At 44.7% G+C, this 444,397-nt stretch overlaps 10 protein-coding genes and 2 long non-coding RNA genes across 23 annotated transcripts; 6 read left to right on the plus strand and 6 right to left on the minus strand.

Moving 5' to 3' along the window:
- The first annotated feature begins 4,134 nt into the window (after positions 1-4,134).
- On the plus strand, positions 4,135-13,996 carry GBGT1 (globoside alpha-1,3-N-acetylgalactosaminyltransferase 1 (FORS blood group)). The gene is made up of 6 exons (XM_067541887.1): positions 4,135-4,409; positions 4,874-4,936; positions 7,091-7,141; positions 7,240-7,275; positions 9,453-9,587; positions 10,811-13,996. The coding sequence occupies exons 1-6, from the start codon at positions 4,336-4,338 to the stop codon at positions 11,493-11,495; spliced, it is 1,044 nt and encodes a 347-aa protein (XP_067397988.1). The 5' UTR covers positions 4,135-4,335; the 3' UTR covers positions 11,496-13,996.
- A 6,083-nt stretch (positions 13,997-20,079) lies between these two features.
- RALGDS (ral guanine nucleotide dissociation stimulator) lies at positions 20,080-123,842 on the plus strand. Of its 3 annotated transcripts, none has more exons than XM_067541890.1 (18): positions 20,080-20,199; positions 105,200-105,310; positions 107,467-107,660; positions 109,284-109,358; positions 109,930-110,123; positions 110,689-110,810; positions 111,013-111,228; positions 111,836-111,939; positions 112,609-112,693; positions 115,024-115,101; positions 115,185-115,271; positions 115,561-115,593; positions 115,940-116,061; positions 116,617-116,712; positions 117,599-117,851; positions 118,151-118,396; positions 118,654-118,768; positions 120,329-123,842. In XM_067541890.1, the coding sequence occupies exons 1-18, from the start codon at positions 20,179-20,181 to the stop codon at positions 120,502-120,504; spliced, it is 2,328 nt and encodes a 775-aa protein (XP_067397991.1). In that variant the 5' UTR covers positions 20,080-20,178; the 3' UTR covers positions 120,505-123,842. The 3 variants fall into 3 exon arrangements, with proteins under 3 accessions (XP_067397991.1, XP_067397989.1, XP_067397990.1); XM_067541888.1 differs by lacking the exon at positions 20,080-20,199 and adding an exon at positions 80,497-80,994; XM_067541889.1 differs by lacking the exon at positions 20,080-20,199 and adding an exon at positions 80,497-80,994 and having other exon boundaries at positions 117,599-117,800.
- Positions 123,843-124,449: 607 nt separating this feature from the next.
- CEL (carboxyl ester lipase) lies at positions 124,450-138,738 on the minus strand. The gene is made up of 11 exons (XM_067541893.1): positions 138,637-138,738; positions 135,435-135,585; positions 134,181-134,303; positions 133,268-133,465; positions 132,507-132,637; positions 131,796-131,903; positions 131,246-131,363; positions 129,935-130,121; positions 128,242-128,445; positions 125,728-125,925; positions 124,450-124,642 (listed from the first exon to the last, which is right to left on the minus strand). Exons 1-11 carry the CDS (start codon positions 138,730-138,732, stop codon positions 124,450-124,452), a joined length of 1,707 nt encoding a protein of 568 aa, XP_067397994.1. The 5' UTR covers positions 138,733-138,738.
- Positions 138,739-138,881: 143 nt separating this feature from the next.
- Positions 138,882-152,788, minus strand: GTF3C5 (general transcription factor IIIC subunit 5). Its single transcript, XM_067541891.1, has 11 exons — positions 152,630-152,788; positions 151,609-151,828; positions 150,926-151,124; positions 148,105-148,300; positions 146,897-147,001; positions 146,175-146,289; positions 144,878-144,958; positions 144,379-144,476; positions 143,411-143,493; positions 141,747-141,889; positions 138,882-140,973 (listed from the first exon to the last, which is right to left on the minus strand). The coding sequence occupies exons 1-11, from the start codon at positions 152,774-152,776 to the stop codon at positions 140,822-140,824; spliced, it is 1,539 nt and encodes a 512-aa protein (XP_067397992.1). The 5' UTR covers positions 152,777-152,788; the 3' UTR covers positions 138,882-140,821.
- Positions 152,789-167,444: 14,656 nt separating this feature from the next.
- GFI1B (growth factor independent 1B transcriptional repressor) lies at positions 167,445-181,258 on the minus strand. Its single transcript, XM_067541609.1, has 7 exons — positions 181,142-181,258; positions 175,697-175,825; positions 173,209-173,376; positions 171,518-171,780; positions 170,680-170,817; positions 169,769-169,934; positions 167,445-169,125 (listed from the first exon to the last, which is right to left on the minus strand). The coding sequence occupies exons 2-7, from the start codon at positions 175,809-175,811 to the stop codon at positions 168,947-168,949; spliced, it is 1,029 nt and encodes a 342-aa protein (XP_067397710.1). The 5' UTR covers positions 175,812-175,825; positions 181,142-181,258; the 3' UTR covers positions 167,445-168,946.
- Positions 181,259-187,356: 6,098 nt separating this feature from the next.
- Positions 187,357-233,620, plus strand: TSC1 (TSC complex subunit 1). 4 transcript variants are annotated; one of them, XM_067541895.1, is made up of 23 exons: positions 187,357-187,445; positions 194,252-194,314; positions 203,686-203,878; positions 204,842-204,945; positions 205,727-205,879; positions 207,269-207,413; positions 209,890-210,044; positions 210,825-210,898; positions 212,524-212,702; positions 213,307-213,416; positions 213,710-213,833; positions 214,808-214,920; positions 215,240-215,312; positions 216,758-216,859; positions 220,247-220,823; positions 221,696-221,739; positions 223,765-223,931; positions 224,927-225,109; positions 225,496-225,606; positions 226,246-226,368; positions 228,172-228,359; positions 228,707-228,868; positions 230,384-233,620. In XM_067541895.1, exons 3-23 carry the CDS (start codon positions 203,773-203,775, stop codon positions 230,895-230,897), a joined length of 3,507 nt encoding a protein of 1,168 aa, XP_067397996.1. In that variant the 5' UTR covers positions 187,357-187,445; positions 194,252-194,314; positions 203,686-203,772; the 3' UTR covers positions 230,898-233,620. The 4 variants fall into 4 exon arrangements, with proteins under 4 accessions (XP_067397996.1, XP_067397995.1, XP_067397998.1 ...); XM_067541894.1 differs by having other exon boundaries at positions 187,362-187,445; positions 187,991-194,314; XM_067541896.1 differs by lacking the exon at positions 187,357-187,445 and adding an exon at positions 187,863-192,901.
- Positions 233,621-234,886: 1,266 nt separating this feature from the next.
- Positions 234,887-246,809, minus strand: SPACA9 (sperm acrosome associated 9). Of its 4 annotated transcripts, XR_010918596.1 has the most exons (7): positions 246,538-246,808; positions 245,624-245,680; positions 244,026-244,181; positions 242,568-242,770; positions 241,760-241,907; positions 240,280-240,390; positions 234,887-238,352 (listed from the first exon to the last, which is right to left on the minus strand). XR_010918596.1 is itself a non-coding variant. In XM_067541905.1 (6 exons), exons 2-6 carry the CDS (start codon positions 245,624-245,626, stop codon positions 240,382-240,384), a joined length of 519 nt encoding a protein of 172 aa, XP_067398006.1. In that variant the 5' UTR covers positions 245,627-245,680; positions 246,538-246,808; the 3' UTR covers positions 234,887-240,381. The 4 variants fall into 4 exon arrangements, 3 of the variants coding, with proteins under 3 accessions (XP_067398006.1, XP_067398004.1, XP_067398005.1); XM_067541905.1 differs by having other exon boundaries at positions 234,887-240,390; XM_067541903.1 differs by lacking the exon at positions 234,887-238,352 and having other exon boundaries at positions 240,322-241,907; positions 246,538-246,809.
- Positions 246,810-246,834: 25 nt separating this feature from the next.
- AK8 (adenylate kinase 8) lies at positions 246,835-344,254 on the plus strand. Of its 3 annotated transcripts, none has more exons than XM_067541899.1 (13): positions 246,835-247,251; positions 252,984-253,068; positions 257,157-257,206; positions 259,640-259,795; positions 270,738-270,806; positions 281,429-281,510; positions 282,987-283,058; positions 284,130-284,330; positions 287,291-287,422; positions 290,162-290,251; positions 307,827-307,968; positions 340,645-340,725; positions 343,495-344,254. In XM_067541899.1, the coding sequence occupies exons 1-13, from the start codon at positions 247,168-247,170 to the stop codon at positions 343,727-343,729; spliced, it is 1,479 nt and encodes a 492-aa protein (XP_067398000.1). In that variant the 5' UTR covers positions 246,835-247,167; the 3' UTR covers positions 343,730-344,254. The 3 variants fall into 3 exon arrangements, with proteins under 3 accessions (XP_067398000.1, XP_067398001.1, XP_067398003.1); XM_067541900.1 differs by having other exon boundaries at positions 246,837-247,251; positions 259,685-259,795; XM_067541902.1 differs by lacking the exons at positions 246,835-247,251; positions 252,984-253,068; positions 257,157-257,206; positions 259,640-259,795; positions 270,738-270,806 and adding an exon at positions 277,202-277,270.
- Positions 344,255-344,899: 645 nt separating this feature from the next.
- LOC137148831 (uncharacterized) lies at positions 344,900-360,193 on the plus strand. Its single transcript, XR_010918597.1, has 3 exons — positions 344,900-344,926; positions 345,244-345,317; positions 358,977-360,193. It is a non-coding gene; the product is annotated as an uncharacterized lncRNA (long non-coding RNA).
- On the minus strand, positions 356,987-375,618 carry GTF3C4 (general transcription factor IIIC subunit 4). The gene is made up of 5 exons (XM_067541898.1): positions 375,281-375,618; positions 364,204-366,027; positions 361,655-361,785; positions 360,412-360,500; positions 356,987-359,100 (listed from the first exon to the last, which is right to left on the minus strand). The coding sequence occupies exons 1-5, from the start codon at positions 375,608-375,610 to the stop codon at positions 359,036-359,038; spliced, it is 2,439 nt and encodes an 812-aa protein (XP_067397999.1). The 5' UTR covers positions 375,611-375,618; the 3' UTR covers positions 356,987-359,035.
- On the minus strand, positions 370,677-372,283 carry LOC137148832 (uncharacterized). The gene is made up of 2 exons (XR_010918598.1): positions 371,908-372,283; positions 370,677-371,214 (listed from the first exon to the last, which is right to left on the minus strand). It is a non-coding gene; the product is annotated as an uncharacterized lncRNA (long non-coding RNA).
- Positions 375,619-376,992: 1,374 nt separating the features above from the next.
- DDX31 (DEAD-box helicase 31) lies at positions 376,993-443,786 on the plus strand. Of its 2 annotated transcripts, none has more exons than XM_067541610.1 (21): positions 376,993-377,031; positions 377,169-377,315; positions 380,548-380,801; positions 381,818-381,893; positions 382,568-382,611; positions 383,070-383,140; positions 383,925-383,989; positions 385,355-385,399; positions 387,497-387,538; positions 389,557-389,621; positions 393,805-393,924; positions 394,308-394,414; positions 395,889-396,124; positions 396,865-397,041; positions 400,428-400,487; positions 407,455-407,505; positions 409,383-409,522; positions 416,695-416,776; positions 422,765-422,876; positions 428,643-428,823; positions 443,392-443,786. In XM_067541610.1, the coding sequence occupies exons 2-21, from the start codon at positions 377,202-377,204 to the stop codon at positions 443,537-443,539; spliced, it is 2,190 nt and encodes a 729-aa protein (XP_067397711.1). In that variant the 5' UTR covers positions 376,993-377,031; positions 377,169-377,201; the 3' UTR covers positions 443,540-443,786. The 2 variants fall into 2 exon arrangements, with proteins under 2 accessions (XP_067397711.1, XP_067397712.1); XM_067541611.1 differs by lacking the exon at positions 443,392-443,786 and adding an exon at positions 437,904-438,005.
- The last annotated feature ends 611 nt before the right edge of the window (positions 443,787-444,397 follow it).

Below are 444,397 nucleotides of genomic sequence, written 5' to 3' on the forward strand. Positions count from 1 at the left end.
TTCTTTCTCTTATTGTAGTGAACTTAAGGATACTAGACTTAAGGGGGTCAAAAGTATACATGTTTAGCTCATCTTCTGGCCATTTAAAAAAATTATTTTATTACATGCAGATAAATTCAAGCCTCTTTGGAAGATTGTTGAAACATTCTACCTATCATTCAAGCTAGGGCATGTGTATATTCTCTAAAGGACATAATTAACACACTAATTGCATGAGATTTTGGAGAGCAGGCTTTGAACTGAGGGTAGGGGGTTGCTGTTGAATTGTTCATTTGCTTGGAACTCCATGAATTGTTTTGTTTTATTTTATTGTACTCCAGCAGCTTTACTCTGTAAAGAGACTCTTTGGACCAGAACCTTAGCTGGTGTAAATCAACAGATCTCTATTGAAGTCAGTGGAGCTACATCAGTTTACTCTAGTGCTAAAAGTGACCATGTGAGGTTTAATGGTTATTGTCTTGATGATTTCCATATCAAATGCACTCAGTTTGCTACCTCTCAAGCGTCAAGCTCAGCCCGGTCTCTGAGCATCAAGATGGTTTCTTTCCTGCTCCTGCATCATTATCAGTACTAAACATTCTGCAGGCCCCTATTAACCCTAGGCAACCCCACTGGACTAAGTTATGCTCTCAGTGACAACAATACATTTTGCACTGTTGTTTTTACCCGTCTGTGCCTAGGGTAGCCACCTGAAAATGCCAAGGTCAGGGCAGGCTGTAAAAGGAGAGCAGATTCTCCCAGCACTGGTGGGTGACACTGAAGTCAGACTTCCCAACCAGCCACAAATAGTGCTTCTGGGCAGGGTTTGAACCAGTAACCTGAAGAGCTTTTGAATTTGGTAGGGTGTCAATCTAATTCCCTACCAGCTGGTAGATGGACCCCTCAGAAAAACCACCACAATCACCCTGAACTTGCTCCTACTGCCCTCCCCACAGCAGAGTGGCCAAAGCTATATGGACCATGGAGACTGAATTTTCTTTCCTAGGGTGACCCCCTCACTCCAGGAGAGGGTGGAGGTGCTTTGGCAGGGCATTGTGTGTGTAGGTCACAGCGTGTGCTGCATATGACCTGTGGTGCGCATAACTTGCATGGAAAGAGGAAGGGGAGCCGAGTAATTCCCTGGTGACAGAATTGTGAGGCCACTGTGCGGGGCTATAGACTGCAGGAGTGGAATCCTGGCCCCCGTGAAGTCAAAGGGACCTTTGCCACTGATTTCAGGGGGGCCAGGAGTTTAGTTTAGGCAACAGTGAGCTGCGAGAATGCAGAGAATGCACAGCATAAATCAGTAGTACTGGGAATCCAGTTACGGTCCTGTGAAAACACTACCTGGACACCTGGGTTTGAGAGGCCTCCTCCTAATAATTTATCCCTCAAAGTCACTGGGAGTGGACAGTGCTGAGGATGGGGCTCAAAAGCAGCCTAGTAGTGTCCTCCTGTCCCACCGCTCTGACCATGTGGCCTCTGTCAGGGCCTCCCCTCTGTCTCTGAAAGGAGTCCAAACTCCTAACCTTCAAAGCACCTCATAACTGTGCCCCTGCCTCTCTCTCTGTGCTGCCCTCCTCTCTCTCTCTCTCATTCCTTCTTCCATGCCACTCTGACTCATGGCTAATGTTTGCTGAGTATCCCATTACTTCCTGCCTGCTACAAACTTCTGTGTGTCTGTGAAGCATCCCACTCACGTGATCAAACCACAGGCTGGTTGGTCTGTGCTGTATTGTTCTGGCTTGTCACCACTTGTGCCTTACCTGTAAGCTCTTGGGATCCCCCTTTGATTAGCAGACTTTATCTAACAGAAAGCATCATGTGCCCCTAGGGCTTTACATATGGTTTTGGAGCGGATGGGTGGGTAGGCCTCTCTGGGCCATTCAGTGCTATGTGCGATGATGATTATACACAGCACTCAAAGCACTGGCCAGAAATGTGTGTGTGATAATAAAGAAAAGACAACTGTTTTCTGCTCCCCATCTTGTAAGGAGTGAAATTAGAAATGGGGAAAGCCCGAGGAATCCATCTAGTCCGTTGCCCACCCTCCCTTGGGCCTGCACAGGATGGATCCCCATACATTCTCCAGTGCTTTGTGGGCAGGTGCCATCAAAGCATTGTTTACAGCAGAGGCTGCTCTAGGCGTAAACAAACTAGGCCGCTATCTGAGGCAGCAGATTCATGGGCACGCTTGGGTGAGACCCACCCAGCACTAGTCATCTGTGTGCACCCTCCTGATGTACATTAACCATTCATTAATGCACTTTGAGCTAGTCCCTCCTGCCCATCCCATGCCATCGGTTCTCTCTACCCCCTCTGTCCTATTCCCACACCCCATCACCTGCTCTTTGCCCCATTTTCCTAGCCCCCATATCCTACTCTCCTCCCACCCCATTTGTTCCCCACTGAATCCTGAAACCCATCCCATCCATTCCCTGTGTCCTGGTCTCCTCCCAGTCCTACCCTATGTCTAGGGTCTGGTTCCTTTGTTTATCCCCTCCCCGCATTGTTCCATCCATGTCTTGCATCCCTCACTTCTCCTAGCCACAAGCTGGGGAACCCCCACCCCATGGCTTGGTACAGCTCCACCTGTGCTGTAAGGTGCCTTTTGGATTGACGCCCAGAGGGAGGTCTGGGGATGGGGGTGCCAGAGCCCACCTGGAAAGGGAGGGGCAGATGGAGCCGAACACTGCAAGTTCCAGCACATGAACTGTGATGTGGGGCTGGGCAGGGCTGCTGGCTCCTTGGGGAGTCCTTCTGGGGATCCTCATTTAAAGAGGAGCTTGCTGCTATATTTGCTGTTGTCACCCTGAAAAGGAAACTGACTAGGGGTGGGGGGCAAGGAGCTGCAGGGGGTCACTTCTGTCTGCATGAGGCACCCTCTCAGAAATGTGGTGCTCTCTTAAAGGAATTGCTTAGGTCCCATCCACCTTTCTACTAGATCCTGTGTGGGCCCGGGGGTCCCTTACTCACCCACTCCCCAGGCCAGGACCATAGCCAGGTTTATCACCACAGTTCAATCCAGTTTGTGTGGACCAGACTTCAGGGGGCTCTGTGTCCCCTGACCTCTGGGCCTCACACGTAATTGTATAAACCAGCACCTATGTAAAGGAACTGTTAATGTGCACAGGCTGCACACTGTCTAGTAGAAGGGGGCAGCACACTGTGTAGGGCAGGGTGATTGTCTGGAGCAGCCTTCGGTCTCCAGTCCTTGTTCTCTGCACCAGCAGGTGCTGGGTGCTGATAGCAGCATGCTGGCCTGCCAAACTGGAGGGAAGTGCCCTGTATTGCCCCCTATGGGACCCTCCAGCCTATTAAGGAGTGACTCAGGGCTGTGTGACGGATCCAGAGGCCCCTTGAAAGAGACCCCTGATATGATCTAGTGTTTGTCATGGCTCTCGTCTGTTCCACGTTACAGGGTGTGTTACCGCGACTATGACAGACCCCAACGTGCCTTCATCTCGCCTGTCCGCGGGCTGAGATCCTTCTGTCGTCCACGGACAGCGCTGAGCCGGTGGGAGTCGGTCTCTACATTCTACCGTGGGGACCCCAGGGGCTGTGTCTAGCAGCTGGTGTCACGGCCCCGTGCTTAGCACGTCTCAAGGAGGGGGTCAGAGCGGTAGGCGAACACGTGGCTTGGCCAGGCCAGAATGGAGTCAGGCGGGCTCTTAACCCCCAGGCTTCAGGGCAGAAGGAAACGGGCGGCAGTGATCAGGAAGGAGTCACCTCCCCCCCAGTCCTTCCAGAACCGGCCAGCCCCTGTGGCCGTAGCGCGGTTTATCTCATCCAGCTCAGGGAGCTCTCAGACAAAGCGGCCCCCCAGCCTGCTGCCGTCCACCCCCGCCTGGGCGCCCACTTGCAGAGAGGCCGCATTAGGGCATCGCTACGGCCCGCCCACTTTGAAAGCCGGCCCGCCCGATTGGTTGCTTCTGCGGCCGACACTCCGCTTCACTTGCTGCCATGGCAACTGGAGCCGGCCGCCATTCGGCAGCTTGAATTTCTCGGCCCGGTCACCTTTCCCCAACTTCCGGCTTCCGCTCACGTGGCCGGAAGAAGCTGCTACCAACGCGCCGCTGACGCAACCATGGCAACTGGAGCGTCGGGCGGCTTAAATGTATCGGGCCGGTCACTTTTTTTCCTGAACTTCCGGCTTCCGCTCACGTGACCGGAAGCTCTTGTTTCCTTGCCGGGCCCCGCTGAGTCAGCTGGCTCAGCGCCGGGCGATGGAAGGAGCCGCGCGGCGTTTCCTGCGTCCCGGCTCGGCGGGGTCTCTGGGGCGGGTTCGGAGCCCGCGGCCTCGCTGAGCGCTGCCGGCCATGAGCCTTCGCCTCGTTTCGCCCCGCTCCAGGAGCCATGCCGTGCCGGAGAGCGGGGAAGTCTCTTCTCGTCATCGGCCTGCTCACCGTCATCGTCCCCGGCTTGATCTGGTGAGTGCCTGCGCGGCTCACAAACCCCCCGGAGCGGGGCTGAGGCCCGGTGTCTCGTTCTTGCTAGCGCTACTTTGCGGGTCTTCCCGGCCCTGCTACGGTAGCTGCTGCCGCGCCCCGCCCCGCCCCGAGGGGCTGCGTCCCCCGCGGTGCGTGTTTCAAGGGCTCTTCTGCAAAGCGTGCGGGTGAGGATAGCCATAATCCTCACCCCGCATTTCAAAGCTGGGTTCTGCTGGACACCAGCCGTCCACGGCTGTCCTCTCCCCTCTGAACTGTAGCCAGTTCTAGTCCAAAGCGTCGACAGCCGGAGAGACCGCTGTGTTCTTCAGCAGCCGGTGACCTGGCTGGAGAACCACGCGGCTCTTCTCCATCTCGGTGTGGGATTCTGAGCGAGCCTTGCAACACCCTCGCGAGTGCTGGAAAATGCCTTCCTCGCTTTTCATGGCTTCTCCTATTGCTTACAGGCTGACTCTCTGGAATGGGACCGTCCACTACCTTCCCTACTACCTTCCTTGCCCAGAAACCTTGTAAGTATCCGGTCTGATGTGTCCCTAACCGCATGGACCAGCATTCCAGAAGCTGCAGCTCTTGCTTATGTTAAGGGCAGTTGGTTTAGTATGTATTTTTCTAAGGCTCCGAAAGACCTTAGGGAATGGCCATTAAATGATTATGATAATTAATAATAAATCATTTATATTTATATTTGTTTTAATAAAATAATGATACCTTGCAGCTCTCTAGCAGCTTTCATCTTAGGATCTCATAGTATTTTGTAACCACGACTTAAGCCCAAAACACGTGTGGGAGGAAATTAAGGGGAAACAGCAAGCACAGAGAAGTGAAGGCACTTGCCTACATTCACACAGCAGGTCAGTGGCACGTGGAACTGGAATCCAGGATTCATGATGCCCCATTAGAAAAGCATGGGTGAAATCCTGACCCTGTTGAGGTCAGTAGAAGTTTGCCATTGATTTCAGTTGGGCCAGGATTTCACACACGCACACTGCCGTCTCCGTAGAAGGGTTTGTAGTTCCTCATCTCTTGCTTTCCCGCTAGTATTTTTTTGTACACTCCATAACTGTTGTTTGGCTCTGTAAAGCAATTTGGTGTATATGTGCATATGACCGTGATATGAAAGATTCTCTTCGAAATCAAGCAGTTCTGAAAGGCTACAAAAAGAGCTAGCCTGCTGTATGAGCTCAGCAACTGCCCATGTTACCTTTCAACAAATCTAGTGCAGCTGGTGGTGGAAGTTAAAGCAAACCGAGGGGCATGCATCTTGGCTTCAGCTAACGAAATCCAAGTAGGCTGTGAATTTGTGGCTTAGTGATGCTGGAAATCATCCCGGGCTGCTTTTTAAATAGATTTTATGCTGGGTACAGCAGTGCAAGGAACTGACCACGTCACCATTAAAGCTGTGCTAGCGCAGGGCAGTTGCTGTTAAGGAGTGATATGTCAATTATCAGAAATATAGGGGGTGGTTCTGTGCTGCGTCTCCTGCGAAGCCTAGAGGATACAGCCCATGGGGGAGAAGGCAGGGCAAAGGTGGCTATGAACTGTCCTGGTGCACCCTTATTCTGGGCAGCTGCAGGGGCCAGAATGCCCCTGACATAAATTAGAGCAGCCCTGGGGACTCTAGTTTATGGCAGCCTCCTCCTGGCTGTCTGTGGCCTACACAGCAGCCTGGAATTCCTGTTAAACTGCTGGGTGCTGTGGGCATGCCAGGGGGCCTGCAGTGGGGCAGAAGGTAGCGTAAGGCTCTGTACGTCGGCCCTGTGCAGCTCCTGTGCCAGTGGAATTTTCCTGCAGCTCCTCCCAGCCTGAGTAGGACCTAGAGTCAGCACTGATCAGAATCTAGAGTTCTCTGGTTTTTCTTCCCTCCATTATAGGTTAGAATTTAGCTTTGACTTTGTGTAACTGCCCCCTGCTGCTGGGATCTGGAAACTAAGCTGGATTCTTCCTGCCCTTTATGTTCTCCCCAGTAATAAAGAACTGGAACTTTGCTGTCAGGGTTATCGGTGCAGAGAAGCCAGTATTCGCGCTCCTGTAGCTGTTCTGGTTCTAAGAGGAGTACCAATGGCCTTTGGTCAGCAGATGTGACTGGGAGCCTTAGCCCCTCTGAGTAGCACAGCTAGCATTCCAAGGAGGCTTCAGGGGAATGCTTGTGTATGTGTGACTGCATGAGAGTTTGACTTCGATTCCCTGGCCCAATTCTCCTCCTTTACATCACAGACCCTTGTATCTCCCCAGCTAAAAATGCCTCCAGTAATGGGGGTGCCCCAGTGAGTACAGAGCCAGCATAGCCAGCCCCCACGTGGGGAGCACGTTGTGGCGGTGTAGCTGATGTGCAGTGTACTCTGGCAATTTCTTGGCTCATTCCATTGGCTTATTGCCTTGGGGCGCTAGCCTTCTCCTGATTCTCCAGAGAATCTGGATGCTGTAAATGATTCCCTGAAAGTTCCTCATCTCTCCCACACCATGGAGTTGTGTAGCGAGGTGCCATTTTAAGAGTTGCTTCTCTAACTGCTCTTGAAGCATTACCTAGGAGCTAATGCATGCAGCCTGCCACTAGGCAATGCAGCATGGGGGGTAGGATGGAGCAACCAAGGCTTGTGCTTTGAAAAGCATTTTGGTGCAATGACCGATCACAGACCTTTCCCTCTTTTCTTCCTCTCATGCAGCTCCATGAAACTACAATATGCAGAAGAGAAGCCTGTCCAGCTTTTTCACCAGTAAGCACCAGTCTTTTTAATTTCTCCCCTTTGGAATGTTTTCATCTCCTCCAGGCCTGGTCATCAGTTATTCAATGGATATTTGTTCTCCATTGCAGGCTATTTTATCCTCAGCCAAGATCACTGGATCAAAAGTAAGTTTACTCCCAGGACAGCCTGACTCTGCGACCTTCTGCTCCTTCCCTCCTCCCCCTCCCCCCCAACTGATGCGAGTAGCACCACTGACTTCAATTTGGGGTGCTCAGCATCTCTCAAGATCAGACCTTTGAGATGAAGGGTCAGCTTGCAATACCCTTAATCACACTGAACAGCATCTTACCCTACGAGTAAGCCAATTGAAGTCAATGAGACTGCTTGTGGAGTATGGTGCTACTCAGCATGAGTAAGGGTAACAGAATACAGCCTCATGAAAACGTATGGATGGATGTGTCTCAGCCCTAAATTTATGGGATTTTAGTGTTTGGTGTCTTTGGCTTTATTCTCTTTTAATCCTCCCTCATTAGCCAATAAGGAATGACTAGTTAGGCACTCAGGATATTGTAGCAATGGGCAGCAGTATAAGACCAAAAGAGGAAGCTTCAATTCCCTTTCGTTACATCACTAGGATTTGGAAGGACCCTTGCAATGCTTTTCCATAGTGATTACTTGCCAGATTGAAAAATGCAGTCACTAATCTTCCTCTGCCTGCAGCGGGGAGCTGAGGGTGCTTAGCACCATTGCGGGAGTGGGCCCAGCGTGTGCAGTATGTCTGATGCTTCTAGTAAGTTCCCTTCATTAGCCACCATTTTAACACATAACGTGTGTGTGTGTGTGTGTGTGTGTGTGTGTGTGTGTGTGTGTATCCATCCATGTTTGCATCTCCATTGCTGTTTTGATAGGACATCTTGGGCCTAATTCTCCTCCACTCAGTGGTGTAAATTGAGAGGAACTGCAGTGAAGTCAGTGGAGTTATATTGGTGTAAATGAGGGGAGAATCAGGTCTATTGTGTTGTATTTTGTAGCAGCTTTTGGTGTGAAATGACTTTGAGGGGGAGCTAATTAGTGGTCATACATGCTACACTGTATATATAAATACCATGGGGAATGAGTCACCCAGAGAGATTCAGTGAGGCCCTTTGAAATGAAAGAACATCTCATCTGATAAAGGCATCAACTTACTCCCATGGTGTCCAAAAATAAGATCTCATAACGGATCTGGAAAGAGAGGACCATGGTTAAATGAATGTGTTTTCTACAAACAAAACCAAATTCTGTTCCTTCTCCCACATCAGTTCCAGAATTTTTTGTCTAGATATTGCTAGACGCTCTCATAACATACAAGGAAGTCACATTGAAGGCTCCTCAAACATTATGTCCAATCAGACTGAATCTGCTGCAGCTGAGCTAACAATGTAAAACAACATCAGCCACCAAGCTATTCCCCACAGTTTCCTTACGTGCCCTCAGTGGCCTTGGGGATCTTGGCTGGAAGGTGAGAGCCGGGAGGCAGCGCCATATTGCCATAGTCCCAAAATGTGGCCAAACAAGGCATCTCAGCAACAAATAGTTGTGGAGCCTAGTCTGGAGAAGATTCTGGACAGCCCAGAGCCAGACAAGCATCATAAAACAAATCTCATTTAAACACTCCAGAGCCCTTGCAAACAGCTGTTAGTGCAGGAAGAAGGATAAAAACGAAAGAGCATTACTGCAGTCAGGTGTAACAGGTCTCTGCTGCATGTGCGTGCAATGCTGACTCTGCCCAGGTGCAGGAGGGTATGGATTTCCCATAGCTTTGTTACATGTCCGAATGCTGGACCAGATATGAAAACATCAGTTATCATCCAACATATTAAAACTATCTTTCCAGGCTGGGATAATACAGTGCCACACCACAAATCGTCTTTTAATAGCCATGGCAACAGGGTAGTTTTGTTGTAATTTTAGTGATGCAGCAAACTGTATCAGGCCTGCAGCAAATATAAGAAGAGCGTGTGTGGCGTTCAGTGGCCCTGTGCAGAGATCCCATGGCTTAAGCGGGACATAAGTGGGTGTGGGCCTCTTGCTAGCCCCTCTGCACAGGACTGGATTTCACCCCAGGAGCAGAAAGTCAGGGTCTGATGGATCCTGCTGCGAGGTGATGGAAGGAGCTGGAGAGAATCCTATCGTTATGAAACCTCCAGGCTGCTGCGAGAGAAAATTCGTGTTGGAACTTGAAGGGTTAGCTATTGATTTCACCCATGCATTATCCAGTGTCTCTTTCATAACTACACTGACTCAGACCAAAGGAAACTGTTTGTTTTGTTTTTTCCCCACCCTTCTTCTCTTCTTTCAGGCGCAAGGACGTGCTGACTCTCACGCCTTGGCTGGCTCCCATTGTTTGGGATGGAACTTTCAACTCTGAAATCTTGGACAGTGCCTACAAGCCATTGAACCTCACCATAGGGGTGACCGCCTTTGCCATTGGAAAGTAAGTGAGTCGCTCAACCGCTCTGGTTTGTGGGGCAACATGCTTGCCTCCTCACACCGCTCCCCAGCCAGCACTGTCCCCAGCATGCAAATTTAATCTTTAACAAATTTCTCCTTGTAAAAGTAAGGGCCTCAGAGCCGGTTGGTAGCAACTGTGGTAGCAATGACACTGGCTAGAGCCTGGACTAGTGGAATCAGTAGAAATAGGCATCATCATCATCAATACCTAGCTCTTAGGTAGCACTTGTCCTCAGGAGATCATAAAACACCTTATGCTTTACACCCGTAGCCCTAGTTTACAGAAGAGTAAACTGAGGCAGACAGTAGGGAAGTGCCCAAGATCATGCAGCAGTCTAGTGACAGAGCCAGGTCTTCTGGGTCCCCATCCACTGCTCTAGCCACTAGACCATGCTGCCTCCCCACAGATCAAGCAGGTTCAGTACAGTAAAGTTCTGTTACTGCCTGTCAGTCCTGCTGCATATCACCTGTGCAAGTCCAATACCACACCTCCTCTGGAGAGAGACTTAGACCGGGTCCACACAACCGGCACCTGTCAGCATAGCTGTCAGGCCTGATCTATACTTAAAAGTTAGGTCAGCCTAGCTATGGGTCTCGGGAGTGTGAATCGCACCCCTAAGCACAGTAGCTAGGCCAAACTAACCCACCGTGTAGCTCCAGCTAGGTCGATGGAAGAATACTTCTCTCAACCTAGCTACAGCTGTCTGGTGAGGTAGAAAGCATCTACACTATGGCACTACAATGGCACAGCTACAAGGAGCCTGGCTGCTTGGCCAGTGAATCCTGCAACCTGTGCTGCTGCAGCTTCCCTGTGTTGGGACCTGAGCTAGCTAGATTAAAGCTCGCTCACGTATCTCTACCCAGGCTGCAGTTACATCTCTGAGGGTAGTGTAGACAAACCCTAAATGGCCACACAAGCTGTAAGGCAACAGAGAAGCACACTCAGCAATTTGAAAAGTCCAACCCAGGTTCTCTGTGAGAACTAGCAAGAGCTGGGGTACACTATGGGATTTCTAGTTTATTTCAGGTAGTTGACTGGCCAAGGCATGTTCTTTGTCTCTCTGCCTTCAACTAATCTAGTGCTATTCCAACCTATTGTGCTTGTAATATGTACCCATTGTTATAGCAGTATCTTGGCAAAGCTCTTTCTACCACATCAGAGTGTATTAAAGACCTCAGTAACCTGGGCCATGGATGTCTGCACAGGTACACCAGATTTGTGGGTCGTTTCATTGAATCGGCAGAGAAGTACTTCATGAAGGGCTATCGGGTGAACTACTACATCTTCTCTAACGAACCCCAGGCAATTCCCAGAGTCCAGCTGCAGTCCGGCCGGAGCCTCAGCATCGTCCCTGTCAAAAAATACTCTCACTGGCAGGAGATTTCCATGCGCAGGATGGAGGCAATAAACAGGCACATCGCAGACGTGAGCCACCGGGAGGTGAACTACCTCTTCTGCCTGGACGTCGACATGGTGTTCCACAACCCATGGGGGGTGGAGACCTTGGGTGAGATGGTAGCTGCCATACACCCTGGCTACTACAAAGTCCATCGCAGCCAATTCCCTTATGAGAGGCGGAGCTCTTCCGCAGCCTTCATCCCTGACAGCCAGGGGGACTTCTACTATGGAGGGGCTGTCTTTGGAGGGCTGGTCAAACAGGTGTACGAGTTCACCAAGGCCTGCCACATGACCATCCTGGCAGACAAAGCCAATGGGATCATGGCAGCTTGGCAGGAGGAGAGCCATGTCAACAGGCACTTCTTTTCCCACAAGCCTTCAAAGCTTCTCTCCCCGGAGTACATATGGGATGACACTAAGCCCCAGCCACCTGAGGTGCACCTGATACGCTTCTCAACGGTGAATAAGAACTACAGGGAGATAAGGGATTGATGGATTAGGCCCTCTTGGAGTTGTCTAGCCCTCTCCCTTTCACCATGCAATCAGGCCCTTGATTTGCTGCCAGTGCAGTGTCCTAGTCAGTGTTTTGGCTCCCCTCTGTGCACGGATTGTGGGAGCTATCACTGGGAAGGACAGGTGGTTCTTTCAGCTCAGGGATGGTGTCAGGTGCTTGAGAATGGTATGATGATGCCACAACCATGGTGACTAGGGGAAAGGATCTATTTGATTCCTGTCCCTGTAAATATGGCTGCTGCCTTCTCTTGAATGGTGTCCTTTTGCCAAATTATACCAAAGCTTAGAATCCCTTGTGTGCTGGTTAAAAACAACCACTTAAAATCTACTTTGGTGTGAGACTGGGCAATAAAATGAATCTGTTTAAATCTCAGCCCTGCATGGAAAGATGCAGTAATCTTTCATGGTTGGTTTTTCATGCTCCAAAAGTGTCTAATACCCTAAGCAAGGCTCAACTCATATTAGCCTGGGGGACTCCTTGCCACAAGTTATTGTCGAGACCAAGAATTTAACAGGATTCAAAAAAAGAGTGGATGTTAATCTGGATAAGGAGAACCTCCACAATTATAATAAAAATTTAAAAGAATAAACAAGGAAAGAATATAAACCCTCATAGCTCAGGACATAAACCAACCTCTAATGCATGGGGGCTTAAGGAAGCTTTTCCTGAGAGGAGGATTTCCTCTAGCTGCCTACTGCAGGGGTTATTGCACCTTCCTCTGAAGCAGCTGGTTCTAACCACTGTCAGAGACAGGATACTCAACGAGACAGAAAAATGATCTTATTCTGTCTGGCATTTCCTATGTTCCTCATATCCAGCCCAGTTTTGCAGACCCAAGAGATCTGAACAGATCTGATACAGCTCAAGCCAGTGTCTGAACTTCTGCATGCATTTGTCCAAAGCCAAAAAATCTGAACCTTTTAACTTTCATGTCTCTGTGGATCATTCAGTCTTCTCTGACAAAGAAAATCTGGTGCAGAGGTGTCCAGGCACATAGCCCATTGTTCAGTCCATTCCAGCTTTCCTAAGCGATGTGAAACAAATTGGCTGGAAGCTGCTGGGTAGCTGGAACGGGACAGTAACATTTAATATGCTTGTAGCAAATAGGTTAATTTCAGTTCTTATTAATGAAATACTGTAGTGAAATTGCAGATTCTACTCTGGGGCTCCCTTCTCCAGATGAATAACCTTCAGGTGCCACTCAGAGGAATGGGACAGGAGGTAGAGGCAGGCTAAGGTTGTTTGACATGAGAACTGTCGAGCCTCAGAACCCAACTCTTCCTCTGGAACAAGAGAAATACAAATGCAGGAAAGCACCAATCACATGCAATGGTGGCTGCCTAGCTAAGGCTCTGCTGCTACGCACCCTGCTGAAGCATGTGCCATGAACATCTTCCAAATAGCTCCTGAGGCATGCGACCACAGAGTAATGCATGTCTTTGCCATGCTCATTTAATGGGAGCAGATAGAGAGACCACGGGGAACAGTAAGGAATGATGGAGCACAGCACTGCTCCTGCAGTGGAAAGCAAGGATGGGCGAGACAGAGGTGACAGGGCTAAGCTGTCTGTTTCCAAGGAAACCGTTCAAAAAAGGCTCATTTGGCAGGCGAGGGAGAGAGAAACCGGGAAAAGGCAGCTGGCCGCTCTTGCAGCAGAAATTGCTAAATGGCAGTGAATCAAGCGCTCAAAGATTTAGGGCCCAATTTCCCACTATGAGTGATTTACTAGGCTATTCCAGTCTCATGTTTGCAGGCTCAGATTACCACTCAGGTATGTAAGTGTGGGCGTTTACCTGCTGCAGTGCAAGTCAGAAAGCCCAACGGGAGGCCCCTAAAATGTACAGACATCAATGAAAAACACTGCCCCACACCCCCTCCCACCCCCAAGAATCAATGCCTGTTGGACACACTGGGCCAGATTGCTGCTAGTGGCGGAGTTCTCCTGTTATACTTTCTTCATTAGTGCTAATCTGCTGAGGTGAGGGACATCTTAGAGAGATATTTTCATCTCCTGTTAAGGTGCCCACCTGGGAGAATTGTGCTCCTTGTCCCTTCCTCAAAACCAAGCTCTGCATGGACCAGCAGGCCCAAGGAAAACCCCCATCCTATTGCAAGCCTTAGCCATACGCTTCTTCTCTCACCCCCTGAGCTATGTCTATTCTTATTTATTTATTATTTGTACTGCAGTAGTGCTTGGAGATCCCAACCAAGCGCAGGCCTCCATTGTTCTGGGGGACTGTACGCATATGGATTCGTAGGTTATCAGGCCAGAAGGGACCACTGGGCTCAACTAGTCTGATCTGCATACTACAGGCCCTAGAATTACACCCAGGAAGTCCTATGTCAAGCCCATAACTTGTGCTTGAACTAGAGGGTATCTTTGAGAAGGGTGTCTAGTTTTGACTTGAAGACTTTGAGTTGAATCCATCACTGCCCTTGGTCAGTTGTTTCATTGATTAATTACCCTGACTGTTCAAAATGTGTGTCTTACTTCAGCCTCCAGCCTTTGGATCTTGTTTTGCCTTTGTCTGGCTACATTAAAATACCCTTTGCTATCAGAAATCTCCCCATGTAGGTTTATGGACCATGATCAAGTCATCCCTCCATCCCCACCACACACAGAGAGAGGCAGTCCTTGCCCCAGTGCCAGGGGGAGGAAATAGTACCTACTTCTGTGACAGCTGTTTATGGAGTCACAGCTAAAGGTGTCTATCCAAGTATCTGAGAGAGGTTGCAGCTTTGCTTCCCAGTCTGCTGCCAACTGGTGGTTCCCAGCCATCCTCTAGCCAAATCAAAGGCCCACAATCACTCCCGAGATGGCATAGTGGAGGGTCTGAGCTGTATTATGACATGGGCCGTGTCATCCCTTGCAGGCCCACACAACGCAGCATCTCCCTGGGGCCGACCGCCTGTCACGCAGCCTGCTCAGTGAATTGTGCTCTACGGCGCTGCAATTTGCAGTCTGTGGCTGGGGAGTCCCTGTGCAACCAGGCAGCAGCGCTGTGTGACGGGCCAGACACACACCCTGGGGGGGAGAGGAGAAGGGCCTGGATTAGATCATGCTGGCTGAGCTCCTCCTTTGACAGGAACCAGCCCTCTGCCGTCACCTCTCCCTGACTCACCAAGAAAGCTCCCTTCCCCTAGCACTAGCAGGTGGCTTTCACCCTCTGGATGGTGGGAGGAGAGATGGAGTCTGTCTACGGCAGCCATTGCCTGCCTCTGTCCGCTCCCCCAGGTGGCCTCTGTAATTAGACAATGGCCCGATTCTCCTTTCCCCTGCAGCTCAGGCCAGCATAAACACCAAAGCAAAATGGGTCTAAGATGCCATCATTCCAATCAGGCAGCACTCTTCCCTGACAAAGGCTCTGAGTTGGGATGCGGGAGAGCTGGGTTCTCTTCTCTGGTCAGCCACTGCAAATGACGGCCCGAGATCCTGGCCCACGGAGAATTGGTCTGCGGGGGAGGGAGGGAAGGACCACAGCAGCGGTGGCAGGTTTGGGGGGTGATTGGGAATTGGAGGCAGAAAGGTAGGGGGGATGAGCATGACATCAGTCCGCCTTCCTTTCACACTGAGAGCCTGATCCTGCCATCGGATCTGTACCTAGGACTGCAGGAGCAAATCCTTTGGGAAAGCGGTGATGGCTGAGTGTACTGAGTGTGTGATTTTTAAAGCTCAGTAACTCTCCCCCTTCCCCTCATCAGCTCCCAAATATAGATATTTTAGTTAATCTTTTTCAGGCTTATTTACAAATTCACACCAATCTTGTTTCAAGCAGAATGAGTTTAAGCCTAACTGAACACAAAAACTAGGCAGCTTTCAACCAGGAAGGTTCACTTTTTCTCTCTCTATGTTGAATTAATTTAACAAGAGTTAAATGAATGCCAGTAATCCTTTTATTAAGAATTTTGTTCTCAACCTTTGTAGCAATGTTTTGCCATAAGCAAATTTTACTGTCAAGGTCCAAATCCTTTCAAACATGTATTGTTTCCACTGTGCAGCAGTGACCCTGTTACTATAATTAGAGTGTTTCTCTGGAGTGACATCTAGTGCCAAGGAGAGTAAGAACAACCTTTCTCCTTTATCCATGATGCTCCTCTTCCGCTGAGTTTCCATTCTGCTCACACAGAGCCACAATGCCTATGTTCTGTTGGAGGCGAAGGCGAATACAAGAGACGGTGTGGCATGGTGCACTAAATTTGGAATCCAGTCCCAGTTCTGCAACTGACTCCCTGGTGGCCTTGGGGAAATCACATCACCTTTCTGCCTCAGTTTCCCCACCTGTAAAATGGAGATAATCCTTCCCTACCTCACCAGGATGTTGGGAAGATAAATTTAATGTTTGCAGAGTGCTTTGATCACTTAATTGTTATATAAACATTAAGGCTTATTTTATAAGCCAGGAAATCAGGGATAATCCCCTACTGGTCTTGAAAAATTAAATTCAATCTTCCCTTTGTACATAGCACCAGCTACTAATGGTGGGTAGCAGAAGCCTTAATGTGTCTCAGCTGAAGCACTGCAGCTTTAGCAAAGCAGCCACCGCTCTAGTGCTGAGTATGATACAGATAGAGCTATGAGCTCCAGTTATATCTGTAGGCAGCAGTGAGTTCTGTGTAGGAATGAAGCCAAGTTCTAGGGTAAGGAATAAAGCCACAACTCTGGCCTGGAAGAGAGAGTGTTATCACAATGCGAGAGTTTTGTATGTACAAACGTGAACCAGTTTATCCTCACAGCACCTCAGTGAGCTCAGGATTATTATCCCCCCTGTACATATGGAGGACAGAAACTACGAAGTTAAGGGCCTCGCATAGAAAGAGTTGGTAGCAATGCTGGATTTAAAAGGCAGGAGTTCTGCTCACGCTGTGAGATCATGCCTGTCAATAGTCTCTAGTGCCTGCTGAAAATGATCACTCAGATCTGATAACAGGGCTCAGGACACCCCAAACTCTCCTCTGGCATTTTCTTCATGCGATCTAACAATATTGACTATAGATATACATGTTGACTGGTTTGACTGAGGCCAAGGTCAGCAGGAATCCAGAGTCACTCTCACAGCTGCTCCGTGGTCTCTGTGCGATTAGGGGTGGTTCTCAGTCCAATTCTAGTGGACAGGCGACCACCACATGCTGCAGACTGGAGCCCTTTATGAGCCAGATACTGACTTTAACCTCGTAACCCAAGGGGTGGTTCCTGCACCACCTGAGATGAGGCATGTTGGTGGGGTTCTGTGTTTCAGGGGATTTCAGACTCCAGGGCTGCCCAGCTGGTGCCATCCTCATTAGAACTGAACTTAGTGCTTGAGACCTAATTTTGCTGGTCCAAAGGCATGGGGAACCCAGCCAGCCTGGTCCTCGAGTTCTAATTTGAGTCAGCTCCCTGGGAGTCTGACTTGTCCCACACTCTGCCTGCACGTGTGGGCAGCCTTCCCTTCCCTTAGCTCCTGCCTGTCCCAGCATCACTCTGAAATGGCACATGTCACCAGCCTCATAAATACGAACTACAAGTGCCAGGGCTGCTCTCCTTTAAAAAAGCAGCCTGTTTCCATGGAAACCCTATTTGGCTCAGCCCTCTTCAGTATCAAAAGCTCAGCACTCGAGCAAATTGATCATGCTTGCAGATTTCCAGCAGCTTTTTCCTCCTTCCTTTCCTCAGTGCTTCAATTTCAGGTGGCAGTTGGAATAGAGATGAAACAGCTGGGGGTGGGTATAATTTGTGCAGCGGCCCCACAGTCACGATACCACACGGCGCCGGGGGATGGGGCTTGGCTTGGCTCATTAGACGGGTCCTGCTGGGATGTGACTGGCTTTAGTCATCTCAGGAGGCTTCTCAGTAAATGCCCCAGCTCTCCTCCTGCCCACTACCCTTCCCCCGCTGATAGCCTTACAAAATAGCTCTCTGCAGGAAACGCTGCAGAAGGTCTCCCCGCTCCTGGCTGGGCCTGGTGCAGGGCAGGGAGTTGGACCTCATATGGGGCCCCTCACAATGCAGAGCTAGCCCTGCTTGGCCTGTGGGGGAGTGCTGAGCCAGCTCCGGAGGGAGCCAATTCATTGACTGGATGGAGGGTGCAGCTGCATGTGGAAACTCTGGATAAAGGTGCAATAAAGGAGGAAAATGGGGATTCCAGAGTGCCCCTCCCACTCCACTGGATATCCCCCATCCCTAGGGACACCCCCACAATATCCCCCTAGTGAGAGGCGCCCCTGTCTGTTGTGTGAGTCCATATCCCCCTTCATGCTGGCTTCCTGAAAGGTTTCCCATCTGCTTCTGAAGACTTGATCTGCTTCCCCCCTGCTGCTTGCGTCAGGCCACCTGGTGTGTGTGACAGGGAGCAGGGCTTAGCCACCGGAGTGAGGAGTGGTGCGTCTGGGAAGAGACAGGGAGCAGCGTCTATTGAACACAGCAGATTCTCAGCAGGCAACTGATTGGCAGCGTGGGCTCTTCAGAGTCACTGTGCTTTGCTCCCGCCCAGATGGAGAAAACCCGGGCCACGTCTTGAGGTTTGACAGCACTGGGCTAACCTGCCTCACCAACCTGTTTGCTTCAGGACTGATCCATGGGTCTGGGCCCCCCTGCTTTGAAAGGGCACCTGACGTGTCACTCCAGACAGCACACCATCACACCCAGCCCTGTACAGGCCCTCCCTTTCCCTGACATCGGCCCGGATTTGTGCCCGCCTTCGTGGACCTCGATGACTCAGCGGAGTCCCAGCTGGAGCTAATGGAAGAGGAGCATCTGCTGCAGGTTGTCCGTCCCTTGGTGGGAGCAGCAGGCCCTCCCCGGGCAGCCCAAGGGAGGGGACTGATTGGAGGAGCCGAGGCAACAACAGATTCTTCTGTGTGGCCTGAGCTCGGTTCTGTGCGTGGCAGCCTGAGTAGACGGATGTGCAAACCCAAGAGGCACAGCTTGAGCACGTTGTACTGGGCACGTCACCCTGAAGGTAGACCCATTTTATGGTGGATGTGGTGCTGAGGGTGACAGCCAGAGAGCATAGGTAATTCAGGGCTGTAATTCAGTTCTACACCCTCAGTCCTTTCTGTTTGTAGTTTGCGGTATGACCTCTCTGGCACTGAGCAGCCCCTTTCCACTCTCCCTCCTGGGGCCATGATGGAAAGAGACACCCAGGGACACGGTGGTGCCGTAACAAACACATAATATTTCTGCTGGTGTGTAAAATGCCTGCCTTGGGGTGCAGGGCAATGAGAATTGCATTGAGCGTGGGTGACGTCTGGGATGTCTGTGCGCTGCAGGTCACTGTATGTGTGTGATTGTGCAGCTGGGATGGATTCTGCCTGTGGGTGTGTGGCTGGTGTTTATGGGTGACAGATTTTGAGTGTAACTGTGTGTGGCTGAGTCTATGTGTAATGGTGAGCTGAGTGACTCTGTCTGTGTGTGATGGTAGGTCTGGGAGTGATTGAAAGGGTTACTCAGGCCCAGCTAATGTGGTTTTAAACCCAGCTGTTTTTGTCTGTGCTCCATAGCGCTTGACAAGGGGCTCATTAAAAAATTGTGCTTAACACAATTTCTACCAACTCATTTGCTCCATGCAGGCAAAGCCTGGGAGTCTGTAAGAAAAAACCCTTCAGCTCCAAAGTCCAATGGGCTGAGGACTGACACCATTCCTCCCCTAACCTCGTGGGGACTCTTCTAGCTCCTGGTTGACTCGTGGGATCAAAGCTCCAAGAGGAGAGGTTGACCTGGGGGGAAAAAAAACTGCCTTTCCCTAAGCCACACACGGCTGGATCTAGAGAAGCACCTGATCGCCTGTTCCAGCGCCGCCTGAACGATTGGATGGATTCCTTGCTGCTTCACTTGCAACTATTTTGTTGTTGTTGTTGTTGCTGCTGCTGCTGCTGCTGCTGCTGCTCTCCTGGCTGGAGGGAAGTTTCTCTGCTCTGGAGAGAGATCCAGGGAAGAAGGCTTTCTTCTGGAACTCCCTTTAACCGCCTGGTGCCTGATTCATTCCCTCCCATCCACCCCCTTTGCACACACACGCTCCCACTCCCTTTGCAAATTGTTTGCAGCGCAGCCCAGCCTCTTCGGCTTTGCAATCCGCCCGCCTGCAACGTGCGTGTGGTGGAAAGCTAGCTAGCTTCCCCCGCCACCGGGCCACGAGCTCTCGGATCCCAGCCTGGATTTCCTGGGAGCAGAAGGAGAAGGCAGGGACTGGGAGTTTGTCTAAAGGTGCAAAGCTGCTGCTGCTGCTGCTCCGTGGGGTTGCTTGCAGACAATGGGAAACTGACCCCCCCCTCCGAGGAAACGTGTCTCCCGGAGATTGCTCCCCGCCTTCGGCTCCATGGCGCGTGCTGGTTCCGCCCGGAGAGCCGGGCTGCTCGGGATTATTGCATCTGGATTTGCAATGTGACCAGGGCAGCCCTGGGTCGGGGATGCGGGTTTATCACCTGCCTCTTCTAGCCTGTCAACGCCTTGAGCCTCTCGGCCCCGCCAGGGGAGCGTGTGCGGGGGATTCCTGCCTGCCTGCCTGCCTTCCTTCCAGCGCCGGGAGATGGAAGGCAGGGGTAAGGACCAGCTTCCCCTCAGCCCTCCTAACCAGCCCACCCTCCGTCTGAATCCTTGAGAGACCGACTGAGCTGGTGGGACCCAGCCCTGCGGCCTCCCAAAGCCTTTCTCGGTGAGGAGCCCACAGAGGCTATGTCAGGGAGATGATGATGATCGACACCCAGGTGAGTTTTGCACGTTGGGTTTCTATGGGGCTGCCCTGGGCTCTCTATGCCAGGGAGGTGGGATCAAACAAAAACTTAGATATGCTGAATGGGCACCATCCCAGGTGGTGCTCGGGTTCCCGGCCCTGGGGAGATCCAAGTGCCAGGTCTTACCCACGCTGCCGCTGCGCCCTGATGGTCTGGGTCAGGAGAAACCACCTGTGTTAATTAGAAGCCGTGGAACGGAGGCAGTGGATCCGCCTACGCTGCCCCCACGCTGGCATGTCTTCTGCACTGAGTCAGATGGAATGGCTCACGTTTACTCACAGAAGGCGGGTGCGCTAATTATATTGCCTACAGATACATGTGCAGGGTGCAACCCAGACCAGGCAGCATCTCGGCTTCCACCGCCGCTTGACGGCATCCCCGAGGTTACCGGTGGGGTTTTGTTGAACCTCTCGTTAAAGCTCCACGTCTGTTGCCGTCAGCTGGGTTGCTGCGTGCACAAGGCACGGTGTCAATTAGAGGGGCATGACCTTGCATGCTATGGGGTATGGGTGGGTACACGGGACACACAGCGGTAATAGGGAGCCAGACCGGGGCGGGCATGCTTGGTAAGACGTAACCACAGGGGAGCTTCCCAGTCAGGATTCTGGGTCTCTGTGTAAATGAATGAAGACTGCTGCAGGTGCTAAAGGAAGTGGGTCACAGAAAGGGGAAGGATCCAGAATCCAGGGGACAAGGTGCTTTTAAAGAAGAGACGCTTTAGCCATTGCCGAGCTGGGTGACAGACTGGTGGGCCGAGAATACTCCTGGGTGCTGAGCCTCTGCTCCACCATGTGCAGGGCTTGGAGGCGCCTAGGAATTGACTAGGCCCAAGGGTCATTAGAAGGTGTCTGGCCCCATTGCGCGACTTCGTGGGGCTGACTCAAGGTTATATAGGGCCCAGGCAACCAAATTGCAGGGCTTCAAAGCCATTGGTGCTATTTCTGGGAGTGGGTTGAAGTTGGGAAAATTCAGGAGGCTCTTTGGAGAGTGGGCCCTGGATTGGCATGAATCCTGTACTGGCCCCGTCCTCCCACTCCCACCCTTCACCCCTCAGCTAACCCTTAAGAACTTGAATGTTCAGACTGATGCACACCTGGGGCTGGATGCTGAGCTCCTTCACCAACCCTTGAGACGGAGAGGCCTGATCCTCCACTCCCCTAGGCTGGTGAAACATCACTGATTTCAGTGGAATTCCCTCTAGGTTTACACCCATGCCAGCGAGAAGAGAGTCTGGCCCTGAGCGTGGAAGCACACCCTGCACGTGCCACCCTCCATGTGGTCAGCCTTGCAGTGCTGTCTGGGGTCTCCTTGCTCTGCCTGTAGCGTGGACGAGGGGAGGGCCTGGAGGAGTTGGCGGAGGATGGGATTGCAGGAGCAGGGCTCCTAGCACTGCAGTAGCTACCGAGGTTGTGGTGGAGGCTCGTAGGGTGACCAGATAGCAAGTGTGAAAAATCGGGGCAGGGGATGGAGGGTAATAGGTGCCTCTATAAGAAAAAGCCCAGAATATCGGGTCTGTCCCTATAAAATCGGGACATCTGGCCACTCTAGGGTCTCCCCTACAAAGCCAGGTGTTTCTTTGAGCACCTGAGTCTCCTGAGGAACAGGGTGGTGATGGAAGAAATCCCCCAGCAGGCCAGAGCCCTAGGCAGCTACCCCAGCAGCCTGCTGCTCCCCCTTTCCCTGCTGTCTCCCTGTGTGGGCAGATTTTGAATTCTGTGGGGTGCTGCTGACAGTCCCCCCAGTGTGTAAGGATGTCGGGGTGCAATGCCATTCCCAGCATGGGGGCCAGCAGCAAGCTAAGAACGTGACGTGGGGCCAGAGCACTAGTTCCCAGGGAGCTCTGGGGGATTAGTAGGGGCAAAGGGTAAGAGGTGTAGGCTAGGGTCAGCAAACAGATCTCTAGATTAGGGGTCTGTCATTTCTAGGCAATGGGGCTGGGAGCCAGAAGATTTGGTTCTGTGTCTGGCTCTGCCCCGGGTGACCTTGGGCAAGTCACTTCAGTGCGTGAAGCTGCGGTTACCCAGTCTGTGAAATAGGGACGATGATGCAGCCAGAACTCCTGAGGGGTGAGGGTCAAGAGACCTAATTAAATTTGCAAAGCGCTTTGAGATCCTTTAGTACAAAATCACCGTAGAAGAGTGCTGCCCAGGGCCCAAATAGCCAGGCTTTGCACAAGATCTGAGTTGCCGACAATAATACGTTGAATTTCTATTGGACTGTTCATCCTAGAATCTCAAAGCACTGGCCTTACAAACAACAATGAATGTAGGGGAGGGGTGCATTAACCCCATTGTACACATGGGCAAACTGAGGCACACAGAGATTGTCACAAGATTAAAGTCATCCATGGTAGGTGGCATATCTGGGAACACAATCCAAGTGTCCTGACTCCAGTCCTCTGGTCTAAGCACTAACAACGCCGCTGAAGATTGAAGCTTTGCTATCATTTAAAGGGACAGGAAACGTGAAATCTAGTCAGTTCCAAAATACCAGTTAAAAGTAGATTCAAGTCCTACAGCTGCTCCCTGAGCTCTGCCCTGCCAATTCTTGTGGCTGTCAGCCACATTTCCCTGTCTTTTAAATGTTTCTCTCTCCCTGGTTGCTAAGTGAAAGAGCCACCCAAACAATGACCAAGTGCTGTTAAGTACACACACTAAATTGGGCAAAGAAAGACATTTTTCTCTTGGGTCTTACTCGCTGTAGATGGTGTTTGAGGCAATGACGGGTAGGAAGGGAAGATGTTCAAACACGAATGTGAATTTTAGATTGACGCTGCCCCTCTAAATCCCAAACCTGCACATGGCCCAGTCCAGAAGCCCAGACTTCTCGACTGAATCCAGCTCCTAGAGAAGGAGACAAAATGTCGGCTGAAGAGAGATCCCTGCCGCTCTCTTTGTTAGATGAATTCTAAGGGGTTTTTGGGGAGAAGGGAGTGATTGTTGCATTGGCAGATTGAGCCTCTGATAACCCAGTGATCTCCCAGACCTGCCGAGCCAGGCTGGAACCAAACTCCCGTCGGTGCCTTTTCCAGCAGAGAGGGGAGCCGGGCCTGGAATGACTCTGCCCTCCAGAGCTCCTCTTGGCTCTCAGGTGGTCTGTGTGGGGGCTTTGACTTTGGTACCAATGTAAGGGGACCGTTGGCCCCTTACTGACACTTAGCGGGGCCCGTCCAGTACCAAAGGGTAGGGGAAAGGTTGATGGGAAACTAGGGCCCTGAGATTGACAGTCCCCAGGGCCAGTGGGGAGAGACCAACGCTCCAGGTCAGCCTGATTGACAGGGCTGGCAAGCCAATGAGGGAGCCGGGAGGCGGAGCTGCCTGTCAGAGTGTGTGGGGCCGAGCTAAGGAGAGAGTGGGCGGCGCAGCCCCAGGGCAGCGTGGAGCTGGGGCAGGAGCCGTCCGGAGCCGGGTGCGGTGAGCGAGCCGCTGAGGAGAGCAAGGGGGGGACCCTGGGCAGGGCCCGGTGCAGGGAGATGCCCCCAGCCCAGAGGCCGCGCGGGCCGGACTGGGAGGGGGGTCATGACCCTGACGGGGGCGTGACACTGGGGAGAGGGGCCCGGCCCCCTAGCGCCTGGGGGCGTGTGGCCACTGCCAGGGCGTGTTTCCTGACCCGCGGCGTCCCTGCCGCGCAGCCAGGGCCTGGCAGGAGGCCTGGGACGGGTGAGACACAGGCTGTGAGCGTCCCTCACACCCCAGAGACGCTGTGTGGGGTCCCCGGGGCAGCGTTGGGTGTTTTCCTTTAACCTTTCTCCCGTCTTCCTTATTTTTTTACTTGGTGGCTGTTTAATACATTGTATTTGCTTTGCACGACATGCACTGATCCGTGGGTCAGGGAGGTGTCCAGTGCGGAGAGAGCACCCCGGAGTGGGGACACCCTAGCCCCTGCCCTAAGTGATCATGACAAGATTGGGGGTCGAGCCCCCCAGGAATCCTGGCCCTAGCCTTGTCAGGGTTACAGGGACTCTGCCACACAGGAAAGTGGAAGGGAATCCTGGAGCTCAGGCAGGCCCTGGGGAAAGGGAGTGGGAGCGAGGACTCAGATCCTTTCACTAGCCAACTCCACCGGGGTCGTGTATGAGCCAGGAAAGTTCCTCACAACAGCAGGACCATTCCCCTGCTTGCACCAGGAAGGCTGGCAATGGCTGCTCAGCACACAGAGGAGTCCAGCTGGCATGAGATGCAGGTGGAACACCCGGAGTCCTTCACAGCCAGGTTCAGCTGGTGTATTTGGGACCCCAATTTCCAAATGTGGGTGCAAATCAGGGGACACGGGGGCCCCTGTAGACACCAGGTCATGGCTGGTCAGGAGGAGGGAGGCAGGGAGTGTGAGGGTTCCAAGGCAGACCTGTGTCCTGGGTGACAGCAGTGGTGGTTCTTACACTGCATCCCATTGGGGTCCCCCCCAAGGGCCCAGTTTGCTCTGAGAAGCCTCCAAGACCAGTTTTCCCAGTGTCTGTGGGTTTGTGTTTCATTCTATCACTCTAAGGATTTCTGCTGCGCTCTTTGCCCTAGTGCTGGGCTGTGGGACCTCTAGGGGCTGTGGAGGCCGCTGGGAAGCAGCGTTCCAGGCCCTGCGTAGGAATCCTGGGAAAAGCTGCATTGCCCATAGATCCGAGCCAGGTTTTCAGTACATTGCTATAGCAATGTTCATTCTGGAGGATGCCAACATGCTGTCTACACTGTGACTGCAAAGGAATCATTTCATCTGCCATTGCCTCGAAATCACTCATGAAACAGTCGTTGCTAACCAGCACCGTACACTCACCAACCTGGGGCAGGAGGAGGAGAGGAATCCAACTGAGGGGGCAGATAACTAGCATATTCAGTTGAAAGTGCAGGGGCAATTTAGGGAAGTTGAATGTGATTACCTCCTGATCCCTCCCTCCCCGCACACACTGGCATGTCCTAGGACTGCAGGGTGACACACTGACACATGCACAGGGTCAGTAGCATGGGATCTGCCATGGGCAGAAATGGCAAGGACTTTGGTTTTAATCTCTTCCAAAAGATAGGTTTATGGTCTCATCGACCAGCTTCCCAAGGCTTGGTGGGCGAAGGATTCTGGTTGCCCAGTTCTCCTTTGTCAGTGTTGCAGGCATGAGGGCTGGGAAGTATGTTTCATCTGCAGGATGTTGATGGGAAAGGGGGGATTGTTTCCCTGTTTTGACAGAGACTGTCCCAGGAGGAGTTTGCTTTTCTCTTCACACTGGGCTGGGTACAAGTGGCTTGGTACGTAGCTGTCTGGATGGGATCTAGCACAGTGTCCCTGACCTATTTTGTCCCCTGTCCTGCTGCTGCTCACTGTGCTGAATGAAGGGCAGAATCAAGCCACAGGTTGCCCCATACCCTCAGATCCCACTGCTGGGGGAGGGAGGTAGACCTGGCCAGTCAGTGAGCTCACCAACTTCCAGGTATGGGCCTCAAGCAGTGCTTTGTGTTGCTTGTCTCTGGCTGGGGGTGAGGATAGATGTACCCAGCAAGGAGGTGATATGGGCTAGGATATCAGCAAGGATGGTGGATATATAAGGGCAGTGCCCAAGTGCTATATGGACTTCCTGGCCAGTGGCTCTCTGTAGACAAATGCAGCTGCTATGTGGGTTCTGCCATGTCTGGGAGGCACTATCATGCCCTGTGGTGCCATAGGCGCACAGGTAAGAGGTCATACTGCATTGTGTGGCCCCCCATGACCTGCAGCCATCTGCACATCAGCCAGCGTGTCTGCCCGCCTCCCTGGTGCCCGCCCTTGCAACAGCCTGCGGAGTGGATAAATGGATCAGGGGGAGAGATGACTGCTCAGTGTGATTCCTCCCCCGGGCAGGGTAATCAGGCTTGAGGGTGACATTTGTTGAATCATGGTTGAAAAATCAACACCAGTAAAAGGTTAGAAGAAGGGGGAAGGGGGAATTTCTGGTCCCTTTCTGGATCCCCAACTCTCTGGTGACCTATTTTCCTCTTCCACAGGAGACTGCTCATAGCTTTGGAGAGGGAGAGGTAGGCTCCCAAAGGGCTGTCTGGCAGCAAAACTCCCTTCAAGCCATGACCCTCCCAGCTTTCAAGGCGAAGCCAGGGTGGTAGAGGTCGGTGCATGGAAGGGCTCTAGAAGTGTGGCTGTTATGTTGGTGGCTCAGTATGGGGCGCTTTTCTCTCTGTGTCGGTGTTGTGTGAGCGTGTTGGAGGGCAGAGAGGGCTCCTCTGTGTGCAGTGGGTAGGGGTCAGTTAAGGTTCCCTCTACAGTTCTCTCCTCTCCTGATTAATTATTTGAAAGTTTGATGTGATCCCTAGAGCTGGGCCTAACCCCTGTGAGGTTTGAACCCTGACCCGGATGTGCCTGGTGTTTGGGGTTTGTCTCTGGGGGTCAGATGTCCCGTTGTCTCTGACATTATTGTTCCCAAAGGCTGTTCTGATCCGAGGGTGTATTTTCTCAGGGCAGTAATGTAACCGCCCCAGGGAGGCTGGGCAGTGTGCCAGTGCAACACTTGATATGGGGGAATCAGGTCTTTCCAACAGGCAAGTAGGTAACATGAGCTGACCAGTGTCCCATGTCTAGGAGTGACCCAGGAAGTCTGACCTGCTGCACCTGAAGAGCTTGACTGTCCAGCAGGTGGCACTGTTGGTGTCTCTGTGGAATATCAGCTGGTCACTTCTCAGGAGTCCCCTGGGACAGAGGTTCTCAAACTGGGGGCCTGGAGTGTATTCTGAGGGGCCATGAGAAGATTTAGGGGAAAAAAAGACTTACTGTGCACATTTTACCCACTGCCCTGAATAACTAGCCAAGCTGATCCCTCCAGACAGATCAGGTCCTCTGCTGGCGCTGTGCATTGGACTCGCGATGGCGCTGTGCATATGGACGGATTTCTGTTACGCTTGTTATACAAAGTTGTTGCCATCTGTACTTTCATCCGTTTGCTACAACGCAGTGTGCACATTTAATTGCAAGCATCAATCACCAGGGCAGGTTAGTTTTTGCTCTTATTACAATGGATCGTGGGCTCTGTTTCAATCAATGCCTTGCTGCTTTTCATATTTAGTGAGAGTTACATGTTGGTTTTTCTTTATCAGTATATGTAATTGTGTGGTGGGGGAGAGGGCGTAAACTACTCCGGACACAAAGCAGGGGGGGTGCGATCAAACTGCACTGGGAAATGTGACTGAAGTCCAGCGCTTAAGCTTGGTGAGTCCCTGTGGCTCTTCTCATCATACTTTGGTAGCCTCAGTTTGCACAGGGACCTGGACTTCCCCAAAGGGAGGAGGGACTGGCTGAGGGTTCGGGAAGAATGATCTTTGCATCTCAAGGGCCTGGCTGCCTGAAGATAAGGTTTGCTTTGCCACACTGAGGGTGGTGATAATTCATACGAAGTTGCACTTACTAAGCAATTCCATGGCTATCCCATGCACCTTTAGCTAGGAGATCTGGGTTCCATTCTCAGTTCTGCTGCTGACCTGCTGTGTGACCTCAGGGAGGTCATGATAACGGCTCTGTGCCTCAGTTTTCCCATCTGTAAAACAGGGATAATGATACTGACCTTCCTTTGTAAAGGGCTTTGAGAGCCCCTAATTAAAAGCACCATATAGCACCTAAGTATTATTTATAGAGGACTTGATCCAAAGCACACTCACATTAGGGAGAATCTTTCCATTGACCTTGATGGGTTTTGAATCAGACCCAAAATACCTCTCTGACCGAAAGACCACAGAGTGCTTAATAAACTATGCACAGAAGTTACTTCAACCAGCACTGAAATGCAGCAACTTCTGCGGTGGCGTCTGACAACTGCTTAACTGCCACACTACCCTAGTTTAGGCCAGGAAGCGAAGAAGTATTCTGTATCCCATTGAAACTGCAAGCAGGGCTTAGGTACATGGATGTACCCAACTCACCCATGTTAGAAACCAACTGACACAATGGGGGGAACATCCCAGAACCCAAGCTTTACATTTCAGAGAATTTAGAAGGCAGAACAGCCAGACTGGAGTCGGAATGAACTCAGGACATTGTTGCCCAAGGTGGTTATCTCAGTAATCAAGACTCTTCGGCATTTTGTTGGGATTATTTCCTCTTGAATCCTTTTTCCCAGGATCCCAGTAATGGGTGCTGTGATGCAGAGACTCTGCTGTTCCATTGCTGACCACAGCATGCAGGTCTGCCACCCTTGAAACCGATCTACCATTTTATTAGGAAAAGCCAAACCAAGCCTTCATTTGGCACATGACGCTGGGGACCAATGGGGGCTGGAATGTAGAAGAGAATGGTATGAAAACCAGCATGTGAGGAGCAGCTCACGGGGATCACCTCTTCTCCTCAGGAAACTTCAACCCATCAGAATAATCCTTGCCCGTCTCTGCCCCCTTCCTGTCATGCACCTCTCAGCACTTCACGAACATTCATGACTTGTATCCCTTTGAGGCTGGGCTATATCATTATCCCCATCTTACAAAGGGGGATGCTAAGACACAGGCTTGCCTGAGCTCACACAGCTAGACAGCGGTGGAGTTGAGAACAGACTGCGCGCCTGGGGCCTGTAGTTAAAACCTGTAAAACCCCCTACCCAGTCCAGGCAATAGTGGTGCTAGGGTATTGCTAAGGGAACAGCCTGGTCTTGTGTTGAGAGGTGCACCAAGACGATGTGGTGCCCTCTCCCTTGCATGTGTGGGATTTATTCTGCCCTGGAGGGGTGCGCCGAACCCCCTGTTGATGCTGATTGGACACACCCAATGACAGGAGAGGGCTACAGGAGGTGGTGCCCTGGCCGAGCCATCTCTTATTTAAAGTGCACTGTCCACCTGCAGTCATTTGAGGTTCTTCTGGGGCACGAATCTCAGAATGAGGCCCTCTGTTACAATGGTGATGAGGGCCATATAAATACATAGCCCTCATCACAGTATACTGAGTAATACTGAGGCCCTCATCGCAGGTGTATCCCAGTGCCTACTCTGTAGTTCATGCCCCAGCAGAACCTCAGTTGACTGGAGACCAGGTGATGCATTTTCATGGTGGCCTGGCACAAAGCTTACCCCACAAAATGTATTCCTTGCTGGGGCTGTTGCTGCATGAAATGCCTTTGCCTTTGCCTTTGCCTGTTATCTAGATCTAAGCTCCTGGGCTACTGGTATTCACATCAGCAGTTGTATGTGGCCAAACTGTCACAGACCATGGTCTGATCTTGCTTGTGTGAGTGGAAACCTACGTTAGGGACCCAGGGTTTAACTCCAGTGACTGTAGTATAGATAGGACATACGGGCTCTCCGCTGATTGATTATTCATTTGTACTGCAGTATTGTCTAAAGGCCCCAACTGACAGCCTGGCCTGCTGTGCTGGGCACTGCACATACACATAGTGACACGGTCCCTGCCCCAAAGAGCTTCAATCTAAACGGACAAGACAAAGGGAAGGGAAGCGGAGGCACAGAGCGGTCACATGACATGCTTAAGGTCACACAGGTCAGTGGCAAAGCTGGGACTAGAATCCCACTCTGTTGATTCCCAGTCCAGTGCTCTGTCCACTGGACTGTGCTGCCTGGAAGGAAACTGACCTACCCTAGAAGATGGCTAAAGAGGTCAGGATGAAGAGGCCCCAGCAATGAGGAGGGCACTTCACACTGTTGGCTTTCGGCAGAGGCTGCTATAAGAAATACCAGCTGCCAGCCATTCATGTGCTAAGTGCACCAGATTTACGAAATGCCCAGATCCTCTCTGCATGGAGCCATCCCCACCATCACCACTTACCAAATGACCTGCTAGCAACAGTGGCAAGAGCAGGCTGGTCCTTGCGGGGCCCTTTGATCTGTCATTGACATTTGATTGTTGATGGGTTAGCTGTGGCTGGGAATGTCAAACTGGATCAGCCCTGGTCAGTATTGCTGGATGAATTCCCATCAAGTCTCTGTTGGGATTGCAGATGTGGCATTCCCCAGGGATCTGTGCTGCTAGTTGAGTAACTTCTCTGCGCTCTGTTAGTTCATAAAGCAGCCTGGGAATGACCGTGCATTCATCCCATGAGGGACGCAGAATCAGCCATAGAACTGGCTTTCTCCTTTTTATCGGATGTTCTGTTCTCCACTCCCTTTTGTGTCCCTGCCTTGCACGCTTTGGCCATCAGTCAAACAAAATGTTTGTGGACACGAGCTGACGTCAAGGGCTGCCTGGCGACTGTATGTCACTGAATCACAGGCTTCCAAGACAAAGCTTCTTCTCTTTGGAGGCTTGGTGCGGACAGGGGGAGTTCATCCATCCAGGAGGCCGTTGTAGGTCCCTGACAAATGTATGGTCTCTGGCTCCTCCTCTATTGCTAGTCTCCTCGGAACATTACTGAGCTCGATGGAGATGGGGTGTTGAGTTTCTGTGCTGTGCTTTTCTTTCTGAGCCCAGGGCTGGCAGATGTCTGCCATGGAGGGTGGGTGTGAGATGGCAGCGAGGCGGGCCATGGCTTCGTTGAATGGTCTGTCCCAACCAGGATAACGACCTTCACTGTGTTTCCTAGTGAGAAGTGTCTTGAGGGGGATAATTAAGGGGAGAGGTGGTGAGACAGAGGAGGTGAAGGAAGAGGGAAAGAACCTAGGGGTGAAGTTGGAACCAACCTGAACCCTGGCCCATTACAGAGACAAATTGTCTGACATTCTGACATGATCAGCCAAGCGTCTCTCCTGCTCCTCACCCCGATTTCTAGCTTCTAGCTGTGACTGGAAGCTGATTCCACATGAGAACCTGTACCTGAGGGACATCCAGGAGCTTCAGAAGGGTTCTGAGTTTGATGGCAGAACTCTGCGATGCTCATACCAACTTGGACCCCAAACCTTCCTGAGCTTCCCCAGCAAAGAGAGGCATTTCCGTCTCCATCCCTCGCTGGTTTCACAGGACATCTGATGTTCCTTTTCTTCCCCTTCCTCCAACCTCCCAGCTAAAAATGCCCTGCCCCTTCTGTAAACAGGAAGTGAACTCTGTAAAGGACACATTTGACACATGGGAACCTGCCAAGTCCTCCTGCAGAAACAGAATGGTTTGGCCTGTCCATCTGTTTTGCGCCTGAGAGTGTGTAGGGGTGAGGAGTTCAGGGTTGTCTTGTTGTGCCTGGGGGATAGCGTCAGACCCTTGTGAAGATCTCCAGGGTCCATCCTGTTGTGCCCTCCTGGACTCACTGCTGCCATTTGATGCCAGATTTCCCACCGTGTTTTTTTTTTTTTTGCCATGGGAGCACAACAGCCGCTCTGCAGTGTGTTCTGTTCTCATGGGCCCGTGTGGCCTTTGCTCCCAGCCTTCCAATGAGGCAGTGAGAAGTGCTGGCTGGAGACGTCGCTAGTGTAAATAACTGTGACAGGAATTTGGGAAGGAACCTAAGATTGCAAGTCAGTAAAAGGCCGGCACAACGAACTCTGGCTCCTTCCCTGAGAAAGGAGGAAATGGCCCATCCAGAGGATGTGCACTGACGCAGTGGATGATGGAGCCCTGGCTCTGAGAGTGGCTTCGAGTGAACAGGGCTTTGGCCGACGGCTCGGTCTCTGTCTGTCTGGCTCCTCCAGGAAAGGGTGGTTTGACAGTTGGTGATTAGGCAGAGTCCTGGACTGGACTAGCTGGGTGTAAAAGATCAGGATGGAGCAGCGCTGGTAAATCAGTGGAGGAAGGGTCCAAGAGCAGGAATAGCAGAGGGACTGTGAGTCAGGACTGAGATGCCTTGGAAGGGCTCCCTAGACTAGAAAAGCAGAGAGTGCACCAGGTTCGAGTTGAGGAACATTGGCAGATTTGTGTGTGGGGAGCCCTGAACTGGAGTAGCAGGAGGTGGGGAGGCTGCAGGTTGAGACAGTGGTGCATTGACACAGCTATGAGGAATCCCTGGGCGGGAAGAGCTCAGTGGGTTTGTGGGTCAGAACTGCAGGGCTTCTGCTGTGTGTGTGGTGGGTACAGGTCCAAGGACTCAGAGAAGAACAGAGTCTTATTATTAATCTGCTTCTTCACACACTGCACAGTCAACCTGTGGAATTCTTTGCCAGGGGATGTTGTGAAGGCCAAAACTATAACAGGGTTAAAAAAGAACTAGCTAAGTTCATGGAGGGTAGGTCCATCAATGGCTTTTAGGCAGGATGGGGAGGGATGCAAAACCATGCTCTAAGTGTCACTAGCCTCTGTTTACCAGAAGCTGTGGGTGAACAACAGGGAATGGCTCACTCAAAGATTGCCTGTTCCGTTCATTTCCCTTTGAAGCACCTGGCATTGGCCACTGTTGGAAGGCAGGATACTGGGCTAGATGGACCCTTGGTCTGAGCCAGTTTGGCCATTCTTATGCCTGGAATAGTCAGGGTGCTGCAGGGTGGGATTGAAGTACACTGGTCGAGCCGTCTGATCACACAGCCAAGCTGCACTTGGCATAGCCGAGGGTGAGGTGCTGAGAGGACGGAAGGGGGAGGACTGAGTGGGAGAGTCTGCCAGGAAGCGTAATGTGGGGTGAAACCCAGGGCAGGATGAAGGCCCTTCTAATGGAGAAGGCGTTTCTCCACGCTGGCCTGTCTGGTGGCGTCAGCCGCTCAGCGAGTGCTAGTCCCACAGCAGGGGTGCCGCCGAGAGCTGCGCTCGTCCCCACGAGCCCAGGTGATGGAAAGGCTGTGAGTCTGTGTTACGTGGCCAAGTACTCCGGAGCTGTGTGAGTCATAACGGGGCCAGTTCTGCTTGGCAGCGCTTGAAAGTCCCACCAGGCCTCCATATTTCCATGGTGATTGGGCGGGAGGTCCTGGCAGCCATGCTGTGCTCAGTGGCACTGAAATAACCAGGCTAGAGTGAGCTATGCTGCATTGTGATCGGTGTACTCCAGTTCCTGTGGCTCTGTAGCCTAGTCACAGTACAGGTAGGATGGTCACAACTCTACCCCATGTGGGCCAACACAGGGCCATCCTCTCGGGGAGGCCAGATTATTGTGACCAGAGGCAGAGTAATAATAAGACTTTGTCCTTCTCAGCAAACAACAGCAGCCCCCCACCAGACATGTCAGAATCACCATTCCCATTCTCCCCCCGGGGAAACTGAAGCACAGAACGATGAGGCAACTCGCTCTAGTCGCAAAGGGAGCCAATGGCAGAGCAGGGAGAAGAGCTTAGATGTCCTAACCTGCAGCCCTGTGCTCTAACTACTAGGCATGCTTCATCCCAACAGCTAAGTGGGATCCAGATCCACCTGAACAGACCATTACTCCCGGTCAGGCTCTTGGCTTCCTCCTGCTCTTCTGTTCCAGAGGAGGATGCCCAACCCAGTGCTCTCAGCAGCAGCTTTAACCATCAAATTCTGCCTCTTCACCTGTTGCACTCAAGGCCCCTCTGAGTGGGGAGCCTGGATCCCTAGGGTTTGTGTGCCCTGCCTTCATCTGCTCTTGGAGGTGAAGGCCCTGTGCTCTGAGTTACGTGGCTGCAACCATGGTTCTTCAGAGCAGATTCAAATAGGGGGAAAGAGCCCCCTTCGGAGGGATGGTGCCTGGTGTCTTGACCCATCGGGCACTAGTCCTGGGTTAATGGGAAAGATTGGAATGTTAATCCCTCCCGTGCCGCTGTGGGGGACAAAGAGAACAGCTTAAACCTCCATATTCATAATCCAAGTTGGAAAATATGAGGCCTGGCAATTGCCCAGCATAAGTGAATAACTAAAAGGAGGAAAAGAAGCTGGTGAGTCCTCTCCAGAAGGTGGAATAATTTATTTCCATTGACCAAAACGCAAACACTTTCCTCAGAGAAAGCCTGCAGCCCCTCCACCCTCCATGGGCTGTGACCCTGTCTGATCTCTCAAAGGCAAGCTGATTAATACTTGATGGGAGACCTCTTGAGAAATTGCAGCCTGCTGCCAGGTGGTGGTGGGGTTCAGCACGGGGTGCTCTTCCCTCTAGGGCAGCTTGATTTGCGGGGATGTTGTGATGTGGGAAGTGCTGTCATTGGGATTAGACATCAGCCTGACATTTGGATTGCCTGCCATTACTAAAACTTCTTTGGTGGCATTCTTCTGAAGAGTTGGACATGAGCCCTAGTGTCTTGGCCAAATCCCAGTCATTGCATGTTGCCTAGAAACATTTCCTTGTTGGCTCTCTGGGATACAGGGATTCTCCTTTGCTCCTTGTCCTTCAAACTGCTGTGTAGAGCTGCTGGTGTGATTGCAATGGCTTTGTGTCTCCTCCATCTCACACCTAGAGCTGGCTGCAACACAATAGAGTCCTGCAGGAAATTCCGAAATGTGGTTTTGTCCCGAATGGGGATGAAAAGTTCAAATCTCAGAATTTTTTGCAAAATGAAATATTTAAAAATATTATGTTTCCACTTATAAAATAAACGTTACAAAATGTTTTGACTTTTATCATGATGAAACTTTTTTGCCTTTTTGAAGTTTTCTATAGGAATCTTCAGGTTCCTGCAAAACATTTAGATGTCATCAAATTAGCATGGGGAAACTGTTTGACCACCTTTCCTAATGCCTCAGAAAAGTGGCTGCGTTTCAGTGGGGCATGAAGTGAAGCAATTCCACAGTGTTTTTAAGGACCCGGTCCTGCACACTCTTACACACGTGACTAGCTGTTGTGCAAAGAGTCCTTACTGACCAGGCTCTCAGGACTCTGAGGATTGCAGCAGGTGTGCTATGAATCAGTAAATAAAATCTGTTGCAGTGTATATAGAATCTCTGTGGCAGGGTGTAAGATGATACGGAACGGGACAGCGCTATTGAGAACGTGAATGCATGGGATGTTAGAGATTTTACTCTGCATTGGGTGGTGCTGAGTGGGAAAACGGGAAAACTCATGGGAAAATGGCCACTTTCATAATAATGTGACATATCTTATCACCTAGTTCAGGGGTGGGCAAACTACGGCCTGCAGGCCTCATACGTCCTGTCTGAGCTTTTCATCAGGCCCTCCAGCTCAACCGGTAGTCCGCGGAAAGGTTGCGAAACAAGCTGTGCGGCGTCAGCTGCTCCCCCCTCCCACCTCTGCACCTTCCCCCCACCCCTCTCCCACCATGTGGGCCCAGCGGTGCCGGCTGGAGCCCAGTGACCACTCCCCTCCCCCCCCAGCCTTGCCCTTTCTCCCCCCGCCCTTCTCCCACCATGTGGGCCCAGCGGCTCCCTGATTGGAGCTGCTCCCGGCCCCAAGCAGCACCCCATGGTGGCTGCTCCCCCCACCCAGCCCCACCCTTTCCCCCCTACCCCTCTGTATGGCCCACCATACAATTTCTATACTCAGATGTGACCCACAGGCCCAGAAGTTTGCCCACCCCTGACCTAGTTGCACAATGTATTGGAATCCTTGGGAGCATAAATTCCACTGGCCGGTTGGGGGGCTGAGAGCTGCCTCATCCATCAGGGTTAGTGATCTGAAGGCCTAAGCGTGTGTTCCCCAGGAGAACCCAGTCTCTTTGGGGGTGTCACAAGAGACAATTGCACCTGCAGCTGTGTGTGCTGTTATCTCCACATTTGGGAATTCACCTGGTCTTGGATAAAGCCGACAGGCCATGTTCCGGGGCTTTGTAACACTGCGCTATTTACATAACCCCCCTTTGCTCCATCCTCATTCCAGTGCTCTTTAGTTAATAGGATTATAAAGCTTTCCCATCGTTAAGCAACAGAAATCAATGCTCAGCCCCAGGCTTGAGCGTAAAGTCAGTTACTGTGGTGTGCCACTAGGTGGCTCCAAGCCCCAACTGTGTTACCTCCTACCTGACCAGGCTGGGCCGGTGGAAGACCCAGCGTGGAAAGAGCTGGCACCCGGGAGCCTGTGTAGGATGGGCTGGTAGGCAGCTGTCTGCACTGGGTCCCTGCATCCTTCCCCCTGCTGCTAAAGCTCTCTTAGGGCTGGTGCTAAACCCCTGCTAGGAGCTTGTTGGATCTGCATAGGATCATGTCCACCCCCAACACTGCCATGGGGTTTCCCCCAGGCTAGGGGTCCCAGTTGGCAGCAATGCCTGGAATGAGGCTCTTGCTCAAGCTGGCCTCTGTGAGGATAGGACATCCTGAGGCAGCTTTCCCATCCCTGCCCCACAATGCAGTGCATCAGTCCCTGCTCCCAGCAATAAGTGCCCACCACATGGTACAGAGGCTCTCAGAAGGCACCATGAGCAGAGGCTTCCATGCATGTCTTACAGTTGCTGGAGCACCTTCCACCACCTTGCTTGGTGCTGAAGTCCAGGGAGCCAAGGCACCTGTTTTCTTTGTGCTAGGGGCTCCTGCTGCCAGGTTTGGTAAATGAGCAGGAGCCCCATCTCACAGCAGGACTTCCTCTTCTCTCTGTTGGTTTATAAAGCATCTGGAGCCAACCTCCCTGGATTGAGTGGCAGGTTTGTAGAGGGGCTCTTCCTGGTGCAATTACTGAACAGAGATATTTGATGCAAACCAATCCAGCCCCAAATCTGTGAGCTGCTGCTGAACTGTCTCGTGTTGGGAACCAGGCAGGGATCTCCCCTTCTCTGCGCTCCAGAGGGGGCTAGGCCTGGGAGAACAGACATTTGACACCAGCTGTCAAGGAGGTCATGACCTAGATTGTGTCCACCAAAGCAGACAGGCCTTTGGCTCTTAAGGATCCTGCCCCCATGCCCTTTCCCTGCCTCCCCTCCTCCTAGAGGGAAAGGCATAGGAATAAAAACAGACTGCGAAGGGAAAGGAAGAGATGCAAACTAAAGTGACTTTCCCTCTCTGATCCCTGGATACGACTGAGCCAACTTGGAAAAGGGAAAGGTCTGCAGAAAGGATCAGCTTCCTAAGCTGCTAAGGAAATGACTCCAGCAATATTGGCCAGCTCTTTGTCACGATAAGGGGTGGGGAGATGTTGAAAGGCTACATTTTTTCTGCACTACAGAGGAAATTCTCAGTAGAAAATGGTCCTGCTCAAAGAATCTGTCTGTATGATGCACATTTTCCATCCATCTACCCGAAGCAGAGATGGTAAAAGAATGGATCACGTATCAAATGGAAACCTGTTGAAAAGGCCAGACCTGCAAAGCAAGCACTGAGAGGACCAATGGCCTTCCTTTGTGACTCTAGGCACCTTGCTTCATTTCTGTCTCTCAGTTCCCAGCCTGTAGGATCTCCTGGCCTTTGTGTATGTAGATTGTTGCAGTGCTGTTAAATGTCACGATATTTGCTTAAAGCCCCAGCTCCTGGAGACAAGTGTTTATGTGAGAACCACGGCTTTCATTTAAAAAAAAGTGTCTAGCTCATGTGACTATGGAGAAAAGTTTGAAAATGTGACCTGAGTGTGTCCTAGGGGCTCAGAAATGAGAAGGCAAAGAAAAAGAGCCCCATAGGTGCCTGTCGCATACAGGGGTGTATGCGTCTCTACGCATACGTATTGCCCCATCTATTGATCCACTCAGGAGAGGAAGGATGATCCAGTGGTTCAAGTGCAAGTCTGGGCCAGGAGAGACCCAGGTTCAATTGCTGCTCTGCCACAGACTCTCTGTGTAAGTCCCCAGGCAAGTAATTTAGCCTCAGTGTGCCTCAGTTTCCCCATCTGGCAAACGGGGATGGTGGGGGATTAGAATGAGCTGCAGGTAGCTGGAGGGTGTAAAGCACCAAGGAAGGAGTAAGGCTATGAAGGATGGAGCAAGGGCATAGAACTAGGAGTCATGGGATGAAATTAAGAAAAGGACTATTCATATCAGGAAATGTGTTCTGTTGGGGTGAAGGGCGGGGCTGTAGAATGGTCTCCAGAGAGAAACAGTGGATTGTTGAAGCCTCGTTCAGGTCATTTTAAAACTCAACTAAGCCCTGGAAAAGGCAGCCCAGTGCTGACGAGAACAATCCTGCCCTGACTGGGAGGGACTGAGCCTCTTAGGTCCGGCCATGCCTAGCACCTGCGAGTTTGTGGATGCTTCTGCTGTGTGGAGAGGAGCCGGTAAAGCCCTTCCCCCACACAGTGCTCTCCTTCATGTGCACATGCAGTCTCCTGTGGACACCCATTTACACGTGTGCTCACACGCTGATGCATACGGGGAAGCGCCCCGCCCTGCTGGAGTTCGAACTGTGTCACCCCAGCCCGCAGGTTCTCTTGGCATCCAAGGAATCCCATCTCAGCGGCTGGTGGAATGAGTCCTTGCAGAGGAATGATAATTGGTAACTGTGGAGATGGCGGCAGCTTGCTTGTGTCCTCAATTCTTCCAGCCCCAGGGCACCTGTGGATTCTCCAGCCAAGGCAGCCAGAGCGTCGCCTGCCATCAGACTGGCTCCTGGGCCCAGCAGCTCCTGCAGGCGTGAGGTTGGCTGGGTGATGTGTGGGGGGGCTGCCTTGTGGGGGACCCCCAGAACTGTCAGTTGCCCCCTCACTGCTCCCACCTGGGCTCAAGCAGGGCGTTGCACCTGCAGCTGCTTGTTTTGCATGTGCAACTGCAAAGCTTCTGCTCATAGTGGCCTTGGTGCTAGTGCACGCACATGTCATGCCGGTGCCTGGTTTTGAAACTGTCCCCTCTTCTCTCCACCTGCCCTAGAGAAAGTCTTTTCCGTTTCAAATGCATCAGGCTTTGTCGCCATCTCTAGGGGCTAATAACAGCTTCTCTGCCTCATCAGACCCTAAGGGGGCGACTTGCCTTTTCTGAGGACACAATAGGGAATTAGATCACAGTGATTCTGGGGGAGATGTTTGTGTGCTCCCTGGGTGCCTAGACTCTCACGGGTACCTGAGAAATGCCTCTTATTTCTCAACACCCTGCCCGTTCCCCAGGAATGATGCCTTCAGGGGAGTATTAAATGGGACACAGAGAGGAAGAAACAAGCTGGTTAGAGGTGTTCGGGTACATGCCGGGCACCATCTGCTTGCTGCTGTTACACCATCCCCCTCTTGCTCCTTCTAGTTGCTTGGGAACGCCATTATTGGATGGAGGAAAATCCAAACAGGATTCCTGTGCTGGGATTTACTGGGAAGGGCTGGGAGTTGCTGGGGAGACAGCCCAGTTGTGGAGGTGGGCTTTGTTGCTCAGTAACACCCCTTCTGGTTTGTAAAAAAGAACATCAGAGGAAGTCCTCTGTTGAAAAGATGGTGACACAGGAGGCCAAAGGGATGGGGGTCAATCTGGGGTAGAAATGTCAGTGAGCCCCACCAGCCTAGCACACTGCAGGGGGTGCTGCAAAAGGAGCTGCAGGGCTGGTGTATTCCTGTGCACCTCAATGCAGCAATTTGAGGAAGCAACCAGGTCAGAGTAGAGCCAGCTGCCACGCTGATCTATCCTAGCATTCCCAGCGTGACTCCTGCAGTAGAGCTGGGCAAGTGTTAGTGCCCAGTGGGGACGGATGACTCAGGAAGGCACTGGGGGGCCAGAGAGCTTGCACCGGTCTTCCTCCTTTCCTTGACTGAGTGAGATTGGTCAGGAATGACGCAGGGCTCTGGAATGGTGTTTATTCCCATCTCAGGAATGCTCCCAGCTTTGGACAGGGGATTCCTCTCTGACAGCTGCTGCTCTCTCACCCAGATCGAATTGTGTGTGTATGTGAGAGAGACAGTATGTGTGTAGGACAGGCCAGACTGCGTGACCTAACACAGACTCATCTGAACACTGCAGGTCTGACACCTTGCCTCTCGCAGGATCACGTTAAAGCTTAGGAAAGGCTGGGGGGCAGTGAGAGGGAGTATGAAAAGCAAATCTAATGAAGCAATAACTCCAGTCTATATGCTGTGTATAGGATCCCTACTCATGTCACAGATCCCTAATGCAGAGCACAGGCTGCCCTATAGCTGAGAAAACAGATGGTTGGGTTTTTAAATTGAATCTGCCGTGGGGTGGCGGGGGAATCATGGGTTCAAGATATGGGTGAAACGGGGTGGGAGTGATGAACTCAAGGGAGTACAGTGACCCAAAACAAATGGCTCTAGAGGGTCATGTAACATTGTAACCGCAAGCTGCACCTGCCCCCCGAATGGCTCAGAACTACATCCTGCCCCACTGAATACACAATATTGCTTCCCAGCTCTTGGCCCTGCTAGACTACCCCTTCCCCAGCCCTCCGAGCTCAGGAAGCGAGAGTCTATGCCCCATCTTGTGGGAGCACAGGACTGAATCCTAATCTCCCTCCCAGCAACATAGTTAAAAATCCATCCGCTTCTACCCTTGCTCTGTGCAGGGTTGACAGTAACCTGACGTAGCACAGTGAATAGCGGGTACCTGTGCACCATGTGCGCAGATAGCTGGTTTCCAGGTAAACAGCGAGGTAGATTGCTCAGTTTCCAACCCCTCCCTTGGCTTACACCCATGTTCCTGCCCTCCCTCTGCCCCATGTGACCCAACAGCAGTGCTAGGCGTGTCTGGGCCTGGCTAGGCAGCGTTGTCAGGGAATGTGAGCAAAGCACCAGGGTTGGAGGGGAAAACACGACAGATGTCATTTGGGAGGCGTGGCCGTTAAAGAACAGGTGTTAGATGTGCTGTCCCTGTCCAGAAGTGAGTAACTCACTGACAGCATCCTTTGTAGGCAGAGCTGGGTGGGGGATGGCGGTCCCGTTTCCATGACTGTCCAGGGAAGGTAACAACAAATACAGAGGATGTTATGTAGAACTGACTCAATCACGCAGATAAGGCACCAGCCCCGGGTAGTAAATCTCATGCACTTAGCCAGTGCAGAGGACACAACAGGGATCACGTCACCTGCAGAGAGGCATGTGTGTTCCTACATATTCCTGCAGCTGCAGAAGGGCTGCGGTTTGCCACATGATTTTGTTTTTAATATCTGGGGAGCAAGGGTGGGTGATGGGCTGGGGCAGCCATGCTTATCAAAGAAATGTGGAGGTGTCTGTTAGCACGTGCATGCAGTTCATGTGCATATCTGTGGAGTGTGTGTCTGTCTGTCTTCATGCATATGGTGGGCTGTTTGGGGGTGTGTGTGAATGGGTGGATGGGACATGTACATCCATGCCTCTGTGCTGTGTGCGCGCGTGTGCTTTATGGTGTGACATTCATCAGATCTCTGTCACTCGACCCCATCTCGCTGATGAAGCAGACGCTGATTATGACCTGAACAGTTGTGATTTCAGCCTCTGTCTGTCACCGCACCAGAGACCAACGGTGTCCAGCAGATGCAGCAGAAATGGGGAGCTGGCTATGGAAATGCCCTCTGGCAAATTACAAGCTCTTCAGAAGCAGGGGGTTTTCTATGGAAACTCAATAAATTCTGTAACCATAGCAACCCCAAGTAAAGCTCACCCCCCTTCTCTTCCTCCTCCACATGAAATACTCTTCATGACAGCTCAATGTTACCAGCTCCTGAGGGATTTATTTCAGCTGAATAAAGCATTTTAGTGTTGAATAAGGCAGCTGGATAGCAAACAACAGAGCCTTTTTTTTAACTGATGAATGAAAATGTATTTAGAAGCAGAAATGAGGTCCATAGATACCTGCCATTCTCTCCTTCCTCAGTGTAAGAAGCAGCCCCTCTGCCATTTTGGTGCCATTTCCTAAAAACACCCCCAATTGCCCCCCCAAACAGGCTGCTCAAGATGCATCTATATCTGATTTTGTTTGCTCCATCCGCTAGGCAGTTGTTGCATATGGCCGTTTCCATGGAGATGGAGCCCTACCATTTCCTAGATACCTGTTTGATTGATGGTGAGCAAAACCAACAGCTCATTTTCTATTTGGAATTAAGTAATGATAGCAACCGGGATCTCCACTAGGTTTAGGTCCTGGTGTGAAACTCCAACCCTCACAGGAGCTTAAAAATCAAAACACATCAAGTGTTAAAGGCGTGGAGGAATTCCGCAAAAACTAATTGATTTTCCCTTTTAATGCTTGTTAGCATTGCTAATTGGTGCTCTCTACTTATTAAAAGATGTTTCATAAGGTCTTGATTACAAATTAATTTTGCATGCCTGTCCCTTCTGGGGAACAAGGGAGTTTGCGGAGTGTTGGGAGTCGTGTAGACGTGGCGTTACATCACTTGGGAGACAGTTTGGGCAGTTGAACTTATTAGGAGTTGTAACGCTCTCTGACTGAAGATGGGGAGCATATCAACTGATCCACATCATCCTTTTCAGGGCAGCTGGCAGCAACATTGGGCTTTTCCTGACTTGCTCCTGTGCAGAAGGAACCTGAATGCAAGGACCAGAAATGGCCTGGTGTATGGAGATCATGTGGCAAAAATAAGCTTGGATGGGATGTTCAAAAGTGCTCCTTCACCATTTAAGGGTTGAAAGTCAGTGCGGCTTATGCTCTTAAGTCCTCTAGTCCAGATTGGCAAAGGTATTTTAGGTGCCTCAAGATGTAAAGAGACACCAAGTGCGATGGACAAAAGTACCTAAGTGAATTAGATGCCTAACTTCCATTGACTTTCAGTGGGACTTAGGCACCTGACCTGCTTGGGCACTTTTGTGAATCCCTCCCCTAGGTGCCTAAATACCTTTGTAAATCTGGCCCTTAGGCTCTTTGCCAGTCTCACCCAGGGGGGATTCTTTAGACGGACTCTGTGAGGATAAGATTTCTGTGTTTATAAAAACAGATTTCCTCCCTCTGTTACTGCTGAGTATCAAAGGGGAAGAGCTTTTAAAAAACCTTGTTTACTTTTCATTCCTCAGGCTGTTTTATTTCCTATTTACATTTCTATCAGCTTGGGGCAGTGAAAACAAGGCTCAATTTCATGTTGTTTCTGGTGAGTTTCTCATTCTCCTGTGTGAGGAGAATGCTACTATGTTTGGGTTGCAGACAGCTCAAGGGGTTGTGATTTCCTTTGGAAAGCAAACTTCCCATTGTTTTTGTGGGATTTCTTTAATTTCATGAAAGCCTTTGATGTTTGACCTGTAAAGTCTTCCGGTCAGATTGTGCAACCCTTAGTGAGCACTGCCTTCTTTGAGCCATCTACTCCGCTAAGGCCTTGGCTATGCTGGGTTTTTAAGTCACCTGGCACAAATCTGTGCCATGTCTTTGTAAATGGTGTCTATGTTTTGGTTTTGCATCATCGCAGCTACACCTGTGGCTAAAATCCCTGTGTAGACAAGGCCTTTTTGTTTACAAACCCTAACTTCAGTGCCCTAAGTTGAACTGACAGCGAGCGAACCTCATGCCCCAGCCTTTTCCATGCACTCTGAGGGGATCCGCTGGGCATCGTCTTATAGCTGAAAACCTGGGAGCATTTTCATAATGGACCTTGTGAGTTAATGAGCACCCTGCACTGGGAAAAGTGCAGAGCTGCATTGTCCTTGCAGAGCGCTGGAAGGCATTTTGCCCTGTGGAAGTTCAGTGCTGGATGGGCTGGATGCTGAGAGTCACCCCTTCCTTTCCATGTGGTACAAGGCTAATGGGTGACACTAACTTTGGGTCAGACCTTTGTCCATTGATATCGGAGGAACCAGGATCTTTGCACATGACTTCCATTGATCAGTGGTTGTGGAGGTGGAACTGGGACCATATTCCCAAGTTCCTTGGGGATCCTTGAGGAAGGTGGCTGGCTTGGGGACGGTCATTAGCAAGGGCAATCTCTGCATTCCACCCCTATTGAAGATCCCTAGTGAAGCCATTCTTCAAAGCTGCTGGGCAGGTCCTGGGGTGGGGTCATGAGTTTCCCCACCCTACCTGAGTTATTGGGAGAACAGTGAGGGGGAATGAAATATACTTCATGGATGGAGAAGCTTATGGTGTCCTGGCAACAACTCTTCAGATACCTGACAGGGACCAAGGAAGGCTTTGATTCCCCAAAGAATCCACCCTAGGTTTTATTCTAAGCCCAGTGCATGCTGGGAGTGTAGTTAATGGATTCTCTTCGGTGATCATATAAAGCTCAGTCACCTCCCTGTCTAATCTCATGGCTCTGGTTTTAAGATGCTCTCAGCAACAGCAGGGTTGGCTTAAGTCTGGGAGTCCATCATGAGCAAGAATTGCTGCCTGCTGTCCAGGGACATGCAGCAGGACGTCGGATGGGGCTCCTCATAGCGGCACTGCTGATGAATGCTGTGAATGCAAACAAGTAATAGCCTGGAGTCCTATTGCTGGGACCCTGCTGGTGCCTCCCTGGCAGAGCAAACCCCTAACCTTGCCTTCTGCCACCTTTCCACCAGATCCAGCTGCTGCCTGTGTGAACTGGCCCTGCAGGGTGGCTGCTCCCCTTTGTAACCCCCGGTTTCTCGCTGCCCATGCTCCTCTGTTACACGTGGCACCAGCCTTTCCTTGAGCCTCTCCAGGGGACTGAATGTTTTGTTTTCCTTTAGAATTTTCTCTTGCGTGGTTTCTGACTCTTCCAGAGAGGTTATTTCCCCTCTGTGACAGCTTTACGCCGCCCTGCCTGGAGGTCACTGAGCTCTGGGGCCTGCGGAGCAAGCACTGGCCCCGTGCCAGCCATGTGCTGTCACTTCTCTCTTTCTGCTGCCCCCATGAGCTGGGGACAGACACATCCACCTGGTGGACAACGGGCATCGCTTTCCATGCCAACACTGGATTCATTGCTGAGGCTTCCATTCCCATGGGAAAGAGCCGAGGCCTGGGAGCAGAGGAGAGGAATCCTGGGAACTGTACTCCTAGGAGACTTCAGTGCTTGAACCTGACATCAGTTTTCTTCTCCAGATGTTGATTCTGCCAGTGCCCACATACACTGGTTCATTGGAGGGTCTGAAGGTGAGGCTGAGCTATGCCCACCAGCTTGTTACTGTAGGGATGTCACGTGGTGCTGATCTGTTTGTTAACAGAAGGCTTTTTGTGGGAGCTGGGCTGTGTACACTGGAGCCAGGAATTGAACTTGGGTCTTCAGAATGGAGTCTAAAGCCATGACCCCCTGCACCTACTCTTACTGGAAATGTAGCTGGGACTTGAGCTCTAACCCCAGGGGAAGGGAACTAAAGATCCTGATAGTTCTGCACAGAGTTCTCCAGTCTCCTGCTTCCGAGCATGAGCTGCTCAGCACAGGCAGGGAGGAATTTCTCATCCCACCCTCTTGTAGAGCGTTGCACTGCACTAATGGGAGGGCCCCCTTTCTTGGGGGTGCTAGCAGTAGGTATTGGTCCCCACTGGAGGCTTTGTGCGCCATCTGGCTGGTAAAGCCTATGAGAAAGCCCCTCCCCTGGCACTGCTGGGGGCAAATTCCCCTCTCAGCGATGCCGAGGCCAGTCCTCTAGGACAGATTCTCCATGGCTCTAACAGCCCCTCTCAGCATAACGTGGCCTTTGGAGTAGTGGATTGCCGCACTAGGGCGTTCTCCCAGGGTAAGGAGCAGTCCTGGCTGGCGTAGGAAGAACATATGGGTTCTATACTGGTCCCCTCGCAGCCCCCAGCATCGGGGTATAGGGGGATGGTTAGAGAGAGGAAGAGGGTGTGGCTGGAGGATGCTCTGGCTATTCTCAGCTGCCCAGGAGCCATAGGGCAGCCTGAGCTCCAGTTAGAGCAGCCTCAGAGCAGCTCCAACTCTCCGAGAACCGGGCAGGCTCTGGGCAGGCCCAGAACGTGGGTGGCACAAAGGTGGTATTTAACCCCACCCTCCCTATTCCCGCCCTGAGCACAGGCCTCGGGTAGCAGAGCGCTAGACCCACTGAGCTCAGTGGAGGCACTGTGGATTTACCACAGCGTAATGGAGGGCAGGCTCTGGCTCTCAGCCTCCCCCAGCTGTGCCCTGCTTTATGATTCTAGGCTTTCGATGGGTGTCATGGCTGGCACAGCCTCCAGCTCTGGTTAGCTGGATTCTGGGGAAACTGTTCCAGGAAGAGGCCAGGAAAGGCCCCTCCCAAGTGCCCGGGGACAGGCTGGCTCAGCGGGGCTGATGGAGTGTGCCAGGCCCCCAGTCCTGGTGGGTGGTGGCACAGAGGAGGCTGCAGCTCTTCCCCATGAGGCTGGGCATGTGTGAGGCCTGCCCGGGCCCAGGGGCTTGGACAGCTCTGGCTCGTGTGCGAGTGACTCACCCACGTCCGGAGGGCAGGAAGAGAGCTGGAGCAGCTCCGAGGCTGAATGCTGAGCAGTCTCCATTACCTCATGGCAGAGGAATGCTAACCCCAACAGGTCCCCCGCCAGAGCCCCTGGGAAATGCACTGTGCTCCAGGCCAGCCCTGTGGCGAAGGCCAGCTGGATGGGGTTGGAAGAGCAAGAGCCCGGTGCTGCCCAGCGAGGGACTTGGAGATTCAGACCTCCTTGTGAATGCACAGAGCCGAGGAGTTCCCATTCACTGCCCTCCATCATGCTGTGCATCCCCAACCAGCCGCCCAGGGGCTCTCTCAGCCCCTAGTGAATATACCCGGGGTGATTTTGAAAGGCCTCTCGCTCGCACAGCAAGGCTGAAACGTGCTGTTGCACAGCTTGGTGCTGCCGGGAGGTGCCAGGATGATGGTCTAAGAGGGTCAGTGGAGGCCGCAGCAGGGCGGCTTTCCGCGACCGATAGGGGAGATATGTTTACACTTCCTATCCACTCCGCCCTTGGCCTCTCTATGGAGGATGCCTAGAAGGGGGCTGGTTGTGAGCGTGTTTCTCGCTAGTAGGTGGCTCCTTCTCTGCTGGGACCTGGCAGAGCCATTTGAAATTGTACCTGCTGGAGTCTAGAAGGAGCACTACACAGAGCACCCAGGTAGCTCCAGCCACTTCCAGCATGATCACCGGGCCCAGTTAACTGAACCCACTGGCCTGCTCCTTTCTGACTGGCCATTTCCACCAGATGTAACAGGCCTGCTACAGATGTAACAGTGGGGACAAGGCCAGTGGGACTTGGCGCCGAGTGGCTTTGCTGTCTGGGAGGAACCAGCTCTCTGCTGCAGGGTCGGGTGCTGAGCTGTGCACAGAGAGTGGGGTGGGGGCACAGAGGATGGCAGAGCTGAACGAAGGGTGAAAGCAGCAGAGCCACGCTGCCTTGCGGAGCAGCCTCTCTCCAGCCACTGCTCGTCATGTCCTATACCCCAGGAAAGGCAAAGAGAGGACCCAAGAGCTGGACAGAGATGCCCCTATGAGCCTTGTTCTGCGACAGAACCATATTGTGACCAGCAGCATCGTTTCACTAGATCTCCAGTCTCCAGATGCTGGAGATCAGTGCAGTCGCCCCAGAAGACCTCTGATTTCCCCCCTCTGCACTCCAAGAGATGTGCTTCTAATGCTGGTAAGCAGACGAATCTTAGGGTCAGGGTTTGCTGCGGGGACTTACCCATGGAGGCAGGAACACTAAATTTTCAGTGAGGGAGAGACCCCGATCCAGTCACTGCTGATGGACATTGTGGGGGACACACTCCATGCCCAGAACTCACCTCCAGCAAAGCTCCATTTCAAACCCAGGGCAAGGCACCCTGATGGCTGGCATTACCTGGTCCATGGGCAAAGGTTTTCATGTTGATCAATCTGCGAGTGAAATGATTGTGAATCTCACCTGGTCTTTATTACCATTGCACTGCTTTTCCATAACAGGAACTCCCAGAGCTCTCTGGGCATGAATTATTTATGCCTCCTGGTGCCCTGTGAGCATAGGGAGGCATTTGTCTGAAATGGTGCCTTAAACAATACAAGAGAGGGATGGAAGAAGGAAAGAAAAGGGGGAGGCTGAGGCCGAAGTTCACCCTCCTCACACACCCATTCCTCCAGCACTGCTTGCCTGCTTGACACAAGCACCACAAGGAAACGCTGTAGTTGCTGCAGAGACAGTTCGATCATAATCAGAAATCAACATGTTGTGGCTTTGAGACAATGCAAAGGGTTTGCGAGTGCCATGCATGTAGATGAGGCTGTAAACCCCGCGCCGGTAGAAAGCGGCAGCAGGAGCTAGCGGCATAGATCACACCGAGCGAGAGGAAGAGAGGCTGGGGATGAGGAGCATGTTGTGGCACGCTTGCAGTGAAGGGCTGTTTCTCAGATCTTGAGAACCTCGCTGGCTGCACACGCACACGGAAAGCCTCTTGGTGTGGTTCCTCGGCTCTTTGATTTGCAAGGAAGGAAATAAGACCTCTTAGTGCAGCAGAAGCAGCAGCTGTTGGCAAGATGCACTGGCAAAGCTGATCAAAGGAAGATCTTCAGTCTACTTCATTGCCAGGGCTGGACTCACTCTTAGTCTAGGAATTGGAAAGAGAGAGAGAGACGGAGAGAGAAATCTGTCCATTGCTGGGAAGATGGAGGCGAAACCTTTGTTCAATGTGCAGAAGGCTCTGGTGCAGCCCATGCAGATGTGCATGCTGGATATTCCCCTGAGCGTCCAGGATGATGATGTGAGTACAGAGAAAGCAAGCAGCAAGGGGTGTTCTGGTCGAGGGAGTGGGGATGGGGCATAAGGGGCCGGGAGAGGTTTTTGATCCCCACCCCTCCCCACATAACCAGCATTGTTCCTGAGAATGGGGAAGTTCTGCTGAAGTCAGAGCTGCTGAGGGCTGGTGCGAGCTCCCTGAGCAACAGTTTGTCTGTCTCCTTTGCAGAGGTGTATTTTGTGGCAGATTGTCTTTTGCGCTTCCAAAATCCAGGGGAGCAAGGAGGGGGAAAGTTCCTAGAAAGTTAAATGCATTTCACAAGTCAAAGCAAAAGAGGATGTTTGTCATGTGAGATGGGACAACAAGTGAAATCCTATCTCTGTGTCACCCCAGGGCGGCCCATCTGTGTGGGTTGCCATGTGTCAGTGCAGGACAGTTCTGATGTGGAATTTCAGAGGCACCATTCAGCTGCAGAGCTTAAATCTCCTTCTACACAGGCTTTATTTTACACCTTCAGTCACTGTCTCTCCAGCTGTTCTGCTGTTCGCTCTGTGCTGGAATCTGCGCTCTTCTTACTCTGGTGCAAACCCCACTGGAGTAACTAAGAGTGGAATTTAGCCCATTAAGTGCAAAAATCCTATTTGATGCACTTGGAAATCTCCTCAACGCTGCATCCAAAGTCAGGCAATTCAGAGGGAAGGTTCCTTCAGCAACCTTAATTCTGCTCCGTGTGTGATATGTTACAGCCCTGATCGTACAGTGCTGAGCCATGTGACACACTGTACTACTCAACAACCCAATATCACTGCTTCTCTTTCCATAGGCTTAGAAGCAGGTAGGTGGCATCTGGTCTCCCTGTTCATACTGCATGTTGGGTGATTGTATGGGACCCAATCCTGGTCCTGTTGGCATCTGAGGCAAAACTTCTTCTGGCTTCCCTGGGGGCAGAATTGCACCCATCATGGCTATAACCGTGGGTGGCAGGCGGCGTTTGGTTGTTGCAGGGAGTAGGGACATTAAATCTGAATTTCTAGACAGTTTTGCAATTAACATATTGATGTTGGCATTACACTTGTGATTGTATTTATTGGTGTGACTCCTGTGTAGTGGCAGTGGTCTTAAAGAGACCCCAAAATGATAAAGGATCTTGTGCCTCCCCTTCCCCACCCACCCAGGCGGCGGCTTCCAGTCTCAGCAGGATGGGAAACCCAACAGGCCCTGCTCAGCAGACTGGGAATCTGTCTCCATAAATAAAAAGTGACTAGCACAGCATCTGCAATTAGATATACCCCAGGGCTTTGGCCAGGAGCTGCTGGTTGGCTGCTGTTGCTGTGGTAATGAGAATACCTACATGGCTGCCGACAGCTGCCGCACAGCTGGCTGAGTCCGCTGGAGTCAGGAAACCATGCTATGCATGGGGACAGGTGGGGGCCGGCCGCTGCCAAGAGCTCAGCACCTCGCAACTCCCACCACAGTGACTGGTGTTTGGGGGGACCCAGTGCCAGGACTGGTCCGAGGGACGTGGAATGAGACAGGAAGACTTGTGTTTCAGGGAAGTCAGGAGAGGTGTGCAGCCAACCCACCCCCACTCCTGTACTGCAGAGGGCTGAGGTGAAGAGGGTTGGATCCTGCGAGGGGGCCTGATGCCCTGACACTTCTCAGGATTTCACAGGGTTTCCATTCTGGCTCCCTCCTTCCCCTGTCTGTCGCGCTCAGCGCTATGATATCTGAGCACCTGATTTGCCAGTACCTCTTAGGGCAGCGCCTCCTGGCATCTTGTTTGCTGTTTGCTTTGAATCTGCAGTGTGTTGGCAGGTTCTTTAAGACTAGGCTGAAAGATCGGGATGGGGGGCAATAGAGCCCTATGGAGGGGGGAGGGGTAATAGGTGTCTGTATAAGACAAACACCCTACTATCAGGATGGTCCCGATAATATCAGGACATAATATCTGGTCACCCTGTTTAAGACCAAGGGGCTTGTGGAGCCCTAAGCAGGCGGGATGTTTCACTGTCATGTAACTGGATTCAGAAGTGTAATTATCAAGGTGCATACAGCGTGGAATCCATTCCTGCTGGGCAGGGAAAGCCGGTGTTGGATTTACCTGTGAATGTTGGTGCATTCCCTAGGGAAGTGGCGGGGCTGCCCCAAGACAGGATAGAGGATTCCCTGGGAGATCAATGTAAAATAAGGAAGAGGCAAACCTGAACTGGATCTTTATGTTCACCTGAGCTGGCCTCTGGAGACTGAGCTTGGGAGGAGAAAATCCTGGCCTGGATTCCTCTGGAACGGCCTCTCCTTGTTAATGTCGCTCCTCACAAAGTCAAATTTGCTTTTATTTTAAAGTATGAACACTGTATTTTAGCAGTTGGTTCCATTAACCCCTTTCAGCTGCTGGAGCATGCACAGGTCTCTGCAGCCAAGTCTCTGTGAGAGGCCCATTTAGTTAGCAGGAATGTCAGGCTGTATCGTGATCCACTGGGAGAGCCTCATTTACACTGACGTGAGTCCAAGGTGAGAGGAGTCGCTCTGGATTTACACCAGTCTAGCTAGCATAGACTCTGTCCCAGCTTTCCCCTTGCAAGTACAACTTGAGGCCCAGCATGTACACCTTGTGCTTTGTCCCGCAGCTCTCCTAATTTAGGAGAGTTACAGAGTAAAGCAGGATAAAGTACAAGCTATACACAGAAGGCAGCAAGCTAAGGCTAAGAGAGTCACTCTTGTCTATCACTTGCAAGGCAGTGCTGGCATTTTCCAACTTCTTGACCTTCCTGTTTCTAGCAGAGAGCATTTGGATTCCAGCTGGGTGAGTGTCAGCAGGCAATGCTTGGGAACAGACTGCGGCTTTTTAGGAGGAGTGCAGGTTGGAGACAGACTCAGTCTTGCTGTGTATAAACTTGTCTGATTCTCTGCCATCCCTCTGCAAGCCCGGGAAGTATTAACCCTGTCTGTCTGCCCTGGAAGGTGTGGAGCAATTACATATAGATATGTTTGCAGAGACGGCATCCTTTTCTACTCCTCTTCTGCTGGCAAAGCTCCTGCCATAGTGGAAACTTTGGTGGGGAAATCCAGAGCACTTGTGTGCCAGTGTGGAAACTCCACTTGCACAATCTAAAATGCTCATTCGTGCTCTCAGCCCAGAGGCCAAATTGAGCATATTATTCTGTGCATGCCCACTCTCATATCTTCTCTTTCTGTGCTGGCAGCATTATCTGCCCACCTGTGTCAGGACTGAGAGGCCCAACCTGGTGAGAGCCAATCAGGACTGCCTGCCCTGGCATTTCCCCTCTGCCTGCATTTAAGGAGGACTCAGCTTCCCAGGCTGCCTGTCCCAAGGGAGTGGAGTTTGGAAATATTTGGTGACCCTGGAACGTTGGGTTGGGTATTTGAGGAGGGGGATCTTTGCATCCTCTGACCTCTGTTCTCCAATTCCCAGGAGATCCCAAACAGACTTTTTTGGAGAAATATTTCCCAAGACTTTTCACGGTCTCTGACTCCCAGCCTGAAATCACAGGCAGTGATTGTTTCACCCCAATCCTTGGTTTAGCAAACCAACACCACACCCCTCCTAGCCCAGGGAGTGCAAGCTTGCCCAACTGGAATTGCAGTCTCCAGAGACCTGGGTTCAAGTCCTGCTGGAGGTTACAAGTGTGAGAGAAGGTTGGTCTCCTCTTCTCAGTGGATCTTTGTCCACATAGTCAAACAACACAATTCACGAGGGGCGCTGGCAGAGCTTCATGGAGGCTGGGCTGTGGGACAGCGGAGGATGTTGTGGGTCAGGGCAGTGGTGCATTGGCAGAGCTGAGTGGGGGAGATGGGCAGGGGTAGTTGGCAGGTCAGGGTGGTGGTGCATTGGGCAAAGCTACATGGATGAAAACTTGTCCTGTGTCTGCCCTTCACGGGACGTGCCTCTAGTCAGTGAGATCAGCTTCCCAAGCACTGAAATTCGTCCAGATGAGGAAGGAAGAACGAATGAAAAAATGATTGCATAGAGGGGCCCCACCGCAGTGAGCTGGCCCCCGCCCCGGACTGCCTGCCTGACCTGCTGGCAAGAGAGGGAATCTGAGGTGGTCAGGGGGAGGGAGAGATACAAAATGAGCTTTACACAAAGGGAGGCAGTGTCTTCCCCAGCACTGCGGGTCCCAGCCTGTGCTGCCTCAGCAGCGTGTGAATGCCAGGGACTGAGTCACGGAGCCAGTCACAGAGCCTGATGCTCTTTCCCAGAAGCGCCCAGGCATTTAGCAAGTCTTTTTCTTGCACATGATGAGCCTCCTCCACCTCCCCCCCAGTGGTTACTGTAGGCCCGTGCTATCTTCTTGTGGAGGCACACAGTGCTGTGACTCCTTTGCCAAACAGCAGAGCACCGCCACAGATCCCTGCAGTGCCTCTTCCCAGCTCCACCTCTCTGCTCCCTCACTCCCCACCCCATCAGGCACCAGTACTGCTAGGTTAGCAATGTGGCGCCTGTTGCTGGGTGCTTTAGGCTGCCATGTTCCACTCCAGAGTTGGCTGCATTTCCAGAGTGGATGGAGAGATACCTATAAACGTATGGTAGAGCCTGTTTGTCTTAGCATGAAAAAGGCTTTCCACATAATTTCAGTCTCCTTGCTGGGTGCTCGGTGAGCTTCTCCACACATAGCCCGACCCACTGCATCCTCAGTTATCCCAGACCTTTAACACGTACAGCACTGTCAGTTCACTAGAAATAATCATTGTCAATTCACTTTACTGATTTTTGAAGGGTCTGCAGAGAGAGCAGAGATGAATGAACAGCAGATATTTCCAACTGTACATTACAGGTACTCTGCACTGTGTGTATGGATGAAAGAAGCTATTCTAATCAGGTAAGCCAGGCCTGTGTGTGTGTGTGTGTGTGTGAGAGAGAGAGAGAGAGAGAGAGAGAGAGAGATCTGTTCCTCCTGACTAACGTGCTGGAGTTTTCATTGTGCATTGGACTTAGATCCCAGGAGTTAGCTGGATGTTTCCTGCAGCCTCAGCTTCTACCCCTGCCGGCCTGCATCCCATGGGGCCTCTTGGCACAAGCAGTGGCACGTGTTTGTTACACAAAGGCTTGGTGAAACTGGTTGCTTCCAGGCACAAGGTTGTTGGGAGCCTCTGGCACAGTGGGCATTCAGGGACCATCCCAACGGAGTTGTTCTCTAGCAGGATGCTCCTAGGATTCAACGCACCATCGCTGTACTGGAAATGCTGATTGGCAGCTCTGTGAATGGCATAGGAATGCAGCAGCCCCAGCTCAACTGAGAGTATTTCAGTTGATACCTGTTGGTTGATGGGGCCCTTAATTCAAGCCCCATCTCAGTTGCTCACACCATAGAGAATTTGCTCCACGTGAGCGTCTCAGTTTGGGCTCAGCCAAACACCTCTGTGCCTCCCTTCTGGGTGGATGTTGCAAGCAGGTTCCTGCTGGCCTGTCCAGCTGGCACCAGCTGTTCAATCACCTCTTGGTCCCGTTGTTCCCTGTGGTCAGGAGATGATGTGCAGTGCTTGGAGACCCTGGCTAAAGGGGCAGATGTGGGGGTGTGCTCATACCTTTGTAATGATCAGATCTATGTATCTGTCTCCGACTACTCTGTGATGAATGAATGATGTAATGGAGTGAGGAGAGTGCTGGATAGGCTGGAGATGGGTCATGGAGGAGCCTAACAGCTAAAAGATACTTGATTTTATTGATCGTTAGACAGAGTGGCTGTAGTAAGAGGCTGCATAGGTCAGTAAGTAGGGCACTGGACTGGGACTCAGGAGACCTGGTTCTATTCCAGTCTCTGCTACTGACTCTCTGTGACCTTGGGAAAGTCACTTTGCTTCTCTGTGTCTTGGTTTCCCCAGACATGAAATGAGGGTGATGATGCTGACCTTCCTTTGTAAAGTGTTTTGAGAACTATTCATAACATGGGATCAATAAAACTATCGTTGCTGGTCCTGATTTCCAAAATCTGGAAAGCTCTGGGCTGTAGTCAAAAAAAAAAAAGAAAGAAAAGGAAAAGGAAAAGGTCCGTGCAATTGCTCGACTGATTGGTGAGCACAGTTGTCATGATCATGCCTGCAAATCAGGTATTTGGATTGAATGGCTAGTGAAGTATTTTTGCACCCAGTGTTGTGGTCTTAGTTTGTGAAAACTAGGCCTAAAGTGTGTTAACTGTGGCAAACTGACATGTTTTTAAACATGACTTGTCCTTTGCCTACACCGCTGTGTTTAACATCCTATTGGGTAACAGGCGGTCTAATGTCATGCATTTTCTCAGAGTACCTCTATCCTCTTGTGGGACTTATTGCAATTCCACTTGTTGCACGCTGAGAACTTTGCTGAGAGTGAAGATGTTCAATGGGAAGTGGTGACCTTGCTGTAGGAGGACTCCAGTGTGTGTAGAATCATGTCCACGCGTTCCTTGGGAGGAGAGAAGGATTCAGACTGATGATCAAGGAGGAAGGACAGGAGTGCAGGAGTACAAAAGGGTCTGCACCGGCGCTCTTAAGGACACAGTATATCAAGAGAACAGACTGACCAGGAAAGGACTATCGAGAGGCACGAGGGGGAGACATACATGGGGTTGGAGAGTTGGAAGTGTATGATACGGGAAGATAGCTGGCCAGAATGTCTGGAGGATGGAAGGAGTTGGATGGCAGTTTTGGGGGACAGATGGACAGGGCACCAGAAGGAGAGATGGATGACAGATTCAGGTGGAAGTATAGAAGCGCTGCCTGCTGCTGGGGAAGTGGAGCCCCTTGCTGTGGTCTGCACCTCTGGCTCTGATTAGGAGCTCATTTGGTGTGAGTGGGGCCAGGAGAACACATCATTCTCCAGGTATGCAGCTGCTGCAATAACGTCACATGACCCTTTCCCATCCCTGATGGGAACTCCTGGCCTGGCTCCAGCCTCAGCATCCAGGCCACGCCCCTCCCGCAGGCTAGGGGGAGAGGGACAATTGGCTTCATGTGTTTTTAAAACAGAAGTGATGGCACCGGGGACCCTTTGCTAAGTGATAACAAGGCTCCTGCCCAGCTGCTTCCCAGATGTCCCTGTACGGGCTGGGGAGGAGCACACCAGCAACAGGGCCCTTCCCTGAGAAAAGGGCCCTTCCCCATTGCCCTGAAACCTACCAGTGGGCAGCAGAAATTGGAGAGCTCCTCTCACTGGCGGGGAGTGTCCAGGTGCACAGGAAGAGCTGGCTAGTAGTTGGAGCACAGACCTGGGGGTGGGAGTTCTGGGTTCTAGGCCGAGTTCTGCCACTGACTTGCTGTGTGGCACTTTACCTCTTGGATTCCCGGTCCGTAAAATGGGGCGTAGTTATCCTCCCCTCCCTCGGGGAGGGTGAGCGCACCAAGAGCTGGGCAGTGCTTTGAGGTCCTGGATTGCAAGGTATTGGTTTGGTGCAGAGCAAGGCTAAATGGCTCAGGCCTCCCCTCCTCAATCAGTGCTTTTATCTAATGTATCAAGACCACCTTCTGGCCAGAGTCTGGTCTACAGCCCATTGAACATGGCATTAAGACTCTCATTGACCCAGTGGCTTTTGGATCAGGCTGCTGATGCCCAAGTTTAAACGGTAGCATGGCAGATTCTTGAACCTGTGCCCTGCACCATGTGAACCAAAGCCTTGGACTGACATCCCACAGCGCTGTAGGGCCAGTCAAGGGGAGTGGCAGAGCTGTGCAGGAAACTTGGCTGTGGCCTGCCCGCCCTGGCTTTAGATAATGCTCTCCATCCCCCGCTTCCATGAGTCAGCAGGAATAATTGTAAAATCCACCCCAAAACAGCAAGAAAGGCGAAATGGAAAGAATTGCTAAAGAACCTGGAATGCTTTGCTAGTAAAAGAGCAATTGCTTCTATGGCTGTGAAAACAAATCTGAGGAGGGGAAATCAGTGCACTGACTGCGGCACGCAATACACATACGCTTTTTGTAGCATCTCTGGCATATTTGTAAATGCTTCATGAAATGGCACTTTACAGTACACTGCTTTGCCAACTGAACCAGCAACATCCGCAACCTGAGAGACAGTTGGAATCTGCAGGGTCTGGAGGGACCAGTGCAATATGTCCCATTATGCTATTACACTGCAGTGCACACAGTACAATGTGTCAGCCTAAGGGTTTGGCTCACATGATGCAGGAGATCAGAGGTTCAAGACCTCATCATACAATAATGCAATGCAATCAATCCACTACTGTATTGCAATGCATTATAATGCAATATGATCAGTCCAGTGTGTATTACAATGCACTGCATGTTAAAATTCCTGGTGATAGTATGCTGCAGTGCAATGCAGTCCAATATAACCCCTAGCCATTTATATAACCTATATCACTGTAGTATCTACATGCTATATAATGCAGTTAGAGAAAAATGATATCTGTGGACATTCTTATTCAGATATAAGAGGGCCTTTTTCATGTTTAGCTGTCGCTTTGGAAGGGGTTTAAGGTAAACCAAAATAGGCACTCTAATACCGGACTAGCAGTATCCACCAGGAGATTATAGCGATATAACTATAGCAGTTTAGCTATACCAGTATAACTGGTAAAACTTTCCCGAGCAGACAAGATTTAAGTAACACAGGAGCACCAGTCCCATTGAAAGACTTGTGATCCTTCATCACTTAGATGCTTTTTCAAATTCCATCTCTTAATCAGATTGTTCCTGAGGGTCTGTCCCTCTTCCTTCCCCCTCTTTGTCCCCTCCCTCTCTGTGGTGTAGTTACAAGCACAGCAGGTTTGACTTCAAAGATCTTAGAAAATATTCTCCATCAAATGGGCTAGTTAGATAAGTTGTATTTCACACGCTGATTTATTCCTTTTTCCCACCACTCTGGAAACTGGAAGATAAACGCTCAGTTTTGACCTTAGATCCAGATTTAGGAGCTGTGAGGCAGGAGATGGGAAAGATATTTTAGGGCCCATTTTACCCCAGTGCCAGATTATTCCCTGCCGCATTCAGTGCTCTGTCCAGTTGAGCTTTATGAGTAAAAAGCAGGCTGCAGCCCTGGGGATATCTTAGGTTTAACACCTCCCTAATGGCACATACAAAAAGGACTTTCAGATCAGCTGTAATGAGCTAGTAACTTACTGTCTATAGGTCTACTGTTATAGCTTCAAAGCACTGTGCAAAGTTAACTACTCAGTCCCTGCAAGACACCTACCATTGTTCAGAGGGGTGAAGGGATGTGCTCAGGTTCCTACAGTGAGTCAGTGGCAGAGCCCAAGTTAGCACTTAGGAGTGCTGCACTCGAAGGTCTAGGTGCAAACCACTAGGCCAGGCTGCCTTCCTCATACCATTTCCTGGGGTTTATTCCTCTTCCTCAAATAAAAGCTATCACCCCAGGGAGGCCTGGTGCACAGGGGAGATAGTGAGGCCTCGAGGATGAAGCTTTGGATTAGGACTTAGCAGAAGGTTCTATTCTCTTTTTTGCTGCTGGCCTGCTGGGTGACCCTGGGGAAGTTTCTTCCCCACTCTGTGCCTCAGCTTCCCCATCTATACAATCAGATAGATTTTCATAGAGTGAAGTATACAAGGTTTCTCTTTTAGGGAATGAGCATAGAGACTGTGCTGCTGTATCCTCTCACCCGTCCAGATGGTCCTTTTGGGTCAGAAACTTCACTCTCCAGGGCTCCCAACCCAGCACCTTCCCCCAGCACACCCTGCTAACAGCTGCTCAAAGTTAATAGCGCTGCGATGCTGAAAGCCTTACGGCAGCCGAGGATCAGCACGTCCCAGGCTGTCACACAGTCAGGTGCCTCTCACGGGCATCCTCATCAGTATGAAGTGCCTCCCTGTCTGTAGCTGTGCAAGCCTGCTTTTGTTCTGCACTCGTGAATGCAATGGAAATGTTTTGTTGACGTGCCTGGCGCTGTTGCTCAGCCTGTGTTTGGATTAATCCATCGGCTTCCCCGGCGCTCAGGCTGTTCGGATGGACTGATAGTCACCAGCAGCCCAGTAATGAATCAAAGACATTGGCATGTTTATCTCAGACGCCGTGTCTCTCCCACTGCCACTACACTGTAGATGTTATCGGGAGGGTGGAGCCGCAAGCTAAAAGTGGGACTGTTTCCTGACGAAGGTTGTCATTGAAAACAACAAACCCTCTCACCCTCAGCACAGAGGCACCAAGCTCTTCTCCAGTGTGAGGGATGGGCTGGTTTCTTTGAAGGAAACTAGAAACCACAGAAGAAGTGATCTTGACCAAATTCTCCTCTCACATCCAGAGGTGTAAATCCAGAGGGTGTGCTGTCAAGCCAATGAGGTTACTCTGGGTTTGCACCAGCCTGGCTGAGAGCTGAGTTTGGTTGGCCCATCAGACATGAGGGCTGCGTCTGCGCTGACAATTTTAGCCACCCGTGTTCTGTTGCTCTTGCCCTGCACAGTCCCTGCAGTCGGAGCGCTGGTGTAAAGACTGGCTGCAAGGGAGTGGTGTCTCACCTTGCTCTGAGCAGGACCGGATGACAGCATGGCGGCTACATTAGGGCTGCCGCAGTTGCTAGCGCTGGTGGGTCTGCGCCGATGCCAGAGAAACAGTGGGTGACTGCCCTAAAATTGTCATTGCCCATGAGGCCTATTGTAGATTCTCCGCCTGCCTGTGCTTTATTCCCTGAGAATAACCCAGCTGGTGACGTGTGTTTCATTTAACAGGCCTCACGTTTTCTTTAACGTTGGTTTCAAGACTCAGCAAAAAACGACAGCAGCAAATGCCAAGAATAACCCCACGCGGCTCTAAGTGCTTTTCATCTTCAAAGCACTCTGCAAACATTAGCTGGTCGCATTAAATGGGAATGTAATTAATAATCCCAGCCAAACCCTTTGTTTGCTCAGAGGGAAGGCAGAGAGTTCCCTGTGAGGGGCCCTCTGCTTTGGAGCTTTGGGGTCTGAAATAGCTCAGGTTTGTTGGCTGCCTGGGAGGATCGTTTTGCTCAAGCTTTGGAGAGCGGAGGCCCATGGTTTGGGGGTGTTCTCGTGGCTTGCATGATGAGTGGGAGTTGGGTGATGTTTAGCTAAGAGAGTGGGGGGGTTGTGTGGGGGTGTGGAGATAGCTGCCGGGTTTGGTTCTATGTCCCTGTTCATGGATATCGGAAGCAGTGAGAACTTTTAGAAGGTGCCTCTTTTTGTACATGTATTGCTGGAAATAAATAAGTAAAATAGAGTTGCTGCGGTACCAGTCCTGGCAACACACACTGAAGGTGGTGTGAGCATCAGTTAATTGGACGTGACTTTATTGGCATGACAAACTGGCTGAGTATTGCCCCTCTCAGGGTCTTTCAGTCAGGTAGGAACCACACAGGTGAGGGTTACACTTGAGGTCTCATCTCCTGTGCTCATTTGTCTGTTGCTGCTTGGCTGTGAGAACCTCGTTCACAAACCCAATCATCTCACTATCCAGTGCACTCCCAGGCTCCTCACTTCCACAGCAGATTCCCTCACACCAGTTTCCTCTACATCACATGCACACGCTAGGTAACATCTGATCTCTCTAGAAATGTGTGCTATAATGTGGTATTATAGGGAGGAGGCCTTCGCCCTCGTAGGTCCAATCAGTTTATTCAGAGTGGGTTTAGAGACCCTGGAGAGGTTTGCCAAAGGTAGAGCTGCCTCAGGTGGGGAGACGGATCTGCTACAAGTCAGTCACCTCTCTCCTGGGCCCCAGTGGGATGTGGTCAGGACAGCGTGCAGTGAAACTGCCCACGTTACATCTGTTGTGTGGTAACAGAGAACATCAGACCCTGGGGCTGCGAGGTCATCGCCTTTCCCTGGCACTAAAATGACAATCCACTAACAGCCAATGGCAGGTTTGTGTGGGATGGGGCGAGATGGTGCAGATGCTCCTGGTGAGGGGCATTGGAGGGCCATTCTGCCCATTAGGGCACTTTGTCTTGAATTCCTTTTCTTTCCTCCAGGCTGTGTGTCTACTGCTTTCCTGGCTTTATCTGGCATGTGGGTCACAGGCCAGCACCAACTAGAGCATGTGCTTTCCAGGATCCATCAGTCCTGCATCCATTGCTTAGACATTTTCTTCCAGCTGCAGGAAGTTGGGGGGGGACAGTGTTGGGTGCTCCCGCTGGGCTCCAGCAGGGGGACATTCATACACCACTGCACACACAGAAACAGCTTCCCCTTGCAGGAGGGGTAATGTAGCAATATTGCATTTGAATGAACAGTGCTGGCTGGGTGCCATTGCACAATCTGTGGGATTGGTGCAGTTAAAGCAACTTTAATTGTCAGCGTACTGCAAACTGGGAAAGAGTTGCCATTTCCTGCAATTGTTGGGTTGACCTGCTTTCGGTGTACAAGTACAAATTACTGTATTTTATCCACTTCTGGTGGTAACCGTAGCAGTGCAAAAAATATAATGAAATGTGGGTAAAATACCATGCGCCAGACCCTCAGCCAATGTAGATTGGGGTAATTCCAGTGGAACTACCCTAGTTTACACTAGCTGAGGACATGGCTGGATGTGAATGGTTCCATCCTAAAGCTTGTCTCTGTCACTCCGTTCCCCTCTTCGCTCATTCTGTTCACCTAGCACCTGCCTTTTCCCTCTATTTCATTACCACTGGCTGGTGCGAGAGCCTTGTCCTCTGCAGCGCCTGGTGTCTGCGATGGCTTTTCTTTATCTCTCTGCCTCCACATTCCATCTGAGATGGTATCTCATCTCCCTTGCTTCTGCCTCTTCATTTCTCTCGCTCTCTGCTCTCATTTTTCATTCTGACGTTGTCCCTGGGTCATCTCACTCCGTAAAGCGGCTGGTGTTGCAGTCTGTGCATCCCATTCGCTACCTTTCTGAGTGCTGCAGCCGGACAGAATAATTTAGCAAATTGGCTGTGGGACTGATGGAACCCGATTGGCTGCTGCTGAGCAGTTTCAGTCGATAAGGGTCTGTCAATACAATTTGCTGTCAGCTGTCAGTTTGCGTCACGGCGGATGGGTTTAGGTTGGTGCCATGAGAAAACTGGCTGCCATAGCGAGCGCTAGGAAGGCTGTGTGTACCCATGGATAGGAAGGTGGGTGGGTGCATTTGGAAAAAAGAAGTCAAGTCAATGTATTGCCTGATGTGTGGTTTGTTGTAGCAATTCAAACAAGTGCTGTAATTCAAATCAGTCAGGTGGGGCTAGGTTGTCCCTGGACTGAGCTGCCAGACAAGGACATAAGGGCCTCCTGACACTGCTGCATGGCGTTCCCAGGTCTCGGATCCGGGGGCACAGGAGTAAATAGCCGCTGTGCACTTGCTCTTTTCTTCCCCCATCTACCATGTGGGTGGGGGGAAGGGGAGTAGGCAAGGCTGCGCTCTCCCTCCCCTAAGGCACCAGCCATCACACTGAGCTGGCAAGGGGAGAGGACAGTAATGTGATACGGGTAGGGGCCAGCAGCAAATTACTACCCTGCTAGAGCAAGAGGAGTGCAGGGAAGGAATCCAGGCTTAATTTATGCCAGCGCTGAGCCCCCGCACCTCTTTCGTTACAAATTAAGCACTGGAAGGAATTGTGCTTCCCTGGGATCTACTGGCTTCCCTCTGCTACTCCAGAGGTGGCACTGCTATGCTTCACCCCATACATGGGGCATGTGGCAGGGCCACATCTAGTCCTTTGTGTGTCCCCCACCAGGACTCCCATCCAGCTCTTCTTGAAGTCACTGGGAGTCTTTGCATCAACTCCACAGGAAATTGGATGGAGCCTGCAAGTGGGGATAACCTGTCTCTTCTGAGCTCTCTCCTCCTCATCTCCCCCCTCCTTTTCCCAGCTAGGTGGCATCAGGTCACCGGATCCGTTTTTTCCTGGCTTGGCCAGTCCAATGCTCCCTCCATATCCATTCGGTCCTACAATACACAATCTATCCACCATTTCCTTGGTCACCCTCATGTTCTCCACCCACAAACTCTAGTCTCAAATGCTGCCCTTGTAGGATGCTTTGTGCATGCCCATACCATCTCAGCCTCCTCTCTTGCAGCTTCTTTCTGGTACCAGACCTTGGTCTTGCTTCCGATGACATTGTTTAATGTGTGGTCCAACAATGGCACCCCTCTCATTGTCTTCCAACATCTCATTTCAGTGGCTTCAAGTCTTCCTAAGTGCCACTTTTTGGTCACCCTTGGCTCTGATCTGTACAGAAGAGCTGGTCTCACCTTGGTTTTGTATAGGTGTCCTTACGTAATCTAGGCATCCGTTTATCATAAATCACTCCATTTATCTTGCACCAGACTTCCCCTGTGCTTCACAGCTTTGCTTAATGTTCTCTGTTGATTTCTTAATTTGCCACTAACCAGCTCTCAAGGTACTTTAAATGCAGAAACCTGATTTCAGCTTGGATCCTTGACGTTGATATTCTTCTGTCTTGATTCCATGCGAGTCACCCACATGACTTAAGTCTTTTCTTTACTCAATTTGAGGCCCTGGTTTGTTAGTTGTTCCAGGCATCAATCACCTGGACCAAATCTTCCTTGCTCTTGGTCATTAGCGCAATGTTGTCTGCACAGGTCATCTTCATACCACCTTCCATTTGGATTTGCTTACGTATGAAGTCCATCCCGATTATAAACAGCTGAGCTAAGCTTCTGTTTCTAAACTGTGGCTCATCCTCATTCAGATGGTCTCAGTGGGAAAGGAGGTTTGCTATGCGAGGAGTTAAACCTGGTCATTATATATTGGGGTGATGTCCTCCAAAAACACTGTCTTTCACTCTCCTGGGAAGTCAGGCCTATTGGCTACCTTCTCCCTGTTGCAACAGTAAGAGCACAGCCCCCAGCTGTATCCATGGGGAGGGACTGGAGTGGCAGAGGTGGGGTGATAATGCTAAGGCTTGGGTAAACTCAGCTTGAATCTAGTGAAAATAAATCTTCTGGCCTTACAAAGAGACTTGTGTTGTGCTTGCAGCTCATCTTGATGACTCTCGCTCTGTTTTTGTGGTTTAAGGTATCGTCAGAATCTGTTAATGGAAACATAGCCTTGAGTTGCATGAAACTTATCTCTTGTAATGCATAGGGCTCTGGACTGACAGTCAAGACACCTGTGTTCTGTTCTAAGCACCATATGGCCTTGGCCATCATATCAAACCTTTCTGTGCCTCGATTTCCCCACCTATAAAAAAGATACATTTCCTTTGTAATGGGCTCTGAGATCCATATGAGCACTGCACATCATGGCCCTGACTCAGGACAACATGTGCTGTGCTTAGCTTTTAACACATACTTAAGTGCTGACCTGAAGAGGAATGCTCTCCTGAACTGGGGCCTCCAGGCCTTCTTCTACCAGCCTTACTCACATTGAGCAGTACCTTATGACTCAGCTAGCCTCTTGATTTCAGCATGACTGCTTGCATAGTAAAATGTTACTCTCCACGTGTAGAGGATAGCATAATACAGTCCTTTATCTTTATCTAATATTATAACCACGCATTTTCATATTGATGCCTCTGCTGAAAATCTTGGTCCTAACTCCATGCTTAAGAAATGCAATGTTTCCCTAGAATTTCAGCTTCCATCCAGTCCGGGGCTATTCACGAGCCTTTTAGCACACTCTCTCATGCCATGATGCTCTACCACAAGAAGCAGGAACTTCTCAGAGTGTTGTCAACTTTTGCAACATTTGATGTTTTTCTTAAAGCCCCATCTCCTGAGTCATGTGAGACTGTAAGCTCTTTGGGGCAGGGACCATCGTTTTGTTCTGTGTTTTGTACAACACCTAGCACAATGGGATCCTGGTCCATGACAGGCTCTTGGGTGCTACCACAAGACAAAAAATAATACATGAGAATCTCAGTTTATTTTTTTCTTTTTAAATGAAAGTTTCTAGCCCTCATGGTCATGGAGAGCAACTTGAAACATGAACCTCAAAGAAAGGCTCAAAAACCAGAAAGCAAATAAAAAGAGCCCCAACGTGATCAGTTTTTAAATATTCTGTAATTTTTAAAGCCAGCCTCATGATTTTGGAGAAGCTGGCTCATGATTTTTGAACCCTTGGGGTTGGCAATACTGAGTCTGGAGCAGCAGGACTTTTTACTTTTGATTTCTCCATGTCCTGTGATGCACAACAAATGCTCACGGTGGCTTGTGCACTGTGCAACTGCGGGGCGGACCCTCATGTCATCCCCAACAGCTGTTGACTTGTACACTGTAAGCTGAAATGTTTGGTCACTGGAGTACCAGAACTCCCCCTCTGTCTCTGCTGATCTCTTTTGCAGGATGGTAGCACAGAATCCCTGATCCTCTTTGTGGATAACTACAATAGGTCCACTGTACTCTTTTTAATTTTGGGGCCAGATCCTGTCAACTCCCCCCAGGCCAAGCTCCCTTTGACAGTTTGCAGGAAGGCGCCCTTGATTTCGAGATGTATAGAAGCTGTTTGGAAGATGCCTTGAACTGAACAGTGTGATACTCTCAGCAGATTCTGGCTGTGATCATAGCAACAGGGAAACAAATGTACAGCAACATCCTCTTGACTGCTGGCGGACTTAGTGGAGGGGGATCGTGCGTCTCATGCCTGTCAGGATATAGGATTTGAGTTCAAGATAACTTAAAATAACCTCTCTCTGCTCATTCTTCCTTCCTCCCACCTCTCAGTTTTTATCTGCACAGCACAGGCTTTGTTTTTCTCTTTTCATCTTAGATTCACTATATGAAATGCTTAATTTCCAGAACAGAAAGTGAAGTTAGAGACTGCCAATCAATCAATAAAGTGTGATTCTGAGTGTTGTTTATGGCTGGATGAACAAAGCAGCCATGAGCAGCTGCAGTACACACTTGATAACACTAGTGGGATCAGACAGGAGCTGAAAGAAAGAGGAAAATGAGATGGCAACTGCTTTTGTATTGTTGTGAGTTCACTGAGCCACTCTGCAGCTGCTGGGGCAAAGCATCCACAGACCCTGCACTCCTCCATGGTGTCATTTGCAGTTGGCTACAGATCCATTTATCATTCACCTGCCACGCCCCTTGTGTAATGGCAGCCCCTGGACTGCTCCAGATCCAGGCTGGTGCTAGGAACTGAAGAGCAGTCTCTTCTCAGCACTGCTGTGTTGTTGCACCCTGCATGGGAGCCTGAAGAACCAGCTCAGAGCAGCTGAAAATGGACGGGTTCTCTTTTTCCCTTGGTACCTGGATGGCTTTAAACAGTGGTTCCAGAGTCTCAACTGAGAGAGAGTAAGGGATGGGTGGGCCATGGGCCCAAACTCCTCCCTCCCACCACGCTCCACAGAGGTGGTTTCACCAAGTCAAGGGAGGCCTTTTATGTGGGGAGAAGACTCCAATGGTTGGATTTGCCAGTCCAGTCCCTTACTTCTTGGATTAGTTTTGCTGCACCCCTCAGGAAAGATACCTGTCCCAAGTCCTAGGGACCCTGACAGCTGTTAACAATCCAGGCCAGAACAAAACAGCAGCAAACCCCACCTGAGCAAGTAGGCCAACATAACAAACCCCAGTCCCCCTCCCCCGCTTATTCCCAAAAGAGTCCCTTCCTTGCCCCCCACTAGGCTCCCCAAACTCCTGTTCCAAACAAGGGCCTCTGCAGCAGACTCTGCAGGTCCATGGGCAGAGCCAGTCTGAAAATCCAGGTGCCCTGCTTGTGTCTGGCCTTAGGAAAAGACATATTTGCTGTAGACTTCCAAGCTGGTACCTTATACCTGTCAGCCCCGAGTGAATTCTTGCTGCTGAGTTACAGAGCCCGGTGTGTGTAATGGAAATGCTGACACAACTCCTGGCAAGAGCATCCCACATAGCAATGTGATAATTAACGGCTGATAATGAGGTAGTGTTACCAGACTGATTTAAACATTGAAGCTGCAGCAATCAAGGCTGCTCAGAAGGAAGTAAAACAACCCATCTCTCCACTGCTAGGAGAATCAAACAATCCAGCACAGCTCACTGAATAACCCACCACACCTCCACCAGCAGCATGGGCCCCAGGCTGCGTGCGGATCTCCACAAGCATCCTACAGTGCTGAATGGGAAGGGATCCTCTTTCCTCATACGCCCATGGAAGTCAACGGAGAGCCAATCCACATCCACGGTGGCTGGATCTGGCCCTTAGCCACTGCCACTGAAGCAGCTTTCCCCTGATCTCAAATGGCAGCAAAGATTGTCTGCTCATGGCTTTCTACTGAGGTTAACTTCTATAGGTCCAGGCGGTGGGAGGCAGAAGTCCTGCTCCTAGATTCTTCAAGAAAGTCCCAGGCCCTGCTTCTGATGGGCTGCCAAGAAGGGGGCAATAAGACAGAAATGAGGTAGTCTGTAAAAGACCCTGGTAGGATTTGAACCAGTGACCCTTGCTGTCTACAGTTGTTATCCTAACCCCTGAGCCACCTTGGCTCCCCTGGGTGTAGAAAGAGGGTGGTTAAGGCAGAGACACAACAGGCCACCAAGGAAAGCACCACATGGGACACAATCCACAGCAGAGACGGATCCTGGGGCCCCCCAGTGAGATTTGAACCAGCAAACCCTACCCTCATTTCAACCACTGAGCTGGTCTCAGCTTTGTTCCCACTGCAAACCCCAGTCATAGGGTCAACATCTGAAATGTTGCCAACCCCAGTCAAAAATCATGAGTCAGGCCCAAAAAATCATGAGATTGGCTTAAAAATACATATTAAGTTCTTTTCAATTGGATCCTGAGCCATCAGGGAGGACTTAGATCATATTTTCAAGCTTTCGTGTGCAACCAGAGGGGACTAGAAACAGTCTGTTTTTAATGAATGCTGAGATTCTTGTGTAATCACATGACTCCAGGAGCTGGGGTCTCTAGAAAAACAGCATAAATTGCAAGGCTTATGATTAAAACCATGAGAGTTGGCAACTCTGCTTGATTGCAATGACGCTGGAGCAACGTCAGTGGCATTATCCCTGTTTACCCTAGTGTAACTCAGGTGAATTTGTTCCTCTGCCACTTGAAGTTCAATATTCTTTGGAAGAACCTGAAAAAAAGTCTTGCCTGCAATCTAAAAGCACTCTAGAATCATGTTCCTTCCTAAAACAATGCACTGTGGAAACCTAGTTAGAGGGGTGGGGGGAACTTCCTTTGTCTGTATTGTTAACTATACCAGGGAATATTAAAAATGACTTTAAATTTCTTAATTGCTTTTCATCACTGCTGCTATTTGTTTAAGTTGCATTTTACTCAATTTGAGGCCTGGACAGTGGAACTTTTTGATTCTCACACTAGTTTTCCTTTCTGATTTTCTTCTGAAAGACAATGATATTGTGTGTGGATTGATACTACTGCAGAGGGCGTTTAAATTTCCATGCAGTTTCTGACCTTGTTCCCTGCACTGCCATATGGGTGAATTTAGGTCAAAGTGATTTGGCCAAGGTCACACATCAAATCAGTGTCAGAATTAGGATAAAACCCAAGGGTCCTGACTCCCCGTCCTGTGCTTCAACCACTAAACCATGTAACATTCTCCTCTCTGCTGAGAAGCACCCCCTCTGGCTTCTCCGTTTGAATCTTGCCAGGTTTTGGATGTGCTCACTCTGTGCTCAGCATCCTCCTTAGTCAGCTGCTCGTTTTAAATCACATCAGGTTTTCACTTTTCAGTCCATTTAAGCCTGACAGCAAGGTTTCATCCTTCACTTTAAATCACCTCAGCTCTCATAGGGGGCCCTGCCTTAAACAATGCTATGGTATTGCTTTACATTTTCAATGAGTTTCCTTCAACGCCAAATGGCTACAGGGCTGCTGCCGACATCTCATCTTTCAGCCCTTAAATTGTTTTGATCCCATTGTTTAATTTGACTCCTCACTTTCAACTACCTCGGTTTCCAAAGCCATTTGGCTTAAATGCCACTATAAACTTGAGCACTTGCTCCTTGAAATCATGGCAACCTTAGCATTAATTTATACCCGTCTCCTGCTTCACCTCTTTACAGAGGCTGATTTAGAATCTCATCAATGTTTAAACTTACCCCATCTTGTTCCCATGCTGAGTCTAACTCCTCATTCTAAATTGAGCCTCCATGTAAATCTATTTTATCGTGCTACTAGCAGTACATAGCTCCTCACTCCAAATCAGACCAGCATTGCAATCTAGTTTATTATGATCCGGGTTGACTCCCCACTTGAATTGGACTTTTAAATACAGTTTAATCCCATATGCAGCTGGAGCCACTGCCCTAGAAAACTTTATGCTCCAGGGCCTTGGTAGGTCAGAGCATTAGCCTGTCTCCTCTACAGAGGCATGATCACCTATGGGGTTTAGAGCAGTCATTTCCAGCACTCCTGGGTAATTGTACTAGCTGTGCAGACTAAACTCCCACCCGGACTGGCCAGTGCCTACTGACGCCCATTCAACCCTGTGTGTGCTCTAACTTACAGTGCACACTGGGTTGCTCCAAGTCCTGGTGAAGTGATCACGAGAGCCTTCTCGACAGCACTGGAGGTTAAAGCTGGGTGACAGGCAGGGAGGAGCTAGAAACAGGGGTTCTCAAACTTTTTTTGCTGGAACCCCCTTTGAAAATACTTCAGGCTGTGATGTGTGACCCCCCCAAAAAGTGACAACCCCCCCATGCCATGCCATCCTTACTTCTGCACTGCTGCTGGAGGCAGCTCTGCCTTCAGAGTTGGGCACCCGGCCAGGAGCCACTGCTCTCCGGGCACCCAGAGGGGGTTGGGCTGTTAGCGCCACCCATGTCTGACAGCCGGGGCCCTGGCATGCATGGGAGCTGACAGCTCATGACTCCCCATAATAACCTTGTGACCCCCTAAGGGGTCGCGACCCCCAGTTTTAGAACCCCTGAGCTAGAGAGACTGAAATACTAGTAAGTGTGATGGGTCTCAGCCTAGCTCCTAGTGGTTATTTGTCCACACTGCATAATGGGCAGCCCTGGTTTTGCAGAGGGGCCTATCATTGCAGGCTGGGGTAGAAGGCATTGGTGGAGCAGTGTGAAGGCCCAGGACTACAGTAGGATGTTTGTGGCAGGGCAGAATTAATGTGCCTTGGCCATACTGTGCAGGGGAGCCCAGGAATGCATCTGGGAGGTACGGCAGGTCAGACCCAAGGTTCACTGACCCAGAGGCATGAGAAGCCAGGACTGGAGTGTGGGTTGTTGCAGGTCAGAATTGGGGTGCATTGGCAAAGCTCTAGTCTCTACCTTCATGAGGCCTTGAATGCAGCTTAACATCATTCATAACAGCACTGCCAGACCTGTGCTGTCTACCACATCATGTCCCGTGTGCTCTTGGTGTCTGTGTTAGGGGTTACTGGTGGCTTCTGTTCCCTCCTGCAGATGGGGTCAGACACATAACTGCAGCTGTAGGAATGTCATCACTTTCAATGAGCTGTGTCCTGGGTTTGCCAGGGTGCTATTCTCATTGGCCCCAGATAACCCTTTTCACTTGGTTGTTTGGAGCTCAATGTGCAGCTGCATCCCCATGCCCTATGAGAATAGATAATACTTCTACTAACGCTCCCAGAGCCACGTTCCAGGCACTGTGCGGACATTGACTAACAAAACGGCACCTACTTTGGGGGACATGGTGGCAAGAGCTCTCGTTTGTTGCCTGAAACATTATACAGCCAGATTGATTACCATGCCAAGGAGCTCAGGGAGTGAGCCCTGCCTTCCCCACCTTCTCTGTCCCTGGGGGCTTGTAAGTGAGAGTCAGTGTAACATGCACAGGCTGAGCAGATTCAGGGAGACAGATGGAGAGCTAGGAGGGTGCTACATCCATCACAAGAATAGACCCACGGACACTGTTCCATGGCTGGAAAGCAGAGCCCAAACCATGCCACGTACGAAGACCATTCTGAACCGTCCCTCCTTTCTGTTTGGCTGCTCCAGTGTGTATGTGTGTCCCCCTAATGGTTTCATCATGCACATCCCACCCAAATAGATCAGAACACAATTGAACTGGGATAAAAAATGTATTGGGTTGGAGCACCTGCCCTGCTTAGCAAAGTTTCTTCTTTGCCCTGTGGCATTTCTCTGTTGATCGGGTGCCAAAGGCTCTTGTTTCTGAGATTCTCCTTTTACTTGATTCAGCTAAATGTGTCGTTTTGGCTGTATATGATTGCTGGAAAAATGTACTCACTGCCCTTGGATATGTTCCTGAGAGGAGAGTGGAGTCAGAGCCTGATTTCTCTGACCCACAAGCACTGCAGCCCCCAGTTCATGCTTCACTACAGCCCACAAGTTTGCAAACCGGTTCCCAAATTCTACGCGGGGGTGCTGTGGTCTGCGTGCTTTGATCAGGGGTGGGGTAGGAGGGCAGAGAGAGGCTAAAGATGATGGTTGTGTGAGAGCTGGACTTTGTTCTATGTATCTATGCCTTGAACTGTTATCTGGTCTGCTAAGCTAAGTAGGGCTAGGCACCGTCACTCCTTGAGTGGGAGACCTGGAAGGAACATGTAGGAGTTTCAGGAAATGATGATGGTGAAGAGATGTTGACATTATTCCTTCTGAGTCAGGACTGCAATCTCCCATCATGGTGTTAGATGGAGATGTCACCATTGGAATCAAGTGCAATATTAAGGTTCACCTGACTGGGGTTTCATTGTACAAAAGAGCAAATCCTACAAGCTTGCAGTGTGAACTTATTTTCCTTTTAGGATAAAGGGACAGTCTCAATTTGAAAACGGAATTTAAAGTTTTTAGGTAGTACACCTGCCTCTGTCTCCTTGCCAATTTTAGTGTTTTCACAACCATATTTTCCTATTAAAAAAATATTTCTCTCTTCCTTGCACTGTATGAAAGACCCATACAAGCAACAGGGGAAACTGATTAAGTGGCTGTACTAGGAAAACAGTGAAACTGGCTCTACACAAATCACTGTCAAGCAACAGAGAAAAATATTTTTCCACTGTTTTCTTTCCGTCGTAGTTGCCTTGGGTGGTACTTGTTACAAGAACAAACAAAAATGTTCAGAGAGAAGGGAGATGTTAAGCTAACAGCATCCTTTAAAGCAAAACAGCACAAGAAAGAACAAAAGTCAAGTCTCTGTTGGAAAACACAGTGTATCTCCCCTGTGTAACAGGCTGCAGCCCTGAGATCAAAATGGCTACTGAACTGTACTCACAGGGAGAGTGCTTCGATATATAAAGTTACAGGGCATGTCAAGTTCCTGTACATGGTGTAGCACATGAAGAACAAAGGCATCGCAAATTCACAGTGACATGCTCCACACTGGCCTCTTGTGACCATTGAAATATCCCATGACATGTTTCACAAAAGTAGGGCTGTTATCTCTGGTTTTCTGGACCAATCCCAATGTAAATAGCTACATTGTGCTCTCTAAATTTTGTATGTAGTTTCCATTGGCTAAAGTAATCTTCTCTTCCCCTCCTAATAACAGTGTGTCGTGTTGCCATGTGCTGTTATATAGCCACTGAGCACCTCCCCAGAGCGGGCACCTGCATGTTGTGCAAAACTGCGATCAGTTGTTTCTTTTGAACTGTTTTGGCTTTTGGTGGTGGTATTGGCATGCTCAGTTATTAAGTGGGAGTGAGTCTGGGGCAGAATGGCTTAAATTGTCACTTAATGCACTGGAAGGTGCTCAGTGATGAAGTTGGTATACAAACCTGAGTAGAACAGAAGTTCAGGAAAAAAATGCAGTGGGCTCTTTACACCTGGAGGCAAAAATGCAGTCATGGCATAATCATGCCCCTATGGCTCAACTCGAGAGATTTGAAACCTCTGCATAGGGTGTTAGTCCAGATGTGTACAAGGCCCCAAAGAAATTAAACACACGTAGCTGTTAGACAGGGGCTTTTGAATTCGAATTGCCAGGGGGTGATGCATGCTTCCAGTGCTTAATTTGTGCCAGGGCTTGCCAGGGCTGAGTCTTGGCACCTCTGGGCTTGCTGCATCAATTATGAATGTAAAAAAATTGCTTCAGCCTCGGCACTTCTTTCATTACAAATTGAGCATTGTGCATGCCTCCTTATGCTTGATTCTGGACACTGGCTATCACGAGGAGCCGGTCTGGCTGTGTGAGATGTTTTTATGCTTAAAGGAGACTTGGAAGGAGAACTGAGTTCCTGAGCTAGCACTCAGTGGTTAATCCATGGCCAGAGCCGGCGCTAGGCATCAGCAGACTAAGCAATTGCTTAGGGCCCCAAGCAGCTCAAGGGCCCTCCTATTAATTATTAGTATATGTTTGCGGGAAGGGCAAAAATATTCCTGCTTAGGGCCCCCACTAGGCAAGCACCGGCACTGTCCATGGCTGCCTGGGCAGGAGGGGGCTTTGCTTAGGAAGAGCAATATCACAGCTGGAGAACAGATGGGTAGAAAGGCCACAAAGTACAACAAAGCCAGAGTCCGAATTTTTAATCAGCAAAATAGAGGATTCCTTCTATCAGCTCAAAAAATTCAGAGATTCACTTCTGGGAAGCTGAGAACTGAATCAAATGGTGCAGACCTCTCAGATGTGAAACACTAGGCTGAGAAACTCATGGAATTAGAAGATGTCTAGATGGGAAAGTCTTTCCAGAACAGGGGAGGGTGTGAATGTAAAGTGCAATAGCTATTCTGCAGTCACTCCTGTAAGGACTCTCTTATTGCAGAGTAGCTATTTCATAATTCCTGTTCCAGTGAATTTCCCTGTATAAACAAGTCCTAAACTAACGAGAATCCTGTAGCACCTTAAAGACTAACAAATTTCTGCAGGCGTAAGATTTCGTGGGCTGCAACCCACTTTGTCAGATGCATGAAGTGGAAATCACAGATAGGAGGTATATATATACACCCAAGGGTAAGAAACAACAATGGGGAGGGCAGTACCCTTGGATATATATATATACCTCCTATCTGTGATTTTCACTTCATGCATCTGACAAAGTGGGTTGCAGCCCATGAAAGCTTATGCCTGCAGAAATTTGTTAGTCTTTAAGGTGCTACAGGACTCTTGTTGTTTTTGCTGTATACAGACTAACACGGCTACCCCTCTGGATCAAGTCCTAAACTGTTCTTTAGGGTTCCTGGTTGGGATAGGAGTGTGATGGTTACTGCCTTCCTTGCTGTACTTTGATACACACTTTCCAGCCTTGGCTAGGACCAGGAAATGCAGGAAGGAGCAGAAATGAAAGTATTTTAAAATAAAATGGAACATCAGAAAAGTTTTGGTTCAGGATTCAGTTCAAGCCAAGATGAACAGAGCACCCAGACCAATGATTCACAACTCTTTGTACTCCATATTCTCTTGCATCCAGAGAGCCTCACAAGCAGTAATGAATTTAGCCTCCTACAACCCCTGTGAAATAGGGGATATCATGAGACACAGAGCACTGAAGTAACTTATCCAACCTCATATAGTGAGTTGGTGCCAGACAGCCTGATTCCCACTCTTACAGCAGTCCCCACAAACCACTAGACCATGCTCTTAGCCCAGGAATATACCAAACTCTCTGAAGCAATTGAAGTCGCTAGCTGAGAACACTGGGGGGAATCTCCCCTAGGGTTAGATAGTATGTGCCTCTTTCCCCCTGAATGTAGAGCTGAAAACAGGAGTTCTGAATTCTCTGCTTTGACGTCTGCTTCCCTCTGTGAGCGTTTTTGTTTCCAAAGGCCCGAGGGAGATGCACGTTTTATAACTCGGAGACCAGTCTACAACCCCAGGGCAGCTGCTTGAGGTATTTGTACAGTTACATGAGCCTACGCGTCAGGACTTGTCAAAGCCAATGTTCCTTATGAAGAGACGTTTTGGAATTGTGCATTGCCTGGGTGGAGAGACTCGGGCATGTGGATAAGGAGCGAAGGGTCATCAGTGGACGGCAATGGGCGTGTGGGAGATTTGTCTAAACGATGTATTGACATGCGGGGCATTGGTGTGTGATGACATGTTGGAGCAGGAGGGGGTGGCTTTATCACTCACTGAGCCAGTGTCAAGATGGGAAAGCAAGAACCGTGCAGCGCGGGGACTGGGATTGTTTTGTTCTGTAGGAAATACAAAGAGGTGGAAAGCCCTTAGCAGGGGCAGAGCACAGGAGGTTAAAGCTGTGCAGGGAAGTCAGGGTGAGGCCTGGAGAACCAGTCTGAGCAGAGCTTTATATATGTCATTTATTGCGCCCTCTTGCCCCTGGAGATAGGTGCGTCTCTCTCCACTGACTTAATCCATTTCCCCTTTCCCCTACTTCTGGGAAGCACGACAGAGCCCTCTGGACCCCCTCCATATTTTGTAGCACCCCCATTGGTAGACTGCTGCCTTGTCCTGGCTGTAATGCTTTCTTCCTACAGTTCAAACAGAGAAACGCTTGGCCTCTCGATGAATCTTTAAACACGATTGTGGAAGGGGGCCCTGCTATCCTGGGGAATGGCGCACAGCAGGGATGTCTGCAGTGACTGTGTCCCCCCTCCCCCCTCCGTCCCCTCTGCAATGACAAAGTGGCTGAGCGAACAGAAGCAGATGACAAAGAGCCATCAACAGGGTTACACTGAACTTGAGGAGAACACTCAGGCAAGGACAATTCAAGCATGTCAGGTTGTAATGTAAACTAAGAAAGTGGTAGTGCTGGGAATAAAGCGCTGCTCTATTGATACCCTCTCCTGTGCTTTAGCCACTAGACATTCTTCCCCCATTATGACACCTTGTAATGCAGTCAGGAGAGGAGAATGCAAACCACAGGGAAGACGGGGTTCTTAAATGGATGACTATGAGGACTGAAATGAGAGCCAGGGAGTCATTTCAGAGGATTGGCAATCACCTGGGTTCCTAACCTCTCCAAAATAATTTGCTAAATGGGCAAGTACAGCTTGGGGAGAGGGGACTCTGTATCCTTGTTTAGAAATATAACATTGTCTTAAAATAAGCTCCCCAAATGCTGTCACTCCAGCCAGCATGAGGCCTGGCTCCCCAGGGATTAGAACAGAAACACTGACATAGCCCTGAAGGTGAGTGGTGCTGGTGGGCCACTAGAACAGTGTTGGAATATTGGACGCATCACAAGGGCACAGACAAAGTCAGGGCCACAGAGCTGCTGAATGTGATTAAAATGATCTCTGTGGGATTTGAACTCCCTCTCTGGGATGGGTTTTGTTCTTTGAGTGTTTGGATATAAACACATCGATGTGTTTAATGTAAATTACCTCTCACGCCAGGCTAGGGTGACCAGATAGCAAGTGTGAAAAATCAGGACGGGGGTGGAGGGTGATAGGCGTTTATGTAAGAAAAAGCCCTGAATATCGGGACTGTCCCTATAAAATTGCAGCCCAGTCTTGCTGATTGTTCTGTACAAGGGGTGAGGTTACTAGCCATTTCCCCAGCTCTGGCTAGTGCTTCAAAGAAGCAGGGGTCATGAGGTGGATGGACACAGAGTGATCCAGAGGCCTGCTTGGAAGGTGGATGCTGGTCTGACTCAGTTTCCCCATCTGTAAAGTGGAGGTGATGATACTTACTCAGGGGCCACATGGAGATTAAAATTGTTTGCAAAGCAATGATGGCAATGCTGATCAGTGCTAATGCTGAGGGAGCTGGCCTAGGCCACGTGGGCATACCCTACTAACCCTTTCAGTACCTCTTTCCTCCACCCCGAATGTTCTTACAGTAGGTTGGTGCCAGCATTAGAGAAGTGTGTCTCCTAGGGGTTTGGAGAAAGGCTGTAGGCAGAGTCCTGCAGGTCCTGGGCTATATAGATAGGCTAAATCTAGGAGGTTGGCCGGGGTGGGGAGCTCTGTAAGGGGGACATGGGGAAAGTGATCCTGGGGAATGGGATGGGGGGAAGAGATACCACAGGAGAGGGGAAATGAAGAAACCTGGGGTTAAAGAGAGACTGTATGAGAGGAGGAGAAATAAATAGGAGTAGGGAGAGAGGTGCAGGGAAGTGATGTGTGTGTGTGAAAGATGTGATGGTGTGGTGGGGCACAGATTTGGGGGGATAAATGGTCAGAGAAATGGGGAGACTATGGCAGGCAGAGAAAGAGGGGAGGGGATGAAGAAGAGAGACAGTAATAGCCAAAGGGAGAAGAAAATGCACAAGGCAAGCAGGAAGGGAAAAGAGGAACTGGTGGGAAGTGAGGGAGAGCAGGGAAACACAGACATAGCCTCAAGGAGAGATGGCTTAGATATACAATACATTTCATTGTATTTCCCAGTCGGACAAGGGGAGGAGTTCAAACTAAGCATGTTGACTGGAGATCTTAGTGGGTGGTGTGTTAGAGAGAGTGAGCTCTGTGTGTGTGTGTGTGTGTGTGTGAGAGAGAGAGAGAGAGAGAGAGAGATTTTGAGGCTGTTATCAAAAGTAGGAAGTGCGAAGAACATACCAGCCCTTTGATTTGACCAGTTCAAGCACTAATTAGAGACAGACACAAAGAGAGGGATTTTACATCATGCTCAATTCCTACTCATTGGCCTAATTTACTTCCATGGTAGTCAATAGGAGTTTTACCATGGACCTCAATGGGAGCACAGTTAGGCCAAAGCACTCAATGTGCTGTGAAATCTTTTCGCTGGGGGAATAAGTGGAACTTGTGTTGCCGTTTTATCACAAGTGTTACGTTTGATGTTTTTCTTAAAGCCCCATCTCCTGGGGTCATGTGAAAAACTCATTTAAAAAATACTAAGTTTCTAGCCTTCATGGTTATGGAGAAAGACTTGAAAATGTGATCTGAATGCATCTTACATGCTCAAAACTAGGAGGTGAATAACCTCTAATTATTAAAAAGTTTAATGACTTTAAACCAATCTCATGATTTTGGGAGGCCTAGCTCATAACTGTTGAATGAGTGGAGTTGGCAGTACTGAGAAACTGTTCTGCGCTTGGCTAGTGACTGTGGTTTTAGTGTTTTGTTTTTCAGGCCCAGAAAGATCCCAGGAGAAAAGGGAGGAAACCACCCAGCTATTTTAAAGCCTTGTAGTTTACTTCCTGCTGTGTATTATTTATTATCCATTATCTTTAGTATTATTCCAGGGAAACTGTCTTTAGTGGGCAACCAAGGGACCAGCAAAAATTAGTCATCTAATGGAGCTGCATCTTTTAGTAAACAAAGCTGGACTGGAGACTGGTGCTTAAGGCAAGCTTCTGCCTACAGAAAGTGATTATGATTATTATTATTAATCTCTATAGTGGTAGTGTGTAAGTGACCTAGTATGGACCAGGACCCCTTTGGGCTAGATGCTATACAAACACAGATCAAAATGACAGTCCCTGCCCCAAAGAACTTACAATCTAATAAAGTGTTGCACGTTTCCTCATAAAATGAAGTTGTGGTTCCAAATGCAGTGAGCACTGAATGAAGTATCCCATTTATTCTCTCTCATATTGTCAGCACGTCTCACAATGCTGTCCAAGGACCATACAGACATTTGAAATTTAGCTTGGCTACACCCTGGTTAGCTAAGAATGTATTAACTCTGTTTTATAGATGGGGAAACTGAGCCACTGAAAGGTTTAAGTGAGTTGACCAACACCTCGTAGCAAGCCAGGAACAGAAACTAGAGGCCCAGGTCCCTGTTGCCAAGCAACCTTAAAGACAAAGAAAGGATCTCCCTACAGAGAATATTCCCACCATAAGGGACACTGCCCCCCACCCAACATAGAACTCCGGCATGGGGAGTGAGGGTGGGGAAGAGGGAGGAAGGAAGCGTGTCTGAGGCATACTGCACACAGGCTATTACCAGATGGTCTGTAGGGGGCTAAGAGCAGCCCTGTTATAAAATAAGAGCAGCCTTGGGGCTGCTCTTACAACTGGTGCTAGGCAGGCTCTAGGCCCCAAGCTGCATCAGGAATAAAGGGAGTGCAAAGCAAAGGAGTGCAAAAAGCCTTTGCCATACACTCCCTACACCCATTCCTGCTCCAGGAGCAAAGGAAATGAGGTCTAGATATCCCAGCTCCCAATCCTGTGTCTTCACCACATGCCCATCCAGTTACCAATTAGAGCCATGGACAATTTTAGCAATCACACACATGGATTGCCAATTCTCTCTAGTTAGGAGGGACACTTTCTATGTGTTAAGTATAATATCTCTCTTTTCTCCACTGAGTCCCTATAAAAATACCCATCCAACCAATTTCAAAAACCAATTTCAAAGGTGCACCCCTGTTCATCTCGCCATGTGTTCCTATTTATAGCTTCCAGATGTTGGCAGGACTAGGTTCAAATCCAGAAAGGAGGAAAAGTCTACAGATTGTAGGTTCAGGATCTCTGGTTTGTTTCCTGCTAATTTTGCTCTTTGTTAAAGTCCCTAAATTGGAGATCAAGAAAACAAGGAAAAATTTGTAGCCTTCCTGTGTCTGAGCTGATCACCTTCCAGAGTGTCACCTGATACACCATTGTCCCTTTTGAGTCTGCAGATAGACTGGGACAATAGCATGGATTAGCTCAGTGGGCTGCTAACTTTCAAACTTAATCATTATCACTTTATTGTTGATTTTGTTAACCCTTGCTTTACCCATCTTCCTGGCAGAATCTTCCAACTGCTGATGTGCTAATCTAAAAATACAGTTGGTTGTTCTTATCTCAGCTTGATGTTCGTGTAGGAATATGGCTGTGGGTTTTTGAATACTCGAGGAGTCTAATATTTTTTCACTTGTGACATGAAGAGAGCTGAGACATGAAAGTCCAGATTCTGGCACAGGGATTCCATATTTGCAGGATTGCAGCTTTTAGCAGCAGTGACAGCTAGTGATCAGTTTTGCCTGGTTCTCTTTGTACTTAATAATAGCTACACAGTATGTGGGTTGAGCATCTGTTTGGGGGCTCAGAGCCCATTGGTGAAGATCCACAACCCCCTCTCCAGTCCGGCACTGTGAACCATATCCTGGGCCAAATTCAGCCCTGCTGTAACCCCTTTGCATGGAAATCTTCACCTGCAGCCCCTTGATCTCTGGTGCAGCAGGCCTGGGCTAGTCCTGTTGCTTCTCAGGCCTTTTGCACCCACAAAGGGCATCTAGGAATGGCCATGCTGGATCAGACCAATGATGCCAGTCCTGTTACTGACTTGCTGAGAGATACTGGGCAAGTCACTTCATCTCCTTGTATCTCAGCTTCCACTTCTGAACAATGGGAGCAATGACCCTCTGGCCCCTGACCTGCTTCATAAGTGGACAGCTGTAGGTAGTTAATGATTGCATGCCTCCTAGTCCTGAGTTTCCAACGACTAAGTAGGACAGGTTCTGCCCACTGGGAGGCCTGTGTGTGTGTGGAATACAGGGGCAGCACAGTGCCTGTTCTGCAGGGATGACTGGGCTCATCTCCCTACTTAGGGCATGGTCACTTGGCCCCTGGTGCCACGGGGTTGCTCAGTTTGGCCCAGTCACCTGATGGCTGCAGGGCTGCCTAGCCAAATCTGAGTGAGTGGTGCTATTCAAATTTGACCTGGTTGCCCCCCACCCACATCAGGGGATTTGGGCCAAACCTGAGAAGCACCGAAATCCTGTGCATGAGGGACCAGGTTGCAATGCCCAGAGTGAGGAGCTGAGCCCAGCCAGCCCTTTGGGACAGAAGCTGCTTTAACTGGGACAGGGGATTTCAGGGATCAAAGTGGGATTGTCCCTGCGAAAACTGGGACTGTTGGGAGGTATGTGATCAGTGCTTTGAACATGCAAGGTGCTATCTAAGGGCTAATCTCTGTGCTCTGGTCTGTATTACAAAGGTTGCACTGGTGTAACTAAATCAAATTATCGTCTATCTAGACCCCTAATGTAGATGCACTTAAACTGAATGATTATTCTTACTATATCAGCTAGGGATCTCAGTCGTAGACCAGGACCCCATTGTGCTAGGTCCTGTACAAATGTGGCAAAAAATAGTCCCTGCCCTGACAAGTTTATAGTCTTTGCTTACTTAGTTTAGTTTAATTTGATAATTTACTAGCCTAAATTAAATCAACATAAACGAGGCTAAGGGAGGTTAAATCTGTCTCCAGCAGAGATTTGCACTGGTGTAACTTGATCAATTTTAAATAGATTGAGTTACACTGACACTGGTGCAACTTTTCTAACCCAACCAGTCCTCCCTCTGTCTGTGCAGGTTTCTCTTGCGGCAGATGTGGCTGTGTCTCTGCCATTTAAAGCTCCCTGCCTCGAGTCTTTCGGGTCAGATTTTCAGGGGCTCAGCACCAGCAGGGCGGGCCAGATTTTCCAAAGAGCTGAGCTCTCCCATCGAGGCATCTCAACCAGGGCCCGATTTCCCAGAAGTGCTCCCGGTCCCGCCAGATCCTCGGAACCGCCCCCCACCAAACCTGCTGCGACTGCCAGCTCTGCTGAGATGAGAAGAAGCCGGCACTAGTCTGCTTCCTGGTGGTGTCCGTGTGATTGACTCCCTCCCTCCCTGAGTGTCAGAGGGATCCTGCAACCTCGGGCTGCCCTTCCCCTTCCCTTCCCTTCCCGCCAGAAGGGAAGACTCCAGTGCCTGGCTTTGCGGGCTCCCGCACCGCCGCGGCGGCTGACATCAGGGCTTCTCCCGGCGTGGGTGGGATCAGGTTGCCCCGTGCACCAGCCGGCTGCGCTCGGGGAGGAGGGAGCGCGGGAGGCGGGCCGCGGCTGGGCTGGCTCGGGGCGAGTTAGAGACGCCGGGGCGGGAGGGCGGCAGGATCCCTCCCGCGGCGAGCGAGACAAAGCCGCGCCGGCCGGCCGGGCAGCGGCGGGTCCCCTCCCGATGGGGGGCTAGCGGCCCGGCGGCTCCCATGGTGAACCGAGCGCGGGCCGAGCGGCGCGATGCCGAGGCGGGCAGCCCGGAGAACATGTTCGAGAGCTCGCGGAGGATGAGGAGCCTGTGGGACGGCGTCAGGCTGGAGGTGGCCGGCGAGGGCAGCAGCCCCGTGGTGCTGCACAGCTTCACCCAGCTCGACCCCGACCTGCCCCCGCTGGAGGTGAGGCGGCGGCGCGCTCCGCTCGGCTCGGGCCCGGGGCGGGGGAAGCTCGCTGCGGCGCGGCGCGGGGCGGTGGAGCCTGGCCCCGGGGCCGCCTGCAGGCGAGCCCCAGACGGCGGGCTCCGGGGTTCGCGCCGCCCGCTTCTCTGCAGCGGAGTCGGCCGGGGCGGCGCTGCTGGCCTCGCCCGGGGGCTGGGCCGGGTGTGGGGAGAACCGGGCTGGGTCCGCCCGCGGAATGAATGAATGGATGGACGGACGGACGGACGGACGGACGTGTGGGGCTCAGCAGAGCTCGGCCTGGATGGACGCGGTGGCTTAGACAGTGGGAACTCCTGGCCTGCCCCACACGCACCGCGATTCACTTACAAGCTTGTGTTTCCTTCCCCGCTCCCCGGGGCACGTTAGGGGGACAGATTCCCTCTGGGATTTGGGGCTGCCAGTTATTGCCAGCAAGGCTAAGAGACGGGTCCCTAGCTGCTTTGCATTGCAGGTAGCCCTTGGGGAACGTGTGGTGTCACCTGCGGCTGTGGGCAGGCTGCCTTTTCTCAGGATAGGGATCCCTGGCTTGGTTTGCAAGTGCTCTGAGTTTGCATGGGCTCTGCTTGGCGTGTTCCTGATGCTGGCTTGTGTTGTGTATCTGACGCTCAGAAGCTGAGCCCTGGCATGGCAAGGGAGGCCGGCGCATATGGTGCAGGCTGTTTCCAAAGGAGAGGCGCACAGATGAAAGTATTTTGGCAGCATTTTTTGCTTTTATCTAGGAGTGGTAAATTGCTGCCCTCTGTGATCTCTTTACTCCTCCTTATGCCATTATCTTTCTGGCAGGCATGCTGCCAAGCTGAAATATCTATTAGGAGAAACTAGAGAGATGCAGCTAGCGGAAGGGAGCAGAGAGTGAGAAGAACCAGGGCCTTTAAATATTTTATCTGAGAGTCTGGCTTCCTGCTGGAGGCTTGTGGTACTGTCTGCCCTGCGAGGGCTTTGAGCCTGTCCAGGTTGCAAAGAAAGGACCCATGCATCCTCCCCGTGGTGAGGAAGACCATGGGGATTGGCCTGTTAGGACACTCAGTGGAGGATGCAAAACATCCATACTCTAGGGCATGACCCTGGACCTTTCTACTTAGCACAGGCCTCCTGCAGCTCTTGCTGGCTTCAGATCCAGGGTTTGCTGGTGGGAATTGTGGCTGTCGTTCTAGGGGGCTTTGTGAAATACAAAGTAACCTGCACGATGGTGACTGCTTTAGGTCAACAAGGAGGTGGGTTATGAAACTTTCACGTGCTGGGAAAACATAGGGGGCCCTGATCAAATGAGAGGTTCAGCTCAGGGAAGGGAGGAGTGCAGGGCTCTCAGGTCAATGTTGGAGACCTGCAAAGCATCTCTGGTTATGTCTCTGCAAGCCAGAGCTGTGCCCATCATCCACTCTCAGTCCTCTGGGTCAAAAAGAGAACTGTTCGCTAGGCCGGTGACTTTGGCTCAGCGTGGTGAGTGTTCAGGGACCTTCTGTCTGTCCCTGGATAACTGATGCTGTGTTTTGCAGCTGGCTCGTTGGTTCTGTAGTTCCTTCTGTTGGTGGGATGAGGGAAGTTAAAGCTTACTGGTGAGGAAGAGGTTAAAATCAGAATGGGTCAGCAAGGTCCATTTCCACCAGGACTTAAGGCCCACCCCAGCCCTGGGTAGGTCTTGTTGGAGAGAGGGTCACAACTAAAACTTTTGGTATCACTGCACAGATAGCTGGGGAGGGAAGTCATGAGGTAAGTAGTTTACAGGGCAGAATGCTTAGCCAGTTTCTATGGCAGAGGCAACTTCCTTGAAGACCTTCCTGCCCACACACAGCCCTGGTCTCCCAAAATCACAGACAGGAAAGAGGCTTCTTGAGGCATTGGCTGTGTCACCCTACTTTTGGCTTTTCTGATCCTCTCTCCCCAGGGCAGGTTTTCTAGGGATCAGCCGCCTCAACCTTGTAGAAAGTTCACAAATGTGCCATTGAGTCTGTTTTCCTTCCCTCCGCCTTCCTCCTGCTTCTCTCTCTTGGGGGTGGGCGTAGTGACATTGTTTAGAGCACATCATCTGCTTCTTGTTATGTCTGGCAGGAAGTCCAGCCTTGTAGAGCCCCCTGTGCTCCTGGAGCCTGCCTCTTGGCAGGGAGAGCCTTCGGCACAAGGGAACGGGGGCGGGGAGCGGCACCATTCTGCTCTTTGCGCTTCTCCTGGGGGCAAAATTGTTTAGCACACTCAAGCCCTCGTGCACTCTGGCCCAGGTCTCTGAGGTCAGAAGTTTGGCAGGACCCCAGGACTCAGAGCGGGGCTTGGAAAGGGGCGATTGGGGGAGTGGTGTAGGAACAGAGCTGGCTTGCAACACCCCCTGCTGGCAGCCTTATGTTAAAAACACTATGGAGGCACCTGCTTGGATATTTATCTGGTGTGGTTGGCCCCCCCCATCCTATTTCCCCTCTTCCTCCCCTTCCCCCCCTGAATAAAATCCTCTTTGCCCAGCTTCAGGGTCTTTTTACTGGGTCTTATCTCAGTTCTTCTCCTTTTTGTTGATTGGAGGAGAGAGAGTTGTCTAGTGGTTAGAACAGTAGATTAGGCGTCAGGATACTTGGGTTCTATTCCTGATTCTGCTACTTCCTCCCTGTGTGACCACTGGCAAGTCACTTCCCCTCTCTGTACCTCAGTTTGCACATTTATAACATGGGCATATTGATACTTAGCTAAGGGGGGGATGTTGTGAATTAAGGATAGTAAATGGCTTTGAGATCTTCAGAAGGAACATGCTGTGAAAGTGCTGCTATTATGATTGTATTGTATAAGGGCTTATCTGTTCCTCTTGAAACTAGTTTTTTTGGGTTGTTTTTTTTTGGGGGGGGGGGAGGGGTGTTGTTTTGTCACAACAACTGAAGAATGGCAAACTTAAATCAGTGCCATTGTGGCAACTTCCCCAGCAACAGCCTGGGGAGGCTAAAAGCAGAGGTGAAGTTGCTCTGTGGGACTTACCCTGTGCGGAGAACGCAGGTTATTTTTTTTTTTTTTTTTTAAATGAGAAAAGCCCTGGAGACAGAAGAATGGCCATGCTGGGCCAGACCAATGGTCCATCTAGCCCAGTATCGTCCGACAATGGCCGGTGCCAGATGCCTCAGAGGGAATGAACAGACCAGGGCATTTATTGAGTAATCCATCCCCTCTCATGCAGTCCCGGTTCTGGCAGTTGGGGGTTTAGGGATACCCAGAGCATGGGGTTGTGTCCCTGATCATTTGACTAATAGCCATTGATGGACCTATCCACCATGGACTTCTCTCGTTCTCTTTTGAACCCAGTTATATTTTGGGCCTTCACAATCTCCCCTGAGTTCCACAGGTTGACTATGCATTGAATGAAGCAGTTTTTTCCTTATGTTCATTTGAAACCTGCTGCCTATTAATGGGCTGTGAATAGAAGTTAGAAAAACATCGATAATCTGTCTCTGAACACCTGGGGATGCATGAAGAATGCCTGTTTCAAGTTCAGGGAGAGCCTTACTTTGACCTGCTAACACATGTTAAAACTACATTGGCCTTGTTCAAGCTAGGAGTTTGCCAGGTGTTAACTAACACATGGCAAAAACACCTTTTTTCCAGACAAGGCTTTTAGGCATCCCTGACTCAAATCTTTTCTGTGCATTGGGCCGCAGTTCCATCGACTTTAATGGAGCCATTCCGGTGTACACTGGTTCATAGTCTGGTCCAACAAAGGAACAGTGCTTCTGTATAGGGATTTATAAAAAACCGTCCATCAGGCTAAGTGCATATTCTCCTCCTCGTGGCCTTAGCTGATCTCCTGCTGATGCCTGTGGAGTAAGCCGTCCCACACCGATATCTGCGCCATCTCCAAGGCATCATCTTAATGTCTCCATTCAGGTTCACAGTTGGCACTAACTGCCTTCCTGGACAGACCAAAGGACAGACATGAGGATTAGACTGAACTCCCCTAGAAGTGGGCAGCTTTGAAGTGCATTGACAGAAGGCCATGGGGAGAAGGTTGTATGGTTGTAGTGTGGGCAATAAAAAGAGGCCGGCTGTCATTGGATGTGCCCCAATAACATGCTCAGTGCTGCTGCTTGGGACCAGTGCTTCATGTTGTGTCATTTGGGGGAGAAGAGACATCTCTTCCCCTGGGCTGCCAGGCTAGGTTTGGGAGCAGAGGTCCTGTCTGCACAAAGTGCTCTCCTCGGAGCTCAAACTGCAGCACGATATGTCTCCTGCATCCACAGGGCAATCATCTGCTGGTATTTCCTGGATGGGGATCTACCGTCTGGCAGCACTCCAAAAGGTGCAGCCTTGGCTGCAGAGGTGAGCGTGCGTGCACAAGTGTCTGCAGAACATAAACAGCCAGGCTGGCAGGATTTTTTTGTTTGATCCTATTAAAGCGGAATGGGGGAGAGGCTTCTAAGTATGTTTGTATAAGGATCGTGTTACCTGGAGATTGCTGTCTCATGTTTCCATAGAGCCCGAGACCTTCTAGCACCTGGATCTGTTGGAGGTGTAAATGGATTTTAGTGCTGGATTGGCAGCCCTGGAAACTTTAGTCTCCTCTTTATCCATAGGAAGAGATAGCTCAGACTTCCCCACCCCCCTCACCACCATGCCTCTGCCCTGCCCTAGGGGAACCACCTTCCATTGGTGAGGAGGGACTTGTGACTGCCCAGCCTGGCCTGGCCACTTATTCCTTGGCCTCCCAGGTCAGACTATCAGCGAGAGGATTGAGTAGTTCCAGAGATATCGGTGGTTTTAGGGGCATAGACACTCAAATTCACTTCCCATCTGCTCAGATCAGTAGCACTCGAGTGTTGGATTTGGACGAGTCACTTTAGTCTGTAAGGGACTGATCCAATGCCCACTGATGCTAACAGGAGTGTTTTCATTGACCTCAATGGGCTTTGTGGCAGGGGCCATCTTTTAATTCTGTTTGCACCAAATCTAGCGCAGTGGGCTCCTTGGTGCTCCTGGACTACAGATCGATAATGAATGCTCTCTGGCTTTGATTGGATCGAAGTATAATATATCGACCTTTTAGTTCTCCAAAAACCAAACTGCGATAAAGCCCAGGCCATAGTGATTGTAAGCTGATGGCGAGGAGCTGGAGCACAGTTGAAGGAACCTATGAGAGGAGAACCGAGACTCATGTCATTTGCCAAGTGCTAGTTTTATGTCCCCCATTGGGGCGTGTGTTACAGAATCTCCTCCTTCTTGTTCAGGGCATTGCCATAGATCCTTGAGGTCAAACCTCAATTACAGAGAGGGAAAGGGGAAAGGAGTACTGGATGTTTCCTGTTCAGGGGTGGAACGGGGTCTGTACACAGAAAGATTTCTCAGTGGGAAAACAAAAGGATTCCTGTGCCATTTTGGTACCACTGTGTGTTGGGAAGCCTGGCCCTCCCTTTTGGGGGTCTGTGAGCTTTGATTGTAACCCACTGACCGTGAGTCCTGGAGCGCCAGCGAACGGTACATTCCTCCATTGCTCTTCAGCTGGGCCTGTCATTGAAATGGCATGGCATCTCTATGCAGGCCCATCCTTTCTGGCACTTTGACTAATTACCAGCCACTGCGTCCATTTCCCTCCCCCTCCCCCCCTCGGGACATATAATTGAAACAGCAGTTAGGAGCTTATTTAGGTCACTCCAGATTGCATTTAAAGGCCCATTGTGCTCCTAATCTGTACTTTCTCCAGTACCATTGCAGTCCGAGCTGCCCAGTGGCTCTTTTCAGGCAGTCATATAAATGAATACAAGGAATGTGATTTTTTGCAGTGCTGTGGGACTGTTGCAGCTCACAAATATTTCTGCATCTCCCATGGACCCAGCAAGGGGGAAAAAGCCGTTGCTAAGGAATAGGATTTGGATACAGAGCCGGCTGAGTTGGATGCATGGGGGGAGAGTGTTTTACCGGCGACTTGGCTTTCTGTGAGGTGGAATTCCAGTGTGTGCTTGGTCTGTGGTGGAATTTGTGTCTCTCTTCTGTATAATGGCATCTGCAAAGGGAGTATGTGAGAATGTGCTCAGATAAGTAACTGGACTATCTGAAGGGAAAGCTGAGTGATAGGACGTGTCCCATCAATGGGTTAAATTGTTCTGGTGCTATAAATGTGCAAGGCACTATATAGACCCAAAGATAAAGTCCCTGTCCCAAAGAGCTTACAGTCCAGTTAGTTTGCAGTGCACATAAAATTTACCTTAATTTAAAATGTTTTATATGATTTCTATCTATGCAGTTTATCCAAACAGCCCCAGAGAGCCATTCTCGTCACCATGTAAGCATCGGTGTGCTGAAATGTAAAACTGTTTGAGTTTCTCTACCCCTCCACTCATTCCAACATCCCCTAAATGGCTTTAACTTGTTGTTGTATTCTCCAGAGAACCATTCAGGGATATTGCAAGAGGCAAGTGTTCTGTTGAAACGGTGTCCACAATCCTGGTTTGGATGTGTCTGCTAAAATGGTCAATGGTGAAATAGTTAAGTGACCTTGCTACTTAAACTGTCATAGTTAGCGATTCATTGGGATGGGTGCAGTGCTTGCCTCTCTTGGGACCAAAGAAATCAGTGGAAATCAGTCCATTGAAATCTGTGGAAAGAGTTCCATGGACCTCAGGAGGATTTTCCATGGACCTCAGGAGGAGGCCCTTAGGCTGTGTCTTCACTGCACAGTTAATCTGGGTGACAGGCACCTGGGTCAGCCTAGCTCGGATGTGTGTGGGCATCCCCACTGCAAGGCCTTTCTCGCATTACTGTGTATTCACTGGTTCTGCACTTGTCCCTTTGTGTCTGTGGATGTATCCAATGGTTCTTTGTACTGAGACAGTCTACGATTCTTTCCCAGTCAATTGATGGTGAAACTTGTCTGTCCTTCAGGGTGAATTGTGGGAAGGGACTGGAGCTTTAGCTACACTCAAGTGACTTTTGCTTCCATCCTCACTGCAAAGTGGGTGGATTAGAGCAGAGCTCAGGCTCTGATCCATCCCCCAGCTGAGTAAATTAGCCTGGGCTTAAAGCACCTCCAAACCTGAGTCAGGCTTTTCTGCGAGGATGGTAGAGGATGCTGGCTAAAACCCAGGTAAGAGCCTGAATTAGCTGTGCAGTGAAGACAAAACCAGTTAGAGCTATCGTCTCCGGCTGTCTGCAGACAGGGGAAGACCACACTTCCAAGTCTAGAAACACTGTTTAAAACAATGGAAATCTCAAACCCTTTAGAATCTTACGTGGCAGCCTCCAGAAAGTGCTGTTAAATCCTGTTGCCATGTGCCTGTTCAATCCACACGTTGCCCACCATTCACTAGACTTGGCTCCCCGTGCAATAAAGATACACTTGGACATTGCTCCCCAGGCAATTAAAGATAGTAAGACACAGCGAAAGAGAACAGTAACAGCAGCTTGTTCTGTGGAACTGCCCCTAATTCCCTGCCTTGTAAGTGAGTCCACCACTGCTTGACAGGTTCAGCTCAGGATGGGCATAGAGAGAAGGGGAAGTGAAAACCACATGCTAGACATGAGGGAATTGTGTGTTTAAATGTTGTCCTCCCCACCCTTCCAGGTAGGAGTGGGATTAGGGAAAGGGTATGTATCTGGGGACAGCTGGTGATCTGTGTGTCTAGTTCTTTCAATAAGTAGTTTCAGTACATGCAGTTAGCAAAAATAAATCCACCAGTAGCCCCGCTGGCTTTGATAGAGTTTCTCATGTGTATAAAGGTATTTGTGTGCAAGGGCCCTTTTATTCGATGCTGACAGATTTAAAAGGGACGAGGCTTCACTTCCCATGCTGTCCCAGTGTGGCTTCCATGGAAACCATGTGTGCCCCGGAAACTGGAGAGAAGAGCGCTCCTGTCCAGCTTAATAACTGGGCAATGCTGGTAAGCGATTGTTAGCTCTCCGGGGCAGGGATTGCCTTCGTTATGTGTTTGTACAGCACCAGCACAATGGGGTGTGAGCCCTTAGGCACCACAGCAGTATGAGGAAATCACTATAACTTGGCAATAATATGTGCCATTTCTACAGCTCTTTGTCTTTTCTTTGGTGATATGCAAATACTAATTAGTTAATTAACATAGTACATGTGTTCCCAAAGCTGCAGTCTGTTTAGGTTTTAATAGGACTGTTATTTTACATTAAGTAACTACCAAGTATGATTCCCAAACATACCTGAGGAGCAGCAGTAACGTAACAGCTAAGTGTTGTCACAGTTTTGTGCTAGCATGCATGCATGTGTAATGCATATTTATCTTACATAGCTAAACAACAATGGGTTTGTTTTTATTACTCAGCTGGTATTTTGACTGGGTTCATCATCAGATGAATGTGACTGTATAGAGGGAAATGGCCTCTTCTTAACTGCCCACATTGGCTCCTGGGTGGCTTTCTGAATCCTGCACTGTGGAGGCAGCTGCCTAGCTAAATTCTGATTCCTCAGTCCTTGATGTTGGTGATACTGTTGGAAGTAGGAAAAACACAGCTTGAATTTCCAGACACAGAGGCTGAGCTTTGAGTGCTGGCATTTGGGGGGGCAAGGGGGAGAAGAAAAATTTGTTTTGACTTGCAAACAAAGCAGATTTAATAGGAAAGTCATTGGTGGTGACTTAATCTGGAATGCAGAGGTGTTATTTTTAGAGTTGCTTTTCTCTCTGTTAACCACATTTTAACAAATAGCAGCTGAGCAGAATGCCTGTGTGGAAATCTGGTTTTTGAAGTGTTCCCTAACTGTAATACAGAATGTCTTTCTATATGACAGAGCAAAACCACTGAGATTTCCCCTCTCTTTACAGTGATTATGTTTCCATAGTGACTCGAAACCTGAGAGTCAGCTCTGGGCTCCTATTTGAGGTTGACCTTTGCAGTTTGTTTCAGATTTTTGTTTGTTTCATGGTTGGTTTGGTGTTTTTTTTTAACCTGAATTAACTTCAAGGAACATGTATGTGTGTGCATGTACCCACAAGTTCCATCTCCTAGTCAAGCTGGACGAAGCACGACTGTTTTGGTTCAATCAAAACTAGAGATGGGAACTGAATGGGAATCCTGAATCCAAACATCTGGAGGTTTTGAGGAAACTTGGATCTCAACCTTTCAGCTCAGGCCAAAAACTTGGGGTGATTTGGCTCTAGGTTCGTTTTATCTGAACCCCCATAAAATTCAAAGATGTCTGAATAAGTGATTCTGTCTCTGGCCCCTCTCATAGGGTCTGGCTCCATGCACCAAATTCCTGTTGAAGTCAATGGGAAATCAGCAGGTGGAAGATTTGCAGGATGTAGCTGTTATAGTGAGGATGGCCAGGATTGACTTGATCTTTCCCCAAATGTTCTCCATGCAGCAGAGTTGCCACTGAAAGCAAGGTGCAGAAAGGCTGCTGTTTGGTTTGTCTTAGTCAGCTGCCTGGACTTCCCTCCTGCTTCTTTTTATTCAGCCGCACTTTTGAAAGTGGATATGTTGGTTAAACTTTTCTCCTGCCTCTGGTGTTTAAAAGCCTTGGCTGGAGCCTCTGGATGGACGGTGCTGTGCCATTGCCTGTTGCTAGTCTGCAGGTCTGAGGCTGTCTGGCTGTTTTCTCTTGACAATGTTGTTTTATGGTGGGGTTCTGGTCACCACAGTGAGGTTTAGCTTAGTGCAGGCACTGGCCTCTCTCGCTTTTCTGAGCATCTAAATGACTCAGAGCATCGCTCTGGTTTGCTGGTGGTGGGCTGATGTATCTAAGCACCCATTTCCGGCAGTGTTTTTGTTCGTGTTGGATTATGCCACATAATTCATCTCTGGATTTTGAATGCCTCCCAGATTTCAGCATGTCTGGCTCTGGGTGTTGATTCAGACCCATCTCTGCAGTGGGTAGATGGGTCTGAATGAGCCTTGGAACCTTTGGGCATGCTGCAGACAAATCCCTGAATGTTTGGCAGTTGAATTGCATTTTCTCCAAACCGTCAGAATGTCTTGGGGCTTTCAATCTGGGCCATCAGTGCTGCAACAACAGCCTTTTTCTGCACTGACACTTCCACCTTCAGTCCAGTCCAAGACCTAGACTCTGGTCCCATGTGAGTGAAGAGACAAAATGGGTGGGGTGCTAGACAGTTCAGAATCTCCCCACAAAGCTTTGATCTAGTGAGAGGGGACAGTTCAGGGTGCTGCTTCTTCCTTCTGCTCATCCCTTGACACCCAAAGAGCTGTGGGTGGAAGGCAGGCGCCTCCACCTCTCTCACACCAAAGCTCACACTGTGGTGGTGGAGGTTGCCTGTGAATCCCAACAGCTGTTAGTTTTGGGCTGCGGAAGCCTCTCTAGTCCTGGCCCTAGAGAAATCATTCTAAACAGGAACGTGACTTGGAATTCAGACTGAGAAGAGAAGTCTTTGTGGCTGCGTGTGGTTGATAATCTGGAGCAGGTGAATGAGGCCTTGCAAAGGAAAACAGAGTGCTAATCCAGCTCTGGAAGGTTTTGTGGGCAGGAGCAGACCAGCGAGCACATCAGTGGGTCTGCGCTGGCTTGTTAAATTGCTGTGTCTAGGGATGAGCTGGCTTTGCTCAGTGTTTGTTTTATTTTCTGTGAAATGGGAGCAGCATATGCTCTGGTCACATGACGAATAACATCTGTTGTGGCTGTCACATAGACATGGCCTTGAAATTGCTGGCTCAGTGGCAGGGGAAATGTCCCCAAGAGGAAGATGCCTCTCCCTAGATTTTAAATTAAATTTCTGAGTTACGAAGGATTTCTTGGCTCCGCCTCCAAATGACCAGCCCTTTGGGTGGTGCTGGGGCTGTGTGCTGTAGGCTATGCATTCATGAATGCTTACCAAACAGAGTGGAGATTGCGGGATGAGCGAGGCAGGCAGCTATGTTCAGACAGGTAGCAGAGAAGACAGTTCTCGAGCCCTGATCTTGCCTATATCCTGTGCGCGCTGCATGGCACAGAGTTTACTGCCTGGGTACTCTTGTCTGTTTCAGTGGGACTCCTTTCAGCAATACAAGTATGTAGGATTGGGCCCTCGGATCCTTTCGGGCAGGAACTGTGGTCAAAACGTTCAGACCTGGGTGATTAAAAGTTGGGCTCCTCGGTGCACATTTGGGCCCTCAAATGAGAGTAACTTCATTCTCGCAGGTGCTGAGAGCCTTCAGCTCCCATCATCTTCAGTAGCTCAGCACCTGTGAAAATCAGGCTGCTTTCATGCCGGAGCTGCTTGTTAGGTGTGAACTTGTTGGCCTGTCTCTCTCTGACCTGATTGCGTAGCACCTACCGTCCTGTTGGCACCAGGTAAGTAATCCCAATAATACAGGATTTTCCTAAGTACAAAATAAAAGTGCTTGGTGTCAGGTCGTCCCGTCGTCGTAGTCGTCGTCTCCCCCCCCCCCCCCCCCCCCCCCCCCCCCCATGGCAGAACCAATTCTAGGGGTTGGGGGGAACCATCTGGGAGGAGAATCTCCAGCTAAACAGCATCACCAGGCACATCAACAATGCACAACTGTGGAGCCAAAGGAAATGCTGCCATGTGGGGCTCTGTCACGAAGTCTGGGCAGTCAGGAGGCTATGGGGAGGTCTGGGGCTGGGGTATTGAACCTCCTGAAGAGAAGTGAGGAAGAGCAGAGCGGTAACAAATGGAGGAGTCCTACGTCAGCAGGGTCCAGGCTGGGAGTCGGGGGCGGGGAGCATGGCTGGAGAACAAAAACCCTCACTTTCTTTCTCCCTTCCTTTCACACACAGCCCCACGCTGGCCACTGCAGCCCTCTGTTCAATGGACCTTCAGTGCGTTTTCTCTGCTTCAGCTGTTTACTGGGTCACCCTAACAACAACAACTCCCCCCTCCCCCCAAAAAGAGAGGTTTTTTGATTGGCCGGACTGTACAATGAGACCCTCTCTGCCTTAATGAATGCAGTAGAAGCACTGAATTGGGTTACCAGAGTGCACTGACCCTGCCGTGTCATGCAGATCAGTGATGGGGTTGGGGCTTGCAACTTGCAGAGCATTCAGGCCCTAGACTTGCTGTGGGGTGTCTCGGGAGTGTGGCTATATTTTTCGGTAACCCTTCATTAACTGCTTCAGGGCCATTACATATTGCCGGTGCAGTGGCTGATCCAGACAAGGGTGCAAAGGAATCTGGGTATCTCGGGCCTTGTGACCTCATCCTTGCTGTAAAGAGAGATGAAGCAGAGGCAGTGAGATTCTGGCTGACTTTCCAAAACAGCCTACTTACTTTGGCTGCATCTTTTTCTCATACGCCAACCTGACTTGCAGGTGTTCTGAGCACCTGCAGCGCCCATTGGCTACCACGGGAATTGAGCTCTCATCACCTGTGAACGAAGTCCATGAGTGTCTCAAGTCAGGCACCCAAAATTAGCGGATGCTTTTTTGGAAAATATTTTGCTAAGTGATTTGATGAAGGCCGAGAGAAGCCGTTGGGGTCAACAAGGGTCTTAAAACGCTGGCGTTCTTGACTCTTAGAGCTTGCCTAAGCAGAGAGTTTATACCAGATTAATTAAAATCTGAATTTAGTCCTGTTTAAACTGGTGCACACCCCTGTGTGGACACTCTTATTTCATTTTAAGTGTGGCTTGCTCTGCTTTATCTTAAATCAGTTAGGAGCAGCCACTCTTAAACTGAAATAAATGTGTCCCCAGAGGCTTGCACCAGCTAAAGTAAACCGGGGCCAGTTTTTGTATAGGCAAGGTCATACTCCCTTGGCAGCCTTCTCTTCATCAGCAGAGACTGGATATGCTAATTAGAGATGCTAGCACTTCAATGCAAGGATCCTTATTTCCTCTCCCCACTCCCTGTTGGCAATGAGGAGGCAGACCCTCACTCAGGCCAGTCCCAGGCACCGGCTTGATTTTTATCGCTGCTTTAGTAACCAGCTCTGCATTAAAGGCATCCAGTGGAGTGGGAGGCGGGGGCGTGTGTGGAAAAAACAGAAGTGAGATTGGAATCGTACAGCTAAACCATGTTTGAACTGCAGCCAACTGATGAGTTACAAGCTATAGCCAATGGATTATTGAATTGGAGGCTATTTACAGAGTAGTTGAGCTGCATTGAGTGGCTGCTCTGGAATGGAGCATGGGGTGGAGGGAGGAAAGGAAGAATGGATGTCCCCTGTGGAGCGGGGGTGAGGATTAGTTCTTCAGGAGGAGAGGAGGAAAGACCCTCCTTTCATTCCTGTCCCAGCAGCTCAAACAGGCAGCTAGAAACCAGGGTGGACTGATTTTAAATCATAACAATTTAAAGCACCAATTTTCATCACGATTTAAATCAGCAAGCAGGAAACCTTGATTTATAAAGCTTCAATTTGAATTGTGTTTTGCATTTGTACTTCAGTTATTTTCCTAAAGATTCACACTGGTTGGTAACCATTAAAACATGTTCATTTGCAACTAATTATAACCTTTGCTCTAAATTTGGTGCTGCTTTTTGCTAAGCAGAAGGATACACTATTTCTATACACATTTATTTAAACAATTATGTAGCTTAACTTTGATTTTTTTTTTTCAGATTCTTAACTCTTGTATTTTTTATGATGTTAGAAAATGGTGAATGATGCCTTTGATACTCGTGATTTGTGTCAAGCTCTGTTTGGATGGAAATTCAAATTCAATGCACAACAAATGCATTTTACAATTATTTATTTTAATTAAATAAAACTACCTTAAATGTGCTGCATGCATAAAGGAAAAAAAGTTTTAAATGCAAAATGTATTTTGATAAATAACACTTCCTTTGTTTAATAAATCTGTTATCTGTAGTTAGTGAATTTAACCGATTTATTTCTGGGCACCATATCAAGATTTTAGAATTAATATCTCTCATCCTCTCAGACCTAGTTCTTATTCATAGATTGAAAGGAAAACAACCTTTTGTGCTTTTTCAGCTTTTCAGGGCAGGGACTCTGTATTCCCTATGTGTTTGAACAGCACAAGGGGACCCTAGTCATGTGTATGCACTGCCATAACATAAATATTCACATCTGCTGGACCTTTTTCTAATTATGTTCAAGTGACCAGGTGAGTGAGGTAGTATCTTTTACTGGACCAATTTCTGTTGGTGAAACAGACGAGCTTTTGAGTTTCAATGCAGAGATTCTCCAGATTAAACACAGATGCTTTAATTCTATACTTTGTCCAAGATGATTTTAGAGAGAAGCAAAACTAAGGAGCAGATTTAGGTTTTCCAGAATTTATTTTTTGATTTTTGTAAGCCCAAACCTCTTGTGCCCTCCCCATGCTCCTCCCCCCGGGTTAGTTTGTACCTAGCTCCCATTTTAATTATACACATTCCAAGGTCGTCAGTGGAACTGGAGACAGATAAGTGGTTCTAGTTGTGACCTATCCAGGCTGCGAATAGAGATGGTCAAAAGTGCAGGTAGCTTTGTCTTGGTTTTCAAATAATTGCTGGACAGGTTTTGTTTTTGCCAAAAAAAAACCAAAAAACCCAACCCCTGTGTCAGCTACTGGCTCCATTGGAACCAAACCCCCGAGGCATGGCTGGAAGAAAATAGAAAAATCATTATGGTTTTGACTCATCTCTAGATAGTAATGATACTGTTGCATTTTGAGTGCATCCATAACTATAGTGTCTAGACATCTCCATCTTTGCACCTCTGTCTCCTGCACTGTGTCCCAGCGCTGGATGTCAGATCTACATTTGAATCCTTTTGAAGTGGAGTGACTTACCATCAGACGCTCTCTCTGTTTAATCCTATGCAGTGATACCAATTATTATTTTGTATACTAATTGCCACCCACTGTGACAATCTGGTTCCTCTTCCACCGCTACAGGTTCACCTAGCACTCACAATTGCTCTCTAATCCACGGCCAGCTGTGCTCTCCTGTGAGCCTGTAGCCCATGTGTGGGCAGTGTGTTGCCATGCATGGTTGCCTGTGTGTGTGTGTATAGTCTGTGGAAATACATGCTTAAGTTCACAAGAACACAAAGCTCAGAAATGTGGAGCAAGGCCTGAAATCGCTGTGTTAGTGGGATACTTTTTGCCCTGAGCTTGGGTGGTGTAGGAAACATGCAGTGTTCAGTTTTCTTATGAATTTCATCACCCTAGTAAAGGAGCTCTTCCCAGAATGTCTGTCTGTCCTCAGAAGCCCTGCCTCTGGGGAAGCTTGTCCATATCGCTTTTCACCTAGGGTGCAACTGTACGAGTAGCCATCAGACATTCTTGTGGGGCAGGAAAGAGGGTTTAGATTAAACCTGGTGCTCAGGAGTCTTGGTCAGTCATTGCTCTCATATTGCAGAGTGCAACTGCAATTCCCATTTTCCTGTGAGTTCCATTTAAAGGGCCTCGGTTTCAGAAGCTCTGAGCCCCTGTGGCTCCAGCTGAAGATGGTGGGGAGTGGGTGGGTGCTGAGCATCCCTTTAAATCCAGCCAGTTGTCTCCAGTCGCCAAAGGAACTGCATGCAGCAAGGTGGCTTTTTTTTTTTTTTTAAGCCCCCTTTAGAAGTGAAACCAGAGCAGAGGAGAATTCAGTCTCCCTGCACTGCCTCACGTCTGGAGCTAAGAGGTTTAGTTCCTAATCCCCAGCCACTGACTCACTTGTGCACGTTGCAGACACCCTTGTAACAGACTCTGGAGCCATAGGGGTTCTCTTCTGCCAAAACAATGCAGGGGGTGGGGAGGGAGGGGGAGAGAGGAGTGTTTGATGTTGCCCATGTCACCTCCAACTCCACCACTTATGTGAACATGGGAATTGGCTGCCAGGATCAGGCCAGTGATCCATCTAGTCCAGAGTCCTGTCTCTGACAGTGGCCAGCGGCAGATGCTTCAAAAGAAAAACCCTGCTGTAGGCAGATGTGGAATAATGGGTTCCCCACTTGTCATCCTGTCTGCTGGATCAGAGCTCCATGATGCTGGGTTCTGCACAGATGCTGTGAGAGATAGTCCCCACCCCAAAGAGCTCACAAGCTAAATGGACAGACAGGGAAGGAGAAACTGAGGCACAGAGAGGGAAAGTAATTTGCTCAGAGTCACACAGCAGGCTAGTGACAAAGCCAGGAACAGAATCCTGGTTTCTTCAATCCCAGCAGAATCATGGCCAATGGAACATGGTTTTTATCCATAAGAGAAATTTTTTTTTACATTGTGTGAGTGATTTCAAGAACTCAGGCCAAGATTTTTCCAAAGGGGCTAGTGATTTTGAGTGTGTGCCTCAAGATGCCTTGAAAGGGCCTGATTTTTCAGACATGGAAATTGGGTTCCTTAAATGCATGTCAGGTTAGGCACCCAAAACCACTGGTCACTTTGGAAAATCTTGCTCAAAATTGAGTAAGCTGTGGAATAGTTTCCCAAAGGAAGGGATGAGAGCCTCATCCCTTGAGTCACTTAAAATTCGACTGGACTTAATACTGGAGAATATACCTGCAGTGGTTCCTGACACAGGAATGGGTTAATGGTCTCTCCCAGCTCTTGATTTCAGCAAGGTGCATCTTTAGGCTTCTAAAGCCATTGAAAATCCTGCCATCAAAGGGAACTTAGACCTTTGGGTCCAGTAGTTGAGGCTGTCTCCGTTGGGTCTCTGGACTGCAATTTGCCGCTTTTAACTCCTAAAGTAAAACAAAATGTGCATTAAGTGTGTCAGGAAATCCTGACTTGCAGAGCCAAGCAGCTGATGGGGCAATATTAGACTTTGGCACTCCCAGCTTCAGGCACCACCTTGGTGTGTCTTGGTGAAAACTGTTCTCCTCCACCCTATGTCCATTCAAGTTTAGCTTCTGGCCCTTGTTCCATACCTTTCCTGTTTTCCCTTCTGTAGTTACTTTTTAATAGGGCTTTGGGATTATTCCTTGACTGAAATAAATGGCTAAAGGACAGGAAGGAAGGAAGGAAGGCAAAGACTCTCTGGCGTTGGAAGAATACACATCCATCTGTTCAACTTCCTGACACTATTGTTCTAATGTTTGAGCAATGAGCTCTCAGGGATGGAGCCGCTTGAGGCGACGGTGGGCTTGGTGTTGCAGAAGCATATAACCCACAATAAAGGACATTGGCTCAGTCTCCTTCCAGTCAGTGTGACCGGAGAAAGGCTGGGAGTCAGGATCTTTGGGTTCCTTTCACAGCTGCTTTACTTTTCTGTGCCTTAGTTTCGCTGTCCATAGAACGGGGGTGATCATGCCTGCCTTCCTCAAGGGGGGATTGTGAGGCTGTTTTACGTCTGTGCTCTGAGAACCTGGAATGAAGGACTGCTGCGCCTTGGCTCCAGTAACAATCAACTCAGTGTTGCTGGAGCTCGCTACCACTCCCTCTTCAGTTATGTTAACAAAGATATAACGATTGAAATGGGATTGATTTAAAGCACCTCTCTGCCGCCAGCAGTTGTGAAGGCCCCATCTCCCTCTCTGCAGGACTGGCTGCTGTGCTGTGCATAGTGAAACGCCGTCCTTGGAGAATAGACAACAGCAGGTCTGGACATCGAAGTTCTAACTCAGTAGGCTTCTGTGCGGTTTTCACCCCTTGTAGTGGTTACGCCAAAAGGGAAACTACTTTATGAGCTGGTAGTCAGTGTTGGGCAGAGAGAGCGCAGTGGGGGCTGGCCCTACATACTGCCTCAGATGGAACTGCTGTTGGTGCCCTGCTGGTACCTAAGATGGATAGATGGTAGACAAGCAGCTTAAGTTGCCAGTAAGGCAGGACACTCAAGGCCCATGTTAGCAGTGATCTAGACCTGGCATGTTGTTACACAGGACATCTTTCCAGTGTTCTTGGCCCTTGAATACCAGGGGGGTAGGATTAGCTCAATAACCAGAGCAGGGCGGTCTCTCTCTAGACATCTTCCTGAGCATTGCAGTAGAATGGAAATTGCTTATATTCCTGTGTGTGGATGGTGACGGGGACAATTCCAAGAGGTGGGTGTTGGTGGGGAAAACAAAACCGTGCTACTTGTTTTGCTGCTTTTTGGCATTACATGGAAATCCCCCTAAGGAAGGGTGTTGGGTTGCTTGTTCTTATTGTACACGAGCAGAGCAAGGGGGAGCTTCTGCTTTTGTGTTTGATTCACAGAAATGAAGCTATTTTCCTCTCACTAGAGAGGGGTTTTTTTGTTTCCTTTTGAACAGGGTCACATGTTGTGGCTTATGTAAGAGGCCCAGAAGTTACTGCAGTTCATTCTGATGAACCCAGGCTTCTGCTGCAGTGAATGAGTGAAACCTATGTTGGGGAAACGAATAGATCTGGAGCAGATTTCTAGTGGAAGCTTCCTGGCTTCCAGTTATCAGTGAGTGCCATCGAGAACAGGGCACCAGAAATCTTACTTTTACTGGCCTTGGAAAAGTCACCTACAGCTGGATCCAAAGCCTATTGTACTTGCTGCAAAGACTCCCACTGACTTCTTTGGGCTTTGGACCAGGCCCTTAATCTTGTCCACAGTAGCATTGCTCAGAGTGTTAATTTTCAACAGGTGCAGATCCATTGGTGGGAGGTGAATTGTAGATGGGGTTAGATGAGAGAATGGAAAACACACCTGACTCTACACTGCTGGAGTACAGGGGGGCTGGAACAATTCGTATAGCGAGGATGCTGAGCGCTATTGATCCAAATTATGAACCCTGTATATAAGGGAAACCACTTCAAGACAGGGTGAAGCAGCATCCCCTGCACCCCTAGTTCCAGCACCTGTGCTGGAGTAGCTGCATTTATTCAGAAGTATGGGTCCGAATCTACCCATGTGTAGTAATGCCTTTAGTGCCTTACTTTTCCTGTCTGTGTAAACAGGGCTGATGGTATCTCCTGGGGAAGGATGCAAAGCCTCATTCACTTAGGCTCAAATAATAAACAGTAATAGGCTCGTAAAGCACTTGAGTTCCCCAGATGGAAGGTGTTAGATGTGCAAAATCCTAGTATTTAATCCAGATGCTGTCCAGGATGCCTCAGTGTAAAAACAGCCTCTCTAAATACCTCCGTCTCCTTCACACATATTGCAGGCTAATACCTTTTTAATAACAGTTCGTCTGTATTTACTGAAGGCTAAGTGTGAACTAATGGGCACATGAGTGTAGCTCTGAGGCCTTGGTAATTGTATGTTAATTGTTTCTATCTCACATGCAGTGGCTCTGTCATGCCCACACTTAATTTAAGATAGACACTTCCTCTCCTCCTTCACCTTAGTTGACTCATTTCAAAGAATTTTAGAAACCGAACTTGGTTGCCACCATTTAGGGGGCTCTTGGTTTTTGCATCTTTCCCCAGGTTGGCGGATGAGACTCAACAAAGTCAGTTTCATTTTTGCTCCTTGGTTGGTTTCAACTTGGTAGTTTTCTCTGCTTCAGTAGGTGGGTTGCAAACACTGCAGAGGAAGGTCTGTTTATAAACAACTATTTGTGCATAACTGTACATCTAACCCCCACGTAATTAAACAAATGTGGGTTTCCCCTATGCCTTGAATCAGAGGTTCTTTGGAAATGTAGCCACAGAGGAGGACAGGATTATACGCTGAAGTAGCTAGCCCGAGGCCAACAGCCAAGCACTTCAGAAGTGAGCACTGATTTCTGAGAGCCTTCTTTTTTGGGTTCCCAATTTGAGCTGCTTTGGGCCTTCTGAGGTCACTGGGAGTTGCAGAGCTCAGGCCCAGGGGGTCATAAAAATTGAGTTACTTGGGGAAAATTCATCTGCAGATGTCTTGCCGGAAGCCACAGAAGGAGTTGACATGAAGGTTGGGATTAGAACTCGGGAAATCCTGGCTCCCAGTACCGCAGTCAGGCTGCTAGATCTCACCTCTCTCCCAATCCAGCTTCCTGGCCTGTTTCTGCTAAATTGCAGCGTGGGGGAGAAATGCACTGAGAAATATTAGTGCAGGTGTTAGGTTGGGTCCTAGCAGTTTCTGTGTTTCTACTTTGTTTTGCTTCCTTAGTTTCTGACCAACATGAGCAAAACACACAATCAGCAGGAAAAAATGGGGAGGAAAGAGGAAGTTTGTCAGAAATAAAGATTTAATATTTGATAAGAGTCCCAGCCCTAGCAACCCACCGGGCCCTTGGTGCGTGCCAGTTGTATAGCCATCAGATATCTGGTTGCTCCACGCGTGGTGTGTGAAGAGGATATTGGGAAAGTCATCAGAAAAAATAACTGAATCAGATGGACTTAAAGTAGGAAGGAAATGGAGTTTGCACATATATGCGGCAAACAGGGCATTCCCTCTGCATGTGACATGGAACTCGTGAGCGGATTCAATTTGCTGAGTCGTTGCATTACTTTCCATTTCAGCTGCATGGCAACTCTGGGTGATTCATGGATTAAACACTGGAAATTTTGTAATCGCCAGTGTATGACTATTTATATATTAATTAGGTAAATTCAGTCTTAGCAATCATTCAGACTTCTGCATCAGGAATTTAGAGCTGCTGAGTCCAATTCTGCTCTGAGTTATACCAGTTTAAGGATCTGATCTTGACAGGTACTGAGCACCTCCAGATCCCCATTCACTTTACGTGGAAGTACGGTTGCTCAGCATCTCCTGGGATCAGACCATAAATCCAGAGTAACCCAATTTACACTGATGTAAATCTGGTGTTATTGGAGAACAGAATTTGCTCCGCATGTTAGGTTACAGTGATTGCATGGAAAGCAAAACACTTTGGGTCATAACCTGGAAAACAGAAACCCACCCACTCCATGTATGTCACTGTGCAATTGGATAGGTCCTTTCTGGGTCGGGGTTTGGCTTCCTCTGAAGCATTTGGTGGTGGCCACTCCTGGAGAAGGATGCTGGACTATATGGACCAATTGGCTGATCTGGTGAAAAATTGCTTGTTGGAGGGTGTAAATTACAGGAAACTTACTACTTTTTTGTGGAAACAACCACAATTTGGGACAAACCCATCTGGCTGAAATGGCTTTTACAATGAGTTTCTTGGCACTCTTTTTAGGCAGACTGGGCCTAAGAGTGGATGTGAGGCTTTGACATTGTAATTAACCCTAATGTTTATGCCTTGACTTCAGAGGAGCATTTTTCTTTCAGATGCTCGTACTTAACCACGTTCCCACTTCACTTATCCCCACCTGAAGCCTGGTCTGTGTGGACATACTTATTGCAGAATAAGAGTGGCTTGTTCTTGTTCCTGAAGCTAAACAGGCACAAGACACTCTATCCACACATGGAGTTTTTCAGGAATAGCTATTCCTGAATAGCTCCTTGCATAAACTTGGAAGTTAATGCCTTTGCAAGTCAATGGGAGGGTGGAGCGGAAGGCCTGGTGGACACAGTCTGCAGCTATGATGGAGATGGCTGCCTGCAGGAATTGACGAAAGGTGGCTCAGTTGTTGGTTTATGACAGAAATGCATTGTGTGATCTCTCTGCTGGAGGAACCTAGGGACTTCCGTTGCGAAGAACTCCAGGTTTTCCAAAAATCCCCACAGAAAGGTCCTTATCCAGCAGATCCACCATTTGCGTGACTCCCCCTTCCCCATACAGAGCTCACTTACAGGAAAGTGCCAGCTGCTCCATACACCAGAGATAGATGGTTTGGGGAGGACCCCAGCTCTTCTCCATCCACCTCCCTGCTTCTCAGAAGGATAAATGCCAGCAAAGCTGGAGATCGGACCAATCTCCATTTAATGCCTGGAGCCATCCGTTCCAAGAGGGGTTTGGAGCTCTGGAGATAAAGTTGGGGGGACACATGGGGATTGATGTTGGAGCTTTGTTACCCCAAACCATGTTGAGGAGAGTAGAATATGGAAAAGTGCCAGTCGCCATCAGTTGTGTCTGAGCAGGAAGGTGGGGTTCCAGTGTGAAAGCAGCTGACTGGGGCCTGCTCCTGTGGAAGCCAGCAGGAGCAGGCCCTGGAAAGACTGGATTGGTTTCTGTAGCAGCACAGGTTGTCTCCGTCTCCTCAGTAACAGGCTCTCAGAGCTGACTGCCTAACCCAGCTTTTCGGCTGGAAACTGGGAGCCAGCCAAAAGAGCCTCCCAGGCTGCTGCAGGAGCTGGCAGCTACCCAGCAGCCTGGGGCCAGCCCGTTTGCTTCACGCACTTGACCCCCGTGTTGCATCAAACTTGTGTTTTCCCCTCTGAGGCAACTGAAGGCGAGAGGCCAGCCCAGGTTAGACGAACAATGGCGTGAGGGGTCCCCGTGGCAGCGCTGGGCAGCGTTCCCGTCTTCTCACAGGGGTGTGGTATGGTTCATGAACCAAACAGCGGGATCTGACTGGGCCAGCGCCATCCCTGGGCTGGCTCCATTGACCTCCGTGGATGAGATGAGCCCATTGTTCATCCCCACCGGAGCTAGGAAGGCTGGCGCTAGCCACAGTTCCTCTTGCCTTTTTGCTTACTCTCTGTGGTGTCGCAGCCCGGCTTTCTCTCTCTGCTGCTGATGTGCTGTGTGTACACAGGAGGGACTTGGCTGTGGGCCTCTGAGCCCAGCCTGGGTAAATCTCTCCCTAGAACAGGTTTGGCCAAGTATCGCAGTCAGGCGTGTTCTCCATAGGACAGGTGGCGAGTTCATTGTGTGTCAACATGTTTTACCATTTTGGGCAGGGGAAGGGATCCCCCAGTGTTTAAAAGGCTCAGGATAAATCCTGTTAGAGGGAGGTTTGCCTCAGCAAGCCGTATGGAGGGGGCCATATGCTGCTGTGGAGCATTGTGGGTAATGGAGCTAAATTAGCGTCACTGGGCTAGAGACCTGGAGCCCGGTTCATGGCTGCTTTGCAGCTGCGGTGCCAGCCATGCCAGCCAGAGGGGCCTCAGACAGGCAGGCAAAGGTTAGAGCAACCTTCAAGAGCTGCCCCAACCAGTGGCTTGGACCAGTCCAGCCCACAGGATCAGTCAGACGTAAGCTGCCACTCCAACCCCCCAGCTTCCCCAGCCCCTTGTGAGAATGTCTCTGCAGGAGGTGGGATGGTCTTTTGGATGAGCTCCAGGGCTTGTAGTTGGGACAGTGGATTTGATGCCCAGCGGCGCTGCAGTCATGCCCCCCCAGTGGCGCTGTATGGCCTCGGTGCGAGTTACTTAGGCCCCCGTTTTCCAAGTGACTGCTCATTATGGCTGTTCTACCTGAGAAAACAAGGGCCTGATGTCCAGAAGTGCCAGACACCCGCAGCTCCCATTGACGTCAGCTGGACTCGTGGACGCTGAGCGCCTCTGCAAATCTGGTGCAAGGACCTCGGGTTGGACACTCGAGAACTGAGCCACCCAAAATGAGGGAGCACTAAAATGTAGGCCAGGTCCCTCATTTGCGTGAAGGGGATCACAGCACGTATCCGTCTCGCAGGGGCTCTCGGGGGGCTAACACTAGTGTTTGCAAAGCACTTTATGGTCTATAGAAGGTGCTGTCGAGAGAGGGGCAAAATGTTTGTACCTGGCTGCCATGGTGAGGGGCCCATTAGAAATGCCTGGATGGGTGGGGACAAACCTGTCAATGTGTCACTTCAGTGGCTCCGGTGGAGATGCTGATTTAGTCTCTCCTGTCTGGATCCAAAGCCCACTGTGCAGGCTCTCCCCATGTCTGAGCTTCACCACTGGAAGCTGTCTCCTGAGCGAGCTTGTAGGCAGATCAGTTTCACTCTGCCGAGCAGTGGGCAGAGTGCTGTGTTCTCCCCGTGCCTGCGGTTACCGGAGGGACTAGGAAGTGGTCTGGGGGCTGGAATGGGTAGCTGACACGGCCCAGGCAGGCAGGGGAGAGTGGGTGGAGCAGACCTGTGTTCTGGGAGCACCAGCTCCTGGGTGAAAACCCACCAGGGAACCCCGCTGACCTAGCCCCAAATGCTGCAGAAGTCTTAGCTGCGGGGGGGATGGTTCTTGCTCTGATCAGTGATCTGATCCCTTGGGCCTGATTTGCAGGGGGACTGAGCACCCAGAAAGCAGTGGGGAGTTGCTGTGCCCTAAGAGCCAGACTTCCCCAAGAACTCAAGGCTGGGGTTCCCTCCATTTTGGGGAGGAAGGAGTTTTGGGGGCTCATCCCTCCTACAGTTTGCGGGGTGGAGGTTTGAGTTCCCAGCTCATTGGGCTGACTGTCCCAGTGCTCGTGCTGCTGTTGAAGCGCTGTACTGCATTAGTATCAGTAAGGGGGGGCTCCTCCTGGCAATCTGGAGCTCTCCTTATATTAGAAAGGAAGTGCCTATAGGCTCTGCCTCCCCACCACCAAAAAACCCCTTCCAGCTCTTCAGGAATGATGGCATCTGACTTGCATATTTAAATGTGCAATAGTCACCGTCTCGGCCTCCCAGCCCTTCCCTGGGATAACGTCCCCCGTGCCATGAAGGTAACACGCTGTGTTTCCTCTCCCCGTCACAGAGCTCCACGCAGGAGATCGGAGAAGAGCTGGAAGATGGCGTGATCTACAGCATATCGCTCCGGAAAGTGCAGCTCCATCACACAGCCAACAAGGGGCAGCGATGGCTGGGGGTAAGCTGTGCCCAGCCTCCCTTTGTCCTCGGTTACCTCCACCCGCTCGCGGTCCTTGTGCCTTCCTAGCATGGCAGCCTTCGCTAGGACGCCACCACAGGTGGCCTTTGAGGTGTTGTGGTGCCAGCCGGGTGGGCACGGGTGTAAGTGGGCATATGCCGTGTAAGCCACAGGTCCCGTTCTTAGCGTGCTGGGGGCAGTGTTTCCTTCAGTGGCTGGTAGATCCATCTATCCTTTCCATCCCCAAGCCTGTCGCTGCACCCTGTGTCTTTGCACCTGCTGTAGCCTTGATTATTGTGCATGCAGGCGGGTGGCTGGCTCGGGGTGATGAGCAGCCAGGGTGAGGGGTGAAGTACCCCTGCCAGTGTGGACACAGATGCTTTGATTGCCAGCGGCAGCCCTGGGGCAGGGGGTAAACCCTCCAGTAGGATGGCTTGAGAAAACATGTTTGCATGTGCCTCATCCTCTTCCTCCTTCGGGAATTAAGCTGGGCATCCCCATTCTGGGTTCTCCTGCTGGGATCTCGCCCGCACCTGGCCCTGTGTCTGGATCGAGTGCTCATGGGAGGGTTCAAATCCTTGTCTGACCCCTTGCCAGAATTGGGAGAAGGTGCCTGACCCAGTCGGGGGCAGCCGTGGGAGCCATGTGGTTACTTGCACATCTGGAAGGGATGGGGGAAGGGGCCCTAGTCTACAAAGTGCAACTCTCCTGGGAAGGGCTGAGCTCCCCCTGAAATCTGTGGGAGTCTGGGCGCTCAGCATGCCACCTGATCTGGCGCTTTGTTCCCTGGGGAAGAAGGGGTTAAGAGAAGCTCCCTCTCCTGCTGAATGGGAGGAAGCCAACATCCTTTTTGTGTCCTTCTCATATTAGCGGAGACACGACCAACAAAAAGTCATGTCTCCTCCTCCTCCCCCCCCCCCCTTGCTGAGCTGGAGCCAGCCCAGACCCAGGGGCTGGGGGTCCAGACAGGCCCGCAGGAATGCAGCACTGGTATTATTGTTTCCGGCTGTCCAACTCCATCACGTTCCAGTGGCTGAGTGGATGGGGCCCCCCCTCCCCGCATGGGAGCGCAGAGAAAAGGATCCCGGAGCCAGAAAGGTTCCAGGCCTGGTTTTCCCCACTGCCCGCGGGTGGGTGTGTCTTTTATGCAAAGAGGAGCTGTGGGAGCCCTGAGGCTGGTGGAAGGAAGAGGTGGCTGCCTGGGGATCTTCCACCCTCCTCTCTGCTCTGACTTTCTCTGTTCCCTGAGCTGAGTCAGGCAGATCTAGGCCGGGCCCAGCGGGGAGCTGGTGTTTGCTACTTTGCCAGGGTTGCCAACCCTTCTGTCTGCCTGAGCAGGGATAGGAGGTGCTCTGTCAATAGAGAGAGGAGTGGTCTGGGCACAGGGCTGGGAGCCAGGAATCCCCACAGTTCTGATCCTCACACTGATGCACTCTGTAGCCTTGGCTGAGTCACTTGGCCTCTCTGTCCTCCATTTCTCCCTGTAAAATGGGGGTGATCCCCAAACCCCAGCGGTGTCATGAAGAGTCTTTGGCCAGACCTGCCTGGACGCATGCACCTGTCCAATTCTGATTCTGCTCCTCTGAGAGCGGCGCCTGCCAGGGGCCACTAACCAGAAGTGCAGCTCTCGCGAATGCCTCATGCGCCGAGCAGGATCTTGCACAGAACTTTCCGAGTGGGGAGATAGCCCTTTCCCCACCCTCGTGCTCTCCCTGTCCATGGAGCCCATGCTTGCGATCACATTTAAAGGAGCAGGCCCATCGCGAGAGCGTTTCCTTGGCCTGATGGAGTGCTGCAGAAGCTCCTTGGGGAAGCAACCGAGGCTTTACTGGACCCAGAGTCCCTGTCCTCACCAGGAAGGTGACCACTGGTAACAGAATCGGTGGCATAGCAAGCAGCAGCACAACGTCTGGGCCGTTTGCCCTGGGCTCATTCCAGCACTGCTCTGCACCATTGGAGCTGCATGGCGGCACCTGTCCTGTAGCTCCCGTGGTTAGCATGCTGTGTGTCTTGGGCGCTCCTGCTGTAGAGCAAGGTGGCCTGGGGCCATTAGGGAAGTGATGCCTGTGTCTCTTGGGGCCTGGCTTCCCCAGCTCTCCGGTCGCGTTCCTCTCTCTGTCCTCAGCCTAACGCTGTCCATGATCTCCCACCTCCAGTTTGAGAACGAGTCGGCCTTGAACCTCTATGAGACATGTAAGGTGCGGACGATAAAAGCCGGGACCCTGGAAAAGCTGGTGGAGTACCTGGTCTCAGCCTTCAAGGGCAACGACTCCACCTACGTCACCATCTTCTTGTGCACGTACCGGGCCTTCGCTACCACCAAGCAAGTGCTAGACCTACTGCTCAACAGGTGACGCTGCCTCTCCCTTCCCGTGATGCCTCTGGAGGGTGGGGGTCTGTGACCTATCCCTGCTGTGGTCTCTCCTATGCCCTCCTCCTCCCCCCCCCCCCCCCTGCTCCAGACAGGCAATTCATGCAGTTCTCTCTCTTCTGTGCCCCTCTAATGCTGGCTCTGACCATGGCTCAGTATCACAGATCACAGCTGCTCCTTGGGGGGCCCCCCTCTGGTTTTAGCAGGGAGGGAGCTGCCGGCGCTTCAGCCTCAAAACTCCCCTTGGGCTGGGTCCTCTCCTCTCTCACAGACTGAATACAGGAGCCGTGCGTTGTGGGGTGGGGAGCTGCTCCTGCCTTCTCCAGAGACTTTGGCTTCCCAACCTTAAGTCCTTTTTAATGCTGCTGTCTGTAACTGGAGCTGTATCATCCCCTCCCCCTCTGTAGGCAGCATCTCATTGTGCCCCCAGCACAGTTGTGTTTGCCAGGACACTGGAACAATGGGGCAGTGTTAGTGGGAGCGCATACCAGGGAGCACGTGTGCTCCGGGGATTGTCTGGGCATTGCACTGCGGGGAGAGGGGGGGACAGGCCTTACAGTGACCACAGGCGGGACTGCTAGGGGGCGGCAGGCAGCACAGACTCTGCTCTTCCTGCCTGGGCAGCCTGTCCCTCCCACACTCCCCTCCCAAGGGCCAGCCCAGCCCAGCTAGTCTGTGAAATGCAGGAGACGCCTCCTGTGCCTCCTCTCAGCTTTTCTAGATCAGAGCCGGCTCCTTCCCACCCATGGCCAGTGCCTGCTGCTTTAGGGGAAGGTGGCCCTCCATCTCTCATAATGCACCTGGTTGACTGTACCTTGGTGTATACAGTTATGGTGGGGGAGGAGTTTTTCTGACCCCTGTGTCTTTTGGCTTACGTGTGAGAGAGAGGATTGGCGTGGGCCTGGCTGGGGCTTCTAGGAGCATCGCCACAGGGCCGAGACCACTGATTGGTTGATGTTACAGTGGCGTTCCCAGAAGTCCCACCTCCAGGAACACTGTCCAGAGGTGGCTCTCTCAGGCAGTGGGGGCACTTTTGGGGGCTACCGCTGGGTGCAGTGCCACTTAACCCTTCCCGGGCAGCAGGCTCGTGCTGTAGAGACATGGGCTGTGCTCTCCGATTCTGAAACTGGAGTCCTCTCATTGAAGAAGCAGGTGACTTCTGCCTGCTAGCTGCAGTTTCTCTTTGACTGTAGGGTATGTGTGGGAAGCGGTGACCTGTCATGGTTGCTTAGGGTAGTTGCCCCTGTGTGCATGGGACGTGGGTCCTGTGGTCCCACAGACTTTGCAATCCAGAGTGTTATCCTAAGGCAACTCTACGATCCACAGTGGGTACCAGTGGCCCCTCCTGCCTTGGCAACAGGCTCCTGAAAGCTGCATGACAGAGGCAGGAGTGGGTGGATCCAGATGTTTGGAACCCTGCCCTGACTGAAATGCCTCGAAAGCCCCCAAACTCCATACAGGGGGTAGGACCAGAGTGGGCAATCTGCTGGGAGGGAATACGGAGTGATGCTTGCTTGCCTGCCTGCTCCAGCAGGGGTCGCTGTGGAGAGGCAACTGCCTAGGAGGGTGTGGTTTAAGTGGCTCTTGTTATCCCCGTGTCAGGTATGGCAAACTACACATCCAGGTGAATGGGGACCATGCCAGACACGCTGTGGATGAGAGGCTGGAGCTGAAAAAGTAAGTGTACCTCTGCTGCAGTGAGCACATGCGGCACCAGGGCAGGGCCCCCTTCTTCCTCCATGGAGCTGGGCTTGATTCCTCCTGAGCTGGGCCAGTGTGTGGGTGGAACCAACTCCAGGCACCAAAGGACCATCCATGCCATGCTCTGTGTGTGTGCTGTGGAATCAGGTCAAGGAGGATAGAGACAGGGGGAACACTGGGGTGAGATGGGGCAGGACTGGGGTGAGATGGGGCAGTTACAAGCTGGAGTGGGTCTTGGAAGGTCTCCAGCAATAGAACCCAGGTCTCCAGAGCCCCACTCCCCTGCTCTGACCACAGAGCCATGTTTTTCTCCTGTCGAGGTCCAGTGCATTGAGCTGTTTGCCTCTGTGAAGCCCTGTGGCAGTGAGTTCCACAGGTTAATGATGTGGAGCTGAATGTGCATTTCCAGCTCGGTTGTTAGGACGTTTCTACACGTAGACTCTCTGCCGTCAGTCACATGCTCATATATGTACATGCATTTTCATGCAAAGAGGTGTCCCCTTATGCCCAGTTTTCACAGCTAGCCTGTCCGTCTGCTTCTCCCCAGCACCATCTCCTCCATTCTGGGCGCCTGGCTGGACCAGTACTCTGAAGACTTCCGCAAGCCCCCGGACTTCGCCTGCCTCAAGCAGCTCATCTCCTACGTGCGCCACAACATCCCTGGCTCAGACCTGGAGCGTAGAGCACGGATCCTGCTGGCCCAGTTCCAGCAGCAGGAGCACAGCGAGGCAGAGTCAGACAGTGAGTGGCGCTTCCGTCCCGTGCCCCTTAGCTCTCAGTATGGTGTGTCCTGGGCTTCCCCAGCGACTCCTGTGGGAAGATCTGCGTGTGAGGGTCATCTGTGGGGCAGCTGGGGGGCCGGAGTGGAAAGAAGGAGGGTTAGCCCCCGGGAGGCTCTCCAGAGCCTAAAAACCTGCCAAGTGGCCAAAGCCAATGAATCTACCCTTAAATGAGTCTGTTCTGTCCTGCCCTGCCCTGCCGAGCCCCTCAGACCCGAGCCCCTCAGTGCCCTTAAGCAGAGTTCAGATTGTAAATGACCCTTCCCCAAACTGAATCCCCCCTGGGTGCCGGGTTTCCTTGCAGTGGGCGGGGTTCCTGCGGTCACCTCTGTGTGCCCAGTTGCACGGAGGGGTCCGAGTGGGTGTGTTTGTGCATGGGGGGGGGGGGGGGGGCGGTGAGCGTGGGATGTGGGAAGGGGGTTGTGGGATGTTGGGGGGAGAGTCTGGCTGTGGTACGGTATTTGGGGCCGAGTGGGTAGCTGAGGAATGAAGGGCTGTCCCTTAGTCATGGCCCTTGTCTTTCTCAGCTGTGGACCATGCCACCTGCACCTTCCGGATAGTGGAGGAGAATGGGCTCGGGGAGGGGAAGCCAGACTTCCTCTCCTTCTCCCAGGAGATGGTGGCCGAGCAGTTCACGCTGATGGACGCTGTGAGTATTGGCCTGCCGCGGGAGGCTGCCTGCTCACTGATTGCTCTGCCCATGTGCTTGGTGCCCTGCCCACGTGCTCCCTGCTGTCTGCCTGGGCCTTTCACGCTCTCTCTCCTTCGCTCCCCTGCTGTTTTTCTCCCCCTTGCTCGTTCCCTGCTCAGAGATCCCTGGCGAGACCCGTCTCCAACCCTTTCTCTTCCAGGAGCTGTTTAAAAAAGTGATGCCTTACCACTGCCTGGGCTGCATCTGGTCCCAGCGGGACAAGAAGGGCAAAGAGCATCTGGCCCCCACCATCCGTGCCACCGTCTCCCAGTTCAACAGCGTCACCAACTGCGTCATCGCAACATGTCTGGGGGACCGCTCCCTCAAACCACAGCAGAGAGCCAAAGTGGTGGAGCGGTGGATTGAAGTGGCTCGGGTAGGACTGTCAGCTGGGAGGCCAGCCTTTCCCTAGTGGGGTCCTTCTGGGCGGCCCGGGTGTGGTACTTGAAGCAGTGTTCAGTGGATAGAGCATAGACTGGGGAGTCCAGAGACATGGGTTCTAATCCCTGATCTGCCGTGTGTCTGAGGGCCAGTCTCAACTTCCTGGGCCTTAATCCTCCCTCGTACCGTGGGGATAATGATACCCGTTATAAAGCACTGCAACTGTGTGAACGGGGCTAAGTATTATCGTAATTAACGGCAGGAACACCCCGTCCTGCCTACCCTCCCCCCTCTTGAAAACTATATGTTTTGCAAAGCTACAGTCACCCGTTCCTGTCCATGTGATTGGGAGACACCCCTCTAACAGGTCTGTGCCTGGGCTAAGACCTACCTGGAAAAGGTTTGGAGGGAGGGGAAGGTAGAGAGGGGATCGAGATACTAAATCAGTATAGCTTTGACTTCAGCGGAGCTGCACTGATTTACGCCAGCTGAGGATCTGGCCCTAAACATCTCCATGGCCAAAGGGAGGAGCCAATAACCATTGTCTGGCTGCCATCTTCCCAACTAATATTAAACCCTGCCACCTCCCTGTCTCCCCGCAGGAGTGTCGCATCCTGAAGAATTTCTCGTCTCTCCGAGCTATCCTCTCCGCCCTGCAGTGTAACGCTGTTCATAGGCTAAAGAAGACCTGGGACGAGGTGTCACGGTGAGCGCAGCCCCTTGGGTCCCATCGCCACTGCAGGAACGTTAGCATAGTTTGAGGGTTCAAATGCAGGCTGCCTCTATCTACGCTGTCTGACTTGCTCCCAGGGTTGCTGGGTTGTATCCAGGACCCGGTGACCATACAGTTGGCACTGTGATCATCTCACTAGCTCCAGCCCTGCCTCCTGGAGTGTGCCCAAAAGCCAGAGATCAGTGTAAGACACTTTGCTGTCTTGAGTAAACTAAAGTAGCTCCCACATGTGAAATACCTCTGGGTACCCTCCAAAATAACAGGGGTACCCACTAGTGTTGTGATCAGCTGTGTCCTTCCAAGAGGTATGGCCAGCCTGAAAGGGAATGTTTCATTCAGGCAGATTCCCAGGCAAATGATGTCAGTCAGGCCACAAGCCAGAGGGGAAGAATGGTGATTCTCCCAAGGCACACTGGGAAAATCTTCTGCATTGTCCAAGAAAGGAGCCGGGATACAACTCGTTGGAGGGGAAGCGGAAATTTGGAGAATAAAATGGGCTCGTGCTCTCCCAGCAGCATGGGCCTTAATGAAGGGGGTTGTAGAAGGAGCATAGGCTTGTGCAAGAAGTGGGGAAAACAGCATCAAACAGGATGGGGAGATGGGGACATGGTTGCTGATGCCTCCTTGTTTCACCCTGAACAGGGAGAGCTTCCGCACTTTCCACGAGCTGTCGGAAATCTTCTCAGATGAGAACAACCATTCGCTGAGCCGGGAGCTTCTCATTAAGGTACCGGGAGCTCAGAGTCTGTCTCACAATGGGCCTGTTTCTGTACCGTCAGCGGGATGAGTTTACCCTGATGCTGCCAAAATTGCTCCACCTGCCACACTAACCCTCCTGCATTCTGCAATACTGCAGGCTGCATCTACACTCAACACCCAGTAGGAATGTACCCAGAAGTGTGTGTGTTTAAAAATCCAAATGAGGATTCCCCCTGAAATACTTGCATCTCAGACACTGCAGCCTTTTGCTAGGACTTGAGAGACAGGAAGTGAAATAGATTTGAAACTGATTGGACTATTTCTGCTGCCCAAGATGAAGGGAGAAAGGGCACCAGTTTTGTATAATACCTCCCAGCTTTAACTGTGTCAGGCAGTGTTTATAATACACGTAGGGAAACTAGTTTCTCATGGGCCAGATCCTTGATGGTATCAACTGATGGCTGTGCAGTGGAACTGCATCAGCTTAGGTTCTGGCCCAGAGCTTCCAAGTGGACAGTTTCCCTTTAAGTCTCAAAGCGGCAGAGCAAGGCGGCAGGTTGTGAATGGCTGGTGCTGACAGCCTGGATTGCTGAGCGTGGCTGGGCTGCGCCCAGCTCTGGCAACAAGGAAATCCCCAGTGAGAGCAGAAGATAAGTATGGGAGAGACTTGGCCATGAGAGAGAAGTGTCTGCAGAGGGATTCCCTCCCCTTATCTCCCTGGAGCAGAGGTAAAGGAGCTCCCCTCCCATGTGAGCCCATGCCAGACGCAGGCTGTGAAATGGACTCCTGGACTGGCTCCTTGCTCTGTTTGTTTCTTGCTCTCGTGCTCTCTCTTAGCCAAGAACATTAGGTTTAAGTGGCCCAGAAAATGGCCATGTGAATTTGCTGATCTAGTGGTGGCTGCCACGCCTGTTAGTGGCCAACAAAGGAAGTAGCCGGCTTGGTGGGCTGCATCTGAAAATCTCTCTAGATTCTACTCTTGTTCACACCACCATGACTCAAGAGTAACCCTGCGGCGGGCAGCAGCATTACACTAGTGTGCAATGGGTGTGAGAAGAGTATTGGCGCCCACTCGTTCCTGAATTACCCAGTGTCACGTAGGGAGGTTTCATTCTGGCTCCATGTAGGGCTAGACTTAATGGTTCTGCACTGGAATCGCCTGATTGCCTGAGGCTACAGGTTCAAATCCCAACATAAGAGGGGTGTGTATAGGATACTGTGCATCAGCTGACTGCTCTGCCCCAGAAGTGGCTGCATTTTAGCAGCCCTGCACAAACAAAAGGCCTGTCCCGAGTTGTACTGATTTTAGTGTGAGTTGTTGTGAGGGTTCAGCCCTTCTTGGGATCAGGCCCAAAGCTTGTAAAATGCTTTGGGCTGCAAGCTGCTATAGAAACATCCATCTCCCCATCAGGGCGTTCACTTGGCTATTCCATCCCAGCATCTTGTGGGCTGAGATCACAAAATCCAAAAGAGAACAAAACATCCCTTTGATGATCTGTTAATACACAGGGGTGGGGGTGAGAGTAGGGGAGGGCAGCATGTCCCACCCAATACACGTCTCCTGTTTCTAGCGTGAATGCTCAGCTTTGATCACTTTCCACCCCCATGCCTCTATAGAGAGATAGAGGACTTGTCCCCATGGGATGCTATACTGGTATAAGGTAGGATGTGAATTTAAGCCACTATTGCTATACCAGTTTGACTCCCTTGTGGGCACTCCTATTCCGGTATAAGAGGGCCTTGTTTCACTTCAGCTAATGTTGCTTTGGAAGCTGTTTAATGATACCCAGCTCTTTATCTAGCACTTTTCACTTGTAGCTCTCAAATTTCTGTACAAAGGAGGTCAGTATCATTACTGCCTTCTACAGATGGGCATGGCCCCTCTGTGCCTCAGTTTCCCCAAGGTCACCTAGTGAGCCAGTGATAGAGGTGGGAACAGAAACCAAGTCTCTTGAGTCCCAGGCCGGTGCTCTGTCCACTAGGCAACACTGTTTAAGATAAACCCAAAAAAGCCACTCTTAGTCTGGGACAAGTGTGTCCATACGGGGAGTTATGCCAGTATAAGTGTAGCAGTTTAACTATGCCTGTATAATTACACACCAGTATAACTGGAAAAGTGTCCCTCGTTCACAAGCTCTTTGCCCGTCAGCAGGCAGGTGGTGCTCCTGTCACCCTGCCTGTGTGGGGCTCCTGTGTTCCCAGCCCTACTGAATTTCTGTCTGAAAGGGTGAGAGCTGTGAGGGAGCGAACGTGACTTATCCTGGGTTTGTAAAGCTCTGTCTGAAATCTCGCCCTGGATAGCGTTAGCAGGGATGTTAGATCAATAAGCCAACATATGTCGTCTTCCTACAAATCCAGGAGGGGACATCCAAATTCGCCACCCTGGAGATCAACCCAAAGAGGGCCCAGAAACGGCAGCAGCAGCAGAGAGAGATGGTGAGTGGCACGGCTGCCTTCTTGCTCGGAGCTCTGCGGCTCTCATTGGGCAGGGCTCACCCCTGCTCTCTCTCCTCTTTCAGGGAGTGATGCAGGGCACCATTCCTTACCTGGGCACCTTCCTCACAGACCTGGTGATGCTGGATACCGCCATGAAAGATTTCCTGGATGTAAGTGCCACAGCCTGTGCTCTTCTCCGCCATCCATCCCTCCCCTTCTCTGCCCCGCTTCCCTCACTGAGCCCCGGAGCCCTGAGCAGGGGATCGATGGCTGAAAACAAAGGACTGGACACGTGCACATGCGTAGATATATTGCTGAACTCGCACTGCCCCCTAGCGTGATGCAACGCCTCGCACGTCTTGCTCTGCGGGATGGGCTCCGAAGGGGGGCCGATTATTGGCTGCTGTGGGACCATCCCTGCTGGTTCGCTGTAACCTTAGTTTGATTTCTGTCTTTCAGGGGGGGCTGATCAACTTTGAGAAGAGAAGGAAGGTGAGCGCCTCTCACAACGGCCAAGCTTTCAGCTTGAGCACAGCTGGGTAGAAGAAAGGGGCTGACTTCGTGCGTCCTTATAGCTGGGGTCCCTCGGAGACGCCGGCCCAGTTGGGGATGGCTCCCATCTGGTCTTTTCAATCTCCCGTTTGGCCCGTGCAGTCTGTAGCACCGAGACTCCAGTAGTTGGCTGGGGGGGTTCCCCAGGACTCTGTGGTTCCATGTGGGGTGCCCGTGTGACAGACACCCCTGCCTCGCGGGGCTGGGCTGTTTGGGAGAGGGGTGTGGGGGTCTGGTCAGCCAGCAGGAGCAGGCCTCATTCTGTCTCTGCCTCGCTTCCCTGCAGGAGTTTGAAGTCATCGCCCAGATCAAGCTGCTCCAGTCGGCCTGCAACAACTACAGCTTCACTCAGGAGGACCGTTTTGTGGAGTGGTTCCACGGCGTGGAGCGGCTGAGTGAAGCTGAGAGGTGAGCTGTGTCCGGAGCCAGGGGCTTTAGCTGCTGGGTTCTCTGCAGGGACCCAGCACCTTCCTCCTCTGGCTACGCTCCCAGAGCCAGGGCTGTACTGTCCTGTACAGGGGTGTCTGCAGCTGCTGCTCCCCATCCCCTGGGACACTCTGTTGCCTGAAGCTGTAGAGCGACCCTTTGTCTCCTTCAGATCCCAGCTGCTGAGACCTTAGGCTGGTTGCTCTGTCCCCTCCAGTGTATGCAGGCCCCAGGCAGCCTCCCTGCAAACCCCAACACATCATGCAAGTCTAGCATTGGGAAAGGGTGTAGGGTTGGTGACCCAGCAGACTGACCCCGCTCCCCCCCAGAACAGGGGCAGCCCTTGCAACTTTAGCTGTGCTGCTTCTCGGTCCCCCAGGTGAAACCCCCCTTGGACCAAGACCCCACCTTGCATCCCAACTCCTGAGCCTGCCAGAAACCTGCAGTCTCTGTTCCTGCCCCTGTGTTGTGAATATGGCTGGTTGTGTCGGGAGGCTTCACCTCAGGCTGAATCTCTGCTCTCTTCCCCTCTCGCAGCTATAGCCTCTCGTGTGAGATCGAGCCCCTGTCCGAGTCGGCCAGCAACACGCTGAAGGCAAAGAAAAACACAGGCATCATCAAGCGATGGAGCGAGTGAGTCTCCCATCTCCCCTTCTTGCCAGGACCCAGAGCAGAAATGGGCCGCCCAGAGCTAGCTGCCTGGCCAGCCGAGAGGAGGGGGGGTTGGTTTGGGTAGCTGCTGGCTGGTATTTCTCCCTCCAGCCCACCTGCCCTTGACCTCACGTCTGTTTAAACTAACCCAAGTGCTCTGGGTGAGACCACGCACGGCAGCCAGGCTGAGCAGGGCCTCAGCCTCCCACCTCAGGGCAGCAGGACTGGCTCGGAAAGGGGAACGAGTTGGTGGCCCAGCCTTGCCCCAGTGGATGCCTCAGCAAAGGCTCGCGTGACGAGCAGGGAGTGCGGCCGAGAGCCCGATTGTGCGTTGGTTGGGCCAGAAGCCGTGTGTTTCTGACAGCCAGCGAAAGAGCCAGGCAAAGCTGTGGTGCTAGAGAGGGGCGTAGCACGGGTGGCAGCTAAGGGTGCTGCGGGCCAGGAGTAAGGTGCAGTGGCAGAGCTGGGTGGGAGGCTAGGGGGTGCAGCGGCAGATGTTGGGGCTCAGGACTGGAATAGCAGGGGTTGCTGCACTTCAGGCTGCAGGGGGTCCTAGGACGGGAGCAGGGCTGAAAGCCAGGAGTGAGGGGCGTTAGCACATCTGGGCTGGGAAGGATCGGGGTGAGAGTAGCAGCGGGGCTGTGCGGGAGGAGTGAGCGGCTGTCGCTGAGTGGCGGGAGGGCTGACGGTTACAGCATGTAGCTGACCGTGCTGGAGGGCAGGCAGGCCGGGCACCAGACCCTTTGGGCTCTTTCTAGAGCAAAGGGAGCTGGGCCTGGGGCGTGGGACAGGGCAGGTGCCCCGGATGCGCAGTGCACGTCAGCTTTGTTCCCTCCTGACCCTGTCTGTCTCTCCCCCTCTCCCGCAGCCGGCAGGTGCCGAGCGCTGAGCCCTGCACCAGCACCAGCTCCCACTCCAAATCCTTCGACCAGCTCAAGTGCGGGCAGTACCTGTGCAGCGGGGACACGGCTGACTCGGTCAGCGTCACCTCAGCTGGCTCCAGCAGCTCAGACGTGGAGGAGATCAACATCAGCTTCATCCCCGAGTCCCCCGACTGCCAGGAGAAGAAGGTACGGGACGGCTCGCTGGGCTCTCCTCACGCCCAGGGGATCAGGAGCCAGGTGCGCCCATTGCAGTCCCGCCTCTGCCCTGGGGGGTGGGGGTTCTCACACTCTTCTCCTACAGGCTGGTTCTAACCTGGAGCAAATGGGAGGTTTAGAGCCCGTCCCCTCCTCTCCCCTTCCCTCCACTTCCTCCCACCCATCCAGGGCATGAGAGGGCACTGTCATTGGGAGTTCACTGCCCCAGCGCTCTGTGAGCCTCCTCCCCTCTTGGCCCTGGGGGCATGGTTCGGGGGGACACACCCCTTTCCTCTCTGGATTGAGGTGCTGAAACCAGTGTTTATCCCTCCTCCCCCCAGTTCTGGGAATGCACCTCACTCTCCTCTCTGGACACGTCGGGGATCGGCTCCGGCTCCAGCAGTGCCTCCTCCTCCTCGGTCTCCTCCACCCCAGTGACGGCCTCGCGCACCCACAAGCGCTCCGTCTCGGGCATCTCCAGCTACTCCTCCCTCTCACTTCCCCTCTACAACCAGCAGGTCGACGACTGCTGCATCATCCGCGTCAGCCTGGCCGTGGACAACGGCAACATGTACAAAAGCATCCTGGTGAGCATTTGGTACCCACAGTGCTTCTGGGGGGAGGGGCTTCCTCTGTGCTAGGGGAGAGCCCTGCCTGATACCAGAGCGTCCTGGGGGAATACGGGATATGCGTGGCACCCACTGGCAAAGCTTGCAGCTGAACAGACAGAGGGGATTGCTGCTGCACTAACAGGCGGGGGGGGGTGGGCTCCACCGGAGGCACTGCAGCAGCTTTTGGGTCCTTGCCCCCGACCCCTGCGTTGATGAGCGCTCTCCCCTCACAGGTGACGAGCCAGGATAAGACCCCTGTGGTGATTCGCAAGGCTATGGCCAAACACAACCTGGATGGGGACCGGCCGGAGGACTACGAGCTCGTTCAGATCATCTCAGAGGAAAGAGGTAGGTAGGGGTTCTGCAGGAGAGGCCAGGCCGTTGGGGCCTGACTGGCCCCACCTACTCTAGTGAGGATATCCCTAAGCAGACAGTCCTTGCACTCTAGAATGAACTGCACCCCAAAGTATTGTTCTTCGCCACCCGTTCAAGGTATGGGGCTGTCACCCCAGCCTTCCACCCCATTCCGGGGTGGAGTGTGCCCCTACAGCCCTCTGTGGGAGCGGGGAACCCTGGTGCAGTTCACAGGAACCACTACCCGGCCCAGAGAGAGTCCTTCTGCAGCTATGCTGCTTGGCCTGCACCCTCGGAGCTGCAACACCCAGCTGGAGAAGCTGCCGAGAGGAACAAGCCGTCCTGGTGATGTTTCCAGTGTTTGCTGCTTCCCCGAGCTGGCTGGGACCGGTTCTGAACTCTGTGACATTTTGGGTCTGGCTCCTGTTGAGTTTGTTGTGGCTCCTCCTTTCTAGGGCTTTCTAGTGTCCCGCACAGCCTGAGCTGCCCTGTCTTACGCTGGCAGTATGTCTGCACAGCAGCTGGGAGGTGTAATCCCCAGCTCAGCTAGTGCCCTAAAATAAGGCATGAACTGAACAGTAAGAGAAATTCACCCCTGGAACACTTTACCCAGGGTCGGGTGATTCTCCATCACTGACACTTTTCACATGAAGGGTGGATGTCTTTCTAAAAGATCTGCTCTGGGGATTATTGGGGGGATGTTCTATGGCCTTTCTTGTACAGGAGGTCAGACTAGATGATCACGACCCTCCGTGCTGGCCTTGGAATCGACGAAAACAGCAGCATAGGCTGCATCTGCCCAGCTGGTGGCTTGGGTGAATGACCCGAATACGTTCCTAGGATCTCGGGTAGAGTTGTACTCAGCTGGCTAACCCACCATGGGCTGTCCTGCTATTTTAGCATGCGAACCCGAGCAGCACTAGCATGTGTACATCTGCCAGCTGGGTAGGCATAACCTGAGATGGAGCTTTCCACAAACCCTTCTTAAAGGGAATGTGCCCCCCAGGGAAGGAACTGCGGAGCGTCTCCTTCTGCTGTCACTTCCTGGGGAGAACATTACCCTAGAGTCCTCCTAGGAGAAAGGATGGACCGGTGCTCAGGTTGCCAGCCTGGGCCCCTGGAGACCAAGATCTAGTTCCCTCTGCACCATAGACTTCTTGTTAGACCTTGGGTGAGTCGCAGTCTGTGTGCCTCAGTTCCCCCATCTGTAAAAATGGGCTTTATCGTCCAGATGCTACGGTGATGAGAGCCGGAGAGATTCCCCGTGGTCCCTCCCAGCGGTGGTGAGGCAGCCCCAGGCTGTTCTGCCGGTTGGGGAGGTGGGGCTATTTCCGTTTTGCTGGTGGAAATGCTGAGGCTGCAGCCCTCACCCAAAATTAACTGCGAGCAGCTTCTGTGGTGGAGCTGGGGCTAGAACTTAGCAGCTCCCCGTGTCCCCTGTGCAGTCCCACCTTGCTCTGCCTCGGCTCCTGGCTGTGTGCCCCTTCCCCTTCCGCAAAGGCAGCCAGAGCCCAGCTGAGCATGAGGTGATTTAACTGAACTCTGTCCTCGCAGAGCTGAAGATCCCCGACAACGCCAATGTCTTCTACGCCATGAATTCCGCCGCCAACTACGACTTTGTGCTCAAGAAGAGGGGCTTCTCCAAGGGTGTGAAGATCAAGCACGGCTCCAGCTCTACCCTGCCCAGGATGAAGCAGAAGGGCCTGAAGATTGCCAAGGGCATCTTCTAGCCATGGCCTTGCTATGCCCCTCACTGACCGCGCTTTGAGGGCAGACTGCTCTGGGCCTGGCTGCTCGCCTGTCTTAACATCACCCGTCCTGGGTGAGGGGAGCAAGCCTTGCCCGCGAGGAAGGGCGACACGCTCTGCTGGAACTGAAGGCACGTGTGGCTGGGCCCAGGTCCCCCTCGCTCACTGAGGGGTGGCTTCAGCCTCTCAGTGGAAGCTTGCATTTCAATCAGGTCTCTTTTCTACACGGAGGATGGGTTTTTAACTCCTTCCGACATGCGATGCCACTGTGGCCATTGGGATGCCCAGAACTGGAACCCGCCTCTCTGCCTTAGGTGCCTTCTGTCAAAGAGTGGAGAAGAGGATGACATGCGAAGGGCTCCGTTCACCTCCTGATCCACGTGTTGGGACGGCCACGTGCGGGGAGTTAGCGTGCTCAGCTGTTGAGTCGGTGGTGGGTTCCACTTGAGTGAAAGAGCTGGGATGTCAGCTCTCCGAGGTGCATCACCTCCTGTGCTAAGACAGGCCCTGGAGTCCTTTTACCTCCAGCTCCTCGTTCCTCTCCTGGGATAAACTGGCAGCGGGACCATTTTGTGCGTCCACCTGCCTCTGGGGAGCTGCACTTTGCCACTGGACTGTTCCTAATGGGGAATTCAACTGGAAAAAACGCAGTCCCTGCCCCATGTGACTTGTAATCCTATCAGCGGAGCCTTCTCAGGGTGTGATGACCTGGCAGGTGCTTTTGGTGACTCAACTCTGGAAGGCTGTTTTTGTTTTCTTTCTACTGATCCTCTGAATCCTCCGGGTTGGACTCCCGTGTTCCTCCAGTGCTCCATCATTTTCAAACCTGCACCAAAGATCAAATGCCAGTGTCTCTTCCTAGGCAAAAAATACCCACCCTGACGAGCCAGAGCTGCCATCTGAGCAAGGGGAGGAGCCAATTTCTGTACAAACATCTGTAAATAGACTTTTTCTTTTTGGTTGGGTGGGAGAGGAGCAGCTATGCAGGGCTAAACGCAACTGGCTCCATCCACCCAGCCCCCGGAAAGTGCCACTCACCATGGGCTTTAAAAAGACTTTTTTAAAAACATTTGACCGTGAAATATGGAGGGGAGGCAGAGACATGCGCAGACTTTTGTAAAGAAACCCCCTGATGTTTACTGAATTTTCCCCCCAATATTTATTGATTGTAAATAGAACAGTCAAACTTGTACATTTTACTAACTCCCCCCCACGCACTCCCCTTGTATTTAAAGTTGCTGGGAGCAATCTTCCTAGCGGCTCTGTTGTGTGCAAGGGTAGGTACCTTTCCACACCCCCTTGTTTCTATATCACTAACAGGGAATTGCTTCAGCAGGGGAGAGGAAAAGCCACGTTTTTAAATCACTGAATGAAACACTAACCAAAGGGGGCTCTTCGGTCCTAGAGCTGCTCAAACACTTCCCCTGTTTTATGCACCTGCCCCAGGCCCATTTCTTTTGTGTGTGTGTCTTCGTCTGTCTTGTAGGAATGCTGGTGTAACACCCCGTCCCCCCAACTCTGGGAAGAGAGAGGACTTTTCAGGCGCAGGCCCACAGCAGCTGCTAGCCCCTGGGAGCTCTCTCTCTCTTAGGTGCTAGCACTGCAGGACTCTGTTGGAAGTTGCCACCTGAAATGCATGTTTCATCTGTGCTTCGACTCAAGCCACATGGGGAGGAAAGCTAAGGCACCCTTTCCTGTCACAGTTGAGGGGGGGAACAGGAGTAGTGTCATGGTGCAGGGAACATGGGGAGGGATGCAGGATGCTCTTATGACAGCACAACTGTGTCCAAAGCATGCTGACCTTTCATGGGCCCTGCCTGCTCTCTCCTGGCCCTACAGGAGAGACTGCTGGATGGCTCGAGCTGCTGCTTTTGGGATGGGTGGCAACTTCTACAGAGGCTTCTATCCAAGAATGGGCTAGGTAGGGCCTGTTCCTCTGGAGTGTTGCTGCCCTGAGGGTTGGCCTGGGTGTGTGTTCATACAGCTGCGTGGGCCAGCGCGCTGGGTGCTTTCCCTGCCCCACCTTCTCCTCCTGCACATGAAGGGAGCCATGGCCTCCTTGAAGCAGGGGTTCAGGGCATCTGTCCCTTTTTCTGCCCTGCGGGAGCCTCTCCTCTCTCCGCTGCTCCTGCTACCCCGAGTCTCAGTGGCCGCTTTGCCAGGCACAGCACTTAACAGGCTGGGCCTCCTCTGCCGGAGGCTGAATGATCGACTGCACTGCTGTGCTGCTAACAACCCCTCCAGCCTCCGTGAGGCAGCTGAACCTGTCCCCCCCCCTTCCGTGTGGGTTATTGTAGGATGGTGGAAGGCCTGCACCTCGGTTCCCCTTTGGCTGGCAGGAAGCGATCCTTCACCTCCAGGCAAGGACGCTCTGCAGATCAGCCGGCAGAGCGCATGCTCAGAACCATAACCTAGGGCATTCCCTGCATCTACACTACACTAAACTACGGCAGAAAGTGCCTAAATGATGCAATCTCATGGGGGCGTCCTGGCTCCAGAAGATCCTACAGGGTGAACAGTCACTGTGAAATACCCCCTTTAACTCCCTACGAGACTGTGCATTTGACTCCCTCCCCAGGGAGACAAAGGCAAACTGACCCCACCTTCGCTATTTCCCACTGCCCTATCCATTGTACAGCTGCCCACTCAGCGTTTGTACTGCTCTGTGCCTGAACACACGTGCCCGCTCCTGAAGGTAAAGGCAGGGCAGGGTCAACTGCCCTGTTTTTCCAGGTGGGATCAGACTCTCAAGCACGCCCCTGTGTGAATGTGATCACTGCAGCTGGTTGTATTATATGTATGTATTTTGTAACACAATTTCACTGGAGCACACTGAATGGTGTGACATGTACACAGCCATGTAATTAGTCTTTGCAATAAAATACCAACATGCCGATGTCACAGCCAGGAGGCTGGTGCAGTTTGATTTCATGTGCTGGCCTAACAGTGAAATGGGAACTGACAAAGGTCTGCACTGCTCCTGTAAAGCCCTTGTGTTCTCATCGGCCAAAAGAGGAGCAGTGAGGGACTGAAGCCTGCAGTCCCTGCTTCCCAGTCCTTGTTCAAATAGGGGAGTGATATTTCATTGCTGGGGAAAGAGTGAGGAGCTGATGGGAGTGATAGGATTTGAGTCACTGTAATCTAGCCTGTTGAAAGAGCAGACCTGCTAGCAGATGTGAGCAGAGACAGCTCTGCTGCCAGCAAACTATCTACTTCTCCCCCAAAAGGGGACTGGGCTAATCCCCCGAAGTAGCATTGCATTAGCCAACTGTCACTGAATCCAGCACCGAGAGCAAGGAAGGGGAGGGGTCAGGACTTGTGGCAGCTGCTCCCAGCTCCACCACATTCTGGGTAAGTTAGCATCAGGCTGGCCCCTAGTTCCCCATCTGTAAAGCAGAGCTAATATCTGTTACCATATGAACTAGAGAGATTTGATTAGCAGGGTTAGTACGGTGCCTCCATGAGTTTCAGGGCCAAGTAGCATTAGTAAATTGATCTCATCTGAGGGATTGTTGGAGCAAAGCAGCCAGGTTTTTTAAACAGGGCACTTCTGGTCCAGGGGATTGTGAACCAGTGACACCTGCATTAAAGATCCCATTTTCCAGCAACCCCTTTAAAGTATCTCTATGCAAGGTTTGACTTTTACCTGAAGAGCAAGATTACTAGGCAAGAACATGTTGCTGGTACAGTGAGTTGCTCCATGGAGGAGGTGCCACTGGGTATATTTTTCACAGAACAGAAAACTGCCCAGTACATTGGATGCCACCCCCCTCTAGCTCTTAATGGTCTCAGGGAAAATCCTGTTGCAATAAGTATATTGGAAGAAGCCAGGAGTTGGTCAGTCAGAAACAAGAATTTAATCAGTTGGGCTCATTTGTTTTAAAAAAATAAAACAATGAATGGGTTGGTTGGGTTGTTGGACTGGCTCTAATCCAGGAAAGTGGTAGTAACAGTCGGCAGGTTGTGGTAGGTTGTAGTCCAGAACTGCACATAGGAGGCTCTCAGACCTTGCTTCACTGAATCATAGTTGATGTCGCTGTTGATTTCGAGGTAGTAGCTCTGCTCCTGAGTGTAGGGTACCCACCCGATGGGCACGGTAGATTCCCCTTTGTTGGGGTCACTGAAAAAGCAGATGAAACAGCTGATATTAAATACAAAGCTGCCAAGGGGCTCAGAGCCCCGCTCAGAGAAGAGGCTCCCCCAGTGAGCTGCACCCAGCCTCTAGGGTTTTACAGAGGTCAGCCTTTCTAATGGCTGGGAGAGGGAATCACTTCCCTGTATTCATGAACAGGAGCAGCACAGAATAGGCACCTATCTACCTTGGGGGGGTTAGGCCTAAGGCTCGGGTTTAGGTGCCACAGGGCTACTGGCAGATGAATGAGCAAATGGCTGGGCAGTGATCTGAAGGGAAATGAGGAGGGCAGCACAGTGAATTGCTGCGGTGCACAGCCCGGTTTACACTGGACCACCGTGCCCGTCAGACAGCCAGGAGCCAAAGGGCTCCAATATCCAGGCAAATCCCTAGCGTCCATGAAGCCTTAGCCACCTATCCCACCCTCACGATTATACTGGCTGCTTCAGCATCCAATATTGAGCACCAACAGACCCCTAGGCAGCCTGCCAATATCCGTGTACGGCAACATGCCAATGCCTTGGGTGCACTAGGCTCCTCTGTGAGTTTCTCCAGAGGGCAGCCCCCAGGGGCGAAGGCACACTTCCCCATGGCCATCCAAGTCCGCCCAAGCTTGCTTCTCCATGCACAGCTGGCGCATGGAATTGTCAAGCAAGCAGCAACCACAACACCCACTGGAGCCCCGCTGTGCCCTGAGGTGTTGCTTTCTGTTCAGCAGGGATCAAACAGCATGACCAGCTACCCTGCCCAGGCAAGGAGGTGAGTAAGGACAGAGAACTTGACTCTGATTCATCCAGCAGAGATCCCTGAGGCTGGGAATACCTCAGCTACTTGCATTTCTCCCCCAGCGCTGGCTCAGAAACCAATCTCACCACGTTCAACCAAAGATCCCAATTCAATGCTCTTGCCATTCCCCTGTAGCAAGGGCCCCTACAGCAATCTAGGGTCCACCTACAATGGGGTGGATGCTGCAGTGTGACAGCAGGGACAGAGGTGTGGGAAGGTTGCTCTGGAATGTTGTATCAGGCTGTGCGACTGGGAGGGCCCTGCCCCATGCAGCTTGAGCGCCTTACCCCGTTCTGGCAAAGTTGGTCCAATAAGCAATCATGGCCCCTGAGACGGTCCTGTGCTTAGGCCAGTAGCCCAGCGGGGTGGTGAAGGGTTTCCCAAAGACGTACTGCAGGTCATCTGCATGGTCTGCCCCTACCCAGGTGGGGTACACGGGCATGCGAGAAGGCTGGGAGAATACGTAGGAGTAAGTCTTGGTATTCCTGCACAAACCAAAATAGACTCTGAGCAACTGCAGAGGGCGGGCATCAGCATCTACTCCCCAGGCACAAAGCCAGACAGGTATTGGCACTGGGCAAGGTTCGGTCTTGCAAGACACATGCATGCACACACTCGGTGTCAAGAACACGGTGAGGTTAAAATCATCTTACAAATCCTTGTCTGTCTGCCCATGACCACCTGGACTTGAACTGTACGAATCTCATTTACTCTTCAACATTTACACCCCTTACAGATGTACTCAGTGAGAAGAGACTAGTTTCACTTTTGCTTAAAGTCCGCATCTGGCGGATTCTGATTTCACGTCACGATTCTCCTGCCCCACCTATAACGCGGCAGTGGGTAGGCTGGAAACCCCAGCAAGGAAAGTTGCTTTGTTTGTTTGTTTTGTTTGTTTTTTTTAAGAAACTGCTTCTGTGGAAATCTTTAAAAATGTTCTGGGCAGCGACAGTAAAAGTTTTTTATAAACAAAACCCAATTTGATCCGAATGTTCCTGTGGTGAGCCAGGGTGGCCGCCCACGGAGCCAGAGGTGGCTGGGCCACACTCTATGCCCATGTCAGTCTGTGCCTGCCCCTCCCACCGGAAGTGGAGGGGCGGAACAGGAAGTGTAAAAGGTGGGCGGGGTCTCCAGCTCAGTGGGCCTGTGGGAGGGAAACAAACCTACTGGTTGCAGGCCTCTGGCCCTGCTACTGAGCTGGGTGGTGCCCTTACCCCGACAGAGACCGAGTCCCGAGAGGAGCTGCTGGCGGCCGATTACCTTGACGAGGCGGAGGACCCTTGGGCGGCGGAGCCCCTCTCTGGATTGTGGTAGGAAGTACCTCAGGGAAACCGGACTTTAGGCCGGTTCTTGCCGTGGGTGTTTACGTCAGCAGGTTTCAGTGGGATCCCTGCTGGCCCAGTGACCGAGGAGGGGGTGGGACCCGGTGGGGTAGGATGGGTCTAGGCCCCTCGAGCCCCTCCTGCCAGCACCACCCCTGGGGTGGCAGCCTTCCCCCTTAGGCCGAAAGGCCTGTGTTTCCTATAGTTCCGCCCTGCCTGAGGGCCCTAGCCTGAGCTACCTAAACTGCTTTGCTGCCTGGTCCTGCCAAGAGAGGGGCGACACCTTGACACTCGATTAGCAAACTCCCCTGCCACCAGCCTGTGATCTGGGCGGCCGGCACTGCAGCACAGCTCCCAAGAGGAGACATTCCTGGCTGAACTGAGTCCTGAGTCACCAACCTAGCAACGGTGTGGATAAAAATCAATGATTTTCAAAAAGTAGAGGTTTTTTCTATTTAAATACATTTCTTTAAAAAAAAAAAAAACCTGTTTTAAAATTAAATTTGAAACTAAGACAATATTAAGGCTTAAATTTACCATAATCTATGAAATAAAAATGACATTAAGCAGTATCTATTTGCTCAGTTTTAAAGGAAGTCAAACCACTGAACTGCTGGAAGTTGCTGGCCGAGCACCTGGAACCAGAGTCTGTTGCAGGGCTAAACCAGTTTTTGACAGTCATAGCCTCTTCTGCAGGCACAGAGAGAATATTATTTTCATTTCAGTTTATTCAACTAGCGCAGCTCAGTGACGAGCTCAAGTTGAGGAACTGACTGGGAGTTGAAAAAGCAGGAATGCTTGTTTTCCTCTCCCCATCTATGAATAAAAATGAAGTGTGAGAGGATGAGACCTAAAATCTTGAAAGACAATAGTGACCAGAAATAATCAGTTCAATTCCCAGACTACAGCTGATACTTCCTTTAAAAGATCAGTTTTAAATACAAAACATGTTCTGATAAACTTACATAAGAAAAAAGTAACTAGCACCCTGACACTAATTTATGTAACTAAAAACATTTTAAATCCTGGTTTTGTGCATTTAATGGATTTCCAGTTTCCATCCAAATGCAGCTTGACATAAATCACAAATAGGCATTGATCATCTAGTACATAAGAAATACATTAGTCACCATTTTCTAATGATAAAAAATGTAAAAATTAAGAACCTGAATAAATGTGCATGTTAAGCTGTATAACTGCTTAAATAAATGTATCTAGGTATATTGTATCCTCCTGGTTCGCAAGAGAATACCAAATTAAGTGTAAAGGCTATATTTAGTGACGGTTCAACATGTTTTAAGGGTTACCAAGCAATGAGAATCAACCTTTCTTTAGGAAAAGAACAAAGTACAAATGCAAAACAGGTTTTAAATTGATTATTTAAATCAGGGTTTCCAGCTTGCCGACTTAAACGATTAATGAAGTAGCTGATTTAAATCACTCTCCCCAGCCTACTGGCCCACCCCAACCCTTACTCACCTGGCGTTCGCCGAATGCAGAGCAAGCGCCTGCTGCGTGGGAATCAGGAAAATGTAGTCGGTCTCCAGGTCCACCACCGTCCTTTTCATGACTTCCTGTTCAGGATTGTCATTCCACAACTTGGTGTACAGGGAGAATGTGGCGTTTGCTCCCTGCCCACCCTTCTGTATAGTCAGCCCTCGAACCACGTTATAGACCTCCTCCCTGAAAAGAGAGACAACATCTCTTAACTAGGTATTGCCTTTGGACACAGTGAAATGGGCTCTCAGCTCTGTCACCAAGATCTGTTTCTGGGAGCAATATGATGTCTTCAGGTCCTCGGCTGCCAGTTTAAGTCCAGCTCCGGCATGACTGAAGGTTCCCATCAGCTGGTGGCCGTGCGCTGGATTCGGAGCTGGTGGGCTCAGCCCAGATTCTAGAGGGAAGGTTCCACATCCCATCTGGCAGCCTGAATAAGCTCCTGCCTCACCTCCAGAAGTGTGTCGGTTGTGGGAAGCAGGCACTGACTCTACCCATGCTGTACCCGCTCGATGAAGAGACCCCTCCAGGGCGGTCAACCCCCTGCCCTTCACCAATGCCACGTTCGCTCACAACTAAGCAGGAGTGTGTATGGAGGAGCTGCTCCCATTCACCTGAAGGCACCCGAATGCTCATTCAGCGCTGCACTTGGGACCGTGGTCCCTACCAACCCAGCCCTGGCGCCACCATCCCCACCTGACGGCAAAAGGCTTCCTCCCACTTCCTGCTCAGCCGGTCTCCAGCTCTGCAGCCTGGCTCCAGCGTGAGCATCCAACTGCTAGAGCAAAGGAGCCTCCACAATTCATTTTCATTCAGCCCTGAGCTTCGCAGCTGCATCCCTCCCAGGCAGGGCTCAGCTGTGACCCAGGGAGAAGGACACAGCATCAATCCTGCGCCTCACTCCTGCTAGCTCAGCCTTCGGCAAGGCTTGTGTGCACAGCCTGGGAAGATGGCTGGAAGTTGTGTCCAGCTCGGGGAAGCTGGTGAATGTGATTATCGCTTCCAGCCCTGCCTGGTTTCAGTTTCTCTCTCCGTGAGATTCAGCTCTTCAGTTTTCAATCCTTTTTCCCCTCAAAGCACAGGAAGGAGCCAGGAGGATTTAGAGCCTCTAGAATTCTGTTCCATTCTGTAGAGGTTCTTATGCCAAGTCACTGGGTACAACTGTCTGTCTACACTCAATCTGGAAAGCCAAGTAATCTTAGGTGGTTGGAACCCCAGATCTCTGATAGGCGAAGGACCCAAAAGCCCCAACACAAACGGGGTGGTGGTGGGGAGAAGCCATGAAAGTTGTTTGAAATCTGGAGGAAAAGGGGAGAGTTCGCCTTTCTAAGCCCCTGGCTAAAGGGTACAAGAGGCAAAGATCCAGGCTGGCTCCTGGTAACTTTGTACAGCTCCCATCAGCGAGAGATTAACTGCATTTTATGCCACATTTCCCCTGACTTGTGCCTGTCCCATGGCAGGCAGGAAGCTGCAGCTAAAGAGGTGCTATCTTGTCCCAGTCTGATCTGCAGTGTCTTGATGCATGGGGCGGGACAGTATTGTTGCCATAGCTCCCACTCTAGGCTTTGCCTTGCCATTTCTCACCCGCTCTACTCACTGGTTGTCCCCCTCCTCTACAAAGCCCAATTTGCTTTTCCTGTCCCTGTCTACGCCATGAAGAGCAGCCACGACTTACGCCGTGATCTTCACAAGCGGGCGGTTGAGAGCAGGCATGTCAACGCCAGCAAAGATGTGCCCGTCCATGTTGTTTACGCCCACAATATAGTCGATGTCTGCAGCATTAGCGAAGAGATTCTCTGGCCGGTCTGGAAGGAAATCTCCATCCACTACAGGAGTGAAGGCGAGGTAATAGACAAGGGGATCTGCAGCAGGGAAGAGAAACGGAAATCCACTCTGTATCTGTGATAGGAGCTGACAGCGTTCTTGCCTTGGATGACCTACAGCTGCTTTGAACAGGGAGCTTCTGGGAGAACAGGTTGGATGATATCCTAGCCCCACTGAAGTCCATGGGAGCTTTGCCCTGACTTCAGAGGGGCCAGAATTTCACCTGTTACATAGAAGGTGGGCATATATGCAAATACTATAGACCTCTCACCTAGCACACCCTCTATGGGGGCCTTGCACAGGGAGCTTCAGGGTATATACAGGCTATAGTGCAAGACGGGCTCATAGCCAGATATCACAGGCACTGCATGGGGATGGGAGAGGGGGAGAAGAGAAGACGCCAGAAGTCAGACAGTTGTCTACAAATCAGCTAAATAGCCCGGCCAAGGCTGTAGCAGAGTGGGGCTTGCTCCTGAGCAAAAGCTCCTCTGTTCGTTCCAGCCGCCTCGAGCCGTGGCAGCAGAGGATTCAGACGTGCGGCTCCAGTACAACCTGTGCAATGGCCAGGCTCTCCTTGCCCCGAACAGCACCCAAGCAGGTGAAGGAGGGCGAGGGAGGAATGTTCAGGGCGGGTCATTGTTTAGACATCAGCAGCGGTGGGCAGAGCCGGCTAGCAAATGTTCCTGTGAAAAGCGAGTCCCGTACTCACTGACCTGGCAAACAACATTTCCCCACCAGCTGTGCGGGGCGTGGGGCTTGCTGGCTCAAACTCCTCACCCAGTGGCCCAACTGAAAATTGCAGTAAGAATTTTTGGACATTGTTCCTGAATTCTGCACTCTGCCTTTGCAGCATATAAAGTGCAATACAGTACTGGATAGCACAGCTGTCTCCGAGGGACACTGAGGTTGTGTTACGCTGTAGCTGGGGAGTGCAGCTGCCCCTGTGCTAAAGAGAGCCATCTTTTTGAGCATGATCAGTCACCGTCAATACACGATGTACTTTGAGGCTGGGGGGCTTTAGAATTCCTGATTTTCACACTCAAACCGCCATCTTCCCTTACTGAATGATCTTCAGAAGAGCCCGTCTCCTCACTGACTGGGCTCTGTGGGCACACAATACACAGCGCCCAGATACCCATCCCTCAAGCACCCACTGACTCACATTTCAGGTTGAGCAGCTCCAGGTGGTAGGCCATCGTCACAGCCTTGGGGTCTGAGACCCGCAGGCAATTGCCCAAGGCTGTGGTGTTGTCCGTAGGGCAGCCCACCTTCTCTGCAATCTGCGGGACATGAGAGAGAGAGAACCCACTGTGGAGTAACACGCACAGCCAGCCAGGAATTAGCACAGGACTAATACCTATTGGGAAAGGGGGAGTTTCTTGTTAATCCTGGAAGATTTTATTTGCATATCTGCATGGAGCGTTGTCCTGTTCTGAACACTTTTGGTTTTGCTTCTGTTCCTGCTTATTGAATCACCCTCCGTTTTCCCTGTGCAAGCAGGGCCTTTAACCGCCGGAAGTCTGGCTGGGCAAGCTGGCTCTCGCTTGGCAGTATCACAGTGTGGCTCTGAATTCAAATGGCTTGGATAACCAGAGCACCATTTGTCCCCCTGAAACTGGAACTACTGTGCAGTTTCTCCCTGGCTATGGTTTGATGAAGGCCTGGGAAACTCTTGCCTCAGCATACTGCCCTAGTTCTGGGGTCCACTTTACCTTGGTAGCCCAGAAGAGAGGGTTCTCCTGGATAGCCCAGGTGCACAGGCCGACTCCGCTTTGGCTGATGGCTCGTTTGATTAGCCCCTTGTTGTACGGCGATAGTGTCTGCAACATGGAAGAGGAACAGGAAGGTTCTTTGGTATCAAGTCCTGAAAAGATCCTCCTGTATTCTGGCCCGGACAAGGCGCAAAGAGCTACAGCCAGGATCAAGATTTTACCCAAGACCCAGGAAAGCTGTGAGCTCTTTACAAATCTCGATGTGTTACAGGGGCTCAGGAACCCGTGACTCAATATTCCAAAACACCAGGCAACTAAGGAGCCCAGAGGGCAATGTAAGAACTGGTATAGGAGACTAGAACTGGGGCGGAAGATAAAGAAATGCCGTTACAGCAGGGGAATCCTAAGGCAGGGCGTAGCTTGGGAAAGCAGCCCCCTTCCAGCTCTGGATTTGAAGGGTTTAGAAAGGACACTTCCAGATCAAAGTTGAGGGAGCAGCAGTGAAGAAAACAATTGCTTTCTCCATGTAGGGAGGGGCTGCTCAAAACAGGACGTTAATTAACTCATGGTGGCTGGACCTACTGCCATCCCAGGACAGCACCTGCAGTGAGAAAAGCCCAGCGGTGGCGGCTGTGACTGTGAGCAGTTTCTACTGTTCGCAAAACAAGAGAGGGAAAGGAACCCCATGACAGCCCAGCAGCAATGACACACCTGTAAGGAGACGCTGACGGCACCAGCGGACTCCCCGAAGATGGTGATGTTTTCTGGGTCGCCCCCAAATGCCTTGATGTTTCTCTTCACCCAGGCGATGGCCATGTGCTGGTCCTTTAGCCCGTAGTTACCTGGCCAAGGGAAGGCACGTACGTTTCAGTGAGGAGAGAGTTGAAGCAGTGGGGTTCAAAGCTCAGAGCCCACCCTGCCCCACTCAGTGTCAGATTTGAGACTAGAACTCAGGAGTTCCTGGCTCCTGAGCCCGCGTCACTATGTTTTGTGGAGCTGTGTGTTTAAACAAGGGCTTTTTGTTCTCAACACCCACATTCTCCTTGTGCCACACATTGAAGCAAAGCTAAGATCTTGTGCTTGAAGGCGTAATTCCCGGCTCTCACAGAAATCGCTGCAGTATCTTAACTCCATTAACTGACCGGTCTGATAGGAGAGACAAGATGAGCTGGGGTGGAAAAGCCTGTTGGGTGCGTACGCAGCCCATCTAACCAGTGCCAGCTGTGCCTCAAATACCCAGTCCACCCACAGCCTCTGCTCCAAGTATAAACTCAGACCTTCTCATCTCTTGAAAGATATCCCTGCTGCCACGCTCCCCCGTACAGAGTGAAGGAGGCAGCCCACTGTGTGTAAGGACATGACACCCCGCTATGTTATGTGGGGGGCTGTGGTGGCAAGAGATACTCCAGTGTGTGTGGGCGTAGGGGGGCGTAGGATGGAGGTCTCTGGGGCAAAGCAAAGCAGTGCCATACCTGGAATGCTGGCATCGCCCGTGCTGAGGAACCCCAGCGGACCCAGGCGGTAGTTTAAGGTCACCACAATGACCTTTCCTCGCACTGCGATCTCCTGGCCATCGTAGAGGTAGTTGTTGAGGAAGTTGGCACCCTGCCCGCCTCCCCAGAGGAATGCGCCTCCATAGATCCATATCATCACCGGCAGCTTTGTGGACACTGGGGGGGGGAGGGACGGACACTCAGTGACACCAGGCAGAGTCAGAGACGAAAGCCCGTCCTAGTCCAAATGTGATCCAAGCCCCTCGCTGCCACGTGGGCAGGACAGCACCCGTGGGGCTCATTCACCATCAGGCATCACCTCACTCAGGCATGAGCCAAGTCTCTTGGGCGAATAGAGAAACGTGCCAGCAGGTCCACCTGACCATAGACGCAGGCAGAATTCATCAAGACAATAGCCTTAGGACCCTGCTACATTGCTCTGGGTAGGGGCTGAAGGAGCCTGGGACAGCAATACCGTGGGGGAAGAGTCACCCAGCTTGGAACCCCAATCCCTACTCGCCAAGAGACGCACACGGTCGCCGTGGAAACGGGTCCAGTGGTGTCTGCAGTATCACCACCGATCCTCAAAATGCCACCTGCCCTGCAGGGAGGGTCATTCCCACAGAAACGCAGGGCTTGGCAATGGAACTCGCCCAGCCATGCGGGTGGGAATGGAACAGGCTGGGACTGGAGCCGGTGCAGGCCGGCTGAAGCTGCCGTGACCCAAGGAGCCCAGTGCTGCTGGTGGAGTCGGGGAGCCCGTGACTACAGCCTGACGGCACCCGGGGAGTCTGTCAGGGATGGACAGACAAGCACAAAGCAGTCCTAGCTCTGGTCCGAGCTCGCAGAGAGCATTCTCCCTGATCTCCTCGTGTTGCCATCCAGCCTGTACCTTCTTTCTTCCCTTGAGGGATCCAGATGTTCAGATAAAGACAGTCCTCACTCCCACGAGTAGTGGTTTGGGTGAGCGTGGTCTGCAGGCAACGGCTTTTGAACTCCTTGGCCTTCAGTGTACCTACGAGGAGAGAGAAGACAACACCCCACTTTGGAGCCCTCGGCTCCATCCTGCAGGCCTGCAGCCTAGGTCCCATTCCCCACCCGCATGCACTGTCACAGCATTGTTACCAACTAGCAAAACAAGACCATCAGAACGGCCATGCTGGGTCAGACCAAGGGTCCGGCTAGCCCCGCGTCCTGTCTGCCGACGGTGGCCAGAGCCACTTGCTTCAGAGGGAGTGAACAGCACAGGTGATCCATCCCCTGTCGCTCTTTCCCAGCTTCTCAACTACGCTAAGACCCCCTTTTCCCCTTTCTAATGGGCCGCCTCCTGCTGCTTCATCAGTGATGCCAGAAGGCAGGGAGTGAAGTCACCACGGGCCAGATTTTTAAAGGTATTTAGGCACCTAGATGCTTTTGAAAATCCCACTAGGCTCCTAAATAACTTTACGGAACTGGGCCCATCTCTGATCATGAAGGGTGGTAAAGCAGGGCCCCTTCCAGCCTGGGAGATAGTGTGAGCCACTAGGCCCATGGAGAGGTGGGAGCCAAGGGAGCAACTGCAGCAGAGCTGGAGGGAGGCTACTGTGGCCTTCTGTGCACACTGAAAGAGGGACCCTTGTACTCCCCATGAGACTGCAAAAGCTACAACCCCTTTAAACTTGAGGGAGCTTTGGGGAATTGTGGCCACAGAATGCACAGGTCTGTCCCAGCACCTCTGTAGAGAGTTCCTGTCTACAGTCATCCCTTCTAACAGCCCAGGCAACCTTTTAGTGACATTCACTTTGGGAATGAGAGCAACACCATACCCAGCTCCTGCATGCAACAACATGCCCGGCTGATCGCCTGAATGAAAGTGCAGCATGTTACTGCTGGGGCAAGGTATGCTACGGAGAAGGGCAATGACAGAAAAAGGGAACAAGGCTTTGACGTTCATGAGGGTGGAGCAAAATAAGTGGCTAAATCATCGGTAGCCTTGACCAGCAGGGGTCTGAAAGCCGGAGCCCCTCTCATAGAAGGAGGCTGTGATTTTCAACAAGGCGGCTAAATTACAGTATTGGGAAAACAAACTGGGCTTCCAAACTGGCATGAGAATTAAAAGGTTCCAGGGTGAGGGGCAGAAAATTAAGACATTTTAAATCTGCCTTACCATCCCAGCCAGGATGTGGTTGGGGGTCTTCAAAACTCTTTGTAGGAGCAGCAAAAGGGATTCCCCTGAAGATATCGATGTAGTCACCAAAGAGTCCCAGTCTTTCATTGACGCCCTCAACAAAACCTCCTTCAGTGTGCACCACACCCAGCTAAACACATGTCAAGTGGAGAGAGGAGACAGCAAACACCTTCCCGTGAATGTAGATAGGCAGAACCCCCACCAGGAACACAAACCTCACCGTGCATTTAGCCCTGAGATGCATTTGCTTTGAAAACAACGTGTTTCCATCCTTGCTGTGTTCCTAACCACTTATTTTACATCAGCTGAAATAGCGGCCTCCGACAACTCTTTACAAAATGAACAAATGCCACATTCATTTCTATTAATGAATGAGTTGTACGTATGTTCAGACTTTTACTCAGCAGGGATTTCTAAGCATTTTACAACTATTAGATCGTGATAATTCCTGACTGCATTTTACAGATGGGGATGCTGAGAAACAGCAAGGGAGTAACATGAAGTCAAAGGGAGTTGAAGGCCCTCGTCTCCCACTGTTGCTCAGCATCTGGCAGGAACAAGTCCCTAATTGTTAAGGGCCAGTTCTGCAAACCTCACTCAACATGCGTTGTGCTTGATGTCCTAAAGAAGGTTCCAGCTCTCTCTTTCTCTGTCTCAGATGAGAGCACACAGTGGTGAAGAGCAGAACATGGTACACTCGTCATGAAAGCCCATTTCCAATAGCCCACCCTTGTCTTGACCACTGGAAAGCATCCCGAAGGTTTCCAGCTCCAGTTTGCTCACTGTTTAAAGAAAGACACAGCTGAACTAGACAACCAAGTTTGGCTGAACCCACGGGCAGTTACTTGCCGATAGTAGGTTTTATTGCATTTAGGAGGACATCAAAATTGGGAAATAGCATCTCAAGTAAGAGCAGCTAATGCAAAGCGAGAAAAAATTGAACTAAATGTTGTTTTAGGCAATACTGAAGATACCAGCCCATGCAACACAAGTCTCTGATCCACAAGGGTTGGGATTTTGAATGGAGCTTACGGGAGTCAGGCACCCAAATCCCTTTGAATATCAACGTGTGTTCCTTTACTTTGGCTGAGCCTAAGTATCATACTTACCTGCACTGGCCATTTCAAAGGCTACAGCAGAAGCTAGGTCGGCTCATAACAAACAGAACTGGATATTAAATTCCTTTGTAGTGTATTTTAGAGTCAAGATAAAACAGATGAAACACAAAAGGTAAACGGTTGCCACCAGCTGCTGCCAAAATTGTCACAATGGGCTTCCCAACACCCAGCCATGAGCTGTACAGAAAAATAATTTCTACCCTTCAACATTGCTGTGGAGGCAGGAGCTGCTCAACCGAGTTTGCATGTGCTCAGAGAGATCTAGCGAAGAGGAGAAGGCGGGGTGGCTCTTTTTTACAGGATGAAAGCTACCCAGATACCAGTAAGGGAAAGATGAGCATTGGCAAGAGAAACATAGGGCAGCCCCATTCAAACACTCTGGATAGAAATTAGCAGTCTTTGCTCAGTGGTTGAAATTGCCCATTTCCATTCATTACTTTATCCAAAGTTAAAAACAAATTCAGCCCCTTGCTACTTTTGTCTTCCAACTTAACCACAGCCTACCAGTTCACAGGCATTTTGGCCAGTGGATTCATACAGTTTACCCGTCACATCCTAGTCTCTCACTTCGCATCCTGACATGCCCATTCAGACTCTTGTGGGAAGACCCTAAGACCGGATGTGGAATATCCCTTATGTAGCTACGCTGCAGGCTGCCCTTCTAAGCAGCCAAACAGTGGCTGTTCCATTGCTTTATAGAGTTCCCAAACCAGTACAAGGGAGTAGAGAGAACAGAAATTTTCCTCAAGTGAATGTATAATAGTGAAGAATACATAACTTATTTTGCTTGTATTTGACTCTAAATATATCACACGTTAGGTATGGTTTCAACTCAGATACCATTGTAAAGCAACCTTTTCTGTGTACATGATGAAAATTTTCTCAGAAATCTCCACTTGGGTTGGAACTTGCCATATTTCATCTCATCTGCGTCTAAGTGGTTCACTGTGCTGGAAAGTTTACTTAAGGTCTGTTTAGCTACTGATGTATTGAGGCAGATTGATGGGAAAGAGGTTGTTTGTTTTATTTTTAAAAAATGCACAGCAAAATTAAATACAGATATTTTTAAAAAACAAACCACTGTGAAATATTCATTGTGATTGAACCTGAATTCCTGGTACACCCAAAACTCCCACTGATTTCAATGAGTTTTGGATGCACCACGAATGCATGCAGGATCACGTATGTTTGAAAATATATATTTTAAAGTACATTGCAAATTAAAAAAAAATTTTTTTTGCATTGTTGTCTGCAACTATTGAGTGATTCCACAGTGCTGCAGGTATATTCTCCATGTTTCTAAAAAGTGACAACATTTAAGAGATACTGAATTGCGTAAAACAGCATTAAACAATAGCATCACCGATAAGGTTATTTTAGTCAGAAGGAAAAAAAATGGAAAATCCATGTTCACATATTAATACGAGGAGGTTGCAAATTTGAATTTATGAATCAAGAGATGCAAACATTACGGTTCTAATGGCAACAATGAATCACCCACACATTCCCCTTAATAATATTTTCAATGGCTAAATGTAGAACTCTGTATAAAATAGGTGTAAAGTTTCTATCAGAAGGTTAAAATTAGTATTTCCCAAATACAGGTGCATTCAGATTTGCAGCCTTTATGTTGCATTACCAGTGAGGTTTTTGCACTTAATAGATTAGTTCATCCCTCTTTCCTTAGCCAGAAAAATGAAGAGGAAGAAAGCAAAACCGGAGAGTAGATTGCTGTAGACAATTGTTTATATTAGAGAGAGAGTAGGCAATGAGACATGCATTAAAAGAGAAACTGCAAAGAAAAGGAAAATGGGTTGGAGCCCTTTATATACTCTAAAGTAGCAAGGGGACACAACCCCTTTTTTTTCCCCTTTTGCAAGTCACCTTTGATCTAGGTCTTAGATAACTATCCAAAATAGCTACATCAGTTGTGTTCTCATCCAACTAAGGGCGTACAAAACCTTAAAAATAAATTTTTCTTCTAACCAGGCAGCTTGTTTTCACTGTTATACAATTCACCTTTATACTAACTGTTATGCATCAATGAACTACCCCATACTTACTGATACAGCCCTTGCTACTCCAAGGTAGCATGCTAGGGCAAAGCACAGAATCTCCCAGTGACACATGATGCGTGCTTGACAAGCCTGTCCCAGCATGTACGCCTATATATATTGTATAGGCGTGCCGATTCTGGCACATGCCCATGCAGCTCTGCGTAACCCCCCCTTACTGCTGTGTGCACCAGTGGAGACCACATGCACCTGTGATTCACCTGGATGTAGCCAAATCATTTATTTCATGGTTGAAAATGTAGATAACTGGCATTAGAGCATGTGAAACCTCCAGCTGTTGATGTTATGGGCTGGAAGCCAACCTTAGGAGTTCCATGTCTATAACACTTCTAGGGGGGAAGGGAAAAGACTCCTTAAGAAGGCCCATGTAAGTTACCTTTAAAGTTAGGCTATAAGCATGTGTTAGAAAATATACTATAGGCAAGGGAATAATCTTGCACTGGTTGGGAATTGGAGGATGGAGAAAACAAGATTCAACAGGTCCCAAGAAATCTTTAATTTCTATGATAGAATGTCAGAAATTCAGCAAATAGCATGTTCAGAGCCAGAGGCCCAGCCTTCAGGCATTTGAAGCTTTAGCAGCATTGTCTGTTTCTGTCCCCACACTCTCTCCTGATGAGCAGAGTCAAAAGTTGGCTGATGACTGCAAAGTTGTGGGAGTACATTGCCTGGCAGAGACAACATACATTATCACTGGAGAAGTGTATTCACAGCCATGGAAGTCTTTTTCTAATAGGAGTTCCTTCTTACTGCTTTTCTTTCCAACTTCTCAAGCTGATCAAATGCAGAAGATGCAGTCAATGGACAAAGAATATTTTACTCCCACTCAGAAGAGCAAAAGGCAATACATCCCAGTAACTGTGAGGTGTGGAATGCCTTCCTGAACACTCATCTTTACCCATCAAAGCTGATGATGTGGACCCAATCAGAATGTGTTTTACAGGGAAAAAACAAACAAAGAAATCCAGTTCAGGTTTTTCTTCTTACTTCAAGTGAATTACCAACCTGCCCTGTATCTTTGTCTCAGTTTATATGGAGGCACCTAGAAAAATTCTGTTTAGATTAACTCCTTTAATCCAATTCTTAGTTAAATTCTCAAATCAGAATCACTTACCTAATGAATATCCAGTTTACCAAAATGTTTGATGACTCAAAATCATTTTGGGGATCTCGGCTGTACTATGTATAACTATACAGAAATCCAGGAAAGAATGTGTTGTTGGAAAAAGGAAGAGTTTTATTAGAAAAATAGAGAAGGAGTTCTGTTTTGGGGGGAGCTGGACTCTCCCCAAGAGAAATTACTGTTTGCTTCTCATGCATATGCAAACTTGTTACAGATACTTGCACAGGTCCCATTGGATACACTCCAAATATGATTTTAGCCAACCAGAATGACACTCTCCACAGCCCCTTGATTAAGAATCAGCAATGACCGTGTTTGTGCAGTTCTCAATGCAGAATTAATTGTGTTTGAAGTTTTTCCCACCAACCCAGACACCAGGTTTAGAATTGTGTGTCTTCCACATATTCCCTGCAGGGGTTCTAATTAAAGGTTAATCCTTTGGGTGCAAGAGACCAGTGGAATGCCTCTGATCTGAGGTGGATTCAGCTCTTGTTGAAGTCTCTGATATATCAGAGCTAGCAAGGATAAAGAAGCTCTCAACTTCTGCGAAGAGACAGTAAACTAACATCTTCATAGTGGCTTTCTTACGAACACCTATATTGTCTCCAAGGGAAGTGTAGATCCCTTTGATGATGGGATCAGAATGATGTTGCAGTTTGTAAGTGCAGGGAGGGAAGGGAAAAGACACAATAATATAATGTCCAAGAGAAACAGAGCAAGTGAAATCCCAGCTAACTCCTCTCTGACCAGAAAAACTGCCACAGTAAATGCCAGCCATGCACATAGCCTGGAATTGGCAATGGTCCAGCATCCCCACAATGCCATCTTTACAAATGCTCGTCAACCCAGCCCAATGAAAATGTGGTCTTTAATGCCTGTATATTCAGAGCACTGGTGTAATGAGTCTGCTTAGTGTGCTTAATGTGTCTGCTTAGCATCTTAGAGTGAGCTCTGCTTTCCGGAAACCCTGGTCAGGATTCCACATCCACAAAGGCTCGAGGAACGAAAGTCCCACAGTCCCGTTCAGCTTTATCCTGCTTGCTCACAGGTTCACACGTAGTCCAGGATCTCTGTTTCCATTTCATTCTCACTCCCATCAGAAGGCTTGAAGTCCTCCTCCTCTTCATCATCTTCATCCTCTCCCGAGTCGTACGCCAGCTGTTCTTTGCCATCTTTAGTGTTCGACGTACTTGAAAACAGAGCTTAGCCAGAAAGAGAGAGAAGAAAAGATGTCAACATTACTTCCCTCCTCACTAAAACCAGGGATATGTTTGCAAAGAAGATTAAAAGAGCCAGCCCAAAGAAGATGGAGAAGTGCGGATCATGGTCACCGTCAGGCACCTTAACAAAACCAAATCAAAATCAAACAAAAGCAGTTTTCTGACTCCAGGAATTCTAACAGAACAAAGGCAGGAGGCTTTGCATTTAGAGTGATCGTGCATCACAATTCCATTTCCTGATGCCACCAATTTGAACAACTATAAAAACATCAGCAAGTGTACCATAGAATGAAGACATTTAAAACCTAGAGACTGACATTGGGAAGGCAAAGAAGGGAAGTTCTTACTCCCAGCTGTTTCATACTCACATGTCTCCATTCACTTTGCTGGTGTTTAAGTGGCAAAATCTAGTTACCTTTTCCCAGTCTCACAGAGTACTGAGTCTTTTTCTAATGGCCTAACAAGCACTGCTTTAAGAAAAGCAGGTGTCCTGCAAGTATTCAGGTTGATGACATCAACTTGCATACCACGTAACACTGCATGTGAAGAACCATGGGATCTAGCACCTACGTCTAACCAGGCAGACTGAGCCTCCTAGCACAAGAGAAGGGGATCTACAGCAAGAAATGAACAGACAGCTCCACTGCAAAGAGCAACACTGTGACTCAACATGCTCCCAGCACCACACCCCACAATGTCTGGAAAAGTTTTTGTAACATATCCTCCAATGCTCAAAACCCCAGAGGCATCCTTACCAGGTCTTGTGGATCTGATGATCTGCTTTATCATCAGAGACATGGTATCCCTCAGATCATCACTGGTCTTTGGAAGACACCACCCGTCCCGTTCTGTGCATTCTGTCTCCTCGCCATCATTCCGATGGATGATTTTCTGCAAGCTAAATGGCAGGCAAGAAAAGAGTCAGCCTCCTGCAACCAGATTTGAATCCCTCCCTATGCTGTCAAACATCACTTAGGCCATGAACAAGGCTCCACCATCCCTGTCAATCGTGCTGTTTGCCTGAAGGGCCACACTGCTGTGTTTCTATAACTCAATTTTTCATGAGGCTAGGTTGTTGGCATATCACTCAACCCCCAACCTGGAAGGTCAATAGACTGCTCCTTCATCTGGTCCCTGCCCTCTGACCTGTCCAGCTTTGGTGGCCCTACCATGAGTTAAAACTCCTGCCGTCATAGTTTTCAGTGTCACTGGAAGGCGAGTGATTCAGGGCTGTATTCATGAAACAGAGTAATAAACTCTGTAGTGGTTTCCCTTTAAGGATCTCATAGTATGTTACAAACATCAGATCTCACTCGTAGAACTCGTTGGGAATTTTTCAACAGAAAAAGCAGTTTCTACAAAACTGAAATGTTTCACTGGAAAATTTTAAATTTTGCTGAAGTTTTTCAGTTTTTATTGTGAAAGAAATCAAAACAAATATTTTGTTTTCAGGTTGGTTCAATCCAAATCAGAATATTTCATTATGTTGAAATGACCCAAAACATTTTGTTTCAAATCAGTGTGGTTGTTCAAATGGTTTAAACAATAAAGAATCAACATTTTTCAGAATATTTTGTTCTGTGAAAAATTTGGATATTCCAACATTTTGTCCCGGGTCTGAGATGAAAACATGTTGAAATATCAGAATTTCCCACAGGACAGAAATGTCAAATTTCACTCAGCTCTACTTGCTAGCCACCTGTGAGGTAAGAAAGTTATTTTCAATTTACACAAACAGATTAAGTGATTCACCCAGGATGGCAAAAGTCAGTTGCAGAACCATAGGAATCCCAGCCCTCTGCTTTGATCTCTAGATTATATTTTTTCTCTCAAGTAGGTTTCTCTAGCTGTGCTTTGTTCTACATGCCTATTGTACCTCAACTACACGTCTACCTTATTTCTCTGTAACATATAAGCAGATTACGACTGCAAAGGGAAATAACACTGTAAATTAAATGCTTTGCTAAATGTGATGGCTAGTTGCTGGTTACATTACATGTCTGTAGTGTATATTTTTAAACCTATATGGGTGTATATCTACATGCAAATCCAAACCAAAGTAACAACACATTTCCCCAGAATTAGGTGACAATTTGTTTTTTCTTCTTCAGGTTATTATTTATACAATGGGAGTAGGGCCTAACCTACTCCTGTTGAAGTCAATGGGAGTTTTCCCATTGATTTCAATGGATTGGGATCAGGCCCAAAACAAATGTTGGGAAAGTATATTTTGGTAGCTCATACAACTTTACTGGAAAGGAATTTCCAATGTAAATAAAGTCTGTCTGTTGAGAAACTAGGAGTCTTCTAAGTATCAGGGGAAAGGAGATTGGGTACAAATGGTGGCATTTGCAATCAATCATCTGAGCATTTGCAAAATCTTCCTTGGGCAAAAGATCCAGCTAATCAGGTACAGTACCTCTCCACATTCAAGTCACACAGCTGATAGAACATCTGTCGATATGGAGGCAGATCTCCTTCCTGGAAGATATAGATGGAGTCCTAGGAGAAGGCAAAGAAAGAGAGATTCAATGTGCATTTCAAATCATTTCTACACCCAAGACATGAGGCAACAGTACAACATTGCCATAGATGAGAGGTACTTCCTTAAGAGCTATTTCAGGAGCCAGGCAATTCCTATATGAGTTCAGTTCCAGGGCAGGAAGACAAGTGTGAGAAAGCGCATGAGTCGTGTGCACCAGATGACCGAGTCAGACTATGGATGCAGCAGAATTCCATTGCAACTTGTCGGACACAGAAACCAGAACTAACACAGCAAAAATCTGTGGAGAAAACCATCCACACCCACTAACAGTTACATGATTCCCCATAGTTTGTTACTACAGAACAGTGGGAGAGGAGGGGAAATTGCCATTAGAGGAAAATGAAGAATGGTGAAAATGATTTCCTTATTTCCTTTGCTTTACTGGATTCTCCAGAGCAATCTGAAAACACTCCAGAGTGGGCTTAAGACTTTAGTATTCATAGCACTCCACAACCTGCTTCCTGAAATGCAATGCAAGTCACATTCAAGGCAAGGGCCGAAAGCATGAAACCTGACTTTCTATACTTCGAAAAGACATTAAAACAACAGCAGAGAAACTTTGCAGTGGTGTGGATTACTACTGACTTTCCAGATAAAGCCAGTCTGCCACAAGGATAGCTAGACAAGGTGGGAGATGCAATATCTTTTATTGGACCAAAGTAAGACAAGCCTTCAGGCTTACTGAGCTCTTCTTAGCTAGTCACTTACAGCTCCAAATAAAATCTGTATCAATGTCCACAGCCCACATGGGTCAACACTGCCCCCAAAACAGTGACAAAACAAATCAAAACCCCTTCCTACCATACCATTCCAAGCTCTTGGGAAAAGGGAGTAATACCTACTTTGAGTTTGTACCTGCTGGAGGCAGTTTTTTTCGCACTGGATGCATTGGATGTGTCTAGCCCGTGTTTTAGGTCCTGTACGCTGACTGTGTGACTTACTGAAAGACAGAAAGGAAGAAGATTCCTGAACTGTACAATATTTTGCACTTCATGGCACAGTGTAGGATTTTGGTTGCTTCTCTATTTCAGTTCAACTTGTTGGCAGCAGAAAAATAGCCAGCACAGCAAATATTAGTGTAAATGTTCATTTTTCATTCCATTAACAAGTCAGACTACAAACCGGACATACAATAGTCTTAAGACATGCCTCAATGAGCAACACTTCCACAGGTTTTAATAGAACACCATATCGTGACCTGAGATAGCTAAAGGAAACCACAATAATCAACTGAAATAAGTTGCAATGTATTCTATTCACCCCCCACAGCAATGAAAGGAAGAAATGAAGAAGCCAAGTTAAGCTGAGCACCCTTCTCAACCCTTTGCCTGTTCAGCATACCTGGCTTTTTTATCGTAATGGGAAGACTGTAATTGTACGTGCTGCGTTTTGCTTTCACTGGCATGTCGTTAGGGGCGTAACCTGGAGGCCAAAAAAGAAAACAGTCTTTGAACAGAGACCAGCATCCCGTAGAATACTCCAACTTCTATAACAGGGGGTGTTGGATGGGGCTTTGGAAGGAGAGCCAACCAATGGAGTGTGTTGATTTTGGTGGGATGGAGAGGGAGAGAGGGAAAGATCAGAGAAATAAAGTTAATTAACATGACAATGTGGGAAGGTGTGTGTAAGGGTCACTGCACTGGATGCTGAGGTTCCACTCCCGGTCCTGTTACTGACTCACCACACGGTCATTTCACTTCAATTTTCCCCTCTGTAAAATGGGTATAATAATACTTAGAGACTTAGTAGTTTGTGAAGAGTGCTGAGATCCTTGAAGAAAAAGCACTATCATTATTTTATAGAAACCCACTCACATTTACTGCAGGGACCGTATGAAACTAAAGTACCAAAATGCAATATAAGGTGTTTTGTACAGAGCTGAGCACTGCATTAAGCTTAAATAGGCCAAAAGAATCAGTAAGAACACCACACCCTAGGTGTGTTACAACGACATAAACCGAAAACATGCAATGGCATACGCTAAAAAAAAATCTTAAATCCTCACTGTGTTATCTACAGCACTGTGGGATTTTTTTTTTTGCAGGGGGAATGAGGATGGATAAGAGTCAGATGCATTCTTGAGTTCATAATGCACATTCGTCCATTTTGCACAAGACTTAGGTGCTTTCCCGGCTAGTGGCACTAAATCTTTTAAGAAACTGCTTCTCCAGCATTAGTTGGCTAGATGGACAAGTCATCCTTGTAACACACACCCAATTTCTCCCTTCTGGAAACCAAAGAAAGGACAAAGAACTGGATCCTGAGGTGGCATTTTAAATGCATCTCCCTTCTGAAATTATAGCAGATTCTGGAGTGAGAGGGAAGATAGCAAGATATCCCACTGATATGCATTTGTGTTTTGGCCATAAGAAGGAAGTTGAGCAGTTCTTTGTTAGGCTTGGAACACACCCAGTGGCCAAATAAAAGTCCCTTCTGTTCCTCTAACATGGGTTATTAGACGCCCCCATAGATTCTAGGGAAAGAAGTTCAGAAACAATGAACCTCCTTTCCCTCACCTTCCATCACACAGAAAGCTTGAGGAAGGTTTAAAAACAAATGGAAAGAGATTACAGAAGAGCTGCAGAGACAGACGGACTAGGAAGCAGAGATGCAGTCTGTCTTGCTTGGGCCATTTTACCATATTTCATTCCACAGCGAATTCTGAAGTCCAGGACTTGGTAAATCTTTGCTTCAGGATGTTTCCTGGGGTCATACCCATATCGAACCCACAGGCTTCTCCAGGGACCTGTGAGCTGCACAGACACACAGAGGATGTGGGGTTACAGGAGACAGTACAGAACTGCAGAGTGCCATTAATGAATGCTACGTTTCCCCAAATTATTTTACAGATTCTCTCACCTTCTTCACCCTCTTCTAACAGAAACATTGAACACCTCACCTAGGGCAAAGGAAGGCTGCATGCTGCTGATATTGTATTTGTGATTTTAGAAATGAAGTCCAAAGCTCACACTAAACTTTTTTTGAGGGCTCCTGCAAGCCTTTCCAGAAGGACAGTCAATTTCACCATTTGTTACCATAACTGCAAGACAGACCAGAGCCAATAGACGCACAAAGCCACTGCATCACACATTGCTTTAACTGGAAACTAGGTATATGTTGGTTCCATCTGGAAGAAAAATTTTCATCCTTTCTCCACCTCCTTCCCCTCCCTGCAAAAAAAGGCTAGAACGTCTACTTAAGGATATGTAATGCAAAGCTTTGGGTATCAGACAGTGGGGTCTGAACGGTAGATAACCAAGAATTATCCATAGACATTCAGCTGGTCCTCTCATCTCTTTGCCCCCAAGCCTGCATCAGATAAGAACAAAACTGCCAAAGCAGGTATACAAAGAGACTCACCATATAATAGGCCAAATATGGTAGCAGAAGTTTAAGCTTGTCCGGATGGACACTGATATTGGCCTTTACAGCATTCCGAGACCAGACGGGACGAATCTCAAACAGCTGAAGAAATACACAAAGTGGGAAGTAAGAGTTACTAATACTAATTTTGATTTCCTAATAGGAATCTGCTTTTTATTATAGCCTCTGGCCCCGACTAAAAGCTGTCAGCAACATTTCTACAGTTCAGTATGATGGCAGTCAAGAGAAAAGTAAAAAGAAGCCTTATTTAAGGGATGGTGGCACAGTGAAGGAACAAGCTTGCCTTTTATCTCTGACGATCTCATCTCTTAGGCAGCGACCTGCCCCATCAACAACCATGCACCAGAAAATTCAGTGTCATAGATAAGACTCTGCTCCAGAATGGCCTGAGAGCTGGTCAGGCTAAGGCAAACTGAAAGATACGGTTTCACATCAGATGCTCACACTAAGGGATACATTTTCAGAGCGGTGGATAGTGTTTCAGACACACGACATCCACTGCCTTTAATGGAGTTTCTCCTGGACAAACTTTTGCCCCATACATCTCACATTTATGAACACTTACTTCACTCAAAGTCTGAAATACTCGGGAAAGTGGAGAAAGGTAATGGATGCACCATCGGCTGTTCAAGTTTCAAGAAACTTAGGATAACTGTAGCTTCTCCTTGGTGGTTTAAGCCATGCCCTTTCCTTCATTTCATTTAAGCCAACAGAATTTTCATAAAACCATGAAGCACCTTAAAACTCTCGGCAATGAGAAATGTAAGTGTCCTGGAGACCTAATATTTCTATAGCACCCTACACCTGAAGATTTCAAATGACTTGGCAAACATTAAACATTACAACCAGGTATGTCAGTGCTATTCCCATTTTATAAATCAAGAAAGAGAGAGGGATAAAACACTGACAATCACACAGAAAATATGACGCAGAAATAGAAACGGAACCCAGGGGTCTTGGCTTTCAGTTCCGTGTTCTAATTATCAGACCACTCTGTCTCATTCACCATCACAGGCTTTGTGGAAGCCTGCAAATAATGTTAAACACAGATACACAAAATCAATCCTTGTGGATGGCAATTTTCCAGGAACAAAAAAGTCACTGAAGGCGGCCTGTGAAGTTTCTCCCACATTGTCCACTGGAGTTACTCTTGGCCCAGTCCGTTCCCGAGATTTGGCCTGTACCTTTCTCAGCTCTTCCTCTACTTTTTTATCCACAGGATTAGTGCACACTTTCTTCCAGGTCTGCACCGCGGGCTCTAGTGGCTTAGTCGGGATGTCATCATCATCAAAGTTCACAAAGATGGCATTGTGTGGTCGACGGGCCCTACTGAGGCCGATCAGGTTCTCACGAGACACCTGGGGATTGTTGTAGCCATCCCTAAGAAGCAAAGCAAGGTGTTAATCATGCTTTCTTCCTCCTTCTCTTCCACACTGAATGGCCTCCCCTGAAACAGGTGGAAATTAAGTTTATTTTCTGGTCTCAGGAAAAGTGATGGTGGGGGATTTAAATTAGGTAGGAGAGTGGATTGTCTTCATGCCTTTTGCCTTGGGTCCCTAATAAACATGATGTCCCAGCCAGGTCACCATGAAAAACTCTCTTATGGAGTGGTCCAGAGTGAAAAAGTTGGAGAACCACTTTTCCAATGAGAAAACTGTGATCCATGTCCAAATTCCCTAGGACTGAGCTTCGGTGTACTTATTTGACCTGAAACAAACCTCACACCTTAGTCATTTAATCAGAATTTTCAATCCACAAAGGCAAGCTTAGCTTAGCTTCCATGGGTACCCACTCAAAGTTCCTATTACTATAGTCACCAAGAGTACAGGGACATTCATGGAGGTGAAGCAGTGAAGTAGTTAAAAATTCCATCTGGGACTCAGTATATATTTGTACTTTTTCGTCCAAATGAAGGACAACGGTGAGAAAAATAAAGATGTTTCTCGTGGGAGACATCCCAGATTTCGTTTTTATTTATGGCAAAACAAACAAAGTAGCAGAAGCAAACAGCTCCAGTGAATGTCAACTGAACAACATGTGGTATTTGCACTTGCACCACTCTCCACCTCCCTCCAATCCACTGGAAATACATGGAAGCCAGCCAAGAGACCTAAGTGATAGCACTTCATGTTACCATACAGTGTCCAACTAGTGGGAGCAGTGGGAATTTTGCCTCTTCTGTCTAGATGCAACAGACCTTCCCCCCCAAAGTTTCCTTTGGGAGCCCTCTAAGTGTGCTTGATTAAACTAAAAGCTTTAAAAGAGCCAGTAAAATGGGATTTCTGGGCTCATCCATCAAGACTTTTATGGAGAAAGAAGTTGCCAAATAGTCTCAAGCTGCATCTCAATAGTGGGAGAAGAGTGGAAATTTAAAACAAAAAAAATCTTCAAGGTTTTGTTATAGGCTTAGTTTGGGTTTAAGTGGACAGAAGGCTTTTAGGGAAGAGATTGCAGGGGATGGAAAATGACAGCATGGTGAGGTCATAACTCTATGGTTCTGAGGGAAAAACCTATCTGAGGTACTGATATGGCTCATCAGTTCAGTGGTGGAGCACCTCACAGTTATCAATGTATTTATCCACATGAACACTTGTGAGTAGGGAAGTGCTGTTATCCCCATTTTACAGATATGGAACTGAAGCACACAGACAAGGGATTTGCCTAAATCAAACAGGATGTCTGTGGCAGAGTGAGAAATGAACTCGGGTCTCTAGCATCTTAGTCCACAACCTTCCCTAGGAGGCCAGCCTTCCTTTCTCTCAAAATCTTGAGCTTCCACAAGCTGGAAGTCCCCTGCTACAAACAGATTTGAAATCACATTAGTCCTTTCCCAGTAAGAACCACATTTACATACAAGTCTCTAGGATAGTGCAGACTATTTTTTTTGTTTGTTTGTTTGTTTTGAGACTGCCTGAAAGCAACATGTGGCAAGATTGCAGTGCTATCCACTAAACTGTATTTCCCCAAACATGATCCGATCAATGGCTCTCTCTTCAACCCTGTAAGGTTTCTCTGTAGGGCTCCTCTATGTAATCCCCGGAGGCTGGTGCAAGATTACTTCCCTACGGTATACCTTCTACCCATTTGTTTCTTTTTTTATTCTCTGTGACAACGGCATTTTCTTTCCAGATTCAAAAGAAGTCCAGTAAACTCATACCAGAGACAATTTAAAAGGCTACATGCGCGAAGTGAGCAACCCCTTATCTCCACCCTCTAACTATTTAGATTCTTCTGTCACATCCATCAATGTAGCAGCATCCGAGTGCCTGGCACTACCATGGTGCCATGACACGACCATGCTGTTTATTTAAAATAATTATATTTTGCATTTCTATACAGTATGTACCACAAGAGACCAAGAATAAGGAAAGAGAAAGAAGTTGTGACTTGCCCAAGACTACAAGCCTGCTAGTTGCATAGCTCTTGACTCTCAGAGCTCCATTTAGCACACACTGCCTTCCAAGTATTTTTGTCCAGATTGTATTGAAACAAACCAAGCTAAGACAGAAAGAGAGATATAACGAAGGCATGGAGCAGTTGCAGCAGCTTGCACTAGTGAGGCATATGACTGAAATACTTTAAAAAGCTGCTCTACTGTTTCAAGAGCACAGATTCCACATTACAAAAGAATCAGTGGGATATTGATTATTTTAAATCGGTTTTTTCTCATATCAATTACACAAATGGACTCTGGACAAAGAAACAAAACAAAAGCATTGTATGCTTTGGTCATGAATATGATCACTGCCTGATACTAGCGACATGACCCCCAAGGTCATCCAACCCCATCAGTTTTTCTTAGAGGCCATTTTGAAAGATCCTTTTCTAGCGAACCATGTCAGTTATAATACAGGAGGCTTCTTCAGGTAATGAAGAAGGGATAGCCCAGTGAACCTGAAAACTCAGATTTTATAGGTGATATGCTGGCCCAGTAAAAGGTTTCCATCCTCTGTTCATTCACGAGACAATGTAACTACTTACTACATCACGAGAAAAGGCACTGACCGGTGTTGTATATCTGGCCGATAGAAATAGTCTACAGGGGTATCCAGACGTGAAAAAATAGGTGGGGGGATGTAGAGGGGCAATTCCTTATTGAAGAACTCCTCCTTCTCTGGTTTGAGCATCAAGATCTTGTCATACATAGAGATCTGTTTGCCATCAGGTCCAGAATGCATTGCCAGGTACTGGAAATCAGACATTCCTATGAGGAAGGAAAAGTCAAGATAAAAAAGTGTGTAGCAGAGACAATAATATGCCGCACAATTCCCAGTTCTCCTTTTCTCAGACACCTCATTCAGGGAAGATGCTGTCTCCTACGCTAAGTTAGATGAGCTAAATATTAATTCACATTGGGAAACTGCACTATGGTCCCCTATATGCATTAATAAAACCACTCCATAAGCCTTGTCCAACTTTCATTTTTCCAAACATCATAATTTCTATTTCCTTATCTTAAATGTAATACAACAGCAGAGAGAACAATGTATTGTTAAGTCACAATACAGATGTAGGATGATATCAAATCCAGGTCACACACTGAGTTCCTGAGGTACACATGCTGTAAGGCTGACATGCAGGGATTTCTGAACACACTGTTTATTGGACTCAAGAAGAGGGAGCACTGCCTTTTTCCCATCAGCACTGCTAGTCACTGCTCCACACATATATGCAGATCAAATTACTACCTTGAAATTTGTAAACAGTGGTGACAATCCCAAGAACTTCCATTTCAAATGTGACTTCCTGCTGGGTTTCTCCTTCAGCCTCCAGCCGCTTCCTCCTGATCTTCCTCTTTACCTTGAATAGCATGGAGGATGTAGGGAAGCGGTTGGCACACACAGGATGGCAATAGGGATCCTTGGGGCGGAAGTACAACTCAAGCCTTTTGCCAGGGTCTGCATAGATCTACATTACCAAAAGCACAATGTAATGTAAAATTTAAATGTAAAATTCGTCCAAAAAACCCACACAGAAATTTCCTCTGAGTCATGCCCCACCCCCAAGTCCACCTCCACACCAAAACGCTATCCTGATCTTCCCTTAGTGACCACCCCCCCTTTCCATGGGGCACCAGCCCAGGGCAAGTCTCTTTACCCCAGAGCCAGAGATTCTTGTACTCTTATCCAGGGCATTAGCTCCCCATCTACAGTCTAATCCCCCTATCCGAGCCCCACTCTAATCCAAACACCCACCTTATAAGGTCACCCACAGCGAAAGAGCTCCCTGAACGGGATCATCCTTCCTTTCTCAGAACTCTGGACGCTCTTCCCAGGGCTCCCCTTATCCGCAACACCCACCTTCGTTCCCGCCTCCCCCAGAAGTTAACATCTCCAAGGCCATCCTCTCTCTCTCCTCCCCCCCCCGGATAACTTCTACCTCCTTCCCTTTGAGTCCCCCTTTAACCAGGACACCTTCCACCTCCCCGAGAAACCCCAGGCCCTTCCCACTTCACCCGAGACAACTCCTACCGAGATCACCCCTATTCCAGCCCCATTACCCAGCGCACACCAACCCCTCCCTCCCCCAGGAAACCCTTTGGCCCGTCCCCACTTTGACCCAGGTGACCCGTACCCAGGACAACCTCTCCCCCCAGGGAGCCCCATAGCCAGGAAACCCACCAACGGGCCTGCAACCTGCCAGGAACCCTCCTCCCCCCGGGCAGCCGGGTTCCCCGGGACACCCCCTTCCCCAGGGGATCCCCCTCACCCGGGACACCCCCTCTTCTCCTCCCAGCGTCCGCAGCATCTTGTCCACATCGCGCACCAGGCCCGGGTACTCCACACACACCATCCGCGGGCTGCGGGGCAGCTCCAGCACAGCCGAGCCCTGCTCCCCGCCTCCCCCGGCCGCCATTTCCCCCAGCCCCCGGCCGCGGCGCGCCTCGCCGGCCCCTCACCCCGTCCCGGCCCCCCCAATTCCGGGTCAGCTCCCCAATGCGCTCCCCCAGCCCCGCCGGGTGCAGCACCAAGGTTCCGGGGAAGAACCGTTCCTATAGCAACAACCGGCTCCCAGCCAGACTGCAAGGGGGTGGGGGAGATGTGGGGGAACAGCCTGACTCTTGACATTCAATAGCCTCCCCTCCCCCCTTCCAAGACCCTTGCGACTCCTCCAACGTGACCTGGCAGCTTTGTGGCCTTGGTGTGGCTACCCTCCACCTCAGCCCCCAGCCCCCACCAGCTTTGCCTGGGTCCTCCTGCTCCAGCCCCTTCTCCTTCTCCACAGCTTCCAGACCCTTCACTGGCTTCTCTCCCACAGCACCCCTGCTTTTGCCCCCATCCCTCAGCCTGTTGCCCCAAGTCCTGCATGCAGCTCTCACAGGCGCACCTCGGCCCATAGCCTCCAGGCCCTTGCATGGCATCCCCCAAACCCGCACATTTTACTGTTCAAGTTCTCGTACCATCCCCGTTACTGCCATAGTTGGGTGCCTTCCAATGACACACATGGCTAGCCTCACATGTACTGCCTTTTTCAAGGACCCAGGAGGGGGAAACAGAGGCACAGAGCGAGGTAGTGACTTGCCCCAGGTCACACAGCAGATCAGCGGCAGAGGAGGGAACAGAACTCGTGTCTTCTGGTTGTCAGGTCAGTGCCCCATTTAGTACCATATTGTTCTGCTTTATTTTCCTTTTAATACTGGTAACGAACCTGGAGATCTCTTTTTTTTCTGGGATGTGCTGATGTAAATTATGGAGAAATCCTAAAATAGATAGGAAGATAGAACCTATCATTTAAAAAATTAGTGCTTACAGAATCATTGAGCCTGAATTTCTCTGTGTTTTGCTGATGTACATCAGGAATAACTCAACAGCAGTGAGTGGAGTTACACATAAGACAGATGTACATGACAACAGAATCAAGCCCATTATATTTTAATATACATCTAGTGGTTCATTGTTTTACACTTCTTAAATTCATTTTGTTGGTTTTTTAATTGTTTGCTTTTTTGTTGTTGCAGCTGTAGTTAATTGTTTTGTGCTAACCAGGAGAACTTTGGTGGAGGATGGAAGTAATATAGCCAACATCAAATGTTCAAAAGTAATGAATTAAAACACCCAAAATCATGAGATTAGTTTACAAATCATAAGATTTTTAAAAAAGAATTAATTTTGGGTTCTTTTTATATACTTTCTGGGTTTTGAGCCTTCAGGATATTCCAGCATCACATCTGCAAGCGTTTCTCTGCAACCATTAAGGTTAGAAACTTTAAAAAAAAAAAAAAAAAAAAAAGAAAGAAAGAAAGCTCAGATTATGAAATATTCCCTTGTTTCTGGGAGCTCAGGCTTTAAGGAAAACGCTAGTTATCAAGAAACTCAAGATAAAATCATGAGAATTGGCAACATCACAACTGATAAAAAAATTGTCATTACTTGTTATACATTATTGACGTATGGAAAGAGTTCTTTCAATTGTTGCTGATTAGAGAGGCAAAGTGGGTGAAGTAGTATCTTTTATTGGGCAGACTGCTGTTGGTTAGAGAGACAAGCTTTCAAGCTTACACAGCTCTTCTTCGGGTCTGGGAAACATACACAGAGTGTCACAGCTATATATGAGGTGAATGGTCCCTGGAAATACATGTTAACTACTTCTACTAAACCATCTGTTCCGCCTTTTATTTAGCTGTGATGCTCTGTACGTTTCTCAGACCTGAAGAACAGCTCTGTGTAAACTTGAATGCTTGTCTCTCTCACCAACAGAAGTTGGTCCAATAAAAGATATTATCTCACCCACCTTGTCTCTCTAATATCCTGGGACCCACAGGACTACACAACCACTGCATACAATTGTTGCTGCTATTCATCTGAGCTACAGCAGGGGACACTTTAGGACAAAATTCAGATGACAGCAGCACTGTGGTTTGTTAATCCAACAGAGTGGCTGGTAATGTCAAATCCCTGTTATGATCATTTAGAATAAGATTTAGATGTCAGTAATTCCCTGGATGAGCACAGTAGGAATTCAGTATTTGCCATGACAGGGACACCTGTTTTTAAATGAATACTTGAGAAAGAATTAACATCTTTCAGGAATAAAATACTCTTGGAGTTGCCAGGGAGGCTCATCATTTGCACTGATTCAGATACCTGGAGACATGGAAGAACCTGAAACCCTGTGGCTAGGTTTGATGTTTGCCACCTATCCACTTTTCCATCCCTCACTCTTCTGCCAGTTCTCCCTATCAGTGTGGTGGCTTTCACTCCATTTGAAGGAAAAACACGTGGGTAGACTGACCCTGTCTCTGAGCCTTTCAAGTCAGTGGGAGCTGCAGCCACTTATGCCAGGGTTGAGTTTGTTATCTGTATTACTGCATCTGAAGAAGAGAGCTGAAATCTCTCGAAAGCTTATGCCTACAAATATTAAATTTGTTAGTCTTTAAAGTGCCACAGAACTCTCGTTGTTTTTGCTGTATACGGACTAACACAGCTACCCCTCTGGAACTTATCTAAGATTACAAAAGATGCTGTTCATGTATCAGCCAGTAGAGGATACTCAAGGAACATTAGTGTCATCTCCCCGCCCCAACCCATCCCACACTTCTGCTCCTCCAACCTGAAGTGGAGCAAGTATAGATGTGTCAGTTCTGTGCTAGCTGTGGGGGTGAAGGGCTTGTTGCATGAAATACCCAGTTCCAATATGTGGGCTGGATCAGCAGTCACATCTGGGTGACTTATTTTCTGTTGTACACATGGGTATGAGATAATTCTCTTCTGAATAGTCAGTTACACTAATGTTCAGCCCTGTTCTTATCTCATTAACCCAGGCTATAGTGCTGAAGAATGAATACTTACCACAATAATATATTTCCAAGATCCCAAGGCAATGTGTGACTTTAACAGGTTTCTAATATGCTCTGGTATACAGGTGAGGTATGGAGTGGATAGGACTATGGCAAGTTAGGTGAGTTATTCTGATCAGCAGTACCCCATCTCCACTACACTGAACTTGGGTCTCCTCTTGCTTATGCTGGTGTAAATCAGGAAGAGTTATATTGGTGTGAAACTGGTGTGAGAGCAGAATTAACCTTCACAGTTTCCATCCATCTACCCCTCCAGCATACACAAACAGACACACACAGCTTGACGTCACAAATTCTTGAGCAACTTTTGTGAATCCTGTGTAAGGCTGGCTTTTTGGCTTTCCTTCTATGTCTTCATTTTGTGTTTGTCTTTCTGTCTTGTGTACCACTACATCCTGGAGTTTTGCAGACCTCAGGGAAACCATTGGAATGGTCCATGCTGCAGGAAAGGAATGGCCTGTGAGCACTAAATATGAACTTTTTATTTTCTTCAGGATAATCCTAGATCATCAAATATGGGCAAGATAGATCTCTTCCTATAAAAGGCACTATCCACTTGGGTCATTAATGATTCCATGGCATATTTTGTAAGAGTAGGGGGTCTTTAACTGTTATGACCAAGTCAAATTCCAGTTTTGGAAGTTACAGTCTTTCTATCTAAACTCGCATTGCAGATTCTTTTTCACTTTCTCTTCGATGATGTAGTATTGCTATGAACTGTTAAGCAGCTGCCACATTCTGCTCCAGAGGTGGCTGCCTTTTCGTGGTGGCAAATGGTTGCTGAACAAGATTTTCTAAAGTAAGTAGTGATGCTGGGTGCCCAACTTCAGACTCCTTAAAGCTTCTTGATTTTTCAAGAACAGGTGCTCAACACTTTCTGAAAACCCAAGCCCTTTAAGGTGTCTCAGATTGGACACCCAGACTTTTGAAAATCTTGGCCAGTATGTTTTTTATTAGTATTAACAGCAGAAATTCTTTTTGAAAATAGCATGCATGATAGAACGGGCATCATATTATAATATTAAATGGATTGGACCAAATTCTACTCTCACTTGCAGTGGTGAAAATCCAGAGTAACCCCATTGACACTGGCAGTTACACCAGCACAACTGAGAGCAGCATGTGCCCCATTTCCTCTCACACTCCTGCACTGTATTTTATTGCTAGCACACTCAGTATTTGAAGGTATTATCACTTCAAGTTCTTAGCGTGTTTTCATGTGTTTTTATTACACACACACACAAAAAAAAAGTCTTCGTAAGTCCTGCCAGTCACTGGATCATGTGACTCCGCTGCCCTTTATCTCCCTCTTTGTGCCACACTTTCACCCGCTCATCTTTGTAATCTGACATTGTGATTTGTTCATTTATATGCTTGTTTTTCTCCTCAAAGAAGATTTGCTGAATCATCAGGGAGGTGGCAGGCGCGCTGGAGGCAGCTGACGGGCAGTGATAAAACCACGCCACATCCAGCCTTCAGGCTTTACCACTGACAACCCATCAGTTTAAGGCTTGAGTCACATTCCATTTCTGAGCTAAGATTGCTGTGGACACTGGGATTGAGGGAGTGGGGCAAAGGAACACATTCCCAAAGGTTTATATGATTGACTTTGACAACTATGATTAATTATTATTATTAATTTGTATTTGTATTGCTGTGGGCCTAGACCCTCAAAGGTATTTAGGCACCTAATTCCCATTGAAATCAATGGAATTTAGGCACCTAAATACTTTTGAGGATCTCAGCTGAAGTGCCTAGGAGTCCCAGACATGGACCAGGGCCCCATTGTGCTCGTGCTGTACAAACACAGAACAACTAGGAGGCCCCATGTTACCTCTCATGTGAAGCTTACAATGATTCCTGTGACCAGGTGAGGATGGATTGCCTATTAAAAGCTAACTCATACTTACTAACATGTATGGTCCCATCGATTTCAGTGGGGCTACTTGTGTAAGGCAGGCAGGAAGTGGCTTTACATTTTTTAAGATGTCAAGTAGCTGTTTTTAGACATCACAGTGGGTAGGTTTGTTGTTTGCTGGGGGTTCTGGGCATTCATGTTTCTGCTTATTTTAATTTTGTATTTTGAGAGAATGCACCAAACTTGGGTGGTGCAACTCCTTTGTTGTGAAGAGAGTCGCACCTGTTCACATTGCAACAAGTCTGAATGTGTCCCAAAGTGTCTAATGGTGATTACCAGGAGCTAGAAGGTAGGATGCCTGGTTTCAGTGTTCAGCTCTGTTACTTGGATTGGACAAGTCCTTTAATTTCTCTATGGCTCACTTTCCTTGTCTGTAAAATGGGACTAATAAAATGCATCTGTTTTTGTAAAGTATATTGAGATCTTCAGTTAGAAGGTGCTATGTCATTTAGTCATCATCTTTATGATGTTACCCGCCAGGCATTTTTAGACAGGCAGCCTCCTGCATTTTCTTTTTCTTTCTTTCTTTCTTTCTTTCTTTCTTTCTTTCTTTCTTTCTTTCTTTCTTTCTTTCTTTCTTTCTTTCTTTCTTTCCATCTGTTTAATGTGCTGTAAACTGAGATCTGTGAGATTTGTGTGCGCACATCTTTCAGATAAGACCTTAAAAATAAGAGTCCCTAAAGGCTGTAAGACACTTTTCCTAAGACAAGGGTTGAGGGTTTTATGTTGGGGTCCTTAGCCAGAAATCCCTCAGGGAGGAAAGATGGTCATCTGATTAGTATGCAAGACTAGAGGTCAGCAGACCTGAGGTCTATTCGTAGCTCTGAAGCACAGTTCCTATATGGCCTTGGGCAAGTAATTTAGGGCAAAAAATTCAAACCTGGGTGGCTAAAGTTAGGCACCGAAATAAGTGGCCTGAGTTCCAGAGGTGCTGAGCTGCACACTGAGTGTGGCTGCATTTCGGTGGTGGTGCTGCAATTTCAAAAGCAAGAAAGAATTTAGGAAGCTCTTTGGGATCCTTTACGATGCCAGGTGCTATCTCAACCTCAAGTTATTGTGTATGTGAAATAATAGTATCTTTTCGCTGCTCACTCAAAGATCTCTGTAACAGGGCAGCCTGCCTCTGTAAGGGCCAGCAGATCTTGGGTCAGCCAGCCCTGTCCCATTCAACCTGTCCTGCTACACCTGCATTGGGTGTGGGACCTAAAAGGAGCTCATGTAAGTGCCACTGAGACTCAAGCTAGGTAGGGATAGCAGTGATAGGAAGGATAGAAGCCTGGAGCTGCAGGGGAGTATTGTAGGGAGCAAGACTGCTTCCTGCCAGGAGTAAAGGAACAGAACCCCCTCTAGGAAGGAGGGTTGGGGGCATCTGACTCAAGGGGAGGAAAAACAGTGAACTGGGGTTGGGTCCTGGAGAGCTAGTATGTTAAGGGCTAAATAAATTGGACCCCAGAAGGGGAAAGTTTTAGTTGCCATTGGACTGTGAGGTGGAGTTCTTGAGGAGGCTTGTGAGAGAGAGAGAAATGGAATCAGGGCACTGAAGCCACTACTCAAGGCCGACGGGATGGTTGGGAGGCAGCTGCCCAGGTACAATCTCAGAGCACTCTCCAAAGAAAGTCAGTATCATTATCCCGATTTCACAGATGGGGAAACTGACGCACAGTGGGGAAGTGACTTGCTCTAGAACACCCAGCAGGCCAGAAGCCGAGCCAGGAATAGAACCCAGGTTTCTTGGGTCCTAGGCTTGTGCTCCATGCACTGGGCTGTACTGCTGCTGAATGCTGCTGCATTTCTTGTAATTCCCTCCTTCAAGGGTTATAGTGCTTGGGCAGCTTTCAGTTTGACTGACTTTCAGTCAGGCTGGTACAGGCTGGATCAAAATAAATGGCCAGCTGCAGCAGTGGATGATTGACATGCTGACTCACCAGGCCCCCAGTCTTTCAGGATGTGGCCCCTTCAGGAACAGCGATGCTCCACTCTTTTGACTTCCTAGTCCCCAAGTGAGGCAAAAGATAGCTTCTCTTTTATAAAGGGAAGAAACCAGTAGGGTTGGCCACTGCCAAAAATCCCGTTAAAGTTCCTAATATAGAAGAGCCTGGGAGGCGAGATAACTCCTGTTTTAAAATTATATGGTAGGGAGCCAAAATCAAGGGGGGTGGGTTGTTGGCTTTTTGTTTGTTTGTTTGTTTTTTTGGGTGGGGTGGGGGGAGTTTGTCATTCTCATGGATGAAGCCTTTGAAGCTCAGAATGTCATTCATAGAAGTTGGACAAGGATGAATCACTTTAGAGCCAGCCTCAGCTTCTAACAGTGTGGAGGGATTGGACGGTGCAGGGGGTTGGTAATGGGCTGGAGAGCAGTGATTATGGGGTGGTAGAACGGGAGCTGTGGGAATTTGATCTCTGTTCCCTGAGAGGGGTGAAGATATCACACAACAAGATTTCCCCCAAACTAGCATGTGAGAAGGTGGAAGGGAGGACACTGGGATACCTCCCCACTGTTTCATTAGCAAAGAATGAAGCTGAATGCAGGTTAAATTGAACAAGTGGAACTTCATTAAATCCTGTGCACGACTCTGTCTGTGTGTCTGAGTTGCTTCCAGTCTAACCTCACCCATTCCACTGATGATGTATAATCAGTCCCTCTAGGAAACATGGGCCCTCTGACTCCAGTTCCTCTCATCATGATACACACACAGTGCAACCCTTCTTTTGCAGATACAATCTGATGCTGCATGAACACAGTGCAGAGGCAGAAGTAGCCAGGCGTGGCTGCACTTTGCCAAAATGGTTTTATCAGTGGCGTTATGCTGGCAGCACTATAAACGTTGTCAGTGAAATGTTCTAGTGGAGACAAACCCTAGGTCATCAATTTGAATCCTGCCTAGGAGCTAGAGCATGGCAAGTTTGGATGGAGAGTGAGGGTTTGCAGGGATGCAAGGCTCTGTCACTGTCACAGTCCTTGCAAAAATGTGTAAGAACATAAGAATGGCCAGACTGGATCAGACCAGTGGTCCATGCAGCCCAGTATCCTGTCTTCTGACAGTAGCTGGTGTCAGATGCTTCAGATGGAGTGAACAGAACAGAACAGAGTGATCCATCCCCTGTAGTCCAGTCCCCCAAAATGGAACTGCTTCTGTATGCCTGCCACAGTAATGTACAGCACCCGAAGGAGGTGCAGGGGGAGTTACGATGGTCCTTTCAGTCCATGGCCTCTCTGCTTAGACTGCCATCAAAGTGGTGCTTATCTGTGTGTGGCACATATTAATCCTTCTGTTCAACACCAAACCCACAATGGACTAGATTTCGCATTCACTCAGCCCCCTTTACACGGTGCTAGGAGTGTAAAATGAGTGGATGTATCTGCTTATTGGGCCCTTGGCTTTGCTGACTGTAAATGTCGTCTACTCCCACATTAAGGCTCCTTTATATGCTAGAGTGATGTAAAGGGGCCTTGGTGTAAATGGGTACCTCGCCCAATTGCTCAGTTGCATAGTAAAGCAGCGGGGTTTGTTCTTTTTCTTTGATTCTCCTCCCTTATTTTCTTCTTTTGTAAGTCCCCCCCATCTCCAAGGAAATTACACGCAAAACCCCACATTAATGCTGCATTCAAGTCTCAGTTTTGACCCACAAAATGGCTGGAAAGCTAATGTCCCTCCAAAAATGTTTTCTCAACCACTTTGCACAGGTAGTCTGCTCAATAACTGGCTGGGCTGTTTGCTGGAAATCTGAATGTTCACTGCTGGCAAGGTGCCTATTAGAACCTTAACCTTTGCATTTCCTGGAGATTTTATGGTCAAATTTGCAACTTTCCTGCTGCATTTAACATAGTTATTTGCATGGAACGGGTCTGTCTGTTGAGGCCTGGTTGGGGCAGAGAAGAGCTTGACAGTCTTTTCCTGCCAATCTGTTTGTTGTTCAGATGAAGTGGTTGGAAAGCACGCTCTCTCTCCGGCTCTCTCTTTCGTTCTGACGCTCTGATAAGGCAAGGGCTGTCCTATCTCACACCAGGAGCTGTTCCTCCTCCCTAACAGGCTCTCTTGCTGGCTGACAGTTAGCAGCCGGTAGTGCTTGATAAACTTATCAGACAAAAGCTGAGCTGGATGCATGCTCAGCTCCTGCCCAGCCTCAGATTTCCCCACTCCTGCTTTCCCTATGCTTGCTCTCTTGCCCTTCCTGACTGGTAAGGGGAATGCTTATAGGCCACCACTTCAAAACCAGCCGAAGGGCCAGAGTAGCAGACTATAGTAGGATGATGGGACCAGACTGTAGTAGGATGATGCTTAGGATTAATGTCTAACTTAGTATCTTTCTTTGGAATGTTATTCACAATTGCACAGACCGTTGGTGGTCTGGTTTGTTCCTCTCTCTTTATTCCTCCTGTCTTTATGGTGTGCTGTGGGGTTCTTATAATGCCGGGACTTGTGTGTATCTTTAGTATGATATTCTTTTTCATCCTCTGATTGTTCTGGAGTTAGATTGCTTTGCAGAGTTATTTTTCTATTAAATGTTTGTGTTCCAGTACTGCCCAGAAGACCCAACTGAGATCAGAGGCCTCATTTTGTTGGGCACTATGTATATAAATAGTGAGAGACAGTCCCTGCCCTGAAGATCTTATAGTTAAATAGATAGGGCCAACGAAAGGTAGGAGAAAGGAGGTATTCTCCCCATTTTACAGATAGGGAACTGAGGCTCAAAGGATTAAGGAACAGGTTTTAAAAGTGGGTGCGGAGCGATTTTGAAAATGTGGACTATGTGACTTGCCCAAGCACACACAGGAAATCTGTGCCAGAACTCCTGAGCCCCAGCCTGGCCACAAGACCAAACCATTTTGTCTACGCTTACTGATGATATGTTACAGTGCCCTTGTTTGGTAATTCTGCTGCATGGATCTGTGGTGTCTTAGGCCTTGTAAACACAGGGGAAATTGACCAGCATAGCTATTCTGTTATAATCCAGCTATTCCGCAATAACTCTCCCTTATGGGCTCTATTTGAGAGGAAAAGTGATTTTTAGTCCAGAATAATTACTCCATTATGTGTGAATAGAGTGTCCAGATGTGAAGCTATTGTGGAATAGCTAATTTATACCAGAATGCTGGTCGACTTCTCCCATGTGGACAAGGCCTTAATAATAGAAGGAATGTTTATTAGACTAAAGGGGAACATGTTTCTGCAGCTAGATTGTGAGACAGACTAATGTACTGAGGCTTCCTTTTGCGTCCTCTGTTTATAGTGTAGAGGGGTGACATGCTGAGGAAATGCCCTCAAAAGTCCCCCTGTGCCTGAGACAAGCTCCCGAAGGATGCAGCACTTTCAGAGAGGTGTGGGTAGGGGCTGGGAGATGGGCTTATTTGTTTTCTCTGTAAATGAAAATGCTTTCTCATAATCACAGCCCAGGAGGGAGGCAACAGCACTTGGCAAACAAACTCCTCTGAAACTGCACTTGCTGGACATGCTTAGACTTAGTTTCTGAAAAGTGTATGGCTCAATCCTGCCCTGCCCTGCCCCAGAAGCAGTCATTTTGCCCAGTGTGTGTCTGTCTGCTCGGCACGGGTCTCACCTGCACTAAAAGAACAGATGGGTTCTTCCCTGGGGTTAGCTAACATGTGGTAACCAGTAGGAGGTAAAATCCTAGTGAAGATAAGGCATCTTGTAGTTTTCACCTGCGTGAGCACAAGTCAAGTTAAAATCTAGGGGTAGCTCTACAGTAAAATCAGGTGTCGGGGCAGCTGCACCAGGGCAGTGCTTAAGTGAAGACCCTCCTATTCTGATGGGAGAGAGCTCTCCCATCGGCTTAGTTAATCCATCTCCCTGAGAGGCGGTAGCAGTGTCAATGGGAGAAGCCCTCCTCTCCACATAGTTCTGTCTACCTTGGGGGGATTAGGTCGGTATAACTACATTGCTCAAGGATGTGGATTTTTTACACTCCAGGGCAAGGTAGTTGCACCGATACAGATTAGTAGCATAGACCGGGCCTAGGCTATGGCTACCCTAGAGAGCGTACAGGGGGTGCAGTTGCACCGCTGTAAGCCCTCTAGCGGAGCTGCTCTAAGTCGACGGGAGAAAACTCTCCTGTCGGCTGAATTACTCTCACCCTGCGAGCGGTGGTGGCCATGGTGACGGAGCTCTCCTGCCAACATAGCGCTGTCCACAACATGGCGTCAATTATATCCCTCAGGGGGGCGGCTAATTCACATCCCCGAGCGACATAACTTATGTCGACTTAAGCTGTGGTGTACCGTAGCCCTAGGCTCCCCCATTGTCTTTCAAGAGGCTCTGATTCAGCAAATCTGTTTCTATTCACAGCAACACTAATCTGCTGTACTGAACAGAGAAGCTTTCCCGCAACTGGGACAGATTTTGGTTCCCTCCAACACCCTCTAACTCCACTTACTAAAGCTTTTTTGCTGGCGCTCCCCTTCTTGGGAACGCATTCCTCTTCCCCTCCCCCAGCTCTTCCCAATTGTGATTAGTTCGGTCTATGTCCAAACTTAAATCCATGATCAATAGCATATTGCTGGGCTGATGCCTGTGCTCAGAGGCTGCTGGGAGCACATACACACCTCTCTCTCCTTCTGGCAGCTGCCTGGAGGAATTGCTTTGCATGTCCCTCATTTGCTAAACAAAACAGCCCAAATACCAGGATTTTTTCCCTCCAATAAAGGAATGAAGGTGTTGGGGAAGTGGGGGAAGGGGGTTTGAGAAGGGAGGGCAGTGAGAAGCAAAAACAATCAGCTCTTTCTTCAGACACAAAGATTAGTTGAGATTTTTTGTTTGATCATCTGGTTTCTTGATTGACTGGCCAGAATGTTTTTGATGCTGGGAGAGATGGTGGGAAGGGGGCTATGTTCAGAGCAGTCAAAACTGGGAAGGATTTGCATGTTTGGAGAACAAGGAGGCAGGTGTGTCCAGATCTGATGACACCAGTGACCTAATCTTGTAGGGTCCTGAGCACCTCCGCCTACCAGTTAAATCAGTTTAGTAGCTCCCAGGATTGGATCAAGCATGAGCCAAAGGGAAGCCCTTTACAACAAAGCCTAGCCCATAGGCTAACTGACTTCTCGAAAGGGGATGTATTATGTCTACAGGCCTCCTCCCATTATATCTTGTGCCCAGGATCTGTTCTCTGCTGACATGTCCCCCTCCAGGATTCTGACCTGAAGGCTTTTCCCTCAGCCCTGTGTGATGTGGTGTGTGTAGGCACAACTGTTTCCTTCCTCTCTTCCTCCTTCAGATGAATTTAAAAAGTTTCAAGCAGTGGAGATTAAGGAGTGGAATTGTGCAAAGCACAATTACTCAGCTCAATATTGCTGCAGCTATGGGCCTTTTGTTTTCCTTTTCCCTTTAAAAAAACCAGGAAAATTAAATGCAAAAAGCTTTGTTGGTGCAATGGTAGAGTGTACTGACATGGTCAGCTCAGGTGATTGGTAAGTGTGTTAGTGCAGAGTGCTATAACAGGGTTCCCACTGAACAGAGGAGCCTTTTGTGATGGGAAAGATCAGGCAACAGAACTGTGACTTCTGAACAAGTAGTGTAGCATGGCAGGGTGCTTCAGTCTATGCCTCAACTCATGCCGTGGGTACTCTGTGAAGGTCAGTAGGTTAGCCTGAAATGCACCGTTGTGCTTAGAATACTGGCTGTTTCAATGTGGCTGTGACTCAGGATTCCCCACCCCTCTCCTCCTGATCTCATAACCCCATGCAGTTTGGAATCCGGGGTAACTGGATCCCTCCCCAAAGAGGAGCCATTTTATGAGATAAGAGCAACTTACATGTTGATTCCTCTGTTGCCTTTCAGGCCCCTTCTCCCAGGGAAGACCCTAGATTCTCAGGGATCTCATGAGGAAAGACCTGCAGGATTCTGCCCATTTTTTTCTAGCCTATGACTAGGCCTTCCCCTCAAACTCCACGAAACCCCCGTGGCCACCATTCAAGAACAAAGGCTCCAGGGAAGGGTAGAAGCCAGGATTAGAACAAGCAAAGTGGAGATGGGATCCTATTGGAAAAGGTCGCCAGCACTCATTTCATGGACTGGAGAGGCTGAGCAGGAAACAGGGAATGCAGGATGCTGAGGAAGTGGCCAAGCGTTACCAGAGCTGCCTACTGTTTGGCAATCGGGAGCAGTGCCAGGCCCTGCCCCAAGTATACTGTTACCCTAGGTGAAGAATATCTGAGGTTTCTCAGCCCCAACCCAAAAAGTTCTCTCTCTTCCCCCTTTCTCAGGTCACCTTCCATTTCTTCCCTTCCTCTTCTGTCAGCTGACCTCATTCCACAACCCATGCTTCTAGAGATGTGCTCCCAGAGACTTCTGGGCATGGGGAGGCATCTGGGTCAGACCAACCCTTCTCCTGCTGCATTTGATCTGCAGATGAGCCCTCGGCGCATGGCCTCTTCTAGCTGCATTGCTGCTTTCAGCAGTGACGCACCTCAAGAGTGTCAGAGCACCCCTCAAAGGAGTCTCTCTAGATGCTACCTATCCAGCCTGTGGCTAAAGTCATCCTTGCATGACATGAGACTCCAAGCTATACAGGGCTCATGTGACTCCATAATTAGCATAAATGTAGGGCTGTCACTGCTTACTCCCGTCTAACAACTCTTCAGTTATACAGTCAGCTCAGTGATACCTGGGCTGCCGGGCAGTAGGGTCGCAATGGCTGCTGCCTTCACCATGTGCCCTAGCATACAAGGGAAAATAAATGACAGAAGGGGGTGTGTGGCTCTTTGGTTCAAAGGAAAGAAGTTGGCTGTGGAGGCAGGGATTCAGGAGAGGAGATACCAACCCCCGCCCCCAAGCAGCGGCTCTGCCATCCCATGGAAATCACTGATAACAATGGAAATGCCTCAGACACAGCAGCTGTTGTTTGCAAGCACTTGGAAGAACAAGCTGTCTGATTTGTTTTTATGAGTATTTTACAGGTGCTCTTGGTGTAGCTGCTATTCAGGCCATGCCAGCATTGCAGTGACCAGCTCTGCCCTTCCAGAGCATCTAACTCAGTCCTAAACACCTGCTGCCACATAGCACAAGGGTGGGGGTGTTGGGAGTGGGAGGCAGTTGAGTGTTTCAAACATCTGGGAACGCCTTAAATATATTTAATAAATTTTAGGGGTGCAAAATAAACAAACAAATCTTAAACCGTATTTGGATTCTTGGCAGCACTTCTAGTAATCTTAAAGTGACTTTTTGCCCAGTGCGGGGAGGGGGTTTGTGTGTGCGTGCTGAGTGTCCCTGTGTGTGTGTGCTTGCTGTCCCATTCAGAACCCAGCCCCATTACCCCCCACTAGTTTATACCCAACCCTTGAAGCCCTGCCATTGACCAGGATCCTAACACTGGCTGTGATCTATTAAGAGTTGACCATATGGAAGCTGACTATAAGTCTCTCTCAGTGTATCTCCTGCTGAAGGTAACTGTACTCTGCCTATACGGGGCTCTCTGCAGGTATCACGCTGTGAACAGGACTAAAAGCTGACCCAAGCGTTCTTGGCTGGTCTGTGAGTGGGCTCTGAGTAGAGGACTCTCCGTAGCAGCTGAGTGTGCCTTAGCCACTAAGTTATGCTTGCCGGCATTTCCCTCCTAAGTGAAACTTTAGTCCATCATGGTGTGTGGACTAGGTTCCTGTGATACGTAAAGAGAGAGACTATTAAATCAGACAGATTACTGCAAATCCAGTTCTGGCCCAAAGCCTTTCTTGAAATGGGTGTCTTTAATCCACATAACGTTGTGATAGTCTACATCCCCCCCGGATGCTGAGAGGAATAATAGTGTTTATCTGGGAAATCTAACAGGCCCATGCAGGTTGTTACAGTCTGGTTTATTACAGTAAAAATATACATTACAATAAGTATAAATACGTATGTAAATGAACAAGCAAGGGAGGGGAGAGTATTTTGAGTCCCCAGATTTCGTATTAGTGGAAAGTAGCGTAGATACAGAACAGTCACAGAGGCATTTATGCTTCACATCCTGAGCCAGAGCCGATGCGGTTACTTTGGATTTACACTGGGGTAACTGAGAGCAGAATTTGGCCCCTTTCCTTCTGGCAATAAATGAATTCTCCACTTGCATCATGTCTTTCCTAACTGTAATGGGAGAGTCACTGTAGGGCTTTTCATTCATTCATCGGTGCTAGGGTAAAGAGAGGGACAAAGGAACCGACGCTGCATCCCAGCCTCAGGCCAAATACAGTGTCCCCGGCTGTCATTACAGAAGTGACTTGGTTAGGGCTGCATTGCCACACTCATTTAAAGACACTTCTCTCTGTAACATAGCACTTTGCCCTTCATCTCAAAGCACTTGACAAACCTAGCTACATTAATCTTTACAACACTCCTGTGACGTGAAATATCATTTCCATTTTACAGATGGGGAAACTGAGGCAAAGAAACAGGATGTACCCTGCCCGAGGTCACACAGTGAAGATATAGCAGAGCCAAGGAAAGAACCGATGTCTCTTGTTCTCAGCCTTGTGCTTTAAACGCTAGGCCAGGGAGAGAAGGAAATACTGTTGCTTTGTCTTTCTAATACTTGTAAAGTACTCACATAGTAATGTGATGGGTGCAAGATGGATTTATCAGCTGCTTCTTTTATCACAGTGACCAGAAACCATAACTCCCCACAGTCCTGAACACTGAGTAGCTCAGAAATCTATTTAGTTAGCCAGGTGGTACTAATATGGGCATGTAGGGTCTGATTTTTCAGTACCCTCCCCTCCAACTCCATTGTAAGATAAAAATACAGTGCTACATATTTTTCACTTGATAACAAAAAGTCTTGTTGAAAGAATGTGAGTCTAGGTGTATGTGCCCCAAATTGATGCCCTGTGTGGGAACCCTGCCTTGGCTGAGCGCAGCTCATTGAATGCAAATTATTTGCACACCCAAGCCTTATCTTCCTAACCACCGAAACAGAACGTGGTTAGGGAACCTGCCTGGCACAGATTGCTGATCAGCTGGTGTCATCAGCCCAGGAGTCTCTCCGTGTTGCCAGTGGATGAGATGAGCACTTAGTGTAAATCCAGAGTAATGGTGACTCCAGGGGAGTCTGGATTTACGGTGGAGTAACTGAGATCAGAGCCTGGCCCAATGCCTATGATAAAACTAGACAGCGAGTGCTCATGGCGGTGCCTTTCTTGGTCACATGCAGGGGGATGTGGGGTAACACCAGGGAGAATGACATTGCTGTGCCAGTCCCGCAGGGAATCGGGGCAGAGATAAGCCTTTAACAAGGTGGGTGCCCCAAGCCAAACAGAGAGACAAGGCCAAAATACTGGTGGGATTCCAAGTGGCTGGGAGAGGGGGCTCCAGGACAGAGACTCTCACTTCAAGCTGTGCTGGCTGTCCCTGTGCCGTCGCAGGTCCACCTTGCGCTGGAAGCCCTTGGCACAGAGCTCGCAGCTGAAGGGCTTGAAGCCGGTGTGCTTGCGGCTGTGGGTGATGAGATTGGAACTCTGGCTGAAGGCTTTGCCACACACTTGGCACTTGTGGGGCTTCTCCCCTGTGGGACAGAAACAAACCATCAGACCCAAACTGGGGTGGCTGTTTGTGCTGGGCGGGTCTGTTAGCCACACAATGCCTTGCTGATGTGCTGCCACGCGGCCTTCTAGGGTTGAGAGTGAGGCTTGGCCTGCATAGCCCATCCAGTCCCTGGCCTCTCTGCGGGTGTGGCTGCCCAGTCAGTGCCCCCTCTGCTCTTTCCCCCACCACTCTTTTTGTCCTTGCATCTTTTTTCTCACTCTCTGTCTCTCTGCACCCCTTCCCCAGCTCTCTCAAGCAAAACACAAACCAAATCACATTCAGGATTGACTCTAACCCTGAAAAATGGGTTCACGCCTCCCTCCTGGCATTACAGACTGGGTCACAAAGGGGAATATTCAACCCTTGCAGGGGGCCAGAGGGACTCCCCCTTGCACAGGTCTGAATGCATCCATCATACCCTCTGGCATACATACAACATTAAAAACACATACGCTGAGCCCCGATGGGACTCACCATCAGCATCTTTCTATACATGATATCTGTGCATATGCATATGTGTGTGCATGAACACTAGGCTCAGGTGTCTGTGTGTGTGCATGCAGATGTGTGTGGATGAATGCTATGGGCTCAGGTGTGTGTTTTGTATCAGGAAGGTTTCTCACCTGTATGAATGTAGGTGTGTTTCTTCATGTCCGATTTCTGGTGGAAGCGTTTGCCGCAGTACTGACAGGGGTAGGGCCGCGTGTCTGAATGGATCAGGAGGTGGGTGGACAGGGTGGATGAGCGTTTAAAAGTCTTTCCACACATCTTACACTCAAAGCTTCTCTCCTTTTGGGGGAAATGAAATTTTGGGGGATCAGATTAATCATTCACAGGTGAAGCGATGGAGCCCAAAACTAGTATAAAACTAGGCAGGCTAGCAAGTTAAGCTAAACAAATCAGGTAATTCTCTCCTAGAAATGCTATTATTATTATTTATTTGTCTTGCAGTAGCACACAGGAGCACCTAGTCATGGACCAGGACCCCACTATGCTAGGTGCTGTCCAAACACAGGACCAAAAAGTCTCTGCCCCAAAGAGCTCCCAGGAGTCTGAGCCATTAGACTGTGTCTTGTAGGAGGAGGTGTGTCACAGGAGGAAACTATTGCAAATGAACCTCTGATGTGTGGAGGGAGTTACCAAGGAGAGCCTTGAGATTTGTGAGAGCAGAGAGCCAAGAATGAGGTCCATTGTCCTCAGTCCTCCTGGCAGTTGTGGATGTGTATCCAGCCACCCCTCAATTCTCAGGACATTTGGATCTGACTCCAGATCTGAATATTGTGGCTCAGACGAATCTCTAGTTAGGTCTCTTCCCTCTCAACCTCCCTGTTATTTTTCAAGAGGGACCGCCAAGTAAAGTCCAGGAAATCATATCATGACACGTGAGGTGTGCTACCTAACCTAACAAGGAGGACTCAGCACAAGCAAGAATTTGCCCAGATTCGGTTTCGAGGTATCAGAGGAGGCAGCCCCTTTGGAAAGTCAGTGCCACAGGTGACTCTGCAATCCCATCGGCTCCCTGCTGGATACTAACCTGGGAGTGGACATTCGTGTGCTGCTCCAAGCTCACGGCATGTCCGAAGGTTTTGCCGCACACATCACAAGCAAAGGGCCGTGTCCCACTATGAGATCTTCGGACATGGACCTCCAGCCCATGGGGAGTGGAGAAAACCTGGAAGAGGAAAGCTGCCGGTGAAGATCCCAGGAGCCAGCTGTGTCTCTAACTCTGGCTTCCAGTTCCCTCCTTTTATATGATGTTTCCCTTCAGCTGCCCATATTTGCTGAGCCCATTCACAGACCTATTTCCCCAGCCAGGAGACTGAATGGCCAGCTGTCTGTGATATTTCTCCTTCTAGGCTAGGCAAAATTATATGCTCTTATTTACCAGCAGAGATGGGCCCAAACCAAATCCCTGGATCCACACACGCGCTTCCCAAACTTTCAGGATGGCTCTGAACATGGCAGCCAGCCTTACCTTCCCAATGGGCTGAGCCAAAACTCCAGATACAAACTCGGGTAACATCCGGATTCAGATTCATATCCAAACTCTGTGGCTTAAGCCAATCCCTGCTCAGCAGAGCCAGCTATTTTTTACAGAGACTTTCTGCTGTCAACCTGACAGTGGTTGCTAGTGTAAGTGTCAGTGCAGGAGCTACAGTTTGGTGTGGTGTGGCTGGGGAGCAGCACTGAGCGCCAAGTACACATCGCCTGCATAGGGTCCCAGCGCCCTTGGCCATATTGGACCCCTGGTGCCCATCCTCCAGCTGGGTCCTTTGTATCTTAATTCAAGCCTGTGGGATACTGATGTAAGTAAGTGATGAAAATCACCCCAGGCTCCTCCCCAGCCCTATGGCTTTTGTGGGGTGACACACCTTGTTGCACTTCACACAGTGATACGTCTCCATGTCTGGTGTGTAACGGATGCTGTAATCAATAGGCGGCTCAGAGCTTGGTAGGAGGTGGCTGCCATACAGACTCACTGAGCGCTCCAGGAGGGCTGAATGCATGCTGGAAGACATCTGCCTGTAGCTGTATGGAGAATGGAAGGCATCCCAAGAGAAACGGGGCTTGTAGAAGGTGGGCATGCTCGTGGAATTGCTGCAGTCCTTAGCTTGCCGAGCTGGGATGGGTGTCTCTGAGGTGGCAAAGAAGAAGGAGAACAGATTGGCATGCTGTCTGCTTTGGCTGGGTACTAATGCAAATGCTCCCAGACCTGCTCAGCACAGTCACTTTAGTCCTACTTAATATCTGTAATGAAAATACCTGACGAAGGAAAACTACAGGGAAAGACTAATAACCAGTGCTCTTCAATTCTAATGCTGATCTCATCTACAGATGGGTGTAAGCCACAACATTCAGATCAGGATTCAATGCCTTATTCATGGATGCCCAGGCCAGGGCTTAGGGAGAACCTGTGTAATAACACTCGTGCTTAGTTAGTCTGGGAGCTAGAGCCTCAAAGAGAACGAGGGGGATTTGGCTGTGTCCAACAGCCTCAGTAATAAGTTCCCTTTGCATTCATTGCTGTCTCTTCTCTCTTGTGGGGGAAACTACAGAGCAAGTTAATGGTTAGGGGAGTCTGACATGTTTCTAGTCTCATTTTGAATCCTATGGCTCTGCTGTCTGGCATGACACAAATCTATCCCAGAAGCACAGAGAGAACAGCTGCTGTGGGAAATACAGAAATACAACCTTCTCATAACTTTGGTAGGTGGGCAGGGCTATCTCAACTCTGCTGTATGTGGTCTAGGAGCCGCCCTAGATACAAATCTGTCCTAGCCTGCTGTGGCTGAATTAGCTTCACGTTGCTGATAGTCCAGGCCGGGCAGATAGTTCTTCCCAGTAGCCCAGCTTGTACTTCCTAGTTTGGGGCAGTGCCTGTCAATGGTCTGCTACATACAAGCTGACTAGGCAACCTACTACAGACAGACAACAGAGGGGCTCAGGCACTAGAGAAGACTGTCATCGGGTGGTGCTCTAAGGGTGTGGTAGTATGGACTTGTGTGCACCGTAACAGTAACAGCCTCGGTCTATCTCTCGATCACCAACATCTCTAAGATGCCCATGCTGTAATAACCATTTGCCAAGCTCATCAGGTTTAAAGGCCACCAGGGCCAGTGATGTAGGGGAGAAATGCTTCCAGCACTCATATTACCTTGGCTGACATGAGGCTTCCCTTTAACACGGCTGGTGGTGCTGGTGCCCATTGGCATTCAGATGTTGGCTGTGTAGGTGAGCAGGATGGGTGCTCTGCTAGTGGATGAAATGCTCTGAGAATCTCCAGGCCTTTAGTTGGCCAATACCTCAGATAATCTGGAATAATATCTTGATCCCCATTTATTCTGAGAACCTCATTACCAAAGCAACAACCATCGTAAAATTCATCGATGCATGAACCATTCAGGACCAGGTTTTCAAATCAGCTCTGCGATTAAACAGTGGGTGTCACAATGAGAGCTTCTGGGTACTGAAGTCTTTTGAAAATCTGGCCCCAATTGTACGAGCTGACCATGTGAAATTCTGGCCCTGAGCTCTTTGGAGAGTCTGGCCTTGTATAACTAACCTTGAGCTGGAGGTCCTGACAATGTCCTGTTCAGATACTGGGCAGGGGCACCTTCTTCCTTCAGTCCAGCATGGTCCTTGTCTTGTTTTGGAACAAGGCAATCCGGGTACTCGCTTTTGAACTCTGCACTGAAGGGCCTGACGTCCTCTGGTGACTTGTCACATGGGGCTGTGATCAGAATGGCATCAAGGTTATTCTAACTGCCAAAATACCAATACTGTAATGAACTGACTAGTAGGTATGAATGTGTGTGTCTGTGTATATGCACGTGCACCATTGTCTTCTGGTGGATGGTATCAAAACTGCTTACCTGTGTGTCAGAAGCCCTGTAGTGCTAACGGCTAATGGAGATTACTCTTAGCTCCAGAGCTCAGGGCCTGTGCATTCTGGAGAAGAAGAATCTGAATTCTATCATTGCTGCTGCCTTGAATGTCCAAGTGGAAACCATGGACTGGGAAGAGGGAAGCAGGAAGGAAGGACGGGGGCACACGGTGAGCAGCAGAGTGACAGCCATAAAATCCTAAGTGCCCATGGGTTTGTTACAATAACTTGCACATGTATAATGCCTTTCATCCACAGGCTTAACAATCATTAACAAATTCAGCCTTACAAGTCCTCTGCAGAGATTTCAGGATTATTATTCCCATTTTCTAGACAGACAAACTGAGACACAGAGAGGTGAATGGGCTTGTCACATTGTGGCAGAGCTGGAAACAGAGCCCAGAAGTCTCCTTTCCTAGTGGTCAGTGACCCTCACATTTCTCTATACCTGGTCATGCCATCTCTAAAACACACCCACCACATTTTGCTAGTTAGAAATCGGAGATGTGATGGGGCTGTTCCAGGTGTCTGAATTGGACTGAGGCCCAATACTGGTTTCACCTCTCTCCTTGCTCAGCAATGGGTTGACCTTGGAAATGGGTGGAGTTGGAGTATGAAAAAGGAGAGTGTTGTAGATTTCAGAAAGGGCTGGAACTTCTTGAGGTTAATAGACATCAGAGAAAGGGCCGAATCCTTCCTTGGTCCTGAACTGGACAATATGCTCTCGAAAGGATGGGGATTTACCATGCTGTCTCTTTGCTTCTTCACATAAGGGCACAGTAGGCTAGGATCTAGTTGCACAGACAGGGCCAGAACAAACTGTAAATTGAGCCAGAATTTGAATAAAATGAATTTGAATGGTGCCTGAAGGAATAACTGCCCCATCTGTCCTGCTCCAGTGACAGCTGTGGAAGAATATGGAGGGGGCGGGGGTTAGTAGGGGCGGGAAATGTGTCCACAAAAGAAGGCTGGTTTAAGTGCAGGCAACACACTTCAGCTTGCCCCTCAAGTCCCCCACTGTATACTTCACAGTCATGGCTGCACTGGTAACCTGTCACTTCTCCATCCTGCTGTGAAATTCCTTGCAACTCACTGGTGGTTGGTAACGCACAGACCGTGGATAAAGACATTGACAGTGTACTGCAGCTGGGGCCATGATTTGTAGCTCATGTAGACGTATCTGTGCTTGCTGCACGTTAGATTCAAGGATGCCAGAGTGCAGTCTTCAGCACCAGCTGCACAAGCTAGTACTCTATGTACCTCGACATATACCTAGCCCCCACTCAAGTCTATCCCCTAGCATCCTTGCTTCTATTTTTAGTGAGCTAGCCAGTGCAGGTATAGCTACATGAGCTGCCATTCACACCTGCAGGTGCAGTGCAGACATACCTGTAGCGACAGTATATGGATAGCCTGGGGCATAGACAAAGAGTGTATGGGTGGCAAATCGGTATATAGGCAGCATAGTTAGGAGCCAGTGAAAATTCAGCCACCAACTGCAAGCATTTCTGGTCGCTAGTGGATGTTTGCTGGAATCTGCTACCTTTGTTGAACATAAGTGCAGCGAGATTCACACAGGTTTCCTGGCATTTACCAAAACTGCCCTCTGGGGTAAAATGGGAATAAATATTTATATTAAAAATGAAAGAAAGCAGAAGAGAAGGCTTTTGCAATGATTTCCATGCAACCAAGGCAGAGATCTGGAAATCAATAAAAATATTTTTATTCAAGCTTTTAAATTCATATGTGTGAGCAAAGCCCTCCAATAGAGCGTGGTGTCTCTGCACTGCCCCTGGAATCACTAAATCAAGTTGGAGAGGAGATATAGATAGAGGCCGAATTCAGCTTCTGAAAAAAAGTGCAATTCCACTGATTTCAACGGGGTTGCATCTATTTATGCCAGCAGCGTATTTGATCTAAAGGGTGTGCAAAACAGAAAACATGCAGTGGGGAAGCCAATGTCTCTGTATCGGGGCCCATCACTCACTGTTTAATCAATTCACACTCACTCTTTATTCATGCTAAACTCCCATTGACTTCAATAGGCAAACTACTTTAAAAGTTCCCAGCTGGTTATCTCAGCTCTGTGTTGCACTGCCAGTGTGGCTATGAGTTAGCTGTTTGCTTTGATGTATTTCAGCAAGCCCATAGGATGGATCTGACTCACCAAGACAGAGGGATGGTATTGGATCCCATGTGGGTACAGGCAGGTCCTCTTCCACAGAGTGGTGGTGGTGATAGGTATGGGCCTTCTTACTCTTCACCAAAAAAGAACGTGGCATTTTCCGTGCACTTCCTGGGCAGAAACATGGAAGGATGGGATAAATAATGGAGAGGAACAGAATTGTTTTTCATCACTTCTCCCACCCCCACCCCCCAGCTCCTGGTGCTTTGATGACCAGAAATAAAACCCTTATGTTTATGGATGAACAACCTATCCTGAGACAGATAATTTAGTTGAAAGCTCCTGCTCCCCTTACCCCCAGCTAGTCAAAGAAGAGGAGTGGCTGTGGGGAATTATGAGCTGGGATGGATTCCTCAACTCCAGAGCAGGAGGCTAAAGCCCATGGACAGGAGAAGAGGAGCACCATATCATTGTCAGACATTGTTTGCCCCTGGCTGCAGAGATGATTGCAAATCTCAGAGTGCTTTCATAAAGATTTAAGGCTTACCAATCCCCCTTTGAGGCAAAGAAGTATCATTATCTTCATTTTACAGAGGGATTGAGGCACGTTGAGATTAAATGATTTGCCCAAGACCACACATTGAGTCAGTAGCAAAGACAGGAACTGAACCCAGCACTCCTAGTCCCCAGCTCTACCCACTAGTCCATGTTGCATCTATGATTCTAGTCTTTCAAATGGAAGACAAAGTAGGGAGAGCTGTCTGGGCCACACTCTGTCTTTCTGTTCTGTGTCTCTACAGTGGTTAGCACAATGGGGTCCTGCTCCGTTACAGGACTCCTAGGTGCTAATGATGATAATAACAAGACAACATGAAAGAGATACTGAACAATAGCAGAGAGGGAACCTGGAGATGATGCGGGGTTAATCTCTTTAATGCACGTGAAATTTCTTAACCAGTTTTGCATGATGATTTGGCTTGTTAGCTGAAAAATGACAGTCATAGCAGTGGCACAGTAGAATCGTTGAGTGGGGAAGGGTTACAGGCTGGCTCTGAAACAAACACTATGAGGCCGTTATTCATATGAAATTCCCTTGAAATACATCTGTTATCTGTAGTACCCATGCCTACTCCCTCCCCACTCTCCAAGAGCTAATAACTGGCCTTGTGCTAGAGAACATGGAGAAAGTACTCAGCGTTAGACACTACACGGAGATCAGGTGTTCTCTAATTTGCATGCACATTTGCATTTTCTCCTGTAATTGTTCAGTACAGTGGCAATAAAAGCAAAGCCTGGTATATTTTACCTTGGAAAGTCTGTAGTAAATCCTGGCTGTATGTTGACAGGCAAGTGTTCCCCTCCCCCTTCCCCCCCATGAGAACAGTTGAAGCGTAATGTACATATTTACTAAAAAAAAAAGGAGAACAAAACCAGTACCAGTAGAGCAAGAATGATCTGAAATATCTTACTGAGGCAGGATAGGGCAGCCAGGGAAAGTTATGAATGGATCATGGAAACACAGCAACTAGAAATGGGAAAGGTGTGTGAGCTCATCTAGTCCAGTATGCAGGGCCCACTGCAGGAACTAACCTTGAGTATTTAAAATATAATTGTACTGGCTAATGCTTTGTCCAGTGTTGTCTTAAATGTCCCAAGGGACAGGGGACCAGATTTTCAAAGGCATTTAGGTGCCAAAGATGCCAATAGTGTGATTTATAAAAGTGCCTAAGTAGGTCAGGTGCCTAAGTCCCATTTAAGTCAATGGAGGTTAGGCGCCTAACTAGTTTAGGTGCTTTTGTAAATCACACTAGTCACCCCATCTGCATCTTTAGGCACATAAATACCTTTGTAAATCTGGCTCAGGGATCCTGTAATTTAGTATTCCATCTTTTGGGCCAAATCTTGAACTCTCTAGTCAGTTTTTACTCTGAAATAGCTCACCGAGTTTTCTTCAAATTTTACCAAGAAACTTGCATGTGACTTGAGATTAACAGGAGAAAGTTTGGGTCAAAAGATTTTTTTTATGTTAGAAAGTGAGAAGGGGGACAAACATAGGGCTGAAAATGGACAGGGTCTTTTAACCATCAGTATTGATCTGCAAGCAATGACTCCATATCACCTAGTTTTTGTATTTACTTTCCCATAACTCCCTACTGAAATTCCTTCTAAGCACCACAAAGTTACAGGGCCCAGTCCTGCATGTCAGTGTATAGAACTTCCACTGAAGTCAATAGGAGTTTTCCAGGTGGTGGGGGCTTGTAGGATTGGGTCCACAGAGTTTCATTTAAATACACTGAGCCAAATTCTGCTTTCATTTCATTAGTATAAATCTGAAATAGCTCCATGGAAATCAATGGAATCACTCCAGATTTACACCAGTATAACTGACAGACAAATTTGTCTCAGTGTGTCTATGGCTGATCATGGCCTGTGCTTAGTTCAACGATCTTTAGTGAACGTTGCAAAAGGAAGTCTCCCCTCCCCCACCCCACATTACAGAGAAAACAGGAACTGGGAGCCCAGAGTGTACTTAATTAACTACATCAGATTATATTTGTGATTCACACGACCAAGTGTGAGGAAAGCTGGGAGCACAGATTGTGAGAGAAAAATATTATCACCACCTGAAACGCAGAATATCAGTAGCAAGTGGTCAACTGCTATTAATATCTAACCATGATACCAAGGGAAATTGGCACTATGGACCCCACCTTTAACAGACAACACCTCGTCTTATTTTATATGGTTGCCAACCCTCCAGGATTGTCATGGAATCTCCAGGAATTGAAGATTACATCATGTCATGAAACCTCCAGGAATACGTCCAACCAAAATGGTAATCCTATGTCTTAAGTAACCACTGAGTCTTCCAGCACAATTTTGTTCAACCTTTAGTTTATAACCCATCTTTTAGGGAACCTGTTTTTGCTGATCCCTTTAGTGATGATCCCTTCCTTGCGTGGTGATCATAAAAGAAAGGTTTCACTGATCAGCCAAGAGTGATTACCCAAAATGTGTCAGTTTTGCCTTCTTGGTTCAAAAGAGAATGTAAATTTGGTGTCAGACTCATCAGAGTTACTTGTTTACTATTCATAGTTAGGGAATGCACAATAACATCACAGCTGGCTACCGCTGTATTTTCCAAGCAGCTAGAGGAAGCCCCAGGAAGAGTGGCCACATTACAGTTTTGGCTTTCAGCATGGGAGAAATATTTCTAGATTTTTCAAAAGTGGCTAGTGATTTAGTGGTTTTGGACTTTTTGATTTTTGGGTGCCTAACTTGGGATACTTTAAACGGTCCTGATTTACACAGGGTGGGTGGTCAGAAATTTCTGAAAATCAGGCCCCTTTAATGCATCTTTGGGACCCCCAAAATTGAGGCACCCAAAATCACTAGCCTCCTTTGAAAATCTAGGCCAATGTTCACAATAATAATTTATATTTGCAGAGCACCTTCAAAAATGTGTAAGACACACTACAGTCACATTGTTACACTTAATGTTGTACAAGAACTTCCATTAGAATATCTTATTTTCAAGGGTCTCTAGCTTCTGTTTGAACTGAAACATACGGTCTGATCCTACATTCCTTGTGCATCCTTGATTTGCACTAAAATGAATAGGCGTTTGCAGTGCACAAAAATGCAGTATCATGCCCTTTGTTGGTGTGGTAAAGGGCTCCTGTGTCTGTCAGAAGAGAACTGTTATGGAGAGACCAATATGGTCTTCATAGCTTAGACCCAGATCCTGCAAACTCTTACTACTGAATGTGGCATTTCCAGCTGTGAGTGGTTATATTGATTTCTGTGGGACTATTCACAACAATAAGCAAACGTTTGACAGCAGGCATTTGCAGGATTGCACCCTAAGGACCCAATCCTGGAAAGCAATCAACACCATCCAGCATCAGGCCTTATATTTGCAACATGTTCCATTCAGAGGCTGACTTTCATCCCTTTGTAACTCCTGAAATTCAAATCACTCTACCTTTGAACTTGGCAGGTTAACTCTGAAGATGAAGGAGGCTTTTTTCACTATGTTTGAAGGAAATTCACAAAGACTTTTAGAGTTACAAATAAAATATATTTTCAGATGGGTCGATCACTATTCAAGGGCTCAGCCCAGCGGAAAATATTTTTTTCTTCCTACAAACTTTATTTGATGTTAGAGTTTTTCTCCAGTTTTCTGGGTGCAAAATAACCAAAGAAACCAAAACAAAAAAAACCAAAACACAAACCTTACAAAAATAAAGAACTATCCGTCTTACAGAAAATTCTACGCTGTGAAGAAACCCCACCACCATCCACATGCATTTTAATTTTTTGGAGTGACAACAAAATAATGGGTTTTACAGCTCCTGGCACTTTGGATCTAACGTAGCATTCAAAAAGGCTTTCAGTCTTTAAGCCAAAATTTAAACTCACTAGTCCAGTCTTACAAAATTCTACTCACCAAGGACAAGTAATTTGTACTTGTTTTTAGTGGAGAGGTAAACATATAATTAGATCTTCATTATCATAGTAAGGTTGGGCAAAAGGATTTTTCCCAGGGCTGGCAATTTTTCATTATAATTTTGCCCATGATGTGTATGGAAACACTTGCCATCTGGATTAAATAAAACATTTTAAAACAAAGTGATTTTAAAAGTGATTTCAGGATTGGTCATTAGAAGCCTGATTCAGCTGCTACTGAAATCACTGTAAATAATCCCTTTGACTTCAATGGGCATTGGATCAAGTGTCAAGGGATAAATAGCTTTGACAAGGTACTGTAAAGCAAATCCTATATTCCTTTAATTTATAGGCTCCCCAATTGTGTGGGCTTGTTATTTGTCCATTCACCTGCCCATTGCATTGAACCGATCTGGCTGTACGTGAGCTGGGAGCTCACTTATTCCATATGCTAAAAATTATGCCACACTGATCAGAATATTTAGGAGGGGGGAAAAAACAAGTTGTCAACTGGTAAACTGGAGCCAAAAATACTAAATAGCATGGGCCAAATCCTCAACTGGTGTAAACTGGTATAGCATCATAGAAGTAAATACAGCTTTGCCAATTTATTTAAGCTGAAGATCTGGAACCATGAAAATATCAATTAAAAGGAAAAATGTAATATGTCCTCATTGTCTACATAGGAAGGGGCACATCTGGAAGTGAGTTCTGCTTATAAGTGCTGCTTGTGACGTAGTTTGTTTAAGGGCATAGTAGTTTAAGGGCAGCTTATCTATACCTTTTTTTGTTGTTATCGTTCTCTGTTACTTCTATAGTGTACGTGCAGGTGCACGTTTACGTTAAATAAATTCAGTTTTTAAAAGGTTTGACCCATTTTATGTAAGCACCTTATTATCCTAAAACAATCCCCAGCACATGTAACTGATTCATGTGGTGGAATATATCTGCAAAGGCAAGAAAAGAAAAAAGAAAAGCTTATGAAGACACATCATAGGAATGAATTCAACAAAGTTAGTAAACGTGTAAAAAAATCACCTGTTTGGGGGACTCTGGTGTGCAGAACTCAAGCTCAGCCTTGAAATCTCCCCTGACAAATCCCCGGCAAGAGGTCTTCTCTTTCTCTTTCTGTGTCTCTTTCTTCCACTTTTTCACTTGGTAGCTGTCTTCTGAAATAGATACTTCTCCTTTTTTCTTTCTGTTTTTTGCCCCTGTTCCCCTCCCTGATTTTTCAATCAGATTATTTGTGTCAAAATCTGGCGGTGAAGAAACGACCAATGGAGAAGCAGAGCCTGGACAGTATTTGCTTATCAAAACTTTCCAGGACTTTGAAAACTTGAACAGAATTTATGTTGCTCAACTATGCACTGTAGAAGCAGTGCCCTTAACTCAGTGGGGCTTTTTGCTGGAATAGTCTTTTGTGATACTGACAAAGTGCATGACACAGGGAAATAATGTACCAAACAGACTTTGCAAAAAAAAAAAAAAAAAAGTTGTTAAGGAACCTGTATTTTTACACACTCATTTACACAGCACAGCTCCCACAGACATCCCACCACTCTCTCTCATGCACACTCACACACTTCAGTCTCATACACAAAACAATTTAATGCACATACACAAGATTTTTTTTTATTTCAAAATGTATTTTTCTACCTCTGCAGTCTACATGAAAAAAGGATTAGATACCTCCGCATAATATCTGCAAAAGTTGCTTATTAATGATCTTGGATTTTTGCTAAATGTGTGCGTGTAATGTATATACATATTTTATCTTTGCTGCATGTATATCCAGCTATAGATAAATTTGTAAATGCAGATTTTTGTGTATGTGTATACACACTTCATTATTCATGTATATATTATAGAAATGAACATTTAGAAAAATGCAAGTAAATTATTAGATATCTTTCCAATATGTTTTTTTCCACTCAAGAGTAAAAATAAGAATTTGTACTTCAGTAGCTTTCTTCACCCAAGAATCACAAAGAAATTTACCAATATGAAAAAATTGAACATCACAACACCTTCGTGAGGCACTTTGCAAATAGGGAAATTGAGGCACATACAGGTAAACGGACTTGCCCAAAATCACACAGGGAGCCTGCAGAGAGCTGGGAACAGAATCTGTGATGCTCTCACTTGATGCACTGATAGTAATGGCAAATGGCATGCCAATAAAAACTTGTCCTCCACTTTCTCCTATTCTCTCTGATCTCCTGTCTATCAGACACACGCTTGTATTATGGCATGTGCAAAGCATTGCACTCTATCAGCATGCTCAGCAATGTACAGAGCATGGAGCAGACAAGGTGCCTGGCTAAGGAGTTTACAATTTAAGAAGTGTAATCTAAGCTAAAATACATATCCATGTGTGGAGTACAGAACATGGATGCCATCAAAGAAATGCTTTCACTTAGTGGAGTTTTGCTGCTCAGTACGAATCTTTTCAAATGCACTTTATTTTTTGGAGAATCAGTGGAGTTACAGCAGGAGTCAGCTTGTCCCTTTGTCCTGTTCAGTTCAGTGTGGTGCAGGCACAAGAAAGCAATACCATTTCTTTTGCAATTAAATGAGATCCTGTTGCAATGCTGGGGTCATCCTGAAGAAGTAAAACTGTTACATGTAAGTGACAGCTCAAACCTGTCAGTATTTTATACTCTATTCCTAATATGCGGTGTTGGTATAGCCATATTAATCCCAGGATATTAGAGAGACTAGGTGGGTGAAGTAATATTTTTTATTGAACCAATTTTTGTTGGTAAGAGAGACAACATTTCAAGTTACACAGACGAGCTCTGTGCAGCTCAAAAACTTGTCCCTCACCAACAGAAGTTGGTCCAATAAAAGGTATTTATTGCCTCACCCACCCTGTCTCTTTACCAGTCATGATCCTTCTTGTGAGGTGTTCTGTTTATGGTGCCATCTACTGGTGCTATCTCGAATCACAATTCACAGCCAATTTCCAGCCCTTCAGACTCCTTACTTCCCTAGGATATTAGAGAAGGGTTCTTGCTATAGGTTTTGTTGCAATATTTAGCTCTGGATCTAGACTTCTCTAAAGTTCAGGAAGATTCAGATCTTAGGGTTTTTGATCCTGTCCCATCTGTGATTTTGTTGAATGATAATTAATTCTTGTTTATAGAAGCAGCATCTCCTCTACCTCCTCCCTCCTATTTCTCCTCTTTGATTTTTATTTATCTAGCAGAGTTTTGCATGAAAGAAACTGTTCACAAAGCATTGTGCTGGCAAGCTGATTTGCATCCTCTTAAACACAGACATTTGTGGGATTACATTTCCCCCTACAAAAACATGCATTGTCACAGAAAACCAGTAAGTGCACTGGAACTTCAGGGTTTTATGTGAAGGGAGTTACAGGAATTAAACTAAAGGGAAAGATGACAAGCTGGTGAAAGGGCTGAAATGTTATTTCATGAAACACTTGGAGCCCTGTCTCCAGCTGACTCACTCCCCATCTCAATTGTTTGCCCTTGCAATTTCCAGGACCAATTGAGTACCCTCTGCAGGACTCAGAAGGAAGGAAGGAAGAAAGGGCTGCCATTGAGGGCTTAAGTGGGATTGCTTAGGCTTATACTGGCCGTTGGCACAAGGGTGAATTTCACCCATGGTGCACTGGGGACATGCTGGGACCAGGGCTATTTATGCTGTCCAATGAGTACGATTTAATTCCGCATATTGCCACTTGTTCTTAATACACATCACATGCTCAGATGTCTCATGATGGGCACATTAAATAAATAATTGAAATATGCAGGTAAATAAGAAAAACAAGGTTAATTATATCACACAAAAGCCACTCTTTATGCACTGTCCTTTCCTTTTATGTGCCTATCCAGCAGAAAGAGGCATGTGCAAACCCCTCCCAGCTTGTCTGGGTTTCCTTTTGCAGTTGTAGTATTATGGTAATTAAGTCAACACGGAATAACACCACTAATTGCTTCCAATTGTTTTCTGAAGCTGAGCTTAATTTGAGATCTTTTTCAAGGAAGATTAAATAAAACATGTCTCCTGCACAGCAGGGGGGAAAAAAAAGCCCATTCAGCCCAGACTGAAATAAAAATTAATTGTAACGCACAAAGCAGACTAGGTTAAAGTCGTGCTCACATCAAGAAACTCTTTCTCACCCCGCAATAGGATGACCTATTGCAGGTGCAGTATCAAGGGAAACAAGCTCAGAGAGCTCTCAGGTCCACAGGGAGAGGGATCAGAACTGTAAAATATGCCAGCTGGTGCAGCAGTGGCTACAGAGCCACTGATACCTCAGTGGAAGCATTATAATCCCGCTTTTATATTCCTTGAATCTAGACTCTATCTTGCCACCCTAATGAGAATATTCTCATTAGCTTCAAAGGGACTACTAGTATGAGTTGCAGAATCAGACCAGAGGTTCCAAACTGTGGATCACCAGAGAGCCACAAAACTCTTCCTGATAGCCCACAGAATGAAAAAAAATTGAGAACCAACCTGTATGGAGAATGGGGCATGGGGATGAGAGATGGTTGGTGAGAGATCCATGAAGGGTCTACAAAACTAAAAGGCAGGAGAACCCCTGTCTTATATAATTCCATTCTTCCTCCCTAAATTTTTCTTGCACATTCAATGGATAAAATATACTTCATCTCTGAATCTAAAGGGATGAAATGATATGCAGCTTCCCACTGTTGCTGCATTTCAGCAAGGGGTAAAGTGATCCCTGTACAAGATTTGTACATCAGCTCATAAAGCATTTTGCAGTCCATCACTACATAAATAGAAGATCATTAAAAATATAAAGAATGGCATGAACTTTGCTATCTCAAAATAAAAAGTAGATCACATTTTGAGCGTACCAGACTTCAGAGTTTTCCTCTAAAGTTTCTGCAACAACTGTGCATGCATCTAGTCTGTCTTGTGAATATTATTTCACATAAACATAAATCAGTTATCCTCAGTCATGTTTTCATGCTTTTTTGCATAACCATGAGCCTAGAAACTGTTTTAAATGAAAGTTTAGATTCTAACAACATCCCATGACTCTGCGTACTGTGGCAATAAGCGTGTGTCTATTGTGTCTTTGCCTTAATCTGGCCTGCACAAAGATGTATCACTGCTGGGGAGCTGAGCTTGAGGAGTCCAGTTGCCCCCTATGATTATATTTTGAACATCTGCACAATCTAGTGTGAATTTAATCTCATTCTGTTATCTCGAGTGGGCAGAGTTTGGTGTGGTGTGTGGGCAGAGCTTGATGGGGCTGCCACTCCTCCCACCCCCTACAATTCAAGCCCTGCCCTGTGTAACTCTTTTGAAGGCAGTGGAATTACATCAGTGTGGAACTGGGCCAGCATTGTAAGAATGTTTATTTTTCAGATATGCAGTACTATTATTTTTACACATGGTGGTGCTACAACACATTTTTTTGTCCCAGGTTAAAAGTACACTGGTAACCACAGCAATTGCTAACCTAAAACAAGTGTGTCAGTTATTTTTTGTCAAGGTACAAATTTCTTGGTCAAGGTATAGTCAAGGTCCAGATTCCAGAGAAACATTTTTCACACTGAAATAATAAGTAAATAAAAAGATTTCACAGACCATTCAAAAGCATCTGGTAGTCTGGATTTGGCCCACAGTCCGTCTATTGACTACCCCGGCCTAAAACAACTGAGTATTTTGATAGCAGTATATCAGTCTTCAATACTGCCCTCTCACACACATTCATATGCTTTCTTTCACCTTCCACATACTTTTATAAGTAAAGTAATTTTTGTTGTTTGTGGGCTATCACGGGGCTTGTTCATTGCAATGTACATCTGAAATGGCACTCTGATAGATGGAAGTATAGCCCATTTTGTACATTAACAATGGTAAAATTAAAGATTATAGCGCTCCATGGGAATGATAATGGCTAAAAAAAAAAAATTGGAGGAGTTCACCATGGCTTAGATAAGACAAAAGTAGGACAAAATGGAGCTTCATTAGATCCGTTTTAAACTGATAACAGAACATTTGTGGATAAATGGAAATTGCAGTGGTGCGTTACAAAATAAAACTCAGAGATGTGCTGCTCCTTTGATCATTACTCACCAAAACAAACCAGTACTTCCAACCTCAAACATTCCAAAATCATGAGTCAGGGCACCCCAAAATCATGAGTGGCTAAAAATCCTGAGATTTAAAAAAAAAAAAAATAATGCTAAGGCTTTTTTCATTTACTTTTCGGTTTCTGTGCCTTGCTTCATGTTTTCAAGCTTTCCTCTACAACCATTAGGACTAGAAATTTTCTTTATTTAAAATGAAAGCTTAGCACCAATTGATTCCAAGAGCTGGGGCTTTCCAAAAAAACAACAAATATTGCGAGACTCACGATAAAATCATAAGAGTTGGCAACACTCGTCTTGATTGAGCAAGGTGATTTAGACTTCCTCATGACTGTTTCTTGGTTGAGAAAGTCATGAGGAAGTGTGAATGGGTGACATTTATATCTAATGTAACTCCACTGATTTCAGTGGCATCCCTGTCTTATGTCACCCCAACAACATGGTGTCAGCGTGTTGCATGGTGGTGCTGCCATGTTGCTGTGGTGCCTGTCACTGGAGAGGTCAACCCCACAGTGGCCTCACTGCATGTGCCCATGATGTGTGGCTGCATGTCACCGTGGTGCCCATGATGTGTGGCTGCATGTCACCATGGCGCCCATGATGTGTGGCTGCATGTCACCACGGCGCCCATGATGTGTGGCTGCGTGGCGCGTCCTCGTGGCACTGGGACCATGACCCCTGCCTGCCAGGGAAGTTGCCTGAGCTCAGATGCTCCCGGGGTGATGGGCACTGAGGTGGCAGTAGGTCCAAGCCCAGTGCAGGAGCGAGCGAGGGACCCAGCCTGCCTGCTTCCACCCCGGACCGAGCCACAAGGCCTTGTTTATCTGAGTCTCGCAGGTTCTCCTCGCCTCGCCCCCTCCCTTTCGGAGCCCCCAAATCACGTGATCCTCAGCGAGCGCTTCTTGCCTCCTCCCCCAGAATCACGAGACCTCTCTGGAGCCGCATTGCTCCCAAGTCGAGATACCTCCGCGCCGCTCTGGCGCGGGGCATCGCCAGCCTGGAACACGGACGGACGGGAGCCCGAGGCCGCTCAGAGGAGCCGGCGGGGGCGGGGGCAGGCGGTGCCGTGTCGCGCAGGCGGAGCTGGTCCCCCCGCACTACTTTCCGCAGCGGAGGGATTCGCGCGAGTGACGAGTTGGTCTGTAGAGGGGCGGGGTAGGGGGGGGAGGCACGGGCAAGATGGCGGCGCCCTGTGGGCTAGAGGAGTCCCGAGTGGTAAACAGCTGAGGTGGAGAGGAGACGGAGGGGTGAGTATCCCGGACCCCCACCCAGAAGGGAGATGGGGGGAAGAGGGAGAGAGGAGGACGGACGGAGAGAGAGAGAAAGGAGGGGGAGGGGAGAGAGAAAAGGGGGTGGGAGAAGGCAGGAACGAGGAGGGGGAATAGATGAGGAGAGGGGGGTGAGGACGGAGGTGGAAGGAGCTAGGATCGAGGAGGGGGAGTAAGGAGAAGAGGGATAGATGGGGGAGGAGAGGGCGAGGAGGAGGAATAAAGGGGTGGGAGGAGCTAGGAATGAGGTGGGGAGTAAGGAGAAGGGGGAATAGATGGGGAGAGGGAGCGGGTGGGAAGCAGTTGTGAGAGGGGAAAGGAGAAGGGGTGGGACGATGAATAATCCGCCCCCCCCCCCCCCCCCCCCCCCCCCCGTTTGTGTCCCCCAGTTAAACCTGGTCTTTGTCAGCTGCTCACCCTGTGTGACTCTGTCCCGGTATGGCTCCTCTGGGCATCTCCGTTAAGACGTTTGTTTCTCTCTCTATTTTATTTTTACTCATCTGGTGCATTGCCCGTGGAAGCAGACTCTGCACCTTCCTTTCAAATGCTGAGTGGTCATTTCCAAACCTGACCCAGATGCGGGAGTACCCCTTGCAAACAAGTTAGAGACCTCGGGGAGTAATTTTAAAGCAGTTTTTAAAAGTCTGTTCCTCTGGTGATGAAGCATTTTCTCACTCTCTTGTGGATTGGCAGTTGTCAGGTGAATGGAAAAATTGTTAGGATGCTATTGACTCCCCCCTCCCCTGAAAACCACACTTTTGCTTGTAAATATTTTGTTGTTGTTACAAGTAACACCTGAAAAGGCAGAGACACAAATTGTTCTTTTCTTATTCTCTTTGTTTACTTTGTATGTAGTCTGCACTAGGGAAGCAGAGTAATACAGTCGCTCCCTTTCGCCTATTGTTGTGCGTGTCTCTTTTTTTCCTGATAGCAAAGGGTATTTTAATGTAGCCAGACAAAGGTAAAACAAGATCCAGTGGCTGGAGGCTGGAGCTAGACAAAGTCAAACGGGAAATAAGACATACATTTTGAACAGTGAGGGTAATTAACTGACCAAGGGCAACAAGGGAATGAAACACATGCCTTTAAGAAACATGTGGATCTGAAACCACAAAAATTGGTAGGGAGACTTGGGAGCAGGTGTAGTGTCCAAAGCCACTTCAAACTCTTGAAATTGGGTGCAGAGCACCTCCTAATAGAATTGAAGGTTTTCAGGACCTCATAGGATCAGACCTAACTTTCTAACAATTGTCATCAGTACCGAGTCACTGCAAGCTTGTCAGAATGGATGTGGTATTATAGTGACACTGCTGGATCAAATAACTCTTGTCAATTACAGTTTGTTACTAACAATATTTGAGACAATTGAAAACAAAGAACTAAAAATTAAATCTTCTGGTTTATGCAGTTTGGGTTTTTTTGTGATAAGTAAGAATACACATTATTTTTTGTTCCTACTTGGTTTCGTTTCTTGTTGTGCACTAGTACAAGGCTCTGATATTGCATTGCAAACATTACAGGGTAATGTTTAAACACAAACTAAAATCATTAATTAAAATATCTTTGTAAAATAGCTATATTTAGTTTTGTAACTTTTAAAACAACCTACATTTAGGGACTAACCTGCTCTCTCAATGAAATGGTGTGGACCTCTTCAGTTGTTCAAACTAAAATATGATGGTTATACCATCTGATTAAATAAGGTAAGATCACTTAAATTAAAGCAAATCTTAATTTTCTCTCGTTTTCTCTACAAGATGTCTAACATTTGAGCATAAAAAGTCAAGATTACTAACAAAGAATAAAATAGTTTTAAAGGGCTTTAAGCTAAGGTGTATTGTCCAACTACAGATATTTTGGGTTTATAAACAATCTTTTGGTACCGTAGTGATATTTGGATTAAAACATATATATATGATCTAGAACTGAATTGCTAGAATGCTGATTTTTATAAAACCTTAGAGATCTTACACTATCAAAGATTTTGTTTACATCATCTTGCAAGTGAGGTATCTGATTACTGATGTTTGTCTCTACAAAAACTGAATATTCTACCATAAAAAACAATAAAAACATATACCTTCAACAATCAAACAAGTCAGCAAGTCATATTAGTAAAGAGAACATCCTCTAACGTTGTTCTTGGGGAACTGGGATTTGTATGGTATGTAGCAGCCATATGTATGGTTTTTAAAGGGGTATTGTAATGGCTTAGGATGGTATTCACAATGTAGTGGCAACAAACTAGGTCATTTAGTTTAATCTAGTCAGTGGGATTACCGGAACCAGAAGAGTTGCATTTAGAAAGGCAAATGCTTGCCTTCAATATGCCTTGTGCATCTGCATTGTTTTCTCTCTTGGCTTACATGCAACCCAGAAAGTATCAAGTATTTTCCTTAATTCATATGGGCATTAAAATGCTTAGTCTAAATAGACCAGTTAACTTATCTGTCTTGCACTATAATCAAGAGCAGCTGACTCGCAGCCCAGTTCTGTGAACCGGGGCCAAGGATACTGTTGCTGACAGAAGTTTGTTCTCAAGATTTAGGAGAGGCTTGATGCTCATATATCGCTGTGGAGCAGTGGTTCTCAGTCTGTGGGCCACTTGTGGTCCAATCAGAACACAGGTGCAGCCCATGTGACATCCTCAGGGCCATACAGGTAGTACATATGTTGTGTGGATGCAGCCCACATAACTCAGAGAGCTGCATATGCGGCCCACAATGGTAAACTGGGTGAGAATCACTGCTTTGGAGAGTAGAGCCCTCCACTTACCTGTTCTTAGTTTAGCTAAGGGATCTGTTGAGGTGTTTGCTGTTTAATAAAAGTAATATAGTAAAATGGATCACTCTGTTCCTTTTTATTATTGATCTATTTTGACTCTTGTAAGCAGAGCTAAAAAAAAATTCTTTCAGGTTAGTACAGTAGACACTTGTTTGTAGCAACATCTTGTAAGGGTATCTGCCACTTCCGAGCAGCACGTTTCCCTGGGAACGTTTTCCCTACTGTGAATTTTTGACACTCCCCATAACATCAGCAGCCACTTAGGAGCAACATAGCAAAAGGGTATCGATACGTCGCTACTAAAGAGCATCTGCTGCAATGGTTTATTAGCAAAAGTCCATAGCTTCTGTCAAAGGACCAAAGGCTTCAGATTTTCTTTCCTGTCCTGACATACTTTTTTTTAACTTTCTCCTTTTTTTCCTCTGTCAGGTATTTGCAGGGCAGCATTTAGCATAGTATCTTGGCACAAAGCATGATTTCAAGAGAAGCGTAAAAAAACTGACTTGGACTCTGCTCTTACCGTCCTAGGATTTGTCTGTTTACCATAGCTTTTTTTCCCCCCTTCCTTCTGTTGAGGGTAACTGTCTGCAAAAAGGCAGATGGAAATGGACAGGCTAGGTAACTGTGATTTGAATTCCGTCGTTAGTCACTGGGTTTAGAAATGGGAACTTACATTGGACTTGGAAGTGAACAGGGCAGAGGAGAGTCGTCAGCACTGGTATGATGTGTTTCTAATGGCTCATTCTACTGAAAGGCTGACTGCCATGTGTTATAACATGCTGGAGTTACTGTAAGGATGGTTGTAATTTTAGCTACACAGTGGTATAGGTTAAGACTAGACAAATTCACAGTTGCTAGGTCTGAGAGGGTATAGTGCAGCTTTATGAATCTGGTGGTGGAAGGACATTTCTACAGAACAGGTATGTCACTAGCAAAGATTCCCCACGCTCCTGCCACCATGTTATGGAACCTTGAGAGCTCTATGTGCTTTTTCTACATGGACATTTTTCTTAATTTCCCACTGCTGCACTAACACAAGTATAGCTTTACCCATTGTAACAATAGCTAGAGCATTAGTGAAGAGCTGCTCGTGGTGTTTTTTCCATTGTCATCTAGACCTGTTCTAGCATTTATAGAGGACATCTTTTTGGTAAATGAAAGCCTGTACTCTGTCTACAGTAGTGTTCCCACTACTGCAGGTGCACCTGCCTTGGTGGTATGATAGAAGGAGATCTGAAGAAAAAGGACAGTGTAGACAAGGCCATAGTAGAATAAAAGAGTAGGCTAGACCTTATGCTCTTCTGTTTTTGGCCTCTGGTCTCAAAAAAGAGATCACTTGTCACTGGTTTGATGTGGACATGTGCCCTGGTAACTAGAATGAGATCACCAATTCTCTTCATTTATACAACCAAACAGTTGTGAAATGGTAACTTCACTGTAGTTCTGGAATGGATTCACCAGCATCCTGTGTTTGACAGATTCCATATTCCAAAAACAATTAAGGCATCTAGCTCTCTGGCCCCTTTATATAATCTTGCAGATAGTATCCATGGAAGTGAAGGAACAGACTGCTTACTTGTAGACAATGTTGCTGGCAGGCAAGCAATTTTCTCCCATACAGTTCTGCCAATGTACCTCGATCCAGATGTATAGTATGCCGATTGAAATTGTGGGTGTCTCAGGTGAAGATTTTAACTGTCAAACTTAGACATATTCAGAGGGGCGTTTCTGAAACCAACGAAGTAGTCAACTTGTGACCCACTCAGGGTTTGAATGCAGTTGCCAGAGTGAAAGGCCAATGCATTCACTCTCTGAAAGTAGGCTAGGCAGTGGGCTAGTTGTTTTTTTTTAAGGATTGTGTGTTTTATTCCTCTCTCTCCTTCATGTCACTTGTCTTCATAAAATGCAATCCCTTTTCCAAAGGGTTCACAATTTAAGTTTGGAAAGTGCCTAGCACACTCAATGTTTCTGTGATCCAATCCATGTAAAAATAATGAACCACCCATCTCCTTGGGAAAACACTTGAAAAATAAACTGCTGATGAGAATTTGAAACAGATGTTAATAGTCTCCTCTTTAGTAGCTTCCTTGAGAAGTCTTGCTATTGATCCCAATTGGAATGGTCAGTCAGAGCCTGACAGACTATGTGAAGGGATAGCTTTTAAATTTGAAACATTTGACTGTTGAAAGACTCTGACCATAATGCTACTTGTTTATGAATGAACTGCAAAATTGTACTTGGATTATCCAGCCATAACTGCTGACAACTGAATTAAGGTTTTGGGGAGTAATGGGGAGAGCAAAGAATCCAAGCTTTAGCCATGCTAATAACATAGGTTATTGGAACATCCTTGGACAGTTTGTTGCAAAAGAAATACCTCTTGTAACTATAGTACTAAGTTGTCAACTTTGAACTTGCAACCATTTTCCTCTCATTAGTCACACTTCTTATTTGCTCCTGTTGGGAACGGTCAGCAGTTATCACTTTGTGTAATCTTGCCTTTGTTCCTACAAATGAACACACATTTTTCCTCACTGTCCATCCTGAGAATGACAGACAAAAACTTATGTAAACTAAAGGAGCAAAGAGACTCTGTGGAAGAAGAAATGCTATTTCTAAGACAGTTGTTATTTGGAAAACTGAAATACAATGTAAGTTAACCTACTTCATTTCTAATGTATAAATTGTTCTGTAAGTGCTAAGAAATAATCCCTCTCACTTCCCCATACAAAATTAAGCCCATGTGCATGATAGCTTTTCAAAAGTGCCTCTTGTGAAGGTGTTTAAATATAACTTCTTGGCTGCACTGTACCCACTTACACCAAAAACCTTTTTCTTCAGGAGGGTCAAGTGTAGTGTTAGTTACCTGATATATTCCCCCTTTGAGGCTTATTGCTTGTATAGAGACTAACTTAGTGGTCTAAATCTTTCTCCATTTCTAATGTTTATGATTCTGTGCAAGGCCAGGCTGCTATGCTGTAACAGACCCTCAGTAGGGTATCTGGTGTGTGCATGGCTTCACTCCTGGAGTGGATAAACCCAGCTCACATTTAAAAACACAAATTGCTAGTAAAGGTGCTGAGCATGAGAATCCTTGAAGTGTCAGGCCTAATAATTACATGATCTTATAAGATATCTGTGACTGCTCTATTGCCCTCAGCTAACTGCTTGCAATGTGTCCAAGTAGTAGCAAAACATTTCATCCGATGAAATCCGACGGGTTTCTGCCCACGAAAGCTTATGCCCAAATAAATTTTTTTAGTCTTTAAGGTGCCACAGGACTCTCTCTGTTTTGCTAAAAACAGACTAACACGGCTACCCCTCTGGAACTCAAGTAATAGAAATGACCCAAAGATTTAGGTGTCTGAATGGAATTATTTTCTGTAGTGAATCATTTTGAGATGCACAGGTTTGTTTATAAAGGGGGCAGGAAAAGGTACAGGGGCTTCCTTTTTTAAAGTAAACCTGTCAATGTAAAATATGTATATTTAAATGAAGTCCTTGAATCTTACTTACACTATAGACAAAAGTGAATTTTAATTTTATTTTCTACAGTTTTAATGTTAGTTTTGTATCTTGCTCAATTTAGACAGGTAAATGGAATGGTTGTCTTCACTTTTGTCTAGAGTCCTCTTCCTGTCCAGTTGTTTGGGATCTCCATTCTCTAGGGGAAAGCTTAAATAAAAGAAACCTGTGTTCATTTAAAATTTAAAAAATATAAACTAAAAAAATTCTCTTCATAGTGGGTTTTGTAAATTCATACCATTAAGCAAAATTCTGAATGTGAAATTTTGTTGTTTCTTTTGTGACTTTAGCCTATCAAGAACTAGAAGAAGTAACCATGGAACTTTTTTTAGTTGTTACTCAAACTGGGGGGCTGATGTTGTAATGCAGGAACTACAAAACTGCAGAAAAACGTAATGGCAGGCTTTTTCAGTTGCTTTATAATAATGTTAATGGTAACGTATGCTAACCTCTTTGTTCTTTTATTTTCAATTCAGTGATCATGAAAGGTGCCAGATTGACAGCCCTGGAAACTTAAGTCCTACTTGTCCACAGAACAGGTACATCATACCCAGTAGCAATACAAAGTTTCCACTGCATATTCTGTCGTTTGCATCTCAACCCTGATTTTAAAGGACTTCCTCTGTGGGGGGAGATTAGTTCAGGACTGGTAAAATTTTCCCAAAACCTACTAAACAGAAGTAAATACAAAAGTTAGGGCCCTCACCAATGAGATTATTGGAGTGGAAGGGAAGCCTAGTGAGAAGCCAAGGCCCTTTTGCCACATGTCAGTTGCTGGTAAGTGTGCTGTCCCTGGACACTGCTGAAAGGAGGAGAACCATCTTTTGCATCAGGTTGTAGCTAGTAATCATCTTACCTGAAGTCCTTCCCTAGCTGCTAGAAATTAGGAATTTTCTGTCTTGTCTTCCTCCTGCAAAGGTTCCTGGCTGCTGTGAAGGCAGAGGTCTCCGCTATTCTACCGTTTCTTAATCTTGGTTTTTTCATTCCTTCTCCTTGAATAATTCCAGTGCCTTCCTCTTTTCATAACTTTCCCAGGTAGCATTAGGAATGTGAAAATGATTTAATTCTTGATTCATTGCTGCTCTCAGCATTCTGAATATTGACACTGAAACTGTCCAAAGTTTTATTATCTTTACGCTGTTTCTTGGTAAAGCTATGAACAGCAGTAGACACCGGAGCCATCCCAGCAGGTTTGGGAAGATGGCACTACAACTGATTTTATTTGCAAACATAAAAGCGAAAAATTTAACTTTTTAAAAATGAAAGCCTAAAATCTGCAGAAATTTTTGGTTTTAGTCCTTTTCTTTCCACCCTGAAAGGTTCTTTGAATTCCTGTTGAAGCTCTGAATAGCAATCCATTTCTCCCTGCATAACACTGTATTGCCGTTCCCAAAGCTAGGAGCAAAGAAGAGTAAAGAGGAAGCTGCCACAATAGCAGTTTGGTCTTCATCCTCTTGCTGTAGGCTCATGCACGCGCTCATTACCTTTGTATTTGAGAATGAAACCAATTAAATGTTTAAGACACTGGCATTTTCCCTGTGGAATGTTGGGTCTAATCTAGATTAGGATTTGAATCAAAATGAAGATGACTTTGATTTCCTAGTTCCCCTTATATATACACTTGGCAGGCTTGCAGTTATAAGTCCGTTTTCAGACATTCTTTTACAAAAGTGAATGCAATTAATTTTCAGAATCTGTTTTAATGCAATATGATGAGTGAAATTTTAAATGCACAAATCAGGACATTCAAGGCAATAGTTCCCACAGTGACTAGAATTCTGCTGCCCTGTACTTTGTATTATTGTATGCTATTAAATTGTGTTTTTAATACATATAACATGGCCACCTAGCAGCTGTTGTCAAGAAATTCAGTTGTGGTTACTTGGCTGCACCGCCTGTAATAAGTCACATACTGAGCAGCACAACTTAATACAAACACAGGAAAGGCAGGGGGAGTCTGGTTAATGTGGAAACCATAACTTAAAATTTTCTATTTGTGCACTGTTTCACTCACAATATTTAATTAAAACCGTTTTTAAAATTAAGTTTGCTTACACCCTTGCTGCAGGGTAATGAGTTTTTTTTCCTTCGTGTTGAACACATTTGAGTTAAGAATATCAGAATTAAAGGATCTTATTGTTGGTCAAGTTATTTACTTGAAATAGATTAAAAGTGTGAGTTTTCTTATATAAAACTTTAAAGACTAATACAAATTGCACATATAAGGCTCTTTTTGGGAGCTGCTTACCAAATTTCTATGAAGTTGTATTTGTCACTATTGATAGCTCTTGATGCTACCCCATTGAAAAGGGATTCTTTACAATTTGAGAAGTTTGCTATCCTGTCTTTGTGCAGAAGATTTAAATAGGTTACTCCTGTTCTAACAGATACACACTGTATGTAGATTCTAGAGTCAAACTAAGCATCATCCTGTGGTATGGTGTGTGGTTGTTTGTTTGTTTTTAATGGGCAAGCACTCTAGTGTGAATGAGAGTTTTCTGTGCATATGTACGTTAGGATCAACGTAACTCATTGCCTTTTGTGGTTATTTGCCAAGCTGCTCTAAACTGAATTGCTTTTGTTTCTACTCTTCCATTGACCAGCTGGTATGCATTCTTAAAAATAGTTTGGTCATTCCTTTCGTGTGCTGCTACCATAACTTTTTTTGAATGAGAAATTGTACTAAATAACTTTTCTTCTAGGCTTTCTAAGAACATAGTGTTCAGAAGCAGAATGTTTGCTTCATACTTTAACTTCTTTAAGGAAACTTTAACTCCTGCTCAGTGTACTGAGCTTCAGGCTCTTTAAATGACATGTGCTCTCTAACACAGTTCACTGCCTCAGAGGAGAGCCATATTTGAGTGGTACTATGGAGATACTTACCTAGATCACTTCTACTTAAACAGGAGAAGTCTTCTGCTGCCTCCTGATATTGTTGTCCTTAATGTGCTATGGCAGGTGGGCAGGGTGGTGGTGGAATTAACCTTCAATTACTCAGAGCTGCCCCTCTTTTTTACACTTGATAAACATCATGGAGTGCTTCTGCAAGTTATCTTTGCATCTGCAAAAGCTGACCCTTTCTGATTTCTAAGTTAACCTTGTCTTCATTGGGCAACTAGTCCTTGTTCTAAAATAATAAAGCTAATCCATTTTAACATTTTAACAGCAACTATTGGAAAAAAGTACAATTTAAACAGCCTTATTTCTCTGCTCCAGATTAACCAGTTGATTTTGATGTTTCCTTTGTTATATTAATAATGTGGTATGTGATATGTTCCTTGTTTCACACAGACCTAACTTTTATCTACTGGGATTTATTTTCTAGATCGTTCAACTTGTAAAATCAGTAGTTGCCTTTTCAATTGGGGTGTAAAGGTATATTCTAGAATAACTTCTAAAGTAAGACTTGTTAACACTGATTCTCACTTGGAATTAGAGAGTTGTGATGTTTGCATTTAGAATGTCAAGCTATCAGCTCTGCAGTATAAAGCTGACATCAAAACCGGACAATGATGGCAAAAGCCAGTTTACTTGGTTACAACGAAGGTAACTGGTTTCAACTATTCAGCCTAGAATTCAGTATTTGCAGAATGCAGATTATTGTGGTAAGAATAAAACCAGGCTCTCTGGTTACTTGTTTCAGACTTGTCTTTCTAGCACAGAAAGAGATTTTAATTGGTAAGAGTTGCTTATTCAGCAAGAATTAACTGATCTGAGATTTGGTGGTCTAGTAAATGTTTAAATGGCTTTATACCATATTTTCCTTGAAGGATCAGAAAGGAGGTTGCCCAGAGGCTTGCATAACTGAAATGAAAACATCAGTGTTTAGTCCTTCAGAGTAGAAAGAAAGGGGAAACTTGTAAAAATTTTAGTTTACATATTGCTGCTGATTTAGCATGTTGCTTGATTCACAAGTGAGATTAAAGGGACTTTCTACAGATTCCTTTAAGAATACATTACACTGGAAGGCAGAAGTTTTTTTTCAAGTTTTATGAAGCACTGCAATTGCAAGTACGATGTAGAGTGTGGTTAAATGTCTTGTATATTTAGCCTGGTGTGCTTCTGTTTGAAAGATTCAAAATGTAATACAGCATTTTTCTAACTCACAGGCTTGCTCTCTCTATTAAACTGAAGTTCTTTTTCTTTCCTTACTCTTGACTGAATCTTCTCAACTTCAGTCCTTGTTTAGAAAAACATCTCAACACATGTGAAAGGGCTAACTGTGGGTGTGAATCTGAACCTTGTATCCCACCCAGTTTCTTAATCCTGGGTATTAAAGTTGGCACTGACTGTGATTCTACAGCTAAACCGTCTAACATATAAAATACAGCATCCCATTCTGCTTGACCCGTCATAGGCTGTGGTTGTCTCACTGCTGATGATTTGGCTCTTCACTTCAAGATAACAGAGCAAGATACATTCAGTGAACTTTCTCTCCAGTTTGACCCACGTTATAATTAAATTTTTCACCTTATGTTCTTAGGAACTGAAACTTAACTATTTTTCAAGTGGACTGGTTTTTCTGTTCACTTTTTCCTTCCCTGTTATGCTAAAGGCTCAGTCTGCTATTATCCAGCTAAATATAAACTCTGACTTTGAGGGTTCCAAACACAAGATGTCTCTTGTTTTAGGAAAGTCCTAACACAGTCTGCCAATCTTGATGTTTTCATGAGATTGTGATTTCTGCTAGTTGGGCAATAAACCAGGATCCCAGCACTACTTATTTTGGACTCAGAGCAGTAGCAGTATATGTGTAAATCTATGCTTTGACTCCTAATCCATTGAAGTTTTTCTTCGCTCATTTCACTTCCTGTTTGTGATGTGCTGTTAACTGTGCTTGTTCCCTTTAAAAAAATAAGTGGGCAGGCTGTAGACTAAAGAATGTGACTTGCAATATTTTTCACAATTTGACCTACATAGGTGATAAAATTATCTTCCCTGAACTCATTTATCTTGTTTTATGGAAGACAAGGAAGAAGTCAGAAACGTCACTTTGCTGGTTGTCTGCTAGGCTAACATTTTATGCACCCTTTGGGTAAATAAAATCATCCTGTCCCGTTCAGAAAGGTTTGACATGTCTTAATCTGAATGTAGAATAACTGTCTAAAGACCGTTTCCTGGCATTACCTGGAGAGGTTGATGTTGGTTTAGATTTCCTTTGGGGAAAATAAAGAATGGAACTACAATAGTAAATTATGGAACTTTTGCTACTAGTTACTGCTAGTTTGGCTTCTGCATCCATGTATTCAAAATAGGAATCCAAAGGTTAATGCAGTAAAACATTACTGTGATATAGAAACTGATCTGAGTGCAGTTCAGTTTTTCACTATGTATATTAATACAAATGTGCCACTCCTTATTTAGACATCTATATTGTGAACAAGATTCCTCCTATCTCAGAAAAGTCATTAAAATTCTTGTCAGCGGCTGGCTTAGTAGACCTCTTTTTTTTTTGCTAATATGGTAAATATTTCCCCCTGCTCCACAGAAACTATACAAATTGCTAGTTTAATATCAGAAAACCTAATGCAATTAGGCTGCAGGCCATCCCTTTCTAGGTTCTAATCCAGCTCCATACTACATTTATTGGAGTCCACTTACAGTGGATTGACCTCCTGAGGTCCCTTCCAACCCTAATCTTCTATGATTCTGTGATGCCCCGTGTCTCTGGGTCATACTCTGGCACAGTTACCTTCATCTACAGTTTTGTTTTGTTTTTTTAATGATCTTTTTCCCCCTCTCGTTTTCTTTTCTCTGCCCCTTTCCACACCAACTTCTCCACTCAAAGTTGCTCTCATTCACTAAACAGTTACGAGCAACTGGAAGAATGAGGCAGGGGGTAAATGACTCCGTGGAATGAGGCTGGATTGCAGTTGACGTGAAAATATGGGAGGAGGAAAGAGAATCTTGAGCATGCAGGCGACTTTCTGAGTGTAGCCCAGTATCTGTGAACTGTTCTGAGGCAAAGCTGCACTAGGGGCCATTGTGGGAAAAGAGGGAGGATCACTGGCTTTAAGGGTGCTATTGCCACGTTATTCACAACTGCTGTCTCTTGTAATCATAACTGGCTGACCAGATCTACATTAAAGATTCATAGCCCCCTGACGAGACAGGCATAATCCAAGTGTCTCAACCAACATATTCTTAACAAAACAGGGTCTAATGTTCAAGGTTGCATATAATTCATTGGTTTTACTGAGTGTAATCATGAACTCTGTTTTTCCCATGCATATGCCTCCCTTATAGGTAATATCTCTAATAGCCTCTTTCATTTAACATTACAGCAGAGTGAGAGCTCTGCTATAGTTAAGGTTAAGACCAGTTTTTCTGTTTCAGAGCACTTACAGTTGAGCTTTAATCGACATGGTTACATGGATTGACTTGGAATGCCTCATGGGAGCTTGGGTTATTTTAGTGATCCAAATTTGGAGGCATTTGACCAAGGGGTTTGAAAATACAGCACCCAGGGGGAAAAAAAACAGGCTTGGTTGACGTTGACATGTTCTGGTAACTGATTTTTGCTCACGGATAGAGATCAAAACAGGACTCAGCTCATTGCACCATGATCTCAGATGTTTGCAGGTTATCCCAACAGAGTGCATGGCACCCCCGCAGCCTTTATGGGAGCATCAAATTAAAATCTTTTTTCAAAAAGAGTTAGCTTCTCCAGTTGGGTGCGTAAGGAGGTTTGCATGCCTCTTTGCGTACCTCATAGCATCTCTGTACACATGCTCGGTGTAATCTATCTGGAAAACTACCTTGTATTATTATAGGGCAGAAACCTGAAGTAAAAAAAAAAAAAGCGGGTACGTTGTGCCAATCTGCCTCTGTCAAAGGGGGATTCTTATTTTGGAGAAATACTATCTGAATACGCAGAACATTCAGAAGGTGTTGAAACTATTTTAAAAAAGAAAATGAACTATGAAAGCAAATGCTTGCTGGGCGGGGAGGGTGACTGGGGTAGAAGAGTAGGTGGAGAGAGTGGGAAGGGGGACATGGATGGGAGTGAGTGCACAAAGACCTGGGGGAGACTAGGGGTGGGGCACCTCAGTCCCACATTCCCATGCTTTGTGTGTGCTGCCATGTGGGGGCCCTCGCCCATTTACAGGCGTGTGACACACCATCTCCCCACCCCACCCCCGCCTGCTGCCACGAGAGACAGGTTCTGGAGGAGGCTTGCCTATCTGGAGAGCGTCTGAGCCCCTACTCCTTGCCTCCACGCCCCACTCATGCCAGGCTCTGTGGGGGAGGACTACCCATCTATGGCAATCTGTCCCCCACCCGCCCTCCCCCCATTTCGTGTGAGCCAGGTTCTGGAGGTCCCTGAGTCCCTATCCCTACCTTATCATGTGATTGGTGATCTGAGGGTCCCTGCTCTGCAGTGGCATGTGAGCCCTGTTCCTTGCCCCGTGTGTGCGCTGGGATCTGGGGGACCCCTGCCCATCTATGAGGTGTGACCCTGTCATGCTTCATGTGAGCCAGGTTATTGGGGGGCTTGCTTTTATTTGGGGAGGGGTCTGAGCCCCAATCCCTACCCCTTATGTGAGCTGGGATCTGAAAGTCCATGCCCTCTGGGGGTGTCTGAGCCCCCTCTGCCTCCCTCCCCTGTGTGTATGCCAGGATCTGGGGGCCCCTATCCCTGTTCCATTTCATGTGAGCCAGGTTTGTGAGCGGGGGGGTGAGAGGGGGGTCTTGCTTTTGTGGAAGAGTCTGAGCGCCTCTCTATACCATCCATGTGAGCCAGTATCTGGGAAGCCCTCCATCTCTGGGTGGAGAGCTTAGAACAGACATACTCAGAACATGCTCCAAGAACACATTGCGGAGGCTGGGGTGAGGAGCTGAGAATGGGTATGCTTGACACACATCAGAAACTGTCTAGCAGGGGGGAAGGGAGAAAGGAACGCTCGCTGTTGTGAAGGAAGTGGCTCTGTCTCAGAGCTATTGTTTCAGGCTCTGTTCATCTCCATTAGGTATTCTTGTTTAGTTGAGAACATCTGATTGAGATGAATGGGCCAAGTAATACCTCTGAGCCTGCAGCGAAGTTTGAAACCCATTCTGGGCAGAGATCTGAGAATGAGATCTACACATTTGGGAAAAATCTGCCTCTGTCAAGGCTTTAATTGGAGAAATGTTAGCTGAGTACAGCAGAATATTTAGAAGGTGCTAAACTGTTTTGACTAGAAAACAAATGATGTGTGAATGCTCACTGCGTGGGGAGAGAAGGGGTGAAAGAGTATGTGCTGGGAGGGGAGAGATATAGGCCTACAGTGAGGGATGGGGGTGTTATGGGGACATGGATAAATGGGAATGAGTGGTAGAGGAGGGAAGAGTGATGGGGAAGAAGTAGAGGTTAGGGAGAGTGGGAGGGGTTGGAGAATGAGGAGTAGCAGAGGAATTTGGAGCTGGTGGGGTTTGTCAGCCTTGAATTCTCCCATTTTGTGTGTACTCTAGGATCTAGGGGACCCCTGCCTCTCTGCAGGAATCCTCCATATAAGCTGTGCTTTGAGGTGGGGGGACTGCAGGTAATACACATTTAAACATCTGAAAACACCAGAAAATAAATAGTTCATACACATCTAGACTTAAACTGCTACAGTGGCGCAGCTGCGCTGTTGTAGCGCGTCAGTGTAGAAACTAGCTATGCCTATGGGAGGGGTCTTCCGTCGGTGTACTTAATCCACCTCACCAAGTGGTGATAACTAGGTCAACAGAAAATAGCACTAGGTTGAAAGTAGAATTCTGTACTGGGCGTTAGGTTAGCATAGCTATGTTTCTTGTGTGGGGATTTTTCACACCTTTGAGAGAGATTGCTATGCTGATGTAAGTTCCCAGTGTAGACCAGCCAAGGGCCTTTTGATTATTACCTAGCCATAGCAACATATGTGAGAATTATAACTGTCCAAATGACCACTATCTCCTACCAACAAATGTTTTTCTTTGTTTAAAATCTAGGAAATTAAATTGCAAAAAATGTCATTAATGCAAAGTTAATGTTGCTCGGATAGCTCATGCCCTTCCAGAATGTCAAATTCCACAAAACCCAAAGTTCTGAAAACCAGGAAATAGAGAGTCAAGATAAATGCCAACACAATTTTAACTTTGCCCTTTCTCAGCAATGCACCAATACACCTATGAGATGAACACTCCTACTCTGCCTTTTCACTGTAATGTAGACTATCAGCCTTTGCCCTGTGCTCAAACACCGAGCCTCCTTTACTGACACAATATCATACTAAAAAATTTAACAACCACTTCCTACATTTTTACAAGTCCTTCACACATGAACACAGGATAGTGCCTAAACACATCCTTTCCTGTACCCATCATTAAATCCACAGACTGCTCTCATAGTGCACTTCACTACTGACAGTACCCGTGGTAAGAAGACCCCAGTGACCTGCTATTGATACAACCTGCACAGTTCTGCATTTGAAATCATGCAGACTGGAACTTCATGGTACATAGGCACCTCTTTCCTTTGATATTCACATGGGGGACTCAGACCCGGATCTCCTCTATCACAATCACAGCACTCTCAAATTGCTCCAATGTATTCCTCCACCATTCAATACGGCTACACTTAACACAGTGAATACAGCTGGAGTGCATGCATATAATGCCCAGCAGCTATTGCCAGCTCCAGGGAGGCAGAGTTGAGGTTGCATGAGCATTTACCTTCAATCTATGTTTCCTGGTTTTCAAATGTTTGAGTTCCGCTGAGCTCGACGTTCTGGAAGGGCACAAACTATCACTGGGCAATCTTAAATCTACATTAACAAACTTTTTTGCCATTTAACTGTCAAAGGGATAGTATTGCAGCTAGTAATAGAGCACTGATGAGGTCTTTGAGATGAAAAAGAATGAGGGAGATATTTTCTGTTAATATCTATACTCTGCTCTGTCTTCCCAGTCTGGTAGGGGCACCAATGAGGAACCGGATGAAGTTTTAACTTGCACATTCACATAACACGTGCATAAGCCTATAGTAGTAAACAGAATGGCCCAGCAAGCAAATATTGGTGAGCTTCTCTCTATGATGGATTCTTCATTTCTGCCTATCCAGGAAGATATAACAACGGTCTTCAAAGATAACCTCAACTCTGGTATGTGCCTCTTAGATGTTAAACTAAAGGGTTGGCGTGAAAGGAAGCTTTGCATAGAAGCACGCAAAAAAGTTGAAGTTCACTATCAAATCTACTCATTATCTCCTGCAAATGTGACTTACTCTGAAGAAACCCTTTATGTCGGAGGCAGTGATTGCTTCAAGGACTAATGCTCCTTATGTTTCCCTTGCTAAAAGAGACACTTCTTGGAAGGTCTGAAACTATAACTCTTGATTCTTTAAGACTGTCTTCTTGACCCTTTTATAAGGTCATAGGGTTTCCTGACCCTACTAATTTAAACATGTGGGCCCCAGGTTGTAAGTATATATCACGCTCCCTTCCTACCAAATATGTCTGAAAGGTGTAGGTGTTTCATCCACCTTACTCATTTCAAACAATTACTTCCTCTTGTGAAATCCCATTCTTCATTTTGCTGTATGAATGATTTCTGCTGCCACTAAGAGTATTTCTAATGCTATTAGGGGACTCTTTTCAGTGAGCAACAGCATCATTACTCTCCTTGCCCCTAAATTTGCTCCATGTGGAGAATGGAGGAACTCCAACTGATTCCCAGACTCCACCCAACAGTGTGGAACACTGGCTGTACACTCCCTAAGAAAGGTTAGGCAGTGCAGCACATCTAATCGTTTAGTTTAGGCCACTAGAAAATTCTGTTGTCAGTTTTTGGGAAGATCCATTTTTCCTCTCCCACCAAGTTAGACAATCAGAAAGACACTTGGGGATGGGAGAAAGTAATTGGGAGGTCTCATTTTGAAAAACCCGGGTAACTTCCTGAAGGCTCTTGAACAAGATTAAAATAATTGTTGCAGAATTGAAGAACATTCTTGCATTCTCTATAATATTATAAGAATATAATATAATCTATTATATAATAGAGAATTCTTGTTCATTTTAGTTTATAACCTGTCCTATTCCTTTTTGTTGCTGATGACAAACTGATAGACCGTGGACCCATGCTTGTGAACACCCTGGTAGATTACTACTTGGAAACCAATTCTCAGCAGGCATTGCACATTCTGTCCACACTGCAGGAGCCTCATGACAAGGTAAAATAAATTACAGTTTCTGGAGAACATGGAGTATGACAGATATTACTCTATTATTAGAGAACCTTCTAAATAGAAGGCCAGTTAAAATTTTATTTTTTCCTCTTTGATGTAGAATCAATTAATGTGTTGTGTTTTATCTGTGTGGTAAGAGTAGTTTTGTTTGTTTTTTAAACTACCTCAAACACAAAACTTAATTTTGTTACATGGATTACTTAAACTGGGTCCATGCCTGCAATCAACTTTACCCAGTGATCACAAGAGGTGATTACAAAGCACATAGAAGATCTTTCATACAGATATCTAATATCCTTTACTTGTAATGTAATTGCTTTACAGCCTGTGGCAACAGCTGCTTATTTAATACTAGATTTGTTACCCATTGAAGGGTGGGGGAAGTGCAACTTCACAAGAATATGCAGGGATCCTGCAGGCATGAGGGAATTTTTAAATGAACACTTGGCAAAACTAACAGCTGTTTTTTCTGTAATGACTGAATCCTTTGGAGCAGAATGAGTTTCCAAACACAATGACAGATTCTGGCTTGAACAACTTTTTGTTGTCAAAGAGAGTTAAACTATATCCCTGTGTTGTACTCACTGGGTTGTATTCCTTCTGGATCCCTAGGCACACTTGTAAAACCACATTTAATTCCTGTAACTGAGAACAGCAACTTGTCAAACATACAGATTAGTGTCCTTTCGTGTTGTTCATCAGGTACCTGTAAATATTCTGTAACATTTCATTTTTTTTCCTACTCCTCTCTCAAATTCGGTTTCAGCACCTACTGGACAAAATTAATGAATATATGGGCAAAGCTGCTACCCGTTTACCCACTCTCTCGCTGCTGGGTCATGTAATAAGACGACAACCATCTTGGAAACATAAACTTTCTCAAGCACCTCTCTTGCTTTCTTTACTTAAGTGTCTCAAGGTAAGAACTATGTCAACGCTGCCAGTATTTATTACGTGTGTTATAAGGGGCCTTTGTTTGTAATATCTGGGTGCCATTTGCATAAATTAGGTAAGGGGAAGTAAAATTTTGACAAAATAGTAAGTGCTTACTCCCTTTCCATTAAAGCATACTGGTGGAGGAAGCTTACACTGTCACTTCCCACATCATAGATGTTCTGTGGAATCCTGACAACCCTCGGTCTGAATGCTTCTTGTTTTATAAACACTGAATTTCCCTTATTTTTACAACTTTCTATCCTTTGCTTCATGAAAACATGTAAAAGGTTAAAATACTAAGGTTAATATAGGGAGAAAGCAATGTCTTGTGATTTAGAAGGAGACAGCAAGTCAAAACTCATGGTTTCTTTTCTTTCCTGTGCCACTAACTTGCTGAGAGAACTTTCGTTTCCCCATCTGATAAATGAGTAGTAATTACATACCTGTATATACCTTACATGAGTATTATGAGAATAGATTGAAGTTTGTGAATCACTTCAAGATACATGAATGCAAGGTACAGAAATGTGCCTAATTAGTCATAAAAGTAGATTAGCATTAATAGTCACTATTCATAAAGCTTTTTTTTTTTTTTAAATTGGAGGCATCAGAGCAGACAGCATTTCTAGTTTGGGACCCCTTCAGTTACCTTAGATTTACCATACAACATTGCCTTTATCTAACATCAGTGATTTGTTTCAGCAGTGCTCAGTTTTTTTTGGTGTGCATTTCAGCAATCTGATAAGCTGATTGCAGCTAACCTCAAATGTTAATACTAAAGCTCTAAACTCAAGATACAGATTACTATGCCCTGGTCCAAATGGTTTCATTTTTATCATGCATCAGGCCATGTTACTGTAACAAGTATACTATTTAACTTATGTGGCTGTACAGAAAGAGGCTTGTATGCATTTAAGAGATGTTAACATGAGGACAACTGGGCCTAGCTTTAGTCATCTGCCAGCCATGTGGGAATACCCAGATCAAATTTCAAATCTCTTGGGCTGTGGAGACAGAGCATATTTAGCTGTGGATGGGCAAAGGTAGGTATACCAATAGTGATTCTCTTCATTCATTTAAGGAACAGCTATAAAGACTCCCTTTGGAGGAAGTCAACAAATCCTTAGGCATCACATCAGTGGTTGGAAAACAGGTAATAGCTGGAATCTCTGAAGTTCTTAGGGATCAGCAAGATTAAAGGGACAGGTATAGATGAGAATCCAAGGTCTGGTAGGTGTAGTTTAGGTATCCTTTGTGTAAGGCACTTTTGAGGTGGTGAATATGCAATGTCCATTGTATACTAGTGCTGTGTCTGGAAACAATGAAGCTTTACCATTTGAATTCTGACTAATACGGTTTTTCTTTATTGCAGACTGACACAGATGTAGTAGTACTCACCACTGGTGTCCTAGTGTTAATAACCATGCTGCCAATGATTCCACAGTCTGGCAAACAGTACCTTCATGATTTCTTTGGCATCTTTGGCCGTCTCTCATCCTGGTGCTTGAAGAATCCAGGTGAGAGATCTGACTTTGTTGCAAATGCGATATAGCACCATTACTCTGACTGCTGGTGAGCACTTTATCTTGAAAGACTAGTGGTGGGTTGCAGTTGAGACTCCTCGGGTTAGTTAAATGGGGAAAAAGAGATACTAAACCCAAAAGCTATTCCTTCTCTTTGACAACTAATGTCTGAATGTTTCTCTGACACTGTGGCGCTTATTGGTACAACACTCTGAAATGAGGTTTTCTTTGGTGCTTTGAGATCAATAGTGCTGCTGCTGCTGCCACTACTGCAAACACTACATGGATGGAATGCAACTCTGATAGCTCTAAGGAGATGGATGGACAGTTTGGTCTAGTACAGTGTTTCTCAACCTTTTAAGTAGCAAGTACCCCCTAACTTCTGAACATTTTAATAAGTACCCCAACACTCAGTTTTCCACTCTGAGAAATACAATCTTTTCCCCTTTACCACTGGACAACTGTATTTCTCATAAGGCAGGAGAATTCTGAGTTGTGCAGTACTGTGTGGCTGTGGCAGATCACAAAACCCCCTGCTGTTTTTCCCCTCCTTCCTCCTCCCCTTTCTCCATATAGGAGCAAAGGTCAACGCCAGCCAAACATTATGGCCTGATGGCGGAGTCATGTGGTGTTCTCCTCACACAGGTGGGAACTTGTGAGGTATGAGCAGGCACTAGCAGCCCACCAGAGTGGATAGCAGAGCTCCCCATGGCTATCCCTACGGGGGTGTGGGCCTGGGGCAAATCACACTGTGTGGGCCCCTCTTAAGATTTTTATACTGGTAAAATCTGGGACTCTCATAGTTGTCAAAGCTGAGCAGTGACATTGACAAGCAAGCCTGCGGGTAGAGCCTGGCTCCAGGACTGGGCTCTCCGCCTGGCTTTCTGGACACTGGGCTTTGAGCTGGGGAGGGGAGCTGCCACCTTGGCAAGTTGTAGGCAGCTGTCGCCTGGCTGCCTGCCCGGGAGGTGGGCGACTGCCACCTGCTCTGAGCTGGGGCGGAGGAGACTTCCGTGCAGGCTGGGACCTGGGGGATGTGGGCAGGCGGTAGGCAGCTGCTGCCTATCTTCAAGCCAGGGTGTGGGAAGCTGTCTCTCGGCTCAGAGCTGGGGCACAGGTGGCAGCCACCCAGCTGCGAACCCAGCTTGCAGGGCACAGGAGGCTGCCACCAGGCTTCCATCGGGAAACTGGGACTGGATAGGATGCCGGCGGTTGCCACCTGGCTTCTCAGAAAGCCAGCAGTTGCCACCCAAGCCGGAAGCTGCTACCTAGCATCCCAAGAAGCTAGCAGCTGTCACCCAGCGTCCCAGGACTGGTGCGGCTGCCGTCCACCTCCCAGCTAGGAGGTGGGACCGGGCAGGAAGCTGGCAGCTGCCACCCGCCTCTCAGCTATGACTGGGCAGGAAGTGGGCGGCTGCCGCCTGGCTTCCTCAGAAATCGGTGGCTGCCTCCTGCCTCGCTTCACTGGGTTTTTTGCTGCGTACCCCCTACCTGTGTCTTTTGTACCCCCCAGAGGTACGTGTACCACAGGTTGAGAAACTATGATCTAGTAGATGGAAGGATGAGAGAGAAAACTACTAGCTTGAACCAGGTGCCAATTTGGAGGTTCTCAGTTATGAGTGTTGGTTATGGATGTAGGATTTTCTGACAATGCCTCTGAACCAGTAACCACTAAAGTACTGGTAGTACTAGACTTTTCATTTTAACATTATTGGTCATAGTAATAGTCCATTCTGGCAATCCATAAGCCATTTTGAGGCACGACTCTAGAAGAGTTGCAGTACGTGTACGTCTTCTATCTGTGACCCTGTGAACAAATGCCATATTTGAGTAAATAGAGGTGTGATTTAGAAGGCTTATTTTGGCATTGATTAATATCATAGCTTCTCCTACAGGCCAAAGAGATGACCCAGTAGTTGCACAATTCAAACTTATGATATTTTTTTTTGCTGTGGTTATCATATTTTTGTTTGACTTTGAGCTTAAAGGGATGTCCTTATTGATTTGTTTCGTGTTCGGTCACTCATGCAAACTACAATTGTTGAAAAATTAACCCTTCCAGCAAAGGAGTCAATCTGACTAGTAAGTGCTTTGTTTTAAGGATTAATTATTTATTATCTGTATTGCTGTATCCCCAGGACCAGGACTCCATTGAACTAAAGTGCTGTAGAAACACGGGATAAAAGACAGCCTGAATAAATACTCCATTTCTGATTATACTGTTTAGTTCAGAGTTGATGGACACTTGTGAGGTGCACTTGTGTTACCTCTCCTTTCACATAAATGATCTTACAGTGTTGCTAAGCTGTGGTACTTCAAAACTGTCATTTGTCGTGAATCAGAAAAGGTATTCTTAAAGCACTGTCTCTTAACTTTTGACACTCAACTTTCTCTGATTCCATCAGCAGAATCTCTCTTCTTTCTCTCCTCCAATTAAGTCATGTAAAAAGGCTCCAACTATTTCCCCCAGGTCATGTGGCAGAGATCTATCTCGTCCATCTCCATGCCAGTGTTTATGCCCTCTTTCACCGCCTTTATGGAATGTATCCTTGCAACTTTGTCTCCTTTCTGCGCTCTCACTACAGTATGAAGGAAAACTTGGAGACTTTTGAGGAGGTGATCAAGGTAAAACCTAGCTTGTGTTCATGTTAGCTGAGATAAATGTGTAGTGTATAACCGCAAGAGTGTAGCTATCTGCCAAACAGAGCTATTGCAGTGATTTGATTGGATTAAGAGTACTGTGCACTGAAACAGGACCATGATAGATTACTGGCAGAATGGAACCTTTGTGGAAGCAAGAACAGCTTTCTAAATACTAGCCAGTCTGAACAATTAATCTAGCTGTCACACTTCTATAAAAGAGTTCCAGAGGGGTAGCCATGTTAGTCTGTATGTAGCACTTTAAAGACTAACAAATTTAATTTCAGCAGGCATAAGCTTTCATGGGCTTCAGCCCACTTCCTCAGATGCAGTTGGTAGAAATAATACAGCAAATATTGGCAACATATATAGGAGGCAACATATACATATCCAAAGGCATAGACAACAATGGGGTAGGTGGATGAAAGCTGGGTACTTGAGGCCTAATGACAACCATTGTTGTCTATGCCTTTGGATATGTATATGTTGCCTCCTATATATGTTGCCAATATTTGCTGTGTTATTTCTACCAACTGCATCTGTGGAAGTGGGCTGACGCCCACGAAAACTTATGCCTGCTGAAATTAAATGTGTTAGTCTTTAAAGTGCTACAGAACTCTCGTTGTTTTTACACTTCTGTAACTCTCTTCTAAACTTTTACCTATTGGAACTGCTTGTTGATGCTCCATTTTGGAGTTAAACATGGTACAAAGCTTTTCCAGTTGCACTAAATACGTATTTCTCTGTTTTGCCCCCCTTTTCCAGCCAATGATGGAACATGTACGAATTCATCCAGAATTAGTGACTGGATCCAAGGACCATGAACTGGACCCACGAAGGTATATAAATTGACTCCTCTGTTAGGAAAGGCTGTGAATGAGCAGCCTTTAGCTGTCCTTTTCAGAAGGCTCACAACAGAAGTTTGTGCCTGCCAACAGAAAAGTCTATGCCAGTGATACTCTGCAATCAATACTCTAAGGTACTCCAGATAAAACGTAAAGTTTCTGCATCCTGGATTACAACTGGGGGTGGAGGGACACACATTATTGGAGTAGATCATTTATCAGTTGTTGGCTTGGGGGTTGAACTTCATTTTGTATCTGGTGGGTGGATAGTTACAATACCTGAAAAAGATATTTTAGTTATGGTAGAAAGCCGTTGGTACTGCTGTGGTGTTAGTGTCCAAATTGTGTGACTAATCTGCTCTTTGTCCTTGACAGAATAAAGAGGAATCTGCAGTCTTATAATACGTGTTTTGATTTGACATAAGTTACTCATATCTGTTTTACTGGGGCAAGTTTTAAGATTGGCTTTTTTTACCTTTGGTTTGTTAGAAGTGCTTAATAGGATTTAAATATTTTAAAATAGCTTCATTGTGCCTGATTTGGTGCCTAGAAAATGGGCTCAGTTAACAGATCAATTCTTTTAACAGGTCTGTTTTTATGTGGCCTCAACTGTACTAGCTTTTTTAGAAGTAGGCCCATTTGCCTGCAGCAGCACCACTTGCTGCTTTTCTCTTGTCTCCACAGGCCCAGCAACTGAAGAGGAGAAATTGACTCTTGTTCCTGCACAGTAGTGCTCTTCCCCTGCTTTCAGAGCCACTAGGAAAACACTACTAAATGGGAACCCATTGACTATCACAATGATCAGTTTTGCAGGCTTCTCCCAGCTGCGTTTGGGTGGGGGGCAGCACCTCTAAAGAGTTAGATTGGCACAGAATTGTCAGTTAAAGCCCTTTGGGTTAGTATCTTGCATAAACTGTCTTGCTTCAAATTTTATCTTCTGGCCAAAAGCAATGCAGCTTCTAAATGGATAGCTTCCCATTTTTCTTACTATATTTTAACATGCAGTGAACTTCCATCCTCTGAGGTCTTGGCTAGTTCTAATTTGACTGCTGAGTTTACTTCTCAGTTGTACAGAGGTGAGGTTTACAAAGTGAAAGAAAGAAAGAAACATAGAATATGCATGCACAAAACTTAAAACAAGTAAAACTCCTTAATTGGCATTCCAGATACCAACTTGCAAATAATTTCAGAATGTGCACTACTGGTTTGTCTGAATTTGGACTCCCAACATCTGAGGGTAGCTGATCTGATCTCTCCATGTGTTGACGCTCAGAACCCACCGTGCAAACCTTCATATACTGTTCCTTCATATACTGTTTCCAGAGTGCTCAACAACAGACACTGCTGAGTTCTAATAGTTTTGTTTCAAAGCTGTTGCCAAATTGGAGTCTCCTCTTATGTGTCATCTAGTTGCAATTTTCTTTGTAAACTGTCTAAAATGTTGCAAGGCACACAATTGTATGGTGCCTCAATAGTGTTTCAGCTGGGATCATGCAAAGCTGGCAGGAACACAAATGAGCCATCCTACAAATCAATTCCTAATATCTCCAGGAACCTTGATTTATAATCAGAATAACTTAAGACTAACTTACTCTTTTGGCTCCAAAAACTGTCTGCAGGTGGAAAAGACTAGAAACTCAAGATGTTGTGATAGAATGTGCCAAAATCTCCCTGGACCCAAAAGAAGCCTCTTATGAAGACAGTTATTACTCTGTGTCACAGCCGGTCAGCATATGCTTGCAGCCCCGTCAAACTGACCCCAATGCCAGACCTTACATTGACACACACAGCAGCTATGGTAAGAGCTGATTGGCACTTTTAAGACCCATTTGTCCTTAGAAGCAGACCAGCTATGTTGCAAAAAAATCACAATTCTTACCAATGTTCCCTTCTTGAAGTCCAGTTCTAAAAGGCTGTCTTTGCAACAAGAACAGATTTTTTTTTTTTTTATTTTGTACACACACATGAAGTCTTGATATTACTATTCTTTGGCAGTGTCACAAAGCTGTAACTTTTTTCCTTGAAGGATGTACTAAAACAGTTCCTGTTGCCTTGTGTCTGTAATTTACTCAGAAAAGACAGTAGTGATTAGTTGGTCAAGTGTTTGGCACTTTCTGAGAATTAGGCCTCTTTAAGGTTACACACATAAATACTGAGATACCTCAAATGATTAGCCACTTAAAATTGTAGTTGTTATATGTTTTGCATGGACGGAAAGGATTAAATCTGCTCTCCAATAGCCCAGTTGTGTATATGAACAGATAGGGATTTGATTTTTTTGAAATGTTTTAAAAATAAAAGCTGTTAAATATCTGCAAGGAGGATCATCAAGACCCAAATCAGATTTGATAAGTAACATGAATGTTGGTGGGGTTTTTTTTGTTTGTTTTTTAAATCTTCAGGGACTTCCACCCCTTATTCCACTTCTCGGCTATCACTATCACAAATGCAAGGGCAGCTACCTCAGATTCTGAGCCCACAGTCTACACAGCTGTCAACTGAGCCACAGCAGGTAATACATCTAATCATGGCACACCAGCATGTTGTTATAAAGATGTTCACTCTTTTATTCCTTGAACTGGTTTCTCAATTGGATTGGAATGTTTTAGAAATAGGTACATTTGTTTTAAGTTGAGTGAACAGTGCAGCTTCCTAGTATAACTTTTATACCTAATATATAAAGAACTAAATTTAATTTCCATTGATATCCTTTGGTTTTTGACATTTGGGCATGGGTCAGATGTGTGTATTTCATGTGGATTTTTGTTACATGTGCCTAATTGATTTGCTGATACTGTGACTCAGGTTACCATCTGGAGCCCCTCTGCAGTTTGTGGTATGACCACTCCACCAACCTCCCCAGGGATTGTCTCATCAGAGTCCTCACAAACTTCATCACAGCCTTATAGCAAATATTTTAGCACACCTGGTATGTACTGCATTTCAGAGTTAGCATTTATTGAGTTTTTTAACTTAGTCTAGAAGTGCTGCTTTATGTTAAATATCTGTGTAGATACTTAGGATTGCATACAGGCTTTTTAAAGGTGAATCTAAGTGTATTCCGAACTTCTTTAAACTGCTTTTCTCTAAAAATTCTCTTATACCAGTGGTTCTCAACCAGGGGTATGCATGCCCTGGGGGTATGCAAAGGTCTTCTGCAGGGTACATCAACTCATCTAGATATTTACCTAGTTTTACAATAGGCTATGTAAAGAGCACTTGTGAAGTCAGTACAAACTAAAATTTCATACAGACAATGACTTGGTTATATTGCTCTATATACTATACACTGAAATGTAAGTACAATATTTATATTCCAATCAGTTTATTTTATAATTATATGTTAAATGAGAAAGTAAGCCATTTTTCAGTAATTGTGTGATGACACTTTTTTTGCGTTTATGTCTGATTTTGTAAGCAAGTAGATTATAAGTGAGGTGAAACTTGGGGTACTCAAGACAAATCAGACTCCAGAAAGGGATACGGTAGTCTGGAAAGGTTTAGGGACCACTCTCTTACCCAGTTTTACTATTCCTAAGTTTTGACACCTTTAACTATATCATTACTCTACTCTTGAATGGTGTACAATTTTTTGAATGGGCATCTTAAATGGAAACAGCCAATTTTGCATTTGCGTGCTCCAAATCAGCATTTAGACTTCCAAGTGCTCATTTTATACAGCTAAGTTCTAATATGAACACTGATACAGAGAACTGGGTACCCCAAGTTAGGTAGCAAGCTTGAAAATTGGATGTCCATATGAAACTGTATATGTGGATTAAAATTGTGAGGTTTGAATGGCAGATGGTTTGAAGTGTATCACTTTATGAATGTAAAATTAACTAAAATAAGAAGGACATGGTGTTTTATTGGGGATTAACCTTTTCTCTGCCTTTTGAGCAGGTGCGAAAGGAACTCCTCTAGGAACACCAGCCACCTCCCCACCTCCAGCCTGCATTTCAGATGACTTTGTGCATGTTTCACTTCCTCCAGCTGCTGCCACACCTCCCAAGAAGGTAAAGGCAAAATGTAACTGCCAGACAAATCTGGCTTCAGTCTCTGGATTATCTTGTCATGAGAACCTGTTTTCCAGCCATGGTTTTCTATGTGTAAATTCAAAGTATTTAATTATAAAAAATATAGTTTGGACCTTAACACAAACTAACAAATTGCCTGTAACTTCAGGCAGTTTAGATTTGGGTTAGCTAGTCTTCAAAGTCCTTTATTGATTTACCACTTAAGTCATCTGTCTGGAAAAATTCCCTCTCACTGAAGATGTACTGGAGTCTGTTTTGTGATAGATGTCTGTTTTAAAGAATTCTTATTCTCTTCCAGGAGGACAAACCAGATCCCGGGAGGCCTTTGCTGTCCCGACAGCAAAATGTCATAAACAGCGAGAAAGCACTGGGTAAACTACATCCTCTTCTTCCAGCTCTCAATAGTCTTACCTGAAAGCAGGGATCTCATTTGTGGATAAATGTTTCCAGTTAGGACAGGGGAGAAGTCTTTTGTTTCTCCACTTTTTTTCCCATCCATTCCATAGTGATTCCAGAATCCCACTCTAAAACTGTGATTCAATTTAAGTTATTTTATAGTGTGAAGTTTTGACTTGTTTCCTGTTTAACTAGTCACCTCCAGAAATACTTTGCATGGACTGTCTTCTTAGCTGCCCCTCACCACCACCCTGTGTTCCACAATTTAAATATTTAAGTGTTTGGAACACAGAACTAACGTGAAAGTTGAAAAAGATTAAAAAGGAGAAGCTCAAGCTTTGAGGATGATCTTTGGAAGCTCTCTTAAGTTTAGGTTCCTCAACTTCAAAAGGACATGCAGTGTTATGCATCTTAGTCAGACCATAATATAGCCGATGTGCATTCCTTTGCTGCATCGGCAGTTCAGGATAGACTCTCTCCCCTCAATTGCTTTTTGGAAGCAGAATTTGATATTTGCTCATGCTACTGCAATTTTACTATATTAGTGCATTTGAGAGAACCCTTGTCTAGTTCCATGTGGAGTAGTAAAATCTGTAGAGAATATTTGAGAGAAATGCGTATCTTATTGGAAATGGAATCTATAATTGCCATTTCCTCTACCCTCTATCCCCGTCTCTGAAAGGAGTGGGAAAGGACTTTGATGGTACCATACTTAAGACACTAAGCTGTAGAAATGTCTTCAGGGTGGAGAAGATGCTGGAATTTAAAACTGGCTTTCCACAGTGGATTTGTTTTGCAAGACTGGTATCTGAACTATTTGGTATTTGTGCTAGATTTGCCATTTGATTCCCAACTTCTGACTGAGCTACGAACATAAGGTTTCTATTCCTTCATTGCTTAGTACATGCCTCTCTAGCAGCTGTTTCAGACTTTTGATCTGTTACTCAGTCATATATGGTTTAGTTTGTACTTCATTCATTCAGTTAAGCTTTTTTTGTAGGTACGTACTGTTTGTTGGAGCAAGATCATTGTTTTAAAGGGAGTTTAAAGCTGGCCTGGAAATGTAGCAGTGCAACCATATTTGAGACTTAAGCTTTGTCCTTCTTTTTCATGGGCAGAAAAACTGCAGACAACATACTCCTCTTCTGTGGAGGAGACTGCCTCATCTCACTCTGCAGTAGCCCTTCTTGTCGTTTCAAAATCACATTAGCTGTCTCTGGAAGGACCAATGACCTAACACTTCAAGACTTTGACTTGTGGGTGGAGCAGAAATTGGGTATACTCCTGTTTTAGGGAGGATCCAGAGGGATGGAGAAGGTTATTTAAAGACTATTTCAGCAGAAGTGGAAGATATCATATTGTTAAAATTTTATGATATAGTATCTGTACAATTAATTTTTGTTTTGTTTTTTTTCTTCAGAAGTGCCTGGCAATAAGAGTTCTGTAACTTTAAGTGATCTTCCAGAATTTTTAGGTTGCCTGGCCTCTGATGAAGATAGTGTTGAGAAGGACAGAGAAGAAGGTAATGTCTGTTGGTGTCCTTATGTAGGTTTTATACACTTAGACTTCGAGCTAGTATGGTACTGAGTTTGATGATTACCTTTTTAATTTGATCGAGTCAGTTTATAAATGAGTATTACTAATTATTGCAGACAGAAGAAAACAATGTATGGATTCAGGGAACCTCTCGGGGGATACCAGTTTCTTCCTGATAAAAATATTTTGAAAGTGCCATAAATGTATAGTTAGTTAATTTCACCTTGCTTCTTATCAACTCTTCCCACATAAATCAAGAGACTTCATGTTCAATGTACAGAAACTCTGCATGTGTTTCTGATGAGAATGAAATATCCTTAATTTCTGAAAGAGATTATTGCTGTCCAGGTATACTTGGTTACACTGCCCTACTTAATTGTTGTAACCTTCCCTATTGGCTTTGTCTTCCTGGTCCATTTAAACATTTTTCTATTTTTGAAACATGCTCCTTTTTTATGCTTTATGCAAGAATCCTTTTAGTGATTCTTATGGTTTACATATCTATCAATGTGGAAATCGGATTATTTCAGATGCAAATATAATAGATAAATAATAGTAAATGCTTCTTTACGTGGCTAGTGTTAAGGCGTGTATTTCCTCTTTTTAATCAAGGAAGAATGTCTCACTTTGAGACAACCCATAATTTCCTAGATAACTCTGTAGACCCTTTTGCATTGGTTTAAAAAAAAAATCACTGTTTACAGCCAAGTGGAAAATCTATTTATTTTAATATCAGGGCTCAAACTAGCTGAATTTTAGGATGTCGTCATTTACATTTTGTAAGAATGAACTACTTCTACCCACCTATTCCCTGACATATATGGTGATTATATAATCCCTTTATAAAATTTTCTGGTCAAGATAATTTTGAAATAAAACTTTACAGTGTTCCTTAATTAGCACGCTAAGTTAGATGGCACTGCTCCAGACTTTCTTCTGGTTTTCTTCTTTTTGTTGTTTGGGGCCTGAGCCAAAGTCTGTTAATATCAATGGAATGATTCCATTGATTTCAGTGGGTTTTAGATCAGGCACTTATTCAGTATCTCTTCTCACTGTCCTTTTAAGATTTTTTTTCAAAATTTTATATAGTGATAACAGAACAGCGATGGAAAAAATGAAAGTTAGTTTTCTGCTATTCTGTAAACTGCATAATATCTGTATTTTCTAGATCCATAAATCCAGGGATATCAATTATTTCCAAAAAATGGTTGCAATATCCCTAAATATTCCTTTGAAAATTATCCCATCCTTAAGCCTGTTCTTATTTCCAGTATTCACAACACCCTTGTTCCTCCCCACAAGTAAAAATCCAAATTCTTTATTAGGAAGTAGTTGGCAGAAATGGAAAAGGACTTCCTTTCTGCTAAAATTTCTAAAAACAAACTTGGAGGATGGTGAGCAAATATTTGCTTTTTGTATAAAAACAGACCCCTACTTGCTATGTGGAAAATTCACCCTTGTGCAAAGGATTATTGCAAGATTTATGTACCCCTTCAAACCCTATTTTGAGAATTTGAGTAAGACTGTTGTCAGTTTCATCCTAGTGTCTTAGCATATTTAGTGGTGTGTGTGTGTGTGTGTGTGTGTGTGTGTGTGTGTTTACACACACACACATACACACTATATAGTGTGTATATTTTCTTCATATTAGTGCTATAAGGGAAGATATAGCACTTTTTCCATGTTTAGTATAGTCTCCCTTTTTCTTACAGACTTTACACCCTGACTCTTCACTCTCTTTACACCCCGACTCTTCACTCTCTTTACACTCTCAGACTTCAGACTCTTCTTGGAGCTTTAATTGAGAGGGACTCTTTAATAAAAAAAAAAAACAACAACCCCAAAAACTAGAAACAAAGTGGATTGATTTAAATCACCAGTTTTGATCATGATTTAATTCAGCAAGCAGGAAACCTTGATATAAATAATTCATCTTTGTACTTTTTAATTACTTTCCTAAAGAAAGATTGATTCTCATTGGTTGGTAACCATTAAAACATGTTTATTTGTAATTTAATATAGCCTTTACTCTAAATTTTGCATTTCTTTTTGCTAACCAGGAGGATGCACTATACTTACCTTTTATTTGATTTCTAAATTTTCACACTTTTTATTGTTAGAAAATGGTGAATGATGCATTTCTTATTTACTGAATTAATTTTTTTATTTGTGATTTGTGTAAAGCTCTTTTTGGATAGAAATTCATATTCAGTTGAAATGCACAAAAACAGCTTTGAAATTTTGTATTAAATATGACTATGTTAAATTGCTGAATACATTAAAAAAGCTTACTGAAAGATGCTTTGCATTTAAAACTAACAATTTTATTAAACAAAGGAAGTCTCTCTGTAGTTAATTAATTGAACTGGTGATTTCTGGTCACTGTGTTTTTCAAGATTTTAGAATTAATTGCTCTCATTCTTTCATACCTAGTTTTTATTCATAGATTGGAAGAGGAAAAACAAGTTTTCCTGTTTTATTCAACGAGGTCATTTCAGTGTTAAGAAATTGATTGGGAGTTGAAAAACTGAAACGAAGAAAGTTTTATCTCTGCACCTGCAAAAGAGGCTACTGCTGTCAAAAACTAGTTTAGCACTTCCACAAAATCAGGTTCCAAGTATTTATTCAGTGACTTTCCACTAGTTCAGTGGTTTAACTTCCAACTAAAACTTAGCAACAAATATGTACTGCTGAATATTTTTTGTATTTAATTAAAATGATTGTAATACATTTAGGCCTTAAAATAAATTGTCAATTTGAAATTTAATTTTAATTAGGTTTACTTGTTTATTTCTTAAAAATAAACTTTATATTTAACTAATTTTTTTTAAATGATTTAAATAAACCTCTTTTAAAATATTTTAATGGGGTTTTTTATCCACCCTCTCTACAAAGGATGTTTGTTTATTTTGCTTTATTTCTATCATACCCACAAGCTAGCTTTTCCCATTTAATAAAACCTATTCTTATTTGTATTATCTAAATTGTGGTAAATAATTTAAATCCTAGTATTCCCAAATACTTGATCTGGTCCATTTCAATTTGAAAAATCTTCCCAAAGTTTTAAGAACTCAAATTACACTTTGAAAAATTCATAGCTCTGTCATAAAGCCATGAGTTAATTTACATCCTTCAGTTTTGACATTGTAGCTGGTTCTAATTTTACATTAGGATGATTCAGAGGATTTGTATCCCAGGTTACAAAGAGCAAGCCTGAGTGTATACCAGGTAAACTGATGCCTAAATGTATCACAGGAGTTTGGGGGGGGTGGGGGTATTACATAGTGGGTGAATGATGGATTGTCTTAACACAGCACCAAACTTATTTTTTTAAGCTTATTTGCCTATTAACTGCCTTTTCTCTTTTTCTCAGATGCAATATCAAAAGAGATCTCTGAGATCACTACAGCAGATGCTGAGCCCGTGGTGCCTAGAGGAGGATTTGACTCTCCTTTTTACCGCACAAGTGAGAGTCTACCAGCCTCTCAAAGGAAACCCCATTCAGTAGCCTATAGTGTTCAAGGACACAGTCTGAGTTCTGAACTGTTAACCTCTTCTCTGGATAAACCTGGGCCTGAGAGTGCACGAGACACACCTAAACAAGCATTTACTCCCATTGACCGGCCCTATGGAGCCTCTGAGGAAAGCCCTGCTGGTAACAGGGAAGGCCAGTCCTCTATGGAGACCAGTATCCTCACTCCTAGCCCTTGCAAAGCATCACCGCAGAGAAGAATGGGGTTTGGGAGCGGGCAGTCTCCCTCGTATGAGCACCTTTTTGAGGTTGCGTTACCAAAGACTGCCTACCTGTTTGTTAGCAAGAAGACTGAGGAGCTGCTAAAGAAAGCCAAGGGAAACCAGGATGAAGACTGCACATCCTCCACCTCTCCACTGGAAGTACTGGATAGACTGATACAGCAAGGAGCAGATGCACATACCAAGGAGCTCAACAAGTAAGTATTTATAGATCTTGCCCTGCAAACACTGTTTCCAGTTCATTATTCCTTTCGTTGTCCATCATATATCAGCAGCTGTGCCTGAAAGGCTACTTTGCTTGGAAACCAAGATTTAGCTCTGCAGACACGATTCTGTAATCTTCATATTGCAAAGGCATAATTGCTTCATGTTAAGTAACCTCTTCAGAGTTTTCTGACTGGACATGCATGAGTTCTTGAGAGAGAACCGTGTAGCCAGAATGATAGTTTAACATTTATTTGCATAAGTAAAATGTTCTTATGAATAGCCTTAGGACTCTTGCTGCCTTTGCTGTTGTTGCTCAGCGGTATTGCCAAACCTGATGGTGAGAAAGTGAGTCCATTGGCTGCCTGTCTCTGCTATGGCTTGGATGCCTGTCTTAGAGAAAGTTGTTCACCTGACCAGAGTTAGGTGTCAAATAGTGGGGTGAAGTCTAGCGGCCTGGAGAAGGGTGACCACTCCTTCTCCCTAATATGAAAGTCAGGAACTGGAAAAACTGGTTTGGGCCAATGTTTAGGAAGGGAGATTCATATACAGATGCATCCATGTCTGTTTTCATTTCCTATTATGCACTCCCTTCATCTCCTTGTCCTACCTCCTGCTTCACTCTTTTCTCAAGCTGCTTTTTACACTTGGGACAGTCTCTCCCTTTCTGTCTACCAAGCACCCTTTTCAGTCTTTCAAATTCCTCCTTAAAACCCACTTCTTACACTTTTACCCAAATTATTCTCTAATGTGTTGTCTCGCTTGTTAGATTGCAAAGCCTTAGGGACAGGGACTGTATTTCATTCTGTCTTGTAAGGTGTTCACTTACCCTGTATAAATTGTTAATACTGTTTTTTATTTCCAGGTTGCCTCTGCCGAGCAAATCTGCTGACTGGACTCACTTTGGAGGTAAACAAGCTTTTCTCGTTTTAGGCCCATAAATGTAATCCATAATCAGTCAAAATACATTTCTTTGTATCTTCTGCTACTTTGTTTACTTAAACAATGGACTGCCTATTTGGCTTCTTTTTTCCATACTTCAGGAGTCTTGTGACCTACATGTGGTTTATCTACTCAGCAGATGATGCACCTTTGTGTTTCAACATTACAAGTTTTTGCCTTTGGAAAGTGAAAATTGCCTTTCCTGCAGAACTCAGAATATTGCTATGTGCTTTTTTCACTAAGTTGCAATGGTACTCATGCCCATTATGAGTTCTGCAATTGCATGTACTGGCCTTCTTCAAAGGGACACTGATCCTCTTTTATATGGTTTCCTTTTTTTGGCCACCTATGCAGAAACGTGTAATCTTGATGTGAATGGCCCTTCTGTTTTAAAGTTGAATTCCACCTAGTTTAAAGAACTACTTAAATATTCCTCCTGTTCCACTCCCTAACTGATCATAACTCAGAGAGCCTAAAATTTAAATCTTTCCTCACCATTTAATATATATCTCACAGTTTTGTCATCCTAAGCTTCCTTTTGACTTCTGTGTTGGTGACCTTGACTCCACTGGGGGAATTTAAAAAAAAAAAAAAAAAAAAGCCAGTTGAAAAATCCGTAAAACTATGAGGAAGGGGGGTTTTAGAAAAGTTATTTTTGGACACATTCGTCTGGATCCCTTAAATCAAATATGACCCTCCTTCCTCTTTCTTCACCTGGGCCATCTGGAAACTCCACTTAAGTCATAACTAACTTCAGCACAGTTTTGTCAAAACCTACCCTGTACAGTGTTAGAAAACTTTTCAAATCGTTGCCTGTGCTTAGGAATACTTTTAGATAAATCTGTCTTTCTAAGGTAGATCTGCGAATTAACAAAGGAATGTGAAATTGGTCCAGCTAAAATCTTTCCAATGGCCTGTGGAAGACATCCTCTTCTGAACTATTTAAAACTGACATTTTTAAATGGCTTGAGGCTAATCTCAATCTTATCACCTTTAGCTGGTGCAGTAAAAGCCATGTACTACAATTTCTCATTACTCTTTCCCAAAAATAATCATGTAAGCCACAAGCACAGTATTCAGAAGCAACCTGCAGTGACAAAAATGTGCAATGTAGGAGAAAATGTTGGCAAGGAAACAGACTTCAGTTTCAGGCTTCAAATGGATTGTTGCAATTTTTTTTTTTTATAATTATGAAGGTTGTGTAGGCTGGAGGAATGAGCACGGGATTAGAAATTGGAAGGACCTGAATTCTAATCCTGGTTCTGTCACTGATTTGCTGTGTAGCTTTGTGCAAATTAGGTTCTTTCAAATTCTCTGCGTAAAACTTTCAAAGGGTCTTAAGTGCCACTGGAAGTTCATGGGATTTAAGTTGCTAAAGGTATGTCTACACTGCAAAGAAAAACCGTGGCTCCCAGTCTTAGAACTCAGGTCAGTTGTCTCAGGCTCGGGCTGCAGGGCTAAAATAGCAGTGTAGACATTCCTACTCAGGCTAGAGCCTAGGCTCTGAAATCTGGCAAGGGGGGAGGGTCTTGGAGCCCAAGATTCAGCCTGAGTGGGTGTACACTGCTACTTTTAGCTCCATAGCCTGAGCTCTGCAAGCCCAAGCAGTTGACCTAGACTCTAAGACCTGGTGCCCTGAGTTTTACTTTGAAGTATTGACATAACCTCAGTCACACTTTCTACAGTACCTAAGCCATTTAGGCATTCTAGAAAACTTTACCCCCATCTGTAAAATGTGGATAATAAATTGCTACCTACAAACTACGGGTATGGTGAGGATTTGAGACTGTATAGAGCTTTGAACATGTAAAGTTTTGTGTTAACTATTGATAGCCTTTTAAAAAAATTCCTCAATTTTTCCATTGGTTTGCAGTTAAAATATAACACTGGAAAAGGTGGGATGGGCCTGCATTAGGATGTAAGTTTGAATGTCTGTAACAGAATCAACTATATTTAGCAATAACCTCCACTCTGTCATTTAACTCTGTCTAGGTTCTCCCCCTTCAGATGAGATTCATACCCTGCGTAACCAGCTGCTTTTGCTGCATAACCAGTTATTGTATGAACGCTTCAAAAGGCAACAACATGCCCTTCGGAACCGGCGACTCCTGCGGAAAGTGATCAAAGCAACAGCACTGGAGGAACATAATGCTGCCATGGTGAGCAAGGATTTAAGAGCTGTGCATGCCAAGAGTGATGTATTAGCAGCACTTATCACATCTATGAACCTGTCCCAGACGACATCTACTATAGTATCATAAAAATTTAAAATCTCGTAAAGTATTTGTCATTGAAGTTGTAAAAGAAAAAAAGCAACCTTCAAACACTCCAGTTTTTGTGGAATGGATTGTGGATAAATTAGATGCATTGTGATTAACTGAAACCGGTAATTTACTCTAAAAGACAGTGAACTGAACACGTACTTGATGATGTCATCTGGCTTAAATAACTACCAAATTTAAGGATGTTGCGATTTAACAGTTAGTGTTGTGTTTGCTTAACATTTGGGCAGTCTTAATATTAGGCTAGTAACCTTGTTATGTTTCCTGAAGAAATCCATGCTTTTCACTTGCGGAAGAATGCTGATAGAAGGCGAAGTATCTCAAGTGTGTTCTCTCTTTCAGAGTCTCTTGTTTGAATCTGGCCCTAATTAGTGATAGAAACTTAGTGGGTATAGAGCCCATGTGAAATAAATTTAGTCTTGTTTCAGTTCTTGGGTCCACATGATAAAAGCTGCCATGTAAATTGGCACCTTTTGTTGCAATCACAGCGAAGAGCTCAAGAACTGAGTAATTATTGGAAATGGAACTACCCTGTCTTCTGTGATGCTGTCCCTTTAGGTCACCACTGGAGCATTTGTGGGTGGTGTGGAGGAACACACACAACTGCTGGCCATATTTCGTGGATGTAACTTCAGTTTCCAGTATGTTCAGCCTGGCACCTTTAACCATTTCTTTTTAAAAAACCAAAAAAATCTTTTTATGTGGAACGTACTAAAGTGCTGTAATATAGCCAAGTTCGAAGACTGTGCTATTAGTGGGTTTTGTTCTTGGTTCTTTATTTGGTGGTTGACTTCGGGGGGGCAGTGGTCTGTGATGTACTAGTTGAAGTAACAAATTTGGTCATCTGACATTTGGCATATGGTTCCGGACAGAAAGATCAGCTGAAACTACAGGAGAAAGATATCCAGTCCTTGAAGCTTAGTCTGCAGAAAGAGCAAGCCAGGTACCACCAGTTTCAGGAGGAGCATGATAATATAGTGGCTCAGCTTCACAGCCAGATCCGTCAGCTGCAACATGACAGGGAAGAATTCTACAACCAGAGCCAGGAATTGCAGGTATGAAACATAGCATGGAAAAGCTATAATGAGCAGATAACATAGCTTTAAAAATAACCCCCCCCTAATGCTCTGGCATGAAATGGCTCTTAGGTGTATTAAACCTCTTACTCCAATCCAAATAAGACAACATGCAGTTAAAAATTCATCTAACGTAGTTGATTCTATTCTTTGTGGCTTTGTTTTATTTTGCTTTGTATAGAATTTAGAAGTGGCAAATTGCATGCCTTTAACTAGTCCTTGGATAATGGTGATCATTTCAAGTGTTTAATCTGTAACCACTGATTATGGTGTCTTGGGGAATGCTGGCCATCCTGCCAGATGTGTATTTTGCTAGGTCTGTAGTAGTTTCAGAACCTTAAGCATCTTGCTCTCTATTTGAACAGACCAAGCTGAAGGACTGTAGGAACATGATTGCAGATTTGAGGTTAGAATTAAAGAAAGCCAATAACAAGGTGTGTCACACGGAATTGCTTCTCAGCCAAGTTTCTCAGAAGGTAAGGATCCCGTTGTGGCCCTTCCGTGTCCTTTTTTGCTATTATCCATTGTCAAATTTCTCTTCTCAGTTTCTCCCATGACCTCCATCACGTTGGGTAAGCTGCTCCTCATACCACACTGAGTTCCATGGTATTGATTTTAAATGAGTGAGAACACAAAGGGTATGAAGAATCTTATGCTGAAGAAATTAAATTTGCATAGTCCTGAGACTTCTGAAATCTTGCTCCTCATTTTGGGTCTCTGGTCCACATTTTGAATTTCAAAGATGGAGCAATATATGCTGGAATTAAAGCTCTCCTTGTATGTTTCTATATGTTAGAGAGCTCATCAGAAGGTAAAGGGAACTCGCATATAAATGGAGAAGCAGTTACCTCATTTGAAGCAAACCAGCTGTCTGTGGGGTTAAGTTAACTAATTGCTGCATTTGTCTCATGGGATGCCACAAATTACCTGCAGCAGCTTTGAGGAACACCCACTCACTCGATTGTCATAATTGCCTGCTACTTCCTTAAACATTGTGGTTTTAGTTTTTTTTCCCTTTTCAATAAAAATATAACCCACAGATGTAGCGCAGGTCAAGTGTGACACTTAGATTAAATTGTTCACTGTGGACTCTCTAATTTATTTCTTTTTTTAAGCTTTCCAACAGCGAGTCAGTCCAGCAGCAGATGGAGTTCTTGAATAGGCAGCTTCTAGTTCTAGGGGAGGTCAATGAGCTGTACTTGGAACAGCTGCAGCACAAGCATGCAGACACGACGAAGGTACAGTATGCAGGTCACAGGCAAGACCTTTCTGGAAAGATTCACCTTAGGATCATCATCAAGTTGAATAGTGGCTTTTAAGTGAAGAAGGAAACTTTTTACAAATCAGTGAACAAACTGACACAAATGTTTGCAACCAGTTTCAAAGCATATGAAAGATGTTACTGTTATGACTTACCTTCCATTGAAAGATTTTGTGTTAGTTGTGTCAGACTATCCAGTCTATCTTCAGGGATGGCATAGTTTTTACCAGGTAAAATCATGGTTTTTACTTCCTCAGGAAAAATCAGTTCATCACTAGTTTAAAGCATTTTTTTATTTTAAAACCTGTTTTGTTTAATGCACACCACATTACACTTAGATTTCGTTATGTTTTCAAATTGTGGTTACATAATGCAGTAGATACATAGATTAATTTAGTTGTATAAATAAAAAGTGAAATTGCAGTGGGTGTAATTTATGTAATTCTAAGACTGAACATCGGAAAGTCTGTATGGGTTTTGGTTTTGTTATTTGTTCAAGGAATTTCTACATTTCTCACTCATTTCAGTTTTCAATATTCTATAAATAAAATGTTATGTGAAAATGACTGTAATGCAAAGTTATAGGCTTGAAGAATTAAGCAGTCGGAAGCATTCAGAGTTGCAGATTGCCAGTCCATTTGGCCATACAACAAAAGACCAACTTTGATGTAGTGGATAGACCATGCCTATTCCTTAGTTTTGTATGGGTGTATCCAAAATTTGAAAAGATTTGTTCTGTACTTGGTGAACTTACTGGACACTGATGCAATTATTTTTCCCAGTTTAAGATGGTATTTACCAGCTCCTTGGCCTAAACTGATTTATCCTGGGAAATTGCCAACCCTGAATAGGCTCAGTAATCTTGGAAAATTAAATTTTTATCACCTTAGAGCCAAAATCCATGTAACATTTAATTTTCTAGGTGGAGGTAAAGAGAGAGCATCTGCTGCTTGAGATGCTCTGTGGGAAAGCGCGTAGTGTTAATACAGCAGGTCTCGCAGCACTCAGAACTAGTGTCTTGTCACTTCAACGGTTGTCACTAAAAGTGCTTCTCTCTTGAAACCATACATATCTCTGATGTGCCTTGCTTCTTTTTTTGTAAAACTCCTAAAGACCACATTATTTTATTACCCCTGCTTAGGGAAACATTTTTGTTTCAAAAGGGCAAGTGACATTTACAGCATTGTGTACCTGCTTTTACATGAGAGAAAGCAACCAGTAAAGGTGAACTATAAAGCCAAAAAAAAAAAAGTGCCTTTTATTGGCACTCTGAGGGCCACATTTCAGTGATACTTTCAGATTAGAATGGATAATTTTCAATTTAAACAGGATTAACAAGACTTATCCCTACTGGAAAGTGTGTAAGTAAGGAACAGTGATGTGCTAATAAATTCTGGTCATGTGGAGTTACATTCAAAGTAATTTAGTATCCGTAAACAAGTTCTCCAGTTCTGCATCTTTTTTTGGACACTTGCTTTGTTTCATATTACATAGGATAATTTCTATATGTAACTGTATGGACACACAAATATTACAAACATATAGGAATCCTGGCCCTGGTAAAACTCTCTTTAAAAACTTAATCCCTTTTTCCCCAGTGTAATCCTGAGAGAACAAATTTGGACTCTTCAAAGCAAAGGGGAATGGGAGGGGATCCAGTGTCATGGATATTTTTTACTATAAGTGACCAAAGTTTAGCCTTTAACTTGTGTTCTTAGGGGGCCTGAATATGACTGTAAAAGGTGTATTGTTCAGTAACCCTGAGTTCCCCTCTTTTCAGGAAGTGGAAATGATGCAGGCTGCTTATCGGAAAGAACTGGAGAAAGCAAAATTCTGTGTTCAACAGCAAAGTCAGAGGCTTGATGCTTCCCAGAAACGGATAGTCGAACTGGAGTCTCAGCTTTCTAAGAAAGACCACCTGTTACTGGAACAAAAGAAATATCTGGAGGATGTCAAAATCCAAGCGAGGTAGGATTAGTTACTGAAGTGAAATCCCTAACTTATGCTATAAATAAAGTTGTTTGCAGTATTGTAGCTGTGTAGGTACCAGGATATTAGAGAAATCAGATTGATGAGGTAATATCTTTTATTGGACCAACTTCTCTTTATGAAAGAGACAAGCTTTCAAGCTTACACGGAGCCCTTCCTCAGGTTCTGAAGAGGTCTTTGTAAGCTCAAAAGAAAGCTCATCCCTTTCACCAATAAAGTTGGTGCAATAAAACATACTATTATAAATAAAATTCAGAAATTGCATTGGCAGGTGGGTTGTACTTTGAGAAATTTAAATTGGTAGTAATGTGTGTTTGTGTGTTCAGAGGCCAGCTGCAAGCAGTAGAGAGCAGGTACAAAGCCCAGAAAAGAATTGCACAAACATTTGAGCTGGAGATTTTAGATCTGTATGGCCGATTGAAGAAGGATAGCCTACTGAAAAAACTTGAAGATGAAAAAACAGAAGCAGCTGAAGCAGCAGAAGAAAGGTAAGGACAATATTACAAAACTTGGTGAACTACTTGCAAGCTGCTTGAGGTAAACCCTCCCTTAGTAATGTTTAGCATTCAGTGTCTGCCATCCTTAAGTATCAAGGTACTTTACTCACCTTTGTGAAGCATCAGCTTTTCCCATTCTTACAGGTGGTGAAACTGAGATGAGTGGCTTGCCCAAGTCACCCAAGGAGTCGATAGCAGAGTTGAGAATAAACTGTAAAGTAGCTCTTTAGAAACTAAAAAACTATGCAAACTAACTACAGGTGAAAACCATTTTAGTAAAACACCCTTTATTTTCTCTCTGGAGAATTTGAGCTCCAGTAGCTCACATCAAGGACCTATCATTTTAATCTACAACAGAATTGAATTGTCTTAACTATTTTAATTCCTGCGTTACAAATCTAGTTAAACTTGTCTGCTTGGGCAGCTCTACCCTTTGTAACGATTAGTAGACTGACTGACTGGTACCAGTGTGGGCAATGTAGACAGTACAGTCTCTTTAAATAGGATGTTATCCATGGAAATAGTTTGCTCCATTGATACTTGGTTCCTGTTCGGTTAAATAAGGACCTTTAGGATTGCTAATATCCAAAAAGGGATGTTGAGATCTAATCCAAACTGTGCTGCATTTATTCTGAGAATTGCTGAACCCTCATTATGACTACAAAAGGCTCAAAAATGGACAATCTTTTCTGATCTGAAACCTTGTCAGTTTTGAGGTATTGTTTCTCACAACTTATCTGGATTTCCCTCCATCACCAGCCAAAACTTGTTGAGCATGATTTGCTTGAGTAGGATATGTCAGAGGCATCCTTTTTATGTAAATATAGTACATTTGAATTGAAACTGAGTATCTGGAAGTCAAAGAAAAGCTGTCTATTGTTTTGATTGAAATCTTCAGACTTGCATCAGAGTTTAAAAAGATTCTCCAATGGGGAGGAAATACTAATCTTGATTATACTCAACAGTTGCCATTACCCTTTTAGGAATATGTCTGTTCTGCTGATTAGCACCCATGTATATATGATTTAAATAAATCCTCCCCAGTCATGATTATATTTCCTGCTCCTAGCCCCGCAGTAACATCAAAATAGCTACAAAAAACTAGAGTAAGAGCAGCTATTATTCAGGCCTGCAGCAGGTAAAGGATAGAACTATAAATCTAAATGGGGTCTTACAGCGCTGTTCCCTTCCTAAAGCAGTGAAGAAGCAGGTACATCCTACCCTTTGAAATTCTGCCAGCCTTGGACCTAGAGCACCACTGTGTGTCCGACACTAAATCTGTGTGTTGATTATCTTTCTGACTATATATTGTTCAGTGGTGTTTGCTTTGCTGCAGGACTGAATGAAAGGAGAAACTGGTGAAGGCATGTTTAAGCACATCTGCAGTGGCAGAGATAGAAACTAATCAAAGTAAACTGCCTTCTTCTCCAGCAAGTTAATCTCTTCATGGTGTACCATTGCTACCATCACTTTGACCCTTTCTTTCTCTGTCTCCTTCCAAAACAGGCCGGATTGTAGTAATGAAGGTTTTGCAGACTCTGTGGCAGGATACAGTGAAGAAGCAATTGGTGGTAGAAATGGAGAGACCAAGCCTCCGAGCACCCGGGGTAGCAGTAGCAGTAAAGGCAGCGGCGGCAGCAGCAGTGAGCTGTCCACCCCAGAAAAATCCCAGAACCAGAGAGTGGGGCAGCTCAGCAGTCCTTGGGAAGCATCCATATTGCTGGAGCCCTCCACTAGTGTCCCATTAACTGCTGGCTCACTCCCTAGCTCCAAGAGCTTCCTTGGAATGAAGGTGCGTGAATTATTCCGCAACAAGAGTGAGAGCCAGTGTGATGAGGAGGGTCTGACCATCAACAGTCTTTCTGACACTCTAAAGACTGAACTATGTAAAGATCCAAGCATGGAGGCAAAGGCTCCTCCAAGCCCCGACAGCCCCAGCCCATCACCCAAGAACCAGGAAAGCAGTGTTGGACGGCTTCATATCATGGACTACAATGAAACTCATCATGACCACAGTTAAAAAGGAAGATAGTCAATCAGTGTTATTTTCATATTCTTGGCATAGAGCAGGAGGCGTGAATGCAAGTTTAACTAAAAGCTTTTATGTTTCATTGGTCTGAGCAGCTAGCCTGTGCAGTGGAAACAGGACTGCTGTCCTTTTACATAAGATGACTGCTGAATGAATGCAAAATGGATTTAGGGTTTGGAATTGTAATGCCCAGCCTAATTTTCTTTTGCTTCTCCTCTCTCAGATCCCATTGTTAGCAGTGTGTACTAATTTGAAGGGGCAGCTCTTAGCATTTGCAAGTATTTTTTCCCTTCTCCCCTTCCCCAATGAGTGGTTGCATCCTATAAACTTGAGTGCAATATGAGGCCAAATTAACCTTTGTGAATCTACCTATGAATGCTTTGTGCTTTACTTAGCTGAAATGTCTCAGCAAGCAGCCAGTTTAGAACAGTTAATTGTGTTGCCCTTGCAGGTGACTTTGGTTATGTTCTTCTGGAAAGGCACAAAACCCAGAGTTTCTAGTGCATTCATCTGAAGGTCTTTATTTTGCCTCTTTTTGTTTTCCTCTCCCTTCTGATCTTCATTAGGTTGGACTTTGGTCAAATGACTGAATGATTAAAGAACAATGCACATCTGCTAACTAATGTTGCATTCACCCCAATTCATAATCATTGTTTCTTATGTCCTTAACATTTCCTGCAAAATTACATGTGAACAAACATTGTCCCTCCCCAAGGAACTGCGAACTATTTGCTGAGGTCTTGTTAAAACACTATTGCTTCCGATTTTTGGGGGGCAGGGGAAATGTTCATTGTTTGTCTGACAAACTGGCACTTGTTTGACCTCAAACAGTTCTGCGACTGGAGGTGATGAGAACTGAACACTGAGTGTGGGGAGATCCAGACAAGAACAGTATGTAGAGATTTTATGTAAAGTGGCGAGTTCACCAAACTTCCAAATGAGAGTTTTGCAGAAGACTCTGCAAATGTTTTTCTAACCTGTCAGATTCTTGTGCTGCCTGGACTTTTCTTTTCACTGTGGTCTTTGTCCAGGCTGACCAAGACCATCTCATTCTGGCTCGAAGAATCTCAAACATTCTTCTTCCAGGAGTAGTCTCTAAGATTCTAGGTTTGAATCAAGAATCATTGGATAGACTCCCAAAGGAAGTCCTCCTCCCAATACTGTCCCTCTCTTGGCTATAGGGGTCATGGCAGTCCTATTTGTGGGTACCCGGTTCTCTTTTTTTCTCTCTATCCTCACCACCCCACCCCCCACTCCACTCTCCCAAGCAACTGAGCTTGCTGTTTTGGGCAAATGTATCTAGCTCAAAGTGACATACAGGACCCCAGTCCTGCAGCCTTCCCATGTTTATTATTCCCATTGAAGTCAATGAGGAGCCTTGCATGCTGAAGGACTTTGGGATCAGATTTTATATCAGTCATCAAACTCTGGTCTCCTTCCTGTCAGAACAGAGATCTGTTATTAGGAAAGAGAGATGTTCATTTATGTGAGACTTTGGTATGTCTGGGTCCAGGATCACTTAGTCTGTAACATGATGTTTTCGAGCTTCAGAGCCACACTGCACCAGTATTCACTTTGTTCATACTTTTACAGATGTAGCCTTTTTTCCTTAAACAATCAACATGGGTGGTGGTAAGAATCTTCCGAAAGGTAAAGTAACTACACTTGTCATAGTCTGTTTTTCTAGCTTGACTTAGTCTAAATTGGGATAGAACTGATCAAAGCAGGCTGGCATTCTGCTAACCTGACAAACAGTGCTGCTATGTTTCCCTCCTGGCCCAACCAGGCAATACCTTTCCTTTCACCTCTTCTGAAACACCTATGGTCTAAATACATTTCTGCTGTCAGTGTCTCAGTCACTCAGTCAGGCCTGACTCTGAAAATAAAGGTGAACTTTAGTGGTTTTGTTGAAGTTTGAATCTGCATAGAATAGGAAACAGTGCAACTGGTTTCGTCGACATGTCTGTAGGTTTTCAAAGACTTAGTGGTGGCTGCAGTAGCAAATGAGTGAAGACTAAAAGGCTTCATATCCCACTCACCCAGAAGTGAACAGTTTGCACATTGCCTCTCAAAGGGCTAGCTCAGCTATTGGATACAGTTCTGTTACAGGAATCAGTTAGACCATCCTTTCAGTTTGGCGATTCCCAACAGACTATCCTGCTACATGGTGACTCACTTTTTTTAGTGGAGGGACTTTTTTTGTTTTTAGTAGCAAAAATACTCTAGGGCTAATCAAAGCTCATCAGTAGGTGGCCTTTTCTCTTTTAAAAGGATGTTAGCACTGGGATGGAATCAGAAACCACTTTAGAAGGTTTATCTATGGACCACAAAGATTATGGAGGAACAAATTTTGCCATTGTTTTTGTAAATCTCTAAAATCATAGATCACTGTATGTAGTAATTTGCATTTTATTTAAAGGGATTCCATCAGTGAAGTGGAGACAGATTTTTTTTAACTGACTGCTTTTAGTTAAATCTAAAAACGCTGTCTTTGTCAAAAGTTAATCTATTCCCTGCCTCGCTTTTTGTAAGCATGTTAAACTGTCCACATTAAATGCCATAAATATGAAACACAAGGAAAAATGGTACAATCTAAGCTAAAGAGAACTTTAAACCAAAAGGAGGTTTTGCTGTCCTTATTAGAATGTTCTAAAATGTCAAAGCAGTTGCTTGTGTTTAACTGTGAACAAATAAAAATGTATTGTTTTGCACTACTCTGATTTCTCTGCAAGCAGAGCCCTCTGGGTGAAGCATCTGTGCTGGTAATCTGCACTGCCTAAATATGCGCTGTACAGAAACAAGATTAATCTTAAAGCACTTTTAGAGGTCCAAGTGTTTAATAGTATGGGTACGTTACAAAAGAGGGAAATGTCCTGCCCTTCTGATGGAGTCCTTTATATTTATATAACCCGTTTTTATAGATAGCATGAGCAATTTGTGCCTCTTTACAAAGTAGCTTTGATGTTGTCATAGCTATGTATAATCCAGTAGTTTAATTGTACATCTGGTTTTCAGTGTTAATTCTGTGACAATCCTACTTTTTATGGTATCCAAGCCAAGTATATCTACAAACCTGGAGATATCTGCCAGTAGTCTGGGTATTTGACTAGTCTTCTACATAGCATTGCTTGCTGGTCTGGACGGTAGGACAATGATCGGAATGCTGCTGTTCGTCTTCTCTGAGGAACCAATGATAGTTGAATATCACAGTGGTACAGTGAACCATCCTTTCCAGAAAGAAAGCGTTTACAGTTGTGGCTTTATTCCAGATTTCAGCTTCAGATACTGTACCTGAAGTTCCCAAGAAGAAATTGAGTGTGTTTGAAGTCCCGTAAAAAATAGCACGGAAGTGTCGTCTAGTTCTTGGAACACATTTACATCTACTGCAGATGACCCAGTTAGAATAATCTTACAGGTCTGACTTTTTATTAGAATCTTGCCAGCTAGTTGTATATGGTTAGGGTTATGTCTACATAACAAATTCCACTTTGGGACTTGTTACATAGGAATGAAGGACCAATAGACCAGTAGAACAACTTCTCAAATGCAATGGGGCAGCCATTCTTAATTACAAATTAGCAAAAAGATGTCGTTTCAGAAGCTGACCTGTGCTCTTACAACAATTGAAATCAAAATGAAAATCTCAGAGCACAAATACCACTTTTTTTTTTTTAAATAGTTGCTCTTCAAGCACAAATCTCAGTGGTGCAGTTTAATGACTTTGAACATAAAAATTAACACTTTTTTGAATGCATGAGCCAACTTGAACTGTTTGACACTATTAGATCATATTATTTTTTGCACAGATGAACTATTTGTCTGAGGATGAACTTCACCTCCATGATAGAGGATTTATGCAAAGCCTGACACACTTTAAACCCTCACTGTGGGGGTTAGGTGATGTGGAAAGCGTTGTTTGGGCCCTCTGCACTGGGGTGAATTTTACCCTTAGGATGTAAATGGCAGAAAAACAGCAGAAATAGAATCTTGATTTTCTTTTATTAAATGTTACATATCCCAATACATGTTTAACATTCAAAAGTTGCTCTTACCAGCATAAAGACAATTAAATATATTTTGTCCACAAAGGTGCAAAAAGAGAAAAATAATTTATCTTCCTTATTTTCTAATGCTGAACAGAATGCTCTGATAGCTCATAAGCACAACCACAAATAATAATCAAACATTTCATATTGTAGGAGGGAAGAAAACTCAAGTTATTCATTTTACTTCACTTCCTGAATCTGTATAAGAATTCGTTAGTTAATCTTGATTTTTATTACTTTAGCTACTTAACTGTTGGTGCAATGGTATGGATTTAAAAAAAAAAAAAAAGGAAAACATTAGTTGACATCTGAGAATGAAATCTTTTAGGAAATGAACAAGAATTGAATTATCCTGCTGCCCTCTTGATTTGTAGACCTGCAAGAAGCTTGACTTGTAGGCAAATATTAGCTAAAACTCAAATGTGCTTTATTTCTGAGACTAATTTTAATCCCAAATGGTTTTGATGATTTTGCTGCCCTTGTTGATATACTTCCCATGAGCCTGATTTTTGCAAGTCCTTTTGCAAGGAGTACTCTCTTACAATCAAGATTATTTCACACTGGCTTTGGACTCCTTTTGTGACACCCTTTAATGTGCGTATGAAGTCATAATTTTTCTAAATTTGCACTGTTATTTTTGACTAATTATAATCGCAAATCAAATTTCTGATGCTGTCCCTTAAAAAAAGGCAAGGGAATGGGGGACTTGGAACTCCACTTCCAAAACACCATCACTTGCTGCTGTCTGTGGTTTTATATGTTCGATTGAGTTACGTAAAGTAAACTCTTCCAGAAAAAGACCCAATGGGCTCATAATAACTGAGTCACCAGTGACTCGCTTTCTTAAAAATCAAAGCTACTTTAGAAATCTGCAGTCAGGAGTTTCTGATCAATGTATGGCATCTCAGACCTGCTTCAGAAGGAAAAGGTTTTCAGTAAGACAACTAAATGGCTAAGAACCGTTTCAGATGGATATTTCACTGCAGTAGTTTGTTCTTGATTGCACAAAACAAACTGTCCAAATTCAAGACTGAGTTTAGACATAGCAATGCTTAACAATTCAGTTTCAGGATCTTTGGCATACCTATTGGCTTTTCTTAATTTAGAAGTGCCTTTTTGGTGCCAAACTACAGACTATTAGTATAAACTACACAATATAGTAAGAAGGGTGTTTGGTTGAGCGCTGATGTCTGGAATTCTTGAACTTCTAATGGGGAGACAAGCTTTTTTCTGATTTTTGTCACTTTAAAATACTGTTGTAAAGTGTACTTATTATTCACGGCATTCAAAATAATTTAGAAGGATATTGGCCACTGCATTTCCAGACATAGAATTCTGTGTGCTTTGCTGTACGTTATTCTGTAGGTGTGGCTTAGCTATGGGAGTAGTATTAATAAAGTTGCTATATTTGGTTGTGATGAGATGTAAGGGAAGGAATTCCTGTATTTATTATGCAGGGCCATCTGGATCTTTAACCTGTGCATGCTGTAGAGACACTGGACACTGACTTTTATTTAGGATGTATGTCAAATTTCAAGATTTGCATACTTCCCAATCTAAATTTTATGTTCTCCTTTTGCCTGCAGCAAACTATAGATTATCTGCTGTGGTATTTTAAGCAATATGAAAAGGTTGTGCTCTTCAGACAATGTACAGAGTGCCATGCTGTCCCAGAACCAGCATGACAGGTTGATTTGCAGGAACTCCTCCTCAGTACACAGTTGCTATGGCTCTTAGCCAAACTCCTGGTTCCTCTTCCCATTCTTCCAGCAGCCATGGCTTTCCTCCAGCTCACGGTTCTGCTGCCACACACCAGATAGATAAACTCTGTTCTGACCTTCTTGTGGCATTCTTTATTGCTGCTTCCCAGACCTGACCACTAGAGGCCTCCATGACTCTGCCACTTCACTCAGCACTATTCTTTTTGAGCTGCTGAGCTTCCACACTCCCTGTTGTAGTTCCCTCCAAGACTTTTCAGGTCTAGAACAATCCCAGACTTTGACAGCTACTTTCACTGACTTGATCCCAACACTCTTCTTGATGGCTTCTGAGCAGCAGCATCCTGTTGGTTACAGTGTCTCCAGTCTTAAATATTTGGTTTTTGAAAATTTAACCTAAGGGATATTTTGGATTTGATACAGGTTTTTGATTGACACGTCCCCTGTCTAAATTGGATCAGAACCGCAGAAGTAGCTTGTAGCATACAGACAGCTGGATTCTGTTGGCATCCTGAATACTCTGCTTGTACCTGCATTTCAGTCTTCAGAAACAAAAGCAGGTGATCATGGAGATCTCTCAGGAACATGAGGAATACAAAGTAAGTTAGTTTGGCTGCCTGCTGGCCTTCTTGTGTGTGTGTGTGTGTGTGTGTGTGTGTGTGTGTGTGTGTGTGTGTGTGTGTGTGTGTGTGTGTGTGTGTGTGAGAGAGAGAGAGAGTGAACTTGGAAGGCAAAGGTAAAGCAAAGTTTTATTACCATGTTTATGTTTGGATAATTACTTTCTAGCTACCTAAATTTCTCCTCCGTGTCAATTGGACTTATGGCAAGATACTATTTCCAACATTGCCACCAGGTTGCTGTTGTAAAGCTGATTCTCATCTCTTTCTACCTTACCAACCTTCTACATTTCTCTCAAACTGCTCTCTCTTTCTCTGATGTGGTGGTTATCTATTATGCAGAGGAAAACTTGTATGGAAACTAAAGTAATTTGAACAAGCAGTTTTTGTGACTTTTATCTTTGAAAAATTTTTCCAAGAGACCATTGTCATGTTATTGCCCAACTACAGTTTCGCCTAGAAACTTCTAATTTTCCCATTCAGGAGTCCTTGAGGAATGCTAGTGAATAGGACTGGTTGAGAGGACTGGGGAAGTTAGTTGTGGAATGTGTTCACTAATTTGCTACAGTTTAGGAATTCTGGAATTCCTGCACATATTAAGATCTCTGACAAGACATGAGCAACAACTGGTGGCTTGTTGGGTGGCAGGGTTGTGGGATTTAATGCACAAAATCGAAAGTGAGCTGATACTGTGTTAACCTCAAAGTTAATACAGTGGTTTGATTTGATCAGAATTCAAGTGTTCAGGCTTACGCTATATGAAGAATGATGTTAAAACTAGATTTTCAGATCTTATACCTGGTCTGTGCACAGGACTGAAGGTCAAAGCTAGGATTAGAAATCAGGAGTTCCCAACACTTCGACTTTGGCCTTGGGCAAGTCACTTGATCCCTCTCTGTGCCTCGGTTTCCCCCTCTGTAAAATGGGAGAATATATGTCCATCTCACAAAGTCATGAATTAATTGTTTGTTAAATGATGACACATGCCTGTCTGCCCTCCGTGCAATTTTTTTGTTCTTTGGGAGATCCTTTGCGCTTTCCCTCTTCTAGAGTCACTTAGCCCACCTAGTAAAGCAGAAATTCTTTTTTACACAGCAGCTTGGACAACGTGTTGATCAACATATGAAAACACACAAACAAAATCCACAAACACATTTATCTTCCATATACCCTAACTTTTGATTGAACAGGCAGACAGAAATTTACATTAAGTGCAAATTCCTTATTTTCGTGTTATTTTTTATTTAAATATAAATCAGAACGTATGGTGATGTAACCACTATTCTCAGAAATCCTAAACTGTACTCAACTGTACTCAAGAACAGATAAGTGATAACTAACTGCTTGCCTTTGACATTTAAAATAGACTAAAGAGAATATAACTGAATATCTGTTTTGACAATTTCATTTAACACTGTTATGGTGAGGGTAATTAACTATAGGAACAATTTAAGGGTTGTGGTGGATTCTCCATCACTGGAACTGTTAAAATAAAGATTGGATGTATTTCTAGAAGATATATTCTAGTTCAACCACAGCTATTAGACTTGAAGCAGGAGTTAATTCAGAGAAGTCCTATGCCCTGTGTCTAATATGAAGTTAGGTGCAGCTGTGGAAGTTTGAACTGACTGACATACTGATACTGAAGACGGTTGTTTCTAACTTGCTAATACAGGTCCTGAGTCTTCTCTCACTGAAATCAATGCCAGTGTTCCCTTTGACTTAAAAGGAGGAGAAGGGTGGGATCCCTAGTTTTGAAAACTTCTTTCAGATGCCAACCCAGACACCCACAATATTTGTGATGTATGTGGATCTGGATACTCTCAAGATATTTGTTGCAGATTTACTTTCAGTGCTCTGCAAATCTCAAATTGAGCCAGTCTTCTCCAGAGGGGGGTGATATCTTTCTGGAGGTTTTTCTTTGCTGCTGGTAAGACTTACACCCTTCTCTGGGCTAACTTATTAAGGGGCTTGGAGAAACTGATTTTTAGCAGGTAAAAATTACCTTGTTATAGCCCCTTTCATCTAAGGATTTTAAAAGGTGCTTTTGCAAACAGTAAGTTTCCCAACCGCTGTGCTGTGTGATAGGTATCCTCCCCATTTTCAGATTGGGAAACTAAACCACAGAGGTTAGGTGACTTTTTTTTTTTTCTAAAGTCACTCAATGAGTCAGTAATGGAGCTGAGAACAGGACCTGGAAGTTGTAACTTTCAGGCCCATGGTCTAACCAGATTTCCTGCTTAACAGCCCCAGAGAGCATTTTATCTGTTACTTGTCTATACAGTGTGTTGCAATCAGGCCTGAACCTTGACTTGAAGTACCTAGATCGGGGTGGCCGAGCCGCATGCGGCTCTTTGCGGCTCTTTGAAACTGTAAGTGAAATTCACCAACTGCCGCTGAAATTGACGCATCAGTGTGAGGTTTTTGGTGGAGGGTAAGAGACGTGGCTCTTTGCAATATCTACATCTATCTTTTGACTCTTCGTCTCTGACTGGTTGGCTACCCCTGACCTAGATGCTATTATAATGGTATAGTGACTTCCGTTTTTCTCTCTAAAGCCACCTCCATGATACAGCTATTACATAAAGCCTTCCACAGGAGGGGTGGCTTTTTTGCTAGCTAAAATCTTACTAGCAACTCTATCTGTTAAATAGCCCAACTATCTTAAATCTATTTGAATTCCCCCGTCGTTTCAGTTGAATAGGATCGCTTTCTGTCTCCCAAAAATAATTATCAAGTTTGTGACGAAATCGTGTCCATCCCAGAGCTGATGGTTAGTGCAGTGATGCCTATACACCTTATGGGGAAGTGTATGGATGGTGGGGGAAGAGAATGAGAACAAATTAATGCAATGTAAAATTCATGAGGTTAAGAGAAGGGGTGAAAGTTCACCTGTAAATACTTCCTAATCTTTCTGAACTACCATTCCCTCCTGTACTTCGTTGGTTCAACCCTCCCATCTCAGTTGATACCATTTCAAAAATCTGGTCACCTTAAGGTCAGAGCACCCCTATAATGTTAGCAAACACAGCCATGCATGCACGGGAAACTTTTATTCAGGAGTGTCTTCTGGCAGGAGGCAAAAGAACAGGAGCTAACTTGCCTGTGGGAGGGGAAAAGAGCAATCAGATACAGGGAAATACACCAGACTATCAAGATCTTGTTAAGAGCATAGTTAATAATGCTTCCATAAAGTATCACACATGATACAAATCCGCTCTAAGTGATAGCTATGGGAAGAGAGCCTACAGGTGGACTGGCTTTCATAGCCCAGTCCTGGAAAGGTAGCTAGGAGGTTTCAGAGACTCTGTAGGAAGTCAATGATTTAAATATATTTTGCACTTCTCTCTCCACACTCCATCAGATGATCTCAAATGCCTTACAGTTGTTAATGACCTTCGTCTCACAACACCTCTGTGAGGTAGGTAAAATGTACCCAAGGGAAAGCAGAGCACACAGACCTTAACATGCAGTTCTACTCTGAAAAGAGGCTGTGTCTCTGAAAATGGTCTCCTTTTCCTCAGTAGATCTGCTCCCTGGATTGGAGTCCCACACATTGATACTAGTGATTAAAAAAATCTTTTTCCTCTAGTTAGCCCTGCAGTGCCAAAACAGCTCTGGGAGAGGTGAACTGGATTCTACACTGGTTCACACACTGTCAGTTAATTTATATTTCAGCTACAAGTCCAAAGTCTATCCTCACTTACACCTATGCAGCCCCATGGAAGGTGAAGGGGTTGAACAGCTATAACTGAAGATAGATTTTTTTGGCTCAGTCTTTATTACTGATGTTGGTGTGGGACGCAGTGCACCCAGCTTACATTTCAGATAGCAGGTTATTTATAGCAGTAAGTTAGAGCAACTTGACATCTATAACCTGAAAAAAATCTGATAGGAAATCATAGAATTGGACTTCAAGTGACTTGCCCAAGACACAGCATTGATGAGAGACTAGAATCTGATTAGTCCTGACTCCATCCCTGCTCTCACCACTAGACTTGTCAAAGAGGAATGCATGTGACATAGACCACCCCTGTTCCCACTCTCTCTAGATCTCAGTAGAAAGGTATCTGATAAGATCTAGGTTTATCTGCTTTTGGAGACTTACAGGACTACCTATATTCAGAACTTGGGTTGAGACGGGAGGGAAATACTGAAGTGAATACTGGAGACCATATTTAATGACCAGCCACCCCTATGCAACAGATATATAAGCTTCAATTCTTTTAAAAAGCGTGTTTCCCAGGTGGTTTCCAGGGACCATTGAGATATTTCCAAGTGTCACTCCCTGTGCCACTCAGGTGCTTTTTTTTAACATGCTTACTGTTCTGCTCTCGTAAGTAGTCTTTGTAACTAACCAGGGTCTGAGTAGCAGTAGTGAGGAAAGCAGGAGGTGGGCCTAGGGGAGCGGATGCCCTTGCTGACACATCCTGCTGTGTTCTCTTCTGAGAGTCCACACTTCCATCACTCACGTTATGCAGGAAGTTCCGAGGTAACTTCTCACTGTGGGCCACCCATTCTTTCATGCAGTCCAGCACTATGGGTATGAGGCTCACGACACCTCCATAGTGGTTCTTTGCTTCATCGCAACTCAGGTGATTCACCACATCATGAGGGTACCTGTGGGGGAACCAGGGGGAAGCAGTTATTTACCAGAGTGTCGGTGGAGCTGCAGAACACATGCAACCCCACAATGCCCTGTTAGTCGCTGCTAAGAGTCCATATGCACTTTCAATTACTTTCCCAAGACAAAGGTCAGTGATGGTCAGAAGTAGACTGTATGGCTGAAATAATCCTGTCCAGTAATATTCCTCACCACTGGCTCAAATCTGGTTGCAATCAGATTTAAGTTCAATAGTATATAAAAATAGCAGTGTCTCCTCTGCTCTTTGCCCAGTTGAAATAAACTCATGACAGCACTGGGTGGGAAAACCTCTATTACTGCTGCATCTGACTTCAGTGTACTAGGCTGCCTATATGTTACTTTTACTAGCACTAAAATTCACAAACTTAAAAAAAACTAACCATTTGTGGAGTGGAGAGTGAATAATATTGGGGGGCAAAACGCCAATGACCAGCGAGATTACTGGGGCACTTTGCTCTTTCATAGGAATTAGAAGACAGTCACAGGGCTACAATGGCCGTGAATGGTGGCCTGGAGTACAAATCTCACATCAGCAGGTGACCATGCCTCTCTTGATTGTTCGCCAGCTTTGTAAGTTGAAGTGATGTTTGCTTTTTTTACAATGAGCAATGTATAAAAGCTAATAATAGACCTACTTGGCTCGGATGGTGCTCAGGTCGTTGCTGTGGCTAACGAGCAGCTTGCATTTCTCCAAAATGCTGTTTGTTACACTGGTACCGGGATGCAGGGCTTCCAGCTTTTGGCAAAGTTTGTTCATATCGCTACAGATGTTCAAGAACATGAAGAGGATGCGTCTGTCAGTGGTGTTGTTACAGTGATGATCCATGTAGGCCTGCACCTATGTAGTGCAACATGTGCAAGGAAGGGCACTATTTAAACTGCATTGAAACTAGTTTTTGAACAAGCTAGTGTAGATTTTATTGATTTACATACAAAGGGCCGTAGTTTGTATTACAGTGGAGAGAAACTGCCCTCTGACCCATAGCTCTGTAGGAACAATGTGCAGGGGAACCGATATGCAATACTGTCTGTCTTGGGGGCTGTCAGTTTGGCATCTTTCACCAGCACTAAGTTCATACTTTTTTTTATACTGGTGAGTGATGAATAAAAAGTTTTACATCTCTAAAGAGCTGAAATAGCTAGATATAGGGTCTTCCTGCCAAGTGGCAGGCAGGATTAGCTTGAACCTTGCTCATTGACATTAAACCAGTTAACACAAAGCATCTCTATTGCTAAGTTTTTTATTTAATAAAATTAGACTAAATTTCAATGCTAATTCTTGGTAGAAATTGACATTAATTCATAACACAATCTAGCCAGCTACTCTTCTGAATAGTGATCAAAACCCTTACAATAGAAAAATTAAATCCTAATGAACCCTGATTTTAATGACAGATGTTGTCTCCACATGCAAAGCGATTTATCCTTGAGACATAAGGTTGCTCTCTGCACATCCACAATTGTAATTTTATTGAGATTTTCTTCCCAGTGTCTTTCAGGCTCAGAGTTTTTCATGTTATTTAAATTATTCAATATTTTTAAAATTTTCAAGACAATTCACATACCAACCTAGAAATCCCTACCCTATTTGGACACTAAGCCCTCAATCCATCATCTCTCCTTCCCTCCCCTCCCCCTCTCCCACACACAAACACAGCCATTATTTTTCATAAACACTACAGAAGGATACAGTTGCACCAATACCAGGGGGGAGAGGCAAGCAAGCTGCTTAAATTAAGGCTTACAAATTCCATGGGTGGTAGGGGAGGGTGGGTTAGTTTGTCATCTTGTACTGTACGTTTGTGGTTAGGAGTGAGATGGGCAAATGGAGTTGTTAGGCTAAATTGTCTAAAGTGGTACCAAGCAGTATGGTGTTTGTAGAAATGGGTAAATCATAATGTAGGTTCTGCTGTCTCCTTTCATAATATTGTATTCTACAAGAGATTGATTTAATAAACAGACCTTACTAGAGAGGTTTATATATAGTTTCCTCTAGTAAATATTGATTCACCATTGCAATATACACAAGTGCATGACAGTATTACGCTGTCCCGTCTCTGCTGGCAGAGACCTTTGTGCTGAATGCTTTGTACCTGTCCAATGCTTGCCACGGGCCTGATCTTGTCGTGTGCATCCTCTCGGGTGTGTTCCAGTGCTGCAATAAACGTAAACTGCTGTTGCTGGAAGAGCTTGTAGGTCTGTTCTATGTTTCTCAGACATTCTTTTACCTCATTCATTTTGCCCCCCTCCTGGATTTTGAAAAAGGAGAGGGAGGAAGTTAGTTTTTTTAAGTGATACAATTGTACATGTGTAACTCTATTTTCACCTACAGCTGTAACCAAACAGGTTGAGTTGCCAAAAAAAAAAAAAAAAAAAAACCAACAAAAAAAACAAGATGGGAAAATGTATTGCATCAAGGCTGTGCAATCCCAGAGCCACAAACAGTAAGTCAATGAGGTAGTAATGATGCTACAAAAAGAGAGAGAGAATCCAGAGGGGACCACTGACAATCAGATGCCATAAACCCTAGTGGGTCTATTGTAAACATAATGTAGCAATGCATCAAACACAGTGCTGTGAGAGGACCAAAGGGAGAAATGTCTTCTCTCATCCAGTGTAAAACTATTGCTCAAACGGCTTGAAAACTGTCTTCTAACATTAAATGAAGGCTAGCTTGCTAGGTAGTGTGCAGTGTACTGTGATGGAACAAGGGAGAGCTGGACTTGAGGTTAACCTCTGGCTCTTTCACATCAAGATGGGGGCCTGGTCAGGGAAGCTGAGTTCCAGTGTTGGTCTTGCATAATGTAGAGGCAGTATGAACACTCCCTAGGGCTACCAGTTTCTATACTTCTCCCCCACCCCTTTGTTTCACTTTAATTTGCCTTGCCCCACCCCAGAGAAGCTCCTACTGTTCTTGCCATTTTGATCTTTCCCCCCCGTTTTTTTTTTTAAATCATTACTATTGCTCCCATGCTCAGCAATCTGGATGCAAAAGGGACACTGTGAGCACCTTACCACGTGCATGTCCTTGGGTAAGTCTGACTCTCAAGCTGTGGGGTCACAGGAGGGATTGTTATAGTGCCCATAAATGTGCACGCAGTCAGCTAAGAGTGTTATTAATAGTCTGAGGATACAGAGCAGAACCAGAAGGTGACCCAGAATGAAAGGGAAAAAACCGTCCATGATTCCAAAGTGCAGGGCTAGATTTGTCAAGTGTATAGCAACTTTGGGGTGTTCTACACCACCAACAGATCAAACTTGCAGACAGAAAGCAACATGGGCTAAATGCCCCTCCCAGTTGCTAAAATCCCCCATCTCTACACAGGCACCATGATGTCCCTGTCTCCTCCCTAATTTGAAATCTTCCTCTAGCCCCATAATGTTCTGTCCCACTCCCAAATGTGTGGTGCAGTTTATGGATGTCTGCCTGAGTCCCCACACATTCCTCTCTCCTCCCCCTCCCCCCATAAACTGTAGCTGGCCCTCAAGCCCTGTCTGCAATGGTCTTCAGCAACAAAGCAAGCAACAACAGAGCTGGCTATTGACGTTTTAAAAATATAGTGTGTATTCCCTACTCTTAAGTGTTTTACTAGCAAAATAATACATTACAGGATCTATTAGTGGATTTTTTAATAAAATACATTTGGTTAAACCTATGTTCTTGTCTAAAGCAGCTCCTGAAACGACTTACCATGAGAACTGGATGAGCTTTAAAGTCTTGCTTCCCTTTATGGGAACCTTAGAAAAACTTTTGAGATGCTGTGGCTTTAAAATGACTCACTCTGCTGTTATGGCTTATTTTTATGAGCAAGTTTTCATTCAAATGGAATATTAGCCTCTTGGAAGAGGCAAATTGCTTTTGGGGCATGAGGGGCACCTAGCATTTCACAGAATCGGTCACGTAGCACTGAGTTGTTCCTGTTGCTTATTCATCACCTCTGAAGTCCTGTTTCTCTGTGACATCAAAACACTTTGACTAATTTCACAAAGGTGAGACTCAACTAAGACCAGACCCCCTACACCTCCAGAGCCTCTTTTCATACAGCGGTACAAAGATGCAGGAGCAGGGCTGGGATTGAAGTGTCCTCCTGCCAGTGCAATGCAAGGGGTGTGACCGCTCCCGGCTGGTGTGTCTAAAGTGCTTGGAGGGCTTTAGCTGAAAGGCCTGGGGAGGGTGGTGGGGACGTGAGTAGTTTAGCAAAGGCCCCAGCAGGAACTGGCTTATTCAAGGCGGTATTTACAATCCAGTCCCGTTCTCCCGGGGGGAGGATTCCTGCTCCTGTCTCTAGCGTTGCCAGGCAGGTCGGTGTCACCTCGCCGCTCGTTCGTTTCAGTAGCAGCTCCGCTCTGGGCTGCGGTGCAGGGGCCGCTGAGAGGACGGAGGCGGGCTGGCTCAGCAGCCCGGCTGGGCAGGGAAGGGCACGGCGGGGGCTGTGGCGGGGCTGAGGGCGACCGGGCCTGTTGCCTCGGCCCAAGGCGTGATTGGCGTTTAGAGTGGGCAGCGGGGTCCGCTGCAGCTGCACTAAGCGCCCCCAGGGCAGAGGGGCGCGGGGGGGCGGGCACTGGCCGAGCTCTGCAGCCCGCCGCCGGGTGCGCCCCGCTCACCTGTGTGTCCGCTCCCACTCGTGCATGGCCCGGACCTCCTGCCCCGGACACCTCCTGCTCCCCGCGGCCCTGCGGGCGCCAGCCCCAGCGGCCAGCCCCCAGCAGGGCAATTGTTACAAGCGTCTCCCCGGGTAACGCTGACGTGGGCTATCCACGCCTCTCCCTGCCCCAGGGCAGGCGGGGGGGGAGGGGGTCAGTGTGGGTCGCTGGCGCAGGGGGCAGAAGGAGTGTGGGCAGCGGGCGGGGCAGCATTGGCGGGGAGCAGCGGCAGGAGGCTGTGGGGGAGGGGTGCTGTGTGTGTGTGTGTGGGGGGGGGGGATTGGAGGATCGCAGTCAGCTTTTCTCCCCCACGCTGCGGCACCGGCCCCGCTCCACTTTCCAGGCAGCCGAGGCTCTAGGGCGAGGGAGCCGGACTCGCGCGTGGTGTGCGCGCGCCCGGCCGCCCCTCGGCTGTGTGTACGCGGGGGGATGGGGGGAGCCGCCGCTTAGTGTCCCTTTAAAGGAGCCTGTCGCTGGTTGATGAGATCACACGCCCCGTTCCGAACCGATGCTGATTTAGGGGCGGGGCCTCCAGGAGCGCGCGGCGATGACGTAGATCCTTAGCAACGCGCGGCGGTTGCTAAGGGCGCGATGGACGCTACCTCCAGGCCCCTCCGGGTGCCCCCGGAGATGGGCTTTTATGCGCAAAAGCACGAACTCTTCCAGCTCCTGCAGGTGAGGGGCGAGGGGAGGCCGCAAGCCCCTCCGCCCGCAGGCGGTACTGGTGGAATGACAGTGCTGCCCCGTCCCCAAGGGCGGGGTGGGGGGGTCTGGACCCCTCCCAGCAAACACTGGGGCGCCCAAGCGCGTAGGGGTGTCGGGGTAATAGCTGTTGTTCCCAGCCTGCGTTGGGGTGCCTACGCTAGAGGTGAAGGAGGGGTCGTGGTGGTACAAACGTGCGCGAGGTGCCAGCGTTGGCTGGAGGCCCCCCCCCCCCCCCCGGGAGGACTGCACCCTGCATTCACTGGGGTGCCCAAGCGCACGGGGGGGAGGGTAACTTAGTTCCCAGCATGCACGAGGTGCAAGCGTTGGTTAGACTGGTGCATTGGGCCCTGAGCTATCTGTGTGGGTTTAACAGTTGCTCCCACCACCTGTGACTGCTGGTGTGGCAGGGGGACGTATTGGCTGTTCCTAGTATGCAGTGGGTAACCCTGCTGCAGGTCTGGGGTTACCCCGTCCAGGCTGCTCTGGAGTACCAGCATGCTGCAGTATACTGGAGGCATGGGGCCTAATGACTGTTCCCAGCGTGTAGTAGGATGCTCAGAGGAGGTGTAGATACCTTGGGGTAGGAGAAAGTGCTACGAGTGAATCTGGATCTGCTCAGATCGCAGCTTGTTAGCCATCCCAGGGCACAAACAAACACAACTGTAAATAATAGCACCAACTCTTCAACGTTTATGCATCTACCTAACCTTAAACATGTGAGTCAAATTAAGTTTGTGCATAAGCGATTGCAGGATTGGGGCCTAAAATCATAGAAGTATCAGATATCATCAGCTTGAACAATTATGAGTCATCAGAACTTCACACGTTTTCTGGGTTTGTTATTTAAAACTTAAAGAATCACTGTCAGGTAAATTTAGGTGCCAAATTCTGTGTTTTGAGAGTTTTGTTAATAATTTTTTTAATATATAGTATTTCTTTCATGTACTTACACTGTAATACCAATTAAAACAATTTTCTTTCCTGAGATTTAAATATTTTCCTGTGGCATTTGTTATCCAGACATGAGAACTTGCAGATGAAACTGATTAGTTTATTTTCATTATACCAACTGGATAAAATACAAAAGATAAATAGTGCAAAGTCAGGTAGATTTGCTATAGATTCCTGTCCATACACTCAGTTTATCTAAATGGAACAGGGGATACGGAATTTCATGCAGTTGAATGGGGGTTTGGATATGAATGTAACTGAGGCACATTGTGTTTCTCAGTTTTAGATAACAGAGGGTTTTGGATGTGAGGTTTAATTAGTGTTTAATGCCATAGTGGGAAGCTGTAGTAGTTTATCATTATGTAGATATTACATAGCTTTTATGGTTATGGATTGAATTAAGGGCCCAAGCCTATAAATATGCATCTGAGTATCTTATGAGCAACTACCATTGACTTTGAGTGGCTTATTTGCATGAGTAAAACTACTTTTGCTTATGTGGGTTTTTAGGATTGAACCCTAAAATATTATTAAAGTAGTTGTTTGCTACACTTTGATATAGCTGCTTTGCATTTGTTTAAAATAAGTCAGCGTACCAGATTCATTATTAACTTTCTTTTATGTTAAAAAAGCTTATATAAAAGTATAAAAATCCTCTTCCATTCTCTCCCAAAACAATTTACATCCATTGTATGAGACTTAGACTATGTCTACATGACAAACTGTGGTCGATGCAAGTTATGAAGGTATAAAGCCACCCAGTTATTGCTTGTGTGCATGCATACTTGGCTGCTTGCTTTGATGCTTCGTGTGCTCACCAGGAGTGCTGCTGTTGATGCAAAGAATGGTGCACCTGTAGGTAGGTATCTCAGTGTGTCATTCGCCACCCTTTCAGGAATTTTTGCAATGTGTTGTGGGGTAGAAATTAGTTGAAGAGGGAACTCTGAGAGATAGGAATCAATTTCCCATCTTGCAACTTTCTCCATCACAAAATGCCATTCCTGTGCCGTAATTTTCACACCCTTTGTTAAAATCCCACAAACCTAAATGGCACTTTTTGCTGCCTGCTATCTCTGGCAGAAGCATGGAGCCTACGCAGCTCTGCATTATTGTCATGAACATTGCAAATACAGGCCACACGATCCTCTGATATTTGCATAGCCACAGGAAGTACTACAGCAGTGCGGAAGGTGATGATTTCTTTGAGAACAGATTGCTAAGGGCCATAGCAAAACCAGTTCAAGATTGTTGATAGCATTCACAAAGCAGCTGCAGGTGGTGGATCACTGCTTCTGGGCCCAACAAATGAGCACTAACTGGTGGGATCGCATCACAATGCAGGTTGGGGATGACAAGCAGTGGCTGCAAAACTTTCAGATGCAAAAAGCCACATTCCTGGATCTGTCTGCCCATCTCACACCAGCCCTCCAGAGCCTGGACACTAGCATTGACAGTTGAGAAGGGAGTTGAGATTACACTGTGGAAGCTTGCAATACTGCATTGCTACTGGTTAATAGGAAATAATTTTGGAGCTGGAAAATCAACAGTGTCATGCAAGTATGTATGGTCATTAATTGGCTTCTGCTACACAGGACTGTGATTCTCAGCAACGTGCAACATGTCGTGGCTGGATTTGCAGCTTCCCAAACTGCGGTGGAGCAATAGATAGCATGCACTTCCCTATTTTGGCCCCATCCCACTTTGCAACACACTACATCAGCAGAAAGGGCTACTTTTCTATGGTCATGCAAGCATTAGTGGGTCACTGGGGATGCTTCTCTGACATCAACTAGTCGGGGAGAGCGCATGATGCTTGTATCTTTAAGAACACAGGACTGTTCATAAAGGTGTAAGCAGGGACATTCTTCCTGACTGGCAGATTGCCATTTGTGATGTTGAAATGCCAATAGTGATCCTGAGGAACCTAGCCTACCCCTTGATTCCTAGTTCATTAAGCCTTACACTAACCACCTTTCACTTCCAAGGAAAGATTCAAATACCGACTCAGCAGGTGAATGTATTTTTAGTAGATTGAAGGGACATTGGTGATATTTACTCACTAAATTAGATTTCAGTGAGAAAATTATCCCAATGTTATATCTTCATTAATGACCTGGAGGATGGGGTGGATTGCACCCTCAGCAAGTTTGCAGATGATACTAAGCTGGGGAGATGGTAGATACACTGGAGGGTAGCGATAGAATATAGAATGACTTAGACAAATAGGATGATTGAGCCAAAACAAATCTGATGAGATTGAACAAGGACAAGTGCGGAGTCCTGCACTTAGGATGGAAGAATCCCATGCACTGCTACAGACTGGGGACTGACTGGCTAGGCAGCGGTTCTGTGGAAAAGGATTTGGGGGTTACAGTGGACAAGAAGCTGGATATGAGTCAACAGTGTGCCCTTATTGCCAAGAAGGCTAACAGTATATTGGGCTGCATTAGTAGGAGCATTGCCAACAGTTTGGGGGAAGTGATTATTCCCCTCTATTCAGCACAGGTGAGGCTACATTTGGAGTATTGTGTCCAGTTTTGGGCCCCCCACTACAGAAAGCATGTGGACAAATTGGAGAGAGTCTAGAAGAGGGCAACAAAATGATTAGGGGGCTGGAGCACATGAGTTATGAGGAGAGGCTGAGGGAACTAGGCTTGTTTAGTCTGCAGAAAAGAAGAATGAGGGGGGATTTGATAGCAGCGTTTAACTATCTGAAAGGGGTTTCCAGGGAGGATAGAGCTATGCTGTTCTCAGTGATAGTGGATGACAGAACTAGGAGCAATGGTCCCAAGTTGCAGTGGGGGAGGTCAAGGTTGGATATTAGGAAAAATGTTTTCACTGGGAGGGTGGTGAAGCACTGGAATGGGTTAAGTAGGAAGGTGGTGGAATTTCTATCCTAGAGGTTTTTAAGGCCTATCTTGACAAAGCCCTGGCTAGGCTGATTGAGTTGGGGTTGGTCTTGCTTTGAGCAGGGGGGGTTGGACTAGATGACCTCCCGAGGTCCCTTCCAACCCTAATCTATGATTCTATAGCTGCCTGTTTGTCTTGCATAATATTTGTGAGGCAAAGGGGGAAAGCAGAGGTAGAGCATCTGTCTGCTAACTTTGAACTGCCAAAAACCAGGGCTATTACAAGAGCTCCATACAGTGCTATGCAGCTGAAGGAGACCTTGAAAGAGCACTTTAAGAGGCAGCCACATTAATATGCTGTGCTGGCCTGTGCTCTGCCTGGCCCTGACGTTTGGGGGGTGTTTGCAATTGTAGAGTACATTTATGAATATCATACTGTCTTATAATGAACCTATGTATGGTGTGGGTGCTTAGTGGACATTTATAATTATTACAATGTGTTTTAAACTGAACCTGTGAATTCTGTGATCCTGTTCAATTATAATTTAATGTGTACTTTCAGTAGCACTAGGTATTCTGCTGTATATGTTATGAAGTAAGATTAATTTATTTCCAAAAAATAAGTGTGTAACAAAAACAATGCAAAGAATAATGTGCGGTTAAAAAGCAATACCATGCAAACTTGTAAAAATAAATAAATGGAACAGAGCTTTAAAATTGGAATGCTAGAAAACATTCATGTCTATTTCAGTCCATTTCTGCCAAACATACACCAACCCTGGCTCTGAGAGGTCCCTGTATGTGAAGCTGTGGTTTTCGTTATTGTCCCTTGGCATGGAGTGGTAGCTTTATGGATGTGGTCCATGATGCCACGGAGGGTGTAGGGAACTGCTGAAATGGAGTTCTCCATTCATTGCAAGGGAAGGTGAGCATGTGACTGTTGGACCTGTAGGTCAACAGGAGTCTGCAGCATTTGTGTTTGCTGCCTAAAAAGTCCTATTATGTCCTGGGACATCTCCCTTTCCTTTTCCTGCTGGGTCCCCTTGGCCTTTCTCCTGTCTGCTTTTTCCTTCTCCAGGCTAACTTCTGTATTCACTCTCCAAACCCTATGCTCTTGGTCCAAGGCAGCACTGATTTGCACAATCTCACTGAATTTATCCTCCCAAGTCTGCTTCTTTCTTCTCCTCATCAGGGTCAGGTGTTCTGTGGGTGTGAATGGAGTACCCCTCAAGACTGCAATAGCAGCAGCTATCTATAAAACAAAGTTTCAGAACTGTCTACTGTGAAAGCCTGTCCGCTACTAGAGAGCTAATAGGATTATGACTTCACAAATAAAGAGGATCTGAAAACTGATCAAGAGGGAAAGTTATTTTTATTTACAATTCCTTGTCTTTTACTTTGTTTGTGTTAATGCTGACTTGACTTGGCCGAGAAACATTTGGGAGAAAGGATGTATTTAAGATTCAACATCCTTCCCTTTCAATGAAGGTCTGAGAGCTCACAATCTACATTTCTATGCTCTCCAACGAACCTTCCAGCAAGAACAGGAAAGACCATATATGAAATTCTTGGGGTTTTTTAAAGGTAAATCAAGTAAGGGTGGGGTGGGAATTTATAAATAAAAATAAACAGCACCCCCATACTTTTCAGGCCTTCTTTATGCATCATAAATAATAAAAGGGACACATTCATTTTCCTTCGCAAATCATCTTTAACTTCTATGTACTTAATTTGTCCCTCTCTAAAATGGAGTTAATATTTCCCTAGCTCACAGGGATTTATGAAGATGAATGGATATTTGTAAATCTCTTTGAGGTCCTCAGATGAAAGATTGTTATAGAAATGCAAAGTATCATTATTATTATTATTTTATTATGCTGAGTCTGTCCTATTTATTTTCAGAACATGCTTGAAGGATTGTTAATCCATAAACCTGATGAGCCTATCCAGTATATGATAAGTCACTTAAAGCAAGACAATGATCATGGTAAGTGAAAATGAGAGGCCATATGTAGTTCAATTTGTGATTTATAAACCATTGTTGTGAAAAGCTCTACGTCAGGTGGCAAATGGTGGATAAAAGTTTTCAGCCTGTCTCTCAAATTTTTTCAAGTGTTTTAGAATAGTTATTGGTAAGGTGTTTTTAATTTCTTTTCTAGTGGATAATCTAATAAAAATGCACTTTATCAGTTTTAAAAATGAAACCCTCTAAGGGAATAACAAAGAGTTCTAGTGTATCAATTATTAATGCTTTCTGTGCCCCATCTGATATTTCCTGTTGTCTTTAAGCTTGCTAATTACCCCTTTTGTCAGGTGTAAAATTGGTTTCCTATTCTACCTGGGCTGGCAGCTCCTCTGTTGTTTTGATTACTTAGTTACTTGCTACTGTTAATGAGTTTCACAGCTCGGTGGCATCTCAGATGAAGGAACAGCTAGGATGCCTACCCATGTGTATAACAAAACCTGATAAATTGAATAGGAAATATGTATTCTGCACAATAAAAGCATGTACACTCAATCAAATTATTTGATTTACAAACTGTTCACCCTTAGGCAGATTATATTTGGAGATGCACAACTGAACTATAATTTTTGTTCTGCGTGAGCTGTCAGCAATAGCTGGTGTCATGTTGCTTTGATGTTTCTTTAAAACCATAGTAAACCATTATGAAAGTTCTGCTGCAGCATCAATGAAGTCATTATCACTAGACATGCTCCGAGCTCTTTCTACTTAGTGGTGATCAGATGGATGGCAACTGAAATGCTGCTAAATAGCAAAAATCAAATCCTGCAAATTGTGTCCAACCTTTTCTGATGTGGGCAGCATGAGAAATCTGATCTGTTTTACAGACCCATTGAAAGTACACAGCAGAGAAGTTTCATGAGGTTTTATTTATTTGTTCTTTAACCTCACAATATTATTTGAACAGAATCAAGCAGGTGGCCGTTCAATGACTTAGTGAAACAAAAGGCTAACAATAGAGCCACAGCAATTGTTTATCAAATGAAAAACTTGCTCTGTGGTTTGAAAGAATCTATTAAGACACAGAAGGAACTCCAATTAAAATTAAAGCCTAAATGTTGTTTTAAAAGGAAATGTTGTGGAAAACAACGTAGGAGAAATCTGTAGTGGAGCTGATATTTACTTTTTGATCATGGCGGAAGGTGCTGACTGTTTAGGGAAAAAAAGCCCTTATTAGAGCCATCAGTAAAGTGATGAATTTTCATGATTTTGCCTTGCTAGAGAGTTTTAGCCCCAGATAAATTTTCACACAGAGATCTGCAAAAAAGGTATTGCAGCTATCCCAGGTGTGAAGTCAGGATCTAAAGCACTCTTTAAAAAATACAAACAAACCTAATGATTATAACAATCCTGATGAAGCTCTTAGGTCAAATATTAGGTGACTGAGCTCATACTCAGAACTTATTGTTCTTTCAGGTGATTGTTTTTAGAACAATCTTGAACAATAACTAAGCTATTTTTTTAATGCAACCTTTTATCTGTTTTTGTGCTAATAAAAGGTTTCCAGAATCCAAGTAACACATTTTGGTGACTACTTCTTTTATAACCATACCCATGATTAAATGTAATGAACTTCTGGAAAAATGTTAGTCTTGGACTGTATACTTCTCCAATTCAACAAAGGAGTTGCCTTACAAGATATATATATTTTTTGCATTAATATTAATCATAGAATCATTTGGACTTGAAGGGACCCCTAGTGAGTCTAGCCCATACTTTTACATTGTGCCAGGATTAATTTAATTCACCCTGAAACTGCACCTGAATGTTAAATGTTAAGACTGCTTGGAAAAGTAACTGACTCAGAATGGTTTATTTCCAAAGAAAAAGGCATTGTGCAGATTTCTGTGCTCATTTAGCTGCCTGTGTAGACCTCAAGCATTTAATACTAACTGTGTGCTGATTTGTGGGGTTAAACATTACATACAGTGGTGCCCTGGTTGTGCCCTTGTGTCATATGTTTAGGGAAAAATGCCGAAGATTCTTACAAGTGTGCAAATGAGTAAATCAATGCATTATATTGCCTCATCTGCTGCCAGCCACTAAGCAGAGAGAAAACCAGATTTAGTACAAAGTGAGCATTTACAGTAGCCCTGGGCAATATTAAAGTATGATATGGTGTATATAATGGTACGTTTCGTTTTTCATCAAACGTTTGTCCAAGAAAGTTGTGTATTAAAGCTTCAATACCTAAGGGTTTTCTTGTGAATTTTAAATCATGCTCCTAGTTAAACCTCAAAAGGATCTGTGGATGGAAAGGTTTTTTGATTTTCTTTGAAGTGGTTTGAAGAAGTTGATTAGTGTTGGCACCCGAGCACTCTTTTATGACGCTGTTTATAAATAATTCCTTAGTACCGGGCTAGAGTTTCAAGGTGTTAGATTTTAAAAAACTAGGATTTAATCACATTACATTTGAAAGAAATTAGGTGATAAAAACAGCTGATGTATCCTTTTAAAGTATTTTTCTACATTGTGTACTTGTTCTGTTGCACTTGCAAGAACCAGTACGGGGGGAGTTTTCCTTAAAGCTTCTAAGTCAAATAACTTTGTAAAGATGAAGCTGTAATTTGGGTTCCATGCATGTTTAAAAATTGCACCTGCCCAACCGCTGCTATGTGTTTGGAGGCTTTATAAAAATACATTTCCCATCCTTTCTTGTCTGCTGAGATCAGAAAGCATATTCCTTTTGGCTGTCAAGACCTGGAGAGGCTTTTGGCTGGGTAGATTTCCCCACTCATCTTTTTTGACCCATACTACTGCCAGTAAATACCTATCAGTCCCTGCTCTCAAGCCTGATTTCTCCTCTCCCCACAATGGAAAGTGGGAAGAAAAGCCCAAAATGTTAATGTAGCATGACAATTCAAGGGATCTCAGCCCAAAATGCATGCATGCAAAAAAGTCTCAAATCTTTCCCTAGAGATTGTTTCCCTTTTTCCTTGTTTTTTCACACCACTGAAAAACACTTCTGACACCTCACTGACTTCTCACACACTTCACTACATCACTGTAGAATGAAAATCATTGTGTTGTGTATATGATTGTAAATTTCTTGGGACAGGAACCTTATCCAGTTATTTTTTTAATTCTTTAGATCACCTTGCACGGCTATGGTATTATATATAAAGAATAATAAAACCCAAATTAATAAATACTAATAGAGAGGAGATAAGGACTTGTGTGGTAAAGGAAAAGAGGTTACTGCCATGGCAAGTAACTCTTTTTCCTCACTGTCTTATTGCATCCCCTCTGCATGGAAGGAAGACTGACATGCAGTAGATAAACACAAAGGGAGAAAAAATGGATTTTATTGCTGATTAGAGAAATGAAGGGCAGCGGATAAAAGCATAGAGGAGAAATGTGGAGTAGCCTGTTTTCTGCTATGATGTAAAAAGTTTTATAGTGCACCCCAGAGGCAATCTGAGATGTGTTTTGGATACATTTTCTTTCCATTTCTACCCAGAAGGTAGTTATTCTCAGTAGGAAAGAAATGCAATTTTTTGCAATATTTTGTAAAGTATAAACATCTCTGGTTCATGACATAACCTGGCTACTAGGGAAAGGTGTGAGTTGAAATTACATTACTCTTGTTTAATTTTTTTAAAACTAAAAGTTTATTAGTACAAAGTAGTAAAATAAGAAAACATTCACTTTGAAATTGCCATCATAATGCATGTACAAAATTAAAATACTTTACTGTAAGATGCCTCAGATCTAAATCATTTAACATGTTGGGAATAAAAAGCAAAGTTAGAAAAATAAGTATTCAGTATTTATGCCCTCTTTCAGTGAGTTACAAATAAGCTGTGCTTAAAGTTAGGCATGTGCAAAGTGTCTTGCCGAATCAGAGTCTTAAACATGTTAACTATGGAAATTAAATTAAGACATAGTCAGGACTAGCTTGGTCCCCCAATTCTGCAGTCCTTACTAAAGCAGAATGCCCACTGAAGCAACTGTATTACAGTATAATTATGTGTTGTATATTCTGTAATATAGGGAAAACAAGGGTGTCTTGCCTTTTTGTCTCTTGACATTCATGTATATTTATTCTATAGTTCCACGAATTTCTATACTTGGTCCATCTGCCTCTGGAAAAACTACTATGGTAAGTATGTTATCTTATGTGTTAGAACACTGTACTGCCATATGTTTGCAAATAAGAACTTGTTCTTCATTTATGTTAGAATAACTATTTATTTAGAAATTTAAAAAAGTCTTTTGACAATGATAGAATAAAAATCACTTTTATTCCTGTTTTGTGGGCTTGTGTGTGCCATAGTTTTGGCCAGCGCCTAGATACCACAGTAATAGGCAGACAGACTGATGACCAGATTAGATTAGATAAATGCACTGCACCTCAGACCAGGGGAACTGAAAAAGTGTGAAAAATGAGGGGCCTTTACACCAAGCAACCTGGCAGGCCTGTTATATTTATTGGATTTAAGACATTTAGGTTTAGATTTTCAGAAGTATTTTGTAAATTTTTGGGTGCCCACCTTTAGACACTTTTGGCTTGATTTTCACAGGTGCTGGTCACCCATAACTCCCAATTAAGTTGGAGTTCTGGGTGCTCAGACTTCTGCAAATCAGGTTCTAGGGGGTAAAATTTTCATAGTGCCTAAGTGATTTAGGAACACACATTCCATTATAAGTCAGTCACCCATGTACTTCTGAAAATTCCACCCTGGATGTTTAAAGTTGGACATTCAAACTTAGAGGCCCCTTTCAGAAGTGTGGTTCTTAGTGTACAGTTACTTTTGTGTATGTGTGGTGGGGTGGGTAGGTTTGAGCCACAGAATTTAGAATGCATTAATTGTCACAAATGCTTTTGACATCAATATGATTTTACAGTTTATAGGACTACAGTGTATTTTCAAAAAACTATAGCTATGGCTTTTTATGCTTTAAGAATTAACATCCATTTATATTTTTCTTTTTAGAAACTTTTTTCAAATGCAGTTAAAGCTTATTAAAGAGATGGTCTATGTACAACTAGCACCTTTCTCAACAGGTTCTGTTCTGTGTGTATTTAGAATCACATATGCGAATTTCAGGGACAAAAATAAGTTTCTACTGTTTGTTTGTTTTTCTTCTTCTTTTGACAGTGCAGAACCAGTGCACTTGTAGGATAGGAAGCTGGATTCTGGTCTGGTTTGTGCATCATTAAGAAAATTGTTAACTATTTCAGTTGCAGAGCCAATCCTACCTCATTTACTCTGGCACAAGTCCACTGAAAATAATGAAATTGTACTGGTATTTATTTTCAATATAATATAAATATATATTTCCATTATATGGCAAGGAACCAGTATCTTTCCTTGACAAGATTATAAGAGTTTAGGAAATTCCCAGGAAAAAAAAACTTTGTGAAAATGATATTAAACTTATAAATACATATTCAATGTAAAATTAGGAGGAAACAAACCTTAAAAGAACTGTGGAATTTCAAAGAAAACATTGAAAAACTAGGAAATTTTAAATAATTAAAATTTTAAACAAAATATTATGTAAATACAGAATTTAAGTATCATACGTTATATATTTTCTGTCTTGATATTCCTGCCATCCAGGGCACCCTACTTGAAAGATTGGTACATGTCTAGTGGGTATTGTTGTATCTTACAGCTAGCTGTCCTATTCAACCTGATTTTTCCTTCATGGTTGGCTCCTGACCCCTGATGTCCTAGGATATCTTAAATCCTGTGTAGTCAGTGGGAGTTGGGGATGCTCAGTACTTCTCAAGTTCAGTCTTATAATTTGATGGTTCACCCATAACCTTTAAAAAATCTGCAATGCAGATCAGCTACATAAATCCTGATATATCAATTATCGGGGAAATTTTCTAAAATATCTGGCAAGTGCATATAGGAAACTATATTGGGAAAGTGGGAAAGAGGTTAGATGAGTCTTTAGGGCCTAGTCCAAAGTCCACTGAAATCGGTGGAAAATTGATTTCAGAGGGCATTTGATTGAATTCTTTGTATTATGAAGTGTCAGAGGTAGGTCTTGCCATGGTGTCAGTGGCGGACAATCTGTGACCATGGAATGGGTGGGTATTGCACAAATTATGCTGAGTCTGGTCACAGTGTAATGGGAGTATCTGGCTCATTTTTCAATGTCTATCTATGGTATTAGAAATCTGTTGAATTACTTTCTAAGCCATGAAAGATGTCATGCAGGCATAAGGTTGCATCATTAATTTGGATGTAGGTTAGGGGCATGAATTAGGGCAGGAATACAGAGGTAAGATGGTGTGTGTTTCTTAACAATGCATATTCATATTTGTCTGCTTTTTAAGTTCAAATTTTCCTGGCTTTTCAAAATATATGGTTTTGAAATCTTCAGCATTCTTTTATTTTCCCCTTAAGTTACTGATAAGTGTTCACAATCTTAATTCCATATTAACAAAGCATCTGTTCTGCAAGGTGAGTACTTACCAATCTTACATATGTGGATCGTTTGTCTAAATTGGAGGCTAGAGAAATACTGAGGTTTTTTTGCTTTCTGTGGAGCTTCTGAAAACATGTTATTTTCTTAGCAGGAATTTGGCCCCATCTTCCCCCCCCCCCCCTTCTTCCCTCAGGCAATGTGGCTTTGTAAACAATTGAATACCCCTCGTATCACTCAGGAGACTTTATTGGAAGAAACCTTAGAGCTGACAAAAGAAGCAAAGGTATTTCAAGAGAGAAAACAGGTACGTAGGAAAACTAATAATACCAGCTCTATGTGCTCCGGAAGACACATTATATGACACTGCCGTGATTTCAACTGGTGGACAACTTGATCAGATTAAAGTACATAGTTTTGCATCAGTGGTGCTTTGTACATGAGTGTATGAATTTGTAGATGCAGGGGCTTCCATAGCGAGAAGATAACCCCTTTACTACATATGATAATACAAACAGAAAAATATGCTATGAGACAGACTGGGATAGAGTTGGGATGGGAGAGACAGGGACTGGCAATGATAGACTTGAAAATCTTAAGATTCTCATTAGATACTAGAAATACATTTCTGGGTATGCACAGTACTGTTTAAAGAGTTATATAGTTTCACAGGACAAAGCCTGTCTGGTGTTAGAATGTTTGATGATCTCCATTAAGCAAGCACTATTCTCTGGGGTCTATTTCAGTACAAAATACTTCCGGAAAATATGTTCATGGAGAACACTTTTTTGATGTGACAGAGCTACTTAGCTGTGTGGGATTGATTTTTCTGTAGTATGACACAAATAATGTACTTGGTGCACTGATTCAAAATAGTGTGCCAATCCAATCATTTGGAGAGTGCAAACCCAAGAGGAACTCAGGCTGAGCAGCAGTGCCAAGAGGACTTTGAGTATGTGTATACTGCAGTGTAAGCCCACTGTTTGAACTCAAGCTCAAGCCTAACACCCCTTCTGTCAAAAAAACAATCCAGGGCTCAGACCCAAGATCCAGGACTCCATGGGGGTGGAATGTCCGAGCCTACGTCAAGCCCGGACCCAGGGTTCAAGCCCTGTTTGCCTTGTAGTGTACATACAACCCACACTGGACTCATGCTCTCAGAGTCTATGGGCCAACTTTTTGTCCTGTGTACAGTCAAGTTTGGTGGAGAGTCAAATTTTCCATACTGTTCCTGAACAAAGGGCTAGAGTGACCACATTTTGGGAGGTCACTAGGAAGTCTGGGATATGGGTGGTTGGACTCAGGCTCACATAAAGCATTGTAGATGCAACGGTCCCAGGTTGGGATCCAGGGTTTTACAGTTCCTAGACTGGGGTTACAGTTGAATGTGTATGCTCAAGCCCTTGTTAACCCAAGGATCTGGTAGGTTAACAAACCCAACGTCTACTAACTCAAGTTCTACTACCCTGGTGCTTACATTGCAGTGTAGACATACCCAGTTCCTAGGCTGGTCACATTTAAATGCTTCACCCAACCTTCAGAAGAGCATATGTTTCACTCCTTACTCTGAATTCATTAATTCTTCCACCTCTCACCTAAGGCCCAATACTCCGGAGCCATTGTTTCTCCCTCCCTAACATCTCATAGAAGCTTTTTTGAACTAAGTTCAATGAGCTTTTTTGCCAGTTGACTTGAGGTACGGTATTGACATGAGAGATACTTGTCTTGTGGGTCAGTGATGTAAGTCCTACAGAGTTGACAGGTAATGAAAATAGAAGAGAATGAAATGGGGAAAGATGTCCTGAATAAATTGGGATAGTACCCCCTTTAACCTTCCCTCCACAAAAAAATAAAAATAGAACCCAATGTTTATTACATTGAATCAAAGAGTAAGGTTTGGAGATGCCTCAAGTAGCACACCTGGTCTGAAGATTTGTGGGGGGGAAAGTCCATTAAAATCACTAAGGCTACCTGCAAAATGTCTTCTTCCTCTTCGAGTGATTGCTCATGTCCATTCCATTATAGGTGAGTGCATGCCACTGTGCATGGTTCCCGGAACTTTTTTCCCCTTAGTAGACCCCGTAGGGCCGGCTCTGGTGCCCCCTGGAGTCCTGTGCACATGCCATGGTATATGAGGCACTGCCGGCCCTATGCCCCCTCAGTTCCTTCTTTCTGCCCGTGATGGTTGCTGGAACTATCCTTGCTTTCTGCAAGTGCCATTCCCCTTGTTTGAACTCTTTGTTATTCGAAGTACTTTAGTTAGTTTTAAGTTGTTGTTAAGTAGTGTTAAGTGTAGTTAGATAGGAAGTCCCTGAGGGACTTAGGGTGGCTGGGCCATGCCTCGGTTGCCTGGGTTTAAGCCATGTACCTCCTGCAGGAAGGCCTTCCCGCTCAGTGACCCCCACAATCAGTGCCTTAAGTGCCTGGGAGAAGAGCACAGGAAGGATAAATGTAAGATCTGCAGGGCTTTAAACCGCGGACCCAGAAGGACCGAGAGATTCAGTTAAAAGCCCTGCCCATGGAGGCAGCACTCTGCCCGGCGTCCAAGCCATCCTGCTCCACGGCACCGAGCATCACCTTGGTGCAGAGTGCACCACCAGCACCGGGATCGACTCGGCACCGAGCAGTGACCCCAGTGCCGAAGCAGAAGAGGCAGTGCGCAGAGTGCAGACACTCCCCTGTACCATCAGTATGGGCAGGGTCGAGTGCAGAGATGCACCGACCACGGCCCATCGAGTCTTCTCCAATACCTACATCTCCGAGCAGGGAGCCTCCCCCAACTCCTGGAAGTGGGAGAGTGCCCCTCCTGACGCCGTCAACACCGGAGGCATTTCAGGCGGCAAGAGCCTTGTTGGCGTTGCCCATGCCACCTCTGCCCCTCCCTCTGCTGAGGGAGAAGGGTCTGGTGTCCGGGGGCAAGCCCGCATTAGGTCCCCCTGAAGGGCGGTGGAGATCCCCGGTATGGGGAGGAAGGTCTCTCGCCAGATGGCCACTGGGGGTAGATCGAGGACGCTCCCCCAGCAGTCGCTTGAGGTCGGTGTCGTCGAGCCGGCCTGCTTTGACTCGGGATGCGGAGTCTCCCTCTCGGTGCCGACATCGGTTCCTGGCACTGGAGGCGGCACAGGCCAAGAGCGGCACAGTTCAAGGTCTGCCAGGCGACATTCAGACAGCTCCAGCTCCGCATCCACAGCACCGAGTTCGCCCGCACCGAGGTGGCGCAGAACCTGGTCACCGTCGGAGGATTCAGCACTGAGGGGCCGCCCTGCACCGAGGCGGCGTGGAACCCAGTCGCCACGCAAAGACTCCACATCGCGCAGTCCCTGACGCCGAACCTGGTCGCCGGAGTCAGGCTCAGCACCACGGAGTTCAGAGCGGCGCTGGTCTTGGTCACCGAAGGGTAAGCGGCACTGTAAGTCCTCAGTGCCGAAATGGCACTCCGGTACCTTGAACTCCTCGGAGCGCACCTATACTCGCTGGCACCGTTCGCGGCGACGGAGGCGGTCCTCATCATCCTCTAGCTTGGAGGCGTTGAGAGAACTGTTCCCGGCACCAGGTGGTGCCCGGGATCGGCACCGCAGGTCTAGTGGCTCAGGGCCCCACGGGGGGGACAGACGTCAGGACAGCCGACGCCCCCACAAGGCGCCACAGCCAGTGGCACAGTCAGCCCCAGGGTCAATGGCTGCAGTAATGGCTGCAGCAATGGCTTTATTGGGCCCCATGGGGCATCCAAATGGGACAGGGGCCACAATCCATCCTCTCAGCGGGGCTTCGGTCTGTGCCTCCGGCTCAGGAGAAGGCCCATAAACACCACTCCTCGGATGAAGAGTTGGACCCCATGGAGGGACCCTCTACAAGTTCATCCCTTCGTCTGGTGAGGGAACACCCGCAGGACGCACCTCGGCAGTCCTCTTCCTCCTCACTGGACGAGGCAGTCTCCCGGGACCATATGGCACCACTGGAGGATTTCAGGGCGCACCAGGAGCTCCTCAAGAGGGTGGCCTCTAACTTGGGGCTGGAGGTGAAGGAGTTAGAGGAGGCCGATGATACCCTTTTCAATGTGCTGGCAATGGCTGACCCAGCAAGGGTGGCCTTACCAGTCCACAACAGGGTCCTCAAAATTGTAAAGGCCCTGTGGCAAACCCCTTCCTTGGTCGCCCTGGCGTCAAAGGTGGCTGAGAAAAAGTATTATGTCCCGGCCGAAGGGTTTGAGTATTTGTTTACTCACTCGGTCCCAGGAACCCTGGTGGTAGACGCAGCCAACCAGAGGGACAGGCAAGGACAGCCAGGTTCCATGTCCAGGGACAAAGATGGCAAGAAGCTGGATTTGTTTGGGAGAAAAAATTATTCAACTGCAGCCCTGCAGTTCAGGATTGCCAATGTCAGGCCCTCCTGGGTAGATACAATTTTAATTTGTGGGACTCCCTCAGGCGGTTTGCTAAGGCCCTGCCCCAGGACCAGGCTGCAGACCTTACCACCATCCTGGATGAGGGAATCACGGTGGCTAGGGCAGCACTCCAGACAGCCAGTGACGCTGCTGACTCGGCGGGTAGGGCCCATAGCCTCCACCATTGCCATGAGAAGGTGCTCATGGCTGCAATCCTCGGGCCTGTCCCAGGAGGTGCAGCAATCAATTCAGGACCTCCCCTTCGATAGGTCGGCCCTATTATCCGATCAGACCGATGCATAGCTGCACGGTCTGAAGGACTCCAGAGCCACACTTCGCTCCCTGGGCCTGTACACGCCCCAGGCTTCCAGGCGGCAGGCATGGCCCCAGGCGCAGCAGCAGCCAAGGCCTCCCTCTAGGCCGTTTCAACCCTATAGAAATAGGGACAGGAATAGGGGGTTCAGAAGTAGGAATCAATCCCCCATCTTGTCCTCAGCCCCCCAACAGGTGTCCCTCAGGGGCCGGACAACAGTTAAATAGTTTAGCCTTGCCCTTTAGCGTACCCACTGGTGGCGGACTCCCCAGACAATGATGAAAGGTCTTCCTTTGAACCCATGGCTTCAAGCCCCCTGCTCGTGCCTTCAGGAAAGGTACCCTTCCTGGTGCCCATTACCTCAGCTAGGAGGATCTCCGAGGTTAGGGCCTTGACCTCGGAGCCCCCTTATACAGTATTCTATAAGGATAAGATGCAGTTGAGCCTTCCTGCCCAAGGTGATTTCCCAATTTCATTGTAACCAAAATAAATTTCTCCCCGTGTTTTTCCAAACCGCACGGTTCGGAGGAGGAGAGGAGATGGCATCTCCTCGCAGGTTATATCATGCATCAGGTTCTGCGACCAGCAGGCGAGGGTGTCCCTTCCGGGAACCATCACAGCGCACAACCAGAGCTCAAGCGCCATCACCCAGCAGGTGACAGAGGACGTGGGATTCGGCAGAGCTGTGCTGATGGCAGCTCACCAGTAACTCCTACTCACCTCCAAGGTATTGCTTGTTAGTCACCTGTAATGGAATGGACATGAGCAACATATCTCAAAGAACATGTTACTGATAAGTAACCTTGTTTTTTGACTGGGATGGAATAGGTTTGTGTAAAAATGGCTTTTATTAAGAAAATGAACTTTAATGTGAGTGAAGGATTATTTAAAGATTTTACTACATTCATGAAACTCAATTTAGAGAGGGAAATTTAAAAAAAATTCCCTTTGGTTTAATTACTCTAATTATTAACATATTTCAGACTGTACAGAAGCACTTTCAAGGGTGTCCTTTTGAGCTCCTTGATTTAAAAACACTGATAGTGTGGAAGATGAAAGCCAGAGATGTCAGGGCTAATCAGGTAGTAAAGAGCATCTGAGAGCTGAAACTGGTGGTGCTTTAATTTTGTGCTGTTTACACCTTTGTTTGTAGGATGTTAGGTACTAGAGGGATGACTTCCATAAATAATGTTTTCAATTCCCTTGCATGATTTTGACTCTTCATAAGTGACTTATGACTAAGGACGAAATTCTGGCTCCATTGAAGTCAATGGGAGCTTTGCCACTCATTTAATTGTGGCCAGGATATCCTCCTGCAAGCTTTTTTGTTTTGTTTCTCTCCCCCACCCCTCGACTTCCTGGCTCACTTCTCCTGTCCATGGGCTAAATCCACTTTCGTCACGAGTGACTACCACTCCAATGGTGAATTTGATCCCATAAACACTTAACACCCATTAGCACTAAGAGGAACATGGTGGATATGCAGAGACTAAAATACAGAACTGTTCATATAGCTTAATATACAACTGGGCACTAAAAAAACTGCAGTCCTGTCCAAAGCAGTTTAATAAGTGAAATGAACTTGTGCTTTGTAAAATCCACCATGAAGATCATCCATTGCAGTTTAATTTAGTTAGATGATTATTTCACTTCATATGTATGAGGTAACTAGGGCTAAATTAACCCAAAGGCCAAAAAGCTCAGGCATTCATTAACTCAATGTACCTATGCATGTTACTAGAGCTGGTCACATACTGCAAAAATATTTCCACAAATATTGGTTCAAACTTGATTAGTTCACTTTGTCCCTCCTTGCTTCCTGTGCAAATTTGAGTTTTACTGGCACAAGAGTTCATGGAATGGGGATTTCAAATATCTGATTATTCTCAGAAATTGAATTTTAAATTTGTACATGCAAGCATTCACTAACCCACGGTCTGGCACTAACTAATGAACTCAAATAGTGACAGTCAACTGTCATCAATCCACATTTAAAAATATCCAGGGTCTGGATATGCCAAGGATCCTGCCTGGTTCTCCTGGCCTCTGGCTGTGTCAGATAAGGGCTGAAGCCTCCACCATGCATCCTTCCTCCTCAGCAGTTAACTTGCAATGAGCTGGGCTGCTCCTTTTTATACTGAGGCAGCAGTTGGAGCATGCCTAGCATGGGCCGGGGGGCGGGACTTCCATCAGCCGGAATGTATGGTTAACCGTTTTGTGGCCAGTGCAGGGTATGTCCACCCTGTCACACTGTGCTTTTAAAGAAGTAGAGAAGAAAAGAAAAACAGGGGAATCCTTATCTTTGCATGTCCAGTGATCTGATCTGTTCCAGGACAAGGCACTACAAAAGAACAAATAGAAAATGTTCTAATCTTTCTATATACATAAAAAGATCTGTATGTGTCTGTGTGAATGAGAAGGAGAACAAGTTGAAGTGAAACATTCATTACTTCTAAAACATTAAACCAGTTTTCTTCAAACTTGAAGAATGCTTTTCTTTTCTCAGTGAGAACTATAAAACAAGCCAAGTTTGAAATTTTTAGATGCAGACATTTTTGCAGTAAGAAAATGAAGAAATTCCATTTGGAGAATATGGGGAAGGACCCTGCCCCCTCATTATAAACAAAAAGCATTTGTAAAATGCTTTTGAGGGGAGGCTGTGCACAGATTATGCATTATGATGTCAATGGACTAACACATAACACTTGAAACTCATCATGAATGAGTGCAGTGAATCATTAATAAGGCAGAATCATTAATAGAACTGATCAAATCCATGTATACATAGAAATAGTTTGTCTTTAAAGGCAAAAACCACACCATAGTTTTAGGAAAGTCTAAACAGTGGTTCTGTCCACTGAGCTCAATGGACTTTGGATCAGGCCCAGAGTGCCTTAGCAGGTAGGAATACAGTTTCCCAGTTACCAACCATGCATGTGCCACAATGTCCGAGATCACAGATAAGTGGGAGGAGGTTTAACATAACAGACTTGGGGATTTTTGTATAACACCAGTATGTTAGATCCTACTGTAATTTTGCAGTGATGGGCCAAGGAATTTCTCTCAAAAGCAGTATTCTATTGGATGTTGTCTATCAGATCTGGCCATTTTTGGTGTAATGATCTGGTATAAAACAACTGAAGATGCACTGTTAAAATATTAAGCAGAGTGGCGATTTTGTAGACTAATGCTCAGTGAGAACTTCACTGGCAGGAAACTAAATTGGAATTGAGCCATAGTGTTCAGAAAGATCTTGTTTGAGTGCTAATAAAGTGCAGCACCCATACATATGCCCTCGATTATTTTTCTGCAGCAATTCTGGTCAAAAGAGAGGACTAAGATTGCCATTGCACTGAAAGAAGTTAGAATAATTTTGGTTTAAATTGGTTTGGCAGGGCTTAGCAGAGTGGACCCCCTGGTAGTTGCTAGCCTCTCTTGACATGACACATCAAAGAAGTCAGTAAGACACTAGCTGTTTCTGATAGCAGCATGACGCACCTTTGGAAGGTGACAGACTCAAAGCCACAGACCCAGGCTCCAACAGTGAAAGGCTGCAGGAGGCTTTGACACACAACCCTGTGGGACCTGCTGACTTTCAAGAAACAGAGAAATTTCTTTCACTTTTTTTTTTTACCTGCTTGAATGCTGCTTCATGAATGGCTGATATTAGGAAAATGATTGAGAACGGAGACATTAGAGATAGCAAAGACCTAATTAGGTCATCTTGGCTATTCCTCAGATGGGGCAAGATTGTTCTCTATGGTATATTCTTAAGTGCTTTGTCCGTCTACTTTTAAATGACTTGCATGATGGAGCTTTCACCACTTCTTTTTGGAAATTTTTCAGGATCTAATGGAAATCATTGTTAGGAAATCTTTCCTGACGTTCAGCCAAATTTTCTGTTGTTCACTTTCATCTAATTATATCCATTGGATCATCCTAAAAAAACCCTCCTTCAGGTTCACACCCATCAGATTGTGTGGTGAAAGCAAAGGAAAAGGAACCCACAGGAAATGCAAATGTTTGTTTGGAACAACAAACGTCAAACTCATCATCAAAGAGTTTCTGATTCAAAGTTATCCTTCACCTTACTCAGGAAAGTAGAGAATCCAACTAGAGAAGTAATCCTGGATCTAGCTCTTACCAGTAACGAGGAACTGAATGAGATTGTGAAAATCAATAGGGGAGGTTGGTACCATGGACCATGAGCTACTGTAATTTAGCAGAGTAGTGAATGGTTTTGCTGACAGGAGAAGTAGACGGTTTCAGACTTCTGCAAGGTATATTTTGGAAAACTGCAAAATTAAGGTACTTATCCTGCAATGAACTCCACGTGGCCATAGGGGTCTGGCTGTGCAAAGCTCACTGTAGGATCAGGCTCCTAGTGAATAAGAAGTGGTAAAAGGGGATTTTAAGATTCATCCCTCTGGATGCCCTAAATAAAGTATAATATGTTAAGTTCCAAAGAAAAAGTATTCAATGTACAGTGCCTTTATGAGAATACTCAGTCATCTAAGACTGTTAAGTAAAAAGAGAGCAATTGCCCTAGTAATTTTAATAGTTATCTTAGCATTGCTAGAACTGATACTAGTATATGGTGTTACAGTAATTAGCTAATGAACTTACCAAACCATTATTAATTGTTTTTGAAAAGCCATGGAGAAATGGGAATACCAAAATACTGGAGAAATACAAATGTGGTACCAGCCTTTAAAAAAAGAAAGGGGTGTTTCTGACAATAGCTGTCCAATAAACTTAGTAAAAAATGGAACAAATATTATGAGCAAAAAATCACTAAACATCTAGAATGACATAATCTTGTCTGCTGTTGAGCATGGAAGATATTTTCTTACAAAATATTGCCAGAAAGTAAAGATATTGATAATTTGGATAGAGTACTGAAAGGAATAGGGGGTTGAAGGGTTCTAATTATGAGGAAAGATGAAAAGCTTTTGTTAATATTTAATTTGTCTAACAATGGGTTTTGGGAGTGGGACATGACAGTCTGCAGATATATGAAGAAGTATACACCACAAATTATTTAGGGAGATACAGAGTTATTAATTAGGAGTAATGTGACAAAATAAAGAAAGGGAAAATTCAAATGGATTATCAAGAAAACTTTCCTGATAGCAATAGCTGCAAAACCGTGGAATATTCTCCTAAGGGAAGTTGTGTACGCCACATTGCTCAGAACATTAAAAATTACACTGAGTAAAGCTCTAGGTAAGATATGGCATGGAACAGTCTTGCCTTACCAGGGGATGTATTAGGTGACCTAATAATTTTTTTTTCTATCTCTAATTTCTTCTGGTCAGTGATCCTGCATTATGTTTTCCCTATAAGTGTTAACATTTAATTGAATAAAGTGACCATGTTTGTGTGGTATGATTTGTTTTTTATAAACCCATGCTAATTATTGCTTGGCGTTCCGTCATCCTATTGATGCTTAACAGAATGTTTTCCTCTTGGAGAGTTGTTTGGTTATTTTAACATGTTTTTCAATGGGTAATTACCAAAATTGTCCTTTCCTTCTTTTTTGGAAAGTTAGTGTCCTATTTGTGTTGTCTCTTCCTCTCCCCAAAATACTCAGGTATATCTCCAGTTTTCCTTTGACTTCATAACAAGGTCAGTAGCTCAGTATGTTTGTTAACAAATAATTCATTTAGTAACCGGTGTTGCAGACCATCCAGACCTGTTGAATTAGCATAGATTGTTTTTATGCTAAAGCATTCTTCATTTTTTTTCTTACTGTCTGTACCTTTTTCATCTTTTTTTCCTTGTTATTAAAAAAAAAAATAGTTCAGTAGCTAAACCTTTTTAGAATCACTGTCAATATTCTGTCTCCCACTTCACTTATTAATGAACCTACTGTATTCATATTTGTTTTCCTCTGATATATTTGTAAATTATTTCCCTTAATTTAAAAGAGAAATGCTTGTGGAAAAAGATATAAAGGACTGTTTTAAGACCCCAGGAAATTAGCAGAGTATATATGTAAAAAATACAGAGATATAAGATCATAAAACACAATATTTGAAAATCAGGTTCTCCCTGATAGCCAGTGCTGAGTTCAGGGTTCTGCATGTCTCATATTACAGCTGATAATATCACTAATGCCTCAGGCCTTGTCTTGTAAAGCAGCAGGTAGTTCAGAATTCTGCTGAAGTCAGTGGGACTTGTCAAGAGTGTAAGGTTTTATTCAGTTTGCAGGATTGGGGCCTAACACAATAGTAGGAGTGTAAATCTCAGGGCTGTTTACATGTTTGCGACTTGTTTAAGCCTGGTAGGGGAAATGCAGAACCATGAACTCAGACCTTGGCATGTAAAAAGTCATTTAGTTTATCTATACAATGGATTTCTGTGTTCTTTTTAACTCAACATATATATTGTGTTAATGATTTGGGGTCTCAGACAGTTTGATTTATTTATTTTTTTTTAAGAAGGCATTTCATTTCACCTTTAGCCAGAGTGCCTGCATGATAAAATTCCTTTTGAACTCCATTGTGAATATTCAGCCCTTCTTTTTCTTTTTTTTTGTTCTGTCTTTAGAAAATTCCCAATGCACTGTGGGCCAATCTGATCCAGGAGCGTCTGTCAAATGTGGACTGCATCAAACAAGTAAGAATTGCTCCTAAGAGAGCCAGTGGATAAGCACTTACACAACTCACACACAGTAGTTAGCATTCCAAGTCCTGAGCAGAGGAGGGAATGGGGGCAAATCAAGAGGGGCTCAGGAACGGATTGCTTTCTTGAACATCAGCGGAGGGAGTTTGGAGCTTTATTAACAGGATAAAGGGGAGGATGAGAGTATGCATATGCTAATCATATAGCAGTGAGATGATCAAAGGCTGAACAAGCATAGCTTTGTTGATTGCCTGGGGCAACTGGCAGAGTTATAGTGGACAAAACAGATAAACAGAAAATACATAAAAATCAATATATTGATTTAGAATTTCCACTCCTCTTGAGGGTTGGGAAAAAGAGCCCTAATATTTACCTTTTCACTTCAGTCTCCTCTGTTTCTCATCATATTTTTGTTTTCCCCTCCACGCTAGGAAGTAATTAAATAGAAAGTACTTCAACATACTTGCTACCAGGTAATAATGAATAAGTTCATGCTTAGGTTTCAGAACTGGACAAATGAATAGGTTTGAGTATGCCCATGGGTGCAAGGAGTTCTTTTCCATGGGCTTTGCATAAATGTAAATAGGAAGTCCTAAACTGGAATCAAAAGGGAGCTTCTGAAGTAGATTATACTGGGCAAACTGAGTGGTTTGAATCTGGACTAAAGCAAAGCCCAACCCCTCCCATCCCATTGTGTATTTCCTTTAGATCTGCAGAAGCTTTTATGGTTTATTGAGTCAATAATCAGCCCATTATGAAGGATTATTTGTTAGTGTAGTGTATAAAGCCTCATTCTGAGCAATAATACAGACTATGCAGGATATGATGCACTTGTCTAAAATGAGTGTACAACCACAGTATACACTAGGTTGATGGAGAAGGCTGAAGAATCCAGTCTGCAGTGTATCAGAGATATAATATAATAGTCACTGAACTGTGCCTCAGTTTACCCACCTGCAGTGTGGGATAATTAATACTTCCTGATCTCACAGGGATGCTGTGAAGTTCACTGTTTAATAAAACCCTGTCTCTTTTTGACGTCACTGCCTGGCTTGTTCATTGAATAAAGCAGGGGCCAAAGCTAATGGTGGTATAATGTCTTATTGAAATACTGAAAAATCCTCTTCTATAACAGCCTTAACATCAGTGACAGGAGATAATTGCCGGTATAAAAAATGTCATGTAGCCCATGCTTCTATAGTGTTTCCATGATTTGTACTGCATTTTGCAGTGTTCTGCAAATTTTAGGCTTTCATTTTAGAAGGAAAAACAGAGGGCTTGTTTATTTTACAAAACCAATCACATTTTTAAACACCTAGAACTAGAATATGATTATAACATGTCATGGTCCCATCATCACAGGCAAGACTAAACCGTGGTACCACATAGTTGGGCCACTACCTTGTGCTTTAAGATGGTAGATTTTGTGGCACAGATGATGTTAGCTTTTCTATCTAATTTTGTTGCAAATATATAGCCATGACAATGTAAGTGGTGTGATACTGTCTTGTAGCAGAAATGCTTTCCAGCTGAGCAACAGCTAAAGCATGCACTGTCCAATTGGCCCACCCCATTACCACCGTGAAGTGTGAACTTAGAAGTTTTCGTACAACCATTTAAATGTCAGGGTGGAAATTTTCTAAAAAACAAACAAGGAAATCAAATGCAAAATATGACATTAATACACTGTTAAGGTTGCAAATTTGCAGTTCTCAAAAGGCCACATGGTGGTACCATTATTTGCATTGTGTTGTATCTTACTCCTCAAGTAATTACATTTAAATCTAAAGAGAAGGCATCAAAGGAGTAAACAAATCACAGTCTATCAGTATCTATCTTGGGAAAAATACATAATACAGTGCTTTTCAATCTAGCAGACAAAGGTGTAACACATTCCAATGGCTGGAAGTTGAAGCTAGGCAAATTAAGACTGGAAAGACGGTGTAAATTTTTAACAGTGAGGGTAATTAACCACTGGAACAATTTACCAAGGTTTATTGTGATATCTCCATTATTCACCATTTTAAAATCAAGATTGGATGTTTTTCTGAAAGATGTTCCAATGGAATTATTTTGGGGAAGTTCTATGGCCTGTCATATGAGGTCAGACTAGGAGATCAAATGGGTTCCTTCTGGCCTTGGAACCTATGACTCTATTAAATTATTTATACATATTTTACAAAGAAAATGGTTTAAAATACCTTAATATATATTTATCTAAATATGTGTTTACTAAGGAGACTGGAGTCATTCCAAAAATCAGAGTATGCTTTGTAACCTTTCAATAAGATTTTTTTTCAAACTACCATGTATTTAAAAACCCCAAACAAATATATACTATCACTTTACAACAGGAAATTCATAGACCAAGTAACCGATTCACCACTATGTTAATTCAATTGAAATCAATGGGGTTATAGCGGCATAAAATTGGAGTAGCACAATGATGAATCAGGCCCAGATATCTAAATTACATCGTCTATGACTAAAGGCACAACTTTATTAGTTCAAGATGACACTCCTTCCCTATATGTAGCTGTTATTTCCCCTTTGAACTCTCATGCTATAGTGGTATGAGTCCAGGACAGAAAAAAATTATGGAATAGCTTTTCAGTTCATTATGTATAAGATTTCCCCTCCCCCTCCTTTTTTAAATGGCCCATTTTCTTTGCATTTTAGAATGTCATGGCATGCTCTCCATCTCTCAACCACTGGGAGATTTGAAACAATCATTTTGAATTGTTAGAAAGAAATAAGTAAAGAGATTGGAAAAAAACCTAAATGTCTGGGAAGTGGTTGTCAGTTTTCCTGTACAAAATACTGTATGCCTTAATCCATAATTTATCTGCTCATTTTGAGTTTGCAAAGTAGAATTAAACTTTTGCATTGCAAATCACTATGCTTGAATTATTTGGGTCTGCCTAGTTCTCTTAGAGCTTTTTTTAAGATGATCTGTTTTATTTTATTTTTTTAAACTGGTGATAGATGTTTATCCCTCCAGGCCAGATATCTAGTGGTATTTACTGTATTTGCATAAATGTGCTAAATTCACTCTGGAATTAAGCCTCTCTGTGTAGCTGTAGAATGTGTTTAAAAACACAACTATACAGTACATAGTCTTGTACACTTATGTGGTATTTTGAATTAAATAATTTAACTGCTGAACTCAAGTGAAACCAATATTGTCGGCTATGGATATAATAGAAGCCAAGCAGAATTGAAACAAGTAAATTTTTATATCCAGATAGTGCTTTGAGTCTGTCAAAGATCTGGGGTAACTCTGTGGCAAGAGATGATTCAGTTTACTGTGTGATTTTTGCCATCATAAATGGATATGAACATTTTAATATTTCTCTAGTTGAGTAAAATCAGCATGCTTGTCATGTCACTTAATAATAGTGACACAATTCTGAGTGTGATCTAATGGCTGAACCAGGAGATTGGGAGGTATGACACCTGGTGGTTATAAAGTGCTAGATGGAACTGATTGCTTGTTCTCAGAGGCCAAACCTATTGAAATAAAAATCATTAAAAAACACAGCAAAGCCAAGAATGAAACCCAGGAGTTCTGACTACTAACCACTAGACACACTGTCCTTGCATTAGAAATGAAAGGAGTGTCTATGCTAGGCTTTTCTTTTTTATTCCGATTTGCCGCCATTACTATCATTGGTGCAGCTCCACTGGTGGTGGAAGCGATCGGGTCACTGGTGTAGATGAGGTTACAGGCTGCCACCAGTGTTTTAAACAGCATGTTATTTAGCTATCCTGAGACCAGACCTACTGAAAAATAATAGCTGCTGGTGTGTTGTGTACACTAGTGCTGCCACTGTTGTCACCACCAGGGGAGGTGATCGGTGGTAGACATGGTGGGAAATTTTAGGGAAGGAGGATGTGTGTAGACAAGGCTTTCAAAGCAGATGTTTATTGGTGAATAACTTTTCAGTTCAGGAGTTTTTGAAAAGCACAGTGGTATTTCTAAACCCTCTCTAAGGTGCTCTCATCCCCCACAGAAACCATATTCTCTCTTGCTGAAGCACACATGTTTTTAACAGATAAGTATCTTACATGTTCATTGTGGAGCTATTAAGATAAGTGTTGACATTCTTCAATATGCAGACAAATTCCACTCTTCTCCAAAGACTCTGTGCACACTACACTTTTTTACCCAATATTTCCCACAGTTGCTTGTGCTGTTTAAGCTCCATTGATGGTAGCAAAGATGGGAGCTTGAGTCAAGAAAAGACACTTCCAGCTGCTAGCATTTTAAACATATAGACCTGCTCTGAGTAGGACAACATGATACTTAAAATGCCAGCAACTGCCTGGAACCCTGTCTACATTAACACTCCCATTGTTGTACCTGCCAGTAGAACTGAACCAGTGCTTGCAGTGATGGGACATCTGGGGCAATAAAAACCTTACAGACATCTCCAAAAAAGCCAAGATAAGCAAAACGGGAGTGCTTACTACTAGTTCAGTTAGATTTGAGTAAGTTCACTGAGTTCTAGGAGTTTTTGATTAGCAAATGATGCTGTAATCAACAGCCACTAAATGTAAGAATATTCTCTTCTTGTGCATGTTTAATTTCCATATGAAAGAGGATCAATGCATTTTTATTACTATTTTTAAGTGAAATCTAATACAATTAATATTATGGACTGTAGATTTTTGAAATTTTTTTTTACAGGTTTATGCTATCTTGCTCATAACATGAATCAGTATTTTATACTGAAGATGTTAATAGATTGTAGGAGCAGTGTGCTGGACATAGTACCACCAGCTGTTTGTTTTATTTCTCCTTGTGGTGTCATTGGGCTGGCATTAATTGCACAGCTTTCATCCCACTGACAGTAAGAATACAGAATTTTTGTGCCATTGTTTTGACACTCACAGGTTTATAGATGTCACAGGCATCCTCTAAGGAGTACAGTTTTATTGATCAACAGCTCTGCTGAGACTGTATGTTGTGTGTTCCTCTAATACAAATGTAGTTAGGACTGCAAGGGATCAGACGGGTAGGTCTTACAGCATACACAGAAAACTTATTGCAAGCATTATGTTAGAACCAGGGACTTGTGAAGCTGATAGGAGGATTTTTCATCTTACAGGGTTAGTACATGGTGGCTATAGTTTCATTGGCTATTACCTAATTCTTGGTGCTGTTGTAATGTAATGTTGTGGAATGAATTTATAGAACTGGAGATATTTAGTATAGAGGTTGCTAGATGGTGAATTTGCACCCTTAGGAATGTCTGGCGGAGAGAGGGATAGTTGAACCTTGTGCACCAGTTGCAGGATCATTTGGGAACTAAGCTTTTGCCAGTGATTAATTTGAGTAATTGGGGTATTTCACTTGTTGATACTAAGCAGTTCAAGAGGGTGGAAGAGGCTTTCACTGATGTGAAAGAAAAGATTGCTGGTAGTTGGGTATAAAAAGTGATGAACTCAAACTTGCATTGGCTACAGGATCTTTCTTTGGTGGCTGTTTGTGGATGAGATCATGTAATCAATGGGCCAAAGCCTGCCTCCAATTATATCTGTGCAACCCCATACCAGTTGGTAGTGTACCGTATTAGATAAATATAATGGAGGGGAGAATTCGTCCCATTAACCTTAATTTATTTGTCTAAACTGGACACAGCTTCTTATTCAGTACCAAAGCTACCAAAATGCTTTTTATGTGGGAAAAGAATTTCCTTTTGTCAATAGAGAGATTGACAAAGTGACCTTTTCTGATCTGTAGTCCTCCTAATACTGACAAATTGCAGGAATCAGCTTGTCAGTAGATACTTTCACATATAACACCCTCTGCACAGTGATCATTGTGGCACCTTGGCTGTGTGTGTCCTCCCATGACAGTTTTAGAGAACTACTTCGGTCCCCCGTGGACTCTAATTATTGATAATTTTTTGTTGTTTGGTTACCTGTCGTCTTTCTTTGGATGGGAGGGAAGGACATATAATAATTTTTAAAAAGTCTGAATGCTGTGGGAAAGCAATAGTGAAGCCATTTATTCTGAAGGCAGCAAGATTCGTGGTTTTTCTAATCTTTTGTGTAAGGGAACACCAAAGCTGTGGGCCTGCGGCTGAGAATTCATTCTCAAGTCTAATGTGACTGAGTGTTGATTTTCTGCATTTCTTTGCTCTTTGCCTTGTTCTAACCCCATCTGTGTAAATAGCTTTCTATTTTTGTAATGAGTTTTGAAGATGTTCAGGCCAAACACTAACAAAAGAAAGCGGAGTATCTGTGTAGCTATTATTTGGGTGGTAGGTGTCAGTCACTGATAGGTTGGCAACAAAGGACACTCATGTTTGAGAATGACCTTGGGTTTCTTCCGCTCCAGATTCTTTGGATTTGGCGGAATTAGGAGATATCTGTACAAATGCCTCATTGCTGCTGACTTACAGAGTGGGATAGGTCTCCAAGGAGCACTTTACCTGACCTTAAGGCGCAAGGTATGCATGCTGCATTTATCACTATCTTGAAGTTGGAGGAGATTTGGGGGTCCAGCTGTGGGGAGAAAATGGTGGCCCAGAATGAAGCATTATGGAATCCTCAGGATCCCAGCATTCATTCCTGGCTAGACGTGCGGATGTGCTGCCCATGCTTAGATGTCTGGAGGTTATTGTTATCAAAAACAGAAAATAGATGGCTTCATAAAGAAACAATTTCTTACCAAGTGAAGTTACTAATTACACTTTAATGATAGTCAGGGGAGGGCAGAAAAGACCAGTGTTTGCATAAAGAATGATAGGCATATTTTAAGTCAGGTCTTGCTCTGCTGTATGTTACTACCTCTTGCTTAGTTCCCAAGCCACACTCCCTTTTTACTGTCTTTTTTTTTTTTATTTTTTAAATCTGTGACATCTGCTTGGAGCTTGTCCCTCCTGTGATACCATACTACTTGCAGCTGTTCAGACCTCCAGCTCTGAGCTATGCATGGGGTGCCCTGAGCATACGGCCTTTTTGATGTGTGATAAAACAGAACCAAGCCACTGGGGGTATGGAGAGGGAATGCATCAGAATATCAATAAACCTGCTCTGAACAAAGCTACAGCTCTGTGGTAGAATAGACATTTCACTGAAGTGTCAAGTAGATGGATAATGTATTCTAATTAGGGACTCACTGATACTTCAGAATTCAGAGACCTTTGGAAATAAGATCCAAAAAGCTAACTATTTATATAGGGTTTATTTATTATGCATTTGTTTAGTGCCTTAAATATGTTTGTTACAAGCAGCTATTCACTAGCTATGATTTCTTACTTAAACTTTTAGTCATTACATTGTATGCTCTCTGCTTTAAGGGACTTTGGCATTTGAGTAATTGTATATAAACCTTATAAAGTTTGTTGCCTTTTGTTAAGAAGATCATCCTCTATCTTTTACTTATTGCCAAGTATTTGCTTTTGAGCTATAATGCTTCTAAACTGCCCTGACATCAGAAATCTTGTAATATGTTGTTTAGTTTGGAATCCAAAGAATATTAAACTAAGAATGGAGATAGTAGGTCAGGTCTTCAACTGACGTAAATTTGCAGAGCTGTATTGACATCAGAGGTGCGCTATGCCCATTTACATCAGTTTAGGATCTGGCCCACTACCGGTACAGGACTCGGTTTCACATATATCTGAACAGAGTGCATTTGCTATACAATGCCAAGGTACCTAACATACTGCTAAAACACTGTGGAACCTATTTGCGTTCTCTCTCCTCTGTAACTCTCAAGGGAAAAATTGATTTCTTAGCACCTGTGTGACCTTATTCAGTAGTTCATACTAATTTGATAAAGCAAACACTGGGAGTGGCAAAAACTGGCTTGCAGTTACTGGAGTCTTCTTTATTGCCTGCAGCTAACTACAGGATGTAGTGAAATTGGGCTAATTAGGGAATTTAAGTAGTCTACTTTATTTTCCTGTGTAATTGGAATGTCCTGATTTCTTCCTACAGAAGTCATTGAGACATGTTTCCCTGAAATAATTTTAAAATCTTTGGACCCCATACTGCTAGAGCTTCAAATTTATGTGGGAGATGATCATGATTGCTAGTTAATGCAATATTAAAAAGTCTTTTTTTTAAATATATATATATATATACACACAAAGATATGTTTTTTCAGCTTCCTTAAGCCTCACAAAGTTTTTGGGAGTACAGTGACAGGGACTTGTTCAGCTAAACTAACAGAGAGAAATTTAGACAAAAATTAGCAGATGTAGACCTAGGAGTCATGAGAGAGGTAGATTTCAGATACTGGATCACAAAGAAATTGACTAATGCTACAGCGTTCCTGTGATATTTCATAGATGTATAAATGCTTAAGGGAGCAAAAGGATTTTCTTTCTTTCTTTTCTTTCTTTCTTTTTTTGTGTTGCTTCATTAGCTCTGGGAACTCGTTTCCTGTATAATTTAAGAAAATAATGAAAGAGTGTATATTTGATTCACTGCTCTTCAGATTTGTTTAGCTTCCTTTTTTATCCATGGTGGGAGCTGGTATTCTTCTGAATATTTCATAATTGTAGAAATAGTTGTGGGTTTGTGTTGTTTCAGGTTTTTGCCTTTGTTTTTTGTTTTTGTTTTTGTTTTTTTCAAGACAGAAGACGTTTGTATACTTTTTGGTTTTTTAGATTGAAACTTTAAAAATCACTGCTCGAATATGTAAGTGTCCATTTTACTGTGGTGACTTTATTAGCTCATGTTGTTTTCAGACACCATTCAGTGCTGCAAACAGTCCCTTTTTTCTCCCAAACATCCACAGTAGAACCCAGCTTTATGCTGTAGTTCATTGAGATGATTTTCTCCTGGCTTGGTGAAATTCATTTTTGAGGCTGAGGACCCAGTCAAGGTCCCATTCTGAGACAAAATGATGTGTACACAGGCAAAGGGACATCACTTCTGTATTATGATGCGGTGGACTGCCCCCTACAGATGGCGGAGTACCTACTGTAGAGGGACTGCATTGCAACCCATGGTCTACCTGCAGTTTGGGATGTGTAAATGTTATACTCCCACCTCCTCCTCCCCCCCAGTGCCTGCTTAATGGTTCACATCAAATCTGATTACTTGGGCTTTGGGTGGGTATGGGTGTGAATTTTACACTAAATGAAGAAAGGATGGTATTGAAGTTAAAGCAGAGGACTAGAAGTGAAGAGATCTGGCTCCTGTTCCACCTCTGGTTTCCTGTCTCAACTTGCTCAAGTCATTTCACTGCTCTGTTCCTCAGTTTCCCTGTCTAGTAAATGGTGATGATCATTTGACCTGTCTGGTTTCACTGTCCAAGCTGAGTGCTGATAGTTCAAGTTGTGAAAAGTAAATTTGATTTTATGAAATTATTTCAGAAGTAATAAATTGAGATGATGTTATTAACATGTGAAATGATTTTTTTTAATATCTGATGCTTATTTTGATGGTGTCTCTTTAAGCTTCATTTATATTATTTATATTACTATCTGAACTTAATGAATCATACAGTGAGTGAGGAGGAAGATGGAGTATAATCTTAAATAGGATTTGGAAGTGCAATCAAATGAAAGATGGTTTTATTTGCAGTTTCTCATGTACCAAAAATTTTAATAAATGTAATAATTAAAAAAAACTATCCAAAATTAGGAAAAACATTAATACAGAAGTAATCTAATATATGGCAAAATATCAGTAAATTTGGATAAATTCAGTGGCATTTAGCCAGGCTCCTGCTCACTGTACCTAGACATTATGTACCCTATAGAAATGTCAAGAGAAAAAGATGAACCACCAGTCAATAAGAACTAGGTATTTAGGGCTAAACCTTGGCCCATTCTATGGCCACTCAGATCCAAGGATCCAAGCTTTATCCAGTTAAATATTCAAGAGGTAATAATTTGATGTAACTAGCAATATTACCCATTGCTCAGTCCTGGGGGAGGGGAGGTGGGGAGTGTGCTGTGTCCTTAAATCCCATTGATTTCAGTGGACTCTGAGAATCAAGTGCTCTTGACACCTCACAGAATTGGGTCTCCAATGATCTGTAGCTGTACTTAAATCTTCTCAACACTGAAAACATCTCAAAAGTGCCCAGTACTGAAACTATGGAGCTTGCAAAATATCAAATGTATAACTACTCTGCTCATTGCATGTGAGATGGTATTCCATACATGAGCTCAATATGGAGGAGTATTCATCAGTCATTCATTTCAGAGTTTTGTGTGGATTGTACTAAAATATTTCTTGGAAGAATACTCTGAATATCTCCATTATCCAAATCCTCCCCTTGCTTTAGGGTCAATATAAGATTATGATCCTAAACCTCTTTAAAAAAATTTCATAGGTTGAACTTGTCCACTAGGAAAGAACCACAACAAATGAAATGAGGTTATAATTGATTTTGTCTGAACAGGTGGGATAACTCAGTGTTTCAAAGAGGTAGAAGAAGATTCAAATGTTAACTGATGTTTTAGTCTGGGAAATGAGTATATTTTCTGGAAACATTTGGGAAGCATTGTCTAACTGCCTGACTTATTCCTGATTTACACTGATGTGAGATCAGAATCGGATAGTCTGTGATCAGCAAACTATGATTTAATTGTAAAGATTCCCTCAGTGTGGATCAATAATTCTTTCATGTTTTTGTGCAATAGGGTTGGATTTTAGAAGGTTTTCCTGAAAACCAGGAGCAAGCATGGATGCTGCAGTCAGCTGGCATCACTCCCAGACATGTTGGTAAGAAATACAAATGTTTTGTGCTTGTGGACCATAGGTGAAAGCCACTACTGACCTAAAAAAACCACTTCAGTGTTAAAACCAGCATTTCTTAAATGTGTAAAATATGCCCAAGAGACCAGAGCAAACCAGAAACACGTGCTTCAAAGACCACAGTCACAGGACTGGAGGAAATGGCTAAATGAGGCCTGGGCCCACCAAAACTTTAGGACAGTCTGTTGATCTCTTTACTCCACCTTCCCTAGATGAATCTTTGTCTTCTTTCCACTTTGGAGCTCACTACCTTCCTTTAGGCCAGCAAATTCAAGCCTCTTCAAGCATGTGACTGCGAACAGCTGTGCCTCTCTGCCTCACCAGTGAGTCCAAACCTCCTCTGACCTCAGGACCCAAATCTCAAGGATTCTGCTTTAATTGATCCCTGGGAGCAAAAAGGATCTAAAAGAGCCACCAAGCTATTCCCTCTATATGATAGAATAATATATACAATTTACTCAACACACACAAAATGAAATGGAAACACCCGAGCCTTAAGCCTGACCTTTCATGCCACAGGTGGAATCTTGGGTAAGTCAAAGCAAAGATAATTCTATAGTGGCAGGGCCTTGATGGACAAGACCCTAGCACCTCCCTCCCCTCCCCCCACCTTGGGACTGTCTGCATTTCCAAATCATTATTAGATAGGGACCTATCCAAAATGAATGAGAAAAATGAAAATTGTGGGGTGCAGGAAATGGGTAGGTGGTGAAGATTTTAAAAATGCACAGCTCAAGTGTAATAAACCAGCCCCAGTTGTAGTCAACAGAGAAGTGATAATTTGCTATGTTGGATTTGATTTGTAGACAATTCTACTTTAGTAAAGGAATTCAGAATCACTGTGATAGTGTTTAGAAAAATATGTATATTGGATAGTACTTGTATGTAATACATGTATTTAAATGATAATTTCTGAATGTAGCTAACAAGATTTAAGGTCAAATTCTTCCCCCAATTTTAGCTGTATAACCAAGAACAAAATAGCATCCTTAATTAGAATGTAAGTGGAGAAGAACCTTGCAAGACTGAATGCAAATAACTAAATTAGTTGAATTTAGTAAGTGAATGAGCATAAAAGAAGCAAGATTATTGCATCACAGAATGTACTAAATTAAGCTATGTGTTTATTACACATAGCTTAATTTATTATTATTTATATTATATTTTATATATAATTATTTATAGCTTTATTATTATTTATATATTTCCTCCTAAAAGTGCCATGTGACTGATAATTTTGGCCAAAATTTCCTCTCAGAATCAAATGTTCATAGGTAAAATACAGGGAAATAAGGAAAAATGTTACAAATGGGGAAGAGAGCTAAATGTGCATGAATTGCCTTGATCTAGCCTTATTTGCAGAGCACACTTGGAAGCATCTCCGAGAAATGAAATCAGTAACTAACTGAAAGTGCATTTCTATTCTATTTCTTCTATGCTTAGTTGTGCTGTATGCTCCAGACACCGTGCTGATTGAGAGGAACCTTGGGAAAAGGATTGATCCATCCACGAAAGGTGTAGTATGTTTTTGTTCGTGATCCCTTCTAGGAGATCATTTTTGTCTCAACCCAAGAGACACTGAAGTGTTGATGCTTTTAAAGTTGATTTTTAATGTTGCCCCTTTACGATGTGAGTAGGCAATGGAATTCTGAACCAGATATACACTTTTGTTTTAAATTCAACGTGTATCGTTTTCTACACCAATATAGTAGGGAAAATATTTGTAAAGACCTGTTTTGTGGCAAGCTGCGCTGTTGTAAAGTGTGATCGCACCATAAGAATTTTACTGTTTACCATGGCATCTTTGATAGACCTTGAATGTCTGCCTCACTATAAAAGGCAGTAACACCTTTGGAAAACCTCTGTGTATAATACCAAGTGATATAAGAGTTGATAAGAGTCAACAGGAAATGGCAGTGTTGCAGATGGCATGCTTTGAGTGCTCCACAGGAACCTATGTCAGTTGTTTTAGGAGTGGCATAGGGAAGGACATGCTGAATTCATGAGATGACTTTTATTTGCATTAAGTAAGGCTTTTCTTCGGAAGGCCTTGTTTAAAGTTCAGGGTAAGAGTCAGGAGATCTAAGGCCTATTCCCAGCTCTGCCACAGATTCTTGTGTGACGGTGGGCAAGTCACTTCACCATTCTGTGCCTCTGTTTCCCACAGCTGTGTTATAAGAATAAATGTTTTAATGCTTGCAAAATGGTTTGACATCATTAGGTGAAAGGGGCTAGGGGAGTGCAAAGTATTAAAGGCTTGATTGTACCAGAAAGGCACAGGTCTGTACTTGATATCCCTACTGTGTAGGGGTAGCGGGCACACTGCTGCACCTCACTAAGGGACGCAGCATACCAACCCCCCACTGCCACATGGCTGGCCAGTTCTCTCTGCCACTATCTGTCCTCTTTGTGGAGCTATGGAGTAGTAGTTAGGGAGGTGTCACTGTGCTTCCCCTCTACTTATGCCCCAACCTAAGGTCTTGGTAGAATCTAAACCTTGATTATGAAGAGGAACCTTTTTTGCAAGCTAAACAAGTTCTATCAATGCTTTTTTCTAATGGGTCTTAATTATTGTTTAACTTCTAGAGGTATACCATACAACCTTTGACTGGCCAAGCGACCCTCTGGTGCAACAACGTTTGGTGGAGGCGGAAGGCATATCTGAACAGGAGACTTCAAAGCACCTGCTGGAATATCATAGAAACTTTCCCAAAGTTTTCCAGATCTATCAACGAATATTAAAATTGATCAATGCCGACCAGCCCTGTGCAGATGTCTTCTCCCAGGGTAAATATCGATTATATACAGTAAGAAGAAAATTTGATAGCTGATAAATTCTAATCTGAAAGAACGATTCCCAGCCTTTAGAGACAACTGTGCCAAATTATAGGACTAAGATCTCACTTGTATCAGTCGGTGCTGGCTGCCTCTAATTCGGTTATGTTCCCTGTAACCTGCTGAGCTGTACCAGACAGCTTCTTTGCTGGTTAGAATAGGTTGAATGGGAGGGCTTCTTGACTGTGTAACCCTTACTCACAATGAATACTAATTACTCATCAGAGTAGTCCCATTGGGGACGCAATGTGAGTAAGGGTTGTAGAATCATTTCCTAAGTGATGGGGAAGCCTAGAGCTCCAGTCATAAAAGCCTGCAATGTCAATATTGGTGCATATACTGGAACCATTATTAGTCTCCTGTATCGGTACTACCTGCACAAGTCTATTAACAAGTAGTAGTGGTTCAAGGCTGGTTGTATTTCATAGTATAAAAGTTGCCTGCACTGATAGGTTTGCTTTGTGGTAATCCTTTGTTTGCTTTTGTTCAACTTTACTTTCATGCATTCTGACATAGAACATTGAATCTTCATGAAAAAAATAAGGAAACTGTTGGGAAGACAGACTGATACTGTACTTGAAGCTGTCAACCTACTGATGGCCTGTTAGAGCCCCATCATTTTGCATCTCAGAAAGGTCTTTTTTAATGACAAGTGCTGCACTTTTAAGATAAACAACTAGGAAGTTTATATTTTGAACTTACACATTAATTACCTCTAAATTACTTAATTAAATTTAAAAGTTCATATCATAATTCATAAAGAATTCATGCCTTGAATTGTAAATAAATATGTGAGTGCCTGAATATTAATTATTATTAATTAATAATGTAGTGAGATAAATGGAAAATTGGAATGAAAAAAAAATCCTCTCTAGATCTTTTTCTGTAGTGCATCAAGCAGCCAGATATTTTTTTAAGGAATAATTAGATGTGGAGACTGTCTGGGGGATCATTACTCCTAATTAACTTGGTTATTTACTGCAAATTAAGCATCATTTGTAAGCAGGGTGGTTTGCCAGTAATGTTTGTGCTTTTGGATACCCTGGTTGTGGAAAGTGCTTAGAATAACTAGAGCCCTCCTTGGTTAGCTGACATTTGTTTTTGGATAAATTATGTCATAAACAGATTCTGAGTTTCCAGATCTGTATGTTTAATTTCTATGTTTAATGATAGATGTGGGTGAGAAAGAGAATCAAGAAATTGCAATTTCACTAGATTTTTAGGAACTGTGGGTCTGATTCTGATCCCACACTGATGCAGCTCCATTGACTTCATTGGTACTGCTCCTGATTTACTCTGGTGTGAGATCAGGCTCACATTCAATACATTCAGTGATCTCAGCTGTACAGCATACACCATGGCTTGTGGTTTGCGAGCAAGGGACGTATCCCATGTGCTTGTAGTATGATTCAATTACTCCAGTTTAGGAGCTAGAAATGTCAGAACTGGAATGTGCTGGTGCTGCTCTGACTTTTCTCTACAGTAGGAGGCATTTCATAAGGATCTGGAAATTCAACATAAAGGGGGATCATTAAATAAGTGCACATTAGTGTCTCAAAAACAGGTAAAAAGGTTAGTTTAAAGCTCTGATCCCTAAAATGCCAAATGGAGTGAAGGAGAACTTGTTTACAATATGGGATTACTCTTAAGGGGAAAATCAGTGTCTAAGATTTGGATTCTTACATCCATTTTATTAGAGTTAAATACAGTGTGTATCACAGAGACTCCATCACCTCTTCATAGAATCTTCTATTTGAATGTAAGGTTGTCTGGACTGCAATAGCCATTCAAACACTCACTTATGTCGTCCATATAACATGCAGTAGTAAGTAACATGGGAAATATAGAGTCTTGCTTAAATGTCTCTACTTCTCCTTAGAGAGACAAGTCTTGTCTCGCTAATATCCTGGGACCAACAGGGCTACAACACTGCATATCTCCTTCTCCTTGTTCATAAAGGGCCTGATCCTGAAAGGAGTATGGGAGTTGAGGGTCTCAGCACTTTGGCAGACTGTGTTCCAAATATTCTATGATAAAATATCTTAATTATCAAGCTAAACCTTACTGTACCTTCTTGTTGACCTATCTTATCAACTTCTCTTCTGGGACTGCAGCAATGTTGGGGTCACTGTTATGCAACAATTTGAATTATTCTTTACGAGGTCTATGGTTCTTTCAATGTTCCCAGGGGGTAAATTCCTAGACTAATATAAAATTAATAGTTTCCTACCCAATACAAAACACGATCAGCAAAAATAAAGCAATGCCCAATGGGGAGAGTGGAGCTGGGCTGAAAACATCAAGTTGTCTTTACCCTTCATGCAAAAACGATGTGCACAAAATTAAAATCACATGTAATTATATGGCATCAATGCTATATTATGTCATGACTTACTAGTGCCACAAAAATGTAAAACATACTAAATAGGAGTGCATTAATCACACAGGAAGTTGGGGAAGTGTCATGACAAATAGACATCTTGCCTTTTTCATCATGATCATATATATTTGTTTAGAAACTACCAAAACTAGAGCTTGCATGGTCAGAAGCAAAGCTGGTTTCAGTTAAAAATTACCTGGTAAAAGTGCAGTTACTAACTGAATATGTCCTTTAAATCACTTTGAGATCCACTGATGAAAGGCACTATATGAGTGCTACATATAATTTAAGTATACTAGGATTCCTAAAATGCCTGTCACCGTAGCATGGTAAGTTACAGATAGAATATGTCAGTTATGTTGGAGCCCCGATCTCAGTTCATGTTTTACAAATAAATGATGAAGATGTCAATGTCATAGTTATAAATAAAGAAATTCATCAATTATTATTTCTGCTAAGAAAGCAAAAGTAAATGGATTTTAACTCTTTTTATTTGGCATCTGACTTTCTTATCTGTCTGTTATCTTTCTAGCTCTGACCTATGTCCAAACCCAGAGCCGATCAGCTGCCCCCTTTACACCACAGATTCTCTTTTGTGGACCCCCAGGCAGTGGGAAGAGCCTGCAGGCAGCACTAATAGCTCAGAAATACAGCATTGTCAACAGTAAGTTCTCAGTAAATATGCACTTTGCTCCATTCCCTCTTTCTCTCCTTTTGATCATTTATCTTTTGCTGTCTTTCTTTCTTACTCGCTCGTAAAATTTTTCTGTTAGTCCATCACTGAATGTCAAACTTTTTGTGGGGGAGGGGCTGAAAAATCTTGCAATAAAAAAATATTAACCAATAAAAACATATATCCTGTGCCAAACCAGCTCCAACATTTTTTTAGTCATCATTTTTTATACCCTTTAGATCAGTAGTTTTTCATGTATTATACACCAGAGGTACTCCTGTGAACAGTGTGTAGTGCTCTGAATTCTCCATCGCATCGGTGGGTCTTGCATAATGTCTTTGCACTTTCATATGTTGGCTCAGTATTGGGAGGCTTTTAAAAGAAAAGTGGTTCTGAAATAGGAAGAAGACTCTTCATTTCTGTGTATTTAAAATACATAATTTTTTAAAAGAGAACAAATATCAAAATGGTCTTTCTCTGCCTTTTATAAGGGAGCCCCAGAAAATATCACATGGGGGTTGTTCTGGTACATCTTCATAATATCAAGTGCTTGAAAGTAGGCTAAAGTAGAACACAACTGGGCATGTAATCAATGAAATTTGCAACCACACTGCATAATATTATGTAATACTGGAAAAACTACAGATATTTTAAGCAAATGAATTATGATTGCAAAATTGCATAGCTGATCAGCTCTTCTCCTTCAAGTAATATTTAAGCAGTTTTCATCAGTATGCTTTGAACACATAAAACCCTACAACAATAACCAGAAATAATAAATTTTAGGGAAAAAAAGACTGCAGTAGACCTGATCCTGCCTTCTGTATTGATGTGATGAGTCTTACAGACTTAATCCAACTCTTGTGAAGGAAATGGAAAGACTTCAGTGAGACTGGATCAGGCCCTCAGTGAAGTAGTCCTATGAGATTACTCTTGTGAATAAGAACTGCAGGATCTTATCTATGTTATTAATGATCAGAAAATGCGGGGGGGTCGTTGAAAATTCTTATGAAAACAAAAAATCACTTTTGTCTGAATTTGCTAGGGAAAATTTTGGCTTATTGTAAAAAAATCAACATTTTAGACAAAAAACAAACATTTTTAGATTTTCTTTTTTGACAAAAACTCAATGTTTTCTGCAGATGGCAGACCCCTTTTGCAAAAAAAAAAAAAAAAAAAAAAAAAAAAAAAAAAAAAAAAATCTTTTGCTGAAAAACCCACTTTTCTGTCAAAACTGTTTCAACAGAAAATTGTTGAGCAGCCCTACCATTTACATTAATCCTAGTTGTGGCCCAATTCTGCAAGTGCTATGTGCTCAGAATCTGCAATGAGTTCAGTGTGAGTTCTGTATATGGATTGCATCTAAGACTGGGCTCATACATTCCTTAAGATCATTGCAACTAAAGGAAAACATGTTCAGTCCAGACCTTTAGTTGGTGTAAATTGGTATCGCTCCACTGAAGTCATGGAGCTATGCTGAAATTACGCCAGTTGGGAATCTGGCCCTTGTGTTTTTTATTTTGAAGAGTTATGAATTTGCTTCAATGCTTCTGAAAATATACAACAAATAATTGACAAATGTTATCTAATAAAGTTAAAAAAGATGAAAATCCTTATTTTTAAACCTGTATCATAACAAAATTAAATCTGCAAGTAGAATTAGTAAAACCTTAATATACCATCAAGTATGTTAATTCCATTATGTTACATTGTATATTTATTTAAAAAAATACTTATTTTAACAAAAACTTTATCCTATAATGCAGTAATGACTGTCATTTGGCTAATCAAAAATAAAATTGCTCGGTTACAATTTCTCTTTAAATTCTTCCTTTTTTGTACATTTCTATACACTTTTCTTCACTTAATTTATAAGAATAGACTGACGTTTGATTTAATATTTTAATATTTCATCTAGATATACAATTTGCATTTTATTTTTCCATAAAACAGGCTCATGATTGTGTATTGAAAAACAGTGCCATAGTGCATAAAAAGGGACTGTTATCTAGTATTTAGCACAGATGATTGGGAGTCAGGAGTTGGTGTGACTTTATGCACATCACACCTCTCCATGCTTCAGCTTACCCCTCTGTAAAATTAGGAGAATAGGGCTAATGAGGCTTAATTAATTTGCTTGGATGAAAGGTGCCATACAGGTACATAGTATTGTTATTTAATGTGCTGTGGTCCTGATTTGGTATTTTAATTTTAAATGTCATGATGTTCTGTTTATTTGAAATCTCAACCATCACATTGCATTAGCACATTTTCATGAATATAATTCTTACATGATTGTTAAATGATCCAGGGGGCCACTTTCCTGAACTGCATATTATCTTGCACCTCCAGCAGAGCTGTTCAGATGCTGTTCAGCAGGTGTAACTTTATTCAGTAATTATAAGTTTATAAAAAGTGAAAACCCCACCAGCTATCCCTTGAGTTATTATTTTAACGTATTTGATTAGTATCTTTCTCTCTGCCTCTGTTTTTAATATGTTCCTTGCCAAATGTATTCTGTTTTATTCAGTATTCTCCCCTGCTCAATCTCTTTGCTTTTTGGTTTGCTTGGCCAAAAAAAACCCAACCCCAAAATCCAAAAAATCCCACAACTTTTATTTTATTCAGTGACCTTTTTCCAATATGCAGCTTCTTGGGTTTTTTTTCCTTTCTTGCTTGCTTCCTTTTTAAAATTTAACCTTGTGTCTTTTTGTTCCTCCTTCCTCTCAGTTTGCTGCGGGCAACTGCTAAAGGAAGCTGTTGCAGACAAGACAAAACTTGGAGAACTCATTAAGCCTTATTTTGACAGTGGATGGCCAGGTAGGGCATGTTGTTGTCTTACTGCACTGTAGTTACAAGTTCGTGGGGGAAAAATAATCTGTGGGAGAAATTCATACAGCCACTGGTGTAAATATAAAGTTACTTCATTGATGCCGTTTAGTTATTCCAGATTTACACCAGAGTGCAACTGAGATCAGAATTTTCAGTTGGTAAATCTCTTCAGGGTAATGGAGACTGAATACCTATGTGAGTAAAGCTCTGACTCTACTTCCAGATCTCACATTTGAATTCTAATTGTTGTCCCTGAATTAAAATTAGGAATCTGGTGAGGTTTTTTTTTTTTTATCATTGCTAGTTTGTAAAACACAACCTCCTTTTGATTTTCATTTGAAGCACGCTCTGATGGAGATTGTCTGGTTTGACACAAGTATTTTAACTTCTAAGAAATGCTGCTGTAAGATTTGCCCCATAAGACCTTTTGGTAAGAGGGAACTTAGGCACCATAAGAATTTAGAAATTTTGTTTTTGGAAACTTGACAAGTGATTATACTGAGAAAAAATGGTAAAGATTGTAAGTTTCTTAGGGCAGCAGACTAGTCGTCTTTGGCTGTTAATTACCTTGCCACGGCTATGGCTATTTATATATAAAAGAAAAAGATGGCACAATTCCAAAGGGTAAGTTGTGTATCAATATGGTGATCAATGTGGTGAAGGAATGCTTGTATTTTGGCAAAAACATGGCCTAGATACTACAGGAACCTCCAGTCCTTTTTCTGGCACCATGCCAAAATGGTCACTAGAGGAACAAGTATTACAGGGAAATAGTCTTGCTGAAGATGGAGAAATCTCACTTAAGCTTCAGTATTAATGGAGTTTTGAGCAAACCCACTCAGTGTGCAGGGAAATCTACATTGTCTTTTATTTTCGGCAAGGAAAGCCATTTGGTGAATTGGAAAGCCCAGCAAGTCCCTTCTTTCATACCGTAGCTTAATTCTGAGACTGAATTACACAGATTTGAAATGTGAGCCTATAAAATTAACTGATGTTCCCCAGACACCATGTCAGGAAACTCAGTACTTTTTGAAGCATTTCAAAAAGGCCTCCGGCAGCCTGCAGCTTTGGGTATTCTATCCCTCTGTCAATTTGTCAGATCACATGATAATAGTTTTTAACACTAAACTTCAGCTCCACTGAATGGGTCAGGTTGATTGCTGGTGTAATAACTCCATCTCGTTCAATGTATGTAATACAGTGTGACAGTCACCATCTTGGCTGACATCACAAATTGAACCAGGGACCTCCAGAGCATGAAAGTATGAGCTTTTACAGCTTGAGCTGAAGATGGTAAGTTCTGTAGCTGGGGTCTGCAACAGATTCGTATTCTCTGTGGATCCAGCAGTGAAGTACACTGACCAAGTGGGTTACAATAACTTTAACTTGCCTACCACCCTTCCCCCACCCCCTTTGGCTTGTAGCTGCCATTTTAAAGAGAGGGTTCTAGATAGTTTGAGTGTTAAGGTATTTTCAGTGCTAAACTTGTTGGCCATATAACTCAAGGGTAGGAGACCTATCTGACGAAGTGGGTTACAGCCCACGAAAGCTTATGCCTGCAGAAATTAAATTTGTTAGTCTTTAAAGTGCTACAGGACTCTCATTGTTTTTAGACCTATCTGGTTTGTTAGTCAAAAAAAAAAATCACAGATAAAACATTTATGTATGGGATTAACTTTATGCATGCATGCAGTGGGTCTCCTTATGTCTGAAGTTACTTGCATGCCTAAGGGGTTGCAGGATCAGGGCACATGCATCTTTCACAGTTTATAATACTTTTAGAGAGACTCGTATACTCCATTTTCACTTTCTCCTCAGCCCATTAGACTGAGGAACCACTATTGCAAAGACATGCCTAACTAAGTTTCAATTGTAGCTCTGTTGGGAGCTTGGGTGAATTATATCCTTATAGGATAAGTCCTTTAAGAGCTTTACTGTGGATGTTTCATGTGTATTTTACAATCTTCTCATTAACCATTAAGGTTTCTTAACAAAGATGTTGGGAGCATTCCCAATAGGATAAAATAATTGGAAGGATAGCCGGTCCAAAAAAACCACACTTCCTTAGTACAAGTGAGCTGCTTTCACTTCAGCAAAATGAAATTGGAATTAAACGTCTCTAGAAAATTAGGAATTATTTCAAACGTAGATGAATATGTTTTTTTATTGTAACGTGCAAGGATGCAATTGTACAATTCATATTAATGTTAATGGTTCCACGACTATTCCTGTGCATTGTGCTAAAAATTTTTTCCATAGTTTTTGTTTATATATACTGTTTATTTGGTTTTGTTTGTTGGTGGGGCATACTACAGAATTGAGGACTGAATAGCAATAAATATTATATAGCAGTACGAGGAATAATAAGTTCTGTCATTTCACTAATCCTCCTCTCCCAGGGATAACAAAGAATGAATTTACATTAGTAAACACTAACAAGAATTCATTAGTGTCCTCACAAAGGCCTTGAGAAAATGAAAGAGCATAGCACACTGAGGAGGGAGGATGGCAAAGAATCCTATTTAGAACGGTGCAAAGATGCAACCAGGTTAAACAGGAGAGAAACATACATAATACTTGACCAAATTTAGTCTTGAGGTCACATGTAAACTGATTACTTAATTAGCCAGCAACTTGCAATGTTTAAAATGTGAAAGGCAATTAATACATGACTGAACTTTTCATGGCATTGCTAGCCCTTTGATCCAACAAACCCCAGAGGGTGTAGACAAAGTAAGCCTATTCCTCCTTCCAAGCAAGGAATCATAAATAACATCAGCCACTATAGGGGAACCAAAGATATCCCACATGAAACCTAACCCCCAAATTATTACCTGTCAGAATCACAAATAGTGTCTTAACATCCTGTGACTTCTCTGAAACTGACATATAAAGTCAAGTTTTGAGATTGGCCTGAACCCATAGTTTGTGGGCACAACTAATTGCACCCATAGTTAATGTCATTTTGACACTGAAGTACAAGATTGTGCCCATAAATCAGACATTTCAATGTCTGACATTAAATATACCCACAATATTTTGCTTTCAAATTATGATGCTGCAGCAATGTATGAAAGTTTGGCACATTAATAAATTAACAATTAGCCCAACCACAGAGCACAAAAATGTAATGAAAATGCTTAAGGAAGCCAGTTACAAGCAGTAGTACTAAGATCTATATATAGTAGGATTTTTATCACAGAGTTTAGAAGCGAAATAGCCCTGTTTAAGGCATCGTTCGTTCTCCTGCTATTCAAGATTGTTCCATTATAGTACAATTCTTGAATATTTTGTCCAGTAGAGCTTCCACCACTTCCCTAGGGAAACTGTTTCCTGGTCTAAACTTTACAAAGAATGTAAGCAGCATTATCCCTATTTTACAGATATGGAACTGGAGATGCAGGGAGGTGAAATGACTTGCCCAAGGTCACTTAGCAGTCCAGTGGTAAAGCTGGGAATCGTGCAAACTCGGGAACTTTCAGTGTGCCCACAGCATCCACACCAGGGAGTTACAGTGCAGCACTTCAGTGCACACTGTTGTACACACCCCCTTAGTCTGAACTTTGGGGCAGTTTAGACATGCCCTCAGGCAGCGCTGTGGGGCTGTCTATGTTATGACAACCTGTCCCTGGCTGCCTATAGACAGCAACACTGCCCAGAATCTTCACAGCTGTAGGTGCTGTGGTTCCATCCCTAACGCACCCCTCCAGACCCACCCTGGCAAACCCTTTATGCCAGGCCTTGTGAGGGGCTCCTCAGAAGACTTTGTTCCTGTGACAGAGGAATTCTCACAAACAGAGACAGACCTTTTTGAGCCCCTTTGTGTTGCTCCAGCCTTTTTACTGATGTAAAGGAGTCGAAGTGGGGGTGGCACTGTATGCATTGCATGGTAAGTTTGAGCCCTAAATCATATAGTTATGTGCAACCAGAAGAATCTTGTCACTCCCCTCTCCAGCAATATAGTGGAGTTTTTCTGGGTTCATACTAGTTCTAAAGTTCTGGTAGACAAGCGCAACTTCTCTGTTAGCTTTTAAGGATTCAAAAACAATCAGAATTATTCTTGGTATTGCCGGGTGATGTTTTCTCTCTGATTGTCCTTTACATATATTACATGTACTACAAGAGGACCTCAATCTTACATTCAAACAATTCTATTATTCAGCCCACAAGCAAACACTATACATTACTATTCTATGCATTTTCTGACAGTCACTCTTTCCTGAAGTTTCTGACTCCTTGCTTTATCAGCCTCATCCATGTTGTTCAGGGTAATTTATTTGGCTTAATGAAGGCAGCATAAATGTCCTTGAGTCCATGAATTTTTAATTTCCCAGGACAGCTATCCTACACTTTGTGCCCATTGGATAATTAAAAAAATGTCTTTTCACTCAAAAGTTCAGCATCCAAATTGTTTCTTGCTGTCATGTCCGTAGAATCATCCTTTGGATAACCAGTCTGGAATGCACTGACTGTTCCTTAGGGGTTCTTTGATCTTGTGTTTTCACCAAGTATTAAACATGAATTATTGCTAAATTTACTCTTGGATGGAAAAGTGACAGTATTAGAGTTTGATCCCAGTTTTCTGTAGCTAAATCCAGTTAGTCTAATATTCCATTCCCTCTTTTAGTTAACAGTGTTATTGGATGTGAGTGGTATGGTAATGTTGACCGTTCTCACTCTTTGCTTGGATATCTTTGAAGAACACATTTCTGGAGCCAGATTTGCTCGCTCCATGTGTTGGCTCATGTCAGAAAGCCCATAGCCAGAAACAAGAGCACAAGGCCCACATTGATCCCATCTCTTTGATTCCCTCCAAAATACGATGGAGAGGCTGTTCTGCAGACCACCCCTCTCCTACATCCTTTTGGGTTATAGTCAAGGAATCTGCATGCATAGGGACCATTCATATACACACGTGACCTTTATGCACAGCTACCACCTCCTCCTTGGATTATTATTAGTAGTAATAGGGCTAGATTGCACATGGAGCAGGTCTCTGCCAGAATACAGGTGCACAATGATGCTGCTTTTGCAGCCTATACGTTCACCGTTTTTCAGATAGCTGTCAGAATATCACACCCTGGAGGACATTAAAGACCGCAAAAAAGCGTGTCTGATTTTTCTGTTGAAATCCTTGCTGTTTGGTATGTGAGGGGTGTGTTTTTTATTAACAAAAATAAACACACTAATTTCCTGGGATGTGAGGTCATCACGAGAATGCCAGCGTTAATCTTGCTTTACCTTTCAAACATTTGCATGTGTTTACTGGAGAGATGGGCTGGAGGAATCACTTCTAATTCATATATTTGTTTGGAAGACTGCAATAAGCCAAGCCCAGAAAAATTAAACAGAATTATCCAAAGCGAGCACCAAAATGTAAAAAAGCTAGATGCTGCTTTTCAATTGGGAAAACTGCTGTTAGTTTGGATAATGGCTTTTCCACCAAAAGTGAAGGTTCAGATGGTAAAGATAGCTGATTCCTGGAAGATAGAAAACATCCTACTGTTTGCAGCCTGTTAGTCAAACACAAACAATCTGTGTTTGAGTTTTTTCCCTCCTATCTTTTCTATTTATAAAATAGTAATATCTGAAACTGTCCCCAATGGCATTCTATATGTGAAGGGATAAAATATGGGATTCCCTAATTTCTGAAATTACTAATAAAAAGTATTGCTTTACAAATGCCACTTTTTAAAATCTGCGTGATTTAAAGGGGTGCTTTTGGTGCACTCTGTGAAAGTTCGGGGTCCCCTGGCAATAGTGATCACAGCCTCCCTGAAACACTTTATTTTTTTTGACAGTAAATTAATATTCTCATCACTAAGTGTGAGCTAAAGATTTGACAATAGAACAGCTTTCTCTTTTGTTAAAAACTTGCAGAGAGCTTCAGAGTTGAAAGGAGAAGTAAATCTTTATATCTGAGGAGGTAAGCTTTGAGTTTTCTTGTTTTTAACAGTGTTGTACTGGCGAGCTGCAAGCTGTCTGAACATTGGAGAGAGACCCTTTGGGAGCTCCATTGGTTTTCAGCAAGTCTTTGCATGCAGTGTGTTTGTACTAGCTGAAGACAGCGCATGGCTCTCTAAATAATTTACAAGTTGATTAATAGACTCACATGGGTATAATTAGAAGAGGGAGAGACAGCAGCTACAGTAACGGGTACAGTGCTTGGGGGAACTAGAGACTTTATTTTTTTAAAGAAACTTTCTAGGGTGCTGGGCGTTTGAAGATAAGTTGGGAAGAGCTCAGTGCCTCTTCTCTTTTGAAGTGGAAATAGGACAGTTTGAATCCGTCGAGTTTAATTTTTCACAAGCTTTAGGGGCCCTGCAGTGCAACTCCCTTTTTATTATTGAAAAAAACTCTCCACTTTTCTTTCATTTTTCACGCACACACATATACACACAGTCCAAATAGGCATTAATAAACAGATTGATTTACTATTTTATTAAAGCTGTCTTAATACCCATGCTGTACATTCATCCGGACCTTCTGTACACACATCTAGATCACAAACATACAGTATAAAGTTATATAGATATTTATTAACACACCACACTGTAATTTATACATTTTTAAGAACCCTTCACCTTTGCTTGACAATGCTTTTGAAGTAGCTCCGTTTTTCAAGTCAAACTTTTGACTTTTCCACTGGGACTGCTACAAAGATTTCTTTATGGAAAATAGGTAGGAACCTTTTTTTCCACTAATAGAAAATAGGTGGTCAGAAGAACAAAATAACATTTAAAAATATATATTTTCCTTTTTAAATGCTAATGTTTCAATAAAAGATGAGTGATTATAGACTAGTGAGCCATCAATATATGTGGGCTGTAAGTTGTCCCTCTGCTTGTCTGAGTTTTACTGTTATTTTTTCCTTATGTGTTTGAATTGCCCCAGTGATGAGAAATTAGTGTCCCCTTCTCTCTTAATTTAATATCCTGGAATCTGTTGGCTCGATTTCTGCTCAGTACATACCAGCTAAAATGGACAAATACTGTTGCCAAATATTTAGATCTGAAATGGGCCATGGTGAGAATCCCTCTGCAAAGAAATAAAAATCCTAAAGGCCGTACTGTTAAAATGAAGATCCCATCTTGGAACCCAGGTCAGAGGAAATAGATACTAGTGAAGGTATTTTCCAACACAGATGTGAGTGTTAATTCATTAATGGGCCTGCTCTGATTGACGTAAATTAAAGTGTTGTCATTGACTTCAGTGGCAGTAGGATCAGGGCCTAGGTTCCTGATCTTCAACCCTTATTTGCCATTATTATTTGTATTTTGGTAGCACCTAACTAATGGTCTATACTTAGCTGAGAAGTGCCATTCAAGTTAGTGGAATTATTCACATAAATAAGGGGTGCAGGATAGGTCACATGTTACAAGGTGATGAATTCCCCCAACTCTCATTGACATCAGTGGCCCAATCCTGCAATGTGCTGAGTGCCCTAAACCCTGACTGAATTCAGTAGGAGTTGAGGGTTCTCTCCTGGGATGGAGCCATGTGTTCATAAAGCGCTCTGAAGAGGCAAAACATGGTATAAGTGCTATGTGTTAATCATTTAAAATTTATTTGACTCCTTCTTGTTTACAAGAATTCTTGGGAAGCTGACAAATACCTTCTTTCCCTTCCCACTATTCTCCGTCCTGCCCAGCTGACTAAACCAGTAGCTAATGAGTAATAGACTGCTAACTTGGTTTCTGTTTTTTTTTTTCTGTTTAATAACAAATTTTGTTTTCCGGGTAGAGTCGAATAATCACGATTGGCATCTTTTTTATTCTGCAGATTAAAAATCAAATTATGGCCTTGTGGCTATGTTTCATTACGAGCCATGTATACAGAATCAGGCCTTAATGCGAAACCGAAATGCTCTTTTTTTTAAAAAAGAGGTTTAAAAAACATACTTAGCTCTTACATAGTGCTGTACATTTTCAAATCATTGTTTTAACACGAACAAGCAGTTGTGTTCTCCAAGTGACCATAAAAATGGCCCGGTGGGGTTCCAGATTTATTGCATTAATGATCGCTTATCAAGCTTGTTCAGTTTAGAAGTCAAAAGGGTTATTTTTGCAAGTGTCGGCCTGGGTTCTTTCCTTCTTGCACAGCAGCAGCAGCGGGAAAAATTCTGCAGGCCACAGTCTTTCTTCAGTCACAAACCCTTCAGTAAGGCTGCACAGGTGTAAACGAGGGAAGAATTTGTGTTTTTGGTTGGAATGTAGTTAACAATTCCAGTAATTCGGCATGAGTTGACATGCTCTCCTGTAGCCATGTTGGCTATGCAGTAGTAGTAGTACAAATGTATTTTTGTCCCTAATATTAGTAGATAGACCTGTGAATACACACGGAGAGAAGCTTTGTATAGAAAACTGATGTCATTTTTACAGAGTCACTTGTCAGATTAGAAGGACCTCTGTGAGGTAGGGAAGTATTATCTCCATTTCTATCTATCTTATCAGCAAATTAAAGAAGTATGGGTTGGATGAATGGACTATAAAATGGATAGAGAACTGGCTAGAGCATAGGTCTCAACGAGTAGTGATCAATGGCTCCATATCTAGCTGGCAGCCGGTCACAAGCGGAGTGCCCCAGGGGTCGGTGCTGGGGCCGGTTTTGTTCAACATCTTCATTAATGATCCAGAGGATGGGGTAGATTGCACCCTCAGCAAGTTTGCAGATGACACTAAGCTAGGGGGAGTAGTAAATACCCTGGAAGGTAGGGATAGGATACAGAAAGACCTAAACAAACTGGAGGATTGGGCCAAAAGAAATCTGATGAGGTTCAACAAGGACAAGTGCAGAGTCCTGCACTTTGGACGGAAGAATCCCATACACAGCTACAGACTGGGGACTGATGAGCTAGGCAGCAGTTCTGCAGAAAAGGACCTGGGGGTTACAGTGGATAAGAAACTGGATATGAGTCAGCAGTGTGCCCTGGTTGCCAAGAAGGCTAATAGCATATTGGGCTGCATTAGTAGGAGCATTGCCAGCAGATCACGGGAAGTGATTATTCCCCTCTATTCAGCATTGGTGAGGCCGCATTTGGAGTATTGTGTCCAGTTTTGGGCCCCCCACTACAAAAAGGATGAGGACAAGTTGGAGAGAGTCCAGCGGAGGGCAACAAAAATGATTAGGGGGCTGGAGCACAAGACTTATGAGGAGAGGCTTAGGGAACTAGGCTTGTTTAGTCTGCAGAAGAGAAGAATGAGGGGAGATTTGATAGCAGCTTTTAACTACCTGAAAGGGGGTTCCAGGGAGGATGGAGTTAGGCTGTTCTCAGTGGTGGCAGATGACAGAACAAGGAGCAACGGTCTCAAATTGCAGTGGGGGAGATCTAGGTTGGACACTAGGAAAAAGTTTTTCACTAGGAGGGTGGTGAAGCACTGGAATGGGTTACCTAGAGAGGTGGTGGAATCTCCATCTTTAGAGGTTTTTAAACTGTGGCATGACAAAACCCTGGCTGGGATTATTTAGCTGAGGTTAGTCCTGCTTTGAGCAGGGGGTTGGACTAGATGGCCTCCTGAGGTCCCTTCCAACTCTATCATTCTATGATTCTGTGATTTCACAGATGGTGAAATTGAGGTAGAAAGCTTGAGTATCTTCCTTTAAAGCCATGTAGCAAGTCAGTGGCAGAGCCTGGATTAAAACTGAGATCTGGTTCCTGGCCTCAAACTCAATCCACTAGACCATGTTGCAGCTCACCATGGACTGGAAAAATACAAATAATATTTTAAAGAGAAACTAAATAGCTTTTTGTTTGCCAGCCTTTGAGTTTGGACTTCTGTTTCTCCTGTTACAACTAAGGTTATCACTAATAGCTAATGCAGTATAGGGAGCTGTCTTTCCTACAGATCTTTAAGTGTGGAGGATATCATAACATGTAATAGGGCAAAGAAAGACTCCTGAAACTCATGCTTGGCAGCTGAGAAAAAGAGTTTTCAACTCCTTTAATTTAATTTAAAAGATATGTCTTATAATTCTTAGTTCTACACATGTTCTGTTAATGATGTAAGGTCTTAAATGTCTTTTTAAAATATTTTCACTTCACCTCTAGTATAGTTGCTTTCTATTAAAGTACACAAAAACTATAGCCCAAAGTGGTACCATATTGTCTCAGTAAAACCTTAGGAATCTAAAAGCTCCAAATTTGTCCCAAGAACTAAAAAGTTGAGACTGTGGAATGGGAATATTTAGATTATTATATTTTATTTTATTACATAAAAAATTATTCTAATTCTTATGAAAAGTCCTAGATCAGCATAGATAGGGATAGTGAATATGTGCTGAGAATACAGTGAGAGTGTTTCCTGGTTTTTTTATTTTGTTAATATTGCACAGTGCTTTGAAAATGCTACATAAATACTGGTTATTATTTATTCATTTTTTTCTTCATCAACCAGATTAAAAGCAGTTTCAGAATAAATAAATGGAAATGATTCTAAGAACTCCTGGGTGGAGTAGCTAAATCTGTGCATTTAAAGGAGGCTAACAGAGCTACTGAGAAGTATCTCTGGCAGTTCCTGTAAATTAGCCAAAATTCTAAGCTGTTGATAGGTATATAATACTGTGGAACGCTATTGACTATTGTGGACAAATAACATGACTTGCCATAGAACAGACTCTTTTCTTGTTCCAACCTTCATCTGATGAGATTCTGCAGAAATGCATAATTGAAACATACACACAGTGACGTCTCCATTTCATAATATTTTAACTTGCCTTTTCCATATGTACATTGTCTGGAGTGATCAGCTTGTATTGCAGTAATCTCATTTTACCAGCAGGTGGCAGTAAATAATAAACAAACAAAATAGCATCGTGACGATCATTGCCTAATGTGATCGCTGTTCTGTTCATTAGTATCATAGGTAGTTCTACAATAGTCATGATTCCTGGTAATATCAGTGAGGAGCTTACAAGAGCACCAGTTAAGGGGGCTCAAAACCATAAATGCAGCTTCAGTGTTAAGGAAATAATGTTTGCTTCGCTAATCACCATACTGTGTATTAGCTGCCACTTGTAAAGTCCAAAGCTCAGTTTCCAATGGAAAGCCTAATTTATATAACCTCCCTTGCTATATATTGTGGGTTTTATACTGAATGTAACTTTGGGAGTCGTCTTCAAAGCTTCTTGAGTTTTCTAGAAAGTCATATCTGAGTCAATGCACATACCGCAGGAGTCAAGGTAGGCTATATATGAGCCTCTGAATTAATAAATTCACATTCAAAGGAGCAGAAGACTAGATGACTGCTGTTCAATGATGTCTGATGTCCTGTGCCCACTGCGAGTGCAGGGAATTGAACATGTGTTACTCACCCATGTTTTCCTGCTCAGTGCTCCAGGAGAAGGTGAAAACTCTCCACAGCCCCTGCCAATACTGATATCGGGAGGAAGTTCCATCTAGCGATCAACTCTATGCACGTGAAAAAAATCATCCCTCGCTCCCATAGCTATTCCTTTTTGCATTGAATTACCATTGGAATCCTGAAAAACTATATTTATATGTATGTATTTCACTCGGTGAAACACAGTGCTTGATATATGGCAAGAAAATCCTTTTATCACCACAAATCTGGTGCATTGGCAAAGCTGAATGAAGGAATTGGTAGGCCTATGCTACAGTGACAATAGCAATCATTGTCTAAATCTCTCTTTAGCACATTAAAAAGCAAATGAATATGAATTCTAACCACCCCGAGGTCAGCGAGAAGACTAAAGACTTCCCTGGAAAAATCAAATAAAACGATCCAATGTGGATTATCTGATGCTCTTGGAACAATAGGATGTTCATATCTCACACTTTGCTAAATTTACGGTTGACAGGACAATTCAAGGAAGTAGCCCTTGGCAGTAGTTTATACTCAGGGCAAGATGTTAACTGTCAAGCATTGAGATCAGGCCTGAGGCATCTGAATTAACAGTGAAAGACTTTAGACCTAACTGAAAAATCTCTGTCTAAGGAGATGATAAAGGTTAAATGGACAGTATTATCAAAGAGACTTTAAACTTTCTGCTGCACAAAGCTGACAGGACATATTCCTGCAAATGCATTTGTACTGTACTTGGAATCAAGGATTTATAGGTTTGGAGAAGTGAGTCAATATATTTCAATACTTTGTTTTAAAGGAAAAGATATTGGGGCGGAATCATTTGAAATATGAGGTATTCAGCTTGGAACATGTGAATTTTGGCAGTCCTACAAAAGTATCCTTTGTGGATCCAGAGTCTTGGCTTATGCACGCTCTAGTGCAGAGGTAGTCATAGGCAGACTGTGAGCCAGATCTGGACCGGCAGACGCTTTTGAATGGACCCCAAAATCTTTTTATTTACTTATTGTTGTTATCACTATTATTTTTTTTAATTTTCTCTGTAGTTTGGACCTTGACTATACCTTGCTTGCTCAAGAAATTTGGACCTTGACAGAAAATAATTGACTACCCCTGCTCTAGTGTTTCACTCTGGAGCTGACTGGCAAGCTGATTTAGTAAAGTTTACTGTGTCTCTGAAGAAGCACTTGAACTTGCATGCTTAGAGGGGTGTAATATATTGTAGCTTCCCAAGAAATATGATTCCTCCCTTCCTGATATGCATGAGAAATGCTTGATTGCACTGCTCCTGTGTAGGTCTTCATGAGGAAAACCTTTCACCACAACTTCACTGACACAGCTACTACTGAATTTCAGAGTCTGCCCTTAATATACCACTTTTTCTTCTTTGCTATGTTGTGTCCTTTAGCAGATAATAAAAATACGATTTTGTTAACTGACAAAGCTCTTCTGTTCTCTTATCCTTTCTATAGACCTTTGTGAAGGGAGCAAGCTAATAGACCACATTCCCATGAGTTTTATCAGTGGGGATTTTGTGGGAAAGTTTGCAGCCCTTTGGGATGTATGGCAGGCTCATGAGTTCTGTTGAATACCCACCAACGTTTCCTAGTGTTCTGGCTACTATACTTTACAGCAGACTGCTACAGGTGTATGTGGTGACATGCGTTAACTGTTCTACATTATCTTCTGTGAATATGTCTGCATGATACAGTAATGTTTGAAAATTAGTACTCATGAAAAGTGTTGACTGACTACCCTAGAGACTGAAGTTCTCTTGTTATTCACAGAATAGTTACAACACAAACTGTAGCAGTTCACACTTCTTCCACACCAGCCTGCCAATGTGCCTCATCCTTGAATTGATTGGATCACGTCTTAGGTCAAGAGTCTGATTCAGTCTTCATGTCTCATTCAAGATCAGGTGCATGATGCAGGTCATATGTCCACTGTGTTAATGACAGTGGGATAATGAAGACATGCTAAATGATCTGGCATGAAGCATTGATACTGATTTGGGAGGAACGTACAGTAGAGCAAAGAGCATACTTCATCAGCTAAACATCACAACATACTGCAGAAAATGCAATATTCAGGACATGTGGTTCAGAAATGAGGGACTCCCATTGGTACTTATCATACATTTCACCATGTTTATAGATTCCAAGATGAGAAGGAACCACCGTGATCATCTAGTCTGACCTGTAGATTACAGGCCATAGAACTTTCTCAAAATAATTCCTAGAGCAGATGTTTTTTAAAAAAAACATCCAATCTTGATTTTAAAATGGTCAGTGATGGAGACTCCACCACAACAGTTGGTAAATTGTTCCAATAGTTAATTACTCTCACTGTTAAAAATGTATGCTTTATTTCCAGTCTGAATTTGTCTAGCTTCAACTTCCGTCATTGCTGGAGGTCTTATACATATGTTTTGTTGGAAGATATTCAGGATATTCTTCTATTCTTTCTTCAGAACCAATATAAATCTTTGATCTGTGCATTTCTATGTGGGGCTGATCTGAAGCCCAGGTCTGACACACCTACAGATTATGGAGTCCCCTGGGTCCCTTGTCCACAGCTACTTAGCCCTGTCCCAGTGTAGAGGCCTCATTGTGGTTCTGCTGTGTTGTGGACTCTGTGCTAGTGGCTGAACTTCACCCCTGTGTCTTGAGCTCACTAACTAATGGAGATATGTTTCCACAATACTTAATAGGGACATCCTTCTTGGCTAACAATCTCTACAAGTCACTTGTATTTGGACTTCTGTAAAGATAAGAAACCTCTTTAGACGCTCATTCACCCAACTGTCAGAGACAGAGTTGGAAACTCTCCGAAGTTTAGGTTGAAGGAAAAAAAAAATTATTCAATGCTCATGTGCTTCATAATCCCTCTAAAGCATGTAGATTGACTGCCTCATGAGAATAGCTCTACATTCTACTTTGCTAGCAAGCAATCTTGGTCATTCGCTTGATGCCAGTGGACCCAAGGCTACTTATCTGGAGACTGTGTATCACTCCAGTTACAGGTTAGTAATTTACCACGCAATCACCAGAGAGTTCCACATGAGTGAAAAGGAATTCCATACCCCACAGTTTTCATGATTTACTCTGTTTGTACCACAGGGAAGTAAGAATAATATGGATTTCTTCTTCTTTGTTTTTGTCTGCCAAAGATGTTACAGTTTTAAAGCAGCTGTTTTAAGTGTGACTATTTCTGTTCAAGGGCGGCTGATGTAGTTTGTAATGCCATTGAACAGTCTATAAGCTATCTTCCCCATTGTATAAAAGGGATCATTATGTTTTCTAATTAGGTGTAGAGCCTGCTATCTGACTTGTTTATGCTTCATTTTTCATCATCAAACTTAGAGACACAAGAAAATGTGTAAACATATATATGGGTGTCTGTTTATGTACACATGTACTCCACTGTACTGAATAAATACAGCGATTCATGGCTGTTCATTTGTGTTGCTGTTATCTAGTGACATGGCATTGAAATTAGCAATGTTTCAGGATATACCTGATATATCCTTCATCATTGCAAATACATCTAGTACATTGCACAGGAGTCTCACTATTAATTGATGGATTGTTGGTTCACCCTACAGTAGGATTTTTCCTCCTTATCTCATGGCTGCTACACTCTGGCCAAAAGAAACAGTCACCAAGAGTTGGAGTTCAGTCACTCACTCAAACCAAAGACTTGCGGAAGATGGCCAGGGCCAGGAATAATTCCATGATGTTCCTTTCACAGTTTCCTTTGAATTCTTCCTTCAGGGCTTGGGGTTTTCCCCTCCTGCTATGCAAGAAGCAAAGAATTTGGCACCTTAAATCTGAGGATCTCCTGTGATCTGCTGGAAGCCTGGGGCTGCTGTGTATTAGTCTGTTCCTCTGTACCATCTCCAGGGCCTTATGCTGCTCTCCCTCTGTTTCCCTAGTCACCTTATTGGATCCAGGACAGGTCTTGCCAGCTGCTGGCTCTGGAAACCCTGCATGAAAGGGTATTCTACATCACTAATGGTGCTCCAACGAAGAGTCAAAACAGTGTCACTTAATTCCTTTACAAAACGGTGGTGAAACATTTCAAGGAATCTTTAAAAATCTCCATTGATATGAATCGGGCATCTATGTAAATCCATTTTAAAGATAATTCCTGCAGAAATTGTGAACATCAAGACAGAAAGTTCAGTGCTGCTGCAAGAGATGCAGGGAACAGGAGGAAATTTCAACAGCTTCTTTTTAGATGATTTCTTAATTTTTTTCCTGGGCTTTTTCTGTCGTGTGTTAACCTGTGAAACTCAGGAAAAAATGAAGAATTTACCTTAATTCTTCCTCCCCCCAAAAGCCAGTGGGGAATCTCCTACTCCTTGTGTCTCTTGATCCAGCTCTGATCTGCCTCTTGTTATATTTATATCATCAGTCTGACAATATTACTGCTTCCTTCTGCATTATTTTATAGCTAATTTTATATATGGCATTTTACAGAAATATCTCTTCTGATTTTGTCATTTACATTGGATCAGGTGACTAGAAATTATTATATTCCATTGCAGTTTTCTTTTAGTAGATGCATTTTAGAGAAGAGTATTATTCTTAACTTGTTAGTGTGAAGTGGGTGTCCTCCATTAATACACTAATTAGTTTTCTAATAAATTCTCTATGGCTTTCTTTCATTTTTGCTGGTACATTGAATCCTGAGAGCAATCTGTAAACTCAGTGATTCAATTCTAAAAGGAGAAGTGCTGAATTTCATAGCTGAGGGTTGAAGATTCTGGAAAATGAGAGACTCAACATGCACTGGTGCTGGAGATAGAATGGCACCTGTCATAGGTTTACAAGAGTCAGTAGAAACAAGACTCCCCAACTACTGGCATTAAAGGGATTTTCCCTAGTGGGTGATGTTGAAGTTTTGGGAATAGAAAGGGGGATGCAGTGGAGATTCCATTCTTTAAAAATTGCTAGAAATATGGACCATACAGTGTGCCCTGTAATACCCAGTACTTGTGGTAGTAATGTGTTAATGGGAACATGCCCAACTGAAATACCTGTCTATTTGCCACAAAGGTGAGTTCCAACATTACAGCTCTGAAACACATACTCTGATATGAAAACTTCCCACTATACTGTTGTATGCAAATGCTATGGCACGGTGAATAGCGAAACATCCAATTCCTTATTATGGATTTAGGTGGCAATCCATCCTTATTTGTTTCCGGTAGGACCACCAATGTGCTAGACACTGAATACAGAAGAGGCACTGTCTCTGCTGTTTAAAAATTGTTTTAGACATTTGCCCATGAAACGACTCCTTGTAGGTATTGCTGATGATGCTTACTAACCATTTTCATGGGGCTAGTTGGGTATTTGCTTCTAAACCTAATATATCAGAGATCTGCCCTTGGAAGTTTGGCAATAGTCCTTGTTCAGTCCATTAATTTAATTCTTCTATAAGTCAATAGGAATAAGTAATGATAATTGTGTATCTTGACTGAAGTATTTTACATTATGAAGGGTATAGTGAAAACTTATCCATCCCTCCTTTCTCCTCTATACTATAAAATTAAAACAAAAGTTTACATGATTCTGAATAGCAGTTGTGAAACTGATCAGAGTCTTATAAACAGAAACAGCAAATTCAGGAAGACAACACTGCAACCGTTTATAGTTGTTTCACATTTGAAAATTTATCTTCTGGTCCAAGACTAGAAAATAAAAATAATTTTACAGGAAAGCTTAAGGCCACAATACACACTAAGGAATCTCCCCCCATGGCACTGCTGTAGAGGAGCCGCTTCCATCTGCTGTGTTAAATATGTTCAAATATTTTTTTTTTTTTTTTTTTTTGCAAAGCAGGTATTTAGTCTGATTTACATCATTGCCTCTGCAGGTCTTATGGGGTCATGTCACCCAGTATAGAGCTAAAATATTGATAATCTAGATATACATAGATAAGTGTTTATGAGGAAAAATGACTCTGCATGCTTATATAGGCAGTATTTATTATTTATATTGTGGTAGTCTAAGAGGCCTCAATAGGTTTGGGGCCCCATTGTGGCACTGTAAACACACACAGTAAATGATAGTCCCTACCCAAAAAGTTTACAGCTTTCAAACATAACTTTTTATTGCTAAGGTCACATCATAGGCTAAGAAAAAGCATTCTACTGTCTGGTTAGTACTGAGGTTTGACAAACAAAATAAGTGGTGTTTGGGTTTGCTTGTTTTTTTTTTAATCCTCTCCAGTCCCAGACAACATTGTTTTAAAGTTACTGGCAGATCGTCTTAACAGACTAGACTGCATGACCGACGGTTGGGTGCTACATGGTTTCCCAAGAGATTTAGATCAGGCAGAACAGATGGAAAGAGCAGGAATTATTCCAAACAGGTAAGACCGTAAAAAAAAAATGTTTTAAATAACAATGTTTATTATTCTTGTTTGTTATTTGTTATTTTTACCTACTTTAATCAAATATGAGAGATAAAAGAGTTTAGTCCTCATAGAAGCATAGCATTTGATTCCTTTTATCCATTTTTTCTTGGCTCATTGAAGAGTCAGTTTTTATAACTGTAAACGCTCCTTCTTTAGGGCGATCCACTTTTCTCGATTGAGCCAGGACTTTTCCAGGAGGATTTTCAAAAGCATTCAGTATTGGCTTCACTCAGGTCCCACTGAAGTCAATAGGAGTTTTACCATTGATTTTAGTGGGTGCAGAGTTAGGCCAATGGTGCGGACTTCAGAAAATCCCACCCTGCAAATTTAGAGAAGACTTTTACTTAGAACTAGGTGCATCATTATTACTCTGGCTATTTATGCTAGTTGTAACAGGCTGGCAGACTCCAGGACCTTGTACAGGAATGAGGGCTCTCTTTTTGAGTCACCCCAGTGTCAGGTTCTTGACATAAAAATGCAAGATAATTACTGTGGAGTCATAGTGACACATGAGTGTTGTTAACTCCAGCCAGAGATATAGAAGTCTCTCTGTTAGAGAAGGAGAGGCTAGAACAGATGTAGGGAAATCCCAGGGACAGCCAAACTTGGGGAGCAAGCTGAGGTTAAGATTTGTTTTGTGGTGGTTTATTTGAGTTACCATTAAAGCCAGACGCCAAGAAGGGGTTACATTTGGACTATATGTACTGCATGCATTTTGCTGGAGCTGGGTGGAAACGACAGCTGCTTACATCTGTGCTGATGTGATATCCTACAAGTATGTTAGTATGGCTGGGACCTCACTATAAGATTATTGTCTTTTTGTTTTGTGTGGAATAATGAAAGACAATGTGATATTTGATTTTAGTTTATTAAAAGAATGTTCAGGAAGGTAGTTCAAGGGATATGGGTTCTTGGGGGAGAAACTACTCAAACATCATAAGAGAACTATTCTAACCTCTTGAGAAAATAATGTATGGCACCCCCTGGGCCTGGTCCACAAAGGATGGGCATCTGTTACAACTCTCAGCTAGAGGTCCTGGCTGTTCAGATCAAGCTTTAAAGATTCCTGCTCTCACCTTGGGAGGTTCTCTATTTCTAGTACTTGAGTGTTGTCCAAGAGGGTGGCCATCATAAATGCACATGTTAGAAATTCTTAGTTCCTACATTTCCAGGAGGGTTCCCCACCTTCTTTCAGAGTTACCTTGAAAGAGGAAATTCACATGCAAAACTATTTAACACAACATTAAACTGGCAAAATCTCTCCTTCTCCCAGCTGTTTTTCCATGTGGCTGCTATCAAAGTGTACAGTGGAAGGAGGAGAAAGGGTAGGATTGAGTTGAGGAGAGGAGGTATTGTGGATGTGACAAGGAAAGGGTAGGGAGTTTGTTGTTTTTCATATAAAGTCTTTGGTATAGAAAAATTATTGAAAAATATTTTTAAAAGAGAAACCAGTTTCCTGAGTGACTGAGCTAACGAGGAGAAGATGCTTAAACCTGTGTCAGATTAGGTTAAATGATAGCATTTCCTGGAAGATACATTCATAGACACTTAAAAAAAAGTAAGGGACCAAGTCTGTATACATGTACATAAATAGGTGTATGCATGTGAATATTCCCATTGAATTCAGTGTGTACAATTGCCGGATCAGGGTCTAATAATACACATAAAAGTGGTTGGTGTATAAAGTCTTAGATGTGAAAATTCCACTCTGATCTATGCACTCTGTTCCCGCTGGCTTTAACAGAAGCTGCATGTATGTACTCAGTGCAGACTTTGGACCTTTACTATTTTACAAAAGGGTTGAAGTAAGGGACAAAAACAGACATGCTAACCTGATTGATTTTGGAGTTGATTTCTTTCCATGAAACTGAAGTACCAGGTATATACAGAAAGAAAGAGAGCTTATAAACAAAGGACATATAGAAGCACGGGATAGAAGGGCTGTAATTTAGTTTCAGTTGTGATGCTAGTTATAAAACACTATCTGCGGTGGTGGCGTTTTTGACATCAGGAGAAAATCCTGATAGAATTATAGCCTTGAAATCAATCTGGGAATAGAAGGCAAAAATCTATAAATCAGACAGAAAACAATCTACAAAGTCTCATTTTAGGAGGGCTCTGTAGATGAAATTAGATTAAAATAAATTTACATATATATCAAGTTTATTATTAACATCTAGTCACATCAGTAAACAAAATTATTTGTGAAAGGGTACGTTACTCTGTGTTTGAACTCAAAGTAGACCTCTTTGGCTGATCAGAACACAGAATTATTGTCTGGTTGTCAAGTCATAAATCTGTTCCTTAGAGCTAATAAATGGTTAGTGTTCAAATACTATGTTTTATCAGACTCCCACCTCATAAACCTAGTGCACATAATACTAAATTATACACCATTGAGCAGGATCAGTCTCCTGACTCCTCCATCTTATGGAAAGAGAAACAAACCTAGTAATTGATGGTAAAAAAGAAAGAAAATAAAGTTATTTGAAAACAAACAAAATGGGCTATAAAGTTTGTTAAAACATAATAATAAAAAAGTGCATACAGCATCAGCCACTGCATCCAAAGACCTGCCCAAGAACAAGGAGGAAAATAATTCATTTTCACATTGCAAATGTAAGATATTAGATTTTTTTTTTAAATTAGTATTTGACATAGAGCAAAACTAGCCTGCAGACTGGTGCAGGGAAGCCTGTTTTCTGTCAGACTAAAATGTCCTCCTGTAGCACCAGTCTCTGTACTCTGAGAACACATGCATTGCCTTCCATGTTCCTCCTTATGATGCAGTTACAGCTTAAGTGGACAGGATCCTAATCGTGTTGAACTGTGGCAGCCTTTAGGGCAAATAAGAAGCTGAATCTATTAGTGGTCTCTCAGCCTCCTAGTAAAGGAAGACTGTTAACCCCTTACTGTATGCAGTAAGTGAGAGTACAGTTAAGAGGTTAGTATCAGACGCTCAGGACTATTGGTGTTAAGGGTTTAATGCAATCCTTTATCAAAGCAGGTGCAAATGTCAGTTCTAGCTCCTGTTGCTTTTATTACTTGAGCTAAAATAGAAAGTAGATTGTACAACTCTGGATATTTCTAAGACATAGTAAAACCTCTATGAAAAACACCTTGTTTATGCTCTTCCATCCTCTGTATACAAGCATAGACTAGATCTGGGCAAATTGTTCTCCAAATAATCTAGTGAAAACCAGAGGCCAAGTGAAAATACCAAGTTTGGATTTTCGATAAACGTATACATTGAGTAAGACAGAGCTACCGCTCTCTGCCAAGCTTGCAGCAGAAATAAAGTTCACCAGCAACAATGTAGATTATTACTGTTACATATCTCCTGTTATTAGCTTCAGCTTCCAACTAGTGAACAGCTTGTCTTAGTGAATTCTAAATACAATGACAGTGATCATAGTCACATCAGCTAAGGCTACATCTACACTGACGGTGGCAAAGTCGTCGCCGTCAGATCGACTTATCTGGATCGACTGAGCGGTCAGTGAAGACCGGCTCAGTCAATCCAGAAGTTGACGCTGTTAATCCACCCCCGCAAGTGGCATAGCGCTGCGTCGATGGGAATGTGGTTCCTGTCGGTGCAGTGCAGTGAAGACAGCACGCAGAAGAGAAGCACAGCAGTTGACTGGAGTTACGCAAGTTTTCTGCGTAGTTTGCGTAACTCTCATCGACTGCCGCCGAATCACTGGGGTAAGTGTAGACGAAGCCTAAATGTATGATAGCAAATTTGTCTACAAACTGACTGCATTTGTCCATACTTGCTAAGGAATAGAACTTCCCATTTCACTGAAGATGCATTGAAAAATTGCTTTGTGTCATGAATATATTGATTCAGTGTATATGGACTCAAAAAGAAGTAGCATAAGACCCTTTAGCTCGAGAGCTGATAGGCCTGCATTATATGCCTGTTGTCAGTGCATCTTCCCCACCCTCCAAAACTGGTAAAAACAACCCTTCTTTTTGTTACCTTATTGTTATTGGGCCTATTGTTAATATTGATCTGACAAATCAGAACTACCAAACTATCAAAACTGTATTCTACCATTCAGAACTTTCCTAATAATTTACCTGTGGACTATATCTTTACAGGTATGGTCTCAATCCAAAATTGTCTTGTTTTATTTAGTTATTTATTTTAGTTTGAGTATAATCCATAAAGCCATTTTTTCCTCAACCCTTCCTGCTCAATCTGCAAGACATTGTCCAACTCCGAAGCAATTCATTGGAGGACCAAGCGCTCAAACACCTTAAAACACACTGACAGCAAGGATACTGAGTGATAACTCACCACATTGTGGGGGTCCTCGTCCAACTTGGGAATGGTAATAATCTTTATTTGATGCCAAGTGCATGGTAGCTTCTTCTCATTAATGACCCGTATATAAAAATTAGTGAGCCATTGTGACACCTTTGGTCCAAGGTGCTTAAGGAATTCTGGCAAGGTGTTATCATACCCTGCTGCTGCTGGTTTGGTGGAGTTAAGGGCCTTCTCTAACTCGTCAACCGTGAATGGCTCTGGTTGACTGCTACCCACATTCTGATGTTGAAGTTGATGCCATTTGTCATATACTTTGCATTTAAATTGCTTTTTCAGCAGAATTTTTGTTACCTGCAGTAGATGGCTTGCAACCTCACTGGACTTAACCAGTGGGCGATTTTGGCCTGGAGGTTATTGGGCAACACCCAGCTGGTGGACCAAGTTCCAGCACGTCTGCCAGAAATAAGTGAAGTCAAGCTTCTCCATAGATTCCTTCTACCGAGTGAGTCTGGCAGTGGCCAGAAACTGAATCAGATGATCTACAATGTCTGGTTGACCAGATAATTCAAATTTCCTGAGCAAGGCTTGGTAATTGGCACTCAAGCAGGGAGTGTAAATTGGTTGACAGACCTGTGGTAAAGCTGAACATGTGGCTCCTTGGAATCAGTGGTAGGTTTCATTGACTGGGATACAATGTGACGGAATGATAACCACACTACGTTCCAAAGTGTTGCAGAACTTTCCAAAATTTGAAAATTCCACTGACACTTGATTGAACTTTGAATGAGGGGTCGCTGGAGCCTGACATGGATGAGTGATGGTATATGTTGGCTGTGAGGGAAGTTATTAAGTACTATACAACTCACTGGTTGTAGATGGCTGTCTAGCGAACTAACCCTGCAAAGATCAGGTGAGTACTCTTTCAACTGAGAGAAATGTGCCATGTTGTTTTGCCTTGTGAATTAACACAAAGTCATTGTTAATGGTCCAGTTCATCAACTGGTCACTGTCGTCATCTGAATCAGCATACCCCCACTCATAGTGATGACTGTTGAAATCTCCAGTGAAGATTGCTGGATGATCAAGTATTGGGAGGACCGGTTGGTCCTAGTGCAATTTGGCAGCTTATATATTTTGGCGATCCTAAAGCTGCAAATGTGGATCACATTGTAAAAACCGGAGGAATAGCATCAAATATGTTGGAATACACATATGTTGCATGGCCATGTTTAACATCTGGGTAATGTAAAATGAGGTCAAAGCCATCAATACCATAACGTCTTGCTACGCTGATAGCTGATAAGTGACCTTTATGGTCACTTATGCCATCATAGGACATGACGGTGGAATCTGCTTGGTGTAATGAGTGGTCAGCAATGAAAGTTGTTAATCACTCTCTTGTCACTGACCCAACCATCTGCCCATCAGGTTTTGACCTGTCAGGGCACCTGTGGTCATCCCTGAACTGGTTTTGAACAGGACAGGGCAATTGTGTGTCCAGACTCCTCAAATGGGGTTTCTCTAATGCCCCGTGATGTAGATGTGGTCAACTTCAAGCCATGCCGCATATCCTTGACAAGTGCCCGCTTCCTTTTACGGCAGGCTACTGGGTCTTCATCATCTGCCTCATGAAGATGGTATCAAATGGCTGGGCATACTATGCATACACAGAGAGAGAGATTCAGAGCCCATTGTACTACACAAGCAACAATGCTGACAGTCCCTGCCCCAGAAAGCACACAATTGCAGATGTCAGACAGGACACAACATATGGACAAAATAGACTCGTGAATTGGGAGAAGGAGCTAACAAAAAAATGAATAGAGGTTTATGATATACTTCACTAAATTTCCAGTTGTTTAATCCCAAAGTTTCTTTGCCAATGCAAAAAATATTTAAAGATGATTCTATAGAGCGTTTATATTGGAGATCATATTGCTTCTTGATTGGAATTCTCAAAAGGATGTGGCTGTATTTCCAGTTATGTCACTTTTATCTAATATTTTTAAACTTATTTTTCATCTGATTAGTAGTAGCCTGTATGCCAATAACCTAGAACAAGGATAATGTTGTTCTTATTTCCTAAAACAGAACCTGGGAATATATTACAAACAAAAGGAAAAAATTAGAATGCAAAAAAGGGATTTTTTTTTTGGTCATTTGGTCTTTACATGGAGCTTTCATATTTCTGCAGCTGATCCCAATGTGGATTAGGGATAATAAACAGCCTATTAATGGAGGCCTGAACTAGGAAATGGAGTTTGAATCAGCAGCAAAATTCAATGGCTGGCGAAGGTTAATAACTCCATTACTACCAGCTCTATTTTTTAGCCGTTTGAAGAGCTAGGTGTTAGCCTTATCTTACTCCTCGTTAATTGAGCTAATAGAATCCCTGTGACCCTACCATGCTGCCATTATCTGAGAGTTTACCAGACATGGACTAGAATACTTATCACTGAATATGTATTCCACTGATGCATTTTCTATATCAGAAGAAATATTTTTGTTAGAGATTAGATAACTTCAAATTCTTTTTTTATCAACATTTCCTTGCTACCCTCTATAACTGATATAGATATGGAAATGAAGGTAAATGACTTAATTAATATCTTGCTTTGTTAATGAGGAAAAAGATAAGTCCCAAAATAGTTATATCAAGAACCCATATGGTGACTGAATTATTCTGGCATGGAAAGCATTACAAGGGCATTTTTTAAAACATGCATCTGATTTAAATGCTGTATTATATGTATTTACAGTAAGCATGCTTTAAATTGGCAATATACAAAAATCTGTGATGAACGACGGAGAGGTAAACGGTGTAATTTCTCTTCTTATTTGCACCTCATTTTCACAAGAAAAACACAGGAAAAAAATTAAAAACAGTTTGGTGATCAAGACATTTAAGCAAATATAAAAATCTTCACCAACATCAGGAATACAGAGAGATGGATTGTGAGCAGGCACCTTTCACAAACTACTTTTATAAACACAGCCAACATAGTATGCAAAGTCCAAACATATCAATTTCCTGGGGTTTGGCTTTATCAGTAAAGGAAACAACAATAAGAATGTTAAAAATCAGCTCAAGCCTTTTCCCCAAGTTTGGCTGCTCCCAGGGTTCCACACTCAGCACTACTCAGCCCATACTCTAGATCCTCTTTTCCTATAAAGGTACTCCCTCCTCTTTGATATCTGTGTTGATGATTGAGGCATCTGTCTCACTGAGTCAGCAGGACCCATGTAATTCTTTCCCAGCAGGATCAACAGCTGATAACTGGGTGGGATATTTCAAGCAAGCACTGCCAGCCTGTTACATATATATATGTAACATATTTATATATAACTGTATTCTTTGCTGTCATGTTCAGGGGATGCTTTAGAATTAAACAGCCCACTTTCATTCACTGAGGCAGCTCATTTGGATACTTTTAGCACCAACTAATCCCCTATATTTAATGCAGAGAACTGCACACAAACCCCTTAACTGGCAGAAGCAGCTCCTTGCCCAGAGAGGTCTGGATTTCTGTAGCCTGGCTGGCAGAGAGGAATCTTTTTTTCACTCCTCGTCTCACCCTCGTCTTTATGCAGGCTTGGGCATCTTAGCAGGAGACAAAAAGAGTGTGGCAAGAGTAATTAAACTCTGTCTGCCAATGCCCCACACTCCCAGTAGCAGTGGGGAACATGGTCATAGATTCATGGAATTTAAGGCCTGAAAGGACCACCATATTATCTAGTCTGACCTCCTGTTATATCACAAGCCACCAATACCACCCAGCACCTGCACATTTATACTAAGGTATTACAGCCCCCAGGAGACTAAATTATGTTGTGTGCCACAAGCAGAGAATAGGATGGACCTACTTGCACCAATGCCTGAGGTCCCTGAAATAGTAGGGAATTGATTAAGTGAGATATATCTAGATGATCCTGGCAAGCGACCCCAACTCACGCTGTAGAGGAAAGGGAAAAAACCCTAAGGTGAAAGTGAAAAAACCCTAAGGTGAAAGTGAAAAAACCCAATCTGACCTGGGGGAAAATTTCTTCCTGAGCCCACATATGACAATGTGTTAAACCCTGAGCATATGAGCAAGTGATCAAGCCAAGCACCAGCCCACCCTGTCCAACTTCTGAGGATCTTTATTATAACAGAGACGTATATACTTAAATAAGATGAATATGCCTTCTCTGTACCTCTAGACCTGACAGACCCTACCTTGCTTTTGACCTTTCCTTCCTTTCTCTTCACCAGAGAACATTTGGAATTGTCACCCATCCTCCACAGCTTTTCCTCCTAAGAAAAAACAACAGACAAAGAGAGATAAAGGCAAGGGTAGGAAACCGATCAGAAAGATAATGCCTGGAAAGGTAAAGTCTCCTTCTCTTATCTGGGTACTCTGCAGACTGAGAGCTGGAGGAGGAGAAGACTCTTTGAAACAGGTGACTTGGACAAGCTGATTTTGAAGATTGCTTAAAATGTTAGAGATTGAGGAGATAGTAAGTCACCTGAGGCTCCCCAGAGAGACCCCCCTCCAAATGAAAAAAGCATAAGGGAAAACAATTAGTTCTAATTCCTGAATCTTTAAAAAATAATGTAGATTCTAAATGGTTCTTCTCAGGGAAGAAGAGACCTGCTAACAAATTTTTCTGAAACTTTACAAAATTGCTAAGTATAAAAGGACTAAATTTTGTTCTATCGCTTAAAGTAGATTCCACCATCGCTTCCTTCATTAGAATAACACGAATCCTAGTTGAAGCTACTTCTCCTAAGGGAACCAGTGGATTAAAAATATTTGAGCATTCCTCCAAAAGAGATTGATGCCTTTTCTGCAGTTCTTGGTGCAGCTACTGTATGACCTGTGCTGACACCTTCAGGGCCTCTGTATCCTGGGGCCAAGCCATTAATGTGTGTTTAGAATGTAGAACCAAGCATAAAATTAGCAGAGAGTCTCTGAATCTTCATAAAGCCCTTTCATTTGTGAAGGATGCTGCACATGTTATCATGAGATTCACCTCTTGTTCTCTGCTCTGTTCCAGTGTGACTAGGAGGCATAATTGGTGTTGGTTATGGAAGACAAATGCTGTTTTTGGAAACTCATCTGATACAGGCTCCCTTTGATGGTCAAAGGTTGCTTGTTGAACAGTGGTTAAGGAAACCTGTGATTTCAACAAGCTTCCTATGGCTCAAGAGAAAAAGGAGTAACGCTTTTACTTCCAAGTCAAGATTTTTTTTAAGGACACAGGCAGACTCAAAAACAGTCCTTTCATTCCTTTTGCTCTCACAGGCCCAAAGGATACTTTTCCAGAGCAGCTACCTCTCACAAATCAAGAGCTCTGCCACTAGCAAGCCATGAAAATTTGCCAGCCAAACTACCCCTCACCACTCATCTTTGGGGTCAAGTTGAAACTATCTTTCTCTAAAGATACCATCGGTACAAGGTTCTCATTTCTGGGACGCCATCCCTAGTGTGAGACAGACAGAAATCCCCACGCTCTTAAAACTTTTTGAACTCTAAGGGCAATGGTAGTGAGTTGGAGCACAAGCCAGCCCCATACTGGCAAAAGCAGATTGCTTTCTGCCCAGGAGATGATTTAGTCAGTACTTGAAAATGCTGGCCTCGTTACTGATGTTTTCGGTGCCTCTTGTACAAAGGTTCATGGCAGAACCAGAACAAGTGCCTTCAAGGCAATGTCAGTGCTGCTGTCTTCTCCACTGGCTCACCAATGTCAACACTTGCAGGGGGCTAATCAAGGTAACATTGGCTCCTATATGGACTTATATGAGCCGGAGGAATCTGATGCCAGTATCATTTTCAGAGGTTACTCAGTGTTCAGATATCTGACTTTACTCCATTTTCATAGAAATCTGTCTAAATCAGCTACTTTTGATTCTGAAACAGTACAGAAATCTACAAGAGCCATGATCAAGCACCACATGGGTTGAGATTCCTGATAGAGTCAGGTTACTACCCTTGCACCCTGTCTCTGTATCTTTCAAAGAAAGGGGATGGCTTGTTCTGCCACTAGTAAACATTGCCCCTATGGACAATTTTTTTTTTTTTTTTTTTTTTTAGATATTGGGATATTTATTTCAGATTCTCTCTCTAATTTCCCAAAAAAATAGCTTTTTACTGGTATGCCCCCATCTGAATCCAGTAGCCAGATACTCCCATTTCTGCATGGAAAAACTTTCTCTCATTATTCAGGGAGTCCAAAAGGAGGATATCCTCATGTCCAGTAGATCTCAAATCCAGACATGAAGGGAGGAAGTAATGGAAAATCAGTGTATTCTTATTCAACTAGTCTGACCATCTGATTCGTACTTTTCCTCCCTTAACTCTCCTTGCTCAGGTCACCAGAAAATTGGGACAGACAAAGACAGCAAGCATACTTCTAATAGCTCCTTACCAATCCCACAGGACTTGGTTCACCAAAGTCTCCCAGTTTGCTCTCAATTAATTCTTCTCTCAGTGACTTTTTGACTCAGAATCCAACGAGATGCCAATATCCTAAGACGTTATTTTAGGCATTGTCGTTTTGAAACTTAAAGTCCAAGCAGCAAATTTCAGCTGAGTTTGCTGTGGAGCTACTTTTAACTAGCCACTCTCAGTTAAGTTTGCTGTATAGGAAAAGTAGCCCAATGTTGTCATGTAGCATCACTCCATTTCCTGCAATGTAGCATTGATAGAATTCACAGAGTAACCTAGGATGTAGTGAAGTCTTCTACTGTGAAAAATCTGACCATTTCTTTTTAGGAAAACAAAGTCAGTAATTTTTTAAATGAATTTTTCAACTTAGTTTCCTCATTCCTCTGGAGTTCACAAAAAATCTGATATTTGCTAATCTGATTGTAGATATTTTACGAAGCTTTCAGAAGGAAGCAACCGAAGGCAGGATTTGATTGGGACCAGTAAAACTTTTGTTAATAGCTGGGATGTGAAAACATCAAATGTATTATGATGTAGCATTTTAATCTTCTGAGGACTGATACTGCAGGAGACCAAATGCTCCTTGACTAAGTTGATGGGAGTTTTGTCTACATAAGGACAGTGGGATGGAGCCCATAGTAACTGAGAAACAGTAGTAGGAAAAGAGAGGCTATCCCAATAGTTTCAGCATATTGGACTGGTGACATTTTACCATTTATTTCCAGTGTTTGTGCTAGAAAAAGTCTGGTGAATATTATTCCGAGTAAATGTGGAAAGGTCATCCTTGCTTCTGGATGGGTTAAAACTTAGTTTATGAAAGTCTGTTACTTCGTTTGCTGTCTGCCTTTGAGGGCAAAAGGGCAATTACTTTTGAAGCAACTACATCAAAAATGTACATTACCTTTGAACCCCAAGGCTGCCAGCTCCCCGAACTTTGGGAATAAAAACATAGGGCCAGATTCTGCCAACTGTACTCATCTGGAGTAGGATCTTAATTCTTGGATACTCCTTTGGAATCAGGGGGACTACTCCTGGAGGAAGGCATTACTCAAAACAAGTAGGTCTAACTGAATCTGGTCCATAGTTAAATCGACAGAGAGAGCAGGGAATGTGCTGCTTTTATGTAGGATCTTAATATCGTCTGTTTAGAGCTGAAAACTTGGAAAGAGGAGTGCATCTTTCTACGGCAAATACAATCCAGATGAGATAGTTAGAACTGTCAAGTGATACTGCATGTTTAATGGAAACTAGTTTGTTATTACCATGAGGATTAACAAGTCTAATCTTCATTAAAACATCAATGGATTTACTGATGTTTGCCTTGCAACAAGATATTTGCTCAGTATTTTCTAGTAGGTAAGTGCAGGATAATTTAAGACTGAGGTCAGAAATGTAATATCATTACAGCTATTATTGCAGGAAAGATATTGTTGGAGTATTTTTCCCCTTCTTACATCCTCATCGGGTCTGACTTTCTACTGCTTTGCATCTCGTGTTCAATTACACCTGTAAACCACCACCATTCTAATTTGGTACCATTTTACACACTTTGCATAGGTGACACCAAGTTTTCCATTATAGACATTTTTCTCCCTTAGTATTGCATAGGATTAATTTTGAACCAGGTTTGCTTTTTTTCCCCGTATAGAGCTTAACTATGATCCCAATTTTTTCCTAAAACTATTTGTTTCCGAGAAGCTTATGAGCTTCTTAAAAGCGGTGTCACACATTGCACAGATCAGCAAAACAGATAATTAAATTGCCTTTGGATTCTAATTCTTATAAAATGAACTCTGATAAATGTCCCACTGATATGTATGCTTGCAGTATTGTTGTAGCCATGTTGGTCCCAGGATAAGAGATAGACAAGGTAGGTAAGGTAATATATTTTTTTGGATCTACACTGACCTGAAAAAGAACTCTGTGTAGTTTGAAAGCTTGTACTTTCCACCAGTAAAAGTTGGTCCAATAAAATATATTACTTTACATACCTTGTCCCACTGATATGTACAAAATCAGTGAGTCTGAGACATCTTACGGGTACAGCAGGTTAATATTTAGCAGAGAGCAGACCACAAAATACTTGGCATTTAATTTAACTATTGATGAATACATGTAACCAGTTTTAGTAAACATAAGACTGAACAGTTAACTTAACTTCCTCTGGTTTGTTAAGCATTATGTTATTGTGATGTTAAGCATAAGAGCTCTGTCTTTAAGCAGAATGATATTTTAAATTACTGCTTCATGGAGAATTTCTCCAGCAGTTACTCTGTTTCTCATAGTGATATCTTCCTTTTCCCCACCCCTATCTGACCCTGCTATAGATTTCAACTGTTGTTTAACCTTGTTGATGTTTTGTCTATATTTGCTTTAACCAGATGCCCCTCTTTGCCTGCAGCACTGGGACTTGTCCCCTCTCTCCTATCAACAATAATTAGCCTTGTAAGACTAATGGAAGAAATCGTGTCTAATTACCCTGTTGAAGGCCCAATTATGTTATTAACATTTGTGGGCTATAAGTTAATGATGAAGAGAGCCTCTCATTTGCATAGCATTAAGGTAATTGAGCTGGAAGCTATGGGGCAGATAGTGGTGATGATAGCAGGATTCTGTTACAGAATGGATAATGATGACCGGAGCAGGACGATTCACCTGACAGGTTTATTAATTAACGGCTATCTGATTACCTAGAAGGAATGGCAAGTGGCAGCCCTTCTGAAAGGACTTGCTTTCTATTTTTTTAATGAAAGATGCTGTAGCACTGCTAATATTCTAGAGTAATTTATGGTAATGACAGCAAGCCCTTTATTTGAGGCCCATATAGAAGCCTATTCTGGGACCAACCAGCCCTCGCAAAAATGGCTTATGATTTTACAGTCCTTCTAAACATACTTTATTCTGCCAGTGAGTTTGCTCAAACTATGCTCAAACAATGCCAGTGAGTTTGCTCAAACTATGTAGACAGTGCCCTTAGAATATTTAACAATTCAGTATTTTCTGGGAGTTTTACCTTTGTCAGGACTGCAGGATTTGGCTCTGTAAACATGTTGCCTTGGTTATTGGTTTCAGAGAGAGAATTCTTGTGATGTAATTACTGTAAGGCCATGTCTACACTAGCACTTATGTCAGCAAAACTTTTGTTGCTCAGGATTGTGGAAAAAAAGCATAAGCACTTGTGTGCACAGCGCTATGTTGACAGAAGACGCTCTCTTCCCGACATAGCTACTGCCACTTGTTGAACTGTTTTTATGATGTTGGTGGGAGAGCTCCCTCCTGTCGGCATAACGCGGCTACACAAACGCTCTTGTAGCAGCACAGCCGTATCTGGTTTCGCAAAGATGCTGAGCCTTTTAAAGCATGTGGATTCTCTTTCTTTAGAACACGCTTCAGGGTGAAAAATCCACCTTCTTTATTTTTTCTGTAGCTTTCAAATTCTATCCAGTTCTACTCCAAACATAGATTCCAAGGCCAAAAGGGCCCATTGTGATCTTCTAGTCTAACCTCTTACATAACACGGGCCAGAGAACTTCTCCCAAATAATTCCTAGAGCAGCTTTTAGAAACATATCCAATCTTGATTTAAAAATTGTCAGGGATGGAGAATTCATCACGACCCTTGATAAATGGTTCCAGTGGTTAAATACGCTCACCTTTTAAAATTATAATTTATTTCCAGTCTGAATTTGTTTAGCTTCAACATCCAATGATTGGATCATGTTATACTTTTCTGTACTAGATTGAAGAGCCCATTATTAAATATTTGTTCCCCATGTAGATATTATAGACTGCAATCAAATCACCCATTAACCTTCTCTTTGTTAAGCTAGCATAATGTCACTCACAATAAGGACTGGAGGTAGACCAAAGAAGTAGTATTGACGGCCACTAAATTAGATGAGAACTCAGAAGCCTTCCATTTTAAACTTTTAAAAAAGAAGCCACATTCTCTAAACACTAACGTTGCCCCGGATTTAAAGTTAGTCTTGTTATATCTTTGTCTGCTATTACAACAGTATCTTTTACTTTAACCATTTGATACCTTCCAGAAGAAGTCGTCTCATTATCCATCTTCCAGAATAGAAAACATAAGAACCAGCCTAAACCTGAGTCCAAATACCAAGTGTTCCTCTGTCTGAAAACAAGATCTGTTCTGAACCCAACCAGTCCTATATCTTTGCTGCTAACCTTTAAAATTCATTATGGGATCTTGTCAGTCTCTATTGGGCTAGCTGATGTCTTTAAATCTTGTGAGCTCCAGACCTCCCCCAGTGACTGAGTTACACAGTGCATCCTGAACAACCTCTGACTGGACAATTTTTAGCAGAGAAGATTGAAGTCTGCAGGCTTGTTTAGTCTGCAGAAGAGAAGAATGAGGGGAGATTTGATAGCAGCCTTTAACTACCTGAAAGGGGGTTCCAGGGAGGATGGAGCTAGGCTGTTCTCAGTGGTGGCAGATGACAGAACAAGAAGCAATGGTCTCAAATTGCAGTGGGGGAGATCTAGGTTGGACATTAGGAAAATTTTTCACTAGGAGGGTGGTGAAGCACTGGAATGGGTTACCTAGAGAGGTGGTGGAATCTCCATCTTTAGAGGTTTTTCAGATGCGGCTTGACAAAACCCTTGCTAGGATTATTTAGCTGAAGTTAGTTCTGCTTTGAGCAGGGGGTTGGACTAGATGACTTCCTGAGGTCCCTTCCAATACTATGATTCTATGAAATTAGTTTTCCTATAGGGTATTCTGTGGCTCACTACAATGGTTTACTGTATAATGTAGCAAACATAGCATCAAGCCAAAATTTGATAGATCAGGAATTATGTATTTAATTCAGAGTTGTGTACAGAGTGCTCATAAAATCTTGATCATGATAGAGGGGCCAATAAACATTTGGGAACATAAATATTTCTGTATGAAATGGCTTTGTGAAACATTTAGTTGTTGAGTAATAAGAAGAACAGAGAAAATCAGATGAGTAGAAATCTCGAGATACTAATCTGATGGATTATATATGTTGCAATGATAATAATATTGAGAGAGAATTGAGAATTGAAAGGCCTCAAATACATAGAGTCCTGCATTTTTTAGTAATGTCTTCATCTTCTTGTACTTCGCCCCACATACAAAAATAGCACTCATTGCTGCCCCAAAATTTGGTTTTAAAAGCTAACATGGTAATGGATAAGGTGAGAGTGCTGAGTCACTGCTCCATTTACATGACCTGAGGCAGAGGATCTAGAGTGAGGACAAAAGTCCTGCGAATAGTCACTGGTATTCGCAGGAAGAGAGGCATAGCCCTGATGTCTACACCTGTTCAATGTTGCAGTGGTGCAGCTGTACCAATGCAGCTGTGCCACTGAAGCCCATGTGGTGAAGACGCTCTACGCCAATGGGAGAGAGCTCTCCCGTTGACATGAAAAAAACCACTCCCACAAGCGGCATAAGCTATGTCAGCTGGAGAAGCTGTCCCGCCAACATAGCATTGTGCACACTAGTGCTTATGTTGGTGTAACTTATGTTGCTCACTGGGATGGAATATTCACACACCTGAGGAACATAAATTTTGCCAACATAGGCGATAGTGGAGACATAGCCTCAGGCTGGGGAAGAAGAAGTCTTGATCCAGAAATGCTGTCCTCAGTGACTGGTGAATTAAAGAACCCTCTCCCAAAGATTCAAAAGGGGCATCTGTTAATTGTGTCAGCCCCAACTTGAGATCCACATTGGCATAGGTTCTCTGACTGGAGGAGACGTTAACCAGATCTTTGAGGAATCTTGTGACTGTGGGATGGCTGAAGACTTTGTAGTTGACAACTGGTATGCTGAAATAGCAGAGAGATGCACTTTAATGGATGATAAGGAGAAATTCAGGGCTTGGTTAAACACAAAAGTTGTACTATTTTAACTAGACTGGCTTAGTTAAAGCATTACAACCCCCCTTAGAGTGGAGACAATTATGGTGGAATAAAGGTGGCTATACTAGCATAGCTTAGGGCTTGTCTATCCTTAAAATGCTACAGCAGCACAAGTGCACCGCTGTAGCACTTCAGTGTAGATGCTATTTATGCCGACGAGAAAGATTCTCCTGTCGGCGTGCTTAATCCACCTCCCAGAGAGGTGGTAGCTAGGTCAAAGGAAGCATTCTTCCATTGACCTAGCACTGTCTACACAGGGACTTAGGTTGGCTGAACAATGCTGCTCAAGGGTGTGGATTTTTCACATTCCTGACTGACATAGTTAAACTGGCCTAATTTTCACCAGGATTTATTCCCATAAGGGAAGGGGAATAAGTTTCACTGGTGTAATGCTTCTTTATGTTGGTACAAATGCAGCCACACAAGGGCTTGTACTGTAAGCAAATCACACCCCTGACTGAAATAGTTATACCGCTACAAATACTGTGTTTCATAGACCAGGCCTAAAAGATTTCAGGTATAATAAATAGTCCAAAATAGAGACAATGGGATAAAATATGGACATAGGTTTGTATCTGTGGCTCACAAAGAAATCTTTTTCTTTTCTAGGAGAAACATTTCAGTGTATATGGTTTCCTGGAATACAGCCTGATGATTTGCAGAATATATTAGATCAAAAATAGTAAATTCCCCATGATCCAGGCCATGAGGTGAACTGACTGAATTAGAATTTGGAATGAGACCTCCATTGATTAGGTGGTGTGGTGACACTTGTAGATGATGTGAAGGTTCCTATGATAGATACAGGAGAGCTATATATAAGTATTATCTGATCTTTCTGATTGCTAAAGGAAGTAAAAGAATCGTAGGGGAAGCAGATATGATCTACAAGGGTAGAGATCTCCTCTATAATTTCTCACTGCTCCATGACTTCCATTGGTGATCAGAAAAATCACATAAGCCTAGCCTAGGGTTATTTTGATCACTCCAAGTTGGGCCAGGCAATGCTTTCAAGAAAAATGGCCTAACTCCTTCAAAGCGGAAAAGGCCTGGGACCCCAACTCGTGTTCATGGGTAATAGTCCCTTTAGCAAGGAGTCTGTGTCATTCTGGCTTTCCTTGCTCCCAAGAGGATGATCAAGGCTCCCTCAAGGGCAGGATGTGTCCTTGAATTTCATCTCCAATTACATATGGGACAACAAAGCAGCACACATCAGTGCAGTGTAAGTCCCAAAAAGGAGCACAATCTGGAAAGAGGAACCAGTCCCCACACGGATTGGGAGGTATTACACACACCAAAACCAGTTCCCTAATAAAGGGACATGAAGAAATAACAAATCAGATTTGACTGGGCAAAATACAAGTTAATTCATCTAGGGGGAAATAATGTGAACTCCTTAGTGAGGCAAACTCCCCAGGCATTTGAACTACTCTGTTAGTAGACCAGCTGGCATTGCAAGGCTTCAGTTAAGGAAGGTTACTGACTTGTGACAGTGATTCTGGAAGGCAATCTACAAAAATCAGGCAGTATTTGTTACAGGGGAAGAACTGCATGGTAAAATAATAAACACACGAGAATTTCAGGGGAAATTATGCTATGTCTTCCTTTCTTTCTCTCGGCTTTTCTGTAATGTCCATTATGCTAGTGTATTGTTGCTGATCCAGCTAGGCAACACAGGGAAAGATCTTTTAAAAAATCACTCTTAAATATTTTAAATGACCAAATCGTAGAATAAAACATTCTGGCAACTCAGTTAGCACTCCTGTCAGTATGTGGGCTGAAAAATAAGAAAAGAGCCAATAAAAAAAAACCTATATTGGGAATAGCTAATTGGGATAGAAGTAATGTTTGGCTTCAAGGATTTTTCAGGGCTATAGAGAAAAATAGAATAAGATTAGAAAATATTTGTCCATCTTGTATGACAGATGTGGGGGGAAATGCTGGTGTTTGTTACATTTCTTTTTTCCTCCTGAAACAGCAGCAGGAGTGAGCTGGCAGGCACAGAGAAATGCAGTTAGCAACAGTAATGGGAGTTGAAAGTTTGACCTTTGGTGATGGAAATTTGATATGAAAAAAGGACCTTTTGATAATTCTCCCATCCAATCGGATAAGGGAGACACCTTGATCCTGTTTCCTTATTTGCATGCTGACTGATCTCATTTGAAAACCCAATCATTCAGAAATATTGGGAAGTCAACAGAAGTGTTACAAGTAAGAAGCTGTTTTATCTGAAAGGTCTGCAGGATGTCATCTTCTGTTTTTCACTCCAGCAGGCTGATCTCTTCTTCTTGGTTCCATGTTTTTATTGGCAGGATGAGTCGAACATATTGAAATGCAAATAGCCATTTCCATACTGAACCAAAATATAGGGTTTTTTTTATGATTGATTGTATCGAGGGCACTTCAAAAACAACAAAGAAAATAATTTCTGCGATGCTTCTGGTTTCATGGCACTGTCGTATTCTGATGTCTCCTGTCAGCAATTATTGGCAGAGAGTGATTTCTGTGCATGTCCCACCTCCTTTCACTGCTTAGCTTGGAATCTCAAGGCTACATGTTGATGCAGTTTCCCATTTCTTGGAAGGTTGTGACAGGTCATTTAGCTTATGTCTACAGGGTCTTGGAAGTTTCCTTCCTTGGTCGTCATAAGGCATTGAAAGACTAACAGTGATATTTAATGTATTTTAGGAAGTTGCAGATCTCATTTCCCCAGGAATGGGCTTAGTTCTAAACCTACCCTACAGCTCCTGGGCTTTAAATTGTATGCTTAACTATCCAGCTGATTATCTAGCAATTCCGATTTCAAATCTCAGGCACTACCCACGTAAGGGTGTTTAGTCCCACCTGTATTCTCCCAAATAAGTAGTTTAACTTTGCATTTTTCCTATACCAGCAATTGAATTTGCATTCTACTCAACTAGGCAGTGGGGTTAACAGCTAACTTTCCTATTTGTGTAACTGGTGTCATTATTCCTTACTTCAGAGCCCACCTGCTTAGTTAATGACTTAAATTTAGGGCTTAATTTGCATCACTCGGCTGACCCAGAAATTGAGGATAAAGTAACCACTTAGAATTTGGCCTGTATCTAAACAGCTCTGACTAAAACAAATGGTCTGAAGTTTTTCTTTGACATGTAGCCTTGCTAATTTCAGTGAGGTTATGTGGCATGCAAGTCAGCACAGAATTTGGCCCTATATACTTAAAGAAAAGTCAGCTGTTACATTAGTCTGCCATGCAGTTGCCTAAATCAAAGCTGCAAATGAAATCGCTAGGTCTATGGAGAAGGGACACCAAACATACCTGTTACAAAACAGGAGGGCTCTCTTTTTTGTCTAGTCAATGGGTTTGATTAGACATACAAATTCTAATAGCAGATTTGCCCTCAAATCCATCTGACTAATTAGTGAGTATACAGCCCTACCTCTCCAGATACAGATTCTAAGTGCTGCCTGCAGACATCAGAACAATAGATGAATGAAGGGCTCAACATTCTGCTTTTCTGAGTTGCTTTAAAAAATATGACTTATCCATTTATTTTTTGGGGAGGTCTTGTTCTACCCTCTCTTACCCATACAGGCCCTTTTTGAAATGCCCCTGTACATGAGCTCTCCTTTGCCCTACAGTGTTGGAACAGAGACCTTTTGATTAAATAATCTGTCCTGAAATATAGATCTTGCATTTTCTATTGCAAATGTAAACCCCAGAATTCACTGGTTTTTGGCTGCTTCCCATTTCTCCAGCTCCTCAGCTGTCTGACACCTTGATTTGTCTCTCCATAGTATCTCCCTAGGGCTGGGTAATCGTTAGTGAAAATACTTTGTAGTTTCATTGGCAAGGGGAGTGAGGAATTAACTCAGGAGTCCTCTAATCACCCCACCCTTGCTCTTGCATAGGCGTATTCTGGCCAATATTTTGGTTTTCCAGTAGGAACATGTTCAGATCCCTCTACCAAACTCCACTGGGTGTCCTATGTCTTATCCCAAAGACATAAATCCCATTTACACTGCAAAATAACCAAGTTTAAACATGCTTGTGGCCAAATTGTTATAAATTTTACTTTTTAGAATTAGGCTAGGTATTTACCAGAGTTATAACATAACTTTTTCGTTCTGCACAAACAAGGAAAAAGCATGTTATAGCATGTCTTAGACAAAACCATTTTTAAAGGGTATTTTTGTAGAGTAGATGGGGCATAAGGTAGAATGTCCATACCTATGTAGCCAGTACAGACAACTCATACAGCTAAAGAAATTTTCCTGAGGAATTGCAGCATTGCATTTCCCATTTCCAGCCAGCTTGGGAGAGAAGGATCAAGTTAATGTCAAAGTCAAATTCCACCATACATGGTATTACATTCTATAACTGCTAGACCACCAAGCAAGCCTGAGTTCATTATATTAAACACTGCATTGTATGCATCCTAGAATGACTTGAGCTGATAGTAATCCCCGCAAGACGTCATCGTATTCTAGTCTTCTGAGCAGTGGTCAGAAAACAAGGAACTCCTGTGTTGTAATCAAACTCTGCCTCTGACTCACTGGGTGGCCATGAGCAAGTCACTTAAACTCTCTAGGCCGTTGGTTTTCAAACTAGGAAGCAGGCCCCCCTCTAATCAGGGTGTGCGACAGAGTTATTAAGGGCTGCAAGATAGGGCACAGAGCTGTGACGGGGCAGAGCAGGGCAGCGCAGCAGTGGGGAAGGCACACAGGATGTCCCCAGTGGTTAGGGAGATGGGGGAGCACAGCCTCACTCAGCCCTGCCCTGCCACTGCAGCAGGCTGCTCCCTTCCCTGACTGCTGGGAAACCCCTGCATGATCTCCCAGGTGCTGCCCTGCCCTGGAGACCTAGCTGGCTGCAGTCCCATGTATTTTAACCCTCTGGAGCCTGCAGGAGCGAGAGGCTTTGGGTGCGATGCAGGAGGATGAGGAGCCCTGGTCTGCTCTGCTTTACACTGCCTTGGGCTCCAGCCAGGGCTTCCGGGGTAGCCACCTGCTCCCTTCAATGAGTCACCTTCTGCTCCAGAGGTGCGGGAGTTGAGGGGCACAGCAAAAAAAAGTTTGGGAACCTCTGTTCTAGACCAAATACAGAGGTGGTGTGTAAGACAGTGTAATTTGTTCCTTTACATTCCCGTAGATCTACCTTAGTGATGTGTAAAGGCATCTAAATTAGTTTAAAGGAACTGGAAGAAAGTGTAAATTAAAGTAGTTTTGTGGATATTCTAATTCACACCTTCTTCTACCATTCTTTTGTTTTCTTTGCTGGCCCCTCAGTATGTGACTTATTTCAGCTTATAGTTCCTAAAGTCACTCTCACTGGGTTCAGCAGGCCAAATTCATGGTTATGCTAGGGCTGCGTGTAAATTGCATGTTGGTAAGTGGCAGTGAGTTGAACAAGTCTGGAGGGAGTCCGGGTTGGTATAATACACATGTTGAGGGGTCCAGGAGAAGATGCAAGTTGCAACACTCCAATTTAAACTGCCACTAGACTCACTCCTCTGAATTTGGCCTTGTATCTATTTCCCAAAATGCCAACTTTAGTTATTATATTGTATTGAATTTTTCTATTCTAGTAGAGCTGAGGTCCCCATCAGGATCAGGGTGCCACTGTGCTAGGTACTGTAATAACACATAAGATGACATGGACTAGAGGGAGAAGTGTGTGTGGGTAGGGGCATATGCATTGCCTCCTGGCTCCATCATGGAAGGTAAACAGAAAAGATAATCCAGCCTGGGCCTATATTATCTTTTCTGTCCAGCCCCAGCTCTCTCCCAGGAGTTGCCACAGCCAGGGTGAGTTTCTCCTAGTGTGCTTCCTGTGGAGCCGTACTGTCGAGAAGCTGAGGGGTTGCTGGAGGTGAGAGCTAGGCCAGAGACACAAGGCCCGCATGTGGATGGCTCTGCCCTTCTCTGGGATTCCTTGGGGTCTGGCAGCTTTGGTGGTGGCCCTTACAGCCAGTTCCTCTGGGATTGAGGTGTGTGTGTGTGTGTGTGTGTGTGTGTGATGGTTCTCAGGGTACCCAGGATGGTGAGTTACCCCCTGCCTCCAGCAAGAGGAAGTCTAGCTGGGGGCTAGCTCCTTAACACTATCAGTCTGTCAGCCACTTAAGTGTTCTCCCCCAGGCTAAGCCTGCCCTGACTTCACAGGTTGGGTTGAGAGACACTCACACATATAACAATATGTGGATATAATAATGTTAGAGGAGGAGTCAGTAAAGGCTCCTCTCATGGGTTTGTCTGTGGGAGGAAATGATCCAGACCATAGTACCTACCTCACATGGGTGTTGTGAAAATCATGTCCAGTAGAACCTCAGAGTTACGAACACCTCGGGAATGGAGGTTGTTTGTAACTCTGAAATGTTCGTAACTCTGAACAAATGGTTGTTCTTTCAAAGATTTACAACTGAACATTGACTTAATACAGCTTTGAAACTTTACTATGCAGAAGAAAAATGTTTAATTTAACCCTCTTAATTTAAACGAAACAAGCAGAGAAACGGTTTCCTTACTTTGTCCCATCTTTTTTTAAACTTCCCTTTTTTTTTTTCCCCCAGACTGTGTCTGATTGTGTACCTCCGGTTCTGACTGGTCAGTTCATAACTCTGGAGTTTGTAACTCTGAGGTTCTACTGTAGTTTGTAGAGCACTTTGAAAATATAAAGCACTAAGTAAGGCATGAGGTTGAGAATTAACCCAATGCTCCTCCGTCCAGGTAGATGACAATCTACCTGATTAGAGAACGTTGAAGTTAGCAATCCTTGTTATCTAGTTAAAATTTTGTTTTTGTATTTACTGGGATTTATATTCAGTAGCATCAGTTAGTACCAGTGATTTCCAAGCCTAGCCATCAATATAAAGTGTGTGAGATCCCAGACTGATTGGGCAAGGGGACAGGGTGACATTGGGCCCATGGTAATGAGTCCAGTGTGTGCATTTGTGTGAGAGAATTCCTTGACTTGCCACTTTCTTGTCTGTGACTTTATGTCCATTCACCAGAAGAATTTAATATGGTAACTGCTACTATCTTCAGGAATATAGAGTGTGTGTGTATGTGTGTTTATTGTTTTGGTTTTGTACTTTTCATTTTATCAGAGAAATGTGTCTGATTTTGATAGAGGGCTGCAGTAGCCTGACTGATAAGCGGCAAGTGTTTTAGTGGGTCTGTTTCATCAGATCCAGTGGCCTGTCAGCTAGGGGGGTGTGCTTTGTAAAACAGCAGAGATGGTAAATTCCCCCTCCTTGCGTAATAATTGAAGTTGTTGGTATGAATAGCTAACACGACTCAGCAGCTCTCTAAATTAGACATTGAGCATTCTCCCAGATGGGAAATCAACCTCCTTCATCTCCCATATATTTCAGAACACAGAACCGTGTAAGTTAAAACATGATGTATATTATCCATGATAACCATAGCAATTCAACTCTTTCCTGCTGGGGCTTTTTTATATATTTATTTATTTATTAATCAAACCCTCCCCCCAATTTAAAAAAAAAAAAAAAGGAATCAAGTGTTTAGTTTCCTAATATTTTGTCTGCGGTGAAGTCAGCATAGAAAATTAGTGTCCAAAAAGTTGTAAAACAAAAGACTATCGTATGTTTCGCCTTTTAATCATGTAATTGCTGAGTGACATTTAACTCTAAGGTTTAAATTACTCCTTTGTCAGCCAGCCTTCTCTTTCTGCCCCTCATCCCTCCCGCCTCCCACCCCCAATCAGTCTGCTTTTGCGGAGTAGTGCTTTAACTACACTGAAGTTTGGCTGGGCTTCTACATATTACAGCAGTGACACGAAAGCAAACAATTGAAGTATTTGAGAACAATGAAATATGCATGGCTATCTGTGACAACCCTATAAAGCAGGGCAATTAGCCGCGTAATCCCAGAAAGCCAAGGCGACCGGCAGCCCACGGTTCCCTATTAGTTAAATGCTTTTTGTACGTCCTCATCCCATCAAATCAACTAACACTTCCTTTAATTGGTTCATGAATTATACAGCTCTGCCGCATTATAATTTAATCACCAGTAAACATTCCTGGGGCCCACTGTAAAGAGTATAGCACTCATTAATTCGTTAATTTCAGCAGATGGAAGGGGAGATTGGATGAACGGTGGCAGTACAGAGCGCCTTGGGCAATGGAAGAAGGAAAAAAAGGTGGGGGGCCGTTTAGGTTTTTTAAGGGCTGTCAGAAATTCAATCTGTGAGCTGTCAGCAGCTTGGACCCATTTCTTCCGCCTCCTCCCCATCCCTTCACCCCACCTACTGCTGAAAGTGACTGACGGATTCATATGGAGGCTTGTCAACCCGACTTTAAACATCAAGCCAGCGGGTAAACCGAGCCCAATGTAAATTAATTCTTGTCTTACGGGCCCCCCTTTCTCTGTCCCCATGAATATTTCATGGCGGGCAGCATAAATATTAATTCTAATAGCTCTGCACAGTGGTTATTATTTCTGTTTTATGACAAATATTCATAAAATATTCAGGACCCTTTTTTAGAACATTTACACACTTGATTGTAAAATTTTCCAGCTTCCTGGGGACACAGCAAACATATTGGGGTTCTCTTGATGGACTTTTTTCCCTCTTAATTAATACTACTTGATATTAATATTTAATCAGATTTAGTTTTTCTTTTCCCCAGAAGTGAACCCTATTAGATTTGAGGGTTTATCTGACAGTATTTAAACAGAGAATTTTTATTCCCTGTTATGAAATTGGTTTACTTTGACACATATATAAAATGACACATTATAATCCACTCTTTTATTTTTCCCAGTACACTTTTTGGTGTTAACTCTTATGTATTTATTTATTTAATACCCAAATATCTTACCAACAGCAAAAGTTACTTTTTAATGCTTGCCCCTCCCCCTCCCCCCCCAATCATTCAATGTAATACTGCATAGTAGCAATAAGGATTAAACATTTTTGATAAATTTGATTCCTTGGGTTTAAAAGCAGGGGAAAGTATAACTTTTCTTTGTTAAGAACAGTTGGTGGTAGTGAAAAAGGTGCAGACAAGTAACCAGGACATCAATTGTGGTATGAGTTTGTTAGTCCTTAACCCCAGAATTCTTGCGCTGCTCAAAATTTGCTCTGTAGAATCTAATTATTGGAGGGGAGCACTGTAAGCTTCTAAGGAAACATTAAGATTGCATTTTTGGGAGTGGATTCAGATTCCTGACCTCAGGCCTTGAGGTAGCAGAGGCTTTAGAATATCTGAGAGGGGATTTGATTAACCTTACAGGTAGGGGAAACTGTGCCAGCGACACATTACTCTAAAGCAGCCCTGCTGCCATCTTACTCTGTGATTCATAAAGCACCACAGGAATGAGCTCCAGAGGGAATGCAAAGATGCTAGAATAATAGCTGAGAGTAAGAAGGAGGCAAAGAATAAAAATGAGGGGAAAATGTAAAGCAGTTTTGGTTGGAGATATTAATGCATCCAACTCCCCCAGCCTATTAAGTGTAGAAAGGGTTAAGACTGATTTCTCAAAAGAAGCTTTAAAAATGTATTGAGGACCCCAGAATGCAAATTTGCTCTATATTTGTGAGTGCTTTTCAATGCACTTATGGAACATTTACACAATGGATATTTCTTCAGACCACTTTTGTATTGAGTAGCTTTTCCTGACACAATAAAGAGGATTGAACCTCAGCTGGTGTAAATTGACATAGTTCTGCTGAGCGGAGATACACTGATTTATACAAGCTGAAGATCCAACTAATTGTTTTTGTAAAATCGGCACTGATGGTAATTACATAGGAAAGCTACATCTGTTCCCTGTGTGAAAAGATGGGTCGTGGTGCCCCACTAACCTGATGCTGAGAGAGCAGAGTGGTGTGCTGTGATCTGGGGGCGACTGTGACATTTTGGCTCCCTGGGCTGCTGAAGAGTGAGCACAGCTCAGAAGTGATGCTCTTGGTCTAGGAGATGGAGAGCCATGTGATTCAGTCATGGCTCTGCCCTGCTGATGACTGCAGCCAGAGAGGAAGTTGTTCATCTTGCTCTTCTGGCCAGAGGCCAAGTACTGGGAATAGTGACCCACTTAGCTTCCTTTTGTAGCTATTTGACAGAAATGTAGCTGTTGAAAAAGAAGAATCTTGTGTCTGGAAATAGCTTGACATCAAATGAATTATTATAGGATCTGGATGATAGTTTCACTTTTGCTGATTAACCTGTGTCTTAGGCTTTATACAATGTATTCTTCCCTCATGGTTAAAACCTAGAGGCTAAGATTGCTTCCCATAATAATAGCCCGCATCTTTCATGGAAGGATCTAGATGGCATTAATTAATTAAACCACACAACAGCCCTCTTACGTATGTCAGGGATAAATACGTCACCCATCATTGAGCAGGGATGCAGTAGCAACACTTACAACAGGAAGTAAAGAATAGTGTCCAATCAGTGGTGCAAGCAAATGTAAAGATTGGTAGGACGTGTACCAGTAGTGGAAATAGATCAGTCTTAAACTCAACTGAGGGGGACATAAACAAGACAACAAAAAGGAGCGGAGAGGGACACATCCTTCTTGTTCCTCCTAGAGGCTGCACCTCTGTATCCACTTGAACTTTCAGAGGAAATTTAGGGATGCACAGTGTACAAAACTGAAATATGGCCAGGCTACTTGAGCTAGCACCCTGACTCTTGACAAAAAGTGTCATCTGACCTTAAATGACTACAAGTGGTCAGGACCTTTTCTATATCTCAACCAGAAGATGGCATCCCACCCCAGACTACTCATGGCCCTGCTTAGCTACTTAGGCCTGACATGACCCAGCATAGGGTGGTGTGATTGTAGGCTCTTCCCAGTGTTACTTCACAAGTCTGTATTTCAAAGATCTCTTTTGAAATGTTCTTAAACTAGAAAACTAGGGCAGCTTCTGATCACTGAGCATTCAATTTAGCCAAATCCAGCAGAGCTGGCGCAGGGAGCTATAAAGAACATCACCCAGTCTACCTGAGCCCATATTGCCCCAGGGCTTTTTCACCACATTGGCTGGCCTACACCTTCAGGGTTCTGTTTTATGAGAGAGAGGGAAGAGTTTTAATTTGTGGAAGTACCACATAGGAGTTTTGCTGCTGAGAGCTTCTTCAGAGAGCAGCTGAATCAGCAAACTCTCCACTAGCCCCAGCCTCACCTACTGTTAGCCAGCACTGCCTCTTATCTCAAGCAATGGAACTGGGGCATTACACTTCTGGAACCATGTCCTGCAGCAAAGTTCCTGTCCCAGGAAATTCTGCCACAGTTCAAGGCAGTGTGAGCTGCTAGTGAATTTAGTCCATTGTGCGTACATCTGCATGTCCCATAAGATGTAGATCGCCTTGCTAATGGCTTCGTTTCCTAACTTCCCAACATTGATTTGACTCTCTCTCTATGTCTGTCTGCCTTCGAAAAATTGGTAAGTTGGTTTTTTTTGGTTTTGTCTGTCCTGAATGTACATTTCAGACTCAGCTCAAGGGTGTTTAAATATCTAACAGTAAAGTAAATAGAAATCTAAAAGTAAAAGTAAATAGAAAGTTTGCTGTAACTTTAAGATCACACAGGAATTTGATCCTTGCATACTCCTTAAAACAGACTTATGTGGTATATTTTAAATTGCCAGGAGTGCTTGCTAATTTAGTAGTTAATGACAGTCATAGAAAGTGTTTTTCTTGCCCCTGGAGAGGTTTTAGACACAGCTGGGGTAGATTTACCACTATCAATTATGCACAGTTTTAAACAAGAAATGGCCAGCAGGGGCCTCTTTTTTTTGTGGAGTGCAGAGCATGCAGAATGGGAATACTGCAGCTGCTACCTGTGTGCAAGAGGGAAGATATATAGGATTTTTTTTAAAAAAACAAGAAAAAGATGAATAGCCTGCTATTTTTAAAGTTGCTGTTTCAACTTAAAAGTTAAAATGCTTCATTAAAAGTGGCAAAGAATTTTTTAAAATCTAGGCTTTCCAACTTCATTGCAGGAGAACTTGGTCCATCACCAAGAACACCAATCACAAGAACACAAGAACACCAATAGTCCTAGCCTGTCTGTAAATAGCACCCAGAAAGTTAGCATTCTGCCTGGATCTTTCTATCTGAGATCTTTCTTTTTATTTCTTAATAATGAAAAGTTACTGTTTTTAATGTGCTGGTCAACACACTCCCTGACAGTAATTAAACAGAAAGGGATGGAGTTGGTCTCAGTTACATTGGGGTAAATCTGACGTAACTCCATTAAAGACAGTGTAAATACTCTGTATTTACACCACTGTAACAGAGATCAGAATCAGACCCACACTACATATAAAATGGCATAATGCCAACAGTGGATTCTCCCAGCCATCAGCTCCAGAAACCCATTCAACCCCTGTGTCCCAGGAAAGCCTGGTAGAACATCTAGACTCAAATTCCAGAGCCTGCGAACATATTGCCAGCAGCTCCCTCTTATTTTAGTTTGAGTGCCTCTGCTGACTGCAATGTACCGTGTTATCACTCAAGAAGATAGGCAGGGCCCAAGCCATTTACAGTTCTGTAGGTTGAAACCAGCACTTTAAACTTCACCCAGAAATTAATTGTTCGTCAGGACGACAGGTGTAATGTGTTCTCTGTGGGAAATACCGCTTCACAAGCAGGCAGATGCATTCTGCACTAGTTGCATTTCCGAATGGCCTTAAGAGAGAGCTTCATGTGAACGCATCACAATCATTCAGTCCTGACTGTATCCATGAAGAGGAAAAGGTTGCAACCTTCTTGTCAAGTCCAAATGAAAAAAGCTTTCTTGGTAGCTGCTACTACCTGATCATCCAGCAGCAGGGAGGGATCCATCAGCAGTTGGGGATCCAGCAAGATTGTCAGGTTGGAAAGCTTCACAGCAAATTGTGGGAAAATGCCCTATTGTCAGTGCTTGTAACAATTTTGGCAATTCTTATGTTTCTTTCCCCAGCCTGTAAGAGTTAGCTAATATATATGTAGTATGCATATGGCACATCATATTAATAGGTATTACATGCACAACATTAATATTATACATATTATATCATATATGAATGTTAAGTAGTTATGTTAAGTCCTATAACTATGAACTGTATTATGCTTTTCCCAAAATACTGTTCACTCATGCTAAGGTATTACATTCTTCAAGGGTAAGGAGCCAAACTAGGGATGCAATTCACTCTCCACTGGGAGTCTTTCCACTGACTTCAATGAATGCTGGATCAAACACTGTGCTTTTTAAAACTAAGGATACAATGTTATGTCTGTGAAGTATTCCAGACAGAAATCTTACAAAAATATCACTCAAACAGTTGGCGGGCTGAGTAAATTACCTAACCAAAATCATAGTATCTTGAAGAAACTGATGAAGAGATGGAGGTTGGTGGTGTTTTCCAGAAACACTTTCCTGAACAGAAAGAGAATCATCCTGTGCCCAAGATGTACACTATACCGTGGATGCATTTTAAAAATCTCTCTCGGTATTCCCCATTAACAGGTTAGATTGGACAGCTCTTACTCATATGAGTATGCCTGTTAGGTTGCACAATAACCTGTATAATAATAATCTGTATAGGAAATATCTCTCAAACTGGGATAATCTTTCTAAGTAGAAACATTTCAAATGCAGCCACTAGCTATACATATTTTTTCTTTTACATTTTTCCATTGAATATATTGCTCATGAGTGATGAGCCCTGGAGATTGATATACTCCTCTTATCCCCAGAACATGCACAGTATGTAAAGTTTGGGTAGGGCAGTGGAAGCTTCTCCATACCACACGTATGCCTAACTCCTGTTCTGAAAAGGCCATCCGATTTGATTCTGTGATGTTGTATGGTATATTCCGCCATGTGTTGTTTTGGGGAAAAAACACGTCTTAGAAAAGATGTCTGTAGTTTCCTACATCTTCCCCCTACACTTTTCTTTAATGGTGACACCAGACTGGATAATAAGAAGCATCTTGTATAAAAAAGATGAGTCTCAGACAAGGCTTTCAGAGTTCATTTTGTTGGCAGCTTTTTAAGTACAGTTTTTAGGCTCTTCTGTTTCAAATACCATAATATTTTTTGAGTTAGTAACTATGAATTGCGACAAGCTTTCTTGATATGCCAGGTTACAATCCTTTAACGGTTCTGTTTATTTCAGAATATAATAGGGAGCCGTATCAATTATCAGGGCTGTATAAATGTTGTTCCACTCTACTAGAATATTCATCTTGAGATATATCATCAGCTGTTACCTATTCTGACAATCACGTTTTTGTGCCATTGTTGGGCAACAGAAACAAAGAAAAACAAAATGTTAGAATGTAAGGGATAAAAGAATGTTGAAACTGTGATTCTTTTCCTGTCTTTGGAATCTCCAAGACCTTGAATGTTTTATTCCAGCCTGTTGTTTTGTTACCACAATGTGAATAAGAAGTCATTATCTGTAAACATTTGAAGAGAGAAATGATTTTCATAACTTTAAGTCGTACAAAGGATTCTAGTAATCTGTTATGTGCATGCCAAGGTAAAGCTCAGCCTTTCATCTGGTCTGATCCCACCCAGTCAGTGTAAAATGTTTCTTTGGTGAATGTCTAAAGCATACAGTACCTTTTGTGAGGCAGACAAAAATGAAAATAGGAAATCTGCCCTTGAAGGCAGAAAAAGGAGAAGTTATATTATAAATAAAGCCACATTTGAAAGCCCACGCTCCTTTTTTGTTTTTGTTTTGTAAAAGTTTATTTCCACAAGTTTTGAAGGAATTTTTTTTGTTCTTTTAAAAAAATCATTAAATGTAACCCACATGAAAGATTTCCCTTTGTGACATCAGCACAGTCTGTGGAATGTTCCACAACCTAGTGATTTATATCTACTCTTCATAAATGTAGGTGTGAAAATTTTCTGCTTAAGTGTTTATGAACTTGAATATAAAATTTATAAAACATTATACTGAGTTTAGCTGACTTAGGAAGATAATTGCAGGGCTGGGGCAACTGCATTTGTTTCTTTCAGCTGATACTACAGTGTAGCTCGGAGTGGTTGGTAGGAGCATGCCTACCAGATTGGGCCCCATGGGTGAGATAGTTGCTCCTCTGGCTATCTTCCCCTGGTATATGGATCACACTGGGGCTTAGGCAGAAGATGGATGTCAGGATGCCCAGGCAGCAGCACACATGCCCAGAGGCAGAAACGTAGATGCCTAGGGAACTTTAACAGAGAAAATTTAGGTGCCAAATGAGTTTAGGTGCCTGCTGGGTTAGGTGGCTGCCAAACGGGTTTTGTGGATCACACTGGTGCCTAAAAATGGGAGTTGGGTGCCTAAGTAGCTTTGTGGATTGGATCTAGGTTCTGATTTTTACAAGTGCTGAGCAACTCCATCTCCAGTTATAGTTAATGGGAGCTGCAGGGACTCACCATCTGAAAATCAAGCCCAAAACAGTCCTACAATGTTGCTGGGATTTTTTACGGAAGAAGAAGAATAGTAGAATAAGGGAGCAATCTCCATTCTGCAATTGGAGACACTGTTACAAGCCAAGCCATTTCTCTGTCCTTGACACTCCACTGAAAGGCTAACCATTCTAATGATCTTCCATCTGACTGTGGCAGAATATTAATCTGACGTGGACTGTGAATTAGGTTTACTGGGTGGATTCTGAGAAAATCCAGAGGTAGTACCGACTGTTGGATGGCAAATAAAATGTGAAACCCCCCAAATGATATAGGCTCAGCCTGTGGAAATCAAGAATGAGTGTCTGCACTGTATTATTTGTTATACACTGGCAACATGCTTGGTTTTGTACAAGATATGTATCAAACAGTCCCTGCCCCAATGAGTTTATAATCTAAAAAATACAAGTGAGACCAAGATGCAATGGGCAAACTGAAGAAAGGCACTCCCATATGTGCATGGTGCTCCTTGACATTAACATCTTGGTTGTTCAGAATAATTTCCTTGTCGTATGTGAATTCCTCTAGTGTAAATATTAATTCGTACTGTGAAGGCCATAGTTACTATTCTGAGGATGTTCATGCTGTTCCTTAACTGTTTTTCTACAATTAGGGTATTTTTCCTGAATCTTCCATATGAATCTGTCCTGGAACGTCTGGCTCAGCGGATGATTGATCCAGTCACAGGAGAAAGGTTAGCACTAATGTCTTGTGTTTAACAATTGGTAAGGCTGACAAGGCGGGTGAGGTATTATCTTTTATTGGACCAGCTTCTGTAACTTTGTAAGGCTGGCAGCAAGATGAAAGCTTTTGATAGGCTGCACAGAAAACTTAAAGAAAATCAAATAGACTGTGCTCTTGCTTAAGGATCCATGAAAAGGAAAAGTTCATTCATAGCCCCTCAAAAACCAACACTCCATTCAGGAAGTTCCAAACCGCAGCTCAGTGCAGTTTTAAATCCCTGATATCAAAATCCATAGCAGCAGTTGATCTAACTTTTACATGTTCAATGAAAACTAAAATGGCTGGCAAAATAATGCTCAGGGATTCTAGTGCTGTAAACCAGCCTGCAATAATTGAAGGCTTCCACCAGAGGTTCCTGGAGATCTGGCTGCATTTGATTTCCCCAGCCACACTGATGGCTCCTGGTGTGGGGAAATATTAAGGCATTTCTCCCTCAATAGGTCAAGCTTTTGTCTGAGCCGCTGGACATGAGCTCAGGTTTCATACGTGACAGCTCCTCCTCATGGCAGTCACTCCAGCTGAGTGGGGTCAGTGATCTTCAAGCTCTAACCATTCTTTATTCTAGGAGTAAAGTCCTAAGGAAATCTCTTCTTAAATTCCTTCCGGAAGTGGTGCTAGAATTGCACCTTACAGTTGTGCTTTATTTTTGGAATTAGCAAATTAATTTGTGAGCAATATCAAAACCCCATACGTGGAAAGAGTGAAACAATATTTTACAATCCAAATCTACTGGAAAGGCATGTCTTACTGCCTCCACAACACTGAATCAATGACAAATGCTAAGAATCTTTTGAATCCTAGTCCTAATCAGTTAAAGGCGTAAATACTATATTTATGTTAAAGTGGTACACTATTATTCAGACATTTCACTCTAGGTGCAACATGTAATTTGCTGTAACTATTCTCCCGTCTTTTGTTCTAATAATAAAGTGACACAGTTGTTCAGAAGAAGTTAATGCTATGAAGCAAATCATTCCCATATCTTTGCATCTCTTATCATTAGGATTAGTCAGTACAGTATATGCTCCAGTTAACACGCTTTCCGTCTTGGAGTCCTGGTTTTAGTCTTTCCAAATTCATTGTGAATTAATGGAAATATATTTTTAGATGCTCCATGTTATCCCAGGCATTATGCTACTGCAGCACTGGACCCAGTGCAGTGAAGGGAATAGGCTAGCCTCTCCGCTGGACTCTAACTCATGCTATGTAGGATGAACACACTGTATCCAAGGCACTATCTCAACTGGACTCTGCTTTTCTTCTTGGTTTTGTATTTATCCAACCATCTTATCTATCTTATCTGCACATCAGACTTGGTCTCAGTGTGATACAATGAGAGGGATGAAGTTGTTTCTTCATTTGAGGAAAAGAAATAATTCACCTGAAATAGCTTGACCGTGGCATCAGTTCTAAGGGTCTGTTTACAAAGCAGTTTTTAGTGATCTTTGCAAGGCTGTACCATAAATTTGGCACCATGGGTAAAGCTCATTTTGGTCCCAACTACACAAGCAACCCAAACTTTACTACAGCACTACTAGGGGGCTCAGGCTATAAACATGTGCCTCTAACTTGCTAAAACCAGTAGTGTAGGTGAGTGAGCTTTTGCTATGAATTCCAGAAAGCCAAAACCCTGTGGGTTTGGAAGGCATTGTAAGAAATAACTGCAATCCAGCTCAGAAATGGGTTAGCCATCTTCCATTCCCCTTCCCATACAAACATATGCCCCAGACGCAGACTGATGATGATCCTAGAAAAAGTAACAGGACTTAATATATTCTATGTGGTATCTTCCATGAGGGACAGGATCGGGGGAAGGGTGGCTTGTGTCGTCTTTAGCTCAGTGGCCATGGGCTTTGGGCCAGCAGCATTCTGCAGAGCTCCTTCCAGCACTCCATAAACTTGAACCCCTTTGAGAACCAAGCAGCAGAATACTAAGACATCAGGAAGTCAGACGGGTCCATGAGAGGGTTTTTCTCTTGGAAGATGCACTACAGAGCCATTGCTCTGGCCAACTGAAAAACAGCATGACATTACTTTACATTGCTTGTTACTTTAAGAATCTTTTTGGCTGATCAGTTGTAGATTTGCTGTCAGCCAGCCATGGAAAGCCCTTGTCCCTTATGTGCACATCTATGGACTTCCTGGGCGTTGCTCAGCTAAATCCACTTGAACTCACCATTGCCAGCTAACTTTCCTCTAGGGCCTTTGGGACAGGTGGGTCTGGAGGGTTTGCACAAGTGAAGCAGGGAGGGTGGAGCAGAATCCCAGAATTACAATCTAGAACTAGCACAAACTGAATCTGGATTAGGCTCTGCAACAGGCCAATCTTGCTAAGCCCTTAAAGTCTTCATAAAAATTCAAATTCCTGCTAATAGAGCCCTCAACGGGGAGCATTGGCTGCGGTAGCATAGATTCATGTTCAGTCACTAAGGCACGGATGGTGCTAAATCAGTATTTAGGATTTGATCACTCAAGAAAAACTCTTATCTATCAAGTATCTAGGATCCATGACAGTAATGATACCAAGTAAATAGGAAGTACCGACTTGTCCTGAGCTTTCCCAACATCTTTCTGACACAGCCAGAGCTGCCAAGTTAGTTGCAGAAGGGGACAGCTGTAAAAAACTCGAACAAGCAAAAACAAAGTACATATTTGGCAACATCTGTCAATTCCTGGATTTTCATTTTGAACTGAAGTGGGGTTTGTGTCTTATCTCTAGATATCATGCCATGTACAAACCAGCTCCATTACCAGAGGTCCAAGCCCGTCTCAAGCAGAACCCTAAAGACACCGAAGAAAATATCAGGATTTGCCTGGAGACCTATTACAGGCATGCCAGCGACTTGGAGGAGTTTTATGAAGATGCCTTGTACATCAATGCTGACCAAGACCCTTATGTTATCTTTGAGTATATAGAAAGCTGCATTGTTAGGCCCCTTCCATATAAGTCCTGACACAGAAAAAACAGCAGTTCAAGCTAGTCCAAAACACTAGCAGGCAACATCAAATAGTTGGTGACTTAAAAATTCAAATTTGATAGGAGCTTTTGCAAAAAAATTTATCAATGAATAGGGATGATTTCCTGAAACCTTGTAAAATGAAAAGTTTGTTTGGATTTAAACTTTCCCCTGCAGTGTTTGCAACCCAAACATTGCAGCACTAGGCTAGTGCCAGGGACCTCGAACTCAAAAGGACTGGCCTTGTCTGAAGTGAGTGAAGTGCAGACAGTAAACAAACAACATAAACGGTGAAAAGTTTAAATAGTTTGAGGTCTTTGTTTCAATAATCCCAGCTGATGAGACAGGAAAGAAGTTAATTTTTTAGAAATTATGTTTAACTTGTCTGTCCTTTTCCGGTTTGGTGATTCAGTGAAAAGTGTGAAAACATTTTCAGGAAGTATGTTAGCAGCAGCTTTGTCTCATGTATATAAAACACACATAGCATGCATGTTTGGTATATTAAACTCTATTTCAAGTGCACTTGTCTGGAGTCATGCTCACTGCCTACAAACAAAAACTGCAGCTAGTTCACTGTAAAGAGTACAGATAGGATGATGGAGTTTATCATCATGCTTTTCTAGAACTTAGAAAACAGGGCAGTGAGCTTTGAAAATTAGGATCAGTGGTAGCAACAGCTAATGCTGAAACGTAGACAGGATGCAAGCATTGTTACCCCCATCTCACTTAAGCTTGCTCTGTAAGTAAGTTCAGACAACACAGCAATAAAAACACCTGCATGTTGTCTGCACTGTAGCCTCTACCACTGTAGTACAGTATTATAGGTCCTAATAGTGTGACTGGGACAGGCTTGCCAAGGGACACAGAGCAAGTGGAGGTAAAATAAAAGCATCTAATATCACACACCAAACGGGTCACAGATTTCTCTGTTTCAGAATTAAACTAAACATATCTCCAGCTTGGGAGATGTACTAGAACCCTCCTTCCTCGTGGAGTGAAAATCCAGGCTTCTGTACAGCAGACACTTATCCCTGCCTTATTCCTTGCTGCCTGAGTGCAGCACCTGTGACTGCTTTAAATTAGCCACAGCTGAACTGCCAGAGCCTAATAGCAGCCATTTATCAGGAAGTAGCTGATAATGATTCACACTCACTCTTTCTAGAGCAAATTAGAGCCAAGGAGCAGCTACTTCAGGTAAGTTTGTCTTCAGTGGAAAACCCTAAACTTTAGCCAACAGTAGCCGTGCTGCACTACTGTTAACTAGATCACTCCTTATGTAAGGATACACTGATTATCTTCCTTCCTGATCCTGGGAAAGGGATGGAGAAACAGCATTCTGCAGGGATTGGGGGAAAAACAGGAGAAGAGTTAGACCCCTTTATCTACCATCCCTATATGATTTTCTTTGCACAAAAACATGAGTTCTTAGTGCAGAGAAGGCACTAAAAATGAAAGAGGAACTTCCCCAGCATCTTGAAGAAGGGAAGGGCGGCTTCTACCTTCTCCTTCAGGAGCAGTGCATTCCTTGCCATGCAGTCTCTGAAGAACTCTGCCTCCAAACAACTTCTGCCTGGTCCAGATCACGGTAAGTAAGTTTCTATGGTTATGGCTGTCTGTGATTGTGTTTGTTGAAGGTTACACACAAACCAGCAATTTAAGCTCCTGTAAAATCCTCTCCCTGCATGTTCAAAACACATACGTGTTTGTGATCCAACTGGCCCATGGGACATTGCAGTGTTTTGGGTGTTTGGGATTCAGATTTAAAGCTGAGATTTTTTTTCAAAGCTTCCTACGGAATTAAAAAGGGGAATCAGGTGTGCAAATTCCCAAGGCAGTTTTAAAAATCTCAGCTAAAGTGTCTGTTTTAAATCTAAGGAACCTCAGGCTACTGGCACCGGTAGCATGACTCACTAAATAATTTTGTGCCAAGAAATTCCAACTTGCAGCACCATGAGCCTTAGGGCTGATGTAGTTTACACAGAGCTAGGGCCTCACTGCAGTGTGGCTGGGCCAGTGCATTTATAACCGTTCCCCAGTTACACATGTGCTGTTTGGTAACCAAGTTGGACAGCTGTTTTTCCTCAATGGATATAAAGACATGCTATAGCCTCTGTCCATAATTGGGAGCCCTTCTATTAATAATACATAGGAAGCTCATCTTGCTAAATTGCCTCCATTTGAGTGTTCCTGCTAAATATTTTGATAGATGAAATGGATCAAGAATGCATTTAAATAGTGTTTGTACTGCAACTAGGGTACAAAAGGGACAATGCATCTTTAATTAGACAGGTAGATCTGCTTAATTAATTTAGCTGTAAAGCCCTTTTTCCTCTCTTTCATCTACATGCGAATGCTATATTAGTTCCACTCTGCTGATTCCATAGAAACTGAGCAAAAGAGCTCATCTCATTGAGATGCACTTGGCATGTCTGCATGGAGTCTCAGGTCAATGGTCAACCCCCAAGGGTTTGCTGCAGGCCTGAAGTGCAGCACAGAAGGGTTAGCAGAACATGCTAATACTCTTGTAGAACTCTCCCTCAGAAACAACTAAAACAATTGACATTCATTTAATTACTGTAAACGAAACAGCCCCTTGCATCACTTTGCATAGTAAAGCCTGTTAATACCAAAAAGGTTCAGTAGATGGAAGGAGGAATTAGGTTTTTATAATTGGAATACAGTGCTTTAAAACCAATTTGGAAACCATGCTTGATTTTTATTAGCATCTTATTCTGTAAAACAAACATTAAGCAACAAGAAAAACAAGGTAAAGAGGCGAAGGTAGCAGCACAGCAGGGAAGGACCGTCTTACTTATTTTGCGACACTGGTACAGCTCTGAAACATACGTCTTGTATCTTCCCACTGTGTTGCAAAGACACTTTGTGGAGAAGGCTGGTGGGAGGTTGTATTGCACAGTGCATGTTACGCTGTTAATTGTGGAGGTTGGCAAAGAACAGGTCAGTCCAGTTGTTCCACAAACTTCCATATACATCTGTTGAAAACAATGGATTCTGGAGCACTTCAACCTATTGGATGAAGTTTGAATGGTGACAGGCAGGAATTTTGCCATTTGTTATTGTGTCAGCAGGGACCTCCACATCTCTTGTAAATGTGAAACAAAATCTGGAAGAGTAAAGGTACTTATCGGAATACGAACATAGATTCAGTAGTGATGGGTGCCTGTGCAAAACTGTAAAATAAGTACACATGTCCATTCAGAAGTAATGCTGTAGAAACAATAAGATTGTCAACGGGTGGAGGGAGAGACAAGGTAGTGCGAGATCAAATATAAACCAAGAAGCTCCCAAGAACCCTCCTGTGCTCTGAAAGCCTTGTTAGGATAAAACTTCTGTGCAGCTCCATGGGTTAAGACTACATTTGGTCTTGATACTATTTCTTGCAGCCCAGGCCTGTTTCCCTTATATGCAGCTGGAGATGGGTTGGTCTTAAATAGGAATAGAGGTCATGACCATGACTTGCCTCTGGCTGCATGGATGCAGATGCAGAAACAGGGTCTAAGAAGTAATTTTTCCCTCATTTGTAGGGTTGGGGTTTTTTTGTTTTAAATGCTGAAATTTTTTCCCATCTGGAAACTGACTTGGGTTATGTAACTTTCCTTCCTCCCTCTATAGGAGAGGCAGTCTGGTTCTTTGGGGGAGGAGAGGGAAATGTGCATCAAGTCACTTCATTACACCAAGGCACCACCTTTCTGTACATGAAGAGTTAGCACTGACACTCCAGCCACCAGCTTCCCAAAAAGCTCAGGGGGACATAAATGTACATTTGAGGGGAAGGATAGTTGTGTGGCTAAAGCCCAACAGCAGGACTCACAAGGTCGATTCTAGTCCCACCTCTGCCGTTGACTCTTTCACCTGGGTCAAGATTACTTCATCTCCCTCTGCTTTAGCTTCCCTGTGTGGAGATAACTATCTCAGCAGTTATGAGGTTAAATTAAATGTTATCACTTGCAAAGCATAGTGGATATAGAGATAGAAGCGGTTACCCAGATATTCACTTATTTTAAAGAATAAGTGCTTCTATCAAAATCTTTGACAATAACTAGTTTTAGGGTGTTCTCTACAGGTCAAATTGAAGATTTCCACTAGATGTTTGGGAGTGGTCCGTTTTTCTTACATTAATTTGGTCAGAACAGAGCTGAGGGTGGTGGAATTCGTTTTGTTGCATCCCAACTGTGTCATCAACTTCTGAGGAGATAGTTACACCACAGAATGTTTGCGGGGGAGCAACCAGACATGGTATGAAGAAGCCCATAATCAAGAACGTAGATTTAACCTTCAAAAGCAGCATTTACCAGCAAAGTGAACCTCTCTGTGACTTAAGGCCTTGCACCTGAGTGATCCAATCAGCAGCCCTCATCCTACAATCAGCTCAACCAGCATGGACCCCTGCGGTTAAGCAATGACCACACACTTAGTGTGATGTAACCAACACAGCAACTTCATTTCTCTTCCCTTTTTAAATGTACTCACTAGGGTCCCAGATTCAACTCCTAATCAGCTCAACAGAGACTCCCACTGACTTTAATGGAAGCTGGATTGGCTCTAAGAGTCCCAATATTGAAAAGTACTCAGGATCTTCAATTCTCTGACTTCAGTGGGAACTGAGGGTGTTCAGTACCTTCCAAGATCAGGCTGCAGAGAATCAGTTGGTGAGCTGATAGCCCTGAATGTTTTAGGCTACCAAAGGATAATAGCCTCCTGCAGCAAGTATTATGGGTGATACCTGAACATCTTGTGTTCTTAATATTTTCTCTTAATTCTTATCCTCTCTATATACGACTGTTTGACTTAGCCAAAATGTTCAGCCTTAATTTTGAATGTTTATGCGGATTTAAGTACAATGAAAAGCATTACACAGATTTTAGGGGCCAACTTTTTAGACAGGGTGGGGAAAAAAAAGTCAGCCATTTAAAAAACTCCCCAGTTTTCATACTGAGCTAGCACCCTATGTGGGGTGTAGTTTTTTGTTTTTTTTAAATCCTTACTATTGTTTTTTCTTCACTCTAGTCAATGAGTTTAGAAGAACCACTTTAACTCTCTCTTTATCTTACCGAATAGACACCAAGCTGCACTATTTCATGATTTCTAAACTAAAATCTTTAATCAAAAAAGCTGCTGAACGGGAGGGCTGCCTAGATGCATTAACTGCACAGACTGAAATTCCTTCTCAAACAGTGGAGTGTCCATCCAGCCCCGTTGGCCAATACTTCCCACGTCCTACAGAACATGTGAAGAGTCTTTCAATTTTAATAATTGGGCTATTCAAATATACTGAGATTTTACAAAACATTCTCCATACTGCATAGCTCCAATTTATGCAGGTAGAAGCTATGGGTGTAGCGAGAGGAAAGACTTCAGCCCATGTTCTATATCTACAACATGAAGCCAATCTGAAGAAGTATCTTCTTTAAACCACCAGCCCCCTTCATCCCCCTCAAATTCTGGGAACCCATGTTTCCCCCTTAAAACCATCCTCTTATAATGCACACATAATACAATAACTAGTTTATTTAGAATAAAAAAGAGGGGTTGGATTACAATGCTACTGTCGCAGTATACAAAACACATTATTCAAGTTTGCTTCACATTTACAAAAAGTGCCATATATACAGCATCAATATTCACAGCAACTTTGTCAGATCCTCTTATGAGCTGAATTTGAAATACAAGGGAAATCCAGGAACTGAAGAGATTAAATAACAAATATCCTTCCAGTCAGCCTGGTAATTGAGTGCCTGTCAGCTAAAATGTTCCCACCCCAGAATGTATTTTTAAGGGGCCCTTATGCCTGAAAAGATCAGTGAATAAATTTAACTTCCAGCTCCATCGGTAGGTCAAAAATGTGACAAAACTTGAACTCCTCTTTGAACCCTTCTATGGCCCCCAACTTTACCTTTTCATGACTAGTTAATTGCAATCGTGTTAAATAAGGACACTAACACAGGGTTGAGATGGCACCATCTGTGAGAATAACCATGTAGTAGTTCCTTAGGGAAACGGAAAATCTAATGCCATCACCTACTTTCTGGCTTATCCCACTGAAATCTAGGATAGCATTGGGAAATTCTTCACTTCTGGTCCTGACGACCTGTTGTGCAGTTAACATTAGTAAGTAATCCATGCACCACCCAATAGGTGGCGGTATTCAACAGTGTGGAAGCAATCCCCCCTATGTACACAGTCACATGCTACATCAAGGGCAGAAAGTAGATCACAGATACAAAATCTAAAGCAGCAGGTCTTTTGCATTCAGATCTTTTCCATTCAGAGTATAAGTTTAATTTAGTTTAGATCTCTATAGTAAAAAATGATAAGCCCCTTGTCCCACTCCTTATTCAACCTGATGCTGAGGGTGTGGGAACATTTCCAGTGTAAAAATATTCACACATACTTTGTCCAATGTAAAGATGAATACAGAGTTTAGGATTAGTATAGGTGTTAATTTTAATTAAAACATTTACCCATGGCCCTCCTTCACTACAGTTTAATGCAGATACTAGGGCACTGTACATCATTCTGGGCATACACTAGTTTGATACATGAAAGGAACAAGCCAGACCTGAGGTTTACACAGCCTATATTCCAGAAGCATTCTGTATTAGAGCAGGGACCTTAGCTGAAACTTTTGTTTGGAAAATGCCAATTCATCAAAACTGAAATTTTGTGGTGACAAACCTGTTTGATCAAACTTTCATTAGGTCTGATTCAGGCAGAACATGGACTTAGACCTGGGTCTCCCACAGCTTATCCATTGGGCTGTTGGTTGTTCTGTAGTGTCTTTCTGACCAGAAATGCTATGCCAGACCTGACAAATGAGTTTTGTCAAAACCAGTAAAGGGGTCTGCTGCCTGAATTCAAGTGGGGATTTGACCTGGGTCTCCCATTTCATATGACTAATTATTCACTGGGCCATAAAGAGAGACTGACTCTATAGCCCAGTGGCTAGGGCACACTCCTGGGATGTGGAAAAGCTTCAACAGATTGAGAGAGAGACGTTCTTTAGCCCAGTGATGAGGGCACTCACCTGGGATGTGGGAGGCCCAGGTTCCAGTCCTTTCTCCAAAGCAGGCAGTAGAACCTGGGTCTTGCACATCTCAGGTGAGTGCACTGGACTACTGGCTATCCTGGAGTGTTTCTCATTTTTCATGAAAAGCTTCAAAAGATCTAGTTTTCATTCCCATGGAAACAAAAACAACAAAACCTCAGTTTTTCACAACATGGAAATCCCGTTTTCCTGCCAGCCCTACTCTGCATTCCAACTGGACTCTTGCATCCTTAACAGAACTTTGAGTCCTAGAAGAATGCTGACTGAGGCCTTATCATGGTTTTACAAAAGGTAGATCGTGCCAGACCAACCTGATCCCCTTGAGAAGATAACTGATTTTTTTTACAAAGGAAATGCAGTACAACTAATCTATCTGGATTTTAGTAAGTCATTGATACAGTTCCACATAAGAAATTAGTTAAATTGGAGAAGATTGGGATTAATAGAATTGAAATGTGGATAAGGAATTGGTTAAAGGGGAGACTACAATGGATCATACTGAAAGGTGAACTGTGAGGCTGGAGGGAAGTTACTAGTGGAGTTCCTCAGGGATTGGTCTTGGAACCAATCTTATTTAATATTTTTATTACTGACCTTGGTACAAAAAGTGCGTGCGCGTTAACAATTTGTGGATGACACCAAGTTGGGAGGTATTGCCAATATGGAGGAGGACTGGAATATCATACAAGATTATCTGGATGACCTTGAAATGATAGTGATAGAAATGGGATGAAATTTAATAGTGCAAAGTCATGCATTCAGGGACTAACAAGAAGAATTTTTGCTATAAGCTGGGGACTTATCAGTTGGAAGCGACAGAGGAGAAAGACCTAGGAGTATCAGTTGATCACAAGATGACTATGAGCTATCAATGTGATGTGGCCATGAAAAAAGCTAATGCAGTTCTAGGATGCATCAGGCAAGGTATTTCCAGTAGAGATAGGGAAGTGTTAGTACCATTATACAAGGTGCTGGTAAAACCTCATCTAGAATACTGTGTGCAATTCTGCTCTCCCATGTTTAAGAACAAGTGCAGAGAAGGGCTACTCTGAGGAATGGAAAACCTTCCTTATGAGAGTAGACTCAAAGAGCTTAGCTTGTTTGGGCTAACCAAAAGGTGGCTATGGGGAGAGATGATTGCTCTCCATAAATACATCAGAGGGATAAATACCAGAGCAGAGTTATTTAAGTAAAGCACCAATGTTGACACAAGAACAAATGGATATAAACAGGCCATCAACAAGTTTAGGCTAGAAATTAGATGAAGGATTCTAACCATCAGAGGAGTGAAGTTCCCTTCTAAGGGAAGCAGTGGGGGCAAAAAACCTAGCTGGTTTCAAGACTGAGCTTGGTAAGTTTATGGAGGGGATAGTATGATGGGACTGCCTACCATGGCATGTGGCCTATCGGCGACTGCCAGTAGCAAAATCCCCAATAGCTGGAGATGGGACATTAGATGGGGAGCACCTCTGAGTTACTACAGAGAATTCTTTCCCAAGTATCTGCCTGGTCAGTCTTGCCCACATGCTCAAGGTCTAAGTGATTGCCGTATTTGGGGTCAGGAAGGAATTTTCCTCTGGATCAGATTGGGAGAGACCCGGGTTTTTTTTTTTTTGCCTTCCTCTGCAGCCTGGGGCATGAGACACTTGCAGGTTTAAACTAGAGTAAATGGTGAATTCTCTGTAACTTGAAGTCTTTAAATCATGATTTGAGGACTTCGGTAACTCAGCCAGAGGTTAGGGATCTATATCATAAGTAGGTGGGTGAGGTTCTGTGACCTGCAATGCGCAGGTCAGACTAGATGAACATGACGGTCCCTTTTGAACTTGATCTATCTACACATAGAAGCTGTGCTTGTTTACCTAAAATCAGGGCAACTTTCAGTTAAAATCGACCAATACAAACTAACCCATTGGTTTGCAGCAGTTCAGCTGCATCAGTTTTTAAACCGATTCAATTAACCTGGTACAGTTTGTGTGTGTAGATCAGGCCTCAAAGAGGAGGCTTCCAGAGATGCTTTCAGAATGGGAATTTTAAGGGGTAGAAATGGGGGTGGAAAAGAAATCCAATAGCAATAGCTACTCTGACAATTTCAGTTTTATTAACCAAGTATGTACAACTTTAAATCTATTTTACTTCTAAATTATTATTTAGGTCTTACCTCTAAATCTGACTTTGAGGGTTAAAAGGATGTGTGTGTTTTTCCCATTCCCAGCTGCAAAAAAATACAAACCAGATTTAGTGCTTGAATATAGCAAGGTCTGACGTTTACTACCTTCCAGAAAGCATGTAACCTTTTAAAGCAGAAGGTGGCTACTAGAATGAATGGACAATTGAAACTCATAATGAAGACAGTGAAGGCTATCAGGTAAAGCAAACGAGCAGCTGTTTCTTGATTCATTACAGCAAGCACAGGTGTACAGCATTGTTCCACTGAAATGCCTGGCTGCTCCATTCGCAAAAGGACACAGGATAGTGTGGTCAGGAGTGCCCTGGTCTCTGACTAAGAAGCTGACCTACACACAATTATGAGACCTTGGGTTTGCTTTAGTAGACTTGCTTATAGCTATTTTTTCTGTGCCTAGACAAGATGCAGGATTGAAATATTGGAGCCTAAAAATCCTACATATTGACATAAGAGCAGCAATTTGGGTAGTGCCAGTCTCCACACTCAAAAGGACAAGGAACCGCCTTATGGAGGGAAAGGTGTGGTTCACCTACCCTGACCTCTCCACAGACGCTACACACAAGGGTGTCAACTGAGGATATTTGTGTTGACATAAGGAATTCTAGTGTTTCATAAACTGCTGAACAGCAGACAGGCGAAAGAGTGTGTTTAGGATGTTACTAATCTCTTGCACTATCCAGTCCTCTACATTTTATTTTGGGGCATAAGGACAGCACACAACAGATCTGAAATTTGTAGAGGTATATAAATACAGAGCTGTCAACCATCAACGATGACTATCAAAATTTACATTTAACTCTTCTCTCAACCAATCCTTAGCAGTAATGACAAAATAAATGGGTATCAACACACTGAGCATAAAGTCTCTGTATGATACATAGCCACCAGGGAAATTCACATTATATTCTGCGACACTCAAGGAAATATTTATTGGATGTTAGAAATCCATAAACAAGCACTAACATCTTGCCTCTGGAAAAAACAGTGATGTACAGCAGAACTGGCAGCCTGGAAGGGGGCATGTAAAAACAGACTTTCTAGAATATTTTTTATTTATATTCCAATTACATTTAAATTGAAGGAAACAATGGAGAGAAGAATTAATTCTCAGCCAGTGAATGGGGCTGGGGTAAAAATAAGTGCTTTCCACTGCTACTGATCCCAACATCCTCTGACACAAGAGGAAGGGTTGGAGCCCTGGAGCCAGTCACTATCACTCCAGACTTCCACCACAACATGAGTGATGGTGCTTTGACAGTTACAAGAGAAGAGGTTTAAGCACTGAATCATCACAAATCCAGACAGTTAGTGGCTTTCCAGAGGCTGTTTGCTAATCCATCATGGCAGTTCAGATTTCTTAGCTAGCACCAGCAGAAGAGGATTTAGCCTCTCTCTATGTTCCTGTTAGTCTTATCACAATAAGAATACATTGTTCAATATTTAATTAGCCTTTTACACTGCTTTAATCCAATTAACCCTGTGTACTGTCTGGTATGGATTAAACTCACATGGTACAAAATGAATAGCTACAAACTACAGGCAAGGCAAGGCTTGGGGGAAAAAGTTACACCAGTAAGCACTAGCTTCTTCAGCAGTTCCAATGATTTCCAGCAGTGAGAACACCACAATATCCTGGCATGCACACTAATAGGTAGGAATGCCTTGAGGTTAGAATGGAAGATTTATGTCCATATGAATCTCAGTTCTTAGAGGCATAAGAATCTATTACTTAGCAACGATCATGATGGATTAACTTCAGGCAGAGAATAGCCACGTATCACCTATCAATCCCCAAACATAACAGCAAACAACTTAAGTCTGTTTGTGTATCATCTTCTGTGTTGTATGTTAAATGCAATGCAGTAACACCACTGGCATCTATCACCACTGGTCCTGAAATACAGTATTGTCTAGTCAGTTTTAGATGATGGCAAGTTATATTTTAAGTAGGCCTCTCAATTCTAAGTCAGATTTGGGAGCTCCAAGTTTAGTGCCATTTTAACAAAAAGCTTGGAGAGTCTACCAGAGCCCCCAAGCAGTCACTTTCATTGCAAAGATAGGTCCTCACTACAGCATTAGAGTTACAAATTTCAAAGAAGCTAAGTTAGTTGACATTCAACAGGGCATAGGTGCTTTTGAAAAATTTACCTTAGGACACCAAGTTTCTCACACAACAAAATGGATTGGGTACTGATACCAGACTATCTGTAAGGCAGTGGTTTTCAACCTGTGGTTCATGGATGAGGGGTCTGCAGACTATGTCTAAGATTTCCAAAGGCGTCCGCACCTCCATTTGAAATTTTTTAGGATCCGCAAATGCAAGGTTGAAAACCTCTACTATAAGGAACCACAGATTAATTTAAAAGACTGAAATCCCAAAGATAAAGCAGTACCAGAATCTGAGGATGTTATTTCCACTCTATAAAATATACACAATTCTGCCATGAGGGGGCAAATCCTGTCTACCCTCCAGCCCCACTAGAGAACAAAGTGAGGGGACCTCTACAAATAACACCTCAATTTTGCCCAACAGCTTATATAGCATTTTCCTCTAGGAAGATGCAATCTAGCCTTGTGAATCTACCACACATCGTCATGGTATCTGGGTGCTAGTCCCATGGAGTTTCTACTACATTTCATTCAACTGTTATTTTAAGAGGTCACCTTGGTAGGTGACTGTGTGCTGATCACTTCATGAAATGTCTTAAAGCGCCGATGCCAGACACAGAGAAATCCCTTAAAGCGGCAATGCACTCAGTCCGGCAACACAGTCCCCCGCGAAATCCCGCCGCTGAAAAGGGGAAGATGGCCTGGTTTTTTCGGCGGAGGGTATTGCATGGCCCCTGTGAGGTGCAGTTTATGAGAATTTGGCCCGTCACCATCAGTGAGTTTGACACCCCTGGCTTAGGTTGTTGATGTTGGTTCTGCAAGTTGTTTCAATGCTCTAGAAAAATAGGACTAACCTATTTCTAGAATGGCAAGTGATGGGTACTACTCCACAAGTTCAAGTTATTTCACTAGAAGGAAGTGTCTGAGGAGGTAACTGGGGGAGCGGGGGGAAGGGAGGGAAAAAAATCCACTGTAACCAATAGCAGAGCATAAATTCTACTGGTCTGAAACTTGCTATTCAGCTCTCAACTAATTGCCCAAAAATGTGATGGCTTTAAAATCCTCAGTACTGCTTCACCCAGAGCAATAAGAAACGAAAGCTATTTCCATAAGGAAAGCTCAGATTCCAACTATCCAGTGGCATGCAAACTGGCAGGTTGTGGAAAGACCTTGAAATCCCATCATCGCAACTGCCATAATATACCAGCAAGTTGAACTAATTTGAGTGTCCACGACCTTGAAAATTTCTGAAGCGAAACACGTGCTGAAAGCACGTTGGACTCTTACTTTCCAAGTTTATAAAACATTAGGCTCTAGCTAGGGCAGTTTGAGAGAACAGTTGCTAAAATTATACCATAATTAAAGCACTTCAGTAATCAGAATGTGTTTAGATCTAATACCTTTTGGTCTGCCAGACCTAGAAACACGTCACTGGACCAGTTGATTTTACAATCACTAAGCCTAGATCAGAAATTTAAAAAAAAAAAAAAAAAGTTTATCAGAAAAATTAATTTCATTTATATAGCAACTTTTTTTTTTTTTTTAAAAGCTCCTCTAATCCTCCCCATGATTAGAATTATTTCAGAAGGGCAACAGGATATTTGATTAGGACCAGTTGCTTAGGACTGTTTTTACAAGAGCCTATAAGGTTTACTTCACAAGGCCATTACCCACCACCAATCCTGGACCATCCTAGCATTCAGGTTGGATTAAAAATGATGCATTTGTTTCCTCAGGGACGGGAGAGTTAGGTAATAGCTGAGAAAGGTGAAGAATTCTCCCACTGCCACACGCATGGTACTTGCCTCAAACTGAGCATACAGTAAATGTCAATGCAACTCTGAGCATTCCAATTGACAATGGCTTGCTAGCTGACACTGGGAGCTACAAATTCTCTTCACAAATATACCACTAAATTTATTTCAATTTGTAATGCACATCAATAAAAAACTAAACATTTCTTTAATACAATTATGGTATTACTCCCAGGAATATTTACAGACAAGACTATGGTTATTTTACAAATGACTGTGCTTATGGTTTTCTAGTCTTCTGAGAATTGTTGGAATTATTGTCTATTGTAGAAGCACTATCATGCTCAGTGTATGGAACACTAAACCGTAAAGGCAGTTGGCTTGTTTGAATATGAATTGAGAGGTGACTGCTTCTAGTAAGGGTAAAGGAACATTAAGAAAACGTGCAGTCATTAAGTCAAGGAAACTTAAGCACCAACCCACACATACATTTGTTGAATACAGTCTGGATAATTCCTTGCTGCTCTCAAATACCTATATAGCATTTGTGCTCTGTAGCAAAGTCCATATAGAACATTAATGCATGACAAGCTGATGAGCTGTAGATTCACACCCTCGCTTCCCATGCAACAAGCAGCCCAGAGAAGTGAATTTTACACATCTGTTTAGTAGTATCATGCATCCCACAAACAAAGCTACTAAAACCCCTTTTTTTAGTAAGTATCTAGTAGACTGGCATTTTTAAAGATGGAAATGGAAACAAAATTTTGGATGGCCTGAGAAAATGGTTCTTAACCAGACAAGATGGATTCTAGTGACAGAAACTCATTTTCAAACTATTATTCCTCTAGAACTTTGTAGGAAATTGAAAAGTTGTCGTCTCCAACATAAGCTGGGTCCCAGAGGCAGAAAAGACAATTTTCCAGTGGGACAGTCAGAAAGGAAACACCATTGTTTCAGTGACAGTGAGACCATGGATTCCACCAGGATAATTCAGAGGCATGTTTCTGAATGCCTGATATAATTCTCTCTCTTCCACTTTCTAACGAACACAGAACAGCTTCACCAAACTCGGAATGTTCCGGTTAGCTATTTCCCATCTAATTTAATATTTCTCTTTTATACTCTATTTACTATAAAAAGCCAGTTTAAGAAAACCAAATGTCAGCCAGAAATTACTGGTTTTGGGCCAAGTTCATTGCAATGCTTTTGAAGAGAATCACGCTGCCTGATTGGAGGAAAGGCAAACTGGTGATAGCCGGTTTACTGAGTCACACAGAAGGGGAGTGTGGCTTCTGCTGACAGTGTGAAATGAACTGAAGAGATCAGGTGTTAGCACAAGTGTGGTAAATGATTAAAACTTACTTCAGAAATGGAGGAGATTGGAGTACCAGATGTACATTTTGGAGCTGGGTCTCTGACGACATGGAATATCTAAATACTAATATAGTTTACTTATAAACATTAGGATTTAAAAGTTTCCTCTTACTGATCCATATTTGGCACAAGCTGCCAATTTTAGCCTCCTGACTGCAATTTTTTTCAAACCCTGAGAAATACCAGGAACTATTTTGCTAGATATGGAATGAAGCATCTAATACAGTGGTTGATTTCTCTCAAGTGGCTAAAACTGACATGCAGGTCACTTAAGAAACATATTAGAACCACACATTATTTCTGATAGTTTAATATTCTGTTGTGCAGTGAGAGTGCCAGTACTCATTAAAAACAAACAAACAGGAGCACTGCAGGCTCTCTACCCACCAAGACTGTTCAAGAAGTGCCTCCTGCATTCTGCCTGATTGGGATGCTCTCACCCTTGAGAAAAGCATCCAGTTTCCAACAGAGAGGGAAATCCAGGCTGCATGCTTCTCAGATTTCTTTCGATAAAAGGAAAGTTTTCCAATCGAATGCTGACGCTTTAACAGGGTCTGTGGTTGCCTCAAAATTGTTCCTTAAAACCCTTGTGCTAGGTATTCAGAGGATGCTCTCATTTCTGGAGTATGAAATGGGGTACTAGACTACTGAGCTTCTTGAACTTCAAGTGTTCTATTTACAGGGTTAGGAACAGTGTCTTTTTCCCTCCAGTAAAGTGTATATAATCCTGAACCTTCTGTCTCCTTCCAGAATGAATGGAGTTTTACGCAGTAGAAAAAACGCCTTCTCAAGCTTCCCACAACTGTTCTCTAGAACACAGGAGAATCACAAAAAGTACAAGGTCCTTGCAATAACCTCTTGATCCATTCAGGATCTGCAAATAAGAAAACAAGTGGTTTAAAAGCCTGAGTTACAATGAAGAGAGATCACAATGATTCCTATGAATATTTTGCTTCAGATCATTTAGCTAGACCAAATTTCTACTACAAAAATCTCTGAAATGAAGTTTTGACATATACATCTGACAAGACTAACTGAAGATTTAAGATAAACCCCACTCCACCAATATTTGTGAATTTAAAATACTAATTTAAACCCCTTTTCAGCAGAAAGACAAAGTTAAGGCTGAAGCTGTCCATATCACACATTAGCATGCCTATGTATTGCGGCCTGGCTTTATACACAAATAAATCTGCCATGCATGGACAAAATGGGTAGAGTTCAAGGACAATTTTCTGCTATAACTTAGTGAGCTTGTTTTTGAGAATGGAAGTTAGTAGATCTTTGAATTCCTGCAGTATTTAGTCTCCCATCTGTAAAATGAAGTCAGCAATCCTTTCTCCAGCACGTTAGATCCATTTGTAGCTGATTCGATATCAAGGACAACTAGACAACACAAGTTGTGGGAAGGGAACACATGCCAGTAGAATAAAACTGCCATTGGTTGCATCAGTTCTGTGGAAAAGTGCATTGGCAAACCAGACAAGATCATATCCTCCCTAAAGAACAGCATTATAAACCCTCAGTTTCTTAAGGTATTTTTATACTTTGCCATCAAATACAGTAGCTAAGTTTTAAAATATGAAAACTTGGACCTATAAAAACACTTGTTTCAAAGAACTAGAATGCATCAGCTGCAATTCAAAACAAGTTACTGCAGAATGTGTCTTTTTAGATGTATGGAAGTGCAAAATGAAAAGGTTGACCAGAGCACCTTCACGTTGGTTACATTGTCTAAACAAGATGTATTTATCTCAGTTCAGAGCCTAACCCTGCAGCATGCCAAGATCCTGCTCAGCTTGTGCTGGGAAAACTCACCTTTCAATGGTGAAATCAATGGTGCTCAGCATTCTGTAGGATTGAGCCTACAATTTGTACCTGTAAAGAACTCTAGTTAAATTAGTATGGTCTATCTGCTGTAATACTCCAGCAGACTGCATATATACTTGGCTCATATTAAATGCAATACATACATTACTTTCTCTAATTACTGTATTCCAATTAGGGCTTTATAACTGTGACAGACTACTGTCAAACATCATGAAGAGTAGAATGTTACTACTCCAGTTGAGAGCTGCCTGAAATAACGGAGTCACTCAGCCAGATCCATGTCATTATACAGATGACAAAGCACTCAGCGAGAAAATGCAATCTTGCCCTTTCAAGCCATGGGGAAGTAGCTCACCTTCTGGGGTTGGATGCCGTGCAATGCTGTCATGAAGCAGACACCTTCTGTATACCAAACTCTGGCAGGACTGGTAGGTTAAAAAGCACCTGAAAGGTGGCAAAAGGCATCATCAAACAAAAGTTTCTAATTGTATGCTTTATGACAGAGGGACAAATTCTGCTTTCAGCTAACAACCGTACTTCTGTGAGGCTGTGGAAGTGTAAGAGCAACATTTGGCCCAATATCACTGATTACATGGCATCAAAATCAGCAACTTTTTAAAAATATGGGTTAGCATTAAAAATAAAAATATTTCACATTAACTGCAAATAGCCATATTATGCAGGTTAGCATGAACTCATTAAGATTGCCTTGTAATAATATATATGTACAAAAGTTCAGAAGGGAGGGAAATGTTTGGGCTTTACAATTTTAACAGGCATACACCTGAAGAGATGAAGATTTTGAGAACTATTTTAGAGGGACAGAGTCATTGAATGGTATCACCATGATGCAAGCAGATTTTATGTACCATCTTTAGGGCTTACAAAACTTAGAAAGGTCAAGGGACTCTTCCAGACAATAGGTTCAGTTAGCATTAGAAAAATGAATTCACACCAGTGGCTGTGGCCAAACCTGTACAGACAACCACTATCAAGCATCCAATTTCTAGGTCTTTAATGTTAAAAGCTTTGTGAGTATTTTGCACTCTGGTCATTCTGAAATAATGTTCAAGTAACTCTGGGCATGCAAAGTGACTGGTTTCATTAAGACCTAATCAGCTGCCAGATCTGATTCTGACAACAAAGCAAGTTGAGATAAGGTGCATAAGTAGCCAGAAATGCACAAAATGTATTTCTATAGGGACTCTTTCTCCTCCACCCTCCCATCCAAAAGCTAAGCCATTTGATTTCCTTTTTTGCTTCCCCTTTGGGATTGGGAAAAGAAGAGAAACAAAGGGTGAGTTACAAGCACTGAAGCATTTGTTTTGAAAATAAAACTATTGAAAAGAATATAAATAAGGTCAAATTTAGGCCTACCCACCTCTAAAATATCCCATAGTTTTTCATCATTCTTACAAAGAGTGTGTCAGACCAGTACTTATCAGTTTCCTTTCTTTCCTAATCACATCATGGACAACATGCTGCATGTCATTAACTCATTCACTCTATGAGAATGTATTCTACATTAGCTACTGAAATGCCTTCCATTCATCCAAAACAGAGAAGAGAATCAAAGTAAAAGTTCCTTAACAGCTTACCTGAGCCAAATGTGGCCATTGGAGCAGACCGCCTGTTTGCGATCGGTGAATGGCAGAATCTCTTTACACAAGCTGCAGTGCTCTGGGAAAGTCTGTTTGTTCATTTTCTTTAAGATATGTCCAATCAGCACCTGGGAACACATGGCAGTCAGCACCCTTTATAGGAAAAGACATTGCCTGCTGAAAGGTGGAGAATCTCACAGGACCGTGTGATTTCAGAAGAAAATACAAGATGCAAAAATCCAGTCCTCTTAACTGAATTCAAATGAAAGAAAATGCAACTCAGTTATATAGCATTGTAGTAAAGATGGATTGATTTGCTCTTCTCCACATGCTAATCATGCAGTCTGATGGATTAATTGCCTAACCACACACATCACTGAATGAAAGGAATAGAGAATTTGTTTGAAAATAACCAGGATTTCTGGTAATTACGCTAATGGTAACTGAAAAAAAGCAACCTGGACTTGAGATCCATATATTACACTTCATTAGAGATCAAGGATGCTGCACAATGATTTTTTTTAAAAGTCTTATGCCTATGACAATGGAGGAGTTTAAAGTCCTGTTAATTATTTATTAATCTGATGAGTTTGTTTCAGCAATCACTTTATCATAAATAGAATATACATAGCTGCTCTGCTGAAAGCTTAAGTATTAGGTCAACTTTATTACCATACTAGTCATTTATAATTTACCTTTGACATTTCAACTGATACAAGCCATGTCCCTATGTTATACTGAAGAAATATTTTAGGCAGTGACAGCAGTCATGATTGACAGAGGTTCATAGCAGAATCCAAGAGTTATATATATTTTTAAACATCAGAAAAAGAAACTGTATTCTGTCTACAAAGTGTGAAGGGCAACCTCTCTCTCTCAGGCTGTTTCAATTCACAGTAATTTGAGGATGCCAGTAGAATGTAGCTGTGTCCACAGAATGCTTTGCCAATGAATTCCTGAAGGCCACTCAATCTTGAGCTGGCACATATTGTTCTGGGCTGTTTGTTTGCACCAATATTGGAGACTGCACTGGTTTCCTACTTGTTTCCAAATGCAATTAAAGGGGTTGATTTTGATCTTTAAAGCCTAAACGATGCAAGGCTTCAATTACTGGAAAAAGTGCATCTCTCTATGCAGAGCTGTAGGAATCATCTAAGACATTCTTGTTCAATCACTAAAGGTATGTCTCCAATGTAAAGAAAAACCTGCATCTGGCCCAAGCCAGCTGACTCGTGCTTACAGGGCTGTTTCATTGCAGTGTAGACTTCCTGGCTCTGTCTGCAGCCTGAGCTCTGCGACCTTCCCAGTTCACAGGACCCTAGCGCTCAGGCTCCAGCCTGAGCCCAGAAGTCTACATTGCAGTGAAATAGCCCCACAGCCCAAGCACCGAGAGCATAAGTCAGCTGGTATGGGCCAGCGACGAGTGTCTAATTGCAGTGTATATGTAGCCTAAATCTGAACGTCTGAAGACAGTCCAGTCTCATTAGAGGGTCTCTTGCTTCCCTTCTTGGTATGATATAGCCCATGTTTGTCAACTTCATTACCCAGCATAAGGTGCATTATTCACTCATGCTTTTGCCTGAACTGAGTTAGCTGTGATAGGTATTTTTGTGTTCAGGATTGGCGATGGATTGGATGTTGCTCTTACATTTGTTTTACTACGGCAGGGAGAGTTGTACATTTGGGGCATGTTCTTGTTGCATCCAAGCACTGACAACATATTCAGTTATGTTTATTTTAATATTTTTAGGAGTATAAATGTCCCCAGAAGCTCAGGCAATGGATACATGTTTTATAAATCAAATTTTAAATTATGTCTTTAAGATGCTTCAAGTGAATTGATTTGTTTCCCATTTACATAATTTTCTGAAATATTGATTGACTTTTACAATTTTTTTGGTCAGTTTTAAAGAATCTCAGACCTTGATGCTTTCCTTGACTTCACACCAGCACTGAGGGAAGAGTGTTTTAAAATAAGCCAAATTTACCATTTAAAATGAATAGTGACAATATTTTACATAAAACATTTGTATTCAAGAGCTAACCTTACTGAAGTCTATTGAAGAATTAAAACTCTGAAGATGTAACACAACTGATTTGGGGGGAAAGACCTCCTCCAGTTTAGTTTAAATAGATGAAGTGGTAGATAATCCTAAGTACTGAAAACAACCAAGGACATTCCCTTCAAGCACCACATTCTGGCACCTCAATGAAGAGACTGTGAAAGTGATTATAGGTCTATCCTCCTCCCCACCTTGCCCACGCCAACAGAAATTTGAACAAGGGTTTGTTCTTTACTGTGCCTGCCCCAAATTCTAAGGTGTGTATTCAGATTTCCCACATTCAGTACCACCCACCATTCTCTGTTGGAAAAGTAGACAACTAATCTCAAAAACAGATGCAAGCCACTTTACTAGTAGCCATTGCTGACCAGTTTCCAATCACAACTCTCCACTTTCCCTGCCCCCCAAGGTAGTAAAGCGGAGGATAAAGAAAACTAGGAAATTTTGCAGCATGGAATCCCCAAAATATACACGTGTACTTACTCGTGCTGTTCTGTCATCATAGCCTTCATCAGACATTAAGAAATCACAGACTCCCCTGGTGGGAATGCTGGTGTTCTCTGTAATCCATGTATGCAAGTAGACTTCTCCCAACACCCGCTTCATGTGTTCCCGAGTCAAGTGCATTTCTACTGCTTCAATTCGTGCCTGTATTTCAAGGAGCTTCTCTTCCATTGGCTCATGTCCTCCTATGTCACTTGACTGGGCCAGTGCATCATCTGCTGTGTCATCGGTGTCTGTTCCTTTGCTCACTTCACACAAACTCCGCTTGCTGGCCTGTTTTGAAGTTCCCTCGTCTTGATGATCATCTTCCGTACTGCCCATCCCAGTGGAATCGGATATGAATACTTTAGTGTCCTCATGCGAAGGCCTCCACATGACCTCAGAGGGCGTTTTCTGCATTGACTGGTACAAAATTCTCAACAGGAATAGCTTAAAACGCCAAAAGTAAGTGGATCCACAGCTCTCAATCTTTTTATCCAAGGCTTCTTGTAAGAACTGAGGGATGTGCTTATCCTTCAAAATCTTCCAGCGCACAAGGTCTGTCAAGTCCACTTGTCTGAAAAGATTTTGGACAGAAGACTCCAAGAGCTGAGCTGCCGCCTCCTCAAATGTTTTGAGAGTTACAAACTGAACTTGATAGTTTTTGTTGACAGGGTGAAGGCCGTTGGTCATGCCCTCTGTTGTAATAACTGCTAGGTATGCGCCACAGGGGCTTACAGTTATCCCGTGAGTCCGCACAGAGCCAAATACTTCAGACAGCTTAATAAGCTGATGCTCAAACTTTAACGCAACATCTGTGAAGATGGGAATGAGTTGCCTTACCTTTCCATCACTTGAGCATGTGTATACTGTGCCATTCTGTTTATCCGCAGTCATGGATACAATTGGTAAAGAGTGAAGCCCTGTTACATGGGAATTATGGACATTCAAACCTGCTTTGGATATCAAGAGAAGACACCAAAACACGTAAGATCCTCTTGCAGCCACCACTAAGCTACAGCTACATTTCTGGTAAGGATGGTAGAGAGGAATACATTTGATACTGTGTACTGGCAACTGGTCCATTTCTTGCCATAAAACAACAGGTTGTCTGAGTGTGAAGTAGCCTTTAACTGCTTTTAAGTTGACAGGAAGGATTTTAACTGGTCCAAAAGCACTCCCTACAATGAGTCCACTCATCTTTCGGTTGTTGTGTTCATATTCCCACCAAGACAAGACACTAGGGGAATTTATTCCTGACTCTATGGTATTGCAAGAAGTGATGGATTCTTTACCCACAAAAGGAAGCTGAAACTGCCAAACTGCAATGTTTCCATTTTCAAAGAGTACGGCGAGAAGTACACTGCCAACATCTCGGCATTCATTATTGTGTTTCACCTGCTGGGTGGTACAGATACCCGACCACTCCATACGGACTGGAGTCTGCATGCTATGCCTTCTCTGAAATTCTGAGAAGTCCCCTAGCTCTCCTCTGGGGGTCTCAGCCTTAGAAAGTTTGTAACTGGTTTCAAACAGACGCTCCCCATAAATCTCTGTCAGATCAACCAGCTGCACCCACTGTAGTCTGTTGAGGTTAGCATGGATGGTTAATCTATTATCCATAGTTAGAGCTGCTAGAAGGCATCTTCCATTAGCATCACAGCCCAGTGGAGACCAGCTGGAATATTTGAATCCTCGCATGGGTGGTAGTGACTTTCCTTCAGGGTTGAATACTCTATCTAGCATAAAGGTCTGACTAACAGTTGGATCCTTAGAGTTTGCAAACTTTTCTTTACATTCTGCAACCTCCTTTTTTGAACCAACCTGAAACAGAATAAGTACTATTAAAATACAATTTTATAGGAACATTTTCTAAAACAGTATTTTTATTATACTATAACAAAAATATCAATTTAATAATTCTATACTATGTGCCCAATAGGGGAGAGAGGAAGAAGAGAAGGATTTTAACTTCCATTAAAATCCATGGAAGACTCATGGCTGAAAGTCTGGCCCCTATTTTGAATAAGTCTTAAGCTGTTGTCAACTTCAGCATTCATGCCCAGCAGTTGAAAGGTACAGACACAACCAATGGGGTGAAGCACTCCCTCATACTGATCAAAAGAAGAAAACCCAATTGCAAATGTGTAATTTCTGCTACACTAATCATGGCCTCTTTCACCTTCAAACACAAACAAGCCAACCTGAAAAGCAGTATGTAATAATACACCCAGTTATTAGCATAAAAGTTTTTAAATGTCATGAGTATGGAGGCAACAATCTACAAATAGCTTCTTCCTCAACAGACATGGCAGCTTTAGCCCCAAATTTTGAGTATTTTTGTAAGATGGTATCTTCACACTCTGTATATTTTATTAAAGAAACACACCAGAAAATAGACTCAAACCAATCAGTTTACAATCAAAAACTCTGCACACCACTCTGTGCAGGCTAAACAACTTAATTGTTACAATGTTGCTTACATAAACTTTCCTACTGTAACCCTTCCCTCCACATCTTATTCTCTCTCTACAAATTACAATGAAGCCTCCAAACTAGCTTAATCCTCTGCACCATATAGCCCTGTTTATGGGAAGGTCACATGTAATTCTTGATGACCGGCAAAGGTTTAAAATGACTGTCACTTTTGGGTTTGGAAAGGTCAGTCTTAGCTTACAGGGCATGTTAACTTAGGAGTTATTCCTTTCTCCAGTGTACTGAGCAGGGATTACATATATATTAAGAATCAAATGGGCACAACCTAAAATATTCTAGTATTGCAAAGAAGCAGGCATTGGGAGACCACATATGACATCAGAACTGTTCCAGGCTGACAGAGGCTTGGTAAGGCTGTGCTTACGATTTCCTAACGAATTATGAAGCCAAAATATGCAAGTAAAACTCTTACTTCTAAAATTTCCTCCTTATTCCCACCCCCAATTTGCATGTATTTGGCTTTTATTAGGTTTAGAAGGATGCTTTGAGGCCTCTTAAAAATGGCCAACTATAACTACATTTTGTGATTGTAAATTTCTCCTTTCCATTTGCACCATAGCTGAGAACTTTAAAATATTGGTAAGTCCCCAAAACTGAAGTCTACTATTTATCCACAGAACAGATAAAGCACAGGCAGCAAAGATGCAAGCTTTTTCATACTGTTCTACCAATGTGTCTCAGCTATGAACTGGAGAATCACTCCTAGGCAGAAATGGAGACTTCACTCGTCTTATCTTCTTTAATTCTTATTTCTGTGGTGGAAGAGGCAAGAGTGGGTTGTGAGCCAGGAACCCCAGCCCATTGTCTAAGACAGGGGTTCTCAAACTAGAGATTAGGACCCATCACAGGGTCGCGAGTTGTCAGCCCCCATGTATGCTGTGGCTGCAGCTGACAGCCCCGTGCATGGCTGACAGCCAGAGCCCTTCAGATATGGGTGGCTAGAGCGCAGCGGCTGCTGGCCACGTTTTTTGAAGGCAACGCTACCCCTAGCAGCAGTGCAGAAGTAAGGGTACTATGGCATAGGGGTGCGGGTGGCATAGCATGGAGAGTTGTCACTTTTTTGGGGGGGTCGTCACAGGCTAAAATATTTTCAAAGGTGGTCCCAGAAAAAAGTTTGAGAACCCCTGGACTAAGACAATTTGAAATCAGATAACTGGTTATGTCTTTGCCCCTACTATCCCTACAGCACATTTGAACTGATTGAAACGCTCTAATTGATATTTTGAGCCATCTAATTTAACATTTCTAAACTTACTCCTACTGGTAGCCACGTTGATAAATGTGACACTGGCAGTATGGATGAATTTAGACAAAACAGACCCGCTGCAGTCTGATGAGTATTTCATATCTGTATCTCCCAGACACACTCAATCAAGTGCCAGGTCCTATATAAAACAGAGATGCAGACCCTGGCTCAGAGATTTTACAGTTTAAGAAACCTACTTTAATAATAACAATCTGCAAGACCAACCCATGCCTTGTCTTTTCCATTCAAACGTAGCCCAGTTACTCAAATGAAGGTTTAAAAAAGCCATTTAAGCTTATTTATATTATGGAATTTTGCACCAGTGAAAATGCACTGCATCAGTGTAACTTACCTCAGTTTGAAACTTCTGCAAATACTGGGGCAGTGCATCTTCACTGGGAGCTGTCTGCACTTGTGTGGCTATACTGGTGCAAAAATCCATAACGGTGCATAAATCAGCCAAAGATTTCAGGTTTAAGTCTTTCTTTATACACTAGCAGTCAGCAAAAACAGGTTCAATGGACTTTTCAGTCATGCAGATACAGAAACGTTTAGGATACTTGCACTACATTAAAAATAGCTTTTTCGGGCAGCAAATAGCATACAATATAGGAAACTGCAATGAGACCCATCTGTAATTTACACATCCACCCCAAATAATTCCCAAGATAACGTATCTGATATTAGTGTCACATTAGAGAGACAAGGTTGTTGAGGTAATATCTTTTGTTGGACTAACTTCTGTTGGTGAAAGAGACAAGCTTTCAAGCTTACACTGAAGCAGTGTCTACGCTATAAAGATAAGTCAACCTCTATTAGGTCAACTTATCCCTCCTTGAGGTAGTGTGGGGAGCTGAGAGGCCTGCGGGCCCCCGGGCTCCTGGTGGGCTGCCCTCTCTCGCTTCCCTGTTCCTCATTGGGAGTGGGGTCCAGCCACCTGGGCCTCTCACCCTGGCTCCTTCCTGGGAATGTAGTCCAGCCACCCAGCTCCCCAGAGCTTTCTTGGCTCTGGCAAGCCATGAAATTGACAACACAGTATTTACACTGAGGCCTTGTCTACACTAGAAAGTGTTGTTGACGCAAGTTACAGCAATGATCAAAAAGTGCTATAATTACGCTTGTGCTTGTTCACAAAGCACTCACTGTATCGGCAAAGCGCCTCCACAGTTGGTGCTCTAGCATCAACAGTGAGAGCAGTGCACTGTGGATAGCTATCCCACTGTGCAACTCGCCACCTTCTGCCGCTAGGAGTTGTGGGAAGGCAGAGAGGATCAGAGTGCATCATGGGTGCAGGCTCAACATCCCATGATGCAGTGATTTCCATCCCATCATTCCATGGGTTTCCAACTGCATTTCCATGGCCCCCATTTCCTGTGCTTCCATCCTCTCTATCAGAAAGGATAGATCCTGCACTGCTCTCCACTGTGGTTGTCAGTGTTCTGAACACATTGTGTCATGCGAGCTATCATGAACTCCCAATCAGAACAGGAATACGAGGCACTTGACCTGCTGTGTGCCATGCAAACAAACAATGTTGGATTAATGTTTGCATTCACGGAGCATCTGCACACAGTGCACCACCACTTTTGGGCACATGAAGCAAGCACTGAGAGGTGGGGTCACATCGTTATGCAGGTTTGGGATGAAGAGCAGCAGCTGCAGAACTTTCAAATGTGCAAAGCCACCTTCATGGAACTCTGTGTGAACCTCGCCCCTGCCCTGAGGTGCAAGGACACCGGAATAAGAACTGCCCTCTCACTGAAGAGTATGATGATCACCATGTGGAAGCTGGCAACTCCAGACAGTTATCAGTTGATCACTAATCAGTTTGAAATCAGGAAGTCCACTGTTGGCGCTGTGTTACCTCAAGTGTGCAGGGCCATTAATCACTTTCTGCTATGAAGGACTGAGAGTCTTGGAAATGTGTATGAAATAGTGGATGGCTTCACAGAGACGGGATTCCCTAACTGTGGCGGGGCGATAAATGGCGTGTATATCCCAATTTTGGGCCTGAACCATCTTGTGATGGAGTATGTCAATAGAAAGGGGCACTTCTCTATGGTACTGCAGGTGCTTGTGGATCACCGTGGGCATTTCACTGACATCAGCATGGGTTTGTCAGGGAAGGTGCATGACGCACGCATCTTCAGGAACACTGGCCTGTACAGAAAGCTGCAAGCAGCGACTTTCTTTTCAAACCAAAAGATTCCAATCGGGGATGTTGAAATGCCCACTGTGATCCTGGGAGACCCAGCCTACACCTTACTGCCATGGCCCATGAAGCCTTATATGGGCAACCTGGAAAGCAGCAAGGAGTGCTTCAGTAACAGGTTAAGCAGGTGCTGAATGACCACTGAATATGCGTTTGGCAGATTCAAAGCTTGCTGGCGATGTCTTTGACTTGTTAGCTCTAAATGAGGAAGATATTCCCCTGGTTATAGATGCCTGCTGTGTGCACTTATTTGTGAAGCTAAGGGTGAAAAGCTTCCCCCTAGGTGGAGCATAGAGGCAGATCGCCTTGCAGCTGACTATGAACAACCAGATGTCAGGGCTATTAAAAAGGCACAACGGGGGGCCATTCAAATCAGTGAGGCCTTGAGGAACCATTTCGACAATGAGCACCAAAAAGGTGTCTTTGTAAACAGCACTGTGCCATGCTAGCCAGCTTGCACTGTGTATCAATGCAAGTTGCAACCACCAAGTGCAAGAGATGAAGATTGCTTATCCTTCACAGAGTATGTATGTCTTTATTAAATAACCATTATTCAGGACACACACAAACAGCTGGACTGGAGGGGAAAAAGCAGTGAGGGGCAGTGTGAGCTATGATAGTTGGGTGTAAGTCCAGCTGTCATTCTGGAAGCTGTCTGAAGGGGTGGAGTGAACGGGAGATTGGTAAGAATGTGTGCGTGCAGTCAGAGGAGAGCACGGAAAGTAGTTCTGTATTGGCTGCAGGACGGGGTGAGCATGCATGAATTCAGTCTGCTGCGTTATGAGTGACTTTAGCAGCTTCATTTGCTCCTCCATGGCTTTTATCATGCCCTCGTGACCTGCTATCACTTGCTCCTGGTTTTTCCTCCTCTCCTGCCTATCAATTTTTTTATTTTTGGTCACACAATGTTTCCATGCCTTTTACTCTTCTTTTTCCGCCTCAGAGGACTGGAAGAGTTCTTGAAACTTCACCTTCACCTCTTTGCTTCTCCATGGTTGTTTTCTTATCATCCACAAGCACTCAGCAGGTGTGTAGGGGTCTCCCCTCAAGGGCACATCTGTAGCAGCATAATAAACAATGAACAGAAGCATGATTGTCAGTGCACTACCAGCATTGATTCATTATTGTAAAATAGTCTCTCTCTCTGTCCCCTGGCAAGCGCACAGCTCAGTGATTGCCCAGGGCAGGGTGAGTTGTGCCCTGGGATAAGGGGCACTGAAGCTGGAGAAAAGGTTCTGGGTGATTGTTTGGGATGTTGATGAAGGTAGATAGGGACAACATTTCAATTTGTGCCACCATTTTCCACAGGTGGGGGCCACAGAAGCCTATCTCACTTCTGAGAGCAAGCAGGGATACTAGGTTGCATCTCCTCCACATGAGCAGCTTCAAACTGGCTCCCTATGATGCTTGCTTATGTGCCACTTTGGTCCCTGCACAAGTGATGGCCGATTGGTGCTGGAAAGTTTCCTACAATGGGGCAAGAAAGAAAGCAGCTCTGCTGAGGAATCTCCGGCTAAGGATTGGCGAGTACCTCCAGGAAAGTTTCCTCGAGATCTCTGTAGGATTCCTGCGAAATCTCAGTGTGCATTAACACACTTCTCCGCCATTCTGCCTAGGTGCACAGGGGAATGGGACGCAAATGCAAACACAGCTACTCTTGTATCCCTTCAACCAGCTTTATAATGCAACAAAGCAAAGGACAGCTGTACCTCAGGTAACCGAGCAGCGTCAGCTCAAAAAAATCACTTACCGGAGCTCTCCTCTCCTGCATCCTGCACACCAGAGCTGAAGGGCTGGGAGTGGCTCAAACCCTCCAGAGTCGAGAAGAGGTCCTGACTCCCCACATTCCCAAACATCCCAGTTTTCTACTCCGCATTATCCTCCAACTTGACTTCCTGGTCCACAACTTCTTCGTTGGGGTTGAGTCCGGTATCCCTGGCCCTGCAGAGGTATCCATGGGACTCTTGGCAGTGGAGATGGGGTCACCACTGAGGATGGCTTCCAGCTCCTTATAGGAGCGGCAGGTCTTTCACTCTGCACCACAGCACCAGTTTGATTCCCTAGACTTTTGGTACCCCTGCTGCAGCTCCTTGATTTTCACACAGCACTGCAGTGTATCCCATTCATAGCCCTTCTATGCCATGCCACAAGAAATCTGACTGTAGATATCAAAGTTCCTTCGGCTGAAGTGAAGCTGGGACTGCACAGCCTCCTCTTCCCAAATGCTGATCATCCAGAAGCTCCAGTGTGCTCCAAGCAGGAGAGCATTTGGTGCATGAAGCCGCTAAGGTCAGCTGTCAAGATGTGTTGTGAGCTCTCCATGCCAAGCAAGAAGAAAGTGGAATTTCAAAAATTCCCAGGACTTTAAAGGGGAATGGACGGATGGCTGCAGGGCAGCAGAGTTCAAACTGATGGCCAGGGCGGTCATAATTGGCACTGTAGGACACTTCCTGGAGATTATTTACAGTGACACAATCAAGCACGGGGTTCTACACTGACGCTTTGTCGCTAAAAGTGTGGCACAGAAAGCTCTATGCCTCTCATCAAGGTGGTTTTATTTTCTCACAAAATCTGGGCAGTTGGGTCGGTGGAGGGAGAGGGGGATTGTAGTATGTACACCACCGTTTTAGTGCAAAAAGCTGAATTTGGTTGACAAAAGTCTGTAATGTAGACCAGGCCTGACGCTACATTACCCTAACTACACTAACATAAGTCCTACGCCTCTCGCTGAGGTGGTTTTATTATGTCATCATAGCAGTGGAGTTACATCGGCAAAAGGAGCATTTCAGTGTGTACAGCTCCCCTATTTAGTTGACAAAAGCTGACTCTTGTTGACAAAACTCTGTAGTGTAGACCAGGCCTGAGCTCTTAAGGTCTAGGAAAGGGACTAAGAGTGTCAAAGTTAAATACAAAGTAGAATAGATTGTTTAGCATAAATAGTTAACACATACCCTAAACTGAAGAGAGAATTCAAGATGAAGTGGCCCATTAACACCTCTGCAATCATAGAACAAAAAAGGGATTGAGTGAGTTATAGATTGTTGTAATAAACCACAAATGCAGTGTGTCTATTCAGTCCATGATTTTTAAGCTATGTCTATACACTACCACTTATGTCAGTATAACTTTTGTTGCTCGGGGGTGTGACAATATTAGCTCATTCCTGTCAGCATAGAGTGGCTACACTAGACATCTTGTAGTGGTGCAGCTGCATCGATGCAGGTCTGCTCCTGTAAGCTCTCTAGTGTAGACATGGCCTTAGTGTCTAGCAAAATTTGAATTTAAGCTCCCATGTTTGTCTTTTTGAAGGTGTTGTGCAGGTTTCCTTTAAGGATGAGGACTGAAAGGTCACATAATGAGTGATTGTTTAGGGTGTTTGTGTGAGTTATATTCCTATGAGAGTTCATTTGAGAACATAGTGATTGTCTGGTTTCACCCACATAGTTGCTATTGGGGCATTTAGTGCACTGGATGAGGTAAACCTGTTAGGGTCACATATGTTTGGAACATTCTTCCTCTCTGCACTTCTAAATGACAATGTATTTTGCTTAAATAATCAATACTCTTCTAGTTAAACAAGTACAAGAGTAGAATGGAAGCTGATTTGCAGTACAAGACTGACACCAGCAATAGTATCAGTAAAACTTAGTTGTAATTAGTCTTTTTTAGATGCATAATAGTTGCACACTGAAACAAATATTTTCACTTTGACACTCCTGAGCTAAGCATAGGTGTAGTTTTCTTTTGTTTTAGTGTCTTTAACTCTTGAAAAAGAGTTCTAAAGTCAAATCATTTCTGAGCTGCCTACCTTATTACAAGAATACCTTAAAACTGAACTTTAGGAAATCTAATTTACTTGTAATCATTAATGCTTTTTTACTTTCTGTATTTAGTTCATCTTAGGAAAGGAAACAGGCTAGCAGTTTTACATTCTGGTTTTCATGCACTAGGAATAATGCTTTAATAGAGGTATAAACAAGCTACAGGGAAGTGTTCTAAATCCAAAATAAAGTTAACTGTTGCAAATTATGTTTTAGTTTTCTTTTGAAGAAAAAGGGGCTTGGAAAATAAATAACGAGGAAGGCTCAGGATATAACCAAGGTAAGTGTTTTTATTTAAATAAGTATTTACATTTAAAGTACTATCCTGTATTATACAGTATAACAAGAACACACTGAAATGTGCCCTACACAAAATGAAAGTATAAGAAAAAGGACACTGAGTACCTTTCCCAGACCTGAAGAAAAGCTCAGTGCAAAATTGAAAGCTCCTCTCTCTCACCAACAGAAGTTGGTCCAATAAGGATATTACCTCACCTAACTTCTATCTAGTATAAGCACAGTCAGTGTACTCTAGGAGCTGTTTAAAGAAGCAAACAAATACTAAAGCAATGAGCTTTTTAAAAAAGTAACATTCAGAATGAACATTCTCCATACTATTTTTTGCACCATAGTGAACCAACTATTCATCCATAGATGGACTCAGTGAACATACAGGCAATAACTTGTACTGTCACATACAAACGGAGACTGGTCCAGACAAAAACCTGGTCTTGCTTTGCTGTGCTCACGGACTAAGCAATTACCTCCTAAAGTTTCTCTCACTATAGACCATTCGTCTTCCAATAATTAATCCCTATCTGGATTAGCTTGGATCTGAGGGACAGGGGCGATGGTGTCACGTGAGAGAAACCCCAGTAGTAAACAAAGCCACCCGTATGCCGACACCAGGCGACCTCAGACAATAGCAGCAGCTGCGGGGATGGGACCGGACTACGGCTCCCTTGGGTGACGGGGACAAGAGCAGGGGGTGGGGCAGCCTTGGAAGGAGGTCGGCCGCATCGCTTTAACGGGCAGATCCCAAGGGGTCTCGCCATCAGCGGGCAGCTCCTGCCTTCCACTGGGGGGGGGGCTGGAAAAGGCAAAGCCCCGACCTAGACCAGAGTCTCTCCGCCGCGGCGGTGCCACCTGAGGGGGGAGGGGGCCGGGAGAAGAGCAGGATGCCCGGGGGGCGGGGGGAAGGAGCGGCGCTCAATCCCCCGGCCGCGGGAGGGGCACGGTCTCCCCCCGGCCTGGGGGGCTCAGAAGCGGGGGGGGGGGTCCCCAGTCTCCCTCCCTCCTCACCTTGAGCAGGCAGCCCCCGGCGGGCGCGGGCACGGCCGTGCGGTGGATGACCAGCTCCTGCCCGCCGCTGTGGATGTCGCTGAGCTGCTCCAGCACGGCGATGCTGCGGGCCGTGCTCACCGACACCCGGTGGTCCTCAGACCAGGCCAGCGGCTCCAAGCCGCTCACGCCGTGCTGCAGCCGCACGGCCGGCTCCCTCCGCACCGCCGTCAGCCGGAACCCCGCGCTCGGCCCCGCCGCCGCCGCTGCCGCGGCCTCCTCCGCCGGCGGCTCTTCCCCTCCTGGGGACAGCGCCGAACTCCCCTCACTTCCAGCCTCCGCAGCCGCCATCTTGCCGCCGCCTCACACACACAGGCTGCTCGGAGCGCACTGAGCATGCGCCGCGCCCAGTGAGCCCGCGACCATAAAGGACCCCTGCCCGGCTTGGGTTCCGGGTGGCTAACCCATTGCCTGAGTGAAGTCCCCTCAGCAATAATAGGGAGTGAGAGCAATAATTTAGAGTGGGCAGAAGCCTCAGTCACGATCATAGTGCACGAGTGAGAGTGATAATATCCATAATAGTGATCAAGAATGATGTTGCAGGGGGGGCTACGATTATAATAAACCACAACAATACTTATTCATATTGCATGTGAACTAGAATTATGTATCTCTGGGATAACTGTAATCCCGAATGATGCGTGGAAGAATTTATAATAACGTCAGCAAGTGTGATGACATGGGAGAGATTTAATGAATAGTAACACAGTGCAGCTGTGTACTAAATAATATTACCATATTATTATACATATATAACACTGACAGTTGTTATTACTGTTATTACATTGAAGATGTGACATTGTAAGTTTGTCAAGGCAGGATCTTTTTGTTATGTGTTTGTACAGCACCTAACACAGTGGGTCTCTGGTCCATGGTTGGAACACCCGCCTTGGTGCAATACCAATACAAAAATAATAAAACCAAACCACTGTTTTCTCACTGAACCCAAGTGAAAACCAAATGAAAAGGCTTTGCCTGTGGAAACTACACTGGAGTTGGGATAGTTGAACCCTCCCTCACTCCTTGGCAAACTTACAGCCCTTACTTACCAATAGACTGGAGTAGCATACTGCCTTTTGCCCATCCCCACCAAAGATACTTGGTGGCCTAATGGATTTATGCTGTACACCAGCCCATTGTCCTGGGGATATTGGAAAGCTGTAAACAGAGGTATTTAAAGTGAAATGTGTTTTAATTCCTCTGAGAAACACGGGACTGGGAGAGATTTTTGGAGGAACATAGTGGGAAAATGGCAAATATTTGGAATAGGGATTGTACAGTAATTTGGAACAGTTTTTAAAGTTGTTTTAAAGTTGTTTCTTTTTTGGAAAGAAGGATTTTGCTCTACACATTTAAAAGCAACATTTATTTATCTCATTAATCATTTAGTTTGCAAAAAAAACCAAAACCCACCTCCCTTATTCTAATTTTCCCAGTTTGAGAGCAGCCCAAGTGGGTGAGATTTTAAATGTCTCATTGGTACTGCAAAAAAAAAAATCTTTCCTCACAAAAGAGAGAGAGAGTTTAAACACTGCCCTTCAAAATTAAATCCCTCCTCTCTCAGCAAGAACATAGGAGCCTGAGCAGGTCTCAAAATACAAATAAGCTGTTCAGAGAAGTGCTTTTGGGATTTGCTGTTTAGGGGACTCTGCAAGACAGCTATGTTTGGGGTCCTTCACTGCCAGGGTAGTAGTAGTAGCCTGAGTCCACATGTGGGTTTCTCTCTCTGCTCTGGTAGTAGTTAGCTGCAGCTAACTTAACGTCAAACTCTGCCTTGGGCTTGGAGCTTCTGCAGCTGCATGGGTGTCTCTGTGGGGTCTTGTCCTTCAGGGCTGTTGTTTTCTTGCAGATAAAGGCCCCATCAAAAGCTGTGTGTTAAACCATGGAGGCAGATGAGGGATTGATTCTCAACGTGTGCTCTCTGCCTGCCCCAGATTTCCACCGTTCTGCAGGACACAAGAGGTTCCCCAAGACACTGTCCAGGAAGGAGAAGTGGGTATGTTTAGTTCTTCATCTGGGTCTGATACAAACAGAAAAAAAACAACTTTGAATTCTTTTCTGAAACAGTTTGGTCAAATGTGGTATTGTAACAAGTCATTCCCTCTTGTTTTGTTTTATTTTGTAAAGATTTGAAATAAGAATTATAATTCACTTATCTGTTACGGGGTCCCCTGCACCCTGAATCCCTCCATCCTCAGTAGGGGTGATGGGATCCTGGGTTAGCAGGGAATGGTGTGATTCAGATGAGTGAGGTTTGAATCAGGGGTCACATGCAAATTCCCTCAAGCCCAGCTGGCTCAGCAAGATACTGTTGGACTTCAGTGCTGGGTCCTGGCAGTATTCAATTGTTTAATTCTGCAGAGCTGACCAGTTTTGAGAAAGCTATTTAGACTATCTGACTACAGTCTGAGGAAAAAGGACATCAGAAGTAGGCTTTGAAGTCTGATCTTAGAGGATCCTGCTGGTTCAGTTCCACTGATTACCCAAAGAATGTAGTCTCCCTGATATTTTTGGATAATTGAGCTTTGCTCTGTAGCTAAGGTTACATATGGACTTTCATGCTACATCTCTTTTTTTTTTTCCAATCGCTTGCAACTTTCAGAAATTCTGCTTTTGAGCTTGAGTCTTTCTGTGTTTGGTCTCAATCCAAAGGTGACTTTTATATTATTTGTTTGTTTCTGTGAGACTTGCTAACACAAACCAATGCCAACAGTATGCTGTCTTTACACCTTTTTAACTAGCCTGATTCTGCAGCACTCACTGCTTACTCACACAAGCCTTCCCATTGTCTTTAGTGCAGCTACTGATCTGAAGAAAGACTGCTCATGTGAGTAAGGGTCACAGGAATGGTTCTTTAGCCCCCAGTGTTGCAATTGGATCTGCCCGGGCGTATCCTTGGGCACTGCACAGGCACAGAGGTCTGCCCACACAGGTATGATTAAAGGATCAGGTCCCGGTGCCTTGATTCTGCAATTGTACTGTGTGGACAGGCACCTAGTCATAGCACCACTGACTTGGCTCCATGCAGATGCAGAAGCCCTTCTGCAAGGAGGTCATTGCAGGGTCAGAGCTGTAGCCACATTAAATTTGATGGGACTGTTCACAGGGTGAAAGCTAAGCACATGCATATGTTTTTGTGGGATTGGAACCTTAGTTTGTGAGCGCTTCACAGAAGGGACTTTGTCGTAGTTGTAGAGTTTAGGGCCAGCGGGGACCACAGATCATATTGTTTGACCTCCTGTACATCACAGGTCTCCAGCACCTGCTGTCTTCATTTGTGTCTTGAACAGTGCTGAGTACAGTTAATAAATGATAATAAATATTAATAGTCATCAGTGTGTATTCAGCAAAGAGATTGCCTTGTGACAGGTTTTGATCAGTAAATGAAATGCCAAAAGGGCTGTGTAAGTATCAACAGCCAAGAAAATATATAGCACTGGATCTTGTGCTTTGGAGTCTGTTGGGTTCCACCCCCATGGATGGAATTTGCACACATGCTGAGTCCCACTGAAGTCACTTGGCTGTGCATGGGTGCAAGGGTCTGCCCATGTAGGTCTGATTTTTGGATCAGGACGGTTGGCTATGACTGTTAAAGTGAAAGAATACATCATCTGATGGGGATGATTTTGAAAATGGCACATGTGAACCACTTTGTTACTTAATTGTTTTAGAACTCTGGTTGCTAGGAAGGTTATCTGCAGTTATAGGACGCAGCTTTCTCTGTGTATAAGTTGTTCTTGAGTCATTTGAAGATTGTTAAATTATGGGTAAATTTTCAAAAGCACCTAAGTGACTTAGGCACTTTTGAAAATTTTACTCTATATAGGAAAAAGTCTCATAATAAATGGAATGATAAGATTCACTGTTAACAAGTTGTTCCCCAGTAGAGGAGAGAATTCTGAAGGAAGTTGTTTAACATCATGAGCATATGACAGTATTTTTTTAATCACTGTGAGAACACGATGGCTTTTAAGCAGATGTAGTCGTGTTAAAAATTATTATTGTTATTAGTATGAAAATGTGTGCGCGATGTAAATGTTTGAGGGCTTTGGGGTTATTTTGATATTAGAACAGGCATGTACAAATGGGATGGGTGAAATCTTAATTGCCTGGTTGGGGAACATTTTTAAGAAAAAAGTGTTGTGTTGACAATCCCACTTTTAGTTTCAGCAAAGCACATTTTGGAGGACTGTGTAAAATGTTGGACAACATTAAATAAGATAAATCAATGGGGGGAAGGACACAGGGGGTAATAAAAAATGTTCAAAGAGAAATTGATGTACAGTCTGTTAAAGACTTCTGTCAGCTGTTTAGGAAGTAGAGGCCAGACCCTCAACTGGTGTAAATTGACACTGTTCCATTGAAGTCAGTAGAGCTACATTGATTTACACCAGATAAGGATCTGGCCCTAGGAGTTTATGTTTTGTAAAGGCCAAATATAATTGAAGAAAGAAGGTCAAAAAATAATACAGGATTTGAGAGGCATGTGCTGAGGTGGCTGGTAAAGTTGCAGAATGAAAACAAGAATGTGGAGGATAGCAAGGAAATATAAGGACAAGTAGAGAAAGAATAGAGAATTGCACAGAGAGTTAAGATGATTCAGAAAGTTTTCACTTACATAAGCAAAAGTGATGTGACTGATGTAGGACATGGATGAGATGGTGAAAGACATTTAGCGATGGAAGAAAGTTAAATTAATTATGTGCTTCAGTATTGACAGAGGAATATGGGGAGAACAAAAACATTTCCCAGGGGAGGCAGAAGGAATTTCAAAAGAAATTAGGATCGTTATAGAACCAGGAATAGAGAGATCAGAATTCCTGAAGTTTGATGGAAGCACGGGTCAGAATTAAGGCGGTTCCTTCCCTTAAAGAAGGAAGAGAGGGATGAAGGTATGGCTCAAATCTGATCATGAGATTTGCGCGGCAATGATTTTGATTATAAAGAGGGTACTTGTTCAGTTACTATAAAAACTGGATCAGATACTGTCGTGATTGGCACCAGAATAAGAATTTAGATTATTACTATTTGTATTACAGTCTCTGCTCTGAAGAACGTAAACAGGTCCAATTGCGAAATCAAACCCTGTTACTCTATACATGGGCATGAGGATTCCAATAGGAAGGGATGCAACTCTCTAGGGCCTTACATAACAGACAAGAAGGGTATAATATTGCATACTTAATCCTTACACACTAATCCATCCTGTTTATTTGCTACCTCTGAAGCAATCTAAAGGTCTGAAAAGGAAGCGCCAATGGGCAGACGAAGGCACACTTTCAAAGCGGAAACCTAAGTTGTCAGTATTCCCAATCAAGAAATATGATAAGGAGGCTGATATCTGCGTGAAGGGAAATTTGTCATCAAAATCTCCTCCGAAGAAGCGCTCAACTGACAGACAGAATGAGAGCCTAAGCAGCAGACCTTACATTAAGACGTCGTGTCTGTTTAAAAACAACCCTGAGATTCCAGAAATTCACAGGTACTTTAAACAAACAAAAAAAACCCAATAAAACACTATTAATTTCTTATCCTTATATATACAAAGCATGAGGCTTTGTACTTCCCCCCTTGCTATGTACATACAGTCTCACCATTCATCTCGTACACTGGCGTTCAGCCATTTCTAGACAAGGATTCCCCCACCCATCTGATCTGGATCTAACCAGGCTCCCTCTCCTGTTTAGCAAACTGGGAAGGTATAACAGCCTGTGTAGAATGGAATAGGAGGGGCAGGGTGGTTGAGAGCCTATGATCTAATAAGACAAAGGTCCTGATCCTGCTTCCCTTGAAGTCAATAGGAGTTTTTTCATTGAATTAAGTGTCAGATGGAAGAAATGGGCCTATGGTTTGTTGGTATTTTCAAAAGACACATGGCAGAGAGTGGTCTCAAACCACTAAAATAGACTATACATCTCACTAAATGTATAACCCTGTGACATGGAGACAATCCTGGTTTAAAAATTTTGCCGTATGGGTTTAACCTGACTCTAATTTGTTGTTTCTTGGCTGTCTTTTGTGAATCCCATCGCTTTCGGTGGGGTAGGCCCTCAGGACCTGGAGTACTGTGATAGGTTCCCTAGCTACTGTTAACAAGAACAAGCTATTGTTTCTTTATTGTCTGTTGTTGTGCTAGACCATGAAGATAGGTTTTAGTGGGAGCCGCTGTAAAGAAAAAGCAGCATCCAGTATGGGGTCAGATTCACTCTTGCTGTCTCCAGAAGATGTGAATTGTGTTAGGATTCCACTGATAATGGGAGATTCCCACTGGAGGCTGCCTAGGGGATGTGCTGAATCCGCATATTCCCTGGCTGGCCCGACCATGTCCCTTCCCCAGGCAAATGTTGTCTGCCACTGCAACCTTCAATTCCAGGCAGACGTTCTGCCACTAGGATCTTTGCATTGGAACGCAAGCTTGACTCCTTTGGATCTAGCCCATAGTCTGTGGGTGACTGGAACTGTCTCACATTGCTCTGGGCTTTTTTCCCATACTTGCAGAGGTGGAGTGAAACAGGTGCAGGAAAAGGTTTTCACTTCGGATTCTTTCAGCCAGCTGGACCTCCATCCCCATCTGGTGAGTGCTAGACTGGCAACAAGGTCATTGTGTAGCGGTGTAAGGCTATTTTATTGAGTTGTTTTTAGTGGGTCTTTGTTTGGGAGGGTTTGTGTTTTTCAGCTTGGAGATGAACTTTTGGAGGATATCCCCCCTGTGAGGTGAGAAGAGCTCCTTGTAACCACAGCTCCTGTTGACATGGATTAGCTCACTAGTGATGTTGTAGTCTGAAGGCAGCTTTTGCATCAACATCCCTCTGAGTGCCTTTAGCTGTGCTCCATCCAACACCAGCAACCCACATCAGCTCTACACACAGATGCCCATTTCAATATCAGTAGCCCACACCCCACCAGTCCCAGATCCAATCTTCTCAGCTGGCATGAGCTGGCACCCTAACCCACTGCATCAAAACCTTCCCATTGTTTCTTGTGGGTTGCAGATGAAAATATATTGAGGGTTGCGCAGAAGCCACAATTTTACAGGTCCCAAATGTCATCACCCACTAATAACGTTTTGATGGACTAGCACAAATACTTGTAGGACCAGTGAACTTTTCCAAGCACTTGCCTCAACTAGTGATCAGAGAGTGGGAGAGAATATCAGGCTTTTGGGTTTCTCCTTCTCTTGTATTACAAAAGTCATGAAAGTGAGCAGTATAGAATAAAAACCTTTTAACACTGTATTTATCCCTTTAGGTTTCCACAATAACCACAGTCTTGAAAATGTCAAGTATGACCAGGTGAGCTAACCTGAATAAACTACTTTCCGCTTCTGTAGCACCTTCCATTTGATGAACTTCAGGCACTTTATAAACACAATTCATAACCCTCCACAATTCCTGTTAAAGTCTATGGGAGCTGTCAGTGTGCTGCACCTCCAAAAATCAAGCCATAAAGTAACTTGATGTAGAGCGTCATTGGTGGTGCTGGAAATGGAACCCAGGAGTCCTGGTTCTTGGACTTTAACTGCAAAATCACTCATTCCTTTTTAGCATAAATAACATGTTTCTGTTGCTCTGTTTTCACGCATCACCGTTTCTGATGTTGTAATTTGCAGCAGTAACTAGGAGAGCACCCAGGTTTGTGTAAGCCCATGTACACGGTTTTGAAACATTGGAAGGATTTTTAAACCTCACATCTCTATTAATACTTTGAATGAGTGTTTGTGTGTTCTTAATGTGTATTATCTGTCGCATAGTGTTCAGAAGCAAACTATTCCTGTGCTGCTGAAAGGCAAGGATGCACTGGTGAGATCCCAGACAGGTTCAGGTCAGTATTTAATTGCCAGTGTTTCTTACTCAGGCACAATATTAATTGGATTCCATGCACTTAAACTGAGCAAACCCAAGAAGCCCAGCAAAAGCCATAGAGGAAGCCAGGCGGCCCAGGCTGCACACCCAGTCATATTTTGAATATCTGCTCAGTCTATTGCGAACAGCATCTCATTTTGCCGATTCACATGGTCAGGGCTTGAAAGAGTATCACCACCATCTTTTTTTTCTGCCCCCATGACTCATCAAGCTTCCCATTTGAGATTTCCGGCCTTTGACCTCAGTTTAGGAGCAGTGGGATGTATGTTTTTTCCTAACGCACATAAGAACGGCCATACTGGATCAGACCAATAGTCCATCTAGCCCAGTATCCTGTCTTCTGATGGTGGCCAATGCTGGATGCTTCAGAGGGAATGAACAGAACAGGGCAATTTTGAGTGATCCGTCTCCTGCAGTCCCATCCCAGCTTCTGGCAGTTGGAGGTTTAGGGACACCTGGAGCATAGGATTGTGTCCCTGACCATCTTGGCTAATTTCCAGTAGTGGACCTATCCTCCACGAACTTACCCGATTCTTTTTTTGAACTCAGTTGTGCTTTTGGCCGTCCCAACATCCCATGGCAACAAGTTCCACAGGTTGACTGCATTATGTAAAGAAGTACTTCCTTTTGTTTATTTTAAACCTTCCTCCTATTAATTACATTTGATTGCCCATCTCTACTGAAATCTACAATTTCGACCATTTTTAAAATGACATAAACATTTTGTTGTTTTTCTTACTAAGGTAAAACGCTTGCCTATGGCATCCCCCTTGTACAGTCCCTGCAGGGAATGAAGTCCAAAATACAGGTACATACCAGAGAAGTGTGTGCGCTCTCTCTTTTGATGTTCAGAGCAATAAAAATAAATTATAACCGATGCACTTAGGTCAGAAGTGTCTCCCTCTTGTTATAATGGTTAAGCAATGTCTCTCTCCCTATTTAGTTATGACATTTTGCAATTTGGCCTACATGACACTTGCACACTGTAAATATAAAGGCAATATAAGAAAAAATATTAAGGGCTCTATGTTCCCCTACACTTAATGCAGCACAGAGGGCAGGCGAATGGGCCAAAATCTCAAGGTGGGGAGTAGAGGGAGGGAAGTATCCATATAGAGGAAAACGTGGTTACATAGTATATTTGCTCCACCACTCTTGCATAGCTATCTCTTTCCTTTCTTCAGCCATAGAGCCTGGCTGTGTGTTGCAGAGGGGGAGGAATCGGGCAGCAGCTACTTTGTCCTACATGTTCCTTCTCAAGTCCATCAAGAGTTACCATGCTTAGCGCATGTGTAGGTTGTCACTCCTAGATGCAGCAGCAGCTTCCTCTCCATGACTTTTCAGCACTCTGGTGAGAGTGGTCAGCCAGGAGACTGGCTGCAGAGCATGGCAATGGCTCAGAATTAGGGTGGGGGTCTGGAGACTTGTTTCTTCTCTTCAGGTCCTGGCCTCCATATCTTTCAATGACCTCTCCCAATTCAGGTCATCGTGTTGACCCAGGGGATGGTGCTGCAGATCCATCTTCCTGTTTTGTGCCTCTTTAGGGTGTAACCAGGAGGATTTGTCCCCTAAATTCTTTATGGGTTGCAATAATTGCAAAACAGCCTGGGTTGTCACTGTCTGTCCCTTGTGTGTCTGATTGTTCCTATGCATCAAATGTTAGCGTATTTCTGCAGATTAAGAAATAAATACGTGAAATTGCATAGATCATATATAACAGGTGTGTGTAACAATAAAATCTTGGCTAAACAATGAGCATGATGGATTTCAGACTGTGGAAGAGACAAGACAATCCTCTACTAATATTTAAAGAATGTTAGCACCAGGGAGAGAAAAAAGATTTGTTTACAATTATAACTAGGAGTAATGGAATGACACTCTGCAAAAGTAAATGTAGGTTGAATATCAGGGGAAAACTTCCTAATAGAGCTTTGCTGTCTAGTAGAAATTACACTAGAAAGTTTAAGGGAAGTGTTGGATTCTCCATTGCTTTGAATCATTTCAAACTGTACTGGGCAATGCACTAGAGAATGCAGTGAGGGGGACAATCCTGCATTGAGCCCCAGTAGGATTGATTTCATGAGCTAATAGGTCTTTTCCACCTCTGTCTTCTATGATGCTCTGAGTTTGTGGTGCATTCTGCTCAATGGTACTCTGTCTCTTCTGGTTTCAGCGCAGTGATGGGCCTTATGCACTTATATTAGTTCCAACAAGAGAGGTAAGTTACGTCGTCTTTTTTCTAAGGGTGGCGCTGGCATTTTAGCGCTGTGATTTCTGTTACTTTCTCAGGCCCTGAATGTTTGTTTGGCCTTTGATTCCAGTAGAAGCAGGTGTGGGCCCTTGGCAAGCTCAAGAGTTCCCTGAGATGTCTTAGCTAGTGAGAAGTTTACATGAAAAATGTCAGTTGCAGGGCAGTTCAGTGCCTCCTGCTGTATACTCTGATTTACATAGTCAATTATAACAACATTCAGTATGGCAGTGCTTGCACTAGCTCTTGCTCTATGATCTTTTAGGGATATCCTGTCAACTTAATTTTACTTCAGTGCTGAGGGGTAGATTTTCAAGTAGAGATTTATGGCTCGTATCATTGCCAGGAGGAATTATGGGCTGAATTCATCTCTGGCCTAAGCATGTACAACTCCATTGCAGTCACTGGAGTTGTGCCCACAACAACCAATGATGGACTTTGGCCCAATGTCTCCAAATCCCCAGGCACCATATGGAAATGTTTCTTCCCAGAGCATCCTATACTATCAGTTGGCGTGTTCTCCAGTTTGCGGAGAGTTGCAGTCTCATGTTGATTTCAGTTCTCTACCCCATGAATTCCCTTCTATTAAAGTCTCCCCGTCACCTTTAATTTAACAAAAAAATTAGCATTTAAGAGTGGGAGATTTGGGATGCCCCGTTGGACAGTTTGGTAGCTCATCTCTTCTCTTCCTCCCTACTCTTCACTCAAATCTTCCCCTTTTAGAAAGAATATTTGTTGCCTGTATGAAATGTTTTCTCTTGCCTTCAGTGGCTACAGAAGTAAACTGGGGAGAAACATCCAAGTTTCCCCTTGTATTTAAGAATTGGTTGGCAACCCTGGAGAAGCTCCTTGGCTTAGTACGTGGGAAGGGAGAGTTTGTGAGTAAAATCAGTGCTGCAAATGCAAGGGTTTATGCAAACACTTCTGTTGATTTTTAAAGCCCCTTTTTCAAATCCATCAGTGAATGTTGAAGATGAGGCTAGCAGGAGTTTGTTTGTTCTCTGAACTCTTTTATTTGATTTATTTTGTTTGCCTTACAAAGGCAATTTCAGAGCAGAGTATCAATGTTTTCCATATCAAACGTTAATAACTTCCGTGTGGAGAATTGATCACAGGTATCTAGTTTTGGGAACAATATTTTACGCAACCTGCAGTGCAGTACCTCAGCTCAATTCTGGGAAGGGAGAAGGCTCTGAAGCTATTTAAATTTTTACAGCAGCAAACTTTCTGCTTCCCCAGGATGTTCCATGAATACCAAGCATGCAAGAGCTGTTTGTAAAATGGATTAAAGGGTAGCTGTTGAGTACATTTATAAAGTTAGTCTGTGATTACATCTGGTATTCTTTTTACTTTTCATGGTTTGTAAATGGCCTAGGAAGTTTGGCAAATAAATAATATTTAGCACTTGCCATGTTTCATCGGAGGAGTTCAGATAATTTTACTCACACTAGATAAGCCTCACTCGTATACACATGCTCCATGAGCTGGGTAGATATTATCCACACTTTGCAGGTGGGAAAATGGAGTTGCAGAAAGGTCAGATGACATGTCCTCGGTCGCACAGTGAGTCGGTGGCAGAGCTGGGAATGTAACCCTCAAGTGCTGGTTGTCAGTTCCCTGCTTTAACCCTTGGTTTACACTCCCTTTCTCTAACAGTTTTCTCCTGGAAGGCATGTTGTCCCACACTGGTTATAGTGGAGCAAAACCCAGCATGCTTTGGATAGTTTCTTTCTTGTGCATCAGCGAAAGAGGTCAACAGAACTGTGCACAGCTCTGAGAACAGTGTTTATTAATTTGAACCAGCAGAGGGAGCACAAGACATTGTTTTTATATAGGTCCAAAGCTAATAGAGGTTTCTTTCTTTTTGTTGACTATTCAATTGATAGGATACTGTGTGGGATATCTTTTTAAGTGATAGAGCTATTTCGAATTCTAATAACATACATCACCAGTTTATAACAGTTGGAAGAAAGATCAGAATTTGATCTAAATTGCTTGGTGCTATCCTTCTAATACAGATGTGTCAGACTTCCATAAAACTTTACTTTCATCTTTTGATATCTGCAGCTAGCCCTACAGAGCATTGATACAGTCCAGAAACTGCTTAAGGTAAGGATTCCACTCTTTATTTCCTTCTCACTCCTTCCTGAGCCATTTGCTTTGCGACGCTAAGCACCTTCTGTTCCCCTAAGCGCAATAGGGAGTTGAGGGGACTCAGCACCTAGCAGGATATCTAGTCCTTAAAATAAAGAATAAAACCCGTTCACTTTATTTTAGCGTTCAAGGGAAAGCACAGTACATTTAAGCTTGATTTTTCCTATTGGATGTTTTCAACTATTCAGTGACTGCTGTGGTGATTAATTATAATACCCTAGGGAGCTAAATACATATTTGTTAAAGAAGAGTAATACAAAAATAGATTTTTGCGATGTTTTGTTTTTAGAGATGCCTGCCACTGCTTCAGAATTTCCCTGGCTCAGAATGGAAACTCTTACGCAGACAGCTGCCTTTGGACTGAGATTGATGCTTAACAGCGAAGCTCTGGTGTAGTAAAATAGGCCTCAGGGAATCAAATAGCCACTTCAATGCATGGGGAAATTGGAGACTTGCAAAGTTGTTATGTTGGTAACTTTTTTTTTAATTTGGTTAAATTAACCCCAAAAAAAAAATGATGCTAAGAACAATAGAACCTCCCTCACAACAACTTTAGGCCATGACCCTGCAAACACTTATAGTTGAACTTTACTACTGTGAGTAGCTCCATTAATTTTGATGGGACTACTGGCAGTGGTAAAATTGAGCATATGAGTCATATTGTCAAGAAGATTTTTTAAAAATTATATTTAAGACATTTTAAAAATCTTTTTTTTTTTTTTTTTTTTTTTGTAATTAGATGTCATAATTAGAAGATCTTTGATATTAAATTCAAGTCTTCCTTTTAACATTGGCCAGTTTCATTCCAACAAGATCTAGAGCAGTTAAAGGAGACAATTCAACTGGGCGGGAGGGGATTGGGCTTTGCCCCCTTTTGTTTTCTTCTTTCTTATGTGCAAGATGTAATATCCACACAAGCAAGACTAAACCTTGTTAAAATACAGTCAGGGCCATTGCTTTGTTATAGTATGATGGCCCAGCATGGTAAAATTTGTAGTGTTGGTGAGGTCTACATTTTCTGGGATAGACAATCTGTTTGATTGGGTTTTTGGAAAGGCTTCCTATAGTAGTGAAGCGGGGAAAGGCTTTTCTGTAAGTGGCTGGCTAAATTCCTCTTCAAATGATTAATGCTGCTGGGATTTTATTGTATCATTCATGATGTGTTCGGGTACCTAGAACCTTCGATACAATCCTTTAAAATATTATTTATTTATTTATTTAAATGTCATAAATTATTGGAGATGGCCCAATGGCCTGCTCCATTTAGGGCAGTTGTTATACTGCTTACATGACATGCAACATGTTGGGCAGTGTTCTGGCCTTTAATTAACCACAAGGTATGTATGTACAAAGTTAAAAGTTGAATTTCATCTCTCTTCCATGCCCCCTCTTGAATGAGGTGGAGTGGGTCCATATTTTGTTTTCATCTGTTAAAAACTGAGCTACGCTAGATTCTGCTGGAGACTAGGACTCAATTGAAATAATGACAGAACTCCTATTGACTTCAACAGAGCCAGTATTTCATCCTCGGAGCCTTTACTAGCCCAATAACAAGCATATATAAAGGATCTTTATTATGTTTCTTTATAGTTTGCTTGGCTAAAGGAAGCTTTTGCTATTTAAAAAAAAAAAAAAAAAGGAAGAAATAGAATTGCAAATTGTCTTTGAACATTTAGGCTACATGGGGAGGAGGTGGAAACTATTAGTATATTATTTGAAGTGTTGCAAAAATGATTCTATATCCATCTTCTCAAACAACATTAAAAGCAAGTTATGTAGCTAAAATTAACATTACCACTGATATTTAGCTGCAGGTAGGAGAGTGCGTGTGGGCTGTATCTGTTAGATCAAATCAGATGCACAGCTATAAACCTGAGTTGCATATCTTTTTGTCAGGAAAAATCAGTTTTGGATTAGTATCTGGCCTCTTTTTAAGACAACTTCATGTACGTCTTGGTTTTCCTCCACTGTAGCCATTTACCTGGATTGTGCCTGGCGTGCTAATGGGGGGAGAAAAGAGGAAGTCTGAAAAAGCCAGGTAGGAAGCTAACTTCTTAACATTATATTTTGGGTTCCCCTGGTATACAGCCCTTTCATCTGTCATTATTGATTAGACGGCCTTTTTCCTGGGAGAGATGCTTGTGGCTTGGTCAAGCTTTGACCCCCCCTACCCCCAGATCTTACACAGATCGTCAGAATAGAATTATAGAACTGGAGTGGATCTTGAAAGGCAGTATTAAGTATTATCTGGACCATCCCTGACAGGTGTTTGTCTAACCTGCTCTTAAAAATCTCCAGTGATGGAGATTCTAGAACCTCCCTGGGCAATTTATTCCAGTGATTAACTACCCTGACAGTTAGGAAGTTTTTCCTAACGTCCAACCTAAACCTTCGTTGTTGCAGTTTGTCTATTGCTTCTTGTCCTGTCCTCAGAGGTTAACAAGTACAATTTTTCTCCCTCCTTGTAACAACCTTTTATGTACTTGAAAGAACATTTGCCTCCCTCAGTTAGCTCTGGTTTTAAAATGTTGATGAGCCTTCTTATGAAATGATCCCTGTTGATATCAGTGTTTTTTTTAAACTCTGACACACCTATATTTGCTTAGTATTCAGCGTGGTCTGCAACAGAAATGCATTTGTCATGGGGAGAACAGCTGGATATTCTCCTCCTCCTCCCCCCCTCCCGCCCCCGGTGTTAAAATTTTCCCTTTTTTCATTTAATTGTAAACAAATAATCCTAAACAGTGTTTAGCATGAGTGGATATATTAGAGCTGTGCGGGAACCAGAATTTCCCATTTTGTGGGAAATTTATTTTAGTTCTCAATCAGAACAAAATCAAACATTTTCTAAATATTCTGCCAAACAAAATTTTTAAATGTTTTTTGTTTGGATCAATGTTGTGTTTTGATTTTGACTTTTTTTTAGTTTTATGTTGTAATTTATAATATAAAATAAAATTAAAAACCAAATCCAAATGTTCCGTTATGAAAAGGTCAAAATGGAACCTCTCGGCATTATCATAACCCTTCATTTCAATTTGTTTTTGAAACAAAATTTCCCAAAAAAATCAACACTTTCTGTGGGAAAGTTTTGATTTAGATGAGAAGGCATTTTCCAGTGTAAAACCTTTTCGTTGGAATTTTTTTAACCAGCTCTAATATATACATGTTCTCACAGTTTGCGCAGGGCAGCAAGGTTAAAAATCAAAACTGGGTTTTCTTAAATTTAAAGACATTTTTGTTTTTAAAATAAACCTTTTACAATCAAATTTAGTGTAAACTATTTAAATAACTTAAATAAAATTTAAAAAATCTGGTGCCTCACTGAGCCCTCTTCAACTCTCAGTGAGTTTTTAAAGTATATATAGAATCAAGGAGAAAATACATTTAACTTTCATGGTTAACTCAAGCTTATAAAAATGTCATAATGTCAGGTTCAACATTCAGTGTCTGAATTATTGTCAGTCTTTCTAATGGAGCAAATGCTGGTATTTACATTTTTCCAAATGGAAGTACTTCCCGTTGGTGTTGTGCAGAAAAGCTTTTGTCCTAATTACTTTTGGTTTCAGTTTAAGTAGCATGAGCAGAGGGAATATTTTCTTTATTTGGATTAGTTCATTCCAAATTGAGAAGCGGATTGGGAATTGAAAAGGCAGGAAAGCTGATCTTCTCCTCCAATCTATGAATAAAAACCAGGTGGAAGAGAAAGAGAGCTACTAATTGTAAAAATCTGAAGGACCTGGTGCCAGATGTTCGAAGGTATTACATAAGAATGGCCATGCTGAGTCAGACCAATGGTCCATCTAGCCCAGTATCCTGTCTTCCGACAGTGGCCAATGCCAGATGCTTCAGAGGGAATGAACAGAGCAGGGCAATTACTGAATGATCTATCCTCTATCACCTAGTCCCAGCATCTGGCAGTCAGAGGCTTAGCCATCTTGGCTAATAGCCATTGATGGACCTATCCCCTAGGAATTTATCTAATTCTTTTTTTAACCCAGTTATACTTTTGGCCTTAATGATGCTGATAGGTGCCTGTTGGGGTTTTCAAAAGTGCCTAAGCAGGCTGGGTGCTAATTGTCTTTAATTTCAACTTCCACTGATTTCAATGGGTATTAGGCCTATAGGCGTGTGCCCAGGCAGGGGAGTGTAATCTTTTTTATCCGGCCCACGAACCTTGTTGACGGGGTCCGGTAGAGCTGCCGCTGAAAGAGCAGAGGGCGTGTGTGATTTTTTTTTTGGCAGACGGCAAGAGAAAGCGAGCTGCCGCTGAAAAATAAGGAGCCGTGGGATGGTGCGGCGGATGGGAAGACGTGGCGATCTGCCGCCGAAATCCCATTCTTCACGAGATTTCTTGGCAGAGACGAGCACGCTGGCGGGTAATTCAAATATGATCCGCCAGTGAAATTGCCTTTGACGCCCCCTAATGTACATTCCCTGGGTGCACACCCTAATGAAATGTGCTGCGCACGCCTATGGTTAGGCCCTCAACCTCGCTTGGCACTTTTGAAAATCCCACTATGCCCCAATCTGCATCTTTAGGTGCCTTTGACAGTGCTGGAATCTTACAGGTGAGCCAGCACTCTGATCACTTTGGTACCAATCAGAAGGCTGATTGGGGTTATGCAAGCTAATCAGTTGATCAGGGTGGGAGGGCTGATGAATCAATTAGCCCATCAGCTGGGGGGTATAAGAAAGACACAGGGAGAAAGTAATAGAGAGAGGAACTGGGCTAGCTGAGACTAGTGTGTTCACTGAATTCAAGGAAGAGAGATTTCTCTTCCTCTCCAGCCCTGTGGGAAAGGACTAAAGGTGGAGAAGCACTGTAAATAATTTGCTCACAAGACTGTATTGGTGTTGGTGATGGGAATGTAAATAAATCACATCAAGTTACCACTAAGAGGACAGCGTCTGAGAAGTTTCTGGGCCATCAGAGTACAGGGAGAGTTACAGTGCCTAGAGACTTTTGTTTCTAATCACCATAGGCCAGATTTTCAATCATCAGTTCACTTACTATAATTAATATTTCCTTTATTTAAGAAACCAGCTGTATCCAGCATAGTTAAGGTAGTTTTTGTTTAATGCAGACAATTTTAAAATGCTGTTTTTGTGCAGTTTTAATTGAATTCCAGTTTCTATCCAAATGCAGCTTGACACAAATCACAAGTGATGAATTATCATCTAGTAAATAAGAAATGCATCATTAGCTAACCTAATAAACCATGTGAAATTTAATGAAATGTATGTTCAGCTATAAAATTGCTTAAGTAAATGTGTATAGATATAGTGTATCCTCCTGCTTAGCAAAAACAGGTACCAAAATCAGTGTAAAAGCTATATTTAGTTGCAGATCAAGACATTTTAATAGTTACCAACCAGTGAGAATAAATGTGTCTTTTTTAGGAAAATAACTAAAAAGTACAAATGCAAAAGAAGATTAAAATCAATTGTTTAAAATAAGGTTTCCTGCTTGCTGATTTAAGCCATGAGTAATAGTGACAATTTAAATCAATGCATCCTGATATAGGATGTGTGTGGATATTTGCATTTTTATATTATTGTTTATATATAAGCAAATTGTGTGTGTACACGTATTTATGCTCACAATAGTCTCAAACCCCCATTATCTAAATTTATCACTGACATAGGAAAAAACCCTGCCTTTATGAGGGCAAGACTTGAGAACCAGGAACATCTGTGTTCTAATTTCTGACACTGACTCGTTTTGTGACCTTGGGAAAGTTATTTAATCCTCCCTGTGTAAAATGGAAATAAAATATTGATTTACTTTGCAGGGGTTAGGATTAATTAGATGTATTTGTACAGCATTTTGAAGCTAGAAAGCACCCTATTAGTGCCAAGTATTAATTATGTTAATGATAGGAAATGAGAATCTAGAGGGGTAGATCTATGATCTGATGATAAACATGCTGCTATCCAAGAATGGGAACTTCTTGCAGAGTAAAGCTGAAAACTCAGATTATCTTTTGCAAACTGGGGATGGTTTGTCCTTAGCTGGTTTTTAGCTGTGCAAAGCAACTTCTCTTTAAAGAACTAGAGTGAAATCCTGGCCCCACTGGAGTCAGTGGGAGTTCTGCCATTGACTCCAGTGGGGAGAGGATTCATCCCTGTACTCTGGGCTCCAGTTCTCCAGTCCAGATCACTCCTGTTACCAGATTATGGATAAACTGTGAACTCTTTATTTGATTCTATCTAAACAGATTACGTAAAGGAATAAATATCCTCATTTCAACCCCTGGCCGCCTGGTTGATCACATCAAGTCCACAAAGTGCATTCACTTTCGTCATGTACAGTGGCTGATTATGGATGAGGCAGACAGGTAAACTTTTTAAGTGCTTAGACATTTGACATGGATAACGAGAACCTCCACAGCTACCTTAGATAACGTGTTCAATATTTTTTAAAAAAATAAGAGATCTAAAATCTCATGCTCCGGGGCATAAACCAACCACTAAGTGCCTGGGGTTAGGATGATACTTCCCCTCTGGGCAGGTTATTCTACAATTGTCCATTACAGCGATTCTTGTACCTTCTGACACATCTGGTGCTGGCCGCTGCTAGAGATAGGATACGGGGCTAGATGGGCCACTTGTCTCATCCACTCTGGCATGTCCTGTATTCTTAATTGGCTCATGTTGCCTTGAGCCTTTTTTTCCCTCTGTCTTCCCATAGCGTCCATTATCATCTCCATCTTCTTTGCAGGATCCTGGACATGGGCTTTGAGAAGGATGTGGCCGTGATACTCAATGCTTTAAATGCAGAGAGCGAGAGGCGGCAGAATGTCCTGCTCTCAGCCACGCTCACAGACAGTAAGTTATAGAGCACATGCGTCTCTTTTAAGGTAAATGAATCTCGAGTGACTGAAAGCAATAGATGGGACATGACGCTGTTCATGGAATGTACTGGGAATGACATTAATGAGGCCCATTCCAGAGCCCAGTGAAGTCAGTGGAATGACTCTTGTTAACTCCATTGTTTTTTGCATCAGGCCCTTCGTGTGCTTGTAATGTGATCCCTAGATTGCTATCGATCCATCTAGGGATTTACATGGGCCTCACTGTGACAACTGAGCACCCCACAATCTTGAATGGATTTCATCCTCTTGACATCCCTGTGAGGGGGAGAAGCACTGTCCTCGTTTTACACATGGAGAACTGAGGCACAGGGGGGATCACACAGAAAGCCTGTTGCTGAGCCAGGAATTGAATTCGGATCTCCTGAATCCAACTCCAGTGCCCTATTGACTAGATCCCCTTTCCATCCCCTATAGATTCTCTTTCACACGCACACACAAAACACCATTGGATTGCCAAATACTATCCATTTGGTCGAGACATTCGTGTGATGTAAAATCACATTATTCTAGCTGATTGATCCACAATTGGCTGAAATAGGGTCACATGACATTCTTTGGGACAGCCCACAATGACTGAAGCAAGAGGGATAAGGAAGGGGCATAGGCCCATTACAGTGTTCACCGAAATCAGTGGGAATCTTTCCACTGACTGCAGTGGGTGCCGAATCAGGCTCTGAAAGAGCTGAACATATAGTTTGGCAGAGCAACATCACAGGCTAGGTCTGTACATCTCCATAAATGGTTGCGGAGTGTTAGTGTCAAGGGAGGAGAGGAATTGCTCAAATTGGTTCAGAAGTTACCTGTATGAACACAGGGAGGAGATTAAGAAAAAAAATGTTAGGCTGAATATCAGGAAATATTTCTGATGGCGACATCTGTTAGACTGAAATAATCTTTCAAGGGAAGTTGTGGAAGCCCCATTGCTTGAGACTTTAAAAGTGGACTGGAAGCTAGAAAATACAATGTCGGGAGATTAGATGGGACCTGGTGGTTTTCTTTCCCAACTCCTAACTTCTCTGTCAAAGCACTTGAGGCAGAAAAATTATGCACATTTTGCAAGTGGGGAAAGTAAGGCAAAGATTGAGTAACATAACTTAGGTCACAAAGAGAGTCGTTGTCAGATCTCAAGAGTTCCTAGCACCTGGTCCTGTGCTTGAGCCACTAGACCACGCCTCTTTCTCAGATCACACATCTCTCATGTACCAAACACTGAAGTTTGTCAGAACATTTTGCCAATTTCTTGAAAATGTTATGTCTACATCAACTTCAAGGCGATCTCTACTGTCCCTATAGATCTGCATCCATTGCTCTTAGGTGCACGTTTCCCCTGCTGCATTAATACCCAAGGAGACGACGTAGAATAATTGCCAACAGTTTACTTGCAGAGCAGATTATGCTTCATGTGTAATGGATTTTGTGTGGTGCAGGAGTAACGAGGTTGGCAGATATCAGTTTGCATGATCCAGTGAGCATTGTCATCGTGGATGAAACCTGCGTCAGAACCAGACCAGAGGAGGAAGCAGGTAGAGAAGCCATTTGTTCACCAGCCCACATGGAAGAAGATGGCTTTGCTATACCTGAGAAGCTCAAACAGCATGTGGTGATGGTTCCCAGCAAACTGAGGCTTGTCACACTAGCAGCTTTTATCCTGGGGAAGTGCAAGGTGAGGCTCCATTTGTGTTGTATTCATGCCTAATTAGAGTGAAGTGGCTCATGAGCAAATATTTCCACCTCCTAATTTTCTATAGGGTCATGCAACAGAAAATGAAAGCGAGTAGTAGATGGGATTGTGTTCTGGTGCATGAAACCCAGGGCCCGAAGTCATTCCATGTTAGCTTGTTATTGGCCAAGTCCTGAGCTCCTTACTTTGGCTAAATTTCCATTGAATCCAAATTTTGTGTGTGTGTGTGGGTGGGTGGGTGGGTGGCCAAGGGATCTGGGGTTGGTGAACAGCTCTACATATACGGTATACACACACACACACTGAGTCCAGCTTGGAAACTTGAGTACCTAAATTTACATTGTGTTCTGATGAGGGTCAGGCTTGGGCTCCATCTAACCTCCTCTGATCAGGAGTTGTGGAACTAGGGGCCCTTCACTGAGAAATTCCTTACTTCAGCTCCCAGGGATCTCCGCATAGGCTCCGTCAGCGATAGTGTTCCAGTGGCATACAGCTGTCTCAGAGTGGGGCATTGCTGGGTCCTAGCAATGGTCCTAGCCATCTCCTCTGTCTTCCTAGCTCAGCAGGGAGTGTGTGGGGTGTGAACTTGGTTTTTCTGCGGCCAGTTTATGTGCCCGCATTTTTAATTTGCTCCTTTTGGATGTGTTAGTAACTGAGGTCATTTGGTCATCGGGGGGAGTCTTACAAACATGGTTGTGTGCGTGTTCTTGTTCTCCCTGCAGTATGAAAAGCACCACAAGATGATCATTTTTTTCTCCAGCTGTGAGCAAGTGGAGTTTCACTACAAGCTCCTCCTGAAAGTCCTGTTGGGAGGCCTGGGGGCTGAAGAACCTGAATGTCTGCCGCTCTCCTCTTCACACTTGAAGTTCCTGCGACTACATGGCAACATGGAACAGGAGGTGAGCACCAGTGGAGTGTGTATTAAAAGTGGAATGGGGTAAGAACTGTCCTCATCTGCCTCCCCTCCCCCTGCCAATCTCCTACCCAAAGGAAAAGTGTTTTCACATCCTCTATTTTGTTCCACAATCACTTTCCAATTACTTGACTTTGGTAAAACTGGTAAATCATCATCATAATGATAATAACAATAATAATAATACCTAGCTCTTGCGTAGCGCTTTCGATCAGTGGATCTCAAAGCACTTTACAGAGGAAGTTATCCCCTCTGGTACATGCAACTAGGACTGGACATTTGTCACTCATGGTGCTGTTGAATCTTCTAGGCACATTATGGGTTCTTTATACTCAAGGGTGTCATATAGTGTAGAGCTACAGATGCTGTCTTGTCCTTTTTCTTGCCCTCCTTCCTCCTTTTCTGATTCCATCCCTGCTCAGCTCTTTAAGAGTGGCAACATGGTCCAGAGGTTAGGGCATAGGCCTGTGAGTCCGGAGACGTACCTTCTCTTCCAGACTCTGCCAATGATTCATTGTGTGACTTTGGGTGAGTTGTTTCAACTTGTGGGTCCTCAGTTTCCCCAGGCATTAATAAGAATAGTGATCTATGCCTACAATACGCACTACAGAAATGCTGTGCTGTTGTTTCAGCATGCTGATGCAGTCATACAGCATTCCTAAATTGACAAATGTAACCCATTGCCCCTTTGTTCTCTGAAGTAGGCAGGAAAATGCTTTGGCTACCAAAGGGATAACGTTTTAGGCTTCGCTCAGCCAGTGTATTGACTAACCGGTTGGAGACCCAATTATTAGGGAGCAGAGCAGACTGGCTTTGACTGCAAAGAACAGTACTGGGGGAGGGAGCTGTCTGGCAGGAGATTGCATTATAGCAGCCCAACAAAAGATCACCTAACAAAAATGACTGGCATATTGGTGTTGGACATGGAGGGCCTGGCTGACCAGCTGATTAGAATGGGATTTGATCCAGGAGAAGCGTGTCAGTCTCTGCTGTGAATGTTCATTCTCTCTTAGTAGGAGAGTGAAACACGTGAGCCGTTATCTCTGAAAATTCAGCAGCCTGCTGCCTGCCCCTCTCCCCGCGGGAGAGTCATGGCCCTGCCCTGAGCAGCAAGGCAGAGATGGCGAATGAACAGTGCTCATTTGATGAGGCAAGAGGTGAAGAGCCATTGTTTTTCTCGCTCATTCCCACCCTGCTGAGACCAGGAACAGGTGCTTCACTGTCCTGCATTCTGGCCTTCCCTCAGCCTGGCCGCCTGAGAGCGAGCAGGCCTGGTCTGGTCCGACTCTACCCTGACCAGCTGTTAAGGCAACAGAACGCCACTAAGTAGCTGGCATCAAGGGAAGGGTTTTGCCTTTTTAGTACCCAGTGTGTAATTAGTGCTTGATGTCGTCAAATTAAGAGCATTAATGGAGCTAAATTGTGGATCCCATATGGTACTGCTGAGCATGGCTGCTGTCATTGTCAACAAGATGCAACGCGTTCTTTTCTTTCAGTTTTGTTGGGAGAAAGTTGGGCATGTCAGGGAAGTCCAGGCTGCTATTGTCCTTCCTCGGTGTAGAACGGTGTGTCCAGCCAGGGGGCGAATGGATAGAGGTTCCATAGACAGCTCTTTCACCCAGCCCGCTGCTAGAAATATCCCTGTATTCATGGGGATCAGAGCTGGAGTAAGGCTTGGAGCGTAAGGGCAAAGACACCTTGGGGGGGAAAAGACTGCTGGCAACAGAGACAGAAGAGAAGTGTGGTGGTATTAAGGCGAGAAGCCGCCTGAGCTAGAGAAATGGAAAGGGTGAGATATAAGATAATCCAGAAAAGTAGATTGGGGTGTGTGAACTGCCTTCCCTCAGCTGAGCAGAGGAAAGGTGGCAGAGACCAGGTGGTACAGTAAATGAATGCATTAGCCTTTTGTCTCTGGAGACCTGGGTTCAAGGATTGCCTGGTGTGGGTTTGATGGGGTAATGTAAGTCAAAGTCCCTGTTTATTTCACAAGAAAATGCAGTGTGATCTGATGCAACTGATTGTGTCTGGGCCGGAAAGTCCCAAGGCTGGAAATGGAGTAACAAGAGGTTCTGCAGGCAGAGCTGGAGGTGCATTGGCAGAGCTGTGTCAGGTCCTGGGACTGAACTAGCAGCGGGAGATGCAGGGGCATTGGCAGAGCTGCGTGAGGTGATTGATTGTCAGATGAGCCCATGTTCCAAGCTCTGTTAGGGTTAGAGATCTCTGTGGTGAGAATTCAGTTCATATAGCCCAGGACTTGATGACCAGGTTAAGCTCCTTCCCCACACGCAAGTGTCCTCCTGGGGATGCTGCTGGGGGAGATGCCAGCGATGGTCTCGCTTTGGAACAGGTTGGAGAAAATGTTTCATTCTGCTCAGCAGTTGATGGTTCTGATACTGAAGCCCCCCAAGACGTGAGTGCTGCATGGATTGGGGGTGGGGAAAGTAATGGTTTTTCACTGCTGCCGTGCTTTAACCCAACTTGACCGCTAGGGGGAACCTCAGAGACTCTCCTAGGCAGAGTTCTTTTCAAGCCAGCAGCTAGACCTCCCTCCTCTACTCTAGTCCAGTGGCTCTCAAGCTTTCCAGACCACTGTGCCCCGGCCAGGAGTCTGATTTGTCTTGCATGCCCCCAAGTTTCACTTCACCTAAAAACGACTTGCTTACACAATCAGACGGAAAAATACAAAAGTGTCCCAGCACACGATTACTGAAAATGGCTTCCTTTCTCATTTTTGCCATATAATTATAAAATAAATAGATAGGAATATAAATATTGTACTTGCATTTCAGTGTAAAGTATATAGAGCACTATAAACCAGTCATGGTATGAAATTTCAATTTGTACTGACTTCGCTAGTGCTTTTCATGTAGCCTCTTGTAAAAATAGGCAAATATGTAGAGGTGCGTGCCCTCTAAAAGACCTCTGTGTGTCTCCTGTGGCACGCATACCCCTGGTTGAGAACCACTGCTTTAGTCCACCAGAAACTACTCATTGGTGGGTCCTTGCTCCTGAGAAGCAGGTGATCCTTTCTGGCATACTCACATCAGCCCCCTGCGTCTTCACAAGCCCTTGGGATGTCGGCCATCTTGAGTTGGGCGTATGTATTTGAGCCGGTACCAGACACTGCACTTTCCTTGATGATATGATAACTTTTACTACGTGTGGTGACCCCACCGTTGCCATAGATTTTTCACTTCCAGAGCTCCTCAGCGACTTGGATGGAGCCATAGAATTCCGCCCACTTCTTGACCACTCTCTTCTTGAAGCTGGACAGAAATTATGAAAGATGAATAGAATTGAAACATAAACTGTTAAATTTTATTTATTTGCTTTACAAGAGTGTAAACATGCCGTGTTTCTTTTATCTTCTAGGAAAGGACAGCGGTGTTCCAGGAGTTCTTACAATGCAAGACTGGCATCTTACTTTGCACTGTAGGTAACTTAGAATGTAACATGCAAAGGACTATATGGGTCTTGATCTGGGAAGCAATATTGTCTACTGGTTAGAGCAGATGACTTGTTGATAGGAGGCTGTGATCTATTCCTGACTCACTATCTAACCTTGGGGAAAGGCATTTTTCTGCTGAATGCTGCAGTTTCCCCCATTTGTAGAATAGGGACTCTACCCCTCTTTGTAAATTACTTTATGATCCTTGGATGGAAGGCGCCAGATATGAAATGTCTGTATACCTGCATATCTTGGAAAATGTGTCCATTTGTGGCAATGTGCTCTTCGTGTGCAGTAAACAAAAAGCAATCATGACTTGTACCATATCCCACAATTGTCAGGTAAGCTGGATGTAGAGTGATATTTCGAGTCCTGAGGACTATCCCAAGGTTAAAGACAAAAACATGCAGGGATGAAAAGATAGCCTAACCAGAGGATTACTTCATTATAAATGTGTTTTGCTGGGTTGCTGTCCATGGTTTGCCCTTCAAGCTTCCTTCAAGGATGGGGAAGGAAATTGCCATGCTCTGCTGAAGTTTGCTAGCACCCTTGTGTAGTTGCGGCACCTTCCGCTTCTAGTTCCTGGCCTGCCGGTGCCACAGCCAGCCTGCTGCAGTGGTGCAGAAGGCTGCACGATTTGCTCTCTAATAGTGGCAGCTGTTGATCTGCAAACGTGTGAATCTTGGTGATTTCGACTCACGGCAAACTTGTAAATTACACTGATCGGGAGTAATTAGAGCTGAGAAACCCTCTCCGGCTCCGCAATGACTCATTGCTGTGACACATTGTTCTTAAAGGGAAAAGGTGGCAGGTTTGTGGGGGTTCATAGTTTACTTTATTTTATGTAAAAGCCACAGTTTGCAGTAGGATTAACAAGCCTGTATAGAGAAGCCTTTGACTTAGAGCATTGCTTTTTCTAGGTTGTGACATCTGCAAAATGTGCCCATTTTACGCTAGTCCTGGCCCTAGAAGCCCACATCCATTTGCTACTTGACCTTGATCAAGTCACAGGACCTCAAGTTCCCAGATAATATGGAGATAATATCTACAGCGACATAAGGACGGCTGTAAATCTTATTAATTCACTGATGTTTGTAAAATACTTTGAAAGTAAGAAAATGCTAGGTAATGCTAAATATTATATAACTGTTATTTACTAGAATCTGTGCACATGCTATATGTTAGAAGCATTTTCAGGGAAATAGCACATTACTGTGTAATTGCAGGGCAACCCCAATTTAGAAAGCAGCATGCAATGCTATGTTAAGGCTTCATGGGTAGTAAATGTGGGTTTACTAACAACATATTGCTCCCTTTTTCTGCAGAAGTGCAAATGGAACATAGACACATTGGTTTTTCTGTGCAGCTTATGTTCAAAGTTACCAGTCTATGCTTTTGGTCCCTCTATCTCCCATCAATGCACAAAATCAGATCTGGTTTAAGTAGATGAACGAAGTGCAAGGGTAGTGATCAGCAAAATTCATCCACAGAAGGGAGGGAGTAATATAACGAGCAGCTATGCTTACGCATCTCATTCCTGAATTTCAATATTTTTCCACCTCTTCTGAGGCTGTTGTATTAGATTGTGGGCGAACGCCCACATGGCACAAAGGGCTGGGTTGAGAATTCCTTTTCACTTGGAACTTGATCCAGGGTTGGAACCCAGAATCCGCAGAAATGAAAGGTGGGTGACTTAACACCCTTCCTTCCGCTAATCGTTGTGCTGTAGTTTTAAATGGGGGGGTGTTTCTTGATACATAAGAACTGCCGTGCATACTGGATGCTGTACCAGATCATACAAGGACACAACAGTTGGTGTAGGTGAAGCTTTCTGCTTCCTTAAAACAGCCTGTTGCTTTCTAATTATGTTCCATGATCATCTTTAGCACAAATCTAGGCAAAGGCGGTTGGAGAACTAGCCTGTTTTGTAAACCGGAGCAGTCCCTTGTTTTGTGTCCTGCTTTGATCCTTGGCCTGTCTACTTTGTCTCAAGAAGTCATGACTAGGCAGCTGCAGGAATGTGTCTCTGTGCTGGTGGTCTCTAGTTAAGTATATTTGTATGCAGCATGGACCCTTTATAAAGAGCTGGGAAGTTGGTGTTGATTCCTTAGGCTCACAGGCTCCAGCTGCAAGGGGGCTGGGTGGAAGGAGAGAGAACAGGAAGATTTAGTTACCTTCTTCCCAGGTAGAACTAGAGGGTGGAGCTGGAGCCTTGGACAAAGAGATGGAGATGAATCAATTTGCTGGGTACCGCATTGCCGGTCATTTGCTGGGGCACCTGCTCCTGGAAGAGCCAATTCAACAGGAAGGTGGACTGGGAGAGAAGATGCAGCCTGCGAGAGGAAAAGGTCTTTAAAAGACACACAGGCCGAGTGAGGACAGAAGGGAAGATAAATAGGATGGAGGGGATCAGAAAGGAAAATACTCTAGCAGTTAGGGTGCCAGCCTGGGGCTCTGGAGACTTGGATTCTGTTCCCTCTCCTACCACAGACGTCCTCTGTGACTCTGAGGAGGTCACAGAGAGCTTGTCAATATGAACACTTAGTTGGCCACTAGCCGGCCAAGCTCTGACTGTCCACATGGATCCTGCTGCTGTGCGCTAACAGCTCCCTAGTGCGCTTTGACCTACCCTGCTGTGAAACGGGAGTCGATTAAAGCACACTAAGGAACTTTTCGTGTACAGCAGCAGGGTCCATGTGGATACTTAGTGTGCAGCAGACTAGTGCAGGGTCACTTCACACCCCAGCTTGTCGCAAACTAAAATGTTTTGCGTAGGCAAACCTTTAGTCTCTTTGTGCCTCACTACCCCATCTGCAAAACGAAGATAATAGCCCTGTCCGACCTCAAAGGGGTGTTGTGAATAGAAATACACTAAAGGTGATGAGCACTCAGATACTATGGTAACAGAGGACATATAAATACCTTAGATAAAGAGAGACACTTAGCGCTATTCCTGAATTGCAGGCGTTACCAAACGTGGAAGTCCACAGGGCAGCCAGGAAATGTGCCTGCCTCCTGCCTACCAGTGCATCACTCTACCTGACAGCCTGTCTTCTATACAGTTGTCATTCCATGACTAGCAGCGAAAATGTTTTATGCGGGGGAATTCCCAGCCCCTTTACTCCAAAGCCATCTACGTGCATTATACCCACAAGGTGCCAGGTCATGCTTACTGCAGGCTTCCGTTGCTTAACAAAGAGCTGTAGAAAAAAATAATCCCTCTTCCTTCCTGTTTCTCTCCAGCTCTGGCATCTCTCTCACTCGTCTTTCCAATGTGGCAGTCCATGTGATGCTTTGTTTCTTATATTATTTATATAATCTAATTTTTTTTTGGTCATGAAGACTAGGCTGGCAAACAACAAATAGAGAGGTTGTGGCTCTCCAAGGGTTTCCTGCAGCTGAAGTTCTGCGCAGCTTCCTTTGGGATGTGCCTTTTTAAACAAGTTCATCTCTTCCAGGGAGAGTGGAAAGATCATTTGGAGATTGTTTGCTGTTTATTCAGTCACGCTAACTCGTCTTGCCAGTTTTCTGGCGGCCCCAGCCAAGAGCTTTCGCCTCTGACAGCTTCTGTGCTCTCTCCTTCCTCCTCTGATTACGCAGCCCAATCTGTCACCCTGCCGGTGGGGGTCTCTACCCTGCTGATGGCTTTCCACACTCGGCAGTAATGACTTTTGGCAGGCTGGGTAGGCACAAGAGCTCCTTCCCCAGCTCTGAGAGCTGTTAGGCCCTCTCTCCCTGTTAGCGAAAGCACTTCGTGAGGTTCTTTGGTAAATAAATGAGTCATTTTAATCCAACTGACAGGCTGGCACCTGAGCAAGCTGCCTTCCATCTGTACTTCGAGGCCTCATGTAGGCACCAATTGTCAGGCCCTGGGCCTTCAAGGCCTCACCGTTGAGTGTCTTTCAAAAGCAACTTTGGCGATTTCTTTCACTGTAATTAAGTTGCACAAGAGGGACCGCGTGAACCGAGGCCCAAGCAAAAGTTTCGTGTCCATCTCTGATGTTTTATGGCAATTCACCTTGCTTCCTGTTTAGCCTTCTCAGGCCCTCCCCTGGCCCCTCGCCCGGCCAGAGGCAGCTAACACAGTCTGGTGACAAAAATCAGCGAGAGCAGAAATTTCGACAGTTTCAATGGTCCCCCCAGGCTGGTTACATCCTGATACCGTGCCCTTCTGCGGCTTTCTGTCTAGTTGCAAATGGGATCGGATGAAACACGTGTATACGTCTTCCGCTAGCTTTTCCTTCTTGCTCTGTTGCTGTTCCTTTCACATCACTAGTCTCCCTGTTCCTCCCACTCCCGACTGGAAGGCTCATTGCTGTTGAGAGCTGCGGAGGCAGTGCACTGAGACACCAGGTGGGAGGAGGAGCTTCTGGCCTGGGCCGGCAGGGATCCCCGCTGAGTAAGGAGGGGTGTTGATGGGCTGAAAAGGGCAGTTTCCTGCTGTGACATGAGCCTTGGAAAAACTAAGGGGAGCGTTAAATGGAAGATCCTCTGGACTTGCTCAGGGATGCAGAATAGTATTTTTCTCACCCCTGATCCCCGGGTCTCCTTCGTTTCCACTAAAGTTAAGGGTTAACTAACATGAAGTTAAGGGCCAGATTTTCAGCCCCAGCCTCTGTTTTTGCAGGAGCAGTTCTTGTGCCCACAAATAACTGGTCACCTTTTTGCACTCACTGTGAGCTTCAGGCCTGGCTCTTAGTAATTAAGTGATTAGCTACCTGGTTGTGTTTCAGATCAATTAGGTGGAGGTGGAGTTATTGATATTTGCACCAGCAGTTTATTTGGGGCTCAAAAGCGTGGGGACACTTATTTGTGGGCACAAAATTCCACCTGTAGAAATGGGAGGCCACATGCAAATCTGTCCCTAATTGTACTAGAGAGATAATATTCGCATATTCATTACTGACATGCATTGTGCTGTGCCTAGTGTGCTTAATCCAATTGAGTTTGGCAGTGTTTCTAGTTATAAAGTGGACCGGAGCGAGTCGGAGCTCCTTCTCATATCTCTGTTAGGTGTTCTAAATCCCACTTTTATTAACTGAGTCTTTAGAATGGAATTGAATAGCTGGACAGGACTGAAGGAGTTGGTCAAATCAAATTTACATTTCATTGTCTTCACTGGTGCCATGATGTCACTCCTGGAGCACTGAGAACACCTCAGTGTGACCATATAGTTTAGTTAGGGCTAGTAAAATGGATATTTATCCCCAGAGTTTCTAGTGCTGTCTGGTACCTTCCCAATGGAAATTCCCACAGAAGATTTGATGAAGGTTTATGAAGTAAGAATCTCATACCATAGGGGGTTTCCCAGCAGCGGAAGGAGAGTAGGTGCAGAGTTTTACCTCCTAACTGTACTGTGCTGCTTTCACACCCTGTAGTCTATAGGAATAGGATTCACAAGAGACCCATGTAGGCTGATATTGAGGGATATTTGAAGGTTTGCAGAACTTTCCTATTACCAGTTAATCACATGACCTCTTCTTAAAAGGCTTGTATAATCCCAAGAGAATATATTTTAGTAATTAGCAAACTAAACTGAGTACTGCTGATGTTATTGAGAAGGCAGCATGATCTAATGAACTGAGCATAAGGCTGGGAGCCTGGAACGCCTCCTAAATTCTAATCCCAGCTCCTCCCCCGACTCTCGGTTAGGCCAAGAATTAACCTCTTAATTTTCTGTCTGCTTTCCAACGCGTAAAATGGGGATAATGCTATTTACAGCAGTGGTTCTCAACCTGGGTCTTGTCGGGGGAATAAGGGTTACTGATCTTCCCATACTGCTGCAAAATTGGATGGGGTGGGGTTTGCAATGTGGAAAAGGTTAAGAACCACTGATGTGGCTATTTTGGGGAAAATATTTAAACCCTAAGACCTGTTTGAGGAGGTGTATTTGTAATCCGCACTGGCTGTGGGTATGTCAAAAGATCTCCTCAAAAATCCTTCTGTAAATTGGTGGGCCAGTTCACCAGCCAGTGCTTCATCTAAAACTCCAAACAGCGGCAGGATTTCAGGCCCTTTTCTTCAGGGTTGAGCTTTATTTCTCCAAATCATAATCTGTTCAGTGGAAATCAAATGGCTGGTTCAAGTCCCACCTACTGGAGGAGCCTACCTGCTCCATGCAGGTCTTGGTCTCTGCTGAAGTGCTTGTTGGCCTTCTAACTAAGAAGCAGGTTCTTGGAAAGCAAATGCTGGCAAGTCAGTTTCCACTTTTAGGTTCTCATGCACTAACACAGTGTTGCAAGATCCAGATTACAAATATTGCACTGGAAGATTTAAATTCAAACAGTAACATTGTTTTCGGGGGGATAGGTACTGCCACCTTTGGGTATGTCTATACGGACAGCGGCAAAGTCACTGCCATCATTGACCTTTCTAGATCGATTGAACGGTCAGAGAAGACCCACTCAATCGATCCAGAAGTTGACATTCTAAAACCACCCCCTCAAGTGGCATAGCAGTGCGTCGACGGGAACATGGTTCCCATCGGCGCAGTGCAGTGAAGACGCCATGCAGAAGGGAAGCACAGCAGTTGAATCGCCAGGTAAGTGTAGACCAGGGCTCAGTTTCATTGGGTAGTATCTTACTACCTGAGTTGTTCCGTTTTCTTCAATGGCACAAATCAAGGTGTCACCGGCATGATGGTGGGAGAATTTCTCCCATGGAATGTAAAGGGCCAAAGATTCAGCTAGCATAAATCAGCATAGTTCCATTGAAATGGATACATTTACATCTACTAGCCTCTGGCCCAAAATAAGGAAAATATTTCTGGTTTTGTTTTAGGTTTTTTAAAATCCTTTTTCAACTTATTTTTGTTTAATCCATATATATTGGTGCTGAACTTCCTTAAACTCTGCATTTCCCAAAATATCATTCATTCCAAATGCATTGTATCTTCCTTTTTTTATAAAGCAGTTTTTTAAAATTGTATTTTTTTTTTAATTACTTTTAAAGGATGTTGCAGCACGAGGATTAGACTTGCCTCAAGTCACCTGGATTGTTCAGGTAAATTTCCGTGTGTGTGCGTGCGTGCGTGCATGTGTCAAAAAATATTATACACGCGTGTTCAGACAAGTGAAACCTTGCATTATTATTCTGATACTTGGATGCAATGCAGACCCCTGATTCTGCATGCAGGGGCCCAGGCTAGGGAGAGTCCTACAGACTCTGCATAAGTGCAGTGGTCCACAGATGCAGTAGATCCCACAGGATTGGGGCCCAAGCTTCCTTCTGGGTCACAGGATTCCCAGGTACCCTCTTATTCCACAGCAGGATTTGCCTTCTTTTCAATGGGAACTGGATCTTAATAAACGTCAGGCTGTAATTTCAAGAACTGAGGGGGTGAGGAGTGTGTGTAAAATATTGTTTTTAACTTTAAAAAAATTGTAAGTTTTACAAGCTGACTTTCAAAAATACAGGGAGGAATATGGATCCCAAGATTTTCAGGTACTAAGGGTATGTCTATGTTGCAGCTGGGAGGTGCGATTCCCAGCTCGGATAGACGTACAAACTCTAGATTCAGTCGAGCTAGCACGTTAAAAATTGCAGTGTGGCTCCGGCAGCAGCTCAAATTAATCCCACCTGAGATCCTAGGTACATACCTGAGCAGCTGGCCCAAGATGCTGCCGCCTCCCAGCAGCCATGTAGATGGACCCTTAGTGACACTGGGGTAAGTAGCATGGTGTGTTCAACCTCAACAAAACAGCCTTTTAATTTCTAGCGTGCCCCTTAATGTAATTTAGTCTGATTTTAATTTTGGCTTAAAAAAATATAGGTAGATTTTGTAGCAAATAGCTGGTCAGAGGAGGATGGGGGCAAAGCCTTTCGTTTCCAGGCCCAATATATTAATATACTTTATCCAAAGATATAGTTGCCAATGAGTGAACACAGTGCAAATTATCTAAGGCCCGGGGAGACTTCTGCTTGTCCAGAAGGCGAGAGCTCAGTTGTCCTGAGAGCAGTGTCCATGAGCACTGACCTGCAGGGAGCAATTAGATTTTTCACAGCATCTCGCTCACACCTCTAGCCAGTCGAAATTTTGCCAGAGGGTGCAGGTATAAACACTAGAATGGGCTTTGGTCGTCGGGTTTTTTCCAGGTAAACTGCAGAGTGCCTACTTTTAAGCTGTGTGTGTGTGTGTCTGTGTGTTGGTTTTCCAGGTAAGTGGGGGGAGGAGGCGAACAAGTCCCACTTTATAAGACCTGATTGATCCTACAAGTTGCTGAGCACCTTTAATTCCTATTGAAGTAAATGGGTGGCACTAGTTCATTACTGGGGGCTTAATCAAAATGTTAATAGTGTCTGATAGGTAGAGATGGAAAGACAATGGGTCTGTATCCATCACCTGCCTCCAACATAAAGAGCTGTACACCTGTATTTTGCTTGTGGTTGTTTTCTGCCGAGTAACTAGCACTGATTCACTTTAAACAAACCAGAGCAATTTAGCTCGACTTTGAATTTGAATCCTTCTCTTTTCTCCTGGCAGCTTTCCTCCCAACTGTGTTGCAGGCAGCTTATTGCTCTGTGTGGGCATTCCTGTTTTTTAAAAAAAAAAGAAGTGGGGAAACAGATTACTGACAAGCCTGTGTAGAAATAAAATTTAAAAAGTGAAGAGAGAGATTGAGATGGGGAAACTGTCCTATTATCTGAAACTTGGCCAATGTGTCACATTCACATGTCAAAATCCTGCTATGGCTGATGGGGCTGAGCTGAGTAGGGATGAGTCCGATGGGTTCTTTATTAACAGCCCCTTTCTAAGGAAGGCAAAGCACTTGGGTTTTGTAAAGATCCTTTCTAGGTTAATTGATGAGGTGCCTTGTTTATAATTAACACCACCGTGTTCCGTTAATTCCTCCTTATCCTTCTCCTGTTTCCTTTTGAAGTATAACGCTCCAGCTTCGCCTGCGGAATACGTCCACCGAATTGGGAGGACAGCTCGGATTGGCTGTCATGGGAACAGCTTGCTCGTCCTGACTCCTTCGGAGGCAGAATATGTCAACTCGCTGGCTTCTCACAAGATTAAGTGAGTCAGAAACCTGAACAAAAGTTTCAGCTCATCTCAGCTAATCAACCTTCCATGGCACTTTCAGAGGGACTGTGTCTTGTACAGGTTTTAATAAGAGTTATTAATTCTTGTGCTCCAGGACTAGCCCCGGAATGGCAAAAAGAGAACTAAAACCTATAAAATCATCAGTATGACAAATGTATTGGGGGGAGGGGGAGAGAAGGGGGTCTGTTGTGCACAATTACCATCTCTAAAGCCCTGGGTTCAGATCTTGGCTACCGGAGGTCACAAGTCAAGTGAGCATCTCTCATGACTACTGGACCCTTGCCCACGTTGTCAGAGTTTGTGCTGTCTCTTCAGCAGAGATCCAGGACTGGAATAACTGGGGCGTTACAGGTCACAGCTGAGAGATGGTTGGCCAAGCTGTGCCATATGTTTGGGCACAGGATTGGAATAGTAGAGACTAGTGTAAATCTTATTTAAGGAAGGTTGGTAGAACTGTACAGAGCCCAGGACTGGGATGACATGAGTGTCGCAGGCTAAGCGTGACGTGAACTGGCAAAGCCTGGGGAGGAGGCTTCAGTAGTGCTTGCCAGTTCTGGCTAGTCAAAGAAAGTGGGAGTAGGGCTGAGGAAGGCGAGAGAGGCTAATGAGCATGCAGAGAGCCTACGTATGCCTGGCTGTTCGGTGGTTTTCATGAAATAAGGTCTTGGTTCTCAATAGACAAGCGCCCACATCACAGAATCCACCACCTTGTTAGTCCCCTCTCTCAGCTTTCTTCCGAATGAAGCCAAGGATGAACGTGTCATGAACACTGAATTGCCTTCTGACCCTGAGAGGTGACCCAGCACGAGGTACATTGAGACGTGGGGGAAGTTTTCACTGCCACTGCCTGCTTTGTGTATAAGCAGGAGTTCTGTGTCTGGCAGCCATCTATCCAGCAGCTGTTGTGAACACTAGAGTCTTCCTCACAATTTAGGAGGGAAAGAGCCTACCTCTAACCTGTGTTGTGCATCCTAGAGTGAATCCTCTCTACCCTGCTAATCACTGCTGATTTGGAGCATTCTTTTCTCTCCCACCACGTCCCAAACCTCTTCACCAGCCATTTGGACGTTCACGTCGTCCTGTGCTCCTCATATCAGTGGTTCTTGGCATTCAGAATAACAGCCAAATAAAATCACTGCACCAGTTTTGGTGGAGCCCTGTAAACGACAATACACAGATTAACTGGCTTTTATTTTGTTTTGTTTTATTTATTTTTTGTGTGTGTATGTGGGGAGGAGCGGCTCTGAATCTAGTTTGGTTTTGGATTCTTGAAACAAACTAACATTGACAACAAATACTGGCTTATTCTAGGCTGTGAGCCATTGAGTGGTCTAACAAAGAGCCATCCATCATCCCAGATAACTATCTATTTAGCAGACACCAGCAAGACATGGAGGACTAAGCTGACAGGTTTTTTTTTCCCCATGTAATAAATAGCACTGACATTTTAAAGGTGAAATCCCACATTATTGAGAGTTTTTAACTCCAGGTGGAAAGTTGTATTTTTTGTGTGTTTGTTTGAGAGGAAGGGATAAAGAGGTGAAACTGCACATTTTTATTTTACTTTAATTTTAATTAGCAATGTTTCATCCATTTTTTTGGTGATTTTGACAAGTTTAAGGAGCAGTGTCTCTTGAGCCTGCTGGCAATTATGCCAGCCAAGGAGACCTGTTGTTGAGTTGGCCACTGCTCGTTGGGGTGTGTTAGATGTTGTGTTCCACTACTTGACAGGAGGAGGTGTATGCAAATGTATTTTAGTCCTTCTAAAATCAGTACAACCAAATTACACTGAGTATATTGTCTTATTTTTCAGTTTAATCCTCGTAATAAAACTTGCTGTCTATAGGATTAAGGACCTCTAGGCAGTGGAGTGTAATTCACCCACAGCTACCTGATTGGAGAAATGTGTGTCTAATTGGGACAGGTGGGTGGTTTGGCCTGTATGTAGTGGTCTATCCTGTTCTCTTCCAGATCAGGTAGTGCCAATGAATGTGAGGGGGCAACAGGCTAGAGAGGAGTGCTGATGAATTACAGAGAAGATTCGGAAAGGCAGTTTAAAGCTCATGGCAGCAAGTGCCATCCATATAAATTGCCACCACGCTTCATAAACTGAGCCGTTATGGTGATAATCCTGACAATTTAAATTAGGGTAGAGGGCAAAAGACAGCATGCACTGGACGGCCATCTATAAGCACTGATAACTTTTGTTCCTGTAGCCTGGATCTTCTTTGTATCTTTCTATTAAGCCTGCATAAGTCGTTTGGGTTTGTATTTTGTTCCTTTGCTTAATTTAAAATATGCTTTTAATTAAAGTCCTGATGTTTATCAATATGTAAATATTAGGTAAAATGTGTGTTTCTAGGAAGACAAAACACAAGACAGATCCCTGGAGTTTTGGTGCAAATTAAGAGAGCTATGCTGATTTATATCATCTGAGGATCTGGCCAGGAGGTTTTTTCCCTCCCGCCAGTTCATATTGGGTTTAGGTTCAGAACTGTTGACAGTCGTAAATAATCAAAGCAGACGCAGCTTGTTCCTGGATGAAAATCTATTTCAGAATTAGGAATGACTGCCTTTGAAATCGGAAATCACTCGCAATTAATTTTCACCTGTACCTGAAGTAATTCCTTGGCTTCTAAAATCGCAGAGCAGCGTTAGATTTGCCAAAACAGTTCCATTTGGCTTTGGTGAGAACAGTAATACCCAGTGGGTTCAGGAATGTTGCATGGTTTCCTTTGCAACTTTGTTCTCTTGTTTTGTGTAATTTAATGTTACATTTTCCCTCCCTAGCCAGAAATACACACACACTCTCTGTCATTTCATATGAATTTCCCTCTTTTTTTAAGGTTAGACTCCAAAATGTTCTGCCTCAGCCCTGTGTGTAACTAAAAGATTTTCCTTCAAAGGAAGGGAGCTAAGAAGCAGAAGAAAGTCAGCAAGATATGGATATATATTTTTTTGCTTATGTCTCTTTTAGTTCCTTCAAGTGTAATCTAGCAGTGCCTGCTTCGACAGCCATCAGATAATTTCTTTATCTCCTAACGGCTGCCTTACTAATTTATGAAGGAAGGCGCATCCACGTGAAGGCACGAGTCGTCTCCCCCACCCCCATTCCGCCTTTGCATGATGCTCCCTGCTGTGAACCGAGTTCGCATATCTATAAGGCTGTAAGCTGGCACCACGCCAGGAGAAAGGGAGAAGGGGTGACATATTTCAGGCAAATCAATGTCAAAGCCGTGACATGTTCATTCATAGCTTTGTCAAAGCAACCTTTGGGGGTATGGGGAGAAATGCCTTTCTCTTGCTTAAGTGGTTGCCATTTATGTTATAATTTACTGTTATACTTTTCAAAAACAAACAGAAAACCTTCAGTTGTCTTTTTATGCTCCATTTCCCTTCCTGCCATTCCCCCCCTTTCCTTTCTCTACCTCTATTCTCCGTGAAAGAATCTTCTCTATGCAAGATTTCCTAGCTGCATGAGGGCTGATTCCTGCATTCCACATAGGCTGGGATCTTGGCCATGCAGAACGATAACTCACAACCCTTGGGACCGAATCATAACTTCTCTTGACTGGCTCTGCTCCTTCCTCTGCATGTCATGATCTTGGTGTTGCTGAGAAAATCAGCTGCAAGAAGTTATGTTCATCCCCGTTCCTTTAACTGGGTCGGACTGAAACAGCAGGGATGGTGTGGCACTTGAGGTCATGATCAGGGTTCATTAGCAGAACTGTCAGTAGAAGCTTTCCTGTGTGTCATGCTTGCGTTTAGCAGTGTGATTTAGCAAATAGATTGTGGAGCTATCAGTATTTACTCTTAGGTTCTATTCCTGGTTCTGCCACTGACTCTGTGTGTGACCTGGGAAAAGTCATTTAACTTGTCTATGCCTCTTTTTCCAAATCTGTAAAATAGGTCACTACTATTTATGTCTTGCAAGGTTTTTGTGAAGATTGCAATCAATTCCTGTTTGTAAGGTTCTTTGAGATTCTCAGATGGAAGGCACTGAAGTGCAAAGTATTATTATTATTCTCTAAATTCACCAAATTTAAGAAAACAAAAATAATACCTTTCTGAATCCCTTCCATTCTTATGATGCCTTTGATTCAGAAAGATTCCTAAACACTGGCACAAACTCTGCTCTCCTGTAAACAGGTGTAAATCCATAGTAACTCCGTTGGCTTCAGTGGAGCTACTTTGGTTTTACGTCAATAGAAGAAAGAGAAGAATTTGGTCTTTTGTATAGAGGGATCAATTCACCCACCTCTGAATTGTAGCCTCTTGGAAACTCAGAGCCCAATCCTTCAAATATTCATGCGTGTGCTTTACTTTATGTATTACAACTGGGAGTGAAGAACAACACATCCGGTGGAAACTACAGGAGAAATTGAATTAGACAGCATGAAAATAGCCACGTCACAAAGGGTGTTTATTACACCAGATTAAGTCTCCTTTATTTCAAAAGGTTCCATGGGATCCTTAATGATCACAAATAGGCAGGGCCTTAGTTTTACACATCACCTGAAAGAGATGTTGAAGTTGCACTTTTTCGACTGTGATCCCAGAAAGGAAAGAAAGTAAAATCTTAGGTCTGGCATTGAAGATGGCTGCTGAAGCTATGTCAGACTTGGTGAGTGAGCTTCTCCAACAGGGAGTTTGTGTTTGATCAGCCTAACCCTGAGTAACATTGCAGTCAGTCGGAATGATTGCAAGATCTTGTGGGAAGGGGAAATAACTTGGCTTGGAAATGGATGTTGGAAGCTAGTAAAACCAAGTTCTGTTCAGTGTTTTATTTTAGGGGATGGTGGCCTAGGGAAAGGTCCTGGTGATCCCACTGTTTTCCCCTGGCCTCTAGTCCTTTGTTGCTGTCACCAGCTTTCTGGATGAAAATAGACTGATCTTTGTAACTCCTTAATCACACGAAGAACATCATTGTTGAGTGAAAGTGAGACTGCTTGTTTCCTACCCTGAAGCTGTATAGACAGCCTTTGGAGCACTCCAAACCTTGTTGATCTGGGGAATGGCATGATGGGTCTGTGAGTTGACCCAGAGTCTCCCACATGGCATTATGAAGCACAAGCACTTGGCCAAAAAATTCTGTTCATTGTATTTAGAATGCTTTGATTTTAAAAATGGAGGGCACCCCTAGGCTTTCACATAGAGGATGCTAAGGAGGACAAAGGTGGAGAGCAAGTATTTTGGCCCTCAAATTTTCACAGAATTTTGGTTTAATTCTTAATACAGTACTTCTCATACAGCCAAACTTCCATTGGCTTCAGTTGACCCAAGATATGAATACTTATTCTTAAACTACCTCCTTTTCAGTGTTTGTTTTTCAACACAATATTATTTTGGGGGGAGCGGTTGTAAACATGTGGGACAACAGGTGTGTCACCAGTGGGGGGATTGATTCTTGGCCCTATGCTATTTAACATTTTTATCCATGACTTGGAAGAAAACATAAAATCATCACTGATAAAATTTACAGATGACACAAAAATTGACAGAGTGGTAAATAATGAAGAGGACAGGTCACTGAGACAGAGCAGTATGGATCACTTAGTAAACTAGGCACAGGCACACGATATGTATTTGAATATGACTAAATGTAAAGGTATGCATCTAGGAAAAAAGAATGTAGGCCATACTTATGGGATGGAGGGCTCAGTACCGGGAAGCAGTGACTCTGAAAAAGATTTGGGGGTTGTGGATAATCAGCTGAACATGAGCTCCCAGTCTTACTCTGTGGCCAAAAGAGCTAATGCAATTCTGGGATATATAAACGGGAATCGAGCAGGAAAAGAGAGATTATTTTACCTCTGTATATGGCACTGATGTGACTGCTGCTGGAATACTGTGTCCAGTTCTGGTGCCCACAATTCAAGAAGGATGTTGATAAATTTGGGAGGGTTCAGAGAAGAGCCACAAGAATGATTAAAGAGTAAGAAATTAGAAAATATGCCTTATAGTGATAAACTCAAAGAGAAGGTTAAGAGGTGACTTGATTACAGTCTATAAGTATCCGCTTGGGGAACAAATATTTAATTATTGGCTCTTCAGTCTGGCAAACAAGATATAACATGATCCAATGGCTGAAAGCTGAAGCTAGCCTATATCAGACTAGAAATAAGGCATACATTTTTAATGGTGAGAGTAATTTAACCATTAGAATAAATTACTAAGGTATTGGTGGAGTCTCTCTCACTGACCGTTTTTAAATCAAGATTGGATGTTTTTCTAAAAGATACTCTTTTGAAGTTATTTTGGGGAAGGTCTGTGTCCTGTGTTATACAGGAGGTCAGACTAGATGATCACAACCATCTCTTCTGGCCTTGGAATCTATGAATTTCGCTCTCCTACACGCATGTACACACGCACACACTTTTTTCTTCTGCAGGTCACCTAAATGTTTATTAAAGTCCTTTGAGATCATCCAAGTGTGTTAGAGGTTTATAGTCGTCTTAATTATTACTGTAAAACTAACCAGTTCAAAGTACTGAGGATAGGAACCATATGAAAACTTTATCTGGTACTTTTTCCATAATAGACTAATATTTCCCAGTTACCCTGCTTCTTTTCTCTAGGTCTAAATTAATAATTTTCAGTTAAATCTTAAAATTGGAAGTACTAATTATTGAAGACTTTATGGTAGTTGATATCCAATTATCTTTCAATGGGCTACAGTATAGCTGCTGTAATGTGCTGTTAGAATCAGATCCTGCACCATTGAATTGTGTGGTAGTTTTGTCCTTCAGTTTAATGGGAGCAAGATTATGGGTGAAATCGTGGCCCTGTTGAAATCAATAGGATTTGAAGATTTCAGTAAGATTTCACCCCAGGTCTTCATACATCTGCCAGGTTCTGCATCAGTTATGGCTACGTTGTAAATTGTGGCTGAAGTGAGATTTGTTGAATGTGAGAAGCACTATGAAAATGTATTGGGCATCACGTTAGAGCATAGATTCTCATGCTTAAATTTTAGGCCTTGGTCCCCTCTGCCGCCCTTTACCATTCTGTGGGCTTTTTGGGATCACTGATTGTATCTGATCCCCTTCATGAAGAAGAGATTCCTTCTTCTATAGCAAAAGCTGTGCCTTGTCTTCTGAAAAAGAGGAGAAATTACCATTTTCCCCTCTTTTCTGCTGCTTCAGTGTCTCCGAGATGAAGATGGAGAATATTCTGTCCAGCCTGATGAAGGATGATCGTTTCAAGGGGCGCCGATGGGGAAACAAGGTGAGCAAATGTTCTGATTTGGAATTGCTTAAATTTTCATTTCCTAACCAAGCATGACAAATAAGCTTTTCCTTGGCTCTGTTTCTTCAAGCAAAGGGATTAGTAAATCCATGATCTAAGCAATGCAAAATGACAAGTTGAACCTTGCCATTCCACACTTGCCTAATCTATGTTCCTTTAAAGTTTTGCCCCAAAATGGCAGTCCCTCTACAATGCTCAGCAAAGAGTTCACACAGCAGGCAGTGTTGTAGTGAGGGCTTTTATGCCAAAGACTGTATTGCTTTTTTTTAAACAAACCTACCCCAGTCCATTAGCTAGAAGATTCTGAAATATTTTAAGTGATTACAAATCACAAGTCCTCCAAGTAAATAAACAAAATACATTCTGTGATGCATTCTCCAGGCTTTTTAATTTATCGTCTTTGTTTGCCTAGAGCCTGATCAAAAGCCCACTGGAGTAAATGGGAGTCTTTCCACTGACATCAGTAGGCTTTGGATCAGCCCCTTACTTGCTAATTCACAGAATTTAGACATTGCAATGGATCTCTCGGTCATCAGAGCAAATTGGAGAGTACTGCTGTTTAGAAGCCCAGGTCTTAGATAGAACGTGAGCGAAAGGCAAGCATTATCCAATTTTATTTTGCTAATTCACTCATTCCCTTACACCAGCCAACACTCTTCAACTTGTCCACCGTCTTCCAGTTTCCTACTGATGGCTCTGTCGGGAACTGTGGATGTTCCTATGCCTTAGAAAAATGGTCATCCTTCCATTATGCCATCCATCTTATAGAATGAAGATCAGTGGAACACCTGACATTTCTATTCAAACCCATGTACTTCCGGCCCTTTGCTCAAGTCAATAAATAGTATATACCAGCGGTTCTCAACCAGTGGTACGCGTACAACCAGTGGTACTTCGAAGAAGGCTGGGTGGTACGCGAGCTGTACCGCGCTGCCAAATCTGCCGCTGAAAGTTCCCCTGCCGCCGTGAAATTCCGCCACCACCGAAAGTCGTCGTCGTCCCCGTCCGTCCGTGTCCCCCGTGTCCCCCCCCCCCCCCCCGTGAAACCCTGCCGCCGAAAAGGGGCAAACGGCGGCAGGGTTTCGGTGGAGGGCATTGTTCCCCCCCATGTAACCCCCCCGCCGCTGAAAATCTCCCCCTGCCGCTGCCGCAAAACCCCGCCGCCGCCGAAAGTCCCCCCCCTCGTCCCCCCCCCCCTTTTTTTCCCCTGAGTGGTACTCGGGGAAAAAAGGTTGAGAACCACTGGTATATACGCTTTTTTTTATTTTCTGTTGTATGTTGACTGGAACAAATCCCTATTATTCAGGAGTATGGTTTGTCAAGTAGACTAACAAATACATAGTTTAGTACGCGTGTGTTTTAGTGTAAAGGATTCATTGGTGTGAGTTTGGGATTGCTGCATGTTCTAAAAATAACCAAAAATACTTTTTCTGTGCATAAAAATGTCACCACTTTGAAGTCCAGTGTCCCTGGAAGTAAGCTGTGTGTGTTCCTTTGGAGACTTAGAATCTCCCCTTTCAGCAATTATAAAACTCCCGATTTCTAGCACTATTGGCTCTAAAGATATCCATGCCGCTTTAAATCTGGCAGTGTCCCAGGGCGGAACATAACCCGTCTCGTGCCTAGGGCCAGTGTAATTGTGTTGGATGGGAAGAGAAAATATTTCTCGGGAAGGTTTTGGTTTGTTTTTCAAATTGCAGCTGTTTTGAAGCTGGCCAGAGGGTGTTGGATCCCCAGTGCTTGTGAAAATCAAGCCCATGGTGTCTCAGATTGAGGATTCTCTAATCAATGGCCATTTTTGAAAACATTTACCTGACCCTCTTTGTGCCTCCTTTTCCCCATCTGTAGAATAAAGCTAACAGCTACCCACATACCAAAATAAAGCGATGTTTGGAAACTGGCTAGTGTTACCATTTATTACTTGTGCTTTGAAGCGCCTAGAGAACCCCATTATGCTAGGTGCAGTACGTATAACAAAAATATGGTCCCTGCCCCAAGGAGCTTGCCAATCTAAAGTTGAAATCTTGGCCCCATTTAAGACCATGGGAAGTTTGCCATTCAATTCACTGGAGCTGGGATTCACCCTAACTGGGATGTTTCAGACCTGCTGCAGGATTTTATAAATACAGAAATTGGTATTTCCAAATGGCACAGGTTTAAAAGACTGTGACCAAGAGAGGTAATATTTCGTTATGGGAATGATCTGAAAAATTTAATAGGGATGAAACCAATATAGTTCTATGGACATTAAATAGGGTTCTATAGACATTACTCTTTAAAAACCTATACAATGTAATAGAGGCTGCAATCCTTTCTGTGGATTTTTTTTCTTTATGGCAGCCTATAGCATTCTATAGTAGGGATATAATTCTCTTTCAGATTCTATATGGTGATTTCTAAAAGGTCTGTGGAAAGGTTGTCATCTGCTACTAAGTGATATAGAACTTTTCCATAGAGCCAGTACAGTGAACTAGAAACAAAATAGACTGTGTGGAACAAACAGCAATTGCAACTTTTAATTACCACTTGTTATGAAGAATAACCTAACCCAGTCATGTCTTTGCTACTGCAAGTTACAGAATTCTCTTTACCTTACCAGCTCTCCACGCATGGAGTCATGTATATATTATACTCGTGCACACAGAAACCTCATTATAATGCTTTTTGTCTCTCACCGCCTTGACTGAAGTCCATTATAAATACCCCTTTGGAACACACATTTTTGGGCTCCTGTGAGCAACCGGGGAGTGAGCGGAAGCGCCTGTAAAATGTATATTTTATATTTAGGCATATATATATGTGGCTACATCTGGGTGCATGATGTTCACCCACCTACAAAGAGAATAAATTTGACCTTTCAATTTTTTGGGGGGGAAGTGTGGAGAAAAATACCTTGGTGGGTTTTAGGGACTGTGTGGGAGTCCAAATCAGACAGGTGAAAAAAGTTATTAAAACAAAATCCTTCTTTTTGTTTTCAACTATCATAGACGCAGGAGACATTATGCCCCTCCCTCTTCTCTTTTAATCATAAGAACATCCCACCTGTTCCAGTTTCTACTGTACTTCTATATCCTTTCTTCTATTAACCTTCTTCCTTAATTAACTTGGAGATTTCCAATATCCTTCCCTCCCCCTCCCCAAAAACCCCAGTCTCAATAGACCAGGGATGGCTGAACTTACTGACCTTCTGAGCCACATACAACAATCTTCAAAAGTTCGAGAGCCAGAGCGTGCCTGCTGGGGCTCAGGACTTCAGTCCTGCAGCAGGTTGGTGGACCACCAGTCCTGCAGGAAAACCTCCCTCCTCAACAGGCAGAAGCCCCTATCTCCACCACCCTGCACCAGTCTGGCGGGGGGAGTGTGGGGGGCTCCACAAGCCTCACTTTAACTGTAAAAGAGCTGAGGTTTGGCCACCCCTGTAATAAACATAAATTTCTCATGAAATAGATTCTCTATCTCTTTTTTTAGCATGGTTTTTTGTGTGTGTGAGATGCAATTGAAATGCTCATATAAAATTAGGTGCTCCTTTTGGATTGTGTTTATTATTATTTATTTATTATGTTTGTTGTGGTAGTGCATATGGACCAATCAAGAATGCAGTCCTGTTATGCAAGGCGCAATATAAACACAGAGCAGTAGAAGCTTTCATAAACAAGGGGGTATTTGTAATATAGGTACATACATACATACACTTAGTTTAGTCATCCATCAGTTACAACAGTTAGTTCCACTAACTGATACAGTAAATGTATATAGAAGGGGAAATGGTCAAGCAAACCCATAGTGTAATACTTTATCTTTTGGACCTTGGTATATAGTAAAAGGGCCACAGATGTGTGGTCCTAGTGACTGAAACAGGCCTACTGTCAGGAATGAGGTTTACTTGAGTGTGTAAAGAATTCAGGTTTGCTTATAGCTGCCAGTCCACTCATTTTATCTGCCGCAGCCTCAGACAGTGTGGTGTATGGTGGGTTTTTTTACATTGCTCGGCTGTGAGTCAATTTTAAATTTAGCTTTTTTTTTTTAGGACCAACCTCCCTGGAAGGCAGGAATCAAAGCCCAGATTTTTTCATGCCTATTAGGGGGGTAATTTTAAAATGAAATCTTTCTGGAGACATTCAGGGGGATAGAAGAGGAGTTGGAAGGAGAGGAGGGGGGAAGTTGTTTTCTAAGTATATGTTATGTTTTTTCTGCCATTTGCTTTTTTTTTATTTATTTTTCTTGGGCTGACCTCACACTTTGGAAATTATGCACCTCGTTTTTATCCCTCGTTTTAGTTTTACTTTTTTTTCCCCTCCACCGGCAGGAAGAGATGCCTCATTTTGAAGCCTAAAGGGGGAAATAAGAAAAGTCCTTTGTAATATATTGCCATATTATCACTAAATCCCCTGACAGTTGTGACACAGAAGCAAGTCACCTGTCACTTAAGCTTGAGGTCTCTTTAATTTTCTCCTGAAATTCGCACCAGGCTGTCTTTAATTTGAGGCCTTTATTGGAATTCTGAAACCTTTCTGCCTCCCTAGCGCTCAGATCTATTCTGAGTGCTGTTACAGAATGTATACAATAACCAACAGAGGGATTCGGAGAGGGCTGAAGCACTGTTTATTTAACACTCTGGAGGGATTTTCGTGCTTATTCGGTCCTGGCTACCCGGCTTTCAATATCGCTTTGACAACTGTTATGCCCTTCTCATTAATTTTAAACAGTTAAAACACAGGAAAAAGAGAAAAAGTTTTCATTATTAAAGTGCTTTACTTTTTAATAACAGAGGATTCTGTCCACCAGGGGAAAGGGCAACCTCGCTAATTTCACATTCATATTAAAAAACGCTGGGAAGGTGACACTCTGTGCCGCCTGTGAGGCTTAACAAAAGCAAAGTGGAGAGGATGGGGAGGGGAGAGAAAAAAAGTTTTATGTTTCACATCAGTAGAAACTTGATAATGACAATGACAAATGTCCACTTTGGTGAGGTGGCTCCACTTCCAGCATATTAAACACTTGCCTGGGCCCTCAACTGGGAAATAGCTCCTCAGATTTGTTACTGTTAATAATTCAATTCACCACAGGAGTAACCAGACATGACTGCACTTAAGTCAGCCTTGCACCCCGTATCGCCACGAGTGAATTTGGTCCGCTGTGTTTTGCAGCTTGGAGAAGTATGTAGACATTTTTCCAACAATCCAAGAATAAAATGACTGGACGGTCCCTGCCCCAAAGAGCCCCCTGTCTAACGTGCACAGATGCAACACATGGGACAACAGTTCACGCGTGGGAAGGTGCAAAGTCGTCATTGCATAAAGGGGCTTTCAGGAAGGAAGTGAAGAGGGCGCTTCGGGTGCTGGAAGGAAGAGATTGTTCAGAGTTTAGGAAGGCAGGCCAAGAGTGAAAGAAAGAAATGGAGAGAGCAGTTTGGTTGAAGGATACTGTGAAGTGGATGAGAATGAAGAAAGAAATGAAGGGAGAGAAAGATCAGTGAAGATGAGAGCAAGGCGCATGAAGTTGATAGGGAATGAGAGAAGATTCATTGTCCGAGGGCAGGACTGGTTGTATGAATTGATTGATTGATTTTACTCTGTGTTTTACTTAGAACATCATCATTCAGAAAACTGGGCCCAGTGATGTCAGTCAGGAGTAACTCCACTGGTCTGGATGTAACCCAGATTGGCATCTGAATTGGTGAATCCAAAGTGGTTGCTAGCAGGAAAGGGGAGAAAATATATGTGATAGGGGTTAGAAAACACAAAATTAAAATAGATTTGCTCCCCTCACGAAGCAGTGCTCACTGGTTGCTTTGACTTTAACATCTTTATCTATACATATTTTTTTCCCTAGTAATATTGAGAGGATTACCCTTGTTGGCCCCTGGGTGGTTACTGTGTGATTTTACTGTTATTAAATCTATTCTAAACTGCTTCATTATTCCTGACTCAAACTCTCTTTCCTCTAATCCTCCCACCGCCCTCCTAGAAATCCCATGGCACGGACCCTCAGGAAGTGCGGGAACGGGCGACGGTCTTGCAGACGGAATTTGAAAATTATGTGCATTCCGGCGAGGGAACTGTCCAGTGGGCAAAGAAAGGTCAGTAGGTTTCTTTAAGCTTATTACCAAATGGCTGATACAAACTGCAAGGGTTCCCTTCTGATGGGGTGGGCTTTGGGGGAAAGGCCTAGCAGAAACATTTGGGGCCAGTGGCTCTAAGGGGGGTTGAAATGGAAGCAGAAGGCTAATAAATGTTAATTTCTTGCATTCACGTATTATGCACAAATAAGGTTCAGTCTTGGCTTTCATTAGGATTTACAACTAGAGGGCTCCAATCCAGTCGTGGGAGTGTCTAGGTTGTGTGTTACATTGGGAAGGTCGGAGGCAACCAGCTGACCTCATCCTGGCTGTAGCAGTATTGAATTCATTGTTTACACCAGGGATACACTTGACCTAGTGAGTCAGAATGTCTTGGAAGGAATGCCCAGCAGCCCTCATCCAAGGATATATTTTCACTTCATGTGCAGATTCTTCAGAGTAGTGCACGCGCGCGCGTGTGTGTACATGGGGAAAGCATGACAATAGCAGAGGAGGAGGAGGAATTGCTGATAGCTACAATTCTTCTCAAAGCTTGCTCATGTTGATTCCAAGTAGGTCTGTACACGCCGCACGTACGACTGTCGGAAGGTTTCCCCCCTAGCGTTACCTGTCGGGTCGGTGCAGGCGCCCCCCTGGAGTTGTGCCACCATGGCACCGTATATAGGGCCCTGCTGACCCGCTGCCTCTTCAGTTCCTTCTTACCACCTGGGACGGTCATTGGAGCGTCTATCTTCTCTTGCTTCGGCAAGCGTTTTCCCCAGTGGTCTTCTTCTGCGGTTCCTATAAATAGAGTAGAATTAGTTGTTAGTAGTTAGCTAAACTTTTATTGGGGGTTCCCTCCCACTGTGTTTCCCCCAGGAAATGCCTCAATCCCAAGGATTCAGACTGGGTGGGAACTGCTATAAGCCTATGCCAATGGGTGACCCCCACGAATTCTGCCTGAAGTGCCTGGGTGAATCCCACCACAGCAGACAGACTCCAGACTCCTCAGAGCAACACTGAAATCCTTAGGGTTTTCATAGGCACAAAGGAAGCATTTTAAGCCACAGCCTACTTGGCAGTTTCACCTGGCATAGCCTAGGCAGGACTACCCTAGGAAGCGAGGCGGAAGTGACCAGCGTAGGACACCACAACTCCCCTGTCCAACCAAGGTCAGGGCTCAGCGGGACAGTCCTTTGGCTCCAAGTGAGCATTTTGAGGGTGCACCTGAGGCAGGCACACCAGACTAGACTCCGGATCCTTCTCCTTGCTTCCTGAACCGTCTATCCCATTTCTATCGTGCATGGTCTGAGAACCTCAGACACATGGATCCTACATATGGTAGAATTGATTAGGGGTATTCTCTCCAGTTCTGTAGCTCCCCACCCTCCCATTCCCCTTCCCCATCCCTCTTAAGGGACCCCTCTCATGAGTTACTTCTTATGCAGGAGGTGCAAAGGCTCCTAAGAGCAGGAGCAGTAGAGGAGATTCCTCAGGAACTAAGGGGAAAGGGGTTTGACTCCCGATATTTCCTTATCTCAAAGGCCAAAGGGGGGTTTCAGACCTATTCTCAATCTGCGAAAAACTCAACAGATTCATGAGTAGGGTGAAGCTCCGCACAGTATCCTTGGCTGCTATCATCCCCTCCCTGGATCCTTCCACTGCCGTGAATGGTCTATTTGCCCAGATGTCATGAACAGCATCTTCCAGCAGTCGGGAGTTCCCCGAGTAGATCTGTTCGCAGTGAGACTCAACAAGAAGTGTCAACAGTTTTCTTCATTCCTGAACCACAGCCTGGGCTCAATCACAGACGCGTTCCTGCTTCCTTGGAAGGGCCACCTTCTTTATGCATTCCTGCCTTTCCCATGAAGTGGTCCTAAGCAGCAAGGTTTCTTGACATCCCCATTTTACAGATGAGGAAACTGAAGCAGAGACATTTCCATGACTTGGAAGTGGTCTCACAGTCAGCAGAAGGGCTGGGAATAGAATCCTGGAGTCCTGGACCCTTGTGCCTTGCTCAGACCTCTACACCATGCTACCTGTAATATACTGTGACAAAAGGAAACAACTGAATGGGCTTGGTCCTGTGCAAAACATATCCATGTCTGTGTATGCACAGAGTAACTCTGTACACACACTCTGTTGCTGAGCTATCATGCAGATGACTTTTGATGGCTGCTGGGGGGAAATACATATAGAATGTCATGAAATGATGAAACATGATGCATCCAGCGTTCGTCTTGCACCAGGGCTGCTCCCCCTTCTCCTATTCCACTATCTGCATATGCAAATTTTCCACCACTGACTGGCTTCCATAGACTCCCTTCTTCTTCCCCTTCCGAGCCAAGAATCATGAATAATTAATATTGCAGCTGGCTTTTGCCTTCATGGCAGACAATCCATTGGAAACCATGCCAGCAGTGTGTTCGTTTCCCTTTTCTGCATTTTCTGACCTACTCAGTGGTAACGTCCAGTGTCTGATTACAGGCTGCTTCCAAAAGGAGTGGCTTCCTACCCATCCGCCCCTCACGCCTGCCTTTGGCCCCCTTTTTTCAAAATGGAAAACGAGGAGCAGGAGAGATTGGATTGGCATTGCTGTGGTTACAGACGAGGAGGGTGGCATTGCTTTTCTCCTTCATGTTTTCTTATTTTGCAGTCGCTGACAGTTCTACCCCCACAAGCTGTCTCCAAACACAACGTGTACTTTGTGGTGCGGGGGGAGGGGCAGAAAGGTCATTGATAGGAAGCCAACTTGAGGGTGAGCATCACTGATGCTGCTGCTTACTTCCTTCTCTTCCCACCGACCCACAGTGGGCAGACAGCCTTCGTCGTGTAGGGCAGGGATGGTTGGGTACTCCAGCACGTCTTCTAATGTTTCCTCCCTCTGCATAACTGCTCTGCCCAGGCCACGCCCGGGGTATGGTATTCAGATCTGAGCGCTGCTATTCCGTGTTCTTTATACCGCCCTCATCGCTGTAGTGTCTGAACTCCTTCCAGTCATCCACTCAGTGACCTGACTAGCCTCTGTCACATGTCGTTCGTTCTTTCTCTCTCAGCCGCAGTGCTGAGGGGTAGAGGGTGAGAACGGGTGTTAAGGAGGGGCCAGATCTCTCGGTTATACCAGTGTCGATATGGACTTCAGCAAAGTGAGTGGAATTACCTCAGATTTACCCCAGTGTAACAAGGAGCAGTGTCCATCCAGGCCGTTTTCTCCCCCATCGTTAAGGCATAGTTTATATGTATGAGGTGCTGCAGTGTTGCCAACTCTCATGACATCAGGGGTTGGTTTTTTTTTTTCCTTCAAGCCCCAGCACCTGGAGCCAATGTGATTATGTGTGAATCTCAGCTTTCAATTTCTAGCCTTCATGGTTGCTGGAAAAAAAGCTTGAAAACATGACTCAAGTGCCCCCTAAAGACTCAGAAAGCAGAAGGCTCAAGTAACCCCCTCTTCCCCCACCCCACATACACACATTTATTTATTTAAATCTCAAGGGTTCAAATCTTCAGCTGGTGTACATTGCCATAGCTGCTCTGAAGTCATCGAGCAGGGATGATTTCCTCTGCTGAAAATCTGCCCCACGCTTTTATTAAAGCCAGTCTCGTGATTTTTGTGGCTTGACTCAAGATTTTTGAATGCCTGGAGTTGGCAATCGCAGACCATTCCTCTGGCAAAGCCCTGTGAAGGATACCTTAGCTGACTTTTTTACAAAAGAGGGCAGCAGGAAATGGAGGAGGAGGACTGCAGCACCCTTCAGAAAGTGGAGGGGCCAGAGGCCGTGCGCCCAATAAACTGCTACTTGGGAGTAGCAGAGAGGAATTGCTCCAGAAACCACAGACAGAAGGGAGACTGTGTGGAGTCCTTTATTGCTGAGGCTCTGAGGTAAGAGCCAGGAAGTTTTGGTTACTGGTGTGAGGGACAGACTAGGGAAGAGACAGCTCAGCCTGTACAGACTTTGAGGGGAGAGTACGCGAGGTTTTTTGGATGTGTTAAGAAGACTTAAAAAAAAAAAAAAACAACCCCCAGCTGTAAACCTGCTTCGTGGACCCCTTGAGAGAGCTGCTACAAAATTAACCTAGGGAGTGAGCCGCCTCGGCAAGAACAAAGCCTGGTTCGGTAGGAGGAGGGTGCTGTAAGATAGGCCCCAGCCCTTTTACAAGCCGGTTAGTCTTTGACAGTTTTCTTCCGCTTCTTAGATCTGAAGCACTGGTCTTGGCAACCTCTTATCCCTGTAAAGCTGTTGGGAGCACGCTCCACTCTCATGCTAACAAGGTCCTTGGGATCCAGCCATTTTGAGTGCTGTAAAGAAGGAGGGCTTTGATGGGTATGAAATAGCCAATGGGGCAGACTCAGAGCTGATGTAAGCGGGTGCAGCTGCCTTAGAATTTTTCATGAGCGTTGCACCTTACAGCAGGATTGAATGTGACCCAATAGCTTTCTGGAGAGAGAGCAGGAGTATTGGGATTTTGAGAGCATTCAAGCTGGGTCTTTATTCCTCATGGTGTTTTATTGAGGGCCTCTCCAGCAAGCCTGGGCGTTTGAAATGTTAAGCATCCTCTCTGAAAACTCTGGTCCCTAGTTGTTCAGAGGTCCCTGAAAGACTCAGAGTATGAAATTAGGGGAGGGGTGCAAAGGATTCACCTGAGTTTCTTCTCATCAGTTGGGAAAAGGAGTTTCACTTTACTCAGTAAACAGAGCTTTGATGGATTCCCAGGGTCCTTCCAGGAGCTGAGCTGTTAAAATGACATTTTTATTACTGTTCATAAACTCCAAGCTCCGGCTGCTGCCGAGAGATTAGATTTAAGCTGTGGGCAAACTTGCTGGTCCAGTGGCTCAACAAGCAAGGGCATGGGAGGTTAGAGTTTAGAGCTTGCTGCTGTCAGGGACTGAGCGGGGGAGCTGTAGGTGCAGGTCTGAGCAAGAGCAAGGAATGGGAGATTTAAGGAGCAGTGCAGGTGATTTTGGCAGTCGGGGGCGGGTGGAGGGTTGAGCCTCAGTCCAAGAGCCTCCTTCCTAAAATTCCCCCTTCTCCCAAAAGCAGATAGGAAACAGCCACATCCTGAAGGTTGGGTGCAGTTAGCATCCTGGAATGCTCCCAGGAGTGGTTTACAATGGTGCCATTAATGAGACTTGTCCTTAGAGCAGTAAGATCTGAGGAAGGCATTAGAGGGGTAAAGGCACTAAGGAAATGTACGTGCTGCTGGTTTTGCCCCCTTTTAAAAGGTGAGCTCTGTTCTCAGCATGGTGATGAAACAGAAAATCCATGTGTTTATAAGAGACTAGATGCTGACTGGCGAGGAATTCATGGGCTGCTGGGACTGTGATATCGGAGGAGTCTGTCCCCACCCTCCCCACAACTCCTTCTCTGTGTCTTTCCTCCTGTCTTCTTCCTCCTCCTACTCCCCTTCTTTTCCTCTCTAAGCTCCTACCAGAAGAGGTCACCCACTCAGTTCCTGAGCAGGTTGAAGAACACCAGCTTATCGGATGGTGGGGCAGTGTTTAGAAGATGCAGACCTCTGCAGACCTAGTGTATCTTCATGTCGCTTCTTTTCAGCTGCTGATCTTTCTCCTTACAACGTTCCTCCTCCTACCGTATTGCACTAGTACTTCACAACCTTCATGTATTTTTAACATCCCAACCACTCCTAGAGCTGCTAACCAGGGTGTCACAAATGGCTAGGCAACGTCCTTTCAGCTGAAACAGGCAGGATGGATTAGGTTTTAAAAAAAAAAAAAAAAAAATCCAAAATGCATTGAAAAGAATAACTCTTCCTCTCTGTCCTTCACAGCACTGCAGTCTTTCCTTCGCTCCTACACCACCTATCCCAAGAATCTGAAGCACATCTTCCACATCAAATCCCTCCACCTGGGCCACGTGGCCAAGAGCTTTGGGCTGAGAGATGCCCCTCAGAACCTCAGCGCCTCCATGGCTACCAGTCCAGGAAAGAAAACCAAACTGAAACCAAAAAGGTAGGAGGGTCCAGCTCTCTGATGCAAGGCCCACATCATGAGTATGCTGTTTTGACGCCTGGTTTGAATGTTTTCTACCAAGGAGGCTGGAAAATAATGGGAGAAAACTGGGATAAATTATGGAGCAGAAAGATGGAGAGGAGAGTGCAAAAATCCTCCTCCTCCTTGTACTCTGTGCTGTGGTCTGGGGTCATGGAGAGGCCCTGGGTTTTGAATGACTTGCCACCCAAAAGTCACTCGCGAGACCATGGGATATAGTGGGTGGCTCTTAGGAAAAGCATTACCTGCTCTCAAGGGAGGGTGACTCGTCTGAGAACTTCATTTGGCTATTCGATAACCTGACAATGCTATTGAGTGATCAGATTGAGTTGATGATGTATGGTGCTTCTGGCCAGCCTTTGTCCACTGGTGAAGAGGTAGAATTTTTGTGCCAAGCACCTTTGGTTCCCCACAACAAAAAAATACACACACAAACCCCAAGCACGTGTGGTGCTGCCCGCAAGGCTAAACTAGGTCTCATCTGCCCAGTGCTGAGCTCCACTGAGGAGTTGCTGTGTGGTGTGTTTCTTCACAAATCAGCTAATGAGCATTGGAGGGTGGGTAGGATGGGGAGAGGTGCTGTTTCATGTGGCCTGTTAGGGTCTCTGCCTCTTTGATTTATTTCTTTAGGTGAACAAGGCTTCCCCCTTTCAGAGTAACAGATCGTTTTACAAAATAGATCATCGGGTGTTCGCCACGCAGGGTTAGTCACTTCTCCTGTGTGGTCTAAAGGCCATTGGCAAAACTGAAGTTGGTCTATGGATGTGTATACGTGTAGCCTGGCCTACTGTAATGTCACCAACTGCCTAGGCAAGAGAGTGGCTTTGAAACCTGATAGGGCAGAGTGGATGTGCCACCGAGGTGAGCTGACTGGGATGTGGGCAGATAGGGGAAAGCCGTGCTGATCTAATGATCCTGAAACAGAACTGGGAGTCAGGAAATCCTGGCTGTGACACTGGTTTGTGTGATTAGGCAAGTTACGTGATTTCCCTGTGCCTCGGTTTCCCCCCATGTTAATTGAAGTATATACGACGACAGACAGGTAGGGGGGATGGGATACAAAGGGTGCTATGAACATTCCAGGGCACAGCGCAGAACGTGAGAAATTTCACAACTTGGAATCTTTCTCTCTTATTGACAGTTACTCGGTTTCTGAGCACCCCATGCACTAGCACCGCCTAGAGATTCACTACCCTCTCCCTCTCCTGTGGGCATGTTCTCAGGGATGTGGCCCTTCACTCTAAATATTTGCAGGAGATAATAGTTTTCATTTGAACTGACTCCTGAAGAGCATCCCCAGGTCAGCAGAGTGCTTAGAGCAATTGCTTTGCATGTTACTTTTTATACAGTGCAAATACTGCATTCCACAGTACACCTTCCCAGGCTGGCCCTCTGGGCATTCAGAAGTTGAGACCATGGTTTTCCCACATGTTCAGAAATAATTCTATTATAGCATCTCCCCTGACCTAGTTTAATGTAGTCTCCACATTTTCGAGCTGGGCTGCTCCTGTCTGGTATTCTGCACTGGATGGAGAAGCACTGGAATCGAAGAGAGGCTGAGGAGATGAACACTTTCACTTTTCAACGTGTAAGCAGTGACCCTCCTGTCTGTTAGGCGCGCGGCTGTGTTAGCGTACATTCATCTTGCGGCTCAGCTACCGCAACCTCTTCCTCTCTGGCCTTGACCAATGCAGTGTCCTCTCCTCCAGCTGCTGCTGCAGAAATGGTCTTCCTGGCTCGCTTTGAGACTGTATCACCCTCTCTCTGCACCCTCCATTGGCTCCCCTGTTTCCACTGCATGAAGCACAAACTACTTGTCTTTACAAGGCCTTTCATGGCATATTCCCAGCCCATTTATCACCTCTTCTGTGCTACAGAAATGTAAACTCCCACCTCCACTCTGCCAATGATACCTACACTGATTGCTTATTTGTCAGATTTCCCAGCATGCAACGTTGGTGCTTTTCCCCCATGCACTGCTCCTTACACATAGAAGGAGCTCCCTACATCTGCAAGGCATTATCCTCCTTTACCTCTTTCTTTAGAACCCACCAATGCCTACAAAAGTCTTGACAATGGTTAGGTAGCTGGTGTGCTGTGACCACTGCTTATCACACTTGTCACCTTGCATTTCTCCCATCTGCTTGTCATATCCGCCTCTCATCTTAAGTCTAGACTGCGAGTGCTTCTTGGCAGGGGCCATCTTTTTGTTACATTTTTTCACGGCACCTAGCATAACAGGGGTCTGACTGGCCTCCAAGCACTGCTGCAATATAAATAACATAGAATCATCATCGTTAAAGCAGAAGGATGGAATTCAGAACTCGTAGGACCCACAATACTCAGTGACTTCAGCTCTGAAAATCAGGCCGCTGAAGTGGTTTCATGCGAATTTAGGTGTCTGACTTTAGGCGCCCAGGGCCAGCTGGTGTAAATAGGCACAGCATCATTGGACGCCTTGGGAGTTATACCCATTTACATCAGCTGAGAATCTGGTCCCCAGATTTGAAAATATTGACCTGAGCTTCTCCGTCTCACAGCTGCTAAAATGATGTTGATGAGACTGACCTGCCTCCCAGAAGTGTTGTGAGGTTTAATTAATATTTGCAAAGTACTTTATAAATCTGATGATTGCTGAGTGTTAGCTGTAAGTGACATAGAACAGTTGTTCTTGGGCCAGATCACCAGAGGTGCCCAGCACCAGGACTTCTGCAGTTCATCTTTCGGGATTTGCCTCTTTCCCATTACACTCGCAATTCCACAGTCCCAGTCACAGGCAGCACCTCATCAGTGCTAGTGCAGCTGCAGGACATTTTAAGGAAAACACTGGTGTAAACAAAAGTTAGTGGTTGAACTACAACCAGGGCTTCAAACACCCCAGACTTTAAGCAAGTCTGAATCAACTCAAATAGCTCATTGCTAATATATTGACTGATGGATGTTTATCAGCAAACCCAGAGTGGCGCAGAGCTGTTCCGTTGCCTCTGGATTTGTTTGCGTGCTCATAATGTAATGCAGAATGGGATGATGAAGTCTCTCCTGGGTTTGCTGGGGAAGGTTGAATTTGTCTGCCAGACCGGAAGGGATGGAACGGCCGAAGCTGCTTTTTAAAGAGCTGGCTGCAATTTGTGTTTGATCAGACCCAGGCAGCTCTGGCTCATCCACTGCTTTATGGGAGTTAGTCTCCTGCTTGGTAGCCACAGCAGAGGAGTTGCTCCCAGTAATTGCTTGCTACTAAAGTTACTTATTTCTTTAAAAGGAAGAAAGTCTCTCTTCGTTAATAAATGTCTGTTTGTCTCTTTCTGTGTAAATTGTTGCTGCAAACTCACATTAGCAAGCGTTCACCCTGCATTTAAAATACTAATCCCCATAATGGTTTGTAGGCCTGTGACATCTCCAGCTCATGCACAGAGCTGGAAAAAGCAAGGGGTGGAGGGAAGAGAAGGGGACGCTTAAAGAAAAAAAAGTTGGAGACAGCATTGTCATTGCTATGAGAAGCCACCGGGGATAGGCCGGGGCTCTGCCTCCTGCTTCAGCTGACCCTCGCCAGCAGATGGGCAACAGGACGGGAATGCCCCTGTGAGCGGGGGATTTAACAGGGCTTTATTTAGGGAAGAATAGCCTGCTTAGCCGATAAAGAGCATGTAAGATGGTATGGGGCGGGCTTTGATGTCTTGCTGGCCCAGCAGGGAGCCAAGTGATGACTGACAGCAGTGTGTCACAGGATTACTCAGCTCCTGACAATGCCTCTCTCTGTTCCTGTGATGTTGCTACTCTGTTACAGCTACTTTTTCTGTTATGTGCCTCTTTAATAGCATTCCTCCTTCTCCAAGCCTCCCATCCCATTAGAGTACAGACAGACTCAAAATACAGTAGGTGGTAGAACAAATGGCATAAGAGTGATTTGAAAGCTTATGTGCACGTGGATTTGTATAATTGCAGGTCAGGGAAAGTGAGCAGGCTTTGCACAGGCCGGTCACGGCTCAGACTCCAGATTTCAAAACTTGGGGCAGCTGGAAAATAAAGACCCCCACGAAATAATCAGAGTTGCCCCCATGCAACAATTGTTCTTTTGTGCAGAAACTTGTTTTTTAATTAACATTCTCTCTCTCTCTCTCTCTCAGAGTGTGTGTGTGTGTGTGTGTGTGTGTGTGTGTGTGTGTGTTTTCTCAGAGTCTGCTCTCAGTTACATCAGTGTAAATCCAGAGTAACTTTGTTAATGTCTGTAGAGTTACTCTGGATTTACACTGGTGTAACTGAGATCAGAATTTGGCCTGTTATTTTTTTTTTTTTTTTTTTTTTTTTTTTTTTAAATCAGTTGTAAAATGCAGGCTTGAAATAATAGCAGCACAGTCACCAAACAGACTTTCTTTTAATAGGATTTATCATGTGATACTGCAAGCATCGGTTGTCATATGGTAATTACACGTTGTGTCCAAACATCCGATATCTTTTTAGCAGTCCGTAAACCAAAGCATCATCTCTCACCACCTGCATGGAGAATAAAGAACACCCAGAGAAAAAGAAAGAAATAGAGAAATAAAATGCCAGGGAGGAGGTCATTAAACGTTCTCCGAAGAGGACAAAGAAAACACTTTCATTTTTCAAACATCCTTTCTTAATCCCCCTTAAAGAGCCCAGGTAGGGAAACCAAAAAGTCACAATATGGCAGCCAGCTGTTTGTTTTGTTTTAAATTCTGGAATACTGTATCATACCCTTTCCTGAATACACACGTGTTTTCTCTGTCTCACCTCACTCGTACTCTTCATAAACTGTTTGGTAAAAACTGAATAACCCCTTAATAATACCAGTCTTTGCCAGACTTTGTTCTGAAAATGGCGTGTTGCATTAAAATAATCACTCATGATCTCCTTGGAAGGTGAAATGCTGCATTTATTTAGCAGTTCTTTATGAGGTGTTGGTGGTTTTCTCTCTTCTGTCAAAGATGGTGGAACTCTTGCCACATTCTGTCATTGAGGTCACAAACTTACTAAGATCGAAAGGCGGGATTGGATGTTTATATAATTAACAAAATAGCCAGAATTGTTGAAATTAATGCAATCAAAAAAGAGGTTTGGAAGGGGAAAATACCTCACTCTTCAGGGTTTAAGCCATCTCTATTACGGATCAGGATGAGACCTTTATGGGGGGCAGATTAGACCCCATCTGTCTACTGTGGGGTTCTTACACCTTCCTCTGAAGCACCTGGTGCTGGCCACTGTCAGAGATAGTACACTGAACTAGGTGGACCTAGGGTCTGATCCAGTCTGGCAATTCCCACGTTCCTTTGTGCCTGAATGCTGTTCCATATCCATCCAGTTATTTTCTGTGTGTGAGGGCTGTATGTGGGATAATGAGGATGGGGAGAGCTGCTGCTTGATTGCCAAGTTGGACTGGGAATTCTCTGCTTCACTGAAGCCATTTTGAATTACAAAAGCACAAAAATCTCGGGAACTACCAAATTCTAAGTTAGGTACAATGTTTGCATTTAACAGTAACGGTTCATATTTGAGTATTGACTCTCTTTTGAGGGAGAGGGAGGGGATGTTAAAATGAGGAGTAGAACATAAAGGAACAGATGAAGAGGTATAAAGAACATAGGATTTACCAGATCAGCCCACTAGTCTATGTTGCCTGCCTCACAGAGGTCTTTTTGAGGCTTAATTTAAATAATGGTTCTAAAACACCTTGAGCAAGTGTTTTAGCAAATCACCACCAAGGCCTTTATCCGTTAATTGATGCTTCAGGGAAAGGGAAGAGGTGTGGTCTTGTAGTTAAGGCACTGGGCTAGGGTTCTCGAAACCTCAGTTCAGTTTGCAGCTCTGCCACAGATTTCCTGAATGACCTTGCCATGTCACATCATCTCTCTGTGACCCTGTTCCCCATCGGTAAAATGAATATGATAATAAAGGTGATGTGAGGATAAATGCATTAGTGAATTTGATGCGCCTAGCTATTAAGTGAGGCTAGGTAGGTAGAAAGGTTTAAAAGTTCTTCTTTAGATGAGAAGCTTTTTGGTGCAGAGGTCAGACTTGCCGGACTGTAAAGTGCCAAGCACGTTGACCAGCTGGATGGTGAGTATTTCCTTCCCCAATAAGGGCCCAGTCCAGAGACGTGTGCTCACTTCCCTCCACTTCCAATTACTTTAAAGTGAGTTATGAGTGATCAGCACCTTAATGATTCGAGCCCTATGGCTTTGTCGACATTAGGAAAATCAGTACCTGTTTCTCAGCAATGCTGCATCTGTATCTGTGCTACCAGAGATGAAAGCATTAGCACAGACTGAGTTCAGACGTTTTATATCACAGTGTCACAAAAGCCTTCTCAGAGTTAGATAAGACAGTGGTGCCCATTTACATCACCACTGCTGCGGAACATTGATCAGCTGGTCTCTCCTCTGCCTGCCCTCCTCTAAGATGCGATGTTGCTACACTTGTTCATCTGGTGAGCACTTTGACATTGTCAGTGGTCAGTTAAACTAACTCTCCTTGGGGTGATGATTATACCGCAAGTCATATCCTTCTCCTAATTACTAGGCAGTGCTCTCTCATGACTGCCTCACACACAGGCATTGCTGGAGATGCAAGGTGGGCAGCTGAATGGGATGCAAACAGGTACCCTTTTTTTGGTATGCTTGGTGTTGTGACACCTTTTGAACTTTTCCTTGGCATTGACAACCTTGAAAAGACTGACTCCTCTAACAAAAGGGCTCTCATAGCAAGGCTGCAGCTGTATGTCCCTACAAAGCAATAATCTAATCATTAGAAGCAGCTTGCCTGCCAATTTTTATGTGGCATTTACAGCTTCCTTAATATCACTTAATTAGTCAACGGCAGCTCTGGAGTTTTGCCCATTGAGGGATTTCACTCAGTTTGGTTGATCATCTCTCTGCTCTGCAGAAAGGCAAACTGGGCCAAATGTAAGATACAAGAGAAGGGCTGGAACCGCATTCAGAAATTGAAAATTGATCCAAAAAATGCAGGAGGAATGGCAGTTAGGAGAGGAGCTAGTCAATAGAGACAAATGCACAGTAGTTCCACAAGGTATTTCAAACAAAACAGGCAAGTCCTACTTACCAGCATCATGATGGTACCAGAAGGTTTGTCCTGAGATCAGCATATGCTTTGTAATCATAAATACCATATTTTGTACAAAAGAGGCAGAGGAGGTGCTCTTTGAATACCTGTCTTATCCCTCCAAAGCCAGAGCACAGAATCTGTGCTCCATCTTTTGGTTTTGCAATGCTCTAAGCAGGTGGAGCCAGAAAATTGCAATGACTGTTGCTGGAATTGAACACCTCTCTCTATTTGAAAAGTCTCTTCTGGCTCTTAGGCCAACTGAGTGAGCAGACATAGGCCAGGGTGTTATGGGGTGAACAGTTCTCCCGTGGCATTTTTCATTCTGTCTCCACAGAGAGGAGAACAGGGAATGGTTGATGAGTTCTTCTCTGTATAAGGATAATACGATCGAACTAGATGATAATTCTTTGTTTGGGTTCTTTATTGGCTAACATTTTTTCAGCAGAGTGACTGTCGATGCTCAGTCTGATCCAATGATATCTTCCCTTTATCTTACTGAGCTTGTTTGCATCAGCTGATGACGTCGTATGTGGGCCATCTGTTGACTTGTCGAAAGGAGCATAGCATCACTGATGAATTCCTTGCCCAAAAAAGCCTGGGTTGCGTTGGCTGCAGATGGTGCATCCAACACAATAGGTAGAAAAAGCAGGTGTTGTGACAGCCTTGGCCCAGAGGTATCCCAGCCCTGTTGCCAGGCACAAGGTCAGCCACAGGATGGAATTAGCTGTAGGAGATGCTGTCAAGCAGATTGATGGTGTGATCCACATTGAAATGTTCTCTAATAAATTACACAGTCCGCTCAGTTCTTCTCCAAAGACACACCATGAGTTCTAGGTCTGTGCGTCAGAACTTGATACTCTTTCTTCAGCTGAAGCAGTTCTAGGAACTCCTTGGGTTGCTGCAACCTACCTGAGTTGGTTAAAGATCATATGGACTCATTGCACTGCATTGCACCAGGATTTCACACCGCTGAAGACAAAGACCGAGAGAGCAAGCAGGGCTGAGCAAGTTGAAAGAAGGTCACTGAGAGTGAGTTTGTTCACAGTTTAGAGGTGATAGGGATTTCTTGGAGGCACCAGATTTCTCATTATGGTCCAGAAACGAGAGGATTCGCCCACCTCTGTTCCCTGGAACTAATCCAGCATATAGGAGTTGAGTTGAGCATTCTGCACAGTTCTTCAATGAAACAAAAGTATCCATGAAACATAGCCTGTTAGAATTTTAGTGTGAAAATTAAGGATGACTTCAGATTGTTTTTTTTCCTGTTGGTATCACTTGGTCCTTTCAAACAATGAATGTTTGATATTCTCAAACCATGGAGTATATTGTGCATATTCTAGCAAATTGAATCTGATAGAAGTAGCCTTCTCTGTTGGATATTCAGGACTTGGATGCACAAGTTATAGAACCAAATAGGGAGCACTAGAGTTACTACAGAATTTACAGCTCCAGGATCCGGTGAGAGCAAAGCAAGCTGGGGTGTTAATGTGCCGCACAGTTAATAGTAGCGTCAGGCTGCTGTAGAAAGTTTACAGTGGGATTTTCAAAAACACCTAAGTGGCTTGGGAATCAAAAGGTTCTAAACCAAGAAAGGATGTCCCCTCTTGTCACAGTGTTCCAGGTGACTCAGTCACAGCAGATGTCTCCTGAGGAAGCAAAGTGGCAGCTCTAAAGAATTAGTCTCTCTGCTTTGCAAAACAGTACTGATTCTTTAAACTTGGGGGGGGGGAAGAATCTGTTCAATAGTAACAGTAAAATTTCTGTTCAGTTTGGTAGCCCCTTTCCATCTTGTGTTTGAAACAGTCAAAGCCTTGATTGGGAATGAGAAAAAACTCATCATGGGGAACAGTTGGGGGGTGGGGGGATGTCTTCTTTAGATCCATTTCTTTTCACTTCTCATGTTGAATTCCTAAGACTGACTGACTCTCTTACATAATTTTTTCTACTTTGTGATGCCACAGGTGGATCTTATGACTTGGAGACTGAGAACAAGCCTTAGGAGCAGATGATCTCTTCAAAATGAAGAGATAAATGGGGATATAAATGCAGAAATTATAGAGAAGTAGAACAGTTTCTGGCTGTTTTTTGTTGGGTTTTTTTTTTTGCCACTCTCTCCTATCCTTCTCACTCCTGTTTCTTCCTCACAGTTGTCCAGAATGTCTCCACAGCTGCTGAAATGTTCTGAAACTCCATTTGGTGCAAAGCATCAGCATCATTAGTCTTGTTTTGGATCTTGGCTGTGTCACAACTCATTTCATGTTGGATGTTTCCCTGATTTTTCTTTCCCTCGCATTTGGCCATCAATGGCATTGGAGTCCAGAAGGTGATAAATATTTGAGTCCACCTCACTCAAAAAGCCATCAAGTGCCCAAGACAGGGTGAAAGCCTGGTATGCTCTGCTGGATTTTTGAAAGTGTGGGTTATATTTCTTGCACCAAGAGCAGCTAGAGCTGAAGGATAGTGCTTGAAAGATACAGGTCCAAGAACAGGCATTGGATTTTGCTCTGAGGGGAGGAGAGGTTGTTAGGAAAGGCACCAAGAGTCTGCATTTAGGAGTTGCCTGACCGCCTGCATGGAGGGGACAATCTGGGGTGGTGCCTCTTGGATTGTGGGGCAAGGTGGGGATGGGAAAAAACTTATTTTTTAGAGCGATGAACGCTGGGAAGAAAAAGAGCATTCCCTCATTTTTCATCCCCAGGATGATGTTTTCTCTTATCTTTTTTCCTCCCAGGCCCTGCCACTTTTCCATGTATTGTCTATTGTGTCAGTTCTACATTGTCTAAAGTTTTTCTTTTGGAAAGAGAAACCAAGAGGGAGGGATGGGGAGGTCCTCCTGAATTCACATTCCAGCACCTGGCACTTTGCAGAGACCTCAGAAATACCAGTGTGTGGGGTGGGGGTCAAGGTTGACCTCGCCGCCAGCTTCTTACACTGAAAAGCCCCGCTGGATACTAGCCTGGTTTTGTATTCAGAGTGATGTGGGAATTGCCCATTGTGCTTAAAGCATGAGCAAAATGACTCCGGGTTAGAGCCGAACTTTTCCCTCTGTTGAAAACTGGCCACGTTCAGCCGCCTTCTTCTTTGCGCAGAATGAAACAAACCATTTTGGGCTCTTTTCTCTGCTCCCTTAATTGTCCCTCTTCAGGGACTCCTGGTGCCCTATTCTCCAAAGCTGCAATTTAATTACAGGTGTGCGCAAGAGTGTTGTTGTTCCTGTTTTCCAGATGGGGGAGCTGAGGCACAGAGAAATCAAGTGATTTGCCCAAGGTTGCACAGAGACTCTGTGGCAGAGTCAAGGATGAAAATCCAGATATAAGCCCACAGCCCAGTGTCATAACCGCAAGGCCATCCTTCCTCACTATGGTCATCTTGACACAGCTATTCTTGTAGATGAGGCCATGGAGATCTGCAGTAACTCAGAAGTCAGTGGAATTTCTAGATTTACTGTGGTGTAACTGAGATCAGAATGTGGCCCGGTGATCCTGGCCTTCCAAATTGTATTATTACTAGGGGTTACTACTGCTGCCTGTGGCTCTTGCACGTCTTGTTTAAATAGAGCCCTGACAGCAGCAGCACTATATTTTTCTTAATGATTAGTGTAGGTTCCATAGCACAGCTCCATCGATTTGTGGCACTGGTTGCAGAAGCAGCCTTCCCTCTCCTGCATCCCCGCCTCTCCATCTACAGCCGATCACAGTAGCAGGGGGTATTGATTTACTAATTGGGCAGTGATTTCACCTGATTGATAATAAAGTGCTGTACGACCTCCCTGCTGAGCTGAAATTCAGCCTGGCAGCTACTGGTAGATCACGTGTCCTTAGCAGCAAATAGTTCTGTGTTGTTAAGTAAACTTATTTGTTGCCTGGTAACCCTCATATTATTGTAGTAAGTGCTTGGGGACAATGAAAGTGTCAGTCAGAAACTTCATCATATGTTGGGAAACTCACCTAAATAAGTAAATGGGGTGGGGGGAGAGCCTAGGATTTTAGTCTAGCAGGTAGAGCAGATAGCTGAGTGTCAAGACTCCTAGGTTCTGTTCCTGACTGGGCCCCAACTCATTATGTGACTTTGGGCGACTCATTTTACCTCTCTGCCTCAGATTCCCCATCTGCTAAATGTCTGTTTAGATACTTTTATACGGCCCCATCTCTTGTGCAACTGACCCTAGTATTTGCCTGCATCACAGAGCAGGCCATAAGCATACAGCATTTGCAAAATGCTTTGTGTTCCATGAGTAAACTGCCAGACGTGTGAAATCTCCTTAGACATCAGACCCCTTCACTTAGACTTTATCCAGCGATCGCTGGATATATGATAGAGGCCAATGTGCCAGGAAGATTCTTCCAGGAATTAGGGGGTCGGCACTTGTAAACTACAAAGAACAGAGCAAAGTTAAATCCCAAGAGGGTTAAGACAGGTCATCCCAAATTGGTGACAACATTTTTTATATCATACTGTACTTTTATGGCTCACTCTCTCTGCTGAAACACAAGTCTTTGGCACTGAGCATTTCTACTGGCAATATAAACCCTTACGACAAAGTTAAAGTTAGCTCAGTCCAAAAGTAAAAATGCAGCTGGAGTTTAAAAAAAAAATTCCCTCCCTAGGCAGGACTTGCTCCTCCAGGTGAGGAAGGGAGAGAGAAAGTCCGTTGTTCTTTCTTCTTCATTCGTGACTTGGGAGGGGCGCTGCCATCACAAAGATGAGCACCATATAAATAAGCAACATGCTCAAGCCCCGACCACGAGGCTGTCTTGTGCCTTTCATTTTTAAGCAGCGCTCCCCGCTTGAAAATCAGCAGGGGATTCTGTTTAAAAGCTGACTAGGATATGGCCTATGAAGTGTAAGGCCCACAGTGTCCCCTCCCGTGTGGTGCGTGGGGAGGGTCTCTGAAGCAGGAAATCTCCATGACGATTTCCTTGTGGAGATCCCCGCGCACGCACATGCATATGCATAGCATTCCATTGAGGGGATGAGGCTCTCCCCCTCATAGAAAGGTCTGTGGAGGCTCTCCCCAGACCTGGAACAGCCCAAGGAATCTGTGGGAGGCCAAGATCATTGAGGTGCAAACCCTGTGTCTCCATTCCAGCTCTGGCCCCTGGCAGAGCCCTCTGCCCGTGGTTGGTTTGCTGGCTGCATAGCTCCAGTGCAGTCTGAAGGCAGGGGAAGGAGCTCTGCAAAGAAGATTGTTCAGCACTGGGCTGTCTGACATCTTTTTTACCTAATTCCGCGAGCCCAGAGGCGGAGATGCTGTGCATGCCCCAAGCCTGCCCCGTCTCCGATCTCTCTCCCAGCACAGACCTTGGACCACGCAAGGGGTCCTAAGCAGCATTGGGGTGAGGATGGGGATGGTGCCACAGGAGCAGCTGAGCCCCTCTTCCACACCTTCCAGGCTACCCCCTGCCCTTGCAAAGCCCCATTCATCAAGCCCCACCTCCCTTGCAAACACCATCTTCCAAAGAAACCTGCGTGAGGAAAGGGAACCAACAAATGGAGAAGTGGGAGGAGGAAAGGAACTGAACCAGCAGGCTGTGCTCATGCTCACCCTGTACCATGGGAGCCTACTGTCACCCTCTGCCATCCTCCCCTTCCCTCCTTTCTGGTTTGACTTTCATTTGTGCCATGTCCAATCCAGACTCTCTCTCCCGCTGGGCAGGGGTTGTTTCTCTGACTGTTTCTGTGACCCCCTTAGCACGTTTCTAGATAATACAACACAAAAGGCAAGACTAAAAGCCTGTGGTTTCCAAGGCTCTGGTCTAGATCACAGTCATGCATGTGAATGAACATCACTGCTGGGGTATGTGCAGGCTGTCTGTTGTGGAGGAGCAGATTCATTCTTACCCACTTTGGAAAGGGCTTTGAGATCGATTATGACTATTTATTACTTCTATCACCATAGCACCAAGCACAGCGGGGGCCCTATTGTGCTGGGCACTGTACATGTACATCGTGAGTGATCGCGCCTGCCCTGAAGAATTTACCATCTAAACAGACAAGGCAGCCAAAGAGTGGGAGGGGAAACAGAACCCAAGAGAGGAGGTGACTTGCCCAAGGTCACGGAGCAGAACATTGGCAGAGCCTATAGAGGAGAGGTGCTGAGGATTATTTTATATTTTCACACAGCAGTTTAGAAGCTCTGGAAGGTCCACTTTGGAATGTAGCGATCAATCAGAATACAGTTGCCTTTGTACCAGTCTTTGGTGCAGAAGCTGTCACAGTTCTGAGCAACTCATCTGTATTCCCCCTTGTTGGTCCGGTTCCTCAGCCATCACCTGTCTTGGGCAGAGACCTGCATCACACTTCTTCCTGACCGGGGTTTTTCCAGGCTGCATGATTCCCTGCCTACACTGTGTTATTCCCCCACATGCCAGAGTGCCTAAACAGGTCAGCATCAGTGCTTTGCTGTCTCTTCAGAGGTTATAAGCAGCATAATTGCCTCATATATAAAGTTACAACACAGGGCTTTCTAAGCAAGCACATGAATTCTTAAGGTGAAAGCATCACAGAGAAAACATATTAAAACAATGAAGGAATCTACATGCATGCTAATCAACTTACCCGAGATTACCTTGCCCACCAGCTCCAGCAGAGACCCTGGTAGGAGTCAGTCCTTCAAAACCTTGTGGTTACAAATTCATAACAGCGTTAACTCAGAAAAGTACATCCATGCATATCTTTCCTTTATACATCCTGATCTTCAGATTCCAGGAATAGGTAACCAATAAACCTTGGTCCCTTCCTCAGGGCATAGCTTCAAAAGGCTGGGTTTTTGCATAACCACAGAGGGAGGCAGGAATTAGTGGATATTTCACAGGAAACCCACCTCACACATATTGTCCCAAAAGACCATTCTTGTCTGCTGCATTGTTCAATATGGTCCTTTGATTGCCCAGACCCACAATAATGCAGAACCTTTGCATTTCATACAATGGACTCCAAAGATACTTAAACTTGGTTCAATAAGATTTTTCAAAGATATTGCAGGAAATTGCTGAATCTGCCACAAAAGCCAACAAGATGTGCGTATTTGCAGGCTACTGGCAGAAACAATTGTCTTGAATTGGGGTTTGGGGGGTTTTTTTTAGCACAGTGTTTAGCTCTGTTATAAAATATTTCCATGGTTCAATGTCTTAAAGCTGGGGGTTTTTATCTGCAAACTGCTGTGTCACACACTTCATCAGCCATCAGCGCGCACCCCCCCCCCCATCAGAGCATTTGTTCAGAACAAAGGCTCCCTTTTAAAAATGGCATGATATTTTGCCACTTTTATGAAAAACTGTCACAACAATATCTAATTTTGCATCATACAGAATTTCAAAACAGGCATCAAGGAAAAGAAGCTGTACTTGTGCTAATGTCATTGGCACAGCTGTAGGATAAGTAACCCACCGAACTGGGTTTCAAAAGGAAAGAAATGTAAACCTCTTCTCTTTGCTCTCTTCTTTCCAGGTCTGACCTTCGCAGGAAAACCCAAGGCAAATGCCGCCTTGCTGAAATCTTGCGATCTGAATACTCCAGTGGGATGGACTCGGGTGTATCCAAGGTCAAGAGAAAGAAAAAACATGGAAAACCTGGCAACCAGAAAATGCTGAGCTAAACTGGGAGTTTCTAATCTTTTGCTGCAGAAACTAGTTCTATAGAACGGATGGGGCAGAAGGCAAAGTGACATGCAAAGCAAACTGAGGTGCATCAGAATTTAACAGAATTTTTAAAAAGCTTAAACCCTCAAAGAGCTGAGCTCCCAGAAGACCTGAACGGGGCTGAAATCAGACGTGTCCTGTTCTCTGTCAAGTTTGTACCATTGCCAATAAATGCAGCTTCATGAAGATGCACAAACTTTCTAATTTTGCAGTTTTAAACCATGAATGTTGTTTTTATAAAGAAAGTTTGGAGAGGTCCAATGCATTTTAGAGGGAAATGTACAACCACCAAAATATGAAGTGACCATCAAATGGGTGAAAATAGAAACGGCGTTCATTGGGGTGATTGGAATGTTTAAAAGGCCTTTAGGAACCAATTGTTCAAGTTTTTTTTAATAGAGAAAGCTGAAGTAGCACAGTGGCTGTTACTGCCCTTAGTTCCTTATTCTAAGGTTAACCAGTGTGCAATCCTTAGCCTGACCTGAACAAACTGGAGTGGGGACCAGATCCAAATGGCATTGAAGTGAAAGGCATAACTCTCATTCACTTGGGAACAAGATTGTATGTAAATAGACAAAGGACTATTCCCCAGTCCTCTCTCAGGCAAAATGTAGAGGTATAATTTAGTCATCCATAATATGTCTTGATTCTCAGCACAGAAAACTCTGCAAGGAGCATTTCTAACACGTACCAATGATACCATCATTTTGTAGCATGCTTTATTGCTCATTCTGAAAAGCCCATTGACTTTAGCTGTCCCTTGCATCGGTCAAGGTTTTTATTTATTTTCTTCTCCTTTTCAGGAGCATATTCTG

Source organism: Emydura macquarii, unplaced genomic scaffold, assembly GCF_026122565.2.
Source record: "Emydura macquarii macquarii isolate MOO-44397 ecotype Brisbane River unplaced genomic scaffold, CSIRO-AGI_Emac_v2 contig_691, whole genome shotgun sequence".
NCBI lineage: Eukaryota > Metazoa > Chordata > Testudines > Chelidae > Emydura > Emydura macquarii.

What these genes read in the sequence shown, in the direction of transcription:
- SPACA9 (XM_067541903.1), bottom strand. An exon ending in CCGTGGCAAGCATTGGACAG is followed by an intron (nt 242,771 to 244,025) that starts GTACAAAGCATT and finishes TGCACTACATAG; the next exon opens with GTGCAGGCCTACATGGATCA. An exon ending in CTGAGCACCATCCGAGCCAA is followed by an intron (nt 241,908 to 242,567) that starts GTAGGTCTATTA and finishes GTTCCCCCACAG; the next exon opens with GTACCCTCATGATGTGGTGA.
- GBGT1 (XM_067541887.1), top strand. Translation starts at nt 4,336, where the DNA reads ATGCCGTGCCGGAGAGCGGGGAAGTCTCTTCTCGTCATCGGCCTGCTC. An exon ending in ATCGTCCCCGGCTTGATCTG is followed by an intron (nt 4,410 to 4,873) that starts GTGAGTGCCTGC and finishes TATTGCTTACAG; the next exon opens with GCTGACTCTCTGGAATGGGA. An exon ending in CTTCCTTGCCCAGAAACCTT is followed by an intron (nt 4,937 to 7,090) that starts GTAAGTATCCGG and finishes CCTCTCATGCAG; the next exon opens with CTCCATGAAACTACAATATG.
- GTF3C5 (XM_067541891.1), bottom strand. Translation starts at nt 152,776, where the DNA reads ATGGCGGCCGGGGGAGGCGGGGAGCAGGGCTCGGCTGTGCTGGAGCTG. An exon ending in CCAGCAGGTACAAACTCAAA is followed by an intron (nt 143,494 to 144,378) that starts GTAGGTATTACT and finishes GCCTTCTCCTAG; the next exon opens with GACTCCATCTATATCTTCCA. An exon ending in CATCAGATCCACAAGACCTG is followed by an intron (nt 140,974 to 141,746) that starts GTAAGGATGCCT and finishes TTTCTGGCTAAG; the next exon opens with CTCTGTTTTCAAGTACGTCG.
- RALGDS (XM_067541888.1), top strand. Translation starts at nt 80,809, where the DNA reads ATGGTGAACCGAGCGCGGGCCGAGCGGCGCGATGCCGAGGCGGGCAGC. An exon ending in CGGCTGAGTGAAGCTGAGAG is followed by an intron (nt 116,062 to 116,616) that starts GTGAGCTGTGTC and finishes CCCCTCTCGCAG; the next exon opens with CTATAGCCTCTCGTGTGAGA. An exon ending in ACATGTACAAAAGCATCCTG is followed by an intron (nt 118,397 to 118,653) that starts GTGAGCATTTGG and finishes CTCCCCTCACAG; the next exon opens with GTGACGAGCCAGGATAAGAC.
- TSC1 (XM_067541895.1), top strand. Translation starts at nt 203,773, where the DNA reads ATGGCCCAGCAAGCAAATATTGGTGAGCTTCTCTCTATGATGGATTCT. An exon ending in CTGGTGCTTGAAGAATCCAG is followed by an intron (nt 207,414 to 209,889) that starts GTGAGAGATCTG and finishes TATTTCCCCCAG; the next exon opens with GTCATGTGGCAGAGATCTAT. An exon ending in TCAGCCAAGTTTCTCAGAAG is followed by an intron (nt 225,607 to 226,245) that starts GTAAGGATCCCG and finishes TCTTTTTTTAAG; the next exon opens with CTTTCCAACAGCGAGTCAGT.
- CEL (XM_067541893.1), bottom strand. Translation starts at nt 138,732, where the DNA reads ATGCTGGGACAGGCTTGTCAAGCACGCATCATGTGTCACTGGGAGATT. An exon ending in ACCACATCCTGGCTGGGATG is followed by an intron (nt 134,304 to 135,434) that starts GTAAGGCAGATT and finishes CTCTCCTCGTAG; the next exon opens with GTACACTGAAGGCCAAGGAG. An exon ending in CCGTCAGCGTCTCCTTACAG is followed by an intron (nt 131,904 to 132,506) that starts GTGTGTCATTGC and finishes TCCATGTTGCAG; the next exon opens with ACACTATCGCCGTACAACAA.
- DDX31 (XM_067541610.1), top strand. Translation starts at nt 377,202, where the DNA reads ATGGAGGCAGATGAGGGATTGATTCTCAACGTGTGCTCTCTGCCTGCC. An exon ending in TGTCCAGGAAGGAGAAGTGG is followed by an intron (nt 377,316 to 380,547) that starts GTATGTTTAGTT and finishes CTACCTCTGAAG; the next exon opens with CAATCTAAAGGTCTGAAAAG. An exon ending in AAAATGTCAAGTATGACCAG is followed by an intron (nt 382,612 to 383,069) that starts GTGAGCTAACCT and finishes TCTGTCGCATAG; the next exon opens with TGTTCAGAAGCAAACTATTC.
- GFI1B (XM_067541609.1), bottom strand. Translation starts at nt 175,811, where the DNA reads ATGCCACGTTCTTTTTTGGTGAAGAGTAAGAAGGCCCATACCTATCAC. An exon ending in GTCAGGACCTCCAGCTCAAG is followed by an intron (nt 171,781 to 173,208) that starts GTTAGTTATACA and finishes TTGCCACCTCAG; the next exon opens with AGACACCCATCCCAGCTCGG. An exon ending in ACACGAATGTCCACTCCCAG is followed by an intron (nt 169,935 to 170,679) that starts GTTAGTATCCAG and finishes TTCCCCCAAAAG; the next exon opens with GAGAGAAGCTTTGAGTGTAA.
- AK8 (XM_067541899.1), top strand. Translation starts at nt 247,168, where the DNA reads ATGGACGCTACCTCCAGGCCCCTCCGGGTGCCCCCGGAGATGGGCTTT. An exon ending in AAAGCAAGACAATGATCATG is followed by an intron (nt 253,069 to 257,156) that starts GTAAGTGAAAAT and finishes TTTATTCTATAG; the next exon opens with TTCCACGAATTTCTATACTT. An exon ending in CATCACTCCCAGACATGTTG is followed by an intron (nt 281,511 to 282,986) that starts GTAAGAAATACA and finishes TTCTATGCTTAG; the next exon opens with TTGTGCTGTATGCTCCAGAC.
- GTF3C4 (XM_067541898.1), bottom strand. Translation starts at nt 375,610, where the DNA reads ATGGCGGCTGCGGAGGCTGGAAGTGAGGGGAGTTCGGCGCTGTCCCCA. An exon ending in AATGGCCACATTTGGCTCAG is followed by an intron (nt 360,501 to 361,654) that starts GTAAGCTGTTAA and finishes GCCACCTTTCAG; the next exon opens with GTGCTTTTTAACCTACCAGT. An exon ending in ACGGCATCCAACCCCAGAAG is followed by an intron (nt 359,101 to 360,411) that starts GTGAGCTACTTC and finishes TCTTATTTGCAG; the next exon opens with ATCCTGAATGGATCAAGAGG.